Source organism: Lynx canadensis, chromosome B2 (assembly GCF_007474595.2).
Source record: "Lynx canadensis isolate LIC74 chromosome B2, mLynCan4.pri.v2, whole genome shotgun sequence".
Classification (NCBI taxonomy): Eukaryota; Metazoa; Chordata; class Mammalia; order Carnivora; family Felidae; genus Lynx; species Lynx canadensis.
In genome coordinates this window covers 129,452,503-129,945,490 of record NC_044307.1, presented here as the reverse complement: position 1 = coordinate 129,945,490, position 492,988 = coordinate 129,452,503, and the positions used below count along the sequence as shown (strand labels likewise).

The following is a 492,988-nucleotide window of genomic DNA, read 5'->3' as shown; positions in this document are numbered from 1 at the left end:
GAAATGCTGTGTGGAGATTGATTTATAGAACTTTCTTGCTAGATTAGTCCAGAAACTGGATTAATATTTTAATCATATTCCCTTGAGAGGAAAAAGCAGCTGGTGAAATTGTTGGAAGTGACATGCCAATCTGCAGAGAAACCGAGTGTGGTTTGGAGACCACCATGGAAATAGTAACTTCAGTCATTAAGTGGGGAATGAAAGGAAGAAAGAAACCAGATAAGTTTTCCAGGATCAAGAAGTTATTTTTATTATAAACTAACCTTAGGGAGACCATAAGATTTATTATTATTTTAACATTTACATTCAAATACTGATGGCTTTATCGTTTCACTGCTGATTACTCTTGGCAACAGCAGGGCTCAATGGGTGCGTAGAACATCCTTCATCTTTTTATTTTGCCGTTTGTGTATACAGGCTCCATTGTGCGGGCAAAACACGGCAATGAGCACACGGTGGCACGATTCATGTCTTGATACAGGATTTCTCTTTCCCTGTGAACCTGACTTCCCAAGACCTGAATTCTAGGACTTGCTACGAATTCACTGGCATCCTGAAATCAAAAGGAAGAGGTCTTTTTCTTCTTTTGCTCCCTTGCAGACCTGGATAACACCAAATCTTTACAATGGTCTCTAGCTGGCACGAGCAACAAGCATCTGGCGTATAACGTGTTGGGCTCTGGGAAATGCAATCTACTGCTTGGGAACTGCCCTCAGATGGAAACTGATGTTTAGATTATTACTGGGAATTTGTTTGTGCTTCTGAATTCTGTGGGATTAAGGCTGGTGCTGTGATATTCTCATGTGTTCTGTTGACCCTTAGGTATTTCTTAAAAAGAGGGAAATGAGAGTCTCAGGGTTGAAATAATCAAACTTTGGAGGTGCTAAGTAAGGCTCTACTCCGATTATACTGGCAGACGGCCCAGGGTGCAGCTGCTGATGAAGAATCCCAGATTCCACCCGAAGGCCCAAATACCACCTCTTCTGTCTGGAACTGAGTCAGTAAAAGGAAATAGGGTAGGGCAGCATTTTGGACTGAAATTTCTCTGTGGGAGCAACAGATTGAATTGATAATGGGAGAAAGTTTGTATTGTTAACTTTTATAAGGTGGCCCAGTAAATTTCATGAATTTTATAGGACTGGCATATTATTCGGCCCATATTTTCATCTGGTGCTCATTCTTCATCCTGCTTGGTTGGATAGCATAGCTGAGCAGGGTCCAAGATGAGAAAGAGAGGTGAGGCTGACTGACTGTGGCATTGGGGCTAATGTAAGTAATGTCCTGACCTGTTTCAGCCCCTTCTGGAGGCCACAATAGAGAGACATTCATAAAAGCCCAGAAGGGATGAAGTAGCCATCTCTTTGACACCAGGAAAATATGGGGAAAGAGAAGGTAAGAGAAAGTATGGAGAAAGTAGCTCCATGAAGGAGAGGGTTCTCTCCCATTCTCCCTTCCTGATGAAGACAGCATCACTGTGGCTCTGATGATTAATTTTACCAGATTAATAAGAGAAATAGAAAAACAGGGAGGAATTTTGGTGTCTAAGGGAGGGCGAGTCACTTCTCTATTCATGCTATTCGTTAGTTAAGTGAAGAGCGTTGATGTGTGTCTGTGCTAATGGACAAAACTACACTGTGAAGTTAGAAGGCGCTTTGGAGTCTCATAAGAAGCTGGGGAAGATGGCTTGGAAGCAGCTGAGAAACACCGCTCTTGGCATTTGTCCGAACCCTGTGTCCTCTCTCTCATAAGTGACTTTTCCTCACATTGGAATGGAACATCTGAGATTCAGTTTTTGATTTACACTGAGGTTGGATATGCGTAGTTCAATACCAAAAGGCTGTTTTGAATCAAGGCCTGGAAGCTCACCTTCCTTAGATAGGTTCTGTATGGTCTAGCCTAGTTAGAAATGAAGCTGACAGAACACCTGCTCGTTTGTTAGACTAACCAGTAATGGCTAATATTCATTGAGTCTTTATTGCATGCCGGGCACAGCTGTAAAGGCTTTGCACCTGTTACGTGATCCTCGCAGCAAACTTTGGACGTTACTGTTCTTTTTCCCACGTAAGGAGTGAATTAATAGAGGTTCATAAGGTTTAATGTGCTCAAGATCACAGAGCTAGTCAGGGGCTAATTCCTACTTGGAATTTAAACCAGAGTTTAAAGTAGGAAGAGAACCAGAAGGATGGTGATTGTTGTTCCCGGCTCATCCCTTCACTGGAACAAAATACTAAAACTTGGGTTTATTCATGAGGCCAGCCTTTGGCATTTTTCAGTAGGTAGTGAATTTGCATGTCTTTTTCTACCCTGTGTGTATGTGTTTGTTTTGTATTAAAAAAATTTTTTTTAACAAAGTGAATCTTCTCGAAGGAAAAGTACTGTTTTTCTTGTGAGAATAGATCCTAGGGTACTTATAAGATTAAAAAATATAATTGGACCATTAGCTTTGTTCTTTACAAAAACTGGAAGTAAAATTGCATGATTTTGTAAAAAAATTTCAATGAGACACGTCCTGTGAAGGATCCACAGATGAACTGCCAATACCTTTGCATATTCTGTATTGTTTCTTCAAGATAATAGCACACGTTTTCACTACTGTTGTTATTATTGTCACCAGATATTGTGCTAAGTGATTTACATGTGTTTTCTCAAATTAATTCGTATGTGATAGGTTTTGCCATCATATATCACGTACCTACTATCACAGCAATGCTCCATCACAAAAACCCACGAAAGCTCAGTGGCATACAAAAATAACTGTTTATTGTTTATACATCTAGAGCGATTGGCTAAACAGATCTGCCAATCTTGGTGCACTGGCTCGTGACCCATAGCGTTTGGCTGACTGAAGACTGATCCCGCCTGGCCCTGGCTCAGATGAATGGGGCAATGCAGCTCCTCCATTTGTCTCTTATCCTCCAGTGGGCTGGGCTGGGCATGTTCTGGTGGTGATTACAGAGCTGCAAGCTCTGAACAAGCCTGATTGCATAAATCCATTTCAACCTTCTGTCTGCAGTGCGTCTGTTAATATCTCATTGGTCAAAGCAAGTCATGTAGCTGAATGTAAGGATGTGGAATTCTGCACCCCATCCCTTGGAGGGGGGGAAGCACTGGAAAACATCATGGCAAAAGGCATGGGTATAGGCAGTGCTGCACAGTTGGGCCCATTTTTGCAATCAATCACATATTTAAAAAACAAATTTAATGTTTATTTATTTTTGAGAGAGAGAGAGAGAGAGACAGAGTATAAGCGAGGAAGGGGCAGAGAGAGAGGGGCACACAGAATCTGAAGCAGGGTCCAGGCTCTGAGCTGTCAGCACAGAGCCCAACGTGGGGCTCAAACCCTCAAACCACGAAATTATGACCTGAGCTGAAGTCAGATGCTCAACTGACTGAGCCACCCAGGCTCCCCCACATACTCTTTTTTAACAGACGAAGAACCTGAGACGTGGGAAGTAAGTGGCTTACCTAGGGTCACATAGCTGTTAAATGACAGAGCTTGAACTTGAACCTGGGTTTATCTTTTCTCATAGCTGGAGCTTTTAATAATGGTCTAAGATTTAGAAACCAGTTCTGCCTCCACTTCCTTTACAGATATGAACAATTTTTTCACTCCCTTTTAATGCATCTTCACCAATGAAGACAATATGCAGCTGTTGCTATTATAGAATGAGGCTGTTATAGAATGTTGCTATTATAGAATGAGGCTATTATAGAATGAGGCTTCACATTATAGATGAGGCTCTGTAATTAACATGAGCAAATTCTCCGAACAAGTGCTAGGTATTAAGATCAAAGCAATACATAGACTTTTAAATCAGTGCTTGACCTCATTCTACATTTTGTAGTCTTTCAGATCTCTCTCATCTGCCAGTTTGGGAATGTACTGAGTGTAGAATCTCTTAATGCTCTTACTCCTCTCCCTCGCAAACCATCCTAGCAGTGCCCCAGTCGGCCTACATTCGCAGTAACTGTACATGAAGATGACACCCTGTACAGATTGCTTTTTCAAAAATCATAGTTGACAGTAGCATCTTTAAGTTGTCCAGAAAGTTGTACATCTTAGTAATTGGCAAATGTGGACTCTCAACTGGTAGAAAATCCAGTCTTTGTATCAACTGCCCTTTCTTTTTTAAACATTTTTTTAAAGGTTTATTTATTTTTGAGAGAGAGAGACAGAGCATGAGGAGGGGAGGGTCAGAGACAGAGGGAGACACAGAATCCGAAGCAGGCTCCAGGCTCCGAGCTGTCAGCACAGAGCCCGACGCGGGGCTCGAACTCACAGACTGTGAGACCATGACCTGAGCCGAAGTCGGATGCTCAACTGACTGAGCCACCCAGGCATCCCATCAACTACTCTTTCAATAGACCTGTCCTAGCCTAGTTTTGCTTTGTAACTTGCTGCTACTATTGTTATTCCTTTCATTAAGTCGATTTCATGGCAAGCATTTTGAAGAAAGTTGAAAACTTTAATATACTTCTGTTGACCCTAGAAGCAAAACAGCAGGTGGGCATATTCAGACATGCTGCTTGCCAAAAATGCATTCCTAAATAAGAAATTCCATGGTGTACCCTTTGACTCTTGACCCCCTAGTCCTGTCCTAGAGCATTGACAATATAACAGAGACAACTTTCTGCTTTCAAAAAATTGAAAGCAAATCTTCTATGGAGCTCTGAGGACTGCTGACAGTCCATCAAGATCTTTATGAATGCCCCATGGGTCAGAAAGGTGTTGGGGATCTCTTTAGAAATTCAGAACTTGGAAGGCAGACCATAAATAAGAAAGGGGAAAAATTGGAGAGAGGCGATACTGTGTAGATGAAGGGACATTGGCTCTGAAATAAGGGAACAACCAAGGCTAATCAGTTTCAGTCAAGATACAAATGATTGACAAAGACTGAGAAATTCAGTTCAGATTCTTTGTGAACATAAAAGGTTTAGGAACTTCAGTATGTGCTGTATTCTCATCCTGTCACCTATCCCATATATGGAACTTACCTGTTCTCCCACAAGACCATAAACCCAGTGAGGGCAGGAACTGTGTGTGTCTTGACTGGTGTTATTATCACAGGATAGCCTGATGCAATGCACTGGTGTCCACTACAGAAATATTTGCTAGTCAGCTAGTACTTTTGTTGTTTTCCTCTAGCAAAAACTCAGAAACTACCTTTATCTTGTACAACAAAGGAATAACCTATGAGTTGGATGTAATGTGGGAATTAAATAAAATATCATACCAGCATTTAATTGTGTCCTGAAGGAAATGTTTCTCATAGTGGGGGAGAGGGAAGAATATCACTGTAAAACAAGGGACTTGTCTTCTCATTGTAGCCCTGGTTTTGATCTTGGTCACATGACCGAACAGCAGCTTTCCCACCGATCTAATCGGAATAACAAATGATGTGTTGTATTTGAAAATGCTTCAGAAGTACAAATTAATAACAGGTAGTATCATTGTATAAGACACAAGTTAAACTGCAAAGTGGAAGAGCCGGGGAAGGTGCCCTGTCTTTTGTCTTTTTCATCTTGCACACAACTCCTGTCCCTAACTTAGTGCTTGGTTAATAGTTGGTACTCAGAATGTGCTTATGGAGTGAATGCATGATCTTCAACTGCAACATGGAGTCATGCAGATGATCTCAGGGGGCTATTCCTGTTTCTTTGTTTATAGATGAGGATTTTCATATATTATTGCCATGCAGTTGAGTTGTTAAATATTTATGTAAAATACATAGAGTCATAAGACAGTGTTTCTGTCCTTAAGAAACTTTCTCTCTCATTGGTTCACAAGACTTACTTAGCCCCTTTCTCCTCAAATTAAACAGTAATAAAAGGCAACAGGAGAGTTTATTTGGATGTAAGGGAGAAATATTTACTCTGGCCAGCTTAAGGGGGGAAAATGTGCAGCTCACAGAAACGAAGGAAATGTGAAGAGCCAAGTCCATCCAAATCTTGTACCTCCCAGGATCCAAGGGGTGCACTAGGACACAGGCTTACCAGGACTCTAGAGCCTGGCTGGTTTAGTTCCATCCATTTTCTCCTTCAGTCACTCCATTCCAGATTTACATTCCTGGGAGACAGAGTCCAAGGGGCATGATGAAGCATACATACTCACACCTTGGCCAAGAAAGAACAGCTAGGCAAGACTGCATGTGGTGCGGACTGTGTAGCTCCCCGAAGCACAATTCAGGTGCACCTCTGGGATGCAATGGGTTCTATTGACAGTATTACAAGAATTCAGAGAAGAGAGATTCTGGTGAGACTTCACAGATGCAAAGGGGCTCAAGCTGGACCTTTAAAGATGGGTAGGAGTAGGCGTGCTTGGGTGGCTCAGTCGGTTAAGCATCTGACTCTTGGTTTCAGCTCAGGACATGATCTCGTGGTTCGTGAGTTTGAGCCCTGCATCGGACTCTGTGCTGACAGCACGGAGCCTGCTTCAGGTTCTCTCTCTCCTTCTCTCCCTTCCTCTCTGTCTGCCCCTCCCTTGCTCGCTCTCTCTGTCTCTCTCAAAATTAAACTTGAAAAAAATTTTAAAGATGGGTAGGAGTGAGATAAATGAAGAAGAGGAAAGACTTCGGGTGGGGCCACAAGAGGAGTAAAGGATTTCGAGTTAGGATTGAGCCTGATGTGTTCACCAAAGGCAGAAGTGATGGAGACAGAGAAGACAGATGTTAATAACCTAGCTATTTCTGTGGAGATGTGACGATAGATAGCAGGTTTAAACAATAAGCCAGTGATTCAGGCAGGGAAACAGTAAGTGTAGAGCTAATTGTACAGAAAATATTCAGGGAAAGCATAAGGGAGGCCTATGTTATTTTGAAAGAAGACCAGAAAAGTAAATGGTACATTTACTTATCAGGGTATGAGATTGAGAATCCAAGTGAAGGGGAGGATCTTGAAGGAGAGAGTATTTGTACAAAGGCTGAAGGACAGGGTGGGGACTGGATGGGGGTGGAGACACCAGCATAAGGGTTTCGATGACACTTGTTCTAAATATACTAGATCTTAGCAACATAAGGTAGTGAAGGGAGCACTGTTGGATGAGACTCAGAGATGAAGACGCTTTAGAACAACCAGTGTGGCCCCGGCCACAGTGCTTAGGAATTAACAAGGGGTCAGTGAACGATTACAACAACTTGGTTAAAGTTAGCATGAATTTGAGCAAAAGTTTCCAGATGACTGGATGGAAACTCCTTTTGGTTAATATTCAAAAGCTAGGGTTTCTGAAACTTTGGAGCAGATTTTAAAGATAAGAGAATTTATTCAGGAATTTAACTTTTGTTCCTAGACTTAAAGGATTATTGGAAATACTTGGAAGACAGCAGATTGGCATACCTCATGATGATTTGCACCCCTTATTTACTTATGGAGCAGTTGCCACAGAAGCCTCTTGATCTTATATCCTTTTCATAAAATAAATGTATTACTAGAAACACCAGACGTTTCAGTGTTTGACTTAGCACTGAAATAGCCCTGAATAGAGTATGCTTAGCCATTTTCAACCTTCTTCTGTGCTTCTCCAGTATTTATGCTGGAGTTACCTCAAAAATGGATTCAAGGAGAAAGCATGAATCTACAAGCAATCCTTAACCTCAAATATTTGATTTATGTCATCACATTTAAGTAGTTCAGAATCTGCTTAGAAAAGACAAGCTGGGGAGTTTGGCTTCTCTTTACCCCTTTGAAAGAGTCAACCTTTAAGGCTTATTAGTGAGCCAGATTCTCCCCACCCGTAAGCCATTCAGCAGTGGCCCTTTCTCAGTTTGCTTAAGGCAGTGTACAAATAACTGCTTTATGTCATAGACCTGCTTCTACAAAATTAAAAGTAAACCAAATGCTATTTGCTCCAAAAAAAAAAAGACCCTGTGAATCACGTCTTCATAAAAATAGTCACTTATTATGTATCCGTTTTATAAGTTTAACATTTCGTGTATTGGATTTACTTACAGTGAGGTACATCAAAACCTTATAGACACTGTCTGTGGGGTATCTGAGTCGTCTTAAAGGGGACCTTTAGTGTGCAGCGTTTAGTTGCTCACAAGGAATAATCTAGTTGTTGGTGGGGCTGATCGTAACCTCACTAACAACTACTGAGAATTCTATAAAGTAAGTTCTCTACAAATATTGTTTATTGAATATAATCATAATAGAGACAGGAATGTAAATAATCAAAAGCAATCATATAGAGTAGGTATTATTATTTTTTTTTAAATTTTTTTTTCAACGTTTATTTATTTTTGGGACAGAGAGAGACAGAGCATGAACGGGGGAGGGGCAGAGAGAGAGGGAGACACAGAATCGGAAACAGGCTCCAGGCTCTGAGCCATCAGCCCAGAGCCTGACGCGGGGCTCGAACTCACGGACCGCGAGATCGTGACCTGGCTGAAGTCGGACGCCCAACCGACTGCGCCACCCAGGCGCCCCTAGAGTAGGTATTATTATGGCAGCCTACTTTACATATGAGTAAACTGAGATTTAGGAAGATTAGGACATCACACAACTAATAAGTAACAAGGTCAGAACTGAGCTCACATGTGGATGGTTCCAAAGCCCATGCTTTTACCGCACATTATCATTTCCTGATTTATTAAGTGCTCCCATATGTGACATTATGCTAGGCTCTCTTCACCAGCAGCCTGCACCCTTCCTTGTTGGTTCCTTTAAGTTTTCCTTCCTTCCTTCCTTCCTTCCTTCCTTCCTTCCTTCCTTCCTTCCTTCCTTCCTTCCTCTCTCCCTCCCTCCCTCCCTCTCTCTCTCTCTTTTTCTTTCTTTCTTTCTTTCTTTCTTTCTTTCTTTCTTTCTTTCTTTCTTTCTTTCTTTCTTCTTTCTTTTTAGGAAGAGAGAGAGAATGTGAGTGGGGTTGAGGGGCAGGAAAAAAAAAAAAGAGAGAGAGAGGGAGAGAGAGAGAGAGAGAGAGATTCCGTGCTCTGTGAGGAGCCCAATGCAAGGTTCAATCCCATGACCCTGGGATCAAGACCTCAGCCGAAATCAAGTGTTGGTTGCTCAACCTACTGAGCTACCCAGGTACCTCTGTCTTTAATATATTTTTTAAAATGTTTTATTTAGTTTTGAGAGACAGAGAGGCAGAATGTGAGTGGGGGAGGGGAAGAGAGAGAGGGAGACACAGAATCCAAAGCAGGCTCCAGGCTCCGAGCTATCAGCACAGAGCCCGACGTGGGACTTGAACTCACGAACCGCGAGATCATGACCTGAGCTGAAGTCGGACTCTTAACCGACTGAGCCACCCAGGCACCCCTTTAATATTTTTTTTTTTTTTAAATTTTTTTTTTTTTTCAACGTTTATTTATTTTTGGGACAGAGAGAGACAGAGCATGAACGGGGGAGGGGCAGAGAGAGAGGGAGACACAGAATCGGAAACAGGCTCCAGGCTCTGAGCCATCAGCCCAGAGCCTGACGCGGGGCTCGAACTCACGGACCGCGAGATCATGACCTGGCTGAAGTCGGACGTTTAACCGACTGCGCCACCCAGGCGCCCCCCTTTAATATTTTTTAATTAAAAACGTTTAAACTTTTTATTTTAAATTAATTTTAAGCTTAAAAATGTTGCACAAACAGTACAAAAAATTTCCTGTATATCCAGAGTCCTCAAATGTGAAAACTTACATAACCACAGCACAATGACCCAAATCAGGACATTAACATTGATACAATTCTATTACATAATCCATAGACCTTACGTGAATTTCACCAGTTTCTCCATAAATGTCCAGAATCTAACCCAGGCTGACATGCTGTATTCAGTTGTCCTGTCTCCTCGGTCTCCTTCGCGGCCAGCCCTGTACTCATACGACCCTGAGAGGAACATCTCTTCCCATTTGGCATCCTGGCCACTTTGCTTGATTCATCCCTTCAATCTAGAACAATTCCTTAGTCTTTTTTCATCTTTCATAACCTCAACACTTTAAAATAAATTACTAGTCAGTTATTTTTGCAGAATATCCCTCATTTGGGTTTGTCTGATGTTTCTTCATAAGTAAATTGGGGTTGTGCATTTTTGGTAAAAATACGATGGAAGTTATATTGTGTTCTTCTCCGTGGGTCAGACCAAGAGGCACATGATTTGTCACATGACTGGTGGTATTAACTGTGATCATTTGGTTAAGGTGGTATCTGCTAGATTTCCCTACTATGAAGTATTTTCCTCTTTAATTAGTAAGTATTTTCTAGGGGACTACTTTGCAACTATGTAAATATCCTGTTTCTAATAATACTTTCGCCATGAATTTTTATCACTCATCGATAATTCCTGCCGAAAACTGTCATTACTATAGTATTTTAAAATGGTGGCATTCTTTTTCCATCATTACTTATACATGTATTAGTTAGACTTTCATTGTAAAGAATAGCTTTCTCTTCTTCCCTGTTTACTCAATTATTTATTTATATAGGCATGGACTCATGCATATTTACTGTATTCTGTGGGGTGTATTCACATCATTGGTTATTTTGTTTGTTCATATTGTCCCCTATTTGGCCAAAAGAGCCCCTTCAAGTTTGGCTGCAATCCTTTTGACATGTTTCCCGTCATTTGTTTTAAAACACTTACTTTCTGGCACCCCAAGATGTTCTAGGCTCATCTTGTATGTTCTCTGCTCAGCCATGGCATGACCAAGCCTTGGTTCCTTTTGTTGGCGAATGGTATTCAGAGACCCGGATCTGGGCACCAGGTGCACTCATTGCTTGGAATTTGTTACTATGAAGTCAGGTTTATTGTTTGTGTTCTTTGCCAGTTATTAATATATTGTCCCTTACCTAAATTCACCCTTTGTTACCTACACTGCAATGATGGAGCTGGAAATTAAGCATTTCTCCTTCACAGAGAGCATGATGTTATGATTTCCCAGGTAAGGGCACTGGAGGGACATTATAGGTGAAAGGCGCTTCTCCTCCCGGCTCTACTGTGCTGCTGTTTTGTTATCTCCTCACTCCTACCACATGGCTGCCAGCAGCATGTGGAAAAATCCAGTGCTGCTCTGCCCCAGCTACTTGTCCAGACCACATAGTCACTGGGTGAGCTCACAGCCTTGGCCCCAGTCCAGTGACCACCTCACTGTGGCGCTCCCAACGTGGACATCACCCTGGGCCTCATGCTGTTCTTCTGGTGAGTAGGCTTCCAGTAGCCCAACACCTTCTGTGTGCCTGTCTGTTGTCCTGGCCACATCTACCCCAGGGGAGTGCTTTTGGCTTGTCGGCCCTGGCTGCAATTCCTTCCTGCCAGCTTCGGCCTGCCTGCACCCCAGAAGGGTATTTCCTGCTTGCTTGGTGACTGTGGAGCTGCTCTGGCCCAGGCAACCCACTAATTTTTAGCATTCACTGAATGTCTCCATCTACCACACCCTCTCCAGTGAGATCTGAATCTCACTCACCCTTGGGGAGAGGCCCCTTCCAAGTTTGTTCATTCCTCAGGCTGTCTCCGCCTTAGAGCATTCTTCAGAGTTCTCTTTACACCTTTACAGTTGGAGTTTATATTACATTTCCCTGTTCAAATCACTGCATGATTTCTACTTCCTGATTTGACCCTGACTGATACACACTCCATATTGGATTCTCTTTCCCATCCTTGCTGATTTTATTTATCTACATATCCTGAGTAAGTGAATCACTACTCTGGTCGCCAAAAGTCCAAACTATATAAAAAGACTTACTAAGAAAAGCCACTCCCCTGTCCTTACCATCCATTCTATCCTGTTCTCATTCCCCCATCCTTTCCAACTCATTCCACCTACTCCTTGTTTCTATCTCACTAGTTCTTCTTTGCACTATTGAGAAGACACCTGCATAATTTCTTATTTCCTTGTCCACAAAGGGAAGCATCCTACTGATACTCTTATATTTTGCTTTTTTTTCACTTAACAATATATCCTAGTAAGCATACCACACCAGTTCATAGGAACCTTTTCATTCTTTTTATAGCTGCATAATACTCCATGGCCTGAGTGTACTATCGTTTATACAACTGTTGTCCAGAGGATGGGTATGTAAGCTCTTTCTGCAGAATGCTGCAATGAATAATCTGTGCATATGTATTTTTGTATTTTTGGGGATGTATCTTCAGGGTAGATTCCTAGAAGTGGGATTGCTCAGTTGAAAAGTAAGTCCATGGATTGCTTTGTTAGTCATTGCCAAGTTCCCCTTTCAAAGGGCTGTGCCAATTTGTATTCCCACCAGCCATGCGTGACGGTGCCTGTTTTCCCCAGCCTTGCCAACAGGATGTGTTGTCATACTTTAAAATTGTTGCTTATCTGATAGGTGAGAAATGGTGTAGTTCTAACTTGTGTTTCTTTAATTATGAGCTATTTGAATATCTTTTCACATGTTTAAATGCCATCTATATGTGTTTAAGTGAATTTTCTGTTCCTGTCTTTTTCCCATTCTTCTGTTGATTTTGGTTATTTCCCTCCTGTTTGAGAATTCTTTAAATATTGAGGGTATAGCACTGTGTCTATGGTATAAGTTACACACATTTTTCTCAGTGTGTCGGTTGTCTTTTGACTTTGTATATATGGTGCTTTTGCCATGCAAATGTTTTTATATTTTTATGTAGCCACATGTATTGATCTATTCTTTCATTTTGTCTGGATTGTAAGTTGTGGTTAGACTTTCCTTGTACCAAGATCAACGAGGAATTCACCCATGTTTTTTCCTCATATTTATATCATTTATTTATTCATTTATTAATGTTTTAGTTATTTATTTTGAAAGAGATTGAGAGTGTGAGCAGGGGAGGGACAGAGAGAGAGAGGGAGAGAGAGAGCCCAGACAGGCTCTGTGCTGTTGGTGCAGAGCCCAATGTGGGGCTCCAGCTCATGAACCATGAGATCATGACCTGAGCTGAAATCAAGAGTCAGATGCTTAACCGACTGAGTCATCCAGGCGCCCTCTAGTATTTATATAATTTAAATGTTTACATTTGGATTCCTGATCCTTTTCAAGTTTTTTCTTATGTATGATGTGAGATACAGATTTTTATCTCTTTTCAGTAAGTACCCAGGTTTCTCTCTCTTTGCTCCAGCAGTTTGAGATGCCTCCTTCATCACACACTAAGCTTCCCTATGTACTTAGGTCTCTTTGGGGACTTTTTATTCTACCCCACTGGTCTGTTTGCCTAATCCTGTGCCAGTTCCAGACTGTTTTAGATAGACAGGCTGTAGAGCAGCATTTAGTCTGGTAGAGGTAGTTTCCCCCAGTCATGCTTCTTTTCTTTTTTTAATGTTTTACTGTTTTTGAGAGAGTGCAAGAAGGACTCTCGCTCTCTCTCTCTTTCTCTCCTCTCTCTCTCTCCCTCTCTCTCTAGGGGCAGAGAGAGGGAGACAGAGGATCCGAAGTGGGCTCTGCACTGACAGGTTGACAGGCTGACAGCAGCAAGCCCAAGGTGGGGCTCGAACTCATGAACCCTGAGATCATGACCTGAGCTGAAGTCATATGCTCATATGACTGAGCCACCCACATGCCCCTACAGTTGTGCTTTTTAATTGATTTCTCAGCTCTTCTTGTATGTTTATTTTTCCATACTGACATTCATAATGACTAGTCCTTGACAGTTAATATGATTCGATTATGTGATCCTAACACATTGAGGAAGCAATTTAGAGGCTCAGAGGTACATCTGCATTAACAGTTAATAATTCAGCCAATGGGAGCCTTCGGCAGTGACCTGGGCCCTGGAAGAAGATTGAGTACTAGGTATTAGACCCTACATGGGATGAGGAATGTCATAGATGTGGGAGACAAACCCTAGGTAAGACTCTATTCTGGAAGTCACAGTTGCCTAGAGCATCACATATGAACTTCAGAAGCAGTGGTCAGGCCCAGAAGAGGTCAGGGAATCATGACTTTTTACAGTGGTGGCAAAGAGCTAGCAGGTTTGATATGGGAGCCTATAAGTTCTGAGTCTGCAGATGAATTGAACTTACATTATCCATTTGGTAGGAAAATTCTCAACTCTCTTATTCAAACAGTCAAAAATGTGGCTTTAAAGAGTTTTGTTTAAGTGTATTTATGCCTGACATATTTCAGAAGTAAACTTTGTTTTATTTTGTTCCGGGGAAATCTAAGTCCCTTCTTTCAGAGTTCGATAATTTGAAACTAAAAGTTTTAAATGAATTTTAAACAGCCACTTTCCCTCCCCTACCCACACATTTACGAAAATAAACAGGGCCACCCTACCAGCCGCTCTCTGATTTGCATAACAGCAAGAGCTGATGCAAATCCTCACACTTGGGGCTATTTCAGAGTTTGTGGAGATGGCAAAGGGTTCCTTTCCTTAAATAGTCTTGAGTGTGGTACCTTGGATTAATATCTGCAGAGCATCGACTTTGTCCAAAGCAAAAACTGTTTAAATACCTTGTTTCTTCTACTTATCCTAGCTTCCTATGGGCTGAGTAGTTATTTTTATTTTTTACAAGCTAGCAAATAAAAAGAAGAGATCATTTATTCTGCCTTTGTACAAACTATTCCAAGCAACTAAGTAGTTGGTAAGGAAAGATTTCTTTTTCTTTCTTCAAAACAATTTTTTTTGAATGGGGCATTTTTACCATCATTTTTCACTGTGTCATTAGTTGAGCCAGGATTCTCTTTTGTGGTTGTGTCCTCTCCCTAAGAAAAGAAAAGAAAAACAAAAACAAAAACACGTGAAGGCAACCTGGCCATATGCATACCTGACAACATCCCTCACAACCTTGTAACATGAAACCACTTAATCAAACTGCATGTTGGTGTGTTACCATATGGGAGACAAAGAAGTAAAAAATACATAAGAAACTAAGCCACGTGGCATTCGGGGCTCAGTTCTTCAGGTATGAACCCAGCTGAGTGGTGCCGGCATGAATAAAGTTGCTTCTGAAAAGAAAAGCCTTGGTGTCATGACTCTGAGCAAAAATCCTGCTATGTTCTCACCTTTGTTTGATCCAGAACCCATGCTGAATTATGGTGCCTTTTGATTTTCTCAAAGCCTAGGACAGTGTTCAGTGCATAGTAGGTACTTAAAAACCTTGTGGCTGATCGTGGACTTTCAGAGATTCAAAGCATAATCCCCAAATCATAACTTTCAAAGTTTCAGGCAGTAGCAAGGATACTTTGGTAGATGAAGGGTTTTTTTTTTTTTTTGGTTTTATCCCTTTATCCCAATCACTGAGCTTAGCAGACTGTCTTGTCTGACCCTGAGTAAGATTTCTCTGACTTCTTTGATTCTGTTTCTTCTCTTTTCTGTGCCTTTGGCTGACCCCAAATTTAGAAAACCTCATAACATAATTTGGCCCTCTAGATTTTCTCAAAAGTAAGTCTGTCCCTAAGGACCAAGCTGACTCTACAGCTAAAATTCCAGCAAAGTCTGACCTCAAAAACACTGAGTCTGTTTTTTCCTAATTGAGAATGTCATTCACATTTCTTCTGAGGATTCTTCCCAGCACAGGAGTATACTTCGAGGGGCAGCCAAATATAAATGACCAGTGAATATATGTAAACATGCCTGACTTCACAAATCATCAGAGAAGTGCTAATTAAAATTGAGAAGCCATTTTTTTCCCCCAACCAACAGATGACCACAATTCAGAAGATTGAAAACATCCAAAGGCAGCATGGATGTGGGAGGATCTACATTTTGATGAGAGTGAATATTGATGAACATCTTTGGATGTCCAAGTAAGAACGTTGGTCAAAATTTGACATGCGCTTATTTACTTAGTTCACTTTTGGTAATGATTTTCTAACGATTTTTTGAAATCTTTTCTTTCTTTCTGTATTGGTTGGGGTTCTCCAGAGAAACAGATCAATAAGAGATTGTACCTATATCTAGATATCTAGATCTATATGAGATTTATTACAGGAACCAGCGGACCCATGGTGGCCAAGAAGTCCCACTCTCTGCCATCTGTAGGGTTGGGAGCCAGCAAAGCCAGTGGGTGATTCAGTCTGAGAGCGAAAGCCCCAAGAATCAGGGGGCCAGAGACATAAGTCCTGGTCAGTCTGAAGGCCTGAGAACCAGGAGACCTGATGTCCGAGGGCAGGAGAAGATAGATGACCCAGCTCAAGCAAAACCAGCAAATTTTTCCTTCCTCCTCCTTTTTGTTCTGTACAGGCCCCCAGCAGACTGGGTGATGCCCACCCACACTGGTAAGGGTGGATCTTCCTGTCTACCTATTCAAATGCTAATCTTTCCCGGAAACACTCTCACGGACACACCCAGAAATAATGTTTTACCAGCCATCTGGGCATCTCTTAGCTCAGTCACATTGGCACATAAAATTAACCATCACACTTGCTTCCTTTTTTGTTTTTGTTTTTTTAAATTTTTTAAAAATGTCTATTTATTATTGAGAGACAGAGAGAGACAGAGCATGAGCAGGGGAGGGGTAGAGAGAGTGGGAGAGACGGAATCTGAAGTAGGCTCCAGGCTCTGAGCTGTCAGCACAGAACCCGACGCGGGGCTCGAACCCACAAACCGCGAGATCATGACCCGAGCTGAAGTCGGATGCTTAACTGACTGAGCCACCCAGGCACCCCTTTTAAAAAAAAATTTTTTTTTAACGTCTATTTATTATTGAGAGACAGAGAGAGACAGAACATGAGCATGGGAGGGGCAAAGAGAGAGCTTCCTTTTTTGTTTTTATCTTTAGAAATCTTGCTAGTTGGAATTTGTTTCCTTAGGAGAGCATTCTTGTGATGTATGCTCTTCACCTGCTTTCCCTGTGTTCTTTTTATGCTTACTGGCCTAGAGAGAGAGAAGCATCTACAAACTGGTTATTTTTTATTTCAGGGACTTGGCTGAGAGCCACCCTCCTTCTTGGAGGCTGAAAATAAATAAGATATATTTCCAAGGAAAGGAATTAGCAGTTAGAGGGAGACTCCCTCCACCCCCCCCCCCCCCCCCCCCCCCCCCCCCCCCAGGGCTGGAATGTCATTCTAGGAGATGGAATCAGGTTCTTCTCAGACATTCTCCCCTTTATCCATGGTCTGTCGGACTCCTGGATCTTCAGTCTCTAACTGGACACAGGGCTGTCACTAGCCCACCCAGGGCCCTGTGTGAATTCCAAGAAGGCATCACTTTGGATGAGAGTAACCCCATTGGCCAGTACTTGGTGAGCAGATGTTGTCTTTGTGTGATTTTGGAAAAGAATTGATCTCTGTGGAATAGAGTGAAAACTTGATTCCAGCTCCCTCCAGTCACCCCCTGGGCCAGGCATCCTTTCGCAGGGCACTGCCCACACAAGCTTACCCGAAGCCCTGCCGAGGATGCCGGATTTGTCTTTCGGGTCTGTCACTTGGCAAATTGGCGTTTTGCCTGAGCCCTAGGGTATGGCCCTCAGCCTCCTTCGCCACCTCAGTCTGGGCTTTAGAGCTGTTTGGCAGGGGGTTCTGTAGTTTTGTTTGAAGGCTGGTCATTTCTCTGTTTCAGTGAGTTTTAAGAGAGGAGGTAAAATGAAATCCCTACTTCCTCCACCATGTTTAACTGGAAGTTTAATTTCGGAAGCATAACATCATGACTTACTTGAAATTGTCTTTCGTTGTACACTTCCTTGCGGTGATCACTCGCTCACTCACGCATGATTGGCTTCCGTTAGTCATAATAATCTCCACCAAGAGAGCAGGTTCTGAGATTGCTGCAGTGACACAATACTGTTCAAAAACACTTTTCCCTTGACTTTTGTGCCTCACAGTGTTTCCCAGTCGCCTTCAGTTCCTGTACTGGTTTTTTCTTTTTTTCTTTTTTTCTTTTTTTTTTTTTTTTTTGCAATTTTCTCAAGAACACAGCTGCTGGAAAAGCATACTAAAGGGGTCAACACTTAGATCATGGAATAATTCACCCATTTCCAGTAAACGGCACCAAACCATGCATTACTTGTGCAGAATTCCAGTTGACTGGGATGAGCATTTTAGCTAAACTCTCAGCTGGTGGCAGGATTGGTGGAAGGGTTTCAGTTAGGCTGTGGCTGCTTGTGTGTCCATCTCGGTGAGAGGCAGGGGGAAAGGACACTAGTCCCTAACGAAAGGCCAATTCTGTTGAAGGCTTTTTTTTTTTTTCCTGCTTGTTTTACATTTTTCTTTTACTAGATTGTTCACTCTGATGGGAAAAAGACCAGTTTACATTTGGCTAGATAAGTAAAGAGTTGAATGCGGAAATCCAAATTAGTTGGTGCCATATTTTTTTCTATTTTATTCTGATATCTTACAGATTGCCATCTTGGGCAACTGGTTTTGTTTGGAGACAGCCATAGTGAAGAGAGCTCTTCAACACCTTTCTTCCCTGGAGGCTGTCTTCCACCTTAGAACAATTGCTGATGCGTTCTTGTTGCAGGCCAGACTCCTCTTGGGCACAGAAGCTTTTCCTACACACTTAGATTTTGTGACCCAGACACCAGGGTTTGAACAACAGCTCTGCTTGTAAATAGCTTCAAACAAACAAACAAACAAACAAACAAACAAACAAAAAAAGGACCTCAGTCTCCCCAGCGTTACATTGAGCCACTTTTTGCTGTTTTGTAACTTTGGTGGAGAGCAACGATTTCCTCAGGAGAAAGTGTTTTCTTTTAAAGAGTCTTTATTTTAAAAATAATATTCTTTTGGTGTCCAAGTTACATTTTATGAGGAGAAACCATAAAAAACATATTCATTTGTGAGGAGGAGTGGATAAAGGGAGCCTGAGAGCGATGCATGCTTTAACAAAACAGCTGTGACAATGCTTTAGCCCAACCAGTATGGTCCCGGACATTGGGAAAAGAAAAAAAAAAATCTCAGTGCCAAACAAAGCACTCTTCAGGGTGAAGGGGTTGAGAATGGTGTGTACGGAAGGTATGTGGTTTAAATGGAAACCGTGCGAGGATCAGCCTGCCCATCAGGGTTTTGCTGAATGCCACAGATAGAGCCAGAGCTGTGATGAGCATTGCCTCGAACATGCTCACGGTCCAGGTCGTTTGTAAACTGCACTGAAGTGTAATTGAAGCTGTTTTCTCAAGTTATCGACATTCCTTACTGTAAAAATAGAGGAGTCAGCACACAATCTCCTTGGCCGGCTGGGGCTGGATATTCAGGGGAGGCTAAGGAGAAGAGAATCAAGCGTCAGGAGCACCCCAGCCACGCGAAACCTCCGGGGATTTTACACAGCTGAGGAGCTTTGTGTGTTCACACCCTTTAAACAATATGGTCTTAACAGTTCTTGCCACGTTAAATAAGAGCCTTGCCAGTCTTGCTAAGATGGGTCACACTTTGCTGTTTCCTCAAAGCATGATGAACAAAATAAAACCTTTCTTGATGTTTCAATCAGGGATAACTTTAAAAGCATTAATGGCTGCACTGAGCCGTTGGCACAATTTGTACCAGGGCCCCCGGAGGTTTGGGAGAGAGCCCAGAGATCATCCTTCTGAATAGTGTGTCTGCTTTCTTGGTGGTGTTTCAGGCTTTGCTCTCCGGGGCACCTTAGAACTACCAGGGTCTGGCCTGTGGCTCCTGGCCCATCGAAGCTTCTTTTCTCTTTATCTGCTTGCTGTTCCCAGTCTTCTGGGAGCTTGAAAAACCTTCAAACAAGCTTGTTAAAGTTATTAAACTGGAGTCCAATTCACCAACAATGGCCCGTGGGTACTCACCCACATCTTTACTGTAGGCCACAAGGGGCGCTATTTTTGCCTTAGAGATGCCCTTTTGCTGACTTCCTGATCTTGAGCTGTTTCGTGTAGATGAGGGTTTTGTGTAATTTAACTTAAGATAGATTAAGAATCATCATAATTTGAAGGAATGAGATGAATATGGCAAAGGCAATATTGTATTGCCTTTGGAGTTTGTGTTCTACTCTGACCACTAAGGGGGCATCCCTATCCTGCTTTAATGCCAAGTGGCTGAGCATTAGGACAGCTATCGCCAAGTCTGGACACTTGGGGGACTGTATAACACAGCCAGTTTGGGTAGCTTTGGGGGAATTTGGCAGAAGAAAATGTGACTTCCTATTCTGGTTCTGTTGCTACCTCGGAAAATTAACTATTCACCCTGGATGTATTTCCTTAACTGTAAATTGAAAGATTTAAAACAGAAAGTAAGATTCTTGTAGCTTAACATTTTTAGTTTTGTGTGTGTGTGTGTGTGTGTGTGTGTGTGTGTGTATTTCTCTTTAAAGTCCTTTAAGATGCAGGACTCATGGCAGATAGCCAAATAGCAAATACCAGATCAAATGCTATCCTGAGATCAGGTATCAGGATAAGGTGACAGAGCAAACTACCTGGCCCTCTCTCCTCAACCCTGACTTGATGGAACACGGCAGACAAGATTAGAGATGGGACCAACTTTTCTGCATAGTAACCTTTTAACCAGCATCTGTTAATCAATAGAGCATGAGGTGGTGTCTCTCCTGGGGCCCAGGACCCATCAAAATTGAATAATACGAACAGCTATGACACAGTCCTGGCCAGTTGGGCTCTGGTTGGCGTTTGCTGTGCTGTCTGAATTTTATAATCCTCTCGATCCAAAAAGGTTAAATCTCATTCTGTATGTTCCATGATGATCTATGTTTAATATTTTTTCTGCCCCTTTAGATCTTGCCATCTGCATGCTGCTGTGTGAAGGAATATCTCCTTCCTAAAATCTTGAGCAACTTTTGCTCCTAACCAAACTGCAAACTTCGTGAGTTTTAAAAGGCAGGAGGAGGACAGGGAGGCACGTTTTACTTTCAACATGTTGTCAGAGATGAGTGAGGTACAGTCTGGAGACAAAAATCCTGGTCCTGAAATGATGACTGATAACCCGTGATTCTGTCACAGTGATGTGAGCAGGCAGATTGGTTCTTCCCGAGGGTCCTGGGGGCCTCCTGACAATGGGGGCTGGTCTGGAGTGAGACCTAAGGTTTCCTTGTCTCCCTTTCAGGCTGTGTTCGCGGCATGCTCACCAGACAAGGATTAGAAGAGCCACTGACAACATATGCAATACATGGAATTCATTGTATTTTAAAGTTGGATATCATTCAGGACCACACGCATGTTTAGGAAACGGAGTATACATATGTTATTTGAATACTCATGGTTCAATGTGTATAGTTGTGAAAGTTCCTCTCTGTAAGGACAAGAGTCTCCTACAAGGTCCAAAAAAGTCCCGTGTGGATCTGCCCATCTTAGAGATCGCAGGTACATATGTGATCCCCAGTCAGGCATCCATTCACGCGTGTCCCAGGTACACGGACAGCTTCTGGGATTGCCTGCTAGGACCTAATTTGTACACTATGTTTACATGTTTAATTATAAGCCTATTCTACCTAAATCCCACCCCCCTTGCTTTCCTATTACATATAACAGTAAAGTCACATTCCTTGCTATGAATTATTGTGATCTGGCCCCTGCCACATCTCCTATCTCCTCTCCTCTCCTTCTCCTTCCCTATCACTCTCCTCCGCTGGCCGCCCTGGCCTTCCTTCTGTTCCTGGCACACACCAACCTCCTTTCCTCATGGCCTTTGCGCTTTCTGTTCCCTCTGCCTGTAATGCACATCTCACTCTTCAAGGTTGGCTGCTTCTTTTCACTTATGTCTCTGCACAAATGTCATAACTGTGGAGAGGCCTTTCCTAACTGCCCTATCAAATACTACCCCGTACCCATCACTTCATCACATGAATGATTGATTTTTCTTGAGACATGTATCACTCTGAGGACTGACCTCTGTTGATTGACTTGATAGCTGCCCATCTGCCAGAGTGTGAGCAGAGTGTGAGTGGAGAGTGTGAGCTCCATGGCGGCAGGAACAATGCTGGTGTTGTTCCAGGCCCTAGGCCAGCTCCTGGAAGAGGCACGGAGGAGTGGCTGGACACACAGTGTGGACTCAGTGACCACACATGTGCTAGCTGCGAAGTGAGCTTTATGCCTTGAGGGTCAGAACAACAGACTAAACTACGACAAACAAGAAAAATTCTTCTGAACAGTTGTCCCTACCGTGTCGTAAATCTGTGTTTCCTGGTAGATTCATATCACTTTGCTTTTGGAGAGAGAAAAAAGTAATTCTGTTATCCTGTAGACTTTCCCGCATCCATGGCTTCCATCCTGTCCCTTTGGAGCTCCCTTTCTGCTTGCCAGGCTCCCCGGCTCCTCTCATGCCGGATCCAGAGTGCCCTGCAGAAGGTGCTAGATCCAGAGCTCCCCCCTTCTCAGCAGCCTGGCCCTCCGCCTCCCTTCCCACTTCCGGATGGCATCTGTTGTGTCAAATGGCGTTGGCTTATACCCTTCCCTAGAAGAGTTACTTTATTCAGCCAGGTGTGCAGTGGTGGGGAGGGGACAGGCAAGAGGACTTTGCAATCGGATTTTCAGGTATTTGAAAGGAAAGCTTTGTGCTCTTTTTTTTCCCAGAAGTTTTCTTACTCTGATGGAAGAGGCCATCTGGGTCTTCTGTTAACTGGGTCTGCTGTCATCTTGAGAAAGGTAGCTTGTTGCCTGAGAGAAACAACAAAGTCATGTTTGTCTACTGCCTAAAATTTAAAACACCCATGAGTGCATTCGTTAGTGGTCTCATCCTTTCCAGTAATAAAAACGTGCAATTCCATGGTCCTTGACAGTGGAATATCATGCAGGGCTCTGAGTCCTGTGAATCACAGGGTTGAAGGACTTTGGAGGTCTTCTCTGCCAGCCTCCCACCCAGGAGAGACCCTGAGTGAAGCCACTCAGCTGGTGTGACACAATCAGAGGATCTCAGAGTTAGTCATCTCGTCCTGTCCCCTGTCTCTGGGCAGCAACACAGCTAACCCACTGTAGTCAAGTAGAGAACTTTTACAAGATACACACACTCTCTCCGGTGTTTCCCAAGGCAGAACCCGTGGTGTGGTGACTGTGGTATGAAGTGACAACACAGGAAGTCGGTTGTGGGGCCAGACCAACAGGGGATGCTCAGTTCTCTCTCGCAGGCTCAGAGACCAACCCACATTCCTGCTGTTTCCATGGAACTGAAATGTTTGTGTGGGTTTAGTAATCTTCAGGAGAAGCTGGTCATGAGGTGACGTCCTCCTTCTCTAGTGCCAGGAGGATGAATCTGGTGACTTTATACAGCAGGCTTTTCCCCCACATCCTCAACCGAATTTCTGAACCTTAGGTTTTCTAACTCAACCAGACTCAAACTGAGGTGTTGTATCTAATTAAATGATAAAACCAGGGTACATATTTCACTGTGTTCACACTTGTAGGATTTTGAACTACAAGAGGGAGAGAAAGAGAAAGAACAGAGGCTAGTGAACCCCTATAAATCATTTTTATTTCTCAGCACCCCTATTTCTGCAACCCAAGCGTCTCTCATTCTACCATTTTCTCCTCACTGAGACCTCACAGCTCAAGGAGAGAACAGACAAGGAAAAGAATCGATGGGCATGATCAAAGGAAAACATTTACTGGGAGAGGGAGATAGATGGGTTCACACCTCCTGTCTTTGTCCCCATGGGGCTTCACTGCTTCAGTCTGCTGGGACTGAAGCACACACCCAGGTTGAGCAAGCCCCTCACCTGGGATTGAAGGGTCTATGCACTCACGTGTGTGTGTGTGTGTGTGTGTGTGCGCGCGCGCGCACGCACGTGTGCTCAGAGTGGAGGCTCATGGGATGGGGAGAATAAGAAAAAGACTTAAAATTCTACCTGTAAAGAGGATGCTTTAATTCAAGAGAGTCCCCACCAAGAAACTCTAGTACAAAACTAGAGACAAATGCATGCTTTTTTCAAACGGTGTTGCCAAGAAACATGTTGAATACTTGTGCTTTTCATTCAAACTTAGAGTTAAGTCACATTTAACATGCTCATCAAGATGGCTAAATAAAGATTGCAGCCAGACTAGAATTATCTAGAGCTCTGCAAGAAATCTGCCATGTGCTGTCTGTCACTGGTTCTGCTGATGTCACCGTGTCCTGAGTGTTCTTCTGAACTTGTTATAGCCCCTGTTTACACTGCCTCTCCACCCCTCCACCCTCAATCAGTCGTTTTATTTGACTGATTTCTCGTGTGTCTCTTTCAAACAAAAAAGAGGGAGGTATCACTAGTGCCCTCTGATGGAGTGTCACAGAACCATGGCTGTGACATCTAAATAGTAGCACTCCGTGACAAAGCCAGAGTTGTTCTTGCTTTGGTAAATGACAGTTTAGGAGGGGCACAGAGAGGACTTTCTCTCAACTGCCAGCTGTTTCAAAGCATTTTCAGTCAGGTTACCCAGAATTGTTAACATTTTATGGCACATTAGAAAAGTGATTTCCAGGTCACTTTCTAAAGCCTGAATTTTGTCACCAGCTCACCTGTTGACCTGGGAGAATAGAACCCTCTCAATTTTCACATTTAAGAAGAGAGGTAAATGGAATCAACCTTCAATGTGCTTTCAAAAAGACATGGTTTTTAGAGTCATTGTGAACAATTTAGAAATGAACACAATGACTTTTTCTGTCCCTCATAATAAGGGAATTGGGTTTTTGGAACTAAGATAAGGACTTCTAGAAAAATCATGAACTCTGTGGTTCTGGATACCTCCCAGTTGACTTTAACAGACGGTTCAGGTCTGGCTAAGCCTGGCTTAAACAAATATGGTGGTGGTGGGTGCAGAATTCAAGAGGTGGTTAGGAGGGCAGCCTCTGAAACAGGACACGTAAAGTTCCAATTCCAGCTGCACCACTTGTATGTGTGAACTCGGTCAACTAATTTAACATCATTCTGGATCAGAATGATAAGTAAAGCCATGATGTTATATTATGTTCACCATATTTACAATAAACTGGGTCCATTTTTGAGTTCTTGGATTGCACTTAACTATTTTTCAAAGCTTGGGGGAAGTTCTTACTGAAAATGCCCTAGAAATTGTAGGATTACATTACAGAAATTTCTTCCCAAAGCACACCTGAAGAACCAATTCTATAAACTGTTAGAAGATAAATAAGGGGTGTGGATCTAATATATAACACCATGACTATAATTGATAACACTGTATTATGTAATTGAAATTTGCTGAGAGTAGAACTAAAACATTCTCACCAAAAAAAAAAAAAAAAAAAAAGGAAAAAAAAGGTAAATATGTGAGGTGATGGCTGTGTTAATCAATTCATTGGAGGAGACCGTTTCACAATATATATGTACGTCAAATCATCACGCCCTGCATTCTAATAATCTTACAATTTCATTTGTCAATTATATCTCTGTAAGGCTGGGTTGGTGGGGGGGGGGGAGAATAAATGGTTCTACCTCATCTGAAATGAGGAAAGATCTTTTTTGGCCAAGAGGAGAAAATTTCTTTTCCTCATCTCTCTCCCTGTCAATGCAACCCCAAATCAAAATTACTTAAATTCCCAAATTTTCTTAACAGTGGTCTCCTAATGCTTATTCACCCATGACCTAGCTTCTTTCTCCTCAATTCCTTAAAAAACCAGAAATTAAGTGAGGAGCAAAGTACCTGCCTGTTAGCTCTCTCTGAGTCGAAGATGAATAGAGGGATAGAAATTTCAATGAGGCTTTCTGCCCCATGGGGCAAAGGGGGTATGTCTCAGCAACAGCAGTGTGTAGAAAGGAGGTCTTGAGACTAGAAAAGCCAGAGGCTGCTCCTTACAAGTTTTGTCTGACCCTGGGATCAGAGAGGAGTAGCCTCTGGGGCCAGGGTCCGTGGCCGCATCACCGTACAGGCTCCCTGACATGGGCCTGGCCCAGGGACCTTGGCCTCTGCTGTAATGGCCCTTCCTCCAAGTCCTCCTCCTCCCTCTTCCCCTGCTCACCTGGGCTGCCTTGCATTTCCCCAGCATGTCTCCTTCTGCCCACTGGGGACCATTCTCTCTGCCCTTAATGGTTTGGCAACAAGAGCAACCCCAGGCCTGGTGGTGGGGGTGAATTCAGGACAGGCTTTGCACCATTTCTGAATTTCCTAGGTTTTGTCAATGGAAGCCAGACTCTTAATGCTATTTTAATGCAGTTGTTTTGTGTGTGAATAATATGCTCTTTTTGCCAAACCTCAAGGCCTGGAACTAAGATCTCATAAAAATGCCTAGAGTCCAAAGCTAATAGCTGTTATGGGGTAAGGCCTGAAAAGCTTCAGATTGCTATTATTCTTACCTGGGCAGCGGGTGGTATGGAGCTACCGAGGGGTAGCTGAGGCTCCAGATGCTGGAGGATTGGGAACAGATGTGTCCCATCGGGCCGCTCCAATTGCCCCACCATGTGGAGGTCTCTGGTGGAGATTTTCGTAGTTCATTCTCTCTGCAGTGCCTGGTCACAGCTTCCCCTTTGGGATCCTTAACTCAATGAAGGGCTTCACTTCCCACCCCTCACCTCCACCACCTGCCATTTTCACCATATACACCTGATCATCGCCAACATCATCGTTCAACAAGAACTTTCTGCTAAATCGAAGTATAGTTGCAATGGTACATTTAGGTGCACAATAGAGCGATTAGACAGTATTACTCATTATACAGTGCTCACCACCACAAGTATCGTCAGCATCTGTCACCACACAAAATTATTGCAATATTGACTATCTTCTATACTGTACTTTTCATCCCCGTGACTGAGTTATTTTTATAATTGGGAGTTTGTACCTCCTTATCCCCTTCACTTATTTTGCCCAGCTGCCCTCTGGCAACCACTACTTTGTTCTCTGTATTAGTGAGTCTGTTTTGTTTGTTCTGTTATTCTGTTTTCAGATTCCTCATATAAGTGAAATCATACAGTGGTGTTTTTTTTTTTAATGTCTGATTTATTTCACTTATCATAATACCCTCTAGGTCCATCCATGTTGTTGTGAAAGGGAAGATTTTATTCTTTTTTTTTTTTTTTGGCTGAGTAATATTCCATGATATTCGTCTACCACATCTTCTTTATCCATTCATTTATTGATGGACACTTATGTTGCTTCCATATCTTGGCTATTGTAAATAATGCTGCAATAAATGTAGGGGTGTATATGTCTCATAGGGGTGCATATATCTCATTTAACACAAATTTACTGAGGGACTATTATATGCCAGGCACTTTACTGAGTGTGATGATAACATGGAAGCCTGCTTGTAAGAGAGATTAGAAAGTCATGAGTAAGAGCATGGACTCTGAAGCCAGGGGTTACACGATGGCTCTCCCACCCATTAGCCAGTAGCTTGGGGACCTTGGGCAAGACCTTCCTGTCTCCTTATGTACAACAGGGATAATAATGACACTTGCTTCACAGTTATTATTTTTTTTATTAAAAAAATCTTTTTAATGTTTATTTATTTTAGAGACAGAGAGATAGAGCACAAGCAAGGTTGGGCAGAGAGAAAGAGACAGAATCTGAAACAGGCTCCAGGCTTCGCGCTGTCAGCGTAGAGCCTGACTTGGGGCTCGAACCCACGGACCGTGAGATCATGACCTGAGCTGAAGTCAGACACTCAACCGACTGAGCCACCCAGGCGCCCCCACAGTTATTTGTTGATACATAAATGGGTTGATATGCCCATCAATTCCTGATGGGCTAATTCAGTTCCTGACACGTGGTAAATACCATGTAATCGTGTAAGTTGTTTGAGGAGATGGACATTTAGCATTCACACGAACATGGGAAGTGACCCCTGGTAGAAGGCAGGGGCCTGCGAAGTCTGTAAAGCCTGGCTGGGATGTGAAGGATGAGCAAGCATCATGTCCCAGGGGCTCCATCTCTTGCCACTCTCATGGTCACCTCTCATCTGGACCACAGAGATGTCCCTGTAAGTGGTCTTCCTCCCTGTACCCCTCCTTTTCAGACTGCAGCCAACGGGGTTTTTCTAAACCTTAGAGTGTGATTGTGTCCTTTGCTATATGGCATTCTTCAGTGGCTCCCAAGTACCTTCAGGTTTCTGTCCAAACTCCTCAGCAGACTTGCAAGGCCCTGCATCATTCCCCTTCCAGCGTCATCTCTGCCTCCACTCACTTTCCTCCTCCGCATAACACTCAGGATGTACCCTCACACGCCATCCTCGAAATTCCCGAGGAAATTCTCTTAGTTCTCCCTGCTGGCCACAGTCTTTCTCCCCTCTGGGACTTTCCTCTTTTTGTCCTCTCCACCTGGAATATGCACAGGCTCCACTCCACCTTTTCCCTGGCCGGCTCCTGTTGTCCTTCAGGCCTCCGCCTCTACCTTGCTTCCGTGGCTCAGCGTCCCTGGGTCCCATGGCTGGGTTTAGTGCTCCTCCGTGTTCTGCCACAGTCCCTCCTGGGGCCCTATTGCAGCATTGTTTACTGATTGCGTAGTTTTCCTTCTTACTCTTTGTAATCTCGACCAAGCTCTGGGAGGGTAGAAACTGCCTTTCGTGTTCAAGAGTGTGTCCCCAGAATTCATCACAAGGCTTGGCATGTGGTAAGCTCACAACACCTACTATGGGTTGAATTATGTCTCCCCTTAAATTCATTTGTTGAAGACTTAATCTGCAGTACCTCAGAATCTGACCTTATTTGGACATAGGGTTGTTGTAGATGTAATTAGTTAAGTTTAAGGTGAGGTCATAGTGGAGCAGAGTGGGCCCCTACTCCAATATGGCAGATATCATTATAAAAAGAAGGCCATGTGAAGAGAAAGACATACGCAGAGGGAAGATAATGTGAGGATACACAGGAGAAGGCAGTTGTCTACGATCCAAGGACAGAGGCCTAGAACAGATTCTTCCCTCTTAGCCCTGGGCAGGAACCAGCCCCACCAACTGCCCACCTTGATCTCAGACTTCTAACCTCCATAACTGTGAGGTGAGTATTTCTTTTGTTTAAGCCATCCGGTGTGTGGTTTTTTTTTGTTATGGCAGCTCTAGAAAATGAATATAACATATTTTTTCATTTCACAGACTGGGTTTCCAGCTCTTTTAAATGTGCTCCTATAAGTAAAGACTTCGCATGTACACAAATACACCCTAAACAGCTCCATATTCCACAAATAGATGGATCCATGAGAATGGCAGGCCCAGGTGGCTGTTAGTCATCACAGCAAGCAGCCAATTTTAGCTTCGAATGACCCCCTCTCCCTGGGTATTCCAAGAACTTCACCCAAGTGGGCAGGGGAGGTGCCCCTCTCAGCAAGCCCCCACAGCAGGGGGAATGTGAGATGATGGGCAAGCAGGTGTTTGTTTTTTCTCTCCCTGCCAGGAGAAGCAGCTGAGAAGGAACCAGGGGGTGGGAGTGGGGAGTGGGGCAGAGCAAAGTGCAGGGACGAGAAACAAGAGCAGGAGTGTGGAGCCAGAGCCGAGTCCATTTTGGACTCCAGAACCACACCACAGGATGTCAGTGCAGCCTGGTCAGAAGCCAAGGTGTCAGGGAGGAATTTCCCCCCTTCTCAAAAAAAAAAAAAAAAAAAAAAAAAAAAAAAATCTTCATTTGATTGCAGTCTCTAATAAGCAATTCTTCCAAATTTCTTCTGACTTAAGAAGTTCAGAGTATGTTGAGCTAAAGAAACACTAGGATCATAATTACGGTTATTATAGGGAGTTGTTGTCTGCCCATCACCACAGCATCTGGCTGTAATCACATGCTTAATGGAATGCAAGATGACCCACTGCTCATAATGGGTACTTTCCAAGCCAGGCAGCCACCAAGTGCCCACCCTCCCACTTGGAGGCCCAACAGGACAGATGTTTGTGGGAAGAGAAGATGCTTGTGCCTGTCTGGAGGGCCAGTGACCTCAGGACAGTGCTCAGGGAGAATCAGTTCCATAACCAGGTCTTGGTGCTTGTATGATTCTGACCAGCCAGCAAGGGCAAGATCTCCCCCAACTCTGGGTAGGAGGGGAGGAGCTGGGTGGGGGGCACCCCAATGATCAATCACACTGAGCCTCACAGATGGTGAAGTGGAGAGGTGTGAGGATGGGCGTGGACCTGTATTTGCTCCTGACAACCACAAGCTTCTGGCCTCATTCTTTAGCAACTGGGATGCTTCAACACACTGAGAATGCCAGTGGAAATCCCTCTCATCAAACAATTCCTCTGAAGGACAGTTGTCTTATCTTGTGCTGCCACGACAAAACACTAAAGTTTGGGTGGTGTAAATAACGACATTTATTTCTCACAGTTCTGGAAGTTGGAAAGCCCAAGATCAAAGTGCTAACAGATTTGTTTCTTGGGGAGGGCCCTCTTCCTGGCTTGTAAATGTCCACTTTTGCCTGTTCAGTGTATCCTTACATGGTAATGAGAGGAGCCTCTGGTGTCTCTTCCTCTAAGGGCATTAATCCCATCATGGGGGCTCATGATCTCATCTAAACCTAATCACTTCTGAAAGGTTCTGCCTCCTGATACAGTCATATTGGGGGCCTGGGTTTCAACATATGAATTTGGTGGTGGTGGGGGGGCAAACATTCTGTCTATAACAATAATCAAACTTGTTGTCAAATGTGTGTGTGTGTGTGTGTGTGTGTGTGCATGTGAGTGTGCTACCCATTTCTTTTGTCACACCTGTTTTGAGAACTGAGAAGTCACAGATGCCTGAGCACACCTTATCCCCTACACCTACAGATAGGGCCCCTGCTGTCTTTTGGCCTCATTCTGCCCCAGCCTACCAGGTACCCTGTGCTGGCCGTATCAGGTTTTGACATTAGTGGAGTCTTAGCTCATGTCTTCCATGAATTCCTTTAGATTGGTGCTGTTAGAAATCCTGAAGCTACTTGATGGTACTGTGCCATACATTTTAGGTATCTTTGTTGACCTCCCCTTCCCCAAACATAAAACCCTATAGTCATATGACCTCTCCTATATCATCATGCTCTGTCTGTATGCTTCTTCCCTTTTATTCTAGTTTTCTGCTGCTGTCTTTCTTCTGCAGTTCCAATGCAAATAAACTTCCCTATTTCCTTAACCAGTCCCATATCCCAAAATCTTCTGCAGGCCTCCAGGGACATCGCAAATTCAACATGGTTAACGATGGACCTTTAATATCCCCTTGCCCAATCTACCCCCTACAAACCTATGTCTCTGCCATTGACTAGTTCAGTTGGTAACACCACCACCAATCCAACTGAATTATCCTTTTGTTTCATTCAACATCCTATCTATCAAGTCGTCTAGGATTTACTCTCAAAATACTGCGTGTATTAGAATAGAAGGAATAAGCATTTAGAATAGAGCCCCCTGGTTTTTTCAATTAGAAGATCATCCCCTGCCAAAACTCAACCATTTTTCTTGAGGGTGGCTAATTTAATTGATGCATAGTCAAATGTCTATCTATATTTTAATTATTAGTTACACATGCACATTTAAAATAACACATAAGGGGCACCTGGGTGGCTCGGTCGGTTGAGCGTCCAACTTCGGCTCAGGTCATGATCCCGCGGTCTGTGAGTTCGAGCCCCGCGTTGAGCTCTGTGCTGACAGCTCAGAGCCTGGAGCCTGCTTCGGATTCTGTGTCTCCCTCTCTCTCTGCCCCTACCCTGCTCATGCTCTGTCTCTCTCTCTCTGTCAAAAATAAATAAACATTAAAAAAAATAAATAACACATAAAATACCAGATATTACTTTAGAAATTAATATCCTCACACATATTTCATGAAAGTTTTATTTAAACTCTTCATGTATAATTTTAACATCAGGGTTTTTGTGGTGCTGGAGCCACTTGTGTAATTAATATGGTTTTCTAGAGCAAATCATGGTCAGTTCTGTGGTGTTGGAGACATGGCATTTTTAGAATCCAGATGTGATTCTGTCCCTGAAAACATTTCCTAAATATCACAAGAACTCATGAAACAGCTGGTCTTTTCAACTGTGTATTGTAATCCTCTCTATGTAATCACTTAATATATTTGTTTTAAAGTAACCTTTCAGCTGCTTTTTTGTAACACCATCTAACACTTGGAATTGTGAGTCATAATCCCAGGAAAAATTACTGCCTCTCTATTAATTGACTTTGCCTTTAAAATTTTTTTCAACTGAGTTAGAAGACTTCTCTAAGAACCCAGACTAGCATTGATTCAAGTCATTTCAGGCCAATATGCCTTCTCCAAACAGAGGGCAGCTATATGCCCAGTTGGCCTGGGACAGTCCTAGTTTAACATGTTATCCCTGTGTAATTGTCAATAAAACCAGCTCAGATAATTAATCATATCATCAAGTACCAACTAAAGTAAGTGAGAGAACTCCCTTAATAAGAATTTATAAAGATTCAGATATGATGTCCCTCTGCTTTTTCTGAGGGACCTGTGTGGGTGGGGGGCACTATTTCACCTTTGGGCATAAACAGCATTTCTCATGAGTTTTCACAGTACCCTCCCAAGTGGTCTTTCTGCTTCCAACATGTCTCCCTCAGTCCAGCTTCTACTGTGCTGTCTTCTCTCCTGCTTATGACCCTATAATTGTTCCCCAATGACGGCAGGATTCTATCCAAGCTCCTTATGTGGCTTATAGTGCCCTCTTTTACTGGATCCCCTTTTGCTTCCTAAACTCATTTCCTGCCATTCCTTATGTGTTAGAGTGAATCGTAGTCCCTGCCCCCCCCCCCCCGCCAAATATGTCCACGTCCCAATCCTTAGTACCTTTGAATATTACCTTATACAAAGGGACTTGGCAGATGTGATTAAATTAAGGATCTCGAGATGGGGAAATTATCCTAAAATTACCTGTGTGAGTCTCAGGTAATTACAGTGGTCCTTTCGAGAGGGAGGCAAGCAGGTCAGTGAGGAAAAAGGAAATGGGAGGGAAGTCAGAGTCACAGGAAAAGGTGATATGATGACAAAAGGAGAAATTGGAGTCATTTGCTTTGAAGATGAAGGAAGGAGCCACAAGGCAAGAGATGCAGACCCACAGTAGAAGACGAAGGCAAGGAAACAGATTCTTCCCTCCGAGCCTCTGGAAGGAGCCAACACGGCTGACACCTTGACTTTAGCCCAGTAAGACTGAGTGTGGATTTCCTACCTCCAGGACTGTAAAGAAAATAGATTTAAGTTGTTTTAAGCCACCATGTTTGTGGTAATATGTTACAGAAGCCATGGGAATTACTACGCCCTACTCAGTACTTTGTGCTCCAGCAATCAGTCAGAGTCTGTCTGACTCTCACCACCAGTCATGCTTTTTCGTGCTTCTGCTATTTTTCTGCCATCCCTGCTGCTTGGAATGCCCTTCTCACCATCTTCCTTTCTCCCTCCAGCCCCCATTTGCTTGGTCAAATCCTATTTGTCCATCTGACTCAGCTTGGACATACCCACTGATCTCTACACCTACATCCACCTAGGAGGGATCAGTACCCTTCCTCTGGCTCCCATGATCCCATATACATTTCTCTAGCATTTCCTTGACAATAGTTTACCAAAATTGTCTGATTGTCATCTCCAACAGTACAAGAAGGGACTGTTGGAGGGACGGTGTCTTTTTTTTTTTTTTCTATCTCCATATTGAGTAGGCGCTTGATAACTATTGAATTAAAAAAATTTTTTTAAATAACTTAATTAATAAATATTTCTTGAATAAGAAACATTGGGCTATTCCTTGCCCATTTCCAAGTGATTTGAGGAAGAACTGCTTATGTTCAGTATCGTATTATGCATCATCCTAGAAGAAATTGTGATTTGCTGCCAATTGGAGAGATCCTAAGAATCAAAATGGAAGAGTTCCAGGTTTCTTTCATCCCCCATTGAGATGGTTTTCTGGAATCCTGGCTCAGTGATAGATGTTTAGTGTATCAGAGGAAGCTTTCCCCTCAGACAAACTCATTCACCAGGGTCTAGGGGTCCAGACTCTAAGCTCTATTGGGTAATGCATGCTTAAGTTCAAATCTCTATGTCCCAGAAATGTCTGACCCAACACTTTAGCCTAACTGGACTGTGCTTCTCCTCAGACAGGTCTTTCTGTCTTGACGCCTTTGCTCACTTCTTTTCCTCCTCCTAGGATGCTGTTCTCTCTCAATTTCAACGTTTTCAACATTCCCATCCACTGAAGTTCAGCTTCTAAAGCTATCCCAAATCCTCATTGGCCATTTCACAGTTCAGATGAGAGGATGTGAGTAAATCAGCCCAATCCATCACTATCATAAAAGCAACTGAAGATCAAGTTCCTCCAAGATGGAGCCAACATCTTTTTCTGCAAAGGAGAGCACGTTTTCAGGGGAAAGCAAGCCCAGCTTTAGAAGGGTGGTGAAACCTGCCATATAGGCCTCTGAGCATTCTCTTGCGTATATTTTGTGGCCCATTATGGTAATTTCTTTTCCTCTTTACCTTCTTTGTAACTGGGTGATTATACTGCCAATCCCTGGGCACTATAATTTGCATTGCAATATGAGGCTCCATTTGATGCTTGCAAATTATGGGCCCAGGGCTGAAGCTCTGATGTGGGAGTTGCTGCCACATAAGTCAGAAAAAGTTACATATACATGAGTGCAGCTCTGGGAATAAAGGACCTCTTTTCATAATCGCAATTTAATATTTAAAAATAAAAGCTCAGTTACAGAAAAATAATAGGAGCAGGCCCACCATAAAAGGAAAAGAACCAAAATGAAGTACTCTCATAAAAGTTTCATAAAATACAACCACACACATATTGTACACTTGGGAGAAATACCATAAAATTTCTACACTGGAAGAGGCAATGTTCCCTCAATCTCCTTTCGTGTTCAACAAGGATTTGTTCTGAATTCTGAAGTCCCTACTGGAGAGTGTTCACAAGCATCATGGCATTTTGGAAGAAAGAAGTTACAGTCACTGGGTTGGGAAGATGGGAAAAGAGCGATGGGCTCCATCCAGGGAAATCATAGTGTATTGGTATCAGAGGACAAGATTTTCATATAGATGTGTTCTTCCTTACTTAGGTTTTAGAAGAATGCATAGTTTCTGTTGATCATGAATTCAGAATAAAGCATGGTAGGTTGAAGAAGGGCACTTTCTCTAAAGGTAAGAGGATGTGAGTTCTAGTCTCATTTTGCTGCCTAATTGTCTGACAACCCTTGAACAAGACCTTGGTTTCTTCATCTATTTATTATGTAAATTGAATGAGGATATCTTCAAAGTCCCTTCTGTGTTTAATATTCTAGGCCTATCATCCAGTGCTCATAGTATATGAAGACTAGTTTAATCAGGGTTACAGCCATAGCCACCCAGGCCAGATTTTTATCTGGGCAATATTATTCCAGCATTTGATGTACATAAGGGAGTTAGTGAGACACCAAATCCAGTCCGGTAGTTTCCCCATCTCTGTTATGTTGGTTTGGGCAAAATGCATTTTATTCTGCCCCTGAAATCTTCGAATTAATTTCTCTATAGAAGACATGAATGTATATGTGAGTGTGAGTGTGAGTGTGAGTGTGTGTGTGTGTGTGTGTGTGTGTGAGAGAGAGAGAGAGAGAGAGAGATAGAGAGACAGAGAGATAGAAGGAGAGACAGAGACAGAGAGACAGAAGAAGAGTGAGTGTACTCTTAGAAGTAGAGTTGAAAGACATACAATTCACAAAACCAAGGGCAGAGAGGTGAAAATGAGGCAGTCTTGAGTCAGTCTGTTAGGAGAAAAATAGCAACAAAAAATTACCAATAATAATAAATAACACTCAGGTAATGCTCTGTTCTCTGCACTTTAGCTATAGTCTCTGTTTAAATAAGATTTATTTGGAGAAGAGCAATTTCAGGTCCTAAAAAATTCATTAAATGAAATTATTTATTTAAAAATTATGTATGACAAAATTCTTCTAATTTTCAATTAAGATCTACTTATCTCAAAAAATACCTAATAAAACAAGTTATGGTAAAAATTCCAAGGCTGCTGCCCTAGGACACAGAGGTTCTCTTGACTTCTATTATGAAATTTGACCCATGTGGAATTTTACATAAAATAAACTGGTAGGAACAATCTACAATGACAATTAAATCTTATTTTCTAGTCATTTGACCTATTTGGGGGCAGCATGGTAGAACACGAGGAGTTCAGACTTTGCGGTTAGGCAATCCTGGCCTTAATCCTGGCCTTCCTTCCTCATGGAGGAAATGCCGCTAATATGAACAGATGTGAACATTGCTCTCTAGCAGTCACCCCATGGTCATGGGTGACCAGGCTAAGATGGGCTCCCTCATTGCCATTCTAGCCCCACTGTCATTGTGAACGTTCCCCACCCCCTACAACTTTCTGTGTTCTCATTGGAAAGTCTAATGGCCACTTCTGAAGGAAGTCCTTACCTGCATGAGGTGGGAAGCTGGGATGGAAGTGTCTAGAATCACTTCAAACAATGTACAGAATTTACAGAGAACCCAGTCTGGGGGAAGTGATAAGAAATGTACAAACACAAAAGCGCTGGCTGCTGAAAAGAGGTCCTGTCATGCCCTTCAGAATACTCCAACAATTTGTCATCATTTTGAAAACAGCAACAAACAAATAGACAAAGAGAAAGACATGACAATGCCTCAGTATGGTCTACGTGCTCAGACAGGATCTAGTGCCTGCCTATGTTTCCCACCATTCTCTCGTCACTCTTCTCTGGCTATACTGGTCTTCAGGTCCTTGCATTCCTGTTCCTTCTGCTTGCAAAGCTCTTCTCTGGATCTTTGCCTGGCTCGCTCCTTCACTACATTCAAGCATCTTTTTGAAGAGGTCTTCTCAGGCCACTCTGGGTAAAAGAGCTTCTCCCACTTTTCTGCCCTTCCTCCTTTACTCCTTCCCTACCTTCCTTCCCTTCCTTCCTCCTATCTCCCTATCCCCAGTTCTCCCTTATTATTGTTATTCATTGCAGTTACCATTACTGGGAATTTATTTATTTATTTTCCTTATTTTTCTTTAATTGTCTTTCTTGCCCACATTAAAAAAAAAGTTTATTTATTTTTGAGAAAGAGAGAATCCTATGAAGGCTCTGCACTGTCAGGGCAGAGCCCAAGGCGGGGCTTGAACTCACAAACAGCGTGATCATGGCCTGAGCAGAAATCAAGAGTCAGATGCCTAACTGACTGAGCCATCCAGGTGCCTCTTGCCCACATAGTTTTTAAGTCTTACTAGAATAAAGGGTTTGTGTCTTGTTCGTGGCTGTATCTTGATTGCTTGCAACATTACCTGATATGTAGTAGGCACTCACTCAATATTTGTTAGATGGATTAATAAATAAACAGAGGGGCAAGTGTTGGGGAAGGTCATCAAAAAGATGTGACTGCTGGTTGACCCATAAGCTAGACCCAGGTGATCCATGGCTCCTCATTCCCTCCCCTGTCCTTGGGATGTGGGTTCAGCCTGCTTTTTCTGCTCCCAGAGGCTGCTCCAAGGACATGACCTTGAGATAATGATGTGGTATTGAGCACACCTGCACAGGATACTTGGCCTAAACCCAGCAAAGGCCTTTCTCTGTCTCTGCAAACTATTAACATTTGGAAGGTGGGTACAGGGATCCATTCGTCTTGCTATCACCAAAGACAAGCTCCATCTGTAAGTTCCTTTTGCTTAGTAAAACTACTGCTTACCAACCTGGAGTGGCCTGCCTCTTTATTTTGGTCTCTCTCTGCCTTCTGAATGTGGGCTTCAATTTCAGATTATACCGGAGAAGCTCCCGAGAGAATTGCAAACCAACAGCAAGAGAAGCAAGAGACTGGATTTTCTCTCCTACTAGGTCATAACTTTCCAAATCTAGGGTGCTAGAATTTTCCAAGTGCATTTCGGTTTGGAGTTTTAATGAATTGCTATATTCAGTTTGCAGATTTACATTGTTTTAAGCCACCATGTTTGTGGTAATGTGTTACAGCAGCCATAGCAAATACTCTGCCCTACTCAGTACTTTATGCTCCAGCAACCCCTGTCTGACCCTCACCACCAATCATGTGCTTTCCTGCTCTTGCTCTTTTGCTGCCATCCCTGCTGCTTGGAATGTCCTCTCCCTTCCTTTCTTCCTCCAGTCAGCGTGGACATTCCCACTGACCTCCACACCTACGTCAGCCTAGGAGGGGTTAAGTATCTTTTCCCAAACCACCGCAGCTAGTAAATGACAAAGCCAAAATTTAAGCATAGATGTATATATTAAAGCTATCATATGTATATATTTACTTCTGTCATGTAAATTATATGATAAATCATTCTCACATTATTGTCTGTCTTTTTTCTTTCTTTCTTTCTTTCTTTCTTTCTTTCTTTCTTTCTTTCTTTCTTTCTTTCTTTCTTTCTTTCTTTCTTTCTTTCTTCTGTTTATTTATTTATTTTGAGAGGCTCCCCACTGTCAGCACAGAACCTGACATGGGGCTCAATCTCACAAATCGTGAAGTCATGACCTGAGCCAAAATTAAGAGTCCAGTGCTTAACTGACTGAGCTACCCAGGTGCCCCATTATGTTATTTTATTTTTAAGAATGGTTTTAATTAAAATATAACCTTTTTCCTTTCCATATAAAAGACTGACTTTTGGGAGAAGAGATGACAATCGATGACAAATGTCACTTTTTAGAACTAAGAAAGAGATTTCATTTGTTATAAAATGTAAACTCAGAATACGTATTTAATAACAGTTTAATACAACTATATGAGGATGTTAGGAGAGGGAAAATGCCTATAGGTGAGGAATTGTAAGTGTGAGAGGCCTGATTCCTCATTACCATGGTAGGAAGTCAATAGAAAAAAGTGGGAATATCAAGAAACAATGGTTAGGGGCACCCTCTCTCTCAAAATAGATAAATAAACTTAACAAAAAAGAAAAAAAAGGTTAAAACCTGTGTTAGAAACATGGAGGTAAGTATCAGAAGATACAGGGAAAAGAGCTGAAAGTAGTCATTCGTGTAGCAGGGCTTGGGGATGGGGAGGGTTGGAGGCTGACAGTACACTTGACTTTCAATATTTAATTTGAGTATTGTCCTGATGCAAAATAAAATAAAACAAATGCATGCACATTGTAGATAACTTAAAAATTAAAATTAATATAGGAAGAATGAAGATTGTACCTGAAAATTTCACCGCCCAAATTTAGCTATAATTAATATTTCAATCTGTTTTCCTCCAATAAATATTTTTGTTAAAAACTTGGGGCACCTGGGTGACTCAGTCAGTTAAGCATCTAACTCTTGATTTCAGCTCAGGTCATGTTCTCATGGTGGTGAGAAGGAGCCCAGGGTCAGGCTCTGGGCTGGGTGCAGAGCCTGCTTAAGAGTCTCTCTATCCTTTTCCTGCTGCCCCTCTGGGCGTGCTTTCTCTCTGTCTCTCTAATAAATAAATAAATAAATAGATAGATAAACAAACAAACAAACAAATACCAGAACCCCCCCCCCCCCAAAAACAAAACTAAATATATTTATGTATATTCACATACCTCTCAAAAAAGATTCTTTTTAAAGGATACTTAATATAATAGGTATTATTTTATGTGATTATAACCTTTTCCTATTTTTTTTTGCTTAATATTCAGTTGTATGGATATTGTGTAATTAGCTATTTTCCTATTGTTGGCATTTAACTTTTAAAATGTATTACTTCAAAAAATGTATTACTTCATTTAGTCATTATAATAATGTTATGAGTTACTTCTCATTATCGTCCTCTTTTTAATCAAAGGAACCTTGAAAAGATTACATAATGTGCTGTTATGGGCCGAGTATGTGCCCTCCCTTCATATGTTGAAGTACTAACCCCCAGCACCTCACAATGTGACTGTATTTAGAGACACAGCCTTTAACAAGGTAAGTAAGTTAAAGAGAGGTCATTAGGTGGATCCTAGCCCAGTATGACTGGTGTCTTTATAAGTAGAGGAAGTCAGGATATAGACAGGAAAACAAGGAAGACCATGTGAGGACAGAGAAAAAAAGAATGGTCATCAACAAGGCTTCCAATCCTGCCCACATTTTGATCTCTGACTTCTAGCCTCCAGAACTGTGAGAAAATCAATGTTTGTTGGTTACGCCACTGAATCTGTGGTACGTTATTTTGGCAGCCCTAGCAAACCAATGCGTGTGCTATGGTCATGTCACCATTGAGGTCTAAATCTGGGTGCAAAATACAAGTCTTTTGAATCCATGCATGTATATACATGTGGATATGCATTCAGCTTCTCTCATCGTCATGATCATTATTGTATGCAAGCTGATACTTTCATCTTTTCCCTTTGCTTTTATTTCTACTTTTCTCTCTACCTCTTCTTATAATGTTTCCAAGTTCTCCTTCTACTTCTTTACTTTGTTTTATTCTTTCCTTGGAAATGCTTGGGCACTTCTTTCCATAAACATTGGTTTTGGAATACTCACAGATCTATTCTTTGTGTCCTGACTTGCAAATCTGTAACCATCTTATGTTCTGTCTCCTCAATTTGTTCTTCAAGCCACATCATGGTTAAGAACATAAGGCTACCCGAGTTCTTGGTTGCTATTTGACAGAGCAACAAACTCCACAGCATGATGTAGTCTGTAATATGAATTGAGATTTGATGTGATTAAAAAAAGAAAGGCAGAAAGAAAGAAAGAAAGAAAGAAAGAAAGAAAGAAAGAAAGAAAGAAAGAAAAAGAAAGAAAAAGAAAATAGTCTTTGGCCTCGGACATTTTCAACTCGTAACAATCATAATTTTTACCTAGTTTCTCCTTGTTATACTCTTTGGGCATTATTTTCTTCCCTAGCAAAATCTCACCTTCTTCTCCAGGATCTTATGATCAACAAAAATAAGTAACAGTCTTTCTTTGGAGCAATTCTTACCTTTATTTAAGCAGATGCTAAATAATTATAGACACACTTAGCATTTAAAGAGTGTGTTTCCTTTGAAGTCCTTAAAGCACATGTTCACATTCATGTTTCCCATGTAAAAACAAATTTCACACAGAAGAATCAAAGAGAACAATAAAATTTGAAAAACTCAAATCCTGACTATTTCTGGTAAATAGAAATGGGACAGGTGTTTGCTTCATCCTCCTGGAATCAATATTTTATTCTAAAGAGAATGGAAGTCATTCTGGCTTAGAATCTTTAGAAATGAGGAGGGCTCTGAACTCTTCTTTCTTAAAGTGCAGATGTGAGTTACGTGCACACACCATTGGCAGATGAGTTAACATTCAGAGATTAGTTGTGTCATGCATCTATTTTCCAGGCTCCAGATTAAAATATCTTGACAGTGACAATGAAAATTGATGATGAGGGTTGCTAGACACTGAAGATTTTTTTGGAGTTACTGTTCTTGTGTTCTAGAATCCACTTTCTTGAAAGTCTTCAAAAATTTGATGCCATCTCATATATATTTCCCCAGCAGTTATTTATTTTTTTTAAGTTCATTTATTTAGAGAGAGAGAGAGCAGGCATGAGCAGGGGAGGGGCAGAGAGAGAGGGAGAGAGAATCCCAAGCAGGATTCGCACTGCCAGTGCAGAGCACTATGCGTGGCTCTGTCTCACGAACCATGAGATCTTGATCTGAGCCAAAATCAAGAGCCGGATGCTCAAACAACTGAGCCAACCAGGTGCCCCTCCCCAGTAGTTCTTTCTAAAGGCAGAGATATGGATTTAAATGGTCTCAAGATCCCTTGAGCCTCATTGAGATGAATTCGCCACCTACCTTGCAGGCAATCAGGTGGAGTTAACCATTAACCACAGGAAGTGCCATGGTCCATGAAAATAGTAGTTAATGGAAAGCTTACCCAAAGTTGTTATAGGATCCTTTTACCTTTGTCTCCTCAGATATTTTAAATGGGTTAGAATTAAGATGAAGGGTGTCTATAACATCTAGAGGATGGATCTGCAAAAGGACTAAAGAAGATGTCATTTCTTTCATTTTTCATTTGTATAATTTCTAAGAAAGGTAAGTCTCTGGAGATTCACTGATCTGTTTTAAAGAACTGTGATTGCAGTAATTTAAACCTCTTTAATCTGGAATTTGAGTTAAAAACCACCACCAAATTACAAGACTGCCAAATCTTCCTTCTTTTAACAGTGTAGACGAAATATAATCCCAGCAGAGTTTTTCTCAGAACTCATCGGAACGCCTGGGGAGAGTAATATGACGAATCCAAAATGAGTATGGGTGCATAAAATAATAAGCATGTTTTTATGTGTTTCAAGTCAGTTAAACATTTTCACTCCATGAGTGTGAAAGTAAGCGTTGGCCTGGAAAATACTGCTGGATTGTATTAGGACTGTTTTTTTTTTTTTTTCCTGTAAAGGCATATATTTTTAAAAATTGCAATTTTATGGAGATACAGAGAATTGAAACTTGCATTGCAGTAAAATCTGAGCAATTGTATGATTAAACAGTTTCCTTCTTCCCTAGAGACATGTGAATAATAAAAATAGCCCTAGGATCATTTAATGTAACCTTTGTTCATTCAGACTTTCACTCAGCAAGTGACTTGTGATTGAGTTTGCTTGTTAATGGATTATTTATGTGATCCCAATTTTACTCTCATCTTTAGATTCTGAGGATTATAATAACAATAACGCTTATGGAAGTATTTGTGAAATTTAAAGCAAACATCTCTCTCTCTTCTTAATTTTTTTGGAAAGCACAGTTTTAATATTTTTATATTTTTTTCTCCTTGTTTTGTTTGCTGTCATTTTTATGACCTCAAGTCCATACTGTGGGTAAGATATAATTCAACATCCTCAGACATTCTCTTTACGTTCAGCTTCACATGAGTGTACCTAGTGGGGGGATACAGATATATTTCAAGCCCTCCACTGCTTACCAGTTGGCCAAGCTTAGTTTTCTTCCATATGTTTCTGTTTTAATATTTTGAGTTTTCAGTGGGCAAAAAGTGTTGGTAATTCTCAAGGTTCTACATTTTCCTTTCTAGGCTGGTCCAATTTAGGAAATGGAATCCTCTCGTGTCATAAGGGGAGAGGCAAAGCCTTCAATTCCTCCTATGTTACTGAAATCTTGAGGTAAAATATTACATATTGGGGTCTTTTCATTTCATGGATGTTGTCTTGTCTTCCCTATAACATTTGAACTTTTGAGGTTAGAGCTGTGCCTCAGTTTATTTTGAATTCTTCTATCTATGTCCCTAATAGGTGTTCAGTAAATACTTGCTTAAGTGAAATTAACTTTTAGTATTTGATGAGATGGCAATTACTAATGCCAAACAGTTTGGTATTTTCTTTTTTCTCCTCACACCACGAACTTTTTTTTCTTTTTAAATCTAAGTTAACATATAGTGTAATAATAATTTCAGGAATAGAATTTAGTGATTCATCACTTACACATAACACCTGGTGCTCATCCCAACAAGTGTCCTCCTTATTGCCCATCACCCATCTAGCCTTTCCCCCACCAAACATCCCACCAGCAACCCTCAGTTTGTTCTCTGTATTTAAGAGTCTCTTATAGGTTGTCTCCCTCTCTGTTTTTTATATTATTTTTGTATATCTTACCTTATGTTCATCTGTTTTGTATCTTAAATTCCACATATGAGTGGAATCATATGATATTTGTCTTTCTCTGACTGACTTATTTAGCTTAGTACAATACACTCTAGTTCCATCCACATTGTTGCAAATGGCAAGATTTCATTCTTTTTGATTGCCGAGTAATACTCCATTGTGTATATGGAGTGTACATTTGGGCTCTTTCCGTACTTTGGCTATTGTCAATAGTGCTGCTATAAACATTGGGGTGCATGTGCCCCTCCAAATCAGCTCTCCTGTATCCTTTGGATAAATACCTAGCAATTGCTGGGTCCTAGGGTAGTTCTATTTGTAATTTATTGAGGAGTCTCCATCCTGTTTCCCAGAGTGGCTGCACCGGTTTCCATTCCCACCAGCCATGCAAGTGGGTTTCTCTTTCTCTGCATCCTCGCCAACATCTGTCGTTGCCGAGTTATTAATTTTAGCCATTCTGACAGGTGTGAGGTGGTATCTCATCATGGTTTTGTTTTGAATTTCCCTGATGACAAGTGATGTTGAGCATTTTTTCATGTGTCTGTTAGCCATCTGGATGTCTTCTTTAGAAAAGTGTCTATTCATGTCTTTGGCCCATTTCTTCACCGGACTATTTGTTTTTTGGGTGTTGAGTTTGATAAGTTCTTTATAGATTTTGGATACTAACTGATGTATCATTTGCAAATATCTTCTCCCATTCTTTTGGTTGCCTTTTAGTTTTGCTGATTGTTTCCTCTGCTCTGCAGAAGTTTTTATCTTGTTGAGGTCCCAATAGTTCATTTTTGCTTTTGTTTCCCTTGCTTCCAGAGACATGTCAAGTAAGAAGTTGATGTGGCTGAGCTCAAAGAGGTTTTTGCCTGCCTTTTCCACTAGGATTTTGATGGCTGCCTGTCTGACGTTGAGGTCTTTCACCCATTTTGAGTTTATTTTTGTGTCTGGTGTAAGAAAGTGGTCCAGGTTCATTCTTCTGCATGTCGCTGTTCAGTTTTCCTAGCATCACTTGCTGAAGAGACTGTCTTTACACCATTGCATATTCTTTCCGGCTTTGTCAAAGATTAGTTGGCCATACGTTTGTGGGTCCATTTCTGGATTCTCTATTCTGTTCCATTGATCTATGTGTCTGTTTTTGTGCCATTACCATACTGTCTTGATGATTACAGCTTGTAATACAGCTTGAAGTTTGTAATTGTGATGCCTCCAGCTTTGGTTTTCTTTTTTAGGATTGCTTTGGCTATTCAGGGTCTTTTCTGGTTCCATAAAATTTTTAGGATTGTTCGTTCTAGCTCTGTGAAGAATGCTGGTGTTATTTTGATAGTTATTGCATTGAATATGTAGAATGCTCTGGGAAGTACTGACATTTTAACAATATTTGTTCTTCCAATCCATGAGCATGGAATGTTTTTCGATTTTTTAATGTTTTCTTCAATTCTTTTCATAAGCTTTCTATAGGTTTCAGTGTATAGGTTTTTCACCTCTTTGGTTAAGTTTATTCCTAGGTATTTTATGGGTTTTGGTGCAATTGTAAATGGGATTGATTCCTTGATTTCTCTTTTTGCTGCTTCATTATTGGTGCATAGAAATGCAACCTATTTCTGCACATTGATTTTATATCCTACGACTTAGCTGAATTCATGTATCAGTTCTAGCAGTTTTTTGGTGGAGTCTTTTGGGTTTTCCACATAGAGTATCATGTCATCTGCGAAGAGTGAAAGTTTGGCTTCCTCCTTGCTGATTTGGATGCCTTTATTTCTTTGTGTTGTCTGATTGCCGATGTGAAGACTTCCAACCCGTGATGTTGAATAACAGTGATGAAAGTGGACATCCTTGTCGTGTTTCTGACCTTAGGGGTAAAAGCTCTCAGTTTTTCCCCATGGAGGATGATATTAGCAGTGGGTCTTTTGTATATGGCCTTTATGATCTTGAGGTATGATCATTGTATCCCTGCTTTTTTGAGAGTTTTTATCAAGAAAGGATGCTGTGTTTTGTCAAATACTTTTTCAGCAGCTATTGAGAGGATCACATGATTCTTATCCTTTCTTTTATTAACAAGCAGTTTGGTATTAAAATTAGTGTCCTTGGGTCATCTTGACAATCTGTATTTTCCCAAAGCAATCCCTGAGCCTCAGTGCATTACTCCATTTGGTAAAGTAATTAATTCATTCAGTTATTCTCAAGCAACTCATTTTTAGTTTTCTTTCTTTTTTTAAGTTTGTTTATTTATTTTGAGAGAGAGAGAGAGCATGAGCAGTGGAGGGGCAGAGAGAGAGGGAGAGAGAGAATCCCAAGCAGACTCCACCCTGTCAGCCCACAGCCCGACTTGGGGCTCCATGTCTTGAACTGTGAGATTATGACCTGAGCCAAGACCAAGAGTTGGGAAAAACAAATGAAAAAGAGAAAAAAGAGACAAACAGAAAAGTATCGTCCTAAATAGAGAACAAAATCGTGGTTACCAGAGGGGAGGTGGCTAGGGGATTGGGTGAAATAGATAAAGGGAATTAAAAGGATTCTTATCATGATGAGGACTGAAAAATGTGTAGAATTATTGAATCATTATATTGTACACCTGAAACTAATATAACATTGTGTGTTAATTATACTTGAATAAAAAAATAATTGAAAAAATAAAAAGACCAAGAGTTGGGAGTTTAACTGACTGAGCCAGTCAGGTGCCCTTACTTTTAGTTTTCCTAATTCCAGTAGAACTCTGTATCTGCCTTATTTTCTTCATGCTCATATTTCTTCCTAACTTCTGTATCTTTGTATACTTCTGTATCTTCCTGTACTTCTCTATTCCAAAGTTCTCTAAGTTCCCAAACAGCTGAACTTTGACCTTCAGAGGGATTTGCCATCATTTCTCCAAAACAGTTGCTGGGTATTGTGTGCTCATTTGTCTGGAGTTTTTGACCACAATGAAGCCATGCATATTTGTTCTGGTTGCTTGGCTGCCCAGACCTACATGATTATTCTATTTCTTCCCATCTGAGTATACTTCCAGGTGTGGGGGGATTACATAAGTCTTCATGTGTATTCAGAGTAATCACTCCTGAACTTAGTCTAACCAAAAAGGGGAAATTATCGGACGTTCATGGGGTACCTCATGGAGGGGAAGAGGAACTGTGTAGGCCAGGAGTCTGATTGGCTGGAGGGCTGTCAGGCCCAGAACCAGGGGTTCAGTAACCATCACATTCCTCCTGTCTTCCCCTTCCCACTTCTCTTTTCTCTTCTCTTTCTCTGGATTGGTTTAATTTTCTCCTACTTCTTACAGGCTTTCTACATGTAGTAAAAACATGTAAAAATATGGCTGGTTCATATTCACATCCTTCCAGTTCTAGAAATTAAAAAAGCAAGATGCTATTAAACAAACAAACAAATAAAAATTTAAGGTTTTTGCAGTAGGGGAGGTCAGTGAGGGAGCAGGAGTTGGTGGTGTAGAGAGAGATCTGATTAGAGAGAATAAATATAAAATAAAACTAGAGGCCAAAATGAGCTCTTTGGGTATCCATCCCAGTGTTCAGTGCTTGTGGGTGAACATGGAGTCTGGTTTGCTGTTGCAGTGGGAGAGCAGTTGCTGCAGAATTCCAGGTTGCCTCTCCTTCCCCCTGTGAGCATGGTCTCCATCACTTGATTCAAAAGGAAATTTAGGTTAAATGAACTCATCTACATATATCCAAGTCTCTCTGTGTAGAAGTTTCTTCTGTCACCCTGTGCTTCTCTTTTGCTAAAAATTTTCACCTTTAAAAGGTACATATTTTCATTCCACTTATTAAAAAAATCTACTTACTTCTTAACTCTCTTCAGTCTGGTTTCTACCTTCATCACACCTTGAAATCATCTTGCCAACTTCACAATGATCTCTTAATGACTAATTTGTATGTTTCCTTCTCTAACTGGTTTTCCTTATCCTTTCTAAGATTCAACACTGCTATTTACACATTTTCAAAACTCGTTCCTCCTTTGTCTTCCAGGATGCCACTTTCCTGTGGTTCTCTCTCTGTGTGCCTTTGCTGACTCCTTTTTTTTCTGTGTTTCCTATAAATGTTGGCATTGCTAAGAATCTTCTTAATTGTTTTCTTTTGGTATTCTCTAGATTCCATTTGAATGAACTCGCCTTTACTCTTCTCTTACAATGATTTCCAAATATTTACTGTGAGGACATTTCTTGATCCTGATCTTCGGATCTGTTTTTCTAACAACCATTGGACAGCTCCATTTTTACAGTCTCTAAACCCCTAAAACTCAGCATGACACACATCAAGTTCTTTCTCTTTGTCTTTACCTTTCCTTCTTTACTCTCTATCTGGTTCAATAATAACATCCTCCAACAATCAGCTGGGGCAGAGATGATGTTGTCTCTCAGTATCTGTTCTTCTATCCTTCCATAGTAATGCAATTTAATGGTTGTAGCTGGATTAATGACCACTCAGAATAAAGGTTACTTCTCCAATCTCCCTGTGGCTATATTTTAGCCAAAGGAATGCAAATAGATGAGTCATATGGTGGCTTTTGAAAACCTTTAAAATATTGCTAGCATCTTTCTTTTGCCCTTATTTTCTTTGTGCCTTCCTCCATCCTGATGCCTGGAATGTGAATGTGATGACAGGCACTTGAGTGGCCATCTTGGACCACATGACTGAGAGCCACACATTGGGAACACTGAATGTGATGACAGGAGCTTGAGTGGCCATCTTGGACCACATGACTGAGAGCCACACGTTGGGAACACTGAATTATATGCGGGAAGGAGCCTGGCTCTCTGAGGGCTTCGTGGAGCAGAGCCGTTCATCCTACATTGGCAACTTCTGGATTTACACACAAGAAATTAAGCATCAATCTTCTCTAGCCTTTGCTATGTTTTGTCCTTGTTACTCATAGCCAAACCTAATTCTCACTGATGAATCAGCCAAACCCAAATCCTAGAGTAATGCTAGACTATTCCCTCTCTTCCAAGACCCATATCCAATCAGTCATCAAGTTCTATTGAATCTACTACTTTGGTATCTTTCTCTCTTCTCTTAAGCCTTATGTTTCCAATCATGGCCTGCAGTTTCATCCTTATCCAATATATGCTCCATACTGCCCCTGAAATGAACTTCACAAAAGAGACTAAATCCCTGATTAGCCTCCTGCAATGATTCCCACTGTCTACAGTTCTTAGTGTGGAAAACACTTCATGATCATCACAGTTCATCTTCTGCCACTCTACCAAACTGGTGACTCTCCAAACTATGGTTCTGGACCATGCCACCCTATTACATATCGCGGTGCCTTTGCATGTGCTGATCCTATGATCTGGCATGCCCAGTCTTTTTTTCTTCCTCAGCATTCATCTATATCCTTTTTTTTTTTTTTTTTTAACGTTTTTTTTATTTTTTTATTTTTTTTTATTTTTGGGACAGAGCGAGACAGAGCATGAACGGGAGAGGGGCAGAGAGAGAGGGAGACACAGAATCGGAAACAGGCTCCAGGCTCTGGGCCATCAGCCCGGAGCCCGACGCGGGGCTCGAACCCACGGACCGTGAGATCGTGACCTGGCTGAAGTCGGATGCTTAACCGACTGCGCCGCCCAGGCGCCCCTCATCTATATCCTTTATGGAGCATTTTCCTAATTCCCAAAGAGAGGAAGGGGACTGATAACTTCTCCCTTTGTGATAGGATGAACATTACATGTACATATGTGTTGCAGTTTTTACTCTGTCCCATAATTACCTGTTTATATGACTCTCTCTTTTAGACTATGTGCTCTTTGATGATAGAAACTGTATTTCTCTTTATTTTTAAAAAAATTTTTTAATGTTTATTTATCTTTGAGAGACAGAGAGAGACACAGAGTGAGCGGGAGAAGGGCAGAGAGAGGGGGAGACACAGAATCCAAAGCAGGTTCCAGGCTCTGAGCTGTCAGCACAGAGCCCGACACGGGGCTTGAACCCATGATCTGCGAGATCATGACCTGAGCTGAAGTCAGATGCTTAACCTGACTGAGCTCTGCTTCCACCTTTGCACTCTATCTGTGTTAGTTCCTATTGCTGCTATAACAAATTAGCACAGGCTTAGTGGCTTCAAACAAAGCAAGTTTATTATCTTAGATTTCTGGAGATAAGAAGTCTTAAAATGTATTAGCTGCATTCTCTGGGGAGAATCTATTTCCTTGTCTTTTCCAGCTTCTAGAGGTTGCCCACATTTCTTGACTCCTGGCCCCCTTCCATCTTCAAAGACAGCAGTGATGGTCAAATCTTTCACACTGCGTTACTCTGACTCTGACTCTCCTGCCCCACTTTTTCACTTATAAGGACCTTTGTGGTTATATTGGGCCCACCCAGAGAATTCAGGATAATATCCTTCTCTTTCTCCATCTGATTAGTGATCAATCTTAATTCTATTTGCAACCTTAATTCCCCTTTGCCACATGACAAGCATATTCAGAGGATACAGGGATTAGGACATGGATGCTTTTCTACCTACCACACCATGTCAAGTCTATCCTTACAACATTAGCCATCAAAATGGTCAATTAGAAACATTTATCAGATAACATCACAGCTCTGCTTGAAACCTGTCAACTTCTGCTCTCAGTTAAAGTCCTTATAATAGTATTTCTTATGCTTTACATTGTCTGACCCTCTTCATGCTCCCTGACCTCTGGCTTGCTCTACCCCAGCCAGCCGCAGACATACCAAGGACGATCTTGTCTCAGAGCCTTTTCCTCAGATCACTATATGGCTCACTCCCTGATTAGCTGCAGGAATCTGATCAATTCTCAATTTGTCAGTGACTTTCTTGACAAAATTATATAAAGTAGCAACTTGCATTGCTCTGTCAATTCTTATTGCCTTATTCTGTTTTATTTTCTCCATGGTTCTTATCTTTATATTGCCTACTGTATATTTACTGCTGTCATTTCTAATTTTCTGTCTTACCTCTGTGAGCTAGGATAACAGTTGGATTTTTTTGTTGTTGTTCACTGTTGTAGATCTAGTCCTTACAAAAGTGTCTGACACATAGGAAGATTCCAATGAATATTTACTGAATGAAATAACTGGATGCATGCATACACATACGAAGCACTATTGCTCTATCTGAAGCTGGAAGGGGTTTATGAGATGAAGGAAAATGGAAGGCAAGTGTTAAGTTGAGTGACTGGATTTATCACCATTTATTTATTTATTATTAAAAAAATTTTTTTAATGTTTATTTTTGAGACAGAAAGAGACAGAGACAGAGCATGGGTTGGGGGGGGAGGGGCAGAGAGAGAGGGAGACACAGAATCTGACGCAGGCTCCAGGCTCCGAGCTGTCAGCACAGAGCTCCATGCCTGGCTCGAACTCATGGACCATGAGATCATGACCGAGGTCAGATGCTTGATTGACTAAAATTAATTTTTAAAAGTGTTTATTTAGAGAGAGAGAAAGAGAAGGGGAGGGGCAGAGAGAGAGAGAGAGAGAGAGAGAAAACCCAAGCAGTCTCTGCATTGTCAGCACAGAGCCTGACACAGACTTGATCCCATGTACTGTGAGATCATAACCTGGACTGATATCAAGAGCCAGACACTTAACTGACTGAGCCACCCAGGCGCCCCAACTACAAATTTATTTTTTAATAAAAAGCATTGTCTCATCTTTACCATTCAATGAAGAAGCCCATATCAGCCTCCAACGAGAATTCATAAGTCACTGTGACTCGTTTTTAAAGAGTTATAATAATTTGCTTTAAATATACTTCAGGACACATAGACCAATGGAATAGAATAGAAACCCCAGAACTAGACCCACAAAAGTATGTCCAACTAATCTTTGACAAAGCAGGAAAGAATATCCAATGGAAAAAAGACAGTCTCTTTAACAAATGGTGCTGGGAGAACTGAACAGCAACATGAAGAAGGATGAAACTAGACGACTTTCTTACACCATTCACAAAAATAAACTCAAAATGGATAAAGGACCTGAATGTGAGACAGGAAACCATCAAAACCCTAAAGGAGAAAGCAGGAAAAAACCTCTCTGACCTCAGCCGCAGCAATTTCTTACTTGACACATCTCCAAAGGCAAGGGAATTAAAAGCAAAAATGAACTATTGGGACTTCATGAAGATAAAAAGCTTCTGCACAGCAAAGGAAACAATCAACAAAACTAAAAGGCAACCCACAGAATGGGGAAAGATATTTGCAAATGATATATCAGAAAAAGGTTTAGTATCCAAAATCTATAAAGAACTCACCAAACTCCACACCCGAAAAACAAATAATCCAGTGAAGAAATGGGCAGAAGACATGAATAGACACTTCTCTAAAGAAGACATCCAGATGGCCAACAGGCACATGAAAAGATGCTCAACGTCGCTCCTCATCAGGGAAATACAAATCAAAACCACACTCAGATGTCACCTCATGCCAGTCAGAGTGGCTAAAATGAACAAATCAGGAGACTATAGATGCTGGAGAGGATGTGGAGAAACGGGAACCCTCTTGCACTGCTGGTGGGAATGCAAACTGCTGCAACCACTCTGGAAAACAGTGTGGAGGTTCCTCAAAAAATTAAAAATGGATCTACCCTATGACCCAGCAATAGCACTGCTAGGAATTTACCCAAGGGATACAGGAGTACTGATGCATAGAGGCACTTGTACCCCAATGTTTACAGCAGCACTCTCAACAATAGCCAAATTATGGAAAGAGCCTAAATGTCCATCAAGTGACGAGTAGATAAAGAAATTGTGGTTTATATACACAATGGAATACTACGTGGCAATGAGAAAGAATGAAATATGGCCTTTTGTAGCAACGTGGATGGAACTGGAGAGTGTGATGCTAAGTGAAATAAGTCATACAGAGAAAGACAGATACCATATGTTTTCACTCTTATGTGGATCCTGAGAAACTTAACAGAAGTTCATGGGGGAGGGGAAGAAAAAAAAAAAGAGGTTAGAGTGGGAGAGAGCCAAAGCATAAGAGACTGTTAAAAACTGAGAACAAACTGAGGGTTGATGGGGGGTGGGAGGGAGGGGAGGGTGGGTGATGGGTATTGAGGAGGACACCTTTTGGGATGAGCACTGGGTGTTGTATGGAAACCAACTTGACAATAAATTTCATATTAAAAAAATAAAATAAATTAAAAAAATATACTTCAGGAGCGGGAGAGATTGCCAGTAGCACAGCAGTCCCAGGGCAGATGCCGTGAGAGGCAGCACCTGGGGAGCTTATTCTAGCATGCTCTGGGAGCCTCCAAGCCAAGACCAAAAGAGGAACACATCTTAAGATTAACATGTTTTGATTAATTAATTAAATTTAAATATTTCTCATTTGAAAACATGAAAATGCTTCCTGTTCACTTTCTTTCCAATTGTTTTCTTTCTGTTTCCTGGAAATGTTGGAAATAACACCCCTTATCAGCACATATATGTTCCTGACAGAAATCCTATGTTCTGCAAATGTTTAAGTGGTAAAACTTATAAGATGAAACACACACACACACACACACACACACACACACACACACACGAAAACAGTATATCCAGAAAATCTTAAATCTCAGAGTGAGTTTTCTGGGTACAATAGAATTCTCTAACTATAGGCATAAGAAACCCAAAAGAAACTCATAAACGCAGAGAACAAACTGAGAGTTGATGGTGCGTGGGTGGGAGAGGGGAAACTGAGTGACTGGCATTGAAGAGGGCATTTGTTGGGATGAGCACTGGATGTTCTATGTAAGCGATGAATCACAGGAATCTACCCCCGAAACCAAGAGTACACTGTATACACTGTATGTTAGCTAACTGGACAATAAATTATATTTAAAAAAAAAGAGAAGAAAGTAGCCCAAATTTCATGCAAAAAATATTCTGGTAATGATTGATGGCTCCTCCCTGAGGCAACTGAAGAACCCTGGTGCAGAAACTACCTTGTGCTTTTCTGTGCCCCAAATCATATGTCTGAACCTATTTCTTACCTCCATCCCATTCCAGAACGTTTGCCTTAGCTGTAAGATACTTTATATAGTTTTGAAATTCGAAAAAAAACCCTGAAAGAAATAAAGCCAAAAAAAAGGCATCAGGTCCTTTTTTGGTCTGTGTTTATACTAACCAAACAAAGAAACAGCTAACAAAATTTCCTGTCCTTTAATGTTTATCCAGCATTGGTGTTTCAGGTGTATTAATTTTATATATAACTTTCAGAGTGATGGATATGCTCACTCTCTTAACTGTCATAGTTTATGGTATATGCATATATCAAAACATCAAAATGTGCACTTTAAACATGTGTAATTTATTTTTTTGCCAATTATACCTCAATAAAGGTATTTTTAGAAACTTAAAAATGTACACACACACACACACACAGTTCTACCTTCTAAAGCTCCAATGCCCAATAAACTCCTGTAGCTATCTACATTAATTGAAATTAAAGAAAATTAGAAATTCAGTTCCTTAGTTGCCCTAGACACAGTTCAAGTGTTCAATAGTCACATGTGGCTGGTGGCCCCCATGCTGGACAGTGCAGACATAGAACATTGCCATCATTGCAGAAAGTTCTATTGGATAGCATTGTTGTAAATAATTCCTCATTTGCTTATTCTTATTTCCATGCCTTACCTTACTGAATGCCTCTTATCAAAGCAGAGGTCTCCTGCTTTCTGCCTCTGCATAGAAACTAGAGCAATTTTTCTAAAATGCAAATTTGCTTATCACTTTCCTGCTCAAAAGCCACCTCCATCCCCCACCAGATGAAATCCAAACTCTTACAAGTAGAAACCATGGAAAGACCTCCCTGTCCTCCTTTCCTGCCTTCTCCCTCTCCTTTGTTCTCTGTGCACTTGTTCTCTAGAAACATTGGTTCACCTTGATGAAGTCCCTATAGTTCATGTTTGCTTTCGTTTCCCTTGCCTTTGGTGACGTGTCTAGTAAGAAGTTGCTCCAGCTGAGGTCAAAGAGGTTGCTGCCTGTGTTCTTCTCTAGGATTTTGATGCTTTCCTGTCTCATATTTAGGTTTTTCATCCATTTTGAATTTATTTTTGTGTATGGTGTAAGAAACTCGTCCAGTTTCATTCTTCTGCTTGTCACCATCCAGTTTTCTCAACACGATTTGTTGAAGAGATTGTATTTTTTCCACTGGATATTGTTTCCTGCTTTGTCAAAGATTACTTGACTACATAGTTGTGAGTCCATTTCTGAGTTTTCTATTCTGTTCCATTGATCTATGTGTCTGTTTTTGTGCCAGTACCATAGTGTCTTGATGATTACAGCTTTGTAATATAGCTTGAAATCCATAATTGTGATGCCTCCAATTTTTTTTTTTCTTTTTCAGGATTGTTTTGGCTATTTGGGGTATTTTATGGTTCCATACAAATTTTAAGATTGTTTGTTCTAGTTCTGTGAAGAATGCTGGGGTTATTTTATTAGGGATTGTATTAAATGTATACATTGCTTTGGGTAGTATAGACATTTAAACGATGTTTATTCTTCCAGTTCATGAACATGGAATGCTTTTCCATTTCTTTGTGTCCTCTTCAATATCTTCCAGAAGTCTTCTGTAGTTTTCAGAGTACAGATCTCTTTTCTTAGAGATCTTAGGTTTTCTTAGGTTTCTTTATCTCTTTTCTTAGGTTATTCCTAGATATTTTATTGTTTTTGGTGCAATGGGATTGATTCCTTGATTTCTTTTTCTGCTGCTTTGTTATTGGTGTATAGAAACACAACAAATTTCTGCACATTGGTTTTATATCCTGCCACTTTGATGAATTCATGTATTAGATAAAAGGCTTCTGCACACCAAAGGAAATGATCAACAAAACTAAAATGCAGCCTACAGAATGGGAGAAGATAAAGGGTTAATATCCAAAATCTATAAAGAACTTATCAAACTCAACACCCAAAAAACAAACAACCCAGTTAAGAAATGGGCAGGAGACACGAATAGACAGTTTTCCAAAGAAGACATCCAGATGGCTAACAGATGTATGAAAAGATGCTCAACATGACTCATCATCAGGGAAATACAAATCAAAACCATGATGAGATATCAGCTCAAACCTGTCAGAATGGCTAAAATTAACAACACAAGAAACAATAGGTGTTGGCAAGAATGTGGAGAAAGGTGAACTCTCTTGCACTGCTGGTAAGAATGCAAACTGGTGCAGCCACTCTGGAGAACAGTATGGAGGTTCCTCAAAAAACTAAAAATAGAACTACCCTATGATCCAGCAATTATACCATTAGGTATTTACCCAAAGGATACAAAAACACTGATTCGAAGGAGTACATGGACCCCAATGTTTATAGCAGCATTATCAACAATAGCCAAACTCTGGAGAAAGCCCAAATGTCCACTGACTGATAAATGGATAAATAAGATGTGGTATATATATATATATGTAATGGAATATTACTCGGCCATCAAAAAGAATGAAATCTTGCCATTTTCAATGATGTAGATGGAGCTAGAATGTATTATGCCAAGTGAAATAGCCAATCAGAGAAAGACAAATACCATATGATTTAACTCATATGTAGAATTTAGGAAACAAAACAGATGAACATATGGGAAGGAGGGAAAAATACAAGAGAGGGGAACAAAGCACAAGAGACTCTTTAAAAAATTTTTTAATGTTTGTTTATTTTGAGAGAGAGAGAGAGAAAGCAGGGAAGGGGCAGAGAGAGAGGGAGAGAGAAAATCCTAAGCAGTCTCTGTGTTGTCAGCACAGAGCTCGAAGGGGGGCTAGAACTCACGAACCGTGAGATCATGACCTGAGCTGAAATCAAGAGTCAGAAGCTTAACTGACTGAGAAATCCAGGCACCTTGAAAGACTCAACATAGAGAACAAACTGAGGATTGTTGGAGGGAGGTGGGTGGGAGATGCGCTAGATGGGTGATGGGTATTAAGGAGGGCACTTGTTGTGATGAGCACTAGGTGTTGTATATAAGTGATGAATCACTGAATTCTACTCCTGAAACCAATATTTCACTGTATATTAACAAACTAAAATTTAAATAAAAAATGTTCATAAAATAAAATGAAACAAAAACATACAAACCCCCCAAAATATTGGTTCATTCACCTCTTTTGTCCAGAAGGCTCTCTGCTTACATCTCTACCAGGTATATCTCTACCTGCTTAGATTTTTAGATTGAAAATCTGATCTTATCTGTGAATTCTTCCTACTCAGTTGGACACTAGTAGGACACTAGATAGTGGATACTATCTTTTGGCCCATAGCCTATTTATTTTAGAGATTTATTGAGATTTTCTTTGTGGGTTAATATATAGCCATTTCTATCAGTATTCTATGTGGACCTAAAAAAGAAGGTATAATATCTGATTATAGAGTAGGAAGTATGTATCTTTTATATCATCCTCATTGATGACATTTTGGAATACAGACTGTATTTTCTCTCTTCAGACCTAGTTTAAAATATAATATAACCATATTTTTAATGGAAGTTTTTTTAAGGCTTTAAACCTAAATTTCTTTGATTGTCATAAGTTGTATATTTGAATCCCCTCAATTAGAGACAAAAAATTGAATATAGTTTTAGTCTCTCCTGTTCTTGACCAAGCACTTCACCATTTCTTAAACTCAGGTTTCAAGTCAGGTGATTATATAGGTATATGTGTGTGTGGAATATGTCTGTCTATCTATCTGCCCATCTAATCTATTGTGGGTGGGGCCCTCATGAATGGGATAGTGCCCTGACAGGAAGAGACATGACAGCTTCCTCTCTCTGCCCCCTACTATATGATGATGCAATGAGAAGGTGGCCTTCTGTGAGCCAAGAAGAGGGCTCTGACCAGACACTGATCTGTCGGCACTTTAATCTTAGACTTCCCAGCTTCCAGAATATGATAAATAAATGTTTGTGAGTTAAGCCACCCAGTCTATGGTATTGGTTATAGCAGCCTGAGCTGACTAAAACAGTGTATTTATGTATAACACACACACACACACACACACACACACACACACACACACACACTAAACCTGGAATGCTGACACCTCTTTCCACCATTCCCCTTCCCTATTTGACTCCCAGAGCACTGGCAATTAGACCGTGGACTCTCTAGATATTCAGGCATGAATTTGAAAGTGCCTTCTCAGGGTATTTGATAAATAAATAAATACCCACAGATAGTGAAATTGGACAGCATCAAACTGTCCAGATAAACAATGTGAAATGTTTGATGGACAATCCCTCCCACTTGCTTAAAGATCCCAATTGAGTTTTTAGTCTCCCTCTTTGAAACATGAATGGAGAACCAAGAACTCTCTCACTTCTGAGAATAGTCTCTAAAATAGAGTCACCCAGATAAGCAAGCAGCAAAACCAACTGTGGTAAGCAAAAATTATACAGAAAAGAAGGATATATTAAAAATGTTATCAATGGCATCAAGAAAGAAGTGAAGAGATTGCATCCAGAAAATAAGAACAGGATGTTATAAAATGGGAATATTCAGGAAACATAAAAAGAGGTTTTGGAAATTAAAAACGCATTAGCAGTTGAAAAACTCAAATGAAGGATTAGAAAAGAAAATAAGTAAATTTCTAAAAAAGCAGAGGCAAAAAGCAAGACATAAAGGATTAGAGGGAAGACTGAAGAATTAAGAAGACTGGTTCAGGTTACCTAGTATCTGAATAACAGGATCTTCAGACAAAAAGAACAGAGAAAAGTGAAGGAAAGAAATTAACAATAAATAATTCAAGATATTTCCTAGGCCTGAAAGACACAGGTCTCTTAATTAAAAGGAGTTTGAAAAGAATCTCTGTCCAACAATATAAATGAAAATGATACATTCCAATGCATATAATCATGGAATTTAGTAATGTTGGGGATAAAAAGAAGATTCTACAAACAGAGAATCTCTGATATGTATCAGACACATTCAAAATATCAGGAGTCAGAATGATTTTTGACTTCTCAAAGTAACACTGAGGCTAAATGATATAAAGCCAGAAGATAACAGGATTCTGAAGGAAAATACTTTCTGACCCAGAATTCTATGCTGGCTCAAACTATTCACTGACCTGTGAAGATAAAATAAATTTTCTGCTTTCAGACAAACAAGATCTCAGAAAATTTCCATTTATCATTCCTTAGGATGCTACTAGGAAATATACCAAGTACAGAATGAGAACAAACCAAAAACGAAGAACCATGAGATATGGTAGAACAAAAAGCAGATCCATCACTGAAGAAAGATGGGAGGAATCTTGGTACACCAGGCAAGGGGGCAGCCAGTGTGATTCAGGAGACAGGCATGTTGAGTGGCCATCACCATGCCACTTCTGGCCATTGTCTATATGTTTAACCTGACAATGCCAGAGTGTCCCTGCACGAATTCTGATCTGTACTAGGCTTGTCTAAACCATGTACTGATGAGTTCCTTCTTTTCCTTCCGTCAGCTGAGGATTCTTATTCCTCTACTTTGACTTACTTCTGAGGTACAGAGATTGGCTATGATAGAAGCAGAGAGTACAGAGCAACCCCAGTGTCTGTCTACACTAGATCTCTGCCAGATGCCCTGAGTATGGAGAGCCTCATTTTTCCAGAGCCACATGGTCTTGCTTGCTGAAAGCCACATAAGGGCCTCTTATAATTGCTCAAGGAAACTGACACCTATGACCTAGAATGTTGAGCTTTCTTTTTACACTGCAGTGTAATTCGCTTTTTCATTACACAGATACGTTTGTGCTTTCTGCTGCTCTTTTTTTTTCTTAATCAGATTTTTAATATGTTAGTATGTTAAATTATTAACAATTAAATATTTGTTTGAGAAAAAGATTGTTTTCATCCTTGGGTCTTGATTAGTCCTTGTGGGCAAAATGAGTGGAGGACATGGTTATATGGGAGTATCAGAAAGGTGGCCTTGACCTGTGGATGATTAGACTGAAGACCACCTAAAAAATATAGGTAATAGGAGCTGTTGTGACCAGTGGTTGACTGTCCCTGAAAGATGCCTAAGATCATGAGGCAGAGGCAACTTCATGGCCCTCTCCACAATGATCTTATTGAGAGCTTATTCCAGTGTTCCCGTTGGATAGGACATCTGTGGCCGTTAGGGCAAAGGACTAAGACTCAGGCCGACTTCAATATGTGTAGTCACAGACTGTGTCCTCCAAAATCTTGTGTAATTTCCCACCGTCTCTGGACTTGGAGGATGATGAAGATAGTATAGGAATTGCTTTTATATTAAAAATTACTGATTTCTTTTCTTTCTAATGTTTATTTTTGAGAGAGAGAGAGAGAGAGAGAGATGGGAGAAAGGAGGGGCAGAAAGAGAGAGAGAGAGAGATGGGAGAAAGGAGGGGCAGAAAGAGAGAGAGAGAGAGAGAGGGAGAGAGAGAATCCCAAGCAAGATCCACACTGTCAGTGCAGAACCCAACTTGGGGCTCAAACCCACGAACTGTGAGATCATGACCTGAGCTGAGGTCAGATGTTTAACCAACTGAGCCACTTAGGGCCCCCAAATTACTGATTACTTAAAGTTAAATGAAAGCTCTGTGCCTTTTGTAGCATTTTGACACCCTTCCTCAGGGTTTGCAAATTTCTGGTCTCCTGCAATGGCTACGGTCTATAATCACACCGACTTTTTCCTGAATTGTATTGTTCATTATCTTTTCTTTGAATTTTGTTTCTTGATTAGATTGTAAGTTCTTGAAGCGTGGCAAATATCTTCTAGTTCTAATTTGCCCTTTGGGTTACCACATTGTATTGAAAGGTAGTACTAGTTTCTACCTCTTATTCTTATTCTGGGCCAGGTCAAGCGCTTTATAGCTGTCTCATTGCATGTCTGTGGCACATCTGTGCATGCCTTGTGTCTATGAGGAAGGGGAAGTTATTATCTCCACTTTCCAGAAGAGAACACTGAGGCTTAGAGGGGTTAATGATGAGGTCTCTCAGCCAATGAAAGGCAGAGCTGGGGGTCCATGCCATGCCATTCTGATTATGCAGCTTGACATCTTAAGCACTATGCTATTTGAGCCTGCTATTCATTCCCTTTTTGCTTCAGACAGAATAGTTTTCTTTCAGCTTTAGGAAGGTTAACTTGGGAAGTTGTCACAGAGGCCATGAACATTGTTATTCTGTTCGATTCTGCCTTTTCTTGTTTCTGCTTTCTATCATGATTGTTCCTTTTCACCACATGAAGGGCCATGGCTGGGACAGTGACAGGAATGAGGGAATGCTGAAGGATCTTGGGGAGATCCAGAGTTTGGGGGTCTGTGGCAACAATCAATATGTTAATCTCCTAACAATCATCAAACAATTTAACAGTAATACTTCCAGTATCCTGGGACTGGTACTTTCCATTTCTATTCCCCCTATGAGGGCGGGCACAAAAGAACAGTGTTCGAGGTCAGCAGGGGGCCTGGCAGAATCCCAGCTCTGCTCTGTCCCCATGCCTACACCCTTGTCTCAAGCCTCCTCGCCTGTCATTTCTCTGCATAAAAGGGATCAAGCCTCTCAGTGGTGGGGAGTGTTCACCACTCCCCATTGAGGTTATGAAACCTACTGTTTCAAAGGAGACAGAATGAAGATTGTTGAGGGGGGTGGGGAAGGAGACAGAAATAAAGAGAAGGGGCTGAAGGCTGATACATGGGCAAAAATAATGAGTTAAGAAACCGACTTGCTAGAAAATGGCCAGAAATCTATGAAAGGGAGGAAAGGGGTTCCTGTGGAGAATAGGGGTGGGGCATGAGGAGAGGGGGCCCACGGAGAGAAGTGAATAGTGCACAGCCACTTTTAATACACGAATCCATGCCAGGGCCATCCCCCAGTTATTTTTCCTGTATTATCTTTTTATTTGTTTAATTTTAAAAAATTTATTTAAGTTTAATGTTTTTATTTGAGAGAGAGAAAGAGAGAAAGAGAGAGAGAGAATGGGGGGGGAGGGGCAGAGAGAGAGGGAGAGAGAAAGAATCTCAAGCAGTCTCCATGCTTAGCATGAGCCCGACGTGGTGTTCAATCCCATGACCCTGGGATCATGACCTGAGTGAAAATCAAGAGTCCTCTGACTGAGCTACCCGGGTGCCTCTGTATTGTCTTTTTAAATGTAACTTTTGATACATACAAAAGAGTATGTATATATCCCATGTTACTTTTAAGCCATTAGAATTTCATGCCTAAATAAAGCAAGAGAAAGCACACAGTAAGTAAAGCAGATTCTAGTCCTGGGTGAGAAGGCAAGAAGGAGAGGTACCTGGAATATGGATTTGATAATTTTCCCCTTTACTACTTGAAAGAGTATATTGCAGATTAAAAAACAACTACTTTTAGGGACGTGAACAGCTGTCCCCAGTTTACAGGGCTCACATCTACATCCCTACACAGCTAGCTTGGAGAGAGCCTGACGCTCAGGCCTTCCCGCGGAGAAATGCTGTTTTCTCCTGGTCATAGTCTTAACTGATGTGACAATAATAGAACACTGTGAGTCCCAAATAACTCTTTCGTTAAGAATTAGATTGTATAGGGGCGCCTGGGTGGCTCAGTCGGCTGAACATCCGACTTCGGCTCAGGTCATGATCTCACGGTTCGTGGGTTCGAGCCCCGCGTCAGGCTCTGTGCTGACATCTCAGAGCCTGGAGCCTGCTTTGGATTCTGTGTCTCCCTCTCTCTGTGCCCCATCCCTGCTCATGCTCTATCTCTCTCTCCCTCAAGAATAAGTAAAACATTTTTTAAAAATTAAAAAAAAAAAGAATTAGATTGTATAGCAAGAAATTAATTCAGGGAACATGACCTGCAAAAAATTAAACAACTCTAAAACTTTAAAGTGCATTTGGAGTCATCTACTTGAAGAGAAGCCTGACTAAGATTTGGCCCCACTGGATGGTGACACTTCATGGATGACAATCCAAGTGTTTCCAGCTTCTATTTATTAAATATCTTCCTGTGTTCTCTGGGACTCTGCCCAAGCCCAGGTAACAAGTATGGAGGGGCACAGGGAGCTAAGGACAAGAATTTGATATTCTATGCAAAAATCCTCTGTCCAAACATGTGACAGGAACTGTTTGGGAGAGGATGTAGTTGGGCATCCCTGGTCCCTGTCACGAGCAGGTGAGGAGCCTCTAAGCTGGAGAACTGAGTTAGATTCCACAGCAGGGGACCTTGCAGCCCCCTCCCCACATTGAACCAAGTCATGGGGGAAGGGGGTAGAAGAAGATGAGAGAAATATCACATAATTTGGATGTTGCTCAAGTAGAAGCCACCATGCCTTGCTTTTGGTCTGGAATTCTCTCCTACAGGAATATAATCAATATGATCAATAATGCAGTGCATACAAATATAGACACACCATTTGTTTTCCTTTTTTTTTTTTTTTAATTTTTTTTTCAACGTTTATTTATTTTTGGGACAGAGAGAGACAGAGCATAAACGGGGGAGGGGCAGAGAGAGAGGGAGACACAGAATCGGAAACAGGCTCCAGGCTCTGAGCCATCAGCCCAGAGCCCGACGCGGGGCTCGAACTCACGGACCGCGAGATCGTGACCTGGCTGAAGTCGGACGCTTAACCGACTGTGCCACCCAGGCGCCCCAATTTGTTTTCCTTTTTAATGGGAATTGGGGAAATAGAATTTATAAGGATCTCTGTGTTCATAGGGCACAGACCATACAGACCACAGTTCATCTGTGTGAAGTTACATGTTTTATTCATCTTCATTAACAATAAGCTCATTTGATGATGCTAGAGGAAAAAGTAAATTATCTTTCTATTTTCTCCGTTGAAGACCATATCACAAAAACAAACAGTACGAGCTAAAAAAGGCCAAAGTAGCATAGAGTTTAGGTGGGCAGTTAATGAATAGTTGTATTTGTTACTTTTCTGGATTTTCTACTTGTGGTATTTGTCAGCTTTGTAAAATTAGTGATTTGTTGGGATTAAATGTTCATGTTTGTATCTAATTTTTCATGTATATTAATTCTCTCTCTCTTTTTTAAAAATTTATTTACTCATTTTTAGAGAGAGTGCAAGTGGAGGAGGGGCAGAGAGAGAGGGAGAGAGAGAATCCCAAGCAGGTTCTGTGCTGTGAGCATGGGGCCTGATGCGGGACTCCATCTCATGAACCATGAGATCATGACCTAAGCTGAAAGCAAGAGCCAGACACTCAACTGGCTGAGCCACCCAGGTGCCCCTAATTTCTTTCTTTCTTTTTTTTCTTTTCTAATTTTTTTTTTTAACATTTATTTATTTTTGAGACAGAGAGAGACAGAGCATGAATGGGGGAGGGTCAGAGAGAGAGGGAGGCACAGAATCTGAAACAGGCTCCAGGCTCTGAGCTATCAGCACAGAGCCCGACGTGGGCTTGAACTCACAGACCACAAGATCATGACCTGAGCCGAAGTCGGACGCTTAACTGACTGAACCACCCAGGTGCCCCCCACTAATTCTCTTTCTTAAAGAAGGTCTTCAAAATTGTTTAATCTGCTGTCCCACAGAACTCTATTGCTTCTGATTCCGTTATAGAAAAAAAAAAAAAAGAATAGCAATGTGTGCACATTGAATCCATGTCTTGAAAATATGCTCAGGAATTAAAAATACACTCAATATACAAAACAAATATAATTTTGTTGTTAGCAAAGATTGTGATTAATTTTTGTCTTATTTTTCTCTACCAGTACTAAATGTAAGTTTCCTTCAGTGAAGTTAACCATTCTTTATAGGAGACACTGTGGTGTGGGGAAAGTGATGTTGTCTAGAGACAGACAGGACAACATTTGTGTTCTAGCACTGCCACTGACCACTGGTGGGCCCTTTACGATGTCTCCAATCTTCCCTCAGCCACTGTCACCCGCCTGTTCAGGAATGATGCATAGTAAGTGCGCCATCATGAACCAGCCCACTACCAGGATCAGAAAGGCCCCTCTGCCAGGTGTCAAAGGCTTTCATGAGTAGATATTTAAGTTTGTCAGATATTTTTCCTGCATTGATTTAGATTATTGTGTAGTTTTTCTTTTCTATCCTGCTAAAATCATGTTTGATTTCTATAATTTTTTTCCTTTTATTTATGTATGTATTTTTGAGAGAGAGCACCAGTAGAAGAGGGGCAGAGACAGAGGGGGACAGAGGATCTGAAGCAGACTCTGTGCTGACAACATTGAGCCTGATGCCGGGCTCAAACTCACGAACCGTGAGACCACAATCTGAGCTGAAGTTGGACACTTAACCGACTGAGCTACCAGTAACCCCTAGTCACCAAATTTCTTTTGATTGGCTCATTTAGTTCATTTACTTAAAGTAACTATTGATAGGTATGTACTTATGGCCATTTTGTTAATTGTTTTCTGGTTATGTTTGCATCCTTCCTTGTTCCTTTCTTCTTTTTTTGCTGTCTTCCCTTGTGGTTTGATGACTTCCATTATTGTTATTTTTGGATTCCTTTCTCTTTTGTGTGTGTGAATCTGTCATAGGTTGTCAGTGTGGTTACCATAAGGTTCATCTATAACATCCCTGTATATACAGTAGTCTATATTAAGTTGATGGTTGCCTAAGTTTGAACACATTCTTTTTTTTTTTTAATTTTTTTTTAACGTTTATTCATTTTTGAGAGACAGAGAGAGACAGAGTATGAGCGGGGAAAGGGCAGATAGAGAAGGAGACACAGAATCCGAAGCAGGCTCCAGGCTCTGAGCTGTCAGCACAGAGCCCGATGCAGGGCTTGAGCACAGGAACTACGAGATCATGACCTGAGCCGAAGTCGGATGCTCAACCGACTGAGCCATCCAGGCTCCCCAAGTTTGAACATATTCTAACAGCACTAGATTTTTACTCCTTCATGTTTTATGTATATGATATCATATTTGCTGCTTTCATTTTTGCCTTTTAATTATTGTGTGGACTTCCTTAAGTTCATCATGTTTGAGGTTCTCTGTGATTTCTGGATGTCTTGGTCCCGAGAAGTTTGGCTATTATTTCTTCAAATAAGTTTTCTACCATCTTCTCTCTCTCTCTCCTTCTGTGGCCCCAGAAGCAAATCCCTCCCAATGGCTATGTGTCAACTGCTCCATGCAGCTCAGAACCTTGCTCCACATGTAGTCAAACACATAAGCAAGGACGTCCTCTTTCATGCAGTAAAATGAAGCAATGGGAGGGTACCCTAATTTCTGTTTCTCTGGAGATGCTTGTAATTTCTTTCCTTGGAACCCCTCTTCCATGTTAGTGTGGTCGAATGCTAGGTGTTCCTCTATTATTCCGTCAGAGGAGATTATACAGTCTTCTTTTTCCATAGAATACACACTAGGGGATTTGGCAATGGAAGATGCTTTATGAGCATAAGAAGATGCAAAATGTAACTTCTTTCCCCTAATACCAAATATAGTAAAATCTCTTTCTTGAGAAAGTGTTGTCTCATTTAAAACTGAAACAACAGAAGGGGATCTAGGGTACAGTCCATACCCTTCCCTTGGAGTGACTATCTGCCTACCCAGAATCCTGAGGTGAGGAAAGCTACGTGTCCATTGTTGACACTCTTCCTTTGACTCTTAGTATGCACACTCAACTTCCGCTTGTACAAGAGCTCGTCAATGGCTGTGAACATTGCCTGGACTTTTTCAGTGGCCTTTGGATCAAGTTCCATATCCCCAGGAGAAGTCTGAGTGCCTGTGTAACTTGGAAAAGCAGATCTTGAATTCCCAGTGTCAGCTGATATAAAAGATGATTTTTGTGTGATGTCAGACTCACTTTGGGAACTGGCATCTTTTTCATGACTGTCATTGGTACAAGAAATTTCATCCAGCTGCTTTGGAAGAGGATGATGATTAATAGCATGTTTTGTTATTCCTTTCAACCCCAAGCTTTGTGGCACCGCCTTCCGGATGTCACTTTCTATAATATTAAACGAAGTTTGTGTAACTGGGATAAACTCCACTTATTTGTTGTGTATTATCCTTTTACATGTTGCTGGATTCAACTAATTGATGTTTTGCTAGGATATTTTGCGTTTATGATCTTGAGGGATACTGGCCTGCAGATTTCTATTCTGTTTGTTGTGTTTGCTTTTGACATCAGCTGCAATGTCGCTAGGGTGTGTGGGGCTGCAGACAATATTTTTGGCCAGGCCTTTGTCTATATAAACAATTTGATTACCAATGTACCATAAAGTCCATTGGACTCTGTGAGGTATAACGAAGAAATAAAAAGAGGTACTTAAGCATTTTTTTTATTGTTTAATCAGTGCTCAGGAAGTTTCTTTGCAGTGTCCACCTCTTCCTGTTTAGGACCAAAACCCATTTCTTTCAGTTCTTTATCATCAAAGGTATTGCTTCTGGCTTATTTCCTATCTCCCTTCTAGAGAAAATGTAGCAATGCTATTATCACTCATAAAGCCGGAACATGTTTCTATGGGAACAACATAGATCATCTTACCTCTGAAATTCTGTCCTGCCACTTACTTAATGTTGATTACATCATTACTCATGATGCCACATTGTCCATCTACCACCCATGAATACTAGCTTCCAAAGAGACACAGTAAAAGTTACTACTATACTTTGTTGATGATGACCGCAAATGCAGGTCTTACCCAAATTGTGCAGGGAAATGTGAATGATATTTCATTTTCTGGTCATATTAAATTTACTGTTTGGAACTTTATAGCATAAATGTAGAAGTCTTTAGACTCTAATAGGTGCATTTCTAGAACGTGATCTTTCTCAACGTTGACCACACTTCTGCTTTCCACACACTGCCACTGGCAGGGGGCATAATGTGAGGAAGACTACAGGAAGAGCAAGAAGGGCAGTCCCATTAGTACACGAAATGTCCACCGATCATCTGGTGACCTACAGCCATCTTGTGGTAGGATGACCACACCAATTAGAGGCAAGAGAGAACGTCAATCTGAAGGCCAACGGGTATTGCAGAGCAAGGATCTCAAAAGCTCCCAGAGACATGTACAACCACAACCACTTCCGAGGACTGCTGACGTGTCTGCAGAGCCAACAGAGGGGATTGGGTGATCAACATGGCTGTGGGAAGTGCATAGGGTAGAGCATTCTCACCATTACAGGTGAAAGACACCTGCTGCCTTCAGGTGCTGTGATTATGGACAGCACTGCAGTCAGAATGTAGATGGGTAGGAGTCGAGGTATAGGCCCCAGTATGCAGCTTGAACCCAAGAGTTGGCAGTGAACTCTTAGTAGCCCAGAAACCTGAACTTGCTACATGTCTGTCATAGTGGGAGAGGCTTAAAATCAGCATGTCAGTACCATTCTGGAGGCCCAATCTATCATGATCCCACAAAAACTGTATTGTGCCAGCAATCGGCTTGCCAGGCATCTGTCCTGGAACAACCTTACAATGGGGTCCTGGGTTGAATACCCATAGGTATGAATCCCTGAGAAAATTGGGGCATATGGTTGATACTAGGTGAAGGGTAGAGGGTCAGAGAAGGGATATTATGGGACCATGACGGAGAGGTACTAGTCTAAGATCAAGGCACCCTACCCAGATGGTATTGCTAGTTTCAACCGATCCCAGTCACCAGAGGGGGAATTAGAATATCTTGGGGAGGGCACTCTGAAGTATGGGGCTCCTTGGGGCATAACATGCCAGAGCAAGGCCCCTGCTTGCTTGAGTATATTCTTCCCTCCTCTATAGAGTGTTTGTGCAAGATTTTTTTTTTTTTCTCTTCCTTACAGAATGTTGTGCTTTATTCAGGTGACCAGTTAAGCTCCTGAGGATCAGTTTAATAGTTTTGAAGCTTTTCAAAAAGCTTTTGAAGAGTGGGTCTTGAGTAACCTTTACTCAAAAACTGTGACTATCCCTTGACCCTTCTGAATGCCCTGTCTATTCAATGAGGCCTCTTCATTTTGGCCAGTGGGAACATGAATTATTCCCGGTTTTATGTGAGCTCTTGGATTTATTCAGATTATAGCCGTTCAGTAACTGTTCTTTATCCCAAACTGTAAAGCCTCACCTTATTCATGTGAAGATTGATATTCAGCCAAAGACTGAGGGGACTCCATGCCGACTTTTGGAGCTCCTTCACTTCTTAACTCCCTTGTGTGTGTCCAGTGCTCTACTCCACAAACTCTGGTCACCTCAGTCTCCCTGAACTTTGGGCTCCTTAAGTCAGTGAGGCCACTGGGCTTTGTTTGGGCCTTCCCTCCCAGTGTGATGATCTGGAAATTGCCTCTAGGCAGAAAGCCAGGGTGATCATAGGGCACACAGAGTTTATTTCCCTTTCTTCAGGGATCATAGTCCTAAGCATTTCTGTTGACCAAAGTCTGAAAATGAGTGTTTTTATTTTACCGATCATTTCTAGTTTACAGTTGTGGAGGGAGATAATTCCAGACCCTATCACTTCTTCATGACAGGAGGCAGAAACTCCCTAGACACAGTACCCTTTCTTTCAGTTTTGCTAATTCTGCTCGGACTACAGAATAAATGTTGCAGATTTCTATTTATTTCTATTTATTTATTACAAATGCAAATTCTGTTTATTCTGGGGCTTTCTCCCCTTATCTCTTCTACGCTTAGTTCTCAGAGTTTAGCCCCGAGTTTCAACTGGGCTGTTGAAATCAATATACTGACCTCCTGAATTATAACTTAACTAGTGCCAAGATTATAGTTTCAAACTGAGCCAGGTTAAATGGAAAACTCATTTCTCAGAGGCACATCATTGGGGATCTGTTTTTGGAAAAATACTTTGTAATATAAAAAATTCCAAAATTAATGATGACTGGAATACAAAATTTATATATATAGAAACAGTGTAAAGGGATGATGAGGGACATTTGTGCTTCCCTGAAACTGCCAACTAGAATCCATGTTTCAGGATAAATCTTGCCAAGTGTCTCACCTTTTAAGTTCAGAGGAATGTCTTCCGGATGCCAGTCCCACACTGTGAGATTTGCTAACAGAAGACATCCAGCAGAACCAGTTTCTTAACCCTCATTCCTTCCGTCTTTATAGAATAAAGGACACAGAGGGGGCAAGGATATTAAACCTTTGAAGGAAGGTTGTTGAAGTAGTAACAATACCTTCTCCCTCCCTTTCCTTGTTGGAGAGCCTGGGAAGCAGGGAGCAGGGAAGTTTCTATTTGTTCCACCCTCTTGTGTTGAAATCAGTGTTTCCCAAGTTTCCTCCACCCTCAGTAAGAACTGTGTGGGGGTGGGGGTAGGGTTGTGTGCCGCTGAGCTGACAGAGCATTTGGTGTTGCTGATGGAGCAGTGAGAGAGCCTGCCCCAGGGCAGCCTGTGTTCCCACCCTTGGCTTGGCAAGGATTGATGAGTGCTTGCCATGAAAGGTAGCTGGGCCTTGCCAGAAGCAGAGACTTTTGGGTGGATTAGGTGTTGCCTTGGTAATAGGGGAGAAGAGGACAGGGAAACTGCCTAAGGGTGGGCCCCGTGGAGCTGCCTGATGAGCTGACAATTTCATCCCCACTCAAATACTTGATTCCAGCCCCTTGGTGTTGGGCTGGGAGGCAGAGGAGGGACTTGCCAGCTTTGATGTCATTTGCTGTGTAAGCATAGATCATTCCCCCCTCCTCAGGCGCAAGGAAGACAGAGAGGTAGAGGGAGTTTTGACAGTTTGGATTTCAAAAATCATGGGATTAAATATTAAACCTGAATGAGATGTAGAAATAAGAGGTCTGGCCTACGCAGGGTGTAGGTTTGAGGACCCAGAACATTTAGAGTTGCTTGAAAATAAATGATTTTTTCTTGGCACGTATCTATGTTGAGACTACTCTACCAGATGGATCAATATGCTTGTGCATGTATGTAAAACCAGAGATAGCGTTAAAAAAAAGCTTCTATTGTGTTTGATTTTACAGCTTGCAAATATCCCTTGAGAATTTTTTTTTTATTAAAACAAATTTTTTTTTAATGTTTATTATTTTTGAGAGAGAGAGAGAGACAGAGAGCAAGCAGGGAAGGGGCAGAGAGAGAGGGAGACACAGAATCCAAAGCAGGCTCCAGGCTCTGAGCTGTCAGCACAGAGCCTGATGCGGGGCTCAAACTCACAGACCATGAGATCATGACCTGAGCTGTAGTTGGCTACCCAACCGACTGAGCCACCCAGGTGCCCCATCCCTTGAGAAAATTTTACTGCAAGGATTGATTTGGCTGAGGCTTTAAAAATGTATTTCTTCAGGGCATCTGGGTGGCTCAGTTGGTTAAGTGTCGACTCCTGGTTTCAGCTCAGGTCATGATCTCACAGTTCGTAGGTTCCAGCCCCATGTCAGGCTGTGCACTAACAGTGCAGAGCCGGCCTGGGATTCTCTCTGTCCCTGTTTCTCTGTCCTCCTCTGCTTGTGCTCTCACTCTCTCACAGTAAATAAATAAACTGAAAAAAAAATATATGTATATATATATATATATATATATATATATATATATATATATATTTGTGGGTTTTTTTGTTTGTTTGTTTTTTCAATAAAGCTTGGCCATAAGATGCCCACCTCTCCTCCTGGCAAATCTCCCTGTGGCAAGTGTAGGCATTTGTTTTTAGTTCCAAATACTTTGAATCGTACTTGAAATTAAGGTCATCTGTCTCAAAAATTTCATTGCCCAGCTGATGAGTCGGCATGAAAGTGTCCAAATGTCTTTGAGGGTTTCCATGGGGACTTCTTCAATCATCTTCAGCTCTTCTATATCAATAAATCAGATGAGTGTGAATGACTTTGACTGGCTTGTCAGCATAGGGTAAGTGGTTTGGCTTAGTGAGATAAGTGTTGGTCACTCAATTATTGGAGAGTCACAAAAAGTTTTGGATATTACTTTGTGGCTATTCCTGTGTGTGTGTGTGTGTGTGTGTGTGTGTGTGTGTGTGTGTGTGTTAGTGTAATGCAAAATAGCCCATATAAATATGTAAAAGTGCTTAATGATAATATATGTATTTGTTTTCTATTGCTGTTGTTAAAAAAAAAATCACCACACATTTAGTGGCACATTTATTACCAAACAGCTGTGGAGGTCAGAAGTCCTAATGTCAGGGTATCAGTAGGGTGGAATTCTCTTTGAGACTCCAGGAGAAGAATCCATTTCCTTGCCTGTTTGAGCTTCTACAATCTTTGCCCTTCTTCACTCCAACTGCTGCAACCATGGTCACATTTCTTTCTCTCAGTGGGACTTCCTGCTTCCCTCTTATAAGGGCCCTTGTAATTATATTGGGTACGCTGGATAATCCAAGGTAACCCTCACATCTCAAAACCCTTAACTTAATCACACCTTAAAGTCCCTTTTGCTGTGAAAGGTAACATATTCAAAGGCTCTGGTGATTAGGATGTGGACATCCTTTGGGGCCCTTACTACCACATTATATTAATGAAAAAAGCAAGAAATAGTGTAATTTCACGTACCTCTAAAATGTTAAACTCCAACAGTTTGTTTGTTTATTTATTTTTAGAGAGAGGGTGCAAGAGACTGATGGGCAGAGAGAGAGGGAGAGAGAAAGAGAGAGAAAAACAAGGCTCACCTGAAGCAGGGCTCAAGCTCACCTGATGTGGGACTTGAACTTATGAACAGTGAGATCATGACCTGAGCAGAAGTCAGATAGCTTGCCAACTAAGCCACCCAGGCGCACACCAAGAGTTAGTTTCTGATCATGACTTCCTGTCTGTCTATTGCCTTCATTTCCTTGATAGATCTTTTCTCCAACTTTACGGAGATTGCCAATTTCTGGACCCTTTTATTGTGTCCCATTGTCTGTCCTACTTCTTTCCTCTTCAGTTCCTTCTAGACCCCATGATTCATCTTTCCAACCACTCTTGCCAATACCCTGACTCTCACCTGCTTGTCCTTTTGTGGCACTTATACTTCTTTATTTTTATTTTTATTATTATTTTTTTTATTTTTGAGAGAGAGAGTGTGAGCAGGGGAGAGGCAGAGAGAGGGGGACAGAAGATCTGAAGCAGGCTCTGTGCTGACAGCAGCAAGCCTGATGCAGGGCACGGACTCACGAAACGTGAGATCATGACTGGAGCCGAAATCAAGAGTCAGACGCTCACCCAACTGAGGCACCCAGTGCCCCTGTGGCACCTACACTTTGAGCTTCTTTACTCTGCCTGGCCTCTTGAGTTTTCTTGGAGGAAATCCCACAATGGGCCTTGTTATCATCAAGGTAAATTTGTGATCTTCAACCCTCTCTTGGGCCGTCAGTGTGGGCTAGAAAGCCTTCCATGTTTTCACAGTCTTTGCCGCTCTTCTCAAGGTAAATTACAAGCTCGAACCCCATCCTCTGTTCTTTCTTTCTCTCTTCAGGCAATTCTTGGAGGGGAAAATTGCAGCCACTGAAACCATCAAAAAGAAGTCTGTAAACTTTGTCTTTTGTCCAGCAAACGCACTTCCAAGGACATTTGTCTCTCTCAGTTTGTTTCCTGTGACAGTGGGAGAGGTGCTCCCTCCTAAGGCTAACACAGAAGAGTCACAAACCAACAATATCCACATTGGGTTCACATTCCCCATGGAGCCTGTGTGCTACTGTGTAAGTTTTGTTTTTCAAGTAGTCATCTGTGACTGCTCTCGCTACTGCTTTACCATCCACTAATGCCAATAATTCCTCAATTCTCTGGAATCTAGATTCTGTCCCTACAATTTCATTGAAATAGCCCTGGATCTACATTGTAAAAATCCAAAGTCAAGTTCATCATCAAACCCCACCCCAGCCTGGTTCTCCTCCAGATTTCTTATTTAAAGAAATGATGCTATCATTGTCTTGAATACACCTTAGATAGTTTTCTCTCAATAACTTCACAGGATATCAGCTGCCAGACCAGATTCAATTCCCTAATATATATTACATTTCATTTTCTCATATACATTATATATAATATTCAATTTCCTAATATATATTTATATTTCATTTCCTCACATATATTATAGAATTGACTCTTCAACAATGTTGGGTTAGGGGTGCTGACCTCTCACACCATAGAAAATCCATGTATAACTTTTGACTCCCCTAAAACTTCACTGTTAATAGCCTACTGTTGACTGGAAGCCTTACCGAAAACATAAACAGTCAAGTAACATATTTTATATGTTGCATGTATTATATACTGTAGTCTTAAAATAAAGTAAGCTAGAGAAGAGAAAATGTTCTAAGGAAATCATAAGGAAGAGAAAATATATTTGTAGTACGGTATTGTATTTACTGAAGAAAACCCATATCTAAGGGGACCTATGCAGTTCAAACCTGGGTTGTTCAGGGTCAACTGTATATAATATTAAATTTCCTAATATATATTTATGTATAATGTGTAGGTACTTTTTTCCATGTGTCTCTAATGTAGGATCTCAGATATTCATCTGTATTTTCCTTCATTTCTCATACTTTTCTCTTTTTTCTTTGTAATTTTTTAACGTTTATTTATTAAAAAAATTTTTTTTAATGTTTTTATTTATCTTTGAGACACAGAGAGACAGAGCATGAGCAGCGGAGGGGCAGAGATAGAGGGAGACGCAGAATCTGAAGCAGGCTCCAGGCTCCGAGCTGTCAGCGCAGAGCCCGACGCGGGGCTTGAACTCACAGAGTGTGAGATCATGACCTGAGCTGAAGTCGGCCGCTTAACCGACTGAGCCACCCAGGCGCCTCTATTTTTTGAGAGATAGACAGAGTGCGAGTCAGGGAGAGGCAGAGAGAGAGGGAGTCACAGAATCTGAAGCAGGCTCCAGGATCTGAGCTGTCAGCACAGAGCCCGACATGGGGCTCAAACTTCAGAGCACAAGATTATGACCTGAGCTGAAGTCAGACACTTAAACAACTGAGCCACCACCCCTCTCATACCTTTTTCTTATATTTCATCCTTTAATCTATCTGAAATTGTATGTGTGTGTGTTTTATGTGTGTGAGTTTTAAGGAAGAAATGCAGCTTTTTCTTTTTTACCAACTAGTATTCATTTTCATTCAATCATTTACTATGCTCTTACTGATTTGAAATGTCATTTTATTAATTGCTAAATATATATATGTATATATATATTTTGCTGATTTTTCTTTCCATTGTTGAGCCATACCACATTATTTTAATTATTATTTAATTATAATATTTTATAATATGTTTTTAAAGTTTTTTTTAAAATTTTATTTATTTTGAGAGAGAGAGGGAGAGAGAGAGAGAGAGAGAGCAGAGTGAGGGAGAGGCAGAGACAGAATCCCAAGCAGGCTCTGCACTGACAGTGCAGAATCCCTTGTGGGGCTCAAACATATGAACCATGAGATCATGAGCTGAGATCAAGCTTTGGTTGGACCCTTAACCAACTGAGCCACCCAGGATTCCCTATAATATCTTTTAGTGATGCAAGTATGCTTTAATTATGTGTTCTCAAGATTTTTCCGTTACTTTTACTGATTTATTTTTCTGTTAAATTAAAAAAAAGTTAGCAATTTTAGAATGGAGTTATATAGTACTTATGAATTATTTGGAGGAAGGAATGGCATCTTTAAGAATAGAATTTTCTTTTTCACAATTTAGTATATCTTTCCATTTTGTCTTTTTAAGAAATCTCTCAAGAGAAAAGTATACATTATTTGGTCATGAAAAATTGTAATTTTCTTATAGTATTAGATTTATGGTGCCAGTATTTTATCTACCATAAGTGAAATTTGGTGCTCTTTTGGCTTTATTTTGAGGGTTATATTAAGTAAAATAAGTTGAAAAGCTTTCCATTGTTCTGCTTCTTTGGTACAATTTGTCTTTTTAAAATGTTCCTCTGTTAATTTGCATTAGTTAATTATTAATTTTCTTGTTCCAAAATTGGAGCTCAAAGCACATTCCCCCCTGATATGGTGGATGGTAGATCAGTCTTCACCGACATACACAGAGAAGAGAGTAAAGCACAAGCATCCTCCTGAGAACGGGTGGGAGAAAGTGGGAGGTTGCAAGCCAAAGGGAGAAATCTCTAACTTCTTTCTCATCACTCTGTGATTACATGGCAGGCAGTAGACTCATCGCGATGGATTCTGCTCCAGGGTAAACGGAGTTTCTGTGATGGGTCAGGGGGTACATTACCGGGGGTAGGCATGTCTCAGCGCGTTCCTTGCATCTGCAGAGACAGCCCTGGGCATCCTGTAGAAGCTTGGCCAGGGTTCAGGGGCTGGGGTTCTTAAAGCAGAAATGATCCATCACAAGTAAACCAAACCCAACCCCAAATACGATCACATAATTGTATTTCAAACATAGTGGTGATGCATAAATCCAAGACTGTGGCAAGGTACTTAAGTCAAATTAGCTTTATATCTGGAGACCACAGGCATCAACTTCTTTGGGTGTCATTTTGGTGAGTAAAGTGAAAGTGTTATCTGCTAGACCAGACGGATAGTCACATGGTCACCACAGGAATTGTCCCAAAGAGTCCTAAAAAATATTCCGCTCCTTCAGGTTTCCTCTCCTGAGAGTCATCTGGAGAAATAGTTTCCTTTTAAATGGTGGCTTTCAGGGCACCTGGGTGGCTCAGTTGGTTAAGTATTCAACTTCGGCTCAGGTCATGATCTCACAGTTCGTTGGGCCCTGCTTTGGGCTCGTTGCTGACAGCTCAGAGCCTGGAGCCTGTTTCGGATTCTGTGTCTCCCTCTCTCTCCGCCCCTCCCTCACTCATGCTCTGTCTCAATCTCTCAAAAACAAAATAAACATTAAAAAAAATGGTGGCTTTCCCCATTTACTGCTTTTTCTTAAAACATTCAATTTTCTTTTCCATTAATAATACCAATTCTATAGTTACATAAAACTTTAACATAGATCTTTTTCACTCCAGGTCAAAATATAACTTATTTGATGCCAGACGTAACATTCTCCAAGACCTCAGAAGAGTAATAGTGACAGTGTCATGGATATCATTATCTTCTTTCTTTTTTTTAAATGTAATTTATTGTCAAACTGCTTTCCATACAACAACCAGTGCTCATCCCAACAGGTGCCCTCCTCAATGCCCATCACCCACCTTCCCCTCTCCCCCACCACCCATCAACCCTCAGTTTGTTCTCAGTATTTAAGAGTCTCTTATGGTTTGCCTCCTTCCCTCTCTGTAACTTTTTTTTTTTTTTTTCGCCTTCCTCTCCCCCGTGGTCTTCTGTTGAGTTTCTCAGGATCCACATATGAGTGAAAACATATGGTATCTGTCTTTCTCTGTATGACTTATTTCACTTAGCATCACACTCTCCAGTTCCATCCACGTTGCTACAAAAGGCCGTATTTCATTCTTTCTCATTGCCACGTAGTATTCCATTGTGTATATAAACCACAATTTCTTTATCTACTCGTCACTTGATGGACATTTAGGCTCTTTCCATAAAAAAATTGGCTATTGTTGAAAGTGCTGCTATAAACATTGGGGTACAAGTGCCCCTATGCATCAGCACTCCTGTATCCCTTGGGTAAATTCCTAGCAGTGCTATTGCTGGGTCATAGGGTAGATCCATTTTTAATTTTTTGAGGAACCTCCACACTGTTTTCCAGAGTGGTTGCAGCAGTTTGCATTCCCACCAGCAGTGCAAGAGGGTTCCACATCCTCTCCAGCATCTATAGTCTCCTGATTTGTTCATTTTAGCCACTCTGATCAGCGTGAGGTGTATCTCAGTGTGGTTTTGATTTGTATTTCCCTGATGAGGAGTGATGTTGAGCATCTTTTTAATGTGCCTGTTGGCCATCTGGATGTCTTCTTTAGAGAAGTGTCTACTCATGTCTTCTGCCCATTTCTTCACTGGATTATTTGTTCTTCGGGTGTGGAGTTTGGTGAGTTCTTTGTAGGTTTTGGATACTAGCCCTTTATCCGTTATGTCATTTACAAATATCTTTCCCCATTCCATCGGTTGCCTTTTAGTTTTGTTGATTGTTTCCTTTGCAGTGCAGAAGCTTTTTATCTTCATGAGGTCCCAATAGTTCATTTTTGCTTTTAATTCCCTTGCCTTTGGAGATGTGTCAAGTAAGAAATTGCTGCGGCTGAGGTCAGAGAGGTTTTTTCCTGCTTTCTCCTCTAGGGTTTTGATGGTTTCCTGTCTCACATTCAGGTCCTTCGTCAATTTTGAGTTTATTTTTGTGAATGGTGTAAGAAAGTCGCCTAGTTTCATTCTTCTGCATGTTGCTGTCCAGTTCTCCCAGCACCATTTGTTAAGAGACTGTTTTTTTTCCATTGGATATTCTTTTCTGCTTTGTCAAAGATTAGTTGGCCATACATTTGTGGGTCCAATTCTGGAGTTTCTATTCTATTCCATTGGTCTATGTGTCTGTTTTTGTGCCAATACCATGCTGTCTTGATGATTACAGCTTTGTAGTAGAGGCTAAAGTCTAGGATTGTGATGCTTCCCACTTTGGTTTTCTTCAGTATTACTTTGGCTATTCGGGGTCTTTTGTGGTTCCGTACAAATTCTAGGATTGCTTGTTCTAGCTTCGAGAAGAATGCTGGAGCAATTTTGATTGGGATTGCATTGAATGTGTAGATAGCTTTGGGTAGTATTGACATTTTAACAATATTTATTCTTGCAATCCATGAGCATGGAATGTTTTTCCATTTCTTTGTATCTTCTTCAATTTCCTTCATAAGGTTTCTATAGTTTTCAGCATACATATCTTTTACATCTTTGGTTAGGTTTATTCCTAGGTATTTTATGATTCTTGGTGCAGTTGTGAATGGGATCAGTTTCTTTATTTGTCTTTCTGTTGCTTCATTATTAGTGTATAAGAATGCAACTGATTTCTGTACATTAATTTTGTATCATACGACTGCTGAATTCATGTATCAGTTCTAGTAGACTTTTGGTGGAGTCTATTGGGTTTTCCATGTATAGTATCATGTCATCTGCAAAAAGTGAAAGCTTGACTTCATCTCTGCCAATTTCGATGCCTTTGACTTCATTTTGTTGTCTGATTGCTGATGCTAGCACTTCCAACACTATGTTAAACAACAGCGGTGAGAGTGACATCCCTGTTGTCCTCCTGATCTCAGGGGGAAAGCTCTCAGTTTTTCCCCATTGAGGATGATATTAGCTGTGGGCTTTTCATAAATGGCTTTTATGATGTTTAAGTATGTTCCTTCTATCCCGACTTTCTCGAGGGTTTTTATTAAGAAAGGATGCTGAATTTTGTCAAATCCTTTTTCTGCATCGATTGACAGGATCAAATGGTTCTTATCTTTTCTTTTATTAATGTGATGTATCACATTGATTGATTTGTGAATATTGAACTAGCCCTGTAGCCCAGAATGAATCCCACTTGATCATGGTGAATAATTCTTTTTATATGCTGTTCAATTAGATTTGCTAGTATCTTGTTGAGAATTTTTACATACATAGTCATCAGGGATATTGGCTTGTAGTTCTCTTTTTTTGCTGGGTCGCTGTCTGGTTTGGGAATGAAAGTAATGCTGGCTTCATAGAATGAGTCTGGAAGTTTTCCTTCCCTTTCTATTTTTTGGAACAGTTTGAGAAGGATAGGTGTTATCTCTGCTTTAAATGTCTGGTAGAATTCCCCAGGGAAGCAATCTGGTCCTGGACTCTTATTTGTTGGGAGATTTTTGATAACTGATTCAGTTTCTTCACTGGTTGTGGGTCTGTTCAAATTTTCTATTTCTTCCTGTTTGAGTTTTGGAAGTCTGTGGGTGCTTAGGAATTTGTCCATTTCTTCCAGATTGTCCAATTTGTTGGCATATAGTTTTTCATAGTATTCCATGATAATTGCTTGTATTTATGAGGGATTGGTTGTAATAATTCCATTTTCATTCATGATTTTTTCTATTTGGGTCATCTCCCTTTTCTTTTTGAGAAGCCTGGCTAGAGGTTTATCAATTTTGTTTATTTTTTCAAAAAACCAACTCTTGGTTTCATTGATTTGCTCTACTGTTTTTTTAGATTCCATATTGTTTATTTCTGCTCTGATCTTTATTATTTCTCTTCTTCTGCTGGGTTTGGGGTGTCTTTGCTGTTCTGCTTCTGTTTCCTTTAGGTGTGCTGTTAGATTTTGTATTCGGGATTTTTCTTGTTTCTTGAGATAGGCCTGGATTGCAATGTATTTTCCTCTCAGGACTGTCTTCACTGCATCCCAAAGCATTTGGATTGTTGTATTTTCATTTTCATTTGTTTCCATATATTTTTAAATTTCTTCTCTAATTGCCTGGTTGACCCATTCATTCTTTAGTAGGATGTTCTTTAACCTCCATGCTTTTGGAGGTTTTCCAGACTTTTTCCTGTGGTTGATATCAAGTTTCATAGCATTATGATCTGAAAGTGTGCATGGTATGATCTCAGTTGTTTTATACTTATTAAGGGCTGTTTTGTGACCCAGTATGTGATCTATCTTGGAGAATGTTCCATGTGCACTCGAGAAGGAGGTATATTCTGTTGCTTTGGGATACAGAGTTCTAAATATATCTGTCAAGTCCATCTGATCCAATATATCATTCAGGGCCCTTGTTTCTTTATTGATTCTCTGTCTAGATATTCTGTCCATTGTTGTAAGTGGCGTGTTAAAGTCTCCTGCAATTACCACATTCTTATCAATAAGGTTGCTTATGTTTGTGATTACTTGTTTTATATATTTGGGTGCTTTTGAATTCGGTGCATAGACATTTATAATTGTTAGCTCTTCCTGATGGAAAGACCCTGTAATTATCATATAATGCCCTTCTTCATCTCTTGTTACAGCCTTTAATTTAAAGTCTAGTTTGTCTGATATAAGTATGGCTACTCCAGCTTTCTTTTGACTTCCAGTAGCATGATAGATAGTTCTCCATCCCCTCACTTTCAATCTGAAGGTGTCCTCAGGTCTAAAATGAGTCTCTTGTAGACAGCAAATAGATGGGTCTTGTTTTTTTTTAATCCATTCTGATACCTTATGTCTTTTGGTTGGAGACTTTAGTCCATTTACATTCAGTGTTATTATTGAAAGATACGGGTTTAGAGTCACTGTGTTATCTTTAGGTTTCATGCTTGTACTGGTGTCTTTGATACTTTGTGATCCCAGCAACATTTCACTCACAGATTCCCCCTTAGGATCTCTTGTAGGACTGGTTTAGTGGTGATGAATTCCTTCAGTTTTTGTTTGTTTTGGAAAACCTTTATCTCTCCTTCTATTCTGAATGACAGACTTGCTGGGTAAAGGATTCTCAGCTGCATATTTTTTCTGTTCATCACATCGAAGATTTCCTGCCATTCCTTTCTGGCCTGCCAGGTTTCAGTAGATAGGTCTGCTACTACCCTTATGTGTCTACCTTTGTACGTTAAGGCCCATTTATTTCTAGCTGCTTTCAGAATTCTCTCTTTATCCTTGCATTTTGCCAGTTTCATTATGATATGTCATGCAGAAGATCGATTCAAGTTATGTCTGAAGGGAGTTCTCTGTGCCTCTTGGATTTCAATGCCTATTTCCTTCCCCAGATCAGAGAAGTTCTCAGCTATGATTTGTTCAAGTACACCTTCAGCCCTTTCTCTCTCTCTTCTTCTTCTGGAATTCCTATGATACAGATATTGTTCTGTTTGATTCCATCACTTAGTTCTCTAATTCTCCCCTCATACTCCTGGATTTTTAAAATCTTTTTTCTCAGGTTCCTTTTTTCCCATAATTTTGTCTTATAATTCACCTATTCTCTCCTCGGTCTCTTCGATCTGTGCAGTGGCCACCTGCATTTATTTTGCACCTCATTTATAGCATTTTAAAATTCATCATGACTATTTTTTAGTCCCTTGATCTCTGTAGCAATAGATTCTCTGCTGTCCTCTATGCTTTTTTCAAGCCCAGCGATTAATTTTATGACTATTATTCTAAATTCTTGTTCCGTTATGTTGCTGAAATCGGTTTTGATCAATTCGTTAGCTGTCGCTACTTCCTGGAATTTCTTTTGAGGAGAATTCTTCTGTTTCATCATTTTGTCTAGTTTTCTGTCCCTTATGCGTTTTAAAAGTTTGTGTACTCTGCACCTGTGAGCACTGCTATATTGAAAGAGGGTCATACACTGTCCAGAGCCTGGCCCTTCAGGAGGTGTTTTTTTCAGAGATTGTTGTGCTCTCTGTTGTTGTGACTTTGGTTATTTTATTACCCTACTCATAGTGATATTTTGGACCCTCCACCAGGTGTGCTTTGATTTGTTCCTTGGAGTAGCCCTGTAAAGGAAAACAGATAGACAAACAGGAGACAAAAACACGCAAACACACGAATAACACAAACAAATAAACACAAACAAAAAACTAAAGACTAGAAACGAAAAACCCAAAAACACCAACTACAAGTAAAGTGGGTGGAGGCGGTGCTGATGGAAGAGCACATACAAGGAGAGAAATGCATGGAGGGGGGTAGAAAAAATAAACATTGATTTAGGCAGAGAGACTAAAAGGCTTAATCCGGAGAGAGAGAAGGGAAATTAAAGAAGGAGGCAGGGAAAATGAAACGAAGATAAAGTTACCCAGACAGAGAAACTATATGGCTTGATTATTCCAGAGAGAAAGGAGTGTAAAGAAGGAGGTGTAGAACATGTTATCAAGACAATGGATTAAATATGTCTGTTTAGAGAGACCAATAACCAGAGTAACCAGCCTAGGGGAGGGAAGAGATAAGGAGGAGAAAGGGGGAGTAGAATATATGTATACATCCAGAGTTGACCTAGAGTTATTCCAGGCAATGCTGCACCGCTTGTTGGGAGTAGCTGTCTGCAGGGTCTGGGCCCATCTGGTGGCTACGCAGTTACCCAGTGCAAGGGGGGCGTGGTTTGGCGTAATGTGGACCCACCTCCACTATGGGCGGGGGAGTGATCCCTGAGGCCCCGCCTTGGTTGGGGGCTGGTGGGGCGGGGGGGAAGGTGATCCCTCAGTCTCTTCTCCACGGAGCCAAACCGGTGGACTCAGTTTGAGTCGTCCTCACTCGGTGGGCGCAGACAGGGTGGTTCTTTCTTGCTCCGCCAATTCCCCTGACCCTGCGCTTGGCTACGATTCAAAGTCCTGCTCTGCGCGCTCTGGCGCTGGGGAAGCGCCTCTCAGTGTGGTGATATGTGGTCTCCTGGTTTTGTCTGTGCCCCCCACACTTCAGGGAGGACCGCCTTCTCCTACTGTGGACTGAGCCGCTGCCTTCCCCGGGAGCCCCCCAGGTGGCAGACGCAAGCAGGCTTTGTCTTTTCCCACGGCACTCCAGGGAAAGGGCCACCTTTTCCTCCCTGCAGACTGAACCCTCAGCCCAGCCACTGCGCCCGGGGTGGTGGACACAGGCAGGTTCTGTGCTATCGCGCAGCCCTCCAGGGAGGGAACCACTTTCTCCAGCTGAGGACTGAGCCCTGACCTATCACAGTACCCAGGGCTGGCGCCCCTCCTCCCCAGGTGTGCGAATAGGGAGCCCGCCCCAGTCCAGAGAAGGCCCCGCAGTTAGAGATCAGATGCCTCTCAGTCTCAATCCGACGTCTTTCTCCTGTTCAGCTATGGTCCTGCCCTTCCCTACCCTCTCTTTCTCTTCCCTTTGTCTATCCGCAGAAGGGGGTCCCTCCCCTCCGTGCCCACGGGGCCTTTTTTTATCTCTCCTAGTTCGCAGTTACCCACCTATCTTTTTTCCAGCTTCCCCATTTTCTTCCTAGTGGATTCAAGTCTCTTTTCCTCCCAGGCTCTGGTGTTCAAAGTCCTTTGGCTTCTACACGTCTTTGTTTGAGAGACGCAGGAAGTATGGATTCCCCCTACTTCTCCACCATATTGGCCACAACTCTCATTATCTTATTTCTGACCTTAAAAGGGAATATGTCGTGATATGGCATGTTTTTACATTATTAATGTTATTATCAGAAATAACTTAAAATTTCCCAAATGGTTTGGGGCAACTCTGGAGAGAAACATGTAATTTTTTTTCTTTTGTGCATTAGAGTGGTCCCCCACTTATCTGAGTTTCCACTATTCATAGTTGTACTTTCCATATTTCAGTTACCCACAGTCATGTGTTATTCACCTCACCTCATGCCCTCACATCCATCACGAGAAGGGGTGAGTACAGTAATAAGATTTCACATAACTTGTATGTCAGTATATTGTTATAATTGTTTTATTTTATTATTATTGCTGTTAATCTCTTGTGCCTAATTTATAAATTTAAACTTTATCATAGGCATATATGTGGAGGAAAAAACATAGCATATATACAGTTTGGTACTATGTATGGCTTCGGGCACCCACTGGGGGTCCTGGAAGGTAGCCCCTGCAGATGAGGGGGGATGATTTTATTGGAAATGTTTTTGAATAAAAATCCTAGTATTAAGCCATCCTTAAATTTTTAGAGTAAATCTTATTCAGTTTTGAAAAATTATTTATATAGTACTGGATTTATGTTGCTGATACCTTAGTTAAAACGAATGAAAATTTTTATTTTGCTACATTGGCTTTATTTTGACGGTTATATTAACTTTGATAAATAATTTGGGAAGTGTTTCATCATTCTGTAATCTTGGAACAGTTTAAATAACATGAGGGTTGTTACTTGAAAGTTTTCAAGGACTTGCTCATAAAACACTCTGGACCCAACTCCTTTTTTGGAGATAGTTATTTGAACATTTAAAAAAAAGTCTCCCATGAATATCAGTCTATTACAGCTTTCCAGTTCTTATTGAATCCATTTACTTGAAAATTGCACATTTCATTGGGCTCTAAGAATTTGTTGCCATAGAGCTATAAAGTTTATTTTTATAATTAATTTGTTTCATACTGTTTATATTGCCAAGTATTTGTGTTTCTCTCTCTAGTGTGCATATTTTAATGATATTTGTATAGATGAAATACTGTATTTATTAATCAATTTACTTATGTATCAATTCCACTGTTATTTTCCTGCTGTCTTACTTAATTTCTGCTTTTATTTTGATTAGTTTTTCCTTACATTTCTCTAAGATTTATTTTTATGTGTTCTCTACTCCATGTTCTGCATTAGTATTATTTTAAAATAATTATGGTCAAAGACTTTGTAAATTAAATTTAAAAAATTATTCTTTTTAGATTTATCAAAAAGTACACATTTTTGGGGTACCCTGGTGTCTCAGCTGGCTAAGTGTCTGGCTTCAGCTCAGGTTGTGATCTCATGGTTCGTGAGTTTGAGCCCCACGTCAGGCTCTGTGCCGACAGCTCAGAGCCTGGAGCCTGCTTTGGATTCTGTGTCTCCCTCTCTCTGCCCGCCCCCTTCAAAAATAAATAAATATTCAAAAAAATTTTTTAAAAGATACACATTTTTAAAATCAGAAAATTATTAAGACCTATGTTCAGTAAACCCATTTTCAAGAGGTAATAGGAACAAAATAAGAGAGGAGACACCAATGTTCAATACACCATGCATCAGATTGGGGTTACTTGGTCTTTATTAAAGTTTGTTTGCATATATAAAAAGTTTCACAAGATTAAGTCATGAGATCCAGATACACTTAGGTTTTGACTAACTTCATGTGATTATTACTAACATTGCCTGTTTGAGGCAATGGTGACATTATTGCAATACAGAACATCCAGCATATTTCCTCCAGACTTGCCCTGTGGTCCAGGGTCCTTATCCAGCCACCTGCAGGACTCAATACGCAAATGCCTTGCTTTACATCTATCCCTTTGATTTTCACGTATTTCTCAACAAGAAACACAACCGAGTTGTATTCTTCCTCAATTAAATGGAATCACAATTGCAAAAATTAAAATCCAATGACCAATTTTAGTTTTAAAAACTAGAAGAGGAAAAAAAAGGATGTTGTTATCAGTAATGACTTTGGAAAGTCTTCTTTAAAACACAATGAGGGCAAGTTATTTTGGAAATAACTGTATCCTATTCTTATATAAGCTTCTCTATAAAGGTGCCCCCCGCTCTGGGGGCAGAGAGGCCGAGGTGAATCCCACTGCTTTCTTTGCCGCTTCCTCTCCTGTATTGCCAATGCCCAGGGGGTAAGAGTCCTCAATGGTGGCTCAATCCAGCTCTTTCATTCAGACTTAGCTCTCATTCCAATTTAGGCTTCTCTTTCTCTTCTTCCATACCTAGAAATTCAGGCAAAGTACTTTATTTTAACATCAGATTAAACTGTGAGCAGCTTCTCCAAGGCTGCTCAAAAAACCCCTCTCCTCTCCGCACACGTCTCCCCATCCACTCTGTTGTACCCACTCCCTTTCTCCTAGCTAAGAAGGAAAATCCTTTCCAACTTTCTCCTGCAACTTCTTTAGTGACCTCTGTCCCCACCCTTTACCTTGAGATCAGGACACACCCACGTCTTATGGCATCTGGGAGTGAGGGGTGCAAGTCTACTCTTGACTCATTGAGTCTGTACAGAAACCCCCACCAGACCGCTTTGTAACCAGCTTCTAACATTGGAAGGTGTGCAGCTGATGAGTCTCAAACAGGCCTTACTTATTTTGATTTTGGTCCTGTTTCTTCTCAAGGCAAGGACTCTGGATTTTCAAAAGTGAAGAAAAAAAAAAATTTGTTTTAACTCACCGAGAGCTTGTTAGGCAGTTAGGCACAAGAACTGTTTATTTCCATACCTTTGTGTACTTAAACTCAAGTTCTCCCTCTATTCACCCCACTCCTGGGAGAACTATGTTTTACCTCCTGAGAGACTCATATGTACTGGACCAGTAAGACCTCTGCCTGTGGTCTGTAGTGAATAGTTAGTTAATGATGTTTCATTTTCCTGGAGATGAAAATGTTGAAGTCATTGTCATGCATTAAAGTTAAACTGGTAAATGCTCCCCGCTTCTTTCTTTTGCTTCTTGCTAAATATTATTCATCTGAAACCAAATTCTCAAACTTTTTGCTCGAAACAAAAGAACCCCACATATTGCTTTGCAGCTTTTATTGGTATTCTTTTACAAGTCGTAAGCTCTCTGAAGGCAGAGCCCTTAACTGTTTTGTTTCTGATAATATCCCTAGCACCTAACACAGTGCCTGACTGACAGTAGGAGCTCATTTAATCATTATGGAATCAGTTTATAAACAATGAATACGAGGAAGGCCTCAGAAGGCTACGCTAGTGGGAAAGCAGAATAAAATAAGGAACTTCACAATATATAAAAATGTAAAGCCTCATCCCAGAGGGTTACTCTCACAGGGCTCATACTAGGGAGGATTCCCCTTCCCCTCAGCACCCAGCTCCTGGTATTTGTTTTGTGGGGCCAGGGCGGTGGTGGTGGGAATGTGGGTAACATGCTCTGAACAGGTGTCCTTAGACAGTCTTTCAGGTTTGTTTTTCATGACTAAGGAACTGGCACAGATCTGTAACACTTCTTCCAAAGTGCTTCTCAGAAATCATATTAAGGAAAACTTCAGATTGAGGACTAAGGACATCTGAAGGGAGGAGGAATAGGGTTAAAGGGGAGAAGGCCAGGAGATGCCTTAGTTGTTGGTAACCAAGGCAAAGGCAGAAAAACACAACAGGGATTCCTTTCAAGCAGCACACATGACTTGGGTCCCAACTTTGTCCCATGTTCCCTCTCCTGTGGAGAAGCTCTCAGGAACTAATAACTGCTTGCTTTTCCTTAAAGTCTGTTTCCTCCTAAGTGTTCTCCTGCAGATGGGTTGACTTGGCAGCGACAGTGGAATCTTCAAAAGCGGGGGTGGAGAACAGGGGGTGTTCATTGACCCAGACAGGAAAAATGGCTCCCCACCTACTTTAGTTTGGCAGCTTTGAGGTAGAGGGAAAAAATTAGACAGCTGTAAATAATATTTGGAAGAACCAGAGGTATAATTTCCACACAAATAGCAGAAAGAAACCTGTCACAAAGCTAAGGCAGGACGTGCTTTTGGGAACCTGGAGGAAGAGCTGATTGACCCTGAGAGAGTTAGTCACATGTGATTCCCCTAGGCTGGGAGAAGAGCTCAACCAGAGGGCAGTGCTGGGACACTGCAGGCCTGGGTGGGCCTGGGTGGGCCATGAGCTGGATGGGCAGCTGTGGGAGAAAAAAAGAAAGAGGGTTTCTGTCATAAAGATCTGGCTCCAACCTCCTTTCTCTTTTGCTCGTCTCTCTCCTCACCCCAACCTTTCACTTTTGGACACTCATTTCTAGTCGTATTAAGTTTTACTTTAATAAGATTGGTCACCCCAGTTAGACACACTGGAATTGGAATAAATTCTTAGCTTAAGTACAGAAATATCTCAGCTGTTACAGGTTGAATTGTGTCCTCCCACCACCGTGCCCCCAAATTCATATGTTGAAGTCCTAACCTCAGAGCCTAACCTCAGAGAGAAGGCCAAGGGGGGTGGCAGGACGACCATGTGCTAAAGAGATGAGGGCATGCCATTCGTGGATCCAATTAACCATTTCAGCAGCAGCCAGGAGAGATTTGTGGGGGACCTTCTTGTCTGATGATGTGGACCTCTGTGGATTGCATGGGAAGCCAAAAAGGTTTTTGAGAATTTTGTGCCAGCAGGAACCCTGCCAGCCTGGACTAAAAGGGACAGAGGCAGCATGAAATGAAAGAAGAATGACTTCTAAGGTGGTTCAGGGGCTAGTCTTCTCCAGAGGGTAAGGCTTCCACCCAGGGGCAAGGGGAAGTGGCCCGAGGATGGAGTATTCAGCCAAAGACGATCATTCTCAAGCCTTTAAATCTAATAGAATTTGCCCTGTTACATTTCACACTTGGTTGGGATCTGTGACGCCCTTGCCTGCTGTGATTTCTCCTTTTTGGGAAGGTGTGTATACTCTATGCCTGTCTCACTATTATGTTTGGGAAGCAGATAACTTTCTGTCTGGCTTCACAGGTTCACAACTGAAAAGCAATTGTGCTTCAAGATGAATTATACCCCAAGTCTTAACCAGACCTGATTTAGATGATATTTAAGGTGAGATTTTAGACCTAAGAGTTGATGCTGGAAAGACTTTTGGGGCTGTTGGGAATGTATTTTGTATGAATGAAGGACATGAATTTTGGGGTCAGAAGGCAGAGTGTTATGGGTGGAATTGTGTCTCCACACACCTAACCCCCGGTACCTCAGAATGTGATTGTATTTGGAGATAAGGTCTTTACCAAGTAAAAATGAAGTTATTGGGGTGGACCCTAATCAAATATGGCCATTGTCTTTATAGAAAGGGTAAATTTGGAGACAGCCTCACACACAGGGACAACTGTCATGTGAACATGAAGATGGTCATCTACAAGCTAAGGAGAGAGGCCTGGGAGAGATCCCTCCCTCATGGTTCTCAGAAGGAACCTTTCCTGCCAATACCTTCATTTTGGTCTTCTGGCGTCCAGAGCTGTGAGACATTGCATTTCTATTGTTTAAGTCACCCAGCTTTTGCTGGGTTTAAGTCACCCCGTACTTTGCTGTAGCAGCACTAGCAAACCATTACAAGAGTCACAACTCCACTTAGAGTTACTTTTCTTTAAAAAGAGCAAATGCTTACATATAAATTTAGCCTATTTAAGGGCTTTTTGTACATTGTTCTTATCAAGTTGGTCTATTTTGTTATTTTATGAACTAGGTCCATGGGTCTTAGTGAGGTTTCTAGCCTCTCATGGGTCTGGATTTCCAATGGTGACAATCTGATGGCTCAGTAAAAGTAACACTGGACCGGACATTATGCAGAAGGTGTTGGCTCTGCCACCACCTACATTGGTGGGTCACCTAGGATTTCCAGGCTCAGCTGCTTCTTAGTAAAAAAGCCAGCTTTTCTGGGTTTCTAATATCCTTTTCTGTTCAATGATTCTGTAATAATGTGATTCTGTCTCGAAGTTGAAGTCAACATAGCATAACCAAGTGGAGGAAGTGAAGCCATTAAAAATCATTATGGATACAAGGAAGGGGGCTCCGTGTGATATCCCTGCTTCTTGGGGGATTTTGTTTTGGATGTAGTAAATGTACTCAGGATTCTAACACTCTCCCTGACTGTATTCAGTTCATTGCAACACACGCAAACACACACACACATACGGCACATACTGCTTTTAATCAGCACTTTCAAATTTAGCCATGTATGGAAACAGGCAGCTAATGTAGTGGAGCAAAGTGGCCAGGTGAAAACTAGGAACACTTAAGGAGCCAGCTCAAGGGGGCAACTGATCCATTGTTGCCATAAGTGGGCTTGGTGGGCCTGGTGTTGCCAGATCTTAAAAAAGTATCTGATAAGCTGGTGAATCTGGCCTGTATGTATAATCTCCCAATTATTTTTTTTTTTAACGTTTATTTATTTTTGGGACAGAGAGAGACAGAGCATGAACGGGGGAGGGGCAGAGAGAGAGGGAGACACAGAATCGGAAACAGGCTCCAGGCTCTGAGCCATCAGCCCAGAGCCCGACGCGGGGCTTGAACTCACAGACCGTGAGATCGTGACCTGGCTGAAGTCGGACGCTTAACCGACTACGCCACTCAGGCGCCCCTAATCTCCCAATTTTTAAATGTTGGTTCAAAAAGAAAAATCCCACCACGTAGGTCTAACAAAACTTTTGGCAAGTAAATTTGGGGGGAGGCCATCAGTTTGCAATCCTTCTCATAGATGAGAAAAATGTGTCCACTTGACATGAAACATCTGCCTTTGTGGAAGTAACTAGATGGTCCCATGTAGATAAAATTAATCTCCATACCTAAAATGAGTTGTGGAATATGAGTCAACCTTACTTAAGAGAATGGCCCAAATTAAATTGAACAGATTATTAAAAAAACCCTGAGTTTCACTATTCATTTTTAACTTCTCACTTAGAGCTGCTAAAGAGCAGTATTCTATGAATCCACACCGGATTTTTCTCTTTCCTGGTCTTCAGGCCATCTTCTCTTAGGAGTAGCAGAACAATGGCCAAATGACCATTGGAATCAAGCTAAATCAAGGGGAAAGATTCATAAATACTTCCTGAATAACATATAGAAAGCATATTAGCCTACATTTAAATATGGCCTTTCTCCCAAGAAGCTGAGAAATGTTTACATTTTGTTCTCAAAATATTTCTGCAAGTTAGCTAAATACTTTCATAAGTCAGCTAATAAAGATTACTATTCCCATTAAACAGAGAAGGAATTATTAAAAGATTAATTTCTTGTTTCCCAAGCTGTGGCCTGAACTGAATGAAACATTTTGACACTTTTTCTAATAGACCACTTATTAAAATTAAGCCAGCTGCCGAGAAAAGAAATCCTTAAATTCCTCCTGGCCACTTACCATTGGCCAATGCCTTGACACACAATCTTAGAAGGTCCACACACAAAAAAGTCCAATTTGGTAACCATGCAACGACTGTGTTTTATTTGTCTAATAAGATCCGGTTCCTGGCACAGTGTCTGGCACAGCGTAGGGTGCTCAGTGTTTGTGGAACAGAGATCATTTGCGAGTGATGTCTAGAATGTTGTGATTCTATTGGCGGAGATGCCCAGAACTCTCCAAAATCCCCAAACCATTTTGCCTTTGGAACTACTTTCATGCAGGACTCAAACCACTACATACGGTGCTGTTGCTTTTTCCACCTTCCCATTTGTTATGTTATTTTACATATGCTTTGGACAGGGGTTTGCACAGCTTGGGTAAGATTACGTGCCTTGCCAAGATAGAGGCACTGCCGTAAACAGAAACAAAAGATAAATCAAGTCATAGGTTAAGAGAGTTTCTACAGCAATGAAGTATTATTACCTTTACTGCCTGTACCTCTTTGTCACCTCCAGCCCTTGAATATGACAGTCACTGGTGAATCACAGTGGCCACAGGTAGTCTGAGCTGCTTGGGGTTCTAGCAGAACAGTGGGGGAGACCTCTCTGAAGCTACTGCACCCACACAAGGGATGATGTAAGAAGTGGAGGTCTGGGTGGCTTTTAATGAGACTATTTGGTTACATTTAATATTTTATCTATTTAATTGGGGGAGGTCCCTTTAGCTAAAGCAGTATTTTCTGATCAGAGTGAACTTCCTAAATTTTTGTTGTTGTTGTTAACGCTACATTTCTCCCTATAAAATTTTATAGACATGCTTCTTTTCTCTGAGATTTGGATGTTTTACTAGCTAATAAGACAAAGTGAGTAATAAACCTTTCAGGTAACTGCCAGCGGCTCTTAAATTAACACTGTGTAGTTATAAAAATGAAGCTCTTCATAAGTGATCCTTGGCTACGATGGAATTTTCCTTCAGTGTCTGCACACACTCTTTTAGACAGCAGTTCTCCTGCTTTATGCTCCCCTAAACAATACTTACTTCTCTGTGTATCCCAGATATAGCTGTTCAGAACTTCTCCCAGCAGGTACAAAAAGTTCATTAAGATGGTTGTAGACCCAAAGAAGATGATTCTGGCTCCTGGGCCAATGTGTTCCAGGAAAGGATACACCCACATCCCAGTTACGTGATGCACCCAGCACACCCTGCAATAGAATTGGAAAGGAGACAAAGACAGGAGTTCCTCTCATGTCAGATTTCAAACTCCTGTTATTGTGAATATGGACCCTCCACTCACACCACTCTTCGGCAATGTGTGTCACAACTTCGCTTCTGACACTCAGGAGTTACCAGGAAGTTTGTTGTTGTTTGTTTGTTTTCTTACACTTTTTATTCTAAAATAATTTTAGACTCACAGAGGAGTTGCAAATATGGTACAGAGAGTTCCAGTAAGCCCTTCACCTCAGCTTCCCTGAATGTTAACTTGTATAACCATGGCACAATTAACTAAGGCGAAGCCATTCGCATTTGTACAACATTTCTAACTGGACTGCAGACTTTATTCGGAATTCCCATTTCCCCACGAATGCCCTTTTTCTGGTCCAGGGTCCCACGTGTACTTGGTAGTCCCATCTTAGTCTCCTCCAATCTGGCAGTTCTTTGGTTTCTCCTTGTCTTTCCTGACATTTGATGGGTTCTGGTCAGGTATTTGAAACGTGTTTCTCTCAAGACTCTTATATAATCTTCATTTCTTCCTTACATACTGAGACACTATAGCATCAGGCAGCCACACTGTAATCCAACCTAGGCGAGTATGTGCAGGTGTCTTCCATACTGCCTTCCAACCAGATACCAGTACGTACTCAGCAGTGTTCTCAGCGTAACCTGCAGTGTGTCTATACCGACAGAGCCATCCTGTAACCTCACCGGCACTTGGCTTCCTACCACCTGGATTGTTGGCTCCTGTATTTGTTTCTTTCCTTGTTTTCCCCTAGTGCACGTAATACTTGCTTGTAATCATTCTATTTGTGTTCCGGAGATATTTTAGGTTCAGTGGGAATACAACATCATTAATCTCCACTGTTTTCAAAAGTCTAGTTAGAATTTTTACTCACTTGGTTTGGTCTCGACACAACTGTAAAAAGCAATTTTCCGAAACATTCTTGGGTTCATCACTTGATCAACTGCTGTCGATTTTGAAGACTAATTATAATATAAATAATATTATTGCAGGAGGAATAAGTATTACTTTTGATACTTATGTGTTTTGGGGTCATCTTCCTTATCACCCGCGGCTTCACTCATTGTTAAGCACCTTGTGTATCTATTACCTATATATTTACCGCACTGACGCGAGAACCCTGGGGATATTTATCTTAGAGCTTGCTGTCTCAGTGAGGGTGATACCACTCCCCCTCAAAGAGGTGAAAATTGGTTCTGACAGGGTGGTGAAGAAATCTTACTGTTTTTATGTGTTAAGCACAGACACTTACATACACAGAACATAAACAGGTATGCAGTATATCTGTGGTGTTAACATTTCATGGGCCCAGCTAGTCCACATCGGTATAAATCCAAAAGAACTGAATTGAAAGCAGAAACATAAACAGATATTTGTACCCCAATGTTCACAGCAGCACCATTCACAATAGCCAAAGGGTGTGGAAACGGTGCAGGTGTACATCTAGGATGGATGGATACACAAGACTGGTCTAGCCATACAACGTAATATTTTTCAGCCATGAAGAAGAACGACACTATGATACATGCTACAACATGATGGACCTTGAAAACATACTAAGTGAAAGAAGCCAGATGCAAAAGGACAAATAGTGTATGATTCCACCTATATGAGATACTAGAACAGGCAAATTCAGAGACAGGAAGTATAATAGAGGGGGGAGGGCTGGGGGGAGTGGGGAATAGGGAGTTAAGGTATAAGGAGTACAGAGTTTATGTCGGAGAAAATGAACATGTTTTGGATAAAGATGGTGGTGACGGTTACATGACATTGTGAGTGTATTTAATGACACTGAGTTGTACAATTCTAAATGGTTAAAAGGATAAATACGTTGTGTATATTTTACCACAATACAACATTTTTATGGGTTGGAGATTGGGAACGAAAATTACCTAGAAAGGTCCCTTGGTGGGGTGTTCAATAAGGAAAGAAAGGTGGAGAAACATGGTCTTAGTGGGAAGAAATGGTCATTAGGTGCATCCAGGTCAGCTTGAATAACTGTTCAGACTAAAGGCTTTTTACCAAGAGAGGAAGCCAAGCAAGTCAAGAGTTTTCTTTCTTAAAAAGGTTGAAGGATTTGTGAGAATCAGCAGATATTAAAATTTTAGAACTACCCTATGGGATTCTGATGCATCATACTGTGTTTGTCCATAAATTAGAGGCAGTTTTCTCTTCCTAATCTTTTCTTCACTGGTGTAAGGAATGTTGTGTGCTCATCAAGTGGCTTATTAATTTCCATTGAGATAATGTGCAATATCCCCAAAATGTAATACTATAAAGCTATAATTGACTTTGCAAACCAACTTATAAAATTATAATCTGACTCACTGTGAAACTGTTTCCTTAATTAGGCAAATTAGCAGCAATTCAAATTATGAATGCTAGTTGCATTTTTTCTACCTGTTCCTGGCTTTCTACTTGCTTCTGGTAGCATGAACCTTTCACTGGCAGCTTTTGCTAATGTGTCTTATGCAGGCCTCTGCTCCTCAGACACTGTTTGCAGTGTACTTTTGGTCTGAATGGAACCATCTCATACTACTGAAGAGATATAACAACCACAACCATATCCCATCTATCTGTAGATGACTCCTACATTTACATCTCTAGTCTTGACCTCTCCCTGATTTCCAGAGTTCGATACTCAGGTGCCCACCACACATCTCCATGGGAGGATGCACCTCCAACCCAACATTTCCATGATGTCCTCATCATCCCTGCATCCTAATTCCTGCATGTGTCTCCCCACCACCTAATAGCGAACATGCATCTTCCACATCTTTCACTTCTCACATCAGTGATTACTACATTATTGCAGCAGTAGTTTGGGGCAGAAAATGTGGAGTCATTTCTGACTTTTCTTTTTCTCACAACCCACACCCAATCCATCCTTGGATCCCATTGGCTCTATTTTCCAAATAGACCCAAGACATCTACTTCTCACCATGGCCACCACTACTATCTGGGTTCAAGCCATCGTCATCTCTCACTGGAACTACTGCAAGAGCTTCCTATGTTTTTGTTTCTACCCTTGCTACTGTCTGTTCAGTAGGCCATTCTCATTGGAGCAGCCAGACTGATCTAGATTACATGTAAATCAGGTTGTGCCACTACTTTGCTCAAAAGTCTTGCTTCCCCTCTCACTTAGACTAAACGCCAGAGACCCCAGGTGGTTCTTCAGGGAACTACCTAGGCTTGCGGGCACTTTTCTGACTTTTCCTCTTCTTCTTGCTCACTCCACTCCGGCCACACTGACTCCCTGGCCTTCCTTAAGAACATTGAGCACATTTTATGTGTTCCTGTGATTGGCACATTACTTCTTACCCCTATCTCCCCTACAGAATGCCCAATGTTCCCTTTTGTCCTTTGGTTTTCACTCAAAGGACACCTTCTCAATTAGGTCTTCCCAGGCCACTGCATCTAAAAGTTGCAACCTTTGTCCTCAATGTTTCTATTCTCCATCTCTTTATTTTTCTCCCCAGCCAGTTAATTTACTGTATTTATTTTTACTTATCTGTTTATCATCTGTCCTATGAGCATAAGCATTTTTATATTTTTATCTGTTATGTTCATTGCTAGATTCTGTGGCCCTTGGAACAGTGTCTGGCACACAGGATGCACTCAATACTTATTTATTGAATTAATAACTGAATAAAGAAATACCAAAAACAACATAAGCCTTTACTATATGACAGGCACTTTGACAATAACTTTAAAAAAATAATTTAAAAACTCTCCCACCTCCCCCATCTCTATGCCTTTGGTCATCAGCAAAGCTTTTCTGTAGAGAACTAGATAGTAAATATTCTCAGTTTGGAGGCCATATGGTCTCTGTCACAACTCTCAATTCTGCCATTTAGTGCAAAAGTAGCTACAGACAGTATGTGAACAAAAGAGTGAGATTGTGTTCCAAAAAAACAAAACAAAACAAAACAAAAAACAAAAAAACAGTGGAAATGTAAAATTCTCAGGGCAGGGGAGTGGAAAGCCATTCTAAGTGTGGTGCTTTGATATGGTGTGTAATCTCCTTCACCTTTTTCAACCACTGTATGAGGTATGATCCCCATTTTACAGGTAAAGAAGCTGAGACTGGACTAAAGAATGTGCAGGAAAAACAGCAAGCCTGGGAAAGGAATGATGCAGAACTGACTTCTTTTCTGCTTCATGGACTTGGTTCCCTAAATGAGGATTTTACTATAGTCTCCAAAACGAAGTGAGGGTTTTCTTTTTAACAAACGTTGTCTTCACTGCACCTCAGACACAGAAGTTGTGTTATGTGGGTTTCACTGGATCCGTGTGAATGATGCACCTACTTGTTCTGACAAGTTGTGCTTTCGCCATTTGTTTCCTTGATAAGATCAGGGCTCAATTTCCGGCACAAAAATGACTCATGGCCTTGCTCATCTATCTGTGGAGAGTTCCCGGTTCTTGGTTGACTTTCAATTTCTATCTTGTTCTAAAGCCTTCCTGTCTTCGTGCCCAAATATTCTTTTTTTTTTTTTTTTTTAACGTTTATTTATTTTTGAGACAGGGAGAGACAGAGCATGAACAGGGGAGGGTCAGAGAGAGGGAGACACAGAATCTGAAACAGGCTCCAGGCTCCGAGCTGTCAGCACAGAGCCCGACGAGGGGCTCCAACTCACGGACCGCGAGATCATGACCTGAGCCGAAGTCGGCCGCTTAACCGACTGAGCCACCCAGGCGCCCCCCAAATAGCTTATTCTTAAGGTAATGACACCAATTTTAATTTTAGCCTAAAAATTTGATGCATGTGTGTGTGTGTACGCACATGTGCATATGCAGATATGCCGGTGTTTTCTAGTATCAGGATACTTCTGAGACTATTTATTAGGTATACCTCCATTTTAGTTCACTTTAATGTGCAATTAAAAAAAATGACATCTATTAATGCCTCCTATCTAAGTGCTGTGCTACACAGGTGTCTTTCGTTACAGCACGACCAAAAAGTTTCCATCAAATTCGTAAATACTGTTCTTGATCTCTTCAAAGGCAAATTTCTCCAGGGAGTCTGCACTCGTTGACTCCATATCTGTACTTTGAACTCATTCCTCCCACAACAGTCTGGCTTCTTGTCTTGATACTCTACCAAAACAAAGCAGCTCATTGACATCAATTTCTCCTGGTTTTCCTCTTGTCTCTTTGGTCACTCTTCTTGGTTCTCTTTGTCAGTTCACCCTCCACTACCCAACCAGGCAATGCTGAATTTCTTTAGAGTTTGGTTTTGAAGTCTTCTTCTCATGGTGTGCATTCTCAGTTAATGAATTCATTTATGTCCACTGCTTCATGTCTATAACCCCATACGTAGATATTTCACAAAACTGTGTCCTAATCCAGAGCTCTCCTCTGATTCAGAGAAGTCTGTCAAACGGTCCTTAAAACACCTTAAGCATACCTCAAAATCCATACGTCTAAAGCCAAAGTCATGCTGCTCTCCCTCAAATGTGGTCTTCCTCTGGCATTCCTTCTATCTGTACACGGTACTACCACTCATTCAGTTTTGCAGCTCAAATCTGGGAGTCATCTTTGCTGCTTCTCTCTCTTTTGCATCACATATATTCAACCCATTATCTTACCCTGTCAAGGTTATCTCACACACACATCTCTCCACTGTGTTGATTTTTTTTTCCGTCTCCATCACCAGCATCTTAATTTGTGTTGTGATCATCTCTGTTTGGAGTGCTGGAATAGTTTCTAATTGTCTCCACATCTACTTTTGTCTCCTTCTGATCCATCCTCACGAGTGCCAGAGTAATCGTTTTGAGCCAGAAATCTGAATGCATTATATTCCTGCTTCAAATACATCAATGGCCTCTCACTGCTTTATTGTTAAAGACCTAAATTGTTAACGAAGTCCAGAGTAGTCATCATAGAGTGGCTTCTACCTGTCTCATACTCCCTTTCATACATGGCTTGTATTTTCATTTGGTTCCTTGATTTTACCATATTCCTTTGTGCCATGTAAATTTTTACAAGTTCCTCCTTCTGCCTATGCTGTTAGTTTCCCATCCCTTAGACATACTTCTCCTTTATATCTTAGCTCAATCAATGTAATTTATCAGTCATCACTTAGCAGAATTTTCCTCAATCTATTAGATTAGGTCAGATTAGCTCATAGAGAGCACTGAATCTATTTTTAAGCTCTTCTTTTATTAGCACTTACATTTGAATGATATCTTTATTTGAATATGTCTCCCTGCCTAGAGTATTCTTTGAGGTGAGGGGCTGTGTCTATTTTTACTTATTGTATCACCAGCACTTATCATAATGTCTGTCACATAGTGGGAGAGTGAATGAATGAATTTGTAGCATTTAAGCTGTGATAGAAAGGATGAGTGAGAGTTGAACAAAGATGGAATACATGTCCAAAGACCTGAAAACAAGGGAAAGTTCCCAGATATTCACGAAGAAAACATTTTTGTTGAGATCAAGGGAGAGAGGGCATGAGGGGGCAGGCAGATGCCAAACTGTAGGTGGCTTTTTAAGCCCTGGTAAGAATTACAGACTGTATTCTCCTGGGGACAACAGGAAGTCTTTGAACAGTAATAACTAAGTGTGAAACATATCAGTTGACCTGGAAACCAATGATATCAGAAATGGTGGTAGCCCAGATTGGAGTGGTAGCATTAGGAATGAAAATTAGCAGGTAGATTCAAGAAATATTTAGACCAGTGTCTATCAAACTGTAGGTCATAAGCAGTGGCATGCTGGAGATGGTCAGGAGAGCTGGTTTTTGGATTTCGGGGATGTTTGCAAGCTCTTTGGTTGGTAGCTTAGATTCATCCATGGTGGGTATATTTACACCACAGACTCAAATGCTACACATCAGGTTCCCCCTCCCTGGCCTCCAGAAGAGATGGTTGCTAAACATTTGCCAGTAACCCATTAGTTACTAGCATTTTAAAAAGCAACAATAGAAGAAAACATAGTAGAAATGTCAGAAAACTTTGCATAAAGTGATGATAAAAATTGCTTTGTGGGGCGCCTGGGTGGCGCAGTCGGTTAAGCGTCCGACTTCAGCCAGGTCACGATCTCACGGTCCGTGAGTTCGAGCCCCGCGTCAGGCTCTGGGCTGATGGCTCAGAGCCTGGAGCCTGTTTCCGATTCTGTGTCTCCCTCTCTCTCTGCCCCTCCCCCATTCATGCTCTGTCTCTCTCTGTCCCAAAAATAAATAAACGTTGAAAAAAAAAATTAAAAAAAAAAATTGCTTTGTGAAACTTGTGTTCCACTTTTGTGTGTGTGTGTGTGTGTGTGTGTGTGTGTGTGTGTGTGTGTTGTGTGTGTGCGCGTGCGCACAGGCTAATGCATGCTGGCTGGGTCATGATACAAAAGATGTTTCTTTTACTCACAGTAAAATAAATTTGAAAGACAATGATTTAGAAAATAGAATTAAGAGAACTTGGTGATTGATTGGATTTAGGCAGTGAGGGAAGTGAGATGAGCTAAGGATGAATCATAGATTCCTGGCTTGATTAACTGGGTGGAGAGTGCTGCCATTTCCTGAGATAGGGAATGCCATAAGGGAGCCCGTTTGAGGGGATGATGAGTTCAGTTTGGACATGTTGAATTTGAAGTGTCTGTAAGAGATCCAAGAGGAGATTTCCTGAAGGCATTTACATGGGTTTGGACTGTAGAGAAAGGACTGATGTGGCAATACAGATAGAGGGTTCATTGGCCAAAAGAAGGTGGTTGGAGCTATCAGAACAAATTGAGATCACCCAGGTAGAGTATGAGGCATGAAGCATCCATGAGAGGGCCCTGGAAAAGATCAAGATCTAAGGGGTAGATCGAGGAGAATGAGGCTAGAAAGCAGACCAAAAGGAAAAAAAAAAAAAAAAGCGCTAGCGACAGGGAAAGAAGACAGAGAAGTATAATGTCTGGCAGACAGGGGACAAGTGGGAAAAGGAAAAACTAGACAACATCTAGTAGCGCAATATATTTGAGAATTGAGACTAATTAGAAAACTGACTTTCCTCCCACAAAGTAAAAGCAAGAAACTTTCATGTTCCAAGTGGTATGTGTCTCATTCAAATCTATTTTGGATTTTGGCCAGGTATAAATGATAAATAGTTAAGTAAAGAAAAATTGACCTTGTTAAGCTCAGTAGCTCTTATGCCACATAGAAAAATTTCATCCTACCCCCATCAGTCATGAGTTGTGGTGGTCACTGGAACCCTTGAGGAGCTGTAGTGAAGAAGGCATATCACCCTCCCCTTTTCTGATTCTGTCACCCTTACTTATCCTGAAGAGACACATGTACCTATCTTACCACTGATGACCTTCCAATTCTTAAGATTAGTTTATTTTTTTAAAAGGATTTAAAAACCACTTTTATTAGTCACATTTAGATAAGGAGCTAGGCTATTTGACAGCTGGGCTATTGCTCATAAGACTCACAGGACACATTGGGGCGCCTGGGTGGCGCAGTCGGTTAAGCGTCCGACTTCAGCCAGGTCACGATCTCGCAGTCTGTGAGTTCGAGCCCCGCGTCGGGCTCTGGGCTGATGGCTCGGAGCCTGTTTCTGATTCTGTGTCTCCCTCTCTCTCTGCCCCTCCCCCATTCATACTCTGTCTCTCTCTGTCCCAAAAATAAATAAACGTTGAAAAAAAAATTAAAAAAAAAAAAAAGACTCACAGGACACAGACTCATGCAATAACAGCTAATGGCTAGCAACATTGAACTCTTCATGATAGGCGCTACATTAAATGTTTTATATGAGCAACTCTTTGGAGAGGTGTCATATTATTACCATTTTGTAGATGAGGACACCGGGGCCCCGAGAGGTTCAGTAAGTGGAGAAGCAAGGATACACATTTCAGCAGTCTGGCTCTCAGCCTGTACACCAGCCTCCTCCAGTGCTCTGAGGAATAGGAAGCAATGGATGGATGGGAACAGGGCTCTGGCCAGCTTTTAATGTGCTCAGAACCAAAAAGTGATCCAAGTATGAAATCTCTGTGTAAATTTTTTTCTTTATTCCCCACTGACTATAAAAGTTATAGAAAATCTGTGAGATATAGAAATGCTGCAAATGTAAGATAAATCAGTTTTGGTGAAGTTTTAACACAAGATTGAGTCTCTTATAAAATTCGGGGGTCAGGTTTTACAACTCCTCCCGAAGGGAGGGAAACCACTGCAGGGAGAAAGTAATAAACACTTCCCTTGAGCAGAGGCACTGACTTACCTCTTAAGAAAGAGTCGCCTCATATGTGCGTTTAGTCTACTAGAATTTACTACACTGCTTGGCTGGCAGTGAGTGTGTGCTCCAGGGTGGGGCAAGATCCGGGATGCGCGTTGCATCAGCTTCCTGCCCAGTGGGTCTCAGTCTGTCTCAGATGGTACCTCCAACCTGATGCTTCTGAAGGACTTGTCAAGGGAAGTTGTAAGTTTTGATTCAAATGCTGGCTTTACCCCTGGCCCTCTTTTTTAGACCTAATCATCTCAATTTAGAGCAATTCTGAAGGCTGCTTGGACCATCTCCTGAGTATTGCAAGGAGACTGGTTCTTGCTACTTTTTGGAGAATCTAGGATTCTGCTGGATTTTTCTGGAGTTTGTGTGCTCATTCATTTATTCAGCAAACACTTCTTGAATCCCTTCTATGTGCCAGGTGGGGTGAGCAGCAGTAAGGACGTAAAGGTGCGCCCTTGAGGAGGTCATGTTGCAGAGGGCTGCCAGGGTTCCCACTGAAATGGCTGTAGGTTCCAGCGAATATGACAAAGGATATCTGCCTAGATGGGAACGGGGCTCTGGAAACAGGTCTCAAAACATTCTCCATGGTGATATATGCAGTAGTGCTAGAGAATTAATGCATCAATTCATAGGCAATTACCACCTAGAGGGATCCCATCTGAGGCAGTGTTGAAATATTCTCTAGCTCAGTTACAGAAGTAATTTTAGAAGTCACAGATATAATTATGTAACTGTTCATTTACTGTGGGTTTAAAAGAGTATTCAAGATAATCTTTTAAGGCATAATCATAATTTATCATTTATCGGCGTCTTTCCAATTTTCTCATTGGAGCTAGCCCAAATTTACCTACTTGGGAGGTATCTATACATGCGGCCAGTGGCTAGCATTACGACTGTGCACCCTGGGCGGTCACATGTGGCCCTGGGCTCAGAAGGGCCCCACATTTGGTTTAATGCTCTGCTTCCCTATCTTAAAATTTGTAATCATTTTTGAACAAGGTGCTCCATATTTTTATTTTGCACTGGGCCCCACAATTATCAGCTGGTTCTGACTACGTAGCTGTGCCTCCTATACTCTGGATCAACTTCCAGCTCATCCACATAATAGGTCACCTTGAATATTATTTCACTTTGAGAACCTCAGTTTCCCTCTGTTAAAGGTGTATAAACATTACTATCTTAGAAAGGTACTCAGCAGATAACATAAAGTTATTAGCACAGTTAACTTAGGTTAGATTAAAAAAAAAAAAAAAACAAGCAAACAGAACAAAGCAGCAAAATCTCCCCACTGCTTCTCCTTATGCAGAAATATATAATATTTTTTTCTGTACTTCTCACACACAAAGATATTTTCAAGGTTGTAAGTCCCTCCACCCATCCTTGGGGAAAAACGCAAATTGTGCATGCCTCCCAGAATGAATTCCTGTAATGAGGTAATCAGGGAATGTGTTTTCTTCCTGATTCTAGATCACAAATATCAGAGTAATTTATCCACACAGACAGGCCAATAAGCTACTTCAGAATATTTTCTTCCAACACATGTCCTGGCACATGTCTAAACTAGTTTCAAGTGATTGTTTCCTTTGAGTCTTGCTTTCTACATCCTACCTGGTCTTATGGTGATGTTTCCCGGAGAGAACTCAATTTGAATTTCCCTTAATAAACTTCATGACCGGTTTTGCTTAACTTTAATCATTTGGATCTTCTTAAAGTATACAGATGCCAAACATCAAGTTGACACATTGAACATTGTAGGAAACATGTGTTCTTACTAGAAGGAGGTGGGGAGTGTGGTCAGCAAGGGACTCTTACGGCCTGAGCAATCATCAGAATTGGCTGTGATAGTGAGAAGTCCATGCACTTAACCACTATAGCTCTGCAAGGGGAAGAGGAACACCCTCAATCCCACATCAGAAAATCATAATTTTCCATATTTTGCAAAAATGATCTCTAATGACTCCCTAGCACATTTTGTGCTTCTCCCTCTCATAGATTCTTATTTTTAGGACTCTAATGTTCTGGTTATCCCTGCCATGAATACAACTTCCTTGAACCTGCTGCCTCCCTGAAGTAACAATCTCTCTCTCTCCCTCTCTCTCTAATTGCCAGCTTTCTTTAATAAACAGCAAATTTCCAGACATTTCTTGAGCTCTTGCTTTGTGCCAGTGCCCAGTCTCAAATCACAGTGAGGCCAACTCTGCATTATTTGTCACATCTGTCCTCTGTGTGCTGCTTCTAGAACTGTTAAATGTTTCTTTTTCCATTCAATAAATATGGACCAGTGTCTAGAATGTGTCAGACACATACACGGAGCAGTAGGTAAGGTAAATGTGGTCCTACTCTTGTGACGGGGTTCCCAATATTAATAGAAATACAGACATTAGATGACACCATGGTGTTATGCCCTTGCTACTGCAAGGCAGGGGTGGTAGAATCAATTATTATTTTTCAAGTTGAGTTGTACTGTTTGTTTTTCAACTTCATTTTGATTTTATCAGAACTAAACCATCAAAAGCTCTAGAAAGTTTGTATTAAAAACAAAGTCCCTGCCATACCCAACTGGAGCCCTTGGTCTCCTTGCTATGCCTTGTCCTGATCCCCAGTGAAGGCCTTATTCAACAATGTTAGCTGTTTTTTTTTAGCGTTTGTGTCTATATCTCTTTTTTTTTTTTAAAATTTATTTAGGGGCGCCTGGGTGGCGCAGTCGGTTAAGCGTCCGACTTCAGCCGGGTCACGATCTCGCGGCCCGTGAGTTCGAGCCCCGCGTCAGGCTCTGGGCTGATGGCCCAGAGCCTGGAGCCTGTTTCCGGTTCTGTGTCTCCCTCTCTCTCTGCCCCTCCCCCATTCGTGCTCTGTCTCTCTCTGTCCCAAAAATAAATAAACGTTGAAAAAAAAAATTAAAAAAAAAATTTATTTATTTTGAGAGAGAGAGAGAGAGAGAGAGAGAGAGCAAGTCAGGGAGGTACAAAGAGAGAGGGAAGGAGAGAGAATCCCAAGCAGGCTCTGCACTGCCAGCACAGAGCCCAACACAGGGCTTGAACTCCGAAATCATGAGATCATGAGCTGAGCTGAAATCAAGAGTTGCAAGCTTAACTGACTGATCCACCCAGGCATCCTTATATCTGTGTTTCTTAACAATAGCCATATATTGCGGATATTCTTGATTTGTCAACTTTAGACAGTATTTTCTGATTACTAATATGGAAGATATGGGTTCAGCCATCTTATAACTCCTTCCCTCCTTTTTTCTTATCTTTCATCCACCAAATATATTTCTATCATATTTAGGCAGGCTAAATCAGTCTTCTGTATTTAATTATTTTCCTTATGCTTTTGGTGTTGTGTCTAAAAATTCCACCAAACCCAAATTCCTTATGTTTTCTTCTGGAAGTTTACAGTATTGAGCTTGACATTTAGATTTATGATGCATTTTGAGTTTGTTTTCATAAAAGGTTTAAGGTTTGTATCCAGATTGAGATTTTGTTTTCATATGGACTTCCAATTGTTCCAGTACTATTTGTTGAAAAGATATCCTTTATCTATTGAATTGCCTTTGTGTCTTTGTCAAGTATCAGTTGACTATACTTATGTGGATCTATTTGTGGGCCCTTTATTCTGTTATATTAACCCTTGTGTCTATTTTTTCACTAGGGCCACATTGTGTTGATTACTGTAGCTTTATGGTAAGTCTTGATGTCAGGTAGTATCAGTTCTCCAGTTTTCTTTTTCTTCAACATTCAGTTGGCTATTTTGGGTTCTTTGCCTTTCCACATAAGCCTTAGAATTGGTTTGTCAAGATCCACAAAATAACTTGCTGGGATTTTGATTGGACCTATGTTGAATCTATAGATCAAGCTGATAAGAATTGACATCTTAATAATATTGGGTCTTCCAATTCAAGAATATAGACTCTTTTTCCATTTACTTACCTCTTATTTATTTCTCTCATCAGCGTTCTCTAATTTTTGCATATAGATCTTGTACATATTTTGTTCGACTTATATCTAAGAATTTCATTTTTTGGTGCTATTGTAAATGATACTGTTTTCAATTTGAAAGACTAACTGTCCATTGCTAGTATATAGGAAATCAATTCATTTTAGTATATGAACCTTGTATCCAGTGACTAATTAGTTCCAGGAGGCCTTCTGTTAATTATTTGGAATTTTCTGCATAGATAATCATGTCATCTGTGAACAAAGATAGTTTTATTCTTTCCTCTTAATCTCTACATAACTTTCCTTTCCTTTCTTGTCTTATTGCACTGGTTATTGAAAAGAAGTGGTGAGAAGATATTCTTGCCTTATTCCCAGTCTTAAGGAGAAAGCATCCAATTTTTTGGTGTTTTTTTTTTTTTTTTTTTTTCTGTTAAGTGTGATGTTAGCTATAGGTTTTTAAATAGATGGTTCTTTACCAATTTGAGGAAGTCCTCCTCAATTGATACTTTGCTGAGTTTTTCTTTTTTAAAAATCATGAATAGGTGTTGGGCTTTGTCATATTCTTTTTCTGCATCTATTAATATGATCATATTATTTTTCCTCTTTAGCCTGTTAATGTGGCGGATTATATTAATTGATTTTTGGAATGTTGACTGGCTTTGCATACCTGGAATAAATTCCACTTGATCTTTGTGAACAATTCCTTTTATACATTGTTGGATTAGATTTGCTAATATTGTTGAGGATTTTTGTATCTATGTTCATGAGAAATACGTGTCTGTAGGTTTCCTTTCTTGCAATGTTTCTAATTTTGATATTAGGATAATGCTGGCTTCATAGAATCAGTTAGAAGTTGTTCCTTCTGCTACTATATTCTGAAAAAGATTGTGGATACTTAGTATCATTTCTTCCTCTAAATGTTTGGTAGAATTCACCAGTGAAACCATCTGGGCCTGATGCTTTCTGTTTTGGAAGGTTACTAATAATTGATTCAATCTCTCTACTAGTTTAGGCATATTCATATGATCTATCTCCCCTTGAGTGAGTTTTTGTAGAATGGTTCATTTCATCTAGATTATCAAATTTGTGGGCATAGAGTTGTTTGCAATTTTCCTTTATTTTTTTAATGTCATTGGGATTAGCAGTGAGACTCCTCTTCAATTTCTGTTAGTAATTTGTGTCTTCTCTGTTCTTAATTAGCCTAACTAAAGCTTAATAAATTTTACTGATCTTCACAAAGAATTACTTTTGGTTTTGTTTATTTACTGTGTTAAATTTCACTGATTTTTGCTCTGATTTTTATTATTTCCTTTCTTCTGTTTGCTTTTAACTTAAATTGCTCTTTTTTCTCTAGCCTCCTAAAGTGGAAACTTAAGATTATTGGTTTTAGACCTATTTCTTTTCTTTCTTCTTAAAAACATTTTAAAATGTTTATTTATTTTTGAAAGAGAGAGAGAGAGAGAGGGAAAGAGAAAGAGAGATAAAGAGAGAGAGAGAGAGAGAGAGAGAGGGAGAGAAACAACACATGAGTTGGGAAGGGGCAGAGAGAAAAGGAGACACAGAATCCAAAGCAGCCTCCAGGCTCTGAGCTGTCAGCTCAGAGCCTGACATGGGTCTTGAAATCATGAACTGTGAGATCATGACCTGAGCCGAAGTCAGATGCTTAACCAACCAAGCCACCCAGGTGCCCCTATCTATTTCTCTTCTCATATATGCATCCAATGTTCTAAATTAACCTCTAAGCACTGCTTTCTATGAATCCTACACATTTTGATAACTTACATTTTCATATTTTTTTCAGTTCGCAATATCTTAAATTTCTTTTGACATTTATTCTTTGGCACATGTGTTATTTATTAATGTGTTACTTAATCTCCAAATATTTTGAGATTTTCTAGTTATCTTTCTGTTATTGATTTGTAGTTTAACCCCACTGTGGACCATGAACATACTTTGTATGATTTCTATTCTTTTAAATTTGTTCAGGTGTGTTTTATGGTTCTGTATATCTGTATGTGAGCTTCAGTAGAATGTATACTCTGCTCTTGCTGAATATAGTATCCTATACATGTCAATTAGATTGAGCTGATAGATGGTATTGTTCAGGTCAACTATATCCTTGCAATTTTTTTTTTTTTTTTTGCCTGCTTAATCTATCAATTACTGAAAGAGATGTTGAAGTTCTAACTGTACTAGTGGATTTGTATATGTCTTCTTGCAGTTATATTAGTTTTATCAGTTGTTAGAGGCATACACATTAAGATTATTATGTCTTCTTGGAAAATTCATCCCTTTATCATGTAATGCTTCTCTTTGTCCATGATAATTTTGTTTGTTCTGAAATGTGTTTTGTCTGAAATAAATACAGCTACACCATCTTTATTTTGACTGGCATTATTATGTTATGGATTCCTCTATCCCTTTATGTTAATCTATGCCTTTACATTTTAAGTGTAAGTGGTTTCCTTATAGGTAACCCATATTTGGTACTGTTATTTTATCTATTCTGACACTCTTTGTCTTTAAATTCCTATATTTAGACCATTCGCATTTAAAATAACTATTGATACAGTTGGATTAATAACTGCCTTGTTTGTTTTTCTATTCATTGTACTTGTTTCTTGTTTTTCTTCTCCCTTTTTTCTGTTTTTCTATGCTTTAATTAATTTTATATGCTTTCATTTTCTCTTCTCTCTTAGAATGTCAATTATGCCTCTTTTTTTGCAAATTTTTTTTCTAGCGTTTCCCTAGAGCTGCAATACACATTTACAACAAATGTAAATCAACTTTCAAATATCGATTCATAGACAGTAAAAATACCTAATAATAAAGTATTCTCAATTTCTCCCTTCCATCCCTTATAACTTTATTGTTACTCATTTCACTTATCCACGTATGATAATCACCCATACAAGTTTCTGTAGATCCAAGTTTCTGACCTGATTTTCCTTCTCCTTTAAGAACATCTTAGAAAAAAAAGTTTATTTATTTTGAGAGAGACAGGGCAAGAGCAAGAGAAGGGGAAAGGCAGAGAGAGAGAGGGAGAGAGAGAATTCTAAGCAGATTCCATGCTGTCAGCACACAGTCTGATGTGGAGCTTGATCTCATGAACCGTGAAATCATGATCTGAGCTGAAATCAAGAGCTGGATGCTTGGCTGACTGACTGAGCCACTCAGATGCCCCTTAAAAACATCTTTTAACATTTCTTCTAGGGCAGGTCTGTGGGCGATGAATTCTCTCAGTTTTTTGTTGCCTCAGAAAAATCTTTATTACTCTTTCACTTTTTATTTTTTTTAAGTAAACTCTACGCCCAATGTGGGGCTTGAACTCACAACTCTGAGATCAAGAGTCACATGCTCTACTGACTCAGCCAGCCAGGCATCCCTCCTTCACTTTTAAATAATAATTTTCTTCAGTGTAGACTTTGAGGTTTTTGTTTTCTTTCAGTGCTTTAAATATTTTACACCACTCTTTTCTTGCTTGCAGTGATTTCTGATGAGAAGTATGCTATAAATTCTATCCTCATTATTTTATAAGTAAAAGGTATCCTCCTCCACTTCTCCAACCCTGTTCCAGCTTCATTCAAGATTTTGTTTTTGGTTTTTTGCAGCGTGAATACAGTATTTGTAGATGCTTTTGGTACTTATCCCGCTTGGTATTCTCTGAACTTCCTGGATCTGGATCTGTGGTGTGGTGTCTGTCATTAATTTTGGGAAATTCTTGGCCATTACTACTTTAAATATTTCTTCCACTCTGTACTCTCTTCACCTTCTGGATTCCAATTCTGGTATATTACACATCTTGAAATTGTTTATCCATTAAATTTATATCTATTAAACAGAGGCAAAAATTTGATTTTTGCCAGAATTCTATCAGTCTAGCCCTTCCTCCTGTCTGGCTCCAGAGGCTCTGCTTCCACTCCTTCCTGCTCACTTCCTGTCCCACTGTATCTCCTTTTTCTTGGGCCTGCTGACCTTGAATAGTAGTTTCTGGGCCTGCTGACCTTGAATCTATCCTTTGCCCTGATTTCATTTTTGTCAGTCCACTGGGAAAGCCCACATTCCCTCTCTTATCCACCCCACCTGAAAGGTGAATGGATGCTTCTTAACAGCTTCAAGCTGGAAACCTTCAAACTTTGATTCAGTTTAAATTTCTTCCATGTCAATCCTGGGTCCTTTCCATTTCTGCATCACTGGCCAAATTCATATCTAATTTCCTATTTAAAATTTTGTTTAATGTTTACTTATTTCTGAGAGACAGAGAGAGAGAGAGAGAGAGAGATGGGAGAGGGGCAGAGAGAGAGAGAGAGAGAGAGAGACAAAGAATCCAAAGCAGGCTCCAGACTCCAAGCTGTCAACACAGAGCCTGATGCGGGGCTCAAACTCATGAACTGTGAGATCATTACCTGAGCCAAAGTTGGGCGCTTAACTGACTGAGCCACCCAGGCATCCCTCTAATTTCCTATTCCTGTTCTCCATCTCACTGAAGTTTTTTTTTTTTAAAGTATTTTAAAATGTATTTAATATATGGTAGAATTTTTACATACTTCCATGCATGCTACACCTACTTAGGGTCATTTATAATGAAGGCTACAACAACTCAGGAAAGCCATACAATGCCCTGTGGAAATCTCATAAATTAAAGTAGCTAAAACTGAAGCACTAAAATCCTACCAGTTCATAAATGTTTTCAGATCTAGCCTCAGGGAAGGAGAAAATTAAATTAAATTAAATTAGAGTTATACTTTTTACTCTCCTGAGTAAGTGGCAAAAATGATGTTTTAGCAGAGCCAAATAGAAGAACAATGCTAAGCCTTAGTAAATTCTTCTTTTTATTTGAATGAATGCACACCAGGTGACTTCTCTGGTGATCTCTGTTAGAACAAGACATGGCTGCATAATAAAGCTCCCATGTGCTGCTACGGGCTCAAATAATTGAGTCACAACCAAAGGGAAGTGACACTTACCAGAATGTATTTTTTTTAGACAACAAAGACAATGAGAAATCCAGGTGTTGAGTCACTAAAGAAAAATGAATATATACACAAACACAACAAAAATTCAAAGCTATTTTCATTCTTCAGTGTTATCCTTGTATCTTAAAAAAGTTGATTTCTTCCAGGTTTACATAACACTCTTATTAGTGTACAGTTGCAAACTCGTATTTTATCAGGTTCAGCACTGATGAAACGATTCTATCCATCATTACTTGTTCCTAGAGTAATAATATGAGACCTCTGAAGGTCATTAATAGGACATAAGGTAATAAGATCAAAGGGTCACCAGTCACACTTGGTGGATGGCTGCTGTAAAGAAAACCTGAGGAGACAGCATTCCCTCCATTATTGTCACACTCAAAGACTAGCTTCCTGACTATCCTGGTATTATTAATATTCTATTTCTTTTCATTAAGCAGTGACACAGTGAGTATTTGGATACTGTCTATGTTACAAACGAGAATAACAAAAGAAGGGCTGCTACCATGGAAACCTACCTGATGGCCTTTGTGGTGAGCTCCTTGCTACTTGAATGCAAGCAAACTCCCCACAACAAAGAGCCGATCAACGTTAGGCATAAAGCTTCTATGCAAGAGCACTGATTATTAACTTTAATGAATGCCTTGAACATTGCAATCCAAGGCAGCATTATTCTTGTCCAACCTCATTATTAGATAAGCACAGGGGAACTTGCATTAAGATATACTTTGGATTGCATAGCAAGAGCCAATTTAAGGCCATCTCTCACTATTTGTCTCTTGTAAAAATAAGCTATATAACTAGTTTAAAGATGCATGCACTTAGAAACAAACTATTAAAAGCAAACTAAGAAGCTGGACTGTTGCCAGCTACATTTCAATAGATCAACTTCACTTAATTTGTATGTGTCAGATATTTCTTCCTCTACACAGTGCCTTCCTCAGAGGAAAATTCATTCAAAGTCTTGGAGCATACAGTGTTTTAAATGTAGCTATATTTTCTGTATGGTTATTTTAAAGAAGGATTTATTTGGTCAAGTTCAGGCAATATCCCTATTAACGCAGTATGCTATTAAAAATCCAGATATTCCGTAGTTTAATGATTTTGAGGAGTATACACAGCCAAAATTGTAATTAACAAACAGGAATAAAAAGTTAACAAAGTTGATGGTAATGGGGAAAGCATATTACTAAGTTTTCTTTCTTTTGAAAAAGCACTTTGACCCTCTTCAATGTCAATTAAGATGCTATCATTAATGCTAGATTATATTTTAAATTCTGGCTAGGACTCTATTCTTTTCCACATGTGTCCACCTGAGAGAGTAGCCTCTTGTCACTTTCCAGTTTTGTTTTAGACATCCTCATTCAAGAATGGAACAGCAAATGTGGACAAAGAAAAACAATGGGAGAATTGATAAGCTAATATTTCTGAAAAATTTATTTTATTTTATTTTGGGGGGTTAACAGTAAATTATTTATTTATTTTTATATGAAATTTATTGTCAAATTGGTTTCCGTACAACACCCAGTGCTCATCCCAACAGGGGTGGGCCCTCCTCAATGCCCATCACCCACTTTCCCCTCCCTCCCAACCCACATCAACCCTCAGTTTATTCTCAGTTTTTAAGAGTCTCTTATGGTTTGCCTCCATCCCTCTCTAACTTTTTTTTCCCCCTTTCAAGCTTATAGTCCAGTGGTAGTGCAGGGGTGAGGTTTCAAAGTAGTGCTGTAAGTGCTGTGATGGAGTGATTAGGGATAGCAGGGGACACTTGAAAGGAGCACCTAACACCAACAAGAGTGTCAGGGATAATGTCTTGGGGGAATTGATGTCTGACCTGAGACTCCAAAGATAGATGGCAAAAGGAGGTAAATCCTGGAAGAAAATGGTCCCCACAGAGAGAAAGACATTGCCAACACCAGAGCTGAGTGAAATAAAGTTCAAGAAACTGCAAGAAGTTTAGTAGAACTGCTGAGTGCAGTTATGGGGAAGAGGCAGAGCTCACTTCAGAGGGTTTTGTGTGCCATAAAAGTATATGATAGTGCAGCATTATTTTATGGCCTCAAATTCAACCAGGTATCCCTATGGCCTGAAATATGCTTTCCTATATGCTCTTTCTCCCTTTAACTACATGGATATTTTAATCAACTGAATGAATGGATAAACATGTGTTATATATATATATTCACCACACACACACACACACACACACACACACTGGAATATTACTTGGAGATCAAAAAGAATGAAATCTTGCCACATGCAGCAATGTGAATGGAACTAGAATGCATTATACTAAGCAAAATAAGTCAGTTACAGAAAAACAAATATATGATTTCATTCGTATGTGGAATTTAAGAAACAAAACAGATGAACATAAGAGAAGGAAAGGAAAAATAATATAAAAACAGAGAGGGAGGTGAACTGTACAAGACTCTTAAATACAGAGAACAAAATGAGGGTTGCAGCAGGGGTGTTGGATGGGGGGATGGGCTAAATGGGTGATGGGCATTAAGGAGGACAATTGTTGGAATGAGCGTTGGGTGTTATATGTGTGAATCGCTAAATTCTACTCCTGAAACCATTACTACACCATATGTTAACTAACTTGGATTTAAATAAAAGAAAAAAAGAAAAAAATTCCATTATGGATCTGTATTTAAGTATTAAACTACTTATTGAGTAAAATAAACAGCTAAAAAACCCCCAACTATGTGATTACTTTATTCATTACCCTTCCATCTTTAGCCAAAAAGCTGGAAATAATCCAAAAATGTCCATCAACCCAAATGTTTGTCCATGAATGGATAAACACATTGTGCTATGTCTGTGGAATATTATTTGGCTATAAAAAGAAATGCAGTGGTAATATATGCTACGACATGAATGAATCTTAAAAAAAATCATGATGAGTGAAAGATGCCAGACACAAAAGGCCACATATTGTATGGTTCCATTTATATAAGTATCCAGGATAGGCAAATCCAGAGAGACAGAAAGTAGGGTAGTTATTTCCAGAGGCTGGAGGAGGGGAGAATGGGGAGTGACTACTTAAAGGGTAGAGGGATTCTTTTTGGGGTGATAGAAATGTTCTGGAATTAATAATAGTGATGGTTGAACAACTTCATGAATTGTCTTAAAACCACTGGATTGTATGTAAATTATATGCCTACAAAAATCCAACAATAGGTGTAGATGAAACAAGTTTGGCAATATATTGATAATTATTGCAGTTAGGTGATGGGTAGTAGGGGTTTGTTGTATCATTCCCTCTTAAAACAACAAAACAAGCAAGCCAAAAAACCCCTTCCATGTTACTCACCTTCCTCCTTGCATTTAGATAATGTCATGTCACAAAGAAAATAGAAGCCCAGAGATAACCACTCACTCAGCTTGTGGTCACCAAACCTTAATGTTTGCTTACAGCCTCTTCTTATTCACTCACCCCTGTGTTTGACACACGCTTTGAGCCAAACGTTTTGCTAGGAGGTGGGGATACTGCAATGAACACAAGAGGCATAGCCTCCACACTCAGGACTTCGCCATCTGGAGGAAAGCCAGGCAATAGATTGAGTAGTGAGGGAAGGACATGTGTGAATGTCTTGAGGCAAGAGAGAGCCCAGTGTGTCTGAGGATGGAAAGAAGTCAAGTGTGACTGAAGTATAGAGGGTGAGCAGGCAAGGGCAGCAGACGAGGTGGTGCAGGTAGGCAGGGGTGAGGTCAGACAGGGCCTTTGAGGCCACTAAAGAGTTTAAGTAATCAAAGCCTCTTCAGATGCTGTCACTTCTTCAAGAGCAGTTCTTTTAAGTTTATTTTGAGAGAGAGAGAGAGAGAGAGAGAGCGAGAGAGAGCAAGTTGGGGGAGGGGCAGAAGAGGGAGAGAGAGAATCCCAAGGAGGCTGTGTGCTGTGCTGACAGCCTGCTGATGTGGGGCTTGATCTCACAAACCATGAGATCATGACCTGAGCCGAAATCAAGAGTTGGATGCTTAACTAACTGAGCCACCCAGGTGCCCCACGGGCAGTTCTTTTTCATCTGTGTAGGCAGGAAATGAAAGTATCAAGAAGAATGGAGAAGTCACTTGTCTTTCCCTCAGCATGAGCAAAGATGTCTCTGCTAAGGATGATAATCAGTGTGCCTGGTTGCCTTCTGTTATTTATTGCCCCAAACAACAGGATGTCATGGTAGGTATGGGGCAGAGGGAGATCATATGGATGATGAACCCAGAACAAGACGGGTATCTGTCATCAAAGAATGCTATCGCGTGTGGCTCAACTACTGGGTGGGATGGGGAATCTGACACTCTGCCTTCTGCAGTGATTCCTATTGCTATTCCTACTCCCTTCTTAAGTGAAGCTCCTTGAACCTCAAGGCCACCTGTCACGGGTCTTGTTTATAACTGTAGCCCAGCTATACATTTTGCTATTCTGACTGTGCTGTTCCAGCATGCCTCTGGTCAGACGCTGCTGGGTGTACAGACTTGGGTCAATGCCCATTCATGAAGGTTACACCTGGTCCCGTTATCTTATTTCTGAACCCAGCTTGTTGAGACTTGGAAGAATATTTCCAAAGACTGCGAGAATAAGATGTTAGAGCTTCACTACCACAGAAGTGAAGGAAATTGTACATGACATGGAGGAGAAGTGGTGCCATCCTATTCTGGATGTCAAACAGGAGGTACCGCTGCTTAGTGTCCTCTCTGGAGAATAGAACTGAGCTCCTTAAGTCAGCTGAGGTTCTCTGAAAATGAGAGGTTCTTAGACTGAGAAGCTCTTTGTAGCCATCCTTCTTTGGCATGAAATCATGGCATTCGTGAGAAGGCCTCTAATGCAACCATAAGATGTGAAGCTTATAGTGGTAAGGGCCTAGATGCCAACCCAATGTGCATTGCGTGGCTGGTGGTATTACCAAGGAGCCCAGTGGGACTGACTTCAGGACACAGATGTCACAGCTCTGGAGCCAACTACAATGAAAATTAAGGTTACCACTCCTTTGAGTGCAATTATGGTGTCAGGCTACAACTTTAACCTTCCAGCAGGTGTGGATTAGCAGGTAGAGCGCCAGTGAGTTTGGCCTGTGTGTTTGCCATTGCAAATACTTTTAAATGAACCGCTGGCAGATACACAGTTTTCTGTATGAGTCCGTCCACAAGTACAGGTTTGCCCTGACAGAGGTATACATCTTCTGTTAGACTTGTCTACCTGGAGTATGCCTTTTTAAAAAGACACTTCTCCTAGTCTGACAGGAAGGCAAATAGCACTGTTCAGCACTGTCCTCATTAACTGTTTCTTTATAATACATTTTCTGAAATTCTGTATGTACGTTGGGTTTAAAGTTTACACATTCGGTTGGGCATTCTGTGTGACATGGGGAAGCTAAGGGTAATGTGGTTATGGAAGGGACTTGGCCTGATGTGAGGGCTTTGGCTGGCTGACAATTTCATGTGAGCTATTCACTCCTCTGGGGCTTGATTAGATCTGAACAGAGTACTAATGGCAATTCCTAGATATCTCTAGAGGCTGGCAAGACTTTATGAATGAACTGTCACTTCTTTCTTGCAGTCTTCCAGCAGAGCTAGGAAGCACAGCTAATCCAAGCCTTTGGACTCCATTTTATTTCTCATCCAATGTTTTTTTCAGCAGAAAAGCACAGGGTTTAAACTACTCACTATAGTGGCAAAACAATTTGTGTATTTGTACCTGTAAATTTATGCACTGTCTTAATTTATGTAAGATTTTGGTGCGTATTTCTCAGCTTTTAAGGCTAACTTACACATCTTATTTTTCTATTTCCATGTGAGAATATCACAGCCCAAGGATACGTCATGGCATAAGGAAAAATAAAAGTCCTACCAAAAAGAAAAAGAAAAAAAAAACCCAAACAGGACAAAACAAACAAGGGTTTTAAAGTAGGAGGGTTGACATGATCAGATTTGCATTTTAAAACACTCTGGCCGAGAGGTGGAGGGTGGACGGGAGACAGCATGAGAAAGTGAGCCAAGAGGGTATGAGCATGAGTGGGACAAGACCAACAGGGCCTGCCAAGGAGAACGAGGAGGAGGGTGCCAGAGAGAGCCTGGTATCATGGGAAGTGGGCAGACCAACCAATCAACCAACCAACCAAAGAAACATGCACAAAACAGGTCAAAGAAGTACGTCGTACAGAGGTGAAATTAAAGTAGTTCTGGTGGGAAGAGGAAAGATAGGATTTAGTTCGTCCTGATTGGAGGAGGGCAAAATGTGGCCTGCTCCAAGTGCACTGGACTTCTTTGACTATGATGTGCCCTCTCTTGCTTCCAGACCATCTCCTTTCTCTGCCTTGGGCACTTTTATCCCACTTTTACTGGACCTTCATCTGGCTAACACTTACCCTCAAGGGCCAGCTTATATGTCACTTCTTTCAGAGGCCTATCATGACCCTGTAAGTCTGGGTTAGGGAATGTTCCTCTAAGCTTTCAGAGCCTCCTGTATTTCCACTATTATAAACAGCCCTCATCAACTGTAGGGTAATTGCTTTTTTATTTTTCTGTATCCTTCAATAGACCGTCGGTTCCTTGAGGGCCGGGCTGAAGCTTAATATATTGTTTACCCTCTGCGCCTAGCACAATGCTGGACACATGCCAGGGACACAATAAACACTTGTTTGAGAGAGTTAATGAACCTTGTCCTGAGTCAACATTGATGCAGACCTTTCAGATTAAGGAAGAATTAAAATATGATAATAATAGCCAGCTAGTTCTTTCTCTTTGAAAATTACTAGGGAAATGGGTCTACTTACATGTATAAGGTCAAAGTTTCTCATGGTTATTTTAGACCAAGTTTCTCTTGCCATTTCCATTAGATCTCAAACAAAAGGTCATTTTGGCTGTAAATTTCTTTTCACTCTTGTGGCATAAACTCAAATCCAGTACAGATATCTCCTCATCTGAAGTGTTTATTTTCAATCAATTTTTATTTTGTGCCTCTGGGGAGACCAGCAATGTTGGGTGTTATGGGAAACACATGCCTGGGAACTCTTTTTTCTCCTGGTTATTGCAGGCTGTGGAAATCGTCTGCTGAAGGTGACACTGGGCAGGGCTGAGGGTCACTGTGAGCATGTTCACATCATCCCCTCCTGCTGCCACCAGAGGATATGTTCTGAACCTTCAAAATGCTCCCATAGTCTCCTAGACACTGAGAAGGTTCACCTCCAGGAAATGAAGAGGCTATAATTTGGCTAATAAATGAATCTTTCCTCTACTTGAAATGTTTTTATTGCCTGAACTGGGTTACCTCCCATATAGGATGTCACTCTGGCAAGGAGTGCAGTCTGTGTGGTTTTTTCTACAAGTCTATCAGCGTCAGTTAGCTATTTACATGAATCAGGCTGGTGGGAGAAAAGCCATGCTGAAATTCAGTATTAGATAAATCGGTGGTAGGAATATTGTAAACCACTTTATATAGTTACCACTGAGCTAAGTGTAAGGTAGGTGTGTGTGTATGTATATATATAATTTAAATTTTCCCTACTTTATCTGCTTGCATTTAAAACTCAGACACTGTCACAATTTCTCTTATTAAACAATCTATCTTAAGAATATTTCCTGACATTTTGATTGATGTGATGTCTGAAGGAAGTGTGTTTGTATTAACCCTGAGAAAACTGTAGACAGGGAAGCTCTCTTTATTTTCCTTAAGACCAGTTCAACTACAGACCTATCTCTTGCTCTAGATAGTGAAGGGAGGGGATCTGGGGTGCAGACTTTGAAAAAAATTAACCAAATAACCTCATAACTACAACTGTTTTTTAACTCCTTAGATGGAAATGAGCAGGGCGCTAAAGCAGTGTGTAGCATGGAGAAGCTGAACCAAGTCTTGGGAATCAGAGAAGGCTTCCCTAAGACATAGTTGAGCAGAGACCTACAAAATGAGTAGGATTTAGGATGAATAATTGTGGGGACATGACTTGTGGGGGTTGAGTGGAGGTATGAAGAGGGTGAAAGTTTTAACTTAGAAGAAACTTAGATTGCTCTTGACTATCAATGTGGCTGGAGCTAGCAAATGAAGAGGGCAGAGGAGGAGGAAGAGGTGAAAGAGGTCAGTGGGGTCACATAATGCAGGTCCCCTAAGCCATGAAAAGGAACTTTGGATTTATTCCTAGAAGCAATGGGAAGTCATCCATACTTTCTGAACAAGGGAGTGACATGGTCATGTGTGTTTTTATTTTAATGTTTATTTATTTATTTTGAGAGAGAGAGAGAGAGAGAGAGAGAGAGAGAGAGAATGCCAAGCAGGCTCCACACTGTCAGTGCAGAGCCTGATGCAGGGCGTGATCTCATGAACCACGAAATCATGATCTGGGCCAAAATCAAGAGTCAGATGCTTATGGAACCAGAAAAGACCCCAAAGAACCAAAGCAATCTTGAAAAAGAAAACCAAAGCAGGAGGCATCACAATCCCGAATTTCAAGCTGTATTACAAAGCTGTAATCATCAAGACAGTATGGTACTGGCACAAGAAACAGACACTCAGATCAATGGAACAGAATAGAGAACCTAGAAATGGACCCACAAATGTATGGCCAACTAATCTTTGACAAAGCAGGAAAGAATATTCAGTGGAATAAAGACAGTCTCTTCTGCAAGTGGTGCTGGGAAAACTGGACAGTGGCATGCAGAAAAATGAACCTGGACCACTTTCTTACACCAGACACAAAAATAAACTCAAAATGGATGAAAGACCTAAATGTGAGGCAGGAAGCCATCAAAATCCTCAAGGAGAAAGCAGGAAAAAACCTCTTTGATCTTGGCCGCAGCAACTTCTTACTCAACACATCTCCAGAGGAAAGGGAAACAAAAGCAAAAATGAACTACTGGGACCTCATCAATATAAAAAGCTTCTGCACAGCGAGGGAAACAATTAGCAAAACTAAAAGGCAACCGACGGAATGGGAGAAGATATTTGCAAATGACACATCCGATAAAGGGATAATATCCAAAATGTATAAAAAACTTATCAAACTCAACACACAAAAAACAAATAATCCAGTGAAAAATGAGGAAAAGAAATGAATAGACACTTCTCCAAAGAAGACATCCAGATGGCCAACCAACACATGAAAAAATGCTCAACATCACTTATCATCAGAGAAATACAAATTAAAACCACAATAAGATGCCACCTCACACCTGGCAGAATGGCTAACATTAACAACTCAGGCAAGAACAGATCTTGGCGAGGATGCAGAGAAAGAGGATCTCTTTTGCACTGCTGGTGGGAATGCAAACTGGTGCAGCCACTCTGGAAAACAGTATGGAGGTTCCTCAAAAAATTGAAAATAGAACTACCCTAAGACCCAGCAATTGCACTACTAGATATTTATCCAAGGGATACAGGTATGCTGTTTCGAAGGGGTACATGCACCCCAATATTTATAGCAGCACTATTGACAATAGCCAAAGTATGAAAAGAGCCCAAATGTCCACTGATGGATGAATGGATAAAAAAGATGTGGTATATATATATATATATATACACAATGTAGTATTACTCAGCAATTAAAAAAATAATAAAATCTTGCCATTACAACTACTGGATGGAACTAGAGGATATTATGCTAAGTGAAATTAGAGAAAGACAAATATCATATGACTTCACTCATATGAGGACTTGAAGACACAGAACAGATGAACATAAGGGAAGGGAAGAAAAAATAAAAGCTATATTAAAGCAGGGAGGGGAACAAACCATAAGAGACCCTTAAATATGGAGAACAGAGGGTTGCTGGAGGGGTTGTGGAAGGGGGGTGGGCTAAATGGGTAAGGGGCATTAAGGAATCTACTCCTGAAATCATCATTGCACTATATGCTAACTAATTTGGATGTAAATTTACAAAAATTTAAAAATAATTAAAAAAAAAAAAAGGTCAGATGCTTAACCAACTGAGCCACCCAGGTGCCTCGTCATGTGTGCTTTTTTTATAAAAAATTTTTTTAATGTTTATTTTTGAGAGAGAGAGAGAGACAGAGCACAAGTGGGAGAGGGGAAGAGAGAGAGAGAGAGAGAGAAAGACACAGAATCCAAAGCAGGCTCCAGGGTCTGAATTGTCAGCACTGAGCCTGATGCGGGTCTCAAATCCATGAACTGTGAGATCATGACCTGAGCCGAAGTCGGACGCTCAGCTGACTGAGTCACCCCGGTGCCCCTCGTCATGTATGCTTTTAAAGGACCACCCAAGGATCCTGTGGGTAGACAGGGAATGCCAGTTCTGTGCAGTGGTTCAGGAGAGAGATGACGGAAGCTGGGACCATGGTATTGACAGTGGAGAGGGAGCAAAGTGCAAAGATTCTAGAAGTTTCCTGGAGGTCTACAAGCCAGAACTTGTTGAATGACTATCTGTAAAAGACCTCAGAAGCTGGGTTGTGGGTGTCTCATAGATTTCTGGCACAAAAACTTGGGTGGAGGGCAATACCCAGGGAACACAGGTTTGGGGTGCAGTTGGGAAAGTGAGTACTGCATGAGCTTGGTGTGCAATTGCAAGCATGAGGAGCTTATGAGTAGGTATCAGAAGAGAGTTCTGAGCTGGGGATCCTAGATGGAAGAAATCACAAACACGGAGTGGATGGGTTTACTTAGGGACAGTAGGGAGTAAGAAGAAGAGGACCTCGGTTAAGAAGGTAGATCTCAGGTTGAGTATTCTTATCACAATAAAATTTGAAAGTTAATAAATAAAAGAAGAAGACTGACCGCTGAGCTCCAAAGAACTCCAGCACTGGGGTTTGGGTGGAGCGGCGGGAGGAGCCTGCAGACGATGCTGCGAGGGATCATTTTGAGAACTGGAAGGAAAACTGGGAGACTTACATCATCCAAGTCTGAGAAGAGAGTAACTCAAGAAGGGACATAACTGAGTATCAGAACTGCTGAAATATCAACGGAGAAGAGGTCTATGAAGCACTCGAATAATTTAGCAAAATAGAAGTCACTGGTGACATCGACCAAGGCTTTGCTAAAGTAATGCAGTTTAACTCCCTTTGGAGTGGGTTAATAATGATAAATAAATAATAAGTGATAAGTGATAAATAATGAAAAATAAATAAAAAGCACACAATCTCCTCTGGCTTTACAGACACTAAAGATTAATACTACTTTAATCACCACAACAGCCCTATGAGGCAGGTACTCTTATTACACCATTCTGTAGGTGAGGAAACAAAGGCACAGAGAGGTTGAGTGTCTTGCCCAAAGTCATATGGTAGAAGCAGGATCCAAGCTCAGGCAATTCAGGTCACAAATCCATTTTCTTAGTGGCTAGTCTGCCCTGGCTGTTAAGTGTGTAAAGAGGACTAGAGACTGTAGACAACTCTTCAGAGAGGCTTGGCTGTGAATAGGGAGTCCATACAGTAGCTAGATGTAAAAGGGGGTGGTCCCAGAAGGGTAATTTATGTTTAAGATAGGACACGGATGGAGAATGTTCCAGTATTCATTAGAAGGACCTGTCAGGGGGCGCCTGGGTGGCTCAGTGGGTTAAGTGTCCGACTTCAGCTTAAGTCACAATCTCACAGTTTGGGAGTTTGAGCCCCACGTCGGGCTCTGTGCTGACAGCTCAGAGCCTAGAGCCTGCTTCAGATTCTGTGGCTCCCTCTCTTTCTGCCCCCGCCCCCACTTGCGCTCTGTCTCTTTCTCAAAAATAAACATTAAAAAAAGAAAAAAAAAAAAGGAAGGACCTGTCAGTGGGACTGAAGTTGCGGGAGAATGAAATGAGGATGGATGAAGAGCTGGAGGGGGGAGGAGCCAGAGCACAGAGGGATGGTCACCTGTTGGAAGTTGTAGAAATTCTTCCCCTATTGTCACAGGAGGCAAGAAGAGAGTGAGTACAGTAAGGAAGTCTGAGGGAAGAAATGCCTTTCTTGCATTCAGTCTCTGTGAAATGCAAGGTTGGGCCATTTTCTGAGAGAGGACTGGGGAATGTGAGGTGGGGTAGAGGGAGGGGGGCAGAGCTGGTAGAAGAAATGCAAAGTAAAACTGCGAAGTAATATCGAGGACACAAAAGGCATCAAACCTGTGATTCCAGAAAACTACAGGGAAAAGAAACAGTTGTGTTGGTATAGATGCAGTGCTGGGAAGTGTGGGTAGGGTCATAATCACATAGAAAATGATTTTTGGGCAGGGGGCATGGTTAACAGCATATGGGGAATTCAAGTTCTTTATGTGCTCCCAGCAAGTCTGAGAACCAGCTGTTGGGGGTAGAAGACGAAACTCAGAATAATAAATACTGGGAACCGAGATGAATTATACACACAAGCCTCTTCTGTCCAGATGCAGATCTAAGAAACTGATTCACTCAACACCCAAGTGAGCACTCTGAGGGGCCGAGTGCAAGCCCTACTCTCAGTTGGCAAGGCCTCCATTGTCCAGATAGACTTCTCCTTAGAAGACGAGAGAAAAACTCCTCTCAACAACGTGTTTGTAAAAACAAGCAGACCAGAATAATGGGAAAGCAATGACATTCTCCGCTCTCAGGGGAAAAGCAGAGCTTGGGAAACAACTTATGGTACGAACCATAAGAAATGTTCAGAAAGCCCTTTAGCATTCTTAATAGGTTGTAAGGGGACACAAAACCCATGAAGCAGGACCAGACTCCATAAGAAGACCAGAGGATACAATGACAATAAAGGGTGGTGGGGAAGAGAAAGAGAAAGAAATAGGACTTTCCCATACACTCCTCAGACATTCCAGATTTTTGTGGTGGGAGGAAGGAAAGATGTGATCATCCCATGTGCTTGTTGATCCCCATAGCAATTCTGTGGTGCAGGCATTACTCCCATTTTAAAGGTGGTAGAAGGAGGCTAAGAGAGGATAAGTGATTTGCCCAAAGCAAGGGAAGAGGGAAACTGAACAAAAGACGGTTTGACTTTAAGGAGCTGGACTTCCAGCTCCCAGAATGGGCACCACAGGTTAATGAGGGAAGAAACATACAGAAAGGGGCCGGGTTTAGGCTATTTTAGGTCCCAGTAGTCTTTTTTTTTTATTATATGAAATTTATTGTCAAATTAGTTTCCATACAACACCCAGTGCTCATCCCAAAAGATGCCTTCTTCAATGCCCATCACCTACCCTGAGTATTCTTAGTGTATACATAGAACAGCAACAATGGCTACTGTACTAAGGGCCAATTATGTGGCAGGCATTTTTCTGACTCTCAGAGCAATCCTGCCTACGTATCATCACCCTCTTTTTTTTCAGATGGGGAAACTGAGGCCCATAGAGACTAAGCGATTTGCCCAGGTATATGAGTTTTCTACTGCTGCTATAACACATTACTACAAACTTTGTAGTGAAAGCAACACATGTTTATCTTACAATTCTGTAAGTTAGCAGTCTAACACAGGTCTCACAAGGCCATAATCAAGATGCCGACAGGGCTGTGTCCCTTTCTGGATCCATTGCCTTGACTTCTAGCTGCTAGAGGTGGCCCACATTCTTTGGATCCTGGTCCCTTTCCTCTATCTTCAAAGCTGGTAAGATTATTTGGGTCTTTTTCCTGTAATATCCATCTGACCGTTTTCCCACAGTCTTGCCCCTCTCTAAGCACAGCAGGAAAACCAGATTTGGGCCCACTGGGATAATCTCCCCACCTCAAGGTCTTTAATGTAATCACATCTGCAGAGTCCTTTTTTTTCACGTTGAGGTGGTATATTCACAAATTCTGGAGATTAGGATGTGGACATTTCTGGGGCCATTATTCTGTACATCACATCAAGTTAAAAAAGTATTGAAGGGCTGAGCCTAGAATTTAATTTAGATTTGGTCCAAATTAAGTAGGAAATCCTACTGGCTCTATCTTCAGAATATATCCAGAATCCTCTAGTTCTCCCACTGCCATTTCTACTAACTTGGTCCAAGCCATGCCATCGCCTACTAGAGGGGATTACTTCTACAGCCTCGTAATCGTTCTCCTGCTCCATCCTTGCCCCCAGTCCATTCTTAACATAGTAGCCAAAGTGATCCTTTAAAAATGTCTCAGATCAGGGCATCTGGGTGGCTCAGTTGGTTAAGCATCCAACTTTGGCTCAGGTCATGATCTCGCGGTTCGTGAGTTCGAGCCCCGCATTGGGCTCTGTGCTGACAGCTCAGAGCCTGGAGCCTGCTTCGGATTCTGTGTCTCCTTCTCTCTCCGCCCCACCCCTACTTGTGCTCTGTCTCTCTCTGTCTTTCAAAAATGAATGAACATAAAAACATTTTTAAAAAGCATCTCAGATCATGTCAGTTTTCTGTTCAAAAGCTTCCAGTAACTCTTAATTTCCGTCTGAATTAAGGACATGGTCCTTACGTGGCTTATGAGGCCTACATAATCCTCCCTCCAATCCAGGGGTCTCCAGTGACTCTTCCCTCACCTTGCTCCAACACACTGGCCTTTTGCCTGCATTGACACACCAGGATTATTGCCGGAGCCATAAGTGGGAAGGAGCTCTGCATTTTTGCAGAAGGGGCTCTGCCTCCTCCCCCAGTACCCTGAAGTAGAATGGGAGGGCATAGCCTGGTTCTGGGATGCTTCTTTGTTAGCTGGGGATCTGGAGGGGAAGTGGGAGGAGGATGAACATCTGCTGACTTCACTGCTCATGGCTGTGCAAGTGGTTTCCCTTTTCCCTCTGGTAATACCAACTTCCTACTCATAAATGCTGTGAGGCTGATGGTCAGATACTCACTTTTGCATGGGGTACTCATGCATGTTTTTAAGGGCTTCTCCACTGCACAAGTTCTGTATGTGGGGGATGGACTGGCTTCTATTCATGGTAGTATATTCCAGTTTCTTGCTGCCTGGAAACCCTTGTCCAGGGTCTGGCCTTCTTGGGTGGGCCCAGTGCCCTCTCTCAGTGTCAAACCAGATCCACAAGAAACTCACCCATCTTTGCCACATGCAATGATATGACCTATGAGGTCATATGCTATACAGAGACAGCTATAGAGCTGTCTCTCCCTCCACCCTTCCATATCCCTCCAATGCTCTTCCTTGCTCAGGCAGGAGACAAAGGAAAGTTAACAAGTCTGCTTTCCAAGTGAGATTCCTGTCTCACACCTGGTATTTACCAGGGATTCTCTTAGAACCTCTTACACTTGGCTTTGGTGAATGTGGGGAGGCACTTCTTTCCCCAATGGCTCCTCTAGACCCCAAACCTGAGGCTGTAAAGACACCCTCCTTCTCCCAAGCCAGGTTGAGGAAGGAAGGTGGGGAAGATGAGCACAGCAAAGAATGTGGTTGGCTTTGGTGATGCATAAGGGAACAGAGTGCTTGGGCTTATGAGAGCATAAGATCCAAGAAAGGCACCTCTCTTCAGAATGCCAAGTACTTGCTGCCTTATTTTTTCAGCACCTTACTCTTTCTTACTCCTCATACTCTACTGCCAGGAAGTCAGGAAAACTTCCACACACTATGACAGGTGTAAAAGTCATCAGGATACGCAGTTATGATGGAGCGAAAGGTTCCAGTTGAACAGAGGAAAACGTCATCTGCTAGTTAGAGAACAACTACATGTTGGCCAGATTGGCTTAATTGGTGAAGAAGCATCCAATTAAGTAGGGGGACTTTAAATTTCACTTTAGTAGGGGTCTAAAATTTCACTTTAAAATCTTTTAAATTAAATTTAAAATTTTTAACTATTTTTGTAGAAATTATCTTTTAAAGTTTATTTATTTTGAGAGAGAGAGAGAATGAGAGAGAGAATGAGGGGGGGAGGGACAGAGAGAGAGAGAGAGAGAGAGAGAATGCCAAGCAGGCTCTGCACTGTCAGAGCGTAGCCTAGGGTGGGGCTTAAACTCACGAACCATAAAATTTCACTCATTCATGGCTAAAAATTATTTTTAAGACTCTTATTTTTTATTAAAAAAATTTTTAATGTTTATTTTTGAGAGAGAGGGAGAGAGACAGAACACTAGTGGGGGAGGGGCAGAGAGAGAGCGAGACACAGAATCCCAAGCAGGCTCCAGGCTCTGAGCTGTCATCACAGAGCCCGATGTGGGGCCTGAACCCACAAAACCCAAGATCATGACCTGAGCCAAAGTCAGACGCTTAACTGAGACACCCAGACGCCCCTCCAATTTGAGTACACTCTTATTTTTAGTATTTTTTCCCTCTGTTTTAAAAAGCAATGCTTGTTGTGGTACCTGGGGGGGGGGGGGGGCTGTGTCAGTTGAGCATTCAACTCTTGATTTTGGCTCAGGTCATGATCCCAGGATCATGGGATTGAGTCCTGCATTGGATTCTATGCCAAATGTGGAGCCTCCTTAAGATGCTCTCTCTTTCTTCCTCTGTCCCTCTCCCCTGCTTGTGCTCTCACTCCCTCTCTAAATAAACAAACAAACAATAAAAAGTAAAAAACATATGTCTCTAGCACTTACTTGAGGAAATAAAGAAAAGTTTCAATAAGAAAACAAAAAATAATCTGCAGTTGCATAGCTGAGGGATAATCAGTTTGGTGGAGATAGAACTCTGATTTAGGGCAGCTTAAGATTATATCATAAAAGAAAGATTTTACTTTGTTTTATTTTCTGTTTTGAGAACTGCACAATGGACCCATCTGGGGTAATGAGATTTGGAATATGAAATTTATCAAAAACCAGTAGAGCCCAGAGACAACAGAAATCTTTGTTCTGCTTTAAATAAGTTCACCGTAGTGATAAGAAATGTTTACCCATAAGAAGAAACTCCTAGGACTTATTTTCTCTCCTTCTGTGATGCCTCCTTGCTCCTGACTATGCCTTGAATTTAGTGTTAACGTGTTATGCATGGGCGCTGAGATCTCATGTGGACTCTACTGAATGAGAACCACGATGGGAGGGGGGAATGGACAGGGGCTGGAAGAAGCCTTCTCAGGCCAAAGAAGACCCATTGCTGAAACGTTGGGATATACATTTCCTAGATTTTGGGTAGTTTCCTCTTCCTATGTCCTTCAGATTTTAAAGCACAGCAGTGAGCAGCACCAGTACTCCAGGGAGACAAAGATGTGAGGTAGTGTGGGGCCACAGCCAAGGAAAAGACTGGTGCCAGGAGTCCTGCATCAGGTGGAGTAAGGATGTCTTCTCTTACAGAATTTGTTAACTAGAGGGTGACCACAGTCAATATTCCATGATCTTAAAGCTCTCTGTTTTACTCAGTCCCCCGTTAAGATTTCCTTATAGTCTTTCTAAACTTAAAAAGCAAAAAAAAAAAAAAAAAAAAAAAATATTTTCATATACTTTAGGGCTATTTTGGTTTTTTAAAGTGAAGAGCGTATGAGTGAGCGAGAAAGAGTAAAAGGAAAAGAAAGGGCTTATAGCATTGTAACTAAAAGTCTCAAACCCTTGATAAGAAAACACTATGTGCTCTGCTACTATTTACTGTTCTCAGAATAGCAAATATAGAAATACTAATATTAACACCACTACTACTACTACTAACAATAATAGAAAATATAGAAATTTTTTACTGTGTACCAGGCATTGTTCCATGGCTTCTACATGTAACTCAGTCCTCACAACTGCCACGTGAGGTCCTTAACCCTATTTTATATCTGGGTAAGTTAGAGCTCAGAAATAAAGTGAAGGGCTCAGAATTCTAACCTAGGAAGTGGCCTTAACTATTAGACATGCTGCTTCCGATATATTGCTTCGAGACAAAACCAAAACTATAACATGCACTTAATCTGTTCACCCACAGACGCACTCTTCATCCAGAAGAAGGCAGTGGAGAGCATGGTGAACTGTACAGACTGCAGCCACACTCCAGCTCTGGTAACAATAAGAATAAGTGGCTTTTCCTTGGGCAAATCATATGCTTTCTAAGCTCATAGAATCTCTAAACTAAGATTAGTTTCCTTATCTGTGTAATAGGTCAGAGAATACCTATCTCAAAAGGTTATTTGAGGAACTAAATAACATAATATTTGAAAAGTCAAAAGAATGGTAGTCATTACACTTCCTGACAATTACTGTTGCATTAGAAACCAAGAAGACTTCTGTGTTGTATTCTGCATAAGCTAATATGGGTCATCTCATTTTTTAGGGGAAATCACCCAACTAGGGTGCAGAGAATGTGTGGGAGGATGATGATGGAGAGGAGGTGTGCAGAGAAGGAGTTAACAGCCCACCATAAGTGTATAGGGAGATGCTTGTGTCCTAGGCACCTGGGTAAGTGGAGAGAAGTATGGCGGGGGCAGAAGAAGACAGGGAAGGAGTCCAGGATGACTTCTGATGCTCAGCTTAGGAGGACTGAGGGAGGCTGGGAAATGGAGCCACTCAGGGTGGCAGCTCAGTAGGCTCCAGTCTCTGAGGGAAAGCTCCCATATCCCTTGCTTTCTCTACTTTGGCTATCCAAATCTAGGAATAGAACAGGTTCACATGGGGGAGGGAGACATGTGAGAATGGACAGCAAGCGAGAATCAGAGCAAAGCACAGACAGCCTGGCCAGCAGCCGCAGAGGTCCAGGTTCAGCTCTACCGTGCAGACGACTGCAGGGGAGATCTATGTGTTTTATAATTAGCACATGATAAGAGGAATGCTTTCTTCCATTTTGGCACGAGGTTCTGGAATGTACAGTCACAATCCTGGTATGCTATCAAAAGATTTTGTATCCCAAACCTTCTACTATTGTGTCACTGGTATGGCGGCTTGTGGGATAGTCTGGTAGGAAGCAAAAACCAGTACCTTTCTGATAACAATGAAAATCCTTGGATTTATATCCTATGACATGATGTTAGGGGCATTGTTTAGCACTTGGCATAGCTCTGAATACCGAGGGCAGAAGACCAAAGGAAAAAGTCTACTTTGAAAGCTCTCTCAGAACATATCTGAGGGAATTTGCTGGTTAATGCAAATACATGTCCAAACAAGTACTGGTTTACGTAGGGAGTACACAGAGCTGGCAAGCGTCACTTGGCATGAAGAGCGTGAGTAATGCTTCATTTTAATGAGGGATCTTGGGGGTCTATAATGAAGGGTATGTGGTATTTCCCATGTGTCTCTTTGAAACGTGCACTAAATGTACCCACAGTGGAAGAAAAGCCATTGGAAAGTATATATTTCCCGAAACTTCTGGGGCTCTGTAAGATTCAGATAATTAAAAAGAAACTTTTTTAACATTTATTCATTTTTGAGAGACAGAGCATGAGTGGGGGAGGGGCAGACAGAGAGGGAGACACAGAACCTGAAGTAGGCTCCAGGCTCTGAGCTCTGAGCACAGAGCCCGATGTTGGGCTGGAACCCGCAAACTGTGAGATCATGACCTGAACCAAAGTTGGACACTCAACCGACTGAGCCACCCAGGCACTCCCAGATTCAGGTAATTTAATTGCATACAAATGAATTCACAGAAATACATTCAGAGATCTCAGAATAAAAATCTTCCCTTCCCAGAGGTAACCATATATGAGTACACCGTAATGAGATTATATTTGGGAAGGCTAAGGGGGTTTTTGATTCTTACTGATTTTTGATTTTTAAATGAACGTATCCTTAGAATAATTCATGCTTCCCTACACGACTCTTCTGAAAGGTAAGAGTCATTTAAATATCAAGTTAATACATATAAAGTAAATATATTTAGTTTTAAGACATAATTTCAGTCACACTTCACCTGTGGGCCCTGATCATCTGGACCTTTTCTATCAGAGAAAATCAATACTTAACACTTTGGGTGGAAACAAAAGATCTAGGAAGTGACTAGGAAAACAAACATTCCCCAGTCTTTGACTAGTCAATGAAATGGCAGATGGAGTGAATGTTATTGCATGTTTGTCCTGGGGTCTACTGTCTGGATGTTCCCTTAGATCCAACCACCAGGTAGGACTTCCTAGAAACAAATTCCCCTTCTGGTCAGATCTGGGGCGTTACGTGGTCATTCATGCAAAGTATGTGAAGCACTGTACTGACCTTTATTTTGTATTTCTGAGTTGGCTGGAGCAAAACGCTCCGTGGTTGCCTGGGCCTCCCAAAGCGCTCAGGGATTCTGGAGGGATTAAGTACAGTTCTGGGGTGTTTGGGAGAACTTGTTCAGTCCTTCAGTCTTTTTTTTTTTTTAATAAACAATTTAAAAAAAATTTTTTTTTTCAACGTTTATTTATTTTTGGGACAGAGAGAGACAGAGCATGAATGGGGGAGGGGCAGAGAGAGAGGGAGACACAGAACCGGAAACAGGCTCAGTCCTTCAGTCTTAAAGGAAAGGATGGTGACCCAGAACTCAGGAAGAGAGTCCCAAGAGGCAGAAATGCTGGCAGGAGGGACCTCTTCTGTGTACACTAATATATCAAAGAGGACTTGGAATTCTAAAGAGAAGTGAGAAATTCTCTGTCTTAAAAGGAATAATTTTGAAACATTAAAACATGATAAGAACTGAAATTAATGTGAAGTAAATTTAACAGGCAACTGTACTGTTATCAGATTAATGTGGCACCACCCACTTGGGACCTGTTCGTGCCCCAGAGGCCAAGTGGAGATTTCTTGTGATTTATTTATCCCAGTTTGAAAAAACAAAACCCTTCAATGCATGCTATAATCACTAATTGCAAGACAGGTTCTAAACTGACTCAGGAAAATGTCCATTTTCCCTCGTTTCCTCTGAAGTTTAAGGTCACTCCTCTAAAGAGGCCATTTCTTCTGTTCTCATTTGCATTTGCTCACCAACAACAGCAACAACAAAAAAAATCCCAAGCAAAAAGCCCTTAAGCAATAAAATCGCTGTCCAAGAAAAACATTTAGTTTGAAAAAGAGTTGAAAAATGTAGCCTTGGAAGAACCATTGCTTACATGGGATTGTTCAACAAATTCCTGTTGTGTGAGGTTTGGCATATACTTTCTAAAAATATAAGCATCTGGGGAAATGAGACAAAGCCCAGGTCCTGGACCAAATGAGGCACGCAGTGTGAATCTGTTAGTGATTATATCCATAATGAAATATGTGCCCAAATTTAGCAGTGCAAAATCTAATACAATACGAAAGCCCAGCAGGCACTGTCCTTACCATAATATATAGCCAACAGAGAAGGTACATATGGCGGCGAGTCCGCTGTTCCTGCTGGGATACGCGTGGTGTGATGTCCTCATCTCGATTAATATAAAGGGCAAAACTGTTGTGTGCTGAAAAAGAACAGAGAACAGGTGACACAGATTCTTATCGCCCCTCAATAGTTGTTTTGTCTCTAGTAGGAGAATGGATAGTGCAGATTCCTAGCAAAAGCACCACAGCAGACAGCAGCTGGGTATGGCTCACCTAAGAGGTAGGAGGGATGGGAAAGCAAGTGGTGCATTGATCACTCCATTGGCATTTTTCTCCTGTGTTTGAATTTTTAAAATTTTATTTTATTATGATTGTTATAGGAAATTTCAATAATATTGAAGGATGTATTAGAACATAAGAAAGGAATAAAAATAACTACTTTAGTGTTTTGGTAGATGTCCTTTTTTGCCCTCTCCTTGTTCATATTATTTATACATAGTTAACATTGTACTGTGCACACAATCTTGTTTTGGACTGTAGCATGAGAATTTTTGATATGCCACTTTAGAAATCCTCCTAGAATATCAATCTTGACCATACCTGCTTAAAACTCCATTTTGTGGATATACTAAAATTTATTTGACCCATTCCTGTTCTTGGACATTAAGTAGTATAAGATCTTCAATTTTTCATTTATGAAAAATGTCATGATGAATATCTTTTGTAGAATTCTTTGAATGTCTGAATGTTAAATTATTTTCTTATGGTTAAAGTCTATGAAGATTTTAGGACTATTGATACATAATGCCAAATTATGTGTGTACCAGCAGCAGGTTAGGAAACGAAGCCAAATTAGCTTCCAGAAAGGATGTACTGGTTTGTAACAGCAGTACATGTATTTAAATATGATGTTTGAAGTCAGACTCCAAAGAAGCTTGGTAGGACCTTCCCATTTGTTGTTTGGATGCAGTGGCCACTCAGATGCTCAGTTTAGTGGGCCAAGATGTGGATGAAATTTGGTAACAAGAAAGGAAAATCAGCTTGTCTGGGTATTGAAATTTGATAGCCAGGTATATAAGGGACAAAGATCTTAGGTAAAATTGGGTTAGGGTATAGATTTGCCTTTCAAAACGGGAGTTTCTCAAGAGTAAGAAGATGGCAGAACTGAGAACTGAACCACCAGTAAGTTTGAATTCTGTTTAGTACCTCCTAAGGGCCATGAAAGAATCTTTGCTCCTCTCTTGCTGTATTGTTTGCATATTCAAAGAAAATGCAGGAAATTGAATGTTATAATTTTCAAAATCTAATAGGTATCATGGCAAAATGGAACCAGGTGGCAGGAAGAGACATGGTGGTGATATCAAAGTGAACATCTTTGAAGCAACATATTGTTTATATTTATAGAGAAAACAGAAATACAGGATTTTAAAAGAAATACTGATAGTAGAAATTCTTTGCTTTAAGTGTCCTCCTCTAGATAGCTGTTCTGACTGACAGTATATTAGTAATTAGAGAATAGTATTCCTAGAATGTCGGGTGGGTGATTCCACAGTTGGGTAACTTTATATTTTTTTACTCTCTGCTTCTCTATTGTTGTTTTCAAACAGTATAATTAGCACTGAAGGGAACCATGCAAAATGTACATGTGTGTTGATACAGAGATAGTATGTATTTTAAAGACCTATTTTATTGGTTTTTTTTTCACTATAATCCAGTCACCTCAGATGACATTGGCCTGAAGTTTCACCGATTTGAAACACCAAAACTAGTTTTACAATGGTGCATTCATGTGTAAAATTCAAATGTATAGCTAATAACAAGGCCAAGTCTTGTCAAATATCATACAGAAAAAAAAATCCCTGCAAATCAAACATTTACACCGAAGATATTGCTGACTCGGATGGCCTGTGTGGGTTATAGAATGGCGACAATATATTATTTTTGACTTGTGAATATTAAAAAGTGTTTAAATTCTACCTCTTCATCCATTGTTCCAAACTGAGTATAAAATCATCCACATTTCTATATTATATAAGTTCAAATAACTAATCTGAGTATTCTTACTTATCTGGTTGTCATTATTTTACCTAGCCTACTTGCTGATTATCAGATGTCACACCTGGAAGGGTTAGGATGTACTCTGATGATGCCAGACAGAAAATCTCTTTGAAAAGTGAAGATCTTTCTAGATCACTTCATTAATGGCATCATCACCGCTAAAAAGGAGCTACTTGTTCCATCAATGACATCATCAATAACAGAAGATCTTTTTGAGGCCAGCTGTGCCTGTGCCAATTGCGCCAGGGGCAAATCTCAGGATAACAACTTATTCAGAATTTTCAGGCACTAAAGAATATATATCTCCCTCTCTAAAAGTCTATAATGCAAATTATATTTACTGTTAAACAGTATATATTAACAAAAGTAAAAGTAGTACAAATATTTATAGCAAATATAGACGTTGCTCTGCAGGTTGGTAAGATTTTATAAACTAAAAAAATGGGAAAAATCTGTAAATGGGCTTGCTGAATCTCTAAGTAACCTTTAGCAGCCCAATTGTTACCCAAAATTTGGGGCAGCCAGAGGGATAATTATTTTAGAACTACAGGTACAAGAAATCCAGTTCTAATCCACTTCCATGCAACACTCTGCTTGAATGACTTAAGAACTAGGAAGGAAATATTCAAATATTCAAGTCCATCCAAGACCACTTGCTGTACAAGAATGATAATCCTATGTTTTGTTCACCACGATATTTGTAGGAAAGAGCTTGACATATAGGAGATGCTCAATAAATATTTCTAGGGATAATTTAATCTTTGACACAACATCTTAAATGGGTATTATTAACTTCATTTTGCAGATGAGGTAACAAAGACTCAGAAAAGGTAATTCTCTTGCCCAAGATCACAGAGCTGGAGAAAGGGTTCAAGACCAGTCCTGTCTCCAAATCCTAGGCTCCATTTTCTATATTAGAATTATATTTTTAAAAGATATAGTTATGTAATCTTTGACTCAATAAACCTGTGGGAGTGCATGATTGAAGATCACTTATGTTGTCATTCAACTGGCCAGAACTCTTTTTTAGTTGAGCCTCAAAATAAAGAGGTCTTCACTATAAGGAATATATTTTGCCAAATGTATTCTTTCCTGTGGTATATAAGCATTCTGAATAATAATAATAAAACCAGCTGGCATAAAGTCAGGAATTTTCAGTGGTGTGATGATAAAGATGGCTGGAGGCAGCTCTTTCGTCTTTTGGCCTAGAAGAGGTCAAGGTGCAACTTTCTTGGTTATCCCACTCTGGGTTGATCTGGTACCTGCTGCCTCCACCACGTCTCCGAAACTCCACCCCAACGGGATCAAAGTCACAGACCTTAAGTGCATGAGCCGGGAAGTCGATGCCACGTCTGCCCCAGCTGCCAAGACTGGACCCTGGGTCTGTCACCCAAAAAGGCAATGATGGGATGACATCCCAAGGCAACAGGTGACTGGAAGGGTCTAAGAATGACAGTGAAACTGACCATTCTGAATAGACAGACCCAGATTAAGTAGTACCTTCTGCCTCTCCCCCCAGTGTCAAAGGCCCCCAGGGACCAGAGACAGAGAGAAGCAAAAGCCCATCAAGCACAGTGGAAGTATCACTTTTGATGAGATGGCCAACATTGCCTGACAGATGCAGTACCGATCTTTATAGTCAGAGAGCTTTCTAGAGCCAGTAAAGAGAACCTGGGGACTTCTCAGTGTGTGGGATGCAGTGTTGATGGCCATCATTTTCATGACATCATAGATGATACTAACAGTGGTACAGTGGAATGCCCAGCTACTTAAGAAGTACAAAGGAAAATATTTCAATAAAGGATCATTTGACAACTGAAAAAAAAAAGAGTATACTCAGGAATGATCTGTTTCTATTTCTCAAAAACAAATACCTTTTAAAGTTTTCTCAGGTATAGACACACACTGGATAAACAAAGAAAGAGATAAAGTCTGGTTGCCAGCGGTGGCTCTTAAGAATTGTATTGGACTGTTTTTCTATAGTGCATTGTCAACAGAACAATTGCCCGCAGCTGAGTTGCTGAGATTTGACTCCTTCCTTCCTTCCTTCCTTCCTTCCTTCCTTCCTCTTTCTTTCTTTCTTTCTTTCTTTCTTTCTTTCTTTCTTTGCTTTTTTAAAGCACTATGTAAGATGAAGAGTTGACAGCACAAGAAATAAACCTTTGATCTAATCTATAAACTCTATCCTGGAAAGCACTGCTGTATTATGTAAGTAGTTATCCTATCCCAAGCGCAAGTTTCCATTGCTGCTAATTTTGATGAGACTGTGATCAGAAAATTATGTCCAAAAAGGGAAGTCTAAATCTATCTTGGGTTTTTGCATCCCTTTTGTTTTTTTTCAAATGGGGTTCAGATGGGTTCTCTTTATGGAACGGTGATTATCACCATGAACTTTACCCCAAGGTAAAGGTCAGCCTGCAGAAAGGATCCCCCAGGTGTTGTCTATCACCCATGACTTAATTATGATGTGAAGGCGATGGGCTAAGACAAAGGCTTTTGGAGGAGAGGCTCCGAGGAAGAATGTAGTGTAATTAAGTGGAAACTAGCATTTGGACCCTGGGTCCTGATTGTGTCTTACCACACTATAAGACTTCAAGCAGGTTCTTGTACATTTGTGAAGCTCAGTATATATATATGTATATATTTTGGGGGGTAAAATGAGAAGGTTGCATTAAACTAGTGCACCACAAACTTCAGTCATGATGAGCTAGAATTTTAAGCTTTGCTATATCACATACGAGGGCTCACCGAGGCATTAGGCATAGTAGACACAGTGTCCAAGGCCCATGAAAGTGTTTTAATTTTTTTTACAATCAGAAGAAAAAAATGAACTTTTAGAGTTGAAGATTATATTCATTTTTATGCTAATACAGTCATAAAATGTTATATATATAATATATAAATACATATATACACATATGTACACTATATAAAACATACAATATATATTTATATGTGTAAGTGTATATATATCTGAATAAGTATATATACATACATATATGTATATATAAATAAATGTTGGAAAGGACCCAGAAATGCAAAGTGCCTAGGGCATAAAACAGTAAAAAATCATAATGCAGCCCTGTTACATGCAACCTGATTTTTAAAAAAAAAATATATTTTCTTTGGGAATGCAAGCTGGTGCAGCCACTCTGGAAAACAGTATGGAGGTTCCTCAAGAAACTAAAAATAGAAGTACCCTACAACCTAGCAATTGCACTACTAGGCATTTATCCACGGGATACAGGTTGTGCTGTTTCAAAGGGACACGTGCACCCCCATGTTTATAGCAGCACTATCAACAATAGACAAAGTATGGAAAGAGCCCAAACGTCCATCAACAGATGAATGGATAAAGAAGATGTGGTATACACACACACACACACACACACACACATACACTGGAATATTACTCAGCAATCAAAAAGAATGAAAGCTTGCCATTTGCAACTATGTGAATGGAACTGGAGGGTATTATGCTGAGTGATATTAATCAGTCAGAGAAAGACAAAAATCATATGACTTCACTCGTATGAGGACTTTAAGAGACAAAACAGATGAACATAAGGGAAGGGAAGCAAAACTAATATAAAAACAGGAAGGGGGCAAAACATAAGAGACTCTTAAATATGGAGAATAGAGGGTTACTGGAGGAGTTGTGGGAGGGGCAATGGGCTAAATGGGTAAGGGGCATTAAGGAATCTACTCCTGAAATCATTGTTGCACTATATGCTAACTAACTTGGAGGTAAATTAAAAAATAAATTAAATTAAAAAAATTAAAAATAATAAATTAAGAAAAAAATGGGTGATGGGCATTAAGGAGGGCACTTGTGGGATGAGTACTGGGTGTTACATGTAAGTGATGAATCACTAAATTCTACTCCTGAAACCATTATTACACTATATGCCAACTAACTTGGGTTTCAACAAAATTAAAAAATAAAAATAAATTAAAAAAATTTTTAAATAAAAAAATTATTTTCTTATCGAATTCACATTAAAAACTACATGTATTTAAAGGGAAACTTAAGAGACTTATAAACTCTGATGAATAGAATATCACTTTTCATACATAGAAGATAATTACAAAAACAAGTACAATGGAAATTAATTGATATTATTATGTGTTGGCTAGATAGGTTGGTCTGGTTGATGGCTCTTATTCTGAGGCCTTTTCTGTATGTGCTCAGTAGGGAAGTCCGTCGGCATTGGATGGGCATTAAAGACACACTAGTGTGAAACAGAGACTTCTCTAGAGGAAATCAGAGGGATTGAAAGGTAATTGAGAAGAAATTACCTTTTCACTATGCAAGTCAATATTGCTTAACACCAGGTCCCTGCGCCATGTCAATTATCTATCATCAGAGCTACACTCTTGATGCACCGGAACAGATGACCTATGCGTCATAGCGGTACCCTTTTGGAGCTAACTCATTTGCTTTCTGAACAGATGTTCTTTTGCCAGAAGAATGGAGAGAAGATGAGTAGGAAGTGGAGGTACTGATGGAGGAATCTAAGGGTTTTAACAGGATTAAGGAAATGGGCTTACAATGCACAAGAAGTATCTGGACGTGCCACCAGGATAGACATTTTGAGTGTCTGTGATGGCAACCAGTAGCCTACAAACTCCAGGGAAGTCTTAGAATAAACTTTATTGTGGGATAAATAGAAGGATGTAAACTATGCTGTGTGATGGCATGAATTCAGGCAAGCAGAATGAATGAATTAGGGAATGGCTCAGGATTATTTTAGAGCTCTGGAATCTAGAATTGCCATCTGAGTGTACAATACAAAATACAATACAAAAAACAACAGACAAGATCTGAAGAGTATGTTCAACTGCCATTTCTCTGGTCTTTCCCCTTCTCTCCAATATGCATATATATATATATATATATATAATTTTTTAATTAAAAATTTTTAATGTTTATTTATTTTTGAGAGAGAGAGAGACAGAGACAGAGAACGAGTGGGGGAGGGGCAGAGAGAGAGGGAGACACAGAATCCAAAGCAAGCTCCAGGCTCTGAGCTGTCAGCGCAGAGCCCGATGCAGGGCTCAAACTCATGAACCATGAGCTCATGACCTAAGCCAAAGTCAGATGCTTAACCGACTGAGCCACCCAAGCGCCCATCTCCAAAATATTTTTTAATAGGACAGTACTGCTCCCATACCATATGAACATCAGACAAAAACTGTTTCCTCCTTGGGGGCAAAATCAGCCTTTGAATGTGAGGTACCAGACCAGTCCCTGCTCAGCTGGTAATAAGAGAGCTGGCAATCCCATGTCTGCCCGTGTGCATCTGCAGGACACAGGCAGACCTCTGGGAGTGTTCTCAGAGTAATGTGTACATCACATCACCTGGTGAGCTTGTTAGAAATGAGATTGCTGGGCCTTGCTTCCAGGGTGTCTGGTTTATTGGATGCAGAGTAGAGCCCATGGTGGTTCTCACCTTCATGTTTGTCAGCATATCTAGAGTTTCTTACATCCCTGTGACCACTTTTGACCACAAATAAAAAGTTGAAGGATGGTTGTATGTGTGTGCATGGGTGTCATCATGCACCTGCATTATCGGGGCGATCCAGTCTGCAGGCAGGGCTAGAGAAATGACCAGACTTTCCTAGCAGGACAGGGCAAGGGAGAGTCCCTTTGGTGTCCTAACAATTTATAGGTATACCATAAATAAAAATCTTCAACTAGAAAACTGATCTAGGATACAGGAAGTTGTACACTCCATATTGTAACTTGAATATTTTTTAGATGTGTTACTTATCTATTTATTGAGAGAGAGAGAGAGAGAGAGAGAGAGAGAGAGAATCCCAAGAAGCCTCGCTGTTACTGCATGCAGCCCCGCACGGGGCTCAATTTCACGAACTGTGAGATCATGACCTAGGTCGAAATCAAGAGTTGGACGCTTAACCGACTAAGCCACCCAAGGCGCTTCTGTAACTTCAATATTTTGTTTGCTTGCTTTCCACCCCCTCCCCCCACTTATATAGAATAAAAGGTGCTATTAAAAGAGAGAAATCTTATTCTGCCATAAAGCAAGAAGGGATTTCCAAGTTTGAAGTGAAGCCCACTGTGTTCGCAAAATGTGATCTAAAACATAAGAAAAGGTGACATTAGGGAAGTCTGGCAAAAATCACAAAATGCTGACTGATCCGAACTTTGCAAAGCTTCTGGGCTCTCCAAATAAGTCAAATGTTTGATGAATTCAGGGAGAAGCAGAGCTGGGTGGGGACTTGCACAGAACTGGGTGGGTCTTCCCTTGGGGCGACTGTAAATCCAGAATCAGCGGGGGCTGGGGGGTGGGGTGGGAGGGTGAGGGTGGGGGTGGGGAGGAGGGGAGGATCTGCAATGACATCCCAGGCACCATGGAAACAAAGCCGATACAGGCTCTAAAACACCTAAATTTTTAACTCGGAAAACCTGCCGAGTTTTGTCCTGCAGCCAGAAACGGTCTTTGCTGATTTTACTAATGGGTCAGCTCAAAATGTGCCATCCTCCCTCACTTGCTTCACAGTAGAGCTATTTCAGTGTTTGGAATGACAGGGAACTGCCCGTCTTGACCACTTCTCCACATGTCAGACCAAGCCTCCTGCTCTCGAGGGCCCGGGCGCCGCATTTAGTGTGGCAATGCTTGTACAATAATGGCACAGAATTTCTCTGGAAACTGCCAGAGTGTTTTTGATGGCCCCTCTCTGCTGTGGTATCGGGTACCTGTTCCGGCTGGTCTACACAGGCATCTCAGAATCAGGTTAGAAATGGGACCCAGGGTCAGAAACTCAGACTCAGATGGAACCAGTATTTATCGAGTGCCAGTATGTTCCAGGCACTTCCAAAACTCTTCATGAGGTCAGTACTGAATGTGGGACTCACCCAGTCCTAACATTAGCCCTAACAACCATTAGGATATGGTTTTAATAATTAGACCAAATAAACAAAAGAGTGCCACGCGTTAAACCAAGACGTGCAGATCTTTGCAATTAAGAGCAAACGGTGCATCACAGAAATAATTACAGTGGGACAGTGGCACTGTTTTACTGAGTTATTATCTCTGCATTTATAAAGCATTTTAATTTTTTATTTATTGTAATTATTTTCTTTTAGAAAGAAAGAGAGAGAGAGTGTGCAAGTGGGGAAGAGGGGCAGAAGGAGAGAGAGAGAAAATCCTAAGCATGCTCTATACTCTGCGTGGAACCCGACCGACACAGGGCTCGATCCCATGACCCTGGAACCATGACTTGAGTCAAAATCAGGAGTCAGATGCTCAACCGACTAAGCCACCCAGGCACCCCTTAAAAAGCATTTTTAACATGACTTGAGGCCAGTTAATATCTCCTGCTGAATCTTCCTAAGGAAGGCATCCACAGGGGCTAAGGGTCTGTGGCACAGTTAGGGAGTTGTACTGTGGACCCAGCAGCCAGTGGGCCACCAAAAAGAATTCTTTTTGTAAATGTGACCCCAGAGATGATCCGTGCTGTAAAAGCAACTTTAAAGGGCCCTATATTCACTTCTTCCATGAACGTTGTACAATTAGTGTTTGTGGTTCTCAGAGAACAACACCTCTCGTGACTGTCCTCCGGCAGTCAAATGATCACAATATGATGAGACACATGCAAACGTGCAGACCTGTGATGGTACAATGGCCGGGTGATCCGATCTGCTCAGGCAGGACACGGGGAAACTCTATGCATCAGGAGACACTTGAACTGGGTCGTTAAGTGTGTCTAGGGCTTCAAGGAGGAAGTTCATTCACAAAGCTAAGAAGTGTGTAAAGGCACAGCATACATCACTGATATGTCTGTCACCACTGCAGGACGTGAAGGAGAAGGAAGAAGTCAGTTTGGACAGGTTAGGTGGGCATAAACCAAATCATGGAGTGCTTTATATGGACTCTGCCATGTAGGAAGCAGAGATACCTCCAGAGGCTCCAACTCCTTCCATGGAGTTTAATATAGAAGTAGGAGAAACATACTGGGGTATTAACAGGAGACAGAGCAAGCCGGCGGCAGGGGAGAGGGTGGATTGGCGAGAGGCACAGCCATAAAACCAACTTGCTTCCTCTACCAACTTGCTCCCCTGCCCTTCTTTCCCTCTACCTGACTTGCCTTTTCTTGTGGAATGGACTTTATTCTCTCCCTGACTTCCTTCTAGGGTTTCCTCAGCCTCTACCTCTTTGCAGCGCCCTCGCCTATGGGCCCCCCTTCCACTCTTGTTTTCTCTTCCACTTTAGCACTAAAGTACTGTGATGCTGAAGACAACAGAGGGACAAGAACAAAAACAAAGCTAGTCTTTAATTTTGGCAAATACGTATTTGACGAGTAAACAAACGTGATTTCTGTGTTTTATGTTGCTTCCCCCATTATTAATTTATGTGCATACATACTGAATACACAGCCACAAGAATAGCTTACCATTCACTGAGCTCCTAACATATGCTCAGTTTTATGCTGGACACTGTCCACCAGTATCATATTTTAGTTCCCACAGCAACTCTAAAGCAATAGCTATTTTCATCTTCATTTTATAAGTGAGGAAATGGAAGAAGAGAAGGATTAACTTGTCAGAGGTCATGTACCTCTAGTAAATGGTGCAGCCAGCCTTAGACCTCAGACCTACCTGACTCTAAAACCCGTGCTTTTATGGAGACAGACACACTGTTTCCCATGCTTGATGTCTGTTCGTTCACTCAGCAAATACTAACGGCACTCATGATTCCAGGTTCTTCAAATATATCTCAGGACAGAGCAGAGATTTTCAATCCCCGTAGGTTATCGTTCTTGGGAATGCATTTCAATTAGGCTCATACAAATTTAAAGTCTCTCACCTCAGAAAAGACCAAATTCATTAGGGTTGTATGAGGATTATATAAGATCCTATAGTAAGAAGGGCTTGCATGGTACATGCAAGAAATAATTGAAGTTATTCTGTGAGCTCTCCCACTTAAGATCTCCCATGTTGCCACATAATACTGTCTAAAATTTACTGTGTGCCAGGAATCCTACTGAGTACTTCACATGGACTAAAACTCATTTACATCTCACAATGATCCTTTGAGGCGTATATTGTTGCCAATCATTTTACAAAAACTGAGGCACAGACAAGTAAAGAAAGTTGCTCAAGGTTGCCAACCATAAGGTGGCTTGGACAGTTTGGCTTCGGAGCCACCCTTTGAACCATGGGGCCATGCTGCCTCTGGAGTATCTGGGAAGGCCCAATGATAGAGAAATTGCTAGTGGAAGAACAGATATCGGAGAAGGGTTGGTTTTATGGCTGTGCCTGAGAGAAGGAACCTGCCTCCTCTCAACCCCCATTCACCTTGGTAAGATTCCAGGGGCTGCGGGATGAATGGCTCTACGTTCAGGTTTACAAAGAAGACCATGAGGCCAGACCTTCTGTTCATGCTTGGGGGTAAATCCCATGGGTACTGAGGGCCTCAGCTTGGTAAAGGGGCAGAGGTGAGAATAGCCCCAATCTGCTGACATGGAACAGTACTCTCTTTCTGGGATGCTATTCATGCTACCTTTTTTGTCTTTTCCTTGCTCTACTCTCCTTAAAAATGTTTTGAAGTTTTTTTTTTTTTTAACTTTTTAATGTTTATTTATTTCAGAGAAAGAGAGACCGAGTGTGAGCTGGGGAAGGGCAGAGAGAGAGAGGGAGACACAGAATCCAAAGCGGGCTCCAGGCTCTGTGCTGTCAGCACAGAGCCCAACATGGCGCTCGAGCCCACAAACTATGAGATCATGACCTGAGCCGAAGTCAGACGCTTAACCAACTGAGCCACCCAGGCGTCCCAAAAATGTTTTGAAGTTTTGAAAAGCATTCTAGGAGGTGGGTTGAAAAATGGCAGAAGGGAGAGCCATGGGGGATATGGTACAGGTAGGAGGTGAGGGGAGAGAAAACGTAATCAGGGGTTTCCACAGCTGATACAACCTGAAACCCTCTCAAGGACTGTGATGCACTGACAAGTTTAGGGAACAAATATAGAACACAAAACCTACTGTTAGGAACACTCTGAAATTAACAAAGAAACTTCAAAAAGAAGAAACTAGGATTTTAATGTTATTGGCGTGCTTCTTAAAAATTATTTTGAGCTCAACAAATTCACTTATCCATACATGTCAGCATCCTCCAATGTTAGGGTATTCCTCTAAAAACACAATTCTGACCATTTGGTTTCCTTCTCTAAAGCCTTCTCATGATCTTCAGAACAAAGTCCAAATTTCTTAGCATTGCCTTCAAAGGCTCATACCATTGTATTAACCTATGTTTCTAGATTAACCTTAGACCATTCTATACGGGCAGCTTTCACTGTTCCCCCCAAAGGCCTTATGTGTTCATGCCTTTGTTCGTGCTCTTTTCTCTGACTGCAACCCCCTGATGTTTGGGACCTTCTCTGTAGTATATACATAAGACAGGGTCATTTTCTGCTTACTAAAGAATCATTCCTCTGCACCTCCACAGTTAGGGGAGGCCGCTGTGCCTAGTTCTGTTCATGGCCTATTATTAAAAGAAGTTACGTGGGAGCTTCTAGGCTAATGCATTTTCAAGCTGGGGTGAATATATAGTATATTAACATAGCTCATAATGCTACAGTTAACATGAAGGACGGAGACCCCAACGCAGTGGGAACAGTTCTTTAAGGAGAAGGAACAGATCTTACTGACCATTGTAGGTTCAGCTCCCTGTACTGCACAGAAAACTTAGTAGGGTCTCAGTAAACTTTTGTTCAAAGACCGATAGTAAGACTTTCTCTTAAGTAAACCCTATTCTCTCCTTAGTTTTATTATTTTAAAACCCGGCAGTTTAAGAGGAATAAAAAATAAGTTCCTGGATGCAATATATAAGTAAATTTTAAATAATACATTCATCTTGAAAGCACAAAAACTATAATTCACTATTACAGAAGAAGGGGGCTACTTTGCCTCAAACAATATTCACATGGAACTAAGTCACCAAACTAAAGCTGCATATTCACAAAATATATAGAGTTATGAATTTTTTGAAGCGAGAAACAGTAATATGTTCCCAGTGACCTTTATAATTTCGTCACACTCCTCTATCACAGTGTATGAGCAGATTTCTATAATCCTAAAGAACCTTCCTCAACTGAGTCTCCAAATACAATGATTTCAAGTGGTTTTCATTTACCCTTGTTTACGATAAAATAAATGTTATGCTGATTGATCGGCAAATGTCTACCAGCAGCAATAAGAACAATTATGTTTGACATGAAGACATTATAAAATCTATAACCCAAACCTTTAAAGCCCGATTTGAAATGTCAAATTTGACTTATGAGAAACAGTTATAATCCTGCTTCATGCAAAAAGCATTAGGTTAATGCTGGAGCAAAGTACTGTTGCCAAGAGTGTGCTGGCATAATTAATCAGGGATATTTCAGAAACGAATCGTCTCCAAGAGGTTATTGATTTACTGTCACGACACATTTTCCTTACGGCTGCGATGGTGCTCTGGGGCTGGGATGCGCTGGCATGAATGTTTCAGTGACTAAGCCTTGATCCGTCCTCCTGGACGCCTGCCATCCTGCACTGACATCTGCAAACACTCACATTTGACAGCTTCATGCCTGAGCCTGGTGGCTTCCAAGTTGATTAGGGTTAGTTCAGAGGGGTTTTGGACTAGTCTGAGTGTAATCGAAAGCAGAGAGCTGTGAGTCTCCAGACAGTGACATGCACCTAGTAAACAGTATCATATTAATAGAGGCTGTGCATGTGCATCTACACATACACAAGTTACATCCATGCAAACACACACCCGTGCATGCACACGTGTAAACACACGTACACACATACAAGCGTACACACGCACACAGCATACTTAAGGAATGGGGCAGATTTCACTTTTAATATTGAAGCTTGCCTCTATTATCTATTAAACTAAATTTGAGTCTTAAAGAAACATGTTAGGGGTGCCTGGGTGGCTCAGTCGTTTAAAGGTATGACTTTGGCTCACGTCATGATCTCACAGTTCTGTGGGTTCAAGCCCTGCATCGGGCTCTGTGCTGACAGCTCAGAGCCTGGAGCCTGCTTCACATTCTGTGTCTCCCTCTCTCTCCGCCCCTCCCCTGCTTGAGCTCCGTCTCTTTCTGTCTCTCAAAAATAATACATAAATGTTAAAAATTATAAAAAAGAAACATTATTTTAAACACATACAAAGTAGTCATAACTTAGCTCTTTTTTACTACAGTGATTCCATGATAGAAGGTAATTGTGTCAGAAGAAGTCCTTAGAGTATCCTAGTATTCTCCCAAAGACTATAGGGCACAATTTCCCTGATGAACATGGATGCAAAAATTCCCAACAAGATACTAGCCAACTGGGTCCAACAATGCATTAAAAGAATTATCCACCATGATCAAGTGGGATTTATTTATGGGATGCAGGGCTGGTTCAATATCTGCAAATCAATCAATGTGATACATCACATTAATAAAAGAAAGGGCAAGAACCACATGATCCTCTCAATAGATGCAGAGAAAGCATTTGATGAAATACAACGTTGTTTTTTTGGTAAAAACCCTCAAGAAAGTAGTGATAGAAGGATCATACCTCAAAGTCATAAAAGCCGTATACGAAACACCCACGATTCTCCCCACTGTGGGAAAACAGAGCTTCCCCCTAAGGTCAGGAACATGACAGGGATGTCCACTCTTGCCACTGTTATTCAACATAGTGTTGGAAGTCCTAGCCTCAGCCATCAGACAACACAAAGAAATAAAAGGCATCCAAATCGGCAAGGAGGAAGTCAAACTTTCACTCTTCCCAAAGATTATAGGGGAAAGTCAAGGAGAAAGCGATAATTTAGCTCACGGCTCAAAACTTTTTCTCTGCAGACTCTTAATTTGGTTTTGCAAACAGATAAGGACACACTTTCTACACAAAGTTATGTTGATGGTTATAGAAGTGTGGATGGCCCAATAGTAGTTCCTGGGTGGAAAGAGGCCTCTAGGAAATAGATAGCATCTCTGTTATTCTGGGCATAGTATGTTAGGCTCAATGTCCCTTCCATGTCTGTTTTCAAGCCATATCTTGCTTAGGCTGCTCATTGTATGTCTTGCTTAGGCTGCCTCAATGATTGTATGGCCAGCACTAAGTACAGAAGAATGGAGACTGTAGTGTCTGCATAAGCTCTTCTCTCTGAGGGGGTGTGAAGAGAAAACAGGGCCAGAAAGCCATTCACTATTAGCTGGCTACATGACCTCGAGCCCTTCTGGATCCCAGGCCCCTCAGTGGACAGCAGCGATCCTGTTCAAGTCCTGAGAATTCATGTCTACATCCTTGATTATACATTTCTGCATCTAGTGTTTTTATCTGCCCTTCCTTCTTTCTTTACTGTGTAAACTTTCATCTTAACTGTAACACATATACAGAAAAGTGCACAAATAATAAGTGTCCAGGAGATGAATGTTCACAAAGTGAACTCACTCCAGTAACCAGCACCCAGACCAAGCTACTGAGCATTATAAGTCCCCCAAAATATCCTCCTCCTACCCCTTCTTGTCACAGCTAATCCCCCCAAGGTCACCACTACTCTGAGTCTGAACACCAAAGTAGTTTTGTTTCATTGTTAAGATTTATGTGAATGAAATGCAGTATGTGTTTTTTTTTTTGCGGGGGGGGGGGTGCCTGGCTGGTTTTGCTCAATATTCCACCTGTGAGACTCATCCATGCTGAAGTGTAGAGTTGTGGGCTTCCATTATCACAGCTGTATAGTATTCCACTGTGTGAATACAACACAACTGATTCATTTATTCTCCTGTTGATGACACCATGGCTCTTTCCAGTTTGGTCCATCACGAAACCATGCTGCTATGAGTATTCCTGGATTTCTTCTTTTGGGGAACACATGTTTGCATTTTTGTTGGCTATATACTGAGGAGAGGAGCTGCAGGGCACACTTCTGGCTGTTCAGCTGTAGTAGATAACTCCAAAGAGTTCTCCAGAGTGAATGTGCCAATTTACACTCCCATCATTGGCATATAGAATCCCACTGGTTCCACATCTTTGTCAGCCTTGATAATGTCTGTTTCATTTCAGTCATTCTCATGCTTGCCCTTTAAATGACAGTGTTGCATTTCTAACTTATATCACCTTTAGACCTAGGGGGCCCAGGTTGCCACAGTGTTGCAGGTCAGGTTCCCTGGGGAGCAGATTCTGAGATGGAAACCAGCATGCAGCAGGTTTCTTAGGGAGTTTCTGAGCATCAGCGCCTGTCAGGGGAGAAGAAGGACGAGCAGTGCAGCAGAGGGAGAAACCAGCCCGCAATGCGGTCTCAGCATGGCTGACCCATCAAGAGCTCTGCAGCCAGCCATGCCCTTCGGAACTGCCAGGAACTGGAGTAGGTGGGCCTGGTCTTTATGCCCTCATGGACTGGTTATGGGTTGTGGGCTGAAACAGGGAAGGAACCTGACCTTTAGCAAGACAGTTCTCCTCAGGATAGTCCCCTGAGATGATTTACAGGACGGGCTGAAGAGGGCAGCATACCTGGCTGCTGGGGAAGTAAGTCCTTTGTTCCAAAGGGGACCTGTGTGGCACATCACAGCGTCCACTGAACACGGATGGTCTTTGTTCAAGCTGTGTTTGCCAGCACATCCCATGTCTTGGCCGTACAATCAGCAGCGCAGCTAGCTCAAACCTCTATTTGTGAAGTTCATGGAGGGAATATCTACCATGACGAGAGCCTGACAATTCACAACTGCACTGCAAGGCTATGAATGCGCTACCATTGCCGTTTATGTGAACGTCGTGTTTTTAGGAAGCAAGAAACTGGTCAGTACATGGCAAAATTCCTCATGACCACTTCATTTGGGGGTTATAAAGTCTGCTACAGTAATTGTATAAATGGTCTCAGGCATGGCCAATAAGCCTCCATGACGTGTAACTGGGTTCTTATTAACCAGGGCGCAGTTGGCACCTAATGCTCTTTATAACTTGCTATCAATTTGTAGCTATTCAACAATTTATTCAGTTGAAAAAGGCATATGCCAGATTTAGTCAGCTGAATAAGGCATAGGCTAGACCATCTAGTTTTGGTGATCATGGATTTGGGATGCTAGGAAACATGCCCGTCATACAGACAATGTATTCTCTTGTGAGACAGTGCAGATGGGAGGGGTTTCTGGAGGAAGAAATATGCTTCAGGCTCCAGATCTAGATCTTAACAAATGACCTTTGGTTTTATTTTTCCTTATGGCCTATGCTTTGTTATTTGCACCCACAGACCAATATTTTAAACAACTTTATTTCCCAAACCATATATATCAACTCAATCCTCCCCATTTTAATATAATTAATCAAAGACACACATTTGGGCCAGATTCGGGTCAGTATGAGATCAACAGTATTACTACACAGCTCACAGAGTTCAGCCAAATCAAAGAAACCTAACATTTTCATTAGCCTCTGCAGCCTAATCAAGGGTAGAGATGCATTTTTGTAGGTTTAAACACAGCTCGTGCATTGTTCTCCACACCTATTTTTGTTGACCCCTAGGAGTCAGGTCCCCATTGTGCAGATATCTAGGGTAAATAGAGAAAGCCCCAGTGTAAAGAGTGATGAATGGAATTTGTGTCTCTTCACTGAGAGTCCTCCTCACTAGTGGCTTTTGGACCTCCAAGGGCTGTTAATCAGCTTTTGTGTTTAGGTCAACCCATTGCTCCAGCCAATGTATCTGCCTGGCTCAGTATTCCTCTTGCTCTGATAGCCATGAATCAAAGCTTTATGGGAGCCACTAAGGAAGGAAGCAGGATGAGGTCAGAGTTCACTTGAAGACCTGAGAATCTTCTGACTCTCAAGAATCAGAGAGGATGTGAGAGAAAGGATGGGAGAAAGACTATTCGATGGTATGAAATGAGGAGCATTATGGGCGTGTGAACTAGATATAGCAGCCAGTTCCAGAATGCTGGGGCTAGGACCAAAGTGAGCTAAGGGTAATAACAAAGCTATGTGCTATGCTCTACAAGGAGGGGCACCTTAGGGGTTAGGAAAGTGGAAGACACCAAAAATGTAAATTGATTCAATAACTGTTTTGCTAAATTTGTGAATATGACCAATAAATAAAAGATTAGTAGGGAAAGCAAGGGTGCATAAGGAATATCTAGCATCCTACATTTAAGGAAACTCAAATAAATCCTTCTCCAACGTGGCCTCGGAGGAACCTTTCCTCCGGGCCTCACTGATTTGGGTCTGATTGTTTCAGTCCAGAAGAAACATGATGGCTTCCAGTATTTGAGCAAAGATGTTGGAATCCAGCAGATGCACGAGCAGTAGATTTTTTACAAAAGTAGATGAGGTACAGGAAAGGGAAGGAGAGACAGGCAAAGGCCAGGGTTGCTTTTCTGAGTCATGTGCACACTCTCTGGGTCTGCCTAAGTTGGCCCTTGATTACATTACTGTCTTTGATCGATTCCGGACAGATCATCTCAGGTGATTTCCATTTAATACCTGCAGGGAATGGGCCACAGTCTTATCCTTAATTCCTTTTAATTCATCTTCTATGGAGCATTACAGATAAGAAGGATTCTAAGTGAGAGTAATGAAGAGAAATGTCACTGAATGATATCTGGTCGCTGCTGGTGTGGAAAGGGCTAGAGATTAAGCAAATGAAATGCATATCGTTAGATGCACTGACTTCACACCTTGCAGGGACAGAGAGGAAGGGACATGCACAAAGGATCTTCAGATAGTAGGCGCTTTATACATTTTTGTGCAATGGAGGGATTGGTGAGTGTTCTGCAGAAAACTGTGGATGCTGAAGGCATGACTGGGTCCCTTTCTGTCATGTTAAGTTCACAGGGAGGATGAGCCAGTCTTTCTATAAGGGTCTCTCTCACAAAGCTCTCTCCTTCCAGTGAGGTATATTGTGTTCAGCTCTTGCCAAACTTAAATTGCATCCATGTTAAAGAGGAAAAAGGGCTTTAGCACATTCCTTAGGGGAATGGAAACAATTTATTTTGTTTGTTTCTAATGGAGAGGGTTTGCTCCAAAATCTCACTGTGAGGTCTGAGAATCTGGGTTGAGGACCGCCAGGCAGCCAGAGGGAGCGGGAGAGGGAGAGAGGGAGAGAGAAAGGAAGAACGAGGAAAGCAGTCACTGTGACCTCATCAGGTGATTGAGACAGCAAGAGCAGCCAGTTACAAAGCCAATGCATAAACTATAGTTCTTGGATTTAGGGCAGGAACACATAGTTAGCTAAATATGATATGAATTGATGTGCTTTCACAATATTTAGTTTTTCTTAGAAGTGCTTGTTTTGTTTTAAAATTAAAACCTTCCTCTGCTGCTCAGCACAACCAAACACAATATCCTTTGTGTGTGTGTGGGGGGGGGTGTTGGTTTTTGTTTGTTTGTTTTGTTTTCCTCCTTGATATTCAGAAAACGGAACGGCCAAGCGTACAGTTCACCTCGCTTCAGAGGAAAGTGGAAGGCATAAATGCAAATGACCTGGGCGATAACAAGTAACGAGCTTTTGGAAAAGATTCTCTGACTTCTCAACATGAACTGGATGATGAGAAACATGAGCGTGATTTCTCATCTGCTGGTGTCCCCAAAAGCTTATTTTGTAATGTAATTTATTTCCATAGGGTGGGCTTAGTCTCCTAACAAGAGTGGAGCATTGTCCCTGCAAAGCTGCAAATGTCAGTATACAGCCTCAGGGTTAACATGGGCGGCATAAATAACAAGGAAAATGCATCCTTCTCAGAGTTCCCAAGACTGTAATAAGACGGCTGGCGTTTCAGTGATATACGGGCTCTTTTTGTGTTCAGCAGAGAGCAGTATGCTTTGGGTCTTCAAGATCTTGTTTGAATGCTTTACAGAAACCAATCAATAACACACAGGTAAAGTCTTCTGCAAGACACATAAATCCTAGCATGGGGAGACCAGCTGTTGTGAGATGCTGGATGGGCGCCAGTTTCCAACTGGGGAGTCTCAAGGAAATGATCCTGAATCTGGGGCTTTGTTTGGATTTCAATGGAACATAATCGGGCGACATCTGGTCCCCCACCTTGTGCTGGCTTGGCCACACTTCCTCCGCCACGGCTCTGGGCACCTCCTGCGGGGCTTCCAGTGAGTGCCAAGCGCCAGTGCCCTGCCTGTCACCAGCTGCCAATCAGTTTTTCACAGTGGGGGACAAAAAAAGAACTTGGGGCCTTGAAGATGCCTGCTGAGAACGACTCATAAAAATGATCTTAAAATGCAATTTGGGTCCCATTGCCCCTCAAGTTACTGGATATGAGACAAAAAAGAATTTTAAAACTAACTTTGCGGTGGGGGGAGGAAAAGCTAGCAGAAGGGAATGAGGAAAAGTGCAGGAAGTTGGCAGCGTGGGGCACAAGGTAATCGAAAGGTAGACAAGGGGTGAGAGACCAAATGAGTAAGGGATAATAATCAACAAATTCACGGAACTACATGCACCCTGACTAATAAGCAGTTACATTCAAGTGAAAAACTATTTTCACATGTTAATTTAGCAAGTCTTTCTTTTAAAATAAGAATACTCAATATTGCAAGAAGGAGGTGAAAAATGCATACTCCTGAATGCTGGACACAGCAACTGCTGTCTTGGAAGGAAGTTGAGCCTCTTATCAAGGGTCCTGAACCCTTTCTCAAATACTGTAATTGAACTTCTGGGTCTATGCTAAAGAAATAATAATCAGCCTAAAAAACAACCACATACAAGATAAAAACATACCCTTCCTCAGCTTAATAAACAAGGGTATTTTCCCTAACACTATTTACAACAGCAAAATAATTTAAAATTATCTTAATGATCTATAAGAAAGAAACAGTTTTTAAAGTAAGATATATCCACTCAAGAGAATATTACATAGCCATTAAAAGATGTTAAAAAAAATACTTATATTATCATATTTAGACATCAAAGAACATCAAAGACTACTTACTCTATCATATGTAGTTTTAAAAGTCTTGTTTTTTGTTCCTGAAAAGAAGACATGAGAGGGGCGCCTGGGTGGCGCAGTCGGTTAAGCGTCCGACTTCAGCCAGGTCGCGATCTCGCGGTCCGGGAGTTCGAGCCCCGCGTCAGGCTCTGGGCTGATGGCTCAGAGCCTGGAGCCTGTTTCCGATTCTGTGTCTCCCTCTCTCTCTGCCCCTCCCCCGTTCATGCTCTGTCTCTCTCTGTCCCAAAAATAAATAAAAACGTTGAGAAAAAAAGAAGACATGAGAATGTCAACAATGATTTCCTTTGTCTAAAGGACCATGAGTGACCATCTTTCTTGTTTCTACATTTTTATATTTTTCAAATGCTCTTTAATTTGTATGCATTACTTTATTATTCAAGGTAAATTCAAGAACAATTTTAAAGAATGCACTAAAGAAACTATTGTCTATGCATAGGAAAATACTCGAATGTCTTCAAGAAAACACAGAAATATGAAGTAACAGAGCTCAGCTTATAATGTAAATTGAGAAGATAAGCAGAAAAAAGGGCAAATGAGTAAGTTCCAGATATGCAAATAAAATGGAGAGAGGAGGAGGGAGAAACTTAAGTCAGTGAGAGAAAAGGAAGAAAACCAGGTGAAACATCTGGATGTAGAAAATGAAAAGGAAGTGCTATCAAGTGAAAGTTGTACAGCTGAATATTGGATCACAGTAGCTTTGCTGGAGGACATTTAAAAATGCTTGGTCACCATAAGTAGTGCCAGGGCACAGCCATGTGACTTACAAACAGTAAAGTCAGAGACAGTTGGGCTGAGCGGAGGTAAGGTACTAATCTGATTTTCCTTGTCCACCATCATGTCCAGAAATCTTGGTGCTTTCAGTTTCAAGTTTTCAAGTCAGTCCTTTGGGACATAAGTACCCTAACAACACATTGCTTATGACTTTCCTCTATCAACTGGTTAACCTTCTGCTTATCTCCACTGGTAATCTTATGTATATTTCATGTTAATCAGATTTGTTTGCAGAGAAATGCAAAGGGGAGAAAATTATAAAGGATTGCAATAGTAATACACGTTGAAAATTTCTGAAAAATTGACAAAATTTAGGCAGAAATGTGTGAACTGTATGATTTTCATGTGGGGTCCCCTAATGATTTTCTGTCTCTGGCCCTCTGGGGAACTCTAGGGGAAAGTATAATTGTTCTATGTCTTTCTAAGATCTTCCACCTGCTAGATTATAAACCTTATTTTTAAAAAAACAAGTCTTCAATTTTTAGTTCTGTTTGATGTATGTTGGCTGACTCCATCTTTTTCTAATCCTGTGTAAAATCCCTTCCTTCATTCTGGAAACCTTCAGAATTTCTACTTCTTAAAATCCATATATGATCAAGTAGAAAGTTAGTGGGATTTCTGGCGGCAGTTTCCTTCAGTTGAAGGCCATGGCTTCCCAGAATTTCCTCATTTTCCCTACCTCTGCTTCCCTCTTTATTTTGCAGCTTGAAATGCAACGAGTTAAAATAGGGTAGTTCTTGTTTTTCAGTGGCACCATAAACATCAGGCAGACCTGTGAGTATGTTAGAGTTTTTCCCACAGTAAATAATTCTTCCTACCTCTCACTTGTGCATGGAGCCTTCAATTTCCTAGAGAAAAAGTATCTGGGCAATGATGTCACCCTGTCTTAACATGAAGTATTTAATATTTCCTATGCTACTTGGATTATATAAACCCATTTACCTTCCCCTGGTACAGTTCAAATTTGCAAGGAGATTTAATATAGAGATGTTTTTCGCTAAGCTATATTATGAAAACACTTCCTCTTGCAAATTCTCAGACCGCCTCCTGTTATTTATTTCACTGCAACATCCATGGCTGGGCTGCAGCAATTGTGCAAAGCCTCTTAGCAGCAGCACCTTGAATGTGCCATCCAATTCTCTTCTTCGATAGTGGAATAGGTTAGATACTTTCTTTCTCTCTCTCTCTCTCTCATAACTCACACGTTTGCTGAAAGATAATCCTTGAGAGAAATTGACCATAAACTAACCATTTGCTTTTCCCAGAGTCCAAGGATTACCAGGCAATTTAAATTTAATGCACTAACATCAAGGAAGGAAAAGACCTTCAAGAAGTTCCTTAAGTCATTCCAAGGTTAGAGGTGTTTGCTTAGCTCATTGCTCTCATTGGAGGTGTCCTTAACTAGATTTCTTTTCTTTTCCTGAGGCAATGATAACTCTAAGTTAATGAGGTTTCCTTTAACTTTTCATTTTTATGAACTCAAAAAAATGTAAGGTTAGTTTAGAGGTGATTCTATTTCTCCAGGTGTGTTGAAAAACTTCAGTCTCAAGCCTTTAAAGCACTTTTATGTGGAGGAAAGGTAAGTCTTATAATTTCTATGTGTTTTTGTAATAGCTTTATATCCCTCGCCCCCATAGATTCTGACATGTAACCACAGATACGTTTCAGGGGAAACCTTCCTGCTTAGGTCAAGGCCACCAATATTCACACGCCACACACCAATCCAGCTTTGCAGGGGTTGCAAGGTACCAACATTGAGGAGCAACCAATGCTTTCCTTCTTCCTTCCCCAGTCCTCTGGAACCTCAGCTGTGCATGGATTACAGTGAGGTTCCCAGGTCATCCTCAAGCTGTTTGCTTGTGTTTGAAACTCTGGGACTCTCATTTTTAAGTTTCTCCCCTTTCTCTGCAGATAAAGAGAAAGCCATGCTTATTTTGTTTGCTAATTTTAATGAGCAAAGGAAAGAATGAGGCCAACCGTGGGCTTTCTTGATGCAAAATATACTGATAATGAATAGGGAGCTTTTGCAGGTGTGAGATCAGAAGCACGCTGGTTAAGGGAAGGGCTCTCAAGTTAGATTTGGGTGGAATTCTAGCTTTGTACTTACAAGCTTTGGGGAAGACGGTCAGCTGATTTAAGCCTCAGTTCGTACATCCATAAAATGGGGTTACATATAGTAACTACCTAATGGTGTACAAGAATAAATCAGACAGTGTATATAAAGCATTCATCATAGTATATGGCACAGAGTAAGTGCTCAAAAAGTGTTTGGGCTATCATCATTTTATTATTCCAGCTGCAATCTTTCCTTGATTCTTCCTTGTGACCACAGTACCCCAAAGATTTTTAAGTCAACTTGGAATAGAATGACCTTAACTGGCTCATGCAGGGAAAATATGACCATGGATGAATGAATGAATGAATGAATGGATGAAGTCTACTGGCTTTTAAAGAAAATCAGAGGATAGAAGTAAATTCCAACTATTTAATAAACACTGAGTACAACTATGTATATTGACTTGATGTAGTGAGGTGGGGAGGGATGTCTTTAAGAGTAGAAGACCCTCACTGTCTTCATTTACCCCTTTCTCCAATACAACTTTGGCCCATATACTCTACAGAAATTGTTTAGTTGGCCTCCCGGTTACTATCCAAATCTTATTGTGCTGAAAGCTTTAGGTAGTTTACATGCAGTGAGTTCAAAACTAAATTCATCACCAGCCATCTTTTCACGTTATTGTTCTTCTAGTATTCCCTAACCATTATTCAAACAAGTGCTCAAATAAGACATTGAAAATCATTCTGACTTCCCTTTGGATTTCTGTTTGGTAAAACTGGATAGAAAACACTGGGAACAGACCAGGGTTTGTTTGTTTGTTTGTTTGGAGGGGGCATGGGGGGGGCACATTCCTGACTTTGGCTATGAGCATGTTAGACATGAGGAAGCTTTGTGATGATCAAGTACATGTAGGTCTGCAGCTTGGAAAAAATCTTCAGATACATGGTAAACGAAGCCCTGGGTGTAGATAATCTGACTTTAGGAGAAAAGTATATATTAAGATCAGAAGAGGGCTTAAGAACAAGCCTTGGAGAACTCCATGTTCTGTGCTGGATGGCAGAAAATGAGCCTGTAATGCACAGTAGAGGGAGTAGTCAGAGAGATGAAAGGATAGCCAGAAAATGTTGTATTAAGGAACCAAGAGAAGGAAGATACAAGGAGAGAATAGTCAATAGCATTTAATGCTACTGAGAAGGCTGAACAATGTCTATTGATGTTCTGGCAAATGTAGGTCAACAGAGACCTTGGTAAAACCCACACCAGTAGTTGATGGAGACAGAAGGCAACAGCATAGTCGATCCCACTAGCCAATATTATCCAATCTGAACTCTTGGGCCTAGAATTTAAGACCTTTTCTTAATTGTTCCTCAAGTTGTTTTCAATTTAAGCTTTCATTTATAATCTCCAAAGTGGCTGTTTGCCTCAGCTATGCCATTCCTCCTACTGATTTCTTTCTCCATTCAATTCACATGTCCCTCTGATTTTCTCTGCCAATTAAATCCATGAAATACCTTCATTAGCTGGCAGAGGCTGCTGGGTAAGAAGCATGTGAGAGAAGAAAAATCTTTAAGCAAAAGTTTTCTGAGTTTTGCAAAAGGGTGTGGGTGAGAACAGAAAACATTACTCTCTTTAATGTTAGCAACAATTAAGAAGAAATCTGCACTGGGACGACATGTAATTCAGCATTGCTGAGTCAGTGCAGACATTAATTCCGTTGATGATTTGAGTCATAATGTCCAGTTGGTTGTTCACAATTCATGAAGAGGCTGAATGAACACAAGCTCCTTTGAATTTGTTCAGCATGTTCAATACTCTCCCATTTTATGATATATTAAACAACATGGAAGACTTTTGTCTTTATTTTGTTGATGAGGGAAGTGCGGGCTTGCACTCTCTAGCATTTGGATAGAAAAGGTTGTCTAGTAGGAAGAGTCTGGCCTTTGTCTTTGGAGAAACCTAGATTCAAATATTGTTTACATGAGCGATTAAGTTGGAGGACACTTATTTGGCTTTTCTGATTCTCAGTTTCCTCATCTGTTAAATGGGGATAATAATATTTACACGGGGTTGTCATGAGGATCAAATTATATAAGCCCACAGCTGGGCATAAACAGGCATTCAACAGGTATTAGTTTCTTTTCCTTTCCATCCTTTTTAAAATTTTCAAAATCCCAAAAGAAAAAGTACCACCAGCTGCATTTGGATATGCTTCACCTTGAGGCCTGGCAGGATGTGAGGAACGGTGAGGGGAACTCAACCTCTCACCAAAGTACGTGCATTCGGAACTAAGTCTCTGTCTTCCACAGACATTATTGGACGCAAGTAAGAATTAGAGCTCATGGGGGAGCCTGGGTGGCTCAGTTGGTTGAGCATCTGACTTTGACTCAGGTCATGATTTCGTGGCTCATGAGTTCAAGCCCCACATTGGGCTCTGCTGTCAGCACAAAGCCTGCTTCAGATCCTCTGTCCCCCCTCGTTGCCCCTCCCCCATTTGTGCTGTCTCAAAACTAAATAAACATTAAAAAAAAAAAAAAAAGATTTAGAGCTCATGAAATGGCTATCCTGACCTGTTGGACAGATTGAGCTCATAGAGTCAAGACAGAGTGCATATGTGTGAGGAGAGGGACCGTGATTTATATGTTTGTCTCCACATCCCTTAGTACAGTAGTGAGAACCTACCAGACAACCCAAGAAACATAGGATGATGTATTGGCTAGTTAACACAACAGATTAAAAAAGCCTGGCTTAAAAGAAACAATCTCAATTTGGCTTTGACACAAACTCTGCATGACCTGGGGCAAATTACACAAAACATCGCAATTTTAGTTCTTTGCGGAGCCAGTTAGAGCCAAAATGTTGTGAGAACCAAACCAAAGTAAATCAAAAACTAAAAAAGCAGGCATAACTTTTATAAAAATATAAATGCTTAACTCGAATAGTTTAACCCATACTACATACATGCAGAAACTCAGTTATATGTTTCCACTGAAAACCCCAAAGACTCTCAGTAATGCATTTGTACTAATTCAGAAGTTTAATTTTGTTTTTGAAGGAGTTCCTCAATTCTTTGCAGAGGTCAGTGAATAAAGTGTTGGTTTTTTTTTTCTTTAACAAAGTTATGCTACCTGAAGATATTCTTCAAATTTTCTCCAAATAGTACACAGTTACATTTCAAACTTTATTTTAGTCACTCCAGTGCTATTGAGAAGGGGCAAAATGGCTGGGACCCCAAGATCTTGGAACACTCTGTAAAAGCTATCAGGTCTGGATCAAGGCAGTGAGCTGCCAGCTGTCTTTGGAACTGACACAGTGACCAGCAAAAATGACATGGTGGCTTTAAAATGATTCTTTCTAAAATAGCCGTTTGCCAGAAAGTCATAGGTTGTCTTAAATATTTAGGTTCTGTGACTCCAGCTGCATGCTATGGGGGCAAATGAGACCAAAGGGTTGAAAATATTTCCAAAGCCAATTAGATGATTTAAGATTTCCAGTCCCCTCCTGCCATCATTGTCCTAAAATGAGGAAAAGGAAGTGAGCATTGTCTTCATTTTCCCATCCACTACTGACATTTTAACAAGAGGCTGCAGTCAGAGGAAATAAATATTTTTTAAAAATACCTTTATCGGGGCGCCTGGGTGGCGCAGTCGGTTAAGCGTCCGACTTCAGCCAGGTCACGATCTCGCGGTCCGTGAGTTCGAGCCCCGCGTCGGGCTCTGGGCTGATGGCTCAGAGCCTGGAGCCTGTTTCCGGTTCTGTGTCTCCCTCTCACTCTGCCCCTCCCCCATTCATGCTCTGTCTCTCTCTGTCCCAAAAATAAATAAAAAACATTGAAAAAAAAATACCTTTATCAAAAACCAAAAAACTTGGAACATGATTTTCTTTTTCTCTTCTGATATCTCAATATATAGACAGTGCTAAACAAAGGAGTATATTCTAAGAACTACTGATAGACCTGGGAATTCCACAGAGAATATTCTTTGGATTAGGGAAATACCATATTGATAATGTTTTGTTTTGTTTTGTTTTGTTTTGTTTTTCTCAGCAGAACGCTTTCTGACCCTATTTCAACTATAGCTTCCAGTTTTATTCACTTGACATCCATGAAAGATTTTGTCTGGATGTAATAGTTCCAGAACTAAAAAAAAAACATTTTGGAAATTGTTGGTCAAGAAAAATGTCTAAATATACTAAAATAAAATTTATTAATGGCCAATGAAAATCTAAAGTTTAGTTTAAAAAAGTCAAAGGCACAAACATGCAATAAAAATAGTAGCCCCAGAGAAGAGCATATAAGAGGACCCATATAAAGGTACACACCTAGAAGACATGGAGAAAGGGTAGGGGTAATTTTTTGAGTATCAGTTCCCCTCTATTGTCCATTTAAAAAATTCTAATTTCTTTAGTTTCCACCAGAGGCCCTATCTCCCCACCATTTGTTTTCAATGCATTCCTCTGTACATTATAGAGGTATAAACAACACTGCCTAAAATTGGGAAGCTCAACTAACTTTTTCTTTCTTTCTTTCTTTCTTTCTTTCTTTCTTCCTGCAAAACTATTACTATGTCCTATTTTCATAATTGCTTTTTAATTGCTATTCTTCTTACCTATCTCAGGCATTTATTTGATTTATAAAACTGTATTGTTCTTAATCACATAAACCACCATTTCCAAAGCAAGAGACTCTAAAACTATACGGTAATGAAAAATACAACATTATCATGCTAATCATCTTAGCAGGATAAAAAACTGTCTTCCAATGATTCCCTAATCTTTAGAGAGAATGGTGATTTGTAGTCAAACAAGGTATCTCAAAATGTAGAGAGGATGGATCAATGGAGTTCATAGAATCATAGTCTGTATGAAGGATTAGCATATGTCATCACACCTCGAAAAATAATTAGAAAACTTGGTATAAAAGTGTGTCCTCTCTATTAGCATTCTTTGAAATTCGCATGAAAGGCATGAACTCTCTCTCCAGAAACACACACACACACACACACTCACACACACACACACACACACATTTTCACAAATGGGTTGTGACCTCCAATCCATCCATGGGTATTGTTGGTAACCTTATGGTATGTACTGAATTGTTCTCCCCTAAATTCACATGTTGAACGTGACTATTTGAAGACAGCACCTTGAAATAAGTAGCTGAGATTAAATGAGATCATAAGGTGGGGTCCTAATCCAGTAGGACTAGTGTCTTTACAAGTAGAGGAAGAGACACCAAGGACATGCTCACAAAGAGAAAGGCCATGTGAGGACACAGTGAGAAGATGGCCATCTGCAAGCCAAGGAGAGAGGCCTCAGGAGAAAACGACCTTGCTGACACCTTGATCTTGGACGTCTAGCCTCCAGAGCTGTGAGTAATAAATTTCTGTTGTTCAAGCCACCCAGTCTGTGCTATTTTGTTATGGCAGCCCCAGAAAATTAATATACTCATGACTGAAAAAAACCATTATTATATATAAAAGAAAGTGTGGTCTGATTGATGTTGCTAACTGTAGACCAGTGTTGTTCTATACCTGATCAGTGGCTAATGCTTGTACCTGATAGTTTACTTGAGATCACAGAATCAGAGACTTCTAGACTGGGAAGGCCCTACTTTTAATTGCCTTATAGGTATCCTAAGTCTGTTAGCATCTTCCTTAGAAAATAAAAATATACTTCATTATAGCTAAAATTGCTACATATCTAAGTCAGTGACTTAATTTGGGGAAAAAAAAAGCTCAACTAAGTCAATCCATAACTAGTCTATGAGTCTACAAGTCAATATCTAAGAAAAAGAAAAATCCTCAGGAATTTTCAGCTTCAGATTGTGTTTACAGATGAAACAAACACACAGGCACATCACCAGGGTGGCTAGGACTTTGCCTCATGACACGGTCTAACTGTTAAGGTGCCTGGGGAAGATTTCCACTTAAATAAACTGTTTTAAGCTTGGACTTTCCCATGTATAATGTCTCCAGGATGTCCGCCTGGTCCAAAATTTCCACCTACGGATGGGCCACTTTAGGTGTCACTCCCTGCTTCACGTAAGTTACTGAAGCTGCCACACAACTGAGAATAAGGCAAGTTAACACCCTCTCTTCCAAGTAACATTGCAAAGTAATTTTCCTTTGATTTCCACATTTTCTCCAGATCTCTCTGTAATGACCAAGGCCTACTACTGCTGCTTGTTATTGTTGTTCTTTATTGCTGCTCACTGCAACGGACCCATGTGAGGCAGGAACCCACCACTTTCAAAAGGCAGTTTCTCCCTGCATGGAAGGGAAGAAGCCTTTGAAGAGGAAACAGGGGCAGTGGGAGCTGAGTTCAAAGCACTCCCCAATGGCTAGGAAGCAAGGGAAGACTTCAAAAAGGAAAAGGGCCTGTCTTTGATGAATCTAAAAATTCAAAAGAATTTCTTCTGCTAGCCTACCAGGGAGATTCTTGACATTGAGCTGTAGGGAGAGGAGAGGGGGTGGCATCATTACTAACCCAGGAGATTTAGCGTAAACAAACCAGGACCAGGAACTTTTTAGCACAGGGGATTCGGTATTGCTGCAGTGGAAGTTTTGTTTAGTCTTAAGAATTTAAAAATGATTTGAAATGGTTTCTGGAATCACACATTATGAAGGATTTTGAAAATGATTTACTCTCCCTGTTGAAACATTTAGATTTTCAATGCAAATATCGAGGAGTTCATAGAATAACAACACAGTAAATGCATCTTTGATAAACATCAATTTGTGCATAAATATTTTGCTTGGGGATAATCTGTTCATATACTTAGTGTGAAATAGTTAATGAGCTCCTGATGGCAGAAGTCCAGAATTCGTAACTTCCCTACATGGCTTTGTTGAAGACCTGTTCACCAGAGAATTTGTCCCAGAGTCTCAACTTGACATTTGGAAAGCATATTCTCATAGAATGACAATGGGTATTATTATAATAAATGTTGATAAATATACTTAAAGTATATTTAATCTATTAAATTTTTTTTATAATAAATAAGATAAATGTTGCTTAATTTGGTTAGCCTGATACTTGGGGATATTCTGGGTAAGATAGCCCTTACCCAGTGGTTTAAGTCCAGGAATCTAATTATATTATATAAGAAAATCATATTAAATTCTATATTCCAACTGAACAAGAAATAAATTTTTGGAATATGACTCATTCAAAATACTTAGAAATACATAAGAATGCCTATGGTAGTTACCAGATGTGGTAGACAATTCTAAGATGTGTTTTCCATGATCCCAGCTTCCTGGTATTCACACCTTTGTTTGAGTATAGGCTGGCCCACTGGCTTGCTTCTAACTGAAATATATGGCAAAGCTGATGAGATGTCACTTCTATGACTGGGCTTCTGTTTTGCTAGAAGCCAACTTCCCTTGCTGGCTTTGATAAGGCAAGTAGTTATATTGGGGAGGCCCACACGGCAAGAACTGAGGGGGTGTCCTCTGGCCAAGAGCCATGTAGAAACTGAAGCCCTCGGTCCGACAGCCCTGGAAGATCTAAATCCTGTCAATGGCCATGTGAATTTAGGAGGGGCTCCTTCCCCACTCAACCCTTCAAATAAGGCACCGACCCTGGCTGACATATTCACTGCATCCTGTAAGAGGCCCTATAGCAAAAGACCCAGCTAAGCCATGTTTGGACTCCTGACCTACAGAAACTGTGAGATGATAATTATATGTTGTTTTAAGCTCCTAAGTTTCTGGCAATTTGTTAACAGAACAATAGAAAAAAATAAAAACTAAGAAAGCAAGTGTAGATGCATCTAAACATTCTGACCTTTCCCAGACAAATTCAGACCAGCCTACTACCATTTCTGCTGGGCCTTCAATGTTGTTTCAAAACAATTTTATTTACCTTATTAGCTTCCTAGCACGTTAAGGATTTTATCACAAAATTTCTCTACTCTTGTTGAAACTCGCCATTTACCCCCATTTTCTACCTATTCAGTGATCTGGTATTTGTTGGGTTCCCACACTGTCAGCTGTGCCGTAGTGCGCATTTAGAGAACGATGAACTTGATGGTAGGACACTCTTAAGTCTGGCAGAAGGGATGGTATTCACATAAAAAGCTGGTTTTCAAGAGAGAAATAAATGATACAGGAAAGGGATAAGATGGCAGGAGAGTTCCAAAGAGGAGAAGAAAGTTCTGTCAGGAAGCAGTTTGATTAAGTTTTAGAGATGCAGAAATGGAGAATAAAAATGGAAAGAAGCTGTGATGGGGTTTATTTCAGAAACAACAGTTTGCTTAGTGTAAAGGGAACAAAAGGGAGGGCTGACTGCCTTTCTCATCCGGAGTGTGTATGTAGGTGGTAGAAGGAAGAACAGTGGAAAGAGCTGTAAAAGGCCGGAGACGGGGCCAGGATGGAGGGCGGGGGGTGGTGGGGGGAGAGCAGAAAAGCTGCAGCTTTAAAGTGCAATGTGATCTGGGGCCAGAGGGGTCATTTGGGTGCATAGAACCAGACAAAAAACGATCAGAAGGAAGCCAGAGAACTCATTCATCCATTCAGCAAATAGTAGGAAGCATCGTAATGTTCAGTACAGTTTCACACCCATGGAGCCTGCAGTGTGGCCTCCTCGGGAGAGCTTGCCACAGGGCAATCCTGAACCGGCCTCAGGCCGAAATCCACTCTAGTGTGCCAAAAAAAAAAAAAAAAAAAAAAAACATCAGATAGGCTGATTCTCAAGATAAGAATTTTGGAGACTTCCATGGAACATTTATGGTAATGTATGTATTAATTTCCTAGGACTTCTATAAAGATTACCATAAATTGGGTAGTTTAAAGCAAGAAGAATTTATTCTTTCACAGTCCTGGAGGCTAGAAATCGGGAAGTAAGGCAGGCAGGGAGGCAGTCCCTCCAGAGGCTCCAGGACAGCATCCTTCCCTGCCTCTTGCAGTGTCTGGAAGCTGCTGCAGGCCTTGGTTGGCTTGGGGCTGCCTCACTCCAATCTCCATCTCTGTGGTCGCACTCTGAGCTCTGTCTGCTCTGCGTGTCTGCCTGGTCTCCTGCTGCCTTCCTCAGACAAGGACACTGGGGATCCAAGATAAGCCCCTCCCTCCCAGATCCTTAACCAATCACAGCACAGAAGTTAATAATCATTCTTTTGCCATAATGGGTAATATTCACAGGTTCTGGAGATTAAGACGTGGACATATTTTCTGTCAAAAAATTCTTACATTTCAAGATAAACTTACTCATGGAATGCTTTGGACATTTAGAACCTCCCCAATGTTTGACATTCTAGTTAGCCCATACTCAAACCACAGTATTTTGCAAGAAAACATTTAAAACAGAAAACCCATGAGTTATTTCAGGTGAGAGTATAGAGAGCTGCTTCCTATTCCAGAGTCCACCTTGATGGGGAAAGAAGACACAGGTGATCCCATTTATGGAAAAGAGAGGCTGAACCCCAGGTTCTGTGCACAGGGCACACGGGGAGCTGGGGCAGAAAGGGGACCAGGTCTGGGGTTCAGCTAGCAGGGGTGCCGGTATAGGGTGCTTTTTCTAGAAAGGCCACGGTGCTCTTGGAGAAGCCCCACGGTGCTGGCCATGCTCAGTTTCCTTTCTCTAAGGGTTTTCTTATGCATGGCTTGTCATGCTGTATATCCCATGACTTGACTTTCCTGGTTGAAGCCAGTTGGGTAAGGCACCAGTGCTTGATCCAAATACAGCTTTCTGTAGGCAGGCTATGGCCCTTATGGTGATCCTCCTTGCAATACATGCCCAATGAAGCTGCACAACATGGGATCATGACTGCTGACCCCAGTCTTTTTTTTGGAGACTTTAAATGGCAGACACACAGACAGCATCAGCAAACAGTAGGGCGGGCTGAAGCAAAAGACACAACAAGAAGGCAGGAAGCAGAGGCCATTACATACTAGAAAGTCTGGGTAAACAGAAGCTATGAAGTGGAAAGGTAGCCTGTCACAGCAGCAGAAACCATGAGCTGGTAGTAGGAGAGAAGGTCCTGGGCACTTGGGTGTCTCAGTCAGTTAAGCATCCCAACTCTTGATTTTGGTTCAGGTCGTGATCTCATGATCGTGAGATGGAGCCCTACATTGGGCTCTGTGCCATCAGCACAGAGCCTGCTTGGGATTCTCTCTCTTCGTCTCCCTCTCTCTCGCCCTTTCTCTCTCAGAATAAATAAACTTAAAACATATATTAAAAAAACAGAAAAGGAAGTACAACCTGGTAGAGAAGCAGACACAGAAGAGCTGAGTATTGAACTTGGGAGGCTATCAGAGCTGCTGTCAGGTTTCCAGAACTAGTGTCAGAGGAAAGGAGCTTCTGCCCAGTCCTGGCTGTAACAATGCCCCCTGTTGCCTTCTCTGTGAGGCCTGCCTGTGAGGCTGCAGCTGGTTTTCTGTCTTCCCTTACTTGGAAGGGTAGGACACCACGTGTCCTCCTACAACATCCATGTGAGCTTTAGTAACCCATCCCTTGTTTCTTCTCACGACGGAGAAGAACTTGAAACCCAGCCTACACATCCCATTGGTGTCAATAAGTACTTAGTAACTGATGATTCTGTCAGCGTGATGTAGGAAAGAGCTTCAAACCCACCATTTGTCCCCACAGAGGAAACACCGGTCCAAGGACATCTCCATCCCTGGAAGTGGCTTTATGATGTCCCTCAGTTGTGGCCGTTAACACACAGTGCAAAAACACTTCAAAAACTGCAATGTACTTTTAGATAAATGATAATTAAATTATGTTGTGGTAAATAAGCCCTAATTTTAAAAATATGCATACCATGTAATTATGTGCTTAACTTGCAATTAACACTAACAGCCCCTCTTACAAACCAAAAATAAATAAGTGGGGATTGGTCATTTCGTTTCCCTTCAAGGGAATGAGCTTGGCCTAGATGCTTAAAATGAATAGAGATGATAGGTTGTCCTTTCCACACATTTCATAAATTTAAGTTTTTCTTTCTTTTTTAATAACCTAGCACAGGTTTTATTTTTTATTATTTTATTTTATTTTTTTAAATGTTTATTTATTTTGAGAGAGAGAGACAGAGACAGAGAATCCCAGGCAGCACAGAGCCCGATGTGGTGCTGGAACTCACGACTGTGAGATCATGACCTGAGCCGAGATCAAGAGTTGGCCATGTAACTGACTGAGCCACCTGGGAGCCCCACAAATTTAAGTTTTTCTGTGGTGGCATAATTTCAGATCAATTATGCTCTTGACATTTGCTGTGCCTCAGAATCTCTGTGGAACTTAATATATATATATATATATATATATATATATATAGTTGCTTTTGCCTTATTTGGGATATTCTGATTAATGAGGAAGGGGACTGTAGGAAGTGTTGGAAAGATATGCCTATTGTTTGCCTTGATTCAAGTTCAGTTGATCAAACTCACACAGCTTGACTTCTGGCTGGGTGATGAGCTGGCCCTGGAAACCAGCATGGCTGATCTGTGGGTGGGAGATACCACCCACCCCTTTGGTTTTCATCAATGATCCTTCTCTGTTTGCAGTGGTTACTCAGAAGAGTTCTTCATGAGGTGGGAGGGGTGTGGGTCTCCTGCCACTTTCCCCCTCACAGCCGTCCAGGCTTGACAAGCAACAAAGACAGGGTTTATAAAGGAACAAGCTGTAACCCGTGCCTGTAGTTACATCTTAAACTTCAGGGTACTGGAGCCAGCCTCCCAAGACATAAAACTGTGCCTTCAAAATAAGTGAGGACGCATCGCTCTTACACGTGCTGTTGTGATGTACTGTGTGCAAACATGTGGCTCTCACACTGCTTTCATAAAGACACTTAAGGCACATACATGACCATCAATACCTTTCCTTGGTTTTACACTTACGTGCATATATTGCTAAGTCCTGGTAGCACTTTTTTTTTTTCTGTGAAGAAATAATACAGAACTACCAGCTTCATAGATAATACTATTTTCAAGGCTCATAAAAACTCCATTGACTCTTAAAAGTCACTTACAGGAGATCACAAAGGAACATTTTCCTTTTGAGAGACACTGATGCTCAGATGGCTAAATGTGCGAGAGGGAGAGCTCTGTGAGGGTTATTATCAACTTCACTTATTTCAGGGGTGGAAGAAGCAAGAGCTCTTTAGACAGGGGTTCTCCTGGTTTTGCAAGGAAATGCCAGAGGAACATAGAAAGGCCAAGAACTCTTGAATCAGATCCACCCTAGTTCAAATTCAGGTCGTACCACAGATGAGCAGTCTGATTTCAGGATAGTCAACGAACATATCTGTAGACAGCAAGGAGGATGTTTATAGATCCCAGAGGAAGACAGCCGGGATCTGAACCCTGGCTCTCTTGTTTGCCAGCTAGGAGTTCGGAGGCAAGTTTCTTAACCTGTCTGCATTTCAGTTATTTCATTTGTAAAATGGGAATACCAGTAGTGGAGAATTAACCTACTCAAAGATGGGGCGCCTGGGTGGTTCAGCCAGTTAAACGTCCGACTACAACTCAGATCATGACTTCACAGTTTGTGAGTTTGAGCCCCGCATGGGGCTCTCTGCTGTCAGCGTGGGTCCTCCCTCTCTCTCTGCCTCTGCCCTGCTTGCGTGCGAGTGTGTACTGTCGCTCTCTCCTCTCAAAAATAAACATGAAAAATATTTAAAAAAAAGAATTAACCTCCTCAAAGAGAGATCTTGCCTTTGCTCTCAGCTGTTAGGAGCTGTTCTATATGCTTCTGGAATATTCTGCTTGACAGGAGTGTCCTTGTTTGCCTAGGAGCTTTGGCCACCAGATAGTCTAACAATGTGATTTTATGATGGGGGCCTTGGGCCACATGGTAGCAGTTTTGCCTCCACAAAGCCTGGAGACTAAAGGTCAGCCGGGTAATGGCACTCAGCAGAATGTGATTGAGCCTCAGTGAAAACTCTGGACACTAAAGGCTCAGGTGAACATCTGGTTAAACATACTCCATATGCAATGTCACACATCCTCGCAGAGAGGAATTGGTGCCATCCATCGGTCATGGGGAGAGGACACCGGGAAACTCTATATTTGGATCCATCTGGACGCTGGTCCGTATGCCTATTCCCTTGATTTACTTTAATCTGTATTCTTTTCTTGTTAAAAAAAAAAAAAACCCACAACCACGGATATGACAATATTAAGTGAGTTTTGCGAACACTTTCAGCATGTTTTTGAACCAGAGGAGGGTTTTGAGAACCCCCAAACTTATAAACGGTGTCAGAAGTGAGGATGGTCTTGTGTGAATACTATTCCCTCTAACAGTGGGGTTAACTCTCACTGTGGCCGAAACTCTGTCATTCTCTCATGTAGTTGTTGGGAGGATTACAAACTTTGATGTGTAAAACATGTAGAACAGTGCATGGTGTATAAGTTGCACAGTAAATGCTGGCTACTGCTTCATGAATGTCACACACAAACATGTACAAATCATTTTTTATTTTTATTTGGTTTAAGTTTATTTATTTATTTTCGAGAGATAGAGAGAGAGAGAGAGAGAGAGAGAGATGGAGTGAACGAGGGAGGGACAGACAGAGAGGGAGAGAGAGAATCCCAAGGAGGCTCCACACTGCCAGCGTGGAGCCCAGTGTAGGGCTCGAACCCACAAACCACAAGATCATGACCTGAGCTGAAACCAAGAGTCAGGTGTTTAGCTGACTGAGCCACCCAGGCACCCCAAATCATTTTTTATTTTTATTTATTTTAAAATGTTTATTTATTTTGAGAGAGAGAGAAAGAGAGAGTGGGGGAGGGGCAGAGAAAGACAGAGGGAGAGAGAGACTCTTAAGCAGGCTTCACACCCAGTGTGGGCTTCGATTCCACGACTGTAAGATCATGACCTGAGCCGAACGAGAGTTGGATGCTTAACTGACTGAGGCACATAGGCGCCCCTACAAATGATTTTTTAAATGAACACTGACTACATGACCATTTCTATGCTGAATGGCTCAAATGGATCATGTGAATTCCCAATAAATTCTAAGAATAAATGAGAAGAAGCTTACAGGGGTTCAATAACTTACCTACATCATGTCAGTTAGTAAACAGAAGCCAGGACCTAAACTGTGTTCTTTGTGACCTGAACACAGACCCATATTTCTTCAAAGCCTATGCTTCTAGCTGTTAAGCTAGACTGCCCCATAAAATATCTCTGTTGAAACTATTCATTGCTACACCCTTATAAAGATTACAGATGATGTTTTCAAGCACTCGTGCAAACTTATCAATAGATGGGAACGACAGTTACCAAGTCCGCAGTGTTTTTCCTTGCAGGATAGAAACACCCAAACAATTCTATAAGAAAAATCTGGATAAAGAGCCCCATTTCAAAAACTGCTTCATTGGCTGATAGCAAAGAATAGCACCCTCATCTCAAACTTGTTTATTCCTTTTCAAAGCAATTATCATTCTGTATGAGTGTAGCTTTGGGAGGGGCAATATTTATTCTTGATTGGGTTTTGTACTGGCATATGAAATGAATAAACATTTTCGTTTCTGAATTAGAGTGTATCAAATTCCATTATAGTATCAATAAAATGAAAGAAGCAGTAAATTTAGTGCAGAGCCCTTAGTAAAAATCAAATCACCATGAAACTCTACACCCCTAAAATCTTCTATAGAAGCTGTGTTTTTGTTGTTGTTGTTGTTGTTGTTTGTTTTTTTTTTACTACTTTTGTATAAATAGATGTCATTTCGGTACACTTTGCTGCTGCATCTATCAAAATGTTGTCTAGAAAAAGAACTGACAACAATTCCTGCAATTTCTCTCCTTTGGTGGACTGGACTAATGACGCGTCCCCTAATTCACCTCTCCCTGGCAACTAGCACCTCTTTCCTTTCTCCTTCCTGGCCTTATTCATTTCAACCTCCTTCCCTTTTCTTCAGTTTCTTACAAATTTGACTTCACTCTTCATGCTTTCTGGTACATTTTGTACTTATGAACATGTGCTATTAATAGCAATGTTTCAAATTGGGATAATTCCTCAAATTGCATGCCGCCTGGTTGCCATGGGACCCGGTTTGTTATTAGGTTCGCTCGATTCATCGTTGGGGTGTCAACTCACCTTGCAAAGTATTACAGGCTTCTCATAAACCCTGTGTAATCTATGACTTAACTGGCATGGGATGGGAAAGGGCTAAAACACTTGATTGTCCCCAAATTCTCACTGCAGATAATGATTCAATTTTCTGTTTCGTTCTGTTTGTATAGGTATTTGGTTGTGTGTTTTTGTTGTTGTTGTTGTTGTTGTTGTTCTCGGGTATTTGTTAAAAAAATAAATACAGATTCAGGATAATGGCAATACTTACCACTAAAATAGGTTTAATAGTACCTTTCCATCTACACTGGTTATTATGAGCACCAAATGAGATAATGTACTTGAGAGAAAGTGTTTTGCCAACTGTCCTGTACAAATATAAGAGATTGTTGTAATATTAACTTGGGTAATGAGGGGAGGACTGGCTAATGTTCAATGTTTTGAAGAATAAATCCAGAAGTGTTGCTTATTCCCTGGGCTTTGAGCGATGCTACCCCCAACTAAAAGTGAGAATGGTCGCTGATCCTTAATGATGCTACTTGAGTGATAACAGTGTTCCAGACCTTCTTCCAAGGTTGAACTATTGGTCGGATCAATGGCTGAGCATATTTCCTTTGTTGAGTATTTATTTAAATATCATGACCTCTCGGAGAAGAACCTAAGTTCAAATACCCTGGGTTGTCAGGAAAAGGCTATGGTGGTAACACATGCCATGAGCTTGTGAACCCAAACTAAATTTATACAGTTTTCAAAAAAAGAAGTAACCTGGTTATGTAACATACACAATGAATTATAAAAGCCCCCTGAGTAGAAGTTCAGATGCCAGAACTCATCCAAACTCCCCACCTTTTCCCAGCTTGCATGGGAATTTTCACAATTAAATAAATTCTCCATCTGGTACCTTTAAGCCCATAGTGTTTTGTTTGTGACACTTCAGGTTAAACTGTTGAGGGGGAAAGCCTTTTTCCTTAACCTTCTGCTCCAAGTGCATGGTGAGTTCTTAGCAGTGACATTATAGAAGTACACACACATGTGAAACATTTACCATGTTATCAAGGGCTACTCAGTGTGTGCTGAATTCATGAAGTCATTGTAATAATATCATGGCTCCCAAGGGGTCTTATATGCCTCAGACTGGGAATTTTTCTACCAAAAAAAAAAAAAAAAAAAAAAAAAAAACCTTAAGATCTTATCTGGCAGTGAAGGAGGGGCAGCTCTTGACCTGAGTCCTGCTTCCCACCTCCACTCCTTTCATCCTTGCCATTTCCCCGACTCAGAGCCTAGGCTGAGAAAGCACCTTCACGGGCATGCTATTTAGAGCTCCCGTGCCTATCCCACATCAACTGAGGAGTGAACTCTCTCCTCCTCCTAATCTCATTCATATTCATTTCCTCCAGGAAGTACTCCTTCAAGAATAGACAGCTACTCTTCCTTCTGTGTTCCCACACCACTGAATGTATAATTTTGCTATTTCATTGTGCAATATTGTAAGCCACCGTTGCTAGGTCTGCTTCCCACAACAGTCTGAGAACTGTTTGAGGTCAGGTGCTGTTTTATTCATCTTTGCATTATCAGTGGTGGCCAGAGAAGACAAACAGGTTTTAATTCATGTGCCAATTGTCACAGTTTGAGAGGCTCTCTGGAGCACCTGGGTGAGAAGGATTTTGGTGCCAAATCCTGGTACGGCAGAAAGGAGTGCTAGGATTGATTAGCTATGTCTGTGTTGAGAGCAGAACGGGAGAGCTAAGACACGACTGTCACATGTGCATATTCCAACAGTGGTGGAAGCTTGATAATGCCTGTTGTGTGCATGGAATATACTTTCTGGTCCAAACTGAATGGACATCTAGTCACAGACGCAAGCACACATTATAAGTGCTTGTTGCTGTTTTATCCCCCTTTAACCTCAGCTCTCTCCATGAAATCTCCATCTATTTAATCCTGCTTTCTCTCCACACTACAGATGATTTCTTACTGCACCCTCAGAAACAGTAAGGCAGTGGTCCAGGGCAACACTTCTGAACCATAGTCAGCTGGCAATTTAGAATAATTTCTCCTCTTAAGCAAGTTACAGAAAGTTTCCTTCCTCCACTATCTTACAGCAATACTTTAAAAAAATTGTTTTAATGTTTATTTATTTTTGAGAGAGAGAGAGAGAGAGAGAGAGAGAGAGAGAATGAGTGGGGGAGGGGCAGAGAGAGAGAAGCAGGTTCCAGGCTCTGAGCAGTCAGCACAGAGCCCTATGCCGGGCTCAAACTCATGAACCATGAGATCATGACCTGAGCCAAAGTTGGATGCTTAACTGACTGACCCACCCAGGTGCCTCTCTTACAGCAATACTTTAACAACACCCATGTTACCACTGTCTTACCAAATAAAATGTACATGTTCATCTCAGGTAACTTAACATCAGGTATCTGGAAAGATGAGACTTCACCTGGTCAAAAGATTCCTGGCATTTTGGAATCCAAGATACTTTATCTGGTTATTTTTAACTGGGAGGTCATTCAAAGAGAGATAAGACTAGGGTTCCAAGCAAGTATGTAATTATGGGGAAGTAACTTGCCAATTCTAAGAATGTATGGGGCTTCCTTTTCCTTTTTTTTTTTTTAACTCCGACCAATGCTATTTTCACAATTTCACTTCGCATTCCAAGAGTATTGCTCTTTATGACCCATCCTGGAATTATTTGGCTTTTATTATCTTCTTGAAATGCTTTAGACAAACTGTGAATATCCTAGATAGAATTCCAATTCTGCACTCATTAAAGCTTAACATCTACATATGCAACTGCAAACATTCCCACACAATCAACTGATTGTTACCAAGAGCTGAAAAAAAAAAGCTGGACCAAAGCTTATTGTAAAAGGAAGGGCATGAATTGATACAAGCCCTGTGGAGTAATAAAAACACCCTCTGGTCTGGTCTCAGGAACCAACTCTATCTGGCAACAAACTTTATGTAGATCTAGGATGGAAATAATGTTGGCAGAACCCAACAACCCTAGTGGGTCATCCATCCAGGGCATCAGATAGGAGTCAGGCTCAGTAACATTTCATCTTCAACAGACCACATGCAACCTGGTGTAAGAGAGACCAGGGGTTTCAGTGAGGTCATATTCTCAGCCATTCTCACCTTCCTCCTGCAAGGTGCATATGACATTACCACTTACATGAAATGGAAGTGTTCTGTATCTAGTTAATGGGTAGCTAGTTTTATCTTTCTTGGGTTTTCCCAATTGAAAGCAACAAATAACTAGTTTAGTTTTATCTGTAGGTGCCACAATTCTGACACTTCTTGGGCACATATTGACTTGACAAACAGATTTAAGATGTTCTTAACCCGTTCCTCAATGGCACAGGGTCACTAGCTGATTGTATGGTGAGTAATAATGGCCTGTGATTTGGAGTCAAGATGGAACTTGATACAAATTTTGGCTCTGCCAATTAGTAGCTATAAGACTCTGAGCAAGTCATTATACCCCTTTGTATCTTTAACTTTTTCATCTGAAAAATGGGGATAATACTGTCTTTCTCTTCGGGTTGTGAAGGATTAAACAAAGGTACACATATAAGCTGCTATATAGTAGACATTCAAAAAAGTACAGGAATTTTATTATTATTGTTACAGATATTATTTGTTATGTCCTTTGATGTGAGTTTGTTATGATGTATATGTGATTTTGGTTCTCTTTTCTCATATTACGTACCAATCCTACCACTCACTTAAATCTGTCTTCCCTTACTGTGACGCAAATCCCCTTTTGTTATTTCTGAGATTGGATGTTTTCTCATGCCGGGAATCTTAACAATTTCTCGGTTCTCCTCAGGCTTCTATTACTCCTGCTCATTCTAAGCCCTTCCCTTTACCTTTCCTTTTAACCCCAGAGGAGGAGATATATTGACACCGATAAAAACCCAGCTGTGTGACCTTGGGATATTGCTTAGATGCTCTGTACCTTAGTTTCTTCATCTATAAAATGAGGAGAATAATAGAACCTCTCTCATAGGGTCATCATGAGGATTAAGCGAGTTCAAATAGTACCCAATACACAATAAGCACGGTGGAAATATTTGCTAAGTAAAAATAAAAGGAAACGAAATATTAAGTGGAGCTTTGATAGGAAATGTAACAGCAAGGTTGCCTGGGAATAAACTCTCTTTGCCTGGCTTCTTTCATCCTGTCCTTCAGTGTCTCATCCCAGACCTGGGAAGATGGTGGCAGTCCAAATCTGAGTTTGGATTTGAGGGAAAAGTTGTCAAGAAAGTTTGGTGTGAGTCAGGAATATAGGCTAAGGGGTAAAAACCTCCACATGACTCAAAAATGGATCCATCTCATTCATGAGGTCCAGGGATTCCCCTTAGGGATTTGGACTAGTTCTGTGCTAAAATAGTGTTTCTGAAGTGTGTCCTGTCTTTCAGGAGCTCCCTCAACCCTTTGTTAAAAGTGACTTTAACATCTATCTTGTGCCCAGCAAAAGATCAACTGTGATCAAGCTGTGATTTTTTGTTTGCTTTTAATTTTCTTTAGAGCATTCTTCTAATGCCCTCTGATGATGGACTGAAATTCTTCAGGGCGCCTTGCAAACATCAGGTCAATGTTTTAATAGGAAAATCTATAGGAGTCGGAGTAATTTCCTTATAAGCAAAGAGCAAATAAGAATGTGTAAAATTTCTGCCTCAGGAGTGACTAACTCTTCATGAAAGTCCTTTCAATCAGATACCCAGAGTGTGGTCTGTGGACCAGTGACTGGCAGTTGGTATAGATCCATGGAAAGGTAAGTACAGGAACTGAAAATAATCATGTAGAAATTTCTGCAGCAATTTGCTCATTGAATGTAATACAAGATTTGGAGTTTCAATGTTGTTTGTTTTCTGTTTCCTCTTTCTAGTAATCAATTTTTTTATTGTATTTTATAAAAATTCAGTTTTATAGTAGATTGGAAATCTAAAAAAATGCTCCTTCACCCCAGATAGTTTTAAATGTTAGGAAATTTCTACCAGCTGTTGGTCCAGAGGTGAGGAGCCATGATTGACCGATGGCTCAAATTTGTGATTCCATAATTTCATGATCCCAGGCAGAAACAGGTGTCTGTGGTTTATGTGTTTTATGTAGAAATATCAGGTTCATTAAAGAAAAAAATCCCTATGGAAGCCTCAGCTACTAGACAGCCTTGTTAAGGTCAACAGATTGCCACTAACAGAGTAATCTGTGGTCATTCAAATTTCTTACAATAGGGGTTCAAGTGTCAGATCTGAATTTTAAATCTGACTCTGTCACTTGCTACTTACTTGATCTAGAAGATCCAGATCCTCATTTAACTTCTCTAAGCTGTAAAGTAGTTTTTATTTCCTAGGGTTGCTTTGAAGCTCAAGTAGTTAACACTTGTATAGTGTCCACTATTTGCCAGGCACATGGTGATATGAAACAACAATGAAACAATACATATATTCATTTACTCCTCACAACGACCCTCTGAGGTAGTTACTATTTTCATTCCTATTTTGTAGATGATAAAACTGAGGCATAGAGGGATTAAGTGATTTGCCCAAAGTCATACAACCAGGAAGCAATGAAGCTGGGATTCAAATCCATGAGGGCTGGCTGGAGTCTATAATTTAACCCCCTATATCATGATTCTTTTCATGACCAGTTTGAATAAATGTTTGCTCCTTGCTCATTTCATCTCTTCGCCCATTTTAAGTGGGCTTAGGTGGTAGTCTGGTTCTATCCAGACCCTCATGTGTTACACTTATCTAATTATAGGGAGATCTGCTTTTACTCTCCCATCTACTGACACATTTTACAACTTCTACTCAGGTAAAACATCCTGAGCCAGATATGGTTAATAGAGTGAAGCCAGGAGACTACTTGATAAGTTCCAATTGCCCACGCGGCCAACATAAAGGTCACCCTCGGTCAACTTCTCACTTCATTATTCAATCATCCATTTGTTCCACGTCCATGTTTTGAACATTGATAGTGTGTCCAGTCTTGTGCAAAAGCACAGGGAAAGCAAAGATGTAATGACACACACCCCACTGTTAAGGAGGTGAAGTGTACTGGGTAAGATGGGCTCATAAATATGGACGTGGAAGTGTGAAGATGTGAGGGAAACAAGATCTTGTGGTGACAGAGGTGGGGAATTGAACACATGATATCTCCTCCATTCATTTGGGACTCCTTGCCCACTGTACCAGCCATGGAGGCTTCTCAGCCCATCAGCAAGCAGACACAGACAAACATCCACCACCTCAACATTCTGAAGCTACAGCTGCAGTGTATCTCAACAAAGAAAAAGAGCACAGGTTTTCCAAGTAGTGGATGTAAGTGTTGTTGGTTCTTTGGGTCCTGAAAGTGTTACTATTAAATATCCGCTAAAAAACATTCAGAGGACTTTAACTTCTGTTATAAGATTCCCTTGGACGAGACTGCCCTTCTCCTATGTTTCAACTCTGAATGCCTCTTTTTCTTCCCCCTTCAGAGTACAGCTTAAATGTGATTTCCAGTCTACCTCCCCAAATCCTCATTTGTCCCATTCAAAGAATTGGCCAATCCCTTCTCAGTGGTCCATCTGTATTCTGTGCATACCTCTAGCAAAGCATTCATTGTTCTACAATTTAAATTTAAAATGTATAAAAATATAAATTTTTTGTGCTTGCGAGTGGGCTATATTTTGTTCTTTTTTGTATCCTGGTGCCCGGTTCGATAAAGACTTTGAGAAGGCTGAGGGTCTTTCAGGCTTCTCCGCTGAATCTCAGTCTGCCTTATTAATTACTTCAACAGTGTCCAAATTTAAGATGCAAGAGAAGTTGTAGCTGGTCCTTCTCCATTCCAAATACAAGCCGGTCATGAGGAGTTCCTATCTCTCAGTAGCAATTTTGTCCCCTACCTTTGTTTTCTATGGACCATATCCTCTGGTAACAAGATCTTTTTGGACAGAAAAGCTTTTCTTTAGGATCTGTCTTCTTAGCATTAACCTCTTGAGTATTCCCAGTTGTTGCAGTCTCTTCAAATGTTCCTGGCTTTTCTAGGGCTAAATGACCACTGCTATGGTGTCTGCTTCTGCCCAACTCTCTATGACAGACACCCTTTTTTCCCTTATAAATCACTTTCTTCCTCATAAATCAACCCAGATATTGTAGCTAGTGGGGATCCCACGACTTCAGAAAAAGCAGAAGCCCCCTCTTCAAATCCAAAGGATTGATTACGATTGGTTTAGGGCTTGACATATTACCAATGTTCTAGCCAGTGAGATAAAAAGGAAAATTCAGCTGGAGACTGGCTCCTTTTCCAGAGTGAGAAACAAAAAGCAAAAAACACACAACAGAAACAACAACAAAGATGCCACAGTAGGGAGAAAGGCTTTTTCTCTTATGGGTTCTTTTTGCTTTGGATATCATTACAAGAAAATAATTCTGCAAACAAAGGGAACCATCTTGTAATCACAAGGCGATAACTTTGAGGATAAAAGGCCACCATACTAAGGGTGACAGATTGGAAACCTAGAAAGAAACTAGGTCCATTGTTGAACAACTGAAATAACATCAGAGACACTTATCCTCTGACTGCTTTTTATGTGAGAAAATAAGTTCCTAATTTTTTAAGTCACTGGTGCTGTTTTCTGTTATTTGAAGCCAAAAGCTTTCTGCTTAATATAATTCTTGAAGTTTTTTCCTGCTTTTCTTATGACTTACTGCTTTTCTCTTTCCCCACAGTTCTAAACCCTGACGTACTCCAAAGTTTAGTTCAGTTAGAGTAGAAATGATTTTCCCAGAGCTGGAGGTAACCTCATATGTTCAATAGATGAAGAAACCAAATGAATGATAAGTTCAAAGATTTGGCCAGAACATACACAATGAATACTGGTGCTGGCCTCCAGCTCTTCTGATTCCTAATCCGGGAACTGTGACTCCTGAGAGTCCTGACATACTAGAAAGATTAACCGCGAATATAACACAGTTAAGGGATGGTGCTGTTTTTGACTTTATAGCCCCAGTCTCTAACACAGTGACAGTACACTATTGCTTATAGAAGTTTGTGAAGTAAATAATGCTATAAGCTCCATGAAATAAGACTTCTTCCTAACTGGCTACTCAGGTCTCCACGTGGTGCATGGCACAAAATAGGTTCTCAATAAATATTTTTTTGGGGGTGGACTAATGACTGGGAATTACCAATAGATGTGTGATGCTATTTTTGAGACCTGAGGAATTAATTAGTCGAAGGCAATGAAACTCAAAGCACTGGGTAATTAATATCAAGATGGGAGAAGGACACACAAAAAGCTAAACTCTTGCACTCAGGAATCAGGCAGTGGACTTGAGACTTTGGTTTCACCAGTGGCATGGTCATGGGTAAGTCATTTTACTCCTCTGAGTTTCAATTTCCTTATATACAATAGGAACAGTGCCTCCTGCATTGGGTTTTTGTGAGGATAACATGAAATCATGAGAGCATAAAACATATAGCACAGTGCCTGGTATGTAGAAAAAAGTTAATATATATTCATTATTATTGTCTACATTTTTGGAGAAAATAAGATTTCTTAAGGAGGTATGAGAAGGGAATGTGGTGTAGAACAGGCAAAACAGTATCATTTAGGTTGACTTGATGCAAATGTGTTTTCATGGGGGGCGTGCATTTTTGGTTTAGGTAGCTCATTTTGCTTACAGTTGGAAGAGGGAAAAAGCTAAGCAGATGGCATGGTGACACAAAGGACAGCCTACTGCTGCTAGTGCTTGTAAAAATGGAACCCCATGGCTGCCAGCTTGGCCGAACTTCAAACAAGTCCCACAAAGAGCGTAACTCGCTCAAGAGGGGGCAGGAACTTGGTGTGAAGCTCTCTAATGTGCAAAGAACATTATCATTACATTCATGGCAGCTTGACTCAGTGCTGGGGCCTGGCCCAGATGGGAGGCTGGTGTCAGAAAACTGGGGTCAGACAGTGCATCTCACGGAGGGACTCCAGAGATTGAGGCCTTTGAAAAACCCTTACTCCAGAATAACGACAAATTACCAACAGATGGCGTGAGTCACGGAAGCGGGGTCCGAGCAAAGCATCTGCAAACTCACGGCAGAGGCCCTGCCCTGCTGGGCTAGCGGGCAGAAGCAGGCCCCGGCCCAGATGGCCGCGAAGGTCACCAGGAGGGGCACCAGCCGCACGCGCTTTACTCCTGAGAGCTGGCACAACCCTTAAAGCCCACAGAGGCTTCCCAGGATCAAATAAACCAAAATATCCTCATCAGGGAAAACGTCACACTTCCTTTTGGGCTACTGGTTGCAAGAAAATGAAAATGTGTTGGGGGCAGGGAGTAATATGCAGAGCCTGGGCAAGGTATTTAGCAGAAAAAGGCCACCATTCTCCATTCCAGGGGCTGATTTGATACATTTCTTTTCTCACACACAGGTTTAGCTTCAAATCAGAAAAGTACTGTCGATGATGTACGTTTCCCACATGTTTTCCCTGCCATTATTTTATAAAATAGAGCCACTTGCAAAACCTCGTGCAAAAGCATCACATGTAACACATGCAATAATGAAAAAAAATACTACATTCTATTAAAAAGAAAAGCCTCCCATGGAATAAAGTCCTCGTAGCATTCCACTCGAGGAAAAGCCTGGCTTCTGGGGTTCTGTGGCACCTTGCACATATCCTACCCTTTCACTTTGGATGTAACCATTCCCGATCCCACTTCTGCCATGAGAATTTGAGCTCCCCTGAGTCAGCATCATAGATTATTATTTTTTGTTTAGTTATTATTTTTGAAAATTTATACCCAAGTTAATTAACATATAGTGTAATAATGATTTCAGGAATAGAATTTAGTGATTTCATCACTTACGCATTAAACACCCAGTGCTCATCCCAAGTGCCCTCTTTAATACCCATCATCCATTTAGCCCATCCCCCCCAAAAAAACTCCTCCAGCAACCCTCAGTTTGTTCTCTGTATTTAAGAGTCTCTTATGGCTTGTCTCCCTCCCTGTTTTATGTATTTTTTGCTTCCCTTCTTTTATGTATAGATCATTTATTCTTAACCCCCTGACACCATCTACCTAACATTTAGTAGGCCCTCAATTAATGACTGATGGATGAATAAATGCATGCATACAGGGCTATGGAGTACTTATTAGTTGTTTTTCTTCTTTCCAGGAAGGGAAGTGCATTTGAGCTCAGCATGGAATAATCCCTTTGCCACATTCTCAGCCAGTCTGGTTTAAGTTCACCTCATCCTCATCTCCGAGTTGGTTTTTCCTCATGTTACACATCATAGAATATTTACCACCAATTGTGAAAGGCCACTTTCTAAATGAAAGTCTAAGTATTTCTGTTCCACCCTGTTACCGATGCTGTTAGATTATGTTCTTAAATCTAATTTGTATCCTTTCTTCCCTGATAAAAGGATCCTAATCAGGGCCTGTCTGTGGAATCCTCACTCACCCCATTGCCCAAAGAACATTTGGAAATCTAGGTTAAGGAAAAGGAGGACCCAGCAAAGTGACACAGGCTGGATAGATTTTTTTTTTCTTCCTACTCTATTTCCCCAGAATTTTTTTTTCCATGTAAAGACAAAACCTAGTCAGTGCTCCATCAAAATCTTCTTCTCTTTTGAGACAAAACTCCTGAAAGGCATGTGATGGTCCCAACCAGGTGGGGCAATGGCAAGGATTTTCTCTTTTCTTTAGGAAACTGCCAAGGGGATAACTCATCTTCTTACTATTAATCACTTTAATCGACTTTTGAAAGAGGAAAATTGACAAAAGAAACAGGAATTGACCTCATGCAGTTTTCCAGAGCATAATTACTTTTTCTTCTTTTATGAGTGAGCACATTGTGTGTAGAGATCATGAAAGGAAATCTTTTACCTTTGAAAAGGCAAATTGCCTGGTGTTTTACTTGCACAGTGGGAAAAACTGTTAAAGTCCAGGTCTTCCTCTCCTGTCAGTGGTGTGGTCCACACTCCCTCCCCACTCGCTGGCCCCACTCCCACAAGGCTGGGCAGAGGTGTGTTTTTGGGGGGCATTTGGTAGTTTACAGAACATCCTCACTGGCGCTCAAGTACCATGGACAGATGCCAGACAGGCACTGGATTTAGCCTCCCAGAAGTACCTCACTCAAAATGCAGATACTTTTTTAAAACTAGAATTGAAATTAAAATTTGAAGAAAAATAATAAACAAATAAATAAACAGATATACTTTTTTTAAGTAAAAAAAAAAAAAAGCCTTTCCTAATGATTTTACTAAGTTGGTAAACTATGGACATGGTAGAGAAAAAACAGCAGTTATTCACATCTTGGTGGTTCCTCAACCACATGAACAAGGTTCATTTCCCCTTCGTCTTTATTATCTCATCAAACCACCACTCATTCCTGAATTTCCTAAAGTAAAATCAGAGCAAAACGAATTAACCAATGTCATGTAATCTGAGTACATGGTTTTAAAATGTAAGAAACTGTAGATTTTAGGGGTGCCTAGGTGGCTCAGTCGGTTGAGCATCCGACTTCAGCTCAGGTCATGGTCTCACAGTTCGTGGGTTCGAGCCCCACATCAGGCTTTGTGCTGACAGCTTGGAGCTTGGACCTGCTTCAAATTCTGTGTCTCCCTCTCTCTCTGTCCCTCCGCTGCTCACGCTCTTTCCCTCTCAAAAATAAATAAACATTAAAAAAATTAAAAAAAGAAACTGTAGATTTTAAAATTTAGTTTTCAAACGTAAGATTTAAGAAATGGCTGCAGTGCCAGGCAGAGCCACCCCTAACGTCCATGCCCTGAGGGGATGATCATCATCAAATCACTTCATGCTTCAACCACTTGTTGGGCTTCGGGGACAAGTGGGTGGGATGGTGCCTGGAGTCGGGCCAGATGTGAGGCTCCATCAATCAACACCTCCCTCTGCTCATGGCCTCCAATCTCATCGGCCTCTCCATATACACTGAAGTTACTCACAGGGGGATTAGCATAGGATGGGAGCTCCCAGAGCATAAGAAAGAGGTAGCATGAACAGCATATTACTTTGAAAGAACACCATTTTACATTTCTATGTTCATTTGCTCTATCCTGAATACATAAAAATTTATCAATATGCTGTCGTTTTGAGTAGAAACCAATGGAACCAAAAGGGAGCTGTGGAGAAAAATGGTGGAAGAGCAGATGGGAAGAAGAAGAAAGGACCCCATAAAATGGCAATCTTGAGAAAAAAATATATCTAGGTGGCTTGTTTCCTGCCACAAAGGGAAAAGCAAAGTAAAGCACTCAATTATAAGCAGGTTATAGTGGTAAAATAATAAACTGACTTAAGACTTTTGTCTTTTTAGACAAGATGCCTAGGAAAAGCACTTTTACCTCAAAGGAAAGCTACATCATCTAGAATTTCAGGGTATGCGTGCACCTTGCCATGAAGGACAGGTGGCCTGTACACATGCATTTTACAATGGAATGATGCCTGTACAAAGTGGGTTGGTGGAGGACAAGGTCTATTTGACCAAAGAGCTCCTCACCAGGAGCTGCTCAGCCTAAGCCGAATGGTGTCCATACCCAACATTTTCTCCGTTGCAAACTGATATTCTTTGTTCCTCTCCCACCGTACCTTTAAAATTTTCATAAAGGCTCCCTGAATGATACAAACTGATAAAACGCTAAAAATTGACAACAGCTGTTCACTAATTGAGTTTATATGAAAGTTTCATTAATCACAGAGAACCACAACAGATTGAGAAACATCGCCAATGTTCTTTGCACTGAGACTCCCCAATCAATCCTTTATACAGTTGTCAGCATAATCTTTCAAGACCTCAAATTTGATCTACATAAAATCTCTCAAAGGCGTCAAAGGCTCCTGAATGCCTTCATGATTAAACTGAGACTCCCTTAACTTGGCATCTAAGGCCTTCGTGGTCTAGTGTCTGACTACATCTCTTTAATCTCCCACCAGTCATTCACATACAGCCTATGCTACAGGCATATCAAAGAACTCAGTTTATTTAGTGTTCCGGACTTTTCCTCTGTCATTTGTGCCTGTGCTGTCAAATACACTAGCCACCAGACACAGATGGCTACTGTTTAGAATACGATTAGTTCAAATTAACCCATGCTACGGGTGTAAATAAACACCAAATTTCAAAGACTTAGCACAAATATCTCACTAATAATTTTAAAATATTGGTTAACTTTTATTATTTTTTAAAATTATGAGTGAATTTTTTTTAAGTTTATTGATTTTGACAGGGGGAAGGTTAGGGGCAGAGAGAGAGGAAGAGAGAAAATCCCAACCAGGCTCTGCTCAGCTCAGAGTCCAGTGCAGGGCTTGAACTCATGAACTGTGAGCCCATGATCTGAGCCAAAATCAACAGTTGGACGCTTAATGGACTGAGGCACCCAGGTGCCCCATAAATACTGGTTACTTTTTAAATGATAATAGGATTTGTTGAATTAAATAAAGTATACTATTACAGTAGATTTCACCTGCTGCTTTGAACTTTTGTTTAATATGGTTCACATTTGTGGTTTACGTGATGTTTCCATCAGGCAGCACTTGTCCACGGTTATGCCCAAGCTCCCTCCGCAAGAGGTCCCTCCTCACTTAATCTACCCAGATAGCTACTCCCCATCCTATTAAGACTCAGCTCAGCATCACATCTCCTGGAGAAGCTTGCCTAGTTGAATTCATGCTCCTCATATCTCCATTATGAAAACATTCACATAACACCTATATTGTAGTCACCTTTTCAGGTGTTAGTCTCTTTAGATTGACTCCTTGAAGGTGAAAATGCTTTCTCCATTATTTCTGCAGAAAGCACTGCCATCCTATGAATGCTTGATTAATTAAATAAAGGTCACTTCAGACTTGAACATCAGTGGAATTCACTCATTTATCCCCTAACACATATTTAATGAGCACTTGCAATGCACTGGGAGAGAAATAAAGATAATATAATGCCTTCTATTTGTACAACTTATCACAGTTTACAAAGTACTAGCATTTCCAGTTCCTTTTTCAAAAACCTTTATCTGGGGCAGGCCACTTATTTATATTCCTTTTTCAGATGAGGAAACTAAGGCCCAAAGAGTTTAAGTGACTTTCCCAAAGTCATGCAACATTAGAACTCAATAATGGGAGGTCTGACAGTTAACTCCATATTCAAGAAGCAACAAATAGTTCTGAGTGGCTGAAATAAAGGATGTTAAGACATAAAGCCAGAGATGTGTTGAAGAGTCAAACTGTGTCCAGTCGGCCAACATTCTTCAAATTTTAGCCAGTTCCTACAATCTTTATGAGCTTTGCCACATCCAAGAGCAGCCTGGACTATTATTTCCTCAGTATTTTTAAAATGGATTCCATATTGACTCACTTACTTTACTTTTCATCCAAAGTAGTAACATCAATGGTTTGATATATATATACTATTACTAAAATACAATAACATGATAGTATACTATTCTTATTAATCTGTAATATATTCCTAACATAATAATTAAGATGGAATATGTTGTATATTATAGTTTTACTTTAATATACATTAAATTAATTAAACAAGGAGGCCATTAGATTGAGTCGGTTCTAATGCCTTATCAGCTTATAGAAGCAAACCAAAACTCAAGTCTATAAATGCTTCAAGATTAAAAAATTGAAACCTGAAGACAAGCAATCATAGACAATTAAAGAGACTTTCCCAAATAAAGCAACTCCTTGAGCTATAGCCAATCAAATAATCTCCTTGATTTGCTTCTGTGTCTTCTCTGCTAAAGTACTGCCCTTAGTTCCTGTTTGTAGAACGCTCCTAACCACTTCTGGTTTGGCGTTGCCCAGTTCAAGTTGACGTTTGCTCACAGAAACTCTTAATATTTTAATATGATTCAGTTTATCTTTCAACATATATATTTTTCTTAATAAATAGTAAAATAAATATATAAGTAGTAAGAACATTCGCCAGTATGCTCATAAAATCATTTTGTCCCCCACTAGGAATATCAATACTATCCACTGGGAAACTGCAATGGACATTAGGAATCCATTAAAGGATTTTAAACTTGGAAGTGACATAATGAGGTTGACATTTTAGACTTCTAGAAGCCAAGCTCCTAATCTGAAAGAAAGGAAGGAAGGTGATGAGATGGCAACTCCAGTCAATAGTAAGTCAAGAGAAGTTAATGTGAACTTGGAACCACATTTTTAATTACCTTTAAGTAAAAGATCATGAAGTGTCATGTGGAGTCTGATGTAATGTCATCTCCTACCTCTGAATGAAGCAGATTGCACATGAAATAGTGTCATATAAACCAGCAAAATACTTTCTTGGCTGTGGTCAAAGATCATGTTTCTGAAAGTCCAAATACCAGAAGCGTCCGAATAATAAAATTATTATAAGAGAATCAAGAAAAAAAAACAATTAAATGGCATTGGCCTGATCATTTTTTGTGGAGGGTGGTTTGTGGAGACAGTGTTATCTGCTGAAATAAGAATGGTAAGTTGGCAATGTCACACTGGCGAAACTCATTTGAGACACATCATCAATAACATGCTACAATCTCCCTGTAATGCAGGAGTTGTAGTTTTAATGATCATCTATATGTTCTGGTGGATTTTAAAGCATTACATTGCAATGTGAAAATGAATATTGCATGATAAAATGTCTCTTTTCCCCCCAATTCTGAGCAAGCTACATTTATTGGTTTGTGAGAGAGCTCCAGAGACAATGGAAGAGAATTGACAACGGGGTTGTGTGAAGGCTTTGCTGGGACTCCTGACTTGGGCAATATTAGCTGTAGAATACTGCTTTCACAGAAGGAGAAGCCAGGAGGCGAAGCTAGGGGAACTCAGTTACACAATGAGCTGATGTCAGCACCACAGTTATAACTTGAGTCTCTTCAGACTAATTCCTTCTTGCAGGCAAAGGTCTTCAAATGTAAGCACAAAAAGTTTTATATGCTTGTTCAAATTGCAGGAAACAGAGCTGCTCTCTTCATAGCGCCTTATCACCAGGTCCAAAGGCACTCCTGGAGCCAAGCCTTCCCTCCGCTGGAGGCACAGGACCCACCGAGGGCCATACTCTGCTTCTTCTGGCTGGGACCATCACAGTTCCTCCTATTGGCCCCCAATCTGGGTTTCTACCATGGTGCTGGTGAGACCCAACACTGCCAAGCACATCTTGGCCAGGCACACTTCAAAGCAATGTCTCATGTGGCCACAAAAGTAACTTTTGCCTTTTCCCAGGAATAAGGATTGAACTCCGAAATTGAAAGTGAGTTGGCGTTTTACAATTGACGTCTTGAAAGTGGAAAGAACACATTTTCAAAAGCTAGCTAGCTCCACACCTACATGAAGAGGCAGAGGAAGGTTACCTTGGTTTCCCTGTTCTCCAGACCACACCCATCACTTTGGTGACAATCATTTCTTTATTGGTTTTAAGCTTCCCTCAGTCCCCTGAGTCCATGTAAGTAAAGGAGGTTCAGGTCCCCACAGGGGCTGCTTAGCTTCTCTTTGCTGCTCCCCAGCTGTTCCCTCCTTCCTGGTGGCCTATGGCTGTGTGATGCTTCTGCCTCTCCATATACTCTCTCAGTCCGGCATCCACGACATTTGCTCCCCCCACCCCCACCAATGCACTAGACATGGAGTAATGTGTCTCCCACACACACAGCACCTGCAGCGGTCATCACTGTACCCAGCCCCACTTAGCTCAGTGCCTAGCATACAGCAGGCAGTGAGTAAGCATTTATTGACAGGCTGACCAACTGGCTATAGGTAAGATTCTTGCCTTCTGGGACAACCTCCCTACCGCTGAGAAGTCTATTATCTTTGCTCAAGAGTTGTAACTCAGTGACAGAAATTCAGACAGTTAATTATCTTCCTTTAGGCTAGGTTATTTATGGAAATAGGATGCTTGGTGGCTTGCCCTGACATCCCAAGTTCCTTGAGAACTTGTGAAATAACTGCCCTTCTGTAATTCCATTAATTTTTTAATGGTCACCTAAGTTAAGTAGTTTCTACATAATTTTCATATGCAAATTCTGAGGCCTAAGTGTTTCAAATTCAATGAAAGTTAACGGTGTATATTTTCATTTTTGAAAACTCACACTGAGATAAAAGTCTTAGATAAAAATATTCACAGCAGTTGGCAGAATTATTTGAGCAATTATTTAATGTAAAGGAAATGATCTCTTGAATTAAAAAGTTACAGAGAACGAGCTTGAGAACTGTCATTTTAAGGCAAGATTGCACAGGTGTGACTTTTTTCACTGTCCCAGAGCACATTTGTAAGTCAAACAAGTGCATAAATACCAAAACAGAAGTCAGAAAATTATGACTGAGTTCCTCTGTTACCACCATTCCAAACGATCTCTTTGCAAACAAGGAGCTTTCTCTTAAAAACATTCTGAGCACTTTAACCACAGATGTTCTCTTAAAAGAATCTGTATGTCTCATTGACTATAAAACAGTGACACACACAAATATACCAAAAGAGATAGGAGAGCCACATTACCCTAGAATACACACAAATTGCAACTCAAATAGGGACAGAAGCAAGGAAAAAGCAAGACAAATTTGTTGCACACATTTTGGAGTTTGGAGAGAGGCAGTCAAGACAGTGGACTGTAAGTATTTTCTGGATGTCTGATTTTCACTGTAGGCATGTGTCAAATTTGCTTCTTTGACCAACAATTTTTTAAAAACAATTGTTAAATTATCTTGTCCTTTTGGGCAAATCAGGCTAATCGCATCAATGTGAAGATTCAGGGGAAAGTTATGTATAGTTTTAGAAATTTACTATCACTGACTTGATGGTTTAATCTCCTACTTCTGCAAAGAAGCAAAATAGATGAGAATCATTGCCATATATGTTTGGGAACTTATGGCTGATTGAGGAAGCCATGACAGTATTTAGTTATTGGCAGGGCAAGAGTGACTTTCATTCAGTCATTTATTCATTCAATAAACACTTACTGAGCTCCTCTTATGTGCGAAGTATCTGAGGCAGAAGCATAAAGCAGGTGTATGTCCTCCTTGCGGGATGTGTGAAACATAAACCTGATTATAATACACAACAGAGAACATCCTGTGCTGTAGGATATGCAAGCAACATTGTTAGTAGATTCAAGGGGCAAAGGGAGAGCTTCTCCCCCGGGAAGATTGGGGAGGGCTTTGTGGAAGATGTCACATGTCAGCATGAAAGAAAAGTGGATTTCAACAGTGGAGACAGAAAAGAAGGATGCAACAGTTGAGCGAGAGCGTATAAGCAAAGGCACAAGGGAAGACATGGCAGTGAGGAAATCGTGGAGTTTGTTAAGAACTTGCTATAGATAAAGGGCAACGCTTGGAATTAAATCTGGAAAAATAGATTGAACCCCAAAAAGAAGACTTTAAATGCCAAGCTAGAGAGTTCGAACTTTATTAAGTGGGCAATGGGAAGTCATTAAAGGGTCTTGAGGCAGAGAATGGTTTAAGAGATGTAGTTTCGGAAGATTAACTGACATGAGCCCACAGGATATATTAGAGGGGAGAAATGGAAGGCGAGGAGCTCAACCAAGAGAACATTACTATCCTCCAAGTGACAGGGATTGAGGACAGCTTTGGGGACAGGAGGAATGAAAAAAAAAGGTAGATTCAAAAAACACTGAAGGCAAACATTGGAATGGCAAGAAGAAAGGCAAAGGGAACTAGTATTTATTGAGGACATACTACCTGTTACTCAGAACACTAGATATATAGGATAAACAAACGTCCTTTTCTTGCCACAATCTGTTTATGCCTTCTTTTCTTTTTTTTCTTCTCTTTTGTTTTCTTTGATCATGAGATAATTATTAACAATGGCTCCTTTCATTCTCCATGTGTTCTGGTTCGGACAATGTGGTACACAATCCTGTTTTTATATACTTTTCATCTTTGCTTCCTCCAGTTTGCCATCTTCCACTGTGCACCTGAAGACGCTGAACATCTGAGGAGTCGCCTCATGGCATGTGGCCAGTAGGTGGAAGAGCCTGGATTTGAATCCAGATCTATAGAGTTCCAAAACGGGTGTGATTTCTACTATATCTGCTCTCCTGTCCCCAAATTAAGGCAGATGATAGAGGGCAGAGAGGGGGACATTCATTATCAGAAAAGGAATGTCAGAGAGAATCAGGTTAGGGTACATGTTGACAGGTTCTGGTTTGCATGTGTGATCTCTTGTAAGGTCTCTAAGGTGCTGGAAAGATATAGAAGTAGCTGGAATACTGGCTGGAACCTGGGAGTGAAATCACTGTAGTTACAGGTTTGTGAGCCTTCCAAATCAACAGATGGGGGACGCTGGGGCTGAATGACGTGGCCAAGCTTGAGACTGCAGGACAAAGGTCACAGCTCAGATGCCTGCAGTGGCTGGGCAGGTCACACACATGAGTGGGCAGGTGTGAGACATTTTGGAGTGGTATGAGGAGGTGTTTGTGGGGATTATCTTCATTCCTCTCAGAAATTATTTGCAATTTTGGACAGACACAATATAGTCATTTAAATGGTAGTCTATTTCTTAATTAAAGCTGGCAACTAGAGTAATTTCCTGTATTTAAAAAAATCACAGTTCATTGGGGTGGCTGGGTGGCTCAGTTGGTTAAATGTCCGACTCTTAATTTTGGCTCAGGTCATGATCCCAGAATATGGGATCAAACCCCGTTTCAGGCTCTGTGCTGATTGTGGAGCCTGCGTGTGATTCTCTCTCTCCCCCTCTCTCTGCTTCTCTCTCTTTCAAAAAAAATAAATACACTTAAAAAAATTAAAAAATCGCAATTTATTTATAAAAATAGTTATTTTGTTAATGATAAGACTAATTAACATAACAAAATTATAAATTATAAGCATTCAATTTTTGTCTCCTTATTTTCCCCTAGGAGAGATCTCAAGTGAAAATTTTTTAAAAGTACAATTAGTTCTGATCAGAATCACCAGCTATGTGCAAGTATGTTAAAACAAATTGCAGTGCATTTTTACTGTCCTAAACAATGGCCAAATAACTCAGACACCATTGCCATGAGCACGTAGGTGAGGGCGGGATTAGGGGGCAGGGTAGAGGAAGCTGGGGGATGGAGGGGGACAGCATTTCAAAAAACAATATGCTCAAGTTTCAAACTTACATACCAACTTATTTATGTTAGAAAAAAATTATTTATGAGAAAAAGCTACTAGTCTTGCCATTGTTTCACACTTTCCATTCAAAGGTAAGAAGTGCCTGTAGCCTTCATGGGCCTACATGGACTTCTTTACTGGAGGACTCATTACAACACAGATTGCCGGGCCACCTCTCAGGATGTTCTGATTCCATCGTTCTGGGATCGGTTGTGAGAGTTTGTATATTTAAGCAGTTCCCTAGCAATGGTGATGCTCCTGGTCCGGGGACCACACTTTGAGAACCTGTGTTCTGCACACCAGTGGGCATGCTAGACAGGGGCTGGCTGGCTTCTGTCTGTTTCAGAATTACCGTGGAGCATAAACATCCACTAAGGCCCTGTTTCTCATGGCACTCTGGAAAATGATTCAACGACATGGCTTGGAAAAGAGGTCCAACTTTTTGCCTCATTGTCTGTGTTCTGAATCCAACCTAGTTTAATATTTTGGAAAATGTTACCCTTTTCTGTACCGAGCAAAGTAAATATTTTGTCAGTTGTTAAGGATGAGCTGCAGAGTAAGACCTAAAGATGTATCCAAATTCAGCAGGAAAGCTTGGAGCTGCTTTGGAACTTTTTCCAGATTGTGATTTGTAATGTATTTCAGAAGCCAGCAGAAATACCAACCACTCGATCTATTAAGAAAAGGCTGAATGAACCTTTTCACAGCACTTTTTTTTTTCCACACCAACTCTCATTACGCTTGGCAAAGAAAAGAGAAAGAAGTGAAAAAAATGCTTTTCTGTCCATAGGATTTCATCTGAGCATTGTTCTCACATAAAGAACTTAGTAGCAGAGAGTTTTAGAATCGGAAGATCTTGAACAATTCCTTTGTGACAATTAAAACAACTAAGGCTCAAGGAAGGTAAGTCATTTGCCCGAGGACCGGACAGTGGCAGAGCTGGAGCTGGAGTTAAGCTCAAAAGCTCTTGGCTCCTGGGTCAGCACTTTTCTTACCATGACACGCCACCTTCCATGCAGCAGAATCCTATGAGACCCATTTGAAAAACAAACAAAAAACAAATCCTACCAGTAGTGTATTTCATGCTGTGCTTTCCCCCCTAAGTCACTCGGGTATGGTTGGCTTTGCATAACGGCGACAGTGCTGGGGAGCAGACAGGAGAGGTCCTGGAGGGCGCTTTTCTCATCTTCCTTGCTAGGCATTTCCCGAATCATTTTCCATTATAGTGATTTGGGATTTTAACGTGATGGGTGGGTGGAGATAGTACAGACACAAACCTCATGGTAAGAAAGATAAGCCCCACATTTTGACAAAGACATATGTGGGGAGGACTTAGAAGGGCAAAGGGTCTTAGAGATCATTAGGTTCACACGTCTCATGTACGGATGAGGAAACTGAGGGTCTTAGGAGCCCAGGAACTTGCTGGGTGTTCAATCTATTCAGTGGCAGAGCTCATGCCTGACCACGGGTCTCTTGTCCTGTAGCATGTTACCACTTGGACCTTATCATCCTGTCTACTGTACTATGGTATGTTGATTTAAGCCAGAAAAATGCATGCTCCACTGTGAGTCTAGATCCAACAATACTGAATCTATTCAGCTTTCAGAAAGAAATATGACAAGGGTGCCTGGGTGGCTCAGTTGGTTGAGCATCTGACTTTGTTTCAGGTCACGATCTCATGTTCGTGGGTTCGAGCCCCACATCGGGCTCTGTGTTGACACCTCAGAGTCTGGAGCCTGTTTCAGATTCTGTGTCTCCCTCTCTTTGCCCCTCCCCTGCACATGCTCTGTCTCTCTTGGTCTCTCAAAAATAAATAAATAAATAATAAATAGATAGATAGATAAATAAATGTTAGATAAATACATAAAATGTTAAATAAATAGATAAATAAATAAATGTTAAAAAAATTATAAAGAAAGAAATATGGTAATAATGATAGCTAACATTTCTTTTTTTGTGTTTTTTTTTTAATTTTATTTTTGAGACAAAGTGCGAGTGGGGGAGGGGCAGAGAAGGAGACACAGAATCTGAAGCAGGCTCCAGGCTCTGAGCTGTCAGCACAGAGCCTGATGCGGGGCTCAAACCCATGAACTGTGAGGTCATGACCTGAGCTGAAGTTGGATGCTTAACTGACTGAACCACCCAGGAACCTCAACAGCTAACATTTCGTGAGTGCTAACTCTATGCTAGGCATTGTTCTAAGCTCTTTCCATGGACTATGCATTTAATCCATCATATCACTGAGGAAGATAGAATACTGTAAGGCAGGATGTGGAAATTAAAGATGAAATTAAGTAATGAATGTGAAGCACTCATGAGGCCTGTGCTATTTTCCCAGGACATGTTATTGTCTGTTAAATGTGATAATATAAGTAAAGGGTTTAAAACAGCTCTTGGCTCACAGAGCTTACTACATACTAGCTGTTATTATCACATTTTTCTGTTTCTTCAGGTGGAACAGACCAAAGCAACTGGATCTAGATAAAAGTTATGAGCCATGTTAGATTCAAACACAGGTAATATCCTTGGGAACCAGCTGCCACCAGCAGAGACCACAGAGACCACAGTGGAACTTGGATGAAAATGCACTCAAAGGCCAAAGGCTAAAGCCAGAGACCACAAAAGAACTGAATTAAACAAGTTTTTACTGGGCCTTGGTTTCAAGGAGCTCAGAGGGTTTACCAGACTTCTTGTCGGCCTTCATCACACCCAAGTTAGAGGCGAGAGTGAATATTGTACGAAGATGGCTTTCATATGAAGGCAGTCTGCAAAAGCAAAACTGATCACTCAAAGCCAGTGGGTGAGGACCCAATTTCCTTAACAAGAATGCACGGATCTACTGGTGAAGGAAAAGAATATCACCATTAATTAAGATGAAACAACAACACTACTACTCATTAAAGTACCCAAGGCAGGTAAACTGCCTTGTAAATTGACCACTTGGGAATGTTTGGCTTACCAGGTACTTGCACACTGGCAAGAAAGTCAGGAAATCCAGACAGAGTCCACCCTACTGCTGCTCACCTCCTCTCCTATCTGGCAGCCAGGAAGGATTTGTTCTGTTTTGTTACAGAGGGATAAACTAGGATCAGTGAGTGGAAGACTCATGAAGGTAGATTTTTGGCTCGAGAGAACACTTTTCAAAAATTAGATGACCCAATGATGAATGTGCTGCTAGCTAAGGTGATGCGTGCTCTGTAGGTGATCAAGGAGAAGCCCCAGGAACACACATTCGGTATGCAATTATGGGTATCATAATTTTCATTATTATTGTAATCATTATCTTATTAGCATTCCACCAGGCAGATATGGGCATTGATTGGTGTTGAAAATGGTTCCACCACAGGGGTGCCTGGGTGGCTCAGTCGGTTAAGCAGCCGACTTCGGCTCAGGTCATGATCTCACGGTCTGTGAGTTCGGGCCCCGCGTCGGGCTCTGTGCTGACAGCTCAGAGCCTGGAGCCTGTTTTCAGATTCTGTGTCTCCCTCTCTCTGCCCCTCCCCCGTTCATGCTCTGTGTCTCTCTGTCTCAAAAATAAATAAACGTTAAAAATTAAAAAAAAAAAAAAAAAAAAAAAAAAAAGAAAATGGTTCCACCAAGATAGGCCAGTTGATTTCAGGTCAAACTTGACTTTGAATGAAGGTTCTATCATTTACCAGTTATATGATTTACAGCTGGTAATTAAACCTCTCTAAGCCTCAGTTTCCTCATCTGTGCAACAGAGATTACAATAAGTACCTCTCTTGTTCATTTATTCATTCACCCGATACTTACAAGGCATCTACTGTGGGCAAGGCACTTTTCTCGGTGTTGAGGATTTGGTGATGAACAAGATAGACAACATCTTTATTCTCCATGGGGTCCACATTTCAGAGTATGTGGAGAGAGTCAGAAACTATACAAGTAAAAATAAATATAACAAACTAATAAGCTGATTAAATACTTATGCAGGTAGTAATAAATGTTGTGAATCAAACAAGATACGATGTCCAGGATATCTTTAGTTAAGATGGCCAAAGAAGACTTCTCTTAGAATGTGACATATACATTGGAACCTAAAATAAGAGAAGGGGCCCTATGACCTGAGCTGGACTACTGTGTTTGGAGTGGGGGTGGGGTGAGTAGTTTCAGACGAAGTTGATGGAGAGGATTAAAGGAGGTAATATAGGATGATCTGCCTTACAGTTCACGGTGCACAGAAAGCACTTGTGTTATTCCTACTAAAAAAATTTCATGACACATCGATGCGCTTGTGTAGACGGCAGACAGAGGCATCACTTCTCTATTCCTGGATATTCCCAAATGCCCGGGTCTCACCACCCTGCTAACACCCAATCCAATCCTAGCATGATCTGAATTTTAACCACTGGAGAGTACAGCATTTCAGAGCTAGAGGAGAACTTGGTCGTTCTAAACATGAATTAAGACATCATGATAATGGGTAATCTGAGGGTTCCTTGGAGCAGCCTCTGAAGCCCTGAGAAACAGAAGACTGGGGGGTTAAGAGGATGGGACCCTAGGCCTCCTGCTATTACTTCAACCAGAAGAATTCTACAAGTGTCTGTTTTATTTTTTATTTTTCACTTGAAAACTGAGTTGTTTTGCTAAAGACAACCCTAAAGCTTGAAAGTCCAGTTTTGTGGGTAAGGAAATTGAGCCTCAAAGAAGTTAAATGACACACTGAAGGTCATTTAGCTGATAATTGGCCAAGTGGAACTAGGACCCATCTCCTGACCTCTGATTTAATAATTTCTCCCTATGTTTTGTTAAATAAAACACATACACCCCCCCTGTATAGGTATGGAATTTGTTTCTGTGCAACTTTGTGCTAACCAATTACCTTTAGTACAAATGTATATCTGAGTTCTGATGCTTTGGAAGATATCACTTCTATTTAATTAATTTTGAAACAACAAATACAGATCCTGTTTTCAGTGTCTTGCAGTTCACAGAGGTTTCCTCAGAAAGAAAAGATGTTTCAGTTAGAGTCTAGGAGTAAAATGTGAGGGAATAGGATTAAGGCAGAAATTTCTGAAAAAAAAAAAAAAAAGTTTTAGAAGTTGAATTAGTCTTTCTTTCCTCCCCTAAGGGAAAACTAAAGCTAAAAATTGGTGAACTACACCAATTGGTGTATTTTGCTAGAAAAAACAGGTGTAGTTTACTAGAATAAACTATGGAGTTGGGGGTCAGAAACTGGCAGAGGTTTAGGAAAAGAGCAAAAGATATGATTTGCACGATGCTAAGAATGAACAAGGATACCCAATTCTAGGAATCACTACCTTTGATAGTGGCAACTGTTTTTGTTCTGTTTAGACTCAATTTCTCGTGGAGAAGTGGGGGCCACATGGCTACTCCATGAGAAGCAGGTTTGGAAGAAGAGAGAAATCTGCAAATATTTGTGAAGACATATGTCAAACACCTGCTTCAGGGACAAGAAGTTGGGCAGGAGGGTTTGATCAAATGGAGGCAAATTTCCTAGTTGGAAAGGTATAGTAACAATGGGCAGCCTTTGGTACTTTATTCTGTTTTTGACCATCCAAGCACTACTGCCTCGTAGGACGAGGTAATTTCAAGTGTTTCCTGGATTAGCTGATAGCAGTTAAGAATAAGTTGTCTCCCTTTTGGTCAATTAATGCCAGCAACTAAAGCAAAGGGACAGGAGCATTTTCACTAGGTTGCAAATCTTCCGAGCTCAAGGGACTCTCAGAAGAAGGCTAATAGTTTTCTCTTCAACTGAGAGTAAAGCTGTTCCAAAAACTCCTACAACTAAATGGAAAATAAAAAGACCCAAATGAGGCCAATACTTGCAGTAAGTATAAATGACTATCTTTGCTCTAGATAAACTTCATTCAAATTGCTAACGCAAAGTAAGCAAATTCACAAATGAGAAAATGCAATTAGTAAATACACAAATGAGGAAACATTCACACTAAAATCACAATGAGATGCTGTACCCCCTCCCATTGCATGAGAGCTGACAAGGGGGCAGTGAGGTTGGTGACCTCATGCATTGCCGGAGAGCAGCGTAAATCGATACAGCCCTTCCAGAAAGAAAGCAATTTGGCAACACATATTGAGCTATAAACACGGTCATACCACATGACCAGTGATCCCACTTGTCAGACTCTATCTTAAATAAAAATATGTGAAAAGCTATAACCATAAAGATGTTGGAAGAATGTTTAAAATATTACAAAGTTAGAATGGGCAAGGAATTTCAATTCAATTCAGCGAATGGTAATTGAATATCCACCAGTAGCTGGGTATAATAAAGGAGAGTTTCTTTCCTCAATAATTAATAATCACAGCTTAATGCCTGTACTCTTTTCAGTATTAGGCACCCTTTGGAAAGAAGGTTATGGAGACACGAAGAGATTAAAATTTGTGCAATATATTAAGTTTAAGAAGCACAAACATTATATTTATCATAATGTTCAGAGGGAAAAAAGAAAATGAAAAAGCCCTGAAGGAAATAAACCAAAATGGTACCAATGACAGAATCATGGGTCATGTTTTCTTTATCTTAATTTTTCTCTAATGTTGGTTATATTACCTTTAAAATAAAGAACAATAATAACATGGAGTAGAGAAACAGAGAAAAATAAAGCAGTGATTGAATAAAGAAGATCAATGAGGAAAGTCCCAAGTACACTTAAGAATTTTTATTCATTTAAAAATTGCTTTTAATTGTATATCTGTAGTAATTGATTAGCACTAAGGACTTGTCAATTTAATAAACTGTTTTATTTTAGTAGAAAAATTGTGAGGGTTCTAAAACAGAGATTTATTGAACCTCACTCGTGGAGACCTTCAGAATCTCACATAAATTACTTGGAAGCAGGAATTTAGGAAATGCTGCTATCTAAAAATGATAGGCAAAAATTTACTGCAAAGGTTTGGGCTTGAAGAACAGAGAAGATTCTGGGGTCCCAAAAGTGGCTCTTCCTGGCACGGACCTTCCTGCAGGTAATGGAGCAGAATAACCTCTTCAGCAAGGAGGAGAAGCCTCACCGAAGGGCAAGGGAGGCCCTTAGCGGCAGGGATTTCTAGGTATTCTGAGTCCCCCAAATTAACTGCTCCAATTCCCTGGGCCCTGCTCTTCCCAGGACACTGGAAGATACTGTGTGTTCAGCTAACATTATGGTTTAAAATCCCATGGGATTAAACTTTGTGGGATTTAATTTTTTACTAAAATACCTCTGTTTGGAGGCCACATACATAAAGGACTTTTTTTTTTTTTTTTTTTTTTTTTTTTTTTACATGACCATTGAAGGTTCTTGGATTTTTCTTGTACCTTGATCCAAGCAGGTGTGGTTTGGAGCTCCTCATTCTACATCTCACCTTAGGGGCCTCGGATCTCTCATATCTTTTCCCGTCTTCCATGGCAGTGGTAATCCAAAACCTTTCCTTCCCTCCATGAGTGGTTGATGCAAGGTGAGCACAGATGCATTTAATTAAGTCATTGACCACTGGGTGCCATGAGCTGTTGGAATCACATTCTGGATATCAAATAGGACTTTGCAATCTACCTAATCTAGGTTAGAGAATCAATTCCCAATTTCTTCATATTTCCTGGAGAGTCTGTTTCCTGAAACCCACTCCTAGGATCAATTTCCATATCAACCATAGTTCTTGATTGCAGGCAATTGAAACTGATCTGATTATAATTAACCTGACAACTCCACCCCCACCCCACCCCTAATTTTTGAAAGGGTACTGGGGGCTCATAGAACTAAACAGAGTCTGAAGGATCAGGTTCATAAAGTGCCAGGAACAGGAGCTCTGAAAGTGTTGGTTGATCTTACAAGCTGGTTCCAGTTCTATGTTAGAGAGAAATTACGAAAAGTAGTAAAAGGCGTAAAAAGATCTTATTTATATATGTGTAGTATGTGTAATGAAAATATCCGCCATTGCAATAAAAAAATTTTTTTTATGTTTATTCATTTTTGAGAGAGAGAGAGAGAGAGAGTGTGAGCAGGGGAGGGGCAGAGAGAGAGGGAGACACAGAATCTGAAGCAGGCCCCAGGTTCTGAGCTGTCAGCACAGAACCGGATGCGGGGCTTGAACTCACAAACCGTGAGGTCATGACTTGAGCCGAAGTTGGATGCTTAATCAACTGAGCCACCTAGATGCCCCTTCCACCACTGACTTTTAATTGTGATTTTACCACTAACTAGTTGTATAACCTTGCATTTTGCATTCTGAGCCTTAATAACACCCTATGTAAAAAGAACCAGTTTAGAGCCTGTTTAAACTATGGCTTCCTTCTAGCTTTCATATTCCTTGAGTCTATACCAACAGCAAGGACCTGTCTGAGACCTCTTCTCTCCTGCGCCGGTGCCCCTGGGAAGAACACAGCTAGGGAAGCACAGACCACTTCTGTTAAAACCCCAATGCAGCCACGGAATCCTTCTCAACACAGAGCTCCAGACAGCTACTAGCCATCGGCTGGAATCTGCACGGAATGGGAAATCAATTTGCCATTCTCTCTCTGTACTTGTTCTGTTTTCACAGGATGAGCTAAACCAGAAGAGCCAAGACATCCAAAGAGCATCAGGAAAAGTCTTTGCTGAAAAGAATCTTCAAGACCAGCTTGTGCCCTGCTGCTAAACATCAGTTCAGCTTGTAAAATCTCCCTGGTAACACCGTACAATAAGGTACCATCCAGTCAGCCTGGAAGTTTCATCATATAACTCAAACACGCTTCAGGGGCTCTCAGTATGGTGTCCTTCACTCCATTCTTAAAGGCCTTGTTTTTTGTCCTCCATTCTCCTCGTCCACACACCTGACGACTGTCCCATTTATATTCTGCTGGAACCCTCCAAACTAAACATAATGGAACTGAGGGAAACCTAGAAAAGCCCTGGATCCGATTCACTTGGTCTCCATAATCAAAAGAGTCTGGAAACAGAAATGTCAGGACTTTGTAAATTTCAATCAGGACAAAGTAGGGGAGAAGCAGTCTACTGAAAGAAAAACTATTTTCAAAAATGAAACAGAGTCTTGACGATTCTCCCAACTTAGAAGGCTCATCTCACCAAATACGATGCATTGGTCAGGGTTAGTTTTGGCTACAGATACCACAAAGACTCGACGTCACGGTGCCTTGGAGCAGGGAATAACAGGTGCCAGCCCATGGACTCAATCCAGCCTGCTGCCTATTTTGGTATATTGAAATTTTATTTGAACACAGTCACTCCTGTGTGTATGTGTTGTCTGTGGCTGCCTCTGTAATCCACCAGTAGAGCTGCACAGTTGTGACAGAGATCTATGTGGCCTCCAGAGCCTAAAAGGTTTATTAGCTGGCTCTTTACTAAACAAGTTTGTAACTTGTTGGTTTGTAACTTATAAGTTTGTAAGTTGTTAACTGCTGCCTTAGAGTATCAATGTAGTTCCCTCTCATAAGTAAGTCCAGAGGCCAGCAACACAGGAGTTAATAGCGTCATCAGGGAAAGGACTCCCTCTGTCTTTCTGCTTTGACATCCTAGCACATGGCTTTCCTCATCAAGATGACCCCATGGTTTCATGGTCCAGAATGGCTTCTGAGACTCTTATTACCATTTCTAAAAAGCAAGCTAGAAGAAAGAGGAAAAGCAGAAGAATAAAGGCTGGAGAGGGGGGGATTGCCTTCCTGATGAGCCCTGATTAAGTAGCTTTCCTGAAGTCCTGCAAAAACACTTCCATTTACATTTTATTTGCCAGAACTTATCCATTTGCCATATCTAGCTTCAAAGCAGACTGGGAAATAAAGATTAAAAAAAAATTGGTAACCATGTGCCCCACTCAAAATAAGTGTATTACTTTGGAGAAAAGAAACAATGTATGCTGAGTTAGCAGGTAGCAGTCTTGGCTACCAAAGAGTATTTAGTGAAATCATGCATAGCAGATTTACTGATAACTGATACCTTGTTTCATTTGGGGATGGAAGTTTCTGAAGAATGCAGAATTTGTATTCTGGCATTACAAATTATACTTCTTTTGTCTTGTGTCTTAATCATTTGGTATGCGTACGTCTTATGTTTAATCACTTGGTACGTCAATTAATATCAGTGACTTAGTCCATTTGGGCTCTTTTAATACAAATATCAAAACTATCACGCACTGGGAGGCTTAAACAACAAACACTTATTTCTTACGGTTCTGGAGTCCAAGGTCAAGGTGCCAGCAGATTGATGTGTCTGTTGAGGACCCAGTTTCTGGTTTATAGGCAGCTTTCTTCTCACTGGGCCTAACATTGGTAGAAAGAGAGTGAGAGAGCTCTCTTGGATCTCTTTTTTAAGGGCACTAAACCCATTCATGGGGGCTCCACTCTCATAACCTTATCACCTCCCAAAGGTTGCACCTCTTGTCACCATTGCCTTTTGGGTTAAGATTTCAACATATGGATTTGGGGGGGACACGTTCAGTCCATTGCAGTGATTGATTGATTCACGCATACAACAAGACTTACTGAGGACCGACACTGTTCCAGGCACAGGGTGAGGCAAAGGCAAAGTGCAATGACCCCGAGTCCCTGCCCTCAAGGAGTCTGAGTCAACAGGGGAGAGAAGCAAGCACATGGACAATGGTGTTTCAGGGAGAGAAGTTTCCTGGGGAAGCAGATATCGGCACACTATGGAAAGCACACCGGAAGGTCTTGAGACTTGCGCTGAACATGGAAGAACTAGCTAGAAGTATTTTGCAGGGTGAAGGACTGGGAGCAAGGGCATTCCAATATGAGGAAGGAGTGTGTGCAAAGACATGAGCAGAAGAGAGGGTGGTACATGTAGCCTGGCTGAGCACAGGGTGTGCTGGGGGGCACAGGAGATTATCTGGAGAGGTGGGCACAGATCACCCCCAGAACGGAAGGGACCTCTGCATAAAAGGCACTGAGTTTCCTCTGGACAGTGATGAGTAGGCACTGAAGGATACCACTTAGGAGAGGGACACGATCAATCTGTGTTTCATAAAGATCATTCTGGTCATAGTGAGGACAGACTGGGGTGGGGCAGGAAGTAGGAAGACAGCAGGAGCCTTCCATTTACTCCTTGTCACATATTTTGCAATTATGTTTAAGTTAAAGTATGATCTTGTATTGTTGTTAGAGAATATCCATTCAGCCAATGGCTACTTAGTAAGGGTATATAATGGATAAAATTAACCTATACAGTAAAACCTTGGATTGTGAGTTACTTCTTCTGGGAGTGTTCTGCAAGAGGACCAAACATTTCTAATAAATTTTAACTTGATAAATGAGCAATGTCTTCCAATATGAGTATTACATGACACTGAATGTCACATGATCACAACTGAGCCAATGGTTTCTGTCTCTCTGTCTCTCTGTCTCTCTCTCTCTCGCTCCGGGATTGTGGGTGATCATCAATGCAATGTCACATTCCTGCAAAATCCTCAAAAGGAGGCAAAAACAAGTGTCATTGGATAGGTTCCTTGTTAAATTTGCACGAAAAGGATTCCATTAAGCCAATAGATAGCAGTGATTCCATTAGTGATAGTGAAAGTCGTCCTACACAATAACCCCCCTCTCTCTTGTCTCCCTCACACCAGCCACGAAGGTTTTCAAAGGTAGGTGCAGGTGAATTTGTTTTTCTTTATATTTTGTATTTTATTATTTTGTGTCATATTACAGTATCTTAATCATTTTTATATGAATATTTTTGAGTTGTGGAATGAATCATCTGAGTTTCCATTATTACTTATGGGGAAATTCACTTTGATATGCAAGTGCTTTGGATTATGAGCGTGTTTCAGGAACGAATTATGCTCGCAAAACAAGGCTTTCCTGTATTTCTTTTCTTTTCTTTTTCTTTTTTTTTTTTTTATGAGTTCAAGCCCCATGTTGGGCATAGAGTTTACTTTACTTTTTATTTTTTTAATTTATTTTTTTAAATTTTTATTATTTTTTTCAATATATGAACTTTATTGTCAAATTGGTTTCCATACAACACCCAGTGCTCATCCCAAAAGGTGCCCTCCTCAATACCCATCACCCACCCTCCCCTCCCTCCCACCCCCCCCCATCAACCCTCAGTTTGTTCTCAGTCTTTAAGAGTCTCTTATGCTTTGGCTCTCTCCCACTCTAACCTCTTTTTTTCTTCCCCTCCCCCATGGCTTTCCTGTATTTCATTTAATCTTTGCAGTCATTCTGTGGAGCCCCATCTTACACAGGAGGTAAGTGAGGCTGAGAAAGGTGAGGCGGCTTGCCTAAAATCTCACAGCTGACTAAACGGTAGAGTAGGGTTTGCGTTAAGGTTTTCTGATCCCAAGTCCAGTGCTCTTTAAAACTGCATGTTGAGAGCAAAAAGCATTCCAGACTCAACCTGTCACCCCTACATCCAGTCCAGGCAGCACTATTTGCATATCTTGGCAGTAACATATCTTAGTGGCTTTAAATGTAGGAAAACACGGAGGCATTTCCCTTCAGTCACTTTATGAAGCAAGATATCAAGGGAATTTTATTAGGCTTTGGCAAATACTCTTAATAGGAAAAATCAACCATATATTTTATTATTCTTTTGTTCAGTGCTGTGGCAATTATTCAAACACTAACGAAAGATCTATGTTTCTCTATAATTCCAACTTTCTATTTGATTATAGTCCATGTTTCATCATTTATGAGAGGAGTAATAAGAATAGACTTATTCAAAATAGACTTGTTTAAAGTCTCAAATCGACTAAATTAAGTAATATTTTTATTTTTTTAATTGCTCACACAGATTTTTGTCTTCTCAGAAAGAACTTTCCAGATACTTGCTCTCTTCTCATGACCTCCATGTTTGAGCGGGAGGCTGCCCCTTATTTATTATGCCATCCTATACTCTGTCAAAACATTTGAAAGCCTGCATTGTGATAGTTTCCTCATCTTTTTTTTCTCCACTAGATAATAAGATCCTTGAAGTCAGCAACAGAGTATGTATTTGTATCTCTACAAATGCACACTAACCGGGCATTCGATAGCCCACAATAATTGTTTCTGGATTAATTAATAAAATACAGCAACAATATAACTAAACACACATAATTACATTTAAAATGGTACTGTAAGAATATTTAGCACATTAAAAAATCTACCTTTTCTATAATTTTACTGCAAAAAAATCAAAAAGCTCTAGGAACAACTTCAGGGATGTAGAATTCAGTGGGGCTATTTAAGGCTTCATTTTGACATTTGTTAAGACTTAGGATCACGATGCTTTTTAAGAAGTTGATCCAGAGATGGCTGCTTCGTGGTTCCATTTTTTCCCCTCCATCACATCTCCCACGCAAAGCACAGGCTTTACAGATTAAGTCTGCCTTTCTTGGTTTAAAAGCAGAAAGTCTTTCTGTTTTGTTGAGTTGCTGTCTTACGAGAACAGATGCTGGCCATGCAAGCCTTTAAAATTCACTTTAATTTCTATTGTTTGACTGTTCTTCATGCTGGTACCTCACCTTTGGGACCTTCTAAGTTTTGGTCTGAATGGGAACTAACCTCAAGGGACCTCTCGTTTCAGGCACAGCCACTCAAAGCTCTCCTACACTCATACATCTTACCTTCTTTCCTCAGGAGTGCAACACCATATGGTACCACATTTACATTTCATGACTCAGTCTTAAGGCTTGGATAGGTGTAACTATAAAGTAATGAGACATTTTCCCCAGAAGATCAAACGTCATAATCTGGTAGGTCCTTTGCTCAGGATTGCCATCTTTCAGAATTGTTTATTTTCATGCCCTCAGCCAATCTATAGTGCTAGATGGTTCTTTCCACCCTGACCTTTCTTTTCTTCCTATGCAGCAGAGTGAGGTACAAAACTCAAATCGAACCCTGTGCAGAGCAGTGGGGAGCTAAGGGCTGATTTTCTTCCTTCCTGTACATGTTCCTTCCCATCCTAAGGTAGCCAGCCTCAGATGGGTGTGTGTGTGTGTTGTGTGTTTTGTGTGTGTGTGTGTGTGTTGTATGTGTGTGTCTGAATTAAGAAATGTAACTGCTGAGCTTCAAAGACTTCATGTTGCCAAGAAGAAAAGGTGGAGACATGAATGGGTTGGAAGCATTAGGCAAGGTAATTGGACTTCAGACATAGGTGGAATTTGAATTATTGGTGGCTTACCACTGCTTCTCAACCCAGGCTGATTTTGCTCTCCAAGGGACATCCAGCAATTCCTGGAGGCATTTTTGGTTGTCACACTTTGGGGTGGGGAAGGGTTATTACTAGTGGGAGGAGGCCAGCAATGTTGCTAAACATTCTACAATGCACTCCCCTCCCCCACAACAAAGAATTATCTGGCCCAATATTCAATACTGCTGAGGATGAGAAATGCCGGACTGAGATAAAGGATAATCAGACCAGGTGTCATACTATAAGAAAGAAAAAAAAAAACTGCAGAAATTAACTTACTGTTGCAATTTTAAAAACTCATTCAGATGACATCTCATCAACCTCCCCTCACCTAATGTTTGCATATGAGGCATTTATATGGATACACATTTTCACATATAAGTATTCTTTTGCTCTTAGGAGACCTGCAACGTGACTGGCCTCTGGTTCCCAGAACTGAATTAGTCCCACCCTGGTATTTATTCACTTTCTCAGAATCCTATGCTGTGTGTCTCCTTCATGGCACCAGTCACCATAGACATTTGTGCCATTCTCATTTCCAGTATGGCTCTCCTACAAGAGTGTGAGCCTCATGATGCCAGGAACTGGGTCCAATCTATCCCAGGACCCAACCCAGCATCTGGTGTATGCAGGGCGTGGGGGGCAGCTAAGAGAGTGGACACTTTGTGGTGTCCACAAACTGCCTGGGCTTAACTTCGCACTCTACCACTAAGTCACGGTGCAACCTCAGGCAGTCACCATAACTTTTGCAAAGGCTCAGTTTCCTCATCTATAAAAATGGTGTATATGGCACCTGCCTCATAGGTAGAATTAAACAAGTTATTATGTGCAGAGTGCTTAAGGAACATTTGATGATGAGTGAAGCGTCAAAAAGCAAAGATAGGGTTAAACATCTGCCTGCAAACCAGCAATGCAGAAAATGAGCAAAGAGAAACACATAAAACACCTGGCTTTTACTTTGTGGGAGTTTCTAAATGTAATCTTCCCCTTCTTTGTGATGTAACAAATGTGGAAAGCTGCCTGTTAATATTTACAGGCACAGTGAAAGCCTTAGCAGGATACACATTTTTTCCATATTGATTTTGCTTCACAATTGATGCTCTACCCAGTTTCTCTGCTAAGTCCAGTTTCTCACTATATTTTTTGCTATAGGTTAATTTCATTTTTTTATTGTCTTCCGATAAAAACTGATTTAAAGCACTATGGTAAGTCAATCTAAAAAAGGCATTTAACAGTTTTCTGTGGTTGAACACCCACTATTCTTCCTGTATCAAAGTTAACTTCTTTCTGCAGTCTTACATTCTTCTGCTTCCTAGGCTCTTTCAAAGACACAGAGGGTTTAAATCTTAATTGTTCTGTAACTGATACATTCTGAAACTTTACTGTACTCTTTAGATCTACTCTCCCTGTGGGTCTCTGATCCTTTACTGCCCTCCATCTCCCCTTGGTGATTTTCTATGTATATATCTTGCAGAAGCTCCAGAGAGAAGATTGATTTCTAATCATTTACTTACGCACACAATTATTCACTTGGCATTCAAGAAGTAATTATTGAGCACCAGTGTATTCCAAACTCTGCTCCCAACTTCCAGGATGAGCAGTGAACACACAGGCAGGGTACCCCACCCCCCCACACACACCGGCCCAGAGCAGGTATTCTTGAGTTCAAAGGGAGACCATAAGAAAATGAAGCAAATGAACAAGGTAATTTCTGACACCATGTGAAGGAAATCACACCATTGTTTTTTTTTTAACCTCCCTTCCTCCCTCCTTCCCTTCCTTCCTTCCTTCCTTCCTTCCTTCCTTCTTTTTCTTTTTAATTTATATCCAAGTTAGTCAGCATATAGGGCAATAATGATTTCAGGAGTAGAATCCAGTGATTCATCCCCTGCGTATAACACCCAGCGCTCATCCCAACAAGTGTCCTCCTGGATGCCCCTCTCCCATTTAGCTCATCCCCCCACCCAACACCCCTCCAGCAACCCTCAGTTTGTTCTCTGTATTTAAGAGTCTCTTATGTTTTGTCCCCCTCCTTGTTTTAATATTTTTGCTTCCCTTCCTTTATGTTAATCTGTTTTGTATCTTAAAGTCCACATATGAATGAAGTTATGTGATATTTGTCTTTCTCTGACTAATTTTGCTTAGTATAATACACTCTAGTTCTAACCATGTTGTTGCAAATGGCAAGATTTCATTCTTTAATTGCCGAGTAATACTGCATTGTGTAGATATAGATATAGATATAGATATAGATATAGATATAGATATCTTCTTTATCCATTCATCCATTGATGGACATTTGGGCTCTTTCCATACTTTGGCTATTGTTGATAGTGCTGCTATAAACATTGGGGTGCATGTGCCCCTTCGAAACAGCACACCTATATCCTTTGGATAAATAACTAGCAGTGCAATTGCTGGGTCACAGGGTAGTTCTATTTTTAATTTTTTTGAGGAACCTTCATACTGTTTTCCAGAGTGGCTGCACCAGTTGGCATTCCCACCAGCAAGGCAAAAGAGATCCTCTTTCTCTGCATCCTTGTCAACATCTGTTGTTGCCCGAGTTGTTAACGTTAGCGATTTCGACAGGTGTAAGGTGGTGTCTCATTATGGGTTTGATTTGTATTTCCCCGATGATGAGGGATGTTGAGAATTTTTTCACATGTTCATTGGAGCCATCTGGATGTCTTCTTTGGAAAAGTGTCTATTCATGTCTTTTGCCCATTTCGTCACTGGATTATTTGTCTTGGGTGTTGAGTTTGGTAAGTTCTTTATAGATTTTGGATATTATCCCTTTATCAGATATGTCATTTGCAAATATCTTCTCCCATTCCATCGGTTGCCTTTTAGTTTTGCTGATTGTTTCCTTTGCTGTGCAGGAGCTTTTTATTTTGATGAGGTCCCAGTAGTTCATTTTTGTTTTTGTTTCCCTTGCCTCTAGAGACATGTTGAGTAAGAAGTTGCTGTGGCCAAGATCAAAGAGATTTTTGCCTGCTTTCTCTGAGGATTTTGATGGCTTCCTGTCTTAAGTTTAGCTCTTTCACCCATTTTGAGTTTATTTTTGTGTATGGTCTAGGAAAGTGGTCCAGGTTCATTTTTCAGCATGTGGCTGTCCAGTTTTCCCAACCCCATCTGCTGAAGAAACTGCCTTTATTCCATTGGATATTCTTTGCTGATTTGTCAAAGATTAGTTGGCCATATGTTTGTGGGTCCTTGCTATAACAAACTACCACAAACATGGTAGCTTAAAACAACACAAATTCCTTGAACAGTTTCTGGAGATCAGGTGTCTGCCATGGGTCTCACTGGGCTAAAATCATGATGTTGTCAGGTCTACAGTCCTTCCTAATACTCTAAAGAAGAATATATTTTCTTGCCTTTTCCAGAATCTACAGAAGCTGTATTCCCTGGCTCATGGCCCTTTCCTCCATCTTCACAGCCAGCAGTGACCTGTTGAGTCTTTCTTTTCTTTTCTTTTTTTTTTTTCAAGTTTCTTTATTTATTTTGATATAGAAAGTGTGAGCAGGGGAGGGGCAGAGAAAGAGGGAGAGAGACAGATCCCAAGCAGGCTCTGCACTGTCAGCACACAGCCTGACACGGGGCTCAAACCTACAAATGGTGAGATCATGTCCTGAGCCAAAATCAAGAGTTGGACACTTAACAGACCGAGCCACCCAGGCGCACTCCCTATGGAGCGTTCCTTATATCTCATCGCTCTGACATTGACTCTTCTGCCTCCCTCTTCCACATTTAAAGGACCTTGTGATCACACTGGGTCTAAATGGATACACCTGGATAATCTCCTTACCTGAAGATCAGCGGATTCTCAATGTGCAGTCCAGCTACATTCTTAACTCCGCCCCTCCGCTGTGTAACATAACATATTCATCAGTTTCAGGGATTAGGGTATAGACTTCTCTGGAAGCCATCTGCCTGTCTACCACAATGATCTAAGAGGTACTATAATTTTAGCATCCTGTTCGCTACCTACATAGATGTTTAATAAATTCAATATTTAGGAAACACTTCAGAATTATAACATTTACTTCTTATTAAATCATTACAGCAAGAGCTGTGTTTTCTTTACTGAAGAATCAGTGAGGGGTGGAGTGGTTTCAGCCAACCTTCCAGGTAAACACAAAGTTATCTCAATGCAGGGAGAGGCTCAGGGCCCATGCCACATGAGGCCCTGGAGGAGAAGCTCCCTGCATTTCACTGGCTTCTCCTTTGGGACTGGCTTTGGCTGGATCACTAGCGCAGGACCACGGGGGTGACCGTCCCTCCTCCTTAGCAATGCCTCTGCCCGTGGCTTCCTGAGGGCTCCACCACCTTGATTTCTGTTGGCTGCAGCAGTTTTCTTGAATTATAAAATGGAGGGGTTTTTTGTTGTTGTTGTTTTATATGTTTGTTTTAAGACCCTAAAATAAAGAAACTGAATTTCAGAATAGCTGGAGGAAATATCTGAAATGGTTGAGAAGGTTTTTTGATTGGTGAATGAGAGATCAGAGTTTTATGGGGCTTTCATGCAGTATGAATATGGAGAGTTTAATTTTTAATTTCTGCAGTGTTGCTCGGGTTTATGATGCCACTATTTTGCTGGATGCAACCGAAGCACACTGTTCTTCCTCCTCACTAAATTACAGCCTTCTGTTCCTCAAAACGTCTCCTAAGAATTAAGCCTTGACAGTCTAACAAGACCTTGCATCACTGGCCCTTCCGACCCCCCGATTATATAACACAGTTGGCTGCTTATGTGTCACTTTGCTTCTTCTGTCTGTATCCATTTTTTTACTCTGGATTCATGGCTGTGTTCTCCATGCAACTGAGAGCTCTCAGCATGAAGGGGGGAAGTGGCCCACAGCTCTTATTTCGCTTGTACTTCTGCACAATGGCTACAAAGTTCTGTGGCCGAAAGTTCCCGAATTTGATTGTCTTCATGAAGGGTGTTGCTTGAAAAGGCTGCAGAAAAATATTAATTTTATTTCCTAGCTAGCTTTTACCCGCACAACCCAACACAGGCCAGGCCCACCAGAAAGATTTGGGAATTCGATTTGCAGAGAAGATTGCTAATGCCAAGCCACATTTGAGCACTTGAGAAGGTCAGCCCTACTCACATGAAGGTAAAAAGCTGGGCAGTGTCTTCCTCAGCATGCTTTCTCCAGATGTCATTCTCATCTCACACTACACCGACTTAGATCTAATTAGAAATTACCATTCGCACAGGCATTTTGATTTCTTTATAGAACGGCCACTGAAATCTCTGACCTAGATGGTTAAAGCAAATCTGAAATATCTTAAATTAAAGACATGCCTCTACCAACTGCAGTTCCAAGAGGGAAGAATCTTCTGGGTAAAATAAAAACGTTACATTTATGCTTAGCAAAAGGAGCTGTGAAAAACTGGAAATTTATTTTCTGTTTCCTCTCTATTTTTTCATGAAACCCATCCTAAGGACTGAATAACAGCACGATCTCATTGATTGTATGCTCTGCTCCCTTTGGGATTTGAGAGGAGGGAAGATCCTACCTTCTATGGCTCAGAAGGTGAACTGTGTGAGTTTTTATTCTGCTGGAGAAGTCCAAAAAACTGGTCACGCCTCAGCTTTACCGACAGCTCCTTGGCCAATTACCCTGTGTTTATAACACAGATTGGAAGTGCTTGTGTGTGCGTGTGTGCGTGCGTGTGTGTGTGTGTGTGTGTGTGTTGTAATGGTTACAGGAAATCTAAATTGAAACTTTGCTACATGTAGCTATAATGTTCACTTAGATAATTGCTTTTTTGTAAACATAGTTTCTTACAAAGTCTCAGCTTGCTGCTATGGAAGCAATGACATTAACAGAAATAACACTGGTGCCACAAATCTTCAGGGATTTTTTTTTTTTTAATGGAAAGGAAAATTCTAAAACTAAAAATATACTTTTTATTTGCAACTATGGGAATACAAACACCAGAAAAACACAAGAGGACTGCATAATTGGGACATGGGAGGTATGCTATCTGGCAGTTTTAGGGCAAGGGCAGTCATGGGATGGAATCTAAGTCTTAGGTCATTACAACTTGGTCAAAAAAGAAAAAAAAATCTGCATTCGCAAAAGAGATGATGTCTGGGAGGGAGTGACAGCTTCCCCAACTTGTTCCACCACACGCCCCTTCGTATTACCCTTATGGGGTACAGGGTGCTCACCCTCACACCTCCTGAGTTTATGGTGCTTATGACCTCATGCGCCTTGTCCCTTTAGCATACAGTTTTTAAAGTTTATTTATTTATTTTCTGAGAGAGAGTGTGCGTGTGTGTGTGCATGAGTGGGGGGAGCACAGAGAGAGAGAGAGAGAGAGAGAAAGGGAGAGAGAGAATCCAAAGCAGGCCCCATGCTGCCAGGGTAGAGCCCGACATGGGGCTCGATCTCATGAACTGGGAGATCATGACCCGAGCTGAAATCAAGAGTCTGACGCTCAACTGACTGAGCCACCCAGGTGCCCCAGCACAGAACTTTTTAACGCAGATAACCACCTACTACAGAGATACTATCCCTTAATTCGTTAATTATTCATCTTAATTGATATTTATTTTGCAGAATCCATGAAAAAATGTCCAAATCTAAAAGTATTGAAATCTAAAAGAAATACCCTCTTCTTTATTTCAACTGTGAACATCAACACCAGTTGGATTTGAAGGCATCTTACTAAGATCAGGTCCAGCTCCTTTAAATTGGCCTCTATTAGCAAAGACAATGGAATGGTTTTCTGCATGCTTGAATGTAGTGATCTTACGACTATAACTATAAATTACTTACATCAAAATGTTGATTCCTAAAACTGGATTATAGAAAAATTTTCTTCCCATTAAGGAGCACTGTGTTTTTATTTATTTTTTGTCTTTACATCTTTTGCTTTCTTCTGGATCTTAAAAGTTTTAGGGGGTTATAAAGAGAAATGTCACTTTCTATATTTTAAATCCACTGTAAGGCTAAGAGAAGTTTACACTTAAAAAGCAAAAACTTGCCTGGGTTGCTCTTATCAAATAGATATTTGCCAACAACAATTCCCCTGGAAACTGGGGAAGAGGAGAACAGGATTCATGCCCTCTGATAGCAGGCTGAAGTCCCGTCTTCATTTACAAAGTTGGATATATTCTATCAAGATTGTTTTTATTCCATTAAATTTTACCTCAGCTAATTGATTTAGCAAAATAGGATTCCAGATTTTTGTAAGAGGGAAAATATGACAGTTAAAGATTGAAAACTACCTTGAGAAAGGGAAAAAAATAGTTGTTACTTAAAATAGGTCCAGAATGACCCTGTGCCAGACTTACATCAGCGCCGTGCTGAAGAAAGTTCTATTTACAATGGATGGTGAAGAATTCAATTTTAATTTTTGCAGCTTGAGCCATGTCACATATGTGTCTATGTCAGCTTTCCCTGAAGTCTGGATCTGACAATCTGACTGAATCAACACTGGACTGTTAAGAAACAAAAATAAAAGGCAACGTTGTGGCACAACACAGTCAGATATCTGGGTCATTGAAAAGATTCAATAGATGAATAGATATAGACAATGACTAATGATTTACAGGAATGAAATTATAGAACAATTACAGTGTATTTCCATTGGCAAGCTTATCAAAAGTTGATTCTTCAAGTACTTTCGCTATCCATAAATTCTCATGGTTGATGGGTTTTTTTTTTTTTTTCTCTTTTTTTGCCCTGGAATCTGTAGTTTATTAAAAACTTTAGTTTGGGGAATTTTTTTGCTGCTGGCAGAAGAATGCACGCATGCCCTGGGGTGTTATAACAGCACATTAATGCAACATTACATTAATCAATGGCACCACAGACATATACTATTTTAAAAAGAAGACAACTACAAAATCCACATGTGTGTTGTCTGGGCAAGTGAGATTCTGACTTGGCAAAACGTCACATTCCAAGTTCAGCCATCCTGAAATAAATCCAATTTGTACACTTTACATCAGCAACAGAAAACACTGATTGAGCAAAGGTAAGGTATTTATGCATCCATCATTTATCACCGGAATAGATAATGCAAAAAGAATGAGACATAGTGCCAAAGAGAAACATTCCTTTAAAGTTAATTAGTAAGCTTCTAAAGATACTTATCAAAAGGGTAATCCAGGGAGACCTGCGTCGATCAAGCCAATCCAACAGCTCTGTGCATACAACAGGAGCCAAGCCACAACCACTACAGCTTTGAATACCTGCCAGAATGTCACCCTTATGTGGCTCTGTGTTTTTATCCACAAGAGGCTTGAAGGAGATTATCTGGATCATTTGTAGCAAGCGGATTTCACATTTTGCCACGCAGGCTCGGGTTCATGGCTGGTCTGCTCAATCCTTTAAGTGTGGACCAGGAATGAAGTCACACTGAGCTCATTTTCCAGGGAGACCAATCTACCTGCCCCATGGCTCTGGAGACTAGGACACTGGTTCACGGGGCACATGAAAAGCACTGAAACTCTGAACCAAAGATCTTGCAGTGACTTCGGACTAAAGTCTGTGTGAGGCATGCCTCGCGTGAAGACAGTGAAGATACACTGTCGGAATGAGGAAGCAACTCAGAGGTAAAATATATGGACAGTGGGTGGGCAGCCTAATTTCCATTATGTGAGGTTCTCCTTCCACTAGACAGCCTTGGATTACTTGAACTCTCTAAAAATAATGCCTTCCGCTTTCTCTTGTTTTCACCTTAAAGTCTATCTCCTCTCTCTGGAACCCTTTTTCTTTGTTCTTATCTCCAGGGCAGACATGTTTCTTCACCATTCTAAGGAATCCTTCACCCTTGCTCTCAACTTGGACTCCCCACATTGTTCAGAATCTTGTTCCATCCACTGTTTCTATGGGAGATTAAAGATGGCTATAAATTCTTTGTTGTTCCTCTTACTGAGAGATGGAATCAAGGTCCCTTCCCCTTGAATCTGACCTTGCCTTATGGACTTGATTGACTGATAGGATGCAGAGGGAAGTGACCCTCTGGGTTTTTGAAGCTAGGCCTTAAGAAGTCTTGCAATTTTGCCCAGACTTCCTGGAACACTTCTTTGGGAGCTATGAGTGGCCATATAAGAAGCTGGACTACCTGAAGAGATTGGCGAGGCCAAAAACAGGTGCTCTGGTCAACTGCTCCAGCTCAATACTACTGTCCAGCCATCCTTATCGAGGCACAAGACATGTTGGCTACAGACCACTGAGCAGTAGAGCACTTCACTTCACAGAGTAAAGACCACTCTGTTGATACCATGTGGAAAAGTCACCCAGCTAAGCACTGCCTCAATTCCAGATCTACAAAATCCTGATACGGTACAGTTGTTGTTCTTGAATGTCACCAAGTGTTGGGGCAGGATGTCATGCAGCAATCGATGCTGGAACAGAACTCCCTCTTTTTTAATTTTTCCTTAAAAAAAAAAAAATCAATTCTTCATCTTCTACCTACAAAATCTGCTCAGTTCTTCCCAGTGTTAAAATCTTCCCTCAATCCCACCATGTAATACAATAAAGCTCTGCTTTCCTCAATGGTAACCATCTTCAAAAGACTAGTCTCTACCACTGCTTCCGTGTCCTCATTTCCCACTCTTTAAACACACAGCAATCTGGTGTTCACAATCTCCATTCTAAAATGGCAGGATTTCAATGTTGGAAGGGACCTGAAAGGCCGCCTCATCCAGCCATATGTTCACTCCTAAATTCCCCTCCATAAGGTTCCTTCTTGGTAGTAGGCGTCTTGACGATGCTCTAACAACTCAAGGAATGTAGCACTTGGTGCCACCCAAGGATGCTCATTCTATCTTTGGATATCTGAGATTATGAGGAAGTTCTCTCTGATTCTGCACAGAATTCTGTCTCTGTAAATTTTCTATCCATCAGTCCTAGTTTTCTTGCTCCTAATTTTATAGAAAAAGCCTAACCTCTCCAATATGGAGACACTTAAAAGCATCCAGGTAGGACACGGATTAGGTGGTGGCAGTGCACCCGGAGAGAAGAGAATGTATCTGACATTTATTCAAGCTGAAGACATTTTAGTGTTACTGAAATCTGAATGCATCTTAAAATGGATGTGTGAAGTCACAGGGTGAACCTTACAGTCGCTTTTTATCTTTCTACAGTGTAATGTAACTTAAGTCTTGAGCTGCCGTTCTATTTAGTTAAGGAAAATGTGGAGACAGTGGAGACAGAATGATAAAGCATAAATGGTGGCTTAGAGTATGGACTGTGAGGTCAGACTGGCTGCAGTATTCTCTGGCTATGTGACCTTGAGTGACTCAGCTACGAAAACTCCAGCCACTTTCGGGGAAACTCATTCATGTTCAGTTATTTCATAGTCAAACGCAGAACTCCAACAATCAAATTAGGGTTCTGCCCTTCCTTCTCTTTTTCCTGGGGTACCGTCTAAATTCTAAGAAGGCCCGTATGTGTCATGGCATCAGGAAAAGCCATCTAGTCTGTTAGCCCCAAATCCTGCTAACCCTCCTGGGGACCCACACTGCTTTTGCTGCTGACGTTGCTTCTGTTTCCACAGCCTCCAGTACGTGGAATCCACATCACATATGCTGATGGTGTCCCTTCTGCAGGACACCAAGGCCTTTGGGCGTCCCTCCCAGGGCAGCCTCTGGGGACACAGGCAATTTTAAGATGTTTTCCACGTACCCTGGATATCTCAACCAGTCATTGCTGCTTTTCCAACCCACCATCATGCTGCTACAAGATTTCCCTATTAGGCGTGGCTTCTACCGGAGTGACGACTGGACTCAAATCCTGGTCCTCTGGGATTTCCCCAAACGGTTCTGGGGTTTCTGTTCCTTCCCATCTCCAGGCGCCAGGGCACGGCATACCTTCTCAGGGTACTTTGGCGTCTCGACTGCAGATCCTTCTCCTACCAGAAGCTAAAATGTCCTCTCTTGGGGAACAAGATGCATCTCAGACCTCACCCTTCCTTCTCTTCAATTATATTAAATTATCAGGCTTTGGCTCTTGATAGGCAAAGCAAACTTTGAAGCCAGTTTTTAAAGTTTTATATTTTTAAAAATTCTGTCTTGGGGCGCCTGGGTGGCGCAGTCGGTTAAGCGTCCGACTTCAGCCAGGTCACGATCTTGCGGTCCGTGAGTTCGAGCCCCGCGTCAGGCTCTGGGCTGATGGCTCAGAGCCTGGAGCCTGTTTCCCATTCTGTGTCTCCCTCTCTCTCTGGCCCTCCCCCGTTCATGCTCTGTCTCTCTCTCTGTCCCAAAAATAAATAAACGTTGAAAAAAAAAAAATTTAAAAAAAAAATTCTGTCTTGTAATTAACAAAACAGAACAGAAGAAAATAAAAACCAACCGTGGCTCCAGATGAGCTGTTTGGAGTCACGTGGCCCAAGTGTAGCAGTCAATAGCCAAAAATTTGCCTCTTTGCTTTCTGCAATTAGTTTGTCCCTTTAGCTAAAAACCTCAGAGATCTGAGGTAAAAAAAAAAAAAAAAAATTACCAAGACGGAGAAAACATAGTATTTTAAAAGTCAGTCCCATTATAACTACACTTGATTTGGTAGTGCTTACTTTGTTCCTGAAAGCTGTAATTAAATTAAGTCGATGATACATCTTACATGAGTGGCACAATAGGAGTGAGGGGAGGAAGTAATTCAGAGGTAGTTTCTATGCAACTTGGTATGATGGAGTGGTGAAGAGGGCACAAGCCAGAAATGAGTAACCTAGATTTAAATCCTAGATGTCCTAGAGCAATTTACTAACTTCCTACACCTCAGCCCCTCGTCTGTTAAATACTGATAGTAATAACAATGAACTCATAGGATGTTATGAGGATCACAAGAGTTCATTCGTGGAGAACATTAAGGCGGCGTCTGGCACAAAGTAGATAATTAAGTAGCATTAGTTACTGTCCTGTGTTGGATGTGGAGAGAGGTAAAGAACAGAGGGAAAGACAACTCTACTGGTCAGATTTACAACTAACTTGTTAGTCCTGAGCTGGAACTAGAAGCATGTTCTCCTTCCTCCAAATCATTACGCCCGTCCGTGGAGAGCCTAGACTCACAAGACATGGATAAAATGCAAACCCTCCTTAATTACATCCTCTTGAAACCTAGTGGGATGGAAAGTGTCCCCAGCTCCTCACCAAAGAGGAGAAGTAAGGTTACTGGTTTTCAGCACTCCAGGCAGAGCGGAGGGTGGGGGAGAGGTCCACAGCCGATGGATTTCTACTCAGATTGAGAGAAAAGCAGCATCCGCATCTCTCAAATGGTGTGTGGGGTCCCCTCTACTTATGGAGCCTCTGGGGCTAGTCCTGACTATAACCAACTCACAAAATCCTTTATAATATATAGCTTAAAGTCAACCACATATTTAAATTTATGGTTTGCAGTGGTGCCTAAATCAAACTGCTCCATTGCAATGAAGTTATGTGGGAAAGCTTTATTTTTATGGCTAACGCACTTCAGTTACTTGAGGGAACAGTCTAAGGACCAAAAGACATTTCATAATGAAGCAGTATTTGCTTGGGCTTCTTAGTGGAATTGTCCTGTGGACCTTTTGCAAATAAAATGATTCACTTTATGGGCTGGAGTAGCAAGGTGGATGGTTGTGACATTTACCGAGATGGAGAACAGGGAGGAAGGTAGGAGTAGTCCAAATTTCAGTTTTGGATGTGTTACGTACAAAATACGTGGGAGAAATGTGAGTGGAGGCATTAGGCAGGTCTAGAGCTCAAATGAGATATAAATATGGGAGTTTCGTTGACTTTTGTTAGGAGAAAGCAAAGAACAGGAAAAATGCCTCCAGGAGAGATTGTAGGAAGAAAAGAAAATCCAGTATTGGTCCCAAGACACCACAATATGTAAACATTGAGGAGAGGAGGAGCCTGCGGAGAAAATGAGAAGCAACAGCCAGGAGAAAACCAGAGGCCAAGAAGAGACAGTGCCAAGGAAGTACAAGTGGCTGGCTGGGTAAAATACTGCTCAGAGAGTTGAGGAAAGTGAGGAATCAAATGTGGCCATGGACTTGGTCAATGGGAGGTGAGTGCAAACTCTCACGTTGAACTGAAAGCAGTTTCAATGGAGGGGTGAGGCAGGATTCTGATTCAGAGTAAGTTACAGAGTGCAGAAGGGTCAGGCAGTGGAGACAATCTGTATAGACGATTCTGGAGAAGCTCAGGCTGAAGGAGGAGGAGAGAGAAAGCAGAGATAAGAAGCTCTGTGATTGTACAGAGTGCCGAGAATTCAGCAGACGGGCAGGGACAGGGAGATGGATGTTGTCATATCAGGGACTCATGTCGTCTTTAACATCACCTGAAACCATCCTGCCATTTTCACACTGATGTTGTTGTCGTGATCCTCTACTCTAATAAAACCGGCCTTTAAAAAGTGTTTTCTCTATTCTCCTCAGCAGTGAATTCATCATCTTATCTATGCTTCAACTAGGAATTTATGCAGCTGACTACCCACACTGATGTCTCTGTGCTCCAACACCACATCCGGACACGGGCATCTCACGTGGCATCTCAGCAGTGTCTCAAAAACAACATGTTCCTATAAAGAGCAGGCATTTTCTCCGCCAGGTCCTCTTTGCTCCCCTATTTCCTTTCATGGAACATCCAGACACTCACTCTCAAAACCCCATTTTCCTTTTCAGTCACCAGGAAACTGCCTCATATTCCCTGGCTTGGAGACTTTCTCTTGGTGGTCGCCTGCCCAGACCACCTTCCTCACCACTTCCATCTGTCAAAAACCTACCCATCCTTTAAAGCCACAAAATTCTGCCGATCCTTCCAATTTGGTGGGATCTTCCCGACAGTGAAGCCTTCTTGTGTACCTCTCTTCAATTAGATTTCCTTGAAGGATTGATTGTCTTATCTGCCTGATCAGACTTTAAACTTCACGAGCAGCGGCCTTATCTTACTCATTTTTGCATTGCTTGCATCACCAGATACAACAGGCACTCAGCAAGGTTTTGTTGAACTGGCTTAAAAGTAAATTAATGAATTCTTTAGATGAAATGAGTTATTTCCAGTTGTATGCATGCGAATAAATAATATGCTGGAAACTTAAGAATGCACTCAACTGGAGGACAGAAATGAGTTCATATGAACATCAGAGCACTGCCAAAAATCGCTTTTCTTTCCTGGAACAAGTATCTATGTAACTTTTTATTATGGTATGGAATATTTCAAATATACCTAAAAGTAGAAAGAATAGCATTATGAACCCCCATGAATTATTAGCCAGTTACAAAAACTCACAATATTTTCCCAATCTAATTTTGTCTATTTATCAACCCCGTCCCATTTTTTTTTTTTCCTGGAGTGTTTTAAAGCAAACTCCAGACATCATATCATTTCACTTACATACCCCTCAGCAAATATCTCTACCAGATGAAGTTTTGTTTTATAATTTAACCACATGTCAGACCTAATGAAATGAATTCTAATTACTTAATATGATTTAATATCTAGTTTTTTGTTCATATGTCCTCAATTTGTTGCAATCATTTTATTCAGAGAATGCTTAATTTAATACTTATAGCCCATTTTAAGGCAATTTAGTGGTAGGCATTAACTCTTGATTCTTTTAGCATATGTGCTGGAAGAGGTTAAGGAAAAAGGAGATACTCAATTTTTGAATTACTTAGTTTCCTTGATTCATTTCCTTTCCTCTTCAGCTACTGCTGCTTTGGATCTTTTTCATTCTCATGTTTACGAAAACATGAGAAGGAAAAGAAAGGGTGACAGAGGGTACTGTCTATTTGTCCCCCCATATCTTTTGTCTCCTTTCTCTAGAAGAATACAGTATCGGCACAAGGCTAAAGACGATTATTTCCTAGACCCTCTTGCAGTTAGATAGCCACAAGACCATGCGACTTTTTGAGCAAAAGTGATTGTGTGGAATTTCTGGGTCATGCCTTTCACTGAAAAGATGTGTGCTGTCTCCTCTCTTACACCCCCTTCGTCATGGCTTAAATGCAGATGTGGTGTGGTAAGCCATCTGCCACCACACAGATGATGAACAACCTTAGAGGATGCAGAAGCAACCAAATGAAAGAGCTTGGGCCCTGGTTGACCTCATCAGGAAGAGTTGGCCTGCCAACCTGCAGACCACCAGTTTTAAACTACTGTTATTTTGGTCTCTGTTACAACAGCTGTTCTGATATCGTAATTACGTTAGAAGGTAAAACTCAACAATGTCCGTATTATAAATCGAACGGAAGCTTTCTAAAAATCTAATGAGAGTTTCTGTTTCCTACATCACAGTCAAATGTTCTCTGCATATGTTTCCAGTTATTACTAGCTATCATTCTGTCTTGGAGCATGATAATCAACTGACCTTAGTTAACTGATTGTATACCACGACAAGCAGCAAAGTAGAAAGACTGGCTAGATTTGGTTCCAGGCAAACTTATTTGAATCCTCCCTTGCCACTCCCTAGCTATGAAGAAGTTACTAGAACCACACGACACTTTAAATACCTGTAAAATGGGAATAACAGAGCTCCTTAGAAGATTAATTAGGGAGAATAAATAAGTTTGTGTATATCAGAGGAGCAAACACAGTACTCGGCACAAAGAAGTATCCAGAAAAGGTTAATTTCGTTTCCTTTGGTTCCCTGTATATGTAAGTCACAAGGGTCTGATGATATTTTCTGATAAGCTCCTACTGCCATAGCCGTTCAGGTGTCCGGCACTTGTCGGAACCAGCAAAATTTATTGGACACTGCGTAGGAGCCCTGGGATTTATAATGCCGGTCTCTTCTTAAAGGTTGTGAGAGAAACCGTAGAAAACACTGGCGAATGAAAACCTTCTCCCAAGGATTATATGGCTGCTTAGAAAGGATGTTGGTAAGCGGTGCCTTAGCGAGGGTAACACTAGCCGATAGAGCACACTACTCTCTCATCTCAGACAACAGAGGTTCCTAGAGCATGAGGCTCTGCTCCATCCAGTTACCCAAGGGTCCAGACTGGCAGAGTCACCGACCAGCCTGAAAACATGGGATGGGAGGATTATGTGGGTGGTGTTTACAGGCCAGGCCAGGAAGTGATTTCATAACTTCCACTCACATTCCACTGTCCACAAGTCTAATGTTGAGACCTAACTGCGAGGGATGCTGGCAAATATGGTCTGGTGAGCACCCAGGAAGGAGAGAAAGAAATGTGGGGATCGGCTAGCAGCATCTGCCAAAAGCAGTTATCCTGAAAGACTTTACTGAACTATTTTATTTAGCTTCAACTTGAGTACTGGGAGAGTAGACTTAGAAACACTGGGCCAAAACCTCTATTAGCGATGTCTCTCAAAAATCCTTGTATGATACAAGAAATGAATTTAGGGAAGATAAGTTTTTAAAGAATTGACCAGACACATATCTCCCGAATGCTCCAAAGCGACGTCAGTAAATAGAAACAATCACTTAAAAAAATGTTTTAATGGCAGAAAACCCAAATTATTTTAGCTAGGAAAAGACTCAAGCGTTGGATCATTTTCCTCTAGGAAAAAAAAAAGCACTTTTGATTAGGCAAGGATCTGAACTTCTAAGGGATTCTCAAGAGTCATTAACTTCATGTTGTCTTTTCCTAAACAATGGTGTCCTAGTTGCTGGACCAACAGCACACAGGTGGCCCAGAAACCACACATTGTCACAGCCCTGGTGAGAGTCTCTGAGACACGGGGCAAAACCTGTAAAGAGGCTGCAGACGATTGTGTTTCATTATAATGATATTTCCAGAAATAAAGGGAATTACACATTAATAAAGCAATAAAATTCTCAGGGTAACCATGACAACTGCTGCAAATTTAATAACATTTTATACACCTCAAGAGTTTTTTTCTTTCTCATGTTTTTTTTAATTGCCAGAAAGATTAGAGAAATTCCGAGAAGGAGCTGAGAAGCACTGTCTCATCTAGTACCCTCACACTTGCAAAGATGTCACCGTGCACTCGGTTCATGATCATATCGACTTCGCAGCAGCCTCTGGAAACACGCCCCCACCCCGGTTCCCGCATGCATTTATCTTGAAAGATGGTCACAGACTGGAGCCCGCAGTTCAGTGTCTTTGAATGATATCTGGTCAGAGAACTAGTTCCCCAAGTCAAGTCCAATTTCATTTCTTTTCTAAAGTAGAATTTTCGCCAGAGCAAATGGTTCTAATGCATGTCTACAGAAATTCCCAAAGCTTCCTAAATATCTCAATCAGATTTTAGAACATTTTATCTATTTTCTTTTTTAAAGATTTTATTTTTAAGTAATCTCTACACCCAACACGGGGCTTGAACTCACAACCCTGAGATCATGAGTCGCACACTCTATTGACCGAGCCAGCTGGTGCCTCTTAGGACATTTTAAACAAAGACATAATCTAAATTATGCAGGCTTTCAATTAATCATGGTTTTTTTTGTTTTTGTTTTGCTTTTGTTGTGCTGACAAATCAGAAGTCACGAATGGGAAGGATTATTTTAAAGGTTGTCTTCCTCCTCTTTCAAGAAGTACACAGGGGCAGCTGGGTGGCTCAGTTGGTTAAGTGATTGACTTCGGCTCAGGTCATGATCTCGAGGTTCGTGGGTTTGAGCCCTGCGCCAGGCTCTGTGCTGACAGCTCAGAGCCTGGAGCCTGCTTCAGATTCTGTGGCTCCCTCTCTCTCTGCCCCTCCCCTGCTCACACTCTGTGCGTCTCTCTCTCAAAAATAAATATTAAAAAAAATTTTTTTTTTAAGTGCACAAACAAGTTACTTCTTTTTTTAATCCATCTTTCTGCATATTCCCCTATGATCTGCCCTTATTATGTACAGATTAACGTTCAGATCAATATAGGAAACTTATTCCAGGTGACAGTACATTAAGTGGCAGAACACCAGAAGCCATTCTTGTGTAGCTGGGGAAGCTTCCGACCCTGCTAAGGGCATATGTCAGAAATAGTGCCTCTGTCCCTGGGAGAAAATGAGGTTCACAAGGAAAATTGCCTACGCCTCAAATGCAACACTCAATCTACCCTTGTTTGTGACTCAAGGGAAAGATGAACTGGTCCACCTTCCTCCACCTCAAAACTGCCACATTCAGGAAGTTTTGTTAGTGCTTCTTGCTGTTCAGGCAGGCTCTTCTTTCCCTATGGCTTGTTGCCTTGTAGTCACTTTGCTGCTCCTTGGTACCCGTGCCAGTCACTGTCCTTGTGTGATGGCACCAACGTGTGGCCCAGTACGTTCCTTCTTCCCAAAGTGCTTTCCTCTGGGCTCCTCCACCTGCTTTTTCCCTGGGCTAGTGTCCCACACCCATGACGTCCTTCTCAGTCTTCTCCCTGCAAGGTGGGCAGTGACCAAGCCTCTATTCCCAGCCTTCTCCTCCCTCTTAAACCCAGGCTGTCCCTGTCATTTCTTCCCCCTCAACCCCAAGGCAGGAAGCCTTCTAAAATGCTGCTCTGACCCCACTTCACCTCTGCTTAAAATCCTTCAACAACCCCCCAAAGCTAGCAGTATCGCCTTCTGTCTCCTTGGCCGGGGCACCGAGAGCTTCTGGCTTGGCCCCGAGTCACGGCCAAGTGTCACTGCCTCCAGGCACCTCTTCTGTAGTGGGGTCACACTTTATGCAAGTTTGTCAAACATATGGTGGTGTTTCCTGCCTCTGCTTATACTGTTCCTCCACCTGGGCTGCCTTTCCTTCCTTTTCCTGTCTACTATGTAAATCGGATCCTCTCCCTCATGCAAACCTTTCCCATGCTTTATTGTTTCCGAAAGATAAAGCCTAAACTAGTTTTCGGTATGTAGGGCTCTCCAAGATCTCAGCCCCTGCTTCCTTCTCTAACTCCAGCTCTAGTTATGCCCCATCTTTGACTCCACTCCCAGGTAAGCCAGGTCTTTTGAGTCCCTACACTCAGCACGAATGGAAGTTCTTCCCCAAATCCTCACATCTGCTCTAAACTTCCTATTTCAGCTCCCCAAAAGTGGTCCCTGGAGCTCTTTCCCTCTTCACCCCTTCTTGGAACTTTAATGGTCTCTCCTTTGACTAGCTGTTCTTTCTTTCTTTTTTAAGGTTTATTTATTTTTGGCAGAGAGAGAGAGAGAGAGAGAGAGAGAGAGAGAGAGAAAGAGCATATGACTCCTCCCTCCTGGTCAACAGAGCAGGAAGCGTAATTCCCTTATAAATCAAATGTGATTCTTCCCAGTCCTCTTCTGCATGTTACTGGTCATTCTTGAAGCAACTGATTTCTCTTACGGAATTCTTTCTCTTCCCCTACTTTGTTCTGCCATTTCTTGCCCACTTACCAAAAGAAACGTTGTTTCCTTGCTTTTCCCTTTACTGCTTAAATTCTCTAACCCTCAGTTTCTACTTCTGTGAGATGGGAATGATAATAGCGTTGTGAGAATTAAGTAGACAATATCTAAAAGTACTTAGCACAGCAAGAGAGAGGAGTGTGGTGCATGTCTGCTGTGATCATGGTCCTTTATATTCCATTTAGGAGTGATAAACAGAAGAAAATGCAAGAGATAAATCCTTATTAAGGAAAAGAAAAGTGGTAAGTCTTATGGTGCAATTAACATATAAAGCCAGAACCATCAACTTCTTTGTCCTCTCTAAAATAACCAGAATGGAGGTGCCTCGATGGCTCAGTCGGTTAAGCATCCAACTTTCGATTTCCACTCAGGTCATGATCTCATGGTTCGTGAGTTCGAGCCCTGCATTGGGCTCTGTGCTGCTGATGTGGAGTCTGCTTGGGATTTTCTCTCTCTCCCCCTCACTCTCTGCCTCTCCCCCAACTCTCTCTCTTTCTCAAAATTAATTAATTAATTAATTAATTAAATTAAGTAACCAGAACCGGTAAACTAAGTTAACTAACCATCAATCAATACTAAGTCATGTGGAGGACACAAAGAGAGCTTTGAGGAATTGACACTCTAGAAGTCATATCTATTTCTTTTCTATTTCTTCTATAATGTGTATTCTAGCTATTCCTCAAAAGGACACAGCAGCTTGTACTAAAATGCTCAGGGTAAGTGGAAATCAAGAGAAAATGAAGAATCAGACCAAAAAAGTATGGTGTTTCGAAAAGGAGAGAAAACTGTGTTGGAAGCTGCAAATGAGCTGCCTTTTTTTTTTTTTTTATTTCAACTTTATTCGGCCAATGTGCTCAATTCCGATGTTATGGTAGAAATGCCCTAAGAACCGTCAGCATTCGATTCAGCTCAAGCATCCTTGGCTGTCTCTTAGCCTAGAAATGGAGAGTCCTGGTTCTGCCTGATGCAGGCCGTAGGCCACACAGGAAGTCACAGAGCATAGAGGTACCTGGCTCCAGGAGCGAGGGGAGCTGCCCAGACCTGTCCTGGGTCTTAGCTGACAACTGCCCCTCATCCAGCTGTGACAGGGTTTATGCTCTGGCAGAGACCAGAAGTCCCTGTTTAACCAAACAATTCAAGAGACACTCAGTCACGGCAACACTGGCATGCCATGAGAGTGACCACATCCAGCCTGGCTTGGTCCCTCCCCACACAGGGAACAGGAGTGTCCAGGGAGGCCTGGCCAAGTGAGAATAGATATCCTGACATCCACAAATGTCTAAAAATCCCACAGATGGAGTTTTCAAATAAGTGATAGTATAAACCTCACAGAAAGGAGACATTGCCTGCCTGAGGTTCCAAAATGTTTTACTGAGCACTCTGGAGAAAGCCACATATGAAAAAGCACATCACAGTTAACAACAGAAAGATGGCCTGTGAACATGGGCTAGCCTGGAGATGAATCCCTTTCCTAAAATTGAAAAGCAAAGCAAAAAAAAAAAAAAAAAAAAAAAAAAAAAAAAAAAGATGGGTTTATTTTTAAGTTTTTATCCCAGTTAGTTAAAATATACTGTCTTATTTGTTTCAGGTATACAATATAGTGATGCAATACTCCCATACATCACCCTGTGCTCATCACAAGTACTTAACACTGTCCTTTTAATCCCCATCTATTTTACCCATCCCCCACCCACTTCCCCTCTGGCATTCATCAGTTTGTTCTCTATAATTAAGACTTGGCTTCTTGATTTGCCTCTCTCTCTCTTTTTTTTTCTCTTTTGCTTGTTTGTGTTGTTTCTTAAATTCCACACGAGTGAAATCACACGGTATTTGTCTTCCTCTGACTGACTTATTTTACTTAGCATTATACTCTCTAGATCCCTCCATGTCGTTGCGAATGGCAAGATTTCACTCTTTTTTTATGGCTGAATAATATTCCATTGTATACATATACTGCTTCTTCTTGATCTCTTCATCAATTGATGGACACTTAGGCTGCTTTCATACCCTGGCTATCGCAAATAATGCTGCTATAAACACAAGTGTGCATGTATCCCATTGGATTAGTTTTTGTATTCTTTAAATAAATACCTAGCAATGCGATTGCTGGGTCATTGGGTAGTTCTATTTTTAACTTTTTGACAAACCACCATACTGTTTTCCACAGTGGTTGCACAAGTTTGCATTCCCACCAACAATGCGTGAGTATTTCTTAGTCACCACATCCCTGTTACTTTTAGCCATTCTGACAGGTGTGAGGTGAGATCGCATTTAGTTTTGATTTGCATTTCCCTGATGGTAAGTGATGAACATCTTTTCATGTGTCTGTTGGCCATCCAGATGTCTTCTTTGGAGAAATATCTGTTCATGCCTTCTGCCCACTTTTATTGGATTATTTGTTTTTTAGGTGTTAAGTTTTGTAAATTCTTTATATAGTTTGGATACTAACCCTTTCTTGTATGTGTCATTTGCAAACATCTTCTCCCATTCCATAGGCTGTCTTTTAGGTTTTTTTTTTTTTTATTGTTTCCTTTGCTGTGCAGAAGCTTTTTATTTGATGAAATCTCAATAGTTTATTTTTTGCTTTTGTTTCCCTTGCCTCAGGAGACATACTTAGAAAAAGTTGCTAAGGCTAATGCCGAAGAGGTTACTGCCTGTGTTCTCTTCTAGGATTTTTATGGTTTTAGGTCTCACATTTAGGTCTGAAAAAGATGGGTTTAAATTTACATGTGTATTCGAATGAAGTGCTGCTTCAGAAAAATTTTCTGCATTTCAGACTGATGCCCCCTCCTTCTGGTAAGGATCTATGTAGCGCATGGGAACATTAAATGTGGCATCAGAGAAGTGGAAACAGCTCGCATTAACAAAAAGGAGCATGTCAGCATCAGGAAATACAACATTGTTTCCACTCTTAAATTCTAGATTACTGCATAGATACTTATAAAAAAATACTGAGTAAACTAATAGGAAATATCTCCAGAGTGATTTTGCAAAACAGACAGTTCAGACTGGCAGAAAGTGCCTGGAGTCCTGGAGGCTTGATTTGTACACAGACCCTGTGCAGAGTGTTAGACCATCTTGGACACATTTTTAACTTCTGAGTCTCTCAGCTCCTCATGTGTGAAATAGTGGTAATAGTCCCTACCACTCAGGGTCACGCTGAAGAGAAAATGAGATAATGTAAGTAAGTGGCTGGCCATTGGCAGGTATTTAGCAAAGATTTGCCTTCCCATCCCCATGTGTAGCTTGTACAAATCTTCATTCCTCCTTGTACAGATGTATTACTTTAACGCTCATATTATAATATTTCATAAACATGGATGAATCGTAGGTCATCTACTTGCACTATTATTCGATTACTTTGCCCACTACATCATAATCTCCACAGAGAGATGTTCTTCCTGTGTCCTTCCAGTGTAAGTGATGAGGAGCATATCACTTATGGTACATGTGCCATCTGTATTTGTTGCAGGAAAGAAAGAAGACATTTCTTCAGTGAGGACTTATTAATATGGTCTAAGCGTGTTGCTTTTTGGTGACCAGCCTGAAGCACACGTGTGGCTTCAGAGACTCTCGGAAGAGGATGGTTGACTGGCGTTCTCGAATATCGACATTAGACGTTCTGAACGTCTGTGGGCTCTTCAGATTAAATCTGCTTTTCCCTCCAGCACCAGCATTCAAGTGAAAAGCTGTAAGTGACTCAAAAATTGATGTTCTTGCTTTAATGTTCTTTTGATCTACAAATTTTCAATCGTATAGTCTATTTATCACTGTAAAGGCACAGCCATTCAGTTTCAAAACAGAATGAGGACAGATTATGAGCTAGCCTCAAAAATTAATTACTGCTTATATAACAGAATTTTTGTGGTAAAATGTGTTCTCAGTTCCAAATGACTAGCTCATGAATGAACTTTAAAAACCCAAACCATTTGGACTTCAGGGTTTTGTACAACACATTGATGAACTACTATGGAAGACTTATAATGTCATTAATATAAAAAAAAATTAGTCTAAAGTAAAATATCTTGTCTCTGTTTTTCCTTCCTTCTTTCCTCCCTCCCTGCCTCTCCCCTCCCCAAGTTTCCCAAACACACTTTAAAAAAAATCCCCTATATTCCAAGCTGCATTGGCAGAAGAAGCTCCAAAAAAGTGTTAAGACTGTGACTCACCTCATTGTAATTCTGCTTATAGAATTTATGGAAAAGGAATGAAATCCAAGAAAATAAAATAAAACTTTAAAAATCCCACTGATAAGCAAAAATCCTTTCTGTAGGAAATAGGGTTATATAAAAAGATTTATATTTTGTTTCATATAACTCAGAGGAAACCCATATCCCCTGTTAACTGCCACCTCTAATTAGTTACAGACCATTTAACTCCATAAATATTTTCAAGGATTAATGATAATTGACACATGTGCTATGCTTTTAATCTTTTAAGAAATGTTAATATTGATTCATTTTTCCTAGAATCTTGGGATGGCGCCAGTATTTTATCCTAGTCGAAAAAGAGGCAGAGATGCCACCTTGTAACCAACGCCTTAATGGTTAAGTCAGCTTGGTTATGCACGTCTACCGAAGTCCATCTCTTTACCATGCCCTCCATTCAGCTCAGCTCCAGGCACTGCCAGGGTGACTTCCCTCTTTGTGTTCTTCCATTAACCACTTTCACTGAATCCCAAGGAAGCTTAGAGAATAACGAATTCAAGGATTCTCAAACTTGGCTGTGCTTCAGAACACATTACAAAGAATATAGATGGCGCAAGGGCCCCATCCCGAACCGAATCCTAAGAACCTCTGAGCATGAGACTTGGGCCGGCCAGCATTGACCAACTTTAGTGTAACTTTAATGGCATGGAAACAGGACAGCATTATTCAGACCTTTAACAAATGGAGTTGACATTTAAAGGAAGAGAGGAGTTTTTGATGGGGATCTGGAAAGGTCAATTTTATGTGTCAACCTGACTGGGCCACAGGGCCCTCAGGTATTTGGTTAAACATTATTCTGGATGTGTCTGTGAGGATGTTTCTGGATGAGATGAACACTTGAATCAATAGGCTGGGCAAAGCAGACTGTCCTCCCCAACGGGGGTGGGAGTCATGTAATTCACTGAAGGTCTAATTAGAATAACAGGATGAAGAAAGGAGAATTTGCTTTCTCTTCCTGACTGCCTTCAATCTAGGACATGGGTCTTCTCCTGCCTTTGGACTCAAACTTGGACTAGAACCTGGGCCATCAGCTTTCCTGCTCCTTAGGCCTTTGGACTGAAACTGTACCATTGGTTCTCCTGGGTCTCCAGCTTGTTGACTATAGATCTTGGGACTTCTCAGGCTCTATAATCATGTGAGCCAGTTCCCCATATGTACATACACACACACACACACACACACACACACACACACACACTCCTGATTCTGTCTCTTTGGAGAGCCCTGACTAATACAGGGTCATATTTCTTTCACTTATGTGTACTAGTAGAAATATATATAAGGTACACAGACGATGTTTGAGATATCTTTTACAACAATTAGACAAGGAAGCAGAGGACAACATGCCAACAGTGTTAGAATAAAGGTTGAGCAAGTCTCTACCTGGGGCTTTGGAAAGAAGGCTCCTGTTCAATTGGGAGGAGCTGCGCATGGGTGCAGAGTGAAGTTATTCATAAGAAAATACTTTACTTTTAATTTTTTGAGAGAGGGAGGGAACCAAACCATAAGAGACTCTTAAAAACTGAGAATAAACTGAGGATTGATAGGGGATGGGAGGGAGGGGAAAGTGGGTGATGGGCATTGAGGAGGGCACCTGTTGGGATGAGCACTGGGTGTTGTATGGAAACCAATCTGACAATAAATTTTATATTAAAATAAGTAAATAAATGATAAAAAAAGAAAATACTTTACATTCTATTTACCTACACACAAATCATCTCGTATGATTCTAAAAAATAGGATGGTGAGACTGTGAATATAGTTTAAAGGTGAAGGTATTTTCTGTATTGAATAATGATAAGCTCCCGTATTTCTTCACATCTAAAATGTCTACTGAAAAGACAAAAGAAAAAGCATTATCAGGAAGAGAAAGGCAGTGCTGAGTGCCCAAGTCAGTAGGACACAAGGACACGAGGATTCTCAGGCCATCAAAAACTCATTGCCTGGACCTTGTGTTTTTAGTCCATCTCTTGGTTCCTGTGAGCTGTGATCTACGATATTACGTACCAGAAGTCATGATGTTCTTTCTGGTTGATGTGCCCTGCTGCATTTTCCTCTTTTTCTCACCCTTCTTTGGTCTCTCTCTCCCTCTTTCATATTTTCTTTATTTAAGCAGTTGATAAGTGTTTTAGGAAATATTATAAAAATGTCATATTAACATGATGAGGCTCTAAACTAGGGATCAGGACTCTCTAGGAAAATGTGTTCTCCAACAGAAACATTTAAAAGTGAAAAAAAGGTATGGAACTGAAATTTAAAGCAAATCACCCAAATACAGACAGATAAAGAAAACAGGGCAAGATAATGGCATCATTCTGAGCTATTCCTATGCCAGAACTTTTCAAGCAAACTTACCAAACATAAGCAACTGAGAAGGAAAAAATTTCACAAGTGAATAATATAGCATATAACCCTCAGCAAAATCTAATGAAAAATCACCAAGCTGGATTTCAATATAAATTGTTGCTTACAAAACCTGTTTTGCAAATATGTTACTGGTTTTAATGTAAGTTGCTGCATAAAACGTGAGCAGTTTTACAACAGCTATATTCTATAATTTAGACTTTGAGCTTAGTTGCATGGCTTACTTATGTAACTCTACAAAATGGTGAGTCTGGAAGGCTTGAGCTTATAAGGGAAAAATGCCTTCATTTTAGTGATTCCAGTTTAAACTTACAGAAATATCAAATTACTTATTGAAAAATCCCAGATGAAGTAAAAAGGAATGTTCTGGGAAGTTGCCATTGACAGTATGCTGCCCTGATCTTATAGATGTTTGTTTCCCAAGATTACTTAGTGAGATTTATCAGTATTTTAGAAATAAGAAGGGCCAGAGGTCTTTAGCAATCTCATCAGAGAGTTCTAGAGGGGCTAAATTTTTTTTTAAAAGAAGTATCCAATCTAATTTTGTATAAAAATCTGAGAGCTGGCTTCAGCAAACTAACGAAGAATGAAGATAATTAATTAAGAACGAATTAAGAGAATATGACTTGTTCCCCATTGTTCTTCTAACATCCCACCTGACTGCCCTGACCTTGGACTGTCTCTGCTACCCATGATTATAGAAGCGAGGTCACAGGAGGAGAACCTGAGGGGGATCTTTCCAAATCATATGAATCCAGGAGCCTGATCTCTGACTTCCAAATAAGGTTAAAGCACAGCTTCATTCACAGATCCTGAAATGTCAGCCAACTTCACCAGCATGAGAAGCGCAATCAAAAAAAAGACTCTGTGCACCAACAGAAATACATCACTCACTAAAATGGAAAGCCATATAGCAACAACTGATGTCAATGGCGATGAACATTTTTAAACAACTACCACAGACTATGCACTCTCGGTGTGCATACTGAGATAAAGGAACACTGTCCTCCTAGAACCGAAATCTGGTGAGTTGGAATCCTATCAACTGGGCAGTAAACTGCGTACAGAGAGGTACCTCTTCCTACCATCTTTTCTTTACCCACGAACGCCACCTTGACCCCCATTTGCAGCTTACCCTTCATTTTAAACTCCCATCTCCTTATTTACACTTGGACCCTTTGAGCATCCTCCTTTCCTCCAGCGAATGTTTGAAACAAAAACACCTTAAGAGGAACAACACTGGGATGCCAGTTTTCACCATTACCTAATTTTTCCAACCTGTAACAAAGCACAACTCATAAAATCAAGAAGGAGCATCATTCCTTGTGTATGTTAAACACTCGCGGTAAACCAATACCAAATTAAGGAGCCCAGTTTCGACAATGCTGTGAATACCCTTCTGGAAACCGCTTGTGAAATGGCACTCCTTGAAGGCCCATATTTCATTAGCTTGGCAAGACTCCCTTTCAAGGTCATTTCCAAATGCTCGTCTTGTGCAGAGCAGCATGCGTGGAGCAGTGCTAGCATGGCACCAGGTCAATCCATTAGTCATTGTTGGAGTGAGCCTTCTGTGGAGAGGCAGCCTGCTTCAAAGTCAGATGGGCTTCTGAAAAGCATGCCAGGAAAACTTTCAGATTTGAAATGTTTCAGAAAAGAAGGTCACCACATCTTCTAATTGCCTACTCTCCTTGCAGAAGGTGGCTTTTCATACTTTACGCAAATATTAATATCTGCCCAGTGTGAAAACCAGGTTAAAAAACGTGGTAAGTGAGTTTGCGCATATGTCTTCAATTGAGCAGAGCACTGAGTGCCAGACTTCCACCAGGCTGATCAGACTGCAGGTCTGTGTAAAAGCCTGAAGTAGTGGAATTTGGTTGCTATGGCTGCAAATTAAACAAATAAAGGAGACACCGTGGAATGCAGCAAAATATCTGTGGTCCGATTAGTTCATATTTGCCATATGTGTGAATATCAGCAGTCAAATTCTGAGTTGGAGCAAAGTTCTTTACAAAAGGTGCAAGTGAGGGGAAATGCTTAAAAATAATAAGGGAGATGCGAATTCTACGTCCAAGGATAAATATCTGAACTTTTATATAAACTTTAAAGGAATTTCATTAACTTTTATGTTAGAAGTATATACAAATTTCGTGTTGCTAAAAATACAAGACTTCCACGGGAGCATTTTTCCTTGCAGCTTTAGACAAGGTGTGACGCTAGTTTGTAACTTTGTATATGACAGTAAGGTAGTCATTAGCTCTAGGGAAATTTTAGCTTCTCCATAAGATTCCTATCATATCCTATTTGACGGAACTGACATTTATCCAGCCTATCAAGTGGCCGGCATTGTACTATTTGCTTCCACGCCAATCTCAGGAATTTCCACAACAGGCTGTAAGCTCCCCACTAGTGGGATTCAGTAGGGAAATTTAAAAAGACCGTTGAACAGCGAATTCTATTCTGACTAACCTCTCAAATCACTTACACTAAACCGTTTTCACAGAATGAGAATAAAACAGAGAAAACTCGACAGGTCATTTGATTCAGTTCCCCTTTGTCACATGTCTGCATCTATTAGAAGAGCTGCGTACAGAAAGGGAGTGGCTTTTGGGGTTACCCCGGTCAGAGAAAGAGAATAGAACAAAAAAAGACGCTCTGTGATGTGCGTGGTAGCAGGGTAGACATAGAAAAGGATGTTTACTAACTTCAATCTTTGTATCTTAACACATATAGATAGTAGCATGTGAGGAGTGGCACTTGGACATAGAAGACAATTTGATATATTCCCAGGTCACACGGATTAATGTATTTGATAAGGATGAAAGGGGCCGCCTTAAGGGAAACATTTCCACCCATCAAAGCTAATCCTTGCAACTAGGTTAAAACATATATTAATTAGATCATTAAGGGCATGCTAATTCTCTGGATATGGATATGGTAAGACAATAGGAAAAAGTCACCCTTGCTTAGATGAAAAGGAAAATAATCTAAAATGCCAGGAATATTTATCAGTGTCTTGAAGAAATATGTTTGCGAAATATAATGACATTTCATGTTGAAAGGCGTCTCTTCACTAGATGTTAACAAAGCTCCACAGAGAGAGGCCCTGGATACAATAAGCATGATGGGGTCAGTCAGCTCAGCATTCTCCTTCCAGCCAGGGAGCCAGCTAGCTGTGTGAGTATAACAAGGTGTTATACTGGACGCTTGAAGGCCAGCAGATACAGTTCTTCTGTGGAAAAGGGGAAAACTGATTTCGAAAATTGTAAGCCAGTGAGCTTGACAAGGATGCGGTAAAATGGGTCACTGAAGGACTAGGGTATGAAACATAGAGAATTACAGGGTGATCCTAAGTACTGGCCTGAGCTCACTTGGAGAAAATAATCTTATTTCCTTTTCAGAAAGTGTTACCAGTCTGGGAGAGTAAGGAAACACGATAGAAATGCACTCCCTCCATCATTATTCATTCATTCCTTCAAAAATATTTTCTGAGACCCACTATGTGCCATGCACTGATCCAGAAGATGGAGCATGTGCCTGCTCTTATCGAACATCCAGTTCAAGACTAATGTAACAATATACTACAAGTAAAGCACAATGGATGCTATAATAGAGGCACATGTGGGGTAGAGGTTCATAAAGAAGGGGTGATCAGCTCTATGATATAAGGGAGAGTTGATGCATGAGAGGACTTGGAGCAAAAGGAGGGTTTTGACTGGGAGATGAGGGCTGGGTGCACACTCAGTCCTGGAATGTCCTGGAGGGCAGGTTTCGCTGCCATTCTGTATTGGCTGCAGTTTAGCAGAGGGGAACACTGGAGACTCCCTGGAGAAGCTTCACCTTGACAAGAGGTATAAATAGGCTCAGGGAAGTTACCCAGTATTTCTAAAAGACCAGGCATTTTGTGGACAAATTTGGTAGTTTAGGTTCAGATTCAAACAGCAAAAAAAAAAAGTTGGGTTGAACATTTTCTAGTGGGTTGTCAAGTCTTTCTTTGCTTTTCTTTGATCATTTTTCAACCTGATTTGGATAAAGAAGCATGAGATGAGATGAGGATTTGTGCTGTCTTCATGATCTGGTGCCAACGTAAGGATTTCAGACAATGATTCTGGACCCTCAGGAAGGCTTCTTTTCCCACTTTACCTAAATGTGACCAACACAATGACCCCTTGGGATCGCTAGATATCTAGACTTCCCAGCCAACTTGGAAAAAATCAACACCTATCCTTCGAAGGTGAGTTTTGTCCCCAATCTACCATCCACTTGGTGCCAATGCCATCTTATAACCCTCTTCCTCACCAGATCCCTTGTCTGAGCACTCTCTCTCCACTAGACATATTCCATTAGTTTCCTGTTTCTCTATTATCCTTGGACATAGTGATAATCTTCAGTAGCCAATCTCTTCTGCCACCACATATGTAGTTTTTATCTAAGTACCTGTCTTGTCTAGAGGAATCAACCATCTTCTCCAAGCACGGTTACAAGATGGTTAAAATTTATTGCTCTGAATAATCAGTTATTTTGTTACTGACTTTACTCACAGCAGTAGCCTCCAAAGGAGCTTCGATTCAGTGGCATAAACTTAGGCATCTCAATTCAAAACAGAGTTTTAGAAATCAATCATATTATTAAATTCCAACATATATTTAATGACCCTCAAAATCATAGTACTGTGGCTTCCCCAGAGCTCATGCTGTATTCTAGTTGAGTTTAACAAGGTGGAATACACTACAAATACACCTAGAGGTCCTACATTTTGTCTATAAAATACCAAAATAACAACTTCAAATGTTAGCTAAACTACCCACTGGTCGGGTAAAAATGATGTGGAAGTTTCAGTGTATTGTATAATGAAACTGCCAAAAAGAGTTAATGGAGCTTGGACAGCACTAATAGGCCAAGACGATGGCTAAATTGCTCTCTGTGCTCTTGCCAAATCATATAAAACTATAAAAACGAATCTAGACAAGCTGAAGCCTAGTCAGGGGAGACTGAGCATGATGGTAAAGGACCTGTATTCCATTTTTTCAGTAAACATTTACTGTGTATGCAGTAATGCCAGAGAATATGCTAGGTTCTGGAGGAAAAGATGGGAGAAAAAATACAACAGTTGCTACCCCTTATGGCCTCATAGCCCATTAGGGGAATAAACAAGTAAATAAATACTAATCCAATAATGTGATAAGTGAAATCATAGGTGTCAGAACAGTGTTCTGAGGGCAGGGAGAAGCGACCCACTCAGATGCCTAGGAGACTCGGGACCACTTCATTCACAGGTGGTGTCTGAGAAGGGAATGTGGCAAGGAACCATCAGAACTTCAGATCTTCTAGAAAGGTTACTGAGGCAGCAGTGCGGGGAAAGTCCTGGTGAGGAGATAGCTCGGAGGCAGGAAGATAAGAGATGAGCCTATTGCCTCTGTTCAGTTGAGAGATGATGAAACCTTGAACTAAAGCCGGGATGGTGGAGAAAAGGGGGCCGGGGCAGCTTTGGCAGCTACTTTGGACGTACATCTAATAGGACGTGCCGACTAACTGTGAGGGATGTGGTAGAAAGAGGAGCTTTTAGATGCTTCAGTCATTATTCAAGTGGCAACATGGGATGAGTAACAAGACTGAGGGAAGGGGTTAAGGTAATGAGGTGAGGGGTTAACGTAGTGAATTTGTTACAGTATGTTCATCTCAAGGTCTTTGTGTCAAATGCTGAGCGTGATGCCCCTTAGAAGATGGAACAGGAAGAACCAACTTGGAATGACCAACATTTAAGAGAGACTGAAGTTATGGGGAAGAGCGAGATCCTCTTGGAAGAGAACATGAGGAAAACAATGACAACTGGTATTTGAATCCTGTGGAATGGATGAATGGACTGGGCCAATTTGGGCTGGAGGAAAGAACAGAAGGCTCAGTTCCTTATGAGAGTCTTTCCTAAGCTGAAGACTCCATGGTCTCGGTCCACTGTTGAAGTCCCATCATCGGAGATGCCCAGCAGAGACTGAAAGAGAATCTGCAAAGATACTGTTCAGGTCATTTAGGTGCCACATGGTGTATGGACCCGCTGATCTTTAGAACCACTTCCCAAGTTTAGAGATGATGCCTCTATGATAGAAAATGCAGCTTTGTGCTTCTACTTCACTTTCTTTGGCAGCTATCGCTGATGCTTGCCAAGGTTGGAGCTTCAATTAAAAGGAAACTGGAAAGGATATAGGGATGGACTTCTGCCAACGAGTTGGGTCTGTGGCTAATGAATGATCTGTTTGTGGTAATGAAGAAGGAAGCCAGTTCCTAAGACAACACCTTCGGGCCTGGCCCCTCCTCTCCCCCAGCTATGAAGAACTAAGGGCAAATGAATGGGAAACATATGAATGAAGTTTACTTTGAAATATCTATGGATTTAAGGATTAGGGGTAAAAGAGCTTGAGTAAACCACACTTTGGGTTTTGCTGACCCCAAAATATCTGCATATAATTTATAGACCTTATGATGAATTCAAACGACTGCTGGGCCTGCTCATCTATTCAGTGGAGCAAGAAAAAGGGCAGAGTGTATGCCAAATGATATTAGCCTTGAATTCTACCCTTACGTGGAAAATTAGTTTTACACAGGAATTTGTGATGTCAGAAAATTGCTTTAAAAAGCCATGGTCTATTACCCTAGAGAAAAAAACCAACTAATACCCAGACAAAATAATCAATATAGGGAAGAACTTTTCAGTAAATGTGACCCAGGATATGATTTGCCTGGTCTGTAACTCTCAGATGTTCCAGGGACCATGGTGTGTTTTTTGGACATCATTTCAGGCCTTCTCAGGCAGTAGTAGCAATATGATACGTACCAACCGACAAGACCCCCAGGGGGGATAGCAAGTCATGTCTAAGATTTTGCTGCAGTGCAGCTGAGATGGGAGAGTGACGTAAAATACAAGCTAGGAAAGAAGTGAATGGCTTGGGGTTGTATTCCGTCAACTACCATGAAAAGGAAAAGACCAAGAAGGGGAGAAGAGAACAAGAGAAAACATGGACATAGAATATTGATAAAATTCATTCATTTCATACAGCAAATACTCATTGATTTCCATTATGTAGAGGCACTGTTTGAGGCGCTTGGAATAAATGAGTAACTGAAACAAAGATCCCTGCTCTTATGAAAATTATATTCCAGCAGGAGAGGACGGACAATAAGCCATAAGTACAACATAAAAGTAAAGCCATATAATATGTCAAGGATAGTAAGTGCCAGGAGGGGGACAGAGAGCAGGGACAGCGAGGGGACTCTGGGGATATGGGAGTAGTTGGCAATACCTAATAGGCTGCTCAGAGTAGGCTTTACTGAGAAGGTGAGATTGAGCCAATGAAAATTCACAAGGAGAAAGCTATGATCGGTAAAACTGGACATGAAAAAGCTTACACATGAGAACCGTATGCAATAACTGTGAAAGCATCTGCCTCACTGTGGATGGAACTCTTTCTTGTTCCTGGGTCTTTGGGGTCTTATTTGTTTTCTTTGGGAGGTCCATTGGGAGTTTTAGAAAGTGGTTCCCAAGAAATTTCTGACCTCTGCTCCAGTCTTACTTTTATTTTGAAAATTTACAAATATCTCCCAGTTACTTTAGAATATATTGGGACAATGAGAAAGGTCAGCTTTATTCATATGAAAAAGGAGATAGTCTTCTTTTGACCAACAGCTTATTTTATGAAATATCCCATATCAGGGTGGCACAGAGTTGTGTTATTTAACCAAAGAATAACATCTAATCTGACTTCCTGCAAAACCAATGATCATCCAAGCAGTATTCAATGCCTTCTCTTCGGAGACAGATGTACAAAAACTTTAGTAATTACCAAATGTCAAAATAATATCGAACGGAATAAATAGTTACCTAAATTAAAGTTCTCTTGAGGATCAGTGACATACAATGAGAAAAACTGACAAATCAAGCATGAAGAGAGGTGGGGTTTATTTTTGTATCTCCTTATTAATTATACGGAGAAGGAACAACCGCTGTGATTATGAGAATATCTAGGTCATGTATGCTTAAAGATCCGTGATAATAACAATAATAATACCCAAACTTCTGCAGTGCTTGGCATTCTCAAAGCATGTTATAAACATTAATTAGGTCTTCACTAAGCACAGACACTGTCTCATGGTTGGTTCTTCCTCTTATAGCATTGCTGAGAATCTGCAATCTTTCTAGAGTTTAAAGATTTATTTATTTATTGCTTTTAATGTACATTTACTCCATTGACAATGCTTTAAACTTGTAATCAGCAGAAGAGAAAGGTTCAGGGATCTGTTTTTTGCAACCAAGGAAGAGGCCAGAATAACAATAGTGCTTCTTCTTGTCAGAGTGAACACAGCCTCCTGGGGACCACTCTGTTGGCTGGTGGAACTGTTTCCCCACTCATCTTCCTCCACCTCAAACATGCCGTTTCTATACTTTAAAGGTGTAAATATTTTTCTCCTGTAACCACACATTACCTAGCAGGCTTCTTTGCATCTCGTAGGTTTTCAATAAATGTTTGCTAGATTGAATTAAATCAAAGCTCAGCTCCCACAGGTTGTATCCACACAGAACCCAACCTCAACTGTCAATGACTGTTCAAATTACATTTTTAAAATGGATTAATTTTGCTGAAATCACCTCTAACTAGAGATTCTCTTGTCTGCTCATCAGTGGACCGAGGGAAAGAAAGGTGGTAGGAGGATATAAATGTAAGCATGACATTCTTCCAAGTTTCAAAAGCAAACACACAAATACCCTTTTTATCACCAATACTTAGTGAATGCCTAGTGGGCATCATGTGCTGTTCGAATGGCTGGAAATACAAAAAGAAATAGGGCTGCAAGGATAGAACAGTTTTTGATTTTGGCTAGTGAAGTGACTCCAGCTAAAGGTATTATATTTTATAGATTTACATTTTTAATTGTAATAAATTAAAATTTTGTGTGGGAATGTGCTATTTTAACGGAGCCCTGAGATAAGCTAGTGGTTACACTAGTGAGGTTGTATTACTGTTGCAACTCATCTATTTATCAGTTTCCTCTTCTCTTCAAAAAAAAAAAAATTCTAAGATTGCTTGCTGAGAGAAAAAAAGTAGACAACAGAAAAGAAGAGACAGGATACTTTCCTTTAGTTCCAATTGTGTCTAACTTTTGGGTATTTTGGTGTAAATCAAAAGGAAAGTCCTTTGAATTTTAGATCTTGTGAGTCTGTTTTCTAACTGATTTTGTGCTGGGCAGTTGAGTGTTATGAATTCAAGGCTGACTTGGTGACGTCTTCTGAAATGGTGCCATGACAGACTTACAAACTGCATTTCAGTTTTGTGGTTCAGGGCTCTGGATCCTAAGAGCTGATGTTGAGACTCTTCAAGCAATGAGTGTGAGTCTACATGTAAGAACAGGGTACACTGTCTCTTGGAATTCTTGTAGTTATAAAACTCTAGGTAGACAATACCAAAAGCCTAAAGGACCATACACCATCTGCATAAATATTTAAAAGTTATAAATTAAGCGAGCAAAATATTAAATAAAATATGTTCTATCCTTCTACATTGTTAGATATATATTTCATAAAGCAAAATAAAAATTATGTGATTGGATGAGTAGAAAAATAAAGGCTTATAGAATTATAAATTACAAATTTATGAGTGACAAATTACAAAAATTATATTATTTAATATAACATAAATATAAATATTCTAAAATTTTAATTCCTTGCCTTCATTTCAGCAAATTCACCGAATTCGTTATTATAATGGACACTCACAAAATTTAAGCTCTATTGATATTACTAATGTAATGCATTAATTAGAAACAATGTAGTTATAATCCAAGTACACACAATTTGAATGTCTTCATCAAAATGTGAACATTCAAATGAATGTAAAAAAATTTAATTGAATTATTTTCATACTTTTAAAACAAAATATTCAAAATTACCTATTTTGAAATAAAATACACATGACAATTATTATTAAACTTTTAAATAAAATTTAAATAAAGTTGAAAATGCCTATTTGAGTTTTTGGTATTTCATAAATTTTTTACACATTTTTATAAAAACTAAATTATTCATGATTCCAGCAGTTTATGTTCATATTTTAAGAGCCAATCGAAGGAATCAGTATCCTACTTAAAGTTACATCTATACAAAGTTAGAGTAATGTCAATTAATATTGCAAAATATTCCTCAGCCCCATACAGGCAACTTCTTTGTCAGTAATTTTGAGACCATGAACTGGAACATGAAGAAAACCAGAGAAATGGTCATTCATCCCTACTAAAGTACAAAACTCATGAGGAAAGACTCTATGGAGCTCTTATTATCTTAGAGGATTTGACATGCCGATTCATTTATCTTTTCTGTTTCCGAAATATTCATATCACTCAAGTTCTCCTTGAATTTCTAAGTAGTGTTTGTCTCCAAGAGTGAGAATTCAACCCATCAAAGTGACTCAAGGGGAAATGATGAGAGTTCAGTTATACCTCTAATGACTGCATCAGTACTTTAGAACCATTCATTTGAAACATTAACTAGCACTTGGATCTGCAAGGGTTGTGATTTATTCTCTGGCCTAAAGGTAATATTGTGCATTTGAGGGGTGTAGACAATAAGGCTAACAGTTAAGGACTGTGCTTCTATAGCGCAGGATGCAACCACTGGTTCTCAGTTAAGGCCCTCCTTGTGTCCGAAACTTTGAGCCTTGGTTTCGTCATTTCTGAAAGGGATACCAATTTCTGGTTCATAGCACCACCATGAAAATTAAATGGTATAACCACTGTAGAATACCTAGCACACGGTAGGTTCTCAAAAAATAACAGTTATTATTACTGACTGGCGAACAATTATGGAAACTGGCTACAGTAGCCCCCCGTACCCTTATTCACAGTTCCAGTTACCCAGGGAAACCATGACCTGGAAACAGATGCCAGAAGATCAGTAGTAGCCTGAGGCTACATCACAATGCCTGCATCATTTACCCCATGTCATCTCATCGTGTAGGCATCTACATTTATCATCTCTCATCTTCACAAGAAGTGTGAGCACAGCACAGTAGGATATTATGAAGAGAGAGAAATAGCATTCACAGTTTTATTACTGTATATTACTATGTAGTTATATGTTCCATTCTGTTATTATTGTTCATTTCTTTCTGTGCCTAACTTATAAGTTAAACTTTATCATAGGTATGTATGTATGTATAGGAAAAAACACAGTATGGTACTATCTGTGGTTTCAGGCATCCACTGGGGATCTTGGAACAGATCCCTCTTGGATAAGGGGGAGGACGACTATATACTAAATTCACTCATCAATCCAACAAACATGTCTTGATCCTACTACATGCCAGGTGGGTGGGCAGAGTGCTTGCGGCTGGAGGTTTTACACTAGGAAGGAACACTTAGTGAGGGGGGATACAGACATGTCTAATGGAGACTTGAAGGTCCTTTGCAAATGTAACTGACAGGGGAGCTAATCTGGCCTATGGGGGTGAGGACAGGCTTCTGAGAGATGTTGTAGAAGCGAGCAGGATAAGAAAGGGTTCCCCAGGAAAGAATGGAAAGAGCATTTGGGGCAGAGGATTGCAAAGACATGGGGTTACGAAAGGCTTTGCACATTCAAGAAAAGTCAAAAGTTGGAGAGGCATGGAGAAACCACATCAAGTCCGTTAGATGGTTACATGAAGCTGACAAGACCCAGCTTATTCGTTTGGAACTGAATCAGAGATGCCACATTAATCCTTCAATAGTGCGGCTCTAATTGGATTCAAAGAAAATGCCAGTTTTCCGAGTCGTGCCACTTGTGATGAGTTGTCTTAGGAAAGGATTAATCAAAGTCCCGCAGCAATGTTTGTTAGTACACACCACTTTTCTCAAAATATACCAAAATTGGGGGCAGAAAGGAAACTGTTATTTTGGACCTATGACGTGTGATTTCTAGCTCCTCTTTCCCCTATAATTTCTGTGATGGGTTGCCCTTTTCACCAGGAGCACCCAGTGACATATTCTAAAAACTGCTGTAACCAAAAAAATGCAGGCTTCTTAGTTAATAACAAAACCGCTCAATTCCAGAGGCAGAACGAGAAGACAACGACAAAATTTCTCTGAAGAAAATATACCCTCAGATCTTATAAGGTGATGTGCAAACCATCCAAAAGATTTGATCTGAAACATGTGAAGACGACACCATGGCTAAAGCTTCAGAAAGAATCAGACTGAGAAGAAGGAAAAGACCCAGCAGTCCCAGGCAAACACGCTCCAATGGGGACAGCCCGCCATGGCAGCACCCACTGCTAAGGCCGCCTCCATGCCTGCGGCAGATCTCCCAGGGAAAATAATAGTCTTGCTGCTCCTCCTGGGGAAATTCTCCAAGGAGAATTGTTGCTTCCAACACAATTCCACTCATGTAGGGAACAATGGCCCTCGATAGTTGTATAGGTTGGAAAAGATCCTCAGGCTCCAATAGGGGATAAGTCTTTGAATGGCACAGAAATTAAATTCATCCTGGAATAAGCTAGTTGTATTATCCAACAACACCAACAACTTATAAACTGTGGGTTCATCTTCTACATAGTTTTAATAGTGACTCAATTTCATGGAAGTTGTTTTTTATTTACGTTCAGCATTCTTCTCTAATTATAATCTCTCATAATCCCCATCATTTCACTGCCATTTAGGTAGATTCTATGGAAAGCCTAAATTAGAAAATAGCTCCCTAATAGATTTTTTTTTTTTAATGAAAGGAAATTATTTGTTTTAGTCCACTCACCATTCCGTGATTCAGCCACCCTGGGATAAAATTATCAAGCAACTTCGGGTAAATCATCTCTCTGTCATAGGCATAAATGATCCAGAACACCGCTACAACGAACTGGAAGGGAAAAGAAATCCTTTATTTCAAATTCACAACATACAATTTGTTGGTTATCCATTGTTCAAAGAACCCAACAGAACTGTAGTCTACAGTGAAAGGCGAATCAGTAAACCAGCTAATGACTGGAAAGAGAGATCTAACTTCATTCCATTAGTGGTAATGCGTGGGGTCCTTCTTCCTTCCTTGATCTCCCTATTGTGTTCTCTCAGGCAAAAAGGGATCTATTTTCGAGGGAAAGATAAATCGTGTCTGTCATCTGGAACAGCTCTCTCCTAGGGCTAATTGGGTTGGTTTGAATCCTCTCAAGAGAGTTTAAAAGTTCACTGGTGGTTTTTTGGATCCCATTCCCCACTGTACAGAGTCAGCACACATTCAAGAAACTGTAGTGTATTTTCCTTGAACCCATCATGTGGTTTAAATTAATCTCCACATTCTCAAGTTTCCATTTCACCACTAACAGCATTAAAATCACTGCTATATAAAATGTCCCAAAGTCACATTTCCTGCAAATGTATTAATTTATATAGCCTAAGCAGGGGCTTTGGCTGCACTGAGAGCAAAGTGTATGGAACACAAGAATCCTAATTCTCTTGGAATAATTTACATGCTCATCTGGGTTCCTGAGATTTATTTTGACCCATCAGCAACATAGACATCAAAAGAGAGTAGACTACTCAATTTATTCTCTTATCTTTCTTCAAACTAATGGTGAGAGAAGTTCAGATTAAATAAAGAAATGAATGGTCCAAGGTCTTAACCTTCAACTTAGAATTTTAGAGAAAACACAAATGCTTTTGTACACAGTCAATAAGTGTAGCATGGAAAAGGAAACCATCCCAGAGGGAGGGCTCAAAGTCTCTGCAGAGCTGTTACATCTCGAAGCAAATGCTACAGCATGATAAAATGCAGATAAATATTAAAAAGAAACACTTTTTATCTCATTTCTTATAAGTCATCTCCACCCCCACATTTTATTAATAAAAGTAGTAAATATCTTAATGCCACTTTTCGTAAAACTCCCAGTGGTTATACCACAAGCTAGTAATCAGAAAGGTTCCAAAATTCTTTTCCAAGTATGTCAGTTACAACATGGGTAATAGTAGCCTTTAAAAAAAGTTCACCCTTAAAACCTAAGATGTTATGAACATTTCTTGCTTCATAAAACACATTGAAAGATAATTATAATAGGCAACCATAGATTACACACATAGTTTCAATACCAGATTGGGGTCCCTAGTTGTTTATCCTGCTTTTGGGTCAACTATTTTCACTTAGTTGATAAATGCACAAGATGGAAAAGAAAAAAACAAAACTCAAGCCATTAATGTTAACTATCGTTATGATCTTTCCAAGCACAATGCGTAATTTTTAAATTATTCACAACTTTGGTTTATTCATTCCACTGTATACTCCAAATGTACTCAGTATTGGTGTTACCTGCTCTCAGATCTAAGCCCCAAGATTGCTACTCAAGTAGCATTGCTACTCAAAATGTGGTCCCGTGGATCAGCAGCCCCCATGTTACCCAAGAGCTTGCTAGATACATTGAATGCCAGGTCCTGTCTTAATATATTCTGATTCTGCATTTTAATAAGACCCTGGGGTCATTCATATCCACATTAAAGCCTGAGATGTCATACTTTGGACACCACTCCAGCCACCCTGAGCCTCCTCCCCCCACCACGGAGCGAGGTAGTCACAGAGCCAAGTGGCTGGTCTGTCTAGAGCCTCTGCTCTCCTTTTCCAGACCTGGGAAACCATGATCCTAGAATTTCCTGCCCCAGAAGACAAAAGTGTGCTTCAGGGCCCGTGTGGGCCTCCTTCCTGGGTCTGATCTGGAGGACTGACCGCACAATAAATGGGGATAGCCCCTGACCTGAGAGGTGGTTAAGACATATCTGCTTCTGAAGGGTGAGAACCAGTTTTACATTTGGTCTGGAGTCCACATATAAGCACGAAGCGATTTCAATCCTGGAAAGAGCCATATGTGGATATCCCTTCACCTCTGCCATATAATGTCACCTGACAATAGGGCACATCTTCATCACAGTCACAGGTGCCCTCCCACATTCGAGGGGAGGGGATTATATACTTGCTCCACAGGCGATGCAATCTTGGGGCCAACTTAGAATTCTGCTTAGCGTATGCTTCCACTCTTCTTTTCCAAATTGTTTTGGCTATTTTCAGTCCTTTGCATTTCCATTTAAATTTCAGAATCTCAGCTTGCTAATTTCTACAAAAATATCCTCCTAGAATTCTGATTACAACTATACTGAATCAATATGTTCAATTTGGGGAGAAATGATATCCTAACAATATTGAGTCTTCTGTCCCAGGAACATAATTTACGTCTCCATTTATTTAGATCTTTGGTTTCTCAGTTTGTAGTTTTCAGTGAAAAGGATCTTGTACATATTTTTTAAAAAATCTATCACTAATCTATTACTAAATCTATCACACTTCATGTGCTTTTATGTTATTGTAGATATTATTAAATTTGTTTTTACATTCTTTGTTGCTAGTATATAAAAGGTACAAATGACTTTTGTATATTGACACCATATCCTCTATCTTTGCTAAATTCACATAGTTTGAGTAGTTCTTTCACAAATCATTCTAGATTTTTATACGTACATGATCTGCAAATAAAGATAGCTTTTCTTCTTCCTTTACAATTTGGATGCCTTTTACTTCTTTTTCTTTTCTTACTGCACTATGACCTTTCGCGCAATGTTACCTAGAAGTGATGAACAGTGAACACCCTTGCTTTTTTCCCTATCTTAGGAAAGTGTTCAGCCTTTCAACATGTGCGTTTGCTATTAGCTGCATGTTTTTCTTAGATGCCTTTTATCATGTTGAGGAAAATCTCTCCCATCCTACATTTATGTATGTAATGAGCAAGTACTGATTTTTTTCAGATAATATTGCTGTAAAGCCTCAGGTGATCAGACAGCTCTTCTCCTTTATTCTGTTGATATGATGAATTATATAGATTTTTAATGTTAAACCAACCTTTAATACCTGGTCATTAGGTATTATCATTTTTATATATTGCTGGATTTGACTTAATGACATTGTGTTAAGAATTTTTCTCTTGTCTTTATTAAGTGTATCAATCTGTAATTAGGTTTATTTTCTCACAGTGTCTTTTTTTTTTTAAGTTTACTTATTTATTTTTGAGAGAGAGAGAGAGAGAGAGAGAGAGAGCATGAGAAGGGGAGGGGCAGAGAGGGAGAGAGGGAATCCCAAGCAGGCTCCACACTGTCAGCATGGAGCCGGATGCTGGGCTCAACCTCACCACCGTGAGATCGTGACCTGAGTTGAAATCGAGAGTCGGATGCTTAACCAACTGAGCCACCTGGGTGGCCCTCATAATGTCTTTTTCTAATTTTGGTGCCAGGACAATGGTGACTTCAAAACACAAAGCAGGAAAAGCTCCCTCCTCTATTTTCTGAGGGACTCTGCAAGATCAGTATTCTGTCTTCCTTACTTATTTGATATGCTTCTCTAGGGGAGCTTTCTGGACTTCTAAGTTTTCTTATGAGAAGATTTAATAATGAATTCAATTTCTTTAATACATATAGAGTTTCCAGGCTTTCTGTGTTCTCTTGAGTTACTTTTAGTCATTTTTGCCTTTTGTGGAATTTTCCCATCTCATGGAAGGTTTTGAATTTATGAAGTGTCCTTAATATTCCGTCATGGAAATCAGCGAATGCTACAAATCACGTATTTTTTTCCCTGGAGAGCCAGTTGTTAATTACTTACTAGCACACCACTGCTGAGAGCTACTTTCTGTTCGCCATAAATGATCATTCATGGTGTCCCGACCACGGGGAAAGCATCGTGGGGTCAATACTTACCAGTGCAATCGGACCAATCCTTTAACCCCTACCATATATTAAGGGGACTGCATGGATCATTACAAGTGAAGTGACTTTCAAGAAAGTATGAGTCACCTTTCTTAGCATCACACTAGAAGGTCAAGAGGCCCAGCTAACTGAGCGATCAGCCTTCTAAATAATTCTTGAGATATAAACATGGCACAGATGGCAGTTTCTTGGCTCCATGCGCTGATATCCTCTTGACAGTATGGTCATCAGCAAACCCAAAATAAGTTTGAACTCTACTACCGGGGCATGAATATGAAACAAAAATAGGTTCTCTGGGACAGGCCAAGTGCTACTGAAACGTTCCACTGTTGTGGCCAGCGATTCCTCCGCGTGCACCTGCTGCTTCCCCGCTGCCAGGACCAGAATACTGTACTTGAACTGAGAGTGGAAGGAGCTCAGGCACTTTCTAGTCCTTCAAACTTCCCAGACAAAGTACTTGTGTTACAGCTGGTCGTTGAGGCCTCGTTTGAACCCCTGGAACAATTAGCAATGAATGCGAAAGAAAACTGGATCCACACTTCACCTCCTTCTATAAGGAGTCTCTTATACGGTATCAGTAGAAGCCGAAGTTAACCAGCTTTAGTCCACTTCTAAGAAGAAGCTTTACTGATCAGTGGGAAATTCTTGGGAATTCAGTAAAACCGATTAGAGCACAAAGGCTGTTGCAGAGAAATTTACCATGAAGGAGGCCAAAGAGAAAAGTCACTTATCTACAGATTGGTCTATAGAGGCCATTTACATGATCTCAAACATCCACTGTTGAAGGAAGGAAGGAGGAAATACACGAATACATCTTTAAAGTCTTTAGCTTCAACAGGAAAGGATCCTATGAAAGTGTGTTTCCTTTAAAAGCTCATCTATTAGTACTCATACCAAATACCAATTGGGAAAAAAAAATTTAATTCTGTTTTGGGCTCTATTACTTTGCCTCCAGATTTGCTTTGTTATGATTTGCTTTCCCATCACTTCTTTCCCTGGGAATACGTGCTGCGAGGTAATATGTAGACGTATTTCCAGTTGTGATTTCTCCTTCCAAACACACAAAGCGCGAGAATAAGCTGTGTGTTCTGGGTGCTAGCTGGCTTTGTCTCTGATGGTCCCCACACTGAGACAGACTGTCTCATTTTGACAAGGCCCTTGTCTTCCCACCCTCCAGGTCTAGGAGATCCCAAGTCCTTATGTGCTTTCCTGGCTGACCTCCCTCAGCCACACCCTCAAATGCAGCAATGCTCAGTGAAGCACAGACCCCTCTGGAACGTTAGAGTAACTTCTGTTCCAGGGTACAGTTAGTCTCCAGTATCCATTCCTGCAACCATGACCCAGATGTCTCTACTTGTAATTATGAGGCTATGAGCACCATTGCATTTTTCACTCTGTACATTATGCTCATAGTACCTTAAAACCAGAATCTGCATTTAGAGCGTTCCTAAAACACACATCACTGCCTTTTTTCACAGCCTTCAACTATATTTACCTATCCATTTAAGGTAAATAAAAATATCCACATTTACCTACATTTAAGTCCTTAATTATCTCTTCTGACTGAGTAAATAACGTGAGCATAAAAACCCAGCTCTCATGGTGCCCATGTGATTTGACGCCCGCCTTTCTCTCTGACCTCCACTTGTACCACATTCTCTCTGGCTCCCTAGGCTCCGACTGGCAATTCATTCCTAAAACTCATTAAACTCTTTCCTGCCTCAGGGTCTTTGCATTTCCTACTCTTAATGCCAGGAATTCTCTTACCCCATTTTCACCTGGCTGGATTCTCTGTCCCCTCAGGCCTTGGGGGAGACCTTGCCATAGACTCCACTGCACGTTATTTTCCATCACAGACCCTGAGAGAAAGTAAGCTATTGTTGTTGTTCACTTGTTCATTATCTGGCTCTTTAAGAGGAGGTGAAGTGTCAAAAAACAGGAACTTGTCTGTCTTGTTCGCAGCCTTTTTTTTCCCCACTGCCTCGCACATAGCATGTTTGTGATGAAACTTCCCGGAGTAAATGAATAAAGATGTGTTGCTGCTTCCTGTATGTCTGTCAGGCTCTACATCTCCCATAGGGGAAAGTACCCTTTCAAGCCTTCAATTTGCTTCCTAATGACCTAAAATTCCTTTTTTATGTTCTCCGTGTTTTTTGTCCTCCTGTCTGTGTGGAAGAGAAGCCCTTCTTTCCAGGGTCATTCTTCCAGCCCATCTCTTCTCAGACTTTCTACCTGCTGGCCCCTCCTTCACCTGTATTAATCTTCTATCACCCTGAAATAATCCTTCTCTGGACTTCTGGATCACGATGGAAGTACTAAATGCTCTCATTCCCCAAATCAACCAAACACAAGGAGAATGAGAAACAAAGTGAAGCCAATGCAGTAGGAAACACTGATAATCCAAATATCAGTCTTTTCGACAGGTTGCTAAGAATTGGGAAAATTGAGCAGGGACGAGACAAGACTCTGATGGAAGAAACAAGATCGAAGGGTTCTCTGGTCGAGCGAGCAGAACAGAGAGATCGCTACAGGCGGCATACTCTAAGGGACACTGAATGACCCTTGCTGGGAACAGGAGGAGGTCTGAGATGCATGGGAGCACCAGGGAGACGTTCTGATCCCTGCGTGGCTTCAGGTGTCAGCAGTGGTGATGCTAAATGTGGGAACAGGCCAGCGTTATCATCTCTGGAGAAGCAGGATGTGGGGATGTTAGGTAAACAAGAAAGGATCTGCAGTGGCCAGCCTGCACGCTCACCTGACCCACACAAAGCTTCCCGTCACCATATAAAATGGTTGTGATCAAAACGAGTCAAGGAGAGAGATGAGTGTAGCCACTCTCCAGAGGAGGTGGTGGTGGAAAGCAGGCAGAAATTCAAGCTGCCCTAGCTCACTTCTGTCCTTGCACAAAGAGCTGGCTCAGAAAGAACACACCCATTTGAGGATGAGTAATCATAAGAAAAGAAATAGCATGGAATGTATTCATAAATACCACAAAAGGGAGAGAGAGAGAGAGAGAGAGAGAGAGAGAGAAGGGGGACTATGACCTCCCCCGGCAAAAGGCACCTGAACAAGACAAACCGGAAAAGTTATTAATTAATGATCAAATGATTCTCCATTAAAGAAAAGAGGTCAAAGATGAAAATTTGAGATTAAATAAAGAAGACAGACAAGATAAGAGGGGAGAGTTTAAGAAATAAAGTATAAAAATATAAAGCCACATAAAGCTGAAAGTCACATTATAAGCAGCAAAAGGAAAACCTGCCTTTGGTTAAGATGGTTGGGGGTCAGCTTTCTGCAGTGCCGTGGACTAGATACACCGAAAAACCCTCCCACTGGGAAACACTAGGTGCTAAATAAATTACAACAAATATACCTTCAAATGTATTGCTGAGCAGACAAGAAAGGAAGGGAAGTCACTGGGAGTTAGTGGGGGGGAAAAAGACCCATACGGACAAGAACAGAACAGAGACAAAACCAGAACAGTAGCAAACACAGAAACTGGGGCTGCCCTGGGGGCCAATGGCCCTACTAGAATCAGAGTGCTCCCTGCATGGTGGCCACGGGCATGGATGAGCCCCGGGCCTCGGGCCCACGCAGATTGGTGGAGCGGGCCCTGAGGGGTCAGAGCTTCAGTGAAAGGGCAGGCTAGAGAAAGTGCCTTCATCAGGCTGGATATATTGCTTTCTAGTCCGAATTGCTAAGATTTTTTTTAAAGTCAAAAACATTTCATTTCACTGAATTTTGTGCCACGCCGAGATCGCCATTTTTCGTCCTTCATCTTTGATTCATGTAAGCTGAGTGTGGTTATTCACAACGACTGCAAAGTCAGAGAACAGCTTTTATGCCCATATCAGGTAACTGTGGTGGATACTGTAGTGCCTCTCCCTGATCCCCTCTTCAGGGTCCATGCATCCAGCCCTCAGATGTTGGGAATACTGGTTTTTGGCCACTCTTGAGCTGCATCCCCCCTCATTGGGAACCGCCTTGCGCGAAGTCAGGCCCCTTCCCCAGGGGAAGTCTGAATCCAATGACTGACTGATGCAAGGAAACAAGCCCCCAGCCCCTCTGTCTCCATTCAGGGAAACTCTAAGGTCCCAGGATGCCTGTTACGACTTCAGTGTGGGCCATCCTCCCCTTCTACCCGCTACTGTCCTCCTCACTTCAGAACAGGTGTTTCTCCCAAGAACCCCCTTCTGCATGTGCTCTCCAACCCTGAGCCTGTTCATAGCAAGCCCAATCTAAGACCATGCCATGCATGGATAAGCACAACAGACAGACATATTTAAGCATGAAAACATTCTTAATACATCACTATAGAGAAATGCATAAAAAGTAAAAATTATTTGTAATCTCGCCCTGTATAGACAGTCATTGTCAAAAGGATACGTAATCCTTTAAAAGGTCTTTTCCTATGCATGTAAAGTGCATTCCATTAATTATTTTAGAAAATTAGATCATACTTTGATTAGTCTCCTGCAATTTTTTTTTAAGTTTATTTAGAGAGAGAGGGGCAGAGAGGTTGGGAAAGAGAGAGGGAGAGAGAGAATTCCAAGAAGGCCCTGTTCTGTCAGGAAAGAGCCCAGTATGGAGCTCACAAATCATGAGGCCATGACCTGAGCTGAAACCAAGAGTCAGACACTTAACTGGCTGAGCCACCCTCGTGCTCCTATCTTCTGTGGTTTTTTAACTTAAGAAAGTTTTAAGGTGATATCCCAGTTTTCTTAAGCACTTCATAGTGCCACACTGTATGATTATGCACTATAATTACTCAAGCACTCACTAATGCATATGTATATTCATTACAAATAGTACAATTTCCAATAATGCTGCAATGCTTTGTGATGTGTGTGTTTTCATGCACCCAAATCATGAGTACCTCAGAGGAATAAGTCACTAGAAGTGAAGCTCCTGGATCCAAGGTCACCATTGCCTTTTGAGCTGACTTTCACAAAGGCTCCTCTGTCATTCCCTGCTCCCAGTGCCTACTGCCTTTACCCCGGTTCCAGGCCATGCTGTCCCTGTCCTGGACTATTGCCGTAGCCCCTTGGCTAGAGCCACTGGCATCAGTTTCCTTTAAATTCTATCCATGCTTTATCTTGGCCTCAGAGTTATCTTACTAAAAACATTTAAGAACTTCTCAGTTTAAAACTTCCAATGGCTCCCCCTTGCTTGCAGAATAAAATAAAAACTCCCTTTGTGATCTGGTCCCAAATTCTCTTTCCAGTTCCCTTCCAGCTTCTTCCAGGAACCCAGTCAACAGAATATGTATAGTTTCCCAAACTTACCACATATTTCCAAGTATCCATTCCTTTCTGCTTTTTGTAATAGCAGTTTGAAATGCAGTACATTTTTTTTCCAAAATCCAAGCTCTATCAAATGTTAGATATCAGTTGTGCAGCTGTCCCCACCACCTAAAAAAAACCCTACAATTTCTCGTCAAAAGTAATTACTTTTTTCCCTGACCCACTTCAGGCCTCTGCTTATAACATGAGCCCATTTAACTGTCTCCTATGTGTCCTTTCGCTTGCTGGCCCCTCCAAGCTGCTGAAGGCTCTGTCTGCTCTCCAGGCCCCTCATCCGCTGCCCCGTCTGCCTGGAATGCCTCCCACCACCCCTCCCCGCTCATCCTTACCATGTAGAAGGGATCAGAAATAGCATAAGCTCCAAGAAGCCTCCCCTGAGTTGTCCCTTTTTCTAGCATGTGCTCTCATAGCCCGTTATGTTTTTCCTTCATAAAGCTAGGCATAATCGTGATGAAATAAGTGACTGTGTAATTACTGGTTTCTCTTCCCAGTGGGATGTGAACTTGATGAGAGAGCAAGGACCAGTTGATTTCCTCTCTGTTGCATCCTCACATCTCCCTTGGCACGTTCTATGTTTATTTCCTGGCTCTTTATTTTGAAATAATCAAAGACTCGCAAGAAGTTGAAAAATAATACAGAGAGTTCCTGTGTATCCTTCACCCAGCTTTCCCCAAGGATAACATCTTACACAAGTATGGTACATTTTCAAACCAGAAAACTGACATTGGCACAGTACTATTAACGAAACTAGAGACCTACAGACCTATTCAGATTTCACCAGTTTTTCCAGCCACTCATTTTTTGAGGGGTGTATTGTACCATGCAATTTTACCACATGGACACATTTCTGGAACCTCTACCGCAATCAGGATTCGGAAGAGTTCCATTACCACAAAGTCCCTAATGCTACCCCCTTAAGAGTCACACCCTTCCCCAACCTTGACCCCAGCCACCTATGGATCTGTTCTCTGTCAATATATTTTAACATTTTGAGAATATTATATATTCTGGCTTATACCTTTTTAGTTTCTACTATGTATAGGTCAGGGGCTTCACAAGCAAAATATTATTTAAGAGTTACAACTACCCTGAGGCAGCTACTATTATTTTTATGGTTTTATGGATGAAGAAATTAGCTTCAGAGAATTTTAGTAACTTTTCCAGGGTCAAAAAGTGGCCAAGCCAGAATGTGAGGCCAGACAATGAAGACCCCAGAGACAATGCTTTTAACCTTTCTTAATACTTATTACACATAATAGCATACTCCTTTGAAGGAATTAATAGTTGAATGAATGAATGATTAAATGTCAAAGACAATTTCATTTCTAAGTCCACTAGCAAGGCCTGCATACAGCAGGAATTCAATGAATGTTTGGTCGAGTAAAATGTTTGGTTAATCATTCTAGAAAAATCAAAAGAAAAAGAAAGATGGTGACATGTGGAGAAAAATCTCCAAGCTGCTCTTCTGGATCAGCCATGACATACAAAGCCATAGGACAGTAGCATGGGATGCAGAACAAATCAGGAGAATCATTCTTGTCTTCGCTAGTAACAAATGCATTAGTGGAATCTCAAGCATCTCAACAACAATTATTTGGCCAAGTACGTCTTCCCTCTGGCAAATTCATATTCACAGGATAGAGAAGTAGACTATTTGCTGGTCTTAACTGATATTCAGGTCTTGTCTTGCACCTTGGAGCCATGCACCCTTCTTCCTTCCTCAAAGCTTACTTAATAAGCTCCCGTCTAATTACTCTCATGTCATCTTTGGGATGTGAGTCTTCCCCCAGAATACCAGCTTATGGGGCGGGGTGCCTCTGACCTGACATCCTCAGACTCTTTCGCCCAGGGTCATGCCCTGTGTCATCCCTGTGCCTCCAGGCTGAAACCACACCAATCAGGCCACATTCTTCTGGTTCTGTCTCTTTTCAGTTCTCAGGCATCTCTGTTTGATCTGTTTCAACAATGACTGAAACATGGAAATGGAAATGATCACTTTTTCGTTCACTTCTATTTCCCATTAAGTGAACCCAAATTGCCCGGGGATGGCTTCCGGTGGTAGCAGCCTTCTTTTGAAAGTGTTTTTCATACTGCATTGAGAGAGTCCTGGCGGTGGGGGGCCTGGTTAGGAAGGTGGTATGCACTGTGAGGGGGTAGGGTGTAGGGAAGATGAGCCCCTAAGGGGGAAACTGTCTATTCTACTTTCTGGTCACCCATCCACGGATGAAATAGGGGAAAGGAACTACTAAGGTCCAACTGATATGATAAGCAAGAATCAGGAATAGTTGAGACTCAGATGGGCAACTACAAAGATTATAGCCAACTGCACAGATGGGATGAAAAAGACAATCAAGTACTCCAGTAAAATGCATAGTAATGGAGCTGGAGCTGATAAACACATGGAAACAGTTGATGTTCTTTATCTCCACAATGGTAGAGGTTAACCCTGAGGTATCTGGCACAACCACTTCTTGAAAAGAAACTTCAAGGTGAGGTAACTTCTATTATTGAGACACTGATATAAAGGAGATTCAGTAGGAGCCACAGGTGAGCCCATTCTCTAGATAAGACATGTGTAAAAAGGGAATCAGAACTTACTTATATATCCAGCTGGTGGAATAAATGCTCTGAACTTACTCTCCCAATGAAAACTGCCACCATCAAAAAAAAAAAAAAAAAAAAAGCTTCATAACATATTCAGGTGACAATGTATTGTTTCTCTTTCATCCTTTCAATGTTTCTTTCTGCAAATACCAGACAACAGGCATACATCCACACATATAAATTCCCATATGTTCATTTGTGTATGTGTGTCTCCCTTTCTTAAATATACATATCATACTATATAACCTTGATTTTGTTGTTTCATAACATACCCAGGAAGCATGAAGCACCTTTCAAAATAAACCACTATGTCACAAAAAGTAATGAAACTGTAGATGTCAAAATAAAGTGAGTGAGAATCCCAAGAGATCAGCAAGCACAGAGGCCAGCTGTCCTCCAGAAGTATCTGTCAAACCACAGTGACCCTGAGCTTATCTCTTGATGCCCTGTGGAATTCAGGAGATAGGAGATAAAGACTGCCCAAGGTGGGGGACCCACTCCTCTGCCTAAAGCTGGTACCCCAGACGGTTACTCCTTCAGTGAAAGGGTGACCCTCAACTCAGCAGAGAACAGGGTAATAAGAAAACATGCCTTGGGGCACCTGGGTGGCTCAGTTGGTTGAGTGACCGACTTCAGCTTAGGTCAAGATCTCACAGTTTGTGAGTTTGAGCCCTGCGTCAGGCTCTGTGCTGACAGCTCAGAGTCTGGAGCCTGCTTTGGATTCTGGGTCTCCCTCTCTCTCTGCCTCAGAAATAAACATTAAAAAAAAAAAAAAAAGAAAAGAAAACATGCCTGCTAGAATCTTAGCTCTGTATTGAGAAGAAAGAGAAAGAAAAATTACCCTGAAAATTCATAACCATAAGATAGCCATCAGAACCTTAAGATGGCAATCATGTAGGTTTGTGGACTGATATGGGCTTTTGGGAAGATGTAGCGATCTGAAACGTGTGTTCTTTTTAAGTTCATTAGGAATATCAAAATATGCCACCATTTAAACCAAAAAGCAAGTTCAAAAAATTTCAGAGTATTGGCGTCTTACTGATCATAGCTTCTGGTCAAAATGCAGTTGAGTCTGAAATCAATAATAGAAACATAAAAATGCATATATATTTGGAAATATGAAAACATACTTTAAAAACTTAGGGATATAACACAAAATCAGAATGGACTGTAGCAAATATTATAGACAAACAGTAATAAAAATGGCAGATACAATTCTTGTGGGATGTAGTTAACATGTTAACTGAGGGAAATTTGGAGGCTTCTATACTCATAGGAGAAAAGAAAAATGCATAAAAATTAATGAGTGAGGTATACATCTTCATAAGGCAGCAAAGAATAGCCAGATGATTAATGAAATAGAAAACAAACATACAAGAAAGGATCAGTGAAGCACCTTTACAGGTGCAGGGGGAAAAGCCTGATAAAATGTGGCAATCATTCTTGATAAGAATTCTCAGCAAATAATAATAAGAATACTCCTTGTTAGGGAGTATGGCACCCCAGACCATGCTCAGATTCTCCTGGGTGGAGGGGATCAATGCATCTTGGCACACCTGTATTTCATCGCAGCATCCCGTTTAGGAAGTTTGGTTTTTTTTTTTTTTTTTTTCCTGGAGAATCTCTTACACATGTGGAACAGGAGAATGTACAAGAATGTTCAGGGCAGTATTGCCCAGAACTGCTAAAAAATTGGAAACAAACTGAATATTCATTAATAATAACACAGATAACTTTATCTGGTGAAAATTTTAAGGACATGGAAGATCTTATAAGAGATCAATTTTTTCCTCTTTTGTGCAAATTTCAACCCTCTGGTTCAGCAGTTACTGATTCTCACCAGAAAATGTGTATCCACCACCTACACAATTTCCAGGTGAACTGTGTTGGAAACTGTGGGTGAGCGGACTCATTTCTAACTTATGACATAAACCCCACCAACAGTACATTATTTTCCCCTGAAGCCTTTTACCAATATTTGACTCTTTCCCTCTACCTTCTGCTGCCTTCATGAACCATAAGAGCTCCTTCTGGGATTTTGGATGGCACCTCCAAACATACTGTTGGAATTTCAAGAACTTGTACCCTCTAACCTTTCGAATGAGTGTTTGCGATGGGGCAGCATACTACTTTGTTAAAAGATGCTCTCATCTCACAGGACATTCTCTGTGATATGAGGCCATTTTTAGGGCAAATGCAAAGAAACTGATGCTGTTTATGTGTCATCCAGCTAAACACTGTTCTAGATACTCTGTGTCTTTCATTGTCCTTCACAATAACCCAAGTGAGTTAGGTGTTGTTGAGCCCACTCTTCATGTTAGACAACCAAGATTTTGGGAACCTATGAAATCTGCATTAGAAAGTGGTGGATCCGGAATTAAAATCCAGGTCTGTCTCCAAGGCTCATGCTCTTTTGACGACATCTGATCACCTTATACCTCACACAGGTGAGATCACCACATAAGGTGGGTCGTTTTTGCATTCTCATAACTAACCTTCCTTTTATCGATTCAAAGTTTTAAATTGATCCATTTTAAAATTCTTTTTTTCAAGTTTATTTATTTAGCTTGAGAGAGAGAGAGAGCAGAGGAGGGACACAGAGAGAAAGAGAATCCCAAGCAGGCTCCATGCTGTCAGCGCAGAGCCTGATGTGGGGTTCGAACTCACGAGCTGTGAGATCATGACCTGAGCTGAAATCAAGAGTCGGGCACTTAAGTGAGCCACCCAGGCGCCCCTAAATCTATCCATTTTAAATTGAATTCCACTCCAAATAAATTGAGCACGAGGCCTTTCCCTCTGTCAAGTGACATCAAATGACATAGGTAAACATATCCATAAACCTCGCACAAGACTATTTTTATTATGTTAGAGAAACACTGCTAATCAATTAGCATTGATAGCAATTTATTTTTCAAAGAACTATTCAGACCTCTTGTCATCATAAAATCACTGAATAATCAAACTCTTGCTCTCTGTATCTCTCTTGCTTTTTTAATAAAAGGGAACTGTAGTCTGTTATTAGATGCGATTACATTAAAATGAATATCCACAAGGCAGCTATAAGTACACAGGAGAGACATCCAGCTACAACTTAAAGTTACCACCTGAGAATAAAATTAAGAAAAATCTAATTTAATAGAAGTTAATTAAGTAATTAGAACATCCTTTTGTAGAAGCATCCTGTGTTAGGTGGCTATGGATCAACGACGGCTTATAGTCGGTGCCTTGGGTATAGTATCACAATGGCCTGACCAGAATACTATTATAACAGTGGAATTTGAAGCCTGATTAAATGAATTACAGGCTGCCCAAGAAGCATATGTGAACAAGGGTAAAGTGATCATCATAGTGGGTTCGGTTTATGGATATAAAAGAGCAAGAATGGGTCTCCAGCTTTGTATGGAGGACAGGCACAACTCTGGCCACCCAAGATAGCATTCCAGTCTACCCAGCAAGTCAGTCCCTCTGGTGCAAAAGGACACATCAGACTGTAGTAATTTGACCAGCTGCAACTAATATCATCCAATTACTGTGTCTTGCTTTGAATTTGAGTTCACCTAGAAATCTGGCTGCCCTTTGTCTTCTGCAAATTGTTCTGGTTTGGAGAGAGTTTATGCAGATTCTAGTCTGACAATTTTTCTTGGTAATTATAAATTACTCGATCATCTTTCTGAGCTAAACTTTAGTCTGCAAACAATTAGTTAGCATGAATTCATTTACTGAGAGAAGGATTACCTTAAATAGACTGACAAAATTGTGTGTCTGGGTCTTTGGTCCTGGGCTACAGTGACCTTTGAGTACAGTCCCAGCATACTGGGACACCCACAAATGGTCGCTTCACTCTCTCTGAATTGCTATGGAGATAGGAGAGGAAAATGGCTAAGGTTTCCTGTGTTTTGTTTAGTTTAGATTGTACGCACAAACCAAGTAGGAAAATACGTGACATTTCTGTGCAGTTTGCAATGCGGAAAGAACTTTTAGAAAGGGTGGTGCATTTGCGTTTTAGCATCAGATGAACTAGGTATCAATCTTATCTCTTCCTCTATGAACAATTTAAGTTTTAAATATGGAGCATAAACATCTGTAAATGATAATACATTTGCAAATGAGAATACATGTGAGATTTTCTTATTATGAAAGTAATAAATGTTCATTGTGGAAATTTGTATGGACTTTTGTTTTTGCCCTTTACACTATTCTATGATGATCTATGCTGTGTAAACAAAGTGCAAGGAGTCAACAAACAAAAGTTCATCTTTGGAACCAAAATGGCTCCAAGAGGCATATAGGCAGTCTGAGCGTCAGCCCTCGGTCTGACCAACAGCACATCAGGAGTTGTTCTGGCATTTCATCCACCTGAATTTTTTGTCATCTGCTTAAGCCCCTCTAGAATTGCTGATCAATTATGGATTTTTGCTTTTTTTTTTTTTTTTTTTTGGTTGAGGACCACTTCTTGTCAATTAAGAGCCAGGAGGTTATAGTAAACTAATTATTTTAATGATCAGCCCTTCAAGAAGGTGTCAAATAGGGGAGAAACATGTGTTCTGATGCTGACCTGCAAAAGTAGCCAGGAGAACTGAAGAAAATCTACTTCCTGTGGATGATTCTTTTTCCCTAGTGCTTTCTTTCTTTTTCCTTCCTCATTACCGGTTTTTGCTGGAGACTCTTCAAGCACAAAGCATTCATCAAACATTACTGACCAGGTCCATTATGGCCGGTAGGGCGGAACAAAGCAAGAACCTACGGCCGGAGGGTGTGGCAACATCTTGCCTGCCCTCAGGGAGCCCGTTCTGTGCTGGTATCACAGCCTCAGGGATGAGTAAGCTTCCTACTGCCTCTTGTTTTTGTAAGATCCCCTTTGAGAGTAAGTAAAATTGCGTGACAGCATTTAACATAGTGACTGGTGCGTGGCACTCAATAAATTTTCTAGAAAGCCTTTTGAAGATTTCTCCCTATTTTCCTAGCTTGCCTGGCTTTGCAAGATAAAATGTACAAAAAAGTTATTCTGTGTATCCTGCAACAAAATAGAGAAGACACTTATCCAAGAAGGCAAGATTATTAACAGGCGGCCTCGGCTGAACGATGCTGAGGCCCAGGAGACTGGATCACATTGATGAACTGATTTGACTTAGACCACCTCAAATCCTTGTTGAAAGCAGGTAGAGGTACAAATTATAAATTTAAAAAGAAAAGCAGATTTGACTGAAAACCCTCTCTTGATAAAGCAGAACAAAATGGCTTTCAGGAATTCTTAGTAGAATATTTGCTGGGTAGGCACAGTTCATTTGTTAGGATACCCATACAGAATGTGCCGGATCATTTCTTGCCAAAAATATTGTGTAGCTACGAACTGTGCTTTCTTGGAAGCCCAGAGATGATTTACAGATGACACTGGATACATTTGGTAACCATTTCTAAAAACATAGCTAATTATGTCGATAAAACCTGACTTTCACATATTAAAAACAAGCACATTGGATAAGTGTGGTAGCTTAAATCTGTACTCAGCGGCTGAAACAAGAAGACAAGGCAGGAAAGATGTTCTTGTTTGGGCCCAAATCTGTACTTTGCAAACTGGCCTGTAAAACTATATAAAACCATTGATCCATGGTGTGAAATAATACATGAAACGGGAACAATAATACGCACAAATGAACAGCATTTGTTCAATAGCCTCAAGGAAAATGATAAACAGTGGCTTTTGATCCAGATTCTGCATAACTCCCTTTCTTATTCTGATGCATTCTCCTAAACTAGAAAATGTGGTCAGCTCAGAGCTTAATTACATAGCTAAAAATACCTATTAGGCAAATGATGAAAAGCAAAGTTAGGTCTGGCTTGTCAAAAAGTTTAGAGCACTTGCTAAGAGCAAGCACCCCATTTGTCAGTGTCGGGTTGAAGTCCTGGTTGCACCACTGACTAACCGTGGACCTCAGGCAAGCAACTGTAAACGGGAAACCCCATCTGTAAAACTGTAAAATACAAGCATCTTCTGTGAAGTAGGAATGATGGTAATTTCTACCTTTGGGGGCTATGAGGATTCAATACACAATTAAAGTAAAGCCCTTAGCACTGTGTCTGTCCCCCAGTAGCATGCAGCATAAGTTGGTGCTCATTATGAGATTTCTTCCAGCCTCTTGAGTTGTTTGTGGGTTTTGCCTCTATAGGAAGGGAGATGATGAGAAGTGTCAGTAGGTGCAAATGGAACTGCTCTTTCACAGGCTGGAAACAAAAAAGAAAGGCAATAGCAAACGCCTCTGGGTATGTGTCTTCTTTAAAACTCTAAGGTAATCACAGCAGGAAGGAGGTACAGGTAGCGTTTCTGAATATTCAGACAAAAATGTTACTATATTAATGAATCTAGGGGCTGTTTTTCTTTGTTCACTCCATGCTAATTTTGACAGCATCCCCACGGCATGTGCGTGCTTGTATTATTTTCCGGGCATGGGAGTGCTGAGGCTTCTTCCTGTTTAGTTATTTGTGCTTGTGTGAACTAGGTCATTCTTTTGTATTTTTAAAATTTTTTATTTTTTTAAATTTATTTTTCAGAGAGACAGAGACAGAGCGCGAGCAGGGGAGGGGCAGAGAGAGAGGGAGACACAGAATCCGAGGCAGGCTCCAGGCTGAGCTGTCAGCACAGAGCCCGATGGGGGGCTCCAACTCACAAACTGCGAGATTGTGACCTGAGCCGAAGTCGGACGCTCAACCCACTGAGCCACCCAGGCGCCCCCCCAGTGCAGATTTTTAAGGTGAAGAGAGGGCACGGGCCCTCCTTCAGATTAAGTGGCAAGGTGATCCAAACAAATGGGCACAGCAAACTCATCCCCATTCATGCCATCCCACGTGGGCACGCCACCACGTATTTTCCGAATCTTCTCATTTTACACCCCTCCCCCGTCTCCCACTGGTGAATGATGAACAGAGTGGCAGGGCACCCAGAGGTGCACAAAAGCAGATTGGGAAGGAAGAACTCCTTCTTGTTCCTTCTGGGACACGCTCCCTTCATGTTCCTCCCGTCCACCAAACTGGCAGCGCAGCCCAACACCCAGTGTGTGTGTGTTCCTTTGTGTGAATGGAGCACAGACGTAACCTACAGAATAAGGGACATTCTGAAGAGGGAAACCACTTGGGAGTTGCTCTTCGGAGGAGTGTGGGAGACAGTGAGTGGGGCCACAGGGCTACCTGTGAGCTATGGCTCCACGCAAGCTCTCCCCTCATTGACCCCCAGCTCCTCGTCTTCCCACTTTCCCACCTGTCCCCTGACACATGCCCCGAAGTCAGAATTATGCCTCACCTCTTGTTCCTAAGAGAGCTAGAAAAAGGCATGATGAATGAAGGTCCTATCCAGGACTGGCTATTTGCGGTAAGATAAGCGAATCGTTAGCATGGTCATCGCACAGGCACAACTAAAAGTTAATAAACCTTGAGTGGGTGGAAAGTCCACTAGCTCCTTCCTTGGGGGGAAATGTTCCTTCTGATGTCGGCTGATGTGACACAGCACATTTTGATCCAGCTAAAACAGGTAAGAGTTACCTCAAAACGCCCACAGGGACTGTAGTAATTTCAGAACACCCACACAGCAAATCGTTGTTTCTTTTTCTACAAAGAGGGAGATGGGTTTGGGGTAGAGGGATGAGGGAGAAAGGTAAGACAGAGATCAGGAGGAAGAATGATATGCAGAGAAGGAAGAAGAAAAATGAATGGTGTCCCTTTCTCCTTTTCTTTTTAAATCAGCATCTAATATTGAAACTTGTTCCTGGTTCTCGAAACAAGGGCCTACAAAGAGTCTGTTTTGCGGGGGGGGGGGGGTCTTATTTTTGAGAATAGGAATTGTATGCCTATTTTATACGCATCACATTATTAATGTTACCAGAGATCAATTCTACCTTTTCTCAATCACATACTTCCAATATATTTTTTACTTATGGATATAAATATGGAAAAAAGGTATTTTCATTTCCTGAGATACTTTTGTGGCCCTTTGGCCCAGAGAGAGTGGGAACTTGGTGAAATGACACCCAGTGCATGATCATTCTCTACAATTTCTACGGGACTATTAAAGGAAGATTTTACTCATTGAACATGGTTTTCTGCATATATGGGTTGCTGGTCTGATGTAGGGCCACCTCGTACAAATCTATGGACTTTCAGAAACTGAACAGAAACGATTTAGTCAATTGTGTAACATATGGGACTTCCTTTGAGAACAACTTCTTCAAATATCAGATTTTGATAGTCGTTTATAATAATACTAATCAGAATGTACAAAAAATGGTGCTGGCAGAGAATGAATGGGAAAAAAAATGCTTTTCTTGACTAAGACAGAAAATGTCCATGATTAGTCTCATCAGTTTGACTGTATCTATTTTTCATAAAAACATACATAGATGAACAACAAATTACTTAAAATCCTGTTGGTTTTTACTTAGTTTACATTTCATAGCCATTCTCAATATTTGTTACTTATCATGTTTCTTGAAACTCCTGGTTTTGTTTGGGCAGCAATGTGCCCGACCTATAAAGCTCAATCTGAATTAGTTTAAGCCCTCATGGTAAGTGAATTCCCTTCTTCTACCTGCTTTCCCAGGCTCCCATGCCACTGGTTCCACCCACGTGACTGTTCTAACCAACAAAACTTATGGGGAGGTCTGCTGACGGGGCCTATAGGAAATATTCATTAGTCTGATGAAGAGACAAACATATGCAGAGAGCTCCCTCAAGAGCTTCTTCCACATCCTGCCTTGAACATGGCTCCGAAGGAGGTGATGTTTGGGGCTTTGCCAACCCTCTTGAGACTGTAGGTGGCAAGTCCAAGGACAAAAAGCCAACGCTCTGGAGATAAAAAAATGAACAATAAAAAATGCTTAAGTCTCAAATCATAACACTGAGCAATGCCATCCCGAAACTACCTGCTTACAGGTTTCTACTTTTGTGAGATATTAAATATCTTTATTGCTTAAGCCACAACTGGATGGATGGATGTTCACTCAATAAATACTGAATTATTTAGGCATCACTCCTGATGGCTGGGTTACAGCAGTAAATCAAACACACAACCTCCCTGGCCTCATAAGGTATGTACCAAGTCAGAGGAGACATATGCTACAGAAATGAAAGGATACACATATAATGTGCCAGGTAGTGGTAATCATTATGGAGACTATAAAGCAAGGCAAAGAGACTGAGAGTAATGGAAGGCTAATTATATTGATTATTCATGGAAGCTTTTCTGAGAGGTAATCATTTGAACAGAGACTTGAATGAATTGAAAGAGTAAGCCAGGTGGAGAGCTGTGGGTATTCCGTTACTTGCAGCTGAAAGCATCATTAACTCATACATCCAATAAGTCTGTAGTCATTCTTCAAAACAGAGCTCCGATATCATCATTTCTGGGAAGACTTCCAGGACCTCCCACTCACTAAAATCAATCCCTTCCTCTTCTGGACTACTTCTGCACCTTAGACCCATGCACTCTTATACACACCATGCCTTCTTTTAATTTACTTGTTGATATAGCTTATAAAGTCACCTTCTCTAGGCTGTGAGACTCTTGAAGGACAAGATCTATCCTTACTGCTATCTTGGCTCTTAGCACTATCTGCTTACCTAGTAAGCTCCATTACCCACAAATCATTATCGACTTGACTAGAACTGCTGTCCTTTGAATGTTCTGGATATAAATGTGTGGTTTCCACTGTAGTGTGATTAAAAGTGGGCACCTATAGAAAATATTGTTAAAGAGTGATTATTTTTTGTGTGGAAGAAATTTATCTTGCAAGCATTGAGAAAGCTGGCTGCTGTGAGTTGGCATGAATGTATACAAATCAAATAGGTCACTTAGGCAGAAAAATCTTTGGTTTCCACTGAGGAGAAAAAATATATCTAAGATGGTTGAGAAGCAACCTGGTTCCCTCTCATACATCTGTCTAATCACATTATGTCCTTGGTCTTTGGAAAAGGCAATCCAAAAAATGAGGTAAGACCACTCACCTAGGTTAGGTGATTATAGTCTCCTGAGTATTTCTCCTGGTAGGGGAGGGAAAACTTCACCTTGTTTATTGATCTTGAATGAATCCTCATCTGTGAATCTTCCCTCTTTGGAAACCCAACTCACACTCATTTCAGAGCAGGGAGAAGGCACATGATTTCCTCAACTCCAAATGAACTGGGTTTTACCATAAAATATGACCTAGCAGATATTATATTTTTAATTTCAAAGGTGAGGAGAAAGGAAAAGGGAATTTGAAGAAACTTAAAACATCAATGAAGTCTTGAAAAAAACAAAACAAAACAGGAAAGAGTTTGGTTTTAGGTACCTGTGTGAAAATTTAATAAAGAGAGGATCAGCGGATATTAAGTGTATTTTTATATTAAATCCAGAGTTTGTAGAATAAAGTAAATAATGCGCTTTAAAAATTTTTTCCCTTAATATCAAAACAGAAGAAAAGGCATTGGCTTCATACAGTCTCAAATAGAATCAAATTCCCTTCCTTTATATGTTACATTAACAGATATTAACATTAGTAATTCATATTAATTGTTTGCTTTCCATGTAAGCCAATCTCTTACTTGAAAATCAGAAAGGCAAACAATGTTTTTTAAATTGTAGGGATATGATGATCTAAATTTGTATGCTTCACAAAATTTTTCTGAAGAATGGCTCAGAGTTAGCTAGTATGTCAATAAATAAAGACTCACTTTTTGAAAATAACTGCTAGATACTTTTTCTTTAAGTTTGCATTTGAGATTTCAAATTATGTTTTCCATATTTCCTAAGGGAGCAGGTACCACACAGTCCCCATCACAAGCAAAAACAAGTTTTAAAGGAGTCTAGACTAGGTTGGTACATATAAAATCTTCACCAAGTCTTTACAAGAATATACTTATAACACCAGAAATGGTTACTGAACAAGTAACTGAGGCTAAACTCAGGTAAAAAGCCCAAATTCTAGAAGAACGTATCTTGGCACATGCTGGTTTGCTTGGGGATACCCTGGATGCCCATCCCTGGTTAGAACAACCCAAATTTCTAGGCCCTGCTTGGACCCACTCCCCCTCTATACAGACAGGGACATCCTCATCTTTACCCATCAATCAGTCAAGGTCAGTTTAGTGACAGCCTACCTTCTGTCAAGTGACAGAAGGGACAAAGAGGTACTGGGGAGGTGGTGAGATTTGATTCCATGTCCCATAGAAGCTAAGAAGCTGCAAATAAATGGGATGCACGCACCTGAATGAATGGGAAATGTATGATGGTTCTTTGCCATTAAATGGGCTGCTTTGGATAAAAGTTGGAGACACACTTAGAATTTTTGAGAGAAACCATTTCATACCCGTCATACTCATTTTCTTGCTCCTCTTCCTCTTTATCTTTTTGTTTGCTTGTTTGTATGTTTGATTGGTTGGTTGGTTGGTTGGTTGAAAGCCTTAGCCTATTCTCTTAACTAGAAGAGTATCTGCCAGCACGAAAGTCAACAAACTCACAGGAGACAAAAGACATTCTTGGTTTGATTGCTCCTAATAAACTTCAGTGCTTCCAGACCACATAATGTCATAGAGTTATTTGTAATGCTTCTTTAAAAGGGTGACAGGGTTCAGAAATAAACTGCACATGGTAAGAAGAGCCTCCCATGGGTTATCCCTGCAAAATGAGTTGCAAGGCTTTGGGAGTGGTGGTGGTTTCCGGCCATTAGCGTTACTAATCAAGGCCAGCTTTGCATTTATGGGAATCTGCACAAATCAGGATGATACAGGCTAGGCTCACTCAAGCAACCGCCTAATTTCTTCAAGGTTATGCTCAAACAAAACTTTACGCCAACTATCTTTGATTGGAATGCTTCATTATTTTTATATATCCGAGAGAAAGAGTCCATGAAGTAGATGCATTAGGTCCATGGGTCACCAAAATCGTATTTATTGCTTCATGCCCACATCAAGCAATTACTGTCAGCTCTCAATTAACCTCGTTATTGGAGGAAGCATTAGTGGAGACAATACGAATCCTAGATAACCTACCCATGTCTTTCTTGCTGCCACAGTTGCAGTTGAGGTGAGAGAGACAGAGAAGGAAAGAGAGATAATGGGAGCAACAGGAAAAGCTTGGGGCTAAGAGGTCTCTTCAGGAAAATCGGAGTAGAGGGTGCCACTCTGCCCCCTTATCATGCCCCTTGCCTTTCTGCCCTGCACCGGGAAGCAAAAATAACTTTACTTTCTCTGCAAACTTCTGGCTGACAAACAAAAGGTGGGGGCCCGAAGGAGCCACGAGGGCGTGGAATTCTGTGAGGCTGGCAATCACCTGGCAGCCAGAGCCTGGAGGCCTCGGGGGACCACAGGCAGGTTCTAAGCTGAGGCTGAGCACCTTGCTGCCTAGAAGCTCGAGCCATGCCCAAGGCTCTCCAGGCACAGGTGAGTGCTTGGGTGCTTTGCCCTTTAGGATTCTGTGTCAGTCAATATGGCAAAAGGTGTTTAATTACAAATGTTATCATTAATCGTTTTCATACATGATAAGCATTCTCACACTATAGATGCCTACGGGTATAAGGACATGTCCGTCAATCAGGTTCCAGGCACTAGTGCTGTTCCCATCCTTCCGATGAAATGAACCCACTGGGCTGGGCACCTCCCTCCCAGGCCAGGAGCCACAGGAAGAGTAAAGATGACACCTTTTCAAGTGATTCCTAGTGGCGCTGCTCCAGGGAGGGTTCACATTTTAACAAGGGAGAAAAGTTCAGTGATAAAACCACACTGAAATTCCAGACCCTACTGAGGAAACGGGGTATGGGAGAGACACAGAAGGGGCAAGGGAAAACCTGTGAAGCCACAGCAAAGGTAAGGGCACACTGGAAAGGAAAGCTGGGAAACAAAGTTGGGGAAAGAAAGGTGAAAAACCATAAAATTTTATTTTAATGAAAAAAACCCAGTTTGCATTAAAATGCAAATAAAGAGACAAATTCATGTCCTTTGTAAATATGACTTTGCTATAAAATTAGTGGAGTCTGGGAAACAGCTAGTTACCAGGGTTTGGTTTTTCTTTTTGTGTTTTTTGGTTTGTTTTTTTCCTCAGGATGCATTTCTGTGTATTAGTTTGAGAAACCGGGAAACTGGATGCAAAAACTCAAATGATAGAGTAAGAAACAGTGGGAAACATCTGGAGATTTCTGGAGAACATTGCCCAAAACTCTTCCTAATACCAGAGAGACAGAGAGAGAGAGAGAGAAAGGGAGGGAGAGACAGAGGGAAATATAACAGAGGGACTTCAAAAGTTCAGTTAAGAGAAAAGGCTAGTGGCTCTAAAAAGGAAAGTGACTCATATATTAACAGGGAAGATTATAACGAATGTAAAAAATGGACTATAAAATATCAGCAAAAAATAAGAGTTAAAAAAGTAAGTGAAGCTGTTCATCTGATTCATTATTCTTCTGTGAAGCTTCCCACCTGGGAAGGTGTATACAAATGCAACGGAATGTGATATGACTTCTCAGTTTAAAAGGAGGTGTGAAATTAAAGGTATTATTACTTCTCTTCCCTTTTTCAAAACACAGAGAAAACCACAAAGTTAGTGAAAACAGAGGAACACAGCAAATGTAACCAAACAAATAAGCAAGCACAAAGTCTCCCATTCTTGTCACAAACCATGAAGCATACGCGACTAACTTCAGGAAGGACACTGAAAGCTGAGAAACATCTCAAGTCCTAAGCAGGTGCAAAAAGTTTCTGGCCAAAGTAATGTCAAAAATGTCTAAAGGGCATATGCAATGTGCCTTTGATGAGAGTGGCAAGAGGCACAATTTAAGCCCCAGAAACACAGTTGGGCACCACACAACGGAGGGAGAGAGGCAGAGCTAAGAGAAAATGTTAATACTGTATTCCTATTTACTTTTGTATTGTGTTACTGTGTTCCTCTTAGCCAAGGAAGACTTCCAGAGGTAATGACATACCTAGAGAAATTCCAAGGGAACAATCCAGTAAAAAGAAACAAAACAATACACAGACTTGGATATTCCAGATAATTCTTTCATGCACCGAGTACAAATCTTTATACTTTGTGCCAATGGAAATTTTCTCTTAGATGACTATTCTGATAGAAAGCATTTGAATTTTCTATGTCAAGTCCAAAGAAGGAAATACTAAACAATAGGTAAGGCATCTAATTCTGTCGGGTTAAGTAACAGAATTTGAGAGATTTGTGAGATGGTTTCAATCTGAGCACCCATTTAGGTTTTCAAAGGAAAAAGATGAGGGAACGAGCAGAGGAGTGTGACCAGATTATAATAATCTCCTTGTGTTGTTGTCAAATGAAAGGTCTGAATTTGAATTAGGGAACACACTCTTCCTTATTTTCACAATTTGCGATCTGTAAGAGTTTTCTCCCTCTTTTCATGCCTCTCCACAGGTTACAATCTATAGAATCTCATGGGGCCCTGGCCTTTTAAAGAAACACGGTTTATGTATAGACAATGGACGATTAACAGACCTGTGAAGGAAGTCAAGCAATGGAGGGCATCTAACTGAAAATAATGAAAATCAGTGAAGCCAGAACAGACCCAAACATTAAGCAGCATGTACTTAAATGATATTAGCTAATGGCACAGTTGGGTGAACGAAGCAGTATGAGCTAATGTTGACTTCCTCTCTCAAGTTCAAAAACACTAGAATGGTCATAGACCCAAGGACCATACATTTCAAATTTGGGCTGCTAGAGAAGCTGTTATGGGTTGAACTGTGTCTCCCTAGAATTTATATGTTTAAGTCCTAACCCCCTAGTACCTCAAAAGTGACTATATTTGGAGGAATGGCCTTTAGAGAGGCAATTAAGATCAAATGAGGTCATTGATGGGCTCTACTCCGGTCTGGCTGATGTCCTTATAGGAAGAGGAGATTAGGACATGGATACACAGGTGAGGACACAGGGAGAGGAGGCCATGTACAAGCCAAGGAGAGAGGTCTCAGGAAAAAAAAAAAAAGTCAACACTGTGAACACCTTGATTTCAGACTTCTAGTCTTTAGAATTGTGAGAAAATAAATTCTGTTGGTTAAGCGCCGCCCTCTCCCCCCGCCCCCCCCCCCGCCAGTCTGTGGTGCTTTGTAATGGCAGCCCTAAGCAGACTAATATAGACACCTGCTAGAGCCCTTTTTTTTTCTCTTAGAAGTGAGCCCTTTTTTTTTTCTCTTAGAAGTCTGAAATAAGACCCTTTAAGTTTCTTTTATGGTTAAATGCATTGTACATCATACTCACAACCCCGACAGGAAAGGCCAGTACGGCTAACATCCAGTCCCGGAGCGAGATAAGCTTCTTGAGCTGCCTTTCTTGTTCTTGGTTCCCACTTCCTCTAGTCAGAAGACTGGAAAGATCAGTCAGCACGCAAATACCAAAAAACACAGCCTGGATGACCTGGAGGGAGACAACAGCTGGTGTTAGTCCATAAGATCTAAAGAGACCCCAGCTGTAGGACAGCAAACAAGCTACAACTTTGCAACATGACACAGGATAAGAGATGATCAGAAGCGTATTTACAGAGCTGGCCCTACAAATAAAAAAAGAATAAGATATTTGCAACTTGCTATCATAGGTGAGAAAATTCATCCTAAAAACACTGCTTCCGTTTTTGCTCACCTTGGGACAAATGCAAACTCTGCATGCACGTGCATGTCTAAAGAGGCCCAATACGAAGCAGTGTCAAATATCAAACATCATAACGACATGTCTATTATTTTAAAATATCACATCTGTGGGGTCATTACATTGACTAGTAGGGTTTAACAAACATCTAAGAAGTGCAAAGAAAAGAATCAAGGTAGCCTGGGTAATAAATGAGACACTTTTGTCTGAATGTAAAGAAAACTTCCCATGCTCTAATCTCCTAGATTTGGAAAGTTCTCCACCAAAGGAAGTGGTAGAAAGCTTCTAGTCCTTGAGTCACAGAGAAATCAACTGAATGCAATAATCAAAACTGGTACAGAATGATTTTCTGTTGTCAAACCTGAATGACAGGACCTCCTTCTCAGATTTTCTGTTCTTCTAAAATAAAATCTTTCCAAAGTAATACAAACATAGATACCCATACCATATTCCCCAAAAAAGTTCTCAGTTGTACATTCCCAAATAAATTACAAATTAAATTACTTACATCAGCTACGGGTAACTTGGACTATCTCAGGGGAGGACATTGAAATACTACAATTCAATAATCTGTGAAATTCCTAATGTGGGAGCAAAAGTATCGATGATCCAGAGCTGTGGGTGGAGGCAGGAAGCATACTGTAATATAGCTTGGCAAATGATCGTTCAGATTATGGAAAGGGCAGAAAATATATTCCCTGGGCTCAAAAATCAAACCCATTTAGCACCAAGAGTAGATTCAGGGTAAGTTTTCTGGTGTCCTCTACCAGAAATAATTCACTGATGACAGATTTGCAAAAGATACAATTTTATTCACTACCTCTTTAGAAAACAACAAAAAATTTTTGGTAAATTTCCATCTTGGCAGTGGAAAGGATCTGTGAAAGCTCTGTGGATGAGTTCCTCATTGAGGCACAAAACGAAGGGAAGAAGGACCCTCAAAATTACCAGCTTCCATTTAGCATAGCGCTGACACACTTGGATTGTCAAATCACTCTGTTCAAATTCTTATCTAAGCCATTTTGAAAATTCCAAATAATGGAGATTCCATTGCTGACCTTAGTCAAATAAACAAAAACCCTGCAGTATTTTTACATATAATACAATTACCATGTTATTCCAAGTTGACCAAATCCTGCCATTATTTGCCAATGTTAGCTAAAGTTCTATTCCTTCTCATAACTTAGCCTGCCTTTCAGCTTCAATGACTTAAGGTTTATTGTTATGCTTTCTACAACAAGAAAAAGCAGAGGAGGAGAAGCTGAGATGGCCACAACTGAGCATGTTGGCAAGAATCATGTTGTGATGACCAGAAATAATTTTAATGACTCAGGGAATAATTTCACACTTAGGAAAACTTTCCATAACATATCTTATCGCTGTAGATGTTTGATCTTTATGTCGACCCTAAGGGGTTTTGAGAAATTGGAGTGGCCAGGCTGGGGAATAATAATCTCCATGCCAATTTGGCCTGTGGACATAGTAAAAGGGGCCCTACATGATCAATTACTAGGGAAACACAAATGTAGACCACAGTGAGATAGCATTTTTCAACCATATAATTTTCACAATTTAATTCTGACAATACTACTGTTTATAAGGATGTAGAACAACCAGAAACCCTATGGTAGGAATGCAAACTGGAACAACCCCTTTGAAGAATACTTGTCAATGTCTAGTGATTTAAAGATGTACATTCTTTATTACCTAATGACTTCACTATCGAGGGTATTTGCTAGAGAAACTGCCATACGTGTGTTCTAGTCATATGCATGTGAAGGTTAATTTCTGCATTCATTGCTTCAAAAATTTGGATTTAATGTTTCAATTTGACTGGATAAACAAACTGTGCTATATCCATATAGTGGAGTTCTAAGTACATATCAATTTTTCATTCTCACAACAAAACATTAAACAAAAAAAGGAAACCAAGAAAATGCTACATTTTGACAGCATCAAAATAAATTTCAAAAAAGTGCAAAGATAATTTTAAGGATGCATGTATATGAAGTAAAATATGAAGAAATGCATGGAATTAATAGCATGGAATTCAGGTACCTCTCCAAGGAGGATAAGACTGGGGAAGGACCTCAACTGTATCAGTAATATTTTATATCTTAAGTTGATTATTTGGGTATATAGATGTTTGTTGTATTATTCTCTGTGTACTTCACTATTATGAAATATTTCCAAAGAACTTAAAAATAAAAGGTATAAAAGAGTGGTTTTCATATTTTTGGGCTGTAGCTGGTGAGTCTCTTTCCGTTGTTTTCCTTCAAACTCAGTTTCCTTTAGTTTTAAAAATTGGCTTGTAATAGCAGGATTTACTAAAATCTCCAAATTAAGTGAATTAAGTGAATTTTAAAATTCCATGATCAAGTAACTACTACCAGTGCTGCCTCCCCACCATAAACAGCTAGACATTTGGACTATATATATCCATCAGCTTTTTCATATGTTGAACTTTTTCCTCTGCAATCAGCCAAAGAAATCTCTCATTTTTAAAAAATGGCTCACCTGATGACGTCAGACCCACTTTGAATAATTGTCCTTTTGCCACATAAAGTAATGTAACTGCAGGATTGATTGTATTCACAGAATCTTCCAAAACCCCAAGGAAGGAGATCATACAATGTTGAATATCACCGAGAGTCATTTTCTCATTTTACCTGCCACAAGCTGTAGGTTAAACAACTTTTAGAGAACACTCAGAATGGAGAGGTATTCAAGTTCTGACCAGAGAGGCCTCATTGACCACAGCAAGAATTCAGTAGAGACCCAAGAAGTTTATTACCCAATTAGTGATGTTAAAACAGCCTTGGCATAAAGGCTACTTTACATCCACCCCACTAGTACTTAAAACAATCATCACAGAAAAAAGCAAGCCAATATACAGTATCTTAAATACCTGCAAAAACAAAATTCTACAATTTTTAAAGGAATATAGCAAAATCTAGACATTCAGCAATATCCAACATTACACTATCAACATCCAATCAAAAGTCATTGGACTTTCCAAGAAGTAAAAAAATCCTTAATCAAGAGGAAACTAATTAGATAAAAACAGATATATGGGATGCCTCGGTGGCTCAGTTGGTTAAGCATCTGACTCTTGATTTCAGCTCAGTTCATGATCTCATGGTTTGTGAGTTCAAACCCCGCAGTAGGTTCTGCACTGACAGTGTGTAGCCTGCTTGGGATTCTTTCTCTCCCTTTCTCTCTCTCCCCCTCCCCTGCTCAAGCTTTCTCTCTCAAAATAAATAAACATAAAAAAACAGGTATAGAAATGACATTAATATCGGAATTAGCAGACAAGAACATAAGTTCAAGAAGTTAAATGAAAATAATGAGCCAAAAAAAAAAAGACATTAAAAAAGAACCAAACTGAACACCTAAAAATTAAAGACATTGCCTGAAACTTAAAAGTCACTAGGTGGAAATAATAGCAAACTTGACACTGCAGAAGAAAAATCTAAAAATTGAGTATATAGCAACATAAACTATTCAAAATGAATCTGAGAAAGAAAGAGATTTTAAAAATCAACAGAATATCTGAATTGTGAGAAAATATTAAGCAGTCTAACATAAGTGTATTGGAGCTGCAAAGGAGCAGGAAAGAGAGGCATGTAGAAAAAATATTAGAAAAGAAAAGAAAAAGCATTAGAAGAAACAATGGCTGAAGTTCTTCTAAAACTTCATGAAGTTTTCATGAAAACTATAAACGTGCAGATCCAAGAAATGAAACAAATGGAGTATAAACAAAGAAAACCACATCAAGGTACAGTGTAATCAAATGCTGAAAAATCTGTGGAAAAGACATCACATACAGAAAAATAAAGATAAGAAATTTCACAGGTTTCTCATGTAAAACAACACAAGCCAGAAAACAGGGACCTTAAAGTCCTACAAGGAGGAAAAACTCTCAAAGGTGAAAGACTTTTTCAGACAAACAGAAACTGAGAGAAGTTATCGTCAATAGCCTTTCACTACAAGAAATGTGAACAAAATGGGAAACATGATACCAGATATAACTTCAAATCTATATGAAGCAATCAATGACAACTGCTAAAAATTATAAATATGTGGATAAATATAAAAGATTTATTTTTTGTTTTATTTAATCTTTTAAAAATAAATAACTAGTTAAAGCAGAAATATGAGAACATACTGTGAGGATTTAAACATATTTAGAAATACAATTATGACATAGCACAAGGGAAAGAAGAAATGGAAGGTGTAGGTTGTTAAGTTTTTAGTTATATATGAAGTGGCATATTATCTGGTGGCAGACGGTGATAAGTTAAAGATGTATACCGTAAACCCTAGAGGAACCACTAAGACAGTGAAACGGAGACCTTCAGCTAATGCATTAGTTGTCTGTGCTACATAACAAATTACCACAAATTTAGCAGCTTAAAACAACATCAATTTACTTGGTCACATTCTGTAGGTCAGAAGTCCGAGTGGGTTAGTCTGGCCCTATGCCATCAAAATCAAGGTCCTGGCTAAGGAGCATTCTTATCTGGAGGCTCAAGGAAAGGAGCTTCAAGATCATTCTGGTTGTTGGTACAATCCAGTCCCTTTTGACTGTAAGACTGAGGTTCATGCTTCCTTGTTAACTGATGGCCAGGCACTCTCAGCTCCTTGGATCTGCTCTCCAACCCTTGCACCTGCTCTCACCCCGCGCCCCCACCCCCCTGCCCACCAATCTTCAAGTCCAGGAACAGAATATCAGATTCTTCTTGTGCTTCAGATCTCCCTGACTTTCCCTTCTTTTTCTCTCTTCTGTCATCCATCTGAAAAAGCTTTTTGCCTTTAAGGGCTCATGTGGTAAGATTAAGTCCACATGAGTAATGTCCTTTTCTTAAGGTCAACTGTGCCATACATCATAATCAGAGAAGTTCTATGTCATTTATTCACAGGTTCTCAGGGTTAGAGTGGGGCATCTTTGGGGGCCAACTTAGAAATTCTGTCCATTACAGCTAATAAGCACATATTAGAAATAAAATGGAACATTAACAGTACATTAGGGTAATCCAAAAGAAGTAAAAAATTAGGAAAAAGAAACAAAGAATAGATCAGACAGAAAAAAACAGTAAGATCTCAGACTTTAACCCAATAATACCTATAATTACATTAAATACAAATGGTTTAAACTCTCCCAATTAATACCAGAGATTGACAGACTGTATTTAAAACACAAAGAAAAGGCACTATAAGTATGTATAGATTTGTTAAAGGAAAATGGATGCAAACACTAATTGTAAGAAAGCTGGAATAGCTATATCAATACAAAAAGTAGGTTTTGGGGCACCCGGGTGGCTCAGTTGGTTATGCGTCAGACTCCTGATTTTGGCTCAGGTCATGAACTCACAGTTTGTGGCAACGAGCCCTGAGTCAGGTTCCACGCTGACAGCATGGAGCCTGCTTGGAATTCTCTCTCTACCTCTCTCTGCCACTCCCCTGCTCACATGCACGCTCCCTCTCTATGTCTCTCTCGAAATAAATAAATACACTTAAAAAAAAAGGTAGCTTTCAAGATAAAGAATGCTACCAAAAATAAAGAGAAACATTTCATAATGACAAAAGGATCAATTCATTTAAAAAGTATAACATCTTAAAAAGCAAAAATTGATTTACTATGGGGCTAAGTTACTCAATTAATGTTCAATAATATTTTAGTAACAAATAACTCATGATTCTTGGGAAACAGATGCTTTTATGAAGATATAAAAGAAAAGGTGAGGGGAAACCTTAAAAAAGCAAAAAAAAAAAAAAGGAGGGAAGAAACAGAAGCTCATGTTCTACAGGAGAAAAACAACAGCAATTCTGCAAATATAAATGTAAAAATAAAACAACAGTTTGTCAAACTCATAAGTTAGTGGTGTTACGAAGTCTTATATCCTCCTACAGTCAATTCATCTTCTTCTCCAGTGGGATCATCTAACACAGCAGTCGCCTCACTACTGCCTGGTTGCTAACCTGTCACTGTCTGTAGACCTTGCCAGGGGCTCTCCCGGGCTTGAGATCACACTATGCCCCCTGCCTCACCTGGATTGCTATGGAAGACTTCTCCCAAGTGAGCCTGCGGAGGTCAGGGAAAAGAGGTACCACAAAATGCTTTTCTCCTCATTTCCATACATCAGGAGACAGACAGGAAATTGTTGGGATTTGTTAGTTTTGTTTTGTTTTCAACTCACACTGACTAATTTTTAAAAGATAATCCCTAAAGATTATAGAACAGCTCACTGCTCCCTAGGGAGAAGCATGGCCTGACGTTTGGTTATTTGCTCATTTAAGAAGCAGTCAGACAATACTGTTAAACTAACACTTCAGATTTCTGCTACTTTATTAGAATTTGATTGGAGCTGACAGCCAACAAATCACATGAGACACATTTTGCTCTATTGCCTGTACGTATCACGTTGTCCGTTGCAACTTAAAATTCATTAAATAAACTTAAGAATGTGAAAGTTGTATGGAGATGCACAAGTGAATTTTAAGTAGGATTACGATTACCTTGAAGCATTATTTGGCTCCAGCCATTCTGCAGGGCTGGCATTTCCAAACCATCAACTCAGCATGACACACATATACACCATCTGGCTTTGAGTTCTTAGCAGGCTGGCTGCTCTTATTATTTTGTGTCACGTGTAGAAATGAAGTGGTCAAATGTACCACATCTCTCCAAGAAATATAAATAGAGATTTATCAGAATGGAAAAAAAAAGCCCAGGATATTTTGAACTCACTCTAGTATTTGTTCCTCTAGAATGTTCTCTACTGTTGAATAATTCCTTCTACATCTTCTCTCCACCCCCTCAACTCTCCCTGTCAGGAAATAATAGATTATTTACTGAGTCATTTTAGGTTCAGGATTCACTTTCACAAGTATGGAAATGTACCCCAATTCCATTCATATTCTTATCTTTTCTTACCCATGAGTGGTATTCATTAAATGAACTTAATATTATTTTCTTTTTTTTTTTTCCTGGAATGCACTAAACCATTGCAATTCTGTTTCTAGCATAGGGCACACTTGTTATACTTCTGCCATTTATTCCCAAACATAGTAGATATGGTTAATCTAGAATACGTTTTATTTCATTTCATTAGATCATCTTCAAGGTCCTCAATTATATGTAATTATACCAAAGCTTTAGTTGGTATATCAAGTTATGTCATTACTATAGTGAGTTGCTAATTTTTACAGGCCAACCTCAGGCAAAAACAAAGAATGCACCCAAGTAGGAAAAGCAGCATTTTAAGTAAGAAATGCAAATCTTTGTTTATATGAATTTTAAAAGACCACAGAACGACTATCTTGATCATTGGGAGTAAGATTTCTAATGACATGCATGTGTCGCATACCACATTTTGATTGTACTATATTCTCATAAGGTTAACATAAAGAATACAATAATGTTTGAAGATTCCACTTATGTTAGGGTTAATTTAGACTTGGTCTACAGAAGAAATAAGACAACAGAACTCGGAGGGGTAGCAATGGACACTGGAGTGATGTGGATCATGGAATGAAAGAAAACTAGAAAGAACAGATGGAAAGAAGGCAGGAAGATTTAGAGGTGTCATAAGGGAGGGTCTGGAGGAGTCCCATGTATGAGGATGAGAGCATTAATCAACGGGAGATTTAGATAAAAGAAGAAAGAATTCCTGGAAATATCTGTGTTCAATGAAGAGTGAATTTGTCTGGAGACATGAGATATATGGAAAGGATATAAGGGCCATAAAATTACAGTGCTACAAAACACAATATTCAAGGGATCCCTCTCTATTCCACAAATATCTTACTTCTAATTTTTTTTGAGGGGGGGTGTGCGTGGGAGAGGGGCAGGGAGAGGGAGAGAGAGAGAGAGAGGTCTCAAGCAGGCTTCATGCCCAGCATGGAGCCTGGTACTGGGGGCTCCATCCCATGACCACGAAATCACAACCTGAGCCAAAATCAAGAGTCAGACACTCAACCAACTGAACCACCCAGGTGTCCCAATATCTTAGTTTTTAATGGTTTATAATTCCATCTTCTTGTTATTAAGATCAAGAGGGATCGCCAAGCATATTTCAGCACCATGAGACTGTGACTCACTATGAAATCAGATGAGTGAATTCTGCAAGGATCTCCTTTGCATTTGTTTCCAGTGCTTTCCTTGCCTCAGACATGTGAATATCTGTAGCAATTCTACAGCCCTGGGAGCCCATCAGCTACACGGAGGCTGCACTCAGTTACATGTTTGGATGCTCCCCTGTGGAGAAATCAGTGCATTTAAAACTCCCACAGGCTCTCTCTGCCTCCCTCATCCACTGAGACTGCCTACCAGATGCACTGGCTGGTGAGTTTTCCTCTACTGCCCTGAACAAACCAGCATGGCTTTCTCACTCTGGTGACTGCAAGTCTATTTGTCTAGATCTGCCATTTAAGTGATGTGCTGTAAGCCCAAGGTTTTTCAAGGAATCTTCACCACAAACATTTTTGAGGAGACGGACTCACTGCATCATCACGCCTGTGGTTTTCTGAATGTGATTTAGAACCCATGCCCATGTACACAGACATTTACCTCATACTGCTCTATCTCATTACTGAAAATCGATGAACTAGGCCATAAGTCACCACTGGCAAGCAATCCACTCAGACAGAAAGAAAGAAAAATAAGTTTTTCAGTCAGAAATAATGCACTTAGATAAGCAGCTTCGGAAAGGAAAGCTTGTCAACAAAATGCATTACAATATCACATAATTGCTTTCAATATATAAGAAGCAGGGAGAACAGTCATCTGAAGAAGGCATTTGGATATGCTTCACAAAGTAATGGGTACAATCATACCATGTTCCAGCGACAACCCGTTAAAAGTACAGCAGGGACCTTTCCAGAGACTCTATTCTAATCTGCAAATAATGACAGAAAATTCCCCTCGGGGTTCTCATTGCGCTTCACTGATCCCATGTACTACGCAAAACTTCTGTAGCCTTACAGATTTTTTAAGCTATTAATATTAGCATGAATCCCTTTTGAATCCTGAATTAAACACACCATTGATTTATTTAGCAAATATTTATTGATTAACTACTATGTACAAAGCACTTAGTGAACTACTAATGCAGAAATGCAGACTACCAAATGTATGTCTCACTTCAAATGAGAATGTGCTTAGTGTCTAACCTCTAACTTGGTGGAATCCACACTTGCTAAACATGTGATATCTAGATTTAAGCACAATAATAGCAATAAACAATTATTTAAAAATGGTGTGTCTTAACACAAATCTGTTCTGTAGTGCATTAAATTTTCTAGCATTGTAAAATGTATTTTATCCCACTAACTCATTTCAGCAGAAGATGATTTAAGTGCCACGCATAATCACTAAAGAATAGATAAGTTTGAAAGCTAAATTAGAAAGGACCTTGACCTGAATTAAGATCAAATTAGATCTTAATTGATTAGATGACACAGAATCAGATAATCATACAAAACCTGTGCATAATCTGTATATGATAAAACGAATGATCTATTTTTAGAACATATATACACACAGGTGAAATTGTGTTAATTAAACCAATTAGAAAGACATGGTCCTGTCCTAAGAAAGACATGGCCCCTGTCCTTAGAAGTTTCTGTTTTAAATATTGATTTATCTATTGATTTTGATCTAACACTGAGTCTACCTAAAGGCAATGTCTACGCAGTTGTAGGTAACTACTTGGCAGGGAACTGAATGGTTAACATAGTTATGAAGGTGGATCCCTGTTTCTAGATATTGATTTCTGCCTTCAGAAACAGATCTTCCAGACAAAAGTTTCTGAGGGGCTTTGAGAGATCTCACTCCCCAGCCAGTATTGCTCAACTTGGCCATTGTTCTACCCTATTCACTGGCTTACTATATCATTTTGAAGTTTACTGGTACAGAGCCTAATGTGTATAAGACGAACTATTCTTGGGGCGCCTGGGTGGCTCAGCCAGTTAAACGTTGGATTCTTGATATTGGCTCAGGTCACGATCTCCTGGTTCATGAAATCCAGCCCTGCATCGGGCTCTGTGAAAACTGGAACTGTAAGTTTATGTTAGGTTTTAGAATTGAATTCATTCATTTCTTAAAAACTGACAGAAGTTTAATATAAAGAAGATTTGAGCTATCAAAGGAGAGTAACTACAAGATGTAACAAGAACTCTAAAAGGTATGCTGTGCCTCGGAGATACTATCTAAGGAAAGAAGAACTTAGAAGAAGCCTCTTCTCCAAGGATGGGCTTCAGACCTCACTGTGGGAGGTGTGTTTGCAGCCTGCTGGATGGTGGAAAAGCTCTCTAGGTTGCCGGGGCAAGATCTGGTCCATGGTCACTGGGTACAGAGGAAGCAGCCTTCCCAGGTGCAGATGAGCCTCAGCTGATGAGCAGGTGCACCGAAGGAGCTAAGCAACCACTGGGGGCAGGAGATCTGGAGCGTGTGGTGCCCTCCTTAGGAGGGCTGCAGGGGCATGGTCACCAAGGGCCTGCACATCCCTGCCTGTGGCTGGAGAGAAGCAATATTAGACGTCCTCCTACCCATGTGGCTGATCAATGGGGCAGCGGCTGGAACCAGTGAGCGAAGCCCCTTCCTCCTGCAATAACTCTTCAGCACCCGCTAATTAACATCATCCTCACTGTGAAGGAGAAATGCTTAAAAAGTTTAGTCCGTTATGGAAGAGCAGGTATTACAGGGTGAATCGGGGGCTGAGAAACAATACATATCTCATTTAATTCCCCACGACTTCATTGATATTTAATAGCACTGAGAACACTGTTTCATTTATTCTAATGAAATGCAAGAGAATCGGAAGAACATTTGCTTTTAATTATTCAGACTGGCAATGTGAGTCTTATCTCCTGGCTTGGGGCCATTTAATTGTTTTATGTCATCTTTTATAGAGAGTAAATCAGGCAAACCAATGAATATATTATCTTAACATTTCAAATATGGTAGAACATTCAAGGTGGTCTATTTTGCTACTAATTTCTGATACTTGTGTTAGACAGAGAAGGCTGAAGTGAATGGCCAAAGTGAAATTTTATATATATGTTGAAATTTAACCAAATCATTGTCATGATCTTCCTGTTCATTTCAGAATTGTTTGTAGTGACAAAAAAAGAAAAAGGAAAGAAAAGAAAGAAAGAAAAGAAAACAACCCAAATGTGCATCAACTCAACCTTACATAAATAGAGGTATTAAAAGAATAATAATACAGGGCAGTGAAAATAATTTACCTAGAGTTACCTGTATCAACATAGGTGAATCGCTCAAGCATAACATCTAACAATAAAAGTAAGCCAGAAAAGACGGAAAACGTATGTTATTACTTAAATAAAGTCCTAAAAGAACTGAATAAAAATCCACAATAGTAGCCCAGAAATGCACATGCAGTAAAGCCACAAGGAGAAGACAATGATAATAAAATGCCGCCCAGAGCTGAGTTAGACCTCCCTCCCCACCTCCCAGGAAACAGCTCAGGTCACCTCTTATCTTGGTTTCTTTACCACCTGATTCAAGTATAATGAAATCATCAATAGCGTCGCTGTTTTATAGATACCTGACTCTGTGGTGGGCCAATGAGGGTAGGGTTTGGCTTTAATTTGATATTGCATCCCTTGAGCTTGGCATGACGTGTGGGGTGTAGTATTAATACCCACTTGCCAATTACCGAATTAATGAGAGTGGCGAAGACAGCCAAACAGGGTGGCAGGGAGCCTGACCTGGAACTGGTGGAAGGATGGCTAGCAGGTGCTGAGGAAGGAGCACCTTCCTGTGAGAAAGGAGCCGGCAGAGCTCTATTGCCACTGTTGTGCACTGCCGTGTTACTTGTTTGCAATTGTGCTCAGTGCCCAGGTTACAGGGCACACAAATGGGACCTCATGGGTTTGAGGGTCTGCAAGGCAAGCCCAGCTAGACACTAGGGCAGTGAGGGCATCAGGAGATGAGTAATGAAAGACAGATCCCAGGATGTAGACTGGCCAGAGAAAAACATGAAGTCAAGAGAGACAAGAGAGAGAGGGTGAGTCCTTCGCTGGGTGGGGGTGGTTGCATGTCAGGTGCAAGGGAACAAAATGAAAGATGGGAGACTGTGGTTTGTGGACAGAGAGAGGTCCAGCTGTTCTTGATGACAATGAGATCCAAGGGTGGCTGTGGTGCCAAGCTCCAGGATGAATGAGACAAAAGTCAGAAGCGTTGAGGACAAGATATATTGTGAGGAGTGAATTTCAGGCACCAATTATGTTATTGCAAATTTATGGCACCCCCCCCCATAACAGTTAAAAGAAACTGGAGTCAAAATACAAAGAAACAATTGATCCTAAGAAATATCAGAGACATTTCAGAAATCTATCAATGAAGTATATCAATATAAAATGCATTTATGAAACAATGAATAGTAACTGAGTGTCTTGCATCTTGCAATAGAAGCAATTGCATTTTCCTTTCAATTACATTGAAGTAACACATTTTCTTTTGACCTTGCCACATTTGTGTTCTCAGAAACAAAGTGTGTGTTTAAATACTAATAAATAGGGGTGCCTGGGTGGCTCAGTCGGTTGAGCGTCCGGCTTTGGCTCAGGTCATGATCTCACAGTTTGTGGGTTTGAGCCCCGCATCAGGCTCTGCGCTGACAGCTTAGAGCCTGGAGCCTCTTTCTGCTTCTGTGTCTCCCTCTCTCCTCCGCTCCTCCCCCATTCATGCTCTGTCTCTCTCTCTCTCTCCTCTAAAAATAAAGAAAAACATTTAAAAAAATAAATGCTAATAAATAGAGGGAAACATCAATAGCCAAAACTGTACATGGATAGAACAATACAAAAATTGATGAGTATGTATCAGTTTGATAAACAAATCTGATTTACACCCCCACAAGGGGATAAAGCTAGTCTCATCACTTTTGTTACGGATGGAAAAAAGCAGGAAAATCCAAAGCCCTCTGGAGAAGTTCCAACAGGTGTGAATAAAAATATACATTGCTTCTAAAAAGAGTATTCATCCAGAAACTGCTCCTGAGAGAAGTTAATTCAATACCACATATCAGGAAGTCAAATGAAATTAAAAGGTATAAATTCAAGAAGAAATAAAGAGCTCTAAGAACTCAGGACACAGAAAATGCATATTTTATGCTGCTTCATAAAGTACGTTAGTTTTGAAAAAGAGTGATAATTTCCTCACTAGAATAACAAATGAAAATAGTTGCATCATGAAGTACGTTAATTTTGAAAACGAGTGATAATTTCCTTGCTAGAATAACAAATGAAAATAATCAGCTGTTTCTTAGACACTGGAAAGTATAAATTTGTACTAAATTTTAAAGACAGCTAAGAAAAACAACCTTATGGAAAACTGTCTTGTTCTGGGCGTACTAAATTTAGGAAAAAACTGTTTTTAAGTTTCTAAGGGGTTCTGAATAAAGATTTTTCTGAGAAGGGCTTTTTTGTTGAAATCAGAATCATGAACAATAATATTATTTGAAATAATTACCACACGGTTTTACCGGTAGAAAATCAAATGCTTACTTATGGCTCATGAGAGTTCGCACTTGTACAGAGCAGCCTTCCCCTGCTTGCCCGTGATAAAGTCTTAGTCGATAACCACAGTGAAATTGCTCCTAACAAGTGGTTTTCACAATTTCTCCAAATAGCTAACAGTGACATGTTTATGGCAATATTGCCGGTAGGTAATGACGGAAGGGGGAACGAGGGGGGTTTGGAAGGAAAAGGAGGGAGGCGGAGAAAAGGGAAAGGAAGAGGTTTGGAGGAAAAGCTTTATGTAACTTTGTCTTAGTCTGTTAGGGCTGCTATGATAGAAATACCATATGCTACTTGGCTTGGAAACTACAAAAATTTATTTCTCACGGTTCTGGAGGGTGGGAAGTCCAAGATCAAGGTGCTGGTGAGAATCTCACTCCCAGATGGCCATCTTTTCACGGTAACCTCACCTCTCTCTGCAGCCTCTTTCACAAGGGCGATTCCTCTCATCCACCCAGCCTCATGACTTAATCGCCTCCCCAAAGCCCACCTGCTGATACCATCCATCACCCTGGGAGTCAGGATGCAACCCACGAACGAGGGAGGGTACACAAACATTCAAAATAAAGCACACATAAAGTTGTAAAATGCTCAGACACTCTGAAAAATATATATACCTCATTCTTAACATAACACAAGATGTTCACGTTAATCAATAGCTCTCTTGATCAGAATGCAGCAGTGGAATGTTGATGTTTCAAAGTGGTGAATGCTAGAGAATCTGGTGGACAATTAAGAGCTAATCTATCCATCTTTTCGAGCATAACTGACACTGGACGCGAGAGGTGAATTGACAATATCACCTAAAGGTATTCAATGGATTATGTCAAATTTACAGACTGTCCGTGAAGACGCTTACACAGAGCATATGTAACATCTGCCTCAGTTACCTTTTTAAAAATCCAGTATTGATGCTGAGCTGGGGACAGAATATTTCATCAACATTACAAAAGCCCAACTTTCCTTTTGTGGCTTCAAAATATCCTGAGTGAAATCTCCCCAAATGTAGAATCAGAAAAATCTTTCTTTCAGTGGCATTATTTTTCCTGGCTATGTTGTGATTTCGCTACGCACACCCATCAGTGCACGGAATAGGGTTTGCAGGTAGGGATGAATGCCTCTGTCCAAGGCTCTTTGGCCAGGCAGAAGCCCCAAACTCCAAAGGATGGATAAAGGAGGGATACGTCACTTAGATAACTAAGCCCAAAGTGTTCAGGAGCCACTGCAAACACATACCTGTTCTCTTCATCTTAGCTTACACAGTTTTGTAAGCTCGCCCTGCCCCTTGAAATACAGAAAGCCCCAGGGCTTCAGCTCCACTCCTTTCCACAGGGTGCTCTGACGGCCATCGGGACCAGCCACCTCTGCACTTTTGGACTAGTGTTTATTACCCACTACTTGGAGATGGATTTTACTCCATTCACCCAAATATTGCCCGTTTGATGGACATCTCTCAAGAAGGCAGCAGCCTATGAAAATTGTTACATACTTTCAAATTGCTTAGCTTTTCATAACCTCTAGTTTAAAGATCTGTGTTGCAAAGTTTATGATATTTGATATTTAAATTGAGCAGACCTGGGCAAAAAGCTAGGATCCTCTCTAGTAGCCACAGTGTTCCCAGACATGATCCTAGAAATTTGTTGGTAAGTGACAACCACAAAGTACTATGAATAGTCTTTCTTTGGGACATTCTCCAGAAGCTCTGTATAGGAGTGGCTTTAGTAATGTTTTGTTTTGTTTTTTAGGTCTCTCAAATTCCTCTTTGTTGTAAAGCTCTTCATAGGATCTTAAGGGCGCCTGGGTGGCTCAGTCAGTTAAGCGTCCGACTCTTGATTTCAGTTCAGGTCATGATCTCGGGTTTCATGAGTTCAAGCCCCGCATAGAGCTTCATGCTGACAGCGCAGAGCCTGCTTGGAATTCTCTCTCTCTCCCTCTCTTTCTGCCCCTTCTCCCATTCTCTCTCTCACACACACAATAAATAGTAAGCTTTAAAACAAAAAGCTCTTCGTAAGATCTTACAATTCAGTTACTTATTAACGCTATCAATCATAAGGCACCATAAATGATAAGTTTTGGGATTTTGTTACTAAATTTCTCTTTAAATTCATTTTTATTTTTATCGTGGTAATAATACTTAACATGAGATGTACCCTCTTAAAATGTTTTTTTACATTTAATTATTTTTGAGAGACAGAGAGAGACAGAGCACAAGTGGGGGAGGGGCAGAGAGAGAAGGAGACACAGAATCCGAAGCAGGCTCCAGGCTCTGAGCTGTCAGCACAGAGCCTTACGTGGGGCTCAAACTCACAAACTGTGAGATCATGACCTGAGCCGAATTTGGACGCTTAACCGACAGCTACCCAGGCACCCCAAGATGTACCCTCTTAACAGATTTTTTTGAGTGTACCATACAGTATTGTTAACTATAGGCACAATGTTGTGCACCAGGCCCCTAGAATTTATTCATCTTGCACAAATGAAACTTTACACCCATTGATCGGCAACTCATTTCCCTCTCCCCAGCCCGCGGCAACCACTCATCCACTCTGTCGCTATGAGTTTATTTTAGATACCTCACAGAACTGAATCAAGTAGTAGTGTTTATCTTTCTGTGACTGGCTTGTTTCATGTAGCATAATGTCCTCCTGATACTAAACTAATTTCTATTGGGGTGTCTGGGTGGCTCAGTCAGTTAAATGTCTGACTTCAGCTCAGGTCATGATCTCACGGTTCGTGGGTTCAAGCCCCACGTCGGGCTCTGTGCTGACAGCTCAGAGCCTGGAGCCTGCTTCCGATTCTGTGTCTCCCTCTCTCTCTGCCCCTCCCCCATTCATTCATTTTCTCTCTCTCTCTCTCTCTCTCTCTCTCTCTCTCTCCCTCTCTCTCTCAAAAATAAGTAAATAAACAAACAGATTTCTGTCAACTGAATGAATATAGTTGACATTTGGAAAAGCTCTCTCCACACACAAGGTGACAACGCATGTGGAGACAATCGATTTTCTGGAATGTGTCTTCAATGTTGAAAACGTGGCCCATGTCTTAAATCCAACAGTACGTCTTCCCTTGATGTTGAAAGCATGCTGTAAATAATGTAACACCTCCATTTTAGTAACACTCTCATCTTTGTGCACCTAAATTCCTTTCGTGCTTTTCTGAACCAGTGTTTTTACATAGCAGGCGAAGGGCTGAGGCCAATATTGCTGCCTGCACATTCTCATGAAGCATGCTGCCCGGGGCAACATGGAGCCAGCTCCAGTGCAGACCAAACACCCTTGGGCTCGAATCCATCCCTGATAGAAACGCTTTCAATCTTTCAGATCATGAGGACATCAGGGCATCGTTTCATAAAAAGATAGGTTTTTGGCAATGACCACAGTGAACAAGGGAAAGGCTATCCATGAAAAATACCCCAATCAAATCTTGCGCTAAAAACCATGCTAACTGCATTTTCCCAAAAGTGCCTAACAGCTGCCCAGTGATCACCTCTATGGTAGGTTATGACATGGAATGTGCTTTCACATAGGTTGTTCTGCAAGGTGGCCTTTTCTTCTTTTCCAGTGGACACTCCTCTGTCTCTTTGCTTTTTCCATCTTAACGTCTCCACCTCCAAACTCTGGTGGACCCCAGGGCTCAGTCACTGGACCTCTTGTCTTTTCCAGCTGCAGAAATCTGAATCAGTCTCCTCGCTTTGAATACCGTCTCTCTGATAATGACTCCCACACTTACATTTCTAGCTGGAACCTCTCCCTTGAACTCCTACTAGCTATTTGACATCTACATTTGAATGCCAAATAAGCAACTCAAACTTCACAAGTCCAAAGATGAACTCTTTATGTCCCTGGCAAGTCTGCTTTTTCTAAAGCCCTGCTCATCTGAATCGATGGTGAATCTGACTTGATAGTTACATAGGTCCCAAGCCTGGTGAATGCACTTCATTACAAATCCTGTCGGCTTTACCTTAAAAAAATCATCTCCAGAATTCGACACCGTGCACCGCTTCTCCTGCTGTCTCACAGTCTGAGTTACCACCAGTAACCTCAGCTTGTTGGCAAAGCCTCCCACCTGAGCACCCTGCTTTTCTGGTGTTCTCTACTCTATTCTCTACAGCAGCCAGAATGTAGAGAATGAGGCTGTTTCAAGTCTGATCATGTCACTCTGTTCAAGCCCTTTCAAAGGTTTCCCGTCTCAGGTCCAGTAGAAGCCAAGGTCCTTAACAACACGTCTCATGAAGCCCTTCACCGACTCTTGCCACTTCCCCCCTCACTCACTCTGCTCCAAGTTCCGCTGGTCTCCCGTTGGGGTCTTTGCACCTGCTTTTCCTTTAAACCACCCGCTCACTTCCTTCCTTCCAACATCAGCTGGTAGTGAGGCCTTCCCTGCAACTCTGTAAAACTGCAACCCCTCCTCACTGATGACAACACTCTCAAGCTGCCTTTACTTCTCTCTTCAGGGGGGCACTTTTTACACTCTCCCTTCCCTACTGGAACCTGAGGGCAGGGACTTGCTGTATATGCTACTAAGTGCTGAATCCCTAGCACTCAATAAATACCTGCCGAATGAATGAATGAAAAATTGAGTTTTATTTCTTTTCATTTTCTCACCCGAAACACAGGGGCTAGCCTTGCTCAAAGTCATTCCACAAGAACGTTTTGAAGCCTAAATATGAACCCAGGTCTTTTAAATGAAAGCCCATACTCTTTCTACCAAAGCATGCCAGTTAATGTGCATACAACATTCCTACCATCTCAGAGGCTGAGCCTGGTTTTACCATTACTTACTTCGTCTTTTTAAAAATATTTATTTTTGAGAGAGAGGCAGAGCACAAGCAGGGGAGAGGCTGAGAGAGGGAGACACAGAATCTGAAGCAGACTCCACGCTCTGAGCTGTCAGCACAGAGCCCAACGCAGGGCTCAAACTCACAAACTGTGATATGACCTGAGCCGAAGTTGGACACTTAACCAATACAGCCACCCAAGCGTCCCTATCATTGCTTACTTTCAACCCCAAATACCTATTAGGACACAGCTCAAATGAAAGGTACAAAAAATGTCCACTAAAAATAAGGAGAAGAAGAATTTCACCCAGAAAACAATGGTACCCACACTTTCTGTCTAGATTGTGAACGTATGCAGGGCAAAGTTACATTTTATTCATTCCTGTGTCACTGGACGCTTGGCTCAGTGCCGGGAACAAGGCAGAAGCCAAATGTATGTTCAATCAAGGACCGGAACTACATCGAGCTAACCCTGACCAGGATAATCAAACATGTTGACAGTACAGCTAAAAGGTCATGGAGCTGCAGGACATCTAATGGGAACTCGACTACTGTATAAATTTACAGATGCAATACACTGAGGAAGATGAAATCTTGCTCTTCAACCAAAAAAATGTACTCTTGGTCAATAAACCTGTGGTCAACCCCAGGCGCTTGCCAGGTGCCAGGACCTCTGCATGTAGCTTTTTATGCACAATCTTACTTAACTGCCGCAAAAGTCTTCTAAGATACATATTTATCACCATGTTACAAATTGTGAGTGTGTGGCTATAAGAAGTAGAGTGACTTCCTCAAGCTTGTATACAATCTTCTGTCGGTCAGCATAGGAATCAGGCCTCTTGACTTCAGTGCAGTGCTTTTATTTCATCAGACAAATGCTTCTTTTAAACATGAAAAACAATAAACATCACAATATATTTGTCTTGCCGTCTATGGTATAAATAAATGCAAATATTCTGGCTCTAAAACTTACAGCCTTCTTGTACATTTCCCCACATTCTTCTGCATTTACTTAATTCTTACTTAAATGCTGTCATACAAGTGGGCACTTCAGAATGGGTAGAAACTTTCAGAGATGTAATTTGGACATACGAATCAAAAGTCTTTAATATACTTTTAGAAATGCATCTCACCTCGTCACAAAGACTTGTGGATGAGTGTTTCTTTCAGTGGAGTTTATACTGTTAACAATTTGGAAACTGCTAAATTGATCAAAATGACATTACTTAAATCTTGAGGGAATAGTGGAATGTTACAAATCCACGAAACATCATGTCTTTGAACAACAGTTTAACAACCTGAGAAGATGCTTAAGATAGATAATCAAGTATAAAAAAAATAACAGAAGTAACCAGAACCACAACAGCAACAACTCATATTAGACCTGAATGCTGAGCAAGTGCCAGGCGCTGCTCTGGGTACCTTACTAACTGATCTCATTTAATCTTTATGAGCTGGGGACTCCAATAATCCTGGTTTTACATACAAAGAAATACAGGCACAGAAAGCATTTTATGTATAGTATGATCTCAAATCTAGGTAAAGTATTTTTTTTTTAATTTTGTTATTGTTTACTTATTTTTGAGAGAGACAGTGCAACTGGGGGAGGCGCAGAGAGAGAGGGAGACACAGAATCTGAAACAGGTTCCAGGCTCTGAGCTGTCAGCACAGAACCCAATGTGGGGCTCGAACTCAGAAACGGTGAGATCATGACCTGAGCTGAAGTCGGACGCCTAACCGACTGAGCCACCCAGGCACCCTCAGTGCAAAGTATTTATACAAAGAAATCACGATCTAAAAATAAAGCTTAAGCCAAGATACTTTAAACGAGTTGATAATCATATAGTGGTCGAGTTACCTGTAAAGGTGACATTGAGAATTTGATTGTCGTTTCACAAACTTAACTTTAAGTGGAAAAATACACACTTAAAACCGGAATATTTTACTCAAATTATAACTCACTATGTCTAATTGTTAATAAAATAAAAATAGTGCTGGCTTCATATTTGCTCATATTCTCTGTCTCCTTGTTATCACTCCCACATTTGCACATTTTCTTTCCCACTATTGAAGTGGAATCAGATAAGTTTTTCCATTCATATTTCTGAGAACTTGTTGAAAATGTGTAACTAAAACAGCAAACTAAAGCATAAACTAATTATGTCAAAGGTTCTTGCAGCATTTTCCCTTAGGAATTATCTCGTGTTTTAAAATGGTTATGCTATTTTTCGGGAGGAAAAAAAAACTCAGACATTAAATTTATTATCCTTATAAGATTTTTGAAAACAGCTATGTTTTGATAGCTTAGCTTGAAAATACATTTTTCTACTAACTTTCCTGCTCTTCGGGGCCATGATATGGTTGAAGCAGTTACCTAAGTGTTTCAGTTAGTTGTTAGCTTTGGGATCTTGTTTGTAATCAAAATAGGTTAAGAAAATGTTTACAGTACTTCTCTGTCCTAAGAGAACTCACAGAATCAAAATTTCATTCCAGTACTTCTCGTAGTGTGAAGGGCACACCTACTGAGTCAGCTTTGGGGAAAAAAAAAATCTAAAAAATCATTTTAAATTGTGGCTACCTGTATAGCCTGGATTAGTTTCTGGAAGGGAAGTGTAGATCATATTAACCTACTCAGAAACACATAGGGCAGAACCTGGTTCTCCAACATATCTCTTGCAGTGCTCTGATTGATTGATTGATTGATTATTTATTTATTCATTCATTCATTTGTTCCCCATTCCCAACCACTATCATTTTTTCCCAAGGAGAAGGCTAGTCCACATGTCTGATTGTACAAATGCTTTTACCTCCGCCTGGCACACTTTTCCAATTCCAGTCCACTTGTCTCCTATTCCTCATCCTTGGAGATCCAGCTCATCTCTCCCCCTGACAGCTGAAGTGACCATATATGCCTTGGTGCTAAGATTTTATGTTGCATATTCCTCTATCTTTGCATGCGCGTCAGTATATTTAGGTGTTTGTTTCTGTCTACCCTAGAAGACTGTGAACTTCATAAGGAGGAGCCAAATGTTCTATTTGTCTTTATATTCTTAAATTCAATTTACTCACTCGAGTACTCAGTTGCCCTTAGGCGAGTTCTTTTTACACTCTGAACTTCAGTTTCCTCTTGTGTAAAGTGGTCCTAAGTGTATTACTGCACAGATTTACTGTGAAGATTAAGTAAGATCCTGTATGTGGAAGCACCTGGAACGCAGCTTCTCAATGCTAACTCACTGAATCTGAATCATCCCATGCATCCCTACAACACATATCTCAACAGTAAATAAGCACTGAGCAAAATGACTGATAGCTAAATCCTCAATAGATGACTACACAGTAAGTAAATAAAATAAATATAAACTAAAGTGTGTAGATCAGTGGTTCTTTGAGTTACAAGAACTTTAAGGAGATGATAAAGATCATGGTCCTTCTCCCCATAGGCACGTGCTCAATTTTGTGTGGAATTTTAGGGACTCTCCGAACTCCCTGAAGTTGAGTCCTGGTCCCTCAACTCTATAGGTATCAGTAGGAGTCCCTACTGTAAACAATCCTGTATAAAGACTAGATAACTGAGGCCACACGAATGTGGCTTCCTTCTCTGACTGCTACAGTGTCAGCTCATCCTAAAGTGCATGAGGTCATTACCCTTCAGGCCTGGTAACCTGCCTATGAAATGGCTGTCAGCCATGCAGTGTCTTCTGGGACGGACAAAAACCAAAATGTAAAGATCTCACTTTGTTGGATTGATTTTGGGATTTCACATTAGATCTCAAAAAAAAAAAAAAAAAAAAGTAGGTTGGGCCATTCAAGCTTTTAAGTTCTTCTATTCATCATAAATGCAAACATTTACAAAGCGAGCATGGACTTTTTTTTAATTAGGGTTAGAATTTTTGTCAGAGAGCTCCAGGCACACAAAATAAGATGCTGATTCTTTCCAGTGTCAACTAAGCTGAATGCATATGTCTCTCCAGCGAAACCACCTAATGTTTATTTACATGTTCAGGTATCACTGGCAAATATTTTAGCTCCCCTGCAGTTCTGTGCATCTGGAGATTTGAGTGAACAATCTCTGGACAGCAACTGGTAAAACTGACTATGAATCTTCCAGGAATTTTCCTGGAGATAATCTTTACTTGGAAGATCATTTCTCCACATGTCATTTCTGCAGAGATCCCTTGTGTATATTTAAATTTTTTTTTCAACGTTTTTTATTTATTTTTGGGACAGAGAGAGACAGAGCATGAACGGGGGAGGGGCAGAGAGAGAGAGGGAGACACAGACTCGGAAACAGGCTCCAGGCTCCGAGCCATCAGCCCAGAGCCCGACGCGGGGCTCGAACTCACGGACCGCGAGATCGTGACCTGGCTGATGTCGGACGCTTAACCGACTGCGCCACCCAGGCGCCCCCCTTGTGTATATTTAAATAGAACTTTCTCAGACCCAGAATCAGGTGCTCCTTCTTCCATGTTTTAAAAATACCTGTAATGTGGCATTCATCAAATTACACAGTACTTATCTGTTCAGGTTTCTGTTTCACCTTCTATACTGTGAGAGCCCCATGGGAAGAAATGATGTCTTAATTGTTGCATCCCCGGAGCCCAACAGAGTGCCCATTTATTACAGCAGCCACAGAGAGAAGATATAAACATGAAAGATGTGTTCCTTGCCCTCAAGAAGTTCAGAGTGGGTGATAAAAAAAAATACTTGTAATGTGATATAATATTATTCAGATTGGTGGGGAAGGATGGGAAAAAGTTTCCCCTAGGGTGTCTTTTCTGAATTGAGTTTTGGAGAACGAGTAAGAGGCAGTCCCCAAAGGAGGATGATGGATAAGCAGGACAGTGTACCTGTTCTAGGCAGAAGAAGCAGCACTTCAGAAGGGAAGGCAGAGTGATGGCAGGAATGGCAAGTAGGATGTCATGTGAAAGAGGGTAATATCAAGAGATGAGACCGGAGGAACAGAGGAACTTGGATAGGACTAGCTTTTGAAAGCCATATTAAGAAGTTTGCTTTTATGTTAAAGGAAAAATAGAACTACTGTAGTGTTGGAAGCAGAGGAATAGCACATTCTGGAGAGATCACCCCGAGAACCGATAATGGTTTGGAGAGTGACAATACTGAAGGCAGAGAGGCTAGGAAGGAGGCTATTTATGTAAGCCAGGTGTGAGAACAGCCAAAAAGCAGTGGAAATAGAAAGGAAGACCTAGACTGGAGCATAGCTAGGATGTTGCCACTGGTTACGGCAGGGGGTGGTGGAGAAAGGAGAAAGAAGAGTCAACAAGCATTTCCAGGTTCCAGACCTACTTGGAAGGGTGCCATTCACCAAGATGCGGACCACGTTAAAAAGGTTCCTCCTCTGACATATTAAGTTTAAGGTGTCACAGGGGCACTTAAAGGGAGAAGTCCAATAAGCAGTGAGACATAGGTGTTTCTAGTGTAGGGTATTTCATGAATAGCCTTCAAAAACATCAGAATATTGATTTGTTGCTGAAGCCATGAGAGTGAATGAGTTCCACCAGGATGAGAGTTCACGATGAGAAAACAATGAGCCTGAAGCCAACCACCTGCAACGCCAACATTTATGGAATGAAGACAGCCTGAAAATTGTTTGAGAAAGAATGTCAGAGAGGTTGCAGGAAGACCAGGAGAGGATAACGAATATCAAGGGAGCCATGGAAGAATGGTTCCATGGAGAAGGAATATTTCAGTAATCTCAGATGTTGAAAAGAAATTGGAGAAGTGCAAACTTTTTCACTGGATCTGAGGAGGAGGCAGTCTTTGTCCTCACGATGAGGGCATTTCAAAGGACTTCTGGAGATATGAGCTAATGTGAAAAGTGAATTAGAGCTGAGACACCGAAGTCAGTAAGAAAGAATCTTTCCCAAAGCATGACTACAAAAAGGGAAGAAAAATAATGCGAGTACTTAGAATTCCAAGAGACTTCAACTCTGAAACAGTAGGCTTTCACTGACTCATGGATGATTTATTAAATTTTGAAGATTTTTAAAATTTAATGGGAAATATGCTTGACGGTAAATCCAACATATGTACTCCTTACTCAGACACCTTGGTAATATTTTGATCACTAACTTCACAACTTTTAACCTCTAGTGACTGGTGAAGGTAAGTCAAAGATTTCGGAAAGTTGGTCCAGGATATAATCTATTGGTTTGGAATGGGAATTCATTTCACATCAGTGAATGTGCTTCAGATACTTAAAGTATGCTTTGGTTTCTTCATTCAATATGCAATTACCCAAGGCAGTAAGTCAGTCTGCTTCTCAATATACTCTGTTATTCTTCCCACACACATCTGCTGCCTTTAAGGATATTCCAAAGATTCCATCTGGACAAGACATACTACCTCTCACCTACCTCAAACCAACAACAACAACAACAAAAAAACCCCACACCTCCTCCTCAAGGCACAAGGGCACTTCCTCTCTTCAGTTTCAAAATAGAGTTTCTCTGCAATATTTTGTTTAAGGGTGTGAGTCTAAAGGAAGATTTTGCTTCTACACAAACCAGAAGTAGCTTTCAACTAAAAAGAGGGTACATACCTCATAATAAAGCTAAATAAAAGATGTGCAAGATTGCAGCAAAGAAGAACCACAAAACTTTACTGAGATAAGGTTAATAAAGACCTAAAGAAATGGAGAAAAATACTATGTTCTAGAAGGCACAATATTGTAAAATGTGAATTCTCCCTAAATTGATTATAGAGTCAATGTTATTCCATTTAATAACCTAAAACGTTCTGTATACAATTTGTCAAGCAGATTTGAAAATTAAATGAAAATGCAAAAGGCCAGGAAGAGTAAAAATAGTATGGAAGAACAAAATGGAGGCCTTACACTACCAGATATAAAGATTCAATTTACAGTTATGGTAATTAAAAGAGTGTGGCATCAGCGTAAGGATAGATAAATACACCAAATGAGCAGAACAGAATCTACACACAGACTCACAATCAGCCACTTGATTTACAGCACAGCTGCCACTGTTATCTTTTGGGCAAAAGAATGGATAGCCACGTGAGAAAAAAAATGATCTTTCACTCCTACCTGACACCACACACAAAAATCACTGCCAGCTGGATCATAAAATGCGAAAGGTAAAATGACAAAACTTCTAGAATACAGCATAAGAGAATATCTTCATAACCTTGGATTATGTAAATATTTCTTAAAAGGACAATAGAAAATAATGCAACAGATTGATAAGCTGAGCTCACTGAAATAACTTCCATTGATCAAAAAATACCATAAAGAGTGAAGATAACCTATAGAGAAGGAAAGGTATTTGTTATACATATACACACACATATATATGAAAAAGGACTCTTTTTTTTTAAAGCCTCCTGCAAATCAGAAAGTAAAAGGGAGAGTACCCAACTTTTTAAAATGGCAAAAGACTTCAACAGGCACTTCATAAAAGAGGCTACTCAAGTGGCCAGTAAGCAAATTTAAAAAATTAACATTATTAGTGACCAGAGAAATACAACTTGAAACCACAAAGGAGCATTACTGCATACCCCCAAATAGCTAAATAAAATTAAATAAATAAATAAATAAATAAATAAACAAACAAATAAATAAATAAAACCATTGATGCTATAAAGTGTTGGTGCAGATACAGAACAACCAGAATTCTTAAACACCGCTGGCAAGAATGTATATTTTTAAAGCCATTCTGGAAAACTGTTTGGCAGTGTCCATGAAACTGAACACACGTTTATCCTAAAACCCAGCAACTCTATTTCTAGACACACATGCACATATAGTTGTCCCAAACATTTATATAGACATGTTCATAGACGCATTATCCATAATAGCTAAAAACTGGAAATAACTCACAAGTGCATCAGTAGAATGGAAAATAAATTTTAAAATATACAAACGGAATCCTACACAGCAGTGAGAAAGAACACATTACTGCTACTTGCAACCATATGTAGCAACGAGCTTCACAGACACAATACTGAACAAAAAGAAGCTATAGAAAAAAAAAACCAGTACACGTTGCATAATTCCATTTGTAAAGAAATCAAGAACAGGTAGCACTAACCTACAGTGATAGAGGTCAGAATAATGGTTACCTCTGAGGGGATGAGAACATAGAGGGGACACAGGATGGTTTCTAGGGTGCCTGTCATATTTGATATCTTGTTCTGAGTGATGTTTACACAGATATGTTCCCTTTTGAAAAAGTTTTTCAAACTACTGTAAGACTGTGCACTTCTCAATAGGTGTATCATGCTTAGAAAACAAACAAACAAACAAAAATAAATAAATAACTAAAAGATAGTAAGATGGAGTCAAGTGTATGGAATTATGGTATTCCACACTAATATACCTATAGTCCAAGGGTTTAAAAGGTGTTTCTGACAATAAATACCCTAGAAAGTTCAATACCTATGTGTATGCTATATATATGCATCTTTTTGAAACTGGCAAAGGCAAGTGTTAATGTCCTCACATACAGTTAAAAGTGTAATTTTATACACCAGAGCCAGATTTTGGGCCCCATCCAGCTGAAGTTGTTAAGTGAGAATTCTCTGAGCTGCAAACTGCCCTTCTGTTCCTTATTCCTAGAAACAGAGGTTAGATCAGGGAAAAGGAAAAGCAAGGAGTTCTGTTTCTCTTGTTGTACTACCCAATAGACACCACAAACATTTGACCATCACAGTCATAAGATGTTTTCCTTCCAAGTCTTTTTGCTTGGTTTTAGGTTTCTCAAGATACTGTCTTAAATTGAGTGGACTTCTTCTTAAATGCTAATGTAGTAAGCAAAAAATCTTAAAGAAAAATTGCAGTTCACCATTTTAAGTAGAATAAATCTAGAATGTTTTAAAAACAGATTTGAGTCTGGTCCCTCTGATTAGCCCTCGCATTGTAGAAATCTTATGCAGCAAACACCATAGAGACAAGCCATTGCTCAGTCTCCACTGACCACAGAGGAGATGACCATCCCTGTACTCTGTAAATACTTTTTACTTAACTGTAGATTGAGAGATGTAATTCAGCATAAAAGCTGTGGTGTAGCCATTTTGCAAAATCTAAACATTTAAGCAAAACCTATAACTCTAGGTAAAACAACCATAATTCAAGCAAATGGGTTTTCAGATGGAAATTTTATGTAACACCATGCTGTCCTTCATCCACTTAACTGCACCAAAAATGTCATGAAAGTATTTGTTCTTCATTTCCCTCTTTAAGAAGAAACACAACCAAATGAACAGAAAGAACTACAAGAACTGAAACACAAAAGATAAATTAAGTTAAAAGTGTTTCGAGGTTATCACAGTGTAAGGGTATTCTAGTTGATCACCAAGCTTTCGAGATGGCTGAGTGGTTCCAAGAACTATTACAGAGGACACATTCCTCCTTCCGCCTCTGACCCAGAATTCCTCTCCTTTTCTCTGTGTCCTGGGTCACCTCATCCTCTCAGAGTCCCTAGAAATTTCCTTCCCCTCTGCTTTTCAACCACTTGGTACAAAAGTTAAAACTCAAGTAAACAGATGCTAGGCTTCCACATATGGCTAGTTGGCATATTTTCATTGCTTGCATTTATGGGGGAATGTTTTCCAGTTGCCTTTTAACAACCTACATTTTCACTTACAGTTCCAACCTGTCTTAGTTCACGCACAGATCAATGGCAATTCTGTATAGCAGGTTTCCACAATCTAGATGGTAAATGCCTACATCTCTCGACATATTTTAGAAAAGCTATCACTTGGCTCTGTCTAAATAAGTTGTCCACTTATGTTCTTTATTTACTCGGGAACACTGCTTTGCAAGAAGGAGGCATTTTTACATTAAAATGAATCCTTGGCCAACAGGCACATGAAAAGATGCTCAACGTCACTCCTTATCAGGGAAATACAAATCAAAACCACACTCAGATATCACCTCACGCCAGTCAGAGTGGCCAAAATGAACAAATCAGGAGACTATAGATGCTGGAGAGGATGTGGAGAAATGGGAACCCTCTTGCACTGTTGGTGGGAATGCAAATTGGTGCAGCCACTCTGGAAAACAGTGTGGAGGTTCCTCAGAAAATTAAAAATAGACCTACCCTATGACCCAGCAATAGCACTGCTAGGAATTTACCCAAGGGATACAGGAGTACTGATGCATAGGGGCACTTGTACCCCAATGTTTATAGCAGCACTCTCAACAATAGCCAAATTATGGAAAGAGCCTAAATGTCCATCCACTGATGAATGGATAAAGAAATTGTGGTTTATATACACAATGGAATACTACATGGCAATGAGAAAGAACAAAATATGGCCCTTTGTAGCAACGTGGATGGAACTGGAGAGTGTGATGCTAAGTGAAATAAGCCATACAGAGAAAGACAGATACCGTATGTTTTCACTCTTATGTGGATCCTGAGAAACTTAACAGAAACCCATGGGGGAGGGGAAGGAAGGAAGAAAAGGAGGTTAGAGTGGGAGAGAGCCAAAGCATAAGAGACTCTTAAAAACTGAGAACAAGGGGCGCTTGGGTGGCACAGTCGGTTAAGCGTCCGACTTCAGCCAGGTCACCATCTCGCGGTCCGTGAGTTCGAACCCCGCGTCAGGCTCTGGGCTGATGGCTCAGAGCCTGGAGCCTGTTTCTGATTCTGTGTCTCCCTCTCTCTCTGCCCCTCCCCCATTCATGCTCTGTCTCTCTCTGTCCCAAAAATAAATAAACGTTGAAAAAATAAAATAAAATAAAATAAAAAATAAAAAAAAAAACTAAGAACAAACTGAGGGTTGATGGGGGGGTGGGAGGGAAGGGAGGGAGGGGAGGGTGGGTGATGGGTATTGAGGAGGGCACCTTTTGGGATGAGCACTGGGTATTGTATGGAAACCAATTTGACAATAAATTTCATATATTGAAAAAAAATAAAAAAAATACAGAGATTAAAAACTAAATAAATAAAATGAATCCTTGATTTCATTTGTCCATCAATAAAAAAATTGCTTTTCCCTCCTCAAGGAAATCTGAGCCAAATGTTCGATACAACCTCTACAAATGTTAATGTAAATGAAGGCTTTTTTAGAACAGTGGTATTAAAAATTTCACTTATCTGTAGATACTATGAAAATTGTTATGTTTAACTTTCTGAATGCAGACATGCGTCAGTGAAGGTTAGTAGAAGGATCTGGGGAGAATTAATCAAGGGAAGCCATCCTGAATCTAATGCAGTGTCAAAATTAGTAAATTGGAAGACGTTTGAAAACTGAGAGAAGAGAATATATGCTCCTATTTGAGAGAGATCCGAATTGGGGGGGGGGGTAGAAACCAAAAATATTTACTTATTCAATAAATATTGGGGGGGGGGGTAATGTGTGCTAGACATGTTCTTTGTGATGAAGATTTGGAAATGTCCAGGGTGCAGCCTTGACCTCAATGAGTGCAGAGTGAATTGCAGGAAACAGATAAGAAACATAGATAATACAAATATTTGTTTTCTAATGCACATATTTGTTTTCTAGTACCACAGACTGAATGGCTTAAACAACAGAAATACATCATCTCACAGTTCTAGAAGCTAGAAGTCTGAGATCAAGCTGTCAAGAGATTGGTTCCTTCTGAAGGCTGTGAGGGGAAATCTGTACCATGCCTCTCCCCTAGCTTCTGCTGGTTTCCTGGCAATTATTGGCGCTCCTTGGCTTGTAGAAGCATCATTCCAATATCTGCCTTCATGTTCACATGGTGTTCTTCCCGTGTGTGTCCGTGTTAATTTCCCTTTTTGGTAAGGACACCAGTCATGTTGGATTAGGGGCCCACTCTATGACCCGAAACCACCCTGTTTCTAAACAAAGTTACATTCTGAGGCACCAGGAATTAGGATTTTGACATAGGAATTTGGAGGAGACACATTTCAAGCCATAACAGCATAGGAAGAAAGACATGCAACCTCACTGTATTCACTCACCAGACTTTTGAGGAATCCTTATAGAGAAGCCACCATACCCATAATGGCCTCCAATCCTACGACCTCTTTCCACAGCCCATTTCTAATCCTATCAACTGCCCCATTCGGAGGTTGGCTGCCTATAGAGCCAGAATCTCAAGGAATGGGAGCTACTGCAAGTGAGCGTGCAGAGAGCTGTGTGAAGGTCCTTGCCTTCTACTTAACTTCCAAAGCAAAGCCCTACATCAGAACGCAGACTCCTGAAATTTCAAAACAAAACAAAACAAAACAAAACAAAACAAAACAAAACAAATAGCTCACTAATACATTCCCCTACAGAAAATGAACCACTTCACTTGTGTTGCCAATTCAAGGATAGAATTTTGCTTGTGGACACATTTTTTTTCTGGAGCTGTGGGAAAATATTGATATCATTTGACACTTTTTTCTCACTAAAATCTGCACTTCGCAGTGTTTATAGTCAACTTGAGGAAGCATTCCAGCGATCATACTCCTAGGAAAATATTTTAAACTTAAGGATGTATATAATGTTAAAATTACAATACACGACAGATTCCTGAACTTCCTGATTTTTTCCCCTGAAGGTCAATGCTCTGTTTGCTCAGCCCCAGTGGGTTCATCAGTAGCCTCATTTTAAAAATTACTCACACCTCCCCTTTCTGAATGCCATGCACGGCTTTGCCTTTTCCCCTCACATGCTGCCCCAGTTCTTAGTGTTGTCTTGTATCTTCCCTCTTAGGTAAACTCCCTTTGGTTTATTGGGCTTTCTTGGCTAGAGAGGCTTCATTAACCACTATGTTACCCTAGCTCGACCACGTTCTCAGTATCCTGCTATGTTCTCACTGGCCTGTGCCATGTTGCTATGATTTCAAACAAAATTTGGTAAAAATATAGAAATGTGGCAATGAGCTGAGACACACAGTGAGGGTCTTATCTTAACTGAACTCAATTGCTAATATGTCATTTTCTGCTCAAAACAGACATCCCCATTTCTGGGGTTTAGTTCCAAGCTCAATAGTTATAGCCCTGGGACCCATTCAGGATATTCTATGACTTTTGAGGTTTCTTGGTTTCCGAACTGAAAAAGAAAAAGAAAAACAGAAGAGCTCACACATGGGAAAGACCAAGAGGTCTTTAGTGAACCAAATGTCATCTACTCAGAGGTCTCTAGATCCACAAAGTGCCCAGTTGAGACAGAGGACCACTGTCCTTCTGCACAGATGGCATCCTCAGGATAGAAAGAGGGTTCCTCCTGAAGAAAAGAATCCCTCCACTAAAATGAGGCCAGGAGGAAGTACCACTCTCAGAATGAAAAGAAAGGCCAGAGTCCTTCCCTTACTACTCTAAAGGGATTAGAGGAATATAGGCTAAAGCCTTAATATAATAGGGCTGTAAGCACTTCAACTTTTCACTGTTTCTATATTTTATTTCAGTACCTCGTCTGTTACTATGGAATTGAATGATAAACCATAAAACTCTTAAGGAAGGAAGGAAGGAAGGAAGGAAGGAAGGAAGGAAGGAAGGAAGGAAAGAAAGAAAGAAGGAAAGAAAGAAAGAAAGAAAGAAAGAAAGAAAGAAAGAAAGAAAGACAGACAGACCTAAGGAGGCACTAGAAAGGTAACAAAGAGGATTCTCAGAAACCAGCATAGACCAACTCTTAGCTCTATATTTGCTTATCACATGGCTTCTGGGAAACACCTCTGGGGTTCATTAAAATAAAAACAGAAATCTCTTTCCATCATCCTCAGCATCTCGAGCAGCAGCAGCTGCAGCACATCAGAAAGACTGTCAATTCCTTCCATTTAGGGCAGAAAATAAAGGCAAAAATATTTTGATGGGCAAGTACTTTTCACTCAGATAATCGTAAGAATCCTGGCTAGTGACCAAGCCTCTTCCAAGGCCCCAGTAATTCTCCTTTAGTGAACAATTTTGGGTTAGAGCTTATCAGGAAAACGGACACTCACTAGCTCATTTTAGCAAACGTCTATATTTATCACATCTACCCTGTCAATGCTATAAATGAAACCTCCAAGAGCTAAAACAGTGAACTCCTAAATACAGCCATATACTTCACCAGGCAAAGGCAGAAGTGGATATATACATTCTACCAAGCGGTGCAGTTCTGTATGTGGGTGGACGTGATGTAGCTAATCAATGTTACCTTAGAATCCAGCAATGATGGTCAGAAGTAGACTTTTCAATCATTCATAAGATCCGGCGTGTCTCTCTCCCTACACTTCCCCATTGTTTTCTAAGTGTTTGGGCCCAACACCTTCCTTAGACTGCAACAGTTTTGAAGGCAGGGACTGTATACCTGTATATTACTTGCCACTGTATTACCGTAATCTAGCAGAGTGGCACATCGTAGGTATTCAGAAAGTGCTGAGTAGACAAGTCAGCTAATAAAAGTGGCTATATTCATTGCCTTCATGCTAATTTTAAACGTACGATCCAGGGGCGCCTGGGTGGCGCAGTCGGTTAAGCGTCCGACTTCAGCCAGGTCACGATCTCGCGGTCCGTGAATTTGAGCCCCGCGTCGGGCTCTGGGCTGATGGCTCGGAGCCTGGAGCCTGTTTCCGATTCGGTGTCTCCCTCTCTCTCTGCCCCTCCCCCGTTCATGCTCTGTCTCTCTCTGTCCCAAAAAAAATAAATAAACGTTGAAAAAAAAAAAAATTAAACGTACGATCCAGTGACACTTCCCACAAGAACACTTTCACTGGCAATGGCCCAACATATAGATGTTAGATATTTGTGCCTGAAGTATACACAAATCTTCAGGACTCTGGCATAACATAAAAAAAGAAAGTAAAACAGCAATCCAATGAATGGAGTTTTATTTTTTTCATTTAGTTTGTTTTCGATGAAAAACTAAATGACTACTTTGACATGGCTACATCTGTCTTGGCTTATAACTCACCTCTGCATTTTATTAAGTCAGATATCTGTTAACAGAACAAAAAGTAAAGCTGTATGATGGCGATGAAAAATATTATTGGCCACTATTATTTTATCTAGGACTCTAACTCTTCAGGGTTCAGAAGGCTACAATGAATGCAACAATGAGAAATTATCATAATCTCCCAATGAGGATGCTGTGTCCACAGTCTTTAAAAAGTATCTGCGGAGTCCTGAAATAATGACATTTCCATATAACATCTCCTGGATGTTTTAAGTCATTCTTCTGACTGAAAATGTTTGCCCAGACATTAATTCAGGAGTCACAGGAGATAGTTTCTATGGTGATTACATCTGACAAACGTTTCTGGACTCTCATCTTTCCGATTTTCAGGGCCCTACCTTTCATGCTGTCCTCCAAAAGCTTCCAGCCTCTCTGCACCAGTTCCAAGCTCTATTCTAGATGGAATTCATGCCCTCAAGCATGATCTTCCTCTCCAACCCTTCCAAGTGACTCCTCTTTCTTCTAACCAATAATTCCCAAGAAATTAGGCTAAAATGGTAGAAGGAAAACAATGTGATTACCTAATTAGAGTAATTCACACAATGGTGTGAATAATTGATATGTACCACTCTTTCAGGCTACTTGTACTTTAATTGATGGAAAGTTCTCTCCAGGATTTTTTGATCATTGGGTTTAGTGATCTCCCAGATGCCTCTGCATGTGCCGTCTCACTATCACATTTTCTCACCTTATTCCTCTAAAGTAGAAATTTAAAGAATAAAAGCCAGCAGTCTGACATCTCATTTTTATTAACTTACCTATGTCTGCTACTCAAAGCAGTTTAACAGCAGTGTAAGTAAAAAGAGTTAATAAGGAAAACCAAAGCTTCTCAAATATGCATACAAAGATGACACAAAGTAAAATTCAAACTTTTGTAACAGTGAGTTTAAATCAATTATTTAAGGCCATAAACTTTAAGTATGACCATATTATTCTATTCTCCATTAGCATCTAATAAAATCTTCATGAGGGGTATGTATGTATCACTTGTCTTTTAAAACAAAGGGAATATAGATAGATCAGAATATTAAGACAGCACTTTTACAATCAGGTAGCTTTAACAAACACATTTTCATAATATGAACTCCTCTATTATTCCCTAAAGTAAATGAATGCTTTTTTTATTTTGTGGATTCAAGTTACGGCAAAATGTCCGTTTCTTCTGTTTCTGTTTCCCTTACAAAAATAATTGATAGCATTTTCTATCCAAATCACATTGAGACAAAATGCCGAAGTCAAAAGAATGATTTTAATGAAAACCAACCCCAACCATCTCTGAGACCAAAGTAAATAACCAAGGTCAATGAGTAGTACTTGGAGTTTTCTAAGAGCAAAGGGAAGGCCTCTTCATGTAAATCTTACGGTTCAGAGGATCCACTTGGCAGCTGACATCGGAAGAATAGAAGGTACTAGCACAAGCAGAGGCAAAAAATAAGCTAGTCTAGTAGTGGGTGGCACTAAGGCCCCTGAGATTGATCCATGTGTGTTGACAGTTTCAACAATGCCGATCAAAGCTATAGAAAAAGTAAATACAGTTTAAAATCAGTATTGACACCACTGGCAAACAAATACAACTGCACTTGAATGGAATTCACCTTTGGCTGAATTTTCTTAAAAAGCTGGCCACAGGTCTGCCATTAACACACATGTTTTGGTTTGGCATTGGGCCTCCCAAACAACAAAGCAGGTGAATTCCACAAATATATGCTTCCAATAAATCATTCTGTCAGTTAGATGGTAACATTTACATATCACCCTTCCAATTCCTAATTGTCTAATCAGTTGCAAGACTGAATTACATAGTACACAAGGCAATGTCAAACACAGGCATGTAAACAATATCACAATGGCTCATTGTAGTGTCAGGTTTACCCTCCTACACTTGATCTTGCCAAAAGGCCGAGAAGCAAGAAGTTTACCCTCCTTAAACATGCTATTTCTATTTGGATAAAGAAAGCTTCCATGATGATACCATTTTTATAAAGGCCCAACCAAGCAAAACTAACCAACACAATAGATGGCCTAGAAATACATACTACTTTTTTAAAAAGGGCAATGATACACACAAAATTCAGGACGGCAGCTACTGCTAGGCAGAAGGCAAAAATATAGGATGGGAAAGGAACATGATATGGAAAGGAACAGGAGTAATAAGCTCAATTTTATAATTATACTTAATAACTTATACGCCGGTCTATTATATTGCTTTATATTTATCATTTGTTCCACGACTGACTTTGGAAAAGTTTTTGTCTTGTTTAGAATACAGAGAACTCTATGTAATAGAGCATAGCAAGCCTGGATTATGCAGAGAGAGTACCCATATTTATTGTTAGTTAGAAGTTCCTTTGAAAGCTCTTTGATCTTTGCAACATTTCTGGTTGAAAAGCATGTGAAGTTTTCTTCAGTAGCAGCAACATATAAAAAGAGCTAATGATGTGCTTTTACTTTGATATTGAATACTTACTTTTTAAAAAAATAAGACTTTTTTTTTTTAAAAGCAGTTTTAGGTCCACAGCAAAACCGAGGGAATGGTACAGAGATTTCACGTACACTCTTGCCCCTCGTCCACAGCCTCCCCCATCATCAACACTCCCTTGTCAGAACAGTACATTTGTTACAACTGATGAACCTACATGGACATATCATTGTCACCCAAAGTCCATAGTTTACCCCAGAGTTCACTCTTGGTGTTGTATGTTCTATTGGTTTGAACAAATGTGTAACAGCATGTATCCATCATTACAGTATCACACAGTATTTTCACTGCCCTAAAAATCCTCTATGCTCTGCCTATTCATCCCTCCTCCCACCAACTCTTGGCAACCAATGATGCTTTTATTGTAGCTATAGTTTTACCTTTTCCAGAATGTCATATGTAGGAGTCATACTGTATGTAGCCAATTCACATTGGCTTCTTTCATTTAATAACATGCATATAAAATTCCTCCATGTCTTTTCATGGCCAGATGGTTAATTTTGTTTTTAGTGGTGAATAATATTCCACTGTCTAATGTACCACAGTTTATTCATTCACCGACTTAAAGATATCTTGGTTGTTTCCAAGTTTGGGCAATTACAAATAAACATCCATGTGCAGGTTCTTTCATGGATATAAGTTTTCAACTACGTTGGGTAAATACCAAAGAGCATGACTGCTGGATCATATGGTACGAGCATATTTAGTTTTGCAAGAAACAGCCAAACTTTCTTCCAACATGGCCGTACCTTTTCCAGTAATGAATGAGAGTTCCTGTTGCTTCACGTCCTTGCCAGCATTTGGTGTTGTCAATGTTCCAGATTTTGCCCATTCTAGTAGGTATGTAGTGGTAGTTCACTGTTGTCTTGATTTTTATTTCCCTGATGATATATGATATGGAGAATCTTTTCACGTGTTTATTTGTCATCTGTATATTTTCTTTGCTGAGGTGTCTCTTAAGGACATTGGCTTATTTTTTAATCAGATTGTTTTCTTACTGTTGAGGTTTAGGAGTTCTCCTCCTCCTCCTTATTTATTTGTTTATTATTTATTTATTTTAAACATTTTAAGTTTAAAAGAGAGAAAGCATGAGTAGGGGAGGGACAGAGAGAGAGGGAGAGAGGATCCCTAGCAGGCTCCATGTTGTCAGCACACAGCCTGAAGCAGGGTTCAATCTCATGAACTGTGAGATCATGACCTGAGCCAAAATCAAGAGTTAGATGCTCAACTGACTGAGCCACCCAGACACCCCAAAGTTTAAGAGTTTTTTGTACATTTTGGACAGCAGTGCTTTATTAGACATGACTTTTGCAAATATTTTCTCCCAGTCTGTGGCTTGTCTTCTCCTTTTCTCATCTTTCACAAAGCATAAGTTTGTTATTTTAATGCAGTCCAGCTTATCAAAGATCTCCTTCCTGGATCATGCTTTTGGTGTAGTATCTAAAAAGTCATCACCATACCCAGAGTCATCTAGGTTTTCTCCTATATTAACTTCTAGGAGTTTTATAGTTTGGCATTTTACATTTAGGTCTGTGATCCATTTTGAGTTAATTTTTGTGAAGGGTGTAAGGTCTGTGTCTAGATTCATTTTTTGCATGTGGATGTCTAACTCCAGCAAAGACTATCTTTGCTTTTTTGTCAAAGATCAGTTGTCTGTATTTACATGGGTCTATTTGTAGTCTCTCATATTTTGTTCCATTGACCCATTTAGCTGTTCTTTTTCCAATACCACACTGCCTGCAGTATGATAGCTTTCATTAAGTCTTGAAGTCAGGTAGTATCGGTCCTCCAACTTTGTTCTCCTTCAGTATTGTGTTGACTAATCTGAGTCTTCTCCCTCTCCATACAAACTTTAGAATCAGTATGTTGATACTCAATAAAATACTTGCTGGGATTCAGATTGGGATAAGATTGAATCTACAGATCAAGTGAGGAAGAACTAACATCTTGACAATATTGAGTCTTTCTATCCATAAATATAGAATATCTCTCCATTTATTCAGTTCTTCTTTGGTTCTAGCCATCAGAGTTTCGTAGTTTTCCTATATAGATTTTGTACATATTATGTTAGATTTATACCTAAGCATTTCAGTGTTGGGGGTCCTAATGTAAATGGTATTATGCTTTTAATTTCAAATTCTATGTGTTCTTTACTAGTATACAGGAAAGTAAGTGTATCCTGCAATCTTGCTATAATCATTAGTTCCAATAGTATTTTTGGCCAATTCTTTCAATTTCCTACATAAAGTTACCACTTTTTTAATTAAAAACAAATATGGACATCTTTGGCAAAATAAAAAAAAATGTGTGGTTACTCCCCTAAATGCCAAATTAAAAAAAAATTTTTTTAATCAAAAACCTTTTGTTAAAATCTGTCCAACATTTAAAACTGGTTGAAAGATTTTTTTTTGGCATTATGTGCTTTGACCAATATTAAAGTTATTCTCTGATTTTCACAATTTCTCACACAAAGTGATATTAGTTGATCATTTTCATCATGTAATCACTATAGAAGCTATGCAGGTAGGTTGCAAATTTCAAGAGCCAGATATGCTTGCCAAATCGTTTACATTTTCAGGTCCATTTGGAATAAATGAGATATCCTTTGGGAAAATCCACAGAAAATACAAATAAAAATTCAATTAACCCATAAAAATAATGCACTCTGGATGTGTCCAACATCATAGTCCCGGATGATGGTGCTATTTACTGAGATAGAAAACATTGACGTAAAATAGTTTTGGGAGGTGAAACCAAAAATTGTTTCTGAGCTTAAGTTTGAAATGCATATTAATTCTCTAAGCGGAGACAGAAAGCAGGAAGTTAGATATAGGAATATGGAACTCAGAGAGATGGGACTCAAGATACAAATATGGAGGATCATCCTCCATAGGAGGTATTTAAAGCCATAATGTGGGTAAGATGCCCAAAGAAGTGAATGTAGACTGTACAGTGAAGAGAGTTTAGGACTGATTTCTGGAGCATTCAACACTGAAAGGCTAAAAAAAGGAAGAGAAACCAGCAAAGGAGACTAAGAAGAAATAGCCAGAAAAGTAGGAAGAAAGTCAGGAGAGTATGTTTGCCTGAAACCAAGTTTTAAGAAAGTGTTTCAAGAAAGAGAAGGTATAGGACTGGATCAAGCATTCCTGAGAGCTTCAGTTAAATGAAGAGTCAGAATTGACCATTACATTTGGCAACGTGGTGGCCACTGATGACCTAAATTAGAGACTTTTCAGCAGAGCGGAATGGGTTTAAGAAAGAATGCGAAAAGAGGAAGTGGAAACTAAAAGTGTAGACAGTTCTTTCAAGGAGCTTTGCTGAAAACAGAACAAGAGAAATAAGGTGGCACTAAAAGAGTCAAGACCACGATAAATTTTACTTTGTTTTGCTTATGTTGAGAGATAACACAGTATGTTTGTAGATTGATGGAAATGAAGCACTCAAAATGGAAAATGTAGGGGAGAGAGGACAGACTTCCAGAAAGGGAATGCTCAAGTAGGCAAGAGGTTGTGGAGTCCAGGTACAGGTGGAGGAGTTGCCCTGGGAAGTACTAACAGTTCATCCATTGTAACAGAAGGGGACTGGAATTCAGATTCAGATGAAGGGAGATCGGCAAATCTGATGGCGGGAGAATGTAGAAGTTTCTTCTGACTGCTTTGACTTTCATATTGAAACAAACCACAAGTTCATTACACTCTCCAGCCAGTATGAAGTCTGTTCTTGGAGTGAGAAAGAGATCTAAGAGAGAGGATCAGGGAGGGAATGACCAAGATTCCAGGACAAAGAAAATAGGCACAAGAGGCACTGTGAGAATAGGAGATTAAAATGACTAGGGAAATGTAGTACGGTGTTGGGCAGTGCTGAGGGTCCACTACGTATTTGTGGTCATAAATATCAAGCAGGATCAAACATCATGCTTCCGTGAATTTTTTTAATCATGCTCAGCTGCTCAGGCGCAAGCATGAATAGGCAAGTGGTTGGGTTTAACCCGAATTACACATATTCTAGACAAATAAGACTGAAGGCAAAAAGGGATAGCATAGTTGATGATTTGTAAGGGTGTGCTTATAATATCAGACCACAGAAGTTATGCAAGAAGAAAAAAAAAAAAAAAAACAAGAGCGGATATAATGGCTGGGAAAGCTACTGCAGCAGAATATTTGAGAAATTCTCCCAACTACAAAATAACAGCAGGCCCCGTTTCAGCAAAGAGCAAGGGTACATCTGACAGGCATTCTCCTAGGAAAAAGATCTCTTTTCTTTTATGATTTAGATCTTCTGGTACAATGCTGCTACCTTTCTATTTGGGCCTAAGGTCACTAATGGCAATTTTTTAAATGTTAAATTAGGTCACATCATAATGGCTTTTCTGTGGCAAACAGAAATTGGCTCAGATATGTTTATTAGAGTCAAATTATGACTTTAACTGGTGTTAATATATGGAAAAAGTTTAAATATTATCAGAAGAAATTCATTCTAAATTATAATGCTAGGATGCCCTCCAGTACAAGTATAAAGTAGAAACAAAGCAATTGCAATTATATTATAGTATCTATGATACACTCCTATTTACTTCTAACTTATGTTTGATAGAGATCCATGTTTTTTTAAAATTTTTTTTAATGTTTATTATTTTTAAGAAAGAGAGACAGAGCATGAGTAGGGGAGGGGGAAAGAGAGAGGAGACACAGAATCCAAAGCAGGCTCCAGGCTCCAGGCTCTGAGCTGTCAGATCCGATGCGGGGCTCGAACTCACGAGCCATGAGATCATGACCTGAGTCAAATAGAAGCTTAACCGACTGAGCCACCCAAGCGCCACGAGATCCATGTTTTGATTGAAAGGTATATTTATTCTTTTTTTGAAATTACTTTTTCAAAGACAGAGAAGTCACTAGGAAAATTGCTTATCAGTTACTGTCATGTAGCATTGATTGACCATATCAACATAGCAGTATGTTCAAATAAACATAAGCGAAATCTTAACCCCAGGAAATTCACATTGTGAGGTATCAAGGCTACAGTGACAATAACACAAGGTTCTTCTTTTTTAAAATTCTATGTTATTTGAAATTGCAATTTAAGAGCAAAGAGGGGGACAGTCTGATTGGATGAGGCCTTTAAAATATCTTAGTCATTCTCATACTAGATAGGCCTAAAGAAGGCTGGAATTGCCCTTTAGACTGATCAATGATAAAAGCATACTAATGGTTTAGAAAAGATGATTTAGCCCTAGTTTAGGCATAACAATTTATATGCTTTCATGTAAATTGCAATGAAAGCAGCAAAAAGCAACACTGCTCAGCTTAGTACTTTCAGTTACTAATTATAAATAACTATTATGTCTATTTACTAATTATAAATATCTATTCATGTCTTCTGCCCATTCCTTAACTGGATTATTTGTTTCTTGGGTGTTGAGTTTGATAAGTTCCTTATAGATCTTAGACACTAACCCTTTATCAGATATGTCATTTGCAAATACCTTCTCCCATTCCATAGGTTGCCTTTTAGTTTTGCTGATCGTTTCCTTCACTGTGCAGAAGCCTTTTATCTTGATGAAGTCCTAGTGGTTCAATTTTGCTTTTGTTTCCCTTGCCTCTGGAGACACGTTGAGTGAGAAGTTGCTGCAGCCGAGGTCAAAGAGGTTACTGCCTGTGTTCTCCTCTAGGATGTTGGTGGTTTCCTGTCTCACACTTAGGTCTTTAATCCATTTTGAATTTATTTTTGTGTATGGTGTAAGAAAGTGGTCCAGTTTTCCCAACACCATTTGTTGAAGAGATTGTCTTTTTTTCCATTGCATATTCTTTCCTGCTTTGTCAAAGATTATTTACCATACAGTTGTTCTTATGTCCTCATTGATGTTTATCTCTGCTAGGAAATATTTGGTCTTACTAGGTCTGTATAGTATTTCCTAAGCTTCCATGTAGATAACCTCTGCTCTATTGAGATGGCATTTCCCCCAATTCATAGGTTGGTTCTCTGTCACACTGAAGTAAGGGAGCACATGCAAAAGAAACTGTAAATCCCAGAGTACACTACTACCAACAGGTGTCTTCTTATTAGCAGGAACTGCCAACACTTTGTGTATAAGACATCTCCCAGAGTGCAATGCAATTAGTCTTCTTCCAACTTCCTTCCTGCCCTCTTGTTTTCCGGGTTTTATAGAAACCAGTCAGACAACACTTTGACTGCCTTCCAGATCTACCTCATGGATAAAAATTAGTCTTTCCAAATACTTTATCCCTGACAAAGCCATCATCTCAGCTTTTAGACCAACAGATATGAGGGGTTATCAATTACATATCTGAAAACAACTTTATGAGCCCTGGCTTTCATGGACTATTCTCTCTGATTCTGGAGAATAAATCTGGCTATAAATTCTAAATTTTTAAAATTATTGTGAATGTTCATCCTTTCCATATATCTATATCTATATACATGTCTATATATATACATACACACATAAATTTCTGTCATCCCTAATATTCAGATGAAGAAACTACGGCACAAAGCAGAGGTTTTACTCAAGAGTCTGTGTACTTAATCACTGAACTCTATCCTTTCTGAACACTATATTTAGAGAAGTAATCACTTTCATCTTAAAATGACCACGGTTCTCTTAAACTGTGGTTCTTGTCCCTGATTATAGGTATATATGTAACAATTATAATAATAACAGATAACACCTATTAAGTATCTGATACATGCTAGGCATTAAGCTATGCAATTACCTCATTTAATTCTCACTCCTCTCTGTGAGAGATACTATCATTATTACCATTTAGCAAATAAAAAGAATAGGCCTTAGAGAAGATAATAAATTTACCCAGAGTCAGATCACTGGTAGATGGGAAGGCTGGGATTCAAATTCAGTCTGATTCTTGAACCTAAGTGCTCACGTCTTATGCTATAAAGCCTCTATATAACAGGTATACAACATGTTGTATATAATTCTCCAATAAACTGAAAGTATATTTTACTACAAGTTACATGTTAAGCATTATCATTATCATTTTATATATTATTGAATTATAAACAAATAACTTGTGAAACATAAATGTTCTTTCATCATATACAAATAGCTGCAAAATAACCAAAGACTTCTTAATGTATTTGTAGTCAGGGATTTAAGTTCAACAATTTTTCCTATATTCACTTTGGTAGATCTTTGTGCACTACATGAAGAGGCTTTCTTACCCTCTGACTTTTTGTAGGATTTAGTCAATGAGGAATACTGTCAGGAAATCAGACAGAGGAAGGAAAGGAAACATGGGGTATTTGTTTTACTTACTCAGTTCCTGAAAGGTCCCTGCATGCTGCATGAGCACCAAAGCCACCGCTCAGGTCTAGCAGTGGTAACCTGCCCCCCTGTTATTAGCCTGCAGGTTTTGTATTGTATCTTATGACTTCGCTATTTACTCTGTCCACACTTGTAAACCATTCCTTCATTAAACTCACTCAAATTGCCCAATTTATGTGCCATCTTTCTTCTCTGACAGATCATAGAAGTGATCTGTTCTCGCATAGAACGCATGCTTTCATATTTTAGAAGAGGATATTTCCCCATTCTACATGCATTCTTAATGTTCATATGTCTCTTTAAAAAAAATAGCAAAGACGTATCACTATAATTACAAAGAAAATGATGTGTAATGTTATAGCTAACATACTTTCTTCAGACTCCTGATGTAGCCTTTCAGATTGGTTCTAGTCAATCATTCCTGACTCAGCTAAAGTACAATTTTCATGCAAGACGAATGGAATGTACAAGAAAACCCATGATCATCGTGCACTGCAAATTATTCTTGCTCACTTTATCCATGTCAATTCTGTCCTAATTAGGATGTTGTAGGCAATTGAAGATTTATGTTTGGCTCAAATACGTATGAGCCCAAACTAAATGTGCTTAATAGCACTGGTTTTTGTAAACACAGAGTCAAAGACAGCTAATCTTTCATACTTATGAGATACATAATGAAATATTTGCAGGGCATCTCCTGGACAGAAAATTGTTAAGTTTAAGCATCTTGAGTGATCAGTGAAAGTAGTTTTCTATTCATAGTGTTAACTAGAATATAGAGACATAAGTATTCCAAATATGTGACAGTGTGTATTTGGATTGATTTAAGATCGTCTCTTGATTGAAGATAATCTTTTGAAGACTTTACTATAATAATTCTGCCTCTAAGAATTTATCTGAAGAAAATAATCACAAATGTGTGTAAAGATTTATCTGTTCCCCGCGACAATCAATATGAGCATCCATATTAAGGAATATGCAGTCATTAAAATGAGGTTATGGAAGAATGTATAATGGCAGAGGCAAATGTTTACACAATATGCTAAGCGGGAAAAAACAGGAATTAACATTATACGTAAGCTACTTCTGGTGCCAGCCAAGATGGAGAAAACTGACTATAGACTATCATTCTCACTAATTACAACTAATAACCCTGAAAAAAAAAAACACAAAAATCAACTACCTGAGGATGTTGATAAGTACACATAGCAGATGGATTGGGAACTAACGTAAAAACTTGAATAAGGATGCATAAGGGGTGAGGTTGGTGGATTTTATTTTTCCTTTCTTCCCTAAATTTGACCTGAGGGTGAGCTGAGTCTTGGGATCATGCAACTAGCACTGACAGCACAAATTCTAGGAAAAATAGCCAGAAGACTGAGGAAAAGATTCCCACATTTTAGAGATCATGAGGGAGACCTTTCCCCGCCCTCTACTTTTCCCTCTTTTATTTTCCTCTCAGCTACAGAGCTACACTGGCAATAGCACAGTGAAAAACCCATCTCTCTAGCCAGAGGAATTGGGAAAAAGGAAGCCCTCGTGTACAGAGAGTATTGGAGAGTTATGGGTTTTCTTCTCTTGCTGCACCCCTGTGAAGGCAGCCGCAATTGTGTAGGACTACATGACAGTATGGGAGGCTAAAATTCTGAAAGCATTCCATTTTCTGGCCAGAGGAACCAAGAAAAGGAGCATCTGAGAATTGAAAAGTATGGGAGAGATCATGGAGAGAGAAGAGCTGAAAAAGGTAACTCTCAGCAAACTAGGAAAAGAAGGGAAGATACTCAAATTGATAGAATATTTGCAACACGATTTATAGCTAACATCATAATTAACTGCAAAAGAGTTTTACTCCTGAAAAAGAAATAAGGCAAGGATATCCACTCTCACAACTTCTGTCCAGTATTGTACTAGAAGTCTTAACCAATGCAATAACACATCCAAAAGAAATAAAAGCCATGAAGATTGGGGGAAAAAAAAAACTGTCTCTATTAGTAGATGACATGACTATACATATAAAAAAAGAAAATCCCATGGAATCTATGGCAAAGTTCTTAGAATGAATACGTGAATTTAGCATCTCTATATACTATATATTAACAATAAACAAAACAATACTATGTTTCACTGAGGAGAATATACACATGGCAAGCAAGCACATGAAAATATGTGCAATATTATTAGCCATTTGAGAAATGCAAATTATAACCACAATGAGATCCCACTACACACCAATCAAATGGCTAAAATGACAAATAACATCAACCAACTGGCAAGAATGAGGAGAAACTGCATTGCTCACACATTGCTGGTGGAAATGAAAAATGGTACAGCCACTCTGTTGTTCTGGGAAGTTTCTTTTAAAATGAAGTTTTCAAAATTAAAAAAAGAATTTACATAAAATATGTAAAAATGAAAAAAAAATAAATCAAATGAAATAATAATAATAATAATAATAATAATAATAATAATAAACTAAGTCTGCAAATGCCACACAACCCGGCAATTGCCTTCTTAATTTTTCTGCCACAGAAAGGAAAACTTATGTTCACACGAAAACCTGTGCATGAAGGTTCATAGCAGTTTTATTCATAATAGCTCAAAACTTGGAACAATCCAGATGTCCTTTAATGGGTGACTAGTTAAACTGTGGTACATTCATACCATGAAATACTACTCAGCAATAAAAAGGAACAAACTATTGACACATATAACAACTTGGGTGAATCTCCAGAGAATTATTCTGAGTGAAAAAAGCCAATTCTAAGAAGTTATGTGTATATCAATTCATTTATATAAGATTCTTGAAATGACAAAGTCATAGAAATGGAAAATAAATTAATGGTTGCCAGGGGGCAGGGATGAGGTAGAGGAAGAAGGTGTATGCATCCATAAAAAGGTTACACGAGGGGTCCCTGTGGTAAGGGAACTGTTTCATATCTTGACTGTTTAAATGTCAATATCCTGGTTGTGATATACTAAAGTTGTACAAGACGTCACTACAGGGGGAAACTGAGTAAAGCCTACACTGATCTCCCTGTGTTGTATCTTACAACTGATACGAATCTACAACTGTCTCAATAAAAATGTCATTTAAATATAAAAGATTTACTTGCCATTTCCAACAACATGAATGGGCCTAGAGAGTATCATGCTAAGTGAAGTAAGACAGTCAGAGAAAGACAAATACCATATGCTTTTACTCATATGTGGAATTTGAGAAACAGATGAACAAACTAAGAAAAAAAGAGACAAAAAAACATACTCTTAAATATAGAGAACTGGTAGTTTTCAAGGGGGAGTTGGGTGGGGGGGGACGGGGAAAACAGATAAAGTGGACCAAGAGTACACTTACCTTGATGAGCACTAAGATATGAATTGAATTGTTGAATCATTATATGGTACACCTGAGACTAATATAACATCGTACATTAATTATACTTGAAAAAATTTGATAAAAGAATAATTTTTCAAGTACCGTTTATAATAGTACTAATAAAAATAAAACACATAGGTATAAATCTAATAAAATATGTGTAGAAGCCATAGGCTGAGAACTACTAAACTCCGATGAAAGAAACTGAAGATCTCAATAAATGGAGAAGTATGTTATGTGCATGAATTGGATGAGTAAATATTAAGATGTCAATTTTCTTTAAATTGTTCTACAGATTCAATGAATCTCTCTCAAAAACTCCCAGCAGGATTATTTATAGATACTGACAAGGGTGTTCTACAAAGTAATTAGACTAGCCTCAACAAATCTTGAAAAAGAAGAAAGTTGGAAGACCCCCACTACCTGCTTTGAAGACTCATTAGAGTAAAGCTGCAGGAATGAACACAGTGTGGTTCTTGTGAACAAACAAACACGTACAGCAGAAACAGACCTACAATGTAGTCAAATTGATTTTGGACAAAAATGAAAGGACAGCCTTTTCAAGAAATGGTCCTGGAACAATTGTACATCCATATGCAAAAAACAAGGTGGGGGTTGGGGGGGGGGACTCAACATTTACCTCACACCATGCCCAAAAAGCAAAGTCAAAATAGATCATAGGCCTAAATGTAGAATCTAAAACTATACAACTTCTAGACAGAATTAGAGGAGAAACTCTTTGTGAGCTTGGGTTAAGTAAAGAGTTCTTAAATAAACATCAAAAGTATGTTCCATAAAAGAAAAAAAACGTACTTCACTGGATGTCATCAAAAGGATAAACTTCGGCTCTGCAAAAGGCACTGCTAATAAAATGCAAAGATACCCCAGGAAAAAAAAGTTTACAAACCACATATTTGGCAGAGAACTGTTATTTGGCAAACACAAACACTCTCAAATCCTAACAATAAGAAAACAATCTATTTTTTTAATGAGCAAAAGATTTGAACGGACATTTCAAAGACGATACACATATGACAAACAATGCGCAGTAAAAGATGCTTAACATCATTAGGCATGAGGGAAACTCAAATTAAAACTACAATGAGGTACGACGACACAGCCGCAGGAATCATTACACTAGAAGAAAGACTGACAGTGCCACACACTGATGAGGACACAGAGCAACTGGAACTCTCAAGCGTCGCTAATGGCAATGCAACACGGCGCCTCCATTCTGGAAAACAGGCTGGTGGTCTCTTATCAAGTCAAACATATATTTGCCATATAACCAACCAATTCCACTACCCTCCAAAATGAAAACTCATGTTCACATAAAAACTTGTATGTAAATGTTTATAGCAGCTTTTTTCATAATCACCTCAAACTAGAAAAAACTCAAACTACTCAAACTTATGAATAATCAACAAAATGGTACATCAACGCCATGGAATACTACTCAGCAATAAAATGGAACAAACTATTATTGTATACAACGTGGAGGAATCTGAAATGCATTATGCTAAATGAAAAGAGCCAGGCTCAAAAACTATGTATGGTATACCTTATATATTTTTCTAGAAAGGCAAAACTATAGGAATAGAGAACAAATCTGTGGTCCCAGCAAAGGATTTGACTATAAGGAGTCAGCATAAAATGATATTTTTATGTGATCATGGCTACATGACTCTATGCATCTGTCAAAATCACTGAACTGTACACCAAAAAGTGAAATTTGGTGTATGTTAATTTCATTTAGTTTTACGTATTAAAAAAATTTTTTTTTAATGTTTATTTATTTTTGAGAGACAGAGAGAGACAGAGCACAAGCGGGAGAGGGGCAGAGAGAGAGGGAGACACAGAAAGTGAAGCAGGTTCCAGGCTCTGAGCTGTCAGCACAGAGCCCAACACAGGGCTTGAACTCACAAACTGCAAGATCATGACCTGAGCCCAAGTCAGACACTTAACTGACGGAGCCACCCAGGCCCCCCGGTGTATGTTAATTTTAAAAATGAATGCACACAAATCATACGTATACACTGAACTTGTGTTTTAAAGACAAGTATATATATATATACAGCTCAAAAGGCAAATACCAAAATACTAACATTGGTATCTCTGAGTAATAAGTATTTTTCTGTATAACTCAAAAACATAACTTTTTACAAAGAATGTAATTTTTTGTGAAATCTGACTCTATGTGCATGTATACATATACATAAATACCTGCAGTCTGATTCTCTATGAATGCTTCTGTGTGTGAAGTTCTGAAATACCATCTTGAAGCACGAAAATGCTAAGATGTACAGAAAATTAGGGATCATTAAGATGGAATATACTCTTTCCTGTAGCCTTCTGTATTGCACAAATTTTCAATAATTCTACATATTATTTTTTTTAAATTTTTAATGTTTATTTGAGAGAGAGAGAGAGAGAGAGAGAGAGAGAGAGAGAGAGAGAGTGTATGTGAGTGGGGGAGGGGCAGAAAGAGAGGGAGACAAAGAATCTGAAGCAGGCTCCAGGCTCTGAGCTGTCAGCACTCAAACTCACAAACTGGGAGATCATGAGCTGAGCAGAAGTCGGATGCTTAACCGACTGAGCCAGCCAGGTGCCCTGTCTACATATTATTTTTGATATCAAAATTTTATTTTTTTAATTTTTTTTAAAGGGATATATTTTTTTTAACGTTTATTTATTTTTGAGACAGAGAGAGACAGAGCATGAACGGGGGGAGGGTCAGAGAGAGGGAGACACAGAATCCGAAGCAGGCTCCAGGCTCTGAGCTGTCAGCACAAAGACCAACGTGAGGCTCGAACTCATGGACCGCGAGAACATGACCTGAGCCAAAGTCGGACGCTTAACCTACTGAGCCACCCAGGCACCCCTGATACCAAAATTTTAAATTATAACCCAGTCTGACAGGTCTAAGTATAAGTCAATACAAAGGGGCTAGATCATTGTCTGACTTTTTAGAATCCCAGGCTTCTAAAACACTGTAATGAACACATTCCATTTTCTCAGGATTGAGAATGAGAGTAATTCTTGCTACTTTGCAAATTCAAGCAATTTCTCTGGTTATTCTTGATTAGCATATCTTGATCAAGCTTATCAAAGCTACATTCCACTCCACAATGGACCTGATCAAGGGGCCTTTCACATTCAAAGAGAGCTCCCTGCTCTGCAGGTGAGAAATGGGCCCTTTAACTGCCTAGCTACAGACTGCCAGACACAAAAGAAAGCTATGTTGTTACTGAAGCAGTAAGGTTTTTCCAAATATGCTTGGATCACAGGAACATCTGATTCAATATGGAAAATTGTACTATTGTTCACACTTCCACAGAAACATATGACATTTCAGGGCAACGCAGAGAAACAAATGAAAACCCTCAAGAGCAGCTACCAATTTTGCTAAATGTTATACCAGACATGAAGGATGGCGGGGACGGGGAAAAAAGTGACCTCAACTAGTGGTCAGATGACTTTCTGTAATTTCAATAACATTTGCAACTAAGAAAGGGGAATGGGTGATTATATCATCAACTATTTCCCCCACTCTGACAAAACCAGGCCCCTATTTTATGTCTAATCCAAAAGAAACATTTTTCAAAGAGGGTGAAGTGGATTCTGTGTGAAGCATTATACTCACAATTCTTCCCCCAGGTTAGGAAAAAGCATGATTTCCTCAAAATTTATGGGCACATTTTAGGGTCAAGTCCAATTCTACTGAAAAAAAAAAAAAAGTGCTGTCTCACCCTCTTTGTGTACTATCCAAAGAAAACACAACAAACAAACAAACAAAACCCCACCTAATTTTGTTCACTGAGTACTCAATGAACTACTGGCCTTTACATGGCACTTTGTGGTTTTGACTGGCAAAACTAAGTACCATAGTTACATAATGATACACAGAATCTCTTCTCAAGATATTTTATTTCCTATTTAAAATTAAGCCATGAACTAGAGTCAAGAATATTTTATTATAAGTACATAAGTAAATATAAGACAAACTTAAATGCATTAGTATACTTATGCAATTTATTTTTAGTTTGTAATGTCCAAAATTCTTAGCATGTCTAAACGCAAAAAAATGTATCCCCTAGGTATACTTGACCATTTCCTGCTCTTGGAACACCCCAAGCTTTTCAACATCTGAGCCTTTATTTATCCTGCTCCCTCTGTGGTTTTCTTAAATTCTTTTGCAATAAGGATTTAGATAACAAAAATAAATACCTAGATTATATTACTTTAAACCTCTACAAAAATGCCTTTACCCAGTCAAAATATAAGACCATGTTTTTGGCTTTCATAAAATCTTGATATAAGAAACATCAATTATAAAAATATTTCTATGTATTCTGCTAAAAATCAAAGGCATTATCCATCCACTATGCTGCCCAATGTCCTTTAAAATTTGTTGTTTTTTTAATGTTTATTTATTTTTGAGAGAGAGAGACAGACAGAGCAGGAGTGGAGGAGGGGCAGAGAGAGAGGAAGACACAGAATCCGAAGCAGGCTCCAGGCTCTGAGCTGTCAGCACAGAGCCGGACATGGGCCAAACTCACGGGTCACGATATCATGACCTGAGCCAAAGTCCTTCCTTTAACAGACTGATCCACCCAGGTGCCCCATACCCAATGTCCTTTACATGACAATGGACATTACATGTCCATTACATCACAGGACAATGTCCTTTACATGAAATTGCTTGAATTTGCAAAGTAGCAAGAATTACTCTCACTCTGAGAGAGAAATACCCTTGAAAAACCAATGCCTGGAAAGAACTATATTTTTCCTGATAAATTGCTACGCTTCTTTTATCCAATGCTAGGATCAAAACTGTATTCTTTTTTGCCTTGGTTGCCCTGAAGATCAGCTAAATTTGGTTTCCAACTGCAATAAATAACCCATCCCTGGTGTCTGAGACATACATATTTGTCCCTTTCTTTTACTTTAAAGTTGCAATTTTTTTACATCCTGTTTTTAATTATGTCACAATAAAAGTCACCTGAAATATGTTCTGAACTATGTTTAAGTATGTTTTAAATACAGTAGCAGAACTAATATATTGAGGCTGCATCCTATAAGCTATTCCATGTTAAACCACAAAACAAAAACAGTTTGGCCTAGAGCAGTATGTATCAAGCTAGAACACGCACAGGAGTCACGTAATGGTCTTATTAGAAGTCTGGATTATTTATATTCAGGGGCGCCTGAGAGGCTCAGTCAGTTAAGCCTCTGAACAGTTGATCTCAGCTCAGGTCTTGCTATCTCAAGCCCCACACTGGGCTCTGCTCTGGGCGGTCAGCCTACTTAAAAAAACAAAAGAAGACAAAACAAAACAAAACAAAACAAAACAAACGTTGGATTCTATTCAGAAGGTTGGGAGTGGAGCCTGAAGTTAAACATTTCTAATGGGCTCCCAGGTAAGATCATTCCTACTGGTCCTCAGACCACACTTTGGGGAGTCCGGGTCTAAACAAATGTCCTGGTAATGCATGAATGAAAAGTCAGCACGAGAGAAACAATGAATACAATGGAACCCTAAGAAACTAGAACCCTCAAAATGGTGAACAGTACAAATCAGAGCAAATGGAATAGCCTATTTCTGTGTCAGTCTTTAAAAATCAAAATGTCTCGGGCCACCTGGGTGTCTCAGTCAGTTGAGCGACCGACTTGGGCTCAGGTCATGACCTCGCGGTTCGTAAGTGTGAGCCCCAAGTCAGGTTCTGTGCTGACAGCTCAGAGCCTGGAGCCTGCTTTGGATTCTGTGTCTCCCCCTCTCTCTGACCCTCCACCCCTTGCACTCTATCTCTCTGTGTCTCAAAAATAAACATTAAAATTTTTTTTTTTAGCAAAATGTCACATATTCAAGATCAGTATTAATTTTTTATATAACAAATGTCCAGTTCATGTTTTTCAAAGAAGTTGATTCTGACTCGTGTGTTATACATTCTACCATATACATCTGAATAAAATTTTGGTTGATATGTTTCAAAAATCCCTATTACTCTCAATGTTCTAGGAGGAAATAGGACAGGAAAACTCATTGGATATTTGGAAAGTTTCCATTTATTCAAATGTTTACGTTTACAAACGTTTATTATACTCCACCACTACTTTGAAGCCTCAACATACAATTGCCTTTTTCTTTTAATTTATCCTGGTTGTATTCTAATTCTTCATTTTTACCATCTTTGGGAGCAATTCCTGTATAACTTGGAGAATTATCCTTTAATCCTCCAGTAAGTGAATGAATCTGCATCATTTCAAGAAAATTAATCAGCTGTGATGCTGGTTAAGGAAATACTTAAACATTGGTTCGTTTCAATTTTCTTTCTTTCTAGCTCATTTCCAGTTCAGAGAGTGTTCGTGCTCCTGGCATGAGATGTTGCATAACGTCACAGAGAAGAAAAGACCTAGTTTTTCCAATCTTGTTCAGTTTTTATAGACTCTCATAGTGCCTGTTGTTAGTTTCATATCAGATGCAGTAGGCAAAAATCTGTATTTTGGTTAAAGCTAAAATTAACCAGTTACCTAATACACATAAAGAACTAGTTGAGTCACTGTATAAGTACAATAGCATTTAAGTTTTTTTCTGGGTCAGAGGATTTAAAGCCAAGTGTACTAGTTTTCTGTTGCTGCTGTAACAAATTACCATAATTTTAGTGACATGAACAGCACAAATTTATTATTTTATAGTTCTGGAGGTCAGAAGTCCAAAAGTGGGTCTCACTGGACTAAAAATCAAGGTGTCAGCAGGACTGTGTTTCTTCTCAAGGCTCTAGAGAAGAATTTATTTCCTTGCTGTCTTCAGCTTCTAGACACCTCCCACATTTCTTGGCTCTTGGCCCCTTCCTCCACCTTCCAACCCAGCAGTGTTGCGTCTCTCTGTGACTTTCTTCCACAGACACATCTTCTTCCAACTGATTCTTCCCTTCTGCCTCCTTCCATTTTAAGAACCTTTGTGATTACACTGGATCACATGGATAATCTGGGATAGCCTCCCTATTTTGATGTCAGCCAACTAGCAACCTTAATTTCCCTTTGCCGTGTAACCAAACATACCCATGGGTTCTAGGGATGAAGATGTGGACATCACGGAGGACTCATTAGTCTGCCTGCCACACCAAGCCAGTATTCCATTTCTATTTACTGACTTGAATTTCTGAAACACTCTAGTTCTCTTATAGTTTTTCAACGCTAGGAAAAGAAGTTCTTGGGGAAGAACACTGTAGGATTACCGATAGCAGTAACTTGTGCTTGTTTTGAAGCATGAGCTCTGATTCTACTGGGATGACTCTAACACTCAAAGGAAGATAGGGATATAGCTGGAATGGCCAATACCACATAACCGGTTATCTGCTTCCGGATACATGCAGCCTGAGAGTCCTTCCTGACTTACATTCTAGTAAACTGATGCTGTGGAACATAGAATCAGACTGTGGCCACCAGGATAACACTTGCTCTGCAATCCAAGTTGGTTAGAAAAAGGGCCTTCTCGTTAAAGTTTTAGAAGCGAATCCCACCTCCAAAATTGCTCTGATGAGTTTAGAATCATTAAAATTGTCCAAGGCTCTAGAGTAATAAAGTTTATAGTTTGTTTTAAAAAAAAAAATTTTTTTTAATGGTTATTTATTTTTGGGAGACAGAGAGACAGAGTGGGGGAGGGGCAGAGAGAGAGAGGAAGATATAGAATCTGAAGCAGGCTCCAGGCTCTGAGGCATCAGCACAGAGCCCAACATGGGGCTCAAACCCACGAAGCACGGGATCGTGACCTGGGCTGAAGTCGGACGCTCAACCAACTGAGCCACCCAGGTGCCCCTATAGTTTGTTTTAAACATGCAAAAAAATGAAAAGTCAAATGGGTAAATTAGAGTAGCCTGATCTCTTCATGCCATTACTAAGGACTGACAGTTTGTCTGTTTCAACAGCGTACAGTGCTTAAACTCTGAAGACACTAAGTCTCTAATTAAAAAAATAATACTTTGCATCAATGTTTTTATGAATATATTCTAGACATACTTCCTCACAGGAACTCTTTTTTTTTTTTAATTTTTTTTATCTTTATTTTTGAGAGAGAGAGAGAGAGAGAGAGAGAGGCACAGAGAGAGAGGGAGACACTGAATCCAAAGCAGGCTCCAGGCTCTGTGCTGTCAGAGCTCGAACTCACAAACCGTGAGATCATGACCAGAGCTGAAGTTGGACGCTTAACGGACTGCGCCACCCAGGCGCCCCAGGAACTCTTGATTAAAGATAATTATTCTATCTCAATCAGAAGTCACAGAAAGTAAAAAGTCTGAAAACTGGCTTGAAGGCACTATACAAACTGAATCTAAATATGAAACAAACAGAACCAAATTTGAACTCATTGCCAGAATTCTAGTAGGTAAGAGTATGTTTGTGGTGATTATATATTGAAAACAGGCATGTCCAATCATCAAACGCTTAAGTACAAATTGCAGGGCAGTTCAAGTACAGCCAAATTGGCTCTACTCTGGTATCATGTCACAGAAAGGTTGTGAAAGGTATACTGTTTCCTGAGAGCCTTATTTTGTAACACACGTAAGCAATGCCAACATGAGAAGGTGTCCTCTCTCACGGTCTGATACTCTCAAGTTTTACCCCCCTCACCTGCTGACCCCCTTCCTTACCTCCCCAAACTGTTCTTAATGCAAAGGTACTTCTGAGAACTGTTCATAGTTTCCATGGCCCTGGTAGGGTCCCCATCAGTATTTCAACTCATCACCGCTCCCTGGCAACACACGAGTGGGCCAGCTCTTAGTGCGATCTGATTAAGGAATGCGATAAGGTAGTGATCCAAGAGGAATTTTATTCACGCAGCCCCTAAAAGAATTCCGAAAATCTATGCACATATTTTTAAATAACATCTAAACATTTTTAACGTAAGTTTAAACACTTGAAAAAGGAACATGATTTTGAATGCTCTGATACATATTTATCAGAACCTCAGGGCTGCAGATTTCACTCATTCAATCTACGGAAAATGTCTGCTCTATAACATAATTGGCATAGCCAATCCTCATTGACAAGCCAATCAACCCAATAAAACTTTCTGTCCAAACAAGTCTGACTTCGTTTTTCAATCAAATGTGAAGAGAGTCTTGGTGACAATCCATATTCAGAATGCTAAAAGGAACCGAGAAATACAGCACAGAGCCTTGTCATGTGCTCATCTCTTGCATGAATGAGGAAGAAAGAAGAACTAGCAGACGTTATCCATGCTCAGAGGCAGATCAGTTTCAAGAAAAAGATGGAAGTTGAGGATCTGAAAACTGAAACCATTGAAACACTCTATGCCCTGAGAAGTCTTGTTGCCCAAGGGCATGTGCATAGTTTGGAAACTGCTGCGAAAAGATACTTAAATTCTTTTTGGAAAGTGAAACAAATATAAAACGGTATTTCTAAACAAAAAGCCCTCAACTGCATTTCTTTGAGGGATCCTAAACCTTTGGAAATACCTTAGAACACGTATCACATTCTCTCCATCAAAACGGAGGGTCAACAATTAAAGCTTATAATCTTGCTTGTGCAGCCAATCTCACATATAATCTTGGATGGGCAGTTCTGGTATCCTAGGAATTGCTTCTACATTTTCTCTAGTCTTTGGAACTCCTTGATTTGTTCTAACCCTCTACCCATATTTGGTCATTGTTTAGTGTAACCACACAGCCTAAATTAGTCACCTTTCACCCATAAACTCCTAGATTTCACCCCGTGTCATTATTGGGCCTTATGCTCATGTTCTGATGCTCTGGCCTTTTTCAGTTGCAGAAGTGGATAAGCTTTATTTCAAAAAAATAAAAACAACCAAAACAAAAAAACAAAAAAACCCAAAACCAAGTGCAGCTGCCAAGGGTATGCTGTTGTGTCATCAGAACTGTTTATGCAAACCACTGCAGACTTTAGGGGGAAAGATAAGGAGTGTAAAGTCCTACTGGTAAGGCATTTTGAAAGCCTCTCTCCTAATGTTTCTGGGAGAAAGGTTAGAAGTAAATTACTGACAATGGGTAAGAAACCAGATGCAAAGAAGACAACTTTATTAGGCGCTTTCTCTTCTTTATGAGGATTTTGGTTCTCTCTGAGGAAGCTCCAAGTAATTCAACAATACCCAGGTTTCCTTCTGTTGCTGCAACTTGATCCCACGGTGGGTGCTCTGGGAAGCACGCTGAGGGCGAATGGGTCTGAGGCCACTCATGACCAAGGTCGTCTGATCCATTTGTTGAGACTCTTTCCGTGTCACCTCTTAGAAGCTGGTCTGGGTTCCCCTCCAAACAGCCCCACCACCTGGCTGTGCCCACCTCCATTCGTGCCCCAGCTACCAGGTAACGGGTGGTTCAGAGGTGCTGCTGCGGGGGGCAGCCAGGCCTTTAGACGCAATCACTGGGGGAGAGGCGAGGACACGGGTGGAGGCTGGAGGCGCGCGCAGGTGCCGGCGCACCCACGCACGCACACACACACACGGACTCGGGGTGCAGGGCGGACGGGGGAGGGGAGCGGAAGGCCTTACCAGATCAATGAACGTCAGGAATTTCCAGCTCCCGCCGTAGGTCTGATGCGAGGGCATTTCGATGGCCTTGTAGTTGCACAGGATAGAACAGTAGGACAGCAGGATCGCCACCCGCAGCACCTGGCACGGGACAAGCGCCATGTTCGCAAAAGGCCTGGCAGGCTGGGCGGCGACGAGGAAGGGCGGGAGCGCAGGGCGCGCGGGGGCGGGTGCCGGGGGAACCCTGGAGCGGCCGGCCGCGGGGCGGGGCGGGGCGGGGCGGAGCGGGGCGGGGTCTGCGGCGGGCGCGCCCCGCGGGACCGGCGACCGCTAGCGCCCGGCGACCTGCGCGGGCGGGGCGGCGTCGGCGGACACTAGCTGCTGCCGCGGCCGGGCGGCGTGGCGTCAGCTCCTTCGTCATCTCCGTCATTCTGCTCCCGCGTTCGAGGGGCCCCGGGAGACCCGGCCCGGGCGCCCCCTAGGCGTCCCACGGGTGGGTGGGCGGCCTCCGAGTGCGACCAGGGCTCGGGAAGCGCGCGCCGCTCTCCGGGGCCGCGGCGGGTGGCGTCTGCCGGCCGGAGAGGGAGCGTGGTCCGCAGGGAGCGGGCGGGAGGGCGGGAAACCTGCCCTGACGGAGGGGACCCCAGTGTGGACAGGCGTCGCCGCCGCGGGGACTGCGCCGGAGGGGGTTCCTGCTGGCCAAGGCGGGTGCTCAGCGCGGAGGGACCCGTGGAGGCCCGGCCGTGGGGTGTGAACACGCGCGCCGGTGGCTCCCGAGTGACTTAGTTTTGAACCCAACTGGATTTTTAGTGATAGGCCACTGTTAATCGCTGTGAGATTCCTCTATGAATTCTGTTCCAGCGGATGGCCTGCCCCGTGCTTTTTCCCCAGGAGGTTTATAAATAGCGTGTCAATGTATGATACAACAGGACCGACTATGAACTTTATAAACCTTTGGACGAGAGGTTTATAAATAAAAGGTTGTAGAGAAAGCAGTGTCAGATAATGGTTTCTGCTTCGAGATGGCTTTCAGCTTCAAAACAAATCGGTCGGAGTTGGGAAGCAAACCCCGGGTGTGTAATTCAATACTAATCTTTTGAGGGTTAAACTGGTATTGCCCTTTTACTTATTTTTTCCTACCGTACAATAGCAAGGCTTAATGGAAGGAAAATAACTATAAACTGGATTCCCTCTGCCTTCCAGTAAATGTTGTCACAGTGAAGTTGCTCAGTCTGTGGGCAGCATTCTTTTTTTTTTTTTGAATCGTGATCACATTTCAGCCAACCAGATGCAGGGTCAGATTATGAAAAGACAACATAGGTATTTCCTGTGGGTCCATTTAAAACAGGTGTCCTCTCCAAATAGTCTCTGAGTCACAGAACATGGAATTGGGGGGCAGGGAAAGAAGAGTGTTAGAGATAAAATAGCAACTCATGAATGTTTTCCTGAATTTTTCCAATCAAACTCTAAAGCAAAATAGAGAAACCTGGTAGGTTGTTTTTTTTTAATTGTCCTTATGATTATGCTAACAAGAAACTGATGTCACAAAAATCAAGGTAATTCCAAGAAGATTCTACCAGCATAAAACTGTTCATTATGGACAATTTGTAGTTTTATGTCTATGTAAAAGTTGGGTCTATTTCGTTTTAGTTGTCATGTTCATAAGATGGCAAAATTAAAAAGTGGATCCACTGAAGATCTTACTAAGTCCTTTGTAAAGTTTTACAAGTTAATATGATATTCCAAAAGCTTGATATACTCTTCCTACTTTGCATTTTAGAAAACTATTAATAAGATTCTCATCCCCATCATTACAAAATATAACATTTTCATAAAGCCATTTAAGATTTAATTCTATGGTCAGTTTCTTTTTCAGTAAGTAATGATAACACTTAAATGTTTTGAACCTATTCTAATGGGTTTGCTTTTGCTATTTTGGATTTACTAATCATTATTAAATAGTTTTTCATTTTTTTAATGAAACATCTGCATAAACATTTACTCAAATATTTTATGAGAGTGTCAGTGCACAAGTTTTGGAACTTCTTATTAACTATTAGCATATTCAGGTTGTTATTTTAACTCTTTTATACCGTATTTAATAATCTTAGTTATGTTTTAAAGGTATCCTTTGTGGGGCGCCTGGGCGGCTCAATTGGTTAAGCGTCGGACTTCTGCCCAGGTCATGATCTCACGGTCCTTGAGTTTGACCTGTCTGTGCTGACAGCTCAGAGCCTGGAACCTGCTTCAGATTCTGTGTCTCCCTCTCTCTCTGCCCCTCCCCTGCTTGCACTCTGTCTCTCTGTCTCCCAAGAAATAAATAAATATAAATAAATAAATAAATAAATAAATAAATAAAGGTATTCTTTGTGAGGAAAATTTACACACAGATTGTGTTTTTACAGTGTAAATAATACAATGGGGTATTGCTCTTAAAATTTCACTCAATAAAGGAAATCCCTTTTTATGAACTGTAATACCATTATTCATTGATAAGTTTTAAATGGTGATTCTGTGTTTGAATTAGAAAATACTGTTTTTCATTGTATAGAAGAAATACCTGCATGTCACTTGTTTAGCCGTTTAATTTTACCACACAATTAGTAGTGATGAAGGAGAATAGCTTTATCCAGTTGAGTTGCACAAAAACATGTTTCCCAAGGGAACATTTCAAGACCCTGTGTTAATTTCTAGTTACCTTAGTGTTGTTCCTTGATTATTGTAATGGACTTTTAGTCTATACTGTATGGGCTGGAGATACTCTTCCTTAAGAACTTGTAAAAACTGGTACAGACTCTTCATTCTTTTTTTAAATTTTTTTGGAAGGAGAGGGGTGTGACATATTGGTGATGATAATCCTTGCTAATCTTGGAAATGACAGGGACCCCTGCCCTGTGTCTCCATTATGTTGTATTCCAAGTAGCCAACTTCACATAGCTGTGAGTCTTTGCTTAAAACTTCAGGAGGAAGGATTGTATACATGCATATCCTTATAATAGTCAATATTTATGCATTTCCTTTGGTTCCGTGTTTGCATTAGATAAGCATTTCCCAACAATATCAGTATACTTGAGAAAATCCTTTTTCCCCTTTCGTATTTGTCTGCACCCAAGGGTAGAAGTTGGGATGTGTTTCTTGGACATGGGGATAAAAAACCTCCTTGGCTTTGTAGAAGAGACACCTTTGGGTTGCTTATTTTTTCCTCATTATAAGAGTAGCATAGGTATGATATTAAAAGAGGAAAATTAAAAAATAAATTACCCCTCCTCTCATCAACCAGAGAAAACACTGCAAACATTTCAGCACATAGCTGCCAATCTTTCTGCAATACATCCTTAGCTACTTGTGACATACTATGTAACAATTTGCGTTGCACAGACTTTTATTTCATACGAATAGTCTCTTACTATTTAAAACTCCTTGTAAAATCATGCTTAATAAGCTCGCATAGCATAACATAATAGGAACATATCAAATTTTTTAAAACTTTTGTCTGGTTTTGGATGTTTAGGTTGTTTCCAGTTTTTTGGGTCTTTTTGTCACTATAAATACAGTGTAACATCTGCATTTTGAATTGAGAAAGTCACTTTTTAATGATTATTTACAGCTCAAAACCACTTAAGAAACCACCCTTTTCTAATCTAATGTGTATGTTTCTTTTCCCGTGTTCATATGAACTGAGGTGCAAAGGAGCGTTCTTTTGCCCTAGAGGGCAGTTGGGAAAGATTAAGATCTAAGTAAAAGGAGTAAGTAAAAAATCATTCTTTTTCCAACAATTGATGCTCACTGTAGATTTTTAAAATTACCTTAGATACGAAATCCAGTGCCAATGCGTTTCATTGGTCAGATTTTTTTGCCTTTAACCAGGAAAAGTTGTTACTTACACGTTAAATGAGCAGCAGCTATTAGCGGCTGTGCTGACGTTGCTGGTTGCCTCGGTTTCCAAAGATTTAAAAATGGGCTGTGTTTGCTACGGAGAACCCTACTACATTATGAGATTGCGAGACTCCAAGGATGGTGTCATTCTATTATTTTCCAAAATCATGGAAAGCTTTAGAAAAAGTAGTGTTGAGGTGACACACAAGTCACCAGCTAGATCACATACAGATCTGAAACATCCCCCTTGCTCCCTGAAGTCTGTTCGTGCATTTGTCAGTGATGTTCATCCTGCTCGGAACGTGTCTTTGGGTGCCTATATCCAGATCCAGCACACCCAGCAGGACTTGGCATGAATCCACTTTGTCCCTCCTCAGGACACAGGATGCGGTCTTCCTGCTGTAAACCATTCACATGGATGACGTACTGGTGATTCAAACTCTCCATGTACTAATTGTACCCAGTATTTCCTTCTCAAGACCTACCCCGTCTGCAGTGTTCTTATTCTCTGGACACAGCACCAGCACGCGATATTAGAAAAGTCAGGATATGCCAGGCTCTTAATGGTGCTAACATATCTCTGGGGAGATGGCAAGTTGAAGGTAGTTCACTCACCAGAATTCTCAGGGAGGGGACTGTGTGTTGTGAGAAGAGACATTTTCAGGAAACAACTTTGGTAGAGAGGGGAACAGGTGAGAGACATTTACGGCATTCTAGGATAACAGTGAATTATTGCTAAATTTCTTCTCCCCAGTGGGTGTCAGGGTAATTGCATAGCTTCTGGGTTGCTGAATGAACTATATGTAAGAGTTTGGGACTAGAACTCGATTGCTCTGGGTTGTAGAGGTGAGAGGGGCTTTCTTCCTCATAACCTTCAGCCTCTAGTCTAAATAAATGTTAACCAGATATTTAAAAATATCTCGGATGTCTTAAACTCAAATCTGTCAGAGTCCAGGAATGTACCATAATTAAGTAAAGCTGATTGTGAAGTCATATTTGTAATTTGGTCTATCTAAAAACTAGAGTAAATGCCTGTCTAAATGCATCGCAATTCAAAATCTTAAAAATTGTGTCAGCCGAGGGGCGCCTGGGCAGCTCAGTCAGTTAAGCGTCCAACTCTGGATTTCAGGTCAGGTCATGACGTCACCGTTTGTGAGCTTGAGCCCCATGTCTGGCTCTGCACTGACAGCGTAGAGCCTGCTTGGGATCCTCTCTCTCTCCCTCTCTCTCTGACCCTCCCCTGCTCACTCTGTCCTTCAAAATAAAATTAAAAGATTGTGTCAGCCAAAACACACACGCACACACACACACACACACACACACGTGCACACACACACGCCTGTGTGCTGAAGTCAGCTATAGGTAGGGACTTTTGAATTATCATTTTGAAGGAGTACCATGTTATTTAACATTTTACCCAGGGTGTCCAAAAACAAACAAACAAACATACAAACAAAACCTCTGTCGATCATTCCTCCTCAACATCTATGAAAGTTAAAAGACTACTTTGGCTGTACTTGACAACTCTATTCCTTGAAGCCAGATGGAGGAAACATGAAGCTAGGTGAAAAGAGCGCACGGACTCTGTCCCTTAAGGAAGGCTTGTAGAAGCTGCCACACAGTTCTACCTTCACCTCGTCAGCCTTCCCTCTTCCACATGGCCACAGCTAGGAGAAGCAGCCTGTGTTCTGGGGGGCCAGTTCCCAGCCCCAAATCAGGGCTCCATTTGTGCGGAAGAGGGATGTGATAGGTTGAGTTGTGTCCCCCAAAAAGACACGTTGAAGTCCAAATCCCCCGTACCTCAGTAAACTGTCTCATTTGGAGATCAGATCATCGCAGATGTAATTAGTCAAGACGATGTCATACTGGCATAAGGTAGATCCTTAAGCCATTACAACCAGTGTCCTTGTAATACGACAGAGTCACACAGTAAGAATGCCGTGTGAAGATGGAGGCAGAGATTAGAGTCATGACAAGCCAAGACATACCAAGGATCGCAAATTGTCCCCAGAAGCTAGACAAGGCTTGGAACAGGTTCTCCCTCACAGGCCTTAGAAGAAACCAACCCGACTGGCAGCTCGATTTCTAGCCTCCAGAAATATGGGACGACACATTTCTGCCGTGTAAGCCATCCAGTGTGGCACAGCTCCTGGCATTGCTAGGAGTCGAATACAGGGAAGCAACCAGATATTGGGAGACCACTAACAGTTTCTACCACAACATCCAACCAAAAGTGAAATTGCGGTCATGTTTGTTTTTCTGCAACATTTGTCAAATCTGAACCCTGAGCCTTCATTTCTATTTCTATTGCCGTTCCCTTAGTGGATAAACTCTGTAACTTTTGCCTCTATCCTTGCATCTCCACACCACCCTTATCGCTGCCACTAGAATTATCTCCCTGAAACCATAAGTCAGATTATATCACTCCTTTCATCAAAAATAGTGATTTCCCCATAGCCTATAGGAGATCTACTTTCTTATAATGGTGTTCAATGTCTTTCATGGTTTATCTGGCCTTAACTCAGTGTTACAATTTATATTACTGTACCTTTTAAAATATGATATATTTGGGGAGCCTGGGTGGCTCAGTCAGTTAAGCGTCCGACTTCAGCTCAGGTCATGATCTCACAGTCCCTGAGTTTGAGCCCCGTGTCGGGCTCTGGGCTGATGGCTCAGAGCCTGGAGTCTGCTTTGGATTCTGTGTCTCCCTCTCTCTCTGCCCCTCTCCTACGCGTGCTCTGTCTCTCAAAAATAAAAAAAGCTTAAAAATTTTTAAATATGATGTATTCTATTATCATAAGAAGACTTATTTTCCCCTAAAACTCAACATTTATTTTTACTCTTCTATGCCCCTCGGGTACCAATGATTCATATCACTTTCTCCGTCTGTCAAAATTCTAGTCGTGTCTCAAGGCCCAGCTCTGACAGAAATTTTCTAATGCACGGACTTGCAAATACTTGCCAACTGGGAAGCTCTTTCACATTATACTAAATGGCAACCATAGCATCTTTTGATGGGGCAGCCCAGGAGCATTGCTGGGACAACTACCATCACCCTCCTGGCAAGGGATTGCCCTGAGATGCCCTTCACACTGAAGTAGACAATTCACTGGGGATGCAGTTGTCAGAGAACATTCTCTCTTTTGTAAGATGGAAAGCAGATTTCTCAATAATTTGAGATTATGTGAGGCAGCTAATTAAACTATCCCCTTGGGTCCCAGACTCTTTGTCCATAAAAGGCAAGACTTTGGGGGAACGGGTAGCCTCTGCAGTCAAGCAATACTACAGAAATGTGGAATGCATGGATGGTGGGATGGGTTGCTAGTTCTTACCATATAAAGCAACCTTTCCCCAGAATTAAGGGCAGCTAAAATGTCTGCATTTATTGGCCCTCTGTGTTAGTTATCCTCAGAGCTAGTTAAAAGTCCATTTTAGAAACGAGTATGATAAACATCCAGTGCAAAAGAGGAGTTTGACAAAATTAAACCAAACACCATCATTTTGTTTTCAGAAAACTTGTGATTTGCCACGGGAGATGGTAGCATCAAGCCATCCTGCCAAGTGCCAGAAGCCAATTAAATTATCTGTGAAGCTGGCCAACCGAGAGCCGAGAGAACTCAAGAGAACTCTCACTTCCCTTGTCCTAAGGGAAACCCTTGGTAGCCAAGCAGGCCAGCTGGAGCCAAGGCCGTCTCTGACACCTCGCCCCCACAGGAGCACAGCATCCATTTTCCATTCCTCTCAAAAATTCCGGTGTCAGAATTAGCAGGTGAATCGCTCACATCACTGACCACTGGACTCTGCCCACAGGAGAATATAGCAGACCCATGAAGATGTTTGGAAGGTTACCTGTGAGTACAATGATCTGATTAGTCCAAGCCATGATTTTAAGTAAAATTGGAAATGGCTGGAAGGACTTCTAAGAAATATTTCGCCAGAACAGCCTTTCCCTAGTCCTATTTTTCCTGTTTCACCAAGCATACGATGATTAGAGCTTTAGTAGTCATCTTGTCTGTATGAGGAAAATAACCAGAGATATTGGCCGTGACATTCATAACCTGTTGAACCAATGCCAGCAGCATGCGCCTTTCAGACTTCCTGTGACGTGAGAAAAATAACCCCCTACTTGTTTAAAGCAATGTAGTAGGGTGATACGTTACATGCAGCCAAATCATGGCACAGAGAGGTAATTGGGGTTATTTCTTGGCATGCTTTAAAATGTGCTGAATCACAGGAGAGTAGGCTAGTCCTAAGACCAGCGTTCAAATTTATGTATTTTTAATTTAATAAACACTCATATAACACTTACTGTGGGCCAGGCTCTGATCCTAGCACTTTATAAATATTAACTCATTCCATCCTCATGAAGGATAGTCACTATTATCTGCATTGTACCTAAGAGCTTATGGAGACGTAGAGAAAATTAGACAAACTTCCCAAGATCACACAGCCTGTAAATGGCAGAGCTGGGATATAAAACCAGGTTTTTGGGTTCTTAATCATCGCATCATGCTGTCTGATGAGGCCAGTCCGTGCATATCCCATCCCAGGTTCTAATTCCCTTTCTGCTACTGATGAGCCATATGATTTGGGTTGTGTTTTCTCATATTTTACAGTTCTGACACCCCCCTCACAAGCAGCTGCCTGCTGAACCCACATTGATACTGACAGAAACATATCAGTCAGACACAACATCTGTATTTCAGCATCTTGTAGCCTTCGTTGTCTGATTCATAAGGATGAGAAAATATGAGATAAGAGTTCCACAAGCCCACACATCACTTTATAATAACCTTCATGAAACCTCCATTATTGACAATCTTTTTTTTTTTTTTTTAATCATTTGACCATGTCATTTAATTTCATAGCACCGGAGGCATCTGAAGTTCTTTTAAGAACTTGAACTCTATCTTCTTTAAAAGAATGCTTTGTCAATAGCTACCTATGCTCCATTTCTTTGCTATTCCTTTCACATAAACTACATGTGATTACCAGATTCATCCAATAATTATATTCAGTGTAATTTATTTTCCAGAATTGTGTAATGATGGTCAAGTTTTGCTTAAATTGATGAATTATTTTCTTTCAAAATTCTCTTCTCTTCGACCTTAATATTTATTGGAGGCCAGACATCTTTATGTTGATAGCCACAGAATGATAGACTCTTCTATTTGGAGGAAACTTTAACATCAACTAATCCAGGTCCTTTATTTTAGAGATGATGAAACAGGCTCAGAAAGTTAAGTGACTTGCCTAAAGTTAATTACTGGCAGAACTGGATCTAAAACTTTTCTTAGAGCATTTTTTTTATTTTGTAAAATTAATAGATGTTATTTTTTTAAAACAGTTTTAGGTGTATAGAAAAATTGAACAGAAAGTACAGAGAGTCCCTGAACACTTCTGTTCACCCTGCCACACATAGTTTCCCCTATTATTAATATCTTGCATTAGCATGGACATTTGTTAAAATTAATCATTATTACTGACTAAAGTTTATAGTTAGGTTAGGAAAAATACAGACTAGTATCTCTCACTAATACAGATGTAAAAATCTTCAACAAAATATTAGCAAATCAAATTTGATAATATATAAAAAATTATACAACATGACCATGTGGGATTTGTGCTAAGTATGTAAGTTTTGTCCAGCATTCAAAACTCAATTAATGTAATCCATCATATTGATAGGCTAAAGGACATAAATCATATCATCATATCAACAGATGCAAGAAAAAGCATTTGACAAAATCTAACACCCATTCATGCTAAAGAATCTTAGCAAACTAGGAATATAGGGGAATTTCCTCCATATACTAAAGAACATTAAAAACAAACAACCTTCATTTAGCATTATATGTAATGGCAAGAAACTAGATGCTTTCTCCTTCAGATCGAGACCAAGACAAGGATGTTCTCTCTCTTCAATCCTATTCAACATTGTAGTAAAATTCCTTGCTAACGCACTAAGACAAGAAAAGGAAATAAAAGTATATAGACCAGGAAAGAAGAAATGAAGCTGTCTTTGTTCATAGGTGATATGAATTGTTTATGTAGAAAATCCCAAGGAATGAATTAAAAAATTCCTGGAACTAATAAATGATTATAACAAATTTTCAGAATGCAAGGTTAATATGCAAAAGCTTATTCTTTTTCTGTATAACAGCAATGAAGGTTGAAGTTTCAAAGTAAAAAAGAAATATCATTTACATTAGTACCAAAAATGAAACACTTAGGTATAAGTCTAACAAAATATGTGCAAGATCTATATGAGAAAAATTGCAAAATTCTGATGAAAGAAATAAAAAAATTATCTAAATAAATGGGTGTTCCATGCTTATGTGTAGGAAGACTCAATATTGTTAAGATGTCAATTCTTCCCTATGTTATATGTCTATTCAATGCAATCCCAGTCAAATATCAGCAAGTTATTTTGGAAAGCTAATTTTAAGTTTTTATGGAAAGGCCAAAGACCCAGAATAACCAACATAAACCAAACAAATTTGGAGGACTGATACCACCTGACTTCAAGACTTACTATGAAGCTATAGTCATCAGTGTGGTATTGGAGAAAGAATAGACATGTAGGGGCACCTGGGTGGCTTAGTCGGTTAAGCGTCCGACTTCGGCTCGGGTCATGATCTCACAGTCTGTGGGTTTGAACCCCGCATTGGGCTCTGTGCTGACAGCTCAGAGCCTGGAACCTGCTTCCAATTCTGTGTCTCCCTCTCTCTCTGCCCCTCCCCTGCTCATGCTCTGTCTCTCTCTGTTGCAAAAATAAATAAAAACATTTAAAAAAAAAAGAATAGACATGTAAAGCAATGGAGCAAAATAAACTTAAACAAATACAGTCAACTGGGGGTGACTGCATGGCTGTCAGTTAATTGGTTGATTCTTAAATTAGGCTCAGGTCATGATTTCAAGGTTCTTGAGTTCAAGCCCTGCATTGGGGAAACTGCTTGCGATTCTCTCTCTCCCTTTCTCTCTGCCCCTCCCCTGCTCATTCTATTTCCCTCTCAAAATAAATAAGCTTAAACACACACACACACACACACACACACACACACACACACACATAATAACAGGGATGCCTGGATGGCTCAGTAGGTTGGGGATCTGACTTGGGTGTGGGTCATCATTTTACTGCTCGTGGATTTGAGCCCTGCATCAGGCTCTGTGCTGACAGCTTGGAGCTTGGAGCCTGCTTCGGATTCTGTCTCTGTCTCTCTGCCCCTCCCTGCTCGTGCACTGTCCCTCTCTCTCTCTCTCTCTCCCAAATATAAAATAAAACATAAAAAAAATTAAAAAATAAAATAACAAATACAGTCAACTGATCTTGACAAAGGAGTAAAGGCAATTCAATGGAGAAAGGATAGTCTTTTCAACAACTGATGCTGGAAATCCTTGATGTCCATGTGGGGAAAAAAAATAAATGAACCTAGGCAGAGATCTTACACCTTTCACAAAAATTAACTCAAAACAGAACATCTGCCTAAATGTAAAATGCAAGACTATAAAACTTATCACTAGACACAAATAAAGTTTATCACAAAATATAAAGCGTACTTAATGTTATAGTTTTTCTTACTGTCCCAAATCCTTAGAAGTTCCCTAAAAATATAAAATTAGTGAGTAAATCTAGAACCTTCCTGGAAGATTTAAAAAGGGGCCTCAGTGGATCAGAAGCTATATCGAATAACTGAAAGGTGGAAAACAAAGTCAACTGAATAAGAAATATATGGTCAAAATGCATACAGAAAAGAGTTCTTCATGTCCTGTGTATGTAGATGCAGTAGTTAGAAAAGCAACAAAAGTAATGGACTGGGTGATTAGTTGGGGTAATTCAGCAAGAGCAACCAGGTGAGTCAACCCCTCTGTATGCCCCCGGTACCCCCAGAGCAGGCAGCAGCCTACAGCTGGGAGCAGCGCCCGGCTGCATGGGCCAGTGTGCTTTAGATATGGAAACCCCATTCTCAGGTGTTACTGAGTACTCAGAAGAAGATGTTTATCCTTAAATGCATGTATTAGGAAAGAAAGATTTAAAATAAACTTTCAACCTAGTACTAAAGAAAAAAAAAAAGAAAAAAGAAAAACAAAATAGTATCATTTGAAAAGTTTAAAAAGACCTGTAACAGTACCTACAGTCTGGCAAAATATGCTAGTATTTATTTTAAACTTTGGGTTTCCATGTGCATAAGTGCGCCTGGCCTCACTTTGCATTTTCAATCCTGTGATTGTTCAAATTTAATATTAAGATTATAAAATGAGCTGGATAGTTTTCTAACTTTTTTATATATTTGGAATAAAATAAAAATTATCTATTTCTTGACGGCTTGTTAAAAACTTGCAAAACTGGGAATAGAACCTCTTGTGCAATGGGTGATCAAAGATTATTGTGACTAACGTTCAATTTTTTAAATAATTGTTCATATTGTGTATTTCCATTTGGGTCAATTTCATGAATTACATTTCAAATACAGTTGTTCACTTAATTTCTCAAAATCATTACCATAAAGTTATTGATATATTAGCTTATGATTTATTGTCTACCAAATCTGTGCTTATATATTATTTCTAATATTATGTCATTATGACTTCCTTTTTCTTCTTGATCAGCCCTACTGGAAGTTTATCTTACTTACTGATATTTTCAAAATCTAATAGTTTTTATCTATTTTTTGTATATTTACATTTATCATTTTCTTAGTTCTGCAAACTTACGTGTATTGTTTTCTTTTATAACTGTTCGAGTTGAGCATTTGCATTTACCTAATTCATTTCCAATAGTTTGTATTTTTAAATAAAATTTTCTTTGCTTTTAGCTATATCCTACATGATTTGGTATGTAGATTTCTAATTTCCATGCATGGTGGGCAGATGCCATGATTTCTGTAATGATGATTCTTATGATTTGATGCCATTTCTTTGGTGACATATGAAGTTTGATAAATGTTCAATATATGGTTGAGAAGAATTTTTTGTTCATCTAAGAGAAGGATTCTATACAAATAAATTAGATATTGCTTATTAATTGCTTTTTCCAACGTTCATGTAAATCTTGAAAAAAATCAAATGAGTGTCTCTGTTTGTAAATGTGAGTAGTTCTATTTATTCTGTTACTTATACACATTGTCGCATGTTTGTGATAAAAATGAATCAAGTTTTCCATTTGATTTTGTTTCCTGATAGCCCTCTTTATTTTCTTGACCGTTTTCAAATATGTATGTTTTATTTTTAATGTCTGAGTGTTTACATGTGAAATTTAATATACATATCTATTTTTTAATGTTTATTTATTTATTTTGGTGGGGGGGGGGATGAGCAAGGGAGGGGCAGAGAGAGAGGGAGAGAGAGAATCCCAAGTAGGCTCCATGTTATCAGCACAGAGCCCAACTTGGGACTTGATCTTATGAAATGTGAGATCATGACCTGAGCTGAAATCAAGAGTTGGACACTTAACCAACGGAGCCACCTAGGCCGTGTATAGGCTACATATCTATTATTTTAATTTTCTCATAAAGTATAAAATAAAGCATAAAAGTATAAAACCATTTTGGTTTTGAAAAGCTCAAGGACCTTAACAGCCTTTAGCTTCCCTTTGATCTTCCTTCCATGTTTCATGACACAATTGGCATTTTATTTCCATCTTGTTTTTAACATAAAGCTAATTCTATTATTATTTAGTGAATGATGATTAAGATTTGCTAATCTATTTTTCTGATTCTTGTATACTCTGTTATTTCTTGCATCATATTCCTTCTTTCAGTATTGATACTTTTTGCTGAATTATATTTAAAAAAAATTTTTTTAACATTTATTATTGAGAGACAGAGAGAGACAGAGCATGAGCATGAGAGGGGCAGAGAGAGAGGGAGACACAGAATCTGAAACAGGCTCCAGGCTCCAGGGTCCGAGCTGTTGGCACAGAGCCCAATGTGGGCTCGAACTCACAGACTGTGAGATCATGACCTGAGCCAAAGTTGGACACTCAACCGACTGAGCCACCCAGGCACCCGACCTTTTCTTTAAAAAAAAAAAAAAAAAAATGTTTATTTATTTTTGAGAGAGAGAAAAAGACAGAGCATGAGCATGGGAGGGGCAGAAAGAGAGGGAGACACAGAATCCAAAGCAGGCTCCAGGCTCCGAGCTCAGCACAGAGCCGGATGTGGGGCTGAAACTCACTGACTGAGAGATCATGACCTGAGCTGAAGTTGGACGCTTAACTGACTAAGCCACCCAGGCGCTCCTGCTGAATTATATTTTAAAATAATTCTTTAGGGGCGCCTGGGTGGCACAGTCGGTTAGGCGTCCGACTTCAGCCAGGTCACGATCTCGCGGTCCGTGGGTTCGAGCCCCGCGTCGGGCTCTGGGCTGACGGCTCAGAGCCTGGAGCCTGTTTCTGATTCTGTGTCTCCCTTTCTCTCTGCCCCTCCCCCGTTCATGCTCTGTCTCTCTCTGTCCCAAAAATAAATAAAATTTGAAAAAAAAAAAAATTTAAAAAATAAAATAATTCTTTAAATGAGCACAGGGTGAGAATAAACTTCATTTTTAGATGTCTCAGGAAATATGTTTTGTGACAAATCTTGAATAATATATATTGGGATTAAATTATAAACTGAAGGTAAACTTTCTTTAGTATTTTAAACGCATTTTACCATTGCCTTCTAGAATTAATTGAAGCCAATGAAAAATCTGTAGTCAGTCTGCTTTTCACTCCTTATGGGCAGCCTAGACCTTCCCTTTGGTGGCTTGCAGGATTTTTTGGGTTTTGCTTTTTTATAATTTATGTTTTGCATGAATGTATCTAGATGTAGATTGTATACTTAAATACATGTGCATTTTCAGCATTTATTAAATTCTAAAAAATGTTCACGTACTATTTATATAACTTGTTGAATATTTCCTTCATTTTCTTTATTCTCTTTTTTTTTTTTCAATGTTCATTTATTTTTGGGACAGAGAGAGACAGAGCATGAACGGGGGAGGGGCAGAGAGAGAGGGAGACACAGAATCAGAAACAGGCTCCAGGCTCTGAGCCATCAGCCCAGAGCCTGACGCGGGGCTCGAACTCACGGACCGCGAGATCGTGACCTGGTTGAAGTCGGACGCTCAACCGACTGCGCCACCCAGGTGCCCCTCTTTATTCTCTTTTTTAGAAGCTCCTGTAGGAAAACTCCTCCATTGACCCTTCAAACCCCCTAAATTCACTTTCATATTTTCTATCTCTTTATCCTTGTTAGCTGAATTCAGTTATCTCCTTAAATCTGTCTTTCAATTTACTTGTTTATTCTTATGTTGCATCTAATCTACTATTAACTTCTGTACTGTTTTTCTTATATCAACAACCACGTATTTTTCGTTTTTAGGATTTTAATTAGGTTCTTTCCCATATTCACTTATTCTTGATTTACAGACATTTCTTTCCTTTTGTGGACCAAATACTTTCTTTACTTGAATGATTTAAACATACTAATATTCAAATCCCTTTCCAGTGAGTATAATATTTTTATTTTTTCAGAAATTAACTTTCCATTTCCTGGTCTGCAGTTTATCTTCCATGATGATTAGCTACTTAATATCTTTAAAGAGTTCATCACATACTTTTGGGCCCTAGTATTGAGCAGTTTTGTGTTGCTTCTGCCCTGGCTCTGTGGATCCAATAATTTTGAAGGAATTCTTGCTTGATTTTCTGACTCCAGGTCTCTGAAACTATGTGAATGTATTTCGTCCTAAGCCTAAGGCAGGTATCTTGATTTATTCTCAAACTCCTGCTGAGGGGTGGAGAATTTCAGGTTCCTATTCACAGACATATCTTGGGTTTCCTGCTCTCTGCTTTATGCAAGAAATCTAGTGCCAGGAGTCTTGATTCTATCCCTCAAACACTTAAAATCTCCAACCCTGGAGAAGTCCCTACAGGAGGTTATGGATCCCTAGAAAATGTAGCTCCTATAGAAGACAAGCTCACATATAATAAGTGTAGTAGGATACAAGTCACTAGTGATAGCATACAAATGAAGAGAAGAGAGGTTGAACAAACCAATAACTAAAGTTGCCACTAGAGATGGGACTGGGGGAAATTGCTTTATATACAGTACATGAATCTTTCACAATCATAATGTATTCCTTTGCTACTTGTATAATTTAAAAGTTTAGGGGCGCCTGGGTGGCGCAGTCGGTTAAGCGTCCGACTTCAGCCAGGTCACGATCTCGCGGTCCGTGAGTTCGAGCCCCGTGTCGGGCTCTGGGCTGATGGCTCAGAGCCTGGAGCCTGTTTCCGATTCTGTGTCTCCCTCTCTCTCTGCCCCTCCCCCGTTCATGCTCTGTCTCTCTCTGTCCCAAAAATAAATAAACGTTGAAAAAAAAAAATTTTTAAAAAGTTTATAGGGGCGCCTGGGTGGCGCAGTCGGTTAAGCGTCCGACTTCAGCCAGGTCACGATCTCGCGGTCCGTGAGTTCGAGCCCCGCGTCAGGCTCTGGGCTGATGGCTCAGAGCCTGGAGCCTGTTTCCGATTCTGTGTCTCCCTCTCTCTCTGCCCCTCCCCCGTTCATGCTCTGTCTCTCTCTGTCCCAAAAATAAATAAACGTTGAAAAAAAAATTAAAAAAAAAACAAAAACAGTCAATTTTTAATATAAGGTGAAAATAAAAATACCATCTTCTAGATAACTCCTGTAACAAAGATGAAAGAAACCTGATAATATAATATTATTGTATGAGAAGTAGCTAAATTATACCTTAGAAGAAATTTTACTTAAAATAATTTCAATATGTAACTCGGTAAAGTTAAAAAGAGTAAACCAAATCAAAAGAAAGAGGAGAATCTGAAAAGAATGATTGAAAAATGAGAAAGCCAAGGGGCGCCTGGGTGGCTCAGTAGGTTGAGCATCTAACTTCAGCTCAGGTCACGATCTTGTAGTCCGTGAGTTCGAGCCCCACGTTGGGGGCTCTGTGCTGACATCTTGGGGCCTGGAGCCTGCTTTGGATTCTGTGTCTCCCTCTCTCTCTGTCCCTCCCCCGCTCATGCTCTGTCTCTCTCTCTCTCTGTCAAAAATAAACATTAAATAAATAAATAAATAAAAATAAAAAATAAATAAAAATGAGAAAGCCAAATATTAGAATTTATTGATAAAAAAGTGAGCAATTATTTTAAAAACTGTAAAAACAAAACAGAATGGACAAAGCAAATAATCAACCCCTGTAAGTCTAGCCAAAATAAAACCGAAGAAAATACAAACATAATATTAACAAAGAGAAAAGGGATATAAAAAAGAAAATAATAATTTTAAAATAAAGTTTGTACACTTTCTTATAAATAAAAGCTTAAAATAGGTATTTTTCTTGGAAGACACAAACCACTGAATTAGACTGACTAAAATCTAGTAAGCCTAAATAGATCAATATTCATAGAAATCCTGAAAATTTTATCAAAACTCCAACAAAATGGCTTTAGGCCCTATGGGTTTTCTCAAAAAAATTAAAAAAATTTTTTTAAGTGTATTTATTTATTTTGAGAGAGACAGAGACAACATGAGCAGGGGAGGGGTAGAGAGAGGGAGAGAGAGAGAATCCCAAGCAGGCTCCGCACTGTCAGCACAGAGCCCAATGCAAGGCTCGAACTCATAACACCATGAGGTCATGACCTGAGTTGAAACCAAGAGTCAGACACTTAACCGACTGAGCCACCCAGTAGCCCCTGAACATTAATTTTAAATTTCATTTGAAAATCAATAAATAAGATCAATAAAGAAAAATATTAAAAAGATTAGTGAAGTCTAGACGTGTAATTTGTTAGAACACAATGCAAAAATAATAAACGTATGATGAGAAAATAAAGTTTATGTGGGGAACACCTTGTTAAATAGTATCATGATAGAAACCATGAAGAAAAAGATGAATAGAAGGGACAGTATAAACAGATAAAAGACAAACAACAGAAGGAGGGAGATTTAACAAAGTGTTAAATTCTAAAACAAATGTGTGAGATAAAGGGAAACACCAGTACAGAAAATACACAAAAAAAACTAACATAAAATTTACAAAAGAACTACAGATAATCATTAAGCATGATTTTAAAAATATGCTCCATCTCACTTATAATTAAATAAAGGTAAATTTTGCTTAACACTGGTAAAGACTAAAAGGGATAAAAAATTGACAACATGATGTAGGACTGTAGGGAAATAGAGATTTTTCATACATTCCTGGGGAAAATAGAAATTGAAATAATACTTTGTCCTAGTAATTTTTCCTCTGGGAATTTACCCTGCAGAAATAGTGCCTCAAGTAATCATAGATATATGTATGATAATGTTACCTTCAGTGAAAACAAACATGATCCAAATGTCCGTGATTGAAGGACTGGTCAAATGAGTAACGATACCTTCATATAATGGAATGGCCTACTACACAGTCATCAGAGAGACTGGCTTGACTGCACGCACTGATGCGGAAAGATGCCGAACGTTCAAGGTAAGCAAAAGAGCAGGTGCATATCACCCACACAGACACACACATGCATTGCATGATGCAGTTTTGGTAGTATGTTTACACGCGTTTTTGCATAAACGCAGCAAAAAAACTGGAAGGATATACGCCAAATGCAATCAAATGAGGGCAAGGGTGGATCTTTTCATTATTGTATTCCCTTCTGAATGGTTTTTTCATGATGTCTATGCTATTATATTAGAAAATATAAAACAAAGAAAAATGAAAATTAAGAATGTATGGTATAAATGGGAATTCGAAGTTAAACTTGTGTCTAGCTCTGATTTAAATGCCAGAAGAGAAGAAATTTTGAATGACAAGCTAGTCTTAAATATGTGGCATAGGTCTCACAGAGATTTTTGCTTTGCCTTTTCCACTGATTTCTCTAGGGTTGTCTACTGCACTGACTGATGGAGAGCCCAAAGGGCTCTGCCTATGACCAGAATGCCGGAGTCACCGAGTGACAAACCAAACACTGCAGGGTAGGGTCCCCTAGTCACCAAAACCAGGAACTCATGCCTGCCAAGGCAACAGACTGATCTAGTGAGCCATCTCCAATCGTCTCTAAATAGTCTTCCATTGTTTCCTGAACCATCTCTGAAAGCCAAATAAGATGATAGGAGTCGCCATCAGGGAAAACCACCTGAGGCAGCTGCCAGGTTGGGCAGAACAGATGCTCTAAGGATGTGAAAAGATATGTTTAACGTAGCAGGACATTGACTTACAGGGAATGGAAAGTCATTAGAAATTAACTTGGGTAGCTCTTTTGGAACACAGATCACCCGTGATAGAGGCAGAAATTCCCTTAGAGAAAATTGCAGCAAATAGACCACAGCCACAAAATAAAGAACAGTCCAGAACATATGAACGAGCATGGCTGTTCCTACAAGTAACTGTATATTCTTACAGCATCTCCTTCAAGGCTAACAAATTTCCTTTCCTTTACGGCTTTATAACTCTTCAGAGAGACGATTTTAAAAAACAACACCACTGTTTACACTATTAAAATTTTAGCGCATATACGTACTTGCGAAATGGGATTAGATGGGAGAGAAATCCATATGGTAGTAAAGTTATTTTATAAATTATTAACTAGCTGGCATTTTCATGTAAGTAAGAGAATCATGAATTTTTCCCAGCATCGCCTTTTAAAGAGATAATATAGTCAGGCTGTAAAAGGATTCACAACATCCTGCTGGAACAATAGATGATAAAGTTCAGGCAAATAGTTATTGGCACAAACTTGTCTTTCTTTTTATAGGAAAGGAAATTTCAAGAGTAACTCTGAAAACAAAGTAATTTTTATGGAGTGAAGGCAAGACTGCAGTAAAATGTGCATTTGGCTGAGGTAGACTACTGGATTTAGGCCCAGTGGTGCTATTTATTAACACATGGAATAGCATAGCTCATCCTGGGCAGCCTTTCCAAACCCTAAACCTCAATGTCTTTATCAAAATATGAGATTGAGCTAGATATCTATAGTTATCAAATGCAATTGCAGATTTTCAACAAAATACCATTGGATACAAATACATACTCAGATTACTTATTCACAGGGAGTTAAACGACATTGGAATGTGGAAGAATCCAAAGAAGACCTATCTAAGTAAGGACTTCAAATCTATTAAAGTGTAAAATAAGGAAAATGGGAATGATGGGAAGACAGAACAGAAGAAGGAGATGAGGGGAGAGAAAAAGGAAAGGGAGAGACGAAGAAAAGAAGTAAAAGAAGTGAGGAAGTAACCTAAATGTAGCATGACTTCAAGTTTTAATCTGAAAGCTAATCTTTATTGTCAAGAGTAAACTGATTCTGTTTTTTTAATCATCATTGAAATTGTTTTTAAAATGTGCTTTTGCAAATTGATAAAAAGCATTTCTTTCAAATTAGTTATTGTATTTGAAGTCATAGTATGCGTTGTTCTTCCTTCTTAAAACAATACAAAGGGAGCAGTATGTAGACAAACGGGTCAGTTTTTGCATATGATATACATAAGATATATGCAGAAATGTTATATTACTGGAAAGACATTTTGAGTTGTATAATAGCAGAAACACCCAGATCAAATGAATTAGAATTGCTGTTTTCTCATTGAACAGGGGGAAGGGTTTACAAGAGAAAGAGGATAAAGAAGAGAGAACTGGCAAGAAGTCTATTTCTTTTTAAGTAAGCTTTCATTTTTTTTTCATGTTTATTCATTTTTGAGAGAGAGACAGGGAGCATGAGTGGGTGAGAGGCAGAGAGAGAGAGGGAGACACAGAATCTGAAACAGACTCCAGGCTCTGAGCTGTCAGCACAGAGCCCGACGTGGGGCTCGTACCATGAACCAGGGGATCATGACCCAAGCCGAAATCAGATGCGCAACTGACTGAGCCACCCAGGAACCCCAAGCTTTCACTTTTGAAGTCTTAGATTTATAGAAAATTTCAAGGGTAGTACAGAGGATTGCCAGATACCCTATACCCTGATTTTCCTATTGTTATCATCTGACATCGTATGATACATTTGTAACAAAGAGTACACAAATGATACATTCTAATTCACTGAAGTCCATACTTTATTCAGACACCCTTAGTTTTTACCCAGTGACCTTCTTCTGACCTAGGATCCCATTCAGGGCCCCACCTTCTGGTGAGTTATCAGGGCTGCTGATTTGAGCCTCTGTACTGCCCCCTTCCCCACAGTCCGGTCCCGGCCTTAAGCTGCTCCAGTCCTACAGGCAGAAGCCTTTGACTGAGTCCTGTCTTTATTAAGTTGGGCTCATATCAAAGGGTCCTGCTAAGGCAGCAAATCTGTCCTGAAGTACAGGTTTTCTTTCCATGGTGCTCTGTTCCAAAAACAGATTTTTCTGACACGAGATCCCTTTGCTTTTTATTTGATTTAGAAATAAAATATCTCCTGCTGACCTTTGATTTCTGCATTCATGCCCTAATCACAGTCTCACTTCTGTGCCATATTCTCAAAAAGTGGTCTTGTTCCCAAACCCACCCTTTGCTACATGCCTGTCATTCTAAATTTGGGCTTCTGCCTTAATCCAATTCAAGATATTTGTTAAATAACCTGCCTGGTTCTCCTCAGGAAGCTAGCAGCTTGTTATTTTCTGGGCAAATCCCTGTGATATTGGAATCTTGTCCCTGAAATCTGGCCCACTAGTTAAGGCCTTGCTTCCCCAGGGACACCTGGGACTCCCGTGGGTAGGACCCACCACCCACTGAGATTCTGACTCTGTGTCATGGCTCTCCTCTGTGACCCCAGCCCTCTGACATGTGTGCCAAGGACCCCCTAGACGACGATCATGATCGCCAGGGGCCCCCATGGTTCCTGGCACGGAGGGTGTCCTCAGTCAATTTTCTCTGAGTAAATGCCCGTGAGCCTGAGCCCAGCTGTCAGCCTTAGGACCTGGGTCAGCTTTCCCAAGGGACAGAGTCGGCCCTTCTTCCAGTCCTGGCACCTGACTCACTGCCCTGTGTCACTGTGAGTCACTGGCCAGGCTGCTAATGAAATACTCTTTTAAATAAACAACTCATCGAAAGGGGGGAAATTTGGTCTTGGAATGACACAAAATTTAGGAACATTCACGGATGCTTTCAGGCTTTATCTAAGTAGGTGGTGAATTCCACACTACATTTTGTGATTTAGCCAAAATTATAATGGTGATTGTCTTTGACAGTGATCTTTCCTTGTTTAAGGCTACAGAAGTCATGATTGGAAACGTAGTCGAGGGAAGCTACTTGCTGTAGCTTTTTTTATTGGACATGAAATTTATTAATAAAAATTGGAAAATGAAATAAAAAATATTTGGAAATACTAAAACCGTCAGTTATGTAAATATAAAATTCTATTCATTTAGGGATCTTTTCTATCTAGCATGAATTTTGTTTTAATTTGAAATCTGAACGTGTATTTTTTTTACCCAGTTCCCTGAATCAGATTTAGTAGCTGACATAAGCCATAATCCTTATAACAATTTTCCTAGAATAGGTTATGTTGATAAATACAACCTAGAAGGGGTTTTCCTTATATTCCATTCATTTTAACTTAGAATTAATGTTTATTATTATTTAATAAAGTTATTCTCTATTTATAATTATTGACACCTTTGTATTTAAGCACTTCTGCAGTCTAGACAGGATACACTTACTTGTATGATAAATAATAGATAAATGATTAGTGTGCCATTTGCTGGTAATGTGATTGATGGATTCCCCATTGCATTACTTCTCTGTTCTTATTTTAGCTCTGATGCCAATGATCTCTGTCATTGTCCAATGCCTACAGTGCCTGTATAAAAAATGAACAGGGCTCTTCATATTTCTGAAATTTGTTCTTTTTGTTTTCTCATTTCACAAAAATGGTGTTAACATGGGAGGACATAAAATGGAAGTTCAAATCAGGATATATTTTACTCTGTTACTACTTTGCTATGTAAAATTTTTCAGAGGCAGAATCTTGGAGCTATTTAGTGGGAAATAAAAAGGAAGATAAACTTACAAAAAAGTACTCTTTTCATGGCTGGGTTTGCTGAAGTGATGCAAACTGATGCCGTGGGGCTTCTGGTTCCTCCTGTGCAAGTTCACAGAGCTTGTAAAGGGTGGCCATGGCCGAGGCTGCGAATTTCAGGTAACCCCGGGAAGGGTGAAAGGTCTCTCCCCATTAAGCAAATACCCATGCATCACCTTTATTCACATTAATATTAAAAGAAACGTCATGTATGCTTGAAAACATCCTTGCTTTATTCCTATCAAGAGCAGGACACAAAGAAGAGGTTTAAATTGAAGATATCATACACAGAATATATAATTAATATATGTGTATATATATGTATATATATATTAATTATATATTCTGTGTGTGTATATATATATATAGTTGCAATGAAAACTAGATTAAAATTGTAGAAATTAAAAATTGTAGAAAATATGTCCATGATTACAGGGTATAAATACTAAATAAACCCAGTGTCCACATCTTGGTTTCTAATGCTATTCTCCAGTAAAAGGAACCAGACTCCATCGCTGCATTGCTGATTCCAGGACTGGGGCAAGAAATACACAAGATAAGCCTGGAGAACTTTGTAGTATCATAAAGTAAAAAAAAGAAAAAAAAGTGCTAAAAAACAAAACAAAAACCAGAGTAACAACAACAAAACTCCTCAAACACCACCATACAAAACCAAAGATGAAAGCATGCCAAAGGGACACAGGAATCAATAGAAGAGTTCTCAGTGGACAAAGCTGAAACAATTTGAACAAGAAGAAGTATAACATACTGTTGAATTATAACCCAAAGTATGTAACAAATATCCATGAGTTCATAGTGACATCAATAAATGATTGAATAAATAACTAACTCATACAGAACAGTTCCAAATACTTTGTATATATACTGCCCCCTCAAGGAAAGAGAATAACTTCTGCCCTTTATGTCTGGGCTGCTCATAGTGACTTGGTTCCAAAGAGTACAATATGGAAAGAAGTGGGAAGAGTAACTTCACGAAGCAGAAACCTTCAAACACTCCCTCTGCCAAGTGATCAAGCTTAACATCATCGGTGGTAGGTCATGTTGGCAGCAAATGATATTCTACCTCCCCCAAATTCATAACCTCTGTCCAGTCATGAGGAAAACATACAAGTATGAATTAAGATTTTACAAAATACTTGACCGGTATTCCTCAAAACTGTCAAGGTCATCAAAACCAACAGAAGGCCGAGAAACTGCTATACTCTGCAGGTTCCTAAGGAGACATAATGATTAACTGACATCCCGGATGGGAATCTGGAGCAGAAAAAGGACAACAGGTAAAATCTAAGGATGTCTCAATAAAGTTCAGACTGTAGGGAATAATAATATATCAGTATGTACTTGTTAGTTGTGACAAATGTATGCTACTAATGTTAGGTGTTAACAATTGGAGAAATTGGGTACAGCATTTATGGGAACCTTCTGTGCTATCTTAACAACATTCCTAAAAATCCGAATCGATTCCAGAATGAAACTAGCATTGAAAAAGAGTTTTTAAAAACATTTACAAAACTTTTAAAAAGGTATTAGATCACGGTATCAAAGTAGATAGAAGTCAACATTCATAGAACCCTGATAATCCAAGATGCAGACTAAAAATTAAACACAGAGCCGTTCAAAACAGAATTAATCAAGAGAGCACAAAGTTAGGGAAAATTGGGGGAAGATAAAAATAAACTGATCATATAATCATATGATACAGTATTAGGTAGCTATTTGATGTCAATTTTTAAAATATGTAATGGCGTGGGAAAATGCATGTGAAATAATATATTGAGTGAAAAAGATAATACAAAATTGTATGTATAATGTTAACCCCAAATGTATCACAAATACCCACTTAGAACTATGAGCAAAGAATATAACTGGGCAAAAAAAAAATAATGGTAAAGGAGGTACATTTGAAAATAGTTTTTTAATTAACACCAAAGTATAGGGCTGCCGTACACAGGGCAGCTGGCCCATGTGTTCTGGAATTATGTTTTCAAAAACCTTTGGGGCGCCTGGGTGGCGCAGTCGGTTAAGCGTCCGACTTCAGCCAGGTCACGATCTCGCGGTCCGTGAGTTCGAGCCCCGCGTCAGGCTCTGGGCTGATGGCTCGGAGCCTGGAGCCTGTTTCCGATTCTGTGTCTCCCTCTCTCTCTGCCCCTCCCCCGTTCATGCTCTGTCTCTCTCTGTCCCAAAAATAAATAAAAACGTTGAAAAAAAAAATTTAAAAACCTTCAAGTAGGGATAGCCTGTGTTGTGAGCCCTGAGGATGACTACCCCAAAGACATTCAAAGTCCTCTTCCTGCCTTTTCCTATTATAGAATCTGGAAGGGTAAAATAACCACCCTCCCAGCTCCCTGGTAATGAGAGCTGTACTACCATCAAATATAGACCGTGAAATATGTCCCTGGGAAGGGCCTTCCCAAACAAATGATGAAGTCTCACAGGAAGAAAGTTAGGGAGCTTTTCTCCTGCTTTGGACCCACAATATCAACACCGTATGGGTGAGTGCCCTGGTGATTTTGCAACACCCAGAATGTAAGCCAAATGCTGCTTGGCAAAGCTGAAAATCAGAAGACAGGCTCTCCGATGATGTTGAGCACCGGTATCAGGTTGGCTCTGACCCTTGGTTGGTTGGTTTGTTTGTTTTGTCTTGTTTTTGTGGCCTAGACAAATAGACATCTTTTTTAAATGGCTGTGATCAGATTTTTTCTGTTTCCTATAGCCAGATGCAGTCCTAATGATTATAACAAAGAGACAGGAAAACAGATAGTGCTTGAAGAGTATAACGTGGGGCGAGGCAATATAGCAATATGTGATAAAAACTTTTGAATTTCATACGCATGTATCTCACCTATATGTATTTATTCTAAGGAAAAAGTTATGGATGTGCATAAAGATTCAAGTATATGAATATAAATTGGACCACTTTTTAAAATCTTTCATATTTTTAAAAAATTTTTAAAGATTTTATTTATTTATTTTGAAAGAGAAAGAGAAAGCATGAGTGGGGGAGGGACAGAGAGAGGGAAGAGAGAGAGAGAGAGAGAGAGAGAGAGAGAATATCCCAAGCAGGCTCCTCACTGTCAGCACAGAGCCCGATGCGGGGCTTGAACTGCGACATCATGATGCGAGCCAAAGTTGGATGCTCAAACTGACTGAGTCACCCAGATGCCCCATGACCACTGTTAATAACATAAAAAAAAAAAAGACTCCTTCATGTCCCAACAATGTGTTATTTACATAATTATTATATAATATTTACATAAATTATGACTAATCATCTAATAGAATACCTAACGGTCATTAAAACTCAGGTTGTGTAAATTCACAGGAGAAGTTTTGTAAAGAGTGTAAGAAGGAAGTTTTTCAAAGAAGTAGGAACCATTTAATATTTTAATGTTGGATTTATTAATATAAAATGTTAATAAATATTAATAGACATATAAAATATATTGACATAATAAATATTAATATAATAGATGCCATTATGTTATATAACAGACATAACTTATGTAATTATAAATTATAAATGTAATTATGTAATCTAAAAATATACAAGACAAGAAATAAATATTGGTAAAGATGCAGAGAAAATGGAGCCCTTGTGCACTGCTGGTGGGACTGTAAATTGGTGCAGCTACTATGGAAAACCGTATAAAGGTTTCTCAAAAAATAAAGAATAGAAAAACCATATGATCCACTGATTCCACTACTGGGTATTTAACTGAAGGAAACGAAATCACTAACTTGAAAATATTTCTACACTCCATGTTCACTGCAGCATTATTTGCATTACTTACAATAGTTAGTATGGAAACAACCTAAGTGTTCATTGGTGGATGAACACGTAAAGAAGATGTGGTTTACATATATAACGGAATATTATTCAGCCGTAAAAAAGAATGAGATCTTGCCGTTTGTGATATCATGGATGGACCTTGAGGGTATTATGCTAAATGAAATACGTCAGACAGAGAAAGGCAAATACCATATGATCTCACTGATATGTGGAATCTAAAAAAACCCAAAAAACCCAAAAAGCCCTATAATCAATAAACAAAAAGCTGGACCCACATACACAGAGAACAGATTGCTAGTTGTCATGTCAGAAGCAGAGGGTGGGTGAGATGAGTGGTCAAAAGATACCAACTTCTAGTTGTGAAATGTCTAAGTCATGGGAATGTAATGTACACCATAGTAACTGCTGGAGTCAAGAATATGTATTGTGTATTTAATGTTGCTAAGACAGTAGATCCCAAAGTGCTCATCACATACAAAAATGTATAACTATGCATGGTGTTGGATGGTAACTAGACTTGACTTACTGTATTATCATTTCACAATATATACATATATATATGTCATTATGTTGTATGTTTGAAACTAACATGTTACATGTCACTAATATCTAAATAAAAATGCAAAAAATATGTAATTATACTAATTGGAACAGAAATTTTGGAGGTTCTACTAACCAAAATTATAATCTTTAATCTTAATTTTTTATATTACACTGATATTATGTTTCATGTTTTTTGGTATTACATTTTTCTGCATTTCCAAAGAAGTTTACATTGATCCCATATTACTTTTTAAGCCAGAAAAGAATTAATATTGTTTAAACATTTTTAAACCATGCTTAGAACTAGACTTTAATATGAATGTAAAGTCAACGGGGATAAAGTTATTTTTAAGTAGTTTGACATAGCCTTATTGTTAGTTAAATGCATTCTCCTGTGGGAAGACTTAGTTTTCCTTGTGTTTTAGAGTCTAGAAAACTGCAGTTTTGTGTAACTATAAAGTTGGGTCTTGTACATGTTAATACAACTTTCTTGCACGCTCCATGGAGTAGAAAGACAGTGGTGTTTAAAATTTTTTTTTTAATGTTTATTTTTGTATTTTTGAGAGAGAGAGAGAGAGAGACAGAGTGCTAGCAGGGGAGGGGCAGAGAGAAAGAGAGAAAAAGAGAGAGAGAGAGAGAGAGAGAGAGAGAGAGAGAGAATCCGAAGCAGGCTCCAGGCTTTGAACTGTCAGCACCAGAGACCCACGCGGGGCCCGAACGAGATGTGAGATCATTACCTGAGCGAAGTCGGAGGCCCAACCGACTGAGCCACGCAGGTGCCCCAAGACAGTGGTGTTTTAAACATAGCCCTCGGAATCCGGGCACTGGGATTTAAATCTGGATTATTTACATCGTCCATTGCGTTTCCACTAAATCTCTTCGCTCTTTGGCAATTATATTTTCCCATATGTAAAAGGACCCCCTGTGTTATTAAATCATGAGGCAGTCTGGCAAGATGATGTGTTCGGTGACACTATGCCCCTGGCAGAGGGTACAGCTGAAGTGCTCTCCTTTCATTTGAACACACATTACCTTGCTCACCTCCACAACTCCCTAAAGGGCAGATAAGCAACAGATGTTACCGTTACAAACAGCCGTCAGATGAAGCGGCAGAACGAAAGGGGGGAATTGGGATGAGGTAAGTGGATTTGCAGACCACGTGGGAGGAGAAGCTTTCAGAGCCAAGGATGAATCCAGGGTTATAGTATCAGGTAAAAATGTGCTTGCTCAACATTCCAGAGAGGGAACTCCTCCGCTGCCTGACTTCTCAAGGCAATTCAAGGCCAACTTCTAGCGTGGGATGAAAGGCTGCAGCTCACATGACTTCTTTATAGGGTAGGAATGACATGCCACATAGAGAAAAACCCAAGAAGGGACCTGTATTAACACCTTTTTCTTCCCCTGATAGATTTCTAGGCTTTCCCACTGAAAAAGGAGTCACCATCAGCACGATTCTTGGGCCTGGTGAGTTCTTTATCCACTGCATGTCTAACTTAACTCCAGTTACCTTTTCTTTTCTTTCTTTCTTTCTTTTTTTTTAGAGAGCAAAAGAGTGTGTGCATGTGAGAGTGGGAGAGGGCAGAGGGAAAGAGAGAATCTCAAGCAGTCTCCATGCTCCTCACAGACCCTGACACAGGCTTGATCCTACAGTCCTGGGATCATGACCTGAGTCTAAATCAAGAGTCAGAACCTCAACCGACTGAACTACCCAGGTGCCCTTTAGCTCCAACTAATTTAACATCCAAGGCTAACTGGGATGGAAGGAGAGGAGATTCTTTCCAGTTCTGTCTCTCTCTCTCTTTTTTAAAAGTAGTTGCAGAAAAGCACAGACTAGAGAAAAGATATAGAAATGTAGAAATGGATACAGTGTACTCCTGAAAAATGTCAGGACTGTGCATTCTCTCTGCACACCCCCACCCCCGTTAATGCCAACTTGGGTGGGAAAATGTATACACTTTCTGAGGGCTTTTTCATTTTTAAAAAAATCCTGGCATTTTACCTAAGTAGCTTCAGGATTTGGGCACTAGGCAAGTATTATGATTCTAGTTACATGCTAATCATATCAATTTTCACACTTGTGTTGAAAAGATACGAAATGATGTTTGAAGTCTGATTAAAAATTCAGGAGAGTCATTCTGAGAATTGAGTTTACCAAATGAAATGGGCCAAATGATACTCATTTCTTTAAAATTGTGACTGAACTTCCTCTTTTTGCAGAAATTCCGAGGGAAAACGTCGTCTAGTTTCTCAATCCCATTTCTCAGTGCAAAAGACACTGAAGTTCCCTTCTGGATTCCCTCTCAGAGGTGGTTGAACTTCAGCCAGAGCTCACCTGGGCATTGTTATGAGCAAATCCCTCACCACCAAGTCATTTGGGGCATAAGGTGTCTCATGCATTGACTCTAACTTTCTGTGCACCATGCTCCGAGCCCAGAATTTTATGATGACTCAAACATTAGCTCTGTGGTCCAGCTTATGACCCATGTCTGAAACTCTGTGCAGCCCAGCAAGATCCCACAGGGCAGTTTAACACCACCCCCCCCCCCATCATCACTTTCTGACTCCAGTAAAAGTTTAATAGTGTCTAAAATACCAAGATATGTTTCAGCTGGTAAAACTGAAAGCCAACAGCAATTTTTGTTTTAAAGCCGATCACTTGATGAAAACCCACACTTCCACATGTCTTTCCTCATCTTTCTACTACCATCTACTACTCATACCGTTTGCTAGACTAATATTTTAGGATTGACTTAAAGTGGTGGAATATGAGCTCTCATTTTCATTCACTATACATTAAACTAATCCCTAATAAAAGAAACCAGAGCTCCATGGAGAAATAGTTGATTCCAAGACTGAAACCAAAAAAAAAAAAAAAAAGTACATGATAGATCTGGAATATTTTGTGGTACCAGAAAATAAGGAGGTACTCAGAAATGATGGGAATATGTCAAAATATGTCAAAAGGATACTGGAGTCAATTTGAAGGAAATCCCAATGGCCAAATATGGGACAATTCATGCAATCAATCAATCAATCAATGGTATAATCAGTAGTGGCTGGGACTAGGGGTTAGCTTCCCTGCCCTGGCAGGGCAGCAGGCCCGGGTCTGGGACCTAAGACAGCTCATTGTTTGGTGGCCTGAGGGCAGGGCTGAAGTCCCCAGTTGTGTGAGGCCACTAGTTTTGATCTACAGACAAGGGAAGCCATGGGTGCTGCTCTCTGTTCAAGTGCGACTGGGTATAGGGCTGTTGGATGGGTGTCCAGCTTCCCATATGCTCTGGTTAGGTTCCCTGGTTGGACAGGTCAAAGGTCGTATTGCTCTATTCAGTGGTAAACGGGTTTACAGATTAGATTCCCTGCTCAGGTGCGGTGGGAGAAGAAGCAGCTCTAAAACCAGTAAAGCTCCATGGTTTCTTATCTTAACTCAATCCAACCTGCAACGCAAGTTTCCTGGCCAAACAGGGCCTCTAGTTTTGCTCTGTGTAAACTATCGGTTCTGTCTACCCTTGTTTTGGCTGGAGGACCACTGGGCTGCACAGCTTCCAGGTGTTGACATTGGCCCTTGTGGCTAGATGGGGCTGGAAGCCTCTACAGTAGGTGGGGCTGTGTCTCAGCCCCCTTGTCTGGGCCAGAGGAGATGCTCCAGGCTACTCTCAATTTCCCAAATAGGCTTGCCCGCTGGGGAGGGGTCAGGAGCTACCCTCAGCCTTGGCTATGAATTAATCTCCTGCCTGTGGGAAAGCCCATTGCTGGCTTTCTCTGGGTATGACCAAAAAATTATTTATCAGAGGTGACAGATACACAACGCCTATTGTCAAACATCGAAACGCAGTTGTTTTAGGTATTTTGTCCATTGTTCCAGCTGTTTACGGTGGAAGTATAAATCCGAGTTCTGGTCTTTCATTAAGACTATAGATTAAAGTCTGCTATATTTCTTTTGACCTGATAAATTATGTTTCACAAACTCACTGTTTCCTAAACCCATTTTTTCACCAGATTGACCTGTCTTTTATAGGCTGCACAAGGCTTTATGCTTCCCTTTTATGGTTCAATTTCTTACAGTAGGACCTAAACAAGCTTGTGAAATAAATAATGAATAAAACGTTGAAGTGCTCTCAGGTCAAAGTGACATTAAATAAGCATAAAGATGGGCTGCATCTTTTTTTTTTTTATTAAAAATGTTTTTAGTTTATAATTTATTTTGGGAGAGAGAGAGCAGGGGAGGGACAGAGAGAGAGGGAGAGAATCCCAAGCAGGCTCTGCACTGTCAGTGCAGGGTCCAGTGCAGGGTTTGAAGTCACAAATCGAGAGATCATGATCTGAGCCCAAATCAAGAGTCAGGTGCTTAACTGACTGAGCCACCCAGGCACCCCAAAGATGAGCTGCATCTTGATGGCCCGATAACCAAACTGTTGTCCAAAAAGGGAATTCTTTCCTCTCATGCAGAATTTTATGAGTACTCTCTAAGCATTTGGAAGGAAAGAGTTAATTAAACAAGAAATGGTTCTGGACCATTTTTTTTTTTTTTTTAATTTTTTTTTCAACGTTTATTTATTTTTGGGACAGAGAGAGACAGAGCATGAACGGGGGAGGGGCAGAGAGAGAGGGAGACACAGAATCGGAAACAGGCTCCAGGCTCTGAGCCATCAGCCCAGAGCCCGACGCGGGGCTCGAACTCACGGACCGCAAGATCGTGACCTGGCTGAAGTCGGACGCTTAACCGACTGCGCCACCCAGGCGCCCCTGGTTCTGGACCATTTTTGACTACTAAGACTTCTAACATCAGTAAAGTCATATCTAAGATGACAGTAGCCAAATTAAGTAATCAACACACTAACATTCTGTATCAGAAAAAAGAAAATAACATATATCCTGTAGAGGTAATTATGATGTTAAGTGCGTTTATTTCAATCCATGCTTAAAAACCTTTTAAGATCCTCCCATGTCCTCAAGACGGTTGGGATATTTTAGTATCTGGCTGAATTCTATTCTCCTAGACACTACTCTTTTTTCTTTCCAAGTTTATGGAGAGATTACTGACATATACTATATGTAAGTTTAAGGTATACAGTGTCATGATTTCATACCTGTATATATTACAAAATGATTACCACAGCAAGCTTAGTTAAACCTCCATCCCCTCACATAACTACTGTTTTGTGTGTGTGTGTGGTGATAATATTTAAGTTCTACTCTCTCAACAACTTTCAAATATATAATGCAGTATCGTTCATTGCAGACACCACGCTGGGCATCAGATCCCCAAAACTCATTCATCCTATGGCTAAGGAGTTTGCACACCTTGACTACCAACTCCCCACTTCCTCCACCCACCCCAGTACATGGCAACTGCCATTTCACTCTCTATTTCTATTATTTCAGCACTTTTAGATTCCATGTGTAAGTGAGAACATATAGGTTTTGTCTTTCTCTGATTTATTTCACTTGGCCTAACGTCCTCAAGGTCCATCCATGTTGTCACAAATGACAGGATTTCCTTTTTTGTTGTTGTGGACTTATATTCCACTGTGTGTGTGTGTGTGTGTGTGTGTGTGTGTGTGTGTATCTCACAGCTTTTTAATCCATTCATCCATTGATACACACTTAGGTTGTTTCTATTTCTTTTTTTTTTTTTTTTTCCTGTTTTCCTTTCTTTATTTTTTAAAGAGAAAGTGCATGGGGGAGGGGAGGGACAGAGAGAAAAGTGGAGTGGGGGAAAGAAAGAATCCCAAACAGGCTCTGGGCCGTCAGCTCAGAGCCCCACTTGAGGCTCGATCTCATGAACCCCTTGAGATCATGGCCAGAGCCAAAGTCAAGAGTTGGATGCTTAACCGACTGAACCACCCAGGCACCCCTTATTGACCACGTGTTCTTATGTTGAGTTTCTTGGTCATGAGTAGCAGAGAATGCAGGTATGAGGAAAAGAGAGAATTATGGTAAGAAAGGTAATCTGAAACTTGTCACATGACCTTAGGAACTTAATTAGATTCGTCAGCAAGCTAAACTGGGCCATTATCCATTCTAAGGTTGGGGAATTCAATTATAACTGCTCACAATCCATGTACGATTCAGTAGTCAGGGCTGAAGTCAGTGAAATGCAGGAAGTAACATCCAAATACCAAGATCTTATTGAAGAATTCTCTGTCTGTGCTGATTTAAAATCTTTATCTGAAAGCATTGATGATAATGACTGACATGGAGTAGATACTTAATATATGTTGGCTTACCTTTCTGAAATGGGAAATATAACAGGACCATGAGCCAGCTTGTGTACTCTTGAGCAAATCACTTAACCTCTTTGATCTTTATTTTTTTTTTAATTTTTTTTAATGTTTATTTATTTTTGAGACAGAGAGAGACAGAGCATGAATGGGGGAGGGTCAGAGAGAGGGAGACACAGAATCTGAAACAGGCTCCAGGCTCTGAGCTGGCAGCACAGACCCCGATGCGGGGCTTGAACTCACGGACCGCGAGATCATGACCTGAGCCGAAGTCGGACGCTTAACTGACTGAGCCACCCAGGCGCCCCTGATCTTTAATTTCTTTATGTAAAATTTATACGACGGGAGCCCTTCATGCTAAGATAGCTGCAATGCAAAGCGTTACAATTTCTATACAATGACTAGCCATTCAGTACAACTCTCAAGTGTGATTGAAAACGATCTCAACTATCTATGCCTGTATTCAACTCAACAGTCATAAAGCACTGCGTTATGTAGGGGGAGGTTCCAAGATGACTAAGACACAGCCTCTCCTCTCAGAGAAACTTCTGGAGCATAAGACCCCTATCGTTAGGCACTTCTTTTACTCCAGGCCCTGGACTACATCACTTCACTTCCTTACATGTTTACAGCAACACAGTGGTTAAGTTACTAACATGACAAGGATGCAGAAGCCATTCAGAAAAGTCAAAGAGGAGGACTACGGTCACACCTTACACAAACAGCAGGTAATGGAATAGCGACTCCAGACCCTGAGTGCCTCAGCACAGCAGCACTGTGTCCTTCCTCACGCACTGCTTTACTTCAAGGCAGAAAGGGCAAGTACTAAGAGACTCCTTTAACAAAATGCTCAAGAGTCCCTGAGAAAGAAAGAAAGACTTCGTTTTTGTAAGTGGCATTTGAATTGAAATTGTAATATGAGTAAGATGATGTCAAAATAGTCCCATGTCAAAAGAGCTGGGTCAAAGTGGCTGTTCACAATATGCTATGTGTCCCCATCGTCGGTCAAGGAAGAAAACAAGATCCACTAGATGAGGACAGGCAGTCTCTGCGGGAACTGGGTTGAGTGATAGACGAGAAATTTGGGACATGATGCAAAACCTAGATGTAGTAATTGGTCCCCCAATTACTAACAGGGAAATGGATCTAAACGACACTTAGAACCATTTCGTGGAAGAGCTACTGCTGTTTGGTATTTTCCGGTTAGTCAGAACTGTACCTCTTTGCCTTTGTAAATGTTTTCACCCTGCTTAGAATATACCTCCTCTTTGGTTTTGTGTGTTAATGCTACCCACTCAATACAGATTATGCTTGCTCCATGAGGTTTTCCCTATACAGCCATCCTCTGCCCGGGTCTTTCCTACCTAAATGTCTGCACTCTGTAATCAAGTTTTTAAGAAAATGATTTTAAGTTTTCAGAAAAGTCGCAAAGACATTATAGAGAATGTCTGCATGCCTGTCTCTCAGTGTCCCTGAAGATTAACTCTTAAATAACGGTGGCATATTTGTCCAAACTAAGAAATTAACAAAGTTATAATACTATTCACTAAATTACAGACTTGATTCAGTTTCCACTGGTTTTTCCACTAACATCCTTTTCTGTTTCAGAATCCAACCCAGGATACTACATTGCATTTAGTAGCCACACCTTTTAAATCTTACATTGTCAGTTGTGACTCGTTTATCATTTTTTATCTTGCATTTGAATAATCTGTAGACATTTATCCATCTACCAAACTACTGTTACCTTGAAGGTAGGAGTCCTGACAGGTCTGATTCATTTTGCTACCCTGAAGTGACTTGAACTGATTATATACTTCATAAGTATTTTTAAACTTGTTGTATATAAAATAAATTGTAGAGAAAACGCATCATTTCTTTGCCTTCTCTGCGATTTTCTTCACCCTCATTGGCCCTTCATCTGCTGGCTGCTGTTCAGTGCACCAGCTTCTAAATGTTGCATGCCCAGGCCTCAGACTTTGGGCCACCTTTCTTTTCCTCTGATGTTGTAGGTGACAGTAGGAAGATCTCATGCAGTCTTGAGGCATTAAATGCTTCCAGTATATTAAAAGTTCTAAATCATACCTCTCACCCAGACCTCTTTCCTAATATCTGGACTTACGTAGCAGCTGCCTTCATGACCTCTAGGTTTGCATGGCTAATTGACGTTTTGAAAGTAACGCCTCCAAAATGCAGCCTTTCCCCCAGCAAGGCCTCCTGCTCCAGCATTTACCTCCACTCTAGTCAATAGAGCTCGATTTACTCAGGTCAAACACCTGGGAGGCTCCTTCCCACTCTTACATCCACCTCCGGCCTCTCAGGAAACATTGCTTCAGAAAGGTTTAATGTTCTGAATGATTTGCCCAAAGGTCAAAGAATGGCATGAGAATCAGACTCAAATCTAGGCTTTTTTTTCTTCTTCTTCTTCTATCATCCTATAGCTACCTTGGGCATTAGAAGCCATGGCAAGAAATTAAGTTGGTACATTTGGGTCCATCTCAGAGGATCTGGGAGAGGGAGGGCTAAAGTCAGCCCCAGGACGTGTGCCAAGTACATGAGCGAAGGTAGGAGGACTGTAAGCACCAGAAGTTGGAGCGAGATCGATCCCCAAATCTGGAGAAATAGCTAAGAACTGAGTGACTTAAACTGGCAGGACATGAAAAACATGGCTCCTGGGTGGCTCATTTGGTGAAGCTTCTGACTCTTGGTTTCAGCTCAGGTCATGATCTCAGGTTTCCTGAGTTTGAGCTCTGCACTGGGCTCTGTGCTGATGCCATAAAGCCTGCCTGGGACTCTCTCTCTCTCTCTCTCTCTCTCTCTCTCTCTGCCCCTCCTCTGCTCATGCTTGCTTTCTCTCGGAAAAAAAAAAAAAAAAAAGATACGATGCTCCAATAACCATGAACAGAGATCTCAATCAGGGATTTTGTCTTAATATCCTCTTATTCATCAAATAGGTGCCGCTCACTGTCATAAGCACAAGAAGCATAGCAATGGGAAAGAGAAATGAGGTTCGTGCTTTCATGTTTTTCCCATTTTAGCAACAGAACATAGACAATAAACAAGTAAGTAAACCAGAAAGGCAAGAATTTTCAAATAAAGATAAGTGCTATGAAGAAAATAAAGCAGGGTGAGGCACTGGTAAGTAAAAAGGTCAGGGAAGGTCTCAAGGGAAGGTTCTCGGGGAAAGTTTCTGAGGAAATAACATTGGACCCGAGCCATGAAGATTGAATTGAGACTATTTCAGATAGAAGGAACAGCAAGTATAGAAATAAAATTTAAACATAAAAAAATAAAAAATAAAATAAAATAAAATAACTTAGAATGTTATGGGAAACTAATAAGACCATTGTGGTTGGAGAATAGTGGGGAAGTAGAGTATGAGTTAAAACGAGTGAGATGAATCTAATGGAAAATACGTAAGGATTCCATCTTAATTTATCAACATTTTGCAACTTGAGCTGAACATCTGGTTGGGATGGGAATGGAATGGCTGAGCTAAATCTTGATACTAACTAGCATATGTGACCAAAATAAGTGGTAAAATATAATTAATGATAGTCCTATCTACCTTACTCCAAGACAACAGTTAGTCTCAGCAAAATCTATCTTAATCCTTATATCAGAACAAAGGGTCAGAACCTAAGAATGCCCTTCTTTAATGACACTCTTCACCACTGGTAATGAAATTGCTGTTTCAGGCTAATAACTTTGTAATTATTGGCATTAAATACCTGATACATATTTCTTAAGTGGATGTATGAAAGTAGGTAGTTAGTTTCAGGAAAAAAAAGAAGTCACATTATCTTTCTTCTCCTAAGAGCTTAGCGCATACCATGGAAGTCAGAACAACGTGACTTAGATGTCTTCTCTGAACTAGGGGCCCCATGTAGCACGCTTAAATTGCTAGCTGTCTCCCCGCCCCCTCTCTTTCTCTCTCCCTCTCCCTCTTCTCCCAAACTCCCTCCCACCCCCTTCTCTTTCTCTCTCCCTCTCCCTCTTCTCCCAAACTCCCTCCTCGTTAATCCTATAATGAACATTAAATCTATAAAGCTGAAGTACCAACCTGTGCTTGTCACAAATCTGAATTCTGGGAGCAAAGGAACCTAGAAGGCAAGTCTGCATCATGGAATTATTCTACTACCGCTTTAAAAATGCTGCTTCAAATTACTCAGATTTCAATCTCTCAGTTTTTCTCTTCCGCTTGTAATTACCATTAGGATTCCATCAACAACAAAATTTTAGCCAATTACACTACTGAGTGCTGGGGTAAAAAAAAAAAAAAAAAACAATTACAGATGGCAATCTATTTTGCAAATCTCTTCTATAAAAATAAAATAATTCATTAGGTTGGTTTGCTGGTCAGACAAAAAAATTAAAGCCAAGGAGTTTGAGGTTTGTTTCTTATTTAGCATTGGTCAGTTGCACACAAGAAAACTGGCAGAAAAAGCTTCCATTTGTTGAAGGTTGCCAAATAAAGTCAATTTACTTCCAGAATAACCTTGAAAATGTTCTAATTTTCTGCAGATATGGTTTTGCTGAAAAGTGGTTGGCCTTTAGTTGGGGTCTTTCTTTTAAATATCTTGCCTTTTTCTTGTGTCTTATTAGAGATTACAATCTTTTTGATAAAGTGACATAAATCTCAGTTTCTATCGTAGATCAGCACATGTTACATCACTCAATTCTGTAAATGATCAGAGTCAGCAGGAAGAGGAAACCTATGACACAGTTGCCATCTAAAGTGCCCGTCGAAAACATCGCCGTCCACATGCTTACAAGTTTTCTTCTGTTGGAGATTATTCTTCGAAAGATTCAAAAAGGGGAAACAGCACACACTGCATGACCCAGCAGTATGGAGTGGGCTTGGCACATCTGGGTCATGTAGGATCGTATTGAAACAATATCTTGTTGAACGTTGTGCATGTGTGCCCACGAATGCACATGAGCGCGCGCCTCCCCCAATTTCATGCATTTGTCAATTCGTAGCCATAAAACGGACTGGGCCTCAGTGAGACTGCTATTCGCTGTTTACCCAGTAGAATAGGATAAGCCTAATAGAATTACCCTTGAGGTAATATAATTTTCTACGGGTATTGTCTTTAAAAATCGTTATTAACAGGGCATTTAGAATTTTATAGTAATTTTCTTTAACTAAATGTATTTAACTATTACTTATGCACCGATCGGCACACTGAATTTAATAATTTCAATGATCGTAGGTAATTTAAGTAATGCTCTTTGACCAATGAGCACCATACTCTCAAGTGTTGTGTCACTTATGTGACAGTAGATGCTTCCAACCCCTTATTCTGTGTCACGTGAAAGTTCCGTTTCAGATTGAGATTTCCAGTAATAGTATAAGAAAATCTTAAAATGAATACCCAAAGCATTAGTTATCTTTAAAAAGCCAAACTGAAGTTTATGGAGGAAAAATAAGTCAGCATTTAATGGATGGAACAGAGAGTGGAAACATCTGACAGAACAGTAGGAAACTTTGTACTGTTTTGAATGCCTCACCACTACTCATACCATCTGTCATGCATTTCTCATGAAATAAACAGTTTTCAGAAGTGTTTTGTCCAGGGACGACACATTTTACATTTTATTGATTTATTTGTTCTTCGGGGACTGTGCTTAAGAAAATCACTTGTGAGGGAGATATTTTTATACTAATAGCTACTAGTTTTTTATTTGAACGTATCTATTGAGGATCTGGGGTGTGGATACATAATACAATAGATAGATGGAATGGGAAATGGGGGGGGGGTGGCCTCAAAAGAAAGGAAGTTTTGCCAAGAGCAAATGCTGAATTTCCTGCCGTTTTTATTCCCCCAAACCAGAGTTGCTGAGGAAAGTCTGGCGGATAGAAGGACGGGGAGGGGGGAGATAGCTCTTCTCCAGGGGGGGTCTCCTTCATACAATTCTTGTACTGTTGCCACAATCTGGCCCTATTTTTATGCCAGAGAAGACATGCCATTTGCCTCATTAGTTACAATTTTCATACTATGTCTCAGTTGATTAATACAAGACTCTTCTCACCATTCCATCCTTGAAAATGAAGGTTTCTTAAATAGTTACCATTTCCTTAGTGGTCCAGGGGCCTTTCCCACAGCAGTCCAATAACGCCCTTGACTTTGACCGTGGGTGGCTTATCATATGTTCTACCATCATATTGCCAGGAGTGCTTCTATTTCATAATTCCACCTTAGTTTTTTTTTTTTTCCTTTTGTTTCTTCTATCCTACAAACACTATTTTCTCATACTGAGAAGATGAATGTTGTGATATTTGGTTCCGAATACAGTCTCAGGTTCAGTGTAGCTCTGTGGTCTTGGAAAAATTACTTAACCTCTTGTTCCTTCAATTGTAAAGAGGCGATATGGTGATGTGTGCTCCTCAGGGCTCCGGTGAAGGTTGAATGAGATAATGTATTTAGAGCATCTGGTTCATATTAGGAAACAAACGTTTATTCCCTCCCACACTTATTTCCTCTGTTTCTTTAATCATTATTCCCATTACTATATCCGTCTTTCCTGTGATGTCTCTCATCCATCAGCTTTCCTCCTCCCCGGCATCCGTGGCACTGCCTTTGTCCTTCTTACGGGTTGACGACAGGACAGAGGTGCTGTGTGCTGAGGGTATGCACTCCCCCCGTCTATTATGCTATGTTCAAAAACAATCCCCAGGCTCCACAAGTCATACTTCATAGAGCAATGAAAGTAGCAGGAGTTCTAAAACAGCAAGAGATTCTGGCCTTTTCTCATACTTTACAAATTTGATTTATCTTTCATCTACATAGTTCTTTTTTTTTTTTAAGCTTATTTATTTATCTTGAGAGAGGCAGAGAGACCATGAGCAGGGGAGGGGCAGAGAGAAATGGAAACAGAGAATCCTAAGCAGGCTCTGTGCAGTACCACGCGTGAGCCCCACGTGGGGCTCGGACCCGTGAAACCACGAGATGAGATCAAGAGTCAGACACTTAACCAACTGAGCCACCCAGGCACCCCACATCTCCATACTCCGAGTGTCTTCTAAGTTCCAGCCATATTTTGTTGCTTTCTTTTTTTGTTTCCCTATCCTCATATCTCTCATAGCCTCACTATTCCTTTACTTTCCTTGAATGCCTCTTTTCCCTTGGACTGTCCTCCATTTGCAATTAACAGTGATTTCTTCTGATTAAGTGCAGTGGCCTGGCATCTTTAAGTTTAGTTGCCCCATTCTGGTATTAGCACTCGTTACTGGTCTTGCTGTTTCCTCTGTTCTGTGCTGGCACCTGTTTCTTCCCATCTCTTACGCCTCCCATCTCATACATAGTGTAGCTGTAAATTATAGTACCTCTTGATTGGAAACATCTTTCGCAAACTTTTTTTCTCCCCCTTTTTTCCTGGCACTAAAAAAGAAAAAAAGTCCGAAACTCCACCTTTTTTCCATTTGATTTGCTATAATGTTGTATTAGTCAAGGATCTCCAGAGAAACGGGACCAATAGGGTATAGAGAGATATTCAGAGGAGGAGATTTATGATGGAAACTGGCTACCGTGAATATGGAGGCCAAGAAGTCCCTCATTCTGCCATCTGCAAACTGAAGTACCAGAAAATCTAGTGGTGTAATTCAGTCTGAGTCCAAAGACCTGAGAACAGGGGGTCATTGTATAAGTCCTGGAGAACCAGGAGCTTGGATGTCTGAAGGCAGGAAAGGATGAACGCCTTTTGCCATATGAGGAAACAACAAGTCTGATGCCTGGAAGAGGGCCCTCGCCCTACCACGCTGACCTCGGACTCCAGCCTCCAAAACTGTGAGCAATAAATTTCTGTGGCTTATAAGCTACTCAGACTGTGGTATTTTGTAGTAATTTGTTATAACAGCCAAACAGACTAAAACAGAGGCTTTCTTCCTGGAAGCTCCCATAGAACTTTCTGGTCTTTCCCTCCCTCGTTTACCTTATAACGGTAACTATAATTATACGTCAAAATCCCATTTTAATTCTTGCTCTCTTGTTCAGAAACTTTCCATGTTCCTCAGTTGGTTCAGTTGTTCAGCAGGTTGGTCTCCCTGCCCTCAGTCCTGCGTGACATGAATCCATCCACCCGTCACAGCAAGATGAGATTTCCCAGAGAAGAATTTGGAGTCTTTCCACCTACTGCTCCAAGACTTCAATGCTTTTCTATTCAGGATATCATGAGTGGGGACAGTCAGGGATCTGCACTGGTCCAGCATAACACCCACACTTCCAAGCAAAACTTACACTTTATCCGTATTGTGTCTTTTGCCTCTTTTTTCAAGAGGGTCCTTCCCCTTGAAACATTTGACTACTTTCCTCCTACCCTGCTTCCCAATCTCAGTTTATTGAACCCCTATCTATCCTTGAAAAAGAATCCAGACAAAATTCCACCTTCTCCATGAAGCCGTCCCAGTATTTTATTGGTGGATCTGAAGTAGAATGTTTTGCTATCTGTGTTTTAAATGCAAGACTTTGTAAGGCTCTAGATCTACCAGCGAAGCTAACCCTTTATCTTGCACTTAAAAGTGTTCTCTCATTGAGAGACTCCATCAATTATAATCTTCTCATTTTATTTTCTGTAGCTCTTGTTTCGTTCTTCCCTGAAATGTTAATCAGGCATATCTTTTGGGGGAAAAAAAAGGTTGAAGTACCGTGGTACATTGGGTTCACATTGGCCAGTTGAGAGCTGGGAGTTAGAAAGTAGGGAATGGTGGGGTGCCTAGGTGGCTCAGCTCTTGGTTTTGGTTCAAGCCATGCTCTCATGGTTCATGGGTTCGAGCCCCGCGTGGGGCTCCACGCTGACCGTGTGGAGCCTGCTTGAGATTCTCTCTCCCTCCCTCCGTCTCTCTCCCCCTCTCTTGCTCTCTCTCAAAAATGAATAAATAAACTTAAAAAAAAGAAAAGTAGGAAATGCTAAGTGAGCAACAGATGTTAACGGAATGGATAAATACATTAAAATGATACACTTGTGTTTTATTTCCTTTTACTCTATTCTTCACGCTCAGCCAGAGTGATCTTTCATTTGCTGATGCTGCTTCCCTGCTAAGCCTTTAAAGTCTTGCCTTTGCTCTTAGGATGTGTAAATTCTTAAAAGTTCTTTTCATGCTCTGGGTCCAATTTACCTTTGTAGCCTCATTTCTCCACTCCACTCATCTCCTCATGTTATTTTTTGAAGAGTCTTTATTCTCTCTGTGCCTTTCTAGATGCTATTGCCTCTGTAGGACATAATCTTTTTTTTTTAATGTTTATTTATTTTTGAGAGAGAGTGACAATGCGAGAGGGGGAGGGGCAGCGACGGGGGAGAGAGAGAATCCCAAACAGGCTCCGTGCTGTCAGTGCAGAGCTTGATGTGGGGCTCGTACGCATGAATTGTGAGATTATTACCTGAGCCCAAATCAAGAGTTGGACGCTTAACTGACTGAGGCACCCAGACGCACCAGTAGTCCATAATCTGCCTGTTCCTCAGCCTCTCTCATTTCCCAGCAAATTTCAACTCATTCTTGGATCTCAGCTTAAACCTATTTTTTTCCTGGGACACTCTCTGTGACTCTTCAGGACTAGGACAGGTGCCCTCCAGAGATTCCCTTGTAGCTACCATGCTTCTCCAGCATTGATCTGTGTTATTTCCAAGTTATCAGGCGAATCCCTCACTTGATTAATTGTGGAAGTGCAGGGCTGTGCCTGGCTTGTATCCCAGTTGTATCTCTCTTTATAATATATCAGTATGTGTGTGAATATACCTATACGTGAATATGTACAAAATAAGATGACGGATAGGACGAGCGACAGGCTGGATTGTCAAAATATGCCACAGACCGAATATTTCAAAAAGCCACCTAACATATCCTGCCTTACAAATTGGATCCTTGATAAACTTTCACTTCTCATCTGCATAAAATGTCTTCCTGACTCCTTTCTTTTTTTTTGTTAACGCTTATTTATTATTGAGAGACAGAGAGACACAGAGCGTGAGCAGGGGAGGGGTAGAAAGAGGGGGAGACATAGAATCTGAAGCAGGCTCCAGGCTCTGAGCTGTTGGCACAGAGCCCGACACGGGGCTCGAACTCACAAACTGTGAGATCATGACCTGAGCCGAAGTCAGTCGCTTAACCAACTGAGCCCCCCAGCTGCCCCTTCCTGACTCCCTTCTGACTTCCTCCTTCAGAATTATTTTTCATACTAGTCTCCTCCTAATAGTGTTCCTCATTTTGACAGAATTAGTGTATTTTTCTTGGGACTTAAGACATCCATTTTACATACTATCCTCAGCAAATCTTGCTTTCACATTTGTTTTATGATTTCAAGTAAACTACTCTATCACACTGATATCTTTACATTATTTTTTCCACCTTCTATTCTTGTTGTTGATATTATTATTATTACTAATTTCACTCCTGCAAGCTCTCCGTAGCCTGAAGCCCAATAGGAGGGTTTGGGACTCATTTTCTTCCTCACAATTAGGAAAAGTGTGAAAACTAGACCATGGTTCCCGTGGGTCATTCTTGTGTTGAGGTTCTCAGTGAGTTTGTGAAGGAAGACATTCAGTTGCCAGCAGAAATAAACTAATATAAAAATAGCAGAGTACTCCAAAATATAAATAACAATATACTTATTGGCAATTTTTGCTGATTTTCTTCAATCTTCTGGCCGATTAGCCTAGAAACTTGAGGAAGTCAGATGTCTTAATACCTTATCTTTCAAATGCTGGATGACACCTTTGATAAACTATGCGACAAGTATTCAACGTTCAGTAGAAGCATGCAAGTCTAGCCTAGCCCACATAATAAGGACGTGCTGTGACTCCAATGGCTTAACATTCTTCGTCCTACTCCCTATCCAGTTTACTAGTTCATCCTCCACCAACAAGTGTCCCATCCCTGCCCCTCCTCCACGTGCTTGCATCTCTAGCTTTTTGCCTTTCACTTCATCTACAGGCTCATGGTATATCTCTTGCTTTCTGGGTTAACAAACAAGAAAGGACGGCAAGGTTATTCAATTTCTCCAACTGGACATAAGAGTTTTTCTGGGTCCTGTTGCCTCCTTGGATCTGGCTCCAGAGAGACCAATGCTGGTTGTTATCCCGAACGTGTAATCTTTGTGGAAATGGGAAGGGTGAGATGCTTGAATTTTAGTCAATGTCACTATTCTACGCTTGAAAGCATGCAGTTCCTGAACCCACCCCAGTTTTCAGGAGAGGTGTTCTTCCCTAAGATTTGTGATGCAATTGAAAAACTTCGTGCTCTTCTAGACACTGTCATGTCTTTTTGAAAAATAGTAACTGTCTGGTAATGCTACTTTTATAATTCCAAAATAAAAGTCATAAAAAATACCACCTACATACACATAGATTCAAAAAATCAATATAATATGCAAACTAATATAAAAGATATAATAGAAAAATTATTTAAAAATGTTTTAATGTTTATTTATTTTTGAGAGAGAAAGAGAGAGAGAGAGAGACAGAGTGCAAGTGGGGGAGGGGCAGAGAGAGAGAGAGACACACACACAGAATCCGAAGCAGGCTCCAGGCTCCGAGCTGTCAGCACAGAGCCCGATGCGGTGCTCGAACTCACAAGCCGTGAGATCATGACCTGAACCGAAGTCAGACACTTAACCGACTGAGCCACCCAGGCATCCCTAGAAAAATTACTCATGAGACTAGTACAGATTTCATTGTGTAAATGTTTAGTTAGGAATGAGCACTCTAGAAGACTTAATAGTCAGATGTAGTCTGATGGTTGTATCTGTGGACCAAACCAACTTGTATCTTCAGAGATACTGAAGACAACTGTAGATAACTGTCTACAAAGGCAGACAGTTAGAGGTGTGTTTTATCCGGAGACTCAAACAGCATAGAAGTGGAACTACTGTCAGAATGTAATTTTGAAGAAACAGTGATAAAGTCCAAAGAAAACAAAACACAGTCTTCTTCCTGGGAAATGTAGTGTTGCTCTATAAAATGGAATTAGCATCTAGACTCAGGTAATATAAATAGGTTTTTAACTTATACAAATACCTTCTGGGACATGGACAAGTTATGTTAGATGCAAGATAATTATTATTGTCTGGACTGTCTCCTGTCTTGTAGGGCATCTGGCATTCCTGGATCAGGTCAAAGCTTCTTCATCGTGGTGGTAACCAAAAAATGCAACCCCCCCCCATTTATAAAAGGACACCGAGAAAATGGTAGAACCCCCATTGAGAACCCCTGCTCTAAACTACCCATCTGTCATGGAATGTGGACAGAGAGGAAGTTGGCAGAGATCGTGGGGGTGTGAATTGACGTGTGTTACATACTATCTGCAATGTCTGGGAAGGAATTTTACATACTTTTTAGCTTCATCTTCAAAATCAGAGGTTAAATAACTTACCCAAGGTTACACAGCTAGTAATGAGCTGAGTAGAGCTTGATCCCATAGTTGGTAGCATTCTTGGCTCTCTGGATGTACAGAAAACTAAGAAATGGCCGAAGTGCACCCATAGCAGGAGGGAGCCCCTTCGTGGAAATTTCAAGGGGGTTCCCAGCTGAGCCATGCCAGCTGAATGAAAGGGCAGGCCAGGAAGAGACTGCCAATTGAGCTATTTCACCAGCTCCAGCTGAGTGAGGTCCTGTCCCACCACTGTGCAGCAGAGTCTAAATCTCCGCCCAAGACCCAGCTCTCGAACGGTGCTGCTCTCCATGGGATTTTTCTTCTTCTTCTTCTTCTTCTTCTTCTTCTTCTTCTTCTTCTTCTTCTTCAAGTCATTGTTTCCCCCTCTTATAATAGGAATAATAGGTGCTCACTGTAAAATGTTCCTACAATGTACAAATGTATAAAATGGGAAGTGAATATTCTGTAATCCCATTCATCAGAGGTAATTGTTGCTAACCGATTGGTATATATTCTTGGGGATTTTTCCCCTGAGCATATAAAAATATGGAGCTATCTCAGAGATACTGAAGGTTTGGTTCCAGACCACGGCAATAAAGGGAATAGCACAATAAAGTGAGTCAAATGACTTTTTTGTTTTTCCAGTGCATCTAAAAGTTGTGTTTACACTATACTGTAGTCTATGAAGTGTGTAATAGCATTATGCCTAAAAAATATATACATACCTTAATTTAAACTACTTTATTCTTAAAAACTGCTAACCATGCCACCTTAACTTTCAGTGAGTTGTTATCACTGATCACAGATCACCATAAGGATCATAACAATAATAAGGTTTGAAATAATGTAAAAATTACCAAAATGTGACAGACACATGGAGTAAATGCTGTCGGGAAAATGGTGCTGATAGACTTGCTTGATGCAAGGTTGCCATGAATCGGTTTCTAAAATACAAAGCATCTGCAAAGCACAACAAAGGGAAGTGTAATAAAATGAGGTATGCCTGTAGTAATGTTAAACGAGATCACACTATACATACTGTTTGTAACCTACTATTTTTTGAAGTTTATTTATTTATTTTGAGAGAGAGAGAGCATTAGCGGGAGAGAGGCAGAGAGAGAGGGAGAGAGAGAAGCCCAAGCAGGCTCCACACTGTCAGCGTAGAGCCCCACACAGGCTCAAACTCCAGAACTGTAGGATCAAGACCTGAGCCGAGTCAAGAGTCGGATGCCTAACCAATTGAGCCACACAGGTGCTCCTTAACTTACTATTGTAAAATAACGATATATTATAACTTGCTATCCTTGTCAACCTACAGGAAACGATCCCTCTCCCCTGTTTTGATGGTTGTGTAATAAGGAGGCTTTGCCTAGAGGAAATAAACCACAGAAAGTGATTATTTTTTTCATTTCTGCCATCACAAACAATGCTATAATGGGCGTCATTGGGCATATATCTTTGCTCAAGGGTACAAATACTCCCACAGGATACATTCCTAGAAATTGAATTGTCAAATTGCCCTCTAAGAGGCTCTACCAATTTTCAGTTATACCAATGGTACATGAAGCTCTCAATTGTCTACACCCCAGCAAGCTCTAGTTGTAAACATTCCTTTTTCTTTCTATTGGTTTTGGGGAAAAATGCCTGTTACTTATTTTAAAATACAGTGCAGGGTATGAAAAATGCAATAATCTCTTGAAATCATAGCCTTCGAGAACTTCCACTGAAATATTTTGCTGCATTTCTGTAGGGTGCTGATCGGTGCCCCCCCCCCCCACACACACACAAGAGATATGTCCACTGGGAACCTGTGACTTATTTGGAGAAAGGTATCAGTATCAGTACTTGTATTAGTCAAGTTTCTCCAGAGAAACAGAATCAATAAGATGTATTAGATATCGGTAAAAGCAGATTTATTATAGGCATTGGCTCGTGCAATGATAGAGGCCAGGAATCCCACAATCTTCTGTCTGCAAGCTGAAGAGCTAGGGAAGCTAGTGGTATAATTCCATCTGAATCTGAAGATCTGAGAACCAGGAAAACCAGTGGTGTATCTCCCCATCTGAGAGGCCAAATGCCTGAGAACTTGGGTCTGCTGGTGTGAGTCCCAGAGTCTAAAGGCCTGAGAGCCAGGAATTTCGATGGCCTGGAAGACAGGAGAGATATGACTAATGATTTTGAGCATAGAACCACTTTTAACGCTTCAGAATATTCCCTTGTATGCATGTACCGTGATCTGTTTCATAACTTCTTTAAGCAGTTCCCTACTAAAAGGCGTGCAGAGGTTTCCAAAATCTTTTTGCTCGTCTAAGCAATTTTGCAGCATATCTATTTACTTTACTCAATAAGGAAAGTTCTTCAGTGGAAAGGCCTAGGATTAGGATTGCTAGTGAAAAAGCATGCTCATTTTACATGTTGACACATTATGCCAAACAGTCCTCCTGCACAGTTATGCTTATTTTCTGGTGCTGCCCATTTCTCCCCATGCTGGTTAACAATGTTGCAACTGACTCACTTGAAACCTGGGTATGCAAGAAACGTCCTTTCCTTATTTATTTAAAACAAACTTAGACTCAGAGGCCTATCCTGTTGATGAAGAAGAGGGGATTAAATTACACCCATAATTGGGGATCTCCCCAAAATTTGTCCCCTAGGCCAAGACGCAAGGTCTTGCTAAGTCCCTGGGGCTTCTTAAAACTTACTCAACTACCCCAGGGCAGCAGAAAGCTCCAGCCTTCTGTCCATTGAGCAACTATAGAGACACTTTATTTCCAAGGCTTCGTGGTCCCCTTGGTGTCTGATGATTCTGCTCTTTCCATGACACACTTGGGGATCTTTAAAGAGTGGTGAACTTAGAGCTGGTGACTAGATTCGTCCGAGTTCTGCCCCAAGGGGCTCCTACCCTGCAGCCCTCACCACCCTTTGAATCATTGCCATCTTTCCTTCACTCTCTCTGTCTCTCCATCTATCTCTCTGCCTCTATCTCTCTTTCTGCCCCCCCCCCACTTCTCTATGAAGCCAGATGTAATCTCATCCAATAAATTCAGATGCATGCAAATGTCAGGAAGAGCCAGGCAGATTTTGCCTGCCGTATCCAGAGAAATCCAGAAAATAAGAAAACAGAAACACTGGTGTAGGGTAGAGCATACTTATAGGCAGAAGAAACACACATTGATCAACTGTCAAGCTTTTCTTTTTTAGTTTTTTAACTTTTTACTGAGGGTCTCAAAGACCTTTCATACCAGAAATAGTCTCCTATATTTGTGTTAGTATTCCCATATTTTATACTTTATATTCTTTATTTGCATATTTAAATCATCTAGATTGCCTGTATGTTATGTGAGGAAAGGATATAATTTTATTTTCCCATTTTGGCTCTCAAAATTTCCCAAAACTCTTTATTGATTAATCAATCCGTAATTCACTGCTTTAAATTCTGCTTTTCCCCTATTATATTTTTTAATTATTATTGCTGATGTGTAATTAATTCTATGAATTTCCTTTTCTTCTACCCATTCTACTGAACTCTAGTGTTATTCAGTTATTTCTCTTTGTTTTCTATATATCAGAATACTAGCATCACCAAAGAGAGTTTTAGCCTTCATAGAAACTCCAGTTAAATTGTACAGTTTTCTTCATATGGGTTTTATTTATTTCTTGCTAAATTTAGTTCTTGTTACTGCTGTTGGGAATAGAGTCTACATGTGCATATGGGTCTGTTTGTCTTACTGTGTAAGTAAGACATTTCGAACCATATTAAATTATAAAGACACGGGTTTCCTGTGTTTCATCTGAGCCCCTTCCTCTCTTTTAAAAAATTTTTGGCTCCTAGTTAATGCACATTTAAGATATTTAAGGGGCTTGTCAAATTTTTTCCAATTTGTACTCCCACAGAGTATTTGAGACTATTTCCCACACCTTTGTTGGAAATGGGGTCAGGATATATCATAATTCATCTGGGCATAAACAGGTCTTTGAGAGGGTAAATCAGATCACCCTAGCAATAGTCTGGTGTATTTTTCTCCTGGTCTTCCTTCCTCCTGCACCAACTCTGGGCTCAAATTCTTTGCCATGCTGCTGGCACGTCACTCAGCTTACAGCCTCTGAACTCACCTCGATCTTGGCTCTCAGCTAGCCACCCTCCCCCCTCATTTGATTTGCATACTTGTAGGAGACGGTGCTGGCTTGGTCAGGTGGATACTGGCCGAGTGGAGGAGAAGACATCAAAGGTTGGGTTCCCCAGGGAGCGGAGCTCAAACTAAGTCCAGTCCACAGGTTGAAATACAGAAGATACCCTGCGCAAACAACAGGAAGACCATATCCAAACCTGGACCCAACCTTTAAAATGCAAACCCAGCCAGCTCTCTTCTGAGATGATTAACCCCTCTCTAACTCGGACCCAGTAACAAATCTTTATGCATCTTAGCTAATTTAAAAGCTTAAGTTAAATAATGTTAATGGAAAACATTGCTGTAACTATTCATATATTAGTTAGAATTATATTTGGCTGTGAGTGCTAGAACTGCTTTGCCTGAAAGAACAGCAAATCCGTTTTTCTCCTGGGTAAAGTGCAGAGGTAAGTAATCTAGGGATGGTATGGTAGCTTTGCTATACAAAGTCCTCAGGGACCCAGCCTCCTGCAGCTTTCTATTTGACCAGGCCAAGAAAAACTTTTTTTTCCCCAAGAACCAAGATGCCACATCCATGTTCCAAGCATAGGCTGGAAAAAGGAAGGAATAAGGGGCAGAGTTGGTGACAACTGCCTCTACGGTTCTTGGATGTCGGCATGGGACACTTTCACTCAGATTTCATTGGTTAGAACTCAGTGACATAGCCACACTAAGGTGTAGAGGAGACTGAGAATATAGCCTTTGCTCCAGGTGGCCATGTGCTTAGCTCTTAGCTCTATTATTGCAGAAAAAGAGGAGAATGGACATTGTTGGGTCATTAGCAATTGTTGCCACAAGGGTCTCCTAAACTAGGTAATGAACCAGGCCTTACGGTTTAACCCAGGAAGACAAACATATGAAAAGACAAATGAAATGCATTCCTATATTAGGGCTGTACTTGGGTGAAGTATGCAAGAGGAGGCTGGGGTACCAAGGAAGAGCTGATCAATTCTGCTGGGAAAAGGGGGATGAGGAGGTTTCACACAGGAGAAAATATTACAGCTAAGTCTTGAAAGTTGAGTAGATTTTTGCCAGGTGCTCTATAAAGAAGGATATTTGAGGGTGTGGGAGCAGCTTAGGCATAGAGGAATAAAATATAAAGGTACTTTTAAAACATCTGGAAGCATTTCCATTTAGATGGTGGGGACGAGGGAAGTATATAGCTCAGTGAAGAGATGAGTCTAGAGAAGTAGGCAGGGACCAGAAAATGAACAGCTATGTGTGCCCTACTCAGGAGTCTAGATTTTGATCTCTAAGCAATAGGGAAAAGACGTGAGTTATAGAATTATAAGATCTTATCTGATCATTATTTTAAAGAATAATTTGAAAGGGGTGTGACTGATGAAAGCCTTAAGGAGAAGAAAGTGTTGAGGAAGCCTCTTAGATTTTTAGCACGCTTATCTAGGTGGACGGGGTATCAGTCGGGTGCGTCTGGCGTTTTTGCTGTTAGTATCTTTGCAGAAGACATCTTTGCCACAGGCATTTTCACTGCAAACATTTGACCACATAACTAATTGGCCCTAAGGCAGTTTTGCCATAAAAGATAAAATCATGGGTTGACAGTTTGGTTTCATTTCTCCATTGATGAATCAACCATCTTCAGCAGACTTAATGGATCGAAGCTCGTTGTTGGTTTGGTTTTTCACTTCTCCGTTGACAAAGTTCCCATTTTTTATATGATATAAAACTTAGCAGCCCTCATAATGGCCTAGACGGTGACAAGTAGACATGATGGTCTTAAAATATAGTTAACAACTAGATATATCAGCTTAAAAAAGTGCGGTGATGAAACTTCCTGAAAGTGTGAAATAAGTGTGTAAAGCTAGATTACACACTATACAGGAAAATGATAACATATCAATTACAGTGATAAAGCTCAGTGACAAAGACATTATGGTGTTAGTATTTCTTCCACATTCCAATGGAACTTTGGAATGGCTATCGGCGATCATGTGAAGAACATGCCAAGAACAAACAACGATGTAGAAGGGCTTTCACAGAGCATTACAAAGCTCAGTAACGAACATACATCCTAGTATTTGGAAAACTGATACTTTTTTTTTTTTTTAGTGCAGGAAGAAATTAGCAATTATTTGTATGAATTTTTCATGTTTTATGTCTTTTATTAAAAAGGGCATTAAATCCCTCTTTTATTTTTTTGTGATTTTATCTTTTATGGCAGATTTGCCTTACGACCAATTTGTTTTGCAGTAAAGTGCTTGCGGCAAAGGTGTCTTTGGCAAAACTACCTGGAACCTTAGGTCAGTGCTCTCCAGCGAAACAGAAGCAGGGGGACTGTGGGTGTTGGCAAGTCTGAGTTATGTAGGGCAGGCCAATAGGCTGGAAACCCTTAAGCAGGACCTGATGCTGCTGTTTTGAGGCCGAAGTTCTTCAGAGAAGTCTCAGTTTTGCTCTGAAGGCTTTGAAATTAATCAAACGAGGCCCACTCAGATTATCAAAGATGATCTTTTTTACTTAAAGTCAATGGGTTGCAAACGCTAATCACATCTACAAAATATCCTCTTGGCAAAAGTGTTTATTTGAATAACTAGGTAATACAGCCTCGGCAGGTTGACACATAAAACTAACCATAACAGATGGTGATACTATTAACTGACAGGGAACCAGGAGAAGCAAATACGGTGGCTTACGAGAAAAAGAATGTGTTCGGTTTTGGACATTGAGAATGAAGAATCTATAGTACATCTAGGGGGCACTGAGATACTGTTTAGTGTTTACAAATGTGTCCTGGGTTCTAATTTTAAAACCAGACTGTTTAAACCATAAGAAAGGATGAAATTACATAGGGTGAGTGAGTATATGAGAAGTAGTTGCAAATGGTCACCTATGTGAATGAGTTAAAGGTGTGAATCGGGGATTTAAGGCAGTGAGGAGAAGTCAGGACTATGGCACCGGAGACCAAATGTTCAATCTCCATGGAGCAGTTTCTATTTATTTCCAACTAATTACTGCCGTGCATAAATGTTGGTCTATTATTGTCAGATTTTTCCATTGTTCAAAACTTGGAAAATCCAAATTAATAAGCAAAAAGATAGTTTGTTTCTTAAATTTGCCTGCAATACTGTTGAGCCCAAATTGTATCCATGAGTGGACTTTACTGGTTTGTGGGCTTCCACTAGGAGAACTTTGAAGAGGAGTGAGAACACAAGACAATGGATGGAACTGGGAACCCCAACATTTAAGGTTCAATGAGAGAAAGTACCAACTGCATAATATAAGGAGTAAAATGAAGGCTTAAAATATGAAGGCTTAAAAATAACTAGAAGTTAACTGATGAATCAGTCTATGAATTGTTTTAGCAGTATTGTATAGGCAAAAGGTGGATTATACATGTTGAAGAAAGTTGAGGCTATTCTATTAAGGCCTGCCTCTTATTTATTTGTTTGTTTGTTTGCATAAATGGTTTGGTAAGTTCCTTCTTACTTTTCGCTCTTGAGAACCCAATGTACACGTCTTGCTATCTACATGGTTCTGTGCTCAGGCTGAGGAACACGGAGTTCCATGTGCTTAGAACACTTTGATCTTCCTGGTTCCTGGTTCAACCCCAGGAAATAGGTGCAAAAACCCAAATAAAGCATAAATGCAATTTATTTCTACCAATAAATCATATGTAGGTTTATATAGTGCAATTAACAAAAATAGTACATTGCAACAGTTTGTGAACACTGCCCTAAAAAGAATGCCTGTACATTCACATATTTGGTGAAAATGACTAAATAAATAAAACTTGCACAAAGTACTCATTCTTCCCAAGATTCTCTGTGACCTCCAGAAAATAAGTTAATTAGAGGCCAAACTTGAAGTTTGTAGCATCTACTCATGTCACATTAAATTCAGGATTTAATCAAGTCCGTCATACCTGTACTTCCCTATGTTTGTAGAAAGATGAAAAAGTGACCAATGCAATGGAATTGTGTTTGTCTATGAATGAGGAAAAGGTGCTAGTGTGTGAGTGTGTGTGTGAGTGTGTGTGTGCGCGCGTGCTTGCACATGAATGAAAAACTATTTCCTCATGGGTTTATGCCGATCAGCAGGATTCTGCAAGCTGCTTTCATGCTTCATGAACAAAGCTGCATTCTTGATTATAAACTCACGATGGCAGCCAGAAGTGACTGCTAATCCCTAAGCAGTAACTCTTCCTGGGAAATAAATGCAGAGTGTCTAGAGATTGACCCTAATCAAAAGGGAAGGAAGGCTTCATGTAAGTTGAAAATGAACAGAATGAAGAGAAGTCTGTTGCCCGTAGATATGCCCACCCTGTAACTTCAATTTCATTTCAATTCCTTGGGATTCCACTAATTGTAGATGAATAGGAGTTGACATGCTTAAGATGCAACACCCCAGAAAAGAAAAAGCAGTTATTTACACTTTAGGCTTGATTAGTTGGTTTTTCTGTTTATACCTCTTTGAGATCAGCAGGCTTGAGACGATGTGGGTTTGAAGGATGAGGAAGCTGAAGAAAAAAGGTAGTGACCATTTTGGAACTGGAGAGCCTTCAGGGAGGAAAGCTGAGCTAGGTTGCCAGCATGAAGACACCAGATTCCCGGAAGCAGGGCAGGTGCGGCTCTGGGTGAGGGTAAGGAAAGGGTTAGGAAAAAGAGGATAATGAGAACCAAGAAACTGAGGTAAAATGGTGGGCAACAAAGACAAATTTTATTTACATCCTATTGCCCCTTGACTCTCCTGTGGTTAGCCGATGAAGTGCTTTTCCTGGTGACAATTTAGCTGGCAGTTCCCAGGGCTGAAGTGGGAGGTGCTGAGGGTGAGGGAGGGGAAGTTGATCCCACCCAGAGATGCTGGGCTGAAGTGAAAAGAAGGAAGAATCTAATTAAAATGTCTCAAATTAATTAAGAAACCATGGTAGTTGAGAGATGAATCATCAGACTACTGCCATGGAAATAACTTCGAACGTCCTCACCTAAGGGAGAGGAATTTTTCCTCAGATCTGGTTTCTCCATGTGGCTAAACTTACATTGAAACTGTGTATACGTGTGCATGTATATGTGTATAATTATAGCAGCTGAAACAATTGAACTCTACGGTTGGTAACTTGACTTTAATTTGTCCCAGGTTATTTTTACACATGTGATGACTGCATTTGTTTCAGTTCTTGGATTTTGAATATATTTTGAATACATTTTGCCATAATCAGTATGTCAGGGAGGAGTTAAAAAACTGGTCCTCAATTATCTTCAATATTTTATATTCATATAGAGATTTACAGCACTATTTTTTTTTACTGAAGTTAAGTTTAAGAGAACATTTAACATTTCAATCTCCACATATTCCCTGAAGAAGTCATTAGTATTTCTGTTTTACAGATAAAGAAACTGAGGCTCTGAGAGGGTCAGTGATTAGGTTGGCTAAATGCAAGGACAGTGCTCACCTCTGAGCCAAAATTCTGGGCACCAGTGTCGGGACATCCTTGTGTTGTGCTTCAAGATTATTCTCTCAATGCTGCAGAAAGGGGAGGACAACTTCCTTCTCTACACTATTTGAGCTATTTGCTCATGTAAGTTGGTCAGAGGGCATCAGGAACAGGCAGGCAATTAGTAGATAATCTTATTAAGGTATACACCATATGGAATGCCATAGAATTTGATTAACACTAAAACTATTAATATTTAAAAGAACATGGGAATTCTGACAACTTGGCTGTCCACAGGTTTTTGTAGTATCTGTAACTGAGTCCAAGCAGATTTTGTTCTCTGTTTGTTGTGAAAGAGGAACTCCTTATCAGTACCTTATAGCTCTTTGTTTTGTTCTGACAATGAAATTAAATCAAATGAAGAAAGGAGTGTGACTAAATATGATAGATAAAAATAGAAGAACTATGTGTCAGACAGGAAAACCTAAGAAGGCTTATGATATTCCTACATTGTTATTTCTCTTAAGCTTCCCAGAGTATGCTCAATTTTTGCAAAAAGTCAGGAGGCTTAGAAACCACATAGAGAAACATTCCTTGGAAAGAGGAACTCTTCAATGGTCTAAGATTACAGATCCTTGAATTGGAATGGTATGCAGTTGAGTTTTCCATTCTCAGTTCCAGGAAAAAAATGGGATTTTTTTCCCATTAAGAATACTGTTAGTTAGTTATTTTGAAGTATACAGTACATACATGGTTTTTCCCCCCCCCCCCTGAAACCACTAGATTTCAAAGGAGGCACATATGTGAGTATTTCAAACCTTCTCTGTTGATTTTAGATCAGACCTGCAGCTCAACTGCAGAACACATTTCATTTTCAGCACAGAACAGAACAGAAGCAGAGGCATCCATCATATGGCTCCTAAAGTGCTTAAATTTACTATTTGTTTCTTGAGAATGTCTCGGCATTCATATTTATTATAATACAATCTACACAACAACTGCCAATAAATGTTGGAAAGCCTGAACTTTCTAGATACAGTGCAGTAATTATTCTATTCTGACAAGACTTTTCTTCAGTCTTAATAGAAAAGAAATAGTGTTTTAATATGTAAAAAAAAATCTTAAATAGAGTAATTAAATAAAGTATAATTAAAGGACTGCCTTTTACGTCAGTTTTTCTTTCTGGTTTGCCCTACTAAGTTTGGGCTAAGTTATAGTGGGTTGCTTAAGCACTCTAAACCTTAGTTTGTTTTCCTATAAAACAGGGAAATTGTTAACAGCCTGACCAAGAACATAGAACTCCTTTGGCTGAAAATAAGAGATACCCAACTTAAAATAGCAAAAGGAACGATAAAGAAAGTATTGACTCGTGTATGTAAGAAGTTCAGGAGTAGACCTTGCATCAGTGTCACTGGGTCCTGGTTCAAACAATATTGTTAGGATGTAGTCGCTGTTGTGGACTGAATGTTTGTGTTCCCCCAAATTGCAATGTTGAAACCTCATCTCCAATGTGATGGTATTTGGAGGGGGAGGAGCCTTTGTGATTGGGTCATGATGGTAGAAACCTCATAAATGTAATTAGTGCCCTTATGGAAAAGGCCCCAGAGAGCACCCTCATCCCTCTGCCATGGAAGAACACAGAGAGAAAATGGCACCTATGAATTGGGAAATGGGTCCTCACCAGACACCAAATCTGCCAGCACCTTGATCATTTGCCAGTACCTTGATCTTGGACTTTGCAGCTTCCAGAGGTGAGAGGAATCAGTTTCTGTTGTTTACAAGCCACCCAGTTCATGGTATTTTGTTATAGCAGCTTGAACAGACTAAAAAAGTCCTTTTCTGTGCCTCTGCTTTGCTTTCTTCCATTAGACCCAACTCTTAGGCAGGCTATCCTCCTGGGGAAGATGGCCTCCAACAACTCCAGCCTATACCCAGCTAACTTCAAAAAAAGATCTGTTTCTCAACTGTTACAACAGTAGTCCAATCATTGACTGGCAATGACTCCCAATTAGCATGACTTGGATGTTGTGTTTATCTCTGAATCATCCCTTGAAATCAGGCAGTTGTGAAGTTTGATTGGCCTCGTTAGTCCAAATGCCCACCCCATAAATTGAAGATAGAGTTGGCTCCACTCGAATGGTAGGAATTTGAGAGTAGGTGAGCTCCCCATAGAAAATCTGGGTACTGTTATGACAAATAGAGAGAATATATAGAGTGGTTGTGATAATCAAATAAGGTAGTATGTATACATAAGATAGTACATAAAACAAAGGATTTCATTATTATGCCCAGTGTTATTTAATTAGAATATCTTAAAAACATTTTTTTTTTCATTTGTGAGAGAAACAGAGATAGCACATGTGGGGGAGAGGCAGAGAGAGGGAGAGAGAGAGAATCCCAAGCAGGCTCTGCACTGTCAGCACAGAGTCCGATGTGGGGCTTGAACTCATGAAACCATGTGCTCATGACCAGAGCTGAAATGAAGAATTGGATGCTTACCCCACTGAGCCACCCAGGTGCCCCTAATTAAAATATCTTGAAAAAAGACTTTACTTTTTTCAGTAATGACGTTAGAGATTTTGCAACTTGGAGCATCTGTGTTATACATTTTTGGAGGTCTCCATTTTAGTTTATCAAATTCTTCACTGTAGTTATGTTATCAAATTCCCATAGAACTGATTGCAAGAGAAAAAAACCGTGACCAAGTATTATCTTCAGCATAAGGCTGTGAATTCCTCTAAAAGAATTAAGCGAGAATTAAGCAATTAAACCGTTGACATCCAAATGGAAAATGTGTTATGTGAGTAGAAGAGAATAGTATGATCTTCTTTTGCCATTATAAAACAAATGATAAATTCTTGGAACAGTAAGTTTGGATGGGAACACAATTTTTGACTCTTGGTAATGTATATTTGTTATGTGAATACTTATCTGAAAAACAGTTTTTTGATTTTCAAGTATTGTAGAGACTGGCTAGATGGCCATCGAGCCTAGTTCCTGTTTCTGTGCACATGTGGGGTCTGGATTTGTCAGCTCCTTTACATTGGGTTAAGACCATGTGACTTTGCCTGCTCAATTGAATGTGGGCAGTGATGATATAAACTGCTTCTAGGACTCGCCCTTAAAATATTTTGTGTTATCTTTTAGTCCTATTATCTAATGTGATGCCTTCAGAAATCACATCTTTAAGGATGGGGTAGGTTAGATAATATTGGATGACATTAATATTAGAAGCTTGAATCCCTGAGCTAGCAGGAAATCTGCAAAGGGGAACCACCAAACCCACGTTGAAACGGTAGAGAAGTGAGTAAACTTTTACTGTAATGAGTCTCTGATTTTGCAATTGTTTATTATGACTTGTCGAATACAATAAGCAAGTCTAGAACAAAATAAAATTTCCCTAATAATAGCGTTGCTTCATTTCCAGACAAATCTACACAGAAGTACATGGATTAATGAGAGCAGCAATTGATTCAAGCTTCCCTAGACCTCAGAGGAAGTTCTTATGTTTTTCACCTTCAGGATGAAGATAGTTGAAAAAAGCAATTAGCAAGTTTGGCTCCTTTATTTATTTATTTATTTATTTAATTTTATTTTATTTATATCATGCAAACCTCCACCTTGATTCCCTATGCCACTGAATGACATTGCAATCTACCCAATTGTCCAGGCCAGAAGCTTGAGGAACTGAATTCTTAATTCTTATGTCTCTTCTACTAGGTCCTGTGGACCTTACTGATACATATTTCTCTCCATTCTCATCATCACTGATCTAGTCCAAACCATCTTCATCTTTCACTTAGATTACTGAGATAAGTAATTATCAAAATTACTTGTTCTTATCCCAGTCTGCCCGTTATCCTAAATTTACTTTGCACCTAGATAAATCTTTTTTGAAAAGGCCAGTCTGATTGTGTTAGCCTCCTACTGAAAATCCTTCAGTATCTCTATATGACTAAGATTCTCCAAACTCCTTAGTATGGCTTACGATACTCTGTGGTCTGGCTTTTGTTTCCCTCTGAGGATTAACCCTTGCCATTTCCCCCAACTCTTATAGTCCAATGAATTATTACTGTGAATAATTCTTAAGTATCTGAACTTCCAAGATGGTATTTTTGTTAAACTGACAGATTCAAGAATATTGAAAGTAAGTTATCTGCATCTTTGGTCTCTTCATTCTATGTGTCTTCCAGACCTATCACATTTGTGGGCCCAGAGAAAAAGGCCCATTCGCTCTATGTCTAAATATCTAAAAGTTATTAATTGAACTCACAGACTGTTAAATAAAATATATTCTACCCTTCCATCTCACCAAATATATTCACACTAGCTTATATTCGGGTTTTAATTTTGAACTCTCAGTTTCATCAGCTATATTGGAGCATGACAGTAGTGTGAGGAGATAAGGCCACAATCAATGGAATAGAACAGAGAGTCCAGAAATAGACTGGCACAAATACAGACAACTGATCTTTGACAAAGGGGAAAATGCATTTTAGTGGAGAAAGAATCATCTTTTTCATAAATATTGCTGGAACAATTGAACATCCTTATGCCAAAAAAGAAAATGAACTCGGGGCCACATCTTGCGTCTTATTAAAAAATTAACTCAAAATGGATTATAGATCTAAATGTAAAACCTAAAACAGTTACATTTCTAGAAGAACACATATGCAGAAATCCTTTGTGACTTTAGATTAGGCAAAGATTTGTTAGATATGACACCAGAAGCATTATCCATAAAAGAAAAAAAAATGGATATATTAGATTTCATCTAAAGAAAATGAAAGACAGGCCATAGGCTGGGGGTAAATATTTGCAAATTAGATATCTGATAAAGAACTTCTATCAAGAGTACTTAAAGAACTCTCAAAACTCAATAATATGGAATAAACACCTCAATTTTTGAAAATGGACCAAGGTTTTCAATGAGCAGTTTACCAAAGAAGATATACAGAGCTAATAACCATGTGAAAAGATGCTCAACATCATGAGTCATTAGAGAAATTTAAGTAAAAACCACAGTCGGATACCACTAACAACTATTACAATGGTTGAAATTTAAGGACTAATGATACCAAGGTTTGGCAAGGATATAGCGGAACAAGAATTCCCGTAAACTGCTGGTGTGAATGTAAAATGTTTGGAAGACATCTTAGCGGTTCCTTAAGAAGTTAAACATATATTGCATGCCGGAAACCAGCCGTTGTTTTATATCTCTACCCAAGAAAATTAAAAGCATATATCCATTCAGAGACCTGTGCATGAATGTTTATAGAAGTTTTATTTGCGATGGTCAAAAACTGCAAACAACTTAAAATGTCCATCTACAGGTGAATAGATAAAAAATGGAATATAATCAGCAATGACAAATAATGAAAGATTTTATGCATACAACAGCATAAAACAGTTCTTTGTCTCTATGGAAAGTACTTTACAGCTTGCCAATATTCTACATTTCCTATTGTATGGCACCATGAACCAACTGTTTGTGTCCTCCCCAAATTCAAATGTTGAAGCCCTAATTCCCAACGTGATGGTATTAGGAGGTGGGGCCTTAGAGAGGTAATTAGGTTATGAAGGGAGAGCCCTCATGAATGGGATTGGTACTTTTAAAAGCAGAGACATAAGAGAGATGATCTCTCTCTCTCTCCATCATGTGAGGAGAGGGTAAAAAAGCATCCTTCTGCAAACCAGGAAGAGGATGAGCCAGGAACCAAATCAGGCAGCATGTTTTTCTTGGGCTTCCCAGCCTCCAAAACTGTGAGAATACATTTCTATAGTGTAAGCCACCCCGTCAATGGTATTTTTGTTACAGCAATCTGAACCGACTAACATATATGGAGAGAGTCATGTCAGAATAAGGTGACTGCCATCTTGTAATGCTTATAGAAGTCTACAGCAACAGTTGGTAAACATTTTATGTAAAGGGTCAGATAGTAAATATTTTAAGCTTAGCAGCTACATGGTCTCTGTCACAAATACTCGATTCTGACCTTGTAGCACAAAAGCAGCCATAAACAATATGGCCATAGACAAAAGCAGCCATAGACAATACACAAAAAAATGGGTAGGACATTGCTCCGACAAAACTCTATTTACAAAAACAGACAGTGGGTGGATTTAGTCCATACGATGTAGTTTGCCAAACTCTGGTCTAGACTGTTAGAACTGGTGTCTGCCTTTCAACCTTCCCTCTACTTGCTATATTGGATCTGGGTCCTATTGGCCATTTGCCGAAGCCATTGATTCCTGATCCCAGGGAGGACATCAAGGGATCTCAGCCATCTCTGTGGTGCCAAGAAGCCTGGGTACTTAAAGCTATCTCGGGACTTTTCCAGTGTCAGTAAGTAGGTTCTTTTCTCTCACAAGATGCCAAAAGCCTGTAAGAAGTGTGATGGATTAAATATGACTGCAAATTTTCTGTCTCACCATGGAGCGATGGAGTTTGTTTTCTTCTCCTTGGATCTGGGCTGGTCTTGTGACTGAGTCAACCAATAGAACTCATGAAAATGATGCTGTGCCAGTTCTGCACCTGCACCTTATAAAGGTGTTAGAAGCCTCTGATTTTGTACTTTTGGGAGCCCTGAACCAGTACATAAGTCATCTGCTTACTCTATGAAGAGACCCTAAAGGGAGATCATGTGGGAAATTTATGTGAAGAGCTAGAGTCCAAGAGAAGTCATGGACAGAGAGAAGTCCAGCAATACCAGCATCCAGAGCTAAGCTCAGCCTTTCAGCCATGGAGGCATCAGAGCGGACCATCCTGAATATTCTGGACAAGTCAAGCTACAGGTAACTGCAGACTCCACTAACATTAGGTGGAATAGAACAACTGCCCAGACGATCCCAGTCAACAAAGATGGTAAAGCTGTTTTAAGCTACTGAGTTTGGATAGCCCAAACAAGGAGATAAGAACATCGAATGAGACCTTTGAATGAAAGAAAGGATTAGAGTTGTGACTCTCAAAGCAGGTTCTGTAAGATGGAGATAGATGTTCATAAAACAAGAGGACCAGGGTTTTCTGTTCAGTCAAGGTTGGAAACCATTTTGTGAACCAAGATTAAATAGATTTATTTACTGAGGAGCTTCTCAGAGGTTTTAACATGTGTATTTTAATAGTAAATATTATGAAACTCTAAGAGGAGGACATAGAATTTGCCTGTGACTTTTTTTTTTTTAAAGATGTACTTATTCACCTCCCGAGGAAGGATTCCCAGAAGTGATGATGTCTAAGCTGTGTCCTGACCACGAAATAAAGTCTGGGAGATACTGAACAACATGGTCTCTAAGCTTATTTCCAGCTCTAAAATGTCATTATCTAGAATCCATTATGAGATGGTCTCTCTTAGTATTATTAGATCTCCAATACAAGAAGTGGAGCAAGCACATGGAGTCCCTGGTGGATATCCAAGCCTCTCAGACAGCCTTCACTCAGTTCTGCTCATTATGGATAAAGGCTTCTTCTCTGAGCCACCTAAATACTTCTGACTTCCAATACCAATCAATGCCTTGAAATGAAAATGAAAATATGGTCATTAAGGGTGGTAAAAAAAAATCATGATTTAATGGGGTGAGACCTCAGAAAAAACTCTGTATAAACAAAGACTGTCTCACTTGGCTATCATATTTCAAAATAATATCATCTCTCCAATGACTCTGCTCCCTCACTTTGAGAACAGACTCAGTAAACTTTTTTTTCTTGAATTAATAAAAATAAAAGTGAAAATAGTGTAGAGCGCACATGCGAGGGGTGGAGGGGCCAAAGGAGAGGGAGAGAGAGGATCTTAAACAGATTCCATGCCCAGCGTGGAGCCTCACACGGGGGCTTCATCTCATGACTATGAGATCATGACATGAGGCAATATTAAGAGTCGGACACTTAACTGACTAAGCCACCCAAGCGCCCCTAAGATATCATCTTAATTGCCTACTTGACATCAAGGCACCATACCTCTTGAATTAGTTGTCCATACAGTTTGCTTTTCTTCCTTCTCTTCCCACTTATCCCATAATCTACTGCAGTTTGGTTCCCTTCTGTAACTTTTAATTATTTTTTAAGAATGGTAACTTTTCCGAGGTTATTTCATCCAATCTCAAACTTTCAACTCATACCTATATACAGTATGACCAGGAGTAAGGAATGTTCCTATATCTGTACACCTGCCCATACCATAAGCCCAGTACTCACACTCAAGGCCTATATTCCAACTGCTTATTTCCACTCGAATATCACACAGGTATAAAAAAAACCTCTCCACTCCCAATGGCAACATCAAGCCTATCCAAGTATTTATTCATTTATTCAACTAATATTTGTTGAGTACCTACTTTGGGTCAAGACTTTGGCAAGCTTTAGATTCTAACAGTGATCAGGACTTCACCGTTAGGGAGCTTCTGGTCTTGTGGTGAAGACAGATACATAACCAAACATTTCTAGGACAAAACGTGAGTTTCTATGGAATCACCGAGGAGAGAGCCTTCATTCAGTCTTGATCGCGGTGATGAGGGGTTGAAGGAAGTTGTTTTAAAGCCCTCCCAAAATAGAAAAAAAAGTGACTATGTTGAGTCTTAAAGGATAGCGGAGGCAGATAAAGGAAAGTAGAAGAGCAGCCAGTCAGAGGAAGTACTTTGTAGGGAGACTTATAAGGGAAGAGACTAAGTCACATGCTCATGGAACAGCAACTCATTGTGCATGGCTGGATGAGTGAATGAAGGTGGACAAGAAGCCATAGGTGAACAGTACAGGTGGAGGAAGAGTTGCCTTTACAAAACCCAAATCCATTGGCATTTTGGTGCTGTGCCACAGTTACATGCCTTGTTTTTGTGTTTTCCTTATAGATGGAATATTTTAAACACGTATGCCATGTCTCCCATAAAGTTAAACATGCTTTTACCCTGTGACCCAGCAACTTTATTTTCAGGTATTTACCCAAGGGAAAGGAAAGCATACAATGTCCACACAAAGACTTGTGCAAGAATGTTTAAAGCAGCTATGTTCATCATAGCCCCAAACTGGAAAGAACCCAAATGTCCATCAATGGGAGGATAAACAAACAAATTGTGGTATGTTTGTATAATGCAACAACACTCAGTAACAAAGCAGAACAAACTACGAAGACACACTACCAAGATCAACAACGTGGTTGATCCTCAAAATCATTAGGTTGAGCAAAATAAGACAGACACAGATCACACACTGTATGACCCCTTTATATGAAGTCCAAGAATAGGCAAAATGCATTACGGTAAAAGAAATCAGAAAGCTGTTGCTCTGAGCGTCAGGGTGATGGGAGAAGGGCAGTATAATGACTCTAAAATATGTTTTCAAATGTGTGAAAGAGAAACATAAACACAAACAAGATGTGGAAAGTTTATTCAAAAAGATGATAAAGCAAAAATACTTTATTTTAACTGCAATTTGGATAGATGCTTTAGAAATTTTAGATTAAAGAAATCCTGAGAAATCAATAACTTCTGATATGGACATATATAAAGATTACTTCTTTTCACACCTATGAATTAATTTATTAAAGCACTGAGACCAGGGGCTCCTGCATGGCTCAGTTGGTTAAACCTCTGACTTTGGCTCAGGTCATGATCTCACAGTTCATGGGTTCGAGCCCCATGTCAGGCTCTGTGCTGACAGCTCAGAGCCTGGAGCCTGCTTCGGATTCTGTGCCTCCCTCTCTCTCTGCCCCTCCCCTGCTCATGTTCTGTGTCTCTTTCTCTCAAAAATAAGTAATAAAACATTAAAAAAAAAAAAGCATCGAGGCTAAAGACAGATAAAAATTAATGGAATATGAAAGAAAATTGAGTGACAAAATCAATAGAAGTTATTTTAACATCAAGCAGTAAATTGTAATAAAAATAATTTTCAGATAAGACAAAGAGCAATAATTCATTAAGAGGAAGAGACAAGTTTTGAATAAAAGTACTGAGTACGCTATTTATTCTTGGATAATCTAATTAACAAAGAGTAAATCACAAGAACATATTGGGAAAACATTTAAATTTCTTTCAAATTGAATATATAATACTGACACTGACGAGATGAAAATCATGTTCACAATATACCTTCACAAAGCACACCAGTGACAAACTGATTCATAAGTATCGCTAATTGAAAGACTATTTAAAATTATTCATACACAAGGAAATTTGCAATGCCCTGAAATCTCACAGCTCTTACACTTCACATATGAAAGAACTTTGATTGAGGTTTTTCTGTACTTGACGACAATCCTGAAAATTTGCTTATATAAGTATGAATGAGTTGTGAACCAGAAAGAAAATACATTTTGATCAAGCATACAGAGGAATGACTGAATTATCATTTTATTCTTTCTACAGAGAATGATATAACAAATTCTTGCCAGGGTCACTAATATGCATCAAAAGGTAGGACAGATAAAATTACAGATGTGAACCAGGCACTTAATAAAAAAATAGTTTTCCCCCTAGATTTTACGATGTCCCTGGAATTCGTCAGAATTTTAAAACTTATAATTTGTTGTGATTTCTTTTCTTTCTATAATAAATGTTTACTTCTACTCTTAATTTCATATTCGTAATTCTGTATTCTTTTTCTTACAATGCATCTCCAAAATTGCATTATTGTAAAGTCCCCACACCTGGACCCACCTGCTTGCTTCCTTTTTTAGATTCACATTCTTCAAGGTCAGAGATTGTGACCTTTTCCTCTTTGTATTGCTGGCACGGTGCCTGGCAAAAAATAGGAGCTTGACAAATATATGTGCAATTAAATGGAGTGGGAGCAAATAGCTTGATAGCTTAGCATAAAGCAAAATGTCAGTGATAGAGAGAGCAGTGTGGATACACCAAATCAAAGCCTACATTCTCTCCAGAGGATAAGTATTCTTTTACTGGGATACTGGTCTGACAGAGCCTAATTTTTAATAAGGTTCATGCAATCCAGCTCTCCTGTAACCTCAATCCCCAGGATACAAGTACTACTCAGTTAAAATTAAGAAGTAGAATTATATACATTGCTTTATCTGTAACTTTCTTATAAGGAAGGACATACACTCAGTACTTTCTGGTTTTATAATATTATATCATATATAGCATCTATATATACACACACATATATAGATGCTATATATGATATAATAGGGGAGCGATTACAAATGGGTAGGTGAGGTTTGAGCCTTTGCTGTAAATTCACCTATATCCTCAGTAACTCAGTCACCTAGCTCTGCATAGCAAAACCCAATGAAAATAGTTTTATAACAAACTGAAAATGATAGGCGTCATCAGTCCCAGTTTGCTAGGTGAACTGAAGTTATCCGTCTCTTTTCACAATCGAAAATAGAAGCGGTAGCATTAGCAGGCTGTAAGCTTGCTCAAGCAGCTGTCTTGTCAGGCAGCGCCACCGTTATCCCATCCCAACAGATGTGATCCTATTTTTAAAGGCTTCTGGGAAAGGGAGATTCCCTCACCTTTCTTAGCAACCCGTTGGGATCCTAACAATTCTGCCAGGGATGCTGGGCCTCTGAGCCTGGCTACAGTACTTTTATATATTTCTGGCCTGGCGTTTTTCCTTGTTCCTGTTTCCTATTTTAACTTTTTAAAAATTATTTCGGAGAGGGAGAGTGCCAGTTGGGGAGAGGGGCAGAGGGAGAGAGAGAACCTTAAGCAGGCTTCACGCTCAGCACGACACCCGATGAGGGGCTCCACCTTATAACCATGAGATCATGACTTGAGCTGAAATCAGAAGTCAGATGCTCAACTGGCTAAGCCACCCTGGCACCCTTCCTGTTTCCTATTTTAGTATTAATTCTATCCCCTCACCCCTATGCCTCTTTTTCCCCATTAATTTTGCTTGTGGACATCTCATACCTACATGAGGTGGAAAGGAGTTTGAGTTTAAATTTTAAATAAACAGTACAAAGGGATTTGATAATCTGTCCCTATCTGCATCTATTAGACATTTGTGAAGTTGGGTGGGTTGAAGACATACATACTTTGATTGGAAAACATATTGTGTTATCTTTAAACATTTGAAAGTACTTATAATTTTGTTTTAATCTTTAGTCTCTTTTGAATGCCCTCTAAATTTCCATATTGTTCCTTAAGTTGAGTTCTGAGTTGGATATGATATTCTAATAGAGATCTAAGGTAGTGTTGAACATCTTGGGCAGAACACATTTTATTTCTGCCTCATTAATTCAGTGTTTGCCTGTGAATCCATCGATACACCTATGTAGCTGATCACTAATGCTTCAAAACTCAGCGGGCCATGTCTTCTATGAGAGGTGTGATCTGACAGGTGTAAGGAAAATAGTGTTGCTTTGAAATAGTTCTCATTATCAGGTAGCTGACTACTCGAAATTCCGCTCTTGGTGATTCATTTCATTGGACCTGTTTCCTTGTGGGCTCTTTTAAAACAGAAGAACTTCTGACAATTGTAAGATGTTAATCAATTTGCTCCAAGAAATTAGCAACCGGCTGGAAGCTTTGAGTATCTGGTAGATGGCTGGGAATGGAGACGTGTAGAGAGAGGGTGACCATACGTTCCAGGTGGCTCTAGATTGTCTTGGTTCCTGCCCATTGCCCAAGTAGACTTATTTATAGCTTTGCCTTTCACTCTCAAATGTGTGATGACCTTAGTAGAGTCAACCAAAGTGGGAAATGGTTACTAAGTAGAGCTGTGAGGAGTCTCTAGAACCCTCAAGCCTGGACTTGAATCTCTGCTCTACCGCTTGCTGGCTGAGTGATTATAGGTAGATTATTTAAATTCTCTCCCTCTCAGCCTCCCCATAGACAAACGGGGACTTAACATTAAGTATCTTTTGGATAGGTCTTGTCCTGGTGCAGCCATTATTATTGGAAACTCCTGTTTTGCCCGGGTTTGGCATTTCTAAATCATTCAAATCTAGTAAGACACAGATATTTTTCTACTCTAAATCACTCTCCATCTTGTTATTTGCATTTCATTTCTAATTGTTTTCCTAAATTTCACTCCGAAATTTTCTTTTATAGGTACCATGAAAACTGATGGCACCTAAAGTCTGTGCCACTCTGTTTTGGCACTGACTTTCACCTTCATCTTTGGCATTGACTATGGTTTTGTGTGTGTTGATTCCGTCCTTCCTACCTTGCGGTAAGTTTCTTGAAAGCCATAGGACTCACCTTGACTTTCCCCAGAACCTAGAATAATAGTGCTAAACAATTGCCAGATTCATGTGGCTTCACTGAGTTAAAAGTCCAGGCTACATAGCACTCTTGGCTTCATTCCCAAATTATTTTACCTGAAGATTAAAGATAACGTTTTGTAAAGGGGACCAAATGGCTTAAAGGAGGTTCAAACATACGTTCAAAGGGTAGGAACTGCATCCTTCAGGATTCAGATCCAAAATAAAAACAACTTTGGTAGTGACGAGGTCTTTGCAGCACAAACTAAGAAAATGAGTCTGCCTTGAACCAGAGGAAACTTCTACAGAGCTCTCGCTGTATCTCCACGGTTCAGTGGGTTCTTAGCCTTCTCTCTGGGCCTGCCAATCACGATGCTTAGGAGAGTGCTTTTTTGGCAGACAAGCCCTGACTACTTGAAATGAGGCAGACATCACCGGAGTATTTCAGAGGCCAGACACCAGATGGTAATAATACATTTCAACTATTAGAAGTTTGGATCAGAAAGCTAAAGGTGAAGGTCTTATCTCATTTGTCAAATGATGTAATTCATTATTAAATCAGGACAAACCAGTTAACATCTGAAGTATAATTCTGGTGGCTATTTATAACACACTCACTGCTTCATTTGACTTGACTGGCTTATTTAATTCTGTGCAGCATTTTATAAAAACGTAGGAAATGACCTATGCAAATCACAGTTCTGGATAAATCAAAATTTTTCTTCATGTGTCGATTAAATGTTAGCATGTTTGAGTTACTTGATGAAATTATGTCTTATTTAAAATAATTTGAAGCAGAAGACACCCCAGGTATATTTAATGATCTTGCCACATGTGGGATTTGAGTGCTATACTTTTTTAAGAATGAGATCGCTCACCAAAAGTGCTCATATCCAGGCTCTCAAAGAGAGAGGGTTGCCATAAATGAGTCAGTTAATTCTTAAAACATTAATACCAAAAGTGAAAATGAAGATATTTGCACCCTGGGGTATCTATGCTGGGAAGTCTTTATATATTTCTTAGTGAGAGATGAATGTGTTTAGCCTTTTTTTTTTTTTTTTTTAAAGTAGGCTTCATGCCCACGACCGACCCTGAGATCAAGACCTGAGCTGAAATCAAGAGCCAGGTGCAAAACCAACTGAACCACCCAGGCTCCCCTTGAACGTGTTTAGTCTTGAAGAATGTTTAGAAGATAAAATATTGGTAATTCTGGCACTGACTGGGAAAGGAGAGATAATATAATCAATCTGATACTGGATGTTTTACATCTACCCACTATTTACCAATGAAGTAATACTCATCATCTCTCTTCAGCAGTAGCATCATGGTGAAGGTGTATTAAGCACTTAGAACAGCACTGTTCTAAGAATTTCTACTGGTCTTAATTCACTTTATCCTCTCAAAAACTTTATGAAGTTAGTGCGATTATGCCCATTATAAAGATGATGAAACTGAGGTCACTCAGTAAGAATCACAGAGTATCCAAGTTTGAGGGAAACGTAGGGCTCACTTTTTTCAACTCTCAGTTTATAAATGAGTTTATAAAAGGCCCAGAGGTTCATGTCTTGCTCAGAATTACATAAAAAGTTAGTAGCTGAGCCACAAATATTTAAACAACTAGCATACATTAAGTGCTTACTCTATGCCAATTAATCCTTACAATAACACTATGAAATAAATACTACTGTCTCAATTTTGCAACAACAACAACAAGAAACCCCACAAAAATAAACAACAAACAAACAAACAAACAAAAAAAAACATTGGCACTTGGAGATGTTAAGGTACTTGGGCAAATCACCCTCCGGTAAACACCGGTGCTGGGATTTGGATCCCGGCCTTCTCCCTAGAGGTCTTAGTAGTATCAATATGCTGCTTCTCCAATAGGACCACCTTTCTCTCCTCTATGCCGGCTTTCATCTGATCCGGTTGGCCTCCTACCTAGGCTATAAACAGCTGCATTTTAATCTCTGGCCTTGGTAGTTCTCACTGGGCAGGAGACAGTTGGTGGAATCCTGGAGTGATTAAGAAGTGAGAGAGGGGCGCCTGGGTGGCGCAGTCGGTTAAGCGTCCGACTTCAGCCAGGTCACGATCTCGCGGTCCGTGAGTTCGAGCCCCGCGTCAGGCTCTGGGCTGATGGCTCAGAGCCTGGAGCCTGTTTCCGATTCTGTGTCTCCCTCTCTCTCTGCCCCTCCCCCGTTCATGCTCTGTCTCTCTCTGTCCCAAAAATAAATAAAAACGTTGAGGAAAAAAAAAAAAAATTAAAAAAAAAAAAAAAAAAAAAAAAAAAAAAAAAAAAAAGAAGTGAGAGAAAATGAATGGCACCTCCTTTGCTAAGTTCTGAAGCATCACAACTAATAGGAGCCTTTAAGTTTGTTCGACATAAAATCAAACGTCAGTGATAATGGAAACCGTAACAATATATCTTTATGCTTTCAGGTCTGATGTTTAAAATCACACTTTTCTCCATTTTCACTTTCCTTTAGGTTTCTTGGGGGCATTTTGCAAACGTTGTCATTATATTTATATAAATGCAGTAAACCTAGTGATGAAATCTCTTAATGAGACCTTAAACTCAAATGTAATGGTCTTGAGTTTTTCCTTCCTCAAATTTCACACTGATCATGAAATTTAATATTTCCCATCGTGTACATCTTTTTTTTTTTAATTAACATCATAGTTTTATTTAATAAAGAGTTTTACAAAGGGGATAACTGGTGATTTTTTTAGCATATATTTAAGTTTATATATGTTTGGATCAATAAATATTATTATGAATGTCTTTTCATGAATGCTTTTTTTTTTTTTAAATTTTTTTTTTTTTTTTTAACGTTTATTTATTTTTGGGACAGAGAGAGACAGAGCATGAACGGGGGAGGGGCAGAGAGAGAGGGAGACACAGAATCGGAAACAGGCTCCAGGCTCCGAGCCATCAGCCCAGAGCCTGACGCGGGGCTCGAACTCCCGGACCGCGAGATCGTGACCTGGCTGAAGTCGGACGCCCAACCGACTGCGCCACCCAGGCGCCCCTCATGAATGCTTTTTAAAATGAGAAATACACACACTTTATTTCCTAATCAGAAGGTATATGTCTATATATCTGAGATTTTACATAACCATTAATTTTTTCTAGTTACATACTCGTGAAACTGTGTGTGCTTTAAGCTGCCCAGCCAAATATCACATTTTCTGTATAAAGGGGAAAAGCCCGAAAAATTAGATTTTCAAGAGCCAAGTAAATTTGGGAGTGGCTTCATTCACATGGAGATGTGATTTGAACTTGTTAAGTATTTGCTAATAAGAGAAAGGTACCCTTTGTAGATATTCAGAAGGCTATTATCTTTACTCGTCTACTCTGATAATACAATGCGAGTTCTAAGACAAGCTGGGGGTGGTAACTAAGGGCTTCATTTACCTGAAATTAGAAATGCCCATAATGGGTTGGCAGGGCTGTGGGCCGCATTGTGTGTTTCCCAGTTCTCTCTAATTAGCCGTAGAAAAATGTGAAGAATAGCACCCACATTATCCAAATTCTCTTAAGGATTTGCTACCTTAAAAACTATTTTCCTTTTGTTATGTTCAATATGTATAATTATGCTTTCAGAAAGCCCTCTGCTTTGGAATTCTTTTTTTGCTGACCTGCCACCCAGTTGCAAGCCATATCCAGCAGCCACTACTTATTTACTGAAGGTTCTTTTTGGGAAAAGTTTTTAAAATTAATTAAAGGAATATATCATATATATATATATATATATATATATATATATATATATATATGGTTGTTGCTTTTTTTTTTTTTAAATCTCCAATGTCTATCCCCTTTTTACAAATCACCTACCCCATAAAGGAATTTTCCTCTGGCTCCTTGTGTCATCTCTTACATCATCTCTTATGACTTTCTCCCCCACGCCTCACCTCCCCTGTCTAGCCACACTGGCCTTTCACTTCCTTATGGCACGAACTGCTTCTTGTCTTAGGGATTTTACACTTTCAGTTCTCTCTTCCCGGGCCACTCGTTCCCTGCTTTTCCTCAGTCAGCCCAGATGTCAATGCTGCAGGTATCCCCTCAACCAGTATTATTCCACCCTACAGACTTACTCCCAACTGCCTCGTTTTATCTTTAATGTTATTTTTCATGATTTCACCACAAAGTCCAGAGGCCTCATCTGTTTTGTTCACCCCTGTGTCTCTAGCGACCAAATGGTGCCCAGAACATAGGCACTTGATACACTACTTTTGGAACAAATAAAGACATAGAACTGATCAGTCAGTCGATCAATAAGTAGATAATAGACGTCTTCACTCAAAAACTAATGTATGGAGATAGAAATTATAATATTGATTACCTCAGGGGTATATTAGCTGGGAAGGGGCATAAGGGAGCATTCTGGAAGGTTAAAAATATTTTCCATCTTGGTCAGAATAACGGTTATACAAACACATGCACAAACATATGCAAAAATTAATATAGCTGTACACTTATGACTTATTTTGTATACATAAATTTAAAAAGTATATAAACTGTTGTGTTAATCCATCAGGGACTAGACTATATGCATGATAGTTGGTAAGCTTGGTACCACGGGAGCCTGGGTCGGGTATCTCTAAATGTCTAGCATATCAAATTTAAATAAATGCATCAAAAAAATAAATGTCCAGAGTAAGACCTTTGATTGTTGGAAAATAACTGTCGCCTTAGAGGACAGATCTAAGATCAACAACACAACAGGATGTCTTTCCAAAACCACATGTTCTTTTAATGTGGATCTGTCCTACCTATGTCATTATATAAGCCTTTTTTTAGGTAAGGGTGTCTCATGGCTTTTACACAGGGCCTAGGAAAAGATAAGAAGGCAGGAATAAAATATTAACTTTAGAACTTAGAGTCCTTGTTCACCACAGTTTATCGTTGGCCCAGTCCTTGCTAGTTGAGGATTCCACAATCTAGATCAGAAGAAATGATTATAAAACAATGATGGGTACAACTAGAAGATACTCAAGGACATGGAGTTTATCAATTTGCTAGACAGAAGGTTCTATATGCAAAACCATGCAATATTCTATATACGCAAGGATGTCAATGGGAAGTGGCATACTGAATAAGCGGTTCCTTTATGGAAACTTCTTTTAAAAAGGTATAAGACACATAATTAACTTTCTAATACTGTTACACTCCATGAAAGTCAATGCGAATGGTCTTGTTTATGTGCACGGATTGTTCAAGGAATTGAATCTTAACCCTCGTGAGTAAAAAGTATTTTTGAAATGATTTGAATTTTCTATTGTTGAAATCTTTCTCAAGAGTCATGAATTTCTTCCTTCTCACAAAAGGTATTCTTGCGAAACACTCCTCTCTCCGTGGTTTGGGTTCAGCATGCATGTTGATGGTTGCATGGGTCTATCTCAGCAGTTAATGTGTTGTTAACCTAGTAATAACTAGATGAACTTACCCCGCTGCTTATCCATGTACTTTCAGTAGCTCTTTCCTTGGAGAGAACATTCTCCACTGGGTCTGCGATAATGTCCTCTAGTAGCATTTAATGTAATGCTTTACTTTTACTACCTTATTTTACATAAAATTTCTAGGTAAGGGCCTGAATCATTGCACAAGCTTTGTGACGACTATCGGACTTTGTTTTTGTTTGTTTGTTTTTTCTCCTCGTAACTCAAGGCTCAAAGCTATATAAAAAAAGGGCCAAATCTACCAGAGGTCTCACCAACAGATAGAATGGGAGTAGATCAAGTCACTATTCTCAGAAATCCTAAAGGTTTAAGGGCTGAGGGACCAATCATAAACTTCAGGGGCACCTAGGTGGCACAGTCAGTTGAGCATCCGACTTCAGCTCAGGTCATGATCTCACGGTTCCTGCATTTGAGCCCCACATTGGGCTCTGTGCTGACAGATCGGAGCCTGGAGCCTGCTTCAGATTTTGTGTCTGCCTCTCTCTCTCTCTGTCCCTCCCCTGCTTGTGCTTCGTCTCTCTCTCTCTCTCTCTCTCTCTCTCTCTCTCTCAAAAGTAAATAAAACATTAAAAAAATGAAAAACATCATTGGCTAAATTCAAGAAAAATGCAATTTCCCCCAAAATTTTTTAAAGCTGATAATGAGAAATAACTCTTCTTGTTTCTGAGCATATAGTATATCAAATTTATATACTATACGGCATAAGTTTATATTATATGGCATAAGTTTAAGCCAAAATCTCTATCTCCTCATCCCTACCCATTATTTATCCACTCTCCCATATACATCAATTTCTTTGGAATTGGAAATTGATGTTTTGCCCTAAGAAACCACCACGAGAGCTTGGGAGGAATGTGAAAGTCCTCAATAAGCTCTGTGCCCTATTCTTCCCCTTTCTGCTCTCCTCTCTTCCTCTTCTTCCTTTTTTTTCTCACCCTGAGTTGTCAGCAGTTCCGATTTTAGAATCTGTGACTATAAGGGACACCCCTGGATGAGGAAGCAGAGGCCACTGGCTTTGCTCTTGCCTAAGAAGCCTATGTCATCTTGGCACCCTCTCCACAGGTCCTGGGCAGAGCCTTTCTTGGTGGGCACCAAAGACCTAGCTTCCTCTTTGCCTCTCTGTCACTTCATACTCCCACACCCTTTCCCCTTCAGTCCGTGTCCCATTCCTAGACCTCTGTTGTTGCCCTACAGCACCCCTGCCCAAACTTGAGGCCTCTCTGTCTCAACCCCAACCCCACCTCCCCATTCTATGCTTTGTCGAGATAAATCAGTTTGAATCCAAAGCTAGCTGTCACTCTGGAAAGGCAATCTAATAAATTAATCTCTCATAAGAAGCTAATGACTTAATAAGAGCTTAGGATATTAAGAGTTTGCTACTTGTATTTGGCTTGTAATGGATGATTTTTATAGATGCAAAGCCTTAAACCCAAGCGGTGACTGTTAGGTGGAAGAATTTCAACTACAGCCCATTTTGGAGTGGGGGAGGGTGATGGAAGACAGTACGATGGGGGAGGGCTAGCATGATGCTCTTAAATTGCTAATGATGCCCCATAAGCCTACATTCCCCTATATCTAAGCAGGTAGGCACTTCAGGCATTACTTATCCTGGACCGTCTTATTCTTGCTGGTGACTGTTTACTAATCTTTTTGTTCTCTAGTCTTCTGGTTTTCCATGACTGACCTCAGAACTCATCTTCCTTAGGATAAAGATCTTATGTGGGCAGCCCTTGAGCACTCTCTAGAAGGTAAGAAGCTAGTTTACTGGCTACTTAGCTGAAATGTGCAGAACCCTTCCATAAACTGTGAGCATGGCTGGTCCTAAACTAAACCAGAAAGTCATCAAAGTTTATTTATACTCTGCTCATCCCCACCACCTCACCTCTCTCTCACCCTTCTCTCCTCTGTGCATTCCGAATTCTGTGCCCAATAAACCTTCGCTCTGTCTTCACTCTTCTCATCCCCAGGGCTGGTTCATTCACTGGCGCCTTTTGGTTCCTAACATATGTTTACACAGATGAAATCTGGTTCAAGTAAGAGCCACAAGAATATCTTTGAAGAATAAAAAGGGCCAGCTTGTCATAAGGGATCACATGAAACTTGAGGAATGTGATAAAGAGGGGAGGAGGAGGTTCTCAGGCAGCCAGCTAGCCCCATTTCAATCTGAGGAGCAAAGCGTAAAGCACTTTTGCAAAGTGTAAAGCACTGTAGCTTGAATGAGAATAGGATTCCCAGGTGGGGAGATGCTCCTTATGTACCATGGAGTTTTCCAGGCCCTGGAGTTTCCCAGAATTGTGAGGATTCTAATTTTACAAATTTAGGGGGCAGCCCAGACTTTTTAAAAAAGCATTTCAAAGAGATGTTTCTTGTGGTCTTTGGAATATACCTAGAGAAACTCTGGAGTATGGGGTGACACATGGTTGGTTGCAAGTCTATGAGATCTGCCTATCCTATGAGAGGCAAGAGGATGAATGCTTTATCCTTCAATCCTAACAGATGTCTACTTTGGGCTCAGTAAGTATGGCTCCAGCTGATTGGCCCTTAGTTACCATCCCCCTCCCTCCAACCCACAAAGGAGGTTATAATGGGATAAAGAGACTGGTCTACTTTAACAATTCAACAAACAGTCAGATTTCTCCCTCAAAATTCTTTTCGTCAACTAATATTTGGAGTCCTAAGTTTTATTCTCACCACAAATCATGCAACTGCTTAATTCTTCTCCATGTACCAAGTAAAACAGGTGACTAGAAAGTAGGGGGACCATCAAAAAGGTAGTTCTAAATCATTGCACTTTGCTAAGACCCAAGGCTGTATTCCACTTACTCATCAGAACTCCATAGCAGGTAACCCCTTTAGAGTCTTATTTATAGTACTATAAATTTATCTGAGGGAATGGCATGCTAGTTAATTCATTTTACACAGTTTTATGGAGGGATTTACTACAGTGCCTTTTTCGAATTTACAGCCAGAAGGAATTAGGCACATCATCTTGACCAATTCCCTAACTCTAAAAATAGAGAAACCAAGGTCAGAAACTTAAGGGATATAGTGGACTCTCCCTTCCCACTAGGACCCCTCTTCTTTCTTTTGGGGACTGCTTTTTCCATGAGGACCACCCCTCACTCCAGGTCTAGGTATGACCAATCAGATCACCCTACCGCCCAAACCCAGTGATTGGTCCAAGGCAAGGACCTGACTAAGGCTGCCTTGAACTGTTTGGGAAGAAGGTCTTTTCCCACTGGGGTTGCAAAATGGGAAAAGGATAATCTGGGACTGCTACCACCATACTGCAGAATGTTTGTCTGAAGAGCAAAATCAAGCAGAGGTAGGAAGAGCTGAGACAGGGAGAATGGACCAGGGTGAGATCATTTAAGCCCCAGGAGCAGGCTAAGTTGCAATCTGGTTCTTCATTTCTAGTTGTGGGAGTCAATGAAGTCCCTTTCATCCATAAACTAGTGTGAGTTGAGGATTCAAACTTGTAATTGAGTTGTAACACGGACATGCCTGGTTCTGCAGCTTTATGCACAATGTGTCCTGATAACTCCCTTCTCCTGCCTGGGTATATCAGTCTCCATGCTCTGTGGTAGGAAGGAAGGGTTGAGTTTTAGAATGCCTAAGCACAAACTGCATTGTCTGCTAAAAATGCAGATTCCGAGGACCACAAAAATTCAAGTTTGGTGAGACTGGGTGGCAAAGGCCATAAACCTGTCCCTTATCCAGGTTTTTCCTGAGTGGGAAAAGTCCTTAGAGTGACTTAGGAGGCTGTTATGTTCACTGGCTGTCACCTTCTGTTCCAGTCACACTGTTTCCCTTGAGGTCAATAAACATGCCAGACTTGCTCTGCTCGTAGAGCTTTATCTTCACTGTTCCTTCTACCTGAAAAGCTCTTTACTCCAGATACAGCTAACCGCAAAACCGTTCCTTTTACCTACTGGCAGAAATGTCACTTTTGAGGAGTGACCTGTCCAATTCTGATCTCCCTATTTAATACGACAACGCAACACCCCTCACCCCACCCGTATCCCTTACCCTATTTTATAATTTTCCCCTGTAACTCTTTTCACCTTCCCTAGTTCTATAGCACTTACTTCTTGTTTACTTTCTATCTCCTTCCCCCTCCATCTTCCCCCCTTCCTCCCCACTTCAGGAAAGTGGGCATCTTTCATTTGTTCACTGAGGCATCCAACGTATCTTCGGCACACAGTTGGCAAGCAAATAAATATTTTTTGAGTGAAAGTGCTTTCAGTTCAAGGTGATTTCTGACTCTCAAAAAATGCCATAGTGCCATGTGGACATTAATTATTTTACTTTCTTAATACTTCTTAATCCAGATTGCCAGGATTTCTTTTCCTTTGAAATCGAGAAGCGGTAAGAAAAATAATGAGAAGAAAGTTCCTTCCTCATTGCTGATGCTGCATATGGGTGCCCAGTCTGGGTCACCTATACGCCACGGAGGCTCACTTTCCTTAGAGCTTCGAAGGGCCAAGTACACAGTTGACCATTGCTGATTCAGACTCTGGAGGTCTTCTGGGAAGAGAAGCTTTTCTGTTACCACATCACACTTGCTTATAAGCAACTGAACAGACACATTGCTGCATTAGCAGCTGGACGTAGGGATGCATGTACTTACAGACAGTGATTTTTTTTTTTTTTTTTTTTTTTTTTTTTACACATATTCACATGTTCTGCTTCCACTCAACTCAGGCTACCTTCTTCAGAGCCTGATGATTTTGGAACAAGGTAACAAGAACGCACGTTGGACTAAACATTAGCCTTTAGTGGTGGGATCAGGTCATCAAAACTGACGTATATTTGCTTTTTTAAAAAAAAATATTTTAACTGCTCAATTAGCTGAGTACCTAATATTCACATTATGCCACTTAATCTAATGTTTTAAAGAGACATTTAAGTTTTCAACTAACATTCATTCTAGTGAAGCAAAATGCTGCCTGCTACTTTCCCTGCTCAGTTTCTGGAAGTTTGGGCAGCTGCTGCTGTGTGTGCTGAAGGGAAATTGGACTCTTAAAGAAACTGCTTAATCTTGTCTATTAAGCAATTAAATAAAATGGGCTCTCGGAGTGTGTAGCAGGCGGGTTTGGAAGTGAAAAAACATTTTGAAAATCATGTTTTGCGTTTAAAATGGATGTTTAAAAATGCAACGGCATACATTTAAGAGAAAATGATGATTTGGGGAGTTTTTATTAAGTGCTTCAAGTTAAGTCAAGAAAGTCTGAATATTAAAGAACTTATACAATGACAGGAGAAGCCGCTATAGTGGAAGTAGGCCCTGAATTTAAATTAGATCAACCTAAAAGGACACAGTGAAATTTATTCCAAATCGTTCAGATGTTTCTCCTTTGAAGAAAATCCCCATCAAAAAGGGTATCGCCACTTTATTCTGCAGAGTTGTCCTTCAAAGCAGTGTCGCCACTGCACGGGGACCTCAGAAATACACTGATTATAGGTCGAAATGAAAAACAAAACAAACCAAAACCGAAACCAGCAGTGCTGTTGTCGAAGTCATTCAGGGGGCTGTCCTCCCTTTTAATGTATTCGTTTTTAATGAAAAGGGAAGGGAGTATTTGATATATCCTGACACTTGGTCCCTTTCCGCGAAATCTGAAACTTGAGACGCAAAACATTCCGCAGTTGTTGGTGAAATACCTGCCTTAAAAGCAGAACCACACTGAATGTCTTTGGCCCGGAATTCCAGAGACTAATTTCCACCCCTCCCACGGAGTCACCTGCTCAGGGGGAACCCCGGCCAGAAATCCGGGTCGCGCCAGGTCAAATCTTGCGCGTCTCTTGTTTACTCCGCCCGGGGCAGGGCGGCGGCGCGGCCGGGGGGGGGGGTGGGGGGAGGCCGCTCGGGCCCGCGGTGCCCGGGGCACTAGGCTCCGCTCAGCTCGGCGCGGGTGCTCGGGCGCCCAGGAGGGGCCGCGCGCGGTCCCCGCCGGGCGGGGGACCACCCGGGGGAGGCGCTCCCGGCGCCCGCCCGGCCCTGCCGCCACTCGCCGCGGCCTCCGGGGAACCTCCCCCGAGGGTGCACACGAGTCCACACACGCAGGGTAACGGCTCGAGGGAGCCCCGGAATCCCCCGGGTGTCGCTGGGCAGGGGAGGAAGCCCAGGGTCCCTGTCCCCACTCGCCTGGGATTCCCTCGTCCGTGGGCCCCGGTCTCCCCGCGCGGGCTGCGATTTCACTCGAGTCCCCTCTTGGGCGAGGGAAGCGCGCGGGCGGAGGCAGCGGCTAGCCCCGGGTCCCAGCGCGGCCCACCGGGAAACTGGTAGCAATAGCCCGCGCAGCTGCCCATGCGGGCTTGAATACCCCCGAGAGGGCGGGCCGCGTGTCCCAAGCGGGGTGCGCCTAGGGCGCCCCGGTGAGTGACCCCAGGGAAGGCATTTGGGGCATTTCGAACGCGTGAAAAGTTCGTGCTTCTGCAGGGGCACGGAAAGTGCTAGTAAAACGCTTTGCAAAGCTCCAGAATGCAGCCGGGAGCTAGTCTGATTTTTTTTTTTTTCTTCTTTTTTTTGACTGTAACAACCGTGAGGACGGGCGAGGGCGAGGAAGGGGATCAGAGGTACACGGTCAAAGTCATAATGACAATACTAATTATTATATAATTTTGTGATCAAGACAGGGAACGATTAGATTAAACGAGGAAATGGGGAAGATGGGGGGGGGGGGCTTCCACGTCCCTAAAGGAAATTCTCAGGCTCTTGGAGACGCCCAAGTTTTTTTTTTTTTTTTTTTCATGACAAGTAGAGACTGGTTCTCGGGGGAGTTCCCCGATCCGAGCGAGCGGGAGCGCGGCCCTGGTCTTCCCGCCCCGAGCGGCCGCAGCGGGGCCAGGCCCTGCCCTCCCGGCCGCCTCCCTCCCCCGCCGCCCCGCCGCCCCGCGCGCCGCACATCCCTCTCCAGCTTGCCGACTCCAGACTGGTTTTTCTGGTTCAGCCTCCCTCCCTGGGACGCGCTGGGGGATCCGATGACGTCGCTGGCTGAGTCTCTCCCTCTTCCTCCCTCCTTCCCTCCGCCTCTCCCCCCGCCCGCCCTCGCCGCGCACTCCTCCTAGTAACTTCTGTTCGGGGAGGCGCTGCCAGGAATAACCCGGTGCGTCCACAGCCCGGGAGGGGAGGCGGCCGCTGCGGCTCCCGCACGCAGACTGCTTGCGGCCCGGGCCTCGCGCTCCCTCGCGAGCCCCGCGGCCCCTGCCCTGGGCCCATCTCCGTATAGTGTCAGAAAAATAAATAAAGGAAAGAGGAGCCTGGGCTGGCGGTCGGGATCTCTTCCCTCCCTCCACGCCCGCCCTCCCTCTGTCCTTAAGGAAATGCTACCAGACACCCCCCACCAGACACGCTCAGCCTTGGCGAGGAGCGGCCGCCGCGGCAGCGAGAACAAGGGCACCAGGGGGGTTTCCTCCTCCTCCTCCTCCTCTCCCTCCTCTTCCTCCTTCTCCTCTCCGTCCTCCTCTTCCTCCTTCTCAGCGGTGACTTTCCAGGTGAGCGGCCGCCGCTGCTGCGAGGATCCCCCTTGCCCGCTCGGGCTCGGGCCACCGCGTCGCGCCCTCCTCCCGCCCCTGTCACCCGGCGGCGGCCGGGAGCTGACAGCCGCCCGAGGGGCTCGCGGCCCGGAGGCGGGCAGCCGGCGGGAGGCGGGCTGGAGGTGAGAGGGTGGAGAGGAGGCGAGCGGGGCGCCGCGGAGCGCTGTCTCTCCCCGCCGGAGGAGGGTCTCCACAAAAACATCTTCGGGGACTGTGGCACAAGTCTTTGCCAAGTTGAGTCCTGGACCTTGAGGCTCCCCGGAGCCCGGAGCAACTTGGAGGGTCTCCTGGCTCGTTAACGATATTTCTACACGTCTCGACTTTGGGGTGCTGGGTGCAGCCTTGGGGCGCGCGGAGGGCGGACCGACCATTTGGGAGCGCAGAGCGGCGGGAATCTAGGTTCCTCGGCTGGGTAAGTGGCCTAGGCGCCGTGTTTTTCCTGCCTCCTTCAGCATTGGGAGCTTGTTTCACTTTATACTGAAATCGCCTCCGCCGGACTCGGTCGCGTCTCGCGGCGCGCGCCCCCAGCCCCTTCCCGGTGTGGCGAGGGTGAGGGTCGGAGGGGGCGGGGATGGGGGAGACCTCGTCCGGGGGGGGGGGGGTCCGGCGCGTCGGGAAATGCGGGGAATACCCTGGCCGAGGATCTATGCAGATGAGGGGAGGCTGCTTTGCGTAATGTCCTGGGGGGAGGGGGCCGCGCGGGAGCGCTGGAGGCAGGAATGTGCCTGGTTACTAATGAGGGACGTGCACCGGCGCGCACCGCCGGGCCACCGCTGCGGCTGCCGCGGCCGCCGGCCGCCCGTCGTCAGGTAGCGGGGGAGGGGGCCGCGGGCGGGCGGCGGGCGCGCGGCGCGGGCCGGGGGCGGGCGGGCGGCGCGGGGGCCGGGCCGCCGGCCTGCGGCCGAGCGAGCGCTGCGAAGGCTGCTAGCTGTTGGCATTTCAGTGACTCCTTTCTCCTCCCGAGCGAGGAAGGAAGGAAGGAAGGAAGGAAGGAAGGAAGGAAGGAAGGAGAGAAGGAAGGAAGCGAGGAAGGAGGGGACTGTCTCGATGGAAGGTTCAGGCGGAGGCGCCCTCGCCTTGCGGGTGCACCGGCCGCAGAGCGGCTCCCGGCGCGGCGGGCTGGCCGGGGGCGCGTGGAGACGGGTGGGGGCGGTTTGCATGCGTGTTCGTCTGTGCGTCTGCCCGGGGACCGGGAAGGGACATGTGTGTTTGGGTTCTGCACTGTGGGGAGCTGGGTCTGCGCCTTTATGTCTGTTCCCTGAAGTGGGTGGAACGTTGGCCCGTTCCGGGAATGTTCCATGACGTGGTGCAGCCACAGGAAGGGGGTTAACGAGGGGCTCTCTGCCGCGGCGGCTCTGCCGGCTGCTATCAAAGCAGATGTGCTGCTGCTCCTCCTCTCTCACCTCCCTTCACCCCTCCCCCGCCTTTGCATTCTGTGCGTCTGGTGTTGGTAGGGGCGAGACAGGAAAACACTGCTCAGTGTGGGGGTGTGTGTAGGGGGTGGGGGTGATGTATGTGTGGTGTCTGTCGTATTTGGTGGGGGAGACTCCAGATTAGCTCTGACACCCCAGCTGTTATCGCAGATCGGTGCGCTTTATACGCATGTGCCTCTCGCGTTCTGTCCCTCTTACATAACACATCCAGTGCAGCAGAGGACACGAGAAAATGCGACCCCCAACTCTCCGAGCCCAAATTGGGTGAGGGGGTAGAAGGTCATGAAGTGTCCCTTCGTGTTGTCCTTCAGGGACGTGGCTTCCAGTGGAAAAAGGGGGGAGGGGAAGGAGGGTTTTCTTCAAGTGGCTCCTCTCCTGACTTGAAAGCATCTAACTGAAAAAGGACGGCAGGAACTAGTCCTCTCTAATGGGAAAGCTTTTACAGGCTTCGCCGAGGGAAAGTGGGTACTTTAACCTCGGGAGTGCAGAGAAGACAGAGGGTCCTTAATAGACACTTAGAGCAGCCGAGCAATAATATGTGTGGGGTAGGGGGGCAGTGGGGATGGCTTTGAGGGGACGGGAGGACTAACCTGATAATAGGTTTCGCTGGAGGCCTTAGGACACCTGTAATGGCTTAGAATTCGCACAGGAAGCAGTGTGTGCAACTGACATTGCAAAAGCCTTATTCTCTGCACAGTTTCTTAGGCCTAAAATGAACATAAAAAGGCTTGTTTCCGGTACTTTCATTATAATGGAAAATTTGAACCGATTGTTCTCCTTCCTTTTTTGCCATTTTAAAAATAACTCAGTCTACCTCCAAATAAATATTGGTGCTCTCTCCCACCCCCAAAGGCTAGACCTTGATAATTCACAAGAGAACTGTGTTTTTCTAGCATACTCAGGGCTCTAGTCAAGGGCTATTGATTTTTCTCTTCAGTACAGTTGTTTCTTTTGTAGCGCATAATCAAGCCCAGAAATTACTTGAAATATTAATAAGATCCTTTTTAATTAAATTTGCAATGATCTGTCCTCCTGGAAAAGGCCATTTAACTTTATTAGAAACATTTCCTCCAGTGATAAAGTAATATTTGGTGATATTTGTCCTTGAGCAAACCAAGTTATTTTAAATATTTGCATATGTATGTACAGAGATATATGTTACACATAGTATATATGTATTTATTACATATATATTAGAATTTGCAGATGTCTTTTTCTTTTTTACCCTATAAAAGTGCCCAAACAAGATTTTAACCAAGTAGATTGTGTAATGAGTAGATTGGGTTTGATTTTTAGGATATAGGCCAGATGGTTTATCAAGACAGAAATACCCTCTACGTGATAGCATTTTCATTAAGATGAAATTCCTGTGGAACACTAGGAAATCATGTTACCAGATGAGAAGTGTGCATTTTTATTTTGAGGTGAAAAGGATTTACCAACATCCACTAAATGATAGTGTGCTTTTCAAGTGTCATAATCCCTTTTGACCACTAGGTTTGAAATATGCAGTATATTTCTTATGTACAGAAAAATGTTACATGACAATGGTGAATCTTTTGAAAATTGTCTGAGTGTCTTGCTTTGAACATGGGTCAGGTATCAAACAAAATTCATTTGCTGGCATCTATATTTCTGTTACAATGATTGTGTTTTATGAGGTTGGCATTTTTAGAGACTGCTTATATTTATGTAACGGTGTTTATGATTGAATTGATGTGAAATTGATTTGGGGACAATTTGGGGGAGTGGTAGCATATTAATGATGGTACCAATTTAAAATTTAACTGATTTTTAATATGTTAGATCCTTGTGGAGGTGTTTGGAAAAAATTCACTGAAGTAGGTAAGGCATTTCTATGTTTCTATTAAACATGGGATATGAAGGTGAATTTACTCTATGGGTGTTATCACATAATGAAGTCATGTCATTTGACTACATTGAAGGATTAGCCAGTGGAATCTTTTGATTGATCGGGCTCCTTTTACACAAGATGTGTTTTCAAATGTTCTTGTTACTATGAAAACAAAACAGAGAGAACACGAATGCAGGCGTTCCCTGTGAAATAATGGTACGTGTGTCTGCTTGAGCTTTTGACACTTTGTCACTATTCAGAAAAATCAGGTTTTGTTTTTTTATGCTGATTCCATTTTAAAATGAGGATTTTTTTTTTTTAAGAATCTGCCTATTTTGAATTTTAAAGCAGGGTTTATTTCAACAGTAACAATGATAACATATTGTCTATTTGTGTTGGCTTTAGATTTTTCAGTTATCAGTAATTAGCTGAAGTTAATCTGAAAGCTTCAACATAGAAAAGTAGTTTTAAAGAGCTATAGAAAATGTTATTTGGCATGAGTGAAAAGCGTACTCCTTTAGAGTGTGGAAGAATTTAATTCCTGAGGTAGCGACTATTGTAATAAGGGAAAGGTGGTTAAGATCAACTAGATGGATAGTTTGGGATCAAACAGGTTGCTACTCACCTAAGTCTGTTCAAAATAAACACTGTTTTCAAATTTTGGTTCCTAGTCAGCATCAACAGGACTCTGTACTGGTCTGTGTAACAGTCCTGTAGGTGGAGAAATGGTTCACAATTTAAACCTTCACCTGAAAATTCCAATGCTGTGCTTCTAGTTAATGAATTTATAAACGAATTCACCATGAATCCATATTTTGGCTAAAACAGGGTATGTAAGCATTGCAGCTTTCTAAGTGATATAAAAAGGAACAGAGGAAGTCTGCTATCTGAACTCAATGGACTTCAGGTTTCATAAGGAACGTCACACTATTAGTGTGTGTAGGGTTGCTGTAACCACATAGGCAGAGACTTCATTTATCTTGAGTAAAACCTCAGTGAATATTCCAGTGAGGTTTCTCAATGCTTGAAGCTGTGAATGAGGACTGAGAGAAAATGGGAAAACCTTGTGAAAATAAGATTGTGCTTATTTGAAGGAAATAATATACGTGATACAATTTTCCACTTGTTCCTGATACTTGATCACAACAACAACAACAACAAAAGCACTGCTTTCTATATGCTATTTATGGCATTGCTAACAAAAAGGAAGTTGTAAGTCAGTATTTGTAGCTGTGAGATGGCCCTAAGTAATTTGGACAAATATTTCAGCACTTCATCTATCATTGTGACATAACCAGTCTTCACGTATAAGAGGATAACACAGCATACTTGATCTGTACGATCTTTGGCTTCTGTGATGTTGATCCTGGCTACTAGCATTAAGAGAGACATAGGGCTATACTATCTTCAAGACTGAGTTTAGAATAGAATCAGAACTGCTTAATAATTTGTGTCTCTATTTTTCTGAGCCAAATGTGTGCTAATCTTAACACATACTCATATTATTTGTCATTTGAGGTGTTAATTATGGCATTTGATCTACAAGTGTCCGTAACTGTAGATTTCCTATCTGCTTAACATTTGAAGTCTGACTAGGTAGACATATTTGAAGAAAGTGCTTTGGAGAGAAGAGATGAAAATGATGCTTGTGTGCCTGAAGACACGGGGCAGAGAGCAGGTGGGGTTTGACCTACTACTTCTGGGTCACATGGTGATTGGATGTAAGGTCAGGAAGTACTCAGGGCTAGGCAACATTTTTGACTTGTCACTCACATATAATCTTAGCTCTTTCTTCAGAGTACTATGACAAGTGACCCAGTCATCATTGATCAATACAACTTATTCATCCGTTTATTCAACAAGTATTTATTATGGATTAGGCTTTTGGTAGACACCAAGGATATAATGATGATCCAGACCAGAAAAGGAGCTTCTAATCTAGTGGGCTTGACAGATATGAGGCATGAGGTGAGCCAATATAAATAAAGCCACATTAGTTACGAGTGCTCTCAAAGAAACAGAAAGGAGCGTATCATAAGTGTATACACCTATTAATAAGTGTATACACCTATTAATGAGTGTATAAAAATAAGCAGTATATCACCCTTGTCTGAAGAGGTAACGTTTGAGCTGAGACTGAAGAATAAACTATGGTCAAGTGGAAAGAGGTGGAGAGAAAGAGTGTATTGTACAAAGAGGGAATAATGCAAATATCTTGAGATTGGGGGATGTACAGTGCTTTGAGGAATTGAAAGCAAGCCAGTGGGGCCGAGGGTACATAACTAGAGAAATGAGGCGAGGTGTGGCCAGATTACGTGGTCAGTACCACATGGATGATTATCTAACCTGGCATAAATGGGCATTGTCCTTGGAAAATCAGGACGTATGACATACTATTGGCTATGTCAGAAGTAGATCATTGGAGAAAGAATTTTGGGGGGCAGGGTCTAGAAGTTGGAGGAGCCTTATGTATAACATGTGTCTCTTCACAAGTACTTCAACGTCAGTGGCCCTTGACCCCTGGAGGTTTGTTACGACTCCATGTGCTAACTTCGGTTTGAGGGGTTTAATTGTAGGTTAGCTTATTATTATTTGCAGGTAATTTTTCTAAGAATAAATAATTTAAATTAAAAAATACTTATTTGAGGATCAAGTTAACTGAATTGGTCAACACCGTTGATTCACTTACTTAATGAATAACTACCAGTTCCGAGGTCTTTCAAGGTCTTTGAAGAACCGATTAATCTTTAGAACCCTGCATAAGCTGGATCTATATGTTTCTAAACAGCTAGTGAAACATTCAAGTCCCCAGATAATTTCTCTTCATGACTGCAAATACAGGAACCTTTGGAAAAATTTAGCTCTTTTTTTTTTTTTTTTTCTTTTTTACCTTCTGTATGATTAAGGGTCAACGTAATACAAAAGAGTGGAAAAAGAGGTTAGTGAAAATAACATTCCTTTATGTAATCTTGGGCTCCTACTCCATTTTGTCAACTGTTATCACTTAATTAATTTGCTCCCTGTTTTAAAATTCATACAATATAGAAATTTCAATTTAGGTGGCAAAAACAGTCAGTTTATGGAAGTGGAGCTCCAAGCTTAGGCTCTGGAGTCAGACTGGGGGGGCAGAATATGAGTAATTGAGAGGTAAGAGGATGATGATCCTTGACTTGAATTTTTACAATCTAGAGAAGACATATGGCTTGTTAAATAAACTTTACTAAGACGTACGAGCGAAACTATAATATAAATGGAAGCATTTTTTTTTTTTTTTCCATCTGCAAAGATTAGAGGGTCTTTGTGGGAGGAAGTAAATTTTGATCGGGGGCCTTGAAAGTTGAGTAGAATTTCAGTAAATCCTACAAAGAGGGAAGGGCGGGGCACATTGAATTTGATTTGGAGTGGTGGGACATTGTTGTGCCAAGGGAGAGGAAGAGTTCGGCGAACCTGGAAAGGTCCATTGGTTCCAGACCATGTGGGCCATGAAGCCCTCCTGAGAAAGCTGGATTTCACCTAAGGTTTTTCAGCAGAGGAGTGATGCTGTGATGTGTGGGTGTTCAGAAAGATTATAAACGTCTAGGGGATGAATAGCTTGGTGGCAGGGTGGCCATTAAATTGGTATAAGGCCCCAAAAGACGTAATGAAGGTTGACACCACTGCATGACAGTGTGAACTCTTTTGTCTTGTTCATGGACATCTTAATAATAAATAACAAAAGTGATTAAGTATTTTGATAAACATGGTCAAATACGTACAGCAGATCGTCAGTCTGAGCTGGGTCTTCAGTATACAGTACTGCATTTTTAGTTTAACCTACTCTACAACTCTTTCCTCGGAACAGTCTTCATAAATAGTAATAGTGAAAGTTGGCCACCAAACAAACGATAACTTATAAAAATGGCTATACTTAAAATGATAACGCACTTATGTTTTTAGGTGTAAATATTTAAGGAATGGATAGATGATTTGTTTTGTGGCTCATTAGAATACCGGTTTTTAATTGATACCCAGTTGTATCTAAATCATGGCAATACTGGACGGATAGTGTAGGGCAGTGTATTTGGAAGGCAGTGTTTTTTGACAAAGATTTATCTGGTGGTTTCATTTTCTCTGAAAAAGAAAGCAGGAGATCAGCAAAGCTCTTGTTATTTGCATTGTGGCAGATTCACTTGATTTCTGAAGGCCAAGAAAAAGGTGGGACTTTTCAAACTAGGTGGTGGGGAAATGTCAGACACACCCTCGTTTGTATTTGCTTAGGGGGCCTTAGGTATGCATATATGTACAGGTATGCATGTGTGCATGCATGCACATGTATACTAATCTTAGAAAATCGTATGTATTTAGTGAGAAAGAAAAATTTGATACTTAAAATACAAGCATGAATTTTCATCCTGATAGTTGCAGAAAGAATTTCTTTTAAAATGGAGATTAGGTCTAATTCCATATAAAGAAGATTATAGCAAAGGTAATTTAAATTGTAAGTAGCTTTGTTCACTAAAATGCTAGATTCATTTGAAACAGTGTTTTATTTCTTTTGGAAGCCAGACAACTAGTTTAATAGTGTACATATGAAACACTAATTTGGCTTGTTAATTGGATGCAATTAAACTGAGGTTATTTTATACTGCTTAATTGTCTGAAAATTACACGTGTTGCCATGCCTGTGTAATGTGAGGCAAAAACTGGGACTATCGTGGAAGTAGAGGTGGAGGGACATAAGGTCTAGAAGTGTCTTTGCAATTAGCTTTCTGTAAAAACTTGGAAACAAGTCCTTTAAACTCTCTGGACTTCATTTGGAAACGAAAGGATTGGAACAGATGGGCTTCTAAAGCCTCTTCCAACTCATCATCTATCAGTTTATAAATTCTACTTTGTAGTTATAGAGAATGCAGTGTCATTATATTCTGTAATTATGGTATTACGAGGATGAACTAAACACTTTTATAAAATCAGCACAGTGCCAATTTAGCAAATCCGTTAGAAGGAAGGGCATTTAGGCTGAAGGAGCGCTTATTCTGTGCCAGGCTGCTCACCAGGCACTCTCCAGTGACAGCCGTGAGAAGATTTGGTATTATTACCTTCATGTTTACACTTAAGGGGATTGAGACTCAGAAAGGTTAAATGGTGTTTGCAGGGACAACTCTGATAGTCAGTAAGGAAGTATGATTTGAACTCAGGGTGTTAGGCTCCAAACACAATTGGTCTTTTCACCATTTCATGCAGCAGCATAAGCAACGGTTAAACAGCAAAATTTTTGCAAAAATTAAAAAATTAAATTGCCAACCATTTTGATCACTTCGCACGGTGTTTAATCTTAGTAGTTTAGGCATATCCGTCAGTGTGATACACACTGTATGAAGGAGGTAGCCTTGGGGCTAAGAGCTTGGATTTAAAGTCTGACAGAACAGGGTAAATTCCAGCACCACCACCAGCTCTAGGGAATTTCAGAAGGTCAGTTAACCTCCTGCAGGTTACAAAATGAGGATGATAATATCTGCTTAAGGGTCATTGTGAAGTTTTTTAATGAGAATGTGTGTACATGTCTCACTGAGCACATAGTAAAACATTAAATATCTGGCAGCTATGATTATTATTATGAAGAAATTACACCAAGGGTGCCTGGGTGGCTCAGTCGGTTAAATGCCCGACTTTGGCTCAGGGCATGATATCGTGGTTCGTGAGTTCGAGTCCCACATCTGGCTGTGTGCTGACAGCTCGGAGCCTGGAGCCTGTTTCATATTCTGTGTCTCCCTCTCTCTTTCCCCCTTTACACTTCTGCTCTGTCTCTCAAAAATAAATAAAAACATTAAAAAAACTTGCAAAAAAATAAAAGAAGAAATTACACCAAAAGAAAAGAAAAACACAGGAGAACCTAATTTTGTTGTGACAGTAAAATGATCACTTTCGCATTTTCAAGTGGTCTATTAAACTCTTGATGGCAATGGTTTAAGAAACGATGTCAAAATGCCCATGTTTCTCAGCAGTTAACAAATGAAAATATCAATTACAGTTTGGGGTATTTTTCATTCAGCTCAGACAGTGCTACACTAGTGAGGTGAACTAAATTCTCTGGTTCTTTGTGGATCATCCTTCTGGAGTTTTGTGGCCTAAAAATAGCCTCTAGGGCCTGAAATTACCCAACTTGAACTTCTACGTAAATCGCAAGAGCTGGAGAACCAGTGTTTACTCATGAGGCCTTGGGCTTGCTTAGGAGACACAACTGGAGTGTTCCCGGGACTGCTGACTTTTAAACAAACATTTATTAACTCAACAAAAATTTACTAAGCGCCTACCTGCTCTGGGAAAGGTGCTCTTCTAGACACTGGGGATTCATCAGTGAATAAAATAGCTAAAAAAAAAAAAAATCCCTGTCCTCATGGCGTTTATATTCCAGTGGACTACTTTAGAAACTTTTCATGGCAAATTTAGTCATTGTACTACTTTCCAGTGTTTTTGGAAATCTCTACTTTCGTATTGTGTCTCTCAACCCAAATAACAGTTAAAGAAGCATTGCAAGTCTTACTAAATCACTAATGAAAAAAATCCCATTTATTATACCCATATCTATATCTATATTTTTCATAGTAAGGTAGTTTTTGAAGACGTACTATTTATTACTATTTTTTGCATAACTAAATATAGCACTAGTTGTTTAAAAAAAAACCCTCTTTATGATTCAGCATTATGGCCTTTCCTAACTTGTAGAATCTAGTTCTGCTTACTTTTTCATAAGGAAGAGAAAAAATGGTTTTTAAATGACACATTTTATTGTAAACTGCATTTATCAGATTGTTAAGGTGAAGAGATTACCATGGCTTTTATTTGGAATGTATATTTTTATTCTTATTTAAATGAATTTTTCATTTTTTTTTTACCGATTATTTTTATTGTCAAATTTCTAGTGGATTAGGATGGTTTATATTTTCACAAAAACGTGGAAACACAGGGCACGGTGTATAGTAGGCAGGCAGTAGGGATTTGGTGAATGTTGAAAGTCCAGATTCTCAAGAAGCTTGTACTCTAAATGGTGAGAAAAGAGGTAAGATGGCGGTTGGGGGGGTGGTCATCAGAACGAAAGGAGGGGTGATGTCTCCGTTAGTCTTTGCTCTGTAAGTTTTTCTTCAGGTCTATAAGAAGTCCCCTGGGAAGCACACCCAGCAATCACACTTCTTGTAGCACAGTCAGGGTCTTCTTGGTCTCTGCACTTCCCGTTTGATTTCACAACAATTGCTCAGATCGAGCCATTTTGAGGCAATTTTTTTCCTCCAGTTGGACTGGGAAGTTTATAGTTGACTGGGATTCTTCCCTATAGGACAGTTTTCTTTGGCCATATTTTGCTTACGGTGCTTTGAAAGGGAAGCTATTTGAAGGCAGTTACTGCTTGTGGGTGTGGAGTTTAAGGAAGAGTTGTTTCTTGGTCGGTCTGCTTGGATAAGTTTGGCATAAAGAGAATGTATTCCTTTACCCCATTACAGATCCTTGCCCTTGGAAACAAAGAAAAATGAAGGAGGGAAGGCTGGGGGAGAACCACTTTTCCAGTGATGAAATCTGCCTTTGCAACTCAGCAGGGCCCCGTGGGAGAGTCCTGATGGCTGGCCCCAACACTTTATGGACGAGTCATGGGGAGTTCAGCTTCTAATTATCCATGGAATAATTATCAAGCTTTATTTTTCTTTCTTCTCCTGAAGTTTACATTTTGAATAATCCCTGTTTCTCTAAGCGAGGGAAAAATCCAGGGTTATAAATATTCAATATATTTTCTTGTTACTCAATTTATTTGTCGTATGTCAAAGTTTATGTTCGGGGAAATATGAGCTTTTTTGGTAAAATGAGGATTCTAAGTATCTTTGTGCCCTCGTTGTCAGGATGTGCTCATTAGAGCCTATCCCAGGGCCACAGAGGACACCAGAAAGGCTGATAGTAAACCCTGACCCCACGAGTTTATTGCTTGCCTCATTATTGATTTTCAGAATGATTCAGGCAAAGTGGCTGTACTTCTGTTATATTTCATTGTTTCTTCATCTGTAAAAATGAAGCATTGTTTATAGCACTGCCCTACCTCCTGGGAGCAGAGCAGGGTAACACAAGAGAATTGGAGTGGCTATTTTTAGGATGTGAAGCAATGCTAAGTTTTGAGAATAATTCAATTGTTGAAAAAAATCTGATACGCAGCAATACATTTGTGACAAGGGTTAGTAGAGTGTTCTTGAGATAATTGACTGCTATTGATGCAATTTATTATGGGCATATGTAATTGTTTTCAGAAAGATAATGGTTAGCAGCTCCACAGCTTGTTGTAATGTCCCCTGGAGCCTTTAAATTTTGCATAGGTCACTAATGCACATGTGGAACAAAATTTTGAGATAGTTATACCCACCTTCAAGCAGAAGAAAAGGAATCCAAAGACGTTTGTTTTTGAATTCGCAATCTGTTTACTTGTTCTGATGGCCTTAGTAATATTAGTGCTGAACTTAGTGCCCAGATTTAATCAAGTGTAGCTTTATAAATGGGCCAAGTGGCTGAGATATTCAAAATGACCTTTTAAAATAAATCACCTGACAGTATAGGATATAGCAAATAATTGGACGCTAAGTGTGGAGATAGATTTTTTTTTTTAATGGACAGACTCCAGATTTGTTCAGTCCTTAGTTGATTTTGGCTATGTTTGGTGAGAGTTTACTGATGGCAAACCTAATGATGTCTGAAAGGGGTTACAATGGCTATCAATAGCTGATCTGGGATTTATATTGTGAGGAAATCGTCCTGACAATTTGTCTTTCTTTTTTTATATTCTTGTGGGTTGTGTAGGACCAGAGCAATGAGAAGCAAACAGAAGACACTTTGAAATTAGTAACAATAGCCTGCTGTGATTATATTAACCCTCCTCATAGCTGGAAAAGCAAACAATGTCTAATGGCATAGCTAACATTTGTGATTTCCTTTACACCAACAGGTTTTGGTTTGAATTTCATAAGAAACTTTTACAATATACTGCCCAGTTGTATAAATCAAACTACTGCTTTCGTGTTTCACATGTTAAGTATTTCTAAGAATATGAGGCAGGGCGAAGGAGAGGGATGTAGAAATGGGATTCTGAGGGTCTTTAGAATATGCAAATGGCTAACTTCCTCATTCAGTGTCAGCTTTGCTGGTGCTTTTTTCCAGATGGGTCAGACCTTAATTTTGAGCAGGTTGCACCTTCAGTACCGGTTTAGCATTTAGTGAGAAGTTTTACTTCTTCCTGTCCCTCTGTGGTTCTGCACGTGACACCTTGTTTAGGGCATCTCTTAAAGTGTCTGATTTAAATTATGATGGTTAATTCACACGGGAGTAGGATCTGATGTATTGATTTGTCAAATGATGACAGGACACTTTGCAATGTGAAGTCTTTCGTAGAATTTCAAGATTAGATAAGAGCACTGGCGGCATCATTTAATCCCTAACTGAGCGAGCAGAAATCACTCAGGACAAATCACCAAGGACTGCTTGCATTCAACCTCTACCTAAACACCTTTTCTTTTCTTAGGGAGGCAGATTCCTCTCCTGGACGCTTCAGTTTATCAGCAGTTTGGCCCTCTGCAGCTATCCAAGTTTCCTCATTGACTTGCAGGACATTCCTACAATTATTTAAAGATAGTGATCATGTTCCCTTTAGTATTCTTTTATCCAGGCTAAATATTCCTAGTTCGTTCACCTAGCCCTCTTATTATGTCGTTTTCATTTCTGTTTTATTAATTTCTTTAGGGATCAGGTCGTTCATGTCTGAAATGTACTCTGTCTAGGCTATTGCTGGTTATAAATCCTCAAAAGCAAATTGCTTATCGCCAGTTGTTCGTCAGAATATAGCCTCTTATTAAGTGGGTAGAAACATTTTATGGGGCTAAACATGCTTGCTGAGACTTTTCCAGCTGAAACAGGGTTGGGATGTGTAATAACGTAATACAAATCTATTTTCAGAAATAAAAGTATTGAGATTCCGGCATGTGTGAAATTCATGGGAATATAAAATACAATAGAGATAGACATAGAATATAAAATATAAAGAAGAGTTTTACTATCCTCATCGTCAGAACTTTTATAATCTATACTAAGCAAAAGGACTATGCCTGCAAAGGAAACTGTAATTAAAAGAAGCAGGTTAAAGGGCTCAGTCGGTTGAGTGCCCAACTCTTGATTTAGGCTCAGATCGTGATCCCAGGGTTGTGGTATCGAGCCCCAGCTCAGGTCCCTGGCTGAGGAGAGCTGGGAATGTTTTATGGGAGAAGAGGATGCTTTAGATAGGCCTTGATTTAGATAGGCATCAGCGTGGGAAAGTGTCAGGAGTATTTTCACAGAAGCGTCTGATTTGAGGGCAACGTAAAATGCATGTTAAGTGAATGTTGGTGAAAAAGTTAGAATGCCTGAGGTACATTGTCCAAGGACTTGTGCTTCAGCTTAAAGACTTTGCACCTAGTCACGATAAGTAATGGTGGGCATACGCACACTGCAACACATTGAGACTTGGGTCACTGATTTTGGCAGTTTCATAACTAAAAACACGATGAAATGAAATGAAGCGTAAACAAATGTGTAAACATTTTTTTTTTTTGGCAGAAAAATCTATCTCGTGCATTTTGAGTGAGATCTATTGGTTTTGTACTAGCATATCATTATTATTTTGTCCAAGAAGCTCAGTAATCTTCAGGGTGATGGCTTTAATCGTAAAGGTAAAGCAAGTATATTGTTGGGGGACATTTTGTTGTAGTCACACCGGTGCCAGTCATTCGTACCTTTTCTACTTCCTACTCTTTGGCCGTATAAATGACATGCCAAGCCGACAGTAAGTTCAGCTCAAATGGTTGCCATTTTATGATAAAGTAAATTAGTCTTCTCTTCAATTTATATTTTCTATTAATAAAAAACGGAGATATAGAATGTTGGGACGCACTTCTATGCAGGTGTAGGACTTGTAAGACTGTCACCTGTATAGTACCTGGTAGTAGGCAGTGAGTTTTGTTGCATCTTAATAACAATTTTGAAAAACTTTTTACTTTAGATCTGGACTGCCTTTAATGTCTATGAGAAAATGCTCTCCTTTTAATTTGCCTACACAGACTGCTTACTAATCTCCATAATGAATAGTCAAGAAGGTGATGGATCAGTACATATTTCACGGAACAAGGGGTCCTATACACAGCAGTGGTATATATGAGACAATATATTAGATAAGAGTAACATAATTATATGTTACTAAAACAAAAGTTACCGTTTCCTGAGTGGGCACTTTGATTTTGGAACTCTTCTTTTAACCACTGTGGAAAGTAGCTTATTTTAGATTTAGCTCTAGTCCCACTGTTAGTCTCTGGAGAAGTACACAGGACTGTGTGAGGGACTAGGAGAGAACACAAGAATACTGTAGTGAAATACAGTGACTTCTACAGTTCATTAAATTTTAATTACACTTTAATGCATGTGGGAACACTGGTGTTTCAATAACACACTTGATTATAGGCTGTCTGAGCACTTACTACTATTTGGACTTTATTGAGGGCCTATTCTGAAATAGTAAATATAGATGGAGGCTGAAAAAGCGGGTGTGCTCTTAAACACGTAAGGACTATGTAACATATTTCTATTTGAAGAACACACTGACTTTTACTTCAAGCCTGAAAAGTATGAGGTGATGATGTCTCATCTGGTTATTGTCTAGAAGAGGAATTGAATAGTTCTTGAACCACCTGTAGTTCCTGGCCTTTTCTCAGGGACAGGTGCTGTGTTTTGTGTAGTTGTCCAGCCTTCAGGGGGTCAAGGCACTGATGATTTGCACTGAGGGTCACATAATAGAAAGAAGGTTGTAATTTTGGGGGTAGTTTGTAGGAAAAATAAAATCATGGGGCTTAGAAAATACTGAAGTTTGGAAAGGTCTTATAGGAACCAAAGACTGTGGAGCATGTAGTTATGTAGCTTTTTCACGAAAGGTTCATTCATTCCTGTGAGTGTGTGTGTGTGTGTGTGTGTGTGTGTGTGTGTGTAATGTACTTGTCTCCTCATTCCTGTACCTTCCTGTTCTTTCAGTGAGCTACAATTTTTGTTTCACTCTGCTTCACATATTTAATGTTGGGCTGGGCTTTGATTTGGGACAGTGGTTCTAGAGGAACAATGCAGTCCTACAGTGTATAATGAAAAAAGGATGTGGAGCTGAGAAGAACATCCCAGTGATTTTGTCAGTGCATTTCTTGGGAGCCAGTTTTCTGGAAACACAACAAATGATTGGTGAATGCTCATTTGAAAAGAATAATCCTCAATATTGGGTATTATGAGAGAAGAATAAAAAGTTGATATGCCCTGAATATTTTTAGAGGTGCCAGTTGGTGAGACCAGTCAGCTTCTTCCAGTCAAGTGATGTCAAAGACTGTTCGGGGTCTGAGACAATGTGGAGGTTCTGGTGGCAGAGAACTTGGATCTCAGAAACACAGAGACCCAAAGAAGGACTGCAACAATTCACAATTACTCTCAAATTGTAACCACGCATCTAAATGAAAACAATCCTGAATTAAATAATGAGTTTTAAAAGAACGGACGTGGAAACATGCAAGTGTTAATTCTTTTCATCGAATGAAATGATACTGTATTTTGTGAGGCTGGAATTATGCACTCTTATAGTATATTTTAAAGCACAAAATTGGACCATTTTGTTTCTAAGGAGAAAATATAAAATACGTTATCCTCTAAACCTTTGGCCTTACAGTTTTATGAGATAAAACAGATGCATTTGAAAATAGCACCAGGACCTGAAGAATTCACAGTTAATTATTTAGGTTTATACTTTCAATTATGTATTTTTTTTAACAAGTTGATTTTTTTTAAAGCTATCATACTGTTTTTTTTTATCCTCTGTCTCTACTAAATTTATGGGAATACTGATTTCATTTAGTCTGTAATTAGGACTGTAAAACAGGATAACTTTTAGTCATCTCTCTTTGTTCTTTCCAACTGCCATCATCAGCAGTTAAGTGTGAACGAGAGAGCATGAACTTCAAATAAAATTTTCGGTGACCTTAAATGGTATTTGGGTTGTCACTTACAGCTTGTGTAGTGTTAATTATATGCTATTGACAGATGATTTGAAGGAATAAGTGAAAGTATGTTCTAATGAAAAACATGAGAATCACTGCAGAGATTTAATGGATAAAAAGGTGATTGATATGAGGGGGGAGAAAAGGCAAATAAAAAATGTTGATGTGAGACCACCCAGGAGACAGACGACCACTGCAGTACGTCCTAGGATCGGACACATTGGAATCACTTTTATGATCAAGAATCTTTTGGTACAGTTTGGGAAGCTCAGGGAAGTCGTTTAAATGTTACTGTATTCAAATTAAGTAGATAATATAAGGTAGAGATGAGGAGATGGTTATTTTGTGGGCTCCCCAGCACTCATGAACTGAGGCATGGGCTACCAAGCTAATCTAGAGCCTCCTATGAAGGACAGAAGGGTGGTCTGAATTTGGAGTTAGGAGTATGGGAATAGGAAGGGTTTGTGATTCCTTTTCAACAAGATTGAAAGGAGCCCATCTAAGTTCCATACACTTATGCCAGTCCTGTGTTCTTTGAGCCTATTTCTTGATAAAATGGGGATAGGAATATATGGAAATAAATGGTAAACTCTAATAAGCGATGAAAGCTTAAAATATTGTGTGTAAAATATTTAACTGTGTTATTCAAATGTTTGGAAAATAAGGCAACATAAGAAGTACTCAGGGGCTTTGGATCACTTGAAGTGGTAGCCAAGCTTACTGTAATATTGCCCTTAGGTAGTACATGGCAGGGTAGGACAACTAACATTTATTAAAGTGTAGTCTTTTATGCATGTTTAAAATATATTAAAAAGTTAAGTGAAGTTTTGAAATTGTAACTTCTTTATCAAGGAAGGGTAGAACTGGATGATGAACTCCATGAAAGCATAAAGATGATCTCTTTGCAATTAAAAAAATTTTTTTAATGTTTATTTATTTTTGAGAGACAGAGCATGAGCAGGGGAAGGGCAGAAAGAGAGGGAGACACAGAATCTGAAACAGGCTCCAGGCTCTGAGCTGTCAGCACAGACCCTGATGCAGGGCTCAGACCCATGAACCTCAAGATCATGACCTGAGCCTAAGTCAGACACTTAACCTACTGAGCCACCCAGGCACCCCCTTTTTTTTTTTGTAATTCTTAAGATTCACTTACTTGTGAATCCATAGGATACAATGCAGTGTGCATTTTAAATATCATGATTCTTAGCCTAAATGTAGCTTTTAGAGTTCAGGCGTTTGGGTGGCCCAGTTGATTCAGTGTCAACTTTGGCTCAGGTCATGGTCTCCTGGTTTGTGTGTTCGAGCCCGGCAACAGGCTCTGTGCTGACAGCTCGGAGCCTGGAGCCTGCTTCGGGTTCTGTGTCTCCCCCTCTCTCTGTTCCTCCCCTGCTCACACTCTATCTCTCAAAAATAAATAAAGATTAAAAAAAAGTAGAGTTCATTTTTGGGAGCAGTTTTCGGTTCACAGCAAAATTGAGCAGAACAATGATTTCCCATATCTCCCTGCATTCTGTACCCCCTCTCATTCACACAGTCTCCCCCCACTATAAACATATAAAAATCTTGCACCAGAGTGGTACAGCTGATGGATCTAAATCATTATCACCTAAAGCCATAGTTTATACTTGGTGAAGCCCTAAATATTTTAATTCCATGTCCTGACATGAAACATGGCTTACTTCAAATGTTAGAGATGTTGGCACAATAGAACATTTGTAACATTGATTCACCATGAGAAGATGCCTTATAGTCTTCCTTTTAAACTTTATTAACATTGAGCCACTGTTCCTCTGGAATTACACATGTTTATAATCTGGTTTATGTTTTCAAACTAGATGGAAGGCTGGAAATTTAGGATAAAAGAAACTTGAAAAACCCTTGGTTTTATTGAGTAATTTCAATTTTAAAACATTCTGGCCCAAAGTTTTGGATGCTATTAAAGTGAAGTACAAGATTAAAAGATTTGTAAGAGACTCTGATTTTTTTTTCATATTAGGCATTTGAGATATAACAAATTAAGGACCTAATAAATAAAAGGACTTTATATGTTGTGCAGCGGGTGTTTTAACAATGAAAACACATAGAATATGCTTTTAGAATCGTCTAAGCAGTGTCTTCTTGCCTCCTTTGACCTCACTGGAGCTATGAAGTGTAGAAATGTTCTCTTTCCTCTCTTCTGACAGTTATTTAAGGAATCCGCAATTATGAGAGAGAAAAGGAAGAGAAAACATAATCTCAGCAACAACCCTGAAATGATCTTCGCTTTTGATTATTTAAAAATAATCCTAGTGGGGGTGGGGGGGAGGGGTCCCCTTTGGGGAAATTACGTTGAAAAGCTAAGAAACTTGTGCAAGGAAAGGGCGTCCTCTGAGCACCTGGAAACTACGCGTCTTCCCCGGCAGTCTGGGAAACGAACGGGAACCCGGAGGCCAGCCCGCCGTGACCTGCGCGCCGCGCCGGAGCCGCCAGGCTGGAGGCGCTCCGGGAGGAAGAGCGACTCCCCTCGCTGCGAAGGCGGGCGCTGCTCCCCGAGGCCCCGCCGCGTCCCGGCCCCCGCGCCGGGGCGCTGGGAGCCCTCCCAGGACCGGGGAGCCCCGGCCGCCTCGCCCTCGTCCGCCGCGCCCGGCCCGCCCTGGAAGGGGCTGAACTTTGGCCCCCGGTCGGCTGACACCCGAGGGAGTGTGAATGCAATGACGTCTCCGCTCGGTTCAGCTGCACAACAGGAAATGCTCTCGGCCTCCCCCCCTTCCTGCCCGGAGAAAGTGGGGCTCCTTTTTCCAGGCGGCCGCCGCTGCTCCGGCGGAGACCTACTTTAGGGGCCGCCTGCTCCCGGTCGGGGGCGGGGGGGGGGGCGGCGAGGACTGGCGCCGGGGACAGGGACCTCGAGGAGGAGGATGTACTTGCTTTGCAAAGGCTCACTGTTACCGTGCTTGCCGGGGGACTCCACTGCAAAGACGGGGAGGTCGGGTGACCGCCGGCCCTGGGAGTCCACATCACGTGTATAGTAGAGGGAACACCCGGTCAGGTGGGCCAAAAGCCTTGGCGGGCTCCCGAAATCGGGACCGAATAGTGCTGAATAATGCAGACCACAGAGGGCCTGAGCCGGCTTCTCATCGCCTTGATAGAATGTGCAATCTTTCTTTTCAAAAAGCCCAGACAGGAAGCCTTCTGTTTAACCTCCTTCTAACTGTCACCTCTTACTTTGTTGTGGCAACAAAGGTATGAATGTTTAGTGTAAAGGACAAACATCAGGCCATTGTATACTTCAGACAGAATCATTATAAGAAAATGATCTCCGTACTCATGATTTTAATCTTTGTTATTTAGGTAGTGAATCTTGTGTAAATACACAGTAATGATTTTGTCAATTTGAGAAGGTACTATGGCCCAGGATTCACTGTCCTCAAGTTACAGATGGATTTTTTCTATTTTCCTACATTTTTGTTTTTATTTTTTGCTACACATACGCTTACAGAATTGAAGCCAAGCAAGTAAATCTAGGTTAAAACGTGTTTTAATTTGCACTAATGATCTTTCAGTTTAGAAAAGATGTTTAGTAGTAACAATCTGTAATTTAGTAACATAGATCTTGCATGCTTCATATATTTGCCAGCATGCTAGAAAGAGTAGTATCAGCTGGGGGGTCGTCGTTGTGATTACTTCTCCGGTTGACCTCATGAATAGGCTTTGTAATGGTACATTGTTCTTTTGGACACACAGCCCAAATGCCAGAGTTCACGGGGAGGTCTACTAAGGTTTCTTGTATAAAAGACTTGACAGTGAAGAGATTTAAAAGATGAAAATATCACTTAGTAGCTCATGGTAAATCTAGAAAATCATTTTACATCGAAACAGACACTGTTTACATGTTTAAGTTAAACTGAGTCATAGAGCTGATCACTGATTTTAAGCTTTTATAATTGTTGCCTAAATATTTTTCTTAAAAAATTAAAATAAAGTTCCCATGGAATCGTTAGGTGTGCGTATAGTACAATATCATTTCCCTTGGGATGCTTTCAACTGACTTAGGCAATGACATTAAAGATTAGTTGAGTACATTTGGAGGAAGAGCTATAGATTCAAAAACTGTATCTTAAAAAATTTTTTTTTAATGTTTATTTATTTTTGACAGAGAGAGAGAGACAGAGCATGAGCGGGGGAGGGGCAGACAGAGAGGGAGACACAGAATCCAAAGCAGGCTCCAGGCTCTGACTGTCAGCACAGAGCCCAACGCGGGACTCAAACTCACGGACTGTGAGATCATGACCTGAGCCGAGGTCGGACGCCCAACCGACTGAGCCACCCAGGTGCCCCTAAAAACTGTATCTTTTTAAAGATAACTTTATCCTTATAGAATTTAACACAAAGATTTTCTCTTTTTATTACCCAAGTCTCTCAAGTTGTGATTGTTAGTGCTCTTATTTTGTTATGAAATGCACAAAAATATTTATACACATATTCTCAGTGGCCCATTAAAGCAAATAAAGTTAGAAGTTAAGAACGGACGGGAAGTTGTGGCTCCTTGAGCTATGCCAAGGAGAGCAGAACTCCGTTATAGTACCCTCTCAATGGTTACATGGATTCAAGAGGCAGATGGGGTGGTTTGAGTGGAAAAGTTTCACAAAACTGGAAAGCACCGTGTGAGCACAAGGTCATTGGTTTTTTTTTTTTAAATTTTTAAAAATTTTGTTTTATGATTCTCTTTTCCCCTTCTCTTTCCCTATAGTAACATTATACAGAAGGTGTATCTGATGTGACCAGGAAAACTGTTAATGTAGATGTTGGTTTATATCCTTTGTGGCCAGATTATAGTTGGACCCTCTGCACCACGTTTATTTGCTCTATAATAAGGTTTCACAGCTTTTAAACCCAGCTTGTCCATTTATAGTAGTGGTATTATGAAAGTATTTATTTAGCAGTATTAATCTAAGGATCAATTACTCCAACTCTGTATTAACAATAATCCTTAGTTTTTATGCATCGTCTTGTTGGAGGTACTAAGTAGCATCCTTAGGCGTATTAGTTTAAATCTCATAACAACTAGGAGATTAGCAGGCTGTTTTATGAAAGTCACTGTGTGTGGGGTTCTTATAAACTGTACATAGAATCTGAATTTCCTTAACATTAACCCAAAGCCAATACCTCGTCTGTAATAGTGGTCCAAATATATGCAATTTGATTCACACATGAGTTAGAAATAGATCTGCTTTGGGGATATATTCTATTTTTTATGCTGTGGAAGAATTTTGTGCCTTTATAGTGACCAAAACTATGGCTCTGACTACGGCAGGTAAAAGAATATCTTCTACTTCTCAGCTAAGAAGATTGTGTTTCTTGAAGGAAAATCGTAGAATTAATGCAGTCCTCCATTATATCTTGGAATCATACTTTGAAATGTCTTAAAAAGCATTTTTAAAAAATTGGTTGACTACTGTCTGCCTGTCCCGACGAACTACACAAGCCAGGGCAGAGTTTGTCTTGTTCCCACTGAATCCCCGGTGCCTAGAACAGTGCTCCTCCAGGAGCAGATGCCCAGTGGACAGGGGCTAAATGAAGAAATTAAGATACCACTATCTCTCATGTTTCAGAACCTATTTCATATTCCTGGGCCATAATTTCCAGAATCCTCTTTTTGCTAAGTAGTTTAAATTCAGCAATCATGAGACATTATTTGATTTTTCAGTGGAATGTAAGCATATAGAAGGTATACCATACGCATATCATAAGTTGAAAAATACTGAAAAAAAAAAAGAATGATATATAGCAATATTGCTGTCCTGGGACTTTCTTTACTATTCTAATTACTTGCAACCCTCCTTTTTCATATAAGGAGAGAAGTTTTTGAAAAAGCTTATCGACCTATTGGTTTACAAAAGAAGACATTGAACAAAGCTGAAGAATAGCTCACTTGAATTTGGGTCATTTTTACTAGCACTTAACTCAAGGGTTTAATAGCAGTTTGAGATCCAAAACGGCTTTGAGCTCTTTTTTTTTTTTTTTTTTTTTTTAAATTTTTTTTTTTTCAACGTTTATTTATTTTTGGGACAGAGAGAGACAGAGCATGAACGGGGGAGGGGCAGAGAGAGAGGCAGACACAGAATCGGAAACAGGCTCCAGGCTCCGAGCCATCAGCCCAGAGCCTGACGCGGGGCTCGAACTCCCGGACCGCGAGATCGTGACCTGGCTGAAGTCGGACGCTTAACCGACTGCGCCACCCAGGCGCCCCGGCTTTGAGCTCTTAAACATAATTTATATTGGACCATTCGTTACCTAATGGGAGCTTCGATGCTGCGTTTGAACCGGTCTATAAATTGGGATTGTGGATTAAAAGGCCATGGCTGTACTTCTCGTGCCTAGAATCGTGCCCCGAATAAAGTCTAGGGACTCTACACGGTAAGCTTCCTGGGTGAGCATGTGACCTGTGTGTCTTGCAAGGCCTGAGTCTGATTTAATGCTCTATTGCCACTGTCTTGAAATTCTTAATTTTTGAACAAGGGTTCCTGGATTGCACTGGGATCTGTAAATTAGGTAGCCGATGTTGGTGCTCAGTGAACATTTGTGACAAAATGAGGGACTTGACTATATGATTTAGAGACTTAGATTTTACTCCAGAAAACATTGGTTTGATCATGAGCCTTCGTTTCCCTGTCTCTCCGAGGCATAATAAGATGAAAAACAGACTGTTTGGAGTCTGTCTAATAAAGTATCTCAGCTAGACTATTATTGGAACTGAATATGAATGGCCTTAAGAAAAAGGCCTCTGTAAGGTGTTCAATGTAAACTTTTGGTTGGGTAGGGCTAAGAAAAAATGCTGATAGAATCTCGAAGATTTGAAGCTAACTTAATGGCAAATATAGTGAGTAGCATTAACTCCCTTCTTTATACTCTCAGTTATATTTTGGTTCATGTTTATTTAACTATTAACTTTTATATATTTAACTATTAAATATTTCTCCCTGTTGTCAATGATATAATTATTCACTGCCGATTTATTGATAATGGTGTGTTAGCTATTTGGTCGGATTTATATTAAAACATATTTGTTTTCTGGAAAATATGAATAAATGTATAAAATAATGGGGGGAAGTATACAGTAGTGACCCCAGGAATTTGCTGGGGTCATCTGGTCTTTCCTTTGCCTCCAGAGGCAAGTCATTCTTTTAAAAATCTTTACTTAAGGCTCTCCAGGGATGTAAATTTCATAACTCTTGTTGAGAGCCAGTTCTGTTGCTTAATCAAACTTATGGCTGGAAAAGAGTCAGTATAGGGCCTGATGAGGAGTGTGGGCTTCAGAGTGGAGCTACCTGGGTTTGAGTGTTGCCTTCACTACTTTCTAGTTGCATGACTTGGGGCAATTTACAACATTCCTCTTAGCCTCGGTTTTCCCCAACTGTACAATAGGGATAATTCCTAAAACAGACCTCAAAGATTGTTGTGAGGATTAAATGGATTAATACCTGTAAAGCACTTGCTCCACAGTAAGCGGTCAATACATGCTAGGTGAGGAGGCAATTTTAAAAAGTCTACTTATTATTTATGTTACTTATAAATTATCAAATAGTAAGGGAAAGCTTACATTGCTGTTCTCAAAGACATTATGGTGTAATGAGGGAGCTGAATTAAAATCCAAATATTAGGACCTTGTGGGTTAAGTACAAAAGTAGAAAGAAGTAGAGGGTGATAAGAAGGCCTATAAGGAGATCTAGGCCATCCGGGAAGAGGCGTGAAATGGAATGTCTCCTCAGCTGCCCTTCCAAAAGTCAATAGGTATCCAGAATAGCTTGGTGAGGGTTTGAGAATGCATGGGGATGTTTGGGGGAATTCTGAATGTTTAGTATGGTTTATGAATAAAGAACAACTGGGAGATCATGACAAGTAGTGTAGAAATATAAGCTGAGGCCAGACAACGAAGATGTAGACCAGAGAGATAGGAGGGCAACCAGGGAAGTAATGTCTTAGAAGCCAAGAGTCAAGCATTTCTCCAAAGAAAGAATGAGTGCTGCTACCAAGGTGTATGGAGAATTAAAGTAAGATAAGAACTGAAAAATGATTTAAGAATTAGGGGATGGCTGGCATTGATTTTTAATTGTCATTTGCTATTAAGTGTGAAGGTATGACTATTGGCATAAGGAAGACGTTTAAATTGGAAGGTTTTGGTTTAAAAGAGGATTAAGTCCTTGAATTACCAAATTGCCATTGTTTCCTCTTTATGCTTTCAGATTAGGATAAACCACTGGTTTGAAATTAGTCCATGGCTCTGCTAGATTGTAATCTTTAATAGGGAGAGTGCAATAGAGCCTTACTTATCATTGTAACTTTAGAATCCAGTCAAGTTTTTAGCTCATAGTGGTAGTTAAAAATAATATATATTGAGTGCTAGACACTTTTCTAGGTACTTTACATGTGTTAATTAATTTTATCCATATATCTTACTATCTCACATCTTTAAATCTTTATCTTCTTATGAATTTCCTCATTTTATGGATGAAAAAACTGAAGGACAGAGAAACCAACTATCTCGTTTAAGGTTACAATGCTAGTGTGCTTTGGATCTTGAGTTTAAAAGGTGGTCTGTGGTGGGGGCGGGGTGCTAGGTGGCTCAGTGAGTTAATCATCTGATTCTTCATTTTGGCTCAGGTCATGCTCTCCCAGTTCGTGAGATTGAGCCCTGTGTTGGGCTCTGCTCTGACAGCATGGAGCCTGCTTGGGATTCTCTCTCCCCCTCTCTCTGCTCCTCCCCTGCTCATGCATGCACTCTCTCCTTCTCTCAAAATAAACAAATAAACTTAAAAAAAAATTAAAAGGCAGTCTGTATTCAAACCCCAGACTCCTTTCCATCATGAATGCACCACCATCTTCTTTACTGTAGTTCATTATACATTTGTTGGATAACTGGGTGAAGAGATGAATGAATTAGTGAGAAAGGATGAATTAATAATTACTTTATGCAGATGAATAAATCTGATTGAAATTTTTTTCCCTCCCTCTTGGTGGTAGGTTCCTTTCAGTTTTCTAAGAGAAGTTATTCTTCTGTTATTTCCGACAATAATCCAGCTTCTAAATTCTGGGAGTTTATGATGTATTTAGGAATTTGTTTCTTGGTAGTTGGGGAATAGCGAAACGAGCTCTCCTTCTGGCCTGGGTCATGGGAGGTCTTCGTTTATTGGGGGTGATAATCCAAACCCAAATGTGTCATCTGGATGGTGCAAGAGGGAAACACCACTGGTAAAGCTGTGAACTGTTGGACCAAGACCAGCTTGGCGTTCCCTGACCTTTGGAAGCCAGGATTTCGGAGATACCAAGAGAACTAAGTGACAAGTAGCAGAATACGGTAGAAGGGGCATTATTCTTATGTTTGTGACTTTCCTTTTAGCTGAAACTCTGTGACCTTATGTGGCAGTTATGCAAAGTGGCACTATAATTCTTAGTGATGAAATGAATGTGAAGGGATACGTTTGCGGGGCTTCCAGAAAGATTGCACTACTGTGTCTTTACAATTAACAGAATAACATTGTATGATGAAACTAACTTCCCTACTATAGAAATACTCCTAAAGCGTTTATTTATAAGATTTTATAAATAAAATATAAGATCAATAAGGAAACATTGGCCTCAAATGACATGTTGTACCAGACAGACTTAACATATATATACAGAATATTCCATCCAAAAGCAACAGAATATGCCTTCTTCTCACATGCATATGAAATATTTTCTGAGAGAGATCATATGTCAGGCTGCAAAACAAGCCTTAATAAACTTAAGAGCATCTTTTCTGACCACAGTGGCACAAAAATAAAAATTAATTACATAAAGAAAACTGGGGAGTATACAGATATGTGGAGATTAAACAACATACTACCGCACAATTAATGGGTCAAAGAAATATTCAAAAGGGAAATCAAAAAAAAGTACCTTAAGATAAATGGAAATGGAAATGTATCAAAATTTGTTGGTTGCAGCAAAAACAGTTCTAAGCTGGAAGCTCATAGAGATAAATGCCCACAGCGAGAAAAAAGAAAAGTCTCAAGTAACCCAAACTTACACCACCAGGAGCTAGAAGAGAACAAATGAAGGCCAAGTTAGTAGAAGGAAGTAAATAACAAAGATCAGAGCAGAAATAAATGAAATAGAGACTAAAAAGACTAAAAAAGACAGTGGAGAAGATCAAGAGCTGTTTCTTTGAAAAGATAAACAAAATTGGCAAGATTTTAGATAAACTCAACAAATGAAAAAGAGAGAGGACTCAAATGAAATCATAAATGAAAAGAGGAGATGTTACAACTAATACCACATGTCAATGAATTGGACATCCTAGAGGATATGGATAAATTCCTAAAAAACATACAGCCTACCAAGACCTAATCATGATGCAATAGAAAATCTGAACAGACTGATTACTAGTAAGGAGATTGAATGAGTAATTAAAAACCTCCCAACAAGCAAAAGTCCAGGACCAGATAGCCTCCCTGGTGAATTCTACCAAACATTCAGAGAATTAATTTCAATCCTTCTCAAACTCTTCCAAAAATTGAAAGGAAGAAACTCTTCCAGACTCATTTTATGAGGCCAGTATCATTCTGATACCAAAACAAAACAAGGATGGCACAAGAAAATAAAATTACAGTTTAATATCTCTGATGAACATAGGTATACAAATATTCAACAAAATATTAGCAAACTGAATTCAGTAATAATCAAAAGGATCATACATCATGATCAAGTGGGATTTATTCCAGTGATGCAATGATGGTTCTACATCTGCAAATCAGTCAATGGCGCACCACGTTAGCAAGATGAAGGACAAAAATCATATGATCGTCTCTATAGGTACAGAATTATCTTTTGACAAAATTCAACATTCATTTATGATAAAGACTTTCAACAAAGTGGGTATAGAGGGAACATATCTCAATATAATAAAGGTCATATATGACAAGCCCACAGCTAACATCCCACTCAATGGTGAAATGCTGAAAGCCTTTCCTCTAAGATCAGAATAAGACAAATATGCCCACTTTTACCACTTTTATTTAACATAGTATTGAAAGTCCTAACCAGAGCAATTAGGCAAGAAAATACTGAATCTAAATTGGAAAAGTAGGAGTAAAACTGTCACTATTTGCAGATGGCATGATACTATATATAGATAACTCTCAACACTCCATCACAGAACTGTTAGAACTAATAAAGTTATTCACTAAGGTTGCAGGATATACAAAATCAATACACAAAAATCTTTTGTGTTTCTATAGATTAATAATGAATTATCAGAAAGAAAAATAAAACAATCTTATTTACAATTGCATCAAAAAGAAGAAAATACCTAGGAATAAATTTAACTAAGTAGATGAAAGACTTGTATGTTTAAAACTATAAGACATTAATGAAATTGAAGAAGACACACATAAAAATGGAAAGATGTTCTATGCTCATAGATTGGTAGAATAATTATTGTTAAAATGTCTATATTGCTTAAAGCAATCTACAGATTCAGTGCAGTCCCTATCAAAATTACAATGACATTTTAAAAATTCACAAATAATCCTAAAATTTGTCTGGAACCACAACAAATCTCAAATAGTCAAAGTGATCTTGAGAAAGAAGAATAAAGCTAGAGGCATCCCACTTCCTGATTTCAAACTATATTATGAAGCTATAGTAAATACAATAGTATGGTGTTGGCATAAAAACAGACACATAGATCAATGGAACAGAATAGAAATCTCAGAAATAGACTCATTTGTACATGTTCAATTAGTTTACAATGAGGGAACCAAGAATATACAGTGAAGAAAGGAACGTCTCTTCAATAAATGGAGTTAGGAAAACTGTGCAGCCACATGCAAATGAATAAATTCAACCACTACCTTACACTATATACAAAAATAAATTCAAAATGGATTAAAGACTTGACTGAAAGGCCTGAAACCATAAAGTTCCTAGAAGAAAACATAGGTGGTAAGCTCTTTGACGTAGGTCTTGAATCTGACACCAGATGGAAAAGCAACAGAAGCAAATATAATAAGTGAGACTACATCAAACCAAAAAGCTTCTACACAGCAGAAGAAACCATTAAGAAAATGAAAAGGCAACAGAATGAGAGAAAGTATTTGCACATCATATATCTGGCAAGGGGCTAATATCCAGAATATATGAAGAACTCCTACAACTCAGTAGCAAAAAACCCATGAACCAAAAAAGCAAAAAACAACCCCCCCCAAACCCAGTCTGATTTAAAAAATAAACAGAAGATCTGAGTAAGCATTTCTTCAAAAAAGACACACAAATGGCCAACAGGTATGTGAAAAGATGCTCAATATCATTAATCATCAGGGAAATGCAAATCAAATCTACAATGAGATATAACCTCACAAGTGATAGAATGGTGTTATCAAAAAGACACATAAAGACAGATACCATATGTTTTCACTCTTATGTGGATCCTGAGAAACTTAACAGAAGACCTTGGGTGGGGGGGGAAGGAAAAAAAAGTTAGAGAGGGAGAGAGCCAAACCATAAGAGACTCTTAAAAACTGAGAATAAACTGAGGGTTGATGGGGAGTGGGGGGGGGGTGGGCGATGGGCATTGAGGAGGACACCTATTGGGATGAGCACTGGGTGTCGTATGGAAACCAATTTGACAATAAATTTCATATTAAAAAAAAAGACACCTAAGTGTCGGCAAGGATTTAGAGAAAAGGGACCTCTTGTACACTGTTAATGGAATTGTAAATTGGTGCAGCCACTATGGAAAACAGCATGGAGTTTCCTCGAAAAATTAAAAATAGAACTACCATATCATCTAGCAATTCCACTTTTTTGGTATTTATCTAAAGAAAATGAAAACACTAACTCAAAAAGATGTAGGCATCTCCATGGTTATTACAGCATTATTTACAATAGCCAAAATATGGAAACAACCTAAGTATCCATCTATGGATGAACAAAGATGTGTTTTGTATATGTATGGAATATTATTTAGCCATAAAAACAATGAAGTCTTGCCATTTGAGACAACATGGATGGACCTTGCGGGCATTATGCTAAATGAAGTAAGTCAGACAGGCTTACAGGAGTGGGGGTTGGGAAAAAAAGGTTTAAGGGGGTCAAAAGATGAAAAGAAAAGAAAAGAAAAGAAAAGTAGCAGAGTAGAGCAGAGAGTCCTTGTGATTCTGTAGTTTCATCCTTCTTGGCTGCAGCCCTTAGAGAAGGCCCAGTTGCCTTTAGATTCCTTATGATAACCCAGTATCCATCAAACTAACTCCTTTGTCTGCTCAAGCTGGCTTGAGTTAGTTTCTGTAACTTGCAGTTTGGAGCATTGGCTAATGCTGTGCTTTATTGAAATATGAGGCCATGTTGAGGATCAAAGAAGTTAGTTCATATTTTTCAGTAGGTGAGTTCACCACTGCAAAGGGAACATAGTTCCAGTGTCAATTTCCCACAAGATGTAGGTAACTGGAATTTTGATGACAGGATCCAGGTAGGAAGGAGACGGAGGATGGCCTCTTGTCCAGATAGTAAGAGGTTGAGATGTCCAGGGCCACACCTGCATGAAAGACCCAAGGAGGACAGGAGGACCACAAGCAAGAGCTCCTTTTTTCCTATGAATGAAGTCCAAATACGTTATTTTCTCTGTGTTTGTATTTTTCATTATGTTTAAGGACATAAAAAGCATGCTTAAAAAGGCTCTCTGTGTTTACGCAGAATAAAGAATACATAAAGTGTTTTTTAAGGCCTATGGTTACATCTTGTGAATAAGTAAATTCTTTGAGACACTTTTATTTCTATTGGGGGCCAAGATTCTTTGCCATTTAACACTAGTAACCAACGTGAAGTTGGCATATGTTTGTTTACGATTTATTAATATTATTTGAGGATAGTCATACTAAATGTGAAAGGGAAAGAATGAGAACCATGTCAAGGTATCTTTTTTTAATAAATATAGTTATCAGTATTTAAAAATGTGCTTTATTATTCTTTCATAGATAAAGTACATTTCATTTTATTTCAATAGGTTTGAACATGGAGTTTATTTATAGAAGGCAAATAAGAGGATATTTATAAAAGTGGGTCTTTGAGGGGCACCTGGGTGGCTCAGTCGTTTAAGAGTCCGACTTCGGCTCAGATCATGATCTCATGGTCCAGGAGTTCAAACCCAGCATCGGGCTCTCTGCGGAAAGCTCAGAGCCTGGAGCCTCGTTCGGATTCTGTGTCCCTCTCTCTCTCTGACCCTCCCTGTTTGTGCTCTCTCTCTCTCTCTCTTTCTCTCTCTCAAAAATAAATAAACGTTAATTTTTTTTTTTAAGTGGGTCTTTGAATAGAAGAATGATAGACCTATCCATGCTGTGAACTGCATTAGAACATGTGTTTTATGAAGAGCAATGTGTTTCTGGGAAAAAGGCCTGTATGCGAGATTACTGTGGACCTAGATTTACTTAGGAGATATTTATAGGCAGTTCCTGATTTGAGTTGCAGCTGGGAAGGCACATTTTTGACCTCACCAATGAGAACTGAGTAGGATTCACTTTTTAATTTTTAAAGCACTATTATGAATCAAATATTAAAATATAAATCTCTGAAACCGATGAAGAAACCCACTTTCATCAGGAAGAGGGCAGAAAATATTTTATATGTGTCACACAAAGGGCACTTAATAGGACTGTGTTCTAATTTTCCTTTTTTATTTTGTTTTATTTAGATCTTGTCTCATAAAAAAAGGGGGGAGTTGAGGTGACTTACTTTAAATTTTTTTTTTTCAACGTTTATTTATTTTTGGGACAGAGAGGGACAGAGCATGAACGGGGGAGGGGCAGAGAGAGAGGGAAACACAGAATCGGAAACAGGCTCCAGGCTCCGAGCCATCAGGCCAGAGCCTGACGCGGGGCTCGAACTCACGGACCGTGAGATCGTGACCTGGCTGAAGTCGGACACTTAACCGACTGTGCCACCCAGGTGCCCCTAGGTGACTTACTTTAAAAGTCCTTATAATTTTTGAGAGTTTTTTTTCCTGTGTTTCTAGAAGACTTAAAAATAAAAACACATTGAAAATACACTGGCATTAAGAGAACCAGTGTGAGTGAATGACAATGCCATTAAACCAGGTAGCGTTATGGGATAGGTGGATGGGTTGGAGTTAACAAGACAGTTAATACAAACCAGAAAAATATGTTTTAAAAATAAAATAATCTAAATTTTATGCTTTAAAAGTGAAATAATATGTAGGGAGTTATATACTATGAAGAAACACATGAAAGTGTTAACTACGGATGTTTATATTAAAAAAGAAAAATCATGGTGAGAAAGATTCAATCTGCAACTTTAGGCTCTCTCAGTTAAATGGCTTTTCTGCCTTCACCACTTTCTGAATTAGTGGAACCTGTACGTGTCAGAGTTTGTTTTTACACTGCTTGGTCATGGGAAAAAACATTTATGTAAGTTCAGGCTCTTTCATTCATTCATTTCACCTTGTATTTATGTAATTATATGAAAGTGTCAGTTCTCTAAAATTGAAAGAACAGTATGTTTACTGGTGAATAAGAAGTCGTTATAGGGTGCTCTATTTTTACAGCTGTGCTTCAGTGTATCAGGTTCCAAAGAGGTCAGCTGGGCATGACCTCACGGGCATGGATCTTGGGGAGACAATTCTGGAACAGCCACAGGCCTGCAGAGTTGAAAGCCATTGCGGAATATCCAAATGCTGTAGTTAGGAGGCATCTAGTCTGTTAATGCTTTGATAGATTTTTCTTACTAGCATCCAAATTCAAAACTGAATCCAAAGATAAGAGGACCAGGTTGGGTGTGAGGCCCAGGTAGACATGGCTAGAAGGAAGTAGCTTTTGCACCCATGAAAACTCTCTGTGCCTACTTTGCCATTTTAACTCTGCATTTGTTTAGAAGAAAAAATAAATGGGAAAGTAGGTAATGAGAGAGTTGAAGGAAGGAGATATTCAGGGAATAGAGAGGCTATGATGGTGGTTTCATTTCATTACTAACAACTGCTCTTGTTAAAGTTACGGGAAAGTCTTATGGTTTTGCGAGTGTATTTGAAGACCCTCGAGAAGCAATTTGTTTAGCTGATGTACAGATTCGATGATTCTGGGGGTATTGCATAGCACTGTTGTCTACTTTGGACTCCTTTTTAAATCATGTCCAGGGTTGTGACAGCTTTTGTGTATACATATCATTAGAAGTTGTTTATAAGATTCTTATTTAATAAAATAAGCTCAGAAATACATCTTCCCATCTTTTAGAAAAGATGTTACATTGTCTTTTATCATCACTTTTAATGAGAATAAAATCTGTTAATTTGAAGTTCATACACACTCATAGTTGTTGCTATCTGTAATGTGTGCAAGTTTTCATAGAAGTCATACATGTGGCTTCTGCTGTTCCTTTCTTGGCAGAGTATCAACACATGTTCTCAGAAAGGTTTGGGGAAAATTTAATAGAGCTGGGGTGAGTGACTCTTTCATTTTGGTGATGTAACATTAGTACTTTATTTTTCTATTATTAGCACATTTTATTTTTCATATCAAGTAGAATGATATGGAGAAGGAAGCATTGGTGATAAAACCAACAGTGGATCACATACAAAACTGTTAACTTTCACTTACTTACCTGTGGACTATTAGAATACGAGTAGGAAAGAAGTTATCATTAATGAGATTTGAAATTTTTAGTGATATAAGTTCATACTTGGTTATGGCGGCCAACTCTTAGCAATACCATATTAGAAGAAATGTATTTAAAGTCAGTTAACCTAAATTAAACTATTGCCTATTCCATTTGCTGTATGTATTGCATTTGTTGTATTGTTGTATGCTGGAGTAGAAGCTTTTGGAGATTTAAAAGTACTGCATATATCTTTCAGAAAAATAATTTGTATTACAGTATGATAGACGAGACATAGTAGCTGCTTTCAACACATATATGATGTTTGTTTACCTTTCATTAAATTATTTAACAAATATTTTTTGAGTGTCTTGTTACATTAGAACAGCCAGACGTTGTTAGAATTTTGGTTTTTATTGTAAAATGAATGGATTGGAAAGCCATAGAAGTTGTTTAGGCATGAAGATAAAAGCATCATATTTGCCTTTGAAAGTTACTTGGTCTGCAGTATGGGGAACAAATCGAAGCATGGCAAGAATGGGAGTCCTAGTGACTAGTCCTAGACCTAGTTAGGAGGCTATTGCAATAATTCAGGGAGTGGTTCACTACACTGGATTAATCCACTCCACTGGATTAAACTAGAGAAGTGGAGGTGGAGAATGGAGGCAAGTGGAAAGATACAAGAAATTCAAGCGATTTCTAGGAGTAGAAACAGATGGGATTCGATCATGGATTGGATATGGAGAGTGAAGTTCAGGAAATAGCCAAGAATGAATCCTGTGTGTGGCCTGTGTATCTGAATGGACAGAGTGCCATTCGTTGCGATCAGATTCACTGTAGAAGATCTCAGTTTAAGGGAGGGGTGACTTTTGTTTTTGGATTTGTTGAGTTTAAAGTGGTTTTGAATGATCTAAGTGGAGATGTCAAGTAGTCAGTTGAACACAGGGATCTAGAGGAGAGGGTGGACTGGAGATAGAAATTTTGGGGTCATCAGCATATAGGTGGTCATTGAATTGTGGTACATGAGAGGGTGTAAAGAGAATATTTACTGTGAGAAGAGGAGATGACTTGGGCCTGGCCCTGGAGAAACTCCAACTTTGAAAGGCCTGAAACAGAGGAATGAGCCCACCGAGAGGATGAAGAAAGTCTGGCTGGAGAAGGACAACAATAAACAACTGGTCCAATGTCACAGCATCTGAGTGAGGAGAGATGTTAGTTTCCCAGGGCTCCTATGACAATGTACAACGTACCACAAACTAGGCGGCTGAAAACAGCAGAAATCTGTTTTCTCATAGTTCTGGACGTTTGAAGTCTGAAATCAAAGCATCACTGGGGTCAGTTCCTTCTCAGGGCTTTGAGGAAGAATCTCTCCCAGTATTCTGTCTGTGTCTCTGTGTCTTCTCGTGGCTGTCTTTTCATAAGGACCCAAGTCATATTGGATTAGGGTCCTGCCTTACTCCAGTATAACCTCACCTTAACTAATTGTATTTGCAATAACTCTATCCCAAATAAGGTTCCATTATGAGCTACTAGAGTTAGGACTTCAACATATCTTGGGTGGGGGAGTGGGGGTGGGATACAATCCAATGCATAACAAGAGGATACAAGCAGATTGCCTTTCTGTAAGGTCTTCCAGGGGAGACAGTGACAATGAAGGCACAGTTCCTATTCTTACACTATATTTTAAAACAAGGTAGTATTGTTCTATCCAATAAGGTCCAAATAAAGTGTATATGGTAGCTGAGATGAATGTGATGGGTGGTAATAGAAAGAGGACCAAATGGAATAAGATGAGATGGGAAACGTTTTCCTGAGAGGAATGGAAATTTGAATTGGGTATGACAGATGTGGTTCAGAATTTAAATTTGTGGAAATTTGAAGTCGAGGGGTCATTATAGGAGGAGAAAAGCTGCACAAAGTTTTGAACTGGGAACATGTTCCCAAACTTTAAAAAGTAGGAATCTGTTAAATGTGATTTAACATTAAAGACCCATGTACCTACTGGTGTCCCTTTATGTAAAGGGATAGTGGATGTTTTATGTGTTATGGGGAGGCTTTTGACAGGAATAGGTTAGTGTGGTGTATTCAGTTGATTTAGTTAACAATTACTGATTGAGAACTTTCTATGTGCCAGGCACAGTCCTAAGGGCTGGGGATAAATTGGACTTTGATTAGGCATTTAGCCACCCCTCCACCCCAATACCTCTGCGTTAACCATCATTTTAACACACAGTTCATGGGCAATAGTAGGAGCATTTTTTATGACTGCATCCACTTTCAGAGTCCTAAATTTAATACTAATACTTAACAATAATTGAGCACTTACTCAGGGCCCAGCGATATTCTAAATACTTACAGACTATACTAATGAAATTAATCTTTACCCAAACCCTGTGAGGTAGGTTCTACCATATTTCATAGATGCTAAGGGCCCATCGATTATAAGATGGCCTTTGATCTTCCTCTAACAAGATCAATAAAACTTCCAATAAATTGAAAGATACCATCAATAGTAAGATAGTTGGATTTCAGAAATATTAAAATATGAAAAAAATGTGTATGTTTTAGAATTGGTGGACAACTTAAATTTGATGGGCAGATGGTTAGAAATGGAGGCACTGAGAAGGTACATAGCCTGCCCAGGGTTGCACACGGATATGCAACGGAGCCCAGATTCTAATTCAGGGGGCAAGTGCTGGAGCCCAGGCACCAGCCGGCGTTCCCTATGGCCTGTAGCATGACTGCAAAATCTGAGCACATCCTAAGTGCCTTGTTTCACATACTGAGAGCCTGATGATGTTTCAGGGTTCCAGGCTGACCGAGTTTGGGTACCTCGTGGTGGGAGAGGTATGTGTAGAGGTACAACTTGTTGCTGGTGCTTCGACTGACCAAGAATGCTGCAGGGGCGGTTGTTTGGCGGGCTGCTTTTTATCAATCTAAAATTTCACAAGGCAGAAAGGCCATCATGGTGAAAGGGATGGGACTGAAGGTGAAAATGGGGCAAGAGTGGGTGACTTTTCTGGTGGAAAATGATGCATTTCAAGCCCTGTTTTAGGTTTCGCTTCCTCTGAGAGCACCCTCAGCACCCCTCCCTCATTACTGTGAATGTCTCCGACCGTCATCAGCTGTGCTCACTGTTTTGCTTGGTTTCCTTTCCTGTGAAGTTACCTCTCGCTGGTCGGAGGTGGCCCCGTAGGTAGTTCTAGCTTCCACGGCTTGTGGGAAAGGGTCCAGATGCTCCGTTAAGTGTGGGAAACTTCATTCAAGTTGTGTTAGGTGGTGAATGTGTTCACTTCTCTCCTCCTTTTGCATTATTTCCATCTTCATAGACACATCCAGTGTGTCCTCATATATGGGTTTTCCCCCTCAAACAGGTTTTTAAAAGAAATCAGATATTGTTTATATTTTGGATACGCTGAAACTATTCAAATGAGAACATGAAGGAAACTTGTGTGTGTTTGTGTTTTGAGTAGTCCAGAAGTAGTTCTCAGAGTAGAAGTTTCACTTGGACCCCCAAGGCTTGAATTCTTGAGAATGTTGTAATTGCAGAAGGAAGACTTGAACTGATACAAACTTTTTTGGAAAAACTCCTCCTAGGGGTGCCTGGGCAGTGGTTAAGCATCCGACTTTGGCCCAGGTCATGTTCTTGCGGTTCGTGAGTTCGAGTTCCACGTTGGGCTCTGTGCTGACAGCTCAGAGCCTGGAGCCTGCTTCGGATTCTGTGCCTCCCTCTCTCTCTGCCCCTCCCTAGCTCACACTCGCACTCTCTCTCTCTCTCTCTCTCTCTCAAAAATAAATAAACTTAAAAGACAGAAAGAAAAAAAGAAAGAAAGAAAGAAAGAAAGAAAGAAAGAAAGAAAGAAAGAAAGAAAGACAGACTCCTCCTAAGCTGTGCATTCCAACACCTGTAGGTCACTATAAGTGCTGGCTTTGTCATCCTTCACAGTAGTGGGGGCCAAGGGACCAAGCTCTGTGTGCCGGCTGATGACTGTGTCAGAGGGTAGGTGTTAGGTATCCCAGCACCTACCCTCTTCTGATTTGTCAGCTAACTACATTTTCAGACCCACTGCTGAAACCAATTGGTTTTTCTCCTTCTGAATGTGCAGCACAGCAGTATTTCCAGCTAAGCAGTTGCCTCTTAGGAATGATTATGAAACCGTACCATGCTTTGGACTCTTTTTTATTTCCTCCTCCCCTTTATATGTACGTTTTCGTTTTCTAGATGTTCCCAGTAGTAATATAGTCTACCTAGGACTCTTTTAATTAAGAATATACCCTGTGTTTATGGAGCTCTTACTATGTTAGGTTGTGAGAGTGTGCTCCAGTAACCATGACCCCACTGGTCTTGAGGAGCTAACTGTAGGGCAGATGGATGTACACATAGCTATCCAGCCAGCATGAAAACAACCACGAAAGAGACAAATGGTGAGCACAAAGGATTAAGGAACTTCTGAGGAGGAAGGCTTGAATTTCTACTCCCAGGACTTGGGAAGGCTTAGTGAAAAGGACAAAAGTTTGAGCTCTGTTCTTAGCCTGTGTTTAGAACTAGATGTAAATGACAATTGTCATATATGTTGGGATCTGTCATTGTATTTTCTTCCTCCCTTCCTTCCTTCCTTCCTTCCTTCCTTCCTTCCTCCCTCCCTCCCTCCCTCCCTCCCTCCCTCCTTCCCTCTTTCTTTCTTTCTTTCTTTCATTCTTTCTTTCTTTCTTTTCTTTTAATGTCATTGTATTTTCAATGAGAGTGACACTCTGGAACAGTGCTGTCCAACTGAGCTCTATAATGATGGAAATTCCCTGTATCTTTTTTTTTTTTAATGTTTATTTATTTTGAGAGAGGGAGAGAGGGAGCACACGAGTGGGGGAGGGGCAGAAAGACTCCCAACCAGGTTCCCCATTGCCAGCGTAGAGCCCAAGCGGGCTGTATCTTGCGAACAGTGATATCATGATCTGAGCTGAAACCAAGAGTCAGATGCCATCCAGGTGCCCCAGGAAGTGCCCTGTATCTTGTGCTGACCATATGGTAGCCACTAACCGCATGTGATCTGGAGCACTTGAAGTGTGGGTAGTGCACCTGAGGAACTACATTCTTCATTGTATTTAATGCTGATTTCAAATTTAAATGTAAACAGCCACATGTGGTTATCATATCAGATAGTACAGCCAGAGGAAACATGTATCGCTTAACCCAGTATGGTGACTTCAGATGATCATTTAATCACAAATCAAAGAGACTTTGATGTTTACTTTTCAACATAATTTTCCATAAATGTTAGCTCTGGAGCATTCATGAGAATACTAAAATGAGATAACTCATTTATTAAGAAACAATAAGCAGTTCGTTAAATTAGTCACTGGTACCTCCTTCACACACACTCTGGCTCATACGTGTATATTCATGTATGCATGTGTGCGCACACAGTTTTTTCCTGGCTTATTGAAATGGAAAGAGGAAGGAATATGGTGTTTTTGAATGGCTTTCTGGTTTGAAGGACAAGTAGTGAATGAGTGACCCTTCTGGGGGCAGTGTCAGACTGCCAAGAACAGTCCCTGAGGGAAAGAAAGGACTGGGTCTGCCTTGCAATAAGAACTCTGGAAAAGGGTCTCAGATCATTCTTAGTTTCCTCATCTATAAACTGGGGATAAAATAACCCTGCTATCTGTCTAGAAAGATAATGTATATTTGGAAAAACTTCTTTCCAGGGAGATTTTTTCCACACCGATATCTCAGCTTTTTTATAATCCTGCACTGGGGGGGCACTTTCTCTCTTTCTCTGTGTTGACTGTGGTAACAAGAGATAGGATTTTACATATTTTCTCCTTGATCTTAAATGCTCTCTGGCAATCTCCGCACCTCTTCAGAGACCCACACTTGAAAAATCTCTCTTTTTAAATTCTGCCCCAAACTCTTTGGAAGCCTTCCTTTATGAATGCCAATGATCTTCTGCTCAGTCTTTGACTCTGCTCCTCTCGTGTTTCTTTGCCTGCTGTACTGCGGGCTCCTGTGCACCCATTCCTCCCCCCCTGAATGCTGCATGTATATATTTTAATGACTTTTTCATGTCTTTGTTTTGTCTTCCTGGTTAGAATGGAAGCTCCCTGGGCAGAGGTGGCCATTAAACTTTGTTTTGTTTTGTTTTTTAATTTTTTAAACTTAATTTTATCCCGTACTTTACAGAGAGATGCACTCAAATGTTACAGGTTGGTAGTAAAGTAGAGGGCTTGGCTCTTTAGGGCACAGACTGATATCTTCAATAAGTACTCTTTGATCATTCAGATGAGTGTTTTCCAGCCTTATCATGCTTCACAGGCTCCGAAGTGCTTTAAAAATAATTCAAGTTCTTAGGCTCTATAAACGTGATTCACTAGGCCTGAGGGTGGGGCATAGGAAACTTGAATTTTAAGAAACAAATCTGATAATTCTGCTGCAGGCAAACTGAGGGCCAGTCTTTGAGAAATGCTGGTGTATATATTTCGATACCATCTCTAAGGGCTTTGCTTAAAGAAATCTTTTCTGGCAGCAGGGATATTTAGTTCAAGCAGAAGTGGAGGGTTTTTGTTTGTTTCATAATTTTTAAAATAAAGAAATGGAAGAAGAGGTGGAAAATTGTAATAGAAATAACACATCAGAGAGACCTGGCTAATTCCATCAAGGCACAATGCCATAAAGCACTTATTAAGCCTTCACTCAGAGCCTGTTTGTCCTTATTTTAGACTCAATTTCTTTTAATGTTTGTTTGTTTGTTTGTTTGTTTATTTATTTATTTATTTATTTATTTAGAGTGGGGGAGGAGCAGAGAGAAGGAGAGAGAGAGAGAATCCCAAGCAGGCTCCACACTCAATGAGGAGCCCAATGTGGGCCTTGATCCTATGAACTGTGAAATCATGAGCTGAGCTGAAAACCAAGAGCTGGATGCTTAACTGACTGAGCCACCCAGGTGCCCCTAGGTTCAATTTTAATAGGTTTGGTGATGTGATCTGCTAGATAAGTTTAGGAGCTGTGTACTAGATGGAAGGATAATAGAATCATTGGTGAAGGATGGCACATTAATTGCAAAAGTGATAGCTGACCACCTGAAAGTGAAGAAGGAAATAAGTGAACTATAAACATCATACATAATATCTTAAAAAGGAACAAAGTGTAGGGCAATGTGGAATCTGAAGAGTGAAGGGTAAACACCTGCATGTATCTTAGTAGTTTCAGAAGGCATTCCTGAGTGACGCCAGTTTGTAGTGGCTATTTGTTGATCTTTCTTCTTAGAACCTAAGTTCCACAAGGGCTGAGACCATGCCTGTCCCATGTGATACTGTATCTCCAGGGCTAATGTACTGCTTATCTTACAGGAAAAATATTCTGTAAGTATTTTTCTAGTAAATTGCTTGAATAAATAAACAAGTATATAAACAAATAGGTTTGCTATGGTTATCTGTGTTCATGATACTGACCTTGAAAATTTTCTGGCGAAGAAGAAAGCCAAGTACATATATATGTGTATATATGTGTATATATATACACACACACATACATATATATATAGTTATATATATACAAATAGCTATATATCATATATATATCATTGTCTTTAAGTGGATAGAAATTTTCAGATTATCCATGCCCATACATACAGTTATATACTAATTTTTTTAAGTTTATTTATTTTGAGAGAGAGAGAGAGAGACTGTACATGCACACACATGCAAGCTGGGTGGGGGAGAGAGAATCCTAAGCAGGCTCTGTGCCCTCAGCATGGAACCCAAAGCAGGCTCGAGCTCATGCACTGTGAGATCACGACCTGAGCCAAAATCAAGAGTCGGATGCTTAACTGAGCCACCCAGGTGCCCCGTATACTAAAATATTTTGAATCATCTACAATGTACATTACTGATGTACATATGTACAATGTACATATACTGATGACACATGAACACAGAATATTTTAAAGTCTTCAGAAATAGACAGATTTCTGTATATAGATAGAAATCTGTGTATACTAATTTCAAGATGACTCTATATAGTTAATGCTGAATCATATTTTATATGGTTAATTATCCTTTAATAGATCATAATGGTTTCCTTGGAGCGTGATACATCTGTTAAAATAGATATTTTAGTATGCATACTAATTAAGACAATGAATATTGTATGCTAGGCAGACACATGGGCTCTGTATAGCAAAGAAAATCATATTTAGATACCTTTGAATAGTATACCTGCTCTCCAAGTGTTTCAGATTTGTGTTCTTTAAACTTGCCTCTTAGTAGAGACTTGTTAACTAAGAAAGGAAGATTTTTTTTTGGTGTTACATAAAACAGGTTAAATTGTGCTTGATTACTTTGTATTTTGTTTCAAACCTGTGTTTTGTTTTGTTTTTTTTTTTAATTTTTTTAACGTTTATTATTGAGAGACAGAGAGAGACAGAGCATGAGCTGGGCAGAGAGAGGAGGAGACACAGAATCCGAAGCAGGCTCCAGGCTCTGAGCTGCCAGCACAGAGCCCGATGCAGGGCTCGAACTCACAAACTGCGAGATCATGACCTGAGCTAAAGTCAAGACACTTAACTGACTGAGCCACCCCAGTGCCCCTGAAACCTGAGTTTTTAATTGGTTGTATAGAATTTGGAGTTCATTTTGTCAGAGGCTTGTGTCTTACTGGAGGGAGGAAGAGGTGAAGAGAAAGTCTTCTTTTCCTGTAAGCACAGATTTGGTCTTGGGCCAGCTTTTTTTTTTTTTTTTTTTTTTCTTTCTTTCTTTCTTTCTTTCTTTCTTTCTTTCTTTCTTTCTTTCTTGGGGCTTAAACTCACCATCCTGAGATCAAGAGTCCCGTGCTCTACCACCTGAGCCAGCCAGGCAGATTTGGTCTTAGACAAAATTTTAAAATAAGGAAAAGTGTGTCTTTGACAGTAGCATCCTACCACTTAGCACTCCCTCCAACCCAGTGGGCCTGAAAACACCAAATTATCAAAATTTAGTCCTATGTCTCTGATTACTATATTCCATTCCAGTCTAAAGTACTCCCTCAAATTTTTCTAGTGTCTGAGTTATCTCATTTTCTTTTCCAATCAGAAGTCCCATCCTATAGTTAAGTACCTACTCTGGTTTTGGAAATAGTCTTCGAACTGTGTAGAAAGAAAGGGGAGTCCATGGAGTATACATACAATCTGATATTGGAATAAGACACACATAAATAACTCATTATGCTTGAAGACAGAATATGCCGAAAAGAGGCATAAACTAAATAAAACAAAAGTTCAGAGAGAAATATTATTAACAACTGTAGGAACCAGGAAGGGTTTTATGGAAGACATGGGCCTTGAGGAACAGTTAGCATCTTTAAGATCAGAGATGGGGTTGGGGGATGGCGTTGTAGGGGGAGAGAATGTTACGAGCGAAAGTTTGATCACCCCACGTGGCTTCTCAGGAATTGACTATTGCTAAACTTTTGACAGTGCTATTCACATAGACTGTTATATAAATGGTGGTCCCTTTAGTTGTGCAGCATGGTAGCCATGAATGAAAGCCAGGAGCCAAGAAATGTACAGGGATGTGATCAGAGAATCATAACTGGTATAGCTTGGACCATATTTTGCTGATCTTGAATATAAGAGTAAAGTTGCTTTACCGCTTTCATTGGATCATTGAACTAAAGTCCTTTAAACTCTTTCAAACTCTGAGACTTCATGATTTCTCTAATTCACTTGGTAAAAAGGAGCTCAGCAAGATTTTTGAGCAATCAAGTGGCTCGAACTTTCAGAAGATGATTATACTTGTAAGGTGAAATGGGTTGAGAAGTCACTAGACTTCATATGTGTGTAAAGTAGTTCTGCTTCTTTAAGTCCATCCAAATGAAGTTGGAGTGATACATCTAACTGATGCCCTGAGGGGTCACAAGATTAGCCCCAAACCAGGCCCAGCCCACTGGCCTGTTGATGCCATCTTTAAAGTAAACTTCTAGATCACCCACAGACTTCATTTCTCTGATCTCTCATTTGGTATCCTTATTAATAAGCTTTGCTACACTTTTAGCACTCACTTTCTTTCACGAGTTAGTTATATCTTGTCTTGTCTGTCTGTAGATTGCGTACTCTCTGCCAGTACTTTTGGGAATAGATCTTTTCGGGTTGGTCTGGGCTTGGGCTGTGTCCTGTGAACTGCCAAGTGGGAAGCCTGTTGATCACAGCTGTTTCTGGGCTTCGGTTCCCGGCTTTAGCTCCAGCTTCGTGAATCAGGAGCCCAAGAAAGAGGCACGTTATTGGGCTATTGGAATTGGATAAGGGCAGAGTAATCAGACTGGAGTCTGATTCACAGGAATGAAAAGTGGAAATTCGTTCATTCATTCATCAAATGGTTATTGAGTATTATCAAGGGTAAGCACCAGCTTTGGGTGGTTTCCCTAGCTGGTCCTGCTCTCATTGCTTCGACCCTTTCTCCCTTCAGATTCTCTGAAAGATTTTTTTTTTCACAACAGCTGAGTCTCTCTGGGAGTATCAGTAGGACCTCTGGTAGTGTTAGAAGGCGACAACCCGGGGACTGCGGCAGCTGGTTTTATTTTTGGTTTTCGTCAGTCAGGTGTTTGTAAGTTGAGAACTGCCTGTATTCAAACAACGTGATTCGGTAGTGTCATGAACTCCTGTAGGAATAATGGATGTGGTGCAGTTAAAAGGATAACAATGAAAAATCCCTAATACCACATATTAGATAGTAAACTTTTAAAGGCCTGGGCATGGATTAATGGCTCAGAGGATATGGATGTGCTATGGATGGTTCACAGTCTCATTTCATGTGAAATTTGAGTCTTGCTTTGTGTACAGAGATCCGGCCTTTGGTGGACTTGCCTGTGGAATAGCCATTGTTTCATGGTAGGTACAGACTGATAAATTTGGGAGATTTTATTTTGGAGCCGATTAGAATACTGTAATTGGTTTGTTTGCGTCAAGTTTTGAATGTATCCCACAACCAGTATTGTATCACAAAAAAAAAAAAAAAAAGAAAGAAAGGACATAACTATCCAATCACCTTTTATGATGTATCAACTTGATTTTTAACTTTTCTTTGTCCACTCTTCTGATCTTTACTCGTAGTCACACATTTGGAGTGGCTATAATCACGATATTGAGATAGCCCTTATTTTCAACGTTACGTTTTCATAAACACTTTCTCTTTTTCTAATTTCTATACTCTAATTTTAATCGTCATAGTCTTCTGAAAATTCCCTTCTGAATATTCAGTTTTTCTCCTGCAGGATTGTTTGTCGAAGGGTACAAATATTTTTATGATACATGGTCCCTATTTTCAGATGACTTTCCGTTTTCATCACAGTCGTGCCAAAGAGACAATCTTCACTGCATTGTTGTTTTGGTTTGTATTTCTCTAGTAGTTTCTGAGGTTTCTTTCTTAATTACATTTCTTTTTCTGAATTGGCTTGACATATTTTTTTCTAACTTATTTCTTAGTTATTTTTGCAAACTAAGTTTCTGTGAACCCTTTATGTATTATAAATACTAATTCTTGTTAGTTTTACTTGGTTCTAATATTTCTCAATGTAATTTAATTTTTGTTTTTTATTTTATAAGTTTAACAATTTTAGCTTAGTCTCACTTGGTTTATCCATTTCTGATTAGTTTTGACGGATGCTTTCAAAGTTATTCAAAAGTTACAGTCATATAGGTCGTGTGGTTCTCTGCCTGTCATTATTCCTGTTGCCTCTTGGTCTACTCTCAAGTGGATTGGATTCTTACACATGTGTATATTCGAGAATCATGGCATAATCAAGCTAAAGGGGAATTATCAGTTTCTCTTAGTATTTGGAGGATCTAATAAGTAATATTTATGGATAAATGTAGAATTACAATGGAGAGTTTAAAATGTAGATGAAAACTACACTTGAGGCTTTCTGAATGCAGTGAGTCTGGCTGGTAAATTAAGACTTGTTGAAACTTCAAGTTTTAATAGCAAAAAATAGTTATATCTTATATTTATAGAATAAAAACATTCTGTATTTGGAAATCAATTTTTCCATGTGTTTTTGGCATCTATGACCAGTGTCTTCATTCAAAAAAATTTTAATGTTTATTTGCTTATTTATTTATTTTGAGAGAGAGAGAGAGAGAGAGAGCGTTTGTGGAAGGGGGTGGGCAGAGAGAGAGGGAGACAGAGAATCCCAAGCAGACTCCTCACTGTCAGTGCAGTGCCTGACGCAGGGCTCAATCTCATAAACCGTGAGATCATGACCTGAGCCGAGATCAAGAGTTGGATGCTCAACTGACTGAGCCATCCAGGTGCCCCTTCATTTTAATATTTAAATATAAGTTCAGAAATACAGCTTCAGATCATCGCTCATTTGCAGAAATAATTTTAGCAGCCTGTTATTGATGATCTAAATTATGCCCTATTACTGATTTTCTTCTTCTGAGGCTCAGATTCTGTTTTGTAACTGGGATATACTTTCAGAATTTATACAGTATTTCAGCATTTCCTTTTTGTTGGTTTAATTGATCTTATAATCCTTTGAAAATAACCTGACTTATCTGAGAAATATTTAGTTTGTTGGTAGATAGTTGAACAGTGTATTTCTCAACTGTGATTCAGAGACAGGAGTTCAATATGTCTTTGGCTGTTTCATGCAGGGAGAAGTTTAAAAGCTCATGGATGATTGTTTCCTTTAAGTAATTTTAGAAGATAGATTGTTTTTCAAAAATATTATAAAATAAATGGGCAAAGTCATCAAAACAGTTATTAACACGATATAATTAAGTTGGTTTTCATAAATCATAGAGAAGGAGGGGCCATGCTGGTTGTGTGCTGATAACATATAAGCGTTCTATTACCCCAAATCAGTAGGTATGAAAACCATGGATTGCCAGTGTTTACTTAACTGAGAAATAATGATGTGGATTGTGAAATTGAACTGATACACAATTAGAAAGGCTAAGAATGAAGTTAAGATTGACAGATAGGAACAAATGAATAACAAACTATTCTTATGGAATATTATAGCTTTGGATGTTACATTTAAATATTTTTAGTATTGGGGCACCTCGGTGGCTCAGGTGGTTAAGCATCCGACTTCAGCTCAGGTCATGATCTCACAGTTTGTGAGTTCAGCCCCTGCGTCGGGCTCTGTGCTGACAGCTCAGAGCCTGGAGCCTGTTTCAGGTTCTGTGTCTCCCTCTCTGTCTGCCCCTCCCCTGATCGCATTCTGTCTCTCTCTCTCTCTCAAAAATAAATAAACATTAAAATAATTTTAAAAAATAAATGTTTTTAATATTGGTAAAGATGTTCTTGTACGTGAGACTTTCTTTTTCTTTGGAGAGGTAAGAAAGAGCAATTTAGCTCTTCTTTGATCACATGATAAGTTTCACTGAGTTGCCCAATTTTCATTCAGAGAGAGAAAAGAACTAATATCCAGAGTCCACTAGACTCTGGTCCATTTAGACCCGAGTCCACTAATAGGAAATTTCTTAGTTCTGATAGTGTTTGGAATGAAATCTCTGGTTCTGCACCAACTGTATTTCCTCACAGGTTTGAGTTCGATGTCCTGTTGTTCATGCTGAACAACAGATTTACAGAAACATATCTAATATTTTATGGAAGGGAAGTAACGGTGATGCTGTGAACTTTACACCCAGCATGGCTTTCAAAATGTTAATTACTGAGTGTTCCAAGAAATGATTTTAAAGAAGAGTGCATAAAAGGGATTTCTAATCATATTTGGGAGTAATTTGCATAACAGACGGAAAACAAAAGCAGAAATGTCTTCAAATTCATCTATATAATTTTCTACTCCTTCATTTGGAGGGAGTTGTCAACTCTACTGATAGAAATTTAGGCAGGGAGAATTAAGCCTGAAAGTCTCAAACTACTAGAAGTTCAAGTTTCATATTGATATAAGCTTTTATATTTATATTTACACTAAAGTGAGCGAGCTTGCTACATCGTGCTCAGTTCTTGCCTTCCTCCCCATTCCCCAACATCACGCGCCATTCATTCCATCTTTAATGTAGCTAAAGGATTGATCAGGGTTACGACACTTGCAGTGGAAGAGATCTTCAGAGGTTTGTTTAAAGTGGAAAATGGTACTGAGATGTGCTTTACTTTTGGCTTTTACTTTGTTTTGGTATAATAATCCACAAGAAGGCAAGGGAGAAGTGACATGGGAGAGAGAGGTATTGTGGATTCTAAGAAAACATTGTTGGTGGTAACACTTTCTTTAGAAACGGATCCTAAAGGAACCGCCATAGTGGTGGTTTCACCTTCTGTTTTGTTCCCTTACTTGATATCAGATATCAGAATCATGATGTGAATAAATGAGAGCCATTGGAGTATTGAGACTGCATAGGAGTCTCTGAGTCTTGATACTGTGTATAAGTCAAGTACTGTGTTTTATTTCACAATTTCTTGAATTTACTCTTGACAAGAAAACTCCTAAGCCTGTAAATTATTATTGTCATTGTTAGGAAGTGGCGTAAGGAAGAGGTTCAACTCAGCAAAGAGTCATTTAAATTATACATTCAATCAGCAGCAAAGGCAGATCTGTTGAAAGTGTTGTCTTCTCTGACCTGAAAAAATTATATTTTCCCATCATTTCTTGATTCGTCTTCCATGAATGATCACAGGGGGCTATAGTGCTTATGGTTCCGTGGCCCCAAATCTTAAGTTCTGTGCCTGGGTGCTTTATGGTACAGTAGTACTTCTATAAATTATTTACAACGAAGGAGAAAACACTGGCTCTATCTGTTTACTGCTCCCAGTTTTACAACAAGGGAATCCTGTTCATGTTCCAAAGTAGCTTCAGTAGTTCAGTAGTTGAAATATTCTGCCCCCCCCGCCCCCTCCCAACATCCTGTTTCATCACAAATATTTATCATTTTATTCATCGGTTCTCCACCCGCCTTGTGGGCTGTTGTGGTTCCTGTCACTCAGCCAAGAGGCTGGGGAATGCCTATCCAGGAGCAGCATGGGGCGTCTGGCTAGGGTGCTCACGAGGTCCTGTAACAGGCTAACATTGAACTGTTGTCATCGTTGTGCCATTGAAATAGATACAGAGTGAGCCTATTTAAATAATTACCAGAATCATCAGTAACAGGCACATTGTTGCTAGTCAGGGTGAAAATATGCATACTATTTGTGGTAAGAAAAAAACTAAAGTCTACAGCATTTGGAGATGTCATTCTGATGTGTGTTGGAAGCATCAAAATTTAAAAAAAAATAAAAAATTACTCTGTAAGCAAAATTATTACCTAAAAAGGCTGTTCTGCCTGAGTGTTTGATTAACAGTTTTGAAGAATCATCTGGTTTTCCCGCAAAGTTAATTTAGTATTAATTGGCTACTCGCTTTTAGAATATTTAATATAACACAAAATATAATATGATATGTAATAACATAGCATATCAGGACATACTCCCCCCTTTCTGGGAGGGATGGACCTTTTTGAAAGGTGTAGGCCAGGAATTTTGTAGACAGATGTATGGGTTCTGAGGAAAACTGCAGAGGTGAGGTGCCCCTCCCACTGCATTATATTTTCAAGTATGTCCTGTCCACGTAACTGATCACTGGTGGTGTTAAGCTTGATCCCTTGGTTAAGGGAGAGTCTGCCAGGTTCTTCCACTGTGAAGTTATCACTTTTCTCTTCCCATGTTCTGTTCTTTGGAAGTCGGCCCACACTTAAATGTATGTATGTATGGATGTATGTATGTATGTATGCATGGATATTTATTTTATTCTTTGCGTTACCGTCCAGTGCCGTCACTTTTTATTTTGTTGCTCATAAAAACATAAAAATTTTCAAGTTTCTGCATTTTATTTTGCTTAGCCTGGGGATAGCATGCTTTACCCACCTCTTTGGCCTCTCCTGTCCTCCGCGTGTTTACACTCTCATCCTTCAAGCCACAGGATTCAGTTTTGCTGCTCTGGTTAGCACTTAAGGTCATTTTTATAGTCGAATTTTAACGCATGCGCCGGAGGAGGGGAAGCTGTCATATAAAACTTCTTGTCGGCAGATTGGCGAATTTACCTGAGAAATTGAGACTCAAGGTCATGAGAATGTGTGACTGGGAGCGGGAGCGGGTTTCCAGGCAGGAAGTCAAAGTCCTTTCCTTCAGCTCCTTTGCACCTCATTTTGTCTAAGTCAGATCGTCATTCCCTTAGGAGAAGCAAAATCGCAAAAGGCGGGGTGGCAATAAATGTTGAGGTTGTGTTAGGAAATCACGTTGTGTTCCTTGTTTAGGTCCTTTTTAAGATTCTCTTATTTGATTTTTAAATGATGAGGTAATAGCTGAGCTTTGAAATGAAACCTAAGAGGTAGTTGCAGAAGTACTTCTATCTTTGCAAAAGTCTTATAGATATAATGTTGGTTGTTGAGGCCTACTTGAAAAAGTACTGATCGGAGTATAAACAATGTTAAGATTTATATCAGATTGATCATGTCAGAGAAGATAGCTACTGGTTGTTTGTTCCATGGAATATTTGCTAACTATAGCTCAGTGTATGTTTTGCATTTCTCAAAGACTCCCGTAAGATGTGATCAGGTCACAGCCTCTGTTAGATGGGAGGGGCCCCAGGAGAGGAAGCTCACAGATCACACATGCGCTCGAGTTTCTGCATACTGATTTTACAAAAACAAGAATCAGTTTGCCAGCAGCTTCCATTGTGGTCATCTTACAACGAGTGAGTTAAAAAAAAAAAAAAAAAAGAGTTCACATGAACACGAAGACCAGCAACTGAAAATCTGAAATCCAAGTGGAATTAATACTACGCAGTGATTCTTACCTCTGCTGTTGGAAGTACAAAAGCAGTGTGATCCTGCGGTCTAAACTACAGGGGTTTCAGCTCCATGGCAACATGACGAACCTATTCTGTCAGAGGGTGTGTATACACCAGTGTATTCAAAGTGCAGAGTTGGGAGTGAGTTTGGGGGGCAGTGCGGGGACCAGCCCTTCAAGTCTTGCCCACGCATTTTTATGTGTGTGTTATAATAAGGCCTTTGTGCAAGGAGGCCAGATAGGAGTTCATGTCAGCTGCCCTCTGGTCTTTTTTGCATGATCTAGCTGCCATCACCCACCTCCCTTCTCTCCAGAAAGGAAGCTGGGGAAGGCAATTAAACAATGCTTCTGTGAGGAAAGTGCTCTTCCCCCTTTCTCTTTTTGGAATGTCAACATAGTTATTGCTTTTCTGTGTGCCTCTACGGGTGTTGGCTGCTTCTTTCCACATTCTTCTTGTAGGGAGAGCCTGAAAATTGTAGCCTTCGTGTAGAGTGGGGGCTCAGGAAAGCTGTAATCAGTTGCCTCCTCTGTGGGAAAGAGTGCTTTCTGTCGGTCATCTGGTGTCCTGCCTTTCACTTAGGGACCTGGGGTGGTGTGGAGTGATTGGAGAATTAAGTATTTCTGCCCACAATTATGTGGCCTCTGGCTAAACTCGGAAACTTCCAAGTTTCTTCTCTCATCGGTACTTCATAGCTATGCTTCTCCGCATCACTCCCACAGTCCTTTGCTTGGCGTGTTCACGTTGAAGAGATAACCTCACCACTTGACTTTTCACTGTGTATCCGTGTTCCTGTCCTGCATTTTTGAAAGATCAATCTGAAAAATGTTTTGTTTTTTTTTTTTTTTTTTTTTTGCTGTGTTCCAATTTAGCTGATCCAGGGGATAAATCAAATGTTCTGCTCTATCCAGGTTAGGTCTGTGGATAATTTCTAAGAAATCTTTGAGCATTTTTGTATCACCTAAAACTTGAGGTTGACTATGGATGGTTATCTGCACTAGGTTCAGGGATTACAGATCCAAGAAATATCTTCTTCAATAGAGATCTTTACCCTTTTTCTTTTACTCCCACACATAATCCCTGCCCAGCATCATAGATGGCTCTGGTGGTGGTAGGAGGAAAATACTTGACGAGTGGCCTGAAAATCTTATGTCACTGGAGACACTTATACAACACCTAGATGTTGTTTTCAGCTTACACACTGGGCTACACTCATCATTTCTTTACACAAAGAGATGATCTACTTCCTCCATTGTTTCTGCTTGGAACAGTCTGTTCGGCTTGACTTTTGAAAATAAATGCTCTGCAACTAAGATGATATATACCCACTCTTTTGAGGTTACTTCCAACATGGAAGAGAGTCCCTCACACTCAACACCCAGCAATTCTCGGTGTCCTACTGATGTCTGGGAAGCCAACTCAATTCTGACACTATTTACCTGGGGATAGCATCGGATTCCACAGAGTGAGGGTTTAATTTCTATAAGACTACCTTCCATCCCCCACTTCAGATGTCAGTCATGAGCCCAGCTTGTTACCTGTGCTTCTGACCCACTAACTACAGATCAGCGGTTCCAATGACCTCCTCCTTAGGTTCTTGTAATTTGCTAGAGTGGCTCACAAAATCAGGGAAGCACTCATTTACCTGTTTATTAAAGGCTATGATAAAGGATACAAATCAACAGCCAGATGAAGAGACATATAGGGCAAGGTCTGGGGAAAGGGCACGCCACTCTTTCCAATCTCTACGTGTTCACCAACCTGGACCCTCACCAGACCCAGTCCTTTTGGGGTTTTGTAGCCGCTTCATTGCCTAGTCATGATTGACTAAGCCACTGGCCCTTGGTAATTGGTTCAATTTCCAGCCCCTCTCCCCCTCCCTGGAGGACAGGGAGTGGGACAGAAAGTTCCAACCATTTAATGGCTCCATTTACAACCATCCCCCCTCCTTAGCTGCTTTCCATAAATCACCTCATTAACATAACAAAAGACACCTTTATCACTCTCAGTACTTAGGAAGTTCCAAGGGTTTTGGGGGCTGTGAGCAAGGAACTGGACTAAGACCCAATGTTTATGAGAAACATATTTTGATCATCTGAGTGACCAAATATGTATTTCTTGTAAATCACAATATCATATGCATGTACCACTGATTTCATTTATTAATTAACTTATTTGACTATTTTTGACTTACTATTTGTATGCCGGCCTGAGCATGCAAAAAAGAACAGGCATGTGCCTGTCTCTGAAGAGCTAATATCCTAGAAGTGAAGTGCAGATTGCAAAATATTGCAGTATGTTGTGAAATGGACTGTAAGAGAAGGATGCACAAAGCTTAGCTGTGACATAAAAGGGACGCAATCATCTCTGCTTGAGGGTCTTGACTGAGACATAAATGCTTGAGTTGCATCTCGCAAGATGAGTAGGAGTTTGCCTGGTAGACAGCTCAAGGAAAGGCATTCCAGGAAGATAGACAGTGGCAGGCAGAAGCTTAAAGACGTGAAAATGGCAAGGTGTTTTGTGGGCAGTAAATCTTCATATGACTGGATGACAGGGTATGGGGACAGAAGGAGTGGAGGTCACAAGGGAAGGATCTGGAAAACTTGGCGGGGACCAGGTCAAGGAGCATATGCCATGCTAGTATGTTGGAACTTAGGCAAGAAGGAGAGACATGTTCAGATTTGCATTTTACAAAGACTCTCACGTAGCATGGTGAGAGTGAATTAGAGGGACCCAAGCTTGGATTGGGAGGTATGCCTTGCAGGCAGTTACGGTAGTCTTTAAAAGAATAAAACACAGGGATGCCTGGGTGGCTCAGTCTGTTAAGTGTCCAACTCTTGATTTCGGCTCAGGTCATGATCTTGCAGTTTGTGAGTTTGAGCCCTTGTTGGGCTTTGCGCTGGCAGTGTAGAACCTGCTTGGGTTTCTCTCTCTCCCTCTGTCTCTGCCCCTCCCACATTCTCTCTCTCTCTCTCTGTTTCTCTCTTTCTGTCTCAAAAATAAATAAATAAACTTAGGGGCACCTGGGTGGCTCAGTGGGTTAGGCAAAAGACCTGAATTTCAACTTCGCTTCTCCAATTAATCACCTGTATATTTTTAAGTAAGTTAGTTAACCTCTGGGATTCTTGGTTTCTTGGTCTGTGAAGTAGGGGTAATAATTATTACCTTGCAGGTAAAAGAGATAATCTGTGTAAAGCTCCTGACTCAAAGCCAGTTCTCAAAACATGGCAGATTATTATCACTGCAGTGTTCTGTAGGCAGATCTCAAGGCCTGGAGCCCAGGAGAGAGACTGAAAATGCCAACTTTAAACTCAAGAGCATAGAAAAGAATTTATCAGTGGAGCTGCTCATTCAGTTGTCCAGAATTACTGGTTGAGAGCCTGTGGGTTCTAAGTTCTGTACAAGAGCTAGAGAATGCAAGGTCTCTGGCCTGAAGGATCTTGGAATGTATAAAGGTTACACAGAGAAGGGAGTCAAGAATGTTCGAATAAGAAAAGGATCAGGGAAAATCAATATATTTCAGTTTAAAAAGTTGTGTAATATAATATATATTCAGAAAAGTACCTACACAATTGAATGCACTTCCACAAAGGGAAGACTAAATCACTAAACACAACACTATCAGCATTCCAAGAGACTACTTCTGCCCTTTTCCAGTCACAATAGACCCTGAGCATAGCTACTATATAACTGTTTCAACGTTTATTTATTTTTGGGACAGAGAGAGACAGAGCATGAACGGGGGAGGGGCAGAGAGAGAGGGAGACACAGAATCGGAAACAGGCTCCAGGCTCTGAGCCATCAGCCCAGAGCCCGACGCGGGGCTCGAACTCACGGACCGCGAGATCGTGACCTGGCTGAAGTCGGACGCTTAACCGACTGCGCCACCCAGGCGCCCCGCTACTATATAACTGTTAACACCACGTGGGTTTCACCTGTTCTTGTACTTTATGTGTGTGGAGTCATATGCTATGTTCTCTTCTGTGTCTGACTTCTTTCACTGAATGATGTGTTAGTGAGCTTTATTCACGTTCTTGCATGTAACAATCATTCTCGTTATTGTATGGTATTTCATGGTATGAATATACTACACATTTATTCATTCTACCATTGATGGATTTGGGTTTTGCTTTTGGCGATGACAAATAATGTTTCTATGAATACTTTAGTACATATCTGTCCAGTGTATACCTAGTGGTGGGGTTGCTGGATCCTAGGGCTTGCCTATATTTGACGTGAAGATTTAACTGCCACGCATTTCTAAGTGGATGTACCAATTTCTGTTCCCTCCTACAATGCCTGAAGGTCCCAATCGCTCCACTCTGCTGTGGTATTCTTATCTTCCTTACTTTTGCCATCCTGGTGGTTATTTAGTGGTTTAGCCTTATAGTTTTAATTTTCATTTCTCTGATGAGTAATGAAGCTGAGTCCCTTTTTATATATTTTGGCTATTGGGTTCTCTGCCTGACTCCCTCCCTCTGTGCCCTTCCCCCACTTGCGCTCTGTCTCTCTCTATCAAAAATAAATAAAATGTAAAAAAAAAAAAAAAAAAGCTTGGCTGTGCTTAAGAGGAGTGAGATGATAAACAGATTCAGATGTGGGACCCAGAGAACATTTTTATATAGCTGTGAACCTTTTTATCTGTGCTGACAGTATAGAGGCACTGGAGAGGGAAAGGTAGCGGTATAAAGGCAAGATGATGATTGATTGAGCAGAATCCTGGAACGGTCAAAGTGCTCTGAGCTCTAGGAAGGACTGGTTGGGGCAAAAGGAGGGTCGGGTACAGAGGTGTGCTACTGAGTTTATGGGTTGAAACTGTATGTTGAGGACATTTTCCCTTGAAACCCTGGTTCTTTTATTATTTATTTTTGTGTGTGAGAAGGCAGAGTTATTTCTCTAGGAAATTTGGATAATATTGAAGAAAATGGGGGAACATTCAGAGTTGTCTCTGGAGGAAGAGCGAACTGACTAGAGCGTTAGGAGGTCAAGACGCTACCCTTCAGAGGGGTCAGCAGGAGTAGCTCTGTCTCCATGATGGACTCTCCTCAGCCGCTCTGAACAGGGGGAGGAGGGGGAAGGGGCAGTGATTTGAAGGTGTGATCCATTTTAGGGCGGGTATCGTGAAGGACAAGGTGACAAATGAGTGGAGATGCTGGCAAGGAAAAGGTGAAGTGGTTCCGTTGAGGAACCGGGTGTTTCTGTGAGGCTGAAAAACAATAGAATGTGAATGGGACAGGCTAGGGGATGTGACAAGATTGACTGGAGCAGCCTGTCGTATTGACCCAAATAGATCAGATTTCCCTGTGAGGTTTTGTGGAAAATGATCAAACACTTAAGCAAAGCACCTCTTAAAAGAGGTCACGTTTTAAGTTTTAGCTTATCTCCTGCGTTGTTAGTTAATACATATGTCCCATGAAATGAAGACTTCTGAAGAAGTTTCATGTGAGTGTTTTTCTCCACCGCTGTTTGTTTGTTTGTTTTTCTTATTTCCTGTGCTGTACCTTTTATTTCTGGGTCGGCCATTGGTTCCTAGATGGTTCAGTAAGGTTGGTTTTAGACAATATAGGATAAATACAGAGACCCAAAGGGTCAGGTTTTACACTAAAATAAACTGCTGAAAATAAACATCTGTTACATCAGCAACCTCAGCTGATACAGATGGGGCATGTCCCTTCAAGCACTTATATTTGTGGCCCTCATTTGATCCACTTGGAGTCCTCATTTGATCCAACAGTCACTTGTCTCCTCATTGCTACACACTGAAATAAATAATAGAGTGTGCTAAAATCTTTGCTTTAAATTCAGTACATAAAATGCATATTGTGTGACACTCAGCTGAATCTAGAGAGTGAGCTTTACATCTTCATAAAACTGGCACATAGGTATTGCTAAAAAGAAAAGCCTCCAGTAGAAGAATGGCTTGTGGGAAACAGCAGATCGAAAATCCTGTGATTTATCCCAGAATGTATAGAACTCACCTGGGCAACTTGCTGAGAGTAGATTTGGGGGCTCATTCCTGGAGCGAGTGATGTATGGGGTTGTTTATGGACTCAACTTGAGAAACTTCTAGCGTTGGAAGATTACTGCTGGGCACCAGCCTCAGTCATTGTGACAAAGCAATAAAATAAACACAAAGGAAGGGAAAATAGAAAAGAAGAAGAAAAGGGAAAATAGAAAAGAAGAAGAAAAGGGAAAATAGAAAAGAAGAAGAACAGGAAAAAATAAGATGGGTAAAGTCAAGAAAAGAGATAAGACTTTAAGTTCTGAAGTAATCTCTCTACGAATCTCTGTTTTAAGGGGCAAATTTCAATGGATGCTAGATCGAATCGTAGCCATTTTAAGATTACAAATGAAAAACCATGTGAAGTATGTAAGATTGTATGCAAAAAATATCAAAACTCCACAAAGAGGGCGCCTGGGTGGCTCAGACGGTTAAGCTCAGACTCTCGGCTTCGGCTCAGGTCACGATCTCACGGCTTCATGGGTTCGAGCCCAGCATTGGACTCTGCAGTGGCAGCATGGAGCCTGCTTGGGATTCTTTCTCTCTCCTTTCTCTCTGCCCTCCCCACTCGTGCTGTCTCTGTCTCTCTCAAAAAAAAAAAAAAAAAAACAAAAAAAACCCACCCACAACAACCCATGAAGAACTAAATTGGCTATACATTCAAACTACACATATTAAAATTAAAATGTAGCTATAAGTTGCATTTTTCCAACAACCTTCTAAATTGTGATGTGATGGGTATACTACTTGTGATACGTTTTGGTTATGGAACAGGACTGTTAATATAAACAATTAAGTTGGATAATTTTGTTTTTCTCCTGAATATCAGATTATGCGAGGGAATTATCAAGACAACCTTCAGTCTTCAAGACAATTTACTACTGCTGCCTCCGGCAGCAGTAGTAAAGATTAAGTGTTGTAAGATTAAGTGAGGTCTCAACTCTAGATGCCAGAGGGCCTGGGTTCAAATTATTGCTACGCCACTAACAGCTCTATACCCTTGGAAAAGTTAATGTGACTCAGTTTCCTCATCTGGGAAAGAGAAATAATACTAGTGCTTACCCACAGAATATTTGCCAGGAATAAATAAAATGATAAGTTAATAATTTTAAGCACTTGGAACAGTATGAGGCACATTGTAGATATTTAATTACTGTTATCCTTAATGGAATATTACTTGGCAACGAGAAAGAATGAAATCTGGCCACTTGCAGCAATGTGGATGGAACTGGAGGGTATTATGCTAAGTGAAATAAGTCAGGCAGAGAAAGACAGATACCATATGTTTTCACTCATATGTGGATCTTGAGAAACTTAACAGAAGACCATGGGGGAGGGGAAGGGGGGGAAAAGGTTACAAACAGAGAGGGAGGGAGGCAAACCATAAGAGACCAGTAAATACAGAGAACAAACTGAGGGTTTGTGGGGGTGGGGGAGAGGGGAAAGTGGGTGATGGGCATTGAGGAGGGCACTTGTTGGGATGAGCACTGGGTATTGTATGGAAGCCAATCTGACAATAAATTATATTTAAAAAATAATTGCTGTTATCCCAAAACATAACTTGTATTGCCAAGTTTTCTGTTAAAAGTTCCCAAATTAAAAACAAAACGTTATTCAAAATTTGGACATATATATGCTTTTATAAAGTTATAGTACTCTTGAGCCTTATTTAATTAAATCATTGAATACCTCCTACTAAATGCAGTAAGATGCTCCAGGCTCTATAGCGACAAGTGAGACATGACCCGTCCCCCAGACACTCAAGCTTTGGGAAGTTCCCCTGGAGTTGGTTTTCTTGGGTAGATATTATGCTATATTAAGAAATAGCATAGCAGTTAATTGAAACTGTATTTTTGAGCATTAGTAGAATATAGTGCATGAAGGACAGAAAGGAATGCTAATAGGAGATCATACCTGATATATTTCTAAGCATGACAGATCACACACGAAAAGAGACTGGTATTTTTCTAGAGACAGATATAGCATAATGGATGGAACATAGATATGATATCAGGAAACCTGGATATTCACGTGTTGACCCTACTATTTCTTGACTATATGACTGTAGGCAATTAGTTTAACCTGTGCCTCAGTTTCTTTACTTGAGAACCAGGCACATAGCCACCTTGCCGAGTAAGTTGATTACATGAGCTAATGTTTGTGAAAATGCTTCGTGAACTGTAAAATGTTAAGCATTTGTGTGTTTTTTTCATGATTTATATTATATGGAGCTTACGAATTTATAAAGATTTGTGGCTCAGAAATGAACGCTTAATATAGTTTTAATAGGTTTACAGAAAACTTTATTATTCTCTGTAGAATTACCTGTAGATCGACACTGGATGGGTCCCTTGCTGCAGTGATAAGACCAAACAACAAAAACATTCATATCAGGAAGGGGAAACTGGTTGAGAGGTTATGTGACTGATCTGAGGAACAGGTTCTTATTCCTGAGAGTTCTTCCCTCTACTCTCCATGCTGTTCCCTGACTATTTCTCAACTGAGTGAAAGGAATACAGGCTTTGAAGTCAGAACCGAGTTAAAATCCCTGCTCTGTCACTTACTCGTTGTAACTCGGGCAAGTTACGCTACCTCTGTGAGCCTCATGTCCCTCATGTGCAAAGGGGAGTAGAATTACTTGCCTGGCAAATTTTGTGAGCACTGGAGATCATGTCTGTAAAGTACCTGCCCAACAACCAGCTGATACATTCTTTTTCTTATATTAGACATTGCCAAGTATCAAGGCAACTTGAATTACACACTTGCCGAATAGGAATACTAATACAACTAATAATAGCAACTGTTTACCTGAAGGGTTCCATGTGTAGGCACCCTTCCACGTACAATACACACACGATGATCTTATTTAGTCTCCCAAACAGCCTGATGATGTCGGTGTTGCTGTTACTGCCACTGAGGCTCGGGAACTGTAACTGACTTGACCAAGATCACCCGGCGAATTTGCGGTGGACTAGGTTTACAAATCTGGGTGCTTGTGACTCCAGATCCCACTTTCCTAGTTACTGGATTATTCTTGTTCTTCCTGGGCCAGTTTGGGGATGTGGGGCAAGGAATGAAAGGACTAGTTGTTTCTCGAGAATTGTTTTTGAATGGGGTGTTCGCTTTCGGAATCTTCGCCTTTCAGGTAGAAGGTGGAAGGGGCCCGCAATCAGCCATTATGTAACTTCTGAGTGAGTGATGAAGGCTCGCCGAGCTCCACTTTCTTTTTCCTACGATTATTATACTCGTAAGGGCATAGCGAGCATTGAAACAGGGTGATAACTGTCAAGGCACAGTGTCGACAACCATCTCCCTCTCCAGTCTCTGCTCCCAGACTTGAGTGGCAGTCCAGCACTGAGGACAGAGCCTTGGGGAATGCCTGCTTTCTTGTTACATTTGGAACCAAAGCGGTTTTGGGTTATTCAGCATTACCATTTTTTTAAACCAATGATGTATCACAACATATTACGATTGATCCCTTTAAAATATTGCTCACATGTCTTCTCACTGATTTGTTACAGCCTTTCGATAAACAATGTTTGATTAAGATAGGTTCGTCACATTGGTCTTTTCACTGGTTGGCATTCTGTGTCTGGACGTGTGCACTTAGAACACAGTCCCTTTAAGAACCACTAGCTCTCAGCAAAAATAACCCAGAGCAGCTCAGGTTACTGCCAGGCTCCAAAGACTCTTCAGGGGGTCAGGTTGCTTTTTTCTCTGGCACCTGCCTCAGCAGAGATGTAGGAAGAGCTCCATCTGTGCCAGCAGAGGGGGTCTGTGGACATGGGTACCCGAGAGCCACTGTTAGTCGGGCCCCCTCAGCCATTACGGCTTCTGGACTTGCCTTCTGCCCATGGTAGAAAGTTTTTTGCGGGGCCACTTAAATTGCTTTAAAGCAATTGTGACCCTGTCCCCGGGCCCGGATGCTGGAACCTGTCTTCCTATCAGCCTTGGGTTTAGTGCTGTTGCTCTGAAAAACAAAAACGAAAAAGATATTAAAGGCCAGCGAAAGAAGCACCCATCTTCCATTCCCAAAGTGAAAGCGTGGCAGTGATGTGAGGGAGTCATAGGAGGACACACACTTTTTCCCGGGACCCCTTGTACCTACACACGTCTGTCTTGCTAGCCTTTTTGGTAGAGGAATGTTTTTACTGGCTGTACATAAGCCAGGCAATCAGAGAATAAGCAGGGCCTAATGCTCTCTAAAGATAAACCAACAAACAAATGGAATGAACTCCTTAATTAGGTCCAATTTGTTCAACTGTGAAAAAGCAGTGAGATATCTGAAGAGGCAGTACGATGTATGAGAGGGGACAGAGAATCAGCAAGGACTTAGACTATCTGGAGCCTTGTCTCAGCAGTGTTCCTGAAGGAGCCGAGTTGCAGAATGATAGCGTTTTAACAGCGAGGTTGTATCTGTGACAGACTCACATTCTGTGAGGTCCAGAGAGGTTGGGTGACTTACCTGAAGTTACTCAGCTAGTTGGCAATACATGTGGACCCACAGCCCAAGTACCCACGTCATTGCTGTCCAGTATACTGCAGAGGCATGGTCCAGAGTCAGGGACTCTCCAAGCCCTTCTTTTCTTACCCAGAAATGAGGATCATACCACCTGATACTTACCTTCTTTGCAAGGGATTATAAGGATCTGCAAAGTGAGTGCAGGTAGAAACACTTTTTTAAACTATTAAATTATATATTAATATTAACCAATATAAAATTATATATATACACGTAATAGTGCAAATGTAACTGCAAAAGTTATACAGATAGCATTTAAATCTCTACCTTCTATATTATTACACTACATAATAATAGGTACTTGTGTGATACCTAATATTTAGTTAAAATTCTTCCTGTGGGAGCACATGAACACAAATATGGATTCTCTTTTGGAAATGTGAAACACCACGAAATTGCCTGGAGATTAATGGCGAGAACTCTAGACAGAGTTACTAACCTGAGAGTTTTACCTACTAACTGTATTATTTCTTTGCCTTTCCAAATAGGGGGAGTGATAGAATTATTGACCTGTCTTGAGCTGTCCAGAGGATGAGTTTAAGAAGGTGAGAGTACAGAGCAGAAGTGAACACTTATTACCAAATAAGGCTGCAGACCCTGCCCGTGTAGCATGTATGGTATAATAAAGGAGACAGGTCGTATATTCAAAAGCAGACTTCAATATTGTCTGATCTGGTGTCCGGTCGACTATATACTATGGCTATGATTACAATGAATTAATGAATCCTTTTATTATAGTACAAGTGGAAGTGTAATCATTCTTGAAATTATTAGTCTCTCCCTATGGACATTTACCCAAATTGTCAAGACATATGTATAGTGCACCTTATATTTATAGGACAGTATGTACTGTGATAATACAGAAGGTACAGATTTAAATGTTATCTTTACAACTTTCTCAGTTATACCATTTGCACTACTATTTGTATGTCTGACTTATCTCATTTGATTATTATAGTTATTTGTGAGTTGCAATGAATATTACCTTTATTTGACAGATAGGAGGCCAGAGGTTTTTCCAAGACCTCATGGAACATGAATGGCAGAGCTGGGATTTGGAACAAGGTCTTGGGCGTCCAGATCCTCTGCACTTGCCACTGTAATCTTCCTTGCTGTGTTGTGTTGGGGGCTCCATTCCCCGGACCGTATCTTCATTCGTTTCTTTCATTAACGCAGTCATTCACTCAACTGAATACTCTGTGTGGAACTCTGCCATATGATCTTCTCATACTTCAGGACTACATCTTTTTGGATAGAGTTAGTTGTTTTAGGTCTGATTTTTTTAACAGGAGGAGAAGTATTGACCCTGACACTTGAACCTTGCAAAAAAACTGATTTGAGTGGAAGGAGAGGAGACAGCACCTAAAGGGGGAAACACTGATGTTAGAGTGGAAATAAATCTTCACTGTCCAATAAGGTGGTCCCCAGATCTCATGGGGCTATTTACATTTAAATTAATTAAGGTGAAAAAATCAGCTCCTCAGTCACACCAGCCACATATGGTTACTGGCTACCCATATGGTGCTGCACAGCACAGATATATGGATGTGTATCTAGTCAATAGCACTGAAACAGATAATTTTGCTGTCTGATGTATGTATGTATGTATAGTTGATTATTGGAAATGAAATTATTCTGCTATACATTTCTACTTAATACATAATCATAGGTATCATTTATTGAGCACCTTCTCAATAAGCGCCAGCTGTTGTCATAGGCGCATAATGTATGTTACTCTGTTTTGTCCTGAGGCTGTTTCATAGGTTGGGAACCTAAGGTTTAAAGAGATTATGTAATTGCCTGAGCTGGCTCTGGGTTGAACCCACTGGTCTGCCATGCTGTCTCTCTATGTGGTCTAGTTGACTTCATCAGCAGTTAAAATTGTCAGTGTGTTGTCCTACCATGCAGTCCACTTCAGTTCGGCAGATGTGCGGGCGGTCGCTCTGCTGGGAGCTGGAGATGAAACAGCCAGCACAGCACAGCCTCTGATCTCAAGCAGCTCCAAACCAAATAGAGTTCAGACACATAACAAATAATTATGATGGGGTAGGGTGGTCTCTGATGCAACCAGGAGTCATTGAAGGGCTTAATCTGATGAATGCCACGGTCAGATTTATGTTTTATAAAAGTTACTCTTGGTACTGTAGAGCATTTTCTGGGATAGTTATTGTATTTTCCCTAGGGGAAGGGATGTTGAAGGCTAAGACTGAAGTCATGGTGGTAAAGTTAGAAGGCAGACAAGGGAGAGGGGGGTAACTTGGTAACATTGTCAGGCTTTGATGATTAGAGCTGAGGGCAAGAAGTTAAAGATGACTCTTACATGTTTGCCTTCGATGTTTGGTGAATGTTTGGCCTCATCAAAGGAGATTAAGTGTGAGGAAAATGTTGTATGTGTGTACGTGTGTGTGCGTGTGCTCACATGCGCTCATGGAGATGCATTGTGATGTGGGAAGGGGTGGGGACAATGACTTAACTGACCATGAGTCCATAAAATGTCCAGAAAGCAATCATATTTGCCAAGTGGGAAAGGCCACTGTTAAACACTGAGACATTTTAAGTATGTGATTAAATAAATTGAAAATAAAACAGAATCCTGCCTTAATGCTGAGACTAAAAGGGAGAACTAACCTTACAGTCTGAATGTGTTGGGTGTGTCCTGGGCTGCCCAGGCTATGAACGAGGGATGTATTTTCCCATTTTCTACAGAGTCATAGCATGTAAAGAAGATTTATTATTATGGGATTCTATTAGTGACATAGATGGTGGATATAAATATGGCTTCTAGAGAGCCTAGTGTTGAAAAAGCAGATTTTTTGCTATATTATCTTCAGTATATCCTCCCCCTTCCCCAGTTCTATCCAGATAAGTAAATAATCTGGTCTTAATTTAGTGACCGGGTGATTGATTGTGTTCTTGGATATTTCAAAAAGATAAAAGTTAGGAAGTGCTCCTTCACATAGTTTTTGACATTTCTTAATCTTTTTTAAGTTTATTTATTTGCTTTGAGGAGGGGGGGGAGAGAGAGAGAGAGAGAGAAAGCACAAGCTGGGGAGGGGCAGAGATAAGTTTATGTACTTTGAGAGAGAGAGAGAGAGAGAGAGTGCGCGTGTGCAAGCTGGGGAGGGGCAGAAAGAGAGAATTCCAAGTAGGCTCCACACTGTGGTCGCAGAGTCTGATTCGGGACTTGAACTCATGAACCGTGAGATCATGACCTGAGCCAAAATCTAGAGTCCGACACTTAACCTATTGAGCCACCCAGGTGCCCCTGCCATTTCTTAATCTTAAGCAGTGGTTTGTTTAACTTCTTCATTGCAGCAGAAAATAATGTCACAGATTTAACTAATTATAATAATAGCATAGCTTTTACTCTAGGGTAAGGGAGTTCTATTTTCTTTAAAAAATATTAGTTGTGCTGCTGATAATAAATTTTAATAGGTGTGGAATTACTGAAACCAAGAGTGCTGATGGAAATAATTTCTTATGGAACTCAATCTGTGATCTCTGGATTGATAGGTTATGTCTGTGCAATTTGAAACAGTTCCTGCTTTGGAGATTGGCTTTGTTTTGAAATTATCTGAGGATCCTCAATTCAGACTTGAGCAGCATAGATCACCATGACGGAAGGCTGTCAAATGCATCATGCGCGGTGAAACCTGATTATTTCTGGGTGCCTTGTCTAGTTTTTGAACTATTTAAAAACATGAGCTTCTGTGAAATTCAGGAAACATTTTTGGTCTCTGAATCAGTTAAGTACATTCCCTCTTCTTCAGCAAATACAAATATGCCTCCTTATCTTGTCTTTTTGATTTTTTCCCCGTTTTAAATTTTTTTCTTTATTCACTTTCAAAAGTTGAATAATGAAGCCTTATGAAAGAATATAGACCCTAGATTGAATTTGTTTTACTATCTCACATTTTATGTGAGTAATTAATTGCTGAACTGTTGCTGGTTAGGAACTTTGCAGTTTTTGCCAGTGGGTGATGTAGATGCACATGTGTTCCTTGAAAATTGCCTTAGCTGTGCTCAACTAGAGGGCACTAGTGAACATTTCCGATTTCTTAAACTAGGCCACATACTGTTGACACATATGCACAGGAGAGAAACGTGAATGCTTTGCGAAATCTTAGTACTAAAAATAATTTTCACTTGTATTTATAGCAGTGTTATCATACTTGAGGAAAGTGATGTAGAACCTACCAGTATAGGAAGAAAAATGTCATCTGGTTACTGTTGCCGGAAAACTACCCTCTAGAATAAAGCCCTTACATTTGTCAAAAGTTATAGCAATGTTGCTAATAGGTGTTTGCCAATTGTGTGAGCAGGAGAGTTAATATCATTAAGCACTGAGATAAATTCTATCACAGAGAAATGTTCTGCAGCTAGTGGTTAACTGGGTAACAATGCAAATCTGTCCACTCTTAGGAAAGGAGCGGTAATTAAGGCTAACAAGTGCGGTATGCAAGGTCGAAGGCAGCATTTTGGGTTCTGTCATTGACAATTGCCTTGATTGTTCCTTGTGTCAGCACATTTGCTTAAAGGAAATTGGGAAGGGAACATTTTTATATATTCAGATATTAAAATGTGTAAAAATCCAGTATTTTCTAATAGGAAAGCCATGTGAAAGCCCTTTCTATGTGGGGTAACTGTGCATATGTTCGAGTGGGAGGAAAAAGAGAACAGATGACTTGAAAACTATTAAAATTGTTGCACATGTAAAAAGTTAGCTTCTTCCTCATAAAATAAAAAGCCAGGATTTCAGTCTTTGTTACCATCTTACTTGTCACGCAGTTAAAATATTTGTACGTAACATTTCATTGATTGATTCATTTATTCATTCACTTATTTGGCAGCCAGTAATAATGCCTACTATGTGTACGATACTGTAATAGGTGATTCTATAAATGATCAATTCAGGAAAAATATAATTGCAAATATGGTATGCAAAACCTCAGTTTCGTTGCTGAAACTTATAATTAAGCTTAGCTCTACTTAAAAGCGTGTTTTAAAAGGATATAAATCCAGAACTGCAATTTATGTTATTTTTCTCACATTTATTTGGAAGGCAGTGGGTATGATCTTTCTTTGGACCAATTAAGTATTAATGTCTGGGGAGCTTGCTTTGAAAAAGAGGAATTGTTGTATGAAGGAGAACATGAATAAAAGAGAGGATTACGTGGCATTTTATAAGATAGTTGGCGGTGCGGTTTAATGCTTATAAAGTTGTGTTAAAATTTACTAAACAGCTTGTTATTGCAGGCGCTTATTTCAACCAGCTATTTGTGGTTATGTCTGTTGAGGAAGCTTAAAGAAAGCTTCAACTCTCCCCAGCCATTTAACTGCTGCACGTTGACTTCAGGTCTCTTGTAAGAAAGTCTAAATGTAGGCTGTTGAATAATCCCTTTGAGGGCCCTGTAACTATTTTTATGCCTGGATATGCGTCATCAGTGGGTATTTTCTCTGGTTACTTGCTTACATCAGGTCTCCTACCATACATTCTATCAGTGAGTGACTTATGATTGATGGGAACCACGGCTGTTGTTTAGTTTTATCTGTGACCTCAGCGAACGGACAACAGGAATTTCCAGGCTGTTAAATTCTCTGAATGCTTGAAGACAGGGGCTCACGGTGTTGATCCAGGCAGGTAGCAGAGTGATATTATTCACCAGCGGATGATGGGAGGAGGGACAAGGAAGAAAGGGGAGGGAGAAGGAGGGGAAGGGAGGGGGAATTCCTTTTGTGAACAGCGGCAATTCTGGCTCAGCTGGTTCCTTAGCCCTGAGAGGCTGGGTGTGGGGAAAGGTGCATTTCCGGAACCTGAGAAAGCGGACAGTCAGAACCTTGCCATGGAGACACCCAGGGACTCTGTGGGGTTGGCCGGGGAAGGCACTGAGTTCCCATTAATGAGTTGGGGTTTTGTTTTTTCAGATCAGCTAGCCAGGTTTTATCCACGGGAGACTGGACTATTATGATCCTGTGTAGAACAGGGGCTTTGAATTGAAAGGTGTGCCGGCATTCGTAGTGATAGGCAGGAATCCGTGTTGTCTTTCATCTAGATATGTTTGGAGGTGATTCTGAAAGTTAGCCTGCGCCTCACATCCACATGCTTTGCGGAGTAGAACCGGGCATTGGCGGACACGTGTGGAAATGGATTTTCATTCCCCATGTCTTTTGTACACCTGTGAGAATGGGGCTCCTGACCTGGCTATGGAGATTGAGTAACCAGCATTTCAGCTCCATCGGCTCCATTCGCTTCCGATGTGCAAATCCATCTCCTAAACTTTTTTTTTCCAAGTCCTGTCTTCTCATCTCTTCATCTCTTCCTTTTCTTCCTCTTTTCTCTCTCTCTTTTTTTTTTTTTTTTTTTGCCTCTTCCTCTCCGTCTTCCCTTGATGTTGCTTTGTTTGAGTAGTTCTTGACCTCTGGCTAAGTTAAAACAGACCAGGTTCTATGCTGATGGGCCGAGGTACACCTGTGAGTCAAACAAACTCTGCTTTGCCAGTGTTTTGCAGGTTGTCTTTTCAGTGATGATTTTGCTTTTTAAATGACAATTAGACAAAATTAAAACACTCCTATTAGAGTAAAGCAATTACATCATTTAAGCATTAGGCAAAATTGGTTTTCTGATCTTTTAAGATTATTTCTTTATGGAAAAATAACATTTATTGATTTGGCTTTAACCAAAGCCCCCTGCCCCCCTCCCAGAATGAAGGCATAGCCCCTTGATGTAACAGATTATCAAGGTTACTTGTCACTGTAACTAATTTCTTAATGGCTTGCCTGCTAGGAACGGAATTCAAAAATATATCCCAGAGCCTAGTGCCCTGGAACAGGTGCTGTGTGGGGTAAATAAGCTCTAGTGGAGAGATTTTTATCTGTATCTTTTTTGCCTCTTACAATTCCATTGAGTGGGCGTGGGCATACATAATTACTTTTCTGGCCTCATTTCCAATTAGCTATCCTAATGGTAAAAATCTATCCAACTCTCCAGTCCTATTGTTTTAGTGTTAGACATTTAAAATTTAGATGATTGAAGGAAAAAGAAAACTATAAACCTCACCTAAAAAAAAAAAAAAAAAAACCTTTCAAAAACTTGCCCTTTGAATAAGCAGTATGACTCAATTTATAATATGAAATCGGTGAAAGATTAAAATTCAATTTCATGGGTTTTGAGTCATTAGTAGTTGAATGAATTAAGCCTTCATAATGCATCTAATTAGAAATCATTAAAATTTCGGTGAGATCCATTGTTTGTGCTTATTTCAGTATACTAGGAGCCATTGGTAACTTGCTTTATTTTTGTAAGAGTAACATTATATGAGAAAGATACATTTGGGGGTTCAGATGCAAGCGTTCCTTTTTTGCCCTACATTGTAGGGGATGTTATTAGAAGCTATAAAATTCTTCTCCTTCTCTTTAAAATGTATGTATGCTTTTATGTGGAGGAGTGTGAGAGCAGAACCAAACATGTAGGAGGGCTATGCATCCTTCATTAAAAATATATTTCACAAAAGATTATAGTTTGTGTGGGAGGGAAATCGCTGCTTGTCTGTTGATTGCATTGTGCTTATTCCGTACAAGAACTGTTTGAGTTTAGTCAGGATAACCTCATTTTGATAATCTGATGACTGCTTCTGCCGGGAGAAGAGAATATAATTTCAAGGCTGCATGCTGATGGGCAATGGTAATTATTCTCTTTTTGGCAGAGCTTAGCATGGAATCTGCTTTGGTATTTTTATAACTACATATGCAAATCTTTTCTTCCAAACCTTTTTTTTTTTTTTTTTTTCCCTCTCCCTCCCCATGTGCAGAGCTTTTTGTAATCTTCAGGACTGTGACATTCCAAAGGTGTAATATCTAATGATATCAGTGTATGATGATGTGTAAACCTGACTTAGAGCAAAATCTTGGCTTGAAGTCTTTTTGTTAAAGCAGATCCTTCACCGCGAGTGAATTCCACTGTATACTTGGTTTCTATGGAGACACTTTCATTGCTTATGGATAATCAGACTGTTCCAATGCAGTGTGAGTGATTGGTGTATGACTTTGGTCAGTGCAGCCGATAGAGTTTCCTGGTTAATATGTTATCCTTTAACTAAGTTTCTCATTATGTTGTAGGCCTTACAAGGGTGATGCAAACACCAAATCTACCTAAAACACTCAGGTGATAATGACACTTAATTTTACCTTCTTGTAGGTATGTTGCTTCAGTAGGAACATAGAAGGAGGAAAAAAGAAACCCTCAAAATCACCTACGATTAGGATAATACCTAAATGATAGTGTCAGAACAATTGAATGACCCACTTATAAAGCTCATTTGGGGAGAATGTAAAAATATTTCATTTGGTAAATGATTCTTCCACTTCTTACCTATGTAACTGGTATATTAATAGCACTGAAGGATTCCTTAGTTTTATGAATTCTTCCCAATGAGTGTTCAAGTTTTTAAAAGTTTTATATCTTACTGTTATCATTTACAGAGGAGGATTCTGAGGCCTCATAAACCAATGAGCTTTATACTCAAAACTACACATTGTCTTTACATCATCTAAAGGGCAAGACCTCCCATTGGGAGATTCTTTGTTGGGGCTGAGGAGCCGGAAGGCTCTAACCTCATATGTATGATGTTAGGAGAGTGCTTGGTGATGCTAGGCTGAGTCCTCCTGCAGCCCCGATAATGGAAACAAAACTGCTAATTAGTTAGGGCAATGTTTGCAGCTTTAAATGTGTTGTCTTAATCTTCCGGTGACAGAGGTTGGCAGCGTCCCTCAGCGACTGATGCATGGATCCACCGTGAGGTGCTCAGATTTCTACAAGATGTCATCATTCGAGTCAGCAGGGTACAAGTTCCTGTTGAGTGGTAGGAAGGGCAAAGGGAAGAGCTTTCATAGAACAGGAGACTGGGAGCTCAGTGATAGACGAAAGGCACTGTGTAGACAACAGTAGATTTAGATAAATGTATTTGTAGTGGAAATAATTTATTCTACTCTTTTCACGTAGTCTGGAAGAAGATATATTTTCTATGAAAGAAAGAACCTCGCGTGGGTCTAACTATCCTGAAAGCAGGACCTTAGAGGCCATTTTATTTTAAATACAAATGATGGACCTTAAGTCCAAGAATTTTCATCAAAGGCATTTTTCTGACTTACTAAAGTTACATGATGCTATCTCATTGCCTCGAAATTAAAGGATGGGTGGGAATATCTTCCAAGCACATGTGTGGGGGAATTCTTGTGATGTGTCAGGCAGGTTGCTGGAATTATCTACACTCATCTTCCCAAATCCACTGGCTGCAGAATTTTATATAAACAATTCCCCCTTACCAAACTTTTAGATTTTTTTACTGGCCATTTAAAAATTCTTGACATGGAGATTTATAGATATTTAAATAACTAATTGCCCACAAGTGCCTCATTTTCTGTCAAATCACAACGTGACTCCTGTGTGAACTAGGTAAGATCATATTGAAAATGGTTTCTTTCTGTTATTTGGGTTAGTTTTATATGAGTTGAGAGGTATTCATAAGACCACATAGCATAGTCCAATAAATAATTTATCTTCCTCCTGAGGGAATAAGTTTAAGAAAAACCAGAAATATATATTACCAACCATGAGAAAGTATCTATGCCTTTTTTAACCATAAAGGATAAGATAAAAACACAGGAAACTTGAGTCTAGTATGGGGTGAAGATGGTCGCTGTCCCATGCTTGATCCAAACCGAGCACTAGAGGCATCAAGGATTACTGAGATTTGAGCTCCAGTGGCTCAAGAAATGAGGGTCCCAGTAACAGAGAAAAGAAAGGCAAAACCATTGGGGAAAAGACAGAGTTGATTTTATGTAACTGCTCTGTCCAGATAGGACTCTGAGGAGCCTGCGGTTACAAATGTGGCTTTGAGTTGTGTCGGGTCAGTGATGGGTAGGAGGAATCAATATGGAGCCCAACTACAGGCTGAACTTTGTCTGCACACCCAGTCAGAGTTAAAGCTATGTAGGCTAAAGGGGCAGGTTTGGACTAGGGTCTCAGTGGCATGGGTCCATTTTCCCCATTTGTAATGAAGTGCTGAAGCAGACTTTCTCTTTTAGGTGAAAGACTGTCTTAGAAGAAGGGCACCAAATGACTTTAAAGGTGTAAAGCCCTCAGGCCTCAGAGAACCTGGACTTTTAAAGGAAAGTAATGATTCCTGAGAAAAGAGGCTTCTTTGTCATTAATGTAGGACACGTTGGTGACTGTGTCTGGTGGCAAAGGCTTGCCTGTCAATCCCATTTGAGGCTCAGTTGTCCCCACTGGGAGGGTCCAATTCCTTTCTGACCTTTGTTCCTTCTCATTGGGGTCTTTTTTTTTTTTTTTTTTTGGTGAAGCTTTTCCTCCTGGAGCAGAGTTCAAGTTGTGGGACCCTTAGCAGGAGTGTTGAATTTGGGTCCTCATGAAAATAATTGAAATATCTCAATGTTCTACTGCTTGTTGGTGGGAACTGGTCTCTGTTGAAGGTGAACAAAAGGGGAATGTAAGAGAGCTGAGTTTAGAACCTTGAGAAATAGTTTTATTTGGGGGATAGGAAGAAAAATAGAACCTGATAAAGAGGAACAGTGAGGAGGTAGGTGGAAGCCAAGAAAAGTGAAGAAACAGAACAGATGGATTATAAGATTTCCAAATATTATCAATTTCACTCATTGAGGATGTTCTAGATGCCAGGCCCTGGGCTAGCTTCTGTGGATACAGTAGTGAACAGACATGGTCCTTGTCCTGAAAGAATTCATTGGAATTCAGGGTTTTTTGCTGGCATTGCCATGTAACCCAGGGAAACAGTGAAAGCAGCCTGTGGGGTGGGCCCTGTTTGGAAGAGGAGCATGGGAAGGACAGATGGGATGCTGTGAGGAAAGATTGTAGAAAGCTGGCGAGGGTGTTACTGAAATGTCTGACTCTGTGATCCCTGGTTGCCAAAACAGCTGAAGTTCAGATGGCTTGGGAAGGGACCTGAGATTAAGGGACCAGAAGTCACCATGAGGGCAAAGAGCCTCCTCAGCAGCTGTGAGGAAGTGAAAAACATTTTGAGAATGGGGTCTGCCATTAGCAAGTGGATGTCTGAGTTTGAGATGGAAGAGCAAGAGAAGGTCCAACAGAGCAATGGGGTTAAGTGTGGGGTGTTAGTGGAGGGCTGAAGGACTGAGTGCCTGGATTGATTCTAATGGTAGCTCATGTAACATTCATCTGTGATATATTTATCCCTTATGCTCAACATCCACGTTTATCCAAAAAAAAAAAAAAAAAAAAAAAAAAATCCCCTACTGACTGTTTCAACCACCCTGGAAAGGTTCTGCTATGTCACCCCTAGTCTACTACAGTCTTTTAGACAGTATTCCTGACTCAGATTTCTCTACCAGTGATCAATTAATTCCTTATTCCACTGCAAGCCTCATCTTCCTAAAATACCATTTTTTTTTCAACGTTTATTAATTTTTGGGACAGAGAGAGACAGAGCATGAACGGGGGAGGGGCAGAGAGAGAGGGAGACACAGAATCGGAAACAGGCTCCAGGCTCTGAGCCATCAGCCCAGAGCCCGACGCGGGGCTCGAACTCACGGACCGCGAGATTGTGACCTGGCTGAAGTCGGACGCTTAAACGACTGCGCCACCCAGGCGCCCCTAAAATACCATTTTTAATGAGTTACTGTGAAGATCTAAAATCTCCCCTGGCTCCCCATCGCCTGCAGTTTAAAGGATGTGCTCCCGCCTAAAATGAGAAATCTCCATTTTCGTGAGACTTGATGATTTGCCAAGAGCTTCTAAATACATAGTCTCACTGAATTCTTACAAAACCCATAGGGTGGACAGGGCAGATGCAGCTCTCTTCCTACGTTTATAAGTCATATAATAAAGGATCAGACAGACTAAATGACGTGCCCGGGGCCACACAGTTTATGAATGGCACAGCCAGGAATAGAAGCCAGGTCTTTTGAGTTCAAATTTAAGGTGCTTTGTACCGTACCATGGTTTCCCCTTGCCTGTGGAACCTCATGTCCATCCTACCCCTCTAATTTCTGTAATTAGAATGAGGAGGTGTTGTGCCTCTAGTTCTAGCATTGCAGAGAGGCCTCTTGGTGTCCCGATAGTCACTGTCCTGTCATTGCCCAAAAGTTGTCATCTAGAGCTCTCAACTGAGACACATTTGCTGACCGATTTTCCTTTAAACAGGGAAAAGTCTGTCTCCCGCTAGGACATCTGGGGAGGTACAGACGACACTCTCGCACTTCCCTGATGTCATTCTCAGTGCCTGCTCATCTCCTACGGAACTTGGAGAGGGTTGCCACTGACCTTGCATTAGATTATGGGATGGCTTTGGACCACTGCCAGGACCATCTCTTCTTCCTTCAACTGTCCTCTCCAATAATGTGTAGCTTCTGAAGCATTCTTTGTATTTTCACCTGGAGGAACTCATGGTCTGAAAACTTGTTTACAAATGCATTCTCAGGGTGCAGAGGTGGCTCACTCAACTGAGTGTCTGACTCTTGATTTGGGCCCAGGTCATGATCTCACGGTTTGTGAGTTCGAGCCCTGCATCGGGTTCCATGCTGACAGCATAGTGCCTGCTTGGGATTCTCTCTCTCCCTCTCTCTGTCCCTCCCCTGCTCATGCTCTCTCCCTCTCTCTCCAAATAAATAAATAAAACTTAAGAAAAAGTTTTTAAATGCATTCTCTTGTTATATTAATTTAGGTATAGCTTTGTTACTATTTAGAAATGAATAGTTCTGGAAAATACTGTATATAGAAGGATGTGGAGCTGTGTTTTGAACTACATATTAAAATCTGGAAAATTTGTTAGTAATGCTGATTAATTAGTCTGTTAGCGTGATTTTAGAGTAGACTCTGTTTGCTTCGTCTTCTCATTGTACTGAAGCCAATATGATTTGGGCTTGACAGAGTTTTTGGAGACAATTTACTGCATCAGAAGTTTAAGTGACAAAAAAAATATGCTTGAAAATTGTCTAGGATATCAAGAATTGCCTCCACTCCTATAAAGATTGAGGAAGGAAATATGTGCATGCATGTTAGTTAAATTATGTATTCCAAGAGTGCTGCATTGCCTTGTGCGGTGCTCTTTGACCTGCACACACACAGAAAATCCCAGCATCTGTTTGGAAATTGTGACCCTGCATCCTTTAAATTGGATTTCCGTGATTAAGGGGTGCTTCTTCCTCATGAGAAAAGCTAAGGAGGAACAGTTAAACAATTTTTTTTAAGAAAAAAATAGTGTTTTATAATCCTCAATGTTTTCCATCCACTTGTAATGGTGTGTTTCTCCTGGGGACAATCGCTTAGATCCTCACTAGGCTGGGGTCCACCTTTTTATTTTTCTAGTACCTTTTGTGTTGGAATTAAAAGGCCAGTAAAGGTATGGGAGAGGAGTATGAAGGATCCAGCTGCCAAGCTCTGGAATTTTTCCCCTTTACTTTCTTTAATTGGACCAAAGGTGTAATGATATACAATATATTGGAATGAGATACACCTTGGACATTGGCAGTAAAGCATTTTAGGGAGGCAGTAAGATATATAAATTGTAAATAACATTAAATGGAAATGCTTCTGAAGTGGGATTTTAATTTTGAACTGTTAATGTGTTATTTACCTTCTACATAATTAATTACTTTTATTTATTAGAGTATTTGTTGGAAATACTGATTTATATTGTGAACTTATATTTTTCACTGGGACTAGTTACAATTAGGTGGTCTGTTAATAAAAATTGACTAAAGAGACATTCTTTTTTTTTTTTCCCCAACAAAGTTAAGTATATGGCACTTTATGTATTTTTTCTAAGATTTTGTTTAAATTCAAGTTAGTTGACATATAGTATAGTATTGGTTTCAGGAGAATTTAGTGCTTCATCACTTACATACAACACCCAATGTTCATCCCAACAAGTGCCCTCCTTAGTGCCCATCACCCATTTGGCCCATCCCCCACCCAAGTGACATTCTTGATTAAAAATAATTAGGCATATATGTACTTTATGAACTTGTTAATACACATGTTGGACTGTACTATAAGGTGAAAGATGGTTAGGAAGACTAACATATTTTATTCAAAGTATTGGCTATAATAAAAGAAGCCTACTCATAATATATGATAAAGATCAACAGAAATATGGAAAGTCAATACTTTTGTAGTTATCTTTACTCCATCTTTTATTTTTTTTTTTTATTTTTTTAAATTTTTTTCAACGTTTATTTATTTATTTTGGGACAGAGAGAGACAGAGCATGAACGGGGTAGGGGCAGAGAGAGAGAGGGAGACACAGAATCGGAAACAGGCTCCAGGCTCCGAGCCATCAGCCCAGAGCCCGACGCGGGGCTCGAACTCACGGACCGCGAGATCGTGACCTGGCTGAAGTCGGACGCCCAACCGACTGCGCCACCCAGGCGCCCCGCTTTACTCCATCTTTTAAAGTGCAGATGTCATGCAACATAAACCGTAATGGCATTTTTCCAAAGTACTTAACCATTTTGTATTTTGCCACATTATTTTCTCCCACCTTGTTAAATGACTTCTGCTACCAGTGGCACTTGGTTGAAAGTCATCGTGACTTGCTCTGGTGCTATGTGTTCTTTAGAGGTGCTCTGTGGCCCATTCATCTCCATTCTTGGCCTAGTAAATTCAGGCTCTTATCACCCTGGAGCTGTAGACCATGTATCTTCCACCTTGAATTGATCTCTACACCACTATCAGATTAAATTTATAGTAACTCTCTTTCAGCAGCCCGCCTGCCTGCTCACAATTCTTCAAGGGGTCTTTACTGTCCACAGATGAGATTAGAGTCAAAACACAGCACAGGAAGGAGGATCCAGAGACCTGCTTTCAGATTGCTTGGCCTGGAAACATCACTGTTCATCAGCACTCCTCAAATTCATTTAATCTCTACTAATGTCTCAAGTTCCTCACCTCCCACACATCTTGCCAAAGGCTCTGGTCTTTCTGTGTCTTCATATTTTCAACTCTTAACAGCATTTGGAATAGTTGGCCATCACACCTTGCTTGATGAAATGCTTGGTTCTCCCAGCTTCCATGCACACCCTTTTTGTAAGGCTTTGCTGTCACTCACTGCCTCTTTTCAGTCTCCTTTGCTGGCATTCCCCTGAGTGGTATAGTCCCCTAGGGCTCTGTCCTCAATCCCTTTATCTTCTTTATCTAAACTGTCTTTCTAGAAGATAGCAATAATCACATGGTTTCAAATATCATGCAGATGCTGATAATTTCTGTTTTATATCCATGAATGGATTCTTTTTTCCTGAGTTGCCAACTTCAATACTTCCTCAGTATGTGCACTTGTCTGTTTGATGAAGATCTCAAAGTTATGATAGTCAACGGGGAACTGTCAGTGTCCCTCCACTACAGCTCTGCTCTCCCTCCTAACTTGCCCCATTTCCATAAATAGAACCACCATGCTCCCCATTGGTCAGGCCAAAGTTCCAGAATCCATCTCTTTTCTTCTGGCCACACATAACACCCAGGAAGTCCTTTGGCTCTGTCTCCAAAATAAATGCTGAGTGGGACTCCTTACTGTTTCCTCTGTCATAGCCTCAGTTCAAGCCACCAGCATCTGGCCTCATGTGCTGCAAAAGCTCTTAACTAGCTTCCCTCACCTCCTCAGAGTAGCCTAGGGAGTATAAATTATATAATATATTCTCCTGCTAAAGATTTTCCGATAAAAATTTTCATTACCCTTAGACTAACATCTAAGCTATTTACCATGGCCTGCAGCATAACCCCCTCCACACACCCCTTCCCTGTCAGGCTCCAACCATATTGGCTTTCATGCTGTTCCTTAAACTTGCTAAGTTGTTCCTGTCTTGGTCTTTGCTCTTACTGTTTTTCCTGTTTAGAATGCTCTTTACCCACTTCTTCTTGGGTATGGCTTCTTCTTGTCCAAGTCTCAGCCAGGCCAGCTGTGATCCAGGTTTGAGCAGTTTCTTCCCTCTATCCCCAGTTTACCTTTTATCACATTATTTTCCTCCTAGAACTTACCAGAATCTGAAATAATCAATGTAATTGTTTATGGGTTTTTTGTTTGTTTGTTTTGTTTTGTTTTTTTTTCTGTCTGTCCGTCCCCACTATGGACTCACCGAGGTCAATGACATTTTGTCACTCACCCTTGCATCTCAGTGCTTGGTAGAGTAAATAGTACTCCAAAGTATTTGTTGATACATTCACTACCTTGAGCCCAGTTTCCTTATCTGTAAAACAAAGGCGTTAGGACAGGTGGCCTCTGAACCTGTCCCACCTAGATAGCTTTAAATCTTATCACGCCTCTAGCCCTCTGATCAGTCCAGCTGACCTCCTTAATGTCCTGTGAATGGGCCATTTTTTCAGGTCTTCAGGGCTTACTTCTATTCTCTCCTGAGTGTCCTTCCTTCTCTTCCATGCTAACCAGATTCTTTAAGGATTTTTCTTCTTTTTTTTATCCCACTCAGAGAGGGATGTACTTGTTTTATGTATACATGTCTTGCCTAAACTAGGTGGTTAGCTCCTAAGCATGAGGCTATGATTTATGGTTATAAGTCTTGAATCCCTATGGCAGCTATTATGGTACAAGCATATATGGCCTGCTCAGTATATCCCTTACAACTCACTAAGGGCATGGTGTCTTTAAAAAACATTGCTTTCAGAACAATAAAAATGTTTGGAGAGTTTTGCTAATTTACACGGACAAAATAGATTTTTAAAAAGCAATCAACTGGGTGTGTCTTTATGAAGCCTGAACTTTAGGGGAAAAAATCGGAAAAAAAAAAAGAAAGAAAAAGAAATTCAGACTCAGGATGACATGGTTTTTTTGCAAACGTTTGTAAGCAGTCTTACCAAAATAGTTTTTTATAAAAATATATTCATAGAACTGAAAAGAGAAATAGGTGGACATTGTTTTTATTATTAACTGGGGTTAAAGCTTGAGTTGGGGTTTTAATTTGGTTTGGTTTGTTCAGGTACTTGGAATTTAGAGAAGCTCTATGAAAATATCCCACCTACACTTTGTGGATATCCTCTTCCTGCTTGTCTTCAGAACAGCTTGGTTCTTTTAATAGCAATGGCTGAGTGGAGGGGAACCATTTGTAGTGGGTAAATTTAAGTACAGTATGTCCTCCTGTTCTAAGCAAAAGTCATGCTAACTGCTCAGGGATCGGTGCAAATATGTTTTCTTTTTTTTGCTGTTGGTCAGATCCCTGAAAAGTCAGTGTTTTAGAAGGATGTTACTCATTCCTTACCCAAGTGGAAGAATTACTGATCACCTTAAAAAAAAACCAGGAGCTGGGGAACACCCCATCTATTCTTGATTTATTGTCATCCTTTTAGAAGCTATTCTTAAAATGTCATGGGCTCGATCGGAAGGGCTAGTGTTGAGGACAATCACAGCCTTGTTTCTTCACGTAGTGTGTGATCCTCATGCTGTACGATCATGCTTCATTCAGTATACACAAATGGTAAATTCCTCTTAATCCAGAGTGGCTGGGACATCTGTGCCCAAAATGAAGAGTAACCATATATTCCATTCATGGATTATCTGTTTTCAAATGATTCAATCAAATATACATACAGTATTTTTTTTTTTATGTTTAACAACATTAAAGGCACAGAGCAGCTCATGGTAATCATTGTGTACATCAATTATTTGTAAATAGTGTTGCCATTCTAAAGAATGCCAGTGACTGGCTTAATTCTCAGTGTATCCTAGAATTTGCTGTTTTGCATGAACAGCTTTTTTCAAGACATCCATTTTTTTTGAAAAGTGGAAATGAGAAAAAAGTCTGCTTCTATAAATATCTTGTTTGGGGTAAAAAATTTTTTTTTTTTCTTTTTTTCCCTAGTGAATAAATGCAAAGGATTTCCCAAAAGGATGGTGTAGTTTTGCATGGGAGAGCCGGGAGAGCACGTGTTGGGTACACAGCTGAGGACTGAAGGCAGGTGAATCTTGGTTCTGTGTTTCTGTGCTGTGGCCTCATGCCATGGTCTGAGCTGCATGGTGTCTGTAAAGAAGCTGTGTAATGCTATAGGATTGGCATTACAAATTCTTTCTGTTAGGGGAACATTGCCAATATGGGTGGTGGAAAAGTTGTGCCTATAGCTGCTGGTGTGACCTTACTAGATCCTGTGGAGAATTAGTATCTACAGAGGTTAGGGTTGGGGAGACTGGAAATATAGAGAAATAGTGGATTAGAGGTACCTCCGTCAAAAAAGGCTGGGATCTATAGGAACAATACATTGAAAGACATCAAATGGGAAATTTGTGAACTTCTGAATCTATTCACATAGTGTGTTCTGTAAGGTGAAATTTGTATTTTTAGGATTTTATTTATCATGTAAAAATGCACATAGAACTACTTTTATAAAGCCTTTGCTTTGTTTTGTTATCTTTCTTGGAAGAAATAAGAACCCCAGTCCTGCATGAAATCTTACTTTAATCCTCAAAACTGGCCATAAAAGGGCTCACTTCAGTTGCAGGAAAAGGGTAAACATTTAATCCAAATCTATGTGTTTTGATAAATCACAGTATTTCCTTAGTTTTGGTGAGGTAGGGTGACTTGGAGTTTTTCCTTTCATTTTCAGGTAAAGATGTGAATGCTATTTAAATGTGTTTTACCAAGTAGTACTGTGATTGTCACTAATCATTTACTGAAAAGAAAAAAGCACCAATTTATATTTTAAAATAAAGTGAGTTTGAAAGGTTTCATGAAATCACCGTCCATTCTGATTAGGTTTTGCCGGTAGCTGCCTGCACTTAGGCTTTGTTTTGGTTGGTCATAACTGTTTAGGAAAGATTACGGCGTTTTGGAAGTGGTCCCAAAGACTCATTGTTCCAGACATCGGACATCCTTATGTTATTCAGGTCCTACAGTACTTGGTCTAAAACAGATTAATTACTAAACTCTCTGTGAATAATTAACCATTTGACTTGTTCCCAAGTTATATACTCACTGGGTTAGAAATGATTTCCCAAACTACTGAAGATAGGGGAAGGTTATTCCTGGTTTCACAATGTCCCCATTGTTACCGACTTGTGTGTGTGTGTGTGTGTGTGTGTGTGAGAGAGAGAGAGAGAGAGAGAGAGAGAGAGAGAGAGAGAGAGAGACATCAGCTGATACCTACGCACTGGTCCAGCTACTCCGTCAAACCACTTCCTGGGGTTTTCTCGGGTAATGGCAGTGATTCAGAAGATACCACAGTAGTTTTAGAGGACTGCTCCCTGCGTGTTACTCTGGGCCTGAATGACTGGGAGCTGTCAAATTCAAAAGGAGCATTTTTGTTGCAGTACTACTAAATCTGCAGCTTACTTTTGCTCGAAGTTGCATTTCAGCTGAGTTTAAGGTTGCTTGTCTGTGAGCTTTCAACTATATATATATATATGTGTATATATATACACATATATATATATTTAAATGTTTTATTCATTTTGAGAGAGAGAGAGAGAGAGAGAGGGAGAGAGACAGAGCACGAGTGGGGGAGGGGCAGAGAGAGAGGGAGACACAGAATCTGAAGCAGGCTCCAGGCTTTGAGCTGTCAGCACAAAGACCGACGTGGGGCTCGAACTCACAAACCGTGAGATCAGGACCTGAGCTGAAGTTGGATGCTTAACCAACTGAGCCACCCACGTGCCCCAACAATATATATTTTAAAACCACGCATTTCATAGTACTGGGCTACCAGCTTAATTTGCATTAATTAACCAATCCATGGCATGGTTGAGTTCCTATTATGTACAAAGTTCTGTGTTAGGCCTGGGGGGAGACAGGCAAAGGTAAGTCATTTGTAGCTGCCTTCAAGGGGTGGTAGTAATTGCAGAAATGGGAGATCAAAATTCAGGAGAGCAAACAGGGTGTTAATGCAAATGTATGCAATCATACTTTTATAACTACATGTTTCTATGATTTTAGCTTCCAAATCTATTCACATAGTATGTTTCCATAAGGTAAAATTCGTATTTTTAGGGTTGTATTTATCATATAAAATGCATAAAGAACTATATAAAGTTTTTGTTTTGTTTTATTATCTTTCTTAGAAGAAATAAGAATTTCAGAATTATTTTGGAATCACAACAGATGTGTTCTTCTTTGGCCCTTCAGAAGCTCCAAAACCGCATTTTTGGCCATGGAGTCAATAATAATTTAAATTTGGGAATTTAAGACACTCGTTCTCTCCTTGGATATTCTGACACTTGACCTGCCTTTTTCCTTCTGATATTCGCAAATCTTCTCCTTTCCTCGTGGCTGGATGATCCAAATATAACGAGATAGTGTATATGGAAGCACTCAATAAGCTGGAAAGTGTTGTGTGTCAGTATTATTATCCTTGTCACTATCGTTTTTATGTATTGACTGTTTGGTACTATCTCACCACACCTGCCGGTAATTCACTGCTACAATGGCAGAGATGATCTCATTGGAGAAGCTACTTTCTTCTTGAGTTTAAGAAAATTTGCTCCACCCGTGGGACCTTGTCTTAGGCAGAGAGTTGATTTCACTCGTCCTGCCATCTGTGTCCTGATAGAAGCTGTCAGGAAAAGGAGGTGATGGGGAGGTGTATGGGGGAAAAGATGCGATGTATTTATAGTGACTGTGCGTTGTTTGGCTATCTGGACGTTGTAAGGCACCCTTTACAAAAACGGATATTTCGTCTTATAAATAACTTTATTTTTGAAGTGAGAGACGGTTCTTGGTCATGGTTAAGAGTGTGGGCTCTGGAATTGTCATGCTTCTTGTTCTGGTTCCTTTACTCCTAGCTGGGTGAAAACTGGGCACGTTTTTCTCTGCATGCTTCAGTTTTGTTTTGTTTTGCTTTCTATATTGTAAAATAGGGGTAATTTAATTACGTGGCAGGGCTGTTGTGAAATTTAAAAGAAAAATGGATCTGAAGCCATTAGCACTCTTCTAGGTTCAAAGAGGAAATAAAATTCTACGTTGAAGTGATGGAATGTACCATCTTTCACTGTTTTAGGTTTCTGTGTGATGGGATTTGGGTGATTCTGAGGATACTTGTCTTGAGGGGAAGAGAAAGGGAGCAGTGGGAGGTGGTTGGAGAGGGCAGGAGAATGCACGCAGAAGAGGCGAGAAAGAGGGTGCTGTGCTGTGGTGATCCTTCAGAGAAGCAAAGTCATGTGCTTTATGGGGCCGGGCAGTTTGCGGACTTCTTCTATATACGTTTATTTCATTTAATCTTCACAAAGCCCCACTGTACAGATAGAGGAATTGTGCCTCGGAGACACTCAGTGACTGGCTCACGATAAGCGGCCAGTGAGTGGTACAGTGAGGTCAGACAAGAAGACCTGAACTCAGGTGGCAACTTCCCTTCTTCCAATACTCTGGTCCTTCTCTGCTACATGAAAATGTTCATATTTATTGTTTTTTAATTTTTTAATGCTCATTTATTTTTGAGAGAGAGACAGAGCGTGAGCAGGGAGGGGCAGAGACAGAGGGAGACACAGAATCCGAAGCAGGCTCCAGGCTCCGAGCTGTCAGCACAGAGCCCGACACGGGGCTCGAACTCACGAACTGTGAGATCATGACCTGAGCCGAGGTCGGATGCTCAACCAACTGAGCCTGCCTCAGGCGCCTCAAAAATGTTTGTATTTCTAGTCCCCTTGGTGCTGAATCCCAAAGGAGCAGAGTCATGTGCTGTTGCTGATATCCCGAGGGGTGTTGTGGGGACCCGGGGACTTCCTTCTGCGGAACTGAGGGCACTGACCTGCAGCTGTTCAGGGCTGGCCCTGCCACCGTGGCTGGGAGGTTTTAAGCGTCTTCTGGCCTCTGAGTGAAGATTGTGTTTCATCTCTCTGAAGGCCTGTTTCAGGTCAATGTTCCATGGGGGAAATCGTCAGTCTTTCCTTTCTCCTAGGAAGGAAGGTAATGAACACCTGTTCAGTGATTGAATACATAAACTACAAGATTAGTAGTATGAATATACTTTTAACCAGGACTTTTTGGATTACTGTGTTGATGAACTTGAAGTTACTAAGTAAAGCTACTCACATATGTAATCCAAACCTTTGATTTAAGTAAGTCTTCTGATTGTGATTCCAGTGTACATTTTAAAATGCTGGTTGTCTTGTAATATAGTTGTGTGTGAGTTTTGTTTGGGGGGGGGGTCCTCAGATTAAGCACAGCTTAAAAAGTTTGATTTTTTTTTCCTTATTCTGGTTATCCTGTTTGTCATATTAAAAATCACATGATCTGAGAAAATTCAGTGTAGTGCTTCAGCATTTTAAAAATATTGAAAACAAATTTTATAATTGGAAGAATTGTTTCATGATATTAATGACTAAAGATAAATTAATTTTAGTATTATGTTTGAAGGCATGGTTTTATGAAATCATTTTCTACTCTGAATAAGGAATTTGTATATTGTTGGTATATTTTTGGCAAATAAATACATTTGCACATTAAAATTTTGATTAGCCATAACACATTATTTATTTATTTATTTATTTTTGTCTATGTGCACTTTATTTCTCAGAAGAAGAAGTAACAGTGACTTTTTTTTGAGGCAACATCTAGGCTAGGGTTGCTCAATGTTGGTACTGTTGACATTTGGGTCTGGACAGTTCTTTGTTGTGGGGGGTCTATTTTGTGCCTCGTAGTTTATTAAGTAGTGTTCCTGGCCGCTACCCGATAGGTGCCAATACCTGTACCCAGTCCTAACAATCAAAAATGTCTCCAGACGTTGCCAAATGTCCCTGAGGGAGCAAAATAATCCTGGGTTGCGAGCCACTGATCTAGGATTTTTGATGCATATTCAGATCTTCTACATGACTGAAATATGTATTGTTCTATAATTTTGAATAGATGTTCAGAATCACGTCAAGAAGGAGAAAATACTATAGAGGAAATAAATTGTACTTATCAATTATGAAAAAATAAGATTTTTCAACAATATGGCTCGAAACGTTTTCTGATTAGCAGTTACCATAATAGATCCAGTTAACCAGAATTCCAAACATTTGGTTGAACATTTCGTCTTCTCTTCTTTCAAAACAGATAGATCCCCCTGACTCTGAATTAATTTTCAACAATGACTTGATAGTATTTTTTAAAAACTGCAAATAAATGGAAATAATAGTATGCTTTGCCACGTGTTAAACGCTCTCTCTGATGAGAACATTCTGTATGTTCCTTGCACACACTGAAAGGCCTAACTGCCTTTATAGAGCGGCCTCAATGAAGTCGGGTTTTAGAGGTATCTTTACGGTCTTTGTAGTAGATGCTTTAGTGTAAGGAGCCAGAGAGATACACGGGGTTATTAACTGCCATAGAGAAACAGACATTTCACTTGGCCCAGGAATTATTAAGTAACTTGCTTTCTAAAATGTGTTTTGCTAACGACAGAAGATACTTTTATCCTGGGAACCATGGGCCGAAGCTTCAGCCAATCAGAGAAAGGAATTTACTGTATGGTAAAAGGAAGTATTTGTTCTGTTATTGTAGTACATGGCCTCTTGCCATCTTTGATAAAGGATTGAAGTGTTGTGCACCCAAAGTCTGCTACCCTCTTGACCCTTCATCAATCATCAGCTGGACTGTGAGGTTAAGTGAACTGTAGCTCAGTCGGATAACTATTGTTTAAGCGCCGTGTCACTCTTAAAAACGGAAATTTCTGACACAGCAGTCTCGCGGTGTGATGTCTTTCTAGTTTTAAGATTATAGACATATGTTTCCTTTCTGTTGCTAATCTGTGCCAGATTAGCAGTATAAGACGATAATATACAAGGCTTGAAGTTGGGTTATTCAGATGGGTGACTCTGAGACCGTTGGGAATTTCTTTTTATTTTTAAAAATAAGAACGTATACAAAAATAAGTGACCTGTTCTAGCACAACATTTCAAGAATTTCACATGGGATCCTGTTGGAATTTTTATGATCTAAAACACACTAGGCTACTTTCCAACTCCTTTATGCTACCCCTTCAGGGTTAACGTTTTAATTATTGGAAGCAGGTACCGGTCCACATGTTTTCTAAATAACTGATGGCACGTCCACATTCTGTCATCACACTTTTTTTGCCCCCCGATTACTTCGGGAAAACTTTATAAGAGCTATGTCCAGTATTCAATGCTTTATGTCATCTAATCTCTGTACCAGTGCCATGTTCTTAAACAAGTAGAGTAATGTATCAGCCGCAGCTGTTGCTGACCAAAGCCGTCCCAGAAGTGGGTGGAGGAAGAATCAGGGTGGTGTATTCAGGTTCTGTGTATCAAAGCGTATCTGTTGCAGTCAATCTGTGACGATAACAACTGGCTTGTAGAAGGCACTTCAAGCCAGATATTTGTTTTATCTTTGACCAAATGTACGGTAGATTGGATGCCATAGTGATAAATACCACTGGTAGCTAATAAAAATTGGTTGAATATGTACAAGTGCCTGACTTGTATAATAAATACTCATTAATGGGTACTTTTGGCTGTTGCCTCTCTGTAAAGTTATACACATCAAACGTGATGACAGCGTGCAAAGTTTTAAAAAAGACAAATGAAAATACATAATAGCAAAAGAGTAAAATGTGTTTTCTTTCTGATGTAAGCAGGCAGTGATGCTTTCTAATTAAGTGTATTTTGGTTAAAATAAATATTTACACCAAAACATATATCCAGCTGCTTATTAGAGGAAAAAACACCACATTTACCAGAGCTGGTTAGAAATACGGAATCAGTATATCCCTAAGATTTCTCATAACCCACTGGATCTCCTCATTTGCCATCTTCCATATATATGCCTCTAGTCTCCAGTTTACTGTGGGGCCAGGGAAGAGAACTAAAAATCCCCATCAAAAAATTGTAGGGACACCTGGGAAGCTCAGTTGGTCAAGTGCCCGACT

At 40.4% G+C, this 492,988-nt stretch overlaps 1 protein-coding gene and 1 long non-coding RNA gene across 14 annotated transcripts; one reads left to right on the top strand and one right to left on the bottom strand.

Moving 5' to 3' along the window:
- Nucleotides 1-72,061: 72,061 nt before the first annotated feature.
- On the bottom strand, nt 72,062-326,630 carry AIG1 (androgen induced 1). 11 transcript variants are annotated; one of them, XM_030316486.1, is made up of 6 exons: nt 326,416-326,627; nt 269,150-269,305; nt 242,034-242,135; nt 130,455-130,570; nt 91,177-91,340; nt 72,233-72,385 (listed from the first exon to the last, which is right to left on the bottom strand). In XM_030316486.1, exons 1-6 carry the CDS (start codon nt 326,554-326,556, stop codon nt 72,312-72,314), a joined length of 753 nt encoding a protein of 250 aa, XP_030172346.1. In that variant the 5' UTR covers nt 326,557-326,627; the 3' UTR covers nt 72,233-72,311. The 11 variants fall into 11 exon arrangements, with proteins under 11 accessions (XP_030172350.1, XP_030172351.1, XP_030172346.1 ...); XM_030316489.1 differs by lacking the exon at nt 72,233-72,385 and adding an exon at nt 84,354-85,050 and having other exon boundaries at nt 326,416-326,624; XM_030316488.1 differs by lacking the exon at nt 72,233-72,385 and adding an exon at nt 86,790-86,955.
- On the top strand, nt 184,057-199,344 carry LOC115514475. 3 transcript variants are annotated; one of them, XR_004343672.1, is made up of 5 exons: nt 184,057-184,405; nt 185,218-185,514; nt 188,167-188,285; nt 191,818-192,600; nt 197,880-199,344. It is a non-coding gene; the product is annotated as an uncharacterized LOC115514475 (long non-coding RNA). The 3 variants fall into 3 exon arrangements; XR_003968988.1 differs by lacking the exons at nt 184,057-184,405; nt 185,218-185,514 and having other exon boundaries at nt 186,286-188,285; XR_003968989.1 differs by lacking the exons at nt 184,057-184,405; nt 185,218-185,514; nt 188,167-188,285 and adding an exon at nt 191,444-191,533.
- Nucleotides 326,631-492,988: the final 166,358 nt, after the last annotated feature.

Bases quoted from the DNA above. Each gene is read 5' to 3' on its own strand.
- AIG1 (XM_030316485.1), bottom strand. From the start codon at position 326,556: ATGGCGCTTGTCCCGTGCCAGGTGCTGCGGGTGGCGATCCTGCTGTCC. The intron at 269,306-326,415 runs GTAAGGCCTTCC...GTCTCCCTCCAG, and splicing joins TCCTGACGTTCATTGATCTG to GTCATCCAGGCTGTGTTTTT. The intron at 86,956-91,176 runs GTAAGTATTGTT...TTTCTCCCACAG, and splicing joins TATCTGGGATACACAGAGAA to CTGCCCATCCAGCTCATGGC.